Genomic DNA, 443,525 nt, shown 5'->3' with positions numbered 1-443,525 from the left:
AAAAAAAAAAAAACGTTTTCGGCGTGCAAGCTACTGTATATGCGAAGATTCAATCGTTGGTATCAGACTTGTGGTCATCATGAGTATACGTACAGGATATGTGATTTGAGCGAATGTAATAAAACTGAGCAATAAAAAATATGTAGCGCGATGGATGTATTTGCGGGCGAAGAAAAGAAAAAAGAGATAGATGTGCGATGAAGAGAAGAAAAAAATGGATGGAAGATGTGTCGTATCTTGTAGACATGGAAAAAGAGGCGAAATTACCTGAAACTATTCCTCGTGCTGTAGCTGAAACCTTTATTGCTCAATAATGAAGCAGGAAAAAGACACCATGCGTCTTTTTCACATCGCTTCATGTCATTTTTATCCTTTGATTAGAGAATGGGGCCTCATCGCATGAAATAGCTGCATAAAGTAGGTCTCAGCTAATGTTAGAGAGGCATCTTTATTCTCAAGTGTTCATATATCGGCTAATTGGAGTACACAGGTGCACATAACTTTGGTACAGACATAATGCATGGCTCGTTAAACTCGTATTATACACTTTATTGAAAAATAGAAGTCATTCTCAAGAAGATGGCCTCTCTTTGATAATAAAGTCGTTAGTTTCAGCGCATTTTTTCCATCAGGATTGGTCAGGTATTATGCAAGGCCAAAATAATATGAGGATATCCAGACTCCCGCCAAAAAGGACAAGTCAAGGTTTTTGTTTCCTTGCATGTTTTTATATTATCTTCTCTGCAATTTGAAAGATGATAACATTAGGAAAGTCAATGAATTTATCGGGATTACCCAGAGTTTTGCCAGGGCACTGTATTGGAATGAGCTAAAAAAAAAGCCTGAGATCTGAAACCAAAACAAGGTACAAATGAAAGTGATTTACCAGCAGGATGGAAGAGCCAAGAATGACGGTTTAAGCATAGGGTCGATCCTGACTGAAGCTGGCATATACTCCGCAGCGGTTGTTATTGTGTAAGACAACGTCAGGCAGGCACTTTCATATATCATGATTATTCTGTACCTGGACAAAAGAGCGGACTGTATAACGAGTCATGTCTGATGATGAAACTTAGTGCCGATCAAATGGACAGTAGGCTCTGAGGATTTTTTTGATCGGGAACGTCATGATGTGTAAGTATTGGAAAAGCAAATAGACTCTCGACAAATTTGAAGGAAATTCGAGCTCGGAAGAAGTGATTATTAGGGAACCTGTATAACCGTAGGAAAAAGAAGGGCCGTGAACTCTAATCATTATTCCCCCTTTTTGCCACCGAGGTGAAATAAAAAAAAATAAAAAGTCAAGCCTTCCCGGCCCACTTGTGAATGGTGCTTTCTAACAATTGTTTATTTTTAGTGCCATTAAAATTTTCAACATCAGGTCTGAGCGCACTGTTTTTTTTAAACGGTAAAATAAATCAGATTCTGGCGGCTTCTTATTCGTGTGGATGGTGGAGGACGGTTACCTTTTCATTACTAAACTTCTGCAAAACCAAATGCCGACCGTGAAAAAAAAAGGGACTAAGCGATCATCCCGCGTATTCCGACTTGCCAAAAAGGGTAATGATATGCACCAATTAGGGACAAGCCATAAGTTGGAGGAAGCGGACCGTGAACTTCGCATGTGAAATTATTTTGTTCATAAATAGAGCCGCCTTTCCCGCCCCCACTTTCTCCAGATTTTCTGTATTCTTTCCCCTCAAATCATTTCTATCCAGAAAAAACGCCATCAATTCATCATATATCATGCCAGCATTCGTCGGCGCTCTCGACCAAGGAACCACCTCAACACGTTTTGTGATCTTCGATCATCAGGGCGCGATTGTCGCGTCCCATCAAATGGACTTTGAACAACACTATCCACAACCAGGGTAACTACTCATTTGATCTGACATATTCCCACTCTGAACCAACCCACTAAATGACTTTGTTCTCTAGTTGGGTTGAACATGATCCATACGATCTATTGGACTCCGCCAATACCTGCATTGAATATGCTATTCAAAAACTCGAGATCATGGGCCATCAAGCCAAAGATATCCAAAGCATCGGGATCACTAATCAACGTGAAACCGTGATTGTCTGGGATTCTCAGACCGGCCAGCCTCTTTACCCCGCCATTGTTTGGAGTGATACCCGTACCTTGGAAACCGTGGAATCACTGGCGGCTAAATCTCCCAAAGGCGTCAACGCCCTGCGGGAGGTCTGTGGCCTTCATCTGACCACGTATTTCTCAGCGGTCAAACTTCGATGGCTCCTGGACAATGTCCCTGTCGTCCAAGAAGCTCAGCAGCAAAACCGCTTGCAGTTTGGCACCGTCGATACCTGGCTCATTTACGTAAGCATCAACCTGGATTAAAAAAAAAAAGCTTTTGACTCTTGCTTCTGTCTTCTACCGTGGATGCTAACTTATGTCTCCTATTGTTTAGAATTTAACTGGAGCTACTCAAGGCGGCGTGGTAGTGACCGATGTCACAAACGCAAGCCGAACTATGCTGATGGATTTAAAGTCCCTGCAGTGGAGCGATGAAGCCATGAGGTAAGAATCACCCTCTGTTTTTGTTTTTTTTACAATATGCATCCCTGGAAATCTTAAAACTCATAAAAAAACTGTCATTTGCAGATTTTTCTCCTTTGACCAAATCCAATTGCCAAAAATTGTGTCGTCCTCCCAGGTTTTCGGATCCATCAAAGAAGGCGCTCTTGCTGGTATTCCTATTGCTGGCTGTCTGGGTGACCAGCAGGCGGCTCTCGTCGGTCAAAAATGTTTCCGTAAAGGCGATGCCAAGAGCACCTACGGTACCGGTTGTTTTATGCTGTTCAACACTGGCTCGTCGCCGGTGCTATCAAAGAACGGTTTACTGACCTCGGTGGCCTATCGATTCGGTGATGACGAACCGGCTTACTGTCTTGAAGGCTCGGTTGCCGTAGCTGGATCTTCCATCAACTGGTTGCGAGACAACCTTGGCCTGATTCAGGATGCTCATCAGCTCAATACCCTCGCTGCCTCTGTACCGGATACTGCCGGTGTTTACTTTGTTACGGCCTTTGCAGGATTGTTTGCGCCCTATTGGCGAAGCGACGCCAGCGGTATCTTGACCGGTATGACCCATTACACGAAACGCGAACACATCTGCCGTGCTACGTTGGAAGCCGTGTGTTTCCAGACCAACGCCATCCTGGATGCCATGAACAAGGACAGTGGTTCGCCTCTCACTTGCTTAAAGGTCGACGGAGGCATGTCCAATTCGGATCTCTGCATGCAAATTCAAGCTGATATTTTGGGAATTCACGTTGAACGACCTCCCATGCGTGAAACCACCGCCTTGGGCTCGGCCATCGCGGCGGGACTCGCCACCGGTTACTGGAAATCCATTGATGAACTTGACCAGGTCAACTTTTCTGGTCGTCAAATCTTTGATTCCCAAATCACCCCAAAGAAGCGCAAGCAGATGCTCGCAGGCTGGGAAGATGCCGTGAACCGCTCCTACGGTACAGCTGCACGCTAAATCCATTTAAAATCTTTTCTTTCCTCAAAATCTTGTACATAATTTTATACCATTTTTCTCTGTTACATCCTTTTTACTCATAGTATACAGCAATTCTATTCATTTTCTTTGTGAATATATATCACAGCGGGCACTTTAAGTCGCTTCTTTCTAAATAAATCTAATAATTGGCACTCTGTACTTCCTTTGATATGCTCTTTCATGATTTAACTGCGAGAACCTCAATTCACCATTCTGAAAACCGGTATGTAACATATAATTAGCATTGGTGGTAGATCCAGTCATCTTACAAAAAAGCCCCGATCTATGATTCATCGTTGTACAAAGCTGACGGATTCTGCACAATACCCCTTCCGTTTACCGTTCCAGAAAATTGAATTTCTAGAAACCAGTCATTTCTGCAAAAAAGTTTGACTCAGTTCAATCATCACTTAAAAAACCCCCACTAGGCAAATTGTTGTGGTATCCATTTTTTGTAGGAAACAGTCGCAACGCGGTTTGGGTTTTGTACGATTCAACCCTGAGAGTTTCACACGGTGAAGCATGCATCAAGGCTGGGTAATAACATGCGGATTCCGGTGGTATATTTTCGGGCGATATAACAGTCGACATGCGAGAATGCCAAAAACAAAACAAAAAAATAACTCAGACACTGTATGGCTGAATTGTTCCATGGAACATCTTCGAGCTTCCAAACCATTTCACATGCACCGCTAGTCGCCGGTTGAGCCAACTTTAGTTTTGTTGAATCATACAACTCGCAAATACGCTGAAAATTACACAGATAGATTTGGGGATTGATACAGTGAATGATACAGTGAAGCCTCTGCTTTCTTTATTATTTATTATGCGCTTATTTCTTGTCTTTATCGTCAACATCTTTGTATTCGCCTTCGGTTGTGCGATTGCCAGGGTTGGAACCCGCACCACTGTCGGATGAACCAGCATTGTCACCTTGAGCAGCACGCTGCGAAAAACCCGTATAAGTAAATGAGATGGAGTATTAGTTTACTAAACTGCGCTTACCTGTTTGTAAACCATTTCAAATAGCTTCAAGCTGCTTTGTTGAAGTTCGTCGACCTTGGATTTCAAGGCATCGGATTCAACCGAAGTATCACCGCTTTGCGCCTTGGTCACGATCTCTCGCAGTCCTTGGATCTGGGTACGCAACTTTTCGGCTTCCGTGTTATCCAGCTGATCCTTGAAGTCGTCCAAAGCCTTTTCAGTATCATTGGCCACCGAATCGGCGCGATTGGCCATTTCAATCGCATCTCTGCGCTTGCGATCTTGTTCCGCATTGGCTTCCGCTTGTTGCACCATGGCCTCAATTTCGCTTTCACTCAGTCCCGAGGAAGCCGCAATCGTCATGGACTGGTCTTTGCCAGTCGCCTTATCCTTGGCGCTGACATTGACAATACCGTCGGCATCAATATCGAATTCGACCTGAATCTGAGGCACACCACGCGGCGCAGGAGGAATGCCCGTCAATTGGAAATTGCCCAACAATTTATTGTCGCGCACCAATTCACGTTCGCCCTGATAGACTTTGATATCCACTGCATTTTGCCCGTCGGCCGCTGTCGAGAATACTTGCGCTTTCTTGGTGGGAATAGTCGTATTACGATTGATGAGACGCGTGAAAACACCACCCAAGGTTTCAATACCAAGCGACAAAGGCGTCACATCGAGAAGAAGCAAATCGGTGACACTACCAGCCAACACACCGCCCTAATATATCGTCATCCATGAGATCTCTCTCACCCACACAAACATCGAACCTTTGCTCATCCTTACCTGAATAGCTGCACCCATGGCCACAGCTGTGCAACGAAAGCAAAAAAATCAAACCAGTTTCAGTATGTTTGATTTCCAAAGTGAGTTCCGGTTGTTATATTTTTTTTCCCTTTACCTTCATCCGGATTCACGCTCTTGACTGGTTCTCTTCCAAAGATCGACTTGACAATTTGCTGAACTTTAGGCATACGGCTCATACCACCTACAAGAATGACTTCGCCGATATCGCCTTTCTTCACATTGGCGTCCTTCATCGCTTTGCTACACGGGTCATTGATTCGGTCCATCAATGGTGAAGCCATTGACTCAAACTGAGCTCGGCTGAGAGCAATGTTCATGTGTTTGGGACCCGTCGCGTCGGCTGTAATGAAAGGAAGGTTGATATCCGTCTGTAAAAAGAAATAACGTATGAGCCAAAAAAAATTCATCCTATGCATTGGCGAATGGCATTACCTTGACAGTTGACGACAGTTCAATTTTGGCTTTCTCGGCTGCTTCGCGAATACGTTGCACGGCCATTCGGTCATTGCCAAGATCGATTCCAGTCTAAAATAAATCAGATTAAAAATCCATCCCACGGAGACAAATAATTTTTTTAGACAAGGCCACTTACATCTTTCTTGAACTGGTCAATCATCCAGCGGACGAGAAGAATGTCGAAATCTTCACCACCCAAGTGAGTATCACCGTTGGTACTTTTCACTTCAAAGACACCGGATTGGATTTCGAGAATTGAGATATCAAAAGTACCACCGCCCAAGTCGAAAACAGCGACTTGTTTGTCGCCCGTGTTGGCTCGGTCAAGACCGTAGGCAAGCGCAGCTGCGGTGGGTTCGTTAATCACACGCTGCACTTGCAAACCAGCAATCGCACCAGCATCTTTTGTAGCCTGGCGCTGAGAATCGTTAAAGTAAGCAGGGACCGTGATCACTTTATCGCATTATTCGTTAATGCACTGTAAAACGGATTCGGGGCCATGGCAAAGCGGACTTACCGGCATTTTTCACGCTTTTTCCCAAAAAGGCTTCTGCTGTTTCTTTCATTTTGCCGACGACAAAGGCGCCAATCTGGGATGGACTGTATTTTTGACCTCTGGCTTCTAACCAGGCATCACCATTGGAATGGGCCACAATCTTGTATGGCACGGCTTTGATATCTCGCTGAACTTCCTCATCTTTGTATTTTCGGCCAATCAGACGCTTGGTGGCGAAAAGTGTATTTTCCGGATTGACGACGGCCTAAACAACCCCGTCAATATTCCTCAGAAAAAAATTAGAGAAAAAGAAAACATGGTTGCGTACTTGACGTTTCGCGGGCAATCCGACAAGACGTTCACCGTCTTTGGTAAATGCAACGACGGAAGGTGTGGTTCTTCCACCTTCCGAGTTTTCAATCACGCGCGGTGTCTTGCCTTCCATGACGGAAACACAACTGTTGGTCGTGCCAAGGTCGATACCAATAACGTGTCCTTGCACCTTTTGACTATATTCAGAGAGATACCTCAGTTCTTCCATTGTGTACACTTTTTCCCTCAAACTCCGTTAACCGCGCTTACCTCGCCGCACGCACTGCCATTAGGTGTGGCAGACGGTGAACATGCTAACAAGTCATTGTCATGTTGAGGTGAGTTCTCGGGTCGGTATCCACGTGCAAGTCAATTTACCTGTCTTAGCGGAAGAGTGGACAAATTGTTGCTGGCAGCGATACGATACATTTCGTGCTAAAAAAAGGGTAAGAACGAAAAGGAAGAAAGGTTAAAAAATACTCGCGGACGATCGCTGGTTTTTTTTCCTTTTTTTTCCATGCGTTGCATGAAAAGGAATTTCAGCCAACGCTTGCAACGTCGACGTCAAACATTTCAATGTCCGCTTATCTTTCACCTTCACCAAGTCCCATGCACATCCCAATCAACGTTCCATGGCCTGACTTGTTTACAAGACTAGTTACATAAAGGTGTAACTTGCCTCTTTTCTCAATTCATGTGAATACCTGTATTTTGTTATGATAAAAAAAAGTTGAATTTGTCATGATTAAACAAACAAGAATTCTGAAGATTGTTTGTAAATTTCATTTGTTTGAACCGGCAGTTGAAAAGCAACGTGTATAAAACAGCATGATCGCCCTCTGTATGTACAAGTGAATTGCGTTCAGTGGCCAACTTTTTTGATCGTTCATCGTGTGTAATTTATATTGCTAACAAGCCGTACACCCGCTGTGCAATGGATGCCACCTGCTACTGGATGCCGCACTCTTGCCTTGAGCGACATTCGTCAGACAAAAAGCCTAACGCAATACGGCATAACCTGGGCGAGACTCTTGATGGAACTTTGGTATATTAATGTCAATACTCTGGCATACCATGAAACACTTTTAATGAACAAAGCAGCACTTATTGACCCCCTCCGTTCTGTCCCGCCCAAGGTTATGATATATCTACAAAGATGTGTGGGAATGTTGGGTATTTAAAAAAAATGAGTTAGTAAGCTCTTTGGTTGATTCAAATTTCGTTGAGATATTTTACCTTTGATGTTTGATGCAGCAGATACCGAGGGCTTCCCGACCGAAATAAAGAAAGGATACAAATATAAAAAAAAAGTAAATACAATAGGTGCGTCTGTAAAAAACCCCTAAAAACCCTGTGGGAAAAAAAAGGAGGAAAAGACTGCAAGACTATTCACTAAAATACAAAATACATACTACAACTACAAAATAAAATGGTCGGGAAGAAATATCGAAGGCGATACCACGGGCAGCAATCCATATGAGAGGAACCTGGGGAGGACGCGTCAGCGTTTCCCGATGAAAAAGAGAGCCACACGACCGAAGATGTCCTTTGACGACAAAAACCGGATTGGCCACAATCTGGTGCCCGAACAAAGTAGAAAGGTTTTGGAGGGATGGATGGCTTGAATGGCTTGCCAGGCAAAAGAAAACCGGAGAGAAAGCCAAAAGCTAAAGACAGAATAGAGAAAAAGGACAGGTAAATTTTTTCTTGTTGAAAAACGGATAGTCGTATCACACAAAAGGTACCTTTTTTCATAATAATCGAATCGACCGGATCAGATACACGCCATAGTCTGGATGATGGATGATGGATGCAATGATAGTGAGGGATTTCCAGGCAAACAGAAGAGATGCAAAACTAAAGAAGAAGAAAAAATTCGGACAAAAATATGTGATTTTCCATGGATGAAACAATAGTCACCTCACTGATGCATGAATGATGAGCTACACAGATCGAAGCATATCTGCTCCATGTATCATTCGATTACTGAAGAGAATGAAAGGGCATATACAGTATAACTGACAGATAACCCAAATTAAATGATGCTACAAAACACCAGATCGTCGTATCGTCAATCACCTTTCTTCAAAAAAGAGCTCCACTCACATTTTATGTGAACGGCGACGATGCTCTGTTTGACCACAACTGGTGCAAACGGCATCTTGCTGCTGATTGTTTCGCCTATTATTCGTGGAAGTGTTTCGTGGAGAGAAATTTGGGCAACCATGACTTGTAGAGCGCTGATAATCGTTGTCGTTGCAAGATGGGGACCGAGGCATGGTTGAAAGATGAACCTTGGTTGCGACGACGGTACAAAGGGTAACCCCTGTGATCTTCGACGGTAGCTTCGTTGAAGGAGCGCGGGTAACGCTTCTTACAGGAGCCGTTTTCCATGCACGGAGACCTCGGATGCATGGTTCCACACGGACCGTGCATCATACATCTGCTGACGGTGTCGTAGAGATCAGGAAATCTCTGTCTGTCCGGAAGTTCAGCTGACACAATGCGATCATAATCGTCCAGTGTTCTCAGCTTGTCGTCCAGATGTAACACCAAAAGCAGATGGAGGTGCGGTAATCCTCGTTTTTGAAATTCCACAGTATGGACATGGGCAACTACCCTACCCAAAACATGCTTCTTGGTCAAATCTTCCATGAGAGCTTTACGCTTCATGTTAAAAACTCGAGCGCAAAGGTCGGGCCGATCAACAGCTGTCTGGAGTGGAGCCAACTCGTCCTGAATTTCCACCCACTGAGGATTGCAAGTGAAAGTAATAAAGAGATCCGGCTGCCCGCATCGACGTACGATATTCATCGCATCATGGTAAAGTTGGCGCATGTGTCTCGGGCTGCCAATAAAGGTGGATGGGAGAATGACCCTTTGCCCGACGTTTTGGAGGTCATTGTCGCCGAGTTCTACCGCATCTACGATACCTCGGTACAGTTCCGTGCGCAGGTTTGCCTGGTTTAGCCGCAAATACGTGAGTCGGTTCTGTTCCATTTTTGCATACATATCCACTATATATTGCTGGAACAATCGGCCGTACAGGTGCAAATCGTGGCTGTTATCGCGCATCATCAGACGGTAGCTATACCATTGCATGACGGTAATGCTTCGACCGCTTGGCGAGTGTGAGTGGATGTTCCACCCGAGATCACCATGCGGGAACATGAGGACATAGTGGAGCGCGTCGTAGTACTGGTGCATTTCACTGATGCGTTGAAGCCCATAGCTTCTCGATCGGAGCTCAATATCGCGGCTACTGTTTGGTGTGATCGTACTGTCTACCAGGATCACTCCAACTTCGCTAGCTGTGGGTGCATTGTAACGACGAACATCAGGCGTGTTTTCCGCACTTATGAGTAGCCTCACATCTACGGCTTCCTCAGATTCACGCAAGACCTGGGCCATCGACTGCAGCAACGGCACGAACGGGTTGACTTCGGTAAGCAGATCTTGTAGAATGAGAAGGGTGGCATTCTGCAGATAGGGTGCCACAGCATGCCGGTGTCTAAGTTGTGTGTTGGAATCATAAATGTACATATGGGCAAACGCAGGGGTATGACTCTCGGTTGGTGGTAGTAGACCACCGATCTGGTGGTAAATGCCACCTTGGATACGGTAGCAGTAGGCTCCGTTGGGATTGTTGGCCACGGATTCATCTATTTGGGCGCCTACCGAAGTAAAACTCAAATTCATATTATAGGCGCGGATCTGCTCACGGAAATCTCGCCCTTCTTCATTGTCGCTACGAAGGAGACGGGCGATGGTTGGAGGTGTAGGCTCCAAAGGTGGAAGCACAGCGGAACCTTGGCCACAGCAGAGTTGGAACTGCGGATTGGAGTTCGATTCAGATGAGCTTTCTTTGGCCCACATGTGTGCCTGACAGAAATTGCAGACAACATTCATGCGTCCCAAGGTATGTCTCTCTCGAAGTTCCCACTCGTTATTTCGGCCACTGTTGAGCGGTTCCTGATTGTTCACTTGACAGCGTATTAGCATGATGGTCGAAATCTGCTTGGGCAACGGGCGCAGGTAAAGTACGAATACGTTCCGTAGTGTCACTTTCTCCAGCCACCCTCATAGCCAATCTTGATGGATTCAACGGGCAAGCGAAATGGTTGGAACGCTGGTGACCCAGTTGTTGGCAAGCTCTGCAACGGACTTCGCTTGGTCCTCGGGTTGTAGTAATTCTACTTTGTTGAGCACGTCGGGGGTTGTTGGGGCAGTTGCGGTTGGTGGAGCGAGCATGTCCTGGCAAACTGCAAGAAGCACAATAAACGTTTGAAGATGACATTGAAATAGTTTTACAGAGGAAGAATAAGAAAGAAGAAAGGAACAGGCCTGGATAATGCAAAGCAACACGATCTCTTGCATCCGTGTATGTATCACGGTCTATCTATTCACAAAAGGAAGCACAAATCATGAGCCATAATTCAACATCCGCTCAGATCTTATCGTAAATCATGTGATTACAACAGTTTTATCCAATCAACGTTCATTGCGTTTGAAACTACCCAATCATCAGCGGTCTTTTGTCGGCAAACAAATGTGACGGTGGAATATATCCAAAGATGGCAACTCAGAGGCAAACATTTTAATAAGGTTGAGATAGAGTAAAGGAGCTAGTGCAGGACATGCATCGCATCATGGGTGTTTGTTGTTGCAGTCAAAGTTCAAAAAAAATTGTCGGGAAACAGGTGCTCTATTTTTGTTCTTACTGTGGATTCTTTATATTTTATTTACAATGCTGTGAATATGTTGGGTGTATGAGATTAGGGTTTTTTTTAAATGTCAAAAAGCAACGGTCGTGGTTGAGGAATCGCCGATTTCATAGATTTATGAAGCAGTCTGAATAAACCAGTACCGATAGACATAGGAATACCCTATTATATGCGTAATAGAAGGCAACTTAATACATCAGACAACAAACTTTAGTCCATAGCAGCATCAACGTACCATAATAATTTGTTCGGATACACCAACAATAGCATCACGTTTACTGTATAAAGCAGCTTCGAACAAATGATCGGTGGTTTTTTCGAAAGAAGCGATACTAAGAACACTGTCTTTCATCTTGGAAATACCAAATCGAGTAATACCAAGCACCTCACCCTATAAAACATCCGTAAGCATATATTGATCATTCAATCGAATTTTCGACAAAAGAAAAAGAAAAAGGCTTCAAAGTTTTTACCTTGCTCGTCATGATATCACCCAGCAAGAAAACGTGACGATGATCGATTGTCATACCGTGAGACTCCATGGTCATTTGAATTTCGTTAATAATGGTATTTCTAGCCGCCTCAATACCCAGCACCTCAGCTACTTCCATAATGTGATTGGAAGTCGTCTTTTCGCCAATGATACCATCGGTGGTCATGACATTCAACAAACCGTAACCTTCGACCACCAACTGCTTCGATCCAGCCCCACCGGCCTTTTCACTAATAACAGCACGAACCACAGTAGGCAAGCCCTGTAACCACATCATGCATCAGTTTCCTAGAAACACAAACCCACTCCCCCCCTTTCATGCCGTACCGTGATAATGACTGAAGGCAATGCTCGCTTGAGTGCCTTCAAGTTGTAATACATAGATTCATCCTGTTTGGCGTGCACATATACACGAATAATATCCGGTCGACTGGTTTGAACATCCTAGAAAAGGAAAGCAAAACAACACGTTTAGTTTCCTCCCCATCTCCTTCTTTTTTTGGAGCACTCACCAGTTGACCCATCTTGAGTTTCGGGGCCGTTTGAATAGCATGAGCAATTTCATAGATATTGGTTTCAAGCTGCAGAGGAAATTGGCATTAGAAATCAAGGAGCAATTTTGGCATCATGTCACTTTGTTTACCTGAAGTTTGTTAATGGCTTCCAAGTCGATACGCAACAGGATATAGGTCTCATTTTGTTCGTACACTTCTTCCATGTACATGGCTACATCACCCAACGTCGTCTTCTCCACACGGCCCTTCACAACACGAGCTGCTCGTACATCCTTGTCGGCGTGCAACTCACAGGTAATAATAGGCGTGGAGATGATTTTGGCGGCGTTGATAATTTCTTTAATACGCGGTACACCGAGCGTAATATTCATACTGGCGACACCAGCAAAATGGAAAGTCTTCAATGTCATCTGCGTACCGGGTTCACCAATCGACTGCGCACCAATAGCACCCACAGCCGTACCAGGCTCAATCTTGGCCTTGTGGTATTTGGACACACACACGTCCAAATAACGTCGTAACTGATTTTCAGTAAGACAGAACATGTTTCGCACCGCTTGCTTAGCATCCTCTGCAGAAATTAAAAAGAAATCCAACTGTTAAATAAATAGTTTCGCCTGCATGCGGTTGAAGGCTGTAAATACCTGGTACATCTTCATCGATATCCATGTCCATGTAATCTTCATCGGGTTTGGCCAAACCGGAAAGCATGCCATGCTTCTTGCGGATATTCGCCAATTTACCGGCCACTTTATCTCGGATAAAGTTCTTTGTCATGTCGATAAACGAAGTTCTGCAATTCAGAACCCAGATGGGACGTTGTGTTTCCTGCTCCGTGATATCGATAATTTGCCAAGGCAACAGACCAACTTCACGACCCATAGGCACAAGTGTCTAAAACAGAATCGGGCATGCATTCTAAGTATGGCGAAACACCAGATGAACTATGCAATTTCACTTCTTACCTTGACATGCTTCAAGTTACGTTCAAATTCTACAGGGATACCATCGCCTTCAATGGTCATGGGATCCAATCCATCCGCACCGTAGCAGAACTGAAGCATAGCACCTTCCGAATTGCGGACCGACAAATCATAATGCGTCACCAAATCTTCAAAAGCCTGTGAATCACAAAAGATGAATGGCTCAGTTGCCATGCTTCCAAAAAACATACCCATGAGTCTCCCCTTTTCATCTTACCTTCATCAAACGTCTAGCCATGTAACCTGTTTCGGCAGTCTTGACAGCTGTATCGACAAGACCTTCACGACCTGAAATAGCGTGGAAAAGAAACTCGGTGGGTGTTAAACCCGTGAAGAAACTGTTTCTCACGAAACCCTTGGCAGGCGGGCTCTTGGCTACAAAAATTCATGACCAAAGTTCAATCCACCGATTCACCCACGCAAAAACAAACTATGGACTTACAGTGTTTCAAAAAGTGGGGGAGCGAACGATCCTGGAAACCATCAGGAATACGACTACCACTAATAATCTGTTGACCGACACAAGCAACCATCTGCGACACGTTAATTTGAGAACCTATACCGCGAATGATATGCGTAAGTCGACAAAAAGATAGACTGCAAGAACAATGAGCCATGAATCACTTACCTTTGGAACCACATCGGGCCATGATACTGGGAGAGTTGTACATGTTCAATTCGGTCATGCACACTTTACCCAGATCACCACGAACGTTCGAAAGAATACCAGACACCAACGACTAGAATAACGACACATTTCAATATCCCATGTTTACGTGCCAATCGTATCACTCTCGAACGCGTATACATACCTCCATGGTTTCTTCTTCGTTACAACCAGGCATGGTTTCTAACTGTCCGGATTTATATTTGGCAATTACATCGTCACACTTGTTGTAAGCAGTCTTGACTTCTTGATCCTTGATATCTCGCAAGCGTTTGCCGGGTGTGACATCGCTGATACCAATGGAGAAACCTTGATTGGCTGTTTAAAAAAAAAATATTGAGTACTGTGTACATGAATTCCCTTGTAAAACGTGTATTTACCCAAATAACGAGCGCACAATTTGGCCAAGCTAGAATAAAGAAGTTTGGTATTAAATTACAATGATGCTTCAAAATACGAGTGATGGGCAGAAACAGAAAGCAACTTACCGATTCATACACTTGGCAGCTTCAATTGGACCGTAATCACGCAAAATGACATAGAATACCGAGTTCTTATTACCGTCACCGACAACGGCTTTATCGACAAGACCGCACATGATTTCACTGTCTTGAACAACCAGCCAACCATCGTTGGGGCAGAGATCGGGAATGCGACCTTCTTCCTTGACATACGATTTGGTCTTGGCTTCCACATTCAATTGCACTTTGCTTTCCTTGTTGGGTCTGAAAAGCACATTGAACACTTGCTTTCCGGTCCACAATCGTTGAGGCTAGGGAAAAAGAACAGAGATGTTATACATTTCAAAACGGCTGAACAAATCGCAATTACAGTTATTTTCTTACCTTCCAGATGACAGGAGGAGGTAGATCGATGTTCATTTCAGCGTCACCCATCATGGAGCATACTTGAACGAACATGGCGCGGGTATAAAAAGTATCTTTATGTGATAACAGGTAGGATGCTGTAATGAAATCCTGGGTGGCAGCAATCAAAGGTTCACCGTTACGAGGCGTGACCAAGTTATTTTTGACCTGTCATAAAAAATGATCAATAACCCATTGCAATTCTGTAAAACGAGGACGACGTCATGACACTCACACCCATCAGTTCAATAGCTTCGGCCTTGGCTTCTTGAGTCTGGGGTAAATGCATATTCATTTCATCACCGTCGAAATCGGCGTTGTAAGGCGAACAGACACACTCGTTGAAACGGAACGTTCTCCAAGGCATGACCTTGGCAAAATGTGCCATGATAGATAATCTGTGAAGCGAGGGCTGACGATTGAACAAGACAACATCGTTATCGGACAAGTGGCGTTCGACCAAATCACCAATTTTTAGGTTGGCAGCAATCGCTTGTCGATTACCAAACTTTAAGAATTTCTTGAAGCCATCCTTGAATTGAACGTAATTGGCACCTGGATGGACCAACGGACCATTGATGACGTTTTGTCGTAATTTATGGATATTATGCGCATTAACGCGTTCGGGGAAGGTGAGAATTTTGGCCACACGTTCAGGCACCGCGACTTGATCGATGCGCATGTTGGGATCTGGCGAAATGACGGTACGACCCGAGAAATCCACACGTTTACCGGACAAGTTGCCTCTGAAACGACCCTGTTTACCCTTCAATCGCTGGCACAGACCACGGCCTGGTTTGCCCATATTTGCATTGGGCACGCCCGGAAGTTCGCTGTTGATATACATGGCAGCTGCCAATTGCAAGAACTCCCACTGTTCCATCAAATTCATGACCGTAACACCTCTTTCCAAGCCTGCTCGAATAATGGCGTTTGTAAAGATGATTTCCGTCAACTTGGCCGTCAAATCGTCCTCGTTACTGCTGTTATCGTCCTGAAGTACCGAAGGTCGAATACAGGAAGGCGGCACAGGCAAGTACTGCCAGATGTACCATTCCGGTCGTCCATGCTCCTCGCTTAAGCCTAACAATTCGCAATCCTAACAAAGACGGCTTTGTATTAATATTGACTGCGGCGAGGTGGCGATCAGTGGGTTTGTTGGATAAGCGTTACCTCTGGACTGATGCGCTGAAACAAACGCAAGACCCTCAGTGGATTTAAATCATCTTGGGCTTTGCTGATGTGAGGCTTAATTTCAGGCATCGAATTGGCGGCGGCATCAAACGTTTTACGAAACTCTTCGGCTTCATGCGCTACTCGCTTCAAACGGTATTTGTCGTGTGTAATTTTCATGGGTCCTACTTTCTTGACAACGCCTAGGAAACGAGCAAGCCGATAAATATTGTTTCCACAGCAACGTGACGATCATTAACTTACCATTGACAGCGTTACAGTACGGACAGTAAGTCACTTTTTTACATTTTTCATTGATGGCTTTGATGATTCGATTGCGCTGCAGGTTATCTAAACCGGGGGCACGTAAGCGTCGTAGGTACATACGTCGATCGGATTCTTCGAGCATGACACGGCTGCAAGACTGTGCATGGGGTGATCCATGAATTAGATCAATACTTTATCGCGCTTTCAAAAATAAAAAACGAACCTTGCAGATCTCTTGCAGAATATTGATGGTGGGTCTAAAATAGCCCACGTGGAAAATCGGTAAAACAAGCTTCAAGTAACCCCAATGACCAGCACATTCTTGCATCTTTTGTCCACAGGTATCGCAAACCGAGCTTTTGTTGGATGTACCCTGTCGGCAACCCATTTAGCCATTGTCCAATCATCTACTGCTGACACTCACGATCTTTCATTTAGCGATTCAACCTACCAATCTCAGATCGAGCACACCGCCTTTGACGGGCGTGCGACTTTCGGGCATGTACAGATCTCGCTGGGTGATCTCGAATTCCGCGAGTTTCACCATACTTTGAGGTGAAAGCACACCAAACTGAATGTGCCGACTAGAAAATCAAAGATAAAAAACACCATTAATCTATAATGTCCAATATGCAGGCTGAATTCTCTCTTGAAACGTACAGTTTTTTCGGCGTGCTATCAATCACTTGCTCTTTCATGATGCCTGCAGTCTGCTACTTGACAGTTCTAATGACATCAAGGGTCAGTTCCAGATCAGATACTTCTTCCAGGTCTCCTACTCACCTCAATTACCGATGACGTCGAGAAGCAATGCACGTGGATTACTGGAATCGTTCCCTCGCGCCGATAAAAAGAGGCTCTGAAGACCACGGTGTGCTTGAAAATTTCGCAAAGTCGAAAAATGGGGGACCATTTGATTTTTTTTTCTTCGATCGCGGCGGGACCGGTGAAAACGCAAGTCACGCCGTGGGCCACAGCAAATGCACGGGGCAGGTCTTTTATTTTTCCCATCTTATGCATGACGACTCTGATTGCGGGTTTCTGTGGTAAATCAGTCATCGACCTAATCTATAACTTGGAGTTTTATTGTAAAGATAACTTTGAGCGACTCGGTAGTAACATGTGATGCTTACATTCGTCTTGAAGAATGAGAGTGCGTGCCGCGGATTATGTACCTTGTATCTACTTTATTAACTTACTGTAAATAAAACGACAACATGACTCCTCATTATTTTCTTTTTCTTAACGATATAGTTTTGGGTTTTTTCAGTCCGAAACAATTTAAATTATAAGCTATATTGATAAGGTTGATTTGCTTCATTAACAGCTATTCGATAGGATTAAACATAAGGAGTATTTAAAGAACTCAGGAACAAGCAAATAGCGCAAGACTATGCAGAGGTTTTGCTATCCGCCTTGTCGTTGGCTGGCTCGACTTGATCAATTTTCAAATCATCATCGTCATCATCCACAGTGGATACAGTCGCCTTGGATGGGGTTGCCTGTGCCGATTCAGTGACAGGAGTGTCAGCGGTAGCAGCAGATGGGGCCTGCACCGGTTCAGCAACGGGAGCATCGGCAGTAGTAGATGGAGCCTGCACCGGTTCAACAATGGGAGCGTCGGCAGTGGCTGTTGGAGTCTGCGTCGCTTCAGTTGTTGTTGTTTTGGTTGGTTCTTCTTTCACAGCTGCCGCAACATCGGCATCGGTAGTCGCGGTAGGTTCCCTGGAAAAAGCAGTGGCTTCTTTCAAAATCATCGACGTCTTCGGGGTCTTCTTCTCTTCCGTCTGTCCGGTCGACTGAACCGCTCTTGATTTACCGGTCTGATACACAGTGGGCAAATTTTCTTCCGCAATGTATTGCGTGAGAGTCGTTGTTAATTCATCGCTAAACCAGGGGCGAACAATAAGTAAATATACATATCATAGGTTGCATAACTAAGTCAAATCTTACTTTGAGCAGACGACAAATTTTTTAAATGTGGCTTCCGGTAAGACAGGGCGCAACAGTTTGAAGATTTTGCTGTATAAACAAATTTTTAGCCATTCCAGAAAAAGAATAGCGATACTCTGAGTAACTTACCTTCCCCACCAAGGAACGTTGACAAAGAATTTCACAGCCTACAAACCCATCGGTGAGATGATGAACTCGGTTTGTCATTGTTATCTGTTAAAGATGTACCAGAAATTCAGGATAATTGTCCTGCATGATTTTAATAATCTCCTGTGTTGCGGCCTTGGCATTCGCTGTACGACCAAACATCGAGGCGCCTTTGTAATCGTGAACTTGCACCATGGAATCGATATTAACGAAATCAATGAGTTCCACACCTTCTTCCATCAGCTTGACACGCCAGCGAATAAATCTGTAGGGTCACGGATTAGGTTGGGTTGAGTTGAGTTGAACAAATAGAGGACCATGCCCAAAAAAAAAGGACTCACCTTTGAACATCACCAAAGACTTTGTTCTGATCCAAATCACCATAGAAATTGTAGCAGACGGGACGGCCATTCTTATCAGATTTATGCAGATAACCCACCGAGCTAAAAATGGACTCATCGAATGTTTCATTCATTAAAGCATCAATCTTGAACTCGCGACGCCAAGCCAAGGTATCAGTGAGCATTTTGGTCGCAGCGTCCATTTGCAAGTTTCTGTACACAACATGGCATAATGTTAGATAGAACTCGCTGTTTTGCAATCAAGTATAAAAGCGTACCTGGCACGCAAGAACTTGACCAGAATCACATCCAGCCTTTCATCTTTGGAATCCTTGTCCAGCTTGACGTTCCACAAATCAGGGATGGCAGCGGCTTCCTCGGTGGTGGAAGGCAAGGCATTCTTGACAATGTCTGGAAGTGCTTCTTTCAGCTTCTTTACGGCTTCGACTTCCGCTGGAGTGAAGGCGGCGACAAACTTATTTTCAACCATGGAGATAAGGAGGAAAAATGGCGGAAGAAGAAAAACGAGGAGGTCGTTAATCTCATGTTGCCACTGATTGGCTCTCACGCAAGTCCGAAAACGCGCGCGCAAAACATCGCGTTGAAAAAAAAAATTGTTTGTCGGACGCGACCACCTTTTTTCACATTTTTTCACGCACCTCACAGTCACAGTTGTATTTCATGAGGGGATCAAAAAGATATAAAAAGTCGACGTTTTTCTGCTGCCAGGACACTCTCCATCGTCCTATTCTTTTTATTTTCCCTCAAATACATCTTTAAAATCAAATAACATGACCGCCTCTGACGTTGCTGACCAGCTTGCTACCTTGTCTGTAAAGACGGATCTTTCTACCAAGAAGGTCGTTAACCCTATGGATGAAGAGGAAGAAATCCTCAAGGAAAACCCTCGCCGTTTCTGTCTCTTCCCTATCAAGTACCATGAGGTAGGTTGCCGCAGCGCTATCCGATGGGATGACCTCGCTTTCTGGATTTCGCCATGCTGAACATTGCCTCATGTGCTTTTTTTTTTCCTCACCATCTAGATCTGGCAATTCTACAAGAAGGCTGAAGCTTCTTTCTGGACTGCGGAAGAAATCGATTTGTCCAAGGATCAGCATGACTGGGAAACCAAGATGAATAGCGACGAACGCTACTTCATTTCTCACGTGTTGGCATTCTTTGCCAGTGCGGACGGCGTGGTGAATGAAAACTTGGTGTCCAACTTTTGTGACGAAGTGAAAATTGCCGAAGCCAAGTGTTTCTATGGTTTCCAAATCATGATTGAAAATATTCACGCTGAGACCTACAGCTTGTTGATTGATACCTATATCAAGAACAATGATGAAAAGGAACGCCTCTTTGACGCGATTGAAACGAGTAAGTGTTTTTTGGGGGAAAATTTCATTTTTTATCGTGAACCGCGTTTTTCGGTTATTCAAACCCAGGTGACACTAAACGCGCGCGTCTCTCTCTTTACTTGTAGTTCCTTGCATTAAACGTAAGGCTGACTGGGCTTTCCGTTGGATCTCCTCCAACGACTCGTTTGCTGAACGTTTGGTGGCGTTTGCTGCCGTCGAAGGTATCTTCTTCTCGGGTTCGTTCGCTTCCATTTTCTGGCTCAAGAAGCGTGGTTTGATGCCTGGTTTGACCTTCTCCAACGAACTCATTTGCCGTGACGAAGGCTTGCATACCGACTTTGCTTGTCTCTTATTTCAACATTTGCGCAAACAGCCTTCGGAACAACGTGTGGTTGACATCATTGTCGAAGCCGTCGGTATCGAACAGGAATTCCTTACCGATGCCTTGCCCGTGGCTCTCATTGGTATGAACGCTCAACTCATGTGCCAATACATCGAATTCGTGGCCGACCGTTTGTTGGTGGCTCTTGGTTTCAACAAACACTACAACTCTACCAATCCTTTCGATTTTATGGACATGATCTCCCTTCAGGGCAAGACCAACTTTTTCGAAAAGCGTGTTTCTGACTATCAACGTGCTGGTGTCATGAACAAGACCCCCACCGAAAAGAACTTTACCTTGGATGCCGACTTTTAGACCAAGCATTATCTTCATGGATCATAATCAACCCAAGGCTTTTTTCTTCGCTTTTTATCATTTCTTTTATTTACTCCATTCCCCCTCCTCAACATCGTCATCCCCATTCCCCATAAATAGTGTACCAAAAAAAAAAAGCAAAAAGCAGAGAAACAAAAAAAAACTTCATTTTCATTAGGCATAGGAACCCATCCATGGAGTCCTTTTAAAATTGTATATACTATTCTCCCTTCTCTTATCAACTCTTCATCCAATAAAGCGATAAAACACAATGGGTACTTTTATGTTGGTAAGCATACCTTTTTGTTTCATCTCACACGACAATTGGCATCATATCGCATGCCATGATACGCATTCTCCGCTCCAATGGTATGGCAGTATCATTATGAAGTAGAGGCTCTAAACCCGGTTGGCCCAGATTTTTTTTTCGTATGGCAAGGATCTTCTGCCGTGCTCAATGGTATGCGGCTTGATGAATAAAGGATGATACAGCGATCTGTAAGCAACCGATGTTCTCCGGCTCAAAATTGGGTCTCCACTACCCCCCGATTCATTACGGACGGATGACTGATGGATTATTCATCATGGGGAATGATGCCATTTTTCATGACTCCAAAACCGGGTTATGTAAACTGCATTATCTACCAAATTGACGCCGATAATGCATGCGGAACCACAACCAAAGCACGTCAGCGGTAGTTGCAGCATGGCGAGAGTCCAATCAGCAAACGTCATTTAAGTCAACTAATTCGGAGACTTCATGATTTATCAGATAAACGTCCCAGTTGTCGTGCTACGTTTTTGTCGACGCGCTAAGAAAAAAATGGCCATTGCAAAGTGAACCGCGCAAAAAGCAAAAACGTTAAATAAAAATAGAATTCTGATTTATTATGATGATGTATCTATGCGGTAGATCCAAACTCCTTCACATACTCTTCGTGCAATTTCTTTTGTGCATCCCATTCCTTTTGGAGTTTCTTTTTTCTGCTCTTGGTGACTTCTTCGCCGTCCTTGGTGTGGGTGGGAAAACCATTATCATCAAACTTGGAGAACTCATCGGAGCTCTTGAACATTTCTTGAGGCGGTAATTTGCCCTTTTGTAAGCGTTCCAATCGCTTGCGTTCTCGTTCCGCCGCCGCCTTGGCTTTGCTTGCTTCTTTCTCTGCTTGCAACGCGAGCTTCTTCTCACGCGCTTTGATTAATTCTTCGCGGTCCACAAGCTTTACTAATGCAGTCCCATCTTCCTGATCGTCCAAAGACACTCCAAGATCCACCATTGTCACATCTCGCAGATTATCGCAAGCCTTCAAAAAGTCGGTATGCGGAGCCTTGGAACGAGCAATGCCTCGTACTTGATCTCTGAAACCGGATAACGCTGAAAGATAGGGCATCAGGATTTCTTCCACCTATGCGGGAATGATACATTTAATTGGCTGCCCTCACTCGATCACTAAATTCACTTACATTGCCACCCGCTTGATTGGTGGAACCAAAACCGATATCAGCACCGGAATCCGCCACACCAAAGATCTATTCCGGCAGAAAGAAGTGTAAGAGCTTTTCATTTCTCTCCCTTATCATAGGTCTTGTTCCCTTTTTACCTTCATCATAGAGGTGATCCATTTGCCGACCTTGCCCAACAAGTGAACATTGACGGCCTTGGCCCCGTTGGCCATGTATTTGTTGGTTTGGGTAATAAGATCCATAATTTCATCCATAGCAACAGGCGTATTGATAGAGTCGCAAAGAGCAGCATGAACACGATCTTGCTTCTCTTGAAGACTACATAATCACAAGGGCATTTAGTAAATATAATTGGACTCCATAATTTTTTCGGAGTCTCCGTTCCATGACTTACAGAGCGGACAATTGCTTCTCTGCATCTCCGTAACGGTGAGTGATACCACCATTAGGCAACTCGGTAGCACCACGAGAACCGTCGCTCTTGATGCGGTGGCTCAGAGCTTTGACATTATCGAAAAAGTTCTACCACAAGCCCAATTGATGAGAACCCAGGCCAAACAAAAACGCAGATCGCTATATAAAGTTACCTTCATTGTATTTTCATTCTGGATCGTTTCCTGCATGCTGGATTGCTTGAAATCCATCTTGGCATCCCACTGATGTAAAAGGAAAAACAGACGAAGTTGACGGGGAGAATACAATTTGAGAGCTTCTTGGATGGTGATAAAGTTTTTCAAGCTCTTGCTCATCTTTTGACCTTCGACGTGCAAGTGACCAGCGTGCAAAAAGTAATTCACCCACTGATGGCAATCATAGTAAGCTTCCGACTGAGCAATTTCGTTGTCGTGATGAGGGAAAGCAAGATCCACACCACCAGAATGAATATCCATATTGTCACCCAGGACGGCACTGCGAAAAAAAATAAAAAAAAGAATCATAAGAACGGTCATCTTTTTTTACAATCGGATTGAGGATGCTTTTTTTTTTACTTACCTAGCCATCACCGAGCACTCAATATGCCAGCCAGGGCGTCCAGCACTCCATGGAGAATCCCACACAGGCTCACCGGGCTTGGAAGCCTTCCACAAAGCAAAGTCGTTGGGGCTCTTTTTACCTTGCAACTTGCTGCCCAAGGATCCCTCACCATCTTCAATCAAGGCGGTGTCACCCTTGGACCAGGGTTCCAATTTCGCGTAATGATGACCGTTGTGCCCGTCGTAGCGGCTTGTGTCAAAGTATACCGATCCGTCGGCTACGTATGCATAACCATTGTCGATGATCTTTTGCACATATTCAATGATCTCCGGGATATATTCGCTGACACGGGTTTGCACGTCGGGAGCACGGACCTGTGATACCACGGATGAGTCAGACGCCAATCATGCCTAACACAACGATTCTTACATTAAGCGCTTCCATGTCCTTGAAATACATGTCTTCCCAGTAAGCGGGTAATTCACGGAAAATCTTTGGATCGTTGACCTCGGAACCTTTCTATCATTGCATCGAAAATGTCAGTGCCATGTTGATAGGCCGCAGATACTTCTTTTCTCTCTAGTTTTTCTTACTCTCTTATCCAACCAAGCAGAGACGATATCTTGCGATGCTCTCAGCAGGTTATCGGCCGCTTCTTTGGACGTTTCGCCATTTTGCAATTGCTGCTTTGCATGATCAAGGGCCTCACGAGACACTTGCTGTTGGAATCCACATTGAAATTAGTCACTGTAAATCCACCAGACGTCAACGCCTACGGCTTACCAATGCGCTAAAATTCATTTTGAATTTTTCGTCGAGCAGAATAGCTTTGGCGATCTCTTCAGGGGTCATCTTCAATACAAAAGCGGCCCAATCAGAAGTAGCAAGCTCGGAAGCACCTTCGAGCTTGCCCAACTTTCCGTGAGCATACTCGGTCCACGCTTCCTCGACAGCCTGAATGACCTCTGCATTCAAGCTTTGGACGGACTGCTGGTAAGCATTGAAAAGATACTGTTGGCGAGCTCGCAGAATAATCTAACACGCAATTCGCATGTCGGTCAGTGTCAGTCCAGCTTTCAAGGGTTCTATTGTCAATCCACCTTGTCATCGATATCGGTAATGTTCTGTACAAAAAAGACGTCGTATTTGAAATAATCTTCCAGGACACGGCGGATAATGTCCATACTGAGATAGGTTCTATTCGTAATAACGAGCATTTAGCATTGACATACGACAGTGTACAGCGTTGATATCCGATGATACCTGGCATGCCCCATATGCGAGGCATCGTAGACGGTAGGACCACAGTTATACCAAGTCACTCGTCGTCCCTGCTTAGGAATAAAGTCGGTCTACATGAAGACAGAGCAGTGGTGAGAAAATAAAGGTGTGCTGTTGTCACTTGAATGGGAGACAAAATACCTTGGTCTTTGTCATGGAGTTTTGCAAGCGTAGGGTAGGTTGGTCGACTGCAGCAGCAGGCTGATGCCACTTGGGCTGTTGTCGCAATTTACTGTTTGCTTCAGTGGCCATGGTGCGGAAAGAAGAACGAACGTAAAACGCTTTTTGATAAAGAGGAACAGCGGTTGAAAGTCTCGGTTTTATAGGAGTTCGAAGCAAGAAGGACGATACAATATGCACCACTCGCATCAATGACCAAAAAAAAATCGACACTTTTGAGGTGGAGTTTATCAGTGGGATTTTTTTTCTCCCCACTTTTCCCGTGGCTTAGACATCACGAGAAGTTCAGACTCATCATGCATGATTCTGAGTCAAGAAATAAAGCTTTCGATTTACTAAATATTTACAGATTTAATCGAGAATTCTTCTCTTTTGCTAAACAATGTGATTCTACATGGAAAAAGATAGAGTCGTCAAACGTGGATTCTTATCCCATCGTTACTTGCTTCTTTTGTCTATTTTCAATATCCTTGAGTGACCATAAGGAGACACCAGTTTGGTTGGATTCAAACGGCTGTGCCATAGTTCTCAGAAACTTCTTGGCAATCACAAGAGACATATCGGTTGACAGATTGGTAGAAGCATCCGTCACATATTGATTGATCCATTTTGGTAATTTGGCTCGCTTATCCGCCCTTGCAAATCTCTGAAATAAAAATGTTATATATCATCAAATCAACCCTTATTTTTTCGAAACTTCTTTTTTACCTTGTCAGCAAAGATCATCAGACCATAGTCGGTTTTACCACGTAATACTCTGCCTACACATTGGGCGGCATGTCGCATAGCGTCGAAAGTGAGAAAATCATTTTCTCGTATGTGGTGATTATCTCGCAAGTATTCCAAACGAGCCTAAGGATAAACGGTTAATTTTTCGCTGTGATTTTTTTACTTTTTTTTTTGGGAACAGGAATTCCCGATTTTTACCTTGAGGATTCGTGATTCCGTATACTGATAGGGGATGCCGAACATAATGACTGCTCGGCCATAGTTGTGATCAAAATCAATTCCTTCAGACACTTTTCCACGAGCAACAGACAGGAGGATCGCTCCACGGCCATTATCACACGCTTTTCGATAATTCATCAATGCCATACTGGTTTCTGCTGCATCCGGTGTTTCGACGAAAATCAGTTTGTGTTTCCACGCCTCGTTCAAGATACCCTAGCCCAAATGCCAATTGAGTTTCCTATTCCCCAAACTGTCACATCTATGTCTTTGCTTACCATTTCGTTCCACATGGATACAATCTGTTCCATGTAGAGATAACTTGGGAAGAAACAGACAATACCGTCGGGTACGATTTTGGAAAATTCCACCATGATTTGGCCGAAATTGCGAACCACGGCAGGATCATTACGGACTTCGAATTTGGAACTGACAGCGACTTGATCGGATCCACGCGTGATGATCATTGGCAGGAAACAATTACGAGTCAATGTCATGGCATAACTTTCTTGCACGACAGCTTGGAAGTTGAGCATTTTGGGATACATATCTAGCGGTGACAGAGTTCCCGATGTGATAACCACGGTACTGAATCGTTCAAAAACCGGTCGTATGGCAATCGACGCATCCAGGCAGGTAAAGTGTAGCACAGGGTTGGGAATAGTCGCTGTATCCGTTTCAAATGGTTCAAGAATCAATAAAAACCCTTTGTCATACGTTGCTACCAATGTCGCAAATGCCGCGACTCTTTGCAGACTAGAATAATGTTCCAGATCCGTCAGTTCAAGTGTGCGTACCAGACTCGTTAATCGCTCGGCACAGAACCGCAACGGTTTCTTTTCAATGTAAGTGACGTCTTTTAAATGTTGCAAGAACGACACTGGCGTTTCTGCCACGACATGCATCACACGTAACCGAGTCTAACAAAAAAAAAAAAAAAAATGGATCTGAGATTTGGATATTTCGTGAAACAGTGAGTGTCCGTGTGTGGCATTCCTTACCTTGAGATATTCAATAAACCTTCGCAAAAACGCGACAAAATGTTCTGCACGGCGAATATTGCCAGGAATGGCCTCTTTTAACAGATCATCTGGTAAGACGGGATTGGCCATGAATGTGTCCTCGTCTCGCGCTGCGCCAGCATCTCGTAGTCCTAGTTGCACAGTTTTTCAGTTTCATTGGCATGCCTCCTCACGAAACCGTTCAATGGTTTTACCTTCCACGAGCTTATTATATTCATTTTTCAGTTTTTGTGCATCTGTCTGTTTGATCCTGATATTAAAAAAAAAAAAAAAAAAAAAAAAAGAAAGAAAGAAAGAAAGAAAAGTTTAGTTTGTCATCCGATAGAATCAGCACTGCATGTTATGCTACTTACTCTTCGATACGTTCGGCTAAAAGATTGACGCTGCGTGTACTTGAGTCCAGGATGGGTCGTGTGAGATCCAGACTTAATGATTCAATGCATACGTTATCTATGCGTTGTCATGATTCACAGTGTCAGCCAAAAGGAAATTATCGGTATAAGCAGCAACCAGTTTGCACATACCAATATTGTGAGCCTCGTCAAATACCACGATACTGTCTTTTGATAATTCTTTGGAGACCAACTCGGCCACCTTGGGATCGAGCATGTAGTGATATGAATAGATGACGACATTGGCAAACGCAATCTATTTTCCGGGGTATGAACGGGTATGAATATCGACGAACATTGCCACGCATCAGTAAATTCCACATACCGCACGACGAGCAAGATAATAAGGACAAAATGTCATTTTCCGTCCATAATCCATCAAATCTTCCAAGGTATAAACGCCGTTGGGAATCGGATTGGGAGAATTCGCCGCTTCGAGCGTCTAAAAAACAAAAGCTTTTTTAGTAAATATGACTGTCTGTCTTCCATTCATTCTTTTTGTTAACGGACCTCGTAAAAATTGCACAGTTCAATGTTGGTGTCGACATCCATTGCTTCTGCTGATCCTTCGGCTTGTTTGGTTTTACCAGCTCTTGCACGAACCCAACTGGCGGTCATGTTACGACATTGTGAATCGACGGCTTTGCCCTTCTTCTGCCGTGACACCACAGGGTGCAAACACAGATTTTTACGAGATGTGACGCCGATACCAAAAAAGTCTTCTTCAAGCCCTTCTTTCCGTCGATACGCCATCAACTGTTTCAATTCGGCCAACGCTTTCTCGATTTCCGGAACGGTTCGTGAGCAGTAAATGAATTTACGATTCTGTTCTGGATGTTGCTACAATATCATTGTTTGTTAGACGAACGAATCCCGAAAAAAAAAAAAAGACAAAGCCGACCACCGATCAATGATCCGCAGCAAATGCAGGAACACTCACCATTTGATAAGCGACAATGAGTGAAAGCAACGACACTGTCTTTCCGGTGCCTGAAGGCATTTCCAAGACGCAGTGACCCTATTGTCTGGTTGTTAGTCATCCAAAGGGACCATGATGGAAATGAAGGCTCAGGTCGACTTGCCTGTGCATCGAGTGATTTCTTTAGATCGCACATGTACTGGAACTGCTCCGGATAGATTCGGTCATACGGAAAATGGACCACTAGTTCATCGATATTGAAGCTAGGAAAATTACACAATGGCGTAAGTTTACTAATAGACTTTTGACTAGAATAAAAAGGATGCAGTTACTTACATCATGAGGATACACGGTAAAAAGAACTCCTATGCTTGAAATGCGGCCATCGGGCAGGAAATGCGCATCACCCGCAGTCAAAAAAAGTCGCTTAAATCTATCACGTGACTGGAATTCGTCGCTGAAGTTTGAAGCGACGGCTGCAGAAAACAAAAAAAGAAATAGTGAAAATTAAAATAAAAAAAAGGCGTTGATTTCTTGCGAGCGCTTTTCTTTACATCCAAATGTCACAGCCTCCTACTCATCCACCTACGTCTTCACCTGGTGTACCGCCTCCGTTCCCTCCTCCACCCGGCATGCCCATGCCAGGCTATCCGGCGGCTGGTTTCCCACCAGTATCTGGTGCACCGCCTGGTCCCGGTGGTCCAGGTATGCATTCACCTGGCATGGCTCCGCCAGGTATGCCTCCACCAGGCATGATGCCACCACCTGGTATGCCACCACCAGGTATGCCACCGCACGGTGTCCCTCCACCGAATATGGCGTCTCCAGGTGTGCCCCCGCGACCAATGTCCATGCCCATGATGCCTCCACCCGGCGTTCCCCCTGTGGCACCCGTCAGACCTGCCATTCCGCCCGTTCCTTCATCCAAACAAGAGAATCTGAACACCACCCCCAATCGTACCGTCTATGTCAGCAATCTCAATGAAAAAGTCAAACTCGATGGTAAATACTTTTTTTGAATCACGCTGAAAGATGATCTATGGCCGCTAATCTTTTTTTTCATTGATCGGATAGTGTTAAAGAACACATTGCGTACCTTGTTTAAGCAATTCGGAGAAGTATTGGATGTAGTTGCGCACAGGAATATTCGCATGCGAGGACAAGCTTTTGTGGCGTTCCCTGATGCTGAAAGTGCCGAAAAGGCGATCAAGGAATTGCAACATTTTGTACTTTACGGCAAGCCAATGGTAAGTAACCTAAAGCAGGAAGGATGCTCGTTGCCCCGGCATTGATCATGTTCTTGACAGGTTGTGCAATTTGCTCGCGAGAAATCCGACATACACGCGAAAAAAGATGGTGACTTTGAAGAACACTATAAAAAACGCATTGTGAAGAAAGGTACAAAAAACAAGAAAAAACGACAGAATAAGGAAAGTGCTAATCTGAATTTTTGCCCATTTTTGCAGAGGAAACAAAGAAGTTGCCGCTTCCTGGATCGCACAAGCCGACGTTCAAAGCCGGTGGTCAGGCTGGCATTGGCGCGGGTCAGATTTCCGATGAAATGTTATCACCCAACAACATTCTGTTCTTGCAACGTCTTCCGGAAGATGTTGCACAGCAAACCTTGGTGGATCTGTTCCAACGATTCCCTGGTTTCAAGGAAGTGCGTCTGGTCCCCACAAAGAAGGGCATTGCCTTTGTGGAATATGAAAACGAAATTCAGGCGTCGCTTGCCAAAACCGAGTTGTCCGGTCATCCATTGGATGCCGATCACCTCATGAAAATCACTTTTGCTAGAAAATAATTCTGCTTTCCATGTCTATATTCCTTTTTTTTTTTATTTTTCGGTGAACATTGCACATCCGTTCGGTGTATCATAATATCTCTTCAAATAAAGGATTGAAAATCAAGTAAATCAAGGTAATTACTTTGTGTAGAAACACACATTCACCATTTGCAATGGCCCAACTTTGTATGATAAGATCGTGGCTCCTGCTGTTATGCCTACACATAATGAGTTTGTGTAGAAAGGTTTTTATAGCCGTACTTGAAGGTAGATATGTATATATATAAAGCGTGGGGTGTTTGCTTTTGCTTTTACTTTTTTCAGTATTTTTGTGATGAATCTATTCTACAAGTCCCAAACGATCTCTGTCACATAGATGGAGACGGTTTGGCGGGTCTCACTGAGAGCATCCAGATCATCGACGTGGATTTTAAAGTGACCGGGTATACTGTCTTTGGGGTTCACGATGCCGATATTGAGCGTCATGGTACCGCCAGGTTCAATCAGACCAATGCCATCTTCGGCCAGGGGTTCAATCTTTACGAATTTTTGCGCCGAGAACTCGGCCGGACCGTCAATGGACACCTTAAATCGTAAAGGTACTTTGGTGGCGTAATTGATCACCGTTAAAGGACAACTGTCGGGCATACACACCGACTTTTGATCGTCGCTTTCTCCTCCTGTCGATTCTTTTCCGTTCTCGGCTTCGCGATAGTACGTCACAAGTTTGAAATCAAGACGACGGTCGCTGAGACAGAACGTCGACGTCTCCTCAATCACGCATCGCACAGGGATCACTTCGTAAATCTTTCGGTCGTACTCTTCCTCTTCGTCTCCCGTGGGCCGCGTCGTGATCCACAGCTTGGCGACCGTAATTCCTGCCGGATCCGTCAGTTCGGGTCGATCGCGAGGTAATCTCGACATTTCATTGGAAGACGCTCGTACTCGAATTTCCATTTTTCCCTGAGGACTGATGGCAATTCCGCCTTTCAGAGGCGAATTGGTGTATCGAGAGAGCACTTCCAACTTGACATAATCTTCCAGTTCAGGCGTCATATCGGCGCCGATTTCAAAGCGAATATCGTCGTCCGTCGTATTCTGTACCACGAACCAATTGTCGCACGGTACGTTTTGCATGGAAATAGGGTGATATAAGGTGGGTAACAAAAGGTCGCCGTGCGTCAATCGATCGAAACACAGCTCAAATACAGTCATCAATGCCTTCAGGCGTAAATGCATCGTGTTGCTTCCGTTGCGTTGGTTGGCAATCTGAATATCGAACCGACGAAGTCCTGAGCTTTCATCTTGCAGTTTCCGGGGATCCAGATGACCTTCGATGGTCTGCGACTTTCGTGACGGGATGTAGTAACGTCGATCGAGCATGGGGTCGCCATTCTTGTTGAGAGGTACAAAGCTAAACGCACTCGGTCCTTGGATATCGTACGTGACAGGCACATCTGCCAGGTTTCGCACGGTAAACATGAACTTGGCCGGTTTCCACGACGTGATGTGCCCGATTTTGCCAAGATCAATCCGGTCGACACTGAGCTCGGCTAATGAGACGCAAAACAAAGCTTCCAGTTCCAATGTCAAGACCTCCAACTGTTGCAATAAATCATAGATCACAAGCATGCCTTTCAAAGACCCGCTTCGTCCTTGGAGCGCCAACGCCCGTTCTTCGCCCCCAAGTTTCGCCGCCGAAGGACAGTGCAAACGAACGCGAACCCGTTGACCGGGTTGCAGAATCAACTGTCCACTTCGTTGAAGGAATGTACCTTGATCCACAGCGTAAACGGCACGAATCTTGTCTTCGTTTGCTAACCACCCCGCAGTGATATCCAGATCGCTGAGTACCACGAGATACATTGGGTGGCCCGACGTATTGGCAACTTCAATTTCACGCACGTAGAAACGTGCTTCTTCATCATCCGGTAACGCCATCACCTGCAACAACGGAGTGGTCGGATTGTGAGCGTCCGGCGTTCCATGCGGCACAGGGCAGATGTAAACGCTTTCCCAACGAACCGTCGGTAACAGTTGCGCTTCCCGATGATCCGCATGGTCCAACTGTCCGTCGGATAGTGTACTTCGCAGCAACGTTTTCGAAGGCAATGTCCAAGCATCTAATCGTTTGCAGTCAACAAACAAGCGAACTTCAATCTCAAACACTTCTTGGCTGTTATGCTTGTTGGTGACGATCAGTTTCTCGTTGACCAAACCATAGCGGTAAGCGTAGATGCGGAAAGTGATTTGAGCCACGGAAGGAATCAAATGATGATCGGCGTAAGACGGACGTCGCTGAGGTTGGCTCGGTTGCAACGCCGAGGGCGATGGATCGATGTATTCCAGTCCCGCATTGGTGTTCTTTGGTTCCTGCCATCCATGCAATGTGCCTCCCCGTCGATCAAGGACGAGATTGCCACTCGAACATTCCACTTCGTAATCCAACGGTAACTGGCCGGATTTGTTCTGGATGGTGAACGCGCCGTAAAATTCTTCATGTAACAAGTCGGTATAGCCGAGATTGATGACCTGGTGAGACACTTTGAGATGCGATTCGCCAATAATTGAAGTGAATTTGACGGTTTGCGTCAACATCAACAGCATCTCCGGTTTTCCGTCGCCTTCTACGGGGGTATCATCCTGCGTGTAGATGGAGAATTTAATACCGCCCACCAGTTCGCGACATTCGTTGGCCGAGGTGCCAATGTATCCCGTCAACAGACTCGGTTGAACCGCGACCCACACCGTCGTCATACTACCACGCTTGAACGGCATCATGTCCACCACGCCGCGATCACCGCTCTCATCCATAAAGATGAGCACCTGATGAGACAAATTGCTCTGACATTTGATGAACAAATCCTGATCCGAGACGTTTTCCACCAACAGCGGCGTCACTTGGGAGTACTTGCTGCCGGGATCCACGTACGAGAACCCGAGATCCAGTTCGCCACGCGATTCTTCACACAACGAGGGGAAAACAAGATACTGTTTGCGGTGCACGAGAATTTGTAGCGTAAACGACTGGGAGTAACCGGTTCGTGGATTTTTCAATGACATTGTGTGCTGCTGCTTTCCAACCACGGTAGGCATGATTTCAAACATGATCTTTCGAGTTTCCTTGGGTGCGAGTGGCGTGGTCGTGTCCGGGAAAATAAAAAAGGCTTGTTCCTTGTCATCCGCCACAAATTCGTAGTTAAGATCTTCCGTACCGAGATTCGACACACGGACATAATAATTCGTTTTTTGTCCCACTTCGACCTTGCCGCCGTCGAAAAACGAGCGTTCCAAGTGAAGTGATTCGACGGTATCTTGCGCGGGATCGTTGATGACTGAGCTGCTATCTACGTCGTTGGACACATCGGTGAGTGGCACATTTGGAGCAGAGGGTTCGGTCACCGTCGTCAAAAGGGCGTTGCCGGCCTCATTTTTGGTTTCATCGGACGCCAGAGCTTCAATGTAGGAGGCTTGATCGCGACAAATGGTGGCGGTATAGACGATGCTCTTGCACACATCGGTGTTCTTGTATTCGTGGGCCAGGATCCGACCCTTGATAGGAAGAATGGCCACATCATCCTCTTGATCGACTGGAACATCAGGACGCAGCGGACGCATCACGGCTTTGAAAGAGACATTGATAATCTTTGACGCGTGCGGATCCAGTGGAAACACGATGCTTTCCGAGGTCTTTTTGAAAATGATGGCACTTTCTTTACCTACCGTCGCATCGTCGCCTTCGCTCGCCGTAATTTTCTTGGCCTCCGTTTTCTCTTCTTCCTGTTTGGTCACACTTTCGAGCACCGAGCCGTCCGCGTTCACATCATCTTCATTAAACTCGGCATTTCGCAGCTTGGCCAATTTCTTCAGGTACTTCTTCACTTTATCGGGTTGTCCCTTGCGTCGTGCAATCTTGAGTTTCTGCTCCAAATTCTCGATCTCTTCTTCGGCCTCTTTGGACAAGGTATTGGAACTTTCATCTTGAACGACAAAATCAAATTCACCATAGTATGGTCCAAAGATCACTTCGTTGGGATCGACGCGCACTTCAAAGAGGCGCGATTGCTTGTTCGTGTTGGTGATGTAAATGGTTTCGAAACGCTGGCACGTTTGATCCAACAGACAAGGGCCAAAGCTCAAGGATAGCGATTTGATGAAAAACGTGGATGGCTTACGCACCATGGCTTTCAAAGACAACACCTGATCGTTGGTCCGATCGCGAATATTTTCCACGACGAGACGTTCCATGAACGGTCCGGGTAACGTCGGTTCAAATGAAAACTCAATCTCGCGTTTGCCAAAGGAACGAACCACACCGTAGCGACCCACTCCCAAGTCAATGTCACCCGAAGCAATGGACCCGGATTTTCGAATAGCGTACAATAAAGGCGTTTCACTCCGGTTGTGAAGGACGATTGATTTCGAATGTTGTTCATTGCGTTCGACCAAGCCAAAGTTGATGTTCTTTTGACCCAAATCCATGATGGATCGACACAACTGAGCACGGACAATGACTTCGCGGACGGGAATTTCCGATTGATCGAGATCCAGCAAGTTCTCGAATTCCGTCTGGTCAATGTTGCGGTCAAAGTCGACGAGACGGAGAAGGATACGAGCATCTTGTTTCTTTGGCGCACTTTGGACGTGAGGTTTGCTCATTCCATTCGGGGTAAATACCACAATCACTTCTTCTTCGCCTTGGGGATCGACGTGAATCACCGATGTTGGCACCAAATCGCCTTTTTCAATCAACCTATCCAGTTCTTGACGCCAAGCCAGCTGATAACGTACGAATTGCTCTTCTGCCGATTGCTTGGGAAACAAGGGAGGTGCGGCGCGCGAGCCGTGTTCCAGTACAGACAAAAGATCTTCGAAAGGCACCCGCGATTTACCGGCAATATCGGACCAGTCCAAATGTTTGCGCGATTTCCACCGTGCCGCAGTAATGCCCATGGATCGACTCGTAGCGTTCTTCTTGGCAACCGCCGATCCGTAAGTGTTCATGGCGGTTGATGAAATGGGTTCTTTGGCGTGATGGTGATGACTGTTATTCTTCAACTCGGGCGAGCTAGCCGCACTGGCGTAAGCAGAGGGCGAACCATGGGACTCTTTCGTTAAGCGACCCTTGGTGTGAGATTTTAATCGAGCGTGAGGCACTTCCGTACTGGGTGAGGATTTTTCTTTGGTGAGTTGGGAGGATCTTCGACGACTGGAAGGCGACACTTGATTAGTTAACCGAGTGGCCAGATCCAGGTAGGCTGTAGTCGAATGAGCCCGTTCCATGCGTGGAAGATGCGGGATCCGTAGACGGCGTAATGAATGAAAATCACGCTTGGCATCCGCAAGGAGGGGTTTCCCAGGATTGTCAGCATTCAGCGAGATGGGTTTCACGCTTCGACGCTGGCTAATGGATTCACGTAGTTTAACGTGACGTTCTTTGGATTTCACGGGTCGATCGAGGTCAGGGGAGGTGGTGGTGCATATAGCATTGTTACTGTTACTGTCGCAGGAAGAGGTGTCGCTCAAGGTATCGGTCTTTTCGTGAGCGCGCTTTTTCTTTGTATAGATCACAATATCGTCTGGCATGGACGTCAAGATCTCCAGGGTAAGCGGTTCCCGACGGATATTCTCCACGGTGAATGTGCGAAGCGAGGGTGAATTGAGCGCGATTGAACCGAAATCCAGGTAATTAGCGCCGGTGGCGGTCAAGATTCGGTAAAACAGGGAATGAAACGTCACGCGATTCTTGTCAATGTTGGTACTTTGCACTTCAATGATTTGATCGTTATCGTGGTTGAGGAAATTCACCAAGGTGATCTGTTTGCGGTATTCGGGATTCACTTTTCGCGGATACAGGTCCAGCTTGAGTTCGACGTAACTGCGTGGCTGAATGGTGATTTCGCCGCGAAGACAGTTGAGTACTTTGGAAGTGAATTGCAATTCGACGCGGGCCAGGATATCGGATCGATTAAAAATATTGATAGGTAAGGATTTCAATGTGCCGACATCGGTATCGCCGAAATTCACTTCTTTGGGGATCACTTCGACAAACGAAGTGCATGTTCTTGCGCGGCACTGAATCGCTTTGCGTTCTTTGGGTTCGGCACTTCGATACGCTCCATATTCCAGGACAATTCGGAAATTGCGACGAATGAGTTGACCGGCATTGAAATCGTTGATGGACGCGTCCTTCTGAGGTCGATATGATACTTGGACGATGCGTTCTTTCCCTGGCTTCAAGACGAGATCCTCGATCCGTGTGTAACTCTCGGCTATGGCGGGCGGCGTCGCCACGACACCTGCAGAGGTGTGCTCACTCAACATGATGCGCTCAATCCCCATGCGTCGGAACCCGGTATCTGTGTCGGAATCGTCATTGCCTGCCAACGAGGGCGTATTTGTCTTGGTTTCGGATCCGCTCGGATCGGCAATACTGGCAGGATACGAACCGTCGTATTCGGAGTACCGAGAAACGTTGGAAAAGGGGACGGGCGAAGAAGCACGGGAGCTGACTTCACTTTTGGGGCCCGAGACTTCGCTGAGACTGGTCATCGTGCTGGTAGGGGTGGCGGTGGTATGTTTATTAGAGCTATACTTGCGCGAAGAGACGGAATTGGTCCTTGAATCGAGGTGAGACCCTCCCTTTTTCTGGGTTTCTTCAGTATCGTCAAGAGTGGATTTGATGTCGAAAATGACTTCGGCGCCTTCTGGCAGGAAACGGATATCGATGGGAGCCTCACTGACGTTCATCAGTACAATCTGTTGCACGGTCCATTGGCCGGATATACAATCACCAAAGTCGAGCACATTGCCGCTGCTGATGACAATCGATTCTTTGTGCAACGCAGATCGCACGGTGGCATGAATCCTTGTTTGTACGACATTCCGGGAATCATTGGCATTCTCGACTTGTAAATCATAGTTGAACTCGCCCACCTCTTTGGGCATAAACACAAGTCGAATGCGGCGACATGCATACGCAGGCACCGGTTTGTTCTCGAACAGGTCACCAGTCTCGGCGTCCATGAATTGCAGCCAATCCTCGCGATTCAGGTTGGATAAATCGACGGTATTCAAAAGCCAGTACAGATCAATCTCGGATTTGTTTTGAATGGTGAATTCTTTATAGTAGATCTCGCCCAGGACGCAGTCGTCAAAGTTGATACCAGTCTCGGCGACGTCAGTCCACAGGACCGACTGACATACGGTGGCGCGAAATTTCACCGAGAGTTGGTAGTCGGCCAAGGTGGAGGTAACAAGCATGTCTTGGTGTGATTTTTCATCGAGGCCGGGGGCGGTAAATAACGTATCGGCTTCGCTTTTCAAACGGTAGCCAAAGAAAAATAGACTGCCTGTGATGTTGAAAGAAGCGTAACTTTCCTCCTCGTCGCTGTTGTGAGCATAGCCGTTATCTTGGGCATGTTTATCTGTCGTTTCGTCTCTATCCTGCTCGATGTGCTGGCCTTCGGAAAGGAAGGCGAGGATAAAGGTGCGTTGTTCTTGTGGCTCGAGTATCAATTGGTCAATGTGGTTGACGTAATTGAACAGTTGATTAAAATGGTAATCGTCGGACACCGCTGCACGACACCATGCCACGGTGTTGGTAGCAATGTCGCCCAGATCGGCGTCGGCCAAGTCGGCAATGTTTTCGTTTCGCAGCTGAAAAGCAATCTGGTTACGTAGATTGGAGCGCATCTTGACCAACGTGCGAACGTCGGCAAGGTTACGTATTTCCACTTGTTTGAGCGCATGGAGCCCATTGCGGTAGACATTGTCGAGAGTTATTCTTCCATGCACATGGGTAAGTTCGAACAATGCTGGGTTGAATCGTTGCGCTGTTTCCTCCGAAGCATCGTGGGGTGGCTGCATAACGGATGATGATGATCGTGCATCCTGGCTTGACATGACTTTCAGATCCGGCCTAGAAAGTGGCGAAGGGCAGAATAGCAAGCGCAAACAAGTGGATGTGGATGAAATATGGCTACCGTGGGATAGAGGAGAAGGGTCAGAAACAATTTTTTTTTGAAAAAACAAAAGCGTCCACCTAGAGAATCTATCACATACAACTGTAGGAGTTTCAGAGAAAAAAAATTCGCTCAACGGAAAAAAAAAAAAAAAGAAAAAGGAAGGAAAAAAGAAAGCGATCGAGTTGTGTATAACAAAAGGCTTCAAAAAGGGTGAGGTGTATATAGTCTTGTTTATTTGTACCCGTATTTATGTCATATTCTTGGAAAAATAGGGCTCCTGTAAACAGGCACCTCGCTTACGTTATTCGCAGCGGTCCATGAACTACACAGCATAACCGTTGCTCATGGGAACCATCATTCCCAATGGACCAATGCACAGAATGCTAATCAAACAATGTGAGAGTTCACTACAGCTCTGGGTCCCATTTCAACCACTCTAAAACAGTTGTAGAGGGTTTATACATAATTTTGCCGGTGCGATATGCTTTCATACACATCAAAGATTGATCAACGGGCAGATGTTATTGGGGATCATCTCATCGGTTGCACAGAAAATCTACGGTATTTCCAAAACAGGACAACGGCCACCCAAAAACTCCCGCCATACTGTTTGCCAGAGTTACCATTGTCAAAGCCTCCACTGGTGGGTCTCTAGTAGACGTGAATGGTTTCATTCATTGTGTGGCAGACTTAGAGTATAACATCAGGGTTCGTAACCCGTCTTTGGATTGGAAAGATACCAGTTCCTTGTTGTGCCTTGAGCCATTGAACAATTACCGCTGGAATCCCGCTTGACAGAGCGCTGTCAATCAATTAAATAAGGTATGCTTTTCAATTATCTCCAATATATAAAATGCTTTCGACAAATCCTATCTTAAACAACATTTTGAGAACATAACATCGGCAAAAGACCATTGCGAAGATATACATACAAGATACTGTCCAGGTGTCGACTAATGGGCGTTGAGCAGACAGTAAATGATAGCCCTCCTATAGTCTTTTTACATGGTTTATATGTGTACATTTTTTATGTTTTTGCTGTGATCAAACGTCGCTGAAATAAAAGAGAGCAGGATTTCATTACACAGAGATTGACGGCACGTATTCTGACGGATTATTACGTTACGGTATATGGTCTGAAAGTTCGAATGATCATGCTTTAGCCTTTGATTGTTCGAGAAATGCAAAGAGAGAGAGTATGATAATGGGTGTCAATATCTATATAACAAGCCGTACACCCGCTGTGCAATGGATGCCGCCTGCCACCGGAGGTCGCCCTCTTACATTGAGCGACTTTCGTCAGACAAAAAGCCTAACGCAAACACGGCATAACCTGGGCGAGAACTCTTGACGGAACTTCGGTATATTAATGACAACCTTATGGCATACGTTGCAACGTGATTTGTTTCTGAACACGCGCAGGGCAGCACTGGTTCCCCCCCTCAGTTCCATCCCGCCCAGGCTATGATAGATCTAGAAAGATGTGTGGGTATGTTGGGTATTTAAAAAAAATGAGTTAGTAAGCTCTTTGATTGATTCAAATTTTCGTCAAGATATTTTACCTTTGTTATTTGAGTTTGCAATAGCCATTGATCGCTTGACATGACTTGGATTATATGACATTGAAAAAATTTGAATTAGTATACGTTCATTACATCATAGCAAAGGAAAAGAAATTGGACTTGCCTTTGAACCAAATGGTGTACCGGGAAAAAAAAAGATGATACGGATCACAGGTAAGAAGCTTCTTCGATGCGGACGATAGAATTGCTTCCAGTGACGGTTAAGTGATAGATCGGTGGTGTCAGCTTGAGCAGGCAAAAAATATTGACGTGGCCATAAGTGACGGTAACTTCGAGTTGGATTCCAGATATCGAGAGTCCCCCGAATAAAAAGAAAGAAAAACAAATAAAGTACATGATGATAAAAAAACAATGGTCGCGTCAGTAAAAACCTCATAAAAAACCCTGTGGGAAAAAAAAGAGGAAAAGGCTGCGAAAAGAATATGTACATGAAATATAAAATATAAAATACAAACTATAAACTAAAAATACAATAATCGGGAAGACAGCTCGAATACCATATGATGAGAAGCAATCAAAGGAGAGGAACATGAAGAGGACACGTAAGCATTGCTGATTAAAAAGAGCACACCACCGACGATGGCCTTTGACGTCATCCGATTTCGCCAGATGGATGGATGGATGGATGGATGGCGAGAGAAAATCAACTTGTAGTATCCAGAACTTGTCAGGCGAAGGAAACCGGAAGCTGGAAGAAGGATGGAAGTAAAGGAGAGGTAAGTCTGTTTTGCCGGAGCAAAATCGATGGTAGACCACTCGACGCTTACCTTTTTGAGGATGGTGGTCAATTTAACCAAGTTAGATACACGGGATAAGAATGGTCTGGATGATGGATGCGGATGGGATCTTGATACAATGATAGTGAGGTTTATCAAGCAAACAGAAAGAGAGAGAGAAAATCAAAAGAAGAAAGATAAAATTGAAGACAAAAATATATGATTTTCCATGGATGAAACAATAGTCACCTTACTGGTGCATGAACTCAATAGATCGAAGCACGTCTGCTTATGTATTATTCGATTCATTGAAAATTGAAAGAGAGTGAAAGGACATATATAGTATAACTGACAAAAAAAACAAATTGAATGATGCTACAGAAGAACGCCAGTCGTATCATCAACCACTTTTCTTCAAAGAGAGCTCTACTCACATTTTTATTCGAAAGACGACGATACTATTAAAATCTTTGAAAAATTAGCGATTTAGTAAATCACATGATCTACACTAAGTTATCAAGACCTGTTAAACCTTTTTTTCATCTTTCAACCATGCCTCGTTGCCCACTTTCACGATAATAGGCGAAACAATCAGCAGCAAGATGCCGTTTGCGCCAGTTGTGGTCAAACAGAGCATCGTCGCCGTTCACATAAAATGTGAGTGGAGCTCTTTTTTGAAGAAAGGTGATTGACGATACGACGATCTGGTGTTTTGTAGCATCATTTAATTTGGGTTATCTGTCAGTTATACTGTATATGCCCTTTCATTCTCTTCAGTAATCGAATGATACATGGAGCAGATATGCTTCGATCTGTGTAGCTCATCATTCATGCATCAGTGAGGTGACTATTGTTTCATCCATGGAAAATCACATATTTTTGTCCGAATTTTTTCTTCTTCTTTAGTTTTGCATCTCTTCTGTTTGCCTGGAAATCCCTCACTATCATTGCATCCATCATCCATCATCCAGACTATGGCGTGTATCTGATCCGGTCGATTCGATTATTATGAAAAAAGGTACCTTTTGTGTGATGTGACTATTCGTTTTTCGACAAGAAAAAACTCACGTTCTTTTTTCTCTACCCCTTCTTTAGCTTTTGGTTTTCTCTCCGGTTTTCTTTTCGCTTGGCAAGTCATCCATCCCTCCAAAACCTTTCTACTTTGTTCGGGCACCAGATTATGGCCAATCCGGTTTTTGTCGTCAAAGGACATCTTCGGTCGTGTGGCTCTCTTTCTCATCGGGAAACGCTGACGCGTCCTCCCCAGGTTCCTCTCATATGGATTGCTGCCCGTGGTATCGCCTTCGATATTTCTTCCCGACCATTTTATTTTGTAGTTGTAGTATGTATTTTGTATTTTAGTGAATAGTCTTCTTGCAGTCTTTTCCTCCTTTTTTTTCCCACAGGGTTTTTAGGGGGTTTTTACAGACGCACCTATTGTATTTACTTTTTTTTTTATATTTGTATCCTTTCTTTATTTCGGTCGGGAAGCCCTCGGTATCTGCTGCATCAAACATCAAAGGTAAAATATCTCAACGAAATTTGAATCAACCAAAGAGCTTACTAACTCATTTTTTTTAAATACCCAACATTCCCACACATCTTTGTAGATCTATCATAACCTTGGGCGGGACAGAACGGAGGGGGTCAATAAGTGCTGCTTTGTTCATTAAAAGTGTTTCATGGTATGCCAGAGTATTGACATTAATATACCAAAGTTCCATCAAGAGTCTCGCCCAGGTTATGCCGTATTGCGTTAGGCTTTTGTCTGACGAATGTCGCTCAATGTAAGAGTGCGGCATCCAGTAGCAGGTGGCATCCATTGCACAGCGGGTGTACGGCTTGTTATATATACAGCAGACATAGAAAGCAGCGCAATCCTTTGGTTTCCGAGCTAGCCGTGTGGTACGCTTTGACTCGAAGATCAGCGAAACGCATGTAATTCTATCTTCGAGAACGATAATGGCACTATCGGGAATCGAGTGCTTATCTCCCATTTATCATGCACGAGAATGTACCATGTGATATTGATAACGCTGGAATTTGTGACAAAGCAGTAAACTATATATATTGATGGCGCGGTCGGGCTGCTGCCCATAACTCATCGCTGTATCTTTTGCAGAATTTAGCTTCTTATTATTCCTCATTGGATCCGTGATGTTTTCTACGATCTGCTGGAACACACGTTCAGCCAGGCGGGGAGATGCGGATTGCACTGAAACAAGGTGTCAAGACTTGTTTTCACCGATTGCCGAACCTCGAGCGATTTTTGCGCAAGTGCAAGGAAGTCTTCAGTGCGAATCATTGACCGCACTACATCAACACTTGCTGCTTCTGATTGCCAAATCAAGGTAAACCATCCGTCTTTTAGTGCTTTTTCAAAGCCATCAAGCCTACAGTTCATTTGTTCTTGGTGAAAAAAAGCTAATATCCACAAAGTAGGATATTTACACAGTGCGATGCGGCGGATAAACCAAGCCTTTTTACGTATGATACACACTCCGGCGGCTATCCGATGCCCAACGTTGCGATATACGACGAGAAATCAGACACAGAGATCAAAAAAGAAGAACATGCATCCCATGTGCTTCCAGCTGACTTGCAGCATGGATCCGCCGCTTTTCAAAAACGACCTCCATGGATTCTGACGCGTGATTATACCAGAGATTCACGTGCCAATTCTGACAGTTGGCGTATTCTTTCCGCCGAGTTGGATATGATCCGACATTCAAAGCTTATCAAGCCATTGCGAAACAGGCGGTACAAGCATCCGCGGCAAGATCCTTTTGTATGGGGACGTCGAAGCCATCTGAGTATCAGCTGTTCATGGTTAGAATAATTATTGACAGGTCCAGACCAACGTCTTCCCCGCCCCCTCCCCCGGAAGCTAATTTCCTTATCTCGCGGTTTCCACATGCCGCGTATCATTGCAGTATAATTGTTTGAATGCCCTATGTGTTCCAGTGCCTCAAAGAGATAACAGCGCTGCAGGCCTATTATTTTTGGTAGAGCCAACTATTCCCTGCAATTTTTGTTTTTTTTTACCACTACTGATTACATTAGCGTGTAATTTTCCTTGATAACATGTTGGCGCAATTCAAGATTGACAATACTTGGCAAATAATGTAAAAAAAAATACAGTAAAGACACACTTTAGAGATACTATAATGCTGACGACAATTAAATGGCTTCTCAGCAAGCTCGCTTTATATAAACTTTGGGATTTTATCTCTGATGATCATCATACAATTCACTTGTAAATTATTTTTATTTTTGATTTTACATTAACGCGACACTTCTCTAAAAGCCATTCTTATCTACATTAGCAGTATAGAAAAACATAGGGTACATTTAAAGAGACTGACGATTGTTAAATCAAATCGGTCATGCACATTTTTGATGATGGGTCCATGGGGCGGGTGGAAGAGCAAGAGGGGAGGAAGTGGCTTGTGCGAAGCCATAGTTTCCATTGGCCAATGGAGTGTCAAAAAAATTTTCCCAAAAAATAAATAAGATTTTCCGCTGGCAAATGAACGGTCTTTCTCTTTTGCTGCCCACTTAGTCACCGCTGGTAGGTTTTTGACGCGAGCGGTTCGTTAGAAGCACCCAACAGTTAGCTCATAGTCTTTTTCTATCTTCTTTAGGGATATATTAGCATAAAATGTCTTACGTCGCTAAGAACGCCACTCAAAAGCCCGGTCTTGAGGAACAACAACCTCAGCCCAAGATTCACCGCATTCGCATCACCTTGACTTCTCGCAATGTCAAGAACTTGGAAAAGGTGTCTGCTGATCTCATTCAGCGCGCCAAGGACAAGCAGCTCAAGGTCAAGGGTCCCGTTCGTCTCCCCACCAAGGTCCTCCGTATCACCACCCGTAAGTCTCCTTGCGGTAACGGTTCCGAGACTTTCGACCGCTACGAGATGAGAATTCACAAGCGTTTGATCGACTTGCACTCTCCCTCCGAGATCGTCAAGCAGATCACTTCCATCTCCATCGAACCCGGTGTAGAGGTAAGAAACAAATTTGTCATCTTATTCACCCATGAATTTAGTTACTCATTGCTTTGCTTTTTTCACACAGGTTGAGGTCACCATCGCTTAAGCCACCTAAGCTGGATGCTTCATTCTTTTAGACGAAATCTTTTTTAGAATTCAATAAAAGGATATGCAGTGAACTCTTTATCTTTTGTGTGTATGAGATCAACTCAGAATTGGAAAGAAAACCACAACTCGAAGCATGGGGGAGGCTGGTAGATTGTGTGAACAAGGCTGGGAAAGACTTTGTATTCACTGCACTGACACAAACCGTTTGTGTTAAGTCTCTCTCTTTCTGGAAGTTCGTCTTTTTCCCATCGAATCAACCTACGGCTATAAAGAATGGCGATCATTTCATCTGTATATCGAGGAACTATCCACGATCGCGTTGGAGCACGACCGTCGATACGAGCCATCAGCTGTATGTCTTTTCTATTTCGTCGTTCAAATGCGCAACCATACAAACACTTTTGCATACGGTCAAAGAATACCAGGCGATCATCAATCCCTTCCAACCTTTATTGCTTCAATTAATACCGGAACGAACTCGTGCTGATCAACCCATAGTAAAAAGAAAAGCTCTTTATTTTCAAGCCAAAAAAAAAAAAAATTTGCAGCTCAAAAATAGTAAAAATGTGTTTCCTGCTGCGAGGTTTGAACTCGCGCCCTCTTTCGAGGATCAGATCTTAAGTCTGACTCCTTAGACCACTCGGACAAGCAGGATAGAGTGACTGCAAAATTTCTAGTTCATATACATTGTCGTAAGCGGATCACGTGACTTCACGCGAATTTCACGTGCAGAGTTGTTCATTCGTCGGTTTTCCATGCCCGGCGAAAGCTACTCGCCAGTAAAAAGGGCAAAAAACTTTTTTTCACGCCATAAATTGATGCCTATGTTGCTTCTAAGCTTTTTACCCGAGAAGACTTTAGCATTTGGGGTGTTGATATAATGTCGTTTTCTGTTATTCTCTCAAAGGCAGGTGCAAAGATGGTTTTGATCGGCTCTGATTGGATGACACTTTGTGGAGAGAGACAAAGCGATGTCTGATCCAATCAGAGTTCTTTTTGTTCAAAGGGACAGTCACCGTTGGTCCCAAAAATTCTTTGGATTTAGTAGTTTTTTTCGAAGACCAAAGCACTTTGTTCATTTTCTGCCATAATCTTTGATAAATCATGAGTGTTGTCGAAAGAATCAAGGTAAATGTCTTTTTAAACCTTTTGTTTTCGCTTTAAAGTGTATACTTATTATAAGCACTACTTTTTCTTTAGGAAATCGAGGTACATATCCTGTCAATTGGGGGCAGCCATAAGCAATCAGAGAAAGAGTGTGGTCAGCTAAATGGCTTGTTTTTCCTTTATATAGTCCGAAATGGCTCGAACCCAAAAGAATAAGGCTACGTCTTATCATTTGGGTCAACTGAAGGCTAAATTGGCCAAGTTGAAGCGAGAAATCATGATGCCCAGCGGTGGCGGTGGCGGTGGCGGTGGTGCGTACCAAGAATTGAAGTCGAAGAAAGTATCTGTCGTGCTCACATGCTTGTTTTCTCGGTATATATAGTTGGTTTCGATGTGGCCAAGACGGGTGTCGCTCGTATCGGTTTTGTCGGTTTCCCTTCTGTAGGAAAATCGACGCTCATGTCCAAGTTGACTGGTACTCATTCCGAAGTTGGTGCTTACGAGTTCACAACCCTTACCACCGTGCCTGGTGTGGTTCAGTACAAGGGTGCTAAGCTTCAGGTAATGCAATTTCATCTTACAGAATACAAATTTTGCATGCAAACTAAATTCACAAACCCCAAAACAGATTCTCGATCTTCCCGGTATTATTGAAGGTGCCAAGGACGGTAAAGGTCGTGGTCGTCAGGTCATTGCAGGTATGCTTGCTATAATGTTTTTTTATATATGGGAGCCTTCAATTGACGCGGAAATAGTGGCACGTACTTGTTCTCTTATTTTCATTGTGCTTGATGTGTTGAAGCCGATGACGGACAAGAAGATCATTGAAAGAGAATTGGAAGGCTTCGGTATTCGATTGAACAAGAAACCTCCGGCCATCATTTTCAAAAAGAAGGAAAAGGGTGGCATCAACATGACCAACACTGTTCCCTTGACTCACATCACTCAAGAAGAAGTCAAGGCGGTATTGAGCGAGTACAGAATTCACAACGCCGATGTTTCTTTCAAAGAAGATTCAACCATCGATGATCTCATCGATGTTGTCGAAGTAGGTTTTTCTTGCTGAAAGTTACCGTTGCTTTGTCTGGTTTCCATTTTTACTTACTGTTTCCTTTTGTAGGGCAATCGGTAAATAACACAATTTTCCAGTGGCAGCTCGGCGCATCAATCCATTGACCTTTTTTTTTTTTGTTTTAGTATTTATATCCCGTGCATTTATGTGCTTAACAAGATTGATCAGATCTCTATTGAGGAATTGGATTTGATCTACAAGATTCCTAATGCCGTTCCTATCTGTGCTCATCATGAATGGAATTTCGATGAACTGCTGGAGACCATGTGGAAGGTAAACATATTTTTTTCATTGCCTTGGCATATATATATCGGATCGCTCGGGTACTCATCAATGTTGTTTTAGAAATTGGCATTGGTCAGAATCTACACAAAACCCAAGGGTCAACTGCCAGATTACGAACAGCCTGTCGTGTTGACGAGTGACAAGTGTTCAGTGGAAGATTTTTGTCTGAGTATTCACAAGGCTATTATGGAACAGTTCAAGTGTGCATACGTTTGGGGTTCTTCTGTGAAGCATAATCCTCAGAAAGTGGGTAAAGAACATATCCTTCAGGATGAGGATGTTGTACAGATTGTCAAGAAGTAAGTTGCTCATGAAACTGGAGGGTTCTGACCAAATACTGATACCATTTGTCATGATCTCTAGGATTTAAATCATGAGGTTGAACCTCCTGAAAAGTCAAATTATGGACCGAAAAAGAAAAACTGAATAAAAAAGTCTAAAATAGAAGAATCATTTACGCTCATTACAGCATTTTCAATCACAGATGGATGACAGTTGCTGGTTTAGAAGTTTTCGTGAGGTCGCCGATCTTTACTGAACCAACAGCGGCGCTCCGAGGATACGTTAAGATTGATGAATCGATGATTGTGGGGTATTTCGAGAAAAAAACAGTTGACTTGATTGGTTGAAAATAAGTTGGAAAAAAAGTTCCCAATGCATATGAAGTATTGAACGGCCCAATGTGTACGCATGTTTTGAATACTCTCTTTGCGCAGACATTTTCCCCCATTTAACAAATAAAACGGCAAAGTGGCACCACAGTATGAGTCTACCACAACAAGCATTAAACAATGGCTTGCCGAATGCTGCATTTGAAACGAATTGCAACTGATACATAAATTGTTCGGACACAGGAAAAGCTCAAATGATCAATCAAATATTTGGATTCTCACTTTTTTTTTCCCACCTTTTTTTTTCATTTTTTCTACAAGGATGCTCCAGTCCGCGATCAAGTCGAAAGCCAAAGGGAATATCTCATCTGTTTTTGCACATTTGGGAGCTTCCCGACCCACGCTCGGTCCTCGTTTCATTGATCTGAAAAAGAGCATCGCGCCCAAAGACCCTGCCGTACTACAAAGGGCATTTGATCGCTTGCTAAACCATCTCAAAAAGGAGGCGATTGAGATCCGACAACGAGGTTCTTCGGTCATTCCTGAAACAGACATCAAAACTATCCGTGCCAATGGTGGCCAGTTGCCAGAGTCTGTAGCAAAAGAAGTCAAGAAACGCGGTGCAGTAGTTGTCCGAAATATTGTGGATCAAGCACTTGCAGTAGAATACAAGGATCAAATTCAGAAATACATCCAGCGCCATCCCGGGATTGTCGGTTACCCCGAAGATCATCCGCAAGCGTGGGAAATTTATTGGGCCACATCCCAAGTAGCCGCTCGCAGCCATCCCAACTTTACAGCAACGGCGGTGGCGTTGAACCAGTTATGGCACACGCACGGCAATGCTCCCATTGACCTGACAAGAAATCTCATTTACTGTGATCGATTGCGTATCCGTCAGCCGGGCGACGCCAAGTTTGCTCTTGGAGGTCACATTGACGGTGGTTCAATCGAACGTATGTAAATGCCCTGATTTCATTTGATGGTCCGTAACGACATAGACACTAATAGTCAAAAAGGTTGGGAAGATCCTGAATATCGACAATGCTACAAAAAAATTTTGCAAGGACAGTGGGAAGACTACGATCCGTTTGATGTCACTCATCGCATCGAGGCTGAGATGGATTTTTATGAATCACCTTCAGGATGCTCTATGTTTCGTATTTTTCAGGGATGGCTCGCCCTATCCAAAATCGAACCCAACGGTGGAACGTTACGCGTGTGTCCCCTTATCCGTGAGCAAACGGCTTATTTTATGATGAAACCGTTATTGAAGGAATACCTTGACAAGAATGATTTCATGGGTGCTTGGCCCGGCCGATGTCAAGAAATTACGGCGGAACATCATCCGCATATCACCGACATCATGGTATCCGTCTCGCCGGTGGAACCTGGTGATGGTGTATTTTGGTATGTCAATATCGGAAATTGAGAAGTCCGTATTTCATATTCACCTTCCCAGCCTAGGCACTGTGACCTAGCCCACGCCGTGGAGCCAAAAAATGAAATGAAGAGTGATTCATCGGTTTTGTACATACCCTCCACGCCCATATGTCGTCGCAACTCAGAGTATCTTCGCCGTCAGCGGGATGCATTCTCCCTAGGCTTGTAAGTAAAAAGCCATTACTTTGATATTTGAAGAGCTAGGAAACTGATATACCATTGGTCGAAAGAACTCCCCCTGATTTTCCAGGAAATCATTGTGAGAAGGATTTCGAAGATCGCGCTATGCCTGACCATTTGACACAAGCAGGAAAGATGGGTATGGGCTTTGCACCTTTTGATGAAGAGAACGATAGCTTGAACAGCGGACAAAAGCAAGCTCGTCGGCAGCATAATCAAATATTAGGCTTGACAGGATCGTAAGCAACAAAAGTACGCTGGTATTCAATAAAGACACAGCGCGTGATGCTTCTCGATGGTATTTCTTATACTGTGACAGCACTTAAAAGAAAGGAACGATATCCCAAAAAACAACGAAGCGGCGTACCATTATTGTGCATTTTATACCACATAGATTTTTTTTAAAAAAAAAATTGTAACTGAACTCTTTACTTGTCCCTTTTACGGATTAAGAAAAACTGATTAAATTTTTTTTTATCAAGTGCCTTTTTTAATCAAGGTTTTCACAAAAGGATGATGTTACAAAAAGAAAACAATAGACACTGTTTTTCGCCGTGTCCATGGATTATTGCTAAAAGCACAACAGGGAGCATAGTGTGAAACTCCCTGATAATATTTTCTACCTAGTAATTCATCGACCAGCGAGTAAAAGTACTTTGTATATATCGGTGTCAAGACCTTCCCCCCTATTCTTCGTCACATTTCTCCTCTCCATGGAGATAATATGGTGGAGCAATAGTCCCATAAATATTTTTGTAAGCTGTGAAATGTCGCAACACTTCATCATCTACTACTGCATTTCCTTCAGTGCTTTTTTCCTTCCTTCCTTCCTTTCCTTTCAGCGTATCATCGACCCCAGTTTCCGTTCCTTTTTTCAATATCACACATTCCATTCCTTCCTCAGAATTCATCAGAAAACATGAAGTCGCTTTATTTTATGCTGCTTAACAAAAAGTTTGATGATCAATATACGTTTGATCTCCATGGTATAGTAAGTTGCATCGATGATATGGACAATGCCACTTGAGAGAGAAAAATCCTGTCACCCTTTTTTCTTCCTTTTTTTAAACAAATTAACCCTCCATATCAGCTAAGTGTGCAAGATTTTTGCTCTGCGATGAGTACGATCAATCGAACAATGCGCGAGTCACCCCCGCCTGGAAATACCGGCCTTTGGCTGGGGATTGTGTGGACAGTTTGGATATTATTGGGGGCTGCCATTTATATGATGTGGAACCACGTACAACAACGACCTTATATTTTGGTGATAATGCCCATCCTGATGTTGGCGGTGTCTCTGTTGGTCTTTTGGAAACATAGAAGGTCCCAAATAAAGGTATATTGGCGGGTGGGGTTTGGGGTTCAGTTAAAATGGAAAACTTAGTGGAAAGTTTAGTTTGAAAAAACAGTGATGCAAGTTTGCAATCAACTGAACGCCATTGAAAACGTCCGCGGCATCAATTTTCGATTCACAAAAAATGGAGCCACCGTCATCCGGCCACACCTGTTTGGTTGGCGTCCCTGGCACAAGACAGTTTATGCAAGTATCCATTTTTGGTTTTTCTTCAAAGTGACACAACCATGGAAAATTAACATGGAAAGGCGACTGGTGTAGGCTATTCTCATAGAATTTGATGACAGGTATAATGCTCTAGTTCAAGAAAAAGCAGTGAAATACGCTGCCGAAGGTTTCGTGACGGTGCCACTGCAACCCGCGAGCGTGCATTACGCGCAAGGACTGTCGGAGAAAAGCACTCATGCTTACTATTATCCAAACTTATGGACCGATATTCCAACTTATGTGGAGAAGACTAATTATAAAACGACTCCACAGTAACCACAGAGAAAGTCACGACACAAAACAAAAAGAAGTTTATTCTTAAAAATATACAGTGCAGCCAAGAAATTACATCATGTCGTTTTTGTTTATATTTTGGAACCGAAAAATTGTGATAATTATTTTTTATTTATTTTTCGAGAATGAATAAAAAAATGTTAACAAAAACTTTTGAGAGTATATAGAGGGAGCAGCTGCTGGCTCATTTGTTTCGGGTGTTTATTTTATCCTTCCGGAAGAAATAGCATGACACCGGTGTCTCAACCCGGTTTCAAACGCCGAACGGTGATTGAAAAAAAAGTGGGCAGCAGAAGGATGGAGGGGACTTTGAAAAAACTAGAAAAAATGATCTGCGAATATGCCGGCGCTTTGCGGGATATAAAGATGAACAAGTGATACAAACAACAGGCGAGCAAAACAGATCATTGTTGATCTGTGCGGAAAATCACGAGGTGCAAAATCAGGGCCGATTCAATTAGTTGGCAAAGTAGCTTTCATGTTGAAAACAACTCCGTTCACTTATTAAAGATTTCAAGCATGCAATGTTTCAAATGGATGGTTTCATGATAGCGACAGCCCAACCCACTCGAAAAAGAGCTGAAAAAACTTTGCTTTGAACTAATTTACGCAACTATAGCTTGATCAACATGATAACTGTTGTTGACATGACAATATTTGACGCCTGCCATAGTTATTGTTCTGTAAGAGGGAGAAAACAATAATAAAAATAAATTTTACACATGCTGCCCCAATACTCACCGCCACTATTTTTGGTGGTAGTGCCTTCTTATGTAGAACGAAAACTCTTTAGTGTTTTGATGCCTTCCATAGAAAAACGAATAGCAAGGATCAAAGCTCTATCATGGAAAAATGAGGGAATTTTGATGAATAAACCGGAATATGATTTCGATGATAGGGAAAATTCACAAAAAAAGAATAATCGAGTGAGTGGTAATGTGAGACATTACGTTCATTTATTTGCCGTTTTCGTCATGCATTTCGGTTGACAGCGCGATCGGATCCGAAAAACAGCGAGATTAACTAATCGAGCCGTCGTGGTGTGATTGTGCGGAATGCTGTATATATAAGCCAGTGGATCATTTGGATTTTAATTTCTACTTAATCCCTTTACATCACCACTGGCTCTCTTCCCCTCTTCATTACCGTCATGAATAACACTGACCCTGCTAATCTTCCCTCTGTCCGTTTGCCTGAAGACGCTTCCATGGATCAGGAAGAGTATAATACCGGCATGCATGAGGTCAACCAAATGGATCCCAACGGCAAACACACCAAACACTATCATCATTATCCCACATACAAGGCCATGACCCGTAGAGCCAGCGTCACTGTCAACGGTCAAGATCGTCGTCGACCCTTGACTATGGGCAATCCTGGTGTACTTGGTAATGGATAACTGTAAACCGAAAAAAAGTGGCATGGTTGACTTATATCAATCTTTTTTATTATTGCAAACCAGGTCTTTGGTCCTTTGCCACCGTGACAATTCTTCTCGGTACTTTCAATTTATTTTTGCCTGGAATGTCGAATCACGTTCTTCTCCCCACCGCAATTATGTTTGGTGGATTAGCCCAATACATCGCTGGGTAAGTAAAAAGAAAGCGCTTTTTTCTTTATGTTCACACGGATATGAACTAAAAAGCAATTTAAACTCATTCTTGTTCTTACCTTCACATATCAGTTTCCTGGACTTTTTCTATGGTGGTACTTTCTCGGCTACCATCTTGGTATCTTATGGTGGTTTCTGGACGGGTACTGGTTTACTTATGTTGCCTGCCTTTGCCGAAAGCATGGCAGCCTACACCACCGATTTCGATGTCAACAGAGCCAACGCTATCTATCACTTTATGTGGGCCTTTTACACCCTGATGCTTCTCTTGATGTCCTTGAAGATCAAAGCAGGAACCTTTATCTTATCCTGGTGTCTTGGTTTTGTGTTCCTCACTCTTTTATTGGAAGCCGTCTTTTATATGACGAGCATTTCTCCTATTCTCCGTGTCAGTGGTAAGTTGATAATCATGGCAACGAAATGGGAATGATTCAAACACGGATATTAATTGGTCATTTGCTATTTTCACAGGTGTTACAGCTTATTTGGCCGCTCTTGGAGCTTATTACAGTGGTATTGCCGCTGTCATGGAAGAACAAGACGTCGTCTTGTGGGTTGGCCATTATCATCAACATTAATTTAATAACCTTTTTAGACGCATTGTTTTTATAGTTAATTTGTTTTTCTTTTTTAATCTGGCATAACCTTTTTTTGCATCATTTATACAATAACAACTTTTGGCATTTTTTTTCACTCGATCATGAAGCCGTTTTCACTTGACAGTTACGTGACTGTATTAATTTTTGCATTAAATGGTTTGAATTTCTTTCACATCAGTGCGCGCGCGTCTGACTCCTAGTAAACCGAAAATGGATGCGCGACCCAGCATCAATGTGGTGAATAAACCATTCTTTCTCGACTGTGTTGGCTGGTCAGAGGATAACAATCTAGTCGTCTGTCTGGAGAACAACATTTATCTTTTGGTATGAGCACGTAACTGGATTCGCGTGCATGTCAATTCAAACTAAAATGTTTGTTCAATAAAGACCCCGATTCTGGTCAGCGTATCGTCCGATGTGGATCCTTACGATCACGTCAGTCTTGAGCCCGTGGAGGAAGCCAAAGACGACTTTGACGAAATGAGTGGTGAGCTACTTCTTTCAATATGGTTCTGCGAAATGCACCTGTCGCTCATCATGCACCTGTCTTTCCAGTCGTCGATAGACCCCTTCAACCAGCTTATGCTCTTCCTGAATCTTACCGATGCGCTGTTTGGTCTCCCACCGGCCTCACATCCACTCAAGGGTAACCGATCGCTTGCACACAAACCATGTCTTTCTTTCTGCTCACTGCACGAACTGTAGCTGTTTTTTGACCGTCGTGACCACAAAGCATCGCGTGTTTCTTTATAATCGGGCGGAGAAAGACCCAAAAATGGATTGGACACTCGTAAGCACCAATCAAACACATATCACCCCAAGAAAAAGAATTGGAGGCTAGAATTCGTTTTTTTTTTATTGTTGTGATGTAGGCAATTGATATGACATCCATGATCCGGAAAATTGCCTTGGATGGAGCACGTAAATTTTCAACTGTCCATGAGATCGACCGTTTTCAAACGTTATGTAAAGTATCAATCAATTTTTATTGGGTCGCTCGACAATTTACGTTTACTTTTTTTTTTTTTTTTTTTTTTTTTTGCGATACAGATGCAGCGTGGTCATCCCGTATCATTGGGGATTCTTTGGCTGAAAAGCCAGCATTGCTCGCTCTCAGCAATAAAGTGGGTGAAATCAATATCTGGAGGTTAGATATGGGTTTACATAAAATTGAATGGTTGTCGCATCCCAGGTGGCAGCAATTAACGTGTTGTTCATTGTTCATAGTTTCGCAAAGCATAAGGGCATTCGTCACGGAATCACTCTTCAGCCTCACCGGTCGTTTGTCAATCTCTTGCGTTGGACTGACTGGCATAAAAACAATCATCAATGTAAGTGAGCACGGTGTTGGGTTGTAGTGTTCGATACACGCTCTTATGAGATCTTCAATTGTAGACACCGCTTATCTTTTATCCACTTGCAGCGATGGCACTGTGGCTTTGTCCTCCGTGACGGTGACAATTGCAATCAAAGAGCAAGAAACCCGTGTGTCGTCTGTTAAAGCCAAAACGCTTAAAACTTGGTTTGAACATGATAATGTAGTCCCTACTCTCGTAAGAACATGGGATGATTTCGTGAGTATATCCCTGAAATTCATTGAACGCATATATAAAATGGACGGTGCACTGACATTGATTCTCCAGAGTCACAGTCAGACGATCAAACTAGTGGTAGCCAAAAGTATTACCGTTTATGCTGCTACCATTCAGGTGAACGGAGACAAGGTGACCATGCAAGATGAATGGACCAACTATCCATTACAGTATTCCGCTATGGGGCTCTCAGGTACAATTGATTTCATCCATAATGCAAAGGGATACGGTCAAGCTAATATTCCCTTTTTTCCCTTCAAATGTAGGAGCGAACTGGTCGTTAGACGGCGAATTTATGCGGGTATATACATTTGAAGGTGAATGTGTCGTGCTCACCCTTCGTGGCGGTCAGTTGGTTTATCTGGAAGACGACTCGAGCATGGTGAACCGTAAGCTGCTACAAAAATATAACCAACAATGGACGGAAGAGCAGACGGATATCGAAGAAGGCAACCTGTTCCCTCCGAGTGAGGTGATGCCGATCTTGTGGGGCACAGCCGTCTCTTCCCGAGAACTGTACACCGCCATCTTATTCTCGTACGTTGACTGGCCAGTAAAATGTGGTCCTGTTGTTATTTTATTCTAAACAGTGACCGTGAAATAGGTTGAGACCGAATGCAGATGTCACGTATCGAGGCGAAACAACGATGCAAACCTCGCTGGCTTTTATTATGCATGCTGAACCAAACAGTGAATCGACTCTCAACTCTCTAAGTGAAAGTATCAACCAATTGATTCAGAAACCGGAATTTCGTAAGTGATGAATTGGTTCGGCATGTAAATTGGTTTACTCAACTCATAATTGTTGATGCATTGTTGGGTAGTGTTCACACAGTCGATCCAAAGTCTATTATATGAACATCTAGAGTATTTGACCAAGGATGATGATCCAAAGTCCATCATTTCGTGGTTATCCGTCTTTGAGCGGATCATGGAGCAAGACGTGACACAGAACAGGTACAAAAGGGAAAAGCAGAAGCCTCGAATGGAACATATCGCTCAACGGAATGATAGCAAGCAGCAGTCTTTACATGAACGATTGTATGACAATATGCAAGCATGCGCAGCGCGCATGTTGCTTTACATTCACTTTGCACTCAAAGTATGGTGGGGTCATGACTATTGCCGGAACGTGCGTCAATCTAAAATTGAAGGTTCTATTTGTGTTAGTTTTATGAACTACCAATCGAGGCAGCCACGTATCTAAAGAACATTTGCGACAAAGCTCAAAAGCTGGCTTGGGGAAATTATCTGACCGCCATATTACAATATCTATTGGACATGTCGGATGCGGAATTTCAATCGTATCATGGTACAGGTTCTTAAATTGCAATTGTATGCTCTATGGTCCTAATCATTATGACGATAGATGACGATATCATGGTCATGCTACTCCTTTGTGATCGAGCATTGCGTCAAATTGACGCCCCTCGACATCTTGTCGAGTTAAGCAAAGATGTCTATGAGCGAATTGGCCGCGTGTTCCCATCATCCAGTGTTTATACCTCGCTGGATACTGAACTGGATCGTGCGATGGCATTATTGGGCGGAAAGGAAACCACGCTATTCGCATTGGTTCCACGCGAGAAATGCCCCGTTTGCGAAGAACATATCCTTTTTTAAAAATGTCGATAGTTAGAGCCCAATCATCACCCGTACTTCTCCTTAACCTTTGTGCTTACTGATTTCGCCATCCGATCAATCTTTAGCGATATGCCAAGCTGGTCATTTCTGGGGTAAGCGCTGAAAATTATGGTTGTGGTTGACCAAAAGTGTCTCACGATTAACCACCCTCGTTTTTCTCACAGAACAATGCAGCATGACGTTGCGGGTACTGGCTACCCCCAATATCCGAAAGTGTGCGACGTGTGGAGCAAAGAGTTTGAAACCCGAATTGGTGGGCACATCGTCCGCATCCATGGTCGATCATGCTTCGCTGACGAACCTGATAGTATCCGAGTGCCGAAAATGTATTGTCTGCGGAATGGGTCTCTTAGACGTGAATGTAAGGCATCACATTATGTCACGAATTACACGTCATATTGACCAATGAACATTGCACTCTAGGTCATACGATAGCGTGAAACCACAGATGTGGTAAAAAAAGCCCATGGATAAGATATAAAGATGCTTTTTATAAATTGTATATAATCACAAATACACACATACAGACACACATGGAAACGAATATTCTATTTGTATTTGGTAAAATAAGTACGCGAGTTCTTCATCCTTGTCCCGGAACTGGAAGCCAAAAATGGAGGCTTTGACAAAGTTCACATTACAGATAAATACCTGCGTTCTTTTTGGATTTATTCGATGGCTATAATAGATTTTCCATATTAATAGTTTGATCTGTGTGTCATTCTATGAATTTCTGTATATTGCGATAGAATACAAAAGGATGGTCAAGTGGTTGATCTCATCATTCGATTGAGGATATCCTTTTTTTTTTTTGCTTTCTATTTTTAGAGCGGTTGAGGTTGCTGTCCAAAACGTTGAGCACATTGCTGATTGAGCTTTTTACGCGTCTGCAAGAGAGTTGTAATGGGCTCCAAGTGTGTACAGATGTTTATGGTATCTATTGTTCATGTCAGCATTCAATGTCTAGAGAGGATCCAATGATGAAAAGAAGACTTACGCTAATTTCAGAGGAACTTTATCGGGATATTCCTCCTCATTGATTTTTAGTACTGGCGAACCCATTTGGACAATGTGAACCGGAACTTGTTTCGCGCGAGACAAGGCCAAGATCTATACAATCACAAAGTTAATACCTGTGATTGGAGGTCATTCCAGAGAATCCGTTTTCAGCTTACCTCAAGCTCACCACCCCAAACCGCGGTGTTTTCGACATCATCACAGTATCGATCAAAATCCTCTATTGTCCAATAATGGCCGTTCAGTTGTTGATTAATTTTAGTGACGAACATATTAATCAAAGCATACCTTTCGTGTACATGTCACCATTGTCTTTATACAAAAAAGGCATAAAGTCATCAGGGTGCTCTCGCATATAGTCGGCCGCGATTTTGCGTAATTCTGTATAGGAATTGGCTTGCTTATATCTTCGCAACAGTTGATCAGAGAAAGCATTGTATAGACTACCCGAGAATGACAATTGGATCAATGTACCGTATCACAACAAAACGACGCTATTCTTCCACTTACCAATGACCATCGGCTGTAATCTAGATAGTGCAAGAAAACCATCCATTAGAAAATCCAAGGTGTGTGCGATATTAAACAGGTGTCATCACGTACCTGTTTCACTTGTAGACGCATAGGAACGAGCAATTCCTCAATGGCAGATTTTTCGACAGCGGCCATGTCGACTTGGCCTTCAGCTTCTTGCTCAGCTTCGTCACGAAGACGCTGCATTTCGGCTTCTTTCCGTTCTTTCCGAAGCTTTTGTCGATTCGGTTTCTTTGCGGTTGTCTGCGAAGTGGCCGGCGTGGGTTGTGGTGCGACAGGCTCCTCTTCCACTGATAAACGATTTAATGTTTCCAGTGAGATGCCATCGTCGATCTAAAATTACGATAATCGCACGTCAGTGTCACACGAGCTTTTACGATCAAAGGAGGAAAATTTACATGGCCGTCGTCGTCCTTGATTCCATTGAGTTCATTGAGTTCTCTGTCGTGTTTGGTTTTTAATTCGTATTCCAAGTCTGCAATTTTGGAATTCATTTCTCTCTTTTTGCGCTTGTCACTTTTGGGGGTTGATTTGCGAAGACCGATGATTCGCGTTTGCAGTGCTCGTTGTTCTTCGCGATGACGAGTGAGCATTTCGTCGAGCGTTTCTGACTTTTCGGCTTCATCGTGCACAGGCGATGGAGGTGTCTCGACCACTTGCGCCGCTGCTTCCTGAAGCATTTCCTTGATATCGCTCATACTGTTCGAATTTGTAAGGTGGAGTGAAAGAAAAAGAACAAGAGAGCAGAATTATTTTAAAGACCGGCGGGCACTTGCAAATTTTCAGTGATCCAACTCTTGCGCTCGTTTGCTTGGTATGAATCAACCAATCAGGTTACAAACAAGTTGTTCACGTCCATGGTTGAACAACTCTGGACTAAAAGTAATTTGACCGATTAAGTCGTACCAAGCAAAGAGTGTCCAAAATCTGGCTATGCTATGATGCGGCATGATTGAAAACGGACAGGGTTGCTGAGAAGTTGGGGCGAGGAGCGGCGACAAGACCAACAATCCGACTACGTGAAGTGTGGTAGACGATCTTCTAATGCTTTTGATATGGATGACCGGGGAAACATAAGCCAAGTATCAGTTAAAGAAAAATGGCTCAGCAAACAATACTCGGATCATTGAATTCTCTTTCAAAACTATGCCTTGACCAGAAAGTGAATAATAGGGCAGCTCGTCACAGATTACTCTATCCCAACCCCTGCCATGGCAATATTTGAAACCAAGCTTGATTCAAGCAAGGGGCGATTGATGGGAACATGAACAATGTAAGCATGGAGCATCAAGGGAATCGTAAGATAAAGAAGCATTGAAACACATATCTTTGTGGAGTGATGGATGCATCCCTTTGGACATCTCCCTTTTTTTTTTTGTCATGCATGCATCATAGAGGAACAAGGGAGAAGACATCCGAAAATATGTTTCCATTGATGTATGGAAGGACAGACCTGGAAGCATTTTTCCCCTGATTTATCAATGCAACGATGCATCGATCACAGCTGTCATCCGCACGTCATATTTGGAAATAAAATACCATCCACCTCACCCAGTGGCAATTCCATAAACTGAGTAGTAGTACGAGTTGAAAAAGAAAAAGTTTTACTGCTAATTACTGAGCTGGAAAAAGTGACATTAAAAAAGAAAGGTTTCTATGGATTACTTCTTTCCTGATTGTTGTTGGGAAAATTCGAGGTATCGTTTCTGTTGCACGTCGAGCACTCGTCGCTTGTTAAAGTATTCAACCTACCGTAAAAACATGTAATGATGAGCTCTCTTGTTGAAAAGATTACCTAGCAAGCAGCAAGGACTTACCCAGCTTGCCATGCAATCGTCTTCGTATTTCTTCTTCTTTTCCAGACATGCTTGCGCCTTTTCAGGCGATTTCTCCACCACCACGGGATCAATGATATTCAATTTGTCCAAGCAGGCAAAATATTCGTCTCGCACTTTCCAGCATTGTTTACGTTGTTCACGCGTGGGCGGTTTGGTTGGTGCTGCCGATGAGCTCATAATGTTCAGATGGCCAACAGCAAAGCATCACTCTCTTCAATGGGGAAATCCAAATTTAGTTGGTCATGGTATGACTGTTTGTGACGGCTAGATTGGAGCAAGAACTCTGAAACTTGGTTTTTTTTTTTTTCGTTTTGATGATTTGAAAATGGCAAGGGAAGAACAAAAGCTTGGAAAAAAAATAAGAGTAATCTAAGGAATATACATTGAAGGGAAGAAAACAAAAACACAAGGGAATTATTTTGAAGAAAAAAAGAAAAAAAGAATCATGTATGAACAAAAAGGCACCTTTTTCGTCTTTTGGAAATGGATGAAAAAGAAAAATGTTGCTGGACAAGGGATAAGATTCTTAAGGAGAGCTGCTACTCTACAAAATATTTGAAAAATGAAAATGAAAAAAAAAATGTGGGAAAAAAAGAAGGAAGAAGGACGACGAGCAATGAACGTGGACAAGACTTCTGTTACTGGGATGCTTTGGTGGCGTCCATTTGGCTGATAATGCTGTCACAGCCTGGAATTCGGTCGTCTCGTTGACTCGGTAAAGCTTGTTGTTGTTCCTGACCGCGGAGCACCCATTTCTTGAGAATCTCTACTTGAATGTTGCCCATGATCAATTGTTCGATATGGTACAGTAACAGAGGCGTAGACAGCACACCCACGGTGCCAGGATTGCCATTCTGATAAAGCACATTAATCAGTGGAACTCCCATAGCAACGGTTTTTGTAGCACCGCAATACTAAATCAAAGGAAAACAAAAAGTTAGCTTGGTAAATCGGCGGGTGTCCATGGTACAAGTTATTTAGTGGGTTTTACCATGACAGCTACGGTGTCTTCGCGACTGTATCGAAATCGATTCACCCATTTCGGAGTTTTCACGCAACGTGGCAAAGGAATGTATGCAAGGAAAATGCAAAGAAGAGAAAAGAGGATGTAAAAAATGGCGTTGATAACAGCGACGATAATGATATCTTTGGTGGTGACGGCGGCAAAAGAGCCTGAATAAACAGCATCGGAAAACACGGACCACACCATGGCCAGTAATGCGATACTGCTGACTTCGGATAGATAGCATTTGACCTTGATCTTTGCCACTGTTTCGGTATAAAACCATTGAATGATCTGGCCAACAATCAACGGGGCCAGCACCGTCAAGCCGAGTTGCTTCAATACCGACACAAAGTCCACGACCCCACCCACTTGATTTTGACTTTCGTCTTCAGGTGTGGCATTGAGAAGTGGGCCTTGAAATGTAGATACCAAAGCCGGCGATACAAAGATCCCCAAAACGTTGCCAAGGGCAGCATTCATTAAAGCTAAAACAAAAAATAAAAAATGAGAAACAATGAAACACATTTCTCATGATTGTATCATCGGTGTCGCGAATAATTACCGGAAGCTTCGTTGCCTTTGGCGTTTTTGGTCATGACGACGTTGGAAGAGACGGTGGTGGGTGTGCTGGCGGCGATGACAACGCCAATAAGGATGAGAGAATTGATTGGAGCGTGACATTTAAAGAGCAAAAGAATGATGCCAAAGACGAAAAAGGGTATAATGATGAGATTAATGACTTGGATTAATACATGCAGGCGAACGCGTAAAATGGTTTTGGCAAGAATTTTCGTTCGAAGTGATAGTCCAGAAATTAAAAAGATGAGAATCACTGCACCTATACATTTTTTTTTTTTTTTTTTTTTGTGATGGTGAGAATGATGGAAATAAGAATCAAGTATCACGTTAGGTGATGATGGGTTACAGAACGAGACGTACCCCATTTAATGGTCCATTCGGCGCGTATGTAGCCCCCTCTTCTTGCAACGTCTGGTACTTGAGTTGCGAGAACGATGACAAATGCAAGGCCCAATAAGAACCAATATTTTTTGAGTAAAGCCAGTGAGATTGTTTTAATTTTTGTCAAGTACGCTTTGGTTTTTGAGGGGGAGTTGCATTGTGAAGCGATGGTATTTCCAGAGATGGATGCAATCATGGGCTGTTTTCGTGCCGATTCTTGTGGTAGTGTCGCTTGACTGGCAAATGAAGGCGAAGCTTTGAGTTTGGACTCATTCATCGCAAGTTTCAAAAGTCCAAAAAAGAGCGAAGGCGATTGTCTATGCTGAAACCAATTTCGAAAACCCATTTTATCGGTTAACGGAAAACGAAAAAAAAAAAGAAAAGAGATACACAATCATGCGATGCAGGTCTTTATGTCGTCGGTTTTTTTTTTGCGTTTGCTAGGGGTAGGTTTTTTTTCTGTTGGGGGAATATGAGGGTCCAAGGAAGGGAAGGGGGGGGGAGTAGAAAAAGAAAAAAGGTAAAGAAGGAGGATCTGTATAAGCGAGAGTGAAGGGGCAAGGATGGGCTACTTTTTTTGGGGGGGAAGGGCGCTCAAGGTATTCTTTCATTGGGAGAAAAGAATTCGGTCATGGTGGACCACAAAGGGTTGATTGCGTGATAGAAAGATCCATCGAAACTAATGAATAAAGAGTTTTGAAATGCTTGTCATTCGTTTTTGTTTTTGAATCAAATGAACAGTTATGGTCGATGATCTGTTATTTTGTTTTGCATCAATGGTCATGTTTCCACCATGCCAAAAAGCCCTTTTCAAGTATTTCCCCTAAAAGATGGCCACGTATGGTATGCTTGTCATTGTGGGCTAGAATAGTGGGTACAAGGCCGTAAAAAACAAACTATATTCTCAGGGATCTGCAATCAATTTCGCCACGGTGGCAATCGTACATGATACTGGCAATTACATCAATCATTTGTTGGTGAAGGTCGGCTTTGTACTCTATTCACTTGACCTTCCAAGTATTGGTGATAGACGTCTTTTTTTTTTCACGCTTGCGCTCGTCTCCATCAATATTGCCCCTTTTTCATAAAATACCATCCCCTTCTTCGTTAATAATATATCTTTTTTATTCCACTGTTTTCCATATTTGATAGAATCCCAAGGAAAAAGGGCGTCCATGCAAAGTATAATACTCCACCATCCACGGCATGATATGCAGCCATTATGTTCGTGCCTTGATTCTACCGTGAACTTTGATTTTTATTTTTTTTGAAAGCAAACATCTGAATCAAAACAAAGACTAATCACCGCGGCATCACTGCTGCACCCCCCATCCCACTGGTTATGCTTGGCAATAATGTGTTCTTTTTGTCACCTGTCAATGCAGGTTCTTTGTTTCTTGTGATCATTCTCTATCGACAGCGAGATCGTCGTCGTTTAGGGTTTATCCTTGCGCCCGCATAAAGCATACCGAAAAAGTGGGATGAAAAAGAATTTCGGCCGAAAAATAAGAGATGGAGATTTATCGTCACCACTTAAATTACGTTTTCAGATTCTTTTCAATTAAAAGAAAAAAAGATCTTACGAGAATTACGCCCGTGTCTCTTTTGATTGTTCACTCTAATTTTTTCTTGTCATATTGAAAAGAATGATTAAATTGGCAAGGTCTGCAGGAGAGGATTTTTTTTCTTTCTTTTTTGATTGCCAAGGTGACACCAGGTCCGAATGTTCCACGGTTTCTGATCGGTTATCACTATGCAGCAATTTACATGGGCTGTATGTCATCATCATCTTGGCAACCTTGGGTCCCAATTTTTTTTTTCATTATGATCTTTTGGTTGGAATGCCATACCCGCCGTGCCTCTCAAAATAATCAATAGCTCCTTAACACATTCAAATAATAATGCTAGCCGAACGATCAACGGTGTATCTACCTTTTTGGTGTCTGTTGTCAAAATTAAAAAAAAAGTCAATCAAAAACAACAACACTGGAAGATCTATCTATGTTGGCTCCATTACTGTAAAATATACCATGCATCATTTCGCCGTGATCCCCCAATATGGATATTTTAACATGTCGCCTTCCCTAATATTGGGAAGCAACTGAGATCATACTACGAAAAAAAAGGGCCTCAAACTAAGTCACAAGATGTCCGTTTTCCTCCTTTTCTTCCCCCCAATGGCGCCATTGGGTTCCACAGTACCGGATTCACAGACCAGTACGATAAACTTTACGGCAAAATATTAGGCGTATCGATCGGTTGATGAAGCATGAGCAGCAAGCTGAGATGCATGTCTCGAATGCAACATTCACGGAAACCAAAGCAAAAGGGCAATTGCTCGAAAATCGAACTTTCCGCCGGTCGATCTTGCACAACATCGAACTTGCTGCTGCAAGACGGCAATGCAGAGCTTATGTTATCATGCTCCGGCAGGGGTTCATTCTTGGCAAGCTCCACATTTTTTTTTATCTGGCTGCAAGGCATTACGACAGAAATTTTTTTTTTTTTTTTTTTTTTTTTTTTTTTGGTTGATGTTCCAACCGTTTTTCGACCTGATTCGCACGAGGAGCGATCGCCGCTTCGATTGGTGTTATTGATCCCTTGGATCTCGGCCAACAACAAAAAGTAGTAGCACATGTAATTCAAGAGGGTGTGGATCATCGCGAACCATTTTAAAAAAAGAGAGCCGAGGCGCCAAAAAAAAAGTACAAGTGTCATTTGGTTTTTTGGGTGCCATATTTTCCAAGTCTCGTTGTGATTCCCCTTAATAGACGCCAAGGATTCCATTATCGTCTATAGCTCTCGAGCAGTACATAAGACGACCATTTCAATAAAGACGGTGCCCTTGTTTTCCTTGTTCCTAAAAGCATGAGTCTCATCCTTTAATTTTTGAAAGCCTTGAATAAAATATACCCCGTTCTTAGAAAACGGGAGCCATCGAATTGATTTATCAGCGACAGAAATCCCGATTCGGATCATGCAATTTCGTAGAAAATAGTAATTGCCCATAAAGGCAGTCAATGGATGATAAAATCCTTTATTTATTTATTCATGTTTTTGACATGAGAGAAAGTGCCCGGTGGCGGCTTAATTATGCGTTGGGTCTCGATGGATTGCTCTCCAGGCCGTGCTCAGCGATAATGCTGGCGTGCTTGCCTTCGTTGAGTCGTACAATTGTGGGCTGAACCAGAGTGGACAAGGCTGGTTTCTTGATACCGGAACGAACTGGCTGCTTATGGTCTTGCTTCAGCTGTTCAACGTTTCGGATCGTGGCGCCACATGCCATCTTTAATTTACGATGAAAATGAGCATCCCGCAAACTCTCCATGTCATATACATACGTTCAGAGTCTTGTGCAAGGCAACAAATGCCTCCATATGCATTTCCTTATCAATGAATTCAGCCGGCACCGTCGCCCGCTATTCCTTTATCATGACATAAATTCCTTGGGCAGGTGATGACATGGTCCAATGCCAGAAAGCAGTACCTACTTTTCTTAGGCCAACGCTTGGTGCACTCCTCAAAATTTCGCTCCAATCAATCAACTTTGAGCGTCTTAAGTTGATGAAGCCTTCGCAGCCCACATTTTCTGGCTTGATTTGCCCGTGATAACACCCTGGTGATGATTTTCTTCGTCGTCGAGGGCTCCATCGTCGGGATCACCTTTGCGGGTTCCACATTCTTCGTAATGCTTGCAGGGGAACCAGATTACACAGTCGCTGGATCGTTTGACACTGAATACGATGTTGAACCTCCGTTTGATTTGGCAACAGCGTCGGGAACGGTGGCGGTTCAATGAATATTCGTGTAGGACAAATACACCAGTGATGTAAGAGGCGTTGGTCGGGATGATAGTGGCCAAAAGGAACAGAAAAGATCTCATCTTTACGCGTCAGCCCTCCAATTTTCAAAGCGGACGTCACCCTAATCGATTTTGGAGTGCACCCAAGTATAGGCATTTTTATAAAGCAGTGCATTAGCTTAAAGAAGTGTATCCTAAGATGGGCGTGAATGAAATGCATCGACTTCTGAAAAATGACGAGAATGATGCTTGAGGAAATTATATCATAAAGCTATGTGCATGTAACAATTGCAGTATGACAGGGTTCCACGGGTTGCCTGGACACCGAACCCAAAACTACTGTTCCTACAAGCTAAAGAAAGAAAATATCATTAGTTCACCAGTTATCAAAACGACAAGTATTGCAAGAGAAATTGGTCGCTTCCCACTCCAGGCTGGCTTGCAAAAATGCTACTAGGATCCTGAACCTTTCTCTGAACGTTGGTTTCAACGTAGGGCAGGGTTAATGTGTAAACTGCCATCATGTTTTTCTTGCACGATGATATATTATCTTCAAAAAACCATGCAAAGTGCGAGGCGGAAATGACAGAAAGAGAGAACACAAAAACAACTAAATCAACTTCACTTCAATCCACACCAAAATCAATTAGCATGACACAATTTGGAATGCTGACGCGTGGACTGAAACCTTTCTTTTCTTTCTGACCACCATCTACTTGACCTGACCAACATCTCTTACATCACTGCTGCGGTTGAAACCTTTCAACAGCCTTGTGCAAGTGACTGAAAACGGTGTATTTGTCCTACACGAATATCATTGAACCGCCACCGTTCCCGACGCTGTTGCCAAATCAAACGGAGGTTCAACATCGTATTCAGTGTCAAACGATCCAGCGACTGTGTAATCTGGTTCCCCTGCAAGCATTACGAAGAATGTGGAACCCGCAAAGGTGATCCCGACGATGGAGCCCTCGACAACGAAGAAAACTTCAAGGCAGCGTGTTATCACGGGCATATCAAACCAGAAGATTAGGCGCACCAAGTGTGGGCCTGTCTTTCGGGTTGACGGACTACCCCCATCCGTCATAAACTCCTCTTCCCTTGGTTATTGGAATGAACGAAAAACATTACCAAGCGAGCTTTGACAGCTCTTGGAAAACAAGCTAAATCTCAAAGGTAAAAATAACTGCTGCCAAAAAAAAAAAAAAAGAGACCCGTATTCAGTTTACCATTTGAAAATGTAGACTTTTGGGAACAAGAACCCCGCGATTGGACAAGCTTGAACTCTGTGCAACACCTTGTCTTGCATGGCCCAGCTGTGATTCGACGCAAGGCGTCAGAGAGGATGATGAAAGACGCAAAGACGATCACGAAGCATGTGGTCGCTGGAACTATTGCGGAAACGATGGCCAAAAACCTTGCGACATAAAACAAAACGGGGTCGCGCCATGGTTTTTCTTCTGTAGCTATTAAATTGGTTTGCAGTGCAAAGCAAGTCAGGGATTATTCAAGAACTTCTTTGACCATTATGCGAAGCAAATATCGCAAGCATCACAGAAGACTCGATTGGCAAAGGTAAAATATTCGCTGCTCATGCCACTGCAGGCTTACCCATGAATACTCTGGTTTAAATGCGCTTCCAAACTGCCAGGACCAAAGAAGCAGCCCAGAACAAGGAAAATGAAGTCAAGCATAAAGCTAGCCATGGTGAGCCTTCCAAGTCAAGGAAGCGGCAGCAACTTCAAATCATTGGGCAATGTTCGTCATTCAGACGCGGAGGATGAGGACGTGTGGATGCTTTGGAGAACCTTTTGGACGACCAATACGCCGTGATCCATCCTTTGCTTGGGCGAGCTTCTCATATGACGCTCGCTCCAAATTAAAAATTTTGGACTTGCTGTCCCTTACAAAAAAATAAATAAAAATAAAAAAAATCGCTCTGTATTAATGCTGAGAGGTGGAAATGGTGCTTCTTATTGGTTCAGCCATGGATCGTTAACGTTTCTTTTTCATACTGGAAGACCCCACTCGTTTGGTTTTTCACAGCCCGCAAAATTCATTGGTGCTGTGTGACGGTGTCATTTGTCCAAATTTTGTTTCTTTTTCGATCCGAGATTAAAGTTTTTTTTTTTTTGGAGCTCCTTTCAAGTACTACTTTTTTCTATTCACCTCTTGCAATTCAAGGCACCATGTCTCCCGCACCCGTGAGCCGTAAACTGGAAGGATACGAATTTTTTCGGCAGACATTACGCTCGCCTCGTCATGTCATGGCGCCCATGGTGGATCAGTCCGAACAAGCATGGCGAATCCTCGGTCGTCGTTACGGCACTCACGTTTGTTATACACCCATGTTTCACGCCAAGCTCTTTAGCGATCCTGCACAAGGTCATAAATACCGTGCCGAGCAATGGTCCACGGACGAAAATGACCGTCCTCTCGTTGTGCAGGTAAAAGAAAAAGAAGAGTTTGGTCTGTCCAACTCCGTAAAAGAAGTTCCTGAAATCGATCAAGGTACTGATGACTGTTTTTGTTCTTATCATAGTTCTGTGCCAATGATCCCGAAATCTTACTACGAGCGGCTAAATTGGTGGAAAACGATTGCGATGCGGTAGATTTGAATTTGGGATGTCCTCAGCACATCGCTAAACGAGGTCATTATGGATCGTATCTTCAGGACGAGTGGGAATTGATCCGCAAAATGGTGTCGTTGCTTCATGCCGAACTCGCTGTGCCTGTGACGGTTAAGATTCGCGTCTTTGAATCAGTGGAAAAGACAGTGGAATATGCAAAGATGATCGAAGCTGCGGGCGCTCAAATGTTGACGGTGCACGGACGTTTACGAGAACAAAAGGGTCATAATACCGGATTAGCGGACTGGGACAAAATCAAGGCCGTCAAGGAAGCCGTTTCCATCCCGGTACTGGCCAACGGCAATATTCTCTACTACGAAGATGTGCAACGATGTATGGATTACACCGGCGTAGACGGTGTGATGAGTGCGGAAGGAAGTTTATACAATCCGGCCATTTTCGCTCAGCGCGATATGCCGCCTTGCACCTGGGAAATGGCTCAAGAGTATCTGGAAATTTGCCGTGATCTCTGCCCTACTCGCTCCGGCATTATAAAAGCCCATCTCTTCAAATTATTCCACTGCAGTCTTCCCCATCACACCGATTTACGAGCTCGACTGGGTAAAGCTACCACATTTGACGAATTATGGGGTATCACCATGGATTTGAAAGAACGTTTGGAGCAAGATCGCGAACGGATCGGAGAACAAGAACTGAATGGTCAAGCCGATGAAGCCGGTATCCGCAAATACGGTCATTGGCGATGCCAGGTAAGTTTTTTATCCTACGTATGTGGCCCTATGCATGATGCTAAATCTCTTCTTTTTTTCAATAGCCCTACTTCCGTCCCAAATTACCTCCACCCACCGAAAAATCAAAGAAAGAAAAGAAGGCCGAAGCAATGAAACGCAAACAAGAGGAAGTGAGCGAAACTGCTACCAGTGAAGCGCCCGCCGATGCTGTTATCGAGCCTGCGGCAAAAAAGTTAAAGGAGGAACAGGCTTGCGAAAGTAATGCCACTGCAGCTGCTGTTACGGAGCCAGCTGCTGAAAGCGTCAGTGAGACTATCAGTACGGAACAAGCCACGAACTAGAATTTTATTTATACCACTATCAGTTACAATGCACATTTTATATTTGATTGAAAAAATAAATTACCTCATAATACACGTATGATCAACTGTTCAGACCGTCATCTGGTGCTTTGGCGATTGCGCTTAAAATTCGGTATCATAACCGAGTTGTGGATTCAGGAACTGCATGCTTCATATTCTTTTACCATTATCCGTTGCGCCATGACTCACCTTTTGAAGAGTAAGAGTCATGGTTTACATTTTCATTACCGGACTGGTGGGCAAAAAGTGAATGCATGGTGGGTAAAATCGCCACTTGACGAAAAATGCTGCTGGAGCGACGCTTCGCATTTTTATGGATTCAGCGCCATGAGACTGTTTCAACCTATTGTGACATGAAGGACATTATCTCTTGGATCCTTCACCGCGCTGTTCTTTATCTTTTATTTTGAGACGTCGACCTTTTTTATTTGTATTTCAGCACAGACATCCGAAGGATGAATAGGCATGGTTTGTTAAGCGGTACCTGCATGCAACTAGATAACGAGCGATCACGTAAAGTTAATCTTGCAGATGATCTTCATCGACATGTAGCGGCACCGCATAAGCTGAGATTTTTTTTTCCAGTACCACATTGAAAATAGGATCGTTGCATTTGCCTTTTATAGCCGTGCATAGCCACACACGTTCATAAATTACTTCGTTCTTTCAATTTTTTTTTGCAAATCTTTGATTTTGTTCAACCTCAACGACAACGCTTTTTTTCTTATTGCGGGTTTTCGCTCTTTTTTATTTTTTCCATTCCTTTTTGAACCAATAGTTGATCTTGAAAATAAGTTGATGGGTCAAAAGAGCGACGATATCATGCTGGAGAACGACCCGCCGGCGTATCTGGATGAGGATCTTCATTCACGTCATAGCCTCACCTCCGGCAAAAGACACACCACCACGATCGAATACTCAGACATTTCCCCAAAGCTAGATCACCAACCACACCCGTCGCAAGGTAGCAGCACAATGTCCGTGCTACTTCAGCTCAGTTTTCCCATTATCAACGTCATTATCACTGCCGTCCTTCTTGGCGCTTTGATTTACATTTACACTCACGCCAACGGCCAAAACTTGGATTACACACTGGCGGGCATGAAAATCCCTACCATTATCGCCCTGTTGATGACCATCACCAAGATGTTTGTTGGTGGAGGCATCACTTAGTAAGTCCATCTTTCTAATTTGTTGGACTGATCCACTCGACCTTTGATTTTAATCTATTTGTTTCAGTGCTGTATCGGAGTACAAGTGGGTGACTCTGCAGAGAGAAGGAGGAAAGCTGGCACTGCTGGATGTGTATGATGCGTGTACACGTGGCGTGGGAGGTAAGCAATTCGTGATCGTCAGTCTAATAGGCATAGGAGAAAGGAAAAAACTTTAATCTCAAGTTTCGGATGGGTTGGCAATCCTTTTGCAGGTATCGTTCGCGTGCTGGGCGCTCTTCGATTGGACGCCATCCTGGTCCCTGCCATTATCTTCCAGTTTGGGCTGATCGCTATCGGGCCAGCATCGCAGCAGATCCTCAATACCCAAGAGATCGACGTCTGCGAAAAGGGCGGCCTGTTGTCCTTGAGAAATATCAGCAACACCGATTGGTCCGTCATGTTTTCCAACCTTTACAGTTCTCCGCGCGCCAACACAGGGATGCGGGAACCTTACGTGGTGGAGTTCGCGATAGCCCAAGCCGCCAAAGGCTTGATGCCTATGCCTGTCCACTTTTGCCCTCCGTCGGCCTTGAACTGCTCGTTCCAAGGAGTCTCTGGGTTTTACACCGTCGCAGCATGTAAAGAAAGCTCGGTCCAGGCCACCATCGTGGACCTCGACCATAATAATGTGACGACCCTCTTTGACCATTTTGGTTACAATCGCGTCTCCAGTTCGTCATGGTTTGTTGCCAGCCCCGAAACCCCGTCCATTTACTACGCTGGATCCATGAAAGGCCGCACCTTTTACGATTTGAACAACATCACCGCTCCGACGTCGCGCAACGTGACTTTCGATCCCACTATCCGTCGGTTGTATGGTGATCAGACGTTTGTCATTGTCACGAGCAAGAACGATATCAGCAGCACGTATGTCAAGGACATGAAAGATTTGACGGTGCAGGAATGCACGCTTCAAAGCCACGTCAATCGAACCACAATTGTGTTCAAAAATGGGACCGTTTCTCAGACAGACTATCAGACGACGCCAATGGTGATTGACTATGATAAACTCAGCAACAGTACATACTGGGACAAAGAATTCCGGACCAGTCTGCATAAAAACTACACGATGCTCAACGCGTATGCTTTGCAGCTGTCGATTATGAAGAGTCTCATTATCCATACACGGCCATTGAAGGATATCGCACTTGATTGGGCCATGTTTGACACGATCAAACTGGACAACTCACCCAGTCAATTTCTGCATCATGTGCTGCGCAACATTGATATTTCTACCCTTGTTGCTCTCCCGGATTTTCCCACCCTGGGGATGCCAGGCATTCAGTGCCAACGCCAAAGCCGAACGTACGCGTTACAACCTTCGGCGTTTTATGGACTCGTGTTATCCTTCCTGATTCCTACGATTTGGTGGGCTTGGGTGTGGATTTCGAGTCTTTTCTATACCAACGGTGTTTCACGTGGCAATTCCCAGGTCGCGCTTATGGTAACCGGTCTGACTCCCGCTTGCCAAAAACAGTTTGATGATCTATCGCACGCCGGATCGAAGCAAATATTCCAAAAAGCCAAACAGATCAACGTCTGGTTCGGCGAAACCATCGCTCACGATGGTCGTCCTGGCCATATCCGCTTCGGTCTGCAAGAAGAAATCAAACCTATCCGTACAAGACGAAAATCGTTCTAGCTCGTCGTTTAATTTTATCTGATAACATTCACTATATTGACTATACCTATTGATTATTTTGATTCCATGAGATTAAGAAAAAAAACACGTTAAGCCGTGATATTACATGATCAAACAATGGTATGACATGATGAAGCGGTTTCTTCCCCTTTTTTTCGTTATTTCATGTATGTTGCCTGGCAAATAAAGTTACACCAAAAAAATTCGCCCATTGTCCGAAATGGATCACAGTCGCACAAAGAAAAAAAGAGTGGATCTATGAAATCCACGACCACCGATTTCTCTTATTTTCCTTCTTCCTTCCCTTTTCATCCCGCGTGACAAAAGTCCATCACTCAGCAAACGTATGTACTATGCCTGACGAGGACACCCTTCTTCCACCCTACACCGAAGAAGGTGTTCCAGCTGATAACTCGATCCGCTCCACCAGGGTAAAATATGCCAATGACTTGTATCATCATTTTGTCTCACCATTTAGATCCATCTTTGCGATTGTTGTAGACGCCCACCAGTTCGAGCAAGGTAGAACAAAAAATATAGTCTATCAGTCCACACGCTGAATCGGCTTTTTTTTTTAATATTATATTCAACCTTAGTACGATCATGGAGACCATGAAAATGACTCGCATGATTTTATCTGGGCTCTGGGCTTGCCTATTTTGAATATTGCCATTACTTGCGTTCTTATCGGCGTGATCATCTACATTTACATCAAAAGTACAGGAAAAGACAACTCCTTTACCATGGCCGGTATGAAGGCACCTACGATTCTTGCCCTCGTCGTCATGCTTGTGAAGCTCTTTATTGGCGGTGGCATTACCATGTAAGACGTTCAATGAATCAACCTCGTTTTTTCTTTTTTCGCCTGACCACTTCTTTATAGAGCAATGTCTGAATACAAGTGGGTTCGTTTGCAGCGAGCTGAGGGTCCGCTTTCATTGCTCGAAGTGTATGACGCATGTACACGTGGGGTGGGAGGTAAGAAGAAAGAGAGTCGACAAATTAGATTTCCCCTTAAAAAAGGATGCGCACTGATAACCTGTATGGTGTCTTTAGGCATCATTCGTATCCTGCCTGCTTTGCGGTTTGAAATCCCCATTGTAATAGCCGTCATTTTCCAGCTTGGCCTTCTTACCCTTTTGCCCGCATCGCAAGAGATTCTCGCTTCCAAAGCGGACATTGTATGCTCAGACGATCCTTGGAGTTACATTCAGTTGAACAACGTCACCTCGGACGATTTTTCCACATGGGCCAATATCTATTACAATCCCATGTCCGTACGAGGCATTCAGCAATCGTTTATTGTACGTCAAGCATTTTACGAAGCCGGATTGAAACTTGCAGCGCGGCCACGATACCGTTGCGCAACGGATGCCTTTAATTGTACATACGACGAGATTCCCACACCGCACACAGTAGCCGAGTGTCAACTGGGTTCGCTTCAAAGCCGCATCGTCGACGTTCGCGGAAATAATGTCACCACAATCAGCGGGTATTACGGATTTGATCGTCCGGTAACCTTACTTGAACCGACGGCCCGTGTCCCTAAAGTGTTTTATGCCGGTTCCATGCTTGGACGAACGGCTTACGAGCTCTACAATTACACCGAGCCGATGCGTTACAACGATACATACGATCCTTCATTCCGCCAATATTTTGGCGATCAATCTTTTGTGTTTTTAAGCAATAACAACACCCTCAGTACATTTTCCACCAAGAAGGAAGAACTGGTCATATACGAATGCACGCTCCGATCCCATGTCAATGTGTCTAGCTTCATCGCCAAAGGTCGTGATCTTATTCAAGAAAACATAGTCAGTACGCCAATTACGTTTGATTATAATACTTTGAGCAACAACACCTACTGGAAGGAAGCTGGGTCCCACTATCCCACGAACTTTACCATGATGAATCTGTATGCTATGCAGCTCACCTACCTGAAAACGTTGATTGTGGACGGTCTCGAAGCTGACCTATTGTACAAATTCTCGACATCGGCCACACCACAAGAGTTTATGCGTCGAGTGCTTTACCACGCAGATTTGGCCGTGGCGTTTGAGCTCCCCACTGGTAGTAGTGGTTATACCGGTTCTCGATGCCACAAGACGGATACGTACTATGTACCAGATCCCAAGTCCTTTTACCCGTTTGCGCTGTGTCTGATCATCCCGTTAGCCTCGTGGGTAGGTCTATGGATCGTTAGTTTATATCATACCAATGGTGTTTCTCGCGGGGTATCACAAACCGCCCTTTTGGTGACCGGTCTTACCCCAGCGGTGCGTGATCAAATGAAAGGTCTGTCCCATTCGGGAGAACGGGCCCTTGTTCAGCGCGCGAAAAAAGTCAACGTTATGCTGGGCGAATCCCAGACCAACGGTCATCAAGCAGGCCACGTCGGCTTTGGTGTCAAAGATGAATTGAACTCTATACGTGCCAGATAAACCACATTTACTGCTAACTCGCTCCATTTGGTAATGAATCTTCGGATAAATCAGGACTTTTTCCCCTTAACCCTTTTAGCAGCGCCACAATCCATTGCTTTTAATGGCAAGCGAGAAAAAAAAACGCTGGGGTAAATGAACTTTGTGGATCGCAAAAAGTCTCTTATTACTTTGCCTATTCTTAGTGATCATCTTTTTGAATAAACGACAAGCATATAATGACTTCTACGTAAGAAACGTTATCTGTTAAGACCGGCAGGTCATAATGGCGGAGATTAGACATGCAGCAGAAAATGTGCTTTTTGATCTGCGGATCAAGGTTTGGGTAATGATTTCGTTCACAGCATTATTTCATTGTACCACCTATTTCATTGTATTACCTTAGAAATTCCACTCCAGCCTGCGCTGAATTTGCACATAACTAAAGGTTATTCTATAATTCGAGACACGATTTTTTCTGTCTCCCTTTGTGATCCTCTGTTTTTTCCTTCCCTTTGACTTTATTAGGTGGCGTTGCGGGCCAGAGTCAGCCAATCGAGCATGTCTGATAATATCGACGAATCGGTTACCAACGTCCAAGGCAGTGAAAAGCAAAGCCTGGCACTATTGACCAATTCATCGGATGAAAAAGATACCAAGTCTTATGACCACGAGAAAAAAGCGACTGAAAGCGACAACGGCAGCAACGACCAAGAGGATGAACCGGTAATTGGCAGAGAAAATCCGCTCTACTCGGTTTGATTGCTAAAGCGTTTGCAAGGGCGAAGAAAAGAAATTCTCCGTGACATCGCTGGGAGAAGTAGCGCTGTGGCCAACGATTAATGTCGTAATAACGTTTGTGCTGATGGGCGCCCTGATCTACGTCTACTCGCGTGTCAATCATCAATTACTTGATTATACCATCGCGGGCATGTCACCGCCTGCACTCGTGGCACTTTTAATGACCATCACAAAAATGTTTCTGGCCGGTGGCATTGGCTTGTGAGTTGCTCAACGATGAAAAAGACGATGGAAGTTGTCGTCCCTGATGCTTTATATTTCTTTGTATAGCGCCGTAGCCGAGTACAAGTGGGTCCGTTTGCAGCAAAGGGAAACAAAACTGTCGGTACTGGACGTCTACGATGCATGTACTCGTGGTGTGGGTGGCATCATTAAAGTGATCACGGCTGTGAAACCTGATTTTGTGATCATTCCAACCGTCCTGTTTCAGCTGGGTCTGATTGCCATGGGTCCGGCGTCTCAGCAAATCCTGACGACCTTCTCGACGGATTTGTGTACATCTATGTTTGGCAATGTCTTCACAGTCAACAACGTCCAAAACCAGACCATCGTTGATACCGTGGACATATCGAGAAATATACACAAATTAACCGAGATCGAGGAAGATTACTTAATTCCTTTTGCTCTCAAACGAGCTGCTTACCACCTGGATCCGCCGTACTCCTTCATTTGCCCTGCAGAAGCTCTGAATTGTTCTTACAACAGCGTGCCAATTCTGTATACCGTACCAGAATGCACCCAAGGATCACTGCAAACCAAAGTCGTCGATGTGGCTGCTAAAAATGTTACCACATTGTATGATTTATTTTCTTACAACTCAACCATGCAGTTAGCCATACTTCAGCCGCAGCTGCCACGGATCTACTATGCAGAATCGATGCTTGGTCGCACCGCTGCCGAACTTGATGCCCTTCCACGCGTCACATGGGGAACAGGCGCCAATATAACGCTTTCACAGTATATTGGCGATCAATCGTTTGTCGTCGCCACCCTTCGCAACACGACGGAAACGAATTATGCAAATGCCAAGGATGTAGTTGTACTGCAATGTACGCTGCGTTCTTTCAGCACAGAAGTCACCTTTACGTATGATACCGCCGCCCAGAAAATGTCCTGGAAGGAGGATCGTAGCTTGCCTTTAAAATTCGACTATGAATCTATGGTTACAGATGCCAACAATGTAAAACCTGTTTATTTGAACGCGTATGGTCTTCAGATCAGCGTGCTGAAGCATCTCGCTTATGACAAAAAGCGCGACAACATGTTATTCGACATGGCCCGCACTTGGTCGATCAAACACGGTAAAGATGCATCGTTCCTGGAATATTTCCAAGATATCCTGACACATCTGGGAGTGACAATTACCACGGCCGCCATCACTGATTTTCCCAATTTTTATACACGTCCGACATTCTGCTTTCGCAGTCCGGTCATGTACCATTTCGAACCGTCGACGTATTACGGCCTTGTATTATCACTTTTGGTGCCGTTGCTGTGGTGGGTGGTGACCTGGATTACGAGCTTGTACAAAACCAATGGAATTTCCCGCGGCAACTCGCAAGTTGCTTTGTTGGTCACCGGGCTCACGCCGGCCGTGGCCGAAAAACTGCGAGGTTATTCACATGCGGGACAAAGTGCTCTTTTCAAACGGGCACGGCAAGTCCAAGCCGTGTTTGGCGAAACCAAGGCTGGCAGCGACCGTCGTGGTCATGTTGCCTTTGGTACAAAGGAAGAAATGAACAGCATTCGTCCACGTCGATCTTCCATCGATTCTCGCATATAAGTTTGTCATGTCATCCATCATTATTTCATATCCGTTCATAGTAATACAAAGTCTAACACAGCTAACCGCCATCCGGAATCGGGAATTTCACTTTTTTTATTACTCTTATAGATGATAACTAATGAGATGGGTGGGAGAAAGGATAAATGCTGCGAATGCGTACCACTCTGCTGATGATTGACAATAGCAGGTATAAGGAAGGCGGGTAATGGAGAAGGGAAGGGGAGGGAGGGAATTGCGCAAATGGATATTAGATACTTTTTCTTGGTGCATATTAAATGTGTGTTAGTCATTATATTAAATGGCGAGGGAAAGAATTGGATATAAAAAAAGTAGATAGCAAAGTCAGCTGTCATGACAGCGACCGCACCGGGCTAATTCAGAGAACTTAGCTCTCGCGATAACGACCAAATGTGATGGCCATCCCAGACGACGATGACTCGGACTGGAGTTTCTGATCCAGTTCAGGACGTTGGCAATAGTCACTGGTAGCCGGCCAATGCGGAACCTCGTCTTCTTCGCCTGATTCGTCAATCTCGTGGTAGGAAGGCCACGATGTTTCGTCCGAAAAACTGGAGATGGGGCGCAGTAGCGAAGGCTGAGGACGCGATTCTGGTAAGGGTCCGGAAATACTGGAGGGATTGACAGGATGTACGTCATAAGTAACCATGGTAGTGGGTGGATCTGCAGGGGAAAGAGGCGGATAAGGCAAGGTGGACGTGGAGTAATTGGGCTTGGCATGCAGCAAAGGCAAAGATTTCGCTGCTTCGGAAATCACCGATAATCTTTGTTGATGATGTTGCGTACTTGGTTGGTAAGACACCCTTCGCCAGGACGGACTGTGGTGGGTATCTTTCCCCTTGGACGATGGTGGACCGTGTTTCCCGCGTCGTCTCGTTAAGCCCTGAGTAAGACTCGAAAATGAAGTTGACAGTTTCTGAAAAGATTTGCGCAGTCGATCCTGTGGACAAAAAACTCATGTTAATCCAATGGCAAGAAAACCGCTTGAAAAAAAAAGCCTGCAAACAATTACCATCATGGTGACTGCATCCGTCACTTCCTGATCGGTCACTTGGACGGGCTGATGCTTTCTTGGGTCGGCCTCTTCCCACCAAACCTCAGGATCATCAAGGTCAGCAATGACCCACGGATGTCGCTACAAAGAAATGGTCAGCGATTTGAACACCGATCAGGATTCTTTTTTTTTTTGTTTTTTACCTTGACTTCATCCAAGGTAATCCGTTCATCGGCATTTTTGGTCAATAATTTGTGCAGCAAATCTTTGAGGTCGTCATCAATGTATACACCAGTTTCGGCGGGATCCGGAAATGTCAGTGGCACGGTGGGAATAATATCAAAGAGTTCAAATTCGGTGGCGGCGGTAAACGGACATCGACCGAATACAAAGCAATAGAGAGTGACGCCTAGAGCCCATACATCAATGGCTTTGGTGACTCGTGGACGTGATAGGCGCGAATGTCGACGTGTGGAACGCGCATGTTCATCTATCGCCGCAGTTTCTGCGCTATCATCCATGCTTACTTTTTGAGAATCGCCCGCACAACAAAGTTCAGGAGCGAAAAACGCCGGAGTTCCTGCTGTTTCTGCCAGTTCTCGATCAATGATGGTGATATCGTCTTTGGAAGGGTCGCCATGCGTGTAATTGCCGGCCAATAACTCGTTAAAGTAGGAAACGCCAAAATCTGAGATCTTGACAACGTGTTCTTTGGTCAACAGTAAATTGGCGGGTTTAATGTCTCGATGGATAATGCCCTGATAATGTACTACCGAGACATGTTAGCAATGCACTTTGCAGCTTGCTCCACACACAATACTGTAAGAGACAGACATACAATAATCTAGGCCGCTCACCGCATCGCGAAAGAAGCGCCGGGTGTCTGCCATGGAAAGCACGGGATTCTCGTTCTCGTCTCTCCATTCAATTTCCCCGCCTTCGGTATATTCCAAGGCTAAGATGGGCCCGTCAAATGAGGTGAACATATGATACGCTAGCGTTCATAATTATCTAATTACCCATGTAAATCTTGCGACTGGCTGGATCATCAATGACTTCGCGTAAGCGGACGACGTTTGGATGCGAGCACTTTTTCAAGATGGCAATTTCGCGGCGTATTTTCTGTTCATTCTCCTTGTAATGAGGCGGATCACCTTTTTTCCCCATTTCATCGGGCCATAAATGACGTTGACTGTTGCCGCGTAAAAGACTGTACCCCATCTGCCGTCGTCTATTGCGTCGATCTACAATCTTGATCGCCTATGCAGCCAAAAGTTTTGACAAAAAAAAAGTTAAGGGATAAAAAAAGGTAGACAAGTTTTGTTTGTTTGCTCATCGCCATAGTAAAATTTGGGATGCCAAGGTGTTTGGGTAGTTCAAGTCAACCTACCACGAGTTCGGATGTTTGGATATCTTGGGCTAATTTGACTTTGCCATGAACACCGCGTCCAATTTCCTTAATGATCATGTATTTGTTGATAATTTTGTTTCCGGTGGCTGGATCGTATTCTTTGTTCATCACATTGGTAATAATGACGCCTTCGCAGGTACGTTGGGGTGGTTGTGGCTGCAAAGGCGGGTTGGTGGGTGGACTGGGGCGGGAATTCGAGAAGCGCCGTATACGTTGGGTAATAGGCGTCTTGGGCGACTGAATGGTATTTGAAGCTACATGGACCCCATCAGGTTTGGAGGATGACATTGAGGATGGTATGGCGTTGGCTTGCTGTTCAGTGTTGGGGTGCAAGCCGGCTGTAGCAGATGCTTCATGGAGACTGGGCGCACTCTTCCAGGGCGTCACCAAAGTGTCGGAGAGGTCATGAGCAGGAGGTGGGATTGAATTATCGCCAAGTTGAGGCTGGTCACTCGTCTGACAAGTGTCATTAGACAGACAAGGAGATATTTTATTCTCTGTGGCGGAAGAAGTGACGGAATGAGGTCGCATATAACAAGGTGGTTGGAACAAAGAGAAAAAGAGCGGCCACGATTCAACCCAAAAGCGGAGGCTGAAATTGGGATGCCACCGAGCACCATGGTGCAGCGCAACGAACAAAGCAGAAAGGGAAGTCCCCCCGCCAAGTTCGACAGTCAATCAAGCTAAAACACCATTTTTGGGTATAAACATTTGGGTTTGAATGATAGTGCATCGTAAGATTATTCTCTTTATTGTTTGTTGTTTTGATCGATTCATTTCGTACTTTTTTTTTTCTCGTGGTTTTTCATTAAAAATCTCGGGATTTCCCTTGTTGTTTTAAACCTTTTTTTCCCTTTATACGTGAGGATTGGATCTTCTTTACTTTCAAAGAAGCTTTTCTCCATCACAATAAAAAGAACATTTTTGGATTCAACTCTCTCTTTTTCTCATTCAGAATTTGACATCCCATGAAAACAACCTCGGTTCAGTGGCTCGTTGCAATATCGTCGTTATGTATTTCTGCTCACGCAACAATCATGGTGGTTGTAAGTTGAACATTTCTATGATGATTTGCCTCAAACAAGTAATAACACAAAAAAAAAATGGGTTCACTAGGCAACCAATGAAACATACACCGACCGTATGGCCGCTTTCGGACCGCGATTGCCGGAAAAAGGCGTGTTTGGCTATCTAGCCGAACCTGCCGAGGATCCTACCGGATGTCATATGGTGGAGGCCCCATGCAGTGATTGGGTTGCTTTGGTACGTCGAGGGAGTTGCTCGTTTATCACCAAAGTTCGAAACATGCAACTCAGTGGTGCGATTGCGGTGGCGGTAGGCGACACCGAACCGCAATCGGGCTGGATCACCATGTATGCACCAGGTAACCACCAACAACAAGAAACCCCGATTATTCCCTGATGAAAGAGTGTTCATCGTGTCCATGATCTGCCATAAATCAAAAAATACTGAACATTCTGGTATTCTAGGTGATACATCTGACATAAAGATTCCCAGCATGTTCTTGGCGCAAAATGAATACCATGCACTGCTGTATCTTTCCAAATTAGTCGATTCGCCCATGATGGTGCTCTTGCAGCTGGATCAATGGATGACTTGGTAATGGCTGTCAACCCTTTTTTCTTTATCCATAGTGATATCATATTGGGATTTTGACAGTTTTTTTTTTTTTTTTTTTTGGAAATGTAGGCCATTGTTGGATGTGCTGATGATTCTTTTCGTTTCTCCGAGCATCATCATGGTGTTTGTATATATCTCATGGAGGTTACGTCAGAAACATCGTCATCATCTCGAGATCGCTCCGCTGGACGTAGTATCGCAATTGGAAACGAGGCGCTTCAGCCGAGAGAAAATACGCCACAATGAAACTGAGGAATGCGCTATTTGCTTGGAAGATTACATGGAAGGAGAGATACTGCGGACTCTCCCTTGCCGGCATAATTTTCATGCGTTCTGTGTAGATGCTTGGCTGACCGCACACAAAAAACTGGTAAGTACACTGCCCTTGACGGTTCAGCCACTTTTTTTTTTGTCATCCATTCATTTCCTGTTAATATATCTACCTACTATAGTGTCCCATCTGTAAACGCGACATCACGCTTGGTTTCGATGCGACCAATGAGGTGACACCTCTTTTGATCGCTTGATCACTGGTAATCGGAGTTTTTGTATTATTTGTTTGTGTTTTTCTTGCATCAAAAAAAAATAAGATCTCAATTTGGAAAATATTTTGTATGCATCATGATGTTAGTGAATGCAAGCTTCTTTTTTTATTTTTATTTTTGGACCAGCTGGATCCACGTTTTCAAAATCACCCACGTTTTTTGGCGTGATCGATTTGCTAACATAGCTATAGGCGCACTACTTGAAAAAGAGTCGATTCGGTGGAACGACAAATATGTGCGGACCAGACTCGTGGCCATGTGCACAGGGATATGAAATCATCTATTATACATTTCTATTTTTTGCTCAAATATCATAAGCATGCTAATGACAGGATTTCAATGCTCTGCGAAAATAATCGCAGTCGGTATTGGTTAAATTTTTGTTAAAAAAAAAAAGACAAACCAGGAGTGTCGTGAGCTTGCAATGTCAGGAGGCAGGGAAGCAAAATAAGCACAGGTAATAGGATGGTGCTAACATGGCGTTGAACGCCATGTCTGTTATCTTTTTCACTCTACAGTGAATGTAAAATCCATATAAATATCATGACCTTAATGACAGTACCTTGCTCAATTCAAACGTGATCTTAGCTGCTCCTTATTCTCTTTTTTTTTTTTTCCCTGGTCTGTTCGCTAAACACTAACATGCAAGCTCACAGTACTGTCCCTGATCATACCGAAACCCACATGCGATCCCATCCTCACAACCTAATGACAGAAGTCAAAGTGAAACACTGTCGCGCTGTCAAATCATGCGCCACTTTTGTCTTGCGTTCGTTGCTTGGACGCAAACCAGAAAAGCCATGCGTGCGTAAACCGGTCTCCTTCACTATGGTGAATGCCAATGATTTCCGTAAGAAAGAACCGTGCTGCCATTCCGCCTCGTCCATGGATGCTGTCGGAAAACAACATCATCCTCAGAAAAAAGCAGTACTCACTCATAGCAAGCCAAGCAACCCAGAGAAAACGCAACCGAAAGAAAGATGTGCAATGGAACGTCAGTATACAGATCGGGACCGTCAACGATCGAGCACAGCCCTTAGTACCAGAAAACATGACCATCGAAAATTGATGCAATCCAAGAGTGAAGAAAGTATCGCAAGGACAGTAACAGCCGTTCACATTTCCTTATCACCTCTCTCTGCTGCAGCGGCATCGGCTGCACGCAGTCGAAGACGTCCTGCAGCCAATCGACCAAGAAAGCATATTTGCCATGCTTAAACATTCTGTATTTATCATGCACCTATGTATCGTTGTATAGCTTAGAGTGATGCAGTATATTTATTGTAGATTATACATATATAGATTGTAAATACATAAACATCATTTTCACTGTGGTCACCTTTGCATACAGCGGGAATTTTTTTATTTTTTTCGGTGCATCGGTCAAAAGAGCCTTTTGTGACTCAAATTTCCAATGACCGCACTGACTTTGGACTTTTTGGATTTGATTCAAGCAAAACCGGGTCGGCTGGGTTTGTGATCGACCTATTTACGCACATGGTTCATTCTAGCCAAGGATCGCTTCCCAGGCCAGGGGATATAGCAGCATCTCCGGGACCTGTAGCATGCTTTCTCACCGGCATGGCCGCGATTCTTATGGGGTACTCGGTGTATTCTCACTTGAAAACGCTTCACGATCGTAATACAGCTCCGAACCGACGTCGACGCCGTGCTCTTGAGCTTAGTAGTGCAAGAGCATTAGAAGATGGTGAGGAGTCACCTAACCCGCTTGTAATAAACGGTTCAGGAGCAAGACCAATGCTAAACCAAAATTACATTAGCCATTCCGATCAAGTCGCTCGCCTTGTTAACGCAATCGACCAATGTCAACATACAGAACAGGTAAACCTTGAACCTTCATTGTCTCCATTTGACGTTTTGGGCTCACACGACAGGGGCGCATTAGTGCGGTTAAGATCGTGTTTGAGCGAGCCATGTCAGGTACAGTATAACAGGAATGCATGTCTCGGTGAATAACGTTGGGCTTTACTGCATGTCATGCTGGTAACTAACTCGTACTTCGTAGAGGAATACTTGCCTTCCATTATTGAAGCGTGTAAAAAAGAGCAACCTATAGAGTCTCGATCCAAAGCATTGGCGGTATTGCAACTGTTAACTCGACGTGGTACGAACATTGGACGGTGCATCCTGTTTTTTTTATTTTTTTTATTTACCTGATTCAATCACTGTACTGCATTAGATCAAAATAAAACAGCACTGCTTAGTGCAGGTGCTCTGCCAGTGCTAGTCGATGCCCTGAAATCGACAGAACCGGGAATGGCGGAAATTACCCAGCGATACGTTGCGGTAGCAATCTGTGACTTGATCCAGGGCAGTGGTACGTTGCATTATCTAGTGTTGTTGCTATGTTTTAAACCCTTTCTTTTTTCATTGATTTATGTTATTGCTAGATCTAAACAAGCATTTTATCATTGAGATGGGGATTCTCGATGCGGTCAAGCGGATATTGACCTCCACTACAATTCGCAACAATGAGCTAAAATACTGGACGCTCATGGTGTTGTACCAAATCTCGCTCACAGGTAAACTTTCGAATAACCCAGTCCAGTATTTACAGTAATCGAGAATATTTATCTGCAATATTGCCCGCTATAAGACCCTTTTCCCAAGATCCTGATTTCCGGTGGATTCGTCAAAGTGCTTGCAAAAATGGCTCGCATGACATACGGCAACACCAACATGCCGAAGTTTTGTATGCAAAGCCTTGTCCGCATCGTTGCCAACGTGGATATTATGGGTAAAATCCTCCTCCTCCATTTCAGGAATCCGTTTCTCACTTTTTTTTTTCTTTCTTTTTTTTCCTGGTTTATACAGAAGCCAAGAAAATTCTGAACGAATTGCTAGATTATCGAATTGTGGACCTGATCTCGGTTTGTTTGCGAAGTGACGATGTGGAGCTGATTTACTGGGCGGCAGGGTTGATGCATGAATTTGTGCTTAAAGGTATGGTCAGGAACTGTGGCAAGTGACTTGGCGGATGTACTCATCTTGTTGCATTTTGCTCCGCAGATGTGGCAGCCGGTAAATTTCGCGACATCAAGGGCGTTCATGTCATCCTGGCCGGCTTATTGTCCGCGGAAGAAATGTATATCTCACGTGTTGTCTTGCGAACTGTCAAATTCATGGCCTATGGTCAAGGTATGCGAATATATATCTTTGCCAAAATCGAGAGACGTTAAATATTAATCTCCTTGCTTGATGTTGCTCAGAGAAATTCCGACAAGACATGGTTCGTGCGGGCATGGTCAAGAAGATTATGCATTGTTTGACTCTGGACGACGATGATGTCCGTTACTGGGCAATCCTGTGTATCCACGCTGTCGCCGGTCAAGGTACTTGAAGGACATTATGGCAACAATGTGACAACCTTTCTTACCTTTGTTTGATTTCAATGGTAATCAGTGGAATCTCATAAAGAAATCCTCAATGCCCCTGAATTCGACTTGTTACTGGAACTGGCGGCTTCCCATAAAATTCATGTTGCGGTTTTCGTGTCTGATATCTTATCCTTGATTTGTTGTATTAGTAAGTGGATTTGGACATCGTTCGTCGGCCCTGAACTGATGGATTTTTTGATAAATAGCGAGTAATAATGCGCACATGGAAGCTCATCTGGACAACATCATTGATACGCTGAATACGCTCATGGGAATGGAAGAGCTGGAGGTGCAGTACAATGCTGCTGGAGCCATCTTTAACGTGATGGCGATGCGTGGTAAAGTAAACGCATGGATTGCATATTATTCGCAGATCCAATAACCGTGCTTGTGTGTCTGCGTAGGTGATTTTGCGGCTGAAGTGCGTAAGAAATGCTTGGATACCATTATTTCCATGTGTATCTCGTCCAACCATGAACGGGTGCAGTTGACGTGTGCCAAGGCTTCCTTGATGTTGTCGATCAAATGTAAGCAAGCAACAACGAATAGATGGGATCCAGCGTAAGATATTAAATCTATTGTTTGATTTTCCCTAGATCCATCGCTCGTACCGCGGGTTTCGTTGCAAGTCGTCGAACCTTTGATCACCGCTTACGTCCGTATAGCGCACCGTTTATTACCTATTATTATGATGCAATCGTTGGTCTCGGCTTTAAAAAAGGATGTCGCGGTGGCAGGCGCTGGTCGTCTGTCCGTTCACGACAATACCGATATCGAAGGACTTTTCGTTCCGGATTACATCAATGTGAACGCTGAAGGGACCATTTCCAACGCATCCCGTCTGGAGGAAATGCTTCAGAACTCGTCGAGACATAACCGAATCGAAATGCTGAATAACAACGACATTCTTTTACCCTCCAATCTCTCGATTTCGGCCGAGCCACCTACGATTGAGAACCCACCTTTCGAAGGACAGCCAGCCTCATCATCAAGCTTATTCGGAGCTTCATCGTCTTCATCGTCTGTATCGTCTTCGGGCTCTTCGCCCTCTCCTTCTGACCGTATTTCCGCTTTTATGGACTTTGAACTGCCTACCGTCCTTCGCGTCCAGTTTGTTGGCGCTCAAAGTGCGTTGAGCGTGCTGTTAGAGAACGACGATATTGTGGATACCTTGGTTACCGGCAGTGTGCTTGAACGGCTGATGGCGGATATGGCCGAACTGGAAGCGGGTCTAGGAGATGGCGTGACAAGTTTGGAAGAAAGGGAGCCTGCTGCGCCGCTTCGTCTAGCCGATTACAATACGGCTTCAATGACGGCCGGCAACGAAGTGGTGCCGCTGCCAGACTCGGTTCGACAGTTGACGGAAATGCTCGTGTTTATGGCTTTATATCCTGTGCTGGATCACTGGTGCTTACATGTATGCAAAAACATCAACTTGGATAAAATGGACGAAGTGGCGGCCAAGAATGCTTATTACGAAGTGCTTCCTTGGATCCAACGATCGGTGAGCGTTATGGTCGATCCGCGTTCTCCGCTACGACCGCCTCGACCGCAAACATACGCTCCCAGTGATTCCAGTAGCGATTCGGAAGGTACGCAAGACGGCTTCAGTGCGCAGCGACCCGTCGAGTCCGCCGCCGAACGATTGGGCGAGACACGACGTCGAGGGGAAGAAAAGGAACTGCTAAGAGCCAAAGGTCGGTCTGCAGGCTATTCCAAATTGTACGCCGGATTTGCCAGTCGTGCGATTTTAGTACTTCGCTCCCTTTTACGATACCGTAAGCACAAAAAAAAAAAAAAAAAAAAAAAAAAAAACCAGATAATCGTGGATACCAAATTACTGATCTATAGAAACAGCTTCTCTGCGTTATTATCTCATCTACGAGATGAACTTTTTAGATGTTCTTATGTATATATTCCACCATTGTCCATATTTCTCAAGTCATGTTCTTACATGTCTTGGTATTCTGATCAACTCAGGTAACGTTCATGGTTATTTTTCTTATGGAGATCATATGTAAAGAAAAACAATCATCCAAACTTCTCCGCTTTTTTTACTATCTTTGTAGACCCACATTATATTTTACCGGAGCACTTGATTCCTGTGGTGGCCATCAGTGTTTGGAAGACGATATTGGGCTCTACAATGCAGAAAACGTCGTCGCGATTTTATGCAAGATTGATCATGAGTTACACGAGCCGATGTACCCACTCTCATGAGGATACGGCGGCTGACGGAAATCCATGCGATTTTGCTGAATTGGACCTGGTGGCGCATTCCCGATTTTGTGTGATCAACTATGAAACGCGTCTTGAGGTGCGTAATGATGCGTGGACGTTCGAAACTGTTCGCGGGACGCATCCCGTTCCGGCAAGGCACCATGACGATGACGATCAACGTCCAACCAAATACGCCTATGAGGTGGTCTTGGGCACCGCCGGACTCATGCAAGTCGGATGGGTGAACAAGGCTTGTCAAATCGACCCTGAAGGTGGCACGGGCGTCGGTGATGATAACGAATCGTACGGTTTCGATGGTTGTCGAGCCAAAAAGTGGCATGGCCGATTCCCCACTGGGGTACGTATGCAGCAATTTTTATCTACAAAAACCCGAGCAAAATTTGACTTGTGTATGTTCTGATCAATGTCCATCATACATTTATGATGCCCGCTTTTATACAGCGTTCCTCCTATGGATTGGAATGGGGAGAAAATGATGTAATTACGTGTGCTTTGGATATGCAGCAGGGCCATATTCGTTATTACAAAAACGGAGAGGATATGGGGATCGCATTTGAAAATGTACCCACCGATCGCGACTGGTACCCTGTAAGTAAATCCTCAAGAGAGATCTGGGGAAATAGTCATACTCATTTTTTTTGTCATTTTGCTCATACGCGCAGGCCGCATCGCTTTCTACCGGTCAACAGTGCATGTTCCGTTTTGGTGGTTCCATTGACAGTTTACAGTAAGTGACTCGTATTCATTGGGGCCAACCCACTGCAGCCCTAGAGTTGTTATTGACGTTTCCTGGTCGACGTCCTCTTTAGGTATCTCCCGGAAGGCTATACGCCTATGGCGGAGTTGGCAAGGCTCAAGCCAATCTCAGTGGTATCTTCTCCGGCGGACAATGAAGAGAACACCGCGGAAACGGGCGAAAAGACGACGCTGGAAGGATTAGCGATTCATGCTATAAGCAGTATCGAGGAAAATGATATTGCGGACTTGGCCGAAGCCATGGAACGTATGCGGGTAACTTCGCCGGCGTCGGCCGCTCCGCCACCAGAGGAGCACGTGAAAACGACCCAAGCGATTCCCGAGAATGAAGCAAGCGAGAATCAGGACACGAACCATGACAGTGGATCGGCCGTAGCTCGGAATACGCTTGAGGTCCGTTTCCCAGGCACCAAAAACTATTATGCTCCGCCTTCACTGTATTTCGAAGTCGCCATTGCATACCATCAGGAAAAGATTGATCTCTTGTATCCGCGTCAAGAACAAGCGTAAGCATACTATCCGTCAGATTTTAGCTTGCAATGTAGTCATCAGTAACCTCGATGTTGTTCCCTCCTTTTAGGTCGCTTATTATAGGGTTGCAAAGTCTTGGATCGCACAGCAATGTCGAACTGGTATATGACTATCAGCAGAAACAGGCGCAACTGTATCAGGGACAAATGCATCGCTCGGAACCATTTTCCATGACGATTATGGATGGTGATTGCATAGGTTTATTCTTCAACGAAGAGAACCAGCAGCTCGGAATTACCTGGAATGGATCTGTTTACGGTACGTGCATGATGAAAATGGAAAAATATGGCACATAGAGCGTCATTGTTGATTTGTATTTCTTTATTTGTTATCCGCTGTTTTTAGCCTTTGTTCCGCTCGTCAAGGAGGAGGAGAAATTCAGACCTTTTGTACCGTATAAATTGGGCAATGCAAAGATGGATATCAATTTTGGAGAGAAGCCGTTTTCATGGCAACGGGCCAATACGTTGACTTGCAAAGGAAGATTGACAAGTTATCTCAGTCGATTACTAGGGCAATAAAAAATAGAAACCCAAGCGATGATTCCTCAACTTTTTTTGTGTCGTTCCTTTATTATTTATTACAAACACGATCGTACGGATGGTGCTTCGGATCTAAATTTTTTTGGTTTGAGAGGGAAGAGGATTTTTCTGATTTTGAACTACTGAATCATTTACATGCGAAAGAAAGGAAACGTAAACAAGGTCGACGTTGCGCAAAAAATTGACAAGCCGGTGAAAGAGGGAAGACAGACATAGAAACACAGACGACGACATGACGATGAAAAAAAGCAAGAGGATGGTGATATTTACTTGGTGGAGAGAGCATCGACACCGGGAAGGACCTTGCCTTCAAGAAGTTCAAGCGAGGCACCACCACCGGTGCTGACATGGGAGATCTTGTCACCCTTGCCCCAGTTGAGAGCGGCCGTAGCGGTATCACCACCACCTAAAAAAGGCAATAATCAGGACGATGCGTCACGTCATAAAAGAAAAGAAAGGGAAACAGGGGTTTTTCCGAAAGAGATCAAAAAAAAAATGTGTAGATTTTTTATGTGTTACTTACCAATAATGGAAGTGGCGCCCTTCTCGGTAGCCTCGACGACGGCATCCAAAGCGCTCTTGGTACCGTTGGCGAACTTTTCGAATTCAAAGACACCAGTGGGACCGTTCCAGAGGATGGTCTTGGCCTTCAAGATTTCCTCAGCGAAGATCTTGTTGGATTCTTTACCACAGTCCAAACCCATGTAATCATCGGGAATACCCTCAGAATCAGTAGCATAACCGGTCTTAGCATCAGGGCTGAACTTGTCGGCGGTGACGTAATCGACGGGGAAGATGAGCTTGACGTTCTTGGCCTTGGCCTTTTCGACGAGACCTTCAACCAATTCAGAACCGGCTTGATCGAACAGAGAAGTACCAATCTACCCGATAAAAGAGGAAAAGAAAACAATATTATTTAGCCACCCATCCAGTAGAAAAATCATGCTATTCCGAAACACGTTTCCGGGCTGCATAATTTTTTTTTTTGTTCCCGTCTCGTCTTACCTTGACGTTCTCCAAAGTCTTCTTGAAGGTGAAGGACATACCACCACAGATAATCAAAGAGTTGACCTTGTCAAGCATGTTTTCAATCAACTTGATCTTATCAGAGACCTTGGCACTAGAAAAAATCAGAAAACCCGCAAAAAGATTTTTAGATAAGGAATATCTCGGGACAAAGGCTGGTAAAAAAATTGATAAGAAAAATGAAAGCTTACCCGCCCAAGATGGCCAAGAAGGGACGTTCGGGCTTTTCAAGCACCTTGGCAAAGTATTCGAGTTCCTTTTGCATAAGGAAACCGGCGGCGCGCTGAGGAAGCTCAACACCGACCATGGAAGAGTGAGCACGATGAGCGGTACCAAAAGCATCGTTGACGTAAACATCAGCAAGGCTGGTCAAAGACTTGCGGAATTCTTCGACGGCCTTGGGATCGGCCTTCTTCTTGTTACCGTTAGCATCCTTGGCGCTACCTTCTTCTTCAATGTGGAAACGCAAGTTTTCGAGAAGGATAACCTGACCATCCTTGGCTCCCTGGCAAGCCTTTTCGACCTCGGGACCGACACAGTCTTTGAGGAAAGTGACAGGCTTCTTCAAGAGCTTCTCGACTTCCTTGGCCACGGGCTCAAGAGAGTACTTGGGGACATTTTCACCGTTGGGACGACCCAAGTGGGACATCAAGATAACAGCGGCGGCACCGTTATCAAGAGCGTATTTGACGGTAGGCAAGGCCTGGACAATACGGTTGTTGTTGGTGATGGAACCATCCTTCATGGGGACGTTGAAGTCGACACTAAAAAGAAACGTGTTGCATGGTAAGCCCAACCACCCATGAAAACCACAAAAACAAATACCGAGAAAAACGATTAAGCTTACCGAATAAGAACGCGCTTGTTCTTGAGGTCCAAATCCTTGATGGAAAGCTTGCTAGACAAAGACATGATGAAGGGAAAAGATAAAAGAAAAAGTGGAAGAGATGAAGGAAAAAGAGAAAAAACACGTAAAGAAAATCGAGCGGTTTTTCTGCTTTAATAACCCTGCTGAGTGTAGAAAAAAAAAGCCTTAACTCTGGAATTTCCTTTTATATCCACACTAGTTATCCTTGTTCTCGAAGCATCATGTGAAATATCGGAAACCAGTCAACCCGAAATATTTAACACACCTTTTGCCTTTTTTCGCGTATTTTCTTGGGAGTTTTTGTTTCCCTTACTTTCAGGCAATTCTTTATGTACATCGACCACTCTTTGAGTAATCAAGAAAGATCATCGGCGATCAAGGTGAATCCCCGACTTATCAAATGGAAGGAGTTGGAATCCCAATGGTTGAAAGGGAAAAAAAAAGGGGACAAAAACCCTTGTCAAATTGACGAGAAACCGATATTTCACAAAAAAACTTTTTTTTTTCTTTATCATCCATCGATCAATTCATTTCGTTCCATTTTGTTTAGTATGATCTCGACTACGACGACCACCCACCTAAAAGAAAAAAGAAAGAACCACAAATATCAGTAGGTATGGTGATCATGCCCGCATGCAAGTCGGGTTAGGTTTTACCTGAACGACTTTGGCGAATAATCGGTCTACCACGCTTTTATCGAGTTCGCCCCATTCCACTTGCCACCGTTCTCCATCGACGAAACTGTCCATATCCATCCAACTACCAAACACAGGTCGATGATCGAGTGGTATAGGACGGCCAGAGGCGGTGGTGATTTTGAGAATCTTTCGTGTGCGAAAGGTGGCAATAATTTGGATCTTCTCGGCAAGTGACAATCCCGTCTCGGTAGGTTCCACGTTAATCCATACCCGATGTTCCTTGTTAATCGATTGCACGGTAATTTGTCGAATTTTTCCTACAAATAAAAAAAAAAAATTGGTGAGATACGTCGAACTCCAAAAAAAAGACCCTTGCAATTTTCGCTGATGCGTGTCTGTGTACACGAAAGGACTCATAATGAACAAAATTCTACTTACGTTCAGGTGTGTCTTTTTTCCTCTTTGATTTTTTATCATCCTTTTTGGAGGAGGGTGGTGATGATGATTGAGGTTGCGTCAATGCGGACGTGGGATTGGTGACAGAGGAAGTGGCGACGGGTGCGACGGAAGGAAAGGTGGAGTTGGAAACGGGAGGTAAATCGGACATGACGGGTTGCCACGAGGATGAGGTATACGTGACATTGGCGGGCGCTATGAAAAACCACAATCGCGTCAATGATTCACATGATGCACGTTCATTATTTGTCTTTGTTATTTTCTTCGAAACAGGTCACAAGACTTACATTGCGGGTATGGGAGGTGGGATTCTTGGATCGCAGTCATGGGTGAATAATAATAATTGTCGTAGGTCGTCGGTGGCATGGGTTGGGCTTCGTAGTAAGGCGCGTAGTGTTGTACAGGTTGACAAGAAATAGGCGGAGGAGGAGGAGCGGGAAGGACAAAGCCACCGGGTGGAATGGAATTTCTCGGTGGTGGAGGCTGCGGTGGTTCTTGTGGCAACGGTTTTGAGGGTGTCTGAATGGGTGGATAGAGAGGTGACGAAGTAAAGGCAAGAGGAGTAGCTTGTGCTGCGGTGGTGTACATGAGATCAGGTGTGGCGGATGATTGCCAAGGCGAGGAGGATGGATGAGTAGAAAACTCCGATATGGATTCCGGAAAGGCTGAGGCCCGCCGAGACCGCAGGTCATAAAAGTCAGCGGAGGATTGTCGGTGACTGGAGACTCTCCACGATTCCGAATGGCGTAAAGCGGATACTTTCCAGTTTTCTTTTAGGCCATAAGACGACGACGACGACGACGCAGGAGGCACCGCCACCGATGCTGGTCGAGAGCGGGGTGGTATGTGCGGCGTGGTTAGCCCTAGCCCATTGTGTGATATTCCGAGTCCATTTACAGGAGCAGCACAGGTCGTCACAGGTGACGTGAGATAGAACGGTTCGACAGGTGGCTGGAAAGAGGACCCAATTGGTTAAACGAAAGAAATTGCAATGATTTTCTCAGTGGGTAAGAGTCTGAGTTTACCTGTGGTTGCGATGTTTGAAGATACAGTGGTTGAACAGGTGTTGGAGGACAATGCATGGTGGAATGGTTCATGGGCGATGGCGGGTATGGATCGTTATTATATGCTGTTGTCCTGACAATGAGAAAGGGTACAAGAGATATACACAAGGATACAAACGATACATACCGGGATAAGCCATAAGTTATACGTTCTAAAAAGAATGAAAATGAAGAAAAAGGGAAAACCAGGTCAAAAAACACAAGTTGCCGAATATTTTTTTTTTATTAAATCTTCCGGAATCTCGTTTTTGAACACGCTGCTGGAAAAAAAAACCGGCTCAGCTTTTTTGTATTCGTTTTTTTCTTATTTCAGTCATTTTGACATCAAAGTCCCTCACACGATCAACCAAAATAAGCCCGCATTGAGCGGGAAGGACAAATAAAGAGGACAAATAGAAAAGAGCTAAGCCATTTATGTAATGTTCTTCTGGACCGACGATCATTTTTTCTTTCTTGTTCGCCTGTTCAGTAGAAGCAATAAGATAGTGCTACCATAAAACCCTGTTTTTGTGATATACCTTTTCGGCCCGCCATAAGCTTTAATTAGATCATCCATTTTTTTTATTTTTTATTTGTTAATGGTTTCTCCTACTGTTCTTCCCTTTTCTTCGCTCTTTCTCTCTATTCTAGTTTTTTTTTTGGGGGAGATCCTTCTGTATAAGCTTTTTTCCCCCAGGTTGCTTATCTCGTCGCTATGCCGCAATTCTTGGGACTCTATTCGCCCAAGGAAAAGCGTCCCGGACTTTTACCCAGCGGTCGTCAGGCCAAATCCATGACCAATCTCATGTCGCCATCCCTACGATCCATTGGCCGATTGGGTTCATCCCGGTCCACATCGACGTTAGAAAAGAACGGAGCCCCATCCAGTGATACCTCGACAGCCGTGGATATGGCTGAAAAACATTTGATGGAAGACATTATTCAAGTACGTCGAGCGTTGGACTTGTTCCTCGACTCACGGATCCCGGAAGCAGAAGCCATTTTGATGCCTCGAGTTAAAAAGTCCATGTATTATTCTTTGGGCTACGCATTTATTTTGTTTCTGAAGAGCATGATGACCTTTCAGCATTGCGATATCCAAAGTGCACTGGAAGCCATGAAGGAAACCATCAGTCTTGCTGATAATTTGCGGAAACGAGACGGAGGCTGGATTGGTAATTTCACCTCGTGGGTCAAAGGCAATTCATTATCCGATATTCTCACCATGTCCAAAGTCCATCGACACGCCGTAAGTTCCTTTATCTCCCTTCCCTTTTTTTTTTTTTTTTTTTTTTTTTTTTTTTTTTTTTTTGGAGGCCATGTTTTCCCTTATCAATTCAACTTGTTATTTTTTTTCTCGCTGCCATTTTAGGAACTCGTGTATGCCGAGGCTTACTTGCTGAAAGCGCTGCTTAGCATCATTCATGACGAAAGCTTCGTTGCCTTTATTCGTGAAGGATTCACGATTCGAACGAGCTATTCCATATATCGCACCCTTGAGAAATACGTTTCCTTTGTGAAAACCGAGGCTGAAAAAGGAGAAGATGTCACACAATATGATCTGGACGATCATTTCTCTTCCGGTGTCGCATTGGGTATTGGATGCTTCAATATCATGCTCTCCCTCCTCCCCACTTCTGTTTTGCGAGTCGTCGAATTCATCGGTTTTTCAAGCGATCGAAAACACGGCATGGAAATGCTGGAATCGATCGGCGGATGGCAAGAGTACGGCCACATGCCGCTGGATGTATTACCACCCAAACAAAGCAACGATGAGGGCTTACGACGCCAGTTTTGTGATATGGTGTTATTGCTTTATCACATTATCCTTTCCAAACTTATCCCGCTTTCTGACGTCGATGAACAACTTGCCCAGCGAATCCTCGCTTACAATCTCGGCCTATACCCATCCGGCACCTTTTTCCTGTATTTCTACGGTCGCCAACTCAGCGCCCAAGGCCAGCTCACCAAGTCCGAAGCTCAATACCATCGAGCGATTGAAACACAGAAAGACTGGAAACAATTGCAGCACATGTGTTTCTGGGAATTGGGCTTACTCAACATTTTGCAGTCCAAGTGGCAGGCCAGTTACGATACATATGATACCCTTCTTCGTGAAAGCAACTGGTCCAAATCTGTATATACTTACATGAAAGCCATCTCACTATCTATGCTCACCGAGATCGACGCCGATGCGAAAGTCAAACAAAAGGAAGCTCTGCAGGACATGATGCATCATGTCACAAGCGCCAAGCAAAAGATTGCAGGAAAATCTATACCATTAGAGGTAATTTTCAGTATCCGCAGCTTGTAATTGGCAAGCTTTTTTTTTTTTTTCCGTGGCTCACATACTTCTTACAGAAATTCGTTTCGCGTAAGGCACGCAAGTTCATTGCTCAAGACAATTGGCTGTTGTTTCCCGACTTGGAGATTCTCAACGCCTTCAGCGTGCTCGATTTCATGCCGGCCGATCTTTTGGAAAGCAACATGAAAAGAGTGACGGATACAGCTCAGCAGTTAGCCAATCAGCACAAACCCAGTTCGCTGAACCATTACGACGATGTGTGTCTCGCCAATTATTTACGGGCCGTGTTTGCCCGTCTCCTTCTGGCCACTCCCGGACAAGACTCTGCTCGCCTCCAACGGGTCCACAAGGAAGCCCTTGCGCAGGTGTTTCAGCACGCCAACAAGATTCAGCTGGATCACTACATCTATTACTTTTCACGCTACGAGAATGCGCGCATGATGATTATTAACAAACAGTTTGAGGAAGCAGAAGAGCAAATCCAAATGATTCTCAAAGCGAGCCAAAAAGGAGAGTACAATATCGGCGCCGGTCCGCATGCCAAGAACAAGTACAGTCTAGAAAACTCGCTTCTTTTTAAATGCCACAATTGCATTACCGAAATTCAAGTCTTAGCCAAAGAACACTCCACCAATGTCCGTGATGATTCCTCCGACACTTCTTCCGTTTACGAGTCAGCATAATATACAAAGCCCCTCGCTCGCAAAAGAAAAAAAAAAGAAAATAAACAACACTTCCTCACTCCCCTCACTGTTTATGCTTTATTTGCTTTTTTCCAACTGGAAATCCTTGAACAAGTTTTTGTTGCCATCGGCATTGGACACAAACATGTAATACTCATCAAACTTGCAGCCTTCTTTGGTCAATTTCGCCTTCTTGTCGGCCACCAACTGAGAGTCACCCCAACTGCCCGAAAATCCTCCAATACATAAATCCGAAGCAATGACACGGTGACAAGGCACAGGCAACGGACAAAAAGGATTTAGTCGCAACGCTTGGCCCACCGCACGCGGACTTGAATTCAACGCATCGCTAATGAGCTTGTACGTTGATACTTGTCCTTTGGGAATCTGCTGCGGCATCAGTCAACGTGGCCCCCTTTCATACGAACAAACCAATGATCGTACCTGAGAGCATAAATCATAAACTTTGTATTGAAATGGAGTCAGTTTTCGTTTGGTCTTTGGGTTAATAAAAGCATGCCGCTCCTTGGCAGACGACGGCATGATAATCACCACTAAAAAGCAGAAGCACATTAGATGCATCGTTCCCCAAGATTCACAAAGTATGCTTCACGCTTAACAACCATCCACACTGTCGTCCACAGCGACAAATGTTTGTTTCTTGAAGCGTCGAATGGGTGCCATATGAACTATAAAATCAGGAAAGAGAGACTTTGCAAGTTGCTGCGGTTTTTCCTGATCGTGTCAAAAAATCGAAAGTCTCTTTCCGAAAAAGGAAATCATTGTGGGCCATCCTATCAAGCGAATTTCTTGTTGGGTTTACAAATGATCGGAGCCGCAAAAGCAATAACGGGCCCTAATACACAGAACGAATGCTTTATAGATGGCCATAAGGCCATTGGCTGTGGCAGTATTATATTGAAGAAAGTTGCTTCGTTTCCATCATTTACTTTATGAGCGTTTTTCTTTCTGTGGAAAAAAATAAGGGCTTTTTCATCATTATCGGTTATCCATTCGAATCAGGACATTTTCGTTTTCAAAAAACTTGTGACGGTCGGTTTCCAAAAATGGTATATGGTCGCCCTTTGTTCAGAAAAGCAGCGAGAATAACGTTTCCTTTGACCATCATGGCCAAACAGCTGCCGTTTTACAATTCAGGGCCTAGTGATACGCCTTCCATATTCTGGAAGCGGCATCGTAGGAGCATCCTGATTATTTTTTCTCTAATTACAGTACTGTTGCTTGTGCGTACCTACGGGCAACGTGACATCCAGGCCGATCGACTCGTCGACACTGATTTGCAGGATGACAGCCAAGTCGACAGTTATAACATCGATGCCGCTTTTTGGCCTGCAAAGATGGCCCAGTCCAAAGGCGACGATCGCACCAGCGCTTACACAACCGACATGTTTATACCGGAGGATCAAGATGGTCCCCGTGCTAAGTGTATTACTGCCGTCATCCTGAGAGTCACCGACGACGACAACAGTATTCAAACGGTAGTTCAACAGTTGCTCAAGTATCCTTTCATTCAAGAAATTCTTATTTACAACGCAGTAACATCACGCCCACTGTCAGCGTCAGTACGTCATCTATTTTTTTTTGTTAATATTTGCAAGGCTTCAAATTACTCACGCCATTGGATAGCAACTCAATATCCACCAATCCAGTGTTCCTATTGAAATCATATCTTCCTACGAACCAATGCAAAGTTTGGCTCGATTCACGACATGTGCCAGTTCGGCCACTTTTGCGCACTGCTATTTCCAGGACGATCGCACCATTAATCGTCAATTAGATACTCTTTATACCAACTTTTTGCGTTATCCGAGTCTGATCCATGTGAATGGAAACCCTCAACATTACTTGAACGCGATGCGATGGCGCATTAGTAACCCAGGTATATACTACATAGAAGCCTCGACGATACATTTGAGAACATCTTTTTCGTTAATGCGATCGTTTGCAGATATCTATATGCATGCTGGTTATGCCGATCTTCGTTACGGTGCCTTTGTTCCTCGATGGAAAGTGCAAAATTTCCTTACCCAACTCGGAAAATCCGGCCTGAGTAAAGAACGTCTTCGTCTTGCCGATATCTATTTCACCCTGTGGACGAATCAGTACCCCTGGATAGTCGCCGATCCTTCGATGGCCACGGAGACGGATAAGGGAGCGGAAATTGAAAACTTCGACCGAGTCCTGGTAAAACGCAGTTCACTTTATCACCTGGGAACGCGCAATAACCGAGAATAAAAAACAATAGTTTGATGCCATGCGACGGTTGCAACATGTGCTGGAAGCAGATACATCCGATACACCAAAAGATTATATTGAACGTCTTCACGAATCGCCAGCATTGGGGAATAGGGATGTAAAGTAAGTTTTCGAGTGAACGGCTATGCCAACCATTTCGTCGCCCATCTTATTCACATATGGAACTCCGTACGTACGTATTTTAGGGCAGCATGTTTCAATGGACAATGCTTGTTCACCACCAACATTGATCCTTTCCCCGTGCCGCATCACGTCCATTTTAATGCATCCGATATGCCGAGTCTGCATGCTTTGGAAAATGCGTACAACTCTCTGGATGAGATGGACGTCGGTCTGTGGACGCAGTATAGTTTTGAAAAGGCAGTGGATCAAAACAAGGATACATGCTGGAACACGTATCGAAGTAAGTTTTGGGGCCTTGTGCAGCCATATCATAGGTGATTGGATCTTTTATTTTCTCTGACACGCGTAAAAATCGTAAAACAGATCCTAAAGCGGGCGATTACTTTGGTTTGATTATCGTCGGAAGTATCCAAGCGGACCAATTGTCCATCTTTAGCCGTCAACCTATATCCAATCAACACGATACATGGCAGGTGTACGTGATGCAAGATGATAACGAATGGGTATGTCAATGAACGTACATTCTTGGAGTATTGATTGTTTGTTTTTCTTCCGTTCCCAAAATTAATCCCGAATGTCGAACTTTTAGATTACTTGTCGTACATCCATTCTCGATCAATCTTCCAAATCGCATGATGCAACACTACAACTTGATTGTGGAGACACGACTCGTTTCCGAGCCATTCGCGTTGTATTTGCCAAAGATCAAAGCGAGCCTTTTAAGCTGTGCGGTTTACGGTTAGACAGTCTTGCTGTTTGAAATTTCAAATAAACTAAAGACTACATAAACAAGAAAACCTCCTAGTCTATCCTGGTGTCAGTTGGCGCCTCAACCAGTCCAGACAATATGGAGCCACAGACTCTTATTACAAGCTCCATCCATATCACTATGTAATACAGCAGCGGCTTGGCCACAAACTCAATGAACACTGGGATGCTGTTTGCTCGCAATCAGGCTTCCTTTAAGCAGAGAAGATATAGTCGAACTGTAAACGGCATGTTGTTACCGCTTGTTCTTTTGTATATAGGGAATTGTTCCACGTCAACGACTTGATGGTGCTCATGCCTTATATCCACGGGTTGACTGTTCTCGGAAACAACCGAGCCGATATTGAATGAGAGAAATACCTATCCTACTGTGGCGTTAGCCAAGACTGCTGGTCTTTAGAGACCCTATGACTGCTCTGACCAAGTGGGGATCAGCAATACGACGCGAGTCGAGTAAATATAGTATAGCTTTGACTTGGAGGAGGGGTTTCCAATGATGCCAGGCATCCATCTTCCATTGAGCTAGTGGGGTGACCAATGAAGGACGAGGGATCCTTGGAGACCGCGCTCTGGTTAAATGCAACCCTAGAGTCGGTATAGAGTTGTGATATATAAAAGCATTAATACGATATATTTTACATGCGCCCTCACGGTCGATGAGAGTAAAGAACATTTACAGTAATTTTGCATAACTGGGACAAGATGAGACTGCGTCAGCCACACCGGAATCGTTTTTGTGAGCACCCCCCCAAAATCCCAGCATACAGTTAGCCGTTTCTTCTTCCATTTTTGTCGCCTTCGTGTCCTCCAGTCATGAGTCTCCATGGCAAACGCGATGTCATACGATCGCTTGATTATCTGTTATATTGCTACTTTACATACACTTTTCTTCTCGATGCAAGTTTACTTATCCTGGTTTTCCGGGTCTTTTGTCAACTGGTAACCAAAATCGCTGACCCAGCCATATGAAAAGAGAGAAGATTTAAAACTAACCAACTATCTTGAAACCATTAGCAACTGCTCTCACCTCGAATACTGACACAATCACTACGGACGGCCCTTGCTATTGCCACCATGTCCTTATTTGTATGTCTGTTGCATCACTGCACATCAGAACTCGGTCAGCCAGGAATACTTGTAGACTTTATCGGTAACCGTAAGTACTTTAGATAACGTGGGATATCGAGAGGACTCCGTAACGAGGACCAAACAAGTAATTACTCACTCCAATGCGTCCAATGTTAGAGCATCGGCCTAGTTATTCGCGGGTCATCTTGCTTGATTTCGTCATCTATGTGTTCCAGACGATACGTATCTTTATATCATCCAGTCTTTCTTCCCAGCTCTTACTGAATGGAACGGCGATTACGACAGTGAGGATGCCGCCAGCATTGGCAACGGCTTTGGGGGCAGAGAGTGTCACGTTAATGTTGCCGCCATCGTCATCAAGTAGCTCAAGTCAAGGGGAAGATGACGAATCCACGGACGATCCCTTTTATCAACATGAGTTGGTGGTGGATATCGGCCTGCGACAGACTTATCGAAATATTATGTATGCAGAGATCGAAGATATTGGAACGGCAAGGGATGGCTCAGAGCAACTGCCTGTATAATACGGTCATGGAATCCAACTTTTTTTTTCACCACCATTGTTTTCTATGTTGTACATATATAATCTACTTTACCACCACTAGAAGCCTCATACAATACCCCCATTCTTCGCCACCATCCTTCCCCCGACTCCATATTTTCAATTGAGCGACAATGAATTCATCATAACCCATTCCCATCTTAGTATGTGGACTCAAAAAGTGAAGACGAAAAAGAAGAAAATTAAAAAGCACTCCAAACATGGACTCTTACTTTTTATATGATGGTTTGGTATTTATTTTTCAAGTATCTACAAGCGAGCGTAAACTGGTGGAAATGTATGTACAATAAAGGGCGGGAAAAGATGACAGTGGGGTTTTTACTTTGGAAGGAGGGCAGCAGCAGCAGCAATGACTTTTTCAGGGAATTCACATTGGATCATGCGGTCGAGAGTGGACTGGGCTTTGGAAGAAAGATCGTTTTCCATGTAGGTTTGGATCATGGCAAAATAGGTACTTGGCTCACGAACGATTTGGTCGCGGTTGGCTAGCTTGTCGTCGGTCATTCGGTTGAATACTTGCTCGGCCTTCACCACATCGCCCTTTTGCCCATAGCCGCGGATGAACAGGTTCTCGATGTACGCACTGCTCTTGCCACCCGATCGTTGCAAGTTTTCTTGGTACAAGACTTCGGCCTCGGTAAGCTGGTCGTTGCTGATCAATGTGTCCAGCATGGCTTGGTACACCACTTCGTCTGCCTGAATACCATTCTTGATCATTTCGTTGAACACACGTTCAGCGCTCTGGACGTCACGCTGCAAGGTACCGTAAGAGTAAATGAGGGATGCGTAGTGAGTGGCTTCGGGGCGAAGATGATCGATGCGTTTCATGTCGCTGAGCAACTTGTAAGCGGTGGGCATATCGTAGGGGGCAATGGTGCAGTAGGCTTCCATCAGTAACTTGTAGGTGTGAGCGGAAGGCTTGATGTGGCGACGACGCATTTCATTAAAGTATTCCAAAGCCCGTTCCCGGCTGTTCTGTTGGCGCACATAGAATTGGATCATGTTGTTGAATGGGCCTACACGCGGTTGATACGAAGCGCTCGAAAGCATTTCACCAAACAAACGACGAGCATGGGTTTCGGACCCGGCACGCACACACGCGGAAATAATGGCACCGTAAGTAATACTGTTCACCTGAACCTTGAACTCTTGCATTTCTTCAAACAGCTTCAAGGCCGTGTCCAGCTTGCGAGCACGTGCCAGTTTCGAGATCACCACATTGTAGAAAAAGGTCGTAGGCTTGACATTATGGCGCTTCGCTTCTTCATAAATGATCAGGGCATCCGAGGCTTCATCTGTCGCACACTTGGCCGTGCCCAAAAGCAAGCTGGCATAACCGTTGCCGTCAGGATAGCGACCCATTTCCTTGATCTTTTCGTAATACACCTTGGCCTGAATCATGTCTTCTTGTTGGGCATAACCAATCAACACACTGTTGGTGATCATGTAAACGGCTCGCTTCGCACGCATCGTCGTTTGACTGGCATATACCGGGTGACACAAATTATACACCTTAAGAGCGATATCCAGTCGGCCTTGCTTGCCCACAAACGCAATCGCATCACGCATGATCTCGGGAGACGGGAATAAACCGGGTTGAATCAACTGGGTTTCCAGCATCTTGACCGCCTCTTCGTACTGGCCTTGCATCAAGCATCGCATCACCATTTCAGACGCCACGGTTTCCTTGCCCACACCTGCATCTTGCGGCTGGCGAACCGGAAGCGCAAGTTCTTTCGACAGCGGGACGCCAAACGCGGTCCTCCATTCCATGGCAGCACGCATATCTCCTTGTTTTTGCAGTTGCTCAAGGACACGCTTGATCAGCGAGAAGTCCAATGCATCTTGGAAGGGCTGTTGCTTCACATCCGCAAGGATGGTAAGCACCATCTGACCAAAGGATGGGCCACGAGGAAGGCTCATCACGTCGGCATAGGCCACCAAGGCGGCTTCGTACAGAAGGTGAATATCAGACAAGGGCACCATGGTGGCGGAGGGGGTCTTGGGATGGTACGCTTCCATGATGAGCTTGGCAAGCTGGAGAGGCAAGCCCATAGGGCACATCGGCTGGAGGACACGGGCGACTGACAAAATAGCAATCAGTTTGGCCTTGCAGATGGAAGCAATCTTGACGGCCAACCTGGTAAGGGTACCGATGCTTTTAGCCACGGCACGAGATGACATGGCGGGAAGAACCACTTGAAGCGCTCGAACCGCCTCGGCGCTATCGTTTCCATTGGCAAAATGAGTAAGGATGCGTTCGGCCAAGACGGGATCCGGTTCTAAACCGGCATGGTGCATATCGGTGACGATGGACAGGACATGGCTGGCTTGCTGGTCGGCATACTTTAAGCATAACAAGGCATAATTGGCGAGGTTACCATAGGATTTGGAAATGTCCATCGTGAGCAACTGACGATAAACACGGGTAGCACAGGCCAAACGATCTTGGTTGCAATAGGTGGCAAGAATAGGACCATAGCTACTGGCATCCGGTCGAGGAAGGGCATCATCTTGCAATAGCTTCTCGACCAACGCCTCTGCTTCCTTTGGTTGATGCTCGGCACAGTAAAAGCGGATAATGGAGTTGTAAGGAACAATGGTGAGCTTGACGTTGTCATGGAGCATGTCTTCTTGGACAACATGGAGAGCCGCAGGTAGCTGATTGCATTTCAAATAGGCATCGACCAAGGCATTGTACACGTAAGAGGCATCATGACTGGGCATCGATGACTTGAGGTCCTTGTACTTTTGAAAGTAATGAAGCGCAGTATCAATATCACCAGATCGACCAAACAGGTTAATCAAGGCGGCAAAAGTGGCAGACGAGGGCTGAATGTTGAACTGCAACATTTGGTCGTACACATAAAGTGATTCACCGGTGTTGCCATAGTGAGAAAGAACACGCAACAGTTGGTTGAAAAGTTCCACATCGAAATGTCCCGCCAGTTGCTCGGCCACAGCGTACTTGAAGATGTCAAGGGCCTTGTTCAGGTTTTCTTCGGATTCCAATACAGCGATGTCGTGCGACTTGTCAACGGTACCTGGCGAACGGGCGGATTGGCGTCTGAGCATAGCCACCACCTTTTGGACCTCTACGTCACGACGGCACAAAGTACGGACCATGATGGCACAAGTCGAACTGCTGGGATGAATCTGATATCGAACCATTTCGTCATACACTGTGATCACGGAGATTGAAATACAAAAAAAAAAGGGCAATGAGTACAACATGAACCGCCCATCATTCTCAGATTCTTTTTTTGCTTACCTTTGATCATGGGTGAGAGCGGGGTTCCTTCACGACGAAGATTAGCATAGCTGTCAAGGACAAGGTTGTATAGGTGGTCCGTCAAGACGGTGCCTTCCTTTTTCAAGTTGAAGAACTCGGCCATGACGGCTTTCAGGTTGCCATCACGACGACAGCTCAGGATACGGTCATTAGCGCTAAACGAGGCAACGGAAGGAGATTGTGCGGATGATTGCGGAGAAGCGCGAGGCGAAGGCGGAGGAGTAATCAAGCCGGCATTAGAGGCGCTGAATGAATCGGGTAAAGTCGTTTTGGCCAGCAAATCTTCCTTTGCCCAAGGGTATTCTTGAAGCGGGCTCACGGGACTGGAAGGGGAAACGGATAAAGGAGGAGACGCAGGCCGCGATGTGGACTGGATGTGATGTTCGGACAAATGACGGTATTCATGAGAAGATGAGCTGCGACGACGAGAAGAAATGTGATGAAGAAGTGCGGAAGAATGGGTTGTCGCTACACACCCATGACGCTGCAACGTCGTTGTGTGAGAAGCAATGGCGGACAAAACAGGGGAATGCATGATAACAGGGATGTATGTGTATAGAGCGGGGAAAAATCAAATGAAGCAAAATGGAGTAAAGAAAAAGAAAAAGAAAAAGAGGGGGAAAAACCAAGAAATTAAAGAGAATTGGAGAAACGGGCACCTTTGGAGAGATGAGGTATTTTTATATAGAATATTGAAAATCGGCTGGCGTAACCTTCATCAAACAACTGTCCAATCAAAAGACAGTTGCATATCAGATCCTGACCCAATTTTTTCTCGCGTTTCAAGGATCCTCCGATTTTTTTTGTTATCAGATTCTTGCGCCGCCCTTTCGGTCTAAAATAGCGCTCAGTGAAACCGTGGTCAAAATAGAGTACTTTTCCACATCTTCCCGTTTGTTCAACATTAACTTGTTGACACCGACCACACGATAAAGCTAATCCTTCAAAACTAAGTAGCAAATGATTTGCGTGAAAACCAGATTAAAAAGAAGTAGATGGAAATCTTGATCAGGCACCACATGTCGCAAAGCCCAAGGGATAACATGACTCATGGGTAACCTCGTCAACCTATTTTTCTAGACTCTCTCAAGATTGATACGCCGCCTAAATAGCGTTTCCATCTGATAAACATCTGTTCGTGATGATGACACAAAAAGGAAGACACAAACGAAATGAATGCGGTTCCCATCCTTTTTGGTTGGAGCGATACAGAGAAACATTACGGAATTTCCATTTTCATCCAGGACAGATTCATCTCGTTCTTTTGCAGATAAATAAAAAAAAAAGATGTGAACAGAAGAAGAAGAAGCAAATGATCTAATTTCTGAACAAGATGGCATGATGCATGCGCGGAGAAAATAGTAATAAAAAATAACAAGGGAAACGGGGCCAGCAGGTCTTCTGTTTGTAAGGGTGAAAAAATAAAAAAAAGATCTGATAAAATAAAAATTTTCATCCATGGGGGGATGGCAGGTGTTTCCGAAAGGAAATATTGCCATATTTGGATACGCAAGATGGTGTAACCATAAATTAAAATGGTCCATTTTGGTGTGCATTGCAAAGGCAGATCCTTTTGACACCATTTTCATTGGCAGACAGAGTTCGTCCCTGCCCGCCGCGATTTTTATCAGATCCTTATCCTGAAAGGTGGTCCATTTTTGTCTGCGGTTCACCACATCATTTTTATCTATTCCCCGTTCCTCCATTTCCTTGTATTCAAAACGTAACGTAACGTAACGTAACGTAACTTGCTGACATAAAGCTTATTAAGATAATGATGGGCGCAGTAAACCTATTTTCGCTTACAGTACTATTTCGTAAGCTCTTTGACTTTCTTTTTTCCTTGATGGATGGATGGTTTGGTTGGATTTTCCATGTTCTGGAAAACTTTTTGAACCGAGGTTTACAGGTAAACCCACTACTTTGAAAGCTTGCTGGGGACGCCTAGGTCCATACACTAGTCATTGTATGACAAGCTAGTCACAGTGTTAGTGTGTATGGCTTTGTTTTTAGTACTTTTGGATGGGATGAAATGAGATAGGACAATCTCACGGCCGCTATAGAGGAAATGCAGTCATTTGCCATTTGGTTGGGGTGGGGGGGGAAGGGGAACGGTTATTGTCAAAGCGGACTTAGCACATCGTGAAATGCACCTAGGTATCCAGAAGGATGATGGGTTCTTGTGATGGAAAGATCCTGGCAACTTTGGGCGGAGCTCGAGATGAGGAAATTACTGCTTCCCAGCGTTCGATTCTGGGGGATGGAGGATATTCGGAAAAGCAACACAAGCCCAAAAAAAGAGAGAAACTCGGTCGTTCAACAAATGGCATTCCGCTCACATCCACTGTCACCCACGGTCGGCCCTTGGCACGATATTCTCGCAATTGGCGGTGATTGAGGCTTTTATGCCACCGTGCCAATTTACCCAATCATAGCTTTACTGTGACCTCCGCTCAATTTTATCTTCCGGTATGTTTTCTTATCTGCATCAACACTGCATCGTATTACGACGTTGTTGAATAACACATGAAAAAAGACCTAAAATTTTCAATATCCTTATCTTGGCCTCTTGACGCAGTGACTGCAAAGTGTTGAGGTCTTAAAAATAGGCTCAGGTGGATCTATTTTAGATCATCACCCCGGTGGATGCAAACACAGAACTTTACAGCTGTGCTGTACAAGACAAGTTGAGATTTTCGAATGTGTGGCTGCTGCACTCCACAATATATTGTATGCAAATGTCATGAATAAACTTTTTTTTTAATCCGCGGGAATGTTACTGTACAAGCTATTTGAAAGGTAAAGTGCAAAAAAAAGGATGTTTTACTAAGTGGAGGAGGAATCATTTTCTGTTGAAAGGGGTCTCATGATGGGGAAGGCCAAGACTTCTCTAATGTGATTTGTCCCGGTCAAAAGTTGGACAACACGATCGATGCCCATGCCCCATCCTGCCGTAGGAGGTAATCCGTACTCCAAAGCATCACAAAACGCCATGTCGGGTATCGGTGCTTCCAGATCGCCTTGCTGTCGATCTCGCACTTGCTGTTCAAAACGTAACCGTTGTTCCTTGGGTTCATTCAATTCTTCATAAGCATTCACAATTTCCTTGCCATCAACAAACAGTTCAAACCGAGCAGCAACAAGACGACCCTGCGCATTTGGTGTGAGTATTCTTTTTATTTCAACTAGGAATGACCATTTTTCTTACCTTTTCATCGACCGCCGATTTCGCCAGCGGACTCAGTGCTAATGGGTGACCGAACAAAAATGTGGGCTGGGTACACTGCGGCTCGATAAAATGAGAAATGAGTTTATCCAGGATACGACTGGTGGTGATCGCTCCAGTCACATGGATACGATGTTGCTTGCACAGTTCTAATAATCGCTGAGGGGCCTCTGTCATAACCGGCAATTGAGTTCCTCCGTGTACACTACAACCAATAAAAGGACGTTGTTCATTTTTACCTTGAGTTTCGAGGTTATCCAACGATACGTTGAGCTTCGCTTCCAAATATTCCAAGACATTGATTCGACGGAACGGCGGTGAAAAGTCGACAGATTTGCCACCGTCCAATGTTAATGTGGTGCTGCCGCGAATGTGTCGCACGAGTTCTATAAGAGCATGGATGAGTTACTTCCATGCCATGGTTCGACGGTTATCCTGCTTCCTCTAACCAACCTGAAACCATGGTTTCTGTATCTTTGAAAAGTGATTCCAAATTGCCGTACGCTTGATAGAACTCACAGGTCGTGAACTCGGGATTATGGTCGGCATCGATTCCCTCGTTTCGAAATTGTTTGCCAATCTCATACACTCGATCCATGCCGCCGATGACCAATTGCTGCAGGGGTCCGCTTAATATCGAGCCACTGCATTCCTAAATTGTGCGTAACGTACCTTTAAGTAGAGCTCCGGTGCAATACGTAACTGCATATCCATGCCGAGGGCATGGGCGTGAGTCATAAACGGTCGGGCATTGGCACCGCCTGCAGTCGCTGATAACACGGGCGTCTCGACTTCGTAGAATCCACGCTGATCCAAGAATTGACGAATAAATCGAATAATCTAGCATAATCCATCGTCAATCGTCAATCGTCGAGAATATATCTCATTACATGTTCAAAGCTGGATCATCACCTTGGTACGTGTACGTAGAATTTCCACGGATTCTGGATTGACGAGCATATCAAGATGTCGTTGACGAAATCTTTTTTCCTTTGAGTGAAAATAGCATAAGACAAGGAACAGATCGCTCCACAAAAGTCAAAGACTATATCACTTACAGGATCCTTTAAACCTGAGCGTGGGATATCACGAAGACAAGGCGTGAGCACTTTCATGCCTTGGGTAACAAACATACTCAATTGACCGTGGTTGGTTTTTCCAGGTACACCGGTGAACGCTGGGAACAGTGGGAATCCCGTTAATACGATTCACTGTAGATCTCGACTCGAACCACTTACACACAATATCGCCTCGGCATAATTCGCGATTGGCGGCCGCAAATTGGTCTGGGGAGCCTTCGAAACGGCCACGAGAGGCTAGTACTTGAATTGTCTGTCCATCCTGAACGACATCGTAAAAAATGAGCTTGGCACTCGATTCACGCTTGGATCGGATGCGGCCCGTTAAAGTGAACACCTGACTCGCTTTTTCGCCTTTTTGCAAAACGGCATCATATTTGACAATATCATTCACGGTAGCCCATTGGCCTTGTTCGGGCGTCAATGACCAGCGCGGATACACTTCCCGTGGCTGCTGGCGCCAAACCCCTGGGTGTGCAAGCGATTTAACCCACTGTTTTTTTCATTTTATAGTCATCGACGCAGCCAGCCATGCTTACCACAAGCGGTGAATGAGCGGGTATGGCGTTGGAACCATGCATTAGACCCTTGTGTTACTGAAGAATATGTGGAGCGGGCCACTCGGGATGTCCATCGCTTGGCATACACACGGAACATGGGGGAATCGTGAATGAAACTCTGGCAGCGGAATTTCGCAGTCTATATGAAATTGTTGAGTGGCTTTGAATTTCCATTTGAATTTCCCTTTGAATTTCCCCATCCCAATTTTTGTCGTATTTACCAGTCTGAATTATGTGATCGTTTCCAGAAGCAAGACAATCAGCGATTTTCCAGCAAAGTATACGGCCTTTATACCATTCATCTAGCATGGTTCCAGACTTCATCTTTTTCTTTCCGCAAATGCATAGTCCAGACCAGCGGTAGAAAAGGAAGACTGGAAGATCAAGAGCCCAGACACCGTTTCTCATGAAACTCGAGAAAAGAATTCCATGATTTCAGATCACGACATTCGCATTGCAGCGAACCGTGTTCAGTTGCATTATTTAATCACGTGTCATCTCGAGAATCACTGATCGATAAAGCAGTTGATGCATGGTTTTTTCTGCAATGATTTGCATCGTGTTGCACGAGTTATATACCACAAGCTCGCTCACCAGCCATTCCTATCATTGTGAATAAATGATCAAGTTTGCTCAAATGAACAAAAGGCAAATTTTGATGCATATCGTCGCAGTCAGTCTCCATTTAACTTTAAATCGTTAGCGCAAAGACCAGAACAAGTAATAAAAAACCTCGGCAATCGAAATTCTTATTCCATGATGATGCGGTTGTGACAAGCAGGCGATGGAACATTGACCGTTGCGGCAAAAAGAGTTTATTAGGCCAAAAGATAGCGGATATAAAGATGATATTTACAAGCAATGACATTATGCAGCGGACGGAGCAGATCAATAAAAAAAAGTTGTTTTATTTGTTTGCAAAAGAAGCATAATCAAACTTAACCTTTCAAAAACTCCAAGCTCGGCCGTGAAAATCCCGTGATCGGTTCAGCCACAGATAATCCGTATTCGAGCGGTGTATCGTGCGAAGAAAGGGGACAAAGATGTAACGAGAAGGAAGTGATCCAGTCGCACAAAGACAAGATTAAGTTTTCTCAAGCGCAAAATGCGATCCTGTATACTGTGTGCACCCTGGTCATTCCCCCCTCCCCCGGTGCTTGCTGTTCTTTGCTGTACTCACCGTCCGATTTCCATCGACACCGTGATGTCTCTTTTTTATTTATTTTTCTAGTCAACATGCCATAAAACTCTTGTCCATAAGCTGAGGTTTCGGAGCATTTTTCCTTTTTTCCAGCGTTGATAATCTACATCTATTGCCATATAAAGCATGGATAAGCGGCGTTCCAATTTGATCGCTTTTCCCTTCAAATTTTTTTAGAGTCTGTGCTTCGGCATTCACCCTTTCCTATTTTCTTCACTTTCTTTTTTTTTGATTTTGTTTTTTTATACCATAATCTATGGCAGGCCCTTCACGAAGAAGTCAAAGAGATAGAGAGAACGACGCCGAATCCATACGTCTCGAGACGATGCGAGCGCGCCGGAGTCCTTCCAACCAAGCTTCCTTTGAACAAAAGCCACCATCCGTTTATGCTGATCAAAAGCAAGGTTCCCTAAACAGCCAAGAGTATGCGGAATCCGTTTACAGTCGATCTTATGCTGGAACCCTTCCCGATGCTGTCGATAAGCCCACCCTCCAACGTGGTCTCAAAGCGCGTCATGTAGGTTCATCCTCAATGCACTTGGAAAAAACCATGCAATCGGGTGCATCAAAAACCAACTTGGACTTCTTCTTTTTATAGTTGACCATGATTTCGTTGGGTGGTACCATTGGTACCGGTCTGTTCTTGGCTTCCGGTGCTTCCGTAGCCAATGCAGGTCCAGGTGGTGCGTTGATTGCATATGGTTTGATTGGTATCATGGTATTTTTCATGATGGAATGTTTGGGCGAAATGGTAAGTTGAAAGGCAAAACAAATAGAGATCAAGGCGGTGATGCAAACTCATCGGGATATCTAGGCAACATATCTTCCTATTTCCGGTAGTTTCAACAATTATGCCGGACGGTTTATTGATCCGGCTGTCGGTTTTGCTTTGGGATGGAATTACTGGTAAGTGGATCAGTTCATTACTCTATGGGGTCGGTAACCGGATAAACTGATGCATGTCGACTTGATTGCAAAAAGGTATAACTGGGCCGTTACCGTCGCTGTCGAACTGGTGAGTGGATCAGACGAGAAAAACAAAAAATAACAAAAAAGCGGGGCTACTGTCACACAGTGATCTTATATATTTCTTTTTTTTTTTTCGCACCTTGTAAGACGGCCGGTTCCATGGTGATGGGGTTCTGGCTTCCCAATATTCCCGGCTATGTTTGGTCAATTGTCTTTTTACTTCTCATTCTCGGGTTAAATCTATTCTCGGTGAAAGGCTATGGCGAAGCGGAATATTGGTTTGCACTGATCAAGGTGCTGACAGTTATCATTTTCATCATCCTCGGTATCCTGGTCGATACCGCCGTGCTGGGTGGTGTCTATTATGGTGTGGAAACATTTAACCGAGGTGGTGTCCAAGGTCTTGGTGTGTTAAGTACATTCTTGACCGCCGGTTTCTCCTTCCAAGGAACGGAATTGATCGGTGTCGCTGCTGGTGAAAGTGAAAATCCCAGAAAGAACGTCCCCAAAGCCATTAAGCAAGTGTTCTGGCGTATCGTATTGTTCTACATCCTCGCTCTGCTCATTATCGGTCTCATTATTTCGTACGATGATCCTCTTCTTTTACGAAAGAATGTCAGCGATATTTCCGTCTCACCATTTACCCTTGTCTTCCAAAAAGCCGGTATTCCTCCTGCTGCACGTAAGTTGGACACGACCTTTTTCTTTATGTTTTTTTCTCGTGACACCAGAACTCACGGGTGGATTTTTTTGTACGGTCACTAGATTTCATGAATGCAGTCATTTTGACAACGGTCCTGTCTGCTGGCAACTCTGGTCTTTATGCGTCAAGTCGTACTTTGTATGATATGGCTCTGGAAGGAAAAGCGCCTAAATTCTTTAGAAAGTTGACCAAGAATGGCATCCCTATTTATTGTGTGCTTCTCACGGCGTTCATCGGTATGCTGGCTTTCTTGACCTCGTTATTCGGCGGCGGAGTTTTGTACAATTGGCTTCTGAACATCAGTGGTGTGGCCGGTTTTGTTGCTTGGTTGGGTATTGCTGCGTCTCATTGGCGATTCCGAAGAGCTTATGTCGCTCAAGGCCGCAATGTGGACGATTTGCCTTTCAAGGCGCGTCTTTACCCTGTGGGCCCCATTTTCGCTTTCGGCGTGTGTCTTTTCGTTTTGGTAGGACAAGGTTACGATTCGTGGATGGACGATCCCGTGAAGCCAGCCGATATTATTGCTTGTTACATCGGTATCCCAATTGTGTTGGCGTTCTACATTGGTTACAAGCTTATCAAGAAATCCAAAGTGGTGCCCTTAATGGAAGTGGATTTGGATACAGGTCGTGAGGAAGTGTTATTGTAAGTATTTTCATGCCTGCCTTGAGAAAGTAGAGAATCATGTCGATTAATGAACGGGCTTTCTTTTTTTATAGACACACCATCGAAATGGAAGATCGCAAGACCAAGGATCCTTTGGAGGGTGTGAGCATTTTCAAACCTTCTACATGGAAACGTATACCGTCTAATCTGCGCTCGTGGAGAGATGTCATTAATAACTAGAAAAAGTAACATATGTCCATTTTTTATCTTCTCTGTATTGTAAATAACTCACAAAAAGTAGCAACTACTACACTTCATACATTACCGTAACTTGATTAGAAAACAAGATATTCATACATGAAATAAACATGCAAAATGCATGCGCTCATTAAAATCATTGTTCCAAACTGGATTGCTTGATGGCCTAGGTAAAATGTAAGGTTGAGGCTCCTCTTTGCTCTGTCATTCCCGTTTATCAACGCCAGGGTGAGTAATTTGCAAGTGCGGTTGGCAGAGTAATCAATATTTGCCAACAAGAGTATTTGCCTGATTTCAACGGAACTTGGTGTGATTGAAATATTTGGAATTTTTTTTTTTTTTTTAGGAAGCGTTGTATTAAAGGCACAACGCTTTTGTGTGTGACTATCCCAAGTTGTTGCTGCGTTTCCTTCTTTTGCTCTTGTAGACAATGAGTCGAACGGCTACGTCGCTGTTAACGCCTCCAGAGCAATTCGGCATTGTCGAACCTGGAGTCTACCGCTCCGATATGCTTCAGCCTATTCACTTTACATTTATCAAGCAATTCGGCTTCAAAACCGTCGTCATGCTCAGTCCTGAAATGCCTAGCAGAGTGACATCCTACCTCATTGAAGAAGGTGGTATCAAGCTTGTAAGTGGGGCAATGAAAAAAGCTGGGACTGGACCAGTAGCTTAGTTCCATGACCTTTAGGTTCATCTCGGTATGGCAACTTGGAAACCCATCCAGCCGTCGACATGGCGACCGATTTCTGAAGAGCTTATTAAAGAAGGACTGGAATTAATCCTCAACATAGATACGCATCCTGTTCTGATCATGTGCACGTGAGTCCATCTTGCGACGATTTTACTTATCATAACAAAGGCCCTCATTCCGTTCCGTTTACTAGGTCTGGCATTCATGAGACGGGAACTTTGGTGGGCTGTTTGCGGAAATTGGAAGGCTGGAATTTCAGCTCCATCATCACCGAGGTAAGTGTGCTATAAGAAGGTATGATTAGTTGGGCGGCTTATGACATGGGATTACTAGTACCGATCTTATGCGGGAACCAAAGCACGATACGTGAATGAACAGTTTATCGAACTATTTGATCTGGATCTCGTTACTTTACCTCCGAATTTACCCACATGGCTTATTGATCAACAACGAATGCTGGTAAGCATCAAATTGATGAAATCGACAAGTTCATCCAATATAACACACTCTTCTTTTTCTTCAATGGCTCACACAGGCAGAAGAAGAAGCATTATCACAACAACAATGAGTTGAAAGATCCCAAATTTCATGGTTTTCCCCGTTTTTTGTATATAAGAAGCAGTTCATTCATTATTTCACATTATTTTCACCGTGATATCCTTGTAGAAAACAAAACAAATCAAAAATTATGTAACATCCCAAAACTCTACATATTATAAGACACTGTGTAAAAACAAGCAATTAAACTTGTCAAATTATAAAGTGGTATCGGGGGCATGGCCCAGATGATTGCCAACGCGGACCTGTCAAATGCCAGAAATCGCTATGAGTTCACCAGCCGTTTTCAGTCAACAGATTGTTCTTACCAGCGTTTCAAGGGTTTTCTCAGAATTACTGGTGAGATCTTTATCGAGTAGGATCTTGTCGCGTTCCCAGATCACCACCAAGGTGCTTCCGCCAAAAGCGAAATAGCCCATTTCATCCGTACGGTTCACATGTTGCCCGACCTTGACTGTCATGATAATGGAACCCACCAGCATCGCGCCGATACACACAACCGCCACCTTGCCAAATCGATCCGTGTCCATATAAATGACGGTTCGCGCATTGTCCCCAAATACGTCCAAACTAAGATCGTTCATTCATGAGTACAAGATATTATAAATACAGAACAGGGATCAATGGATGTTTTATGCATACTTACGTTGTTCGAATGGCCATTGGATTGACTGTGTAATATTGACCGGATACTACCTTGATATCAGTAATAGTACCATCTACTGGTGCATGGAATCTAGTGGCAAGAGTATAAAAAAAAATAAAAAAATAAAAACGTCAGTTTGTGGAAAAATGGCGTCTGATATGAAATGGTTTACCGATGATAGTCCTGCGGTGCTAGACGAAAGATAGCCAAAGAGCCGCATTCAAAGTTTCTGGACCCAATTGGATCGTCCAAAAGTTTAGCAAGACTAAACTCAATGCCTTTGATCCAAAGTCGTGTGGCATCATTGACGGTTTGGAAAGCAAGCATACGACAATCGGCCGGACTGACCGCCACCGATGGATCGTTGGGGGAATCACATGGACGCGATCCTGGTTTCAGTTTTCGATAAAAGAAATCGTTGAACGATTTAAAGTTTCCCAGAGGTTCAAGCACCTCGTCCATACTAATATTATGGAATTTGATGAACGCCGGGATTTCTCTTACAGAACTGGGGGCATCAAAGCGACGACCTTGACGCACCGTCATATTGGTCAAAATACGTTGGGCTGTAACAACAGAAAAACGAAACATGGGTGAATAACTCCTTGCAAAGTAAGGCGAGACACACACACACACACACAGAGAGAGAGAGAGAGTATATACCTGTTTTCGACTGAATGCCAGTTCTTAAACCTTTATATACAAGCCGCATGCCGAGACGAATATATACACTCATGCGCTCTTCAATGAGCTGACCCGTGCGGCGATCTTGGATGATGATATTGGCATTATTCTATGCATAACAAAAAAAATTATCAACAATGGACCCTTTGCAGTATCTAACCGCTTTTTTGTACTTACGGTGCCTAGTGAATATTTGCCATAGCCTACTTTGCTCACCAATTTGACGAACCACCTATGAGATCTAGGAGTGAGCCATGAGAAGGGCCATCTATATGCTGTGCGTTCCTACCTTCGCTGAGCATACGCTTCAGTGAGAAAATTGCCCATCAAGAACCGATCGACCGTAGTCCAATCGTTGGCCGCACAGGTGGCGACGTGAGTAACAATATCCATTTGTGCCCGTCGCGACAGATTAGGGCGGTGGCAAATAGGACATTCAGCAATACGAATAACTTTTTCTTCCGTGGCCGATTTTCGTTTGGCAGTAGAGGGTTTGCGCATAGGCCACGTCTTCAAGGTATCAGTAGGGGACATGGATAACCCCATGGTATCAAAGGACACGGGCAATAGCCCGTTGTATTGTACGTCTTTAGCTTCGTTCAAAATAAGCTCGTCATCTGCATCCACATCATCCACTTCATCTGAAGAGCAGAATAATTCTTGATCATCTGGACTGTCGCCGCAGCTATTCTCATTGAGCCAATCAGTTTCTTCGTCGTCTTCGTCATCACTACTGTTATCCTCGGCGTCGTCATCATCATCTTGTTCGTCTTCCTCGCCTTGTTCTTCTTCTTCTTCATCCTGACGAAAATCATCATCGCTTTCCTCGTCGTCTTCAGGACCATGATCGTTCTCTTCAACGTCGGATAAGATGGAGGAAAACTGGGTATCCTTGAAGCATGCGCTGTCATTGGTATCTGTTGGTCGTCGTGTGTGAGATGTGGGGGCTGTGGCAGGATGATCGTTGGCCGCGAGCATATGTGCTTCCAAACTCGACACCAAATTTTCAATGGGTAACTCGTCGTTTTCGTTTTTCGGGTCCTGGCCATGCTGCCGCCAAAAGCTATCGATGGTGGTCTCGGATAAAGTGGACCCGATGGTTTCCAGCATTGACTGCACTTCCAACCGGCTCAGTGTCCCGCTTCCATCCACGTCGTACGTTCGCGCTAAAGCTATCCAGAACATTCTGCGAATTTCATCATACGGCATAAACTTGGCTCGAAAGGTCAAGGTAGGGTGTCGATCTTTCCACTTGTCTTTGTGAAGCATGGTCAAGGGAACCGTGTGACGATCCATTTCTTGATCAATGGCGTTGTCGGGAATCTCGTCCGTGCTTTGACGCTTCTTTTGGTGGGCTTGGGATTGTTTGATGATATCCATAATAGGAATTTCATGCCATGCCACCAAATCGTTGCCTGAAAAGCGATCTTTGTCGTACACCGTCAATTTCAGCCGATAGTCTACCTCATTATGATGCACATGGAAATACAGTTTTTCGTTCCACACGGGATTGAGGTTGTGCCGTACGGCGCTGGTTCGGAAATTGGAAGTGCCATACGATATCACCACAAATGGATCCATGTCAAACCCCGTCCGCGTGACTAGTGCATATAGAATTTTTTCATGGATGAGTGGTATTTTTTCAAGGTATCATGACCCAAGTCGTCATGGCGGCGGACTTACGATTGCGTTCAGGTGGTAGGTCATTGGCATGAGAGATTTCCAAAAATGTGACCCCAACCACATCCGAATGGAATTGCGCGATATGTCCTCGACGTCGCCTTCGGAATCGTCTTTTGCGAAGAATAACAGTTTTATCTTTTGTGCCATCCTCCAGCGGATGCATCGACACCACATTGTTCATGGAATCCATGCTGGCGAACTGTTGTTGATGAAAATTTGAATTGGGATTTTGTGAATAAGCGAGAGTGTCTCTTGAGGACAGTTGGCGTGGCAGCGACGAGGAACTTTGCCATATCGAGTTATTGGAAGCAGCTGAAGCATGTTGAGCTAAAAACATATGCCATAATTGCTTGAGAGCACGAGAATTCGACGGTTGGCCGGGTAGAACGAGGCCGATTTTTACTTGAATCTCGCCCATGGTATCAGGTGAGCTGCAATCTTCCTGGTTGGAGGATCTTCGTCGACGTGGTAAATAGGGACTTCTTCGTGGTTGCGACTGCAGAGAATACCATTGTGGCTGAAATAAGGGTTAGCTTTTCGATCGATATGCAAGCGAGTCCTCACAGAAGCGGTTGGCGAAACTTGCCTGATTCACTGCGTGATCATAGTCCATGGTTTCTTCACCGTCAAATAACTGTTCAAATGGTATCTGAATTTGGCCGACAAACACGGATCGAAACCGATCCTTTTGACACACGGTGATGATCAAGCCTTTGTTCAGTAGACGTCGCTGTTTTCGGCGTCGCGGCCGCGCTTGGGTATTCAAGAGATCCATATCAAATGTGCAATGCCATTCTGGATCCGACGACTTTCGAATGACATTGGTCCGTTCCCGCCGACCTGCACAGCTTACAATGGCATAAGGATACTACAAGTGACGTGGGGAGGGGTTTAATTTTTTTTTCTGTCGGTTTTTAGGGGATAAGACGCAACCTCGTGGGCACAGACAATTATTTCCCATTGATTCCCTTAAATGGAAAAAGAACCTACTTACACCTTCCTTGGAGGCTAAACGGCGAGCACTAATAACCGTCACTCGCAACCGTAGCTGAGAGACGTGAAACGCGGACGACCATAATGGCGGCCGTACCTGAAGATCGCAGCTGCGACTGCGGGGACGTCTTAATTTAGTAATGGTCGTTGTGGTTTCAGATGAGCTCTGTCGAGTGCTCGGTGACGGCAAAGGTAGTGGAGTTTGGACATGGCCCGTGGATGACGATTTTGAATGGCGCAACATCCATCGCGGGCCTTTGGGACGAGCAAAGCGCCAAAATCGGCCATTGGAACTCATGTCATTTTTGAGCATGCCATTTGTGCCATCGTGCACCACACTGGTCATGACGGAGTTAATATTTCTATTTCAAACCGATGATTTAAAAAGATAAAGGAAAAAAGCCAAGGAAAAAAGAAAGAAACTAAAAAAAAAAGGGCGAAAAAGGAAAAAGGGATAAAAGGATGGGTATCTGCTGTTCTCTACCGCGTAAAAGAACAAGGATGCATAAAATAGAGTACCCAAGCCAAGGCTTAATAAAAGCTGAGCTTCAGTCGCTCATTCATTTTTGGGAATTTTACCCTGTAACACATTCGATCGAGCCACATCTCGCTTTTCCTTTCGCATTCAGCAACGAAAAGCTGCTAAATAAACTTTTAAAAAGGAAAAGCATGACAGTTGACACCATAATCGTTTTTGATGCGATTGCTTCAAAAATAACATCAATGTTTTGATCGGTTCAGCCATGGCATGACATCCCGAGATATCAGTTTGTTTGGTTTGTGATAAACTCCCAGTTTCCCTGGTGTCACAAAATAAAGTGGAATAAACAGATCCATTTACTATTCAGTAGATAGGTTCGTCTATGCACCAATGCGCTAGATAGGGCCATTGTTTGACATTTATCTCAGTTACTAGTATCTCATTGGCCGGCAGAACCCTGGTGCCGAGAAGGCACTAGACTACGATAATTCAAGAGTGATAAACTATCCCTCGAATGATGACGAGAAAATACAAGCAAACGTCACCTTTCCCAATGAAAGTAAATCCGGTTTTTCACGTGTAATAAAAACCATGGAGGATGAGTGAAATAAAAAACAGGTAAAAGCGACACCAAAGATCTGTCAACAGCGCCGCATGCTTCAATTCATGGCACAGTACATGATCGTTTATTAACCCCCAGTCGATAACCTGCATATCGCAGGTTAATGCAATAAAATGAAGATGGCACGAAAAGCCTGTGTTGTTCAGGGAAACCTTGGTGCAAAAAATATGTATCTTCCCAGTTTGAAAATTTCATCTAAAGATGTCCGTGTGTGTACCATTGCGGAAAATAGCTATATGGCTTAAATTATTTCTTTTCCCATGCGTTGCGTGGATTGATGAAAAAGATGAATTCATGCTCTGCTGCAACACCAGCCACACGCTGACGCGAGCTTGCGTAAGAAACATGGATTCAGGTTCGAAAAGCGGATTCTAAGCGGAGCTATTTCCCGATTCAAGCAAAAAAATCTTACCATTGACTCTTACGAAAGAAAATTAGAAAAACGTTTGCAACAGAGAAAAATCGCGCACGAACTTTTCGAGAATCGGGACAAATTTATGCATGCACGGCCGATCATTGTAATATGCCAATGGCTTGATCAAATGCATCATATGCACACAACAACTCAATGAAGAATAAGACTCCCTCCCATGACAACTTTCCAACTTGCGTAATGCAAGGACTATTCAACATTTTTCAAAATCCACGGAAGCTTTTGTGATAACCGAGATAAACACGCTGTAATCCAAATACAGCGTCTGAGTTTTCTATCAGAGAAAGCTTCTTTCATGACCGAGTCACTGCATGATGATACGTGTTTTTTAAAAATCTTCGCCTTGCAGAAGTTCTTGCTGCCGTGATGAATTCTGCGCAAGCAGGCCACAGATGAACGAGAACTTTATTAAGAAATATTACTGATCTGCTGCCTTCTTTCTGGTCCGCTTTTATTCATCAAGATGCCACTCCCGCGGTGGTGGATATTTTTAACCTTGGGATCGTCCTACACAATCTTGCAGCATCAGAAGAACATTGTCCGAAGGATAGGGCGGAAATCAATTTGATTGGTAGAACCATGGTAATGCATGGTTGAGTCAGTCACCATGCTGTCATTTGATAAATTCACATGTTTCATTACATCGTTCCTTGGGTTTTTGCGAAAGTGGCTTTGAAACCGAGCCAATGGACATGGGTTGGCTCCAGCAGCTCCCGGTCGAGGCTAATCAGCGTACCTTTAAACGTCGAAGGCACTACAAAAAACATAAAAAGAATAAAAAACGGTGAAAAGCAGGGAAGGTAGAGACATTAACAGAGGGTTGTATTTATGGTGCAGTGCACATGAACAAACAAACGAGAAACTGGAATCCCGGTCCATTTCTGGGATCTTCCATGGTAATAAAATTTTCGTTCCCCCTGTCCAATCGTGTCGCAGCAATACTATAAATAATCCCTGAAAAGTTTTTTTTTACCTATTGTCTGCATTCCGCTTCCCTTTGTGCACGATAATAATAGATTTTTTTTTAAGCACAAACAAAAAATACCAAAAGGTAACCTTTCTGAGCACTTCCCGTCGACCCGATGGGTCATCCAACGGTCGGATTGCGTGTGACAATGACCAAGTGTTATTTATACTTCCTCTTAGGTTGCAGTAAACACGTAAATGGGACGTAAAAAGATCAAGATCCAACCTATCAAAGATGAACGCAATCGCCAAGTGACATTTTTAAAGCGTAAATTTGGACTCATGAAGAAGGCTTACGAACTCAGTGTTTTGTGCAACTGCGAGGTCGCGTTAATCATCTTCAACTCCAACAACAAACTGATTCAATACTCAAGCCACGACATGGATAAAATGTTACTAAAGTACACAGAGGCAAGTGTTTCAACTTCAATTTGCGTGCTCATCGCAAGAAAAAAACGCTCACCGCAGTCCATCGGCTCTTTTAGTATAACGAACCGCATGAGATTAGAACAAATGGAGATGTATGTTGGTTACACACAAATGACCGTTCGTGACAAGACGCCCTTTTTTTTTCTCATTATATGTCTTTTTTACTAGTTTATGAGCGGTGCATCGAAATGCGACGACGACGACGATGACAACGGTAAAAACGACAACAGGTTGCCGATGCAATCAACCGAAGCGCTGTCTTCGGTTCCTTCGGTTCCACCTTCGGCGTTATCGCATCATCCTATGGTTCCCACTATGCCTCATCCTTTAGCTGTTACCACAGTTGTGCCGCCGGCCTATCCATCCGCGAATACGAATTACCCTACGCTTCCTGAATACGGGCCCATACCACAGAAAATGGAACCCCCTCCTGCTGTCACTATGAATAGAACCACCCCCGTGGTTGAACGACCACCTTCTTATGCGACACCGAACAACAATCAATTGATATGCAACCTTAACAACTACTCATCCGTTTCCACATACATGCAGCCCACTTTGGACCCACCTTCCAGACCTCCAACCTTGAATCGGTATTCGTCTTCGGACGAAGTCGGCTTGGGATCGACAGCTACCACGCCACTGCAGACACCAACGCATAGTCCTCCCTTTGCAGGCGAGATATTGAAAGATGAGAACGGACCGCAGATAAAACGACCCAGACTTCAGCTGAGGATCCCTTCACCCATATTGGAATCGTCAACAAGAATGGTGCATGCAGCGGATCCTCCTCCTTTAACCACCCTTGAAAATCCGAAATTCCAAGTGCTGCCGACCACCGTAACGAGCTCAGATTCAGCTGCCGTGCGTGATGAGACGCCCTCGTCCATCGGCTTGTATTCTAGCTTCACACAAGAGAACGAATTACCCAGTCCACTACGTTTTACATCCTTTACTCCTACGACAGCCGCTGCGTTCAACTGGGTTGAACCGCCTTCTACCCAGTTATCTAATCCCACATCCTCCGGACTCCCAACTTGGAACAAGTAAGTCGCTTGCTGCACCCCCGAACGATATTGCCTAGTTTTCTTTTCTCTTACCAACAATTATGACCAACAGGCCCAAAGAGATGAGCTGAATCAGCCAACCACTTGAACCATTCTAAAAAAAAGTGTACACCCTTGAATCATGTGCTGAGTGTCGTTTATTCCATCTACCTATCTATCTATTAATCATCGTCATTATATGCTCAAACCAAGTATATCCTAACAATGAAATATATCGTTCAGCCATTGAACAGAACGCTCAGGCGCATCTTCACCAGCACATCTTTCCATTCAAAGTGTGATGTTGATTTATTTATGACAAAAAAAATATAGGATAGTCCTGCTTGCACTACTCTGCCGTAATATGGTATGAGAAGCAGATGATGTTGCTTGCATTATTCTCATCACCCAATGTCAAGAGCACAAAAAAAGCGTTTTAAAACCGCGATTTCCCTTTTCGAGAAATTAAAAGATTTTTTTTTCTTTAGTGTTGGGAAGTACGATTATGCTGGCAAGTCCCAAGGCCATGGATGATAGCGTGTCTTACCTCAGCGATTATGCCGACAGTAAATGTCCTGTTTTTCGTTTGAATGTCGCTTGAATTGTACTTACCAGACAATAGCTGTGGAAGCACTTCCTTTGGAATTGCAACGCAATTTTACCTTGATTCGCCAACTGGATGAAAGCGCCCAAGGCAAAGCAAAAACATGATCAGGGTCTCATAGGAGCCACAGAAGCTAATGTCGCCCATTTAGATCTTATGAATACTGTGGCGACCGAGTCGATGGAAATCTCACAGACAAAACAAATTTTGACAGCCGAAGAGCGAAGGAAACGGTTGACGCGAATAGGCCACTTGCTTAATGAAGCATTACAACGTGGAGAAGAAAAATTTGCCTTGGCCAAATCGACTTATGATACTGTAAGTTCGGTTAACGTAACCCAATGCATTCAAAATCACGTTCATAAAAAATGATGAATTGGCGGGGGGCAAAAAGGTGGATCGTCATTGTACACGCTTAGACAATGATTTGCAAAAGTTTGAAGACGAACAATTAATTGGGCCTGCTCGTGCCCTCAATCCACGAGAGCCCAAGGCAACCCTCCAGGAATCCACCGACACTCAAGGTAAATCTCATTTTACTCTTTTGTATTGATCCATTTTACTCAACTGTATGCATGCTTGTTTAGAACCCTCAAATAAACGTACGTGTGTTCTCTTCCGTCCTCGCTGTGCTTACCATTGCTCGATGACCCTCTCTGACGATCTTTTTTCCACTATTCGATAGGACGAAAGACAGCCTCTAGTGAGACTGACAGTCGTGGAAGACCCAAGAAGAAAAGAGGAAGAAAGAAGTTACATAAAGAAGAGAAAGCGGAAACGGATGCTGTTCAAGGGGACTACCTGTCGGCAGAAGATTCTCGACAGCATGCTCAGGCGTAAGAACCTTTTCCCGATAATGCTAATGATCGAATGCTCAAATCTCTCAATAGAGCCATCTCTTTGAGTGACCTGCCGATTGATCCCAACGAACCGCTTTACTGTTACTGCCGACAGGTTTCCTTTGGTGAAATGGTTGCTTGTGATAATGATGAGGTAAGCCGACGAGCTGAATGTGTTGTTTTCTTTTTTTATTTGCACGGTGAGGTTTCTTAACGGCCATTAAAATCAGTGCGAGATTGAATGGTTTCATCTGGAATGCGTGGGATTACGAACACCTCCCAAAGGCAAATGGTACTGCAAGAATTGTGCGGCCGAACTCAAGGGAAAGAAAAAGATCATATAGAGAATACCATTTGTATTTCGTATCTTATTCTTTTGCACTTGATCTCGCCATGTCACAAGTGACTGTTTCATGGTGCGTCTTCTTCACCGTCCGTATCTACATTTGGCTTCTTCATTTTTCGACGTTCTTCACTATCCCTTGCTTCCTCCGCTGCGCGTTTCTTATACCTATCCATCATTTTTCTACGATTAAACCATCTTGCTTTCTCATCCATGAAAGCTGGAGTACAAATATCATGGGGAACTTACAGTGCCGACTCTGGATTCTTTGCAGGGTTCGTGCATATACGTAATCGATAATCAATCTCCTTTGCTTGTTCGGGCGTCACCGCCATGGTTTTTTGGATGGTCTCTGCAACCTTTTCGGCAATGTCGAGCAAATCTTTTGTATTTTGCGGGAACCTTTTCTCAATATATCTATTGTATGACGTTAGTGTTTAACAGTGTCTGTCCTTGGTCTCGCATTACAACACCTACGATTGTACTTGCGTCGCAAAGCCGTTGTCTTTGCCCGCAATCAAAAAGGCGGCTAGACCAAGTTGTGACGGTTGGTAGATGAGCGGTAAATCCGTCAAAAGCATATCGCCAATAACGCCCGGCACTTTTGCATAAGTCTCCTTTAGCAATTTTTTATCCACTTCCGTCTAGGTATGCACCAGTTAGTTTTGTGTTGCTCATGGGTTTTGTTATCGTAAAGCATATTTCGCGAGAGATACTTGCTTGCATGTCCAAAAAGAAGCCGTAGGCCGGTCGATAGGGATGGTGAACGTAATATTCAAATTTTAGGCCCTGCGATACCGTAAACTCGAGGTTTAAAATGCTTTTTGTCGATGGTAGTTGAAGGCTTTTGCCGAACTCGTCAATGGAGATCCGTTCACTTTCAGACTTTGTTGCCAAGAACAAACACGTCAATCTAACGGTAAAAAGAAGCACCATCAGTGGCCAATTCGCCCGCACGATCGATCTCGTTATTACAGGACATCCTTTGGATGATAATCCATCGCCGTGTTGTACAGAAAAAATCGCTTCATATAAATCACTGCCGTCGCCTACATGGACGTCACTGTAAGTACCATCACGCCAAAACAAAAAGACTATTGTATTTCTCAAGCGGACGATGCGATCCTACCATGACCATTTCTGTAAACTTGAGGTGTTTGCAAATGCCTTGCAGCTGTTTCTCGTAAAAGCGACACAAGGCCATTTCTTCGTCCACAGTCAAATACTGGGTATTCTCTGCTGTTTCTTGCTCTGATTTGGTACCGGCTTCTTGCTGTTTTTTGTTATGAATGAGAATATTAGACTATTGAATTGAGTCATACGGACATGGCGTTGATTTGTTACCATATCTTCCTGCACATTTTTCCGTACGCGATCCACGGCTGACGTTGTCCTGGATCGACGAATATCCCATATTTGCTCGGGACTGAATCGCCAATGCCGATACTGCGACGATTCCTGATATACTGGTGGTTTGCTCTTCGTTTTTTCTTCAACTGTCGCCATGGCTGCGGTTCAAGGGCTGCTGAGCGGGGTTCGTCAATGCGAAAAATGTCGGGCAACTCTCTTTTTGGTTCAAACGCAGTCAGATAAAAAAAATTTTGCCTGCTTGTTTCTTGGGTTCCAATAACATGAATCACCCAGCTCCTGTGCCCCTTTTAACAGTCAACCTATTCGATAAACGACCATTGTCGAAGCTGGATATCATTTCCATTACTATCAGGTTCGGTGTTAATTTCAAAACACGCACGCTGTGTCCTGGCAACCGAGCGATGAAAATGGGGATTCATCTGTTTCGCTGGACAATACTAAACTCTGTAATCTTTGTAACAGGACATGAAAACAATTATATGATGTATGTAGTGCTTTTATCTTTTCAGGAAAGAGCAGATGGAAGGGGGATACCGCATACAGTTGTTCGTTTGTCAGGCATATAATCAGATGAATTAACGTACGTGCTGTATCAGATCTGCTTAAGCACCCAGCAACATTTACAGACAACTTTGTGTATCATTGAAGAAGGTTGTGAAAATTAAATTATTAAGGCATGTCCTTGGGAGTATTTTACAAGCATCTTTGGTGGGCGGCGTCGGAAGACCCACAACTTACGGTGTTTCCAATATCCAGCTATACGGCGCTATTGGACGGATTGCAACTTCTTCTTACTTAAAAAGGTAAGAGCTTTGAGTCTCCAGAGTAGCGCTCTTTTTTTTTACGAGAAAAGAGTGTTGAGATGGGTGACTCGCTCTTTATCAGTGATTTTCTGAAGCCTTTGGGATCATAGCAGGCAATTCACGCTTGAGTCCGGCTGCTTCTGGCTTGCGCCAATGAAGTAGTCGGAATTATGAGTTGGCACATTCTTTTTCAAAATTTAATGAACTTCAAATGAAAAAAAAAAATGAAAACCTAATTCCGACGACTTTTCAGGAAACTCGTACTCCGAAACTTCCTTTGAGGTGCATTTTTTACATACGGACGTATTGCTAGATCTCGTCACGCTACGTATATGTCGCTTTTTCTGTTCGCTCTGTTCAATCATCGCTTCTATAGCACAAATGACTACAGGAAGTAGAGATCTCAGGACCCCGTCAAAAGAAATTCGATGGTATGAAATGGTTTGGATACAGTGGATATAGTAAGTAAGAACCCTTTAATGCATCTATTTTTTTTTTCATCAGTGATTTGGATTATTCTGGGATTAGAAAGAATAATAATTGCGCTATTGTAAAGAAGGTTGGGGAACTTCATAAGTTATATGTAAAAATATATGATACAACTTAGATTACCACATCTAAGAGAAAAACAAGGGCGATGCATAAAAGATTATAGGAAAAAAGATAAAATGGTGAGAAGAACAAATAAAAAAAAAAAAAAAAAGCTGGTGGAAGACGCCCAAAGAAGGACAGGTTTTCAGAATGGAGAGGTGAGAGAAAGTTTTGGCTAGGAGCGGATAATGAAAGCATAAGGAACGGTTTTTCATACAATAAAGGAGAGATCAAAACCGATGAATAAAAGTGAGTGGTGAAAGAAAAAAGATAGAACAGGAGTGCTAACAAGAAAAAAAAAGGGTAATTCAACAAGCGAGAATCGAGCAAAAAGTTGGAGACCAAAATGCCTTGAAAAGGAAAATTAAGCCCAGGACTGAGCGTTGGCAACATCTTCGGCGGTAGGACCGGTGTGATCATCGTTGGATCGAATCATGGGCAGGGGTGTATAGCCCTGAGAGAAGGATCGTTGCATCCGTTGTTCGTATTCTTGCTGCTGGCGTTGTAACATGGCGCGTTGTTGCAGTGCGGCATTTTGTTCTTCTCGCACAGGATAGAAACCAAAGACTGAAGGCGAGGTGGGCTGCTGAGGGGTCGCTTGAGCCGGTTGTCGAATATCGAGCGGATGAGCAAGCTGACGATCATGGGCGCGGTGACCGCCCAGACCGGCCATTGCAGTGTTATCAAAAGTGAAGGACATTTCCGGAGGCGAAGAAAAGGAGGTGGCCGCCATGGTGTAGGGTGAAAAGGAGGACGCCTGCATGTTGTACGCAGGTAAACCGGATACGGTGTAACCGGTCGCTTGCTGGGGCTGAGGTTGTGGTTGATGCGTTGGTGCATATCCTTGATTCATAAGGAATGGTGTGTCGTTGGGCGAATGGAGCGATGGATGCGGTGACGGCACGGTGCGTTGCTGGTTGGAAATATCCAGTCGATTCAATCGCTGTTGTTGCTGTTGCTGTTGCTGGTGAGGATGGTTGTGGAAAGGCATGGAGGACGAAGACGACGAAGATGAGGATGTGGGTGAGGCCAAAGAAAAGAACGAGGTGGTTGAGTTGCCGCCGAATGCAGCAGCAGGTGGACCGGTCTGTGGGCTAGGACTTTCAAGACCCGAGGGAGAAAAGGTTCGCCTGGATCCCTGAGACGATGAATCAGATGACGATCTCAGGGGTTGGGATCGAACGTAGATCAGGTAATTGGGAACGCTGACAATTTGAGTGCCTTTAGGAGCTTCCATTTTGGATACCAACGACTTGCGACGTTTGGCGGGTGATTGTTGTACATCGTCTAGATCGCTCATCATGGGACTGGAAGTGGAAATGGCCGATACAGGAACCGAATCACCGAGCGACAGCCGATTGGTATTGCAGGTCAGCTTGTCAGCTTCGTTTTGGATCAAATCCGTCTGCAGATCGACCAAGGTGTGAATGGCTTCCGGAGGTAGACGACTCAACTGGCAAAAATTTTCAAACATGCGAGCCAGATCGTTTTCTACGCATAAAGCCCAATCTTCATTGGATGCCACGACTGAACAAAGACGGGCGGAAAGCAGGAGTAACCTCTGTGAGCGTTCGACCACACCGCGTTGTCGAATCCGTTTCCGTTCCTCTGTTAATCGGTTGTAGAAACGGCGTTCATTCCATGTGATATCAGGGAATCGCTGCTTTACGGCTTCGCGAATCTCATGCGTCTGTAGTCGTTGACGGGCCAACTGGATAATGGTATCATTGACTTCGGCAGGCCAAGCCTTGACCATTTCATCAGGAGACATCATTTCATGGTTGTGCTCCGACGCGTTGGGATTCATGGACTTTCTAAACTCCCATTGTTTGCGTTCATTCTCTGAAAGAACGACCCGCCAACGACAGTCGCATCGTTTGGAAGGTCGCTTACGCTGAGGTGAAGGTTTAGGGTTGCGTTGTGAGTCTGGTAAGCCTTCGCGAGAACAATAGACGTAAATATTCTAAAAAGATGGGATTAGGGTTTTTAGTATGAAGCTTAATTTTTTTTTTATGATGAACCCAAAAAATGATGCTTAATTCCAACAAGGTTGGATTGCGTCGTTTGATTTCGACGATCGATTCAACATACCCTATTGGCGCTTGCTTCTTGTTTCACGGTAAATCCGAATTCGCCACAGACAGTACGGCAATATTCAATAGCAGACACGCTATCAGGAAACGGTTTTTTGAGTAAACGTTCATACAGTGGTTCCATCTACGAAGGTGAATATCAGATTAGAAAAGGGCGGTCATTTCTTTTGTGTTACAATAGCAAACCCAAACATACAGAAATTCTAGTAAAAGGTTTTTGGTCATTCGACATGGCGTCTTCTGGTTTTGTCATGGTAATGCTGTGCCCGATTAAAGTTGGAGATCTTTTAAGATGTCGTTACGTTGGTGAAACTGGGGTATGTTTGCATTCAGTAATAAGCCGAGTTTAAAGCTTTATATACGTTATCGTTCCAAGTTCAACGGAAAAACAGACGTTTGTTTTATGAAGAACCGAAAAGAAAATGATCCGTTTGATTTCTGAAGTTCTACGTGTGCTTGGTCTAAATAAGAGAAGGAGAAAAAAAAAAGAAAAAAAGGGGGGATGGAACAGAAAGGATTAGATAACTATGGCAGCAAAGGATTAGCAGGGAGGGAAAAAGTGATGTATTTATTTTTTGGGGGAGGGAGAAAAACTGGATGAGCCCATTCAGGTAAAGAAAACAATTATCTCTTTTGCTCGCACAGATACTAATCATTCAAGGACCCCAAAAGAAGGAGGCAAGTAATGTGCGTTAAATAACTATCAATGCAGGGCTAAACCAAAACAAACGGGACCCTGAAAGGCACAGCTCACGATAGCAAGGAGAAAAAAAAATCCAATAGAAAAAGGAGATCCATCATTAACCAAGATCAAAATCATTCATACGCTTTCTGGTACCTCTTTTTTTTTTTTTGGTTACAGAAACATACACTCTCATCCATCAACAAGTGAGGGGAGGTTGACGTCATGAAAACTGACCCAGAGGAACAGATGATTTCAAAAGTATTGACTCGTTTTTCTTATTCATATGTTTTCATTTGCGCGGGCTATGGTCATGCAAAGATGACAAGTTTAAAAAAATTGAGATAAGAGCAGCCATGACAAATTAAGTAACCAATGATGGGGTAAGGAGCCGGTGATTGCTGCATCAAAAGGCGAGAGTGTGCGGCAGAAACGTGAAAAGGACAACGTGAGAAAAAAAGATGTCATTCAACAGCATTTGACAAAGAAAAAAAAACAGTTGCATGATATCAGTGAAAAGAGAAAAGAATTCACTTTATGATTTTTTTTACTTTATTGAAATAGAGTTTTTTGATTTCACTTCACTAGAGAAACGGATTGCTTATTTCACAAGTTGTAACGTTCAGAAGGGAAGGAAAAAAAAAGTTAAATCATAGTTGATAACAGTATGGAGTAGGGAATATGCAAAACTGTAGCAACAATTGACACTGGTGATTGCACCACAGAGATGATCCATAAATCGGCCATTGAAGTATCTGCTTTTTCCGGTCAATGTTAGCATTGTCACAAATTCAGGGGAAGGAAAGTTTCCTAAACAATGAAGCTGATCAACAGTAAAAAGGGCGCGATCAAATGGCTCCATGAATATGAAAAAAAAGGAGCATTTGGCAGCAGGGTAGGGGTCCATCTCATATTGTGTCATGTTGGCTTTTTTTTGCCACCCTACCTGCCTTTCATTTTCGTCACTTCATCATGATAGGCGGCATACGGCATTGAAGCGGGATCAAGGTAGGTAAAAAGATGGGTTATGATAGCAATGGTAATTGAGGATCTATACAACGCATACAACGCATGCAGTACAATACTTACAACAGGTACGACGCGTACAACGGAAACAATCGACTGTGGTGAAATAATCCAAGGTTAAGAAAAGAAGACGACAAGAAAGAACAAGTGTAATGCATCCTATATGTCATACAACACATCTACATGCCGAATATTACATTGACCCGCGCAAATTTAATTTTTGTTGGCGTTTCTATTGACATTCATTTCAGTTGCGTCTTCATTGGTTGCTTCTGCATTTCCCTTGTTTTATTTCCTTTTTCTTTCTTTCTTTTTTATCCGGAATATCCCATTTGGAGACGTAATCACTCCTTGATTTGGCCGCATCTCCTACCAAGGATAAACCCCCTTCGGTAGATTGATGGTGCGCATTTTTTCTTCAGGCACCATGTTAAATTAAATAAAAACGGGAAAATGGAAAATCCCATAAATGATGATGTACACATTTAACGGGACGAATCTGGTGTAGATTTGTTGACAGCGGCAGGACCCACGGCACCTCCTGTGGCGCCAAACACGGCAGTTGACGTGAGCGAGTTATTAATGTACTTTTGCAGCATCTGGTTCTCAGTCAACAACGATTGATGCTCTTTTCTAGCCGTATCCACTCGCGAGATCAAGCCTACTCAGTTTGTTTGGTTATAACGATATTACTTTTTTTTTTCGTGGACCAAGGGGGCGACCTAAACAACTTACCACGCAACTGAGTTTGGAGTTCAAGAACATTCCTAACGAAAACCACCGTCAAGTAAAAAAGAACCCTTTTTTTGTTACACGCGCATTTCGTCCTTCATCTATACTTACTTGATAAGTTCTTGCCTTTGTTCAGTTTCCCCATTCTCATCAGCTTGATGACCGTTCTCCATCCTGCACTTGACACAGTGGTGATGGACTGGGAAAAAAAACGTAGGAGTACGGTGAAGCAGATGAACAAAGTTGGGTGTGAGACCGAATCGGGTTGATTTTTGTGACGGGGGTATTCGCCCAATGCACAGCAATTTTCCCTTCCGACAAATTGGTGAGAGAAAATTGGGAAAATATTCCTACTGCGCAAACTTCACATGCATAATGGCGCCATGACCCCAAAGGCTCCGACATGGTCAAGATGAGGTGTATTGGCGCGGCTTATGGAGTGATTGTATGCGGCTGCTGTTGTGTCTAGGAGCTTGTTGTTGAACCCGTGAAGCCCAAATGGCAATACGCAAAACATCGTGGCAGCTGCAGCAACCGGCAGTCATGATTAGATCTCAGGAGATGAAGGGACTCTTTTTCTTTTCTACAGTGTTTTGGCCATGAGTGTGGGTGCCAACAGTCATGATATTCAGCTTTGACGCTACGGTGGATCGCATTTTATTGTCAATTGTCGTGCTCTTTGGCCTGCTGTGCTTATTCTGTCTTACCGGTTTCACCCGCAGATACCCTTTGTTGTATTTACGTGGCAAAAATGATCCTTGAAAACAGTAGTAAAAGGGTTTTCTCGTGGGATGCATAGTTCGCTGTTTCGATTGCATCTGCATATATATAAGAAAGACCATTGATCGTTTTTGACCCTTTATGACATCCATTTTGGGCATATAGTGACAAATGCTATTTTCTAGTTTATGATTCGTGACCAAACCCACGAAAATGGGGTCGCTCTTTTTTCTTTTAACGAGAAGAGCACGAAGAATTTTTGATGGATTGTGTTGTCAAACGCTGGCAAAGGAAAAGAAAGTTGAAAAAAGACGGGGACAGCAACGAAAGCAAGGGAGGAATGAGAAAATGACGAAAATTGGTGTAATAGAAGCAAGGTATCTTGTACGTATATAAGAAAAAGAAAAAGAAAAAAAAAGAACGACCAACGGTGACTTTAAATGAAACTCCACAAGGTGCCACTAAAAGCCATGGAAGATGCGATCACGATGAGAACGTAGTTGAGAACCTTTTCGGAGGAGGACATGGAGTCCCCAAAGAGACGAAGGTGGCAAACCAGAGGGAAGATACCGGAAATCATAAAGGAGAAAAAGGCACCGAGCAAAGCCATGATTTTATCAAACCCAGGAATGATGTAGGCTAGTGACACAATGAACATACTCACGATCACTTTGCCCACAAACGTAAGAAACGGTTCTCTCCAACTGCTACGTGCACACCATCCTTCGATAGGCGACGATCGGAAAACGAGAATTTGCCAACTGAGATTCACCGGATTAAGTGTCAGGCCGTATTTCGCAATGGGATTCATGGCAATAAGCCAAACCGCCAATCGATTCAGTGTTTGATTGTATTCTGGCACGGCCACAATATTTTGGGTAATCTATAAGGGTTTGTTGCATTAGACAATCATGGGGATCTTCTTTTGTAGACGTTGCACAGAATGTGAAGCGCTTGTGTTTAGGTCCTACTTCGCATCAATAAAAAAAAAAAAACGTTCTTTACCTCCTGCATTGTCTGTGATCCAAACATCATGTAACCGCACGCCGCCACAGCAAAGTAGACAATGGTTGTAGCCACGTACGTCCAGTTTACCATGGAACGGTACCGTTTGGGATCATCCATATCGCGATACACCGTTGGGAAAACTGCATGGCCTGCAAACCCTGCCATGATCAAGCCAAAACTCAAGGGAACCGTCATCCAGTCAGAAGGCAGCAATTCCGTATCCTACCCATACCATATGGTTAAAAACCTATTCCTTTTCCGTGGTTTTTGGGAGCATTCGACTTACAGCAGGTTCGATGAGACTGCCGGGTGCAAAGGGTTTGGATAAACCGTCAACGACAATGACAATAATGATACAGAACGCGCTCATGATACCCAGTAAACTGGTGTAGGACAAATGACGTACAGGGAGGAAAAGCATGGGCGTCAGAATTAAAAAGGAAAGCATACGGATGGAGAGAGTGTCATGTCCGGGAAACAACGAATCGATACCGTCACCAAGTAATACAACAAGAGCCACACTGTTTTTGTTTTTTTTTGTATACAAGCAGCCATAAGTAATTAAAAACCGGTGAATTAAGAGGGCGATGTCCATTACCTGCTGGTGATGAGTTCCGTGATGAATAAGACCGTCACCATCACACAACCTTTAAGCCCAAACGCCATTGCACCCATGTCGCCGTATGTGCGTGAGTTTGGATCAGCGTCCAAACACTTGGCCAGTAGTTTGGCGGTATAGTTCGTCAAACCACAGCAAAACACAAAGACTGAAATGCCAATGACCCATCCAGCACACTGTAACGAAACGAGTAGCTTCAATGTTAAACACACCGCTTCTTTTGGATCATCAGTACGTGCCACATAAAAAAAAAGTTGGAATTACCTTGAATCCCAATGGTAAAGCCAATATACCAATTCCGATCAAGATATTGATAGAATTGAAGATAGATTGTGTGAACGATGATTTTTTCCCACTGCTGGATCCGTGGGCATCAAATCGGTACTCGTCTGCAAAGGTGGCGACACTGTGCGAGGTCAACACCTTGTCAAGGTTGCTGAATAGTAGCGAAGCGCGTTCGTTGGCTCCTAATGAGTCAATACGTGATATTCTTGAAATAGATCGCCTTTCTTGATCAACCGAAGCGCGTCTACAGCCAAAGGTGAATCAGTCGATCCCCTTCCACTTCCCTGTCCCCCACCCCTGAACCGACGACATCTCCGATCGATGTACGTACCTGGAAAAGTAACCCGACGAATTGATTGATTTGAAATCATCATCATCATCTAACTGTAACAAAAAATAGGGTATTGAGTGTTCTCTTTCCTTCGATATGCTTCCCTTCCCCGTTTGCTGCTTTATCTCTTCCTATGGGACCGGCTGTATGTGGGAGTTCGAACTTACCGAAGCGGCAGAAGAAGGGATGGCCAAATTTTCTGCCATAAACAGTAGAGACGTCCTTGAATAAGAGCCAACAAAGGATCCAATACGTTCGGAGAGCGTGTTGGTATTGGTGCGTTCCATAGAGCCCATATCTTCATGATAAGTTGCACCATAATACTGATGCTGGTCGGGTGATAGCTGGGATGGATGGAGATTGCGAATGCGGGGAATGTCTTGGCCTCCATTGGAGGAATCTCTATTGCTGGGTATATCCATTCAAGTAACCAGATGGGGAAGAAAGCAAGGAGAAGCGCAAGAGAACAAGTGAAAGAAAGTCAAAACTTTTTTTTTGTTTTGGCGTTTTTATATGCATCCTGAATGTAAGCCAATCATAAAAGGGAACTAAGGAAGTTTTTTTCTCATTCGTTTTTGGTTTTCCCCTTCTTGGATTGTGCTTCCGTTCCGTCTAGTTTCTTTTTTTTTTTATCGATCCTCCTCTCTCGGCTAACGATCAAACATTGAGAGATGCTGGATTGTAAAGACTAGACATGGCCTTTGGCTTTTTACTCATGGAGCAATTATTTACTAATGAACATGTCAATTCTATGTATTTGAATCGCAGATTGTTATCGAATGATTTGGAATGTCATGGTGTCTTTTTTTTCTTAGTTTATTTTTTTCACGACCCTTTGTTGATGTTTGCGATCGAGACGATAACGGTAATTGATCGATCTAAAACCATAATTCCCCTATGTTTCCCCTTGCAACCCCAAGTATTCCCCATGTTACAACCTGAAAAATAGCTTTTTTCGGTGCCGCTTGCGGGCTATCCGTTTCTGCTCACACACGTACAGAAACCCATCTGTGACCCTTCAGTAAGAGTAACAGCCTAACAGTTTCATCCATACTCACTCTTTTTTTCCCCGATACCTACGGCAAACGATAAAGATAAACGGTTTGTGATGGGCGTTGAAGCTGGTTTCAAAAAAATAAATACCATGGCAACTACCACCGTGCATTCTGAATTGACCATGGTTGATTTGAAACCATGACTTCCCCCTGGATTCCAACAAAAGATGATTTGAAACTAAAATACGCCGTCTGCTTCACCCTGTTGACGCTTGCAGATTTCACTGATTATGCAGTTCCTGGTATATCTCAACCGTCATTCCCAAAATTTCATACGGTCACTAGGAAAAATAGCAGCTTCTATGTTGGTTTCGTTAGACTCGTTATTGAGAAAAAATGACGGTGATACAGAACCGTCTCCATCTGAATGCTTACACATTCATTGTCATATTCCCAACAAGGTTAGATTGTCCGAATCTTCCAGGTAGCACAATACGGTCGACTGGACATGGATCAATTACACCAATTGGCGTGGTTCAAAACTGACAAAGTGGCGTGTTTCCACCATTATTTTAGAAATGAAATGACTAAAGTTCTATCAAAGCTCTCTGCGCAACTGAAATATTTTTTATCCGGCAGTGGCAAGGTTCGTAAAACAATTTGCAAGATTTTTGTATGCAGCAAAAGAAGAAATGGAAACATCTCAGTTGTGGTTACATTGTTCCTGTGCAACAGTCGATGATTCCATTCAGCAGGTCCGTGATCCCATTACGAGCCTAATATTTACGCCTCGGTTTCGTTCAGTAAGCACCGACTTACAAACGTGCCGGTTTTAAAAACAGCTACAAACCATTGTTTTCGAGACACTCTAGTATTGTCGTCTGCTTGGTTCACGAAAGGAAAACTTGCTTGGATTGTGCCAGTTGTAACTTTTATATGGTAAAGTAATAGCTTGGTTTGGCAGTGGTACATTCAGCTGAAAAGGTGGTCTTGGTTTGTTTTTTTTGGGCTGACCAGTGCCTGTGAAAGGAGAATGAACAACAGTGATTTTAATTTTTCATTTAATCTGGCTGAATGGCCTCATGATACTTCGACGTGATACAGCGCTTGACCCATTTTTCCATTTTTGGATTGTAAAAAAAGAACTGGCGGCCAACACGTTTCGGGATCCCATAATTTCCTTGGTCATGCAAGCATTTACAAGATCAAGGTTGGAACCGATGACTTTTTGTCTCTTTCGCGTATCTCAAATGTTCATTGGTCGATCATAATGGCGACCAAGTCGCCTGTAAACTACTCCAGCGTTTGTCCAAGGCCTACGACTTTTTTTTTTATTACTTGCTGCTTGAAAAGACAAATCCTTTCCGGATTATGTCCTCCTTTCCATTGGACGGAAACATAATTGAGAGGCGGATCCGTTGGAGAGAGGGTTTAAAAAAGTCACGTACCAGAATGGCCGTGACAGCCCGGTGGATTTGGTTCCATTTTTGTTTACTTGATATTACCAAAAAAGGAAAAATCAATGTGTGACGTATTTCAAAAAGCACGCGCCTTTTTTTTTTTTTGATTTCGGATGTCCGGCGATTCTGGCTTGGCACTTCCCTTTCACGTACTCATTCGTCGATTTCGGGCTCTTGTCAATTCTATATGCGTCGTTCCGAATTCAGTCCTCACAGCGCTCGGCCTGTATCCGAGATACTTAGACCGGGAAGCTACGCATCACCAGAAGGTTAACTATCACGTCCATATTCGAAGCAAAGGAAAGAGTTCACACTTTACTTACCACCACTGTAATATATAGCCGAAACCTTGAATAGTCGATACGAAGATCTGCAACAATATGAAAAGAATCTCGAAAGCATTGCTTCTGCCAACTTGAATCAGGTGAGTGACATTTAGTCCTTCATTGCTTGTGGTAGGTTTTGAAGCTTATGTGGGTGCATAAAAAAAACCAGAGTTTCAAGGAAGAACTGCAGCATGTGGATCAATGGTTTCGTTATTTATCAGACGCTGAAAAGACGGCTACCGTTTACACGTTGTTGCAACACTCGTCCCAAATACAGCTCCGTTTCTTTCGCAGCGTATTACAGCAGCTGATCCAGCCTGACATCATGAAAGAGCCCGTGGATCAGAGTAAGAAAAAACACCCGTGTTCACTCAGCAAACCATGATCATCACGTACTCACTCTGTCTACCGCATGTGTTAGTGGATCTCCCTAATCATTTAGCTCATCTTGGCTTGCGAGACAGCCCTCATGTCCCATCGCCACTCGCGTACGCTGAACGATCGGCCAAAACAGCTCTTCACGATCGAACGATGGGCCGTCATTCGCTTGCGGTCACTGACATGGAGGATCGTGACGCATTATTCAAGCCTCTCATAGGAACCGATCGACTGGATCAAACGGTTCCATCGACTTTGGCCAGCGTATCTTCCGGTGCCACCGCACCTTCATCGTCGATTGCGGGCACCACATCAAACTATACTGGCAATAGTTTACTGAATGACGCTTCCCCCGTGAGTCGTGCACGAATGTTTCGTGCGCCTGATTTAAGAGCGGACATGGGATCTTCGTTTGGTTCAAGACCTCGATCTGTGATTGAGGGCAATTTATCCAACTTCATGTCCAGCAATTGGATGACACCGTCTAGATCTAGCGTGGGAAATATTGGCGATCGTAAACCGGACGAACGACCCAAATCGGCCGACATTTCATCTTGGGCAATCACGGGAGGGCTGGATCCCTTGGATACATCACGCACTGGCAACGGATTTCAATCACCCTGGCGGTTTTCTTCCAACCTTCAATTTGCGGATTCCGAGATCGATTTTAGTACTTGGCAAGGCACACAGCCCATTCGACGACAACGACATCGATCCAATATCCCAGGTACGGTGCCGGAAACCGAGGAACAGCATCAACGGCAAGCTACGCAAGGCATGGCGTCTTTCAGTAATGTTCCAGAGAGCTCCGCCACTGGATCCACTGCACGCCAGCACATGGTCTCCCCCAGCTTTGATCGAGGCTTTGGCACGTTTCTGAATCCTGCGGATGCTCGCAACGATGGAGAGCAAGACTCGTTAAGTGATCACAGCAATACGTCTCATGGGTATCTGTCATCTGGCGGTAAACCCTCTTCGCGTGAAAAACAACATATGGAAGAAGTGGATATGGAAATATTAAAAGGTAAGAACCAAATAAAAGAGGAAGGGAAAAAAAGAGCAACGTTATTCAGGGTGGGCGTGGTTTTTTCTTGACAGATGTGCCAATGTGGTTTCGCAGTCTTCGGTTGCACAAATATACCAGCATTTTTGAGTCAATGAAATGGCAAGACATTATCAAATTGACCGACGAGGACTTGCTGGCCAAAGGCGTCGCCGCCTTGGGTGCTCGACGAAAAATGCTCAAAATCTTTGATACAATCAAAGTGCACTGTGATGCGAATGTAAGATTAACCCATCACCATGCCAGTTTATTAATTATTGTTCACTAACGGTTGGTTTAGCATATCGATTATTGACTGAATCCATAAGGGTAGATGCATGATAGCCAGTTGGTTTAGATAACTTTCAAGTGAGAATGCTTGCAGGCAAGAAATTCCACAACATACTCCCATCGGCTTCCACCGGTTCAATTGGCTCAGCTGGAGCGAAAGTTACTCTTATTGAAATACACTTTTCCACCTTCTTGTCTCTCGCGTTTTTGTTTTTTAGTTGTGTCCAATTTGTCCGCAACGAACAAAGCCAGTCTAAGTAACCAGTACCACTGAAAAGAGGATCGTCCTTATTTTCATCATGTGTTGTATACCATGGCAACATTGTGTCAGTTTTTTGTGTTCTTTCTGATGAGTTTTTTTTATTCAACCATGAGACGTAAACGATGTGAACAGTTTAAGACAAGTTGAATTTAAGCGGTCTTGGCAGCCTTGGCAGCGGCCAAAGCCTTCTCGGTACCCTTCTTGGCGAAACGCTGGTTGCGAAGGAACTTGGCATCAACCTATATCATGAAGTCAATATCTCAATTGTCAAAAAGGGATGGGTTAAATAAGTTGAATACATACACCCTTGAGGGAGGGGTACTTGTGGGTCTTGGGCTTCTTGATACCGTTACGGTGGGCCTTCTTGTCTGTAGAAGGAAAAAGTCAGTATCAAAGGCCAGACTTGATCATAATGAAGGGAAGTTGATGCTTACTTTGGTTGTGGTTGGTGTGGTTCTTAGACTTGGCCATTTCGTTCGCTTATTTCTAGATCAATCAGAGTTAAGTACGAGCAATGATCGAGCATCCATCCAGTACAGTAAATCAAGGATCCGATGAGATGGCGTTTGGATGGATGATGTCTCTTTTGGATATATACACACACCTTATCGAAATACAAAAGGGAAGGAGGGAGCTTTCTTTGGTCAGCTCTTGCCTGCACTCTTAGGCTTCCCAATCTGGGAATCCACTGATCGCTCCTCTCCGGGGCGATGGATTCCCATTTCTACCGGACGGTTTTGTATCTCCGCAGGTACGTCACATACCGCTGCCGGACAAATTTTCCCCAAAAAAAAGCTGAGAGAGTGACAAGTGCCAGTGAATTTCCTTTATTCAACACTTGGGGAGGTACATACTCAAGAATTCAAGCACATTACCATGAACGCCCCCGATCGATTTGAGCTTTTCGTCATTCCCGAAGGGAAGAAAAAGTAGGTTCAACGTTTCCCTATATTGATGAAGAAAAAGAAAAGAGGACTGAACCATTTTCCTTCTTTTTTGTCTGTTAGGGTGGAGATGGAAGTCGACACCAAGATTCCTAATGCGGCCACTTTTATAATTGAACGTGAAGATCATACCCTTGCCAATATGCTGAGAGCGTGAGTAGTTTTCTTGCACATTATTCTCAAACCATACCGTCTCATTTTTTTGTTCGTGTGACAGACAATTGCTGAAAGATCCGCGTGTGCTCTTTGCAGGCTACAAAGTACCTCATCCGCTCGAGCACAACTTTGTCATTAAAGTGCAAACGACCACCGGAACAACACCTGGAAAAGTCCTGAAAGAAGCCACCTCGGAACTCATCTCGGAACTGAATGCACTGAGAAACAAATTCGATATGGATGTGATTCGATACCGCACAGTACAAGACGCAAAAGCTTCACAGGACGTGAACGCCTATGATGCTGACGGAATGGGCGGCGTACTGGATCCGCAACGTGCGGCCATGGACGTTGACTTTTAAAAACAGTGGATTGGGAAAAAGAAAGAGGACGATCTCGTGGATATTCATTGGAAGTCTGTTATTCATTATCATGCTTAGATACATAGTAACATCAGTTTGGAAGGGGCAGTCGCAGTTTTTTGGCAGTGTTTCTTCTTTTGTAATATAGTTTATAAATTATATCGTATATTGGTATTTATGGGTCTCCTCAGTATGAAAAACGAGATGGATCAACGGGACACGGTGACGACTCAATGAAAGCTGGGACGCCACAATGGGACATATTGAAGGCACCTTACACTGCGATATGACAATCAGTCATGCATTACTCCAAGTTTTTTTCCGTTGTCTAGTGTCTGTTTTCTTCTGTCACAAAACAGTTTATGCTGTAAAATGGTGTGATGGGAAAAATCGGCAAGCATCCATAGCTCTTGGAGGAGTAAGGGTCTTCTCTATCGGACTTGCTTGACCAATTGGCAAACGTTATATTAGAAAAACGTAATTTGCAAGGATTTTCCCTACGCCCTAACAAGGAAGCCGACAGTTTTACGACGGCCCGCAACCTACTACCCAACTGGGATGTAGGCACAGCTCAATGTCTATGACGGAATTGCATCGTTAGCTTTTGCTCCAACCATTCATTTATGACTGTTGTCTCACGCGTGAATTTGTTGCTATCGCCAATTTGCCGTTCACTTTTGTGATTCAGTATCGTGGAGTTTCTCGCTTCCTATTATGTCTGATACCAATAGCAACAGGCATCTTGGCGGTCGTCAAAGTGATGAGCCTTCGCACGATGCTGGTGGTCATGTTACGCGCCCAGTTGTGGCTGATAGCCGTTCGCAACCGCCAGTTGGCGATGGTGGGGTTTTTCCTCCGTATGACTATGAGTCCTCCGATCTAAAGACGTTCCCGTCTTGTTGACGATCCGTTTGCCTCGCTCGAAGTTATCTCTACACTACCGGTTGCTGCTGGTGATGTATGTGAATATGTTGCATCGCTGTCGGAGGTGGTGCGTGCGAACAACGGTCTCATACGCTATTTTAGTCTGATGCGCGAAGGCGATGATCGTGCTCCCGATGCGCATTTGGCTGTTATTATGAAGAATATTTCGTTTATTTTGCCCATAATGGCACTTCGCCTGCTGGTGGATACAATCGAGTATTGTTCATTTCTGTTGATGCTGTCACCTACGATGTTAAACTTTCAAAAGTTGCCGTCTAATACGTCGTGCTTGCGGTACTACTAGACGCTACTTTCGTTATTACGCCGATCGCGTCGCACAAATTGGTCAACGAGAAGGCATGGTATATCATTGGGGTGTAAAGAACGGAGTACGCAGCTCCTTCAGTCACCTCGGTTTCGATCTCGGCGATACTTGTTCGTCGCGTTTCCTGACGCCGCCTGCACGTAGTGCTCTCTCCCATGCGCGTTTCATCGCTACTAGTCGTGGTGTACGACATGGATGAAGTTTTGCCTGCCAAGATTCAGGCTTCGAATTTGTCAAACAATAGTTAGGGTTAACATTGCTCGTTTTCTATTGTGATTTCTGCTTTCGCTCAATGATGTTTTCTACAATTGAAGATAATTTTTTCTTTTTGGCTGTGTGTATTTTTGCAAGTGTTGGTGGATAGGGCAGGATAGCAAGACCACCTATATCGCAAAACTGAATTTTTCCTTTCTTCGGTGGATGCACCGATAATGAAGAAGCATCACGCTTGTGAGCATGTGCTACTTTTTGATGAGTCATGCCGGCCTTCATAGAACAAGTCGATAGTCTAGGCTATATAGTGTTTACAGAGTTCATGTTGTTCGCTTCCAATAATTCGGGCCGATGATTATATTTTTACTACACGGCAACGTACATCGGAAGCTCTTTTTTTATTTCTAGGTTGCAAAAACCCGTTTTTAGTTGGCTTCTCCAAGCACGGCCAGTTATGCGACAATCAAATTTTTCAGTTTTAAACGGAGACGAGTTCGGAAGGTTATGCATAAATACACACACTAACTATACCATAGGAGAAGAGCGCGATCATGGAGCAGTGAATTTCACACTTTATGCAAGACTAAAATGCATCAAAGCTTATAAGCTGCGCTGAGCGTAGCAAGAGGAAACGCAATTTTTTATTCCGTTATTCATATGTGTTCCTGAGTTTGTGTCACTGTGTGACATAGGCGACAATTCCATGAAATGGGATCAGCGTATGTTTCAAGGCATAATTCAGAGATCTCCTTTGTTTGCCCGAGTAGGCGTAAGAGAGCCAACACAAATTACGTTGCAAAATAAACTATAAACAATGAATGTCTTTTTGATGAGCCAAGGCGAACGTGCCTTAAAAACGGCTTGCCATACAACTGAGCTTGTAAGAAACGTAGTACCGACAGTATAGCCGGAGATGTAGATCTTGCCATTGTGAATGACAAGGCGTCAGCTGCATGTTCTTTCTTCACAGAGCCTATTCAACGTGCGGTATTTTTTGGCAGGTAATTCAACGCGTATCGTCATTGTTGATATTTAAGGCGCACTCTGGCCGATACTTCTTTTTCTTTGTCTTTTGACTCCCTATTGTTTTTTTATTACTGTTCTTACTGTCTTTACCACTTTTATTATGCCTCGACTTAACCTCTCAAAAATCCACCTCGCCACCAATAACCAAATGAAGTCCCTTAAATCCCTTATAAAGCTCACCCAGTATGTGTTGAACAATTGTTTATTTTGATGAGCTTCTACTGATGTGCAATTTATGTAGAACTGACGACCAGGCCGGCTGTTTCTTTGTGGAAGCCGCGCCAAAGTTCTTTGAAACGGTCGATCAATTCACGTCCAACTTGGAGCGCAATGCCATCGCCAAGTGGAAAATCGCAATGTCGTGGCCGAGCTTGAAGCTCTAAAGACTGAGGTCCAAGATCAGTTGGAATCTGCGGAACTTCGGGCTGCTTCCCCTCCTCTTCCTTCGCCTGTCCTTGCGCCCGCCTCTGTGGATTTTTTCGCTTCTTTGCCCGCTAGCTCCTGCTTCTCCTCCCTCCTCCCCTGTGGCTGCCTCTGCCCACCTCTTTCCCTGCTCCCACTTTCCCTGTCTCCTCCGCTGTGGCCTTGTCTCCTGTGGCTGTGTCTTCCGTCGCCGTGTCTTTCGTGACCATTCCCGCTTCCACTACCGCTTCCGCTCCCGTTTCGGTGCCGGTGTCTTCTCCCGCTGGTGCTCCTTTCGCTCAGCCGTCAAAGGACGAACATCAACAGCAACAACATTTCTTCTACGAAGAAACCGAATAAGATACAATTGACGATCCCATGGACATCGATCATTCCGACGAGTTGGTCGACTGGATGGACGTCGATCATCCAAACGAGTAGATCCATTGGGATGGACGAACATCGTTAGATGTCCACCTCCCCCCCCACCGACGTCCATCCAGGAACCTTACAGTACCACTCGCAAGGTAATTTTTACTGGGTTTTTCTTCACCAATCAGACTGAATCGTCGTATTAACTCGTTTTATCCTATAGCGAAAGGCTATAAAAATGGAGATCGATGTCCACACAAGTTTCTGCTGGACAAATTGTAAGCTTTTTACATGATTTATAAGTGTCCTGGGCTGAATTTAGGCTGATATCTTCCCATAGAGTACAGACAACATACCTATGAAGAGTGTTGTGCCTATAACGCAATTGCCGTCGCGATGCAACGGACGACCCGTTGAACCGCGAAGAATAAGCAACAAAAATACGATCTCAAGAACGAAAAGGTAAAGCTCCAGAGCTGCTTTGAATTTATCATCAGGTTGCTAATTTTGTTTGATTCCGTATATTGTAGGTTCAGCCGAACGATCAAAAAAAAGCCGATAGGACCACGAAATGTCTCCTATCGGCTGTACCCAGTGTACCGCCTCTTCCCTGCCAGCAGAGCGTCCAGGGTGCTTCCACCATCCATTTTCCACTTTTTCACTGATGGGGTCCTAAGTGAAAGAGGCCAAAAAAAAGAAGGTGAGATAAAAATAAAAAAGGAAAAAAAAAAACCAGAAAAACCAGGTTCAGTAGCTCCCGCGATCCCTGCTACGAGATTGCCACGGACGCGGATTCCCCTGTTATGATCCCGCCGAGCCGGCTCCTCCATCCCACCATACAAGTACGATCCAATATGGTGTACAGGTTGTTGTAAGTCTGACACGGTTGACGTCCGCCTTGATATGTACTTGCGGTAAGTCCATTGAAACAGTAAACAAACCTTTACATCAGATTGTTTAATTATAAAGCGTCCTTTCATATGAAGAGCAGCACAGCTTTGGTCGAGGTTCCACCGGCGAGGGTAGATCGCGTCGCATAGACTACGGATACGACACTAATCAGCGTCCGCAACAGCATAGGGTTGTGCGCCATACAGGGCATAGAGAGGAAAAGGCAGTGAAAGTGGGGTCGTGCAGGTGAGTTCTTCAGCATGTATACCGTAAGTGAGGGTTGATTGTAGCAGGGACCACATGCGGCAGTGAAAGGTTTGGTGTGCATCCTACCAAATCTCAGGGCCTCAGGATCCATCAGTAGCATTTGGATACAATAGCACCCTAGAATCAATTCTTTGTATATTCCAAAAAGTAATTCTTAGACTGAGAATATGTGCTTGCTATGATATATGAGAGAATTTAAGCAGTAAGGCAAAGCGGTAAATTTCATACCCAGACGTGACTTTCTCAGGAAACGGCGAATGAATCTCATTGGCCGCTTTGCCCCTCTCGCGCATAAGCGATGCAAAAGGGAACAGCGCCCATCTCCGCCATGCTTCTGGCACCAAGACTATACATCGTATACGAGTTGGGATATGTAATGTATAAGGCCCAGCTGAGATGCTTTGGGAATTATCATACTGTTATTTACTTGCTGCATGACAGTTTCTTTGCTTTTGCCTTGCCGCTTAATTCTCCAGTTTGGTTTCATCTGCAGAGTTTGAGATCGCCCGGTTTAGATGAGATTGCACGTCACAGCGGGACGGGTTTCGTTAGTTCACCAATCATTTATCCGCATCTCACGAAGTATCTTTCAACTGTTCCTTAACTTGTTTCCACTCTTGCTATGAAAGTTATTGATAAAATTAAAAAGGCTGAGGCCGAGAATCGCTTCTTCTGGTCTTTCGAGTATTTCCCCCCGAAAACCCCTCAGGTACGTTGTTTCTGATTCGTTTTGGGGGACTTGTCACTGACGTCTCTTTCATCTGAATTCCCCAATGACAGGGTGTGCAAAATCTGTATGACCGTATGGAGAGAATGCAACGTCTTGGCCCCGAGTTCATCGACGTTACTTGGGGTGCCGGAGGTACATCGTCTGAATTGACCACCGAAATGGTCGCTACCGCTCAATCCGTTTATGGTCTCGAAACCATGATGCACTTGACATGTACCAATATGGAAGTGTCAAAAATTGACACCGCTTTAAAGGTAGGCAGTTCGGGTATTTTTTTACATTGTCTTTTTTGGTGCACCCAAACGGAACCAACGGACTTAAAGCGCATATTGTTAGGCTGCTAAAGAGTGCGGCTGTCAAAACATCTTGGCCTTGCGTGGCGATCCACCCAAAGGACAGTTGAATTGGGAATCGTGTGAGAATGGATTCTCCCATGCCGAGGACCTCGTTCGTTACATCCGCAAGCAGTATGGTGATTATTTTTGTATTGCGGTTGCTGGTAAGTTCCCACTGATGAAAAAGGAAGCTGGGAAAAAATGGCCTGATTTCTCCGCTCACTTTGAACTGACTTTTCTTGGTATTTTTTTAGGCCATCCTGAAGGTCACATCGATAATCCCGACAAGGAAGACGATTTACTGCAATTGAAAAAGAAGGTGGACGCCGGTGCAGATTTGATTGTCACTCAATTGTTTTTCGACGTGGAGATGTTCTTGGATTTTGTCAAACGCTGCAGAGACATTGGTATCACATGTCCCATTTTGCCGGGTGTGTTGCCCATTCAAAATTATAACGGTTTGAAGCGCGTCATTTCCTTCAACAACAACCATGTTCCTCAAAAAATCTGGGATGACCTCGAACCTATCAAGGACGATGATGCCGCCGTCAAGGAGTATGGTATCAACCTGACTATCGAATTCATCCGTCGCTTCTGGGAAGCCGGCATTCTTGGGTTCCACATCTACACTTTCAACCTTGAACGAAGCACACGCATTATCCTGGAACGTCTCAACTTGGTCCCTTCACTGGACCAAATCAAACCTTTGCCTTGGAATCCGGTAAGTTTGCGCGCTACTGTTGTGGTCTTCCCCCCCAAAAAAAAAAAAAATTGCGAGCAGGGTAGTTAACCCATTTGTAGGCTTTGACTTCCAAGCGTGCCAAGGAAAATGTGCGACCAATTTTCTGGAAGAATCGTACCAAGAGCTATATCCAACGTACAGAGACGTGGGACGAGTTCCCCAACGGTCGATGGGGTGATTCTCGTTCACCCGCCTTTGGTGAATTGGACGGTTGGGGCGTTTCTCTCAAATACCCTACGACTGAATGCCTTAACATGTGGGGCAAGCCTGAAACCATCGATGATATCGCTCTTTTGTTTGCCAAATACTGTAAAGGTTCCTTGGCCGGTATACCCTGGAGCGCTCAACAATTAGATGCGGAAACCGAAACCATCCGGCAACGTTTGGCTGCCATTAACTTACTGGGGTACTTGACCATTAACTCGCAGCCGGCCGTTAATGGTGCCAAGAGTTCACACAAAATCTACGGCTGGGGTCCCAAAGATGGCTACGTCTTCCAGAAAGCATACCTCGAATTCTTCATTTCACCCGAAAGACTAGACGACATTATCAAGAAAATCAGCAAAGATCCTCAGGTCACTTACTTTGCCGTGAATCGACAGGTAAAAAGAAAATGAAGCCCTCGTCTTAGAAAAAGATGTGGACGCTAATGGATGGTTTGTTTGATTGATGATGAATAGGGTGATTTCCGCACCAATGCACAGAGCGATCAGCCCAATGCTGTGACTTGGGGCGTTTTCCCTGGCAAGGAAATTGTTCAACCGACCATTGTAGAACCCATGGCTTTCATGGCATGGAAGGATGAAGCTTTTGAACTTTGGAACGAATGGGCTCACATCTACGACCGCGAAAGTCCGTCAGCAAAGTTGATTCTGGATATTGCCAACAACTGGTACCTGATCAATATTGTACATAACGATTTCCAGGATGAAGGAGGCATCTGGCGACTTTTTGACTTGGAAATTGACGGTGAAATTTCCAGAAAACTGAGACAGTCCTTGGTGTCTGCTCAGCGCTAAATAATGGCCCTTGATGTGAAAGGATACTCGTTTTTTTCTGGGGGACGTTTTCTTCTTTCCTTTGTCTCGTATTCAACATGCATTTCCTTTTTTTTTTTTTTGTCGCATAGTATTCAACTACCCGGGAAAACCACATTGAGAGGATCATTTAATTTTTGGGCTACTTCATTTGTCAGATTTCTCCTTTTCCCAACCTTTTCTTTTTTTTTTATGTAAATGAATTTGGTAATTTCTCTTCCCTTTTATATCATGCAATGAAGACAATTCAATAGAATTGATTGTTGTGATTACAATCTGCCTTTTTCTTTTTGGCATGTCATTCTATGCTACTGTGAATGATAATTTTAATTTAACACGAGGGCGCGCCGTGAGCCCACTGAAAGTCAAGCTTTACTTCAATAGGATCCTGTTGTGGGCCTTTATCAGTGGGAGGATCTTTGCGCTGTTTTCTATTTTTACGACGAGGAGGTGGTTCATAGTATGGGACGAACACAAGCGCATATTCCCAACTGGCTGGTGAATGTTCTTGAAAGAATTGACAGTCTGGAAGCTTCCATTTGGTGGCATATTTTTGGTCATGTTTGCCTTTCTTATCAGGTTCCGTAGCAAGCTCCGTTTTTGCTACCAACTGATACGTATTGGAGATATGATTCTGCACTTGCGAATATTGAAGAACCACATCTAATGACTGAGGATAATTCGGCTGAGCTAAAAGAAGCGGCATATGTGCCAATGAGTGGAAAACGTAAGGCTATCACGGGATATAGGACCTTACCTCCTTCGAAACTTGCAATGCTGTATTCGATTTGAAGTGTTTGGTTTTCAGAGATCTTTTGATGGTTGACAGGTTGGAGGACGGTAACCATGGGCCGTTGGCAGGCTACAAAATGGTAAACATGACTTATCCATAGCCCTAGCATAAGCCATAGACATGATAGCCGGTGCTCCATCAATAAAAGTGGTAATAGGTAGAATCAGGAAAAGGTGGTGAAAACAGGAAAAGAAAAGAAAGTAAAAAGAGTTGTATTCTCATTACAGGCATCGTTTTGTTTTTAAGAAAAAAGTGATGAATTAGCCAGCTCGAGTAGGTTCACTGGACCTCAGGGGGCGTTGAATTACATATAATGTTTTTAATGATGCAGTAAGGGTAACAACAAGCTCACATAAAGAGGATTCATGCCAGTAAAAGGTTATATTTAGCTCCTCCCTTTTTAACATTTGGTCTCTATAACTTGATCCTTTTCTCAAATAGGAGCATTAATTCGTGGTTTTTCACCGAGATGCCTTTCCACTCCTGTTTTCTGAGCTTTTAGAAAAAGAATTCAATGGGGTTTTATTCAGTTTTAATGCTTGCTTGCATCCAGATTTTAATTATTGATCGTATTATTCAGGATCAACGTTCTTCAAGACCCGTTAACCTTTTTAGAAATGATGCAGAGCAACGCGGACCATCAAACCGTCATTGACAATATGCCATTGCAGTGCATCCTCACAAAAAACTCCAGGGATTTCAAAGTAAATTCTAATTGCATAGATTCTAGATTATCATTAGACATCCAATATAGCAAAGACATTTTATATTCTATGATTCATCAAGGTGTGTGCAAAATTTGTTGTAACGGATGGTCTTAAAAAAAAGGTACAACGCCTTTCTAAAAAGAGGTTAGGATAACGTGACAGATATGACAATCTTTTTGCTGACATTGATTGAAACGATATGCTATGCCCAATAACGCTATGGAAAAGCGATAGCTGATGTAAGCCAAAATTACCTAAGATGATTCACAAGTGAAAGCACCCTATATCAGTTAGCGCACCCTGAAGCGTAATGAGAGCGAATGTTCCCTTTAGAAGATCATTAGCTGGACATGCAAACACCAAGAAAAATGTGCATCGTGTTCCTCGCGACTTGTAAGTAGGTTAATTTGCAGAGATAATATGCGGAACAGGCCGGAACGTAATAGGATGAATGGAACATTAAAGACAGAGAACACTGAATGAGAGAAAACAAGGTTCCATCTTTAAAGCCCAGTCAGAATTTCCCACGAAAAGTCTTCTTAACAACTGAATCCATCGGATTTGATCAGGGCAGAGTTGCTAGGGGCCCTTTTACAGCGTATGAATTTTTTTTTTGTGAGGTAGACCCTTTTTTATCACTTTTTTCTTATTTATGTACATTAGATGTCATCTGTAGAGGTATTAAAAGAATTCGTGGAATTCATTGGCGTGAAATGAAATGTTCGTTACTGGCAGAAACCACACGGGCTTTGCGCAAATCAGGCGGATTTGGACTAAAAATGGTCCACTCACCTGTACGCCAATTTTGTAAAAAGATGACATTTTTGAACATCGATCGGGTCGACATATTTTTTGATTCAGCAAACTTAACAATACAAACCAAAGTATTCTGATCTTTTTCACATTTTTTGCTCATGTTCATCGTTTTGGGTTCATCCTGTTGCGGTAACGTGAAAACGTGACCATCGAAAAGTCATCATGCCACGATTTCATTAACTTGACACAAGTTGATAAAGTGTTCCGAATTGATAAGATTAAGGTGTTGAAGTGAATCATTGTTACCCATCGTATACCAAAATCAATGGAAAGTGCTTCAAAGAAGTTGTGGACAAGACTTGGTTGGATCAAGTTGAATCGGGGATTGATTTTAAGCTTTGAGCCTTGAACGGGATTCGCGTTACACCAAATCGTATTACGTCGTTCCACCGATCTTAAATTCCGACGCTGGGGAAAAAAAACGGGCCAAAAAAAGGGACCCCGTGCACCCATGCGTTGTTTATCGTCAAAGGGTGGCGGAGTTGGTACGGGTCTCCACTCGGAATATTCGTTCCTCGCCTTTGCTTTCAAAAAGGATCAGATGAACATGATAGATGGGCAATCGTTCTCACTGGAGATTCATTCCAATCCCAATGGGTCTGTAGAGATCCAACTCGTATGTATCAAATGAATGATATAGTGGATTGTGAGTAATTGTGATGGGATATTGCATGTGTTCATAAAAATTTTAAGAGATTAAATTGATTATTGAAACCAATGTCGCATCGTAAGTTTTTGTTGATGGGTGGTTCTTTATTTTTCTATCGAGATAAGAATTATTGGCTTATCGTTCCTTCAACTGAATCATTCAAGGACCTATCAGCATCGGTTTTCATAAGGACCCATTTCACGCTTCAGTAACAATAATGTAGGCCATCACAATGGCCCGTTTAGTTATAGCATGCATGAAGCATATGATGACAAAAGAACATCCCAGAAACAAAGCATGAGAAAAATAAAAATTCGATCCTGAATAGGTATAACTAAAAGAGGAAATACTTTCCGGAATTGATCCCATCATCTTTTGTTCTCCATATGCGAATACACTTTTGATTCGTCGTGTGCTAAAAAATATGGGCACATTTTTTGTACAGAAAAAATGCCAAAAATGTCGCTGATCGAGAAAATTATTTGAATAGAGACATATGATCGCTTACCACCAAGTTTGGCAATGGGACTTCCATCAGGCCATGTTGTCTACCTTGGCAGGTTGATACCGCTTGATATGCACCATGTTCAGCTGTAATTGAGTATCCATTCATGATTGCGCGCCAAAAAGGAAAACACGGTTTTAACAGATTGTATACAGAATCCATAGAAAGACAAGATTGTAATGTTTCCATTTGGATTTAAAATGCCGACCAGCGCCTGGGTCTCATTTCGTTTCTTTGGTTCGGCTTTTTTCGCATCTCATAAGCAATGTATCATAGAATGGATGATGAAAACAGTATTTATTCCTGTTGCCAACTTGAGAAATTTTATACTGTTGTTCAGGCAAAAAAGAGGAATCGCTTTAAAGGGTCTTGCAGACAATTGATGGAAATCAGGTCTCGTTTCTTTTTCTGTGCATGGAATAAATTGATTGGCGGACTGTTTCACGGGTGAGCGAATCAGAGTAGAATACATGGATTGGTACGATGGAAAGCGACACGAACAGATGCCGATTACTATAAACGGTAGGTTGGCTTCAGTAGGTTGCAGATGATATCAAACTGTATTCCATTGCTATATGGAGCAAGAATTTCCACAAAAGGGATTTCATCAAATAGAGCTTTCTTAAATTTCGGACTGAGGTTTCGCGAAAAACCAAAGCGGAGTGGAACCAGTGATAGGGATTCGTGCGAAAAAGAGATTGATATGACACTCGGACTGACCCTTTGGTCCACTCAGCGCATCGCTTTCCGAATCAGTATCATATGACAAGATTCAACCAGATCAAAGAACATTTGGGATAAAGAAAAAACATTTCAAACAAAAGCTTATATAAGGCCCTTCTTCTTTATCACGCTTTCTCCTTTTCAAGCTTCTTTAATTAATCCTCCCTTTTTTTTTGTTTCTTTGGACTGATCGTGTTTCTTTCCATCTTTATTTATCTTGTTTAATCCACATCATGAAGGAAACACACCCAGACTCTCCCCCGCTGGAGGAGAAGATCGAATATAATGTGTATCGCGACAATGCAAGCTCGTTTAACGATGACAAGCAAGTCGTGGTGGATGACACACCTATCGGCCAGCAATTTGTCGAAGAATTCCACTTTACTTGGCGCGCATCCATTGTGGGTTCACTGCTGGGTTGTCTTGTAGGCAAGTAAAAAAAAAAAAAAAAAAAAAAGGTTACCTTGGGTGCCGAATCTGGTTGCTAACATGTTTTGTATACAGCTGCATCCAACACTTACCTCGGTTTAAAGATCGGTTGGACGTTTGGTGCATCCTTGTTTGGTGCTATTTTCTCGTTTGCTATCATCAAACCCATGTCGCGTGCCCTTCCTCCTCGCTGGGGCGGAGGCTACTTTGGTCCCAAAGAAAATTGTAGCGCTCAATCAGCAGCCACTACTGCAGGCGGTCTTTCTGCTGGTTTTGTGTCCGGTATTCCTGCCATGTATAAGCTTGGCCTTATGACCACTCCTCGTGAAGATATCGTCCCGCTTTTGCTCTTTACCATTTCCGCCGCCTTTTATGGTTTATTCTTTGCCGTTCCCCTTCGTAGCCACTTTGTCGTCAAGCAGGACTTGACGTTCCCTACCCCCCGTGCCGCCGCCACCAGTATCATCTCCCTTCACAGTACCGCTGAAGGTGAACGTGAAGCCATGAAGAAAGCCAAATGGATGGGTATCTGGTTCTTTGTCTCGTTTATCTGGTCCTTGATCTCCTACTGGGTTCCCTTCTTTGATACCAGTAAGTTGTCTAACTTTGCCCTTTTCTTGTTTTCACATTTTGATGAACCCTATGGAACTCATCGTTTATCAATTTCCTTAAATCAATAGTTCACATCCTCTGGTGGATTGGTCACAGTGCTGGTTATGAGCCTTTGATGAGTGCTGATGATGCGTGGGGATGGAGTTTCAAATTCGATTATCCTTTCTTTGGTGCTGGTCTCATGACGCCCGGTTCCACCGTTATTCCTTTCTTCGTTGCTACCTTGATGATCTACGGTGTCATCGGTCCTGTCTTGGTGGGCAAGGGCAGCTTTGTCAAACCCTATGGTTTCACCGATCTGGGTGACACTACCAATTCGTTCTTCTTGTGGCCCGGTATTGCCTTGATGGTTCTCTCCACTTTCACCGAATTGATGGTGCGTTATCAAGTCCTCTGGCGTGGTATCAAGGGTGGCGTGATTGAAATGAAGGATTTGACGGTCCGTGGTGTCCAGCAAGCCAAGCGCATCGTGTTGCGTCAAAAGGTCGAAGAACGTGAAAAGTTGAAGAAGGACGTTGATGCCGATGAAATTTATCGACCGGACCAATTGATTCCCGCATGGTGGTGGGTCTTGGGTGTCTTCCTTTCCGTCATTTTCACTTGCGCTATCATGGGTGAATACTTTGGCATGCCTGTCTATCAATCTATTCTCGCCGTGTTCCTCGGTTTCATCCTTTCCTTTGTCGGTATCCAGGCGGCTGGTGAGACGGATATCAACCCTACTGGCAGTATTGGTAAAATGTCCCAGCTCGTGTTTGCTAGAATGCCTGCCGAATCACTTCAAGCGGTGCAAAAGAACAATTTGATGGCCGGTAACATTTCTGCTTCGGCCGCTTCTCAGGCTGTTGACATGGTCGGTGATTTGAAGACGGGTCAATTGGTTGGTGCTTCGCCTCGTTCTCAGTTCTGGGCTCAATTTGTCGCTTCCTTCTTTGCTATTGCTATTGCCGTGGGTCTCTTTGTCCTGTTCGCCGATGCTTATCCCTGTATTACCGATCCCGACCTTGATGCCGAGTGTGAATTTGGTCTCGTCGCTGTCAAGACATGGTACAGTGTCACCAAGTTGCTTACCGGTAGCTCCGAACCTTTGTCCAAGGCCTGTATCATTGTCACCATTATCTGTGCCATTATTGGTGTCGCCGCTCCTGCCATCCGTTTCTTCCTTGTCCCCGAAAAATACCATCGTTTCTATCCTTCGGCTTCCGCCGTTGGTATTGCCATGATCAACACTTCTCCCCAGGTTCCTTTGGCTATGTTGACTGGCTGGATTGCTTCCAAGATCTGGAAACGTGTCAACCGCAAGAGTTGGGACAATTTCATGTACAGTGCTGCAGGTGGTATGATTGCTGGTCAAGGTATTTCAGCTATTCTTCAAGCTGTATTCAAAATCGCAAAGATCCCTCCTTATGTCGTGACCGCCTCGTGTATCGCTGGTGAACTGAAAAACTGTCCTTAAACGTATTCTGTATATACTGTGTAATTCGATCCTATTTATTGAAAAAGACCAAAAAAAAAAAAAAAATCTCATCTTGCTTGTGAACTCCCCCATAAAAAAACCAACTCACCTTCTTTTTAATGCCCTGCGAACCTTTCAAAACGTAACTTCTTGCATAGGCTTCAAATTCCTTTACCTCTCTCTTATTGTTAATACCTCCCTGCTTAACTTAATAAATAACTCTTTTTTTCTGAAAACAAACCTTTCAACGGTTACCGAAACATAGGCTGATTTTGGTAAGGATGTGACTGCAACAGTGATCCAACAAATGTACACATAAAAGCACATGTCTATACATCGTCTGCAAAATCAAAGTGAACATGGTTAAGACGTTTTAGCGTTGAACGTGATATAAACCGTTAGGGCATAGATTGTTGTATTGACGGACAAGCGTACAATATCGTTTAAAAGAGCAGAACAAGTGCGAAGACGAGTATGTTGATTGCTCGTTTTTCCTTGTCGTATAATTTAGAAAACAAGTCGATACCATTATTCTTGTTATTGTCATATGCCCAGTTTGCTCCTCATTTATTACAGATTATCGACGAAAAAAGACAGCAACAAAGAAAAAAGAAAAAAAAAGCATAGTTGAAGAAAGAGTGACCAAGCATTCACGATCATGCTCGTCCTCCGCGTCCTCCACGTTGTCCTCTTCCACCCATTCCTCCACGACCTCCACGACCGCCGTCGCGTCCTCGTCCTCGTCCGCGTGCATTCATTTGTCGCTGTCGGCCTTCTTCTTCTTTTACCATGTCGACAATTTCCTCTGGTACATTGAGATATTTGATCGTGTTTCCTCGGATATAGCATTCTGGTAATCTCCAAAACTTGTCACCATCAGGCGACGTTTGAATCACTTCGCGTAACGTTAAATTCATCCAATTGTCGCAATTCACCAAATGACCGTTGAACGTTTCGCCATTCTTTAGTTCGACAAGCATGGGATGACCCGCAGCTGTATGTAAAAGCGAGAGGGGAAGCATGGTTGGTTATAATCTATTATTTTATTCTTTGCATTAGCAACTCCTTATAAATTTCTTTTTGCCTTCCTCTAAGTTTTTGGCTTTCATTACCTTGAAAGGGTTTTCCTTTCGTTCAATGGAATGATTGCGTGAAATGCGAAATGAGGATCGGGAAAACGACAAGTGTCGTAATGGAAGACGAATGCTTCAAAAGTAGTCACACTATTTTTTCCCTAGATTTCCTTTTTCAGCCTATCGTGACACGCAGCCCACTGAGATCCATCCTGTGTGAATTTGATAATGCAAACCTCACCATTTCTCGTCATGTTACAGCGTAAAGTTAAATTGTTGATTCATATATTACGGTAGATAGCACTGATATTATTTATTGAGGTATAGTTCATAGCCACGTTAGATGACTGGAAACAAAATCGATATAGAAAGATACATCAAGTAGTTAAATGCTGGTAGATAAATTTGGTTTTTGCATATATGATTGAGGATGGGTATCTTGGTACCGTGCTGGTTTCTTCTTAAGTACAGTAGCAGAATTTTTACTTTTGAGTTCTATTAGCTTGGGATATTTTATGAGTGGACGCAAGACCACACATGTGCAATCAATATGTTTGAACTCATCCGTTCATCGGATTTTGTGAAGCAAAAAATGGCATGCAGGTTAGTGTAGCTTCTTTGAATAGTTTGTCCGTTTGTTTACAATAATGGGAATAGATTATCATAAATTTATTAAGAAGGTACTTTGTGAACTTCTTTATGAAAGCGAATTATGGCAAAGGTCATTTCAAACGTTTAGTTTGGCAATCTTTGCAAGTGCTGGGAAAAATGTCGAAACAAAGACCATGTAATGACCGCAGTTACATAGTGATAATGTTCAAATAAGCGATGTTTATGGTTTGTCTTGCAGTAGATCATGAAATATTGACAAGTTGAGGTTGCCGATTGGGCATATGGAAATTCAGCACGGCAAAGCATATTTAACTTGATTGGCGGGCGAAGAAGTGGCCCTGGGAACAATTGCCCTTTATATCCATCGCAGCGGAATATCTTTCAACACGAAATTGTCATACGATGATTCAATTTTTTGTTATGGATATACAACTGGTTCTTCTTCTGTCCATCAGACATATATATAAGGGAATTCCTTTCTTTGACTGATCCCCCTCTCTTATTGAAATATCTTTTGAGCATCTTTTTATATTCCTAGATGATCTTGCCGTGTCGTTCCTGTGAATGTTGGCAGATGCGTTGCACAGTTGACGTCTTTCCATCTCTATGATTCCGGAAATAGGAAATTGGCGCATAAGGCGAACGATTATATTTCACTGATGGCAATGGATCGAATATCCGCCATAGGCTGAAATACATTGTTATCCACACCAGAAATTATATGGATGTCGGATGGCTCTGGGATGGCTCTAACCTTGTCAAGTAATTGATAAAAGGCTTAGCGGTCTTTTTCATGTGTTACATTTTGTGCCCAATGTGATAAGGAATGGAAAAGGTACCAATGTACGGTACGGCGATGTGTCTGTCATTTTAAAAAGATGGGTACAAACCGAGCCAATATGTGGATGGTAGGATTACCAATGGCATCATGGTAATAAGAGTTTTAACTTCACAGCCACTGCAGTATATATGCGGCATATTTTGTTCTTTTTTTTTTTTTTGCAAAGAGGGATTATTTTCTTTCCAGAATTCGATATGTCTTTTTGGTTGATGGATCACGGTGAGATGACTAAAGAAATCTGTGGATGTCCTACGTTCGCCGCCCCCCGGTCTTTTTCCTATTGGTTCCGTGTTGACCCGTTATTGCTCGTCAGAATGCGGTGTTGTGGTTCATATTCATTCGCAGATCCATCTATATTTTTTCCCCCTCTTGTTTCCGTATTCTTCACTCTCGATCATGAACACGTCTTTACGAAGAATCGCCCAGCGCATCCCAGTATCGCGTCAGCAGCTATTCCTACTTACTGCATCCACAGCTCGGATTGGGTTTCATCGCACCTTCTCCACTGCAAAGGAAACCAACTCACCGGTAAAAACAATTACAGATACCGACACCCTGTCTGTGCAATGGCCAGAATCCGATCAAGCGAGCCACTACAGTTACTTGTGGCTTCGTGATAACTGCCAGTGCGAGCAGTGTCTTCATCCTTCCAATCGACAAAAATTGCATTCCAGTGCCGATGTTCCTCTCGACATTGCGCCCGTGTCCGTTACCGTGGAAGACGACCATGCCACCATTGTATGGAACAAACCATTGCGCCATCGATCCAAAGAACAGCACAGCAGTCGCTATCCCTTATCATTTTTGCGACAATATGCTTCACGACAAGCCAGTGAAGCCTTTCGTGTGAATAACATCATGCCTCGCACCTGGAATCGCGATCAATATGAGCACAAATGGATTTCTCATGACGACTACATGAACACCGACCACGGCCTCAGATCGGTCGTCAACCAGCTTTGCCGCGATGGCTTGGTATTTTTGAAAGGCGTTCCCTTGGAAGACGTCAGCGTTACCCGAGTGGCGGAACGAATCGGACCCATCCAGGAAACGTTCTATGGTCGAGATTTCAACGTAAAGAACATTGCCAAATCCAAAAATATTGCCTACACCAGTTTGTACCTAGGGTTCCACATGGATCTCATGTAAGCTAAATTTCGATAACCTGGCTACCGACATCGCGTCACATGACTCATCGCAATGGGTAGGTATTTGGACTGTCCTCCTGGGGTCCAGCTGTTGCACAGCTTAAAAAATAGCGTCAAAGGAGGTGCCAGCATTTTCGTCGATTCGTTCCGCGCCGTAGAACTGATGAAAGAGCAATATCCTGAAGACTATCAGGTTCTGAAAGATACCTTGGTCACCTTCCACTATATCAATGACGGTCATCACATGTATTACCGACGCCCGACCATTGTTACTGACGAGAAACACAGTGGACCTGCTTGGGATATGCACGTGAATTATGCACCTCAATTCCAGGGACCTATCGATGAACTTTCTCCCACGGAAACCAAGCGTTTTTACCACGCTTTTCAACGGTTCGCCGACTTTATCGAGGATGAGAAGTTGCGCTATCAGATCACTCTGCAACCGGGTGAATTAGGTGCGTTGATATTTTTTAAAACGAACAATCTCCAGCTATACTGTTGCTGACCGTTTTTTATATTCTATGGTAGTCCTTTTCGCCAATCGTCGTGTATTGCATGGCCGTACCGAGTTCGATCCAACCAGCGGTGACCGTCATCTGAAGGGAACCTATTTATCTCTCGATTCCTTGAAGGACAAACTGCGTGTGCTGAATGCACCAAATTAGATCCCATAGATTCTTTTTAAATAATACTAATTGTTCAACGACACTTTGCTGCCTGCTTCATGTGCTCTATTTGGCATCCAAGCCGAACTACTATCTCATATTAATAGTAAACTCACCAAAAATGTGTCTGCCATCATCAAAAGTTATTTAGACCTTTTTCTTTTCTTGCAAAATTTAAAGGTACTGCAGTTTTTTTTTTTATCCAATTGAATGGCGATTCTTGGCTCTGAATAAACACTATTAACCTCAGAAAATCGACAATACTTGCCACATTTTGCCGCTTACCTTTTTGAATAGACTTTTTGGCACCTGGCATGCCAACTGCGTCGTACGAAATTTTGGTTAAAGTCCGATGTGGATTAATTAAACGCCCTTCGAATCATCTCCAAGATGAGCTGGGTCGATAAAGATAGATCTGACATTCCATGATAGGTCCTCATCCCAACATCAAGAGGCAATTTTGCTGCGTTCATGCAATGCCGCAGAAAGAAATAATTAAAAAAGATTAATCCTATTGTAATCTGTTGTATGCAACGGCTGGATTTCACTCGGTATAAATCTCACACAAAATTCGGAGAATGGTATGTGTTGCTTTTCATGAATTAAATACGTGTCCCGTAGACGTTCATGTAAAACGACCGAGATACGAGATACGCGATATTTCGCACAGAGCGTATCTCGCGTAATATACAATTGATCGATCGACCGTTTAATTGATGCGATCTCATAGGTCTGATAAAAGGGATGATCCACCAACGCCTCGGCACCCTTGGGATGAGATTCGAGTATGGACGACAGTAATGATCAGAGTAGTGGTTCTATTATTGATTTAAATATATGCTAAAGAGGGTGGGTCTATGGTTTTTGAAATTTGGCTTGAACAAAAATGCGATCGACGTTTAACTCTAGTCGCCGATTGGTTGTTTCTCGGTAAATGTACTCATTCTTTAATGTCTGGAAACCTTCAGCTTCAAACCGCTGTTGAAGATCTTCCACGGAGAAGAAGTAGCTCATTGTTCCTGTTTTTCTTTGTATCAGAAAAATATGCGACCTAACGATCACAATGCTATCCATTGTACTTACCATCTTGTCGCACGTAAAGGTTTTCATCCAGCTTTTTATCAGACGCTGCGCTGAATTTGAGCTGTGCCTCATCGTATAAACCATAGTCTCGGAAAAGGATACATCCTCCCGGTTTCAGAATATTATACACGTTGCGTATGGCCAAACCTAATTTCTCTGGAGGGATGGCGGAGAACACAAAAATGGCAGACACCTGTTCCAACTCGTTTAGTGATCTCTCGATCCTTCCATATTCCTAGTCATGCCTACCAAATCCACGGTCTCGGGAGGTATATTATCTGTCAGCGCATCCGCGGTAATATCGCATACAAAGGCTTTGCATCTGGATTCATCGTATTGCTCGTTGCTCTATCCAGCCCGATGAGGATAGCGTCCATAATGTACTATACAGCTATAAATTAAGAACTACCTTGACCATGTCTACCGCTCGTTTTGAAAAATCGCAAGCATAGATAAAGATGTTGCTATTCTCTGCAAGGATCGGGAAAAGGAAGTTGCCAACGCCACAGCCGATTTCTAGACATGTTTGCTACATTCATACCACATTAGACGTGGCAGGCGCAAAGAAACAGACCTGACGCTACACACCTTTTTTGACCGATCGGCTAATTCCTCGAATTCTCTCTCGGTCCAATGGCGATCTGTGGAAAGGGCACTTTAATGAGACAAGTTGTATTCCTGAGCATCAAGAAAGCGTTACCGCCTACCTTTAAAGAATTTGGTTGTATTGCGTTTATAAAACAAGTCCCAGTTTCTGGCTGCTTCCTTTTTGTACTTGCTCACCCAGAAAGGAGGCACCACCTTTTTATCGTTCTCAAGTAGTTCTTTCGCTCGATTGTATCGATCGTTCAATCGATCGTTATCCATTTGAAGGCGGGCGGCATCAACACGTTGGTCATTGCTTGCAGCATTCACCAAAGCATCACTAGAGTTATTCTCCATAGTGACGATGGAATAGGAAGGGTGCGTTAAGCTTGCTGCTCTCCATGCAACAAATTTTATCGGTTGCCAAATAAAAAAAAATTAAGCCACTCGAACTGCATAAAATTTCCTAGAATGGAATTCTTGAGATCTCTGTTCTTTGCCTGGTGTTTTTGCCCTTGTCCATGTCTTTCTTTTTGTCATGGCAACAAGAAAATAACAACCGGAGTTATAGTTGCAGTAATAGAGGAAATAAAACGAGCAGCAATATGGATTGATGTTAAATCTATCCATCAATTTTTGCGCTCTGAATTCGGGGCAGTCTCGGTTGCAGATCATACAAATAGGAAGAATGAAATATTTATTTACAAGTTGTTTGTACAATGGTTTGAGCTAGTTTTCCGTAATCCAATAAATACAAGGAACAGACAAAGAGGCTAGACTTTGGCCAGTAGAATGTTATAGTCTTGACGTTAGGTCATCACTGGGGTCAGTGGCATCGGAAACTGAAGGAGGATGGGAAAGGGGAACAGTTGGTTCAGTGCTCGACAGAGTGGGCAGTGATGTTAATGGAAGGGCAGTTTCGGTGGACATTTCTTCCGCATGAGGATAGCAGGGCGGCGGCGGTAAAAGTGTGGTGACGGGATGGGTATGACTGGAGCAGTATTCGACCATGAAGAAATGGTCTTCGGGTAGTTCGGCGTTTTGTTCCGCGAATTGACGGCGATGTTCACGAGCTTCTACCAATTCATTTTCAAGCCGCCGTAGTTCAGCACGTTGTTGACGGTGAATGCGGTGGAAAAAGATCAAGCCAGTAAGATAAACTGCCAGTGGAAGCCAAAGCAGAAAGGCTGCCGGTGATAAATGTGGCACAAGCACAGACACGGAACCGATGAAAACCAACACGATGAGCCAAAACACCAAGTAAAAGCCCGCAAACTGCTCGGCAAAACACACATTAAACGCTTTGAGCCATTGACGCTTCTTTGACAGAGGGTTGCCGTCAGAATCATTTGTGCTGGACGTCAAAATATAAAACCAGCCACTCTGGTTGTACCGATAACGTTCTTCAAGCTGTGCTAATGCTTCATCTTCTCGACGACGCCATTCTTGCTCCGCATCGCTGTGGATTTTATAAAGCGGAGGTATTGATCCGCTGCAAGACATGTAAGATACGGTTCTCAGCGGTGGTCGGATCGGTCCCGATCGAAATTGAATAACGGTTTCGTTATGGCCCCCCAATTCCAAGTCGCTTGATTGACGAATATGATTAATAAACCCGGATTCTCTTTCCACGTAATCATTGGCATGATCCATGAAGGAAAAGCGGCGATCGGAGGCATGGTTAGAGGGTATATATCCAGGAGCGTGATACGCAGATTGCGGATCGTTGCTGTGACCGACCATTGATGGATCGATAGTTACGGCGGTATGTTCCTGCATGGCGACTGGATTGTCGGGTGCGCCAATGTTGTTTGTGTGTGCCATACAAAGTACAACGTGTTTTAGAAAATAGCCTTTTTATATTGAGGAATTGGATAGAAAGAAAAACGGTCAGTGCGACGTGTTTCCAAAAAAAAAAAATATAGGTACCAGTGTCCACGTTCTTTTTATGCGGGGTTAGCGTTCTATTATGTAATGCTTTTCTTCTTCGGCTTTTCTCTTTGCTCGCTTAATGATGAAACATTGCCAATGGCAGGGCTAATTTGAGGCATCCCCCTTTGGCGATGACATATTTAGGCAATTTATTAAACTACATCTGAGGATATGGTTTCATTTTTAACCTCTTGACAATGGGGTGGATCGTGTTGGGAGCCACCATTTCATCGGAAGCCGTACCGAAACGGCCAATGTCACCGACTGTGTAACCGTTCATAAACTCTTTGGCAGTAGTTTTGCCCTTGTTCTCTGCTTTGATGTGGCTTGCACCTACCACCTGGCCGTCGGCGCACATGACGTGGATCGCTTGACTCATTGGATCGAAAATGAAGGAGCCAGATCGAGGTCGTGGACTCATTGAAAGCATAGCAGAATGTTTCGGCAAAAATATATTCAACAATTGCATTGTAAGAGGACGTTTCACTTTTCCTGATTTCTTTCCATGTTCAAATTCAAACACCGTCCTCAGGGGGCTCTATGACATTTGATGAAACACCTTGAGTCAACATTTTGGGAAATCGACGACTGCGAGAGAAAGGCGAGAGAAATAAATGTACCTGTTCACCAATGGCACGATGAAGTTGATCTATTTGCCATGCTTGCATTGTAGCGAAATCGATTTCAGACCATTCCTTCTTAATTTTGGGGGCTTTGGTCGCTTTTGTGATATCTTGCGTGATGGCGTGATTCTAGAAAAACACCAGTTCTTTGAGTGGTCGTTTCTTTTTTTCCTTTTTTGGGGAATGCGTGCCATTTTACAGTTTTACAGTTTTACCTTGTGGTGGTCGAAATTTCGCAGTGTGTCTACCAACAGATGGCTGCCCACGTGTGCCAGTTGTTTGACCAGTGTTGTATAACGCGGGGGTCCGTCGACAGTGAGAGCCACACGTTCTTGTTGCAGAATTCGGCCAGCATCAAATTCCTTATCATGCAATTCTTGCACCGTCACTCCTGTTTCGCTGTCGCCACATAAAATAGTATGTTGAATCGGTGCGGCGCCACGGTACAGAGGCAGTAGGGAAGGGTGCACGTTGACGGCCCCCTTGCCAAACGAGGCAATCACCGCCGCTGGTATAAAATAACCAAACGAAACCACAACACCTAAATCAAATTGACCAGGCACCTGAGAAACCATCAGTGGTCCAGCGCAAGATGATTACTCTCTGTCTCTCTTTGCTGTTCAACTTACTGTCCAGTCATTTAGATGTTTCGCCTCGGGCGGGGTGTGGTGAATAGGGATATTGTGTAATTTAGCGAGACTTTTTGTCGCACCTGTAACATCCTATGTATCAGACATGGTTTCTTCTCTGATGGTTGAGAAAGCGCAACCTACTTTCTGTAATAACATTTAACTTGCGACCGGTTCGACGGTCTGGAGGACAAACCAGCTCGATATGATCAATGACCGATTGAGGCTGATCTAAAAAACAAGCATCCCGATGATGGTGAGAATCCCTTATGCAGGCCCATTCTTCTGTCATGTACCTTTTTCCTGCAGTAAAGATTTCAAATGGGTGGCAGCAAAATCGTCTGTACCAAAGAATAGAATCTTTAGCTTGTCTTGTTGTTGGCGACAAGCTGATATCGTAAAGTATCGTGCCGCTATGCGCGCATTCTAAGACGACCAAATAACGAGAAACGTTTATGTTAAAAAAAGCTACCAAACAGTAATGAATGCCGGGTCCTACGTGTGAATAAAGATACCCTTTAGGAGATACTCGGGAGAATCGGTGACAGCGCAGTAAAAAGTTCATTGGCAAACCATTCGTTTTAGATCGTTTCCCAGCGCATCAGGACATGTCAAGAGCTGTGACTGTCTCGTAGGATCCTCAATTCGTCCTTGCTCACGAATCGATAAGAAAAAGAGCTTAATTTTGTCAAGAATGTGGACATTGGTTTTGCCCAGCAACAAAAAGTATAAATAGCAAACGGGAGAAAAAGAAGAGAAAACATGAGTTGTGTACAATGAGCGAGTTGGGGAACACATTCGTTTCTGTAAATTTATTCTTTTGTTTTTTGCGCGACAAGCAAGATCATTAAATCGGAAAAACGACGTTTAAAGCTTTTTAAGCAGAGGCAGGCTGGGATCGCTTGACAGCTTGGGAGCCTAACACAAAGATACACACATCATAAATGAGAATTCACAACCATTTTTCCATGATTTTAGCATTCCCGTTCACTATAACAAGTGGCCCACTGAACTCGTTTTGTATGCACTTACCCTCACGGAAACCATTCTTGAAACGACGGTGAACTTCCTTCAAGTAGCGCATGCGACCGGTACCGGTGGTCTTTCTGCGTTGACCCTTTTCGGACCAGTTGAAAGATCTGATTTTAGCAGCAGGGTAACCGCACTGAGCGCAGGTTTTCTTCTGCTTGTGGAAGGAGCGGCGACCGCAACGACGGCACAAAGTATGCGACTTGGTGTGGCGTTTACCAAAGGACGAAGTACCCTTAGTCTACAATGGGGAATGCAAAGCGTCAGCAAAAAGTTTCGGTTGGGTGTTGGGCAGAATCTCAATAAATAGTTGAAATATAGGTGTGCATCATCCGGGTATCGATTCAATCGTAAGCTAATCTCGTCGATCGATCATCCACATCTATCTCGTCGTCTACGCTACGGATGGATGCATTAAAATTCACTATACATACCATCTTTTTACGACCGTGAAGGAGAAAGGAGGATCGGCCACAGCATCGTGTCAGCCAAGCTGTTTGTCCGACCACCAGTGTCCCCGCCGAACCTCCATTCCGCCAGTTAAAAATTCCCGTCCGAGCCGGTGACTGAGTTTAAATATTTAACTGAGCTGACTCGTCGTCTGCCAAGGGATCAGCTTCCAACCAAAGCGAAATAAATAAAGTGAAAGTGTTCAGAAGTAATTATAAAACAAAGTACTTGACTTAACTGCTCCCTTTATTATATGAAAAAACTACAAGCGCGTTTCATTGACAGTTGTATACGACTTTCATTGTTGGATCAACTGACATCTTTTTGTTGTAACATGCGATTTTCCCGACGCGACATTTAAATTCAAATACAGCCCACTTTACTTTCTGAAAGGACGGCACAGGAATACGGCAAGGGACACAAAGTGTAAAAAGGGGAGTTGCGTTTGAACTGCCTGCAAGTTTTTTTTTCACATATTTTTTCCAGCGGCTTCCTCTTTGGGATATCTAGTGTGAACTTCGTTTTTTTTTATTACTTCATGGCGCAAATCGGAAGGCTGAAAGGACGAACAGGTCTTCGTTTGGACCTGAATATGAAGCCGTTATCGTCTTCAACAAAAGAATCGCCCAATGCCGTTTCACTTAAACCCTCGTCATCTACAGGCACCAACTGGCGTGAAGATTTGCAACGCATCGTCAGCAAAAACCGCTCACTAAGTTTTTTACCGCAAGAAGAACCTACCCCCGTCCCTACCAATGATTATGTCGATCTGAAAGCAGACGATTTCGAAAATATTCAGAAGCTTGGTGAAGGAGCGGCAGGCACCGTGTGGAAAGTACGTTATAAACCCACCGGTTTGGTCATGGCCAAAAAGGTAACCTGACGCTTGATCCTTCTTTTTGCTCTACTCTTGTGAACTTGTTTCTCATTGTCGTTTTTTGCCTTGTTTGTTTGAAAACAAAAACAGACCATTACCGTGGATCCTGATCCTCAGTTACAACGTCAAATACTAAGAGAACTGTCATTCTTAAAAGATTGCGGTTCTCCTCATATTGTGGCGTTCCATGGTGCATTTTTGGACGACGGAGAAACGACAATTGCAATCTGTATGGAATATTGCGAAGGTGGTAGTTTGGAAGACATCTACAAACGAGCTCGTGATATGCAAGGTGTTATTGGCGAAACAGTGTTGGCGAAAATTGCTGAAGCGGTATAAAAAAAAAAGACATATTGGCTCCTTTGTCCACTCTCTGTTATTCAACATTAATACCGATGCATTCTTTAGGTCTGTAAAGGTCTCACGTACTTGCACTCACAAAAGGTTATTCATCGAGGTATGTCGACCTACTTTGTTTCCACCCGTCATCAAAAAGCATAACAAAATACAACCGAAAAACGCCTCTTTTTAACTGATGAGCTTGTTTTAGATATCAAGCCATCCAATATCTTAATGACTCGATCTGGCGAAATCAAGCTGTGTGATTTAGGTGTTTCAGGTGAACTGATCAATTCGCTAGCACAGACATTCACCGGTACGCAATATTACATGGCGGTAGGTTTTTTTTATGGACTGATAACATGCATGCCGTCCTACAGTATCTTGGTTTTTGTTTTGCTCCGGTCTAACTCTGTGTGTAGCCTGAACGTATCAAGGGTGGCACCTATTCCGTCCGTTCCGATATATGGTCGCTCGGCCTAACTATTATTGAAGTAGCGCAAAATCGACCTGCGTTGCCTCCCCCCGGCCAACCCAATCTTTCCATCTTTGAATTACTCGATTATATTGTGCATCAGCCCATGCCCAGTGTAGGCGAAGATCGGTCAGAAGCATGCAGAGACTTTGTTGCAAAATGGTAAGATGGAACTTATTTGGTTTTTGGCATTGTCACTCATTCAAAATTGCCTATTTAGTCTGATAAAGGACCCATCCGAACGTCCTGGCCCGGAAATGATGTTGGAGCACAAGTTTATCAAAGAATGGGCCGATCCATCCAAAAATTTGGCCCCTTGGTTAAAGGAAGTTTGGGACTGGCCGTAAATGCTGCTACTTCCCATTGTTTTGTTATACCCTTGAATTGCAGTTCTATTTCCCCCTATCAAACTGTTTGTATCTGTTAGATTTCCATGATATCATTTGTCCGTGATAAATACCTGTCCAGTGCGACCTTTCTGTTTTCTATCAAAGCCATTGCCTTTTTTTACTTGGAAAATCAACGATGCTTCATCTGTGAGGAGTGTTATATTCAAGGATTGTCTATGCCAATCTCCACGGATTAACTATAACAATGCTTTGATTATGATGATATATTTACAGAAGAGAAAGTGTTATTATCCTCGATGGGAAATTAGTTTGACACCTTGCAAAGGGAAGGTGAAATGAGGGTTGTCTTTGTAGAATTCGATGAAACTGCTCTTTGCCGCTATGCGATCTCGAAGATTATTGCCTTTTATTTATGAATTCACGTTATCTTTAAGTACAACTTTAGTGAAAGAACAAGCACACAAGCAGCTTGCGATACCGTTGGTCATTGATCGAAAATAAACTGTTGGCTCCTCCATAGTACTGTAACAATCTGGAAAAAGAAAAAACTGTCAATCAAACAATGTGCGCCTTCGAATTCGTTCAGAAATTTCCTTGATGAGCAATTGACATGACATCGCATTGTGCCATAGTGAGGCCTTGTTCATGATCATATATATACAGTATGTGTCGATTTATCTATCCCTGTACCTCTTCTGGGTGTTATCCTTTTTGTACATTAATTGATTATCGTCGTTGATACTGCTTTTATTTCATTATTCCATTTTTATTCCATATTCATTTCGATTATATCTTATCCTTTTGGCAATAAATTAGCTTTGGCTGTTGCCTTGTGCTTCTGGTTTTTACCTTCCGTTCCTACTTATTCCTGAAAAAGCACTTGACACCTTCTCCGTCCTTGTCCAATTCCCTTCGCTTCTCAACGAGGGGGCAACTCGGCAGGCATCAAGTGATGTGATTGGCTGAAACTGCGCAGAGTGCGCAAAGTGGCGGCGTCATGATGAATTGAGCAAGACCCATGAAACGGTTCAGGAAATGCATCTCCAAAAAGGACATGTCAGCAGCCTGTGGTTCCAATTTGTGATCGGATTTTGGAGGCAAGCAACATCTCCTAGGATATCGTCTGCCCCTAAGCTTTATCTTTATGGTAAATCAAATTTCTTTTTCATCATTCTTTTCTTCCACTAAGCAGTTATTTTAAGAAGGCCAACACTTGGTACTCTCCAATTTCCACTCCAAATTCCTTGTAGAAACATGGGCCAGCGCACACGTCATCATTTGACGCGCGTTCTTCTTCCTGCTTTGCTGCGCCTTCGTAGACATCTTCCATTCAACCATTACAAGAAGATTCGAACGAACCTCTGCCTGTCGTCCAAGCAAGAACAAAGGCCCTCTTTGACCACATGACGGCTTTAATCCAATTAGAAGATGCCCATTCCTTCGACGTTTTTGGGAACCCTTTTGGTGTGAAGCGAACGACGCGGAAACTGTTCTTGCGTCCTGGAGGGATTATTATCCAAAGCGGCTCCACTGGTCCAGAATAAGCGTTTTGTTTTTGCACTGAATTTTGGAGTGTCCCCGATGTTGACCAACTCTTGGGGACTCCAGCTAATATTCAGTCGCTTGAACTGAAGCAAAAGCGTGGGCTGACGTTTACCATTCTGCCCAACCCCAAAAAAGCCAAATCAGTTGGAAAACCTCCCGTGCCCACGCCCGTGGATATCGAGTTGATTCTGCGAAACAGTTTCGCAAGAGACGTACTTTGCGGAAATAGGTAAGACGAAATAGAACAAGGCGAAGGCATGCAGACTCACCTCATTTTTCTTTGTATGTGGACAGCTACATGGAGACGACAGACGACGTGGCCAAGATGTTCAATCAGGACTGCTTCTTTCGGCCACAGGTGGGACTGGCTCTTCTCCCACAGATGGGACTGATTCTTCTCCCACAGATGGGATCGATTCTTCCCCCACAGATGGGACCGGCTCTTCCCCCACAGATGCGCTTCTTTGCTGCGAAGGCACTTGCAGGTGCCATCCTGGTGGATGTGACGTCAAACACTGCCATCATGATCAACACCAGGAAGTCTATCGTAGCTCTAGTTTGGTCGACGCGCATCACGAAGGTGCTGTCAACAAAAGGAGTTCCTGCCATTTCGACCAACCCACCTGTCAACAGCCGGGTACAAGAACATCTGGGCGTGTCGATCCAAAGCGACGAAGGCACAAATTGGAATATTGGGACGAAGAGTTTCAATGACCTGGTGATGTCCAGTATCCATTCGCATACGAAGCGCGCTCCAGAACTAGGACCAAGCGCTGGCAAATCTGTGATCTCAGAAGAGCGTGGCCGCCATGTGCAAATCTTTTTAAACCGAGCCGACTATCAAGATGCAGAGAAGATCGCTCTGGACGAACAAGCCGCCAGTATCTTGGATTTCGATATCCTACAACAACTGCGCCGAGTTCGGTCAAAGTTCAAGCAGTTTTCGGCATACATACCATCTCGTGCAAGCAGCTCTCTATGTGACTTCCATAGATTAGAGCCACAGACCGTATTTACCTACAGTAGCTTTGAGAATGGCGCGCCGGATGGTGATGGAAGACGGGCTCCTCGTCTGTTTGCTCATGTTGCTCACGAGGTGATCCGTAAAAAAGAGAATGCGTTGCTTGAGCAACGGATGACTGAAAGCATTCTGAGTCAGTGCAAATCGGAAGGCAGGATCGCCAAAAGGTCAAGTCCTCGAACCAGAGACCAAAGCCCAGGCGAAGGAAGGAGCAGAGGCCCGAGAGCATGGTCAAGTATTCGAGCCAGAGACCAAAGTCCTGGCGAAGGAAGAGAATGAAGACCTGCGAAACCCATATTCGAACATGCATCGATTGTCAGATATTCGGCGACATACCCAATTTATCTATGGGTCGTTTTCCTCCGAATGCACAACAATCAACGTTGTTGGCAACCAGCAGTTGTCGAGTAAGCTCACTGACTTGGCGCAGGTGTTGTCTTCCCATATTTCCACAGCAAACAACACTGTTGCCCGAGAAATTGAAGGTCTGCTTCCTGACTTGGTGGCCTCTTTTACCTTCCTGTCTGCATCTCCCTGTCTCTCTGTGTGTGCGTGCCTATATTTAGTACGTTTACTCGATTGATTAACAGTGTGGTGTTTTGTGGTTTAAGATAGAATAAAAATACAAAAAGACAAGTGGAATACGTTGAGGCTCTTTGTATATTTGATTAAGATGAAAAAATCTTATGTCTTTAGTTAAAGTCTACTCTAGTTTTTATATCGTTTGATTTAATGTATCTGTGATAGATAATCGGAGTGTGAGCTTATTAGCATATAAGCTACTGACATTGACGTTGGTCCTAATTTGTACATTGACAGCTGAGATTCTGTCTTTGATCGTGGGTCGGGATTGGGATTGTTTGGTGCCTGAATGGATCGAGTACACCAGTCTAGTGGCAGATTCTGGATCTATAATCGCTTCATTATTAAGGATCGGATCCTTTATTACGATGTGATGGATGATGATTGGATCATAAAGTGTACTACACTCTTATTTGTCATGATTTACGGCTAAAATACCACAAAGAGCCTTCCAAGACGGTTTGCAGTTCCTTGAAGAGGACCACGTAACAAAGAAGGCCCAAATTGGATGAAGTGGATAGTGTGTTTGTGCACGTTCACACCTCTTATCACCATTTTCTTCGCTCTTTCCATGTCTGCAGGCATTTTCCTTTTTTGTACTTCTTTTTCTCCCGCGCGCTTATTTCAGCGTGCGTGCGTTTTGTGCACGTGAGCATATCCCCTATGCTTTGTACTCCCACTCCTATTGTTAAATAACTGGTGCTTATAAAAGCCCAATTATCAGGCTTTAATCAATAAAGCATTCATAACATTTTCAAAAGCGGTTTTTGCTTTACCATTGCTTATCACATCTAACTAGGACTGTTGGATATGTCTACTGTGGATACATGACCATGATGGCTACGAGTAGCGTGTGAATATTTGTTATGTGCATTAACTACAAGGTGACACTCGATGAATTGGTTTGCTCTAAAGGCGGAGATGTCGCAGAGCTTGGCGGCTGACGAACAAATTCCACCATGAGCTCGTAATGTTCTGTATGTGGGAACAAGTCGACTATGACTGCACGCGAGGGGACAAAGGGAGCTCCTGTAAACCGGCGGGAGGTCGGTTTACATAAACTAGAGAACATTATAGTATAGATGATTTACCATTAGTGCGCAAAGCCATATAAACTGTTTGCTGTGGCCCACAGAGTTGCGTTTTATTATCTTACCTTATGAAGTTGGGTAACGCCTGCTTGGCATCACAACTGATATAAACTAGTCTTTGAATATGAGGCGAATCTCGAATAGTGCGAATCACTTTTGTATGCACTCCAACCCTGATAGAAAAACAAAATAAGCGTTAGGCTCGTAGGCATCGTATGTATAGCCAAAGCCCGGACAACAACACGTACCGTGGCGGATCCAGTACGGCAACCACATCATCATTCTGTTGCTGAGCAATCATGTCCAAGCGATCTTCAATTTTGCTTGCAGTAAATTCCACATTTTCAATGTCTAGCAATTCTCGCATAAGAAAATACGGTCTACTGCACCCTCACAGATTAGCTTCACTTACTATTCAAGGCTGCATTGGCTTGAGCGTCCGCAATGGCTTCAGGTACAATATCAATTCCGATGACCCGATCCACCGATTTCGACATGGTGATACCGATGGTGCCTGTTCCACAGCATAAATCAAGCAACGTCGTCTTTTTGGACCGATCAATGTGACACCACTCGGCGCACTTTTTGTATAATTCTTCCGCAGCAGAAGTATTGACTTGGAAAAACGCTTGACTGGATATCCGGAACCTGTGTAAAAAAGTGTCATATATCAGCTTTTCGATGATGAATGCAAAATACCGCTCGGTCTTCCTTTACTTGTGATCCAACATGTCCTCGTAAATGTAACCATCACCGAGGAGGACTTCGGTTGGTGCTTTCTCGGTTATTCCAGTCGAACGTCCGTCCCACAATTGCAGTAGTACCGTCGCAACGTTCACTTTGTTATGACCTAGTTGCTGTTGCAGGTCCGTGTAAAAGCTGACAAGTTTCTTTTTTTCCGCCGCAATCTCTTGCTCAGAAAGCTCGGCTACTTTTATCTGGAGTACTATCATCACTGAAAATACCCATCATGGGCTTATCAGCACAACCAGTAGCGGATCCAGTTAAAATCATGCCCGATGCGTACCGTCTCCCGATCTCTGAGTTTTGGTCATCAATGAACGCCATACCCCCGTCTGGTTCACTTTATCATAAACTGGATGTTCGGATGACTGGATGTATTCCTGTGATACGATAACAAGTTCTTTTCTGTTATGTTTCGTGTATCGTGGTCATTCTTCATGCATCGAAAAAGTAAACTCACTTCAGTTGCTTTGGCAATCCGTTTTGCCGTGTCGGGAATGTGGATACATGCACTGGGATCCATCACTGCCGTGATGCCTTCACGGTATAAACCCAACATAAAACCAACCGTTGGTTTTCCGTCGAGATCCTTGCCAATGGAAAACTCGCATTTGCTGCGATATCCATCGATGACGGGCGATCCAATAGGGTCCAAAATATCAAACGGCAAATCCTCCCTGTCATGCAATGACAAGTTAGCCTTTCAAACCGTGTCGGGAGCGCGTACAGACTTAGCATTATGTGCTGTTTGACTTACTTTGTAAATGCCCACGCTATCTGCGCTTTGCTCGCTTCTGTTAAATCAGGCAATTGGGTCAATTTTCGTCTCAGGGCAAGCAATTGCTTGATCCCTTTTCGATTCTTCTTTCTCAATTGAGCTTCGTATGGCAGTCTACGCATCTATGTCAATACAGCGCGCTTTCGGAAAAAAGGTTAACAACAAAGATCAGTTACTTTGCAAGAGGGGTCACTTGATCTGCTAATTGTTCGGCAGGCGTTCGATGATCCTGCTGCAACTCCTCGGTCACCGCTTTCTTCTTTGCTTCAAACTGTTTGTCAATTTCTTCTTGAGATATCTTAATGTACTTCGTTTTCAACGTTTCATTCTTCAACTGTAATCCCTCAAGTTTGGTCATGGTCTCCCTGGCAGCGGTTTCTGTCTGAAAACAGTGAGTGCAACAATCCAATAGATCGAGCGTCCTACCTTAATACCCGTACCTGAAAATTAAGAAATCCATAATCCCACTGAGGAGATTTTCTGAGTCGTTTGATACCCAAAGACTCGAATAATCGCTTCACGGCACTGTTGTCTTTGGAAGGAAGATTAAAGATCTTGACGCGATGAATCGCAGCATCGGAAGATCCCGAAACGGTATGCTCTGTCTCGCGCAAGGGAACTTTCACATTATTCGCTCCATTCTCGTTTAATAATCGGCGGCAGCTGTGTAAATTTCTGGCATGGAGTATTTGAGAACGTAGATACATCCATGATCTTGTCTGTTTCCACATGATCAGTCTTTCTGAAAACAGCGTGGAACCAACCAGTTAGCCAGAACTCCGATCTGTTCAAGGACACCAAAAAGTCACGCCAATGCGTCGCGCTTACAAACGCGTCGTCGCTTTCTTTTTTTTTCCTTTTACTTTTTTTTTTTACTGATTCTCACTTCACTGCACCGATAATGACGGAGGATTCAGTTGTGGATGCGTCTCCGGTCACAAATGACGCTGCAATGGATCAACTTGATCAACATACGGAAAAGCTGACACTTCACAACGATGTCCAATTGTCGGATTCAGACGATGACCTGGAAATTGAACCAGGCAACAACTATGTGGACAATCTCAACCTTTCCAAAGGCATTCGAGGCCTGATGCGATTTAAACGCCTTGAAGAACTGAATCTCGATGATGCTGACGAAGACGACGATTTGCTGTTCATGACCCCGTCCGTCTTGAAAACGCCAGGTGCACTATCATCCATTGTTCAACCGTCACCCTCATCCACCACCACATCAACTGAACAAAGTCTATTCAGAGACTTTGGTTCGAAAAAGGCTCCAGAACCTGACAAGGCAGATGACTCTTCCACAAAAACGACCAAACGCAAATCAAAATCGAAAGACAAGGAATCAACAAAGGAAACGGGCTCTAAAAAACAAAAAGAGTCAAAAAAGAAGAAAACTTCAAGCGCAAAGAAACGTGAATCCAAAGGCAAAGGCAAAGGCAAAGCCAAGGCAAAAGATCAATCAGGGTTGCATGGTTCCGATGATGACGCAGAGTCAGACATTGGTATGACAACGGTACGCGAAAAACGACCAAAAGCACAGAGAGCCATGGACGATACCAGTGATAGCGAAACCGCAGAGGATACAAACAAACCTGCTTCGATACGGTCCACCTCATGGTTAACAAACGCCTTCCTGTCGGATACTGACAGTAGTAGCAGTGATGAAGCCAGTTCAACGTCTAAACGAGCCAATCGACCAAAGAAGCTTTCGAAAAAAGCCATCTTGGAAATGCAACGTGAGAGCGACCGTATGGCGCGAGCGATCGAAACCAAATTGACCCCACGCAAAGGGGCAAAGTCGTTTGCTGAGGTCTTTCAGAATCACAAAAAACCAAAAGTGACTTTTGCGTAAGTGTCTTTTTTCCTATATCAAAAATGAATGGAGGAACGATAGAACTCACTTCTGCATTTTTAATACCGGTACAGAATGGAAAATGAGGATAACAGTACGAATGCGGATGATGTCGAAAATGGAACCGCGACCAACTCGGCAACGCACGATACCAGTGATGAAAGCGACTGTGGTCTTGAGATCATCGGCGGACCTTCGCCACGACGAGATATTGTCCTATCCCCTGAACGACATCGATTGAATATACCTTGGATGTCACCACCACAACAACGTGGTTCATCTATCAGTTCTCTCAATCAACGATTGCAGGATCGTATTCGCAAGGAAATGTTGGAACGTCGTCGATTGCTGCAAGAAGAAGCTCGAGGTCACATCAAGTATGCCACTCCAGAAGAACATGCGAAAAAATTATTGGAACGCGAACGACAAGCACAAATGATTCAGATGGATGTGGAAAAACATTTCATGCAAAAAAATCGTGCCCAGGAGGAAGTCTCGATTCCGGATGATGAGGATGAAGATGGGGATTATGTCATGGATCTTTCAGGAGAAGAAGACGAAGAAGGGGAATTGAATGAGAATGGGGAAGAAGATAATGGCGCATCAGCGAACTCTGACGACGAGAGTGGTAGCGATGAGGAGAGTCCATACAACGCTGCAAGGTTCTCTCGCAAGCGAAAAAATCGACGCAAGGGCCCGCTATTATTGGATGAAGAAGAAGACAACAACAGTAAACATACTACACAACCAACCAAGAAACCTGAACCGGCTCACTCGATCGCCAACTTTTTCCGAAAACCTGCTCAGGTAACTCTTTTGTTTTCTGTGAGACGAATGTATATCCAATGAAACTGACAAATCGTGAAAGCCATCTGCGGATGATGTGACAGATGATATCCCTGAGAACGAGGAAGGTGCAACATCCAGAACATTTCATCGTCTAGTGAAACCCAGTGTAACAATGGTATCAAGCGATGAAAGCGAAGTTGGTGACGGAGACGAACAGCCGGCTCAAGAGGACGACCAGGAGCAAACCGAAATCATTAGCCATAACGATGATGCCACGAATAATAAACAAGCTGACATTCCTGCGACGAGCAACCACAAATCAGCAAACAACACGGTCAACCGACGGTTTAGAAGCGAATACTTTGATGCAGAAGCTGAAGAAGAAGAAGACGAATTTTTTGGTGCCGGTGGTATTGATATAGAGGACGATGAAGCGCTCGATCACTATGAACAAGATGGTCTGCTTGTGGATAAAACCGATGAACGGGTAGATGAAAGTGAGCTACGCGCAGCCTTCAAGTAAGTCATGAGGTGATGTTCTACCGGCTGATTTGGATTTTTGTTGACATGTCGGACGGATTGGAATAGCAAACAGATGGCAGAATCGGATCATAACATGATGGAACGTATTGTGAAGGATATTACAAGCGGTGGACTTCGCCGAAGGCGGGCCGCTTTAGAGGATGGATTTATATTAAACGATTACGACGTCTTTGACGATGAAGACAACGATTTGGTTGCTTTCCGTCGTGCTGCGGCTGCGAAACGTCGAAAGTTGTTGGAACAAAAAGGAAATATCATGGAAATTCTAGGTAAATCCATCTTCTCTTGAAAGGCCTTTTTCTCTATTGGGTGGTGACCTGGATACACATTCATTTTTATTATGGCGAATCTCATTGAATTTCCATTTTATTTTTCCAGCCAAAGACGCGAAAACTGCAGCGTTTGCCAAGGCTGCTCAAACCCTCCCTCAGGAAGATGAAGCGATCCTTTTGAGTGATGACGATGGCGATGACACAGTAGATCAAGAAGAGGAGAAGCGAAAGTACGAGACTGCCGGAAACTTTAAGCATCGTAACCAATTCCTGATGGAAGTAAGTAATGAATAGAAGGAAATTTGATACTCTAAAAAGGGACAAAAGGACTAATCAATTACGTTATACTCTCATTTTCCACCTTAGCTTGAAGAGGAGGACGAGGACGAAAGCGTTATTAGTGAGAACGATGAGGGAGTGCAGAATGATAGATCGCAGAAAGATACGTCGCAAGACTCCTATTTCGGCGATCAAGCACCACTCAGTGAGGTTGAAATCCGTACCTCAACCACTTCCGCAATTATGATAGACATAGATGGAGATTCAACGACTGTAGGAAAATCTGTTGTGCTTGATGTAGAGCAGGACGATACATGGATGATTAATGTTGCGGACTATGGGAAAAAGAATACTCAAGATGACACGTCCATGCCACCGGCGAGACCATCCAAGGCATTTGCTGCGGCGGGCAAGCTCGAGCGATTCCGATCTCTGATTTCAGAAGCTGGCAGTTCGTTGAGTGGTTCCAACGACACCGGTCCGCGTATTGGTTTTGGTTCGAATCAGCGTCAGGTAATTTCGGATCGATCAAATGAACACCCACGTATTTTCTCCATCTCATTATTTGATTATTTTTTCCTACATAGCCCTCATCTGATAATTCTCAGGAAAGGAAAACTCTTGAAGAGCGAAGCCGACCCGAGGATTCCAAGAACCGACCACGATTACTGAATGTCCTCTCCTCCCGCACTAGTTCATTTGTCTAAAACCACCCTTCATCTGTAATATATGTACCAACATCATCGAAAACGTATAAATAATCAGGCATCCCTCACACCAAAGGATGGGTCTTTTCGAATCGTGGCATTTTGCGTCCATTTCAGATAATCCAAAGGGCCGATGGCTTTGCAGATGGTTTTCACACATCCTCAGCAATATCAGGATAAAGGCTTACTGGTGTGAGCAGTGGTATTTTTTACGATGCAAGAGTGAAAAAGGGACTTTGTAATTGTAAGGAGGAAGTGGCATGACAAGAAAGGCAAATGCGAACTGAATCTGAAAAAGGCAAGCAAAAAAAGTGGGCGGACATCTGTGTCACCTTCCTGTCCGTTATTTCCTATTTGCAAATTTCCCCTTTGTCAGCATGTGAAAAAGCAGGCAACGCAGACACTGGCAACTCCAAGAGACGTTTTAAACGCCGCACAGAATATCCAAAAAGAGGGAAAATAAATCAGGGCATTTTCATTGGTCTTAAACATCACCTTTTTTCGGTTTCACTTCTCCACATAATGACAGACAATAACAACAGTAACTCTGGCAACAACAGACAAGGGGAAGAATTGGGCAACTTGCTTGCCACACAACCACCACCACCACCACCGGCGGCACCTATGCCTGCGCCTGCGCCTGCGGCGGCTCCTACACCCGCTCCTACTCCCTCATTGCCGTCTTCCTCTGTTACTACTCCTCCATCCAACGAGAGCGTGAGCCAGTCCACAGCAAAGACGCCGTCACCCGCTCCAACTACGTCAACGGCAGCGCCAGCAACGCCATTGCGCGAAGATCTCTTAAAGTCGGCCGTCTCGTTTCTCTCTTCTCCCAACGTCCGTTCGGCAGAAAAGTCGAAAAAGGTGGCATTCCTCCAAAAGAAAGGTTTGAATCAAGAAGAAATCAGCGAAGCTTTCAAGCGAGTAGGCGACAGTGCACCGGCAGGATCTGTCTTGCAGGTAAATATTCAATTCTGTTACCCATGAATAAAAGTACACAAGTTAATGTACTGGTTGTTCTTTGGGTTAGGTTTCAGCGCCAGTTGTTGCAGCGAATCCTACAGCTCCGCCACCTCGACCCGCGATGCCGTATGTCCAGCAACCCGCAGCGCCTCCTCAGGTCGTCTACTATCCTATGCCGCCAGCGCCTACGGTGCCCACACAACAAGTGATGGCCATGGCAGTGATTTTGGGTGTGGGCGCAGTAGGTGTCACAGCAGGTCTGGTTGGCATCGTCAAGGTAAGAAAGTCCCTCCATCTAGGCAGACTGGTATGAGCCCATATTCAATTGAACTTTTTTCAATGAACAGCGCTTCATATCTCCGATTTTCAATTCCATTGCTGGATATCAACGAGATCGGTACAATGATCACCGAGCCATTGCGGAAAAGATGGAAAAAGTGTTGAGGGGCAAAAAGGAGGACGGCGAGTCGGCGGAAGAAGAAAAAGAAGATGGCTTAACGACGTTGGCAGCACAACAGAAAGCCATGATGGAATCATTGAATAAGTTGGTGAACCAAGCAAAGAGCCGGGTGATCAAGAACAAGTGCCATGAAGGTTTACGTGACAGTGTGGAGGAGCTCCGAAGGGTGATTTCCAAGCCGGACAACATGTTTAGCTACTCCTCCTACACCAGTTATGGATCCAACGGGGAAGCTCCACCAAGCGTGCAAAGCTTCAAAAGCGACATTCGTAGTCTGAAAGGAGCGTTGTTGAATCGTCGAAATTTCCCCAGCACTGTAGCCGGCACAGTCACCGCACAATAAGATTTTGGGAAAATGATACATTATACTTTCGTTAGATGGAGGATACCACTTGTAACGCTCAGTTGATTAAATAAAAGACTACACCGACTGATACTTTGATACCCTTTTTTTTCCAGTGAACCTAGTTTTTGCTCTCAGATAATGGCGTCTCTAGGTACAGTTTAATTGAAAAAATCTGGGTACAAATTTTTTAAAGGAGACAAGGTAATGTTGTTTTAAGTAATCAAATAAGGGAGAAAACCAAAGGACAAAGACATACAAAAAAAAAAAGATGGATGCATTAGACAGGCCACACTTACTCTTCTTTTGTTTTTACTTACAAAAAAACTGTTGTCACCGCATTGCGGGATCCGCCACCGCACACCGCCAAGGCATGGGCTTTGTTCTTCAGTATTTTAAGCTACACAGTAGAAGCACACAACAAGTGAGTGGCTCGGCATAAAGTTCAAATAAGAAAGGGCACTTGAGCACAAATACATTACCTTTCAAAAAAATGATACGCCGACTTTTATTGGGTCTATTGTAATAACGCGATGCTGTAGATGATCAAGAAACTTGACCATCAATATCGCATGTGACGGGATGATTCTCGCCAGTGACGAGGGCTTTATTTTTATACGTAGCAATGCCTGATTTGACTTGCAGATGTGGCATCACTTGTTCTATCACTTTTTGTTTCGGTTTTAAGACGGTATCGGGTGTGCCCATGGTCACACCTTTGACTTGAACGCGTTCGCCAAGAAGGGTGACGCCCGTTGGTTCTAATAACGCCACCTGGTCGTTGTGGCTAGCAGCGAGCAACATGCCCTGTGACAGAATGCCACGGAAACGACTGGACTTCATGTTACACACCACGACAACATGTTTATTCTAAAGCAAAAATAAAAGGTGAATAAAATGGAATTGCAGTAGACGGTTGGTTTTAATTTACGTACAATAAGCGAATCCTTGGGTATATACTTGGCTAATCCACTGACAATGGTTCTCGGTTCCGACTCGGCTACGTCCACTGGAAATGCCGCCATGAGGTGAGTAAAAATCATTCCACAAATGATTTACAGGACTACCAACCTCGTTCTACGTATAAATGTTCGGCATTGGGATGATGATCGATTTGAACAATCTTGCCAATACGCAAATCGAGACGATGGATGGAATCGTCGGTCGTAATAGGTTCGGCGTTGACCGGGGTACCCGTTGTATACAGCCTGCAATAGCGAGCTTGGCGACAGAGAGCGCCAAGGGAGGATCGGAATGTGTAGTTGACCAGCATGTTCGCGGTTTAAGCGTTTAAAGATTCGAAAACCTCGGTGTGGTGCAGAAAATCATGACTGCTGGGCACTCAGCCCGAAATTTAGTGTCAAAAAGAGACTTTTGATCTGTGCATTTCAGACTAAAACGTGTCCAGGATGATTGATGTTTCTATATACTTGATTTTTTTTATAAATTGTTGTTTGAAAATGATCTAATAAGCTTATACAGTTGTTTTTAGGTCTAAAAGTACTTGGTGGGTTGGAAGACACGCTTTGGTTTGGGTGGTTTGCCGTAGATGGGTTCGGAAACACCCATGATCTCGTAAACCTTGGATACAGATGGATCCCATTCTTCGCGGAAGAAAGAGACACCACGCACCTTCAAGCCATGCTTCTCAGCAAAAGCCTTGGTATCAAACGCATCTCGCTCGGCCTTAATATCTAATTTGTCCTGGTTGGGTTGTTCGTATGCGATCAAGGTGTAGCGATGATATTTTGTGCCCTTTTCCGGGTGAGGAGGGACATACTCCAGGATTGTGTTGCCGTCCGTCACGCGTGATTGAGTCGCTGATAATGGTACGTTGGCCCTATATTTTTGGTATTTCCACACCATGATTAATTATCGAATGAATCTCGCCCCCCTCCTTTTTTTGAGTCATCCAGTCCACAAACTTACATCAACCAGTGACAGCGCTGTTTGTAAGTTTTGTTGGCCACATCCGGTGAATCAGGATCGACAAGTAACAGAGTGTAGAGTCGTGTATCCATGTGGAAGTTGGTAACATCGACAAGGGGCGCGTTGATGGTCTGTCGATGAGAAAAATTTATCAGTGAGCTGCTGCTCAATCGACCCAATGTGTTTCCCATTTCCTCGTAACTCTTCGTACCTGTTCTGGTTTAACAAAGACACCAGGTTCAATAGGTTCTGCCTCTTCGTTTACTCGAATTTGAACGTCGACAACAGGCATAAGATCCGGTGGCAGTAAATCAGGAATCACATTCATTTGCGTGATACGTTCCAACAATTTGCTGCGAGGAGCTTTTTCAAAGTGTTTTTGTCGCATGTATCGGAAGACGGGTCGGCTCATATCAACTATTCAAGTCATTAAAAACGTCAGTCGTCGTCATGGTGCAACGGCCACGTTCATCAGGATTTTGCTAATTACTTTGTCCAAGTTTAAATTGTTTTTGAATCTCGGGATCGTTGAGTTCCGATTTGACCTGCAGGTCGAATTGGAGAGCATCCAATGCGGCCAATTGTGCGTGCTGGCCAGGCGAATCGACTGTTGCGTAGCGAAGAATGTCAAACTGTGAGTTAAAAAGAAAAGAAAACCTCAAGACAACCGGGAACCTACCCTTCTTGATGCGGGCGATTTCCTTTTCGACACGGGACAGCATTTCAAGACGTTCCTTCTTATCGCTTTGGATAAGTTTGATGGCTTCTTCATAAGCGGTATGTCGTGGGGCAGCCTCGCTGGAAGCACAGCGGAAAGACTAAAGTAACCATGTTGAGTTGCTGAGAAGCGAAAAATAAAAAGACGCGAGGACGAAATGAAAGCTTACGGTACGAGCAGCACATCGGCTTAGACTGCCGTTGAGAATGGTACGTCGGACCGAATGACCAAACATGTTGTGTAAGAAAAACGAATACGCTTGGGTTGTCCGTCGGTCGGTTTCCTGGAACAGGCCTGGTTGTTTTTTTTTGTTTATTGAAAAAATTGGAAGGACCTTGAAATTTTGTGATGTTGTTTCACACATTGGTGGCTTGTGACTCGGAAACTTGAAAACAAGGTCCATCATCCACTCAATCCGCATTCACGGTGGTAGTTCACTCCAAACGGCTGTTATTTGCCTCACGCTTCGATTCTTTTACGGAATGTGGAACCTAATAAGTTTTACAGCATGATTACTATTAGTTTGGCAACAAAGGTTGAAAGCAAATCGTAAACTCAAAGGCACCGAATAGGCCAAAGTTATTCTTTTACTTTTTCTCATAGATACCTTGTTTGGTGAGTCTGGTCTGTATATTGATTAAAACGTATGCATGGCAACGTGAGCATAATAAGTGTGCATATGATGAGAATGTCTTTCTCGATGCCCAAGCCAGCTGTGTTGTCGCTATATTCAATACATTTTGTCAATACAAGCATGGCCCGCGACGCCATCCGCAAAAGAATATTATCCTATCCTGTAACTGACGGCTTTGCCTATTTTTTCGCGACATCCATAACCTTCCAGCAGTGTGGCAGCACGTAGAATAAGATGATATATCATGTGTTTATAGCAATTACCATATTGCTCATTGTCCCGCTGTCGTACAACATGAGAGAATATCATAGCACAAAATAATTCATATCATTACAACATTGATCAATCTATTTTTCACAGTAAACAAGGATTTGCATCACGATCATGTATGCTATTTTAGTGATGATTTGTGTAAATGAAAAAAAAAAAAAAAAACTTTGCAGGGATACTTCCCTGTTTTTTTTAGAATGAAGTAGAAAAAAAAAAAAAGAATTATTCTTCTGACGTTGTTGTATAGAATAGCTTGGACATAGCAAAAAATGAAATAGATAGAATGGCAGTCTAGATGAACAAGATATATAAAAAAGAAAAGAGCTACGGAAATAGGAACTAAAGATTACACGAGGAGGGGAAAAAAAAAAAAGAAAGATTACAAGAAGAAATGGGTGTATTGGCGACTTTCAACATGCACTTCCATATCCGTCAGTTTATACTCATTTAACTCCTGTTTGATCTTCATGGCCACCAATGGAGATAGTTTTTGACAGGTCGCGTTAGGATCACAACGGCGATCATATTCAGAAGCGGCGAATGTTTCATGCACCTGGATCGTCGTACAGAACTGAATTCGCCGCTTCGGGATGGATTCCACAAGTGACGAACTGGACGAGTGAGCCGGCTTCAATCGAGGCGACCCATGCAACGGTAAACCGTAATGAAGGCCAACCGCAGGAGGAGGGATCATTTCATCTTCCTGAGTCAACGAAGGAAGTCTAGGACGTTGACTGGAGGACGAAGACGAAGAAGGTGTAGGAGATGGTAACTCGGGATGCATCAATCGATGTGATTGATGCGCGGGAGGAGGCAAACGATACGATCGGGACGAAATCGCACTGTTGGGAGAATCAGGTGCAGCCACAGGTCGACCGGAACCTGGGAAAAAAATAGAAGAAAAAAAAATCCGTCGGTGAGAAAAAAAGGGAATTTCATGGAATACAATTTCCTCACGGGATCAAAAAATCCACATGGAAACTTACCTTTGGATGCATTTTTTCGCGATTTGGTAATGGCTTCATCTGTATCCACACGTAACGCCGGTCTATCTTTCTTATCATCGGATTTGGATCGAGCGGCCAGGTCACGCAGGTCGCCAGAAGAGATCGGCCGCGGTAACGAGTTGCCTTTATTGGTCGCGCCGATTTTCTGACTGGTGGACACTTCAGGCTCAGCAACCGAAGAAGTTTTGCCGTGATGATGGAATAGGTTGGACAAAGAAGCCAGAGAACGTCGTCGAAACGAATTGGGATTACGTACATCCACCGACTTGACAGATGCAGCATCCACATCTGCTGTCACCACTGAAGTCGACGATGTGTTTCTCTCGCGTAGTGCTCCCAAATCTTTGCTGGAACGAAGATTGCCCATACTGAACACTTTACGCAGTCTTCGCGACAGTGATAATTTGGTATTCACCGACATTTCGGAACGGATCGACACGGTTTGCGATACAGTGGATGACGCCACGGAGGTAATGGACGATCGACGCACACCGCCACCATTGTCTGAAATGATAACTGAGGACGAGGAAGAACTATTGCGAGGATAACTTAGTGGCGGTCTAGAAGACTCGCTGATTAATCGGGATCGTCGCATAGGATCGGTCGAACGTGGTGATGATGCTTGAGGTTTGCTGCGAGGATGGTTGGAACCGGAACTAGGGACTTGCGATGGTAATGGCGTGGAATTGGATTTTTGCATGGGCAAAACATCGCGTCCCGGGTTGCTGGGAGTACGTGCACGAGACGGTCGTTGACTGGTACGGGTATGTTTGCTGTTCTGATAGTAAGCATATTGCTGTTGCTGCTGTTGTTGTTGTTGTTGACGTTGCCAGTTCATGGACTGTTGTTGTTGATAGGACCAGACGTCTTGCGGCTGTGTACAAAAAGAAAGATCGAGAAAAAAAATTGCGTTAGAACAGTGTGACTGAGGTTCAAAGAAGGAAGGAGAAGTAAACCACACAGTGATCAACGGAGACTGCATAATAAATTTAAAAATAAACCAACCACCTTAAAAAGGCAATTGTGCGCCCCGCCCGTCCCTTCAATCGGATGGTGAGGCGCAACACAGGGGGGAAGGAGAAAAATGAACAGAGCACCAATAATTTCATACTTGCCTTGTCAAAACGCATATTGGAAGTCAGATAGGTAGCCAGTGCGACATCTTCATCTTCTTTATCCTGCTGTTGACGAAGCATCACCGGAGTATGTTGTATCATTGCTGCCATGGTCATAAAAAGTAGCTAGAGGTTTCAATTTTCTTGAATTTGGATATAGTAGTTCTTGGGAGATGGTCGTTATAAGAAAGAATAAGATAATAACTAGTCGTTAAGGCGGTTGTTAAGGTAAATAACAAGAGAGCGGAGAATCGGCTGAGACAAAGCAAAAGTAGAATAAAGGAAGGAATTGAAAGACGGTATGTTTTTTTTTGTTGGAATAAAAAAAATTGTTGAGAGAGAGAGAGAGAGAGTAGGGATAAGATGGGTGAGATGGACGGATGAAATTGTACAGGAAAAGGGTATATACACAAAGAAAGATGGCGTTTTTTAGAAGTAACAAGATAAAAGTAGAAGGTAAATTTAGTAACGATCAAAGAATAAATGAAAGAAAATCACACATTCAAATCCTCGGTTCTCAGTCTATTAAAACAGAGAACACACAATATAGGATTGAAGAAAAGAATAGAATAAGGAAATAGAGAGATAAAAAAAAAGCTAAAGACCAAGAGAAAAGAAAAAAAAAATAACAACGATGAAAAAAGCAGCAAGGTAATGGAGAAGAAAAGGAAGGGTACACAAACGCAGTCGGGAAAAAAACCTAAACGTGCCAACTCCGCTCTAAAAAGGACATAAATTGTGCACAAAGTAGACGAATCCTTGCACCGTTTTACTGGCTTGCCCCTTCTTCATTCTTCATTGTATGAAAATAACTAGGAAAATCTGAACTCCTTTTATGTATCATCTTGAGGATCGGCATCTTGTCTCTTTTTTTTTCTTTTCTTGTTCACAGTGAGAACAGAAAAGCCTTATCGACTTTTGCCCGATTGGAACATCTCGATAAAATCATACGACGGCTGTGAGTTTTTGGGATTAATTGAGTTGGACTAAATAAAAAAAATTAATGGAGCAGATGAACAAGTTTTATTGACCTTCTCGTTTTGTACGACTTTGCAGTACTACCACTTTCCTTCTTTTCTTCTTTTTCCCTCTCAGAGGTAATAAGGCAGAAATAGATGCCTTTCCTTATTCATGATTCATCCTTTTTTCGTCACATTATTTTTGCCACCCTTCGCATATCCTCGTTTATTAAGCTCACGTGCCCCTGACGACGGTTTGGAACTCTAATTGATCGGCACAGAAATTCCTATGCACCGATCATATTCATTATTTATTTTTAAGATGAATTGCATCATGATGCACAAACAGTCTCTCCCTTTCGTACTTGCCTCTTTTTGAATACGTTGGGAAACGTCGTCCAATAGTAACAGTGATCATCGTCCAATCGATAAGCATTACACGTCATGTTAGCAAAAAAAAAAAAAAAAAAAAGATAAAAATTTCTCTTTTTGCCATTTTTCCCTAAATGGTCGTTTTCATCGTTTTGTTGTACGATTCAGTTAGAAGGATGCATTATTAAGAATGAAAAACATAAAAAAAACAAGATACTAGCCAAAATGTTAAATGAAGCGGCTTTCGTTCCATCGAATAGTTTGCTTTTTTCTTTTAGTGTATTTAGTGCATTAAAAATTTATGGTCTTGGGTCAATGGTGTGTTTTGCGGAGGCGGTCAATGTAACCTGCGTGCAACCACAACCCTTAGGCTAACCATGCTGACTTTGAACCATGGTCTTATCCGGAAATGACGGTTATGCAAACCTTTATGACCTAAATAAAAAACCGATGAATCAAAAGCCTTTCCAGTAATTAAGTTAAAATAACAAATTCATCTCCATGACTAGCTGTCCATTGATCAAGCATGGAAACCTAGGAAACGGCAAGCTGTATTTTGTTTCAAACGGGGGTGGGGAAAAAACCATCCTTGAGCCCCAAACCGCCATCATTTGGGTTCGACTGTATCTCGATGAATGATTCTGAGAACTATAGGAAGAGAATGCAAAAAACATATTTCAAGAATGCACTTTTTTTTTCGAGGAGTTGGAACTTGGGGAAGTACTTGATGGGCATCCCTTGTCAATTCAGCAACATGCTGTAGATGATGGGTCGTATTAAAGTTTACTACGGCGGAGTGTGACCTTCATCTCCGTCCAGTGGGTCAAGTGAATGAAAAAAGCGTGGCACAGGCTCATGGCTTGTTTCGGAAAATGATAAACTGCGATAAAAAAGAAAGTGTCACGGTTTCTGCTCAGCAAACGTTTTTCTGGGTATTCTTCATCTTTATTCTCACTATGAATACTACCTCATCCTCATGAATGAAATTCAGGCCTCAACCGTACGGTGCATGCTCTGATCATGCTCCACCACGATCCGATGCATTGTTTACAGTTGAAAAACCGATCCTACTGTTTTGCGGATCACTGCGAGTCATTATTCTCGAGGAAATTTCATGCCGATGAAACTAAAAAAGAAAACAGTGACATCCGCCAAGGGTAGGCACAACAGTACGGATAAAGCAAGGGCGACGTTTTAAATTTTAGTTTGCTTCCCGTGAACCCAAAAAAAAAGTCATCGGTGCTTATGGACATTGTCCACCAAAAAAATCGGCTCATTTACTGTATGCCAATATACCCAGCCAATCAACTCGATGCAGTTATAAAACTCAATCTGGTAGCCAAGCTTATCGGTTATCAAGCTCATTATCGGTGGTGAACTTTTGATTGTCGCCGCCACATTCCGCGTTGTGGCTCAACCCAAAAAACCGGAGTTGAACTGTCAATTGCGCGTGTTCATCAACGAAGGAGTCGTCTTGATAAAACCGAGCGCGGGAAATGGTTCTGCTTATGGCGTTCACTTCACATGCAATCGCATCCAAACCCCTGGCAAAAAAAATTCATCTTGGCAAAATGATGCGCGGATGCACTCCATTATTTACCGCGTTTCAGATTCAACTTTTTTTTTGATGTTTTGACCAAGTTACGCAAGTCCACAAGGTGCAAGGCTGCTGCATTAGGCAACCTCGAGAGTTTCATTCAGAAGTAGAACTGACGAAAAAAAAGGAGAAACCTGATAGATTTTCATTGTCGACACTGAACAGAACTCGTGTATTTCGTGTATATCAAATATGTATTTCGAATTCCACATGTACCATTTCGTATGGTTATTTATGAAAGCAATAGCTGTACGTTTCTATCATACCGAGGAATAAAAACTTTTCCAAGTGAATGAGTTGATACTTGGATGTTCCCTTCCAACCATTTCGCTCAAATATTAAGCGTTACAAGCCCACTCTGTGCGAAAGCCCTCCTGTATTTTAATATTGTAGTCCTATGGATCCGTTTCATTCACTTTATATGTCTTGCTCCGTTGTGGTGGTATCTGCGGATGGTGTGGTACTGGGACCCCATGAAAGAAAGCCTGATCCATAGTAGATGATAAGAAATACGCAAATAGCCACAAAAACGTAAAAACACAGTTGCCGTTGGTGACGCTTTGATATCATTCGATTCATTCGACCAAATGAGTTCTGAAGGTTCGATCCAAGTCCCGAAAACGAATTATGCTACCATCCGTTTATCCACCCAAAGTCAGTAACCTTCACAAGTACCTGTGAACCATTTTCGGTTGTTTTCTTACCGTTTCATCCAGTGTTCGGTCTTGGTCCGTAATGTCTTGATGCATGTCAATGGTGATCTAGTAGCCTTTTCTGAGTCACTGTCATGGGGCTTGCAGCCAAATAATGATACTTACGTTTTTCAATGCGGAGAGTTTCGAGCCAAGTTCATTCATTCGGACATCATTCTGTTGTTCAAACACATAAGCAGAATCGTTTTTATCACGTTTGCCTTTACTTGACCCTTCACTGGGGTCGGAGGTATTGTTCCTATAAAATACAAGCTCAACATCCCGGCAATTCTCATTAAGTATCGTTCACAGTACATACCACATTCAGTAGAATGACGTTGGAAAATTGAACAAAAAGACTTGGCGTGGACAAGCGGGAATTGAGAGTAATGATTGGCGCAAATTTATTGGCCCATTTTGATCCCATTTATTTCATGGCCCTGTTTTCTTCCGTTTTTCTTTCTTATCCCATAAAGCGTAGCACTATCCCATTGCAGAGATGTTTGAATTCAATCGATCTGCTTTTCTGATTAGCATTCCGTTCTTGCTGCTTCGGCAATACTGGCATAAGTTCAAGGAGAAATTGCACATGGAGCATAACGCGACTTCTTATTTTCAATTCAAATGAATATCAATTGTTGAGTACGACATTGTCAATATCCGAAACTATGATTCTTGCTATGTTGAATGGCTGTGTCCCTTCAAGTGCAAGTCACAAAGCGAGGAAAACGGCACCAACTGATATGCCACTGCAGTGTGCCTACAACAGCTAAACCCATGATTTGAAGCGCATCTTTTGCAGGGCCACCCTTTGCACAAGAAAAAACGTAACATGCACTATTGATATGAAATGGAGATCCCTTATGGCGACTTTTTTCATCTCATAAAACTATCCCACCTATCCCACTGTGTTTCGTCTCTCAGGGCTTCTCCAAGTAGGCACGCGTGCTTTGAAGTGAACCTATTTCCCAGTCACGGCTGGGTATGAAATGAAGGAAATGAGTATATAAAGGCCCCACAAAAATGCCCATTGTCGCATCTCTTTGTCACGTCTATTTTGGACCTCTGACTCATATTAACATTGGAACGATACAGAGAAGATTAGCATGGCCCCTGCACAAGGATGACACTAAACTTCTGAGTTGGATTGGTTCTACGGAACCGTTTTTTATTTATCAAAAATAAAAAGGAAAATGAAAAAATAATAAGACAAAACCACTGTCTTCTTGACTGCGGCATCGTCATCATTCACACGTTAATGCTGACCTGATCAACCGTAGTGAATGAGGAGACTCGCATCTAAGGCTGGCTTGGAGGAGCGTGTGAGCATGTCCAGAAGTCTGGTTGAAGTACGCCCTGACTTTTTATTTTTTGGGTTGTTTTTGAGAAGGTCGCTGCGCCACCGTTTGTGGGCCTCTTTCGTGGCTTCGTAGTTTTTATAAAGGCGAAGCTTTTAAATAGAGGAATCGATAAGTGGTCTCGATGGACGTCGCCATTCTTATACGATCTCTAGTTATTTGTTGAAATAAAAAATCCAGATGTTGGTACTATCTTGCAGTTGCCATTTCCTGTTCACTCGAAACGCGCCCCTCCCCCTTTTTTTTGGCTTGAGAAAGGTCAAGGTCAAGGTCGTAGTGGAAGTGACATCAGCCCCGAAGTTATTATTTGTATATCTGACTCGTGAACGGACAACAGATGCTGCCTGACCTTTTAAATTAAAAAGTTCCCATCGCGGCATGTCTACTTTTAAAAGTCGGTTTATATCATGAAAAATGATCGTTTTGGATTTGAAAACATTTTATTTCCAGACACCGCATTGGTCAATATGCTGTCGACGAGCATTTTTGTAGAAAGACTGATTGGATGCTTAGTTGTTTGAATGACAGACCTCGCTGTAGTATTGTGGAACGAAAAAAAGCAGAGCGACTACTTTGGGGCGACAGGAATGAATTAAAGCTGCCAATTGGGAATGAAGACTGTTGGGCGTTTCCATACTTGTCTCTGAATCCCTTCGGGTGTCAGTTGGCGACGTGCACGAATAGACAGAATGCATTCATTTACGAGGGTCTAAGGGCAAGGTTCAATTTATGGATCAGCATGAATTGTTTTGGCTCGCATTCATTACCTTGAGTTGCCTTAGGCTACAAATCGTGTTGCGAATCATGCCGAAATCATAAATATTTTTCATCAATGAAAATTGCCGTAGTTGCACAAGTCTGTAAATGCCGTCGTACTGCAGATCCATTTTGAATGATCGACATTGGCATCCTACATTGACCCCCGCCATGATTTTATCAGTCATATCAAACAAAAAGGAAATATTGATGTGTACGTTACTTTACCTTCAATGTAAATACCGAATGTCATGGGTTGATTTACGTGTTCATCTACGAGATGATCCAACATAGTTTTCATGCCAAACGCCATTCTGACTAGTTCGGCCACGGTTGGCTGTTGTGGCGATTTGGCCTTTACAATAAGACAGTTTCTATTGTGATCGCTGATTACCGTACTGACCGTAGCATTGGCGTGAAACTCCCATGCTTCCATTGAGTGCTTTCGTTTTTGGCTGCAAATTCTGATTAGCACCATGTCGAGCATTATCATACGCGGTTTGAACGTATTACCCAAGACGACTGTGATGAATCTCTGAAAGAATCACATCGGCGAAAGGTTTAAAGGCCAAGTTGACGAATGCATTTTCTTCGTCATCGTCCGACAAGTCAATGTCCTGTTTGTAGGTTTTGTACCTGACATCGAATACGTGTTAATGCCTGACGATCATACTCAATCCATACTGTACCTACAATTCGTATATTACTTTGGCAACTGAATGCACCTTTGGCGATCCATTTCGTGTGGACTGTAAGTATTGTAATATGGTGCCTTCCGCATCTTCATTATTTAGAAGGAGCTATCGCCACAGTTTAGCAAGGCTGATTGCAGAACGTATTACGTCGACTCACATTTTCAATAGTAATGCATAGGCGCGTCGATTCTTCGTCCATAATTTCAAACCCAAAATGCTGCTTCAGTTCGGTTTTCACTTGGGCTGCAACTGGATCAAAAGCATGCGGAATGTAGGCACGGCAATCTTCAGAAGCATTCAGAGTGAACATAAAGATGCTATTCAAAGCCAGCAATTCAACGTCGGTCATGGGAAGATCCAGTTGCTGCTTTTGTATGCATTCCTTTTGAAACTGAAATAGTTCGCTCGAAACATCAATCGTATCCTCTGTCCATCGCGAAAAAACCTAACGCATTCATTTCAATTTCAGCATCAGTATATCGGCGTATAGTACAATAGTTACATCGTGAACGGAGGATGGTGAGGTCTTTAAACAGGACTCTTCCAATGCGCTTTTGACTTCAGGCTGCCGAGACCTTGACGTTGCCGAATTGATCTTGTCTGTTGGCAGTTGTGAAGATGACGTTGCCAATGTCGGAAGGGAAGCTTCGATTGCCGTTGCCGTTGCCGCTGTCGTTCCCGCTTCCGTTTCCGTCGATTTTGATGCTCGATTTGTAGTAAAATGGAATACATTTTGCGGTGCCTGTATTACAGGTTGTGTTCCGACTGAATCGTGCTGGTTTTCGGTTTGTACATTGGAAGGCTGTTTTGACTCTGTCAAAGCTTCTATTTGTGTTGTGTTGGTAACATGTTGCTGCATCGTGTCCAAAGGTTCTGCGGATCCTGGTTTCGTTTGAGAGTTGGAGGTGTCTTTCGTGGAAGACGTTTTTCCTTGTGTAGGCTTTAATCGTTGCAGCTCTTTTTTTTCCGCGCGAATCCATCGCAACGTTTCCCTCTTATCAATAGCGGCCCGGTTCTAACGCAAAAAAAATTACCATGCTGCTATCTCGGTTCATCTATACCACAATGTATGCGAACCAATTTGATATGCTCCACCAGATCTCGAGAAATCTGTTTCCACAGGGTCATGCGCACTCGTGTTCCCCCGATCTAATCCACAGAACAGTGAGATGAGCGACACCACATTCACACGAACAAATGGTGTTCCTTACCTTTTCCGCTTCCTTTTTCAACTCATCGTAAAGCTCTGAAAATCGGCTGGTCCATATAAGCTCCAAATCGTCGGGTTTCAAAGGTGTAATATGCCAAGCGGGAAAATCCGCCCTATGTTCTTGCACAAACTTTGTCAATGTAGGATGCGGATTGCTATTGATAAAATATGCTAATACTAGATGTGTTTGTCAGTAGTGCATCTATGATGGGTAACCCGTGTTTAACTTACAATTATATCCTTTGAAAGGTTCCTCAACAGTCATGGAATCAGCAATCAGCAAAGCGGAGGTGCACGTTCAACACCTTATTACACGCGCCGCCCGGGATAAGCTCGTTTCATTTGATGTACCGGCTGAGTTTTAAACATTTATGGCTCACAATGCAGGTCGGGAAGTCAGTTAAGCATAACACGCATGCCACTTTTGAGCAATATCCTCTTTGAATTCAAGGTGAACTCTGTGCAATCACCTTTATTATAAGCAAGTAATGGGTAGTTTGCCTTCTTTAAACAACGTATCACTTTGTTAGTCCTTTTTTTTGCCAGTTCTCCTGGTTTTGCCCATGTTTGGTGGTGCTGAAGTCTGAGAACCGATGCAAAGTTCCGATCATTATGAAACTGAATGTTTATCGATTTGTAAATCACATGATCTACACTAAGTTATCAGGACCTGTTTAACCTTTTTTTTTTATCTTTCAACCATGCCTCGCTGCCCACTTTCACGATAATAGGCGAAACAATCAGCAGCAACATGCCGTTTGCGCCAGTTGTGTTCAAACAGAGCATCGGCGTATTTCGAATAAAAATGTGAGTAGAGCTCTTTTTGAAGAAAAGTGGTTGATGATACGACCGGCGTTCTTCTGTAGCATCATTCAATTTGGGTTTTCTGTCAGCTATACTGTATATGTCCTTTCATTCTCTTTCAATTTTCAATGAATCGAATAATACATAAGCAGGCGTGCTTCGATCTATGAATTCATGCATCAGTAGGTTGACTATTGTTTCATCCATGGGAAATCATATATTTTTGTCTTCATTTTTATCTTTTATCTTTTGGTTTTCTCTCTCTCTTTCTGTTTGCTTGATAAACCCTCACTATCATTTTATCAAGATCCCATCCGTATCCATCGTCCATCATCCCGACCATTCTTATCCCGTGTATCTAACTTGGTTAAATCGACTACCATCCTCAAAAAGGTAAGCGTCGAGTGGTCCACCATCGATTTTGCTCCGATAAAACAGACTTACCTCTCTTTTTTCTCCATGCTTCTTTTAGCTTCCGGTCTTCTCCGTTTTCTTTTAGCCTAACAAGTTCTGGATACTACAACTTGACTTTCTCTCGCCATCCATCCATCCATCTGGCGAAACCGGATGACGTCAAAGGCTATCGTGGGTGGTGTGACTCTCTTTTTCATCAGAAAACGCTTACGCTTACGCGTCCTCTTCATGTTCCTCTCCTTTGGATTGCTTCTCATGATATGGTATTCGAGATGTCTTCCCAACTATTGTATTTTGTAGTTTATAGTTTGTATTTTGTATTTTATATTTCATGTACATATTCTTTTCGCAGTCTTTTGCTCTTTTTTTCCCACAGGGTTTTTTAGGAGGTTTTTACTAACACGACCATTGTTTTTCTTCTTTTTATTCGGGAAACTCTCGATATCTGAAATTACCGTCACTTCTGGCCACGTCAATATTTTTTGCCTGCTCAAGCTGACACCACCAATCTATCGCTTAACCGTCCTTGGAAGCAATTCTATTGTCCGCATCGAAGAACAAGCTTACCTGTGGTACGTATTCATCTTTTTTTTTCCGGTACACCATTTGGTTCAAAGGCAAGTCCAATTTCTTTTCCTTTGCTATGATGTAATGAATGTATACTAATTCAAAACAATCAATGTCATATAATCTAAGTCATGTCAAGCGATCAATGGCTATTGAAAACTCAAATAACAAAGCTAAAATATCTTAACGAAAACTGAATCAATCAAAGAGCTTACTAACTCAACTTTTTTCAAATACCCAACATACTCACACATCTTTCTAGATCGATCATAGCCTGGGCGGAATGGAACTGAGGGGGTCAATCAGTGCTACCCTGCGTGTGTTCAGAAATAACTCACGTTGCAAAGTATGCCATAAGGTTGTCATTAATATACCAAAGTCCGTCAAGAGTTCTCGCCCAGGTTATGCCGTGTATGCGTTAGGCTTTTTGTCTGACGAAAGTCGCTCAATGTAAGGGGGCGACCTCCGGTGGCAGTCGGCATCCATTGCACAGCGGGTGTACGGCTTGTTTTGAAATTGATTACACTACACTCAAGAGTTTTACTTGGCAGTAATGATATACGGGCGGAATAGCCAGTTAGTTGGTGCAATAAGGAGATGAGCTGCTGGATAAAGTTGAGTATTCATTTTCATAGATTATATTGTAGTAATGGTAATAATGAGAAATGAAAAATATTTCTATAAGCAAGAATTATAGGATACTTAATGAATGGATCTATAACATAGTATATGGCCTGAGTACGTAGGGTAAAACGGTCGGCTTGGATGGGGTATAGATGAGATGATGCTTTTTTTTGGGGAGAGGAAGAAAATGGAGGTCACATGAGGCCGGAATCTGTCAGGCATTCTTTGAGCAATCGATCTTGCACTACTTTGAAAACAGTTCTAGAAACGGTGATATAGAGTTAATTATGTACGTGAGGAGTCATATATCATGAATCGGGTACTTACTTTATCTATAAAGTAAAAAAGAGCCATGAGTGAGTTTGAAAGAAAAACTTATATCTCATCATACAACTTACATTAGAGGTGTTTGTTGCTTGCGTCAACCTGTGTAGGAAGAAAAATCATTCATTTAACTTAATGTCACATATTCTTTGATGACCATGTGAAAACATACTGTGCATAGATCTTGAGTTTCATTCGGTTGGTCTGTTGGAATCGCCACAAGATATACACGCAGGCTTTATCAGCGGATGGGCCGCCCGTGTAATCGGGGAAGTAAAGATCCAAAGGCACCTTTTGCAGCTTCTCCCGAAAAAGATCAATTTTGTTCAGAAATAGAATAATGGATGTGCGTAAAAACCATCGAGAGTTGATGACCGATTCAAATAAAACTAAACTTTCAACCATGCGATTCTGTAGATGAAAAAAAAAGAAGGTTTGAATTAGGGGGGTGTCCACGAAAAAAAAGTGCAATGTCCTGGGATCCTCCACTCCTTTCGCATCCCTTATAGATTTGCGCTTTCTCTCACCCACTGTGGTCTCCATCGTAAGTGAATACGAATATATTTACCTGTCGAGATTCTTCTAGCAGTACTTGATTATATTCACTGAGAGCGACGCAAAACATAATGGAAGTGACCGATTCGAAGCAGTGAATCCATTTTTTACGTTCGGATCGTTGGCCGCCCACGTCAAACATGCTATTGGTTACCAAGAAATACACCATTGTTTACGTCAGTTTGCGTAACCTTAAAGATGCCACTTGAAATTACTACATACTGAACACTCAACTCCCCCATGGAAAATCGCGTTTCAGTGATACCGGTGGTCTTTAAGCGGGCGTGCAGTACATCATCGACAGTCGGAACATATCCCGGTTTCGTTAACCGATGCAGGTGGCTTAAGAAGCTGTAAGGATAAGAAGATTGCACCCTAAGTAAGCAGATTCACTTGCTTCACACGATGGACCGGCCAAAGTATTTGACTCTTTACACTTACTAAGGAGCAGAATCCATGATATAAAATTGACTGGATCCCCGTTCCAAACATTCAGTCATCACCGGGTCGTTCCACAGTTTATCGATTGCATTGACAATAGACTCTGAAAATTCGTGAAAAGGTTCGGCAGACAACGTATATTCGCGAATCACGTCCATATCGACCTGTAATGCATTTGAACATCAACGCTAGCCCACTTGATACCTCACTTCTTTTTTTTTTTGTTGTTGCATCATTTCTTTTCTACCCTAATGACTTGCCTCCAACAGAGTAGTAAAAGAAAGCTCGAGTTTATGTGCCGTGCTAATGATGTCTTTAGCTGAATCGATCAGGTTTTTGTAGACAGTGTGTTTCCACGCTCGAAGCTCGTCAGTGGTGTAACCATTCTGATGAATGATTTTCATTTGTTTCACGATGGTGGATTTGCCGGATTCTCCACTTCCCAAGAGGAGAATTTTACATTCTTGCTGGTGGCGTCGATGGTCTTGCATAAGTTCACGATCGATTTTCTGGCTACGTTGTTTGTTTTCACGTTCTTCGGCAGAGATGCAGATGTCCATGATTGATGGCATAGTAATACTGAAACGTCACGATTGGTTTTAAAATATGAAATACACCGCAGTAAACTGATAGATAAATAACAAGAAGAAAACAAAAGGGAAAAAAAGGCTGTATAATGGTATTAAGGAGTCCATATATAAAAGAAAAAAAAACTTTGTGAGGCGAAAAAGAATCGAGTGGAAAAGGGGAGTGAGAAGGACACGCCCTTGCCTTATTAAATCGCAGGGATACAGCGCTGTACGCGCGAATTTGGGTTATTCTTATCAGGGTATGTGCTCAAATTTTTCCAAGCCATTGCAAACAACAAGGAGACGGCTTCTGGTGAACACGTTGCTCAGGAGTACTGGGAATAGCTAAAAAACTATACAGTATCTCCATTTTGCGTGGTCCGCAACGACTCTCATCACCACAGTGATCTTTGTTCCTCTTTCTTTTTTTTTCTCCCTCTCGTTGTCTCCCTTCCGAATCGTAAAGTTTCAGGATGATGCTTTTTGTAGCGACCCTTAACAAACATGAGCCGGCATGTATTCTACCTCTGATGTTTTTCCTCTTTTTTAATTAAAATCTTCATATTTCTATAGTACCCAATCTGTTTTTATAATAATATACTACATAGGTGTTTCCGTGCCCATACTATTGGGTCCTTTCTGGTAAGCGGAAGTAAACCCTTTCACTTCTATAAAAAATCAAGATGTTTTTTTTTTGGTCGGTAAATATAGAAATAAAGCCATTAATGGAATCTGTTATCTGAAACAGGCAATTGCCATTGATTACCGTTTGTCGGATTCAGCAGATGCGATTGCTTTCCAAAGCTCAGGTGTTTTACATTGGGGGTATTATTGCCTTGGCTCTCTCTCTGACCATCTATAAATTTTTGAATGTCAGAACTTGCCAAATGTGATGTCCCATTGTTTACGCGAACTCTCACGGTGATTTGTAGTATGATTGTCCCGCCACGGATGGTTGAATCCCGCAGATGATCTTCTGCGTTTGTAGAGAGATGGTAATTCAGCGGCATGTGACGACGGCGCTCCGTTGTGCTCAAGCGGTGAACTTTCCATGGGAGAGTAACCCGCCGGCGGTTGTAAAACCATCATGTCACGATCCTTTAACGTGTCACTGGGGGAATTGAGTGAAGGTACAGTGATAGGTGCAAGACGATGAAGTGATGGATGCGGTGGGGTCGTTATTCGTTCCACGGCTGCCTCTGAAGCGGAAGGCAACGGTTCATGATGTCGTTGCCATAAAGATGGAAGGTGAGTATCGGAGGGATTGGATGGATAAGAGGGAATGACAGCTCTAGGTTTATCAACAGTTAACAGATTTGACAAGCTTGACGATCCACTGGAGGCAGGCTTCACTATATTCGATCACATTAGCCACAGCTAAAACAAAGCAGAGCAACACGTTAAAATGACTTGATTTGAAATCTCACCTTCGGCTGCCTGCAATTTACATGGTCGTTCTTCAAGCGATGCATCGTGATCCGATCGTTGCCGCTCTCTTTGAAGTAAAGCTGCCTGCTTTTCCTTTTCTACCATAGCCAGCATATCGCTAAACTCTTGTATTGTCTATCACCCCACAAAAGATTGACCATCATCATCATCATCAGTGAGAAGGCTTCCTCATACTCCCATCATCGATGAAAATGCCCTACTTTTTGTTGCCTTGAAGAAATATTGATAAGACTGGTCGTTTCATGCCGCAATGCTTCGTATGCATCCGTTACGGTTCGCAGCTTTTCTTCGATCATGGTGATATGTTGGTACATGGCGTTCAAAGCATCATCTTCTGCACCACCATTCCCAAAAGACAATGGACGCGCATTGGCTGGTGAACTGGGTTTGCCACTTTTACGTTTTATATTTTGTAGATCGTCGATTGCGCCACGACGGAAATGCGGGTGTTTAAACTCCCATGTTTGTGTTTCCGTCGTCAAATTGGAATGGATCATGTCATTGACCTTGTGAAAGCCGTACACTATGTAGGGGTAAAAAAAAAAAAAAAAAAAAAAAAAAAAAAAAAAAACCAACCAACCCACAACAAATGGTGTCATTGCATTAGCATTTTTATTGCCTTTTTGATATTTTTATAATGCATCATAACAACTTACTGTTTAATTGTCGAACGAAACTTTGCCAGTTGTTGTGCTTGAAATACTGAGGTAGCACCACTCTGGAGAACACGGTGGGATTAGCCACACTGAATAAATCGCCATCTTCTGACCATGATATCAGATCCTGTATGGATGGATCTTCTACCATTCTGTTTAGCAAGAAAAGATAAAAAACCAGTGATCAGTGATTGCAAGTACTTTTTTTTTTCTATCAGAGGTTCCGAGCTTACTTGTATAGCTTATTCACAAAGGCGGCCTGTGTTTTCGTCGATCCCGGTTTGGACGACGAAGTGGATGTTTCGCTGGGGGATTTATTTTGCATATAGCTGTTGTATGAAGTGTGAACAAAGGCATTTTTCGAATCTGTATTCTCAAAGGCACTAAATTCACGGTTCAATCCATGAAGCTACGATGGTCGGATGCAACAGTGTTTATACCTCGCTACGTGGTTGCCGCCGCCCCTTTGGAAATTGGTGTGTTCTCTCGTGCCAATAATCTCGGTTGTACTGCTGTTGTTACTGTGGATACCATTATTGCCATCGAAACTATTATTGTCGTCGTTCATAATGCCACCATACGCACATTATTGGTATCGTGGGATAACGGGCGATAGAATAAATGATGACTGGAGCAATCAATGGGGTCAAAGAGAAGAGCGTTAAACGCCTCTTGGTTTTTTGGGGCCTTGGTGAGTGTTTTTTTTTTCCTTGATGCTAAGATATAGTTATCTGTGAGAAAACGTTCTCGAATATTCTTGGTAAAAGAAAGAAATCCCATAGAATATTCCAACGACGGTTACCTGATTCTTTGAATGAGACGCAGAGGTGAATGATATTTTTTTTTGCAAAGCGTGAATGGAAGCAGTAACAAGACCAATCAGAATGTATTGAAAATGTCGCGTTGGAAAATAAATGAGAAATGGAAAAACAATGTTCTCAATCAAAGGTGCAGCAGATGTCAGTCGGGCTGGTGCTGAAAAAAAAAAGATGGATAAAAGGTAAAAAGAACAAAAAATCAAGGGAGACTTTGAGGCTGTGACCACATGAAAAAAAAAAAAATCGCTTTATACGCGATGATGTCATAGTAGTGAACAGCTTTTTTTTTGCCCTTTTGCAATTAAAGGATGAAAACAGTTTGCATCGTGGAACAAGTGACAATGGCAGTAGAGGTGCCACCGTTGGAAAACATCATTGTTTGGGATTTTGGCACCACTTTTATTCCGTTCACTTTTTGCTTCCAGTCCCTCGTAATCACGTGATGAAGATCTGAATGTAATGTGCGTCCTCGTTTCCAAACAGACGTTTCCATCTAAATGTCCCTCCAATGCACTTAGCAGCTGCAAGCTTGATAAAGAAACGGAGTAGGCGTACATGTGTGAAGAAAAGGAAAAATCCGGGACAGCCTTGCCAGTAAAACATGAATACTTCCTAAGGGTTACTGAAAAACAGACAGAATCCAGTTAAAAATCTATCGATTTGACAGTGTTCACTCGAGTCGATAGTCTGTGGCTGCTTGTTCTGTTTTCACGGTCTTTGCCCGTCACCCGCATCTTTGGGACAAAATAGATAAACTTTTTTCGTCATCTTAGAGAGTTCGGAATCCTATATCGTTCTGGAAGATAATCGAAGCAACTCATGTGTAACGTACCACCGGAAGGAAGTGGCCTGGAAATTTATTTTTACACCAAACTCCCCTGTCGCAAAATAAAGCTTATTTAGCCATCGACAGGCGTGATTTTAATGACCTGCTTTAGCCATACGATCGTGTCCGAAGCACCTAATGGGGCTTTGCCGCAATTTACAGGGTAAATAGCTCCAGTCACTATTGTAAATTTGTCATCTGCTACTACGGTGCAAGGTTTGTGTTTTATGAGAGATTATGATTTACACTACAATACGGTATTCAGCTATATATAATACAAGTTCTATGCCTGTCGGTCTTGCATCATCAAGGTAAAAGCAAGAATACGTCCTATCACTTAAAATATATCATATTATACAGTCAAAACTCGGCTGCACCAGCTGTGGTTTTATATTCCAGAAAAAAGGCCTTGAATTGATGCTTGCGGTTGCATCATTTTCCGCTTACGGTATGTTCGTCCATAGGATAAGATAAATTTTCGTTGGACAGTTCTTCGAGTGATTTTCCTTTGGTCTCCGGAATGAGAAAAGAGGATAAAAGCCCAGTTAGCATAAAGAAGGCAAAAATTTGCAAAAGATGATCGATCCATGCATCGCGTCCTCCGATATCTTTGAGTAACCCGAACCCCAATTGAGCAACGATGGACCCAATTTTTCCCGAAGCAGCCGCTATACCATGCGCCGTGGACCGATATCGCGTCGGAAAACATTCTCCGGGAACAATAAAAGTGGTTGTGTTTGGACCCCAGTTGAAAAAAATTTGGGTCAAAGTATACAGAACAATAAACAGCACCGTCGAGGTCTCCAGAATCGGCTGATACGCAAAGCCCAGCACGATAAAGAAGAGTGTCAACATAATAAAACCCATGATCTGAATGGTTTTTCGACCCATTCTGTCAATGGTAAACACCGAGATCCAATAGCCAGGCACGGAGCCGAGTAGATTAATGATGATATTACCCACGCATGTACGAAATACAACACTTTTAAAAAGGAATAAAAGAAAACGTGTCAGTGCATCATAGCTTGGAAAGCGGGTGGAGAAGGGGCAATTCTTACTCGTAAGCGTCGTCACCTCCAGCAAAACCGATATTGCGCAAGATGATCGAATTGTTGAGACCAAGACCATACCACGCGACATCCAGTGCGAACCAGGAATAACTTGCGCCCAGCAGGATTTTGGCATTACGCCATTGACCAAAATATCTACGAAAATCGGCCCATGATGCCTTTGGCGAGGTGATGGTTCGGGCTACCACCATGTTATCGGTGTAATCTCCAGAGGAAGCGCCATGTTCGATGAACGCTTTAGCATCTTGGATTCCTTTTTGCACTCGTTGGGCTACGTCAATGGTGTATCGAGGCGTTTCCGGTATAGTGAGACGATAATATAAGGCGATAACGGCGGGGATGGCGCCCACACCAATGACAATACGCCATACGTAATCGAGATAACGTGGATCGGACCGGATGGCATGTTGGAAAGCTGCGGTTACAATGAGGCCGACAATACTGGCGGTCAACTGACCGATGCCTTGCATAGCGAATACTGCCGCCATCATTGCTCCTCGACGCTTGGTTGTAGCAAATTCCGAAGTAATAACAGAGGAAAGCGGGTAATCGCCACCGATGCCGACACCAAGAATGATGCGCCAGAAAGTGATGACTGCCCAAAACGAGGCGGCAGGACCACTGCCAGCGAGGGACTGTCCCAAGGTTGCAATGATGATGATGATCAATTCCACTCCATACATACGTTTTCGGCCCAGCCGATCGGCAAGATACCCAAAAAAGAGCTGACCAACTACCGTGCCAACAGAGCAGGAGACTTTAAGGGCCAAATCAATGTTATGAGGAACCCTGTTACCGGCATCTGACCAGTAGACGTAACCTATCATTGTCGAGATCAGGTTGATGGCAAATATATCATATGCGTCCGTAAAGAAACCAATGCCAGAAACAACGCAGGCCCGGATATGAAACCAGCCGAACTTTGCATTGTCAATCTGATAAATAGCCCAGTATGTGATTAAAGATATGCCTTTCCATGCATCTGAAGTGACAGATGATTTACCTCTTGCAGCGCTAGTTGACGTTGCTTATGAATGTCGAGGACGAAATATTCTTCAAAGGAGGAATCCGCTAGTACGCCGTTTGTCTGGTCATGCTCGGTATAAGAATTCATACTATAAAATCAAAGAAAACTAAAATTTCATCAAAGACATTATAGGAACTCAGTAAAAGAATATTACATTTATCCAACATTGTACCTTCTCGATATATAACATATACTCTGTGTCACCGTACGTTTTGCTCAGAAAAAAAAAAGCATAATCACCTATCAAACGACGCATGTGCGAGAATCATTAAAAGTGATGCATCGTGGTTTTTCCAACCGTACGATTGATAATCAACGTCCTTAATTGATTTTGTGTCTCCTCAGAAAACGTCCACAACCAACCAATCATATTTGAGACATTCATCATGCGTATGGTCATTTCCAGTTGGATTCGCGAGTAGAAATTGTATTTCCCGATCATCTTACTTTATGATTATAAACCTTTGTTGTGCCTCCAAGCTCGTACCATATATAACGTGAATTTCAACAGCCCATTCAATGGAAAGACGTATAAAGTCATTCAAACACCGGATAAGTGTAGAGTTCTCTTTTTAATAATGCCGCTAAACCGTCTACGATCCTCAGTGTACATTTATTGATCTTCAGGACAGCGCGCAGCAATATCTCAATTTCAGACACAGTATACGGGTCTCATTCGTCTTTAGATTGAGTCATGATTCCAACTGGAATAAATCCAGGACACCCTCTATGCAGTATCAAAAACAGTTTGGTGGTAAAAATACTTCCGTTCATGAATGAATCACGCTTTGGAATGAGAGAAAAGAATGAAATGATTACAGTATGGCAGCTTACTGTGTTCTTGAACAAGTGGTTAGAACTTGGGTGTATCATACAAGCTTGACATAATGTATGCACAGCCAGTGATCCAAGAAATCCCCCTATCAAACAGTAGGTGGAAGATAACCATGTAAAATGTACTCTCATTTCACAATTAATTATTTTCTGTTACAGAACAATCATATATTCATTTATTCATCGCAGCATTTAGCTTTTGTTGAAAGCTGGTCAAATGACTGTGCTGACTGCACGAACAACGGCTGGTGAAGGAAGTCAAAAAAAAAGTTGGCTCAATCACCGATCTATCCCGTTGATTGGATAGGTCCGACGTGATCCACACTACAATGAAAAATTGCAAAAAAGGAAATGGTTATTCTTACAGGCGATCCAGAGAGATTATTCTGTAATGCGCGTATTTAGGTCGATGTTTATAAGCCTAAATGGCTACAGGGGATCGAAACGTAGGCCATTCTCGGGTTGAAGATTTGATGGAAACATTGACTATAGTAAGGAAAAGGTGGGAGAGGCGGGTGGAGGTTCTGTTACGGGTTGGGTTCGATACGTGCCGTAGCCGCTAGACTTCGTAAGGAATCGATAAATGTCTCTGTGTGGCGGAAACAGCTGAAACCTTGTAAAGCTTCAAATTCGTCTTGGGTAATGTGGACTTGCTTTTGTGAAAGACGAGTGCCCAGATCTTGATTGGTACGGTGATTCTCGAACTCAGGAGACGTCACTTCTAATGGATCTGATAAGGGCGAAGCTAGGGATATAGGCGATACGAGGCCAGTAGAGGGGTGATGATGATGATGATGATGCGTAACCGGAGGTAACGAAAGCGACAACTGCTTCCCTCTAATGGCTTTGGAAACAGAGGCAACGGCAGAGGAAGAAGTCGAGGAAGAGACAGTAGGTAGTGAGGATAAAAGGGAGGATGTAGGCTTTTTGATGACTCGTTGTGAATGTGTTTGAGTATGCTGCATCATGTTATCGAAACGACTAAACATCCGAGAACATTCAGGCACAATACACCTGAATGGTTTCTTGAACGATGTGTGAGTCCAGGGGAATATTGATCTTTTTTTTGGGGGGTTTGCCACTTGTTTACCTCGCCTGTATGTTTGCTATATCCATGTCAAGGAATAAGACATTCAGTCACGGGCGGACAAGCAGTGGTGTAAAAAACCTCTTGAATGGGTGGATTGCTTACCGTGTGTGCCGTACTAGGTGTTCGCTTCGTGTGAACACCATTTGGCAAGCACCATATCCTGTACAACGGAAAATTCTTTTTCTGGGGTTCCGCGCTCTCTTATTGTTGTTACCGGATAAAGACATGGTGGAGAAAGAAACAAAAAAAGAGTGAAATAAGAAGGTTCAAAGTGTGAGAGAGAGATGTGAGTGAGAGCGGTAAGAAAAAGAAAAAAGGGAACACCCAAAGAGTACTGTGCGAGAAACAAGGAAAAAAAATAGAAGAGAGAGAGAGAAGAAGAATGACACTGTATTGAGTAAGTATATAAAGTATCAGACGATACGAAAAAAAAGGAGTTGAGCTTATTTGATGCGAGGCGTGGGTGAATCAAAATATCAAAGGGCGGGAACACTTTTTCAGGCACGCTGTCTGTAGGATCTTGTGCTGCTGCTCTTTCTTTCCCGTGGATTATTTTTTTCTTTCCAAATGACTTTTTACATCACATATTAAACTTCCATATCACCCATAATAAATGCATCGTGATGATGTGGTCGTCGACTGTAGGATTCGTCGGCACACACAATACAGGAGAAAAAAACTTAATCATCGTTCATCTTTTTACCCAAGATCACACAAACATAAAATCATACCTTGTTAAATCCTCATCATCATCTTCGGAATCAAACCCATCCAGATCTTCATCGTCTCCTGGTGCATTCATACTGTGAAAGGTACGAGATGTAAATGAAAAGGGAGTTTTAAGGTGGAGTAGCTGAGATCATTTTTCCTCATACCTTTGACTTTTGACGGAGAAAAAAACCATTCGTTTCAGTTTCCGATTAAAGAAGAAATAGTTCATGGACCATCTGCAAAAAAAGGAAACATGAGAATATTTGCCATCGCCGAGGTACATACAAATATCCTACTTACAAAAATCCATCTTCTTCATTCATCGGATCATCATCGCTGTCCGGATTGTAACTGTAAACGTCACAGTCGTTTAATTCCACCAACTCGTCAAGGATATCCCACATTCTAAAGCCATCAGCCAAAAAAACAAAAAAAGGAGAACAGCGCATGGGCCACGATCAGTCTATGGCATGACACAAAAAACCCAATTTTTTTTTGAACCACCTCCTTTTGTTATACCTGTATCGATTCACAATCACATCGTTTCCCAAATTAAATAGAGTGGTATTAACGGAGTTGATCACTAGTTCCACGGACGGCTGCTTGTTGAACTGGTCCGGTCGCACATCGCTAAAGTCATGTTCTGGGAAAGAAGCATTAAGAGTGGCCAGTAGGTAAAAAAAGGTTTTGCGCGGAGTAGTTTCGTCCAGTCTTCCAAACGGTGAAATGAGGTGTTGCATCGGATCATCGGGCGATATTGAACCAATAGTCAGGTCCACACTGTATTTACTTTCAAGTTGTTTGAATAGCTTTTTATCCGAACCGGCCGATTTACCTAACACACAGGCAATGAGTGAGTGGTCTTGCTCTCTCTTACCATGTCCTTTTTATGCAAAAAAACCAAGCATGGTCATGGGGACAGGAGAAACATCACTTACAAGAATAAGCTTCTATACGTCCAGTCAATATTGCTTCCGGGGTTTCCCACCGAAAGGCTGTATTTAGTACGTCGAGGGAATCGATTTCAAGAAACTTCATGATGAGGAAAAAAAGTGGATTGAGGAAAGGAGTAGTACAAAGAAAAGTGTATAAGCAGAGAGATTAAGGGAGGTTGGGGTGGGGGTGGGGGTGGAGGGAAAGAGAGGAGATAAGTGTTGGCCAAAACTCCGAGGCCCAGAGTGTGTGAGTGACAGAGCCCTACCCGAGAATTCAGGAAACAGAAGTCAGGTGACAATACACAAAAAGAGGGAAATTTTTATTGATGGGCGGAAATCCGAAATCCTTTGGTTTTGTTTCGTTGGTCAAGTCTCATGCGCATGAAATTTCTATCTGGTTTTCTCTTTTCCTTTAATGAAATTCCTAAATATGCTTGGATCAGCTTGCTTTTTTTCCCTTTAATCTTCAAGCTGACATCGTTTGGTGATGGACTTGCTTACCATTCCAAAGGAGATTCTTTTTCACATCCTGGGCTTTCTGGATCATCATGATATCTTGACCGTCTTGTCACTCTCGTCGTCATTGACCCATTTGTACAACGATGAGGACTTTTGGCACGCATTGGTCTTGACCCACAACATCACTTATCGTATAGACAATACCACTTGGCGGGACTTGTACACATCAAATGAAACTCTGAAAATGTGTCCGCACCTGCAACTCTCACATCGTGACAACCTGCAAAGGCAGCCAAAGCGGCAATGGGACGAGGACACTGATCGTTTGCTGTGCCTAGAGCCATCCTGCTGCTCAGAACTTGGAAACGCCGCTGAAAGCTCGTACTACAGTAACCGAAATCACGACGCATTGCACCATCGAATTGCACTAAAATTAGATCAATGCCAGTTTTTGACCGTGTGGTGCTCAGCTTGTCAAACCTGTGTAAGGACTCTATATAAATCTACTAAACCATCTAACGACCATGCTAACGGGTTTTCCTTTTTGCTTTCAATGATGCTATTCTAGCTTGGCAAAACCAAGACCGAGCAATATCTCGTTCATCAAATCATCCAGTCACTGCCATTTCTGGACGATCCGACATTTGTACGACGGAGGAAGGAGTTTGAAATTCGGTTGTTGATGGCGAATGGCACTTACATCATCGACAGAGCATGGTTTCTTGCATGGACTGCATACTTGAGAGGTATTGTTTAGAAAAAAAAAACAGAATGGATGACTGCTGAGTCAGTTTGTCTTATTTGAGGGAGCTTGAATTGTTTTTAGACGCCAACAACGAATATCCCGGAGTGCTGGACAATTCCAAGTTGTATCGAGAAGATGGAAGATTGAGATCGGATATCAAATTGGGAGAACACTTTGAGCTGATTGGACAACAAGCATTATCTTACATCATTCGCGTTTATAGACTGGTGGGAAATGACCCCGTGTCATCACGTAAGGGGGAAAAAAAACCGTCTTTGACGGGTCCAATCTAATATCTTTTTTGCATTAGTGGAATTACAACATCAAGCAGAATACTGCCAAGTCTATCATTCTCTCCTATTACGCCAACAAATGCTGTATCATCGACGTTATCGAGGACACCCGATTCTTGTTCTTTCTGAATAAGAAAAAGTCGTATCTCGTCCATGGATTGTTCCTTCAGTTTTGCCCATCCATTGTCATGCATTTTAGAGGACGAAGAATATTGAATAGAAGCTGCGGCAAATACGCGGCCATTTTGAAAGTATCGTTCGATAGTTCAAATACCTTAAAAAATATAGAAGTCATTTTCGGCACAATATTTCATTTCACCACATCCCAAAAGAAAGCCCAATGAACTAAGTCCTTGGCGGGTCAATGTCTGGTATTGTAGTTCCGCTTTTGGCACGAAATGTCTGTTTTCTGGACGTTTCCGCAGTCTTTATTTTTTAACAAGCCGTACACCCGCTGTGCAATGGATGCCGCCTGCCACCGGAGGCCGCCCTCTTACATTGAGCGACTTTCGTCAGACAAAAAGCCTAACGCATACACGGTATAACCTGGACGAGAACTCTTGACGGACTTTGGTATATTAATGACAACCTTATGGCATACGTTGCAACGTGAGTTGTTTCTGAACACGCGCAGGGCAGCACTGATTGACCCCCTCAGTTCCATCCCGCCCAGGCTATGATCGATCTAGAAAGATGAAAAGAGAAATACAAAAGTGTGGGTATGTTGGGTATTTAAAAAAAAAAAATGAGTTAGTAAGCTCTTTGATTGATTCAAATTTCGTCAAGATATTTTAGCTTTGTTATTTGAGTTTTTCAATACCCATTGATCGCTTGACATGACTTGGATTATATGTCATTGATTTTTTTGAATTAGTATACGTTCATTACATCATAGCAATGGACTTGCCTTTGAACCAAATGGTGTACCGGAGAAAAAAAGATGAATACGGACCACAGGTAAGCTTCTTCTTCGATGCGGTAAATAAAATCGCTTCCAGGGACAGTTAAGCGATGGATCGGTGGTGTCAGCTTGAGCAGGCAAAAAATATTGACGTGACCAGAAGTGACGGTAATTTTAAATATCGAAAAGAAGAAAGAAAAAAAAAGTACATGATGATAAAAAAAAATGGTCGCGTTAGTAAATACCGCCTAAAAAACCCTGTGGGGAAAAAAGAGGAAAAGACTGCGAAAAGAATATGTACATGAAACAGAAAATACAAAAAAATACAAACTATAAACTATAAACTACAATTACAATAATCGGGAAGACATCTCGAATACCATATCATGAGAAGCAATCCAAAGGAGAGGACGCGTTTTCTGATGAAAAAGAGAGTCACACCACCCACGATAGCCTTTGACGTCATCCGGTAACGCCAGATGGATGGATGGATGGCGAGAGAAATTCAAGTTATAGCATCCAGAACTTGTTAGGCGAAAAGAAAACGGAAACCGGAAGCTGGAAGAAGGATGGAAGTAAAGGAGAGGTAAGTCTGTTTTGCCGGAGCAAAATCGATGGTAGGCCACTCGACGCTTACCTTTTTGAGGATGGTAGTCGATTTAACCAAGTTAGATACACGGGATAAGAATGGTCTGGATGATGGATGCGGATAGGATCTTGATACAATGATAGTGAGGGTTTATCAAGCAAACAGAAAGAGACAGAGAAAATCAAAAGAAAAAAGATAAGATTGAAGACCAAAATATATGGTTTTCCATGGATGAAACAATAGTCATCCCAGTGATGCATGAATTCATAGATCGAAGCACGCCTGCTTATGTATTATTCGATTCATTGAAAATTGAAAGAGAATGAAAGGACATATACAGTATAACTGACAAAAAAAACAAATTGAATGATGCTACAGAAGAACGCCAGTCGTATCATCAACCACTTTTCTTCAAAAAGAGCTCTACTCACATTTTTATTCGAAAGACGACGATGCTCTGTTTGACCACAACTGGTGCAAACGGCATCTTGCTGCTAATTGTTTCGCCTATTATCGTGAAAGTGGGCAGCGAGGCATGGTTGAAAGATAAAAAAAAAGGTTTAACAGGTCCTGATAACTTGGTGTAGATCATGTGATTTACAAAATCGCTGATTTCCCAAAGATTCTATTTTTCGCTGGTTGACAAAAGGTGACAAAAGGAGACATCACACATTAACGAAAGCAACTTGTCATGGTCCCTTCCAGAGCCCCGAGCTCTAATTCACTTCCAACGCACGAACGTAACTTGAAAGCTTACGAGAAATTTGCACAAAAATACGGAGTTTGTCCAGCCTTTCCAATCACAGTGCCTAAATTGCTCAAGTTCATCAAAATCAAGAGTCAGACCAACAGCTATCGTTCCGTACAATGGTTAATGACCGGACTTCAGCTACATCCAACCCACAGTCCCAGCTGGTTTAACGATGTGGGTCATCATGCTTCGGTGTTAGAACTCCTTGCAGACATTCGACGCACGGAACAACAGTTGGGCGCTCCTCGTTCGAGGAAAACGCTTGGCGCCAATACAACCATGGCACCGAGTTGGGCAAATGGCCACGCATGTCACGTTGTGCAAGGACCTAAAGCCAAAGGTATTATATGCTTCTGCTTTTTGATTCAATTATTACGCTTGGTTGCCGATTCAATTTTTTTTTCTTATTAGGATTTGTCGTCTGCGACAGTGCCTCGCCTCCCGACCTGAAGACGATCAAACCTTCCACCACCGTGTCACCTTTACGGCGTTCACGGAAACTGACGGGAGCTACTCTTCTGACCAAACCGGTTGTGGATCTGTCTCCTTCTAATAGCACGGAACCAATAGGTCTCAAGACACAACGTGTGCGATTCCCGAAAACCACCACCGTATCTATTGTTCTTGAACCCTAATCAAGGACTTCTCTGTACATTTATACCAGTAACTTTCCATTTAATTTTTTCTTTTTATCAACGACCTATTGTGTCCTTCGAAATTTACAAATTTACAGCTATCCATTTATGCCCCTGTGTAACTCGCCACGAATTGATCGACAGCTGGAGGCATGATTCTGTATTGTCCCTCAAGTACATGTTCCGATCGCATCAGTAACGCTTTGTAGTTTTCGTACAGTTGCGGCAGGTCCTTTCAAATCCGCATTTCATGTTAGCAACGTATCCCAAAATCTATTTAACCATTGCTTTTTTCTTCTTACCTTGTCATCTTTGCGCCCCTGAATAAATATTTGGTCTGCCCAATCAGCGATCGTCGCCACTTGTTCACCCAACGGCACCAGGTTCTTGGGATCGTTGAAATATTCTCCCAGTAACCACGACATATTCAGATGGACTTTGCTGTCCCATGCCACGGCTTGCAGTAAAAACTCTTCCACCACCATTCGCCGCCATCGACGATCCGCCACACATTCTAACAGATGTCGTTTCGCCAATATGTTGACCAAGGTTCGGAAGAAGCTCAGGTACGTCTCTACATGCATGATATTGATAGCGGATGTGTCGTCTTGCGTAGGCAATGTTTCAAGAATGAATGGCAAACAACGTCCCAAGATGGCCACATCGCCTTCGTATGTGCGGTCCAACACGTAATGCACAAAAATTTTTCGCGCCGTTTCGCTCTTTTTCAAAAGCGCACGGACCACTTCGGCGTCCTTGTCCTCCATCACCCCCATATTGGCGTCGTCTTCTTCCACAATAATAGCACACATCGCGTTCCAGAATTTGTCTTTGAGATCTCGATCCATCTTTGGGATTTTGGACTTGGTGGCAATGGCATCTGGCGCATGCTCAGCCAGATTCAGCAGTTTTGCATTGTAATTGATGGATTCTTCCAGATTACCGGGAGCCTACCATTTTTTTAAGACATCTCTTCGATTCCAGCCATCTAATCAATTGCAACACTTACGCCTTCATCCACACTATTGCGAAGCCATTTCACAATGCAGACGGATAAAAAGTTGGCAATGACCGGATCCATTAGCACCATTGCATAATCACTAAATTCGGCCCGTGAGACACATGGTTTCATTTTGTCGCCAAGCAAGTGATTCCACATACCCATACAGAGGTTGTCCATTCCGTACATCATCAAAGCATTCTTTGATTTTTCCAATAATGGCTTCATCCATATTTTGATTGCGAACACATGTATCCAAAGACCAGATTAAGCGATGACACTGATCGAGTTCGTAGATCTACAAGCCATGATACAAGATGATGTTACAACTTTGGGCGGGCTGATTCGCATCTTCAATGCAACGTTTATGGATTTTTACCTCTGCAACATCCTGTTCATGGAACTTCATCAGAATATCCACTCGTAACGAACACAGACTGGGATAAGGCGTATTGACAAAGACGTCACGAATCATATCCAGGAACATGAGGTAGAGTTTCGGATCACCGCCGATAATTTGTAGTAATTTAGCAACCAAAGGATGTGAACGTCTAAAATAGAGAAAAAAATAGAGCGTCAGTATACAAGCGACCCGTTCAAAAAGATCGGCTGTGCTGTAGTTACCTGATTTCGATGACTTCTTGGTAGCTGTCCGGCTTCAAATTCATGGCGAGGGCTTGTAACGTGTCGTCATGATGATATTCATTTAAAATGCTCATCATCTGCTGCTGGAAGAAACCTTCATCTTGTTTCCAAATACGTTGTTTGATGTTCAAAGGGCATTGCTAATAATTCGTTTTCCATCAATTAAAACTGTCATATTCATTTTCCAGAGAAAGTATTATTTATACGGACCTCGAACACGGTGAGATTGGCTTTGAGTTGTTCGAGTGTATCGTCAGTAATATGTTTTTCGAATTTCTCCATAAGTGCCATTGGGATAGGTTGCATGGCGGGGTTGTTGATGTAAGGGAAGGTACGGTCAAAGATATCATAAAAGCTAATCGTACGTGAGTAAGCAAGGATTTAGAGGTTATGTTGAATCGGCCACACTCACTGTTCAAGAGCAAAGCTAGGATCGCGTATTCTCGCTACAACGGCATTATGAAGGATAGCAAGACATTTTGCGTGGATCTCTCGACGACTGTAGCCGCATAAATCCAGCAAAGGATATATCGCTTCGATACCAGGAAGATCTAGACCGTAATCTCGCTGAATGCCACGAATGGCTTCCAAAGGATCCCCCGATTGCGATAAAAGGCCCTTGATTTCTTCGTCTGCAGGTCCAATTAGAATCTTTTTCTCACTCATTTTGCGGATACCAGATCTGTGCTTGTGCAAACAGGTGGAGAGCCTTTTTTTCTTTTTTGGCTCTCCCCTTTTTTTCATCACCGCCTCGAAGCCGAATTTCAAGTCACAGTTGCCCAATTCGGGTTTGCAAGGTCATATGATTAACACTCCGCAATCATAGTCGACACAGTTGATCGAAAAAAAGCATAGCCAAATTTAGCCGATGATCTCGAATATTTTCTCATATGGTCATGCTAATGATAGCTGGTTGCAGCACAAATTTGGTCTTTTTAATGACGAGCCTCAGGATATTGTCACAATCGTTCTATATATCCCTGTTATAGAAGCTTTCTAATATATATTTTGTGTTGCTGGGTAGGATTTGTTATGGAGTGGTTTATTAACTTAGACTTGAACTATTTCGTAGCGCTAATAGCCAATGCAGTGCATATTGAAGAAAAAAAGTGCTGAAATGTATCATAGAATGAAAAAAAGAGGGAGAGAAAAAAAAAGGTATATACTAACGGAAATAAGTTAGCGATTATGTAGAGACAATTGGCTTTCTACCATGGAGATGAGTCGTGCAGAATAGGCATCCAGCATATTGGTGGTTTTGATCTCTTCCGCAGTAAGCAGTTTCTCTGGTCTAATCACTTTGGCCATTTTTTGCGTAATTTCAGCCACTTTCCTTTCAATAGATTCTATCAGTTTTTCATCCTTAGATTCGGCCGGACCGCTCAATAAGTTGCTGTAGAAATCAAGCACGCTGTCCAGTAAGATAGCTGCACCGTCAAGATCCGAGAGAATGGCTTTGGCTTGATCATCCTTGGGTCCTTCTTGGGGGGACTTTGGCTCATCGATGGGTGAGACTTTGGTTTCATCTTTTATCTCTGTCGATGTCGACGTTGGGTTGGTGGGGTTGGGTTCATCGGCACAGGATCGCGGATGACTGGTGATAGGTGGTATAATGGGTATCGTAGGAATCATCAATCGGTTCGCTGGGTCGTCCAGTAACCCTTGTGCGATATCGTCAAATTGATCAAGAGCCGCATCCAAAGGCACCTTGGAGGAGCTCTTACGCTCTCCCAAGGAAGATAAGAAACGTGCAGTAAAACTTTGTCGTTTTCTCGCCTTTTCCAACTTTTTCTGCAATTCTCGTAGAGCCAATGTATCTTTACACGTTTTGTCCAGCTCACATTGGGACGATAACTGATCCGCATCATGATGTCCGCCACTGTCACCTTTGCCGTCGCTGAATGGATGATTTCTGCGCAATGGCAGCGTCATGGAGGTAGTCCGACTCAACGAAGTCATTATGCGAGGCGCGTTTCTTGATGATATGGATTCAATGATGGCTTCATCCTCATTGGAATCACTTTCCTGTTCTTCTATTGCAGCGTCAACCAACCCGTCGGCCTCCAGTTCACATGCAGGCGATTTGCGCCCGTACATCGTGTTATCGCCCTCGCCCTCGCCCTCGCCCTCGCCACTCTCCGTCCCGATCGTGACTTCCTCGTTATGCGTTGACACTTCAAAAGGCGCTCCAATCTGATCTTGCTCAGGAGGCGACGTGATGAAAATAATTTCTTCTTCTTCATCATCAGCATCCAGTTCATCCGCATCCTCATCTTCGTTTTCCGCTTCGGCCTCGGCCGGATCGTCATCCTCTTCGTCACGATCTCGTTCTTCGTCTCGATCATCTTCATGTTCGGTCGCCGAGTTCTTGGAAGAATCAGAGGTACTTTGTTGTTCCACTTTGGGTGCAGTTAAAACGGGCATGCTCAGCTTTTTTACCACCGGTTTTTTGGACGGAAGAGGGATTTCAGGCGATTTTACTGAACTGCGACCGCTGTCCGTTACTTCGGAGGAGTCTCCTGACAGATCCGAACCCGAGTCGCTCGCTCTTCGCTGAAGAGGTGATAATACACGTTTTGGTGTGGGATCCTCTGGTTGCGTTAACCGAAAACGACCTTCTCTGGAAGGTTCACCTGAGGAGGAAGAAGAAGAATGGTCTTTTCGATACAACGCATCCCGTGACATTTGTCGACGAGTCGCTGGATGGAGTCGAGATGGAGGAGGAGGTCGAGAGGTCAGGTATGTTGTTGTTGCTGTTGCGCCTCCCATTCGACTGTTGGGTGGTGAATGGAATGTGGATGGAATGGACAAACGTTCGCGGCCCGAGGTTGGAATGCCGTTGTAAAGTCGTTCGAGTTTTCCTTGTTTATCAGGCGTCTTTCGTCCGCTCAGATTGCCTGCAGAATCCTTTCTCGAAGTGATGGGATTGCCCCTGTTCTGAGTCGGTTTTATAGGAGGATCCGCAAATGTGATTCTTGTTTGTGAAGATGGCGCTGTCCCTGCAGAAACCGGCAATGAAGGACTGGTCACCCCATCGGGTGATTGAACGACCGGTGGTGAACTGTCCGGACGATTGGGGGCTTGCTGTGGCAATCCATTGACGTTACTGCCTTCATGACGATTACGACGCTGTCCAAACCGTTTGTAAAGGTCATCGTATTTGTGCTCGGCGGGAGAGACGGAAGAAAATGTTTTGCGTTCGCCTTGTCGGATCATCTGTGACAGACTAGGGGTCGGGCGAATCATGGCCGCTGTAGACACGCGTCGCAACCGTGGTTTGCCTGCTCCGCCAAACAGCATGGCACGCTTGTCATCCGGCAGTCCTTCATCGGATTTCATGTAAACTTTGTCCGTCACTGCTCCCAAGGCTGCCGCTTGCTTTAGTTTGAATTCACGCTCATTGGCCCGCGCTTTGGATCGCGCCACAATGTCTTGACCGACTTTCCAAACAAAGACGGTGCCGTCCGAGCAAGTACTGAGGATACGCAGGTCGTCCGTGGCGGTTCGAATGAATTTCACGCAAGTGATCAGTTCGGCGTGCGCACAAGCCTTTTCGATGCAGGTACTGTTGGTGAGATCAAATAACCGCAGACATCGGTCAGAACCGCTTGTCACGGCAAAGGTCCCGGAAAACGGGTCAATGTCGATGTTAATTAGACTGCCTCCTGAATTTTCTGACGACGTGCTTTTGGCGATCTCTTCGGGAGTTTCGGGTTTACAGGTTCGGAACGGTTTGCCGGATTCCACGTTGAAAAGGTACAGCCGACGTTCGCCCGTCACCGTCGCAATATACCGAGCGTGCAGATCCAATGCCATGTCGAATACCGTGCTCCGCCCAGAGTAATTATGATACGTAGTGTAAGGGGAAGAGGGTGGCTTTACGGCCCGGGATCGAAATATCACCCCTTTATCCGCACCGCAGCTAATTAGCTTTTCGGCTCCGTTGGCAAATCTGACGGCCGTGATGGAAGACGAATGGTCATCCAAACTTTGCACCAGTTGAAAATCCGTGCTTACATCAAAGATATGGATGAATCGATCTCGACTTGCAGTAGCAATAAGATGAGGTATATCTAACCCAAGTTGAATTTATCGACTGGAGAAATCAGATTATGCTCAAAAAAGATGCTCTGATGGGCGACACCCATTTGCTAACAATACGTATGACAAACCGGTGCGGCATCGAGTCATTTTGCCACAATAAAAACATGCGACTTACCCGGTTGATCAAGATTGGTAATGTCAATGGACAAGATTTCCGAGTCATGCGCTTCTTGATATGTGATCTGATCCCAAGTATCTGTGTGATGAACGCGAAGATTGCCATTCCGATCGCCGGTGGCCAGAAGCTGTCCGTCGTTGCTCATTTTGAGGGACCGAATACCGAAATCAGGATACTGATCCTCCGCGAGTTCTAGCCCATCAATTACATTCTGCTTTTTAAAGTGATGGACCCCTTTCTGACTCGGCACCTACCGACATCGCGTTTCAATTTAGCAAACTCGGCGGCGTCCGGATCAACGTACAACATCTTGATAAGCTCGCGTGAATAGATATTTTTTCGATGGAGAGGCGCACTGTTTGTATTGCTCGAGGTTGGGCTGGGTTTATCGATGGCAGGAGGGGACAACGGAGAGCTGGAGTGGGAAGCAAATGGCGATAATGAAGAAGAGGAAGCCACCATCGATGGCTGATCCAAGTTCCAGAAACGCACCGTACCGTCGCTGGAATAGGTAGCAAACGAAAAAGGGGGTATCTGAGAGGTGCCATGCGTTATCATGGGGCATGGCTATATTTTTGGAAATAATACATAGAGATCATGGATCAGTTCATGTGTAAAACGAAAAAAGGTTCCATATCGCTATAATTAAGGTACCTCCACGCCCCAGATACAGTCACTGTGCGAAATGAAGCTGCGGTATTTTCCAATCTTTTTCAGTTCTTTGACATCCCATACGTACAAACTACGATCGGAATAAACCACGGTGATCTTTCCGGTTCGTTCGTCCAAGGCAACAGCAAAGGCATCTGGATAATGAGTGGTTTTATCGGATCGAATCATGTCGGGTGAACTGATCGCGCTAATATCCACACCTAATGGATGCGGTTTCGGAAGCATGCCACAGTATTTCAATGTCAAGGGTTCGAATAACCTTATGAAAAGGCATATTAGACGGAGGGTCGTTGGCATTCAGATGTGATTCACGGCAAATCAAAACTCACCTGATGATGCCTTCTGCACATGCGCATACGATATAGGTCGACGTCACGGAAATAGAGTAAGCTGATTTTACCTGTGATATAGACATCCGTTTTCCTTCAAGATTTAGCTTCCCTCGGTTTCCATTCCTTCGTCATTTGATTGGACGACATTATTACCTGCAAATCCACCCATTTATCAATCACTCGGCCCTCTTTAAACATGCATAGAATCCCATTGTCGGTCAAAAAGTAAACGCGTTCGGATTTGCCTCGATCACAACCAACATCCACAAAATTGCTTTCTCTTAGAGCGCCGAGAATCCCGGATCTTCCGTCAAGCACTTGTGTTTCCCTTGATGCCAAATTGCCCTAAGCCCACGTGAGCAAGACAAATGATAATGCGTACACTCTTAAAAGTTGACAAGAGACGTCCTTTTTGCTGGAGCCCACTTACTCGCTTGGGGAGGCGTCCACGTGCATCCAAATACCAAAACTTGACATGCCGAAGACCTGCAGTGACAAAGTAGGTGCCGTCTTGGGAGAATGACAATGCGTTGACTTTGCTCGTGACTTTATTGCCAGCTAATTTGATACCTTTTCGCCAATGCCATACGTAGAGATATCCATCATGCTATACAACCCAATAAAAAAATCATTAATTCATTCTACTCTGGGAGCCCAGTAAAAAACCGACGGTTTTACCTGAAACCCGATGGAGACCAGATATCGCATATTTGGTGCAAAAGCCAGCGATAGGATACCAAATTTATGAGCTCGACATTCGTGCATCAGCTGTTTTTCTTTGACATTCCAGATTAAAATACGAGGTTGGTGGCCCATCTACGACAAGAAAACAAAAAGGGCATTCAGATTTAACCGTTGTCACAGATGAGTAGGACCAAAACATTCATTCTTTCACAGTCATGGCAACAGAAGAAAAAAAGAGGTACCTCGCCTGCGGCCAGATAATTACCGTCTGGCGAAAATGCGAGGCAGCTAATGGGTTTTGCGCGAGCGCTTGCTGATGATGTTCTCTTGTCGTCTGCCTCTCGAGGGGAAGGGATGGTGGGTGTGATGAAATCATTGGTACCTGATCCCAAAGGCGAGACAAGCAACGGTTGTCCCACATGATTTCCATGGGAGGGGGCGTTGGTTGCATTATTGGCGACAGTGGCTGGAGATGAATTATGCGGTGGATAAAGAAATCCCACTTGCTTGTTGCGTTTGTGATTATATAGTACAATGACAGCTCCGGCCGCATAAGCGATCAGATCTTGCGATTCGGCTGTCGCCAATATATTAGACGAAGCTGTCGTCAGACCCAGCACACGCTCTAATTTTAACTAACATATTTTTTTCACATCAGCAAACCGATCTGCCGGAAAATGACAAATGTGGAAAATAATAAAAAAAACATCCACCCCTGGTTTTTCTTTTTCCTTTCTTTTCATCCCAATTTGAGCGTGCGTCTATTTCTCTTCGTGCACTGCTATCTTTGTCTTTTCTTATGAAGCGTTTCACGAGGATGAAGGAAGAAAAAAAAAGAAGAAAAAGGCGATGTTACGAGCATATATTTACGTTGGATAAAGGTCGAGACGGGTCCTTTGGTTTCCTGCGAAGGCCCGGTCCGGCGGGATGGTTTGACGTGGGGTTGGCATTGGCAAAGTTGAGTTGATGAGGCAATAATGCCGTGGATTGAGATGGCGGCGGAGCAACACTTCCGGAATTAACTGGAAAATGAGGCTCCATGAAAAAAAACAACAGTGAGCGAAAATGAGAGTGGATAAAAGAAGAAAAAAGAGACGGTGAGACGGGTGGTCAAAGTTGCATACAGGGAAGCTGTAAGAACAGTCACCTTTCCCTTTTGGTGCCCCTTCCATGTTTGTCTGGCTCTTTTCCCAACTGAGTGCAGAAATTTTTCCACCTTGTTCTCCGCGTCTTCTTTCTTCTATGCACCCATTGACCTTCATTTTTATACTTGCAAAGTAACGCACCCAAACACCGTTGATGCTTCTTGCAACCCTCCATTGACCTCCCATTAACCGTTGTTTTCTATAGCATATTTGTGAGCATCGCATATGCTGCAAAACTCCAAGGCGCTATTACGACCAATGGTATCCTTACAGGTATTTTGACCCGCCTTTCCTTTTTCCTCCTTATTGGCCCGTCCTTAAACATCCTATTGCAACAGATTTAGACAAATTAAACTCGGCTACTCGGGTCATCTTGAACGGAGGCCAGTATTCTGCATTTCTTCGACGGGACGGTCAATTTTCACTGTAAGCGTCTCAAGCAAACCTCATCACCAAACGAATCGATTAGACTCAGTCGTCATCATGTAGAGATCACGTCGCTCCCGGCTCTTATTTATTGGAAGTGCAAAATATCGACTATGTATTTCCTCGGGTAAAATTGCGTTCCCTATTGATTTTTAATTTGAATCATCTCCACTGACACGGTTTGTTAGTTACGCGTGGACGTGAGTGACGATAACTCTATCAAAGCCGCATTTACAGGCATCGGTGTGGGATGGGATAATACGGGCTATTCGGTGAATCATCCATTTGATTTAAAAGCAAAATCCAAGGCTGAGTATTTCATGGTAATTCAATATGGATTCAATGGGATGCGAAAAGGCGTAGCAAAAGTGCTGACGGATCTGTCTGTAGGAGCGACAAGCTTTCAACGTGTTGGGCATGTTCAAAAACCCCATGTTCTTGATGCTCGGTGTGAGTGGTGTCATCATGTTTGCTATGCCAAAGCTGATGGCCAATATGGGTGAGTGTGCTTCATCAAAAGCGTAATTGGGGTGAAACAGGACGAAATTTACACAACGCATGGCTTGTTAGATCCTGAAACCATGAAGGAAATGGCTCAATCGCAATCCGATGCGCAAAAGATGCTCTCCGATATGCCCAACCTTTCAAAGATGTTTGGTGCAAGTCCAAATCCGAGTCAAGATAAACCCTCCCGAACATAAACCGTGTTCAAAAATCCCATTAGCAGTCCTCATTCTCGTTCAACGAACAAGTCACCGTAAAAATACAGATACAGTTCATTTTGCTTTTTTTTTTTTTGTTTTCGTTCGCCTGCTGTCACTTATCAACATAAGTATTATGTATCAGCACCCACCAATGGAAGGCGTTGCGTTATACCACTGCATGGCTGTGTTGCCATATCTCTACATATTGTGATCCGGGCAATCGGAGTAAGGAGCTTGTTCATCGTCATATTCTCGAGCGCTTCATTGTTCTCGGGGAATTTGCAGTTGATAGTCCCAAAGTTTGATGCGAGTTGTTATGATATGATGTGATGTGATACGAAAACAAACAGAATTCGAAGCGTCAAGATATGTAAAACTATAGTATTTTGCTATTCAAAATGCGAGTATTTTTCCATTATCCTTATTTAAGAAGAATGAAGCATTTGAATATGATGGAACTCGACATGATGGTGCTCTGGTCATAAAGTTCATCTTCCTATTCGTCATCTTATCCTCCGTGTACCGCGCGCCATATATAAGTTTTTTGACGACAAAGAAAGATCCAATTCTGTATAATACAGAAAGACAAGGAACTAGTGTTTATATGGATTTGGTAGCCTTTTATGATTACATTCACACGGGTGTGTATATCCTGTTCCATTGCAATACTGATGGATGCTTGCAAGATGGTGTGCATTTCCCGACTGCCAATGGGATTTGAGAAAATGCTCTTCCGTTTCAATCCGCAATTCCCCGCATTCCTTATTCAGTTGGCTAAACTCCGTCCAAGTGACACGAGCATCCATCAGAAAACAAGATGCCGCTGAAGCGATCCAGCTGAAAGCGCTGTGTATCAGACTATATATTTGAGATAGTTTGTGACAATTGCTATAGCCTTAACATTATATAAAGGCAGAGTTGTCACTACGCGACATTACACCACAAGATAATGTCAACCCAGATGCAGTGGTGCCTCTCCAAAAAACATCATCAGTTTCGATAAAAGCAAACAGTGAATTCGTTTTTTGAACAAGGGATGAGAAGAACAATGTATTGTAAAACATGAGATATATATTTTTTATACAACGTATATAGAGTCGTAAGTGTATGAAGTTGTGCCCTTTTTTTTTCTTTCTTGTTATTTATTCCTTCTTCTTTTGCTTTTGTGCCAAAGTGGGAGACATGAAAGCTCCAGGAGGACCTCCAGCCGGCAAGATGTGTTGCGAAGGAGGCGGAGGGGGTGCCTGCATAGCTGGTATTGGGGACGTGTGAGGTTGGAAGTGGTGGGAAGGAGAAGCTTGGACGTCGGCAGCAAAGGTAGGTTGAGGGACGGCGGTTGCACGATAATTCACGCTGGCATCCAAAGCGCGTGGATCCGCGGGAGGGGTGGGTAAAGAAGGCGTGTGAAAGAATCCCTTGGATTGAGAATGGGGTTCATATAACCGGGTACCGGCGTTTTGAACCTGAACGCATACTTCCTTTAATCCATCGATGTGACTCATAAGCAATTCCGAAACTTTGCGTCGGATTTGTTGGGTATCGACGCCGTCCCTGACTTGAACATGCAACGATCCTACCATGGTTTCTGCTTCATTGGGCCAGAAACGAGGCATTTTGATATCGACAATACCGTCCATCGTTTTGAGTTCGTCCAAAGTGCCCTGCACCTGATTGACTACCGAGTCATCCAATTCAAGCATCAAAACAGCCGCCGATTGACGAATCAAAGGAATCACAGACAACACGATCAGAATGGCGATAAACAGCGATGCAATAGGGTCAAAACCAGTCCATCCGAACCATTGAATCAACAGTGTCGAGATAATCACACCCACGGATCCCAATGTATCGGCCATGATGTGCAGAAATACACCTAAAAGCGAAAAGCAACGTAAATCCTTGTTCCCCCTTTTTTTTTTCCAACCTCTCTTTTTTTATTACCTTGCATATTGGCGCTGTGTCCGTGGCCGTGGCCGTGTCCATGGTCGTGTCCATGGCTGTGACCATGACCGTGATCGTGTCCATGACTATGTCCGTGTGCGTGTCCATGGTTGAAAGCAAAGATACCGACCAAATTGACGATGAGACCGACAAAACTGACCAGCAGCAGACGTTGCGTATTCATCTCTGGAGGATGAAGCAATCGCTGAATGGCCTCCATAACAATGGACACGGAGATAAGTACCAAAAATACACCGTTAAAGTACGCTGCTACTGTCTCGATACGGTTATATCTATCCATCCAGGCAAATCGAGTTGATAAGAAAATGAGGAACACGGATTTTTTGCAAGTCGCGATACGTTACCCATAAGAATACTTTTGATTGGACGGCCACTTGCTCATGACGGAAGCAAACAGACCTACGCCGAGAGCCAAACAATCAAAGAACATATGGATGGCTGTTTTTCAAAGTTTGGTTTGGCAAGTTAAGAGATGGACCGACAAGACATGACAAGCATTGACTGTGCTCATAAATTTACCATCTGAAATGAGACCGAGAGAGTTTGTCCATACACCATAGACAAGTTGAACAAACATATACGATAGATTGAGTAACAAAAAGTAAAAGATTTGTTTCGAGTCGTTGTTATCGAGAATGATGCTCAGAGAATGCTTCAAGAATCCGAGAACACTCGTGGACGCTGTGTTAAAGGCGAGCGTTTTGCCATACCCCAACTCTGCCGACTCAACATGCGTCGGCAAGTCAAGCACCGACGAAGAAAACATGGGAAAAAGCAAAAACCAAAAGGCAAATAAAGAGGCTTAAAAAAGGTAAAAGAAGAGGTTACAAAAGGGGCAAAAGAAAAAAAAAAAAAAAGGTCTGTATCTGAAAGACCAACTTTAATGGATTTTCGCAAAGGTGGTGACAATTTGGAAGGCCGCACTTTCGGGTCCCAGAGGAGCATTGCCGGGACGATCTGAAATCACCACTTGATAGCCAGCTTCTTTGGCAGCTTGGATTTCTACATTTCCATGTTAATCATAAAAGCAAGGGTTAAACAAATTATCTGCAGAGGTTTAACTTGCCTTTGATGTTATCGGATACGAACAAGATGCGTTGAGGATCGGTTTCGCCAATTTCTTGGGCAATGGCTTTGTAGGATTGGACTTCGGTTTTTAATCCTACTGTGGTGTCAAAGTAACCGGAAAAGTACTACATGATTTTGAATCAGACCAACGGTATGTATATTTATCGCATCCGGATCGTGGTACTTACTTTTGACAAATCACCTTTGGTGGAATGGCCGACAAGCAACTTTTGCGCAGGCACGCTGCCTGAGGAGTAAATGTAGATCTTTTTCGAGGTCAACCATCGATCCAAGGCAGGAACAACATCGTCATAGATTCTAAACGCTGTATCAGCACCATGGACCCATTCCATCGGTTATCTTTTTGAAATACAATACATACTCTCCACGTAATTCCCCCGACTTGTATCCTTCTCTCCACATGAATCCTTGAAAAGCCTTCAGGGCTCCAATTTTTCGATCCATTGCCATTTGCCACTGAATGTTTTTCTTGACAGCATCTTTTACTTCAGCCGCCGAACTATTCAACACCTTGCATCAACATCACACAAGAATTACAGTGGATTGGCAGGTGAAATAAAATACCTTTTCTCCTCGGTTGGAATCTCAACAGCGGCTGGCGAAACCTTGTTCTGCACGTCCTGGTGAGCCTATAAAAAGTCGATCCGGTCAGAGCCTTGCGTGGACGTTTAGATGTTCCGCAAGAAAATCGTACCTGCTCGCGCAACAACTGAATATACTCTTTCAAATCGTCCGATCCCCAAGTACGATCGAGAAATGCATCTAATCCACGCGTGACATACGGAAACTGTGAAGGGATCGAGTGTTGAGTGTGGTGAGCACGGTGTAACCACAAATAGAAAAAACAAAACATACCAGAACTTCCTTCACAAAAGTAATGGGGGTAATGGTGCCTTCAATATCAAGGACAACACTATTGTATTCAGTCGACGCCATGGCGATGTTTCGTTCTTCAAGGCTTCCTATTTCCCTTTCCTGCTGTGATTGACGAAAATTTTCTGTCTCCCTGCGGATTTTCAATTTTTCTCTTTACCCAATGAAATCCTCACAGGCAAATCCAGTGGAAAATTGCCTGCTGTTGCAGTATGGAGGCCATCGATCGTCATCAAGCACATATTACAAGTGAACCTTCACAATATAATCCAGCCGGTCATGTTGTAATTTTTGATCTAGGATCTTGAAAAACAATCAATTCATTCCGTGTTTAACGGTAGACAGGCAACACTGACACTTGCTTTATTATATACAACTCTATGTTTTGCAACCGTTTGCGCTGTCAACAATCCACTCCGAGGGTTTCTTCATGTACCTTTCTTTTCCTTGGAAACCACGTGCCCAATCTGTACAGTGAGTCTTAATATTAGCTTTGAGTTGCGTCAAAGCAGGATGGATGGAATCGCCATCCTTCAGCTGTCTGTGCACATGCTCCTTCAATAGGTTCATCGCAAGACCGGCATAGTGAATTATTCAGTTGGTGATAGTGGCGCTTGCAATAAGGAGCATTGTCAAAAACGTAAAACGTGTTGCCCGGAAACGGTTGATGGCATGTCTAAAAATAACTCGAGTTAATTTTTTTTTATCCAAATGTATTCAATATCAGTGGTTAAATTTAGTTACATGACATCCAAAGCATTCGACGTGCCATTTTCCTTGCAAGCTGCCATCCACTGCCGAAATGACTTGGGAGTTCAGAGGTTGCTGACACGCCCGACATGGAGGAAGATAAAGTTTTCGATAATCATGGCGACAAAATACGTTACCCTGGTGTTCCTTGAAGCCACGATGACTGACAGGTTCCGAACAATGGTGGCACTTTAGATGACCAGGGTGATACAATTTTCCGAGCGCTTTGATGGGCGTGGTGCCTGCCGTAATAGGTCGGTCACTGGCAGCCAAAAGCTCTAATAAGTCTCACGTTGCTGTTGGTTTTTCCTATAATTCAAGGATTTATTATCCCTGGATTCACGTACCACGCAGCACATACGTCTCGCTTTTTTACGACTTGATAGTCTCGTTCGCAGTAAAGCTTGCCGTTATGGAAAAAACATGCTTGTTGGACGTCCAAAGCTGCTCGGCATAAATGGCAATTGAAGCATGCTGGGTGATAGTGCTTTAACATTGACCGATTATAAGCGGACACCAGAAACCGTTAGACTCCGACTCATCAAGAATGTCCAGACCAATCGAGAATTTTTACCTTGTCGTCTTTGGCAATCACTTCCTCTTTTGAATCCACCAACTCATTACAGACATTGCAGGTGGGCTCTTGGCCAAAAGTGGGGGTTAGATCTTCAGCTGACAAGCTTTTCATGATATCTGCCATGAGTGTATCTAATTCTTTGTCTTGATGCGGACTGGGCGAGGACGATATGTCGTGACTTGGTTCTACTGATTGCTGTGCAGGGTCTTGTCGCTGTATCGATCTATTACAGTTCCCATGAAGCTTTGGGCAAGCGTAGAAGCTGATGCATCGTATGACTTACGGCTGCTGTGGGAAATGCGATGCAGGTGGTGCTGGTGAAGTGCTGTTCTTTCGTAAAGAGTCGTAATACTGCGAGGAAGACATCTGTGAAATCGAATTGGTCATGATGGGGTCGAATTTATCTACAGGGATCGAGAAAGTGGATGAGATGAATGGCCAATTGATCAGTATATCAATAAAACGGAAAAGAAATCTAAACATTGCCGCCAGAGATGACAATACGCCAGTAGCGAGATCGGTCTCTCTTTTGGGTTACCTTTGGTGGATACATGCGGAAACAAGGGAAAGGATGGAAGTGGTGGAAGGTTGGAGCATATATGATCGGACAGTCTTCGAATATGAACATCCTCCCCGCAATCCGAGCATTTGACTGTAGGTAAAATCCGTGAAATACGTTCACTGGCAAGCATAGGTTATGGCTGATAATATTACAGTATAGAATGTGAAAAGAAGCAAAAATTGACACGCGAGGAAAAACAGCAAGACCAGTAAATAAAGCGCTTCATAAATGGACGTCAAGCATGTGTTGAAAAAGCAATTTCCTGTTTAGTTTAAAGCACAGACTTCCGATGTTCGAGACGAGCGGACAGAAAGCGATTGCGGGAAGAGGTTCATCTTTTTGATCTTAAAAAGGAAGATCCGAACGCTTGGAAACCTACATCTTCCGATACATTTAATTAAGGCTATTTAAACCATTGCCAATCTTGCCATTCCGGGTAAACAGCGTTAATGATGGACCTCTGGACCAAAGCGTCTATTCCCTGAGCGTCTGTAAACCCAACGCTACAGCCTTGTATAGACGATTCGGAGAGATCGGCTACCAGTGACAAAAAGAAAGTGCGAGATGGAAGGACCATACTGCAAGTAGCAAAGACAGGTATGTTGCCTACGTACTTTTGGACAGGTGCCATTGATCCTTCGCTTAAGCTATTTACTTTAGGATAAATCCATCAGTCGTTGCAAAAGAGTGATTTGATAAAGAATTCCAGCAAATAAGAAACCTTGTGGAAACCAGGGTGAAAAAATTGTATGGATATGAGATATTTTCTTTTTTGCTTTTTTTTTGAATCTATGAATTACTCGTTGCAAGCCTTTTTCTTAAGCGCGTATTTTTTGATGCGTATATTCCAGAAGAAATCGACAAAATCGAATGAAGAAAGAATGGTTAAAGAAATGAAAAGCGCTCTCGTGCTCGCTTGCTTGCTTAAATGCATAATCTGTAACTGACATAGCGACCGGCTGTTTCACTCTCTCTCAAGATTTTCACAACCTAAAAAAGCATGCAGTCGTCAGATTTTCCTTTCCCGCTTCTCATCAAAATGTCAGCTATTGTTTACCTGTCCTCGCTTTAATCCGTAGTATCTCGCAACAGGATCCGAATGTTGAATGCGTGGCAATTGTGTATCCTTCAAACGGCTAAAAGGACAACCATTAGCCATCCGTCATTCTGTTTCCCTTTCTTGTCCCTCACTGTATTTTCTTTTTTTTTTCCTACTTACTATCGTTGAAGCAAAGTAGCCTTTTCTTCGCTAGTTAACACTTCATGCTTAGGCACCAGCACATGGTGGGTAATATTGACCAACAGTTCGTTTTCTTGGAACGATTCCAAGGTATGTTTCGAGGGCAACGATTGAATGACCTATATACCATCCATGAGAACTCCACTCCCATCCCCATTGTCTCACTTTTTCCACGCACCTTGTTGGCAGAAGAAGTCATGCTCTTTTGGTAAATGCAAATGCCTTTGGGAATCTGCTGTTGTGCCATACGTTCAACAAACCTAAAGGACAAGCGTGAAAGGTGTGAGTATATCGAGCATCGATGAATCAGTGGCTGAAATGACATACACTCTCAATGGCTTCACACCGACTGAAGCATCCTTGGGAAAGAAGACGAGCAACTGATCAGTGGGGTCGTCCTTTTTCTGAACAACAAATGTCAAATGATCGCGACTGGACAGAGAGGGTTGATCGTGAGTCAGTTGAGATCGGTGAATAAGGTCTTTTTAATCATTTTCGAGGGAGCTTACTCAACGTCACCCGAGGGAGCAAAAGTGCGCTTGAAAGTTTCGAGTTCCATGTCAAGTTCGGATTGGGAGACAAGGTAACCCTACAATCGAGTTTCATCGATACCATGACGAAAACAAAACACATTAGTGTTATTAAATTCGCTGCTGTAATGGGGTCTTGTTTTTTTCCAGTTGATAATTACTCGATCGTGCACCATTTGATGGGCAGTTCGGAACACTCTCCATAATCTCGTTACTTCGCTTCGGCTGCTGGCGTCCATTATTATATTATGAGAAAAATAAAGGTTGTGCACCCTCTTGTCCGCTTTTTTCTGGAATGGACCTTTCAATTTTTTTTTTTCTTCAGTGAATAAATGTTGTGCGGTAGCCGAAAAGTTTTTAGCCAATCATTTCCTATCAATTCAGTCGGACGTCCAATAACTAGCGCGTCATTTTTGGAGCAGCGGCTCAGTGCAAGCTGTGTGCTGCCAAAATCTGCCACCTTGATATTGTTATTTTTCCATATCTGATCAAATGATGCATAATTACTTGAAATTTCTGTATAAACCATAAATCTGAATAAGACATCTGCTACCGTTGTTACAAGCAGGCGCCACCCATTGGAGGAGCCGGTCATGGCAATAGTTTTCACAACTGATAAAGGGCTATCGTTGTCTGGCGACATAATTGAAAGAAGCTTGAATCGCCAAATTTTCAAATTAAAGAGTAAGCCGTTAAATGTTCCATCATAATTTCCAGACGATACAAGTTATGTACTAGGGAAGAGCAATTTGTGCCAAAACTTCTACCTTATATTTTCAACTCAGTGGTAAAGAAGATGAATTCCACCAGATACGAAATTTGTAGCAAACGCTCGGTTACAGTAAGTGGATTCAAGTACTCTTTATAACACGAGGTCATCTTCATAGAAAAAACAGGGTAGTATATTATACTGCACCAAGCCATATGCCAAAGAGAACTGATCTGGTCTATACGAATAACGTTCAATATGACGAGACGAAATTTGTCGACCCAAACAACATCAATATGTAAAATATTCATAATTGCGTCAGAACGAAAGCGTCAGCTTGAATGTACCTAGTGTTCACGTTTTTCAAAAGGGGCCAATGATGCCTTCAAGCCAATTCTCTACAGCAGAAATGTCATAATTTATCCGTGCAATATCATAGGCCTATGCATCAGGTCAATTGGGTCTCCGACGAGAAAGCAATGACCCATTCACGCAGTGTCCAGGAACTGTTGTTCAATTGTGTTATATATTTTATGCGGCTTTCAACACTGGTGCGACCGACATTGGGCATCATTTTCGTTGTCTTGACATGCCTCGAAGCATTGGGACTTTATTGGTTCCTCAAAGGATTCCTCTTGACCCGTCAAACTCTGGATCTTCGAGGTCATCGTTACGATCCTTGGGAACGCCTTAATATCCGCTATAATGATACCGACACCGTCAGTGCAGATACGCTGAGAAGCGGCTCAGTGCCTGCAAAGCCTCCTTTTCAACGTACCGTCATCGTGCTCATTGACGCGCTGCGATTCGACTTTATTCTCAACATGACCGACATCACAGGTCCCCGCTACTATCTCAATCAGCTACCAGTGATTCAACAGACGCTACAGACGCATCCGACTTCATCGTTACTTTTTCAATTCCGAGCCGACCCGCCGACCACAACCATGCAACGTGTGAAAGGCCTGATGACGGGATCGCTTCCCACCTTTATCGACGCCGGAGCCAATTTTGCCACGTCATCTGTGGGCGAAGATCACTTGTTATACCACCTTCATCAACGCTACAAAGACATTTATTTCATGGGTGATGATACCTGGGTCAATTTGTTTCCAGAGGTGTTTGATCGCCCTGATCGTACCTTTGACAGCGACAGCTTCAAAATGTTTGACCTGCATACAGTGGACAATAACATTCTTTCCCATCTTTGGCCCTTGATGGAAGGCGACACATCGTGGGATTTGGCCATCGCCCATTTCTTGGGCGTCGATCACTGCGGTCATACCTATGGCCCGTCGCACCCTAATATGGCCAAGAAATTGACGCAAATGAATGGCGTCCTGGAACGACTCATGACGCATATCGACAATGAAACGCTCCTAGTGGTCATGGGCGATCACGGCATGTCGGTAGAAGGGGATCACGGCGGTGAAAGTGTGGAAGAATTGATGAGTGGATTATTTCTGTATTCGGGACGTGATTTGACCATGGCACGCGAAACAGGAGGCCAGCCTACTTATTACGCCATCCTTTCCCAACGTATTCATCAGCAACGGGCCGACATTCTGGGATTGGATTTTGATGCGATATCACAGCGATTACTGTACCCTGCGAATGCGTCGCAATACCCGGTGGTCTCTCAGATCCATCTGGTTCCGACCTTGTCTTATCTTCTTGGCGTGCCCATCTCCTTTGGTAACTTGGGAGCCATCATTCCCGAGCTGTTGTACCCATCCGACTCCACCGACCGTCTGCGGACTTTGTTGCATTTCGTGGAACAGTTTCGTATCAATGCATTGCAAGTATATGACTACTTGCATTATTATTACGATCATACGGCCCATCCTGGATTTGCCCCTTCAAAGTTACAAACGAGTTTGGAAAACATGTTCGCAGCGGACGACATAATGACCCAGCTCTCCAGCAACCCTGTGTTCAAAGCGGCCCTTGACGGTGAAGCGATAGACGAAGCGAGCCGAATGGATCTGACAAGGCAATTGGAACAGGCTATTCTGTCGTACAATGCATTTTTACTGCACATCATCAAATACTGCGGAATGATTTGGGCTCAGTTCGATGTAGGCTGCATGACGGTGGGAATCGTTGTCCTGATCCTCAGTACCTGCGCGGCGATCTGGTTACTGTATCGTCCTCAAGCGACACTTAGACAGGTCGCTGTGACAGGTTTCAGCAGTTTCTGCTTTGTGCTGACTCTGGTCGGTTTTCGGTACAGCTTTCTGTATACAACACTGCGCGACTATGGATGGTTTGAAAAAATGCAGTTATTCGACTGGCTGGGAGCGGCATTGGCGGTGACCGCCGCCACCGTAATGTTCACTTTACGTTATCGGCAATCGGTTCAGTTTGCCACAGATCTGTGGCATCGGTGGGATTGGCCCATCGTCTTGGTGACAGTGCTATGCAACGCATTGACCCTGGGATCCAACAGCTTTGTCATTTGGGAAGATCGTGGCATGCGGTTTGTCACCGTGACACTGTGCGTGTGGTGGGCAGTACGAAGCGTGTTCAACGATACCAAACTTCGATCCCTCATGCCGCCACTCTTGACCGCTCTATGGATACGCATAACAAGCATGACTGGACAATGTCGCGAAGAGCAATTCCCTTATTGCGATTACATTCACAACGGTTATCTTTCTCTGGGGCACTCCATGGATATTCGAGCACAACTGCCAACCCTCTCGTTCATTTTAGTCTGCGTGTTACAAGTGGTTTATGCACTACCTCGACTGTTCCAGCGACAGCTGAAAGGTCGTGTTTCCAGTCTGATCTTGATGATGTACCGATGTTCTCTTGTAATCGTCCTGCTTCATACGGTAGTTGACATTTACGACAGTTCTCAAGCCACGACCGAAGCCCCCGACTCTTCCTCGCTGTCCGCACTCTTCAACCAATGGGTCCAAGTATATCTGCCACGGGTGGTCTATGTCAACTCTATTGCGAGTATGGGCATTTGCTTGTACGAGTCAAGGTCGTCGCGATCAGGGGCAAAGCATCATTCAAATCGCGATGTCAGTTGGGTTCTTTTGTTCGCATGGAGTGTCACGTTGGCAATGCTGCAAAGGCCGCTGGGAGCCTGTATTGTTCTCGGCGTACCTTACATTGTGTCCCTGTTAACTCGTGGAACCCGGTCGACACTGCTCATTCGACTGCTGCTGCTCCATTACCTTGGACAGCACTTGTTTTTCGTTACATCGCATCAATCGACGTTGACTTCCTTGCCTTGGAAAGCAGCATTTGTTGGTTTTGACGATATGAATTACTACTGCGGTGCCACGCTGGTCATTTTATCGACATTGGCGGGTTTCTTGCTTTCATGGTTAGGCTGGGCGGTTCTTCTTGCAACAGAAACTACAACAACCACGCCCGACAGGAAATGCGATCAGCAAGACGTCCCTCGGTGTCTCTTTCTCCTAGTACTCGCGCAGTCCATCCCAACTTTCTTATCGTCCATTTTTGTCCTCATTTTGCGCCGCCACCTAATGACATGGAAAATCTTTGCACCCCGTTTCTTACTACAAGCCATGCTATCCATTGGATCCCATTTGGCGTCTGTATTTATAAAATCACTACTATAAACTTTTCAATTTCATAGAATTTTTTTGTACACATACTTTTCTTTATCATCTTGTACGCTTATGCCCCGGTTTCTCTATACAAAAAAATTAAATAATAGCGTTACGCAACAGACAATGGAAAATTATATAAAAAAGAAAAACGCAAATACATAGGGATGTTTCCGTTTTCATTCTTCTGACATCAATTCGTAGCGAGAACACTTGTAATTTGCAATATCTTAAGGGCGCTGCATGAAATACATTAAGTCAGTTGTTGAAGATGCAATTGTTACACAACACGATAGTTCCTCCCAAAAATTTTCGATAGAGTGAAATGGTCTCCTTGCCGATCCCTTGCCTAGGTCCCACTGTCAGTTTTGCGTCGAGGGCAAAGAAGGAAAAAAAATTAGTGGAGATTCTAGCTTTTTCATCGCTCTCCTGATCGTCTCCTTTTTTCCACTGATTTGCTTTGCCATGTCTTCGTAATCGTTTACTTGGTCATTTTTCGTCTCATTTTGTATCAAGCATACTTCATCACCGCTTCATCTCTTTTATTTATATACCTATAATGATTACTTGGATTCCTTTTCTTCGTCCGTCATCTCCTCTCACCACGCCATTCTGGGAACGCAACGAGTGGTTTCGACGTCACGGTTACCAACGTCCCTGGGATACCTACCTTGTACTGCAGTGGATCTGTTCGTTTGCGCTAGATCTTGTCTTTTTTAAATTCTTGGTTGTTTTTGTAACGGATGTCGATGCGAAAGAAACAAAGTATGTGCTGCATCACTGGGATGCGCAAGAAAGGCAAGACACCGATCAACCGTGGAATCTGCAGGGCCTGTGGAACGGTCACATCATGGTTTTTATCAGTGTAGCCATCAAAGCACTGAGTATTATTACATCTTTTGTATCCACAGAAGATCCAGTAGTAGCCAACCAACGACATCAAGTCCCACGATCAAAGACGTACGTACGACGATATGGTACTCCAGTCATTGACAGTTTTACCGGTGTATGCGGTATTTGTCGCATCAAAGTGTAAGCCCGAGCATCCGTAATCATGAAATAGATAGATCGTATCCTAATTGTCTCCTTATTTGTGTGTGTGTGTGTGTGTGTTTCTCCAAAACAGAGATCAAACAACCCGGCATTGCAAATTATGTAACAAATGCGTGGGTGGCATGGATCATCACTGCAAATGGCTCAACTGCTGTATCGGACAAACAAATTACAAGTAAGCTTAGCGTAAAGCTTCCCTCCCTTTCTTGGTTTTTCTACGGTGTAGGTTCACATCGCTAATTATCCCCGAGATAGACTTTTCATGGCATTGGTATCCATTGCATTTGTCGCTTTATTATGGTATACGACCCTGACGCTGTACGTCGTCTATCTTTCCTTTTATCATCGCGATGTCTTTATGAGTCACGGTAAGCCCAGTCAGTCATGGTTTGGGGGCTGCAGAATTATATTGCTTGAAACAATCTACTCATACGCGTTTGGAGATAGTCCTACAATTGCACGGTGAAAGTGTAAACAATGCAAGTGAAACAGTGGATTCCATGTCTCGATTATGTTATGTTTACATCGCCTTGGCGATCATCATTGCCATATTTGCAATCACCGCCTGGTTGGCCATGACACGGTTGCTCGCCTTTCATGTGCGCCTCAGTGAGTAGTCTTTTTATCTTTATAAATGGCATCCTGATCAGCTGATGGATCCGAGCGCTAACGGAAATACTTAGGTTTCCTCAATATGACCACTATTGAATATATCAATCATCCTAGTCGTCAAACATCGTTATTTGATGATTCGGATGACTCGGACGACGAAGACGAGGAAAGCGACTTTGACCGGTGGGGTAACGATACCCTGTATACCGATGACACCAATGCGTGGCATCGTCCATGGTCGCCGTCCCTGATGGAAGGGCCGCCATCCGCGGGTCAGCAGATGATGCTTTCCTTGTCAAACTATTTATGGCATCCTTGGCGGATGCTTTCGCGATACCTTATTCCTGGATACCGGTATCGCGTATTGAGTCGAAAACGAAAAAGGTCCAAATGGTGGCGGTGGTTATATTACGCTCAACGACCGAGATCACGGCATAACCGTCGACTCCGACCCGAAGGGATGGATCGGGTGGATATGCAAGAAATTTTGGCCACCAAGACCATTCGACCGACCGTTGTGTTGGATGAGGATGGGCCGAATTACGACGATGACATGGGCCTGGATATGTCGATTCTCGACGAAAAGTATGTTCCTAGGTCTGTGACACCACCGCTCAAACCGCGCAGCAAAGCGGCACGATTACTGGATATATCGGATGAAGAAGCGATACGTTACGGACAACAGCGCAACAGTCGAAGCCATGAATGCGAAACAAGTCAGACCGATCCACGTGGGGTCACGCTCGGCGATGAAAGACATTTGTGAACCCGTTCTTAAACCGGAAAAAAAGAACCCCCCAAATAAAAGGTTAGGGTGTGTATGTTTGTTGTGATGTGTGTAGTGTGTCTCCTCATCTGTTACAATAAAGCTGGATACCACATCATAATAATAAAAAGAAGAAATAGTTCGTCGTCTCACTTTTGTTTAAACCTAAAAAGACACGCTTCTCAGTAGGCTGGGTGAACTCCGTGTCATTCACTCGTTTACTGTAGGTTGACCTCAAGTCATGGCAAAATTCATGCAAAAAGGGGAAATTAGTATGAAACGCGGCGCAAAAAAGAAAAACAACAAGTCCCCGTCAGTGAAAGGGTATGATTCATGACATATCAATGGATGCGCATGTATATATACATTTATATCTATTTACCATGGTCTGTTTGGATGACAAGTATTTGTACTGTATATCAAGTGCTTGAATGTTTCCCTTTCGTTTTACAACATTTTTTTTTCTTTGTTCCTTTCCCTTGTATTACTTTTTTGTTTTTGTTTCTTCCTTTTTTTGTTCCATTTTTTTCCAGTTTCTACATTGTCTTGCATGGCTTCTCTCACAATTCATCTCGATAACCATCAGATTATATTAACGGAGCAATCGACATGCATGATATCAGGGTCGCTGCGGATCCACGCCGATCATCTTCACGGTCGTCCCTGCCATGCCAAACTTCAACTACTCGGTCAGGAACGTGTACGGAACGACATTCACAGTTTACTGGATACCACATACACAGTTGCCCGAAATAGCACGGATTTCATTCAAGAGCCAAACGGCGTTTTCATTCTTCCCTTCTCATTTCATATTGCATCGGATCTGCCGGTCTCGTTTCAGAGCACCATTTACGACACCCTCGCCTACATAGATTATACATTAACAGCCACCGTACGCTTGGCACGCCAAGAAACTTTAAGGGCCATTCAAAACTTGGAATTATACAACTCATTCTATCCCGCACCACCGTTTCGATTATATTGGGGCACGTCGAAACAGTGGCCAAAGTGGCGTTACGAAGTCGAAGTCCCTCACACCATTGCTTATCCGCAACGAGCTATGTTAAATGTTCGTGTGTTATCCCCCTCATCCATGAAACGATCCTCACCCTTTCGTAATAATCATCACCTCGAAACATGTCTTATTGGGTGTCAACTGTTTGAATCGATACGAATAGGGTGAGTAAGAACTAAGCTCTTGTTACCAAAACAATAATAATATAAAGGAAATGTAAGAAAGAACAAAGTGAAAAAAGGGAAACTAAAGAAAAAACAATTTTTTTACAACTTGATCTAGACAAGAAAAAGAGTATGAACAGCGGCCGCTCATGACGTTTACACACATGCTTACTTGGCCTTCCCATTCATGGTCATTTCCGTGTCAATTGCCGCTGGAATTCGAGGAACCACCCAAACCCAACTTGTCGACTCGTTTGATGGAGGTAGTACATCGTCTGCGTGTCACCATCATTTTCTCCAATCCTCTTGGTGTGACGGATCAAGTGCAGATGGAATTCCCCATCATTGTGCTTTCTGTTGCTTCAACTACTCGATCTCGATCCAATACAGCCAACAGCGATCACGATAGTGCCTTGAGTTTAACAAATTCATGCTATTCAGACTCCATCTCCGACAAAGAACCTTCTCATGCGACATAACCACTTCCCCTATGGTTTCATCCCTTGCTTTTTTTTGTACCTTATTTGCCATCTGTTGCTGTTTTTGATTGCTTCTCCGCCATTCTTTTTCTGTCAAAATTCGCTAATTCCTGCCTTTTTGCCCTCATTTTCTTTTTTTTCTTCCACTCTCTTTCCCTTCGCCATTATTGTTTTTGGACATGATGTGTGAGAAAAATAACAAAGACGTAACAAATAATACATACACACACACACACACACACACACACACAACGAAACAAACAAAAAGGAAACTGCGCGCCACTCTGTGTTCAAAATCATCTATTTGTTTGATTGCTCTGAAAGTAACTAACATATGGATACTGTACTTTTATCAAAAGACGATGGATAAAAATTACTCCTGGATGCTGATATCTACTGGATATACAGCTGCTACGTAAAATGCGGGAGATGCTGGGGTAGGCGGTGATTCTGTCAAAGTTGACCACAAAAAAAAAAAAAAAGAAGGGGGGGAGGAACACTGTAGACGAGTCAACCGATGTCTATCAGTGCAATCAGTGTTATCTATTCAGGTCTATAGACCGTGCTGAATTGCATGTGCATGAATTTTATGACTTTTCTTGGCCAGTTATCGCAGATAAACATCTTGGCCACCTGACGTAAAAATAAGCAACTAAAAATTCGAACGATGAGCTATGTATTAGAGTTCGATATGACAGAATACCCTGGCAAATTACAACATGGCGTACAACACTATAGCATCATGTATTCTAACGGGTAAGAAAAGAGTCGGTCCTACACATTCAGCCTTACCTTTGAATGAGGAATTAAAAAAAAACGATATCGTTGATCGGCTGGCAAGTGTGAGGAATCTTAAGAGATGCGAGAGATCCGAGGAGGGATCCGTTAAGGGATCTTTGAGGGGTACAAGAGCGTGAGAGATTCGCTGAGGGACAGCACTGATTGGCTGGCAAGTGAGAAGGATCGATTGTGCGATGCGGTTGGCATGGCTGCATAACAGGTCACTCGAACCTGTATGTTTGCCCTAGCAAATTTTTTTGTAATCCCCGATAAATTTGTTGACTTCCCTAATGTCTTTTTTCATCTTTCAGTTCATTTTTCTCGAGAAATGAGGAAATAATAATAAAATAAATTGCAAGGAAGCAACAATTATGACTTGATCCTTTATTGGTAGGAGTGAGGTGGATCTTCTCATATTACTTTGGCCTTGCAGAATGCCTGCGTAATCCTGGTGGGAAAATGCGCTGAAACTGACGACTTTGTTCATCAAAAAGAAGAGGCCATCTTCATGACGATGACTTCTATTTTCAATAAAGTGTATAATACGAGTTGAAATATAGTTTAACTAGCCATGCATTACGTCTGTACCAAAGTTATGTGCACCTGTGTATCCCATCAGCCAACACAAGGACACTTGAGAATAAAGATCTCTCTCTAACATTATCTGAGACCTACTTCATGCAGCTATTTCATGCGATGAGTCCACCCTCTTTTATCAATGGATAACTATGAAGTGAAGCGATGCGCGCGTCTTTTTCCTGCTTCATTATTAGACCATAAAGATTTTAGCTACAGCACGAGGGATCGCCTCTTTCTCCATGTCTATAAAAGACGACGCATCTTCCACCCATTTCTTTTTTCTTTTCCTCGCAAAATCATCCATCGCGCCATATACTTTTTTATTGCTTATTCTCATCAACATTGCTCAAATCAACTAACCTGTACGTATACTCATGATGACTACAACTGTGCTATCAAACGCTTGAACCTCCAGAAATAGCTTGCGCGCCGAAAACGGTTTTTTTTGACGGTAACAATGGAATTTTTTTGAAAGGTATATATTTGTGCTCAAGTGCCCTTTCTTATTTGAACTTTATGCCGAATCACTCACTTGTTGAGTGTGCTTCTATAGTTTAAATAACTGAATGAACAAAGCCCATGCCTTGGCGGTGTGCGGTGGCGGCTCCCGCAATGCGGTGACAACAGTTTTTTTGTAAGTGAAAACAAGGAAGAGTAAGTGTGGCTTGTCTAATGCATCCATCTTTTTTTTTGTATGTCTTTGTCTTTTGGTTTCTCTCTTATTGATTACTTAAAACAACATTACCTTGCCTCATTTACAAAAAAAAAAAAAAAATTGATTTGTGAAATTTTTACCCAGATTTTTTTCAATTAAACTGTATATGGAGATTGTAACTATCCTTGATGCACTGCACCTGTGCCTGCAAGAAAACAGAAGGACATATCCGTGTTTTAACCGCTGCAATTGTATCCGCAAGGCCTGTGCAGTACGACAGTTTCTGAATAGCTAAATCTACAAACAAGATCCGAATGGCAGGAACCGATTAGCTTTTCCGCTTGCTGTATGCAAGGAATAACAGTACAGCGTCCATTTACCGGTACATCACGTCCATGATGGTCCCCGACTGATGTTTTTACTTAAAGAATATCGTGGCCACCACATCGTAACAGTCGAAACGACGACATTCTGTCTCACCTTCTGTAGGACAAATGTCTACAAGAAAGGCACTTCTGCTCCGCCGAAAAGCCTCTGTGACAGGCCTACCGTCCCTCATGCATGCCGTATCTCAATAAGACCGTAGGAGCGCCATGTTCAAATAATGATAGCTGACTTGTTGGGTACTTTTCGGCACATCATGTGTGCGTCTCCTAGTTCCGCGGAGTATCCTCTGTATTTCCTTGGAGAAGATGAGTTCACAAGAAATAAAAGCCATTCATGTAACAAAATGATAGATGATATTTAATTAAAAAGCCGTTCAGCAATCTCAAAGAGCCCCCGTTGTCCATTATCTTTTTTATAAATTTGGACTTCACTGTTGTCATCAAACGCCACTCCCCCACATGTGCCACGAACAGTACCATCGGCTTTTGTTAATCCTACAACCGCAACAGATTCTGGACCATTTGCTCCTGAAGGGTCGCGATCATCAGAAGCCACTACCGCCACTCCAGCCATGGATGAGTATGTAGACAATAGTGCAATCACGAGGCAGATTCACCCTTTTTACGGCACACAATAGCCAAAGTGCAATAATTGCCAGAGAAAATCAAGTCCATAAATGAAAAGAAATCATGATGAAACAGAGCATTATAGGTAACTGTACCACATGCTCCAAGTTCCCTGTTTTTGATCACCTAAATATAAATGGTTCCTTCTTTATGGAAAAAATGGCCTTGGCATTGTTCATGATCGACCAAAGGATCAATGTATTGATCCCATGATATGTGTGATTCCCAAAATACAAGATTACATGATAATGTCCAATCCGTGTCATGATTATATGGATATATCAACACCATCCCAAGCATGTGTTTCAGCACAAAAAAGCAACGAATGTTGATTGTTTTCCCAAAAAAAAAAGAGAACAGCTTTATTCAACGGCAGCGACCGCTTCTAAGGTGGGTTCGGTGTGAATAAGTTGATCCGGGTTGTCAATGCTTTGAAGAACGTCGTGATGACTTGACGTTTTCTTGGCTTCGTGATATTGTCGTAGCAGGACATCGACGTTGTCCAAACTCAGAGGACGAATATCCGCCAATGCTTTGATCTTTTGTGTAATTCGCTTGGCATCTTCATCCGTCAGATCCAAATTCAACTGTTCGACACGATCCTTGACCGCATTCCATCCTGTCAAACGGTGACCAATTGATACATAGCGAGACATGCCGAAATCTTCAGGCTTCAAAATTTCGTACGTCGACGGGTTATTCAAGATGGCCTTGGCATGAATACCCGCCTTGTGAGTGAACGCACAGTAGCCTGTAATATAGTTGTTGAACGGAACAGAGCACTAGTTCGAAACTGATTAAAAAATGCTCTTCATTATGGAAGATTGGGTTCATGGTGAAAACTTACGTCTACCGCATCGGCCACAATGTTTTCCACATCTCGCAGTTTCTTGAGGTTGTACTTGTTGACGACGTAGTCTCTGTCGGCAGCATACATTCTGGCAAACAAGCCGCCCAGAGGTGTAATACCATTGCGTTCACCAATGCCCAGCACGGATGTGTCAATATGAGTCGCACCAGCTTCCAAAGCTAAATATGGCAGGTTTCAATCGTGAGTCACACCACTCTTATTTTTTGTGTAATTTCCTTTTTTGATTTAAAAATATTATTCACTTACCAGCATAAGCGTTGGCAATAGCGCAACCCGTATCGTTATGGAAGTGGCATTCGATATCACAACTCACAACACTGCGCAAGGTTCGTACCAATTCATACACTTGACGAGGATTCGCACAACCCACAGTATCGGCAATACCGACACGGTTGACACCAATTTTGTCCACAGCCTTGTAAATACTCAGCAGATCTACCAGATCCGAGCGGAAAGAATCCTCCGTGGAGAAACGAACTTCAAGACCTTTGGATTTGATATACGAAATAACCTCGATCGCCTTCTCCGTGATGTAATCCATATCCTTTCCGTGCGAGAATTCACGCAAATAACTTGACGTGCCAATCACGACATCCAATCCGTCCACGCCCGTGTCGATCGCCAGTTTAGCATCATCCATGTGGCAACGAACGTGGGTCAAGATCTTGGCCTTCAAACCCAAGCTGGCAATAGCCTTACAATCATTGCGCGATTGTTCGGATGCAGCCGGTGAAGTCAGCTCCAAATAATCCACACCAATTTCATCCAAAGCCTTGGCAATTTCAATCTTCTTTTCCGTATCGAAAAACGCATTTGCAAACTGTTCACCCTCTAATCAAGAATAACACAGGCTTAGTTCTGTTGTCTGATCCATGACCCTACATGATCTGACGACTCGTTGCTAATGCTTTTTACTGGATTTCCTTCCGTCAACCGTTGTATTTACCTCTCAAAGTAGATTCAATGATCTTAAAGTTGGAAATATTGGACATGGGATCAGGATATTTGGGCATGTACGGCGATACGATGGGTTCCTTGGGGCGCGTTGCCTCTTTGTGATTTCCGTTGGTCTGAGCCATGGTTCGTAAAAACAGAAACTTGAGCAGTGAAAGTAAGAGAAGAGAAATCAATGAAAAAGAAAGAGCAATGGAGACGATGGAAAATTTGACTAATGTATTGATGGGGATATCCCTTTTGAGATTATCTCGACGGCAGATCTATGTGACTGTCATCAATGCACGCACTATGTGGGGTTTTGGATTGATGGATCATTTTGCGGTATTTAAAAATATGGTCGATGCGATGGTCTATTTCACCGAAAAATCGGGTTTAATCATTGGTTCATTTGATGGCCTACCGCGCCCCCACACATCGCATTGCATCTAAGCTAGGGGGATACGGCGATTTAAGATAATCTCAACAAAAAAAAGTCTAAATGTGCGATATCGTCAAAACCAAGACATCTTCTAGTGAACTATTTCGTAATTCTACATCGCCTTGTCTGAATCACTTGGGACAGCCGGTGCGACATGGTCGATGACACATCCACTTATGGTTACACCAATGCAAAAAGTTTGAAAGATTTGCGATTATCTATCCCATAAGCAATACGTAATTTCTTCAGAAAGGACGCTGCATGACGAATATGATAGACCAACAACGTTCGGATGCAATATCATCCAGATTTCTCAAGGTAATCACTATAGGAATAAAAAGAAGGGTTTCACATTTTTTTTATATCATCGTGGAATGTGTGACACCCACATTCAATTTTTGACAGAAGCATGTCTGATAAGCTTCGATTTTTAAGATCCGCTCTTCCCCCAAGCTCTCCCAAATGGGAAGATCAATGTGGCATTGGGTCGATGGAAACTGTGTGCATTTAGCGACAATCATCCCTATGGTGGGCACATAGGCATCTAAACATTACATACGCACAAAGACAATACCGACATTTTACATCGTTTCAAAAGCATGTACAGCTTTTTTGACAGAGTATGGTTTACAACGGGCCTATGACTATATCGTAAAACACCAACTCTTAAATGCCGCGCAAGTTGCACCATATAAGATGTCAAGATGGAAAGCGATATCTGATTTGCCAGTTGTGGTGACATTTTTTTTCTAACTCCTTAGAATATCTCACTGATACATGTATCATGTGATTCTCACTCACTATTCAGAAAAGAAGACATCGTCTTTACGATTGCGCCAAAAGTACCATGTGAAGTAAAATAAGAAAGTCTCCTGATGCTGCCGAGGTGGACTGTTGTCGTCCGGCAATCGGCCTCAGGCCACATCATCGGACTATATTACTTTCTGCATTCAACCCTTGACAAAGTTTAGAAAGCACAAATACATACTACAGGTGCCGATCGATGTGAGAAAGAATAGTATATACTGTAGCAGCATCTTTGGTTCATGTATTTCCTTTAATAACACATTTATTCGTCTGATGAACATCAACCAAATGAAGAATTGTTCCATTTAACAATATATGCGCTCTTTGAGATGGTTACTAACCGATTGACGACTGTAGTCATACGCATGGATTCAGTGTTATTTTTAAAGTGGCAAACGGCGGATCATTTGGCTCATACATTAGCGCATCCCCGCTAATACATGGCAAAACATGAGAATACTAGGATCAACAAAAAAAATTCATGACGCGCATTAGAGTAGTTTCATCGGCTGAGGGTTAGGTCTCCAAAAAATGGGTTTTTCATACCGTCTTTTCCATCGAAATCGATTATATCGATTGGAATGTATTTGCTTTGTAATTACTTCAAAGGACATGGGTCAACGTCGGCAGAGCTTTTCCCAGTGAACTACTGTTCAGTCATCATTGGTCTAATTATGAATGCGTGAGAAAAGACATTCTCCTATCCTCTGCGCATTAGGCCTCGTCACAGATAAATGAGACAATTTACTGTTGTATTTTGGGGTAAACTTTTACACCAAAGTGATCAAGTCGACGGCAGGTACCGTAAATAAATCAAATAAACTTGATGTTACTAGAGGTAAATATTACAATATCGTCCATCCTTCTTTGGGAAGTTACAAGCCCGTCGTCCTCTTTCTTTTATTTTTCCTGCAATTAAGAATATTGCGAACAGGAACAAACGAATTTTTCCTTCACCCGCTCTGGAGGGTTGTCCCTGACAGCCCGTTATAAGAGAAATAAAAGGAACAAAATTTTACCTCCAATTGCAATCCCACCGCAAAGAGATAATGTCATGAGCTAGGAATCGGGTAAACCCTTTCTATGATTGGTCTTGCGACAAGGTGTTTTCAGTCACAAAAGGGTGGGAACCGACACCCTGATTCGTGTTTTGGCAGGATTTCTCATCGAAACACAGAATGAAAAAACAAAAAAGATGCAGATCCACATCCCACTTGATCATATTTTGATAAATAGATGACTGAATTATTACGTCTGCTTCCCACGCGAGGAAGAAAAAAAAAAGCTCAAGAAAGCAACTTCTCGAATGAAATTTCTACCTTGTATTAGCCTGTAATAGGTAGAAAAAGAGACAGGTCATGGCTGGAAAGAACAAACAGTGTAGAAGGGGGTAGAGTGAAGTAGACACATTTGCGTTTCTGTTAGTGGGAAGGAGCATGTTTTTTTTTCCAAGAAAACAAATCGTGATCATAACAGTGGAAATCGCATGTCATTGGACGAGGCACCAATCGTTTTCTCTCAAAAATGGGCCCATCCGCTGAAAAAGAATGAGTCTTCTTGTGTAGCCTACAGCCCAGTGTGTATCACTCACCGGTTTCTTTTTTCCTAGTTTGAGGTTTGCATAAAATAAAAACAAAAAAGGATGATTCCAGACCGTTCCAAGGATATAACAGGTAGGATTCTGATTAAATTTATCATAAACGGTTCTATTCTGGTGTAGTTTTAGTCCGTGACAAAACCAATTGGCATATGCGAAACAGTCATGTCCGTTCCATCGAGTGCTGAGGTAATGGATAGGTGCGGTAATGTTGTCTAGATATGTTTGTTTATGATCTTTATAAAGCGACAGAAGGCAAAAGAGAAAGAAAAAACTCCGGGATGACCGGGAATAACGGGTCCGTGCTTCGACGATGAAAAGTGACCAAGTTCCCACGTAAGTCCTATAAATACGGGTCGTTGTAAATCACTCTTCATTTATTTTTCTTATTCCTAATCCCGGTTTACTTTATCTTTTATTTTTTTTATCACGACCATGACTTTACTGCCTTTACAACGTACACAAAGCCTGTCGGCGGTGACGGTTTCCACCATTGAATGTACTCGATTCTACGGTGTACCGCGTTTGTCCTATCTTCATCGAGACATGCAGTTCTTAACCAACCATCGCGTGGAAAAATCGACGCCTACTCAGCCTTCCGATCATGCGGATTACCACCCACCCACCCAGCGAATGCCTATTCATCTTTTACAACGTCATGCTGACACATACACTTGTATGGATACAAATCTTGCAGAAAACGTGCGAATAAGTAATGTTCTCTTTGAGACAAGCCTTTTTAGTCTTCTCTCCTTAAGAGAATTGACAATGTGAAAAAAACAAAAGAGTAGGACTGCATAAACTGATGATGAAATTTTCTGCGAAATGTAGATCCGTGATTGGTTACCTAGTCGGCTTGCGGTATGCTCTCAATGGACTCTATTATTCAGTTTGGATCAACATGGGTCGAGTATAAACACACTGTATCGGCGCGTACAAGACAAGGGTCCATGTGTATTGGTCATCCAAACAGCTCAAGATGAAATCTTTGGTGCCTTTCTCTCGGAAGCGTTCAAAACCGAAAGTTTGTGTTACGGTTCAGGTGAATGGTAAACAATCGATGAACAAGCTCTCGTAAAAATATCCAGTTCTCTCATTGGCCGAAAAACAAAGCTTCTTGTATAGAAAAAATCAACAAGACGTTGATGTGTACAAATGGACTGTAGCCAATGACTACATGATCTATTCAAATCGTGAATGCATTGCCGTGGGTGGAGGGTAAGTCATTGGTTTTGCCAGATAATACCATTCGCTCATTTGTCATTATTTGTACAGCCAAGGCCGGTTTGGTTTGTGGATTCACAACAATCTCACCAAAGGCCATTCGGAACCATGCGCTACTTTTAACAATCCAAGCCTAAGTGGCCAGCCCGACTTTGAATGTGTAGCACTGGAAATATGGGGATTTCAATTTTGACATCACCGAGCCGAGCCACACAAACCACGATTCATAGAACAGTGCCAAAAAAAAAAGCCCAAAAACAAAGAGATTCATAGCAACCTTTTTTTTTTTTTAATAAAACCCATACAGCCCAGCATCATTTCATTGAAAATCATACACAAAAAGAAAAAGATTGATGGAAGATAGATGGCAGTTTTGTTATTGTTGCTGTTGAGGGTTTAAAATCTTTTATACAAATAGTGAATATGAAAACAAACAAACAAACACACTGTAAATAGTATAGTTTAAGGTTTACCAGGAGATGCGGGAGGTGAGGGAAAGCAAAAACAGTGAAGGGAAACACAACGAGATGGATCGATGGATTGGGAAATGAGGCGGAAACAGAAGGAATAAAATCCTAAATCATCAAAAATTCATCCACGATGCAGGCAAACATGGCATTGGCTTCTGTGACGGACATGCGGTGACGTACAGCACGGGTTAGGTCTTCCTCTTCAATTTCTTGGTCGAATTCTTGCTGTAGTCCTGCCAACACAGACACGTAACAAGGCGATCGGATTCGGATGGCGCTATCTAACGTCATCATTTTGTCAAAGGCGAAGGTGAGATCGCGTTCCACGCTGATGGCCGCCCGTTTCGGTGTGTGTAAACAAACACTGTCTTCTTCCATGTTGTTTGTTTCCGAATATCTTCGTCGCCGCCCGCGGCTTGTAGTCTTGTTGGCATACAGCGGAACCCGTTCCTGTGTGAAACAGGGTATCGACGTCGCATCAGGGAAATCTTCAGCCATGGCATCAAGGTCGAATTCGGCTGCAATGTCACTCCATACTTCCATAATAGGTTTTTGATGGCGAACGATGCAAATCCATGTATCGGATTCCAGCGATTTTGATGGTGAGGAAATACAAGATGTGTCGATGGGAAGAGCGGTGGCTGCAGGGGAAGGACATGAGGTCATGTAACGTGTGATGGTATTGGTTTGAGACGAGCTTTTTGACAGTGACTTTTTCTTGAGCGTATTCACAGGTCTTTTGGTGGTGGTGGTCATGGTAGGTTTATCGGATTCCGGTCTTGCCCATGGTAATATTCCTTTAGCGACATTGTTGAGAACGACCTGTTTCTTGATTTCAGATTTCGCGTCCCTGTTCGCTGGTCGCGGTTTTCGGATAGAGAAGCCAAACGCATTCAAGGTCGACATTGGCAAGTGAACGAGTTGCGTGTAAAAAGAAAGGAGAGGAAATATATAACAAAAAAAAAAAAGGGAGATCGATTTTTTCTCTCTCTCTCTCTCTTTCAAATCGACCAAAGAATGAACAACAATGAAAACACGACAAAAAAAAACCAGCCGACCATGTCAGCTGCAAAAATTCCATTCAAAATTTTATTTCTCCGCTTCAACGACCCAACAACAACGTCTTGTTATCCTTGTCGAAAGACATAGGAAAAAGTAGCTATCTTTTAAAAGCATTTATTATACGGAAGCCTGCCTAAACCCAAATCCCGTGCATTTGATATAAGCGAAGAACAGGGCCTTTTGGATTAGCTGCAGTTGGAAGACCAGTGGGGTTCGCTTCAACGACAGCCCGCGTCACGGCGCGTCGCGTCACAAAGAGTTCCTACAGCCACTGATAAATGCAAGGTCTCCGTTTCATTTCTTGTCGTTGTTTTACGGCAACGTTATTCTGGATAGTGAGACGTTTGTTAATCGAGAAAGCTAGATTAACAAAGAATAATACCAGGTACTACCGTAATACCAGGTTCTATCACTAGGATAGTGCTGAGTGCTTCGGGTTGACCCATAACTACAGTTTCTCAATACGAAGCGATCTTCATGATGTGCTTCATATTATCCGTGTCACCCAGGACGACGCAACTGCAAAGGCACGGAATTCGAATGAAGATGGCTTTTTCTTTTTTAATTCTTTTATGTTCTCATATGATACCCAGAGTTGCTTCCAAGAAGCAATATCACAACAAATACAATGATGTTGCTGAACAATCAAAATAATGTAATAGGTCAATTACAAAATTTTGCATGATCATTTTTGTTTTTGATTCAGATACCTGCATTGGTTCAAACGATCACCTTTGGATCGCTTAATATGACTGCGCAGTGAATCCGAAGGCACGCCAGTGATTTTTTGATGATCAAAGTTGCCCGGCATGACTTTGCAAGATAATACAGAGCGTCATCTTAATACTTTTCCTTGGGTGTGTTGATGCCAGATGGAGACATCAAAGTCAGAGAGATTCAGGCTGGGAGGCGTGTTGAATATGCATGAATAGGATCCAAACTGTTGCAAGAAGGACAATGGGTGTTGTTGTCCAGCCTTTTCACTGTAACAGTTTGCTTTTATCTACCAAAACATTTATTATTCTTATCCAACCTCGATTTTAACCTCTTTTCTCATTACCTACATTGATATCAGTGTAATGGAACTGGTACGAGTCGCCAAATTATCGTGATCTGTCGATTTGTAACTGTTTCGAGAGAGAGAGAAAGATATGCTTTCAACTCTTTGCAGTTTCCAAGTGAACTGCGAAATGAAAAGTTATCACTTGCATCGCCAAATGTCACGACAAATGTAAGAATGAAGTAAAGATTGCGGAGGAAAGAAAACCCCTTTGGAAATTTTGATACTCCGCTTAGCGTCCTACACAAACGTCTGTTGTGGAGAAGACGAGAGAAAATGTAGTAAAAGTAGTTTTCATTCGTAAGCTTGCCGGAGCCTCATACATGTGTGCATTGATATAAGCGAAGAGCATGGCCTTCTTTTATTTAAGTTAGCAAAATAGTTGGAAGACCAATGCGGTATTGCTTCAGCTAACAGCCGCGCTACGGCGCGTCGCGTCCCAAGAACAGTCAATGGTGCATGTAACCGCTCCTTTCATTTCGGTATTTGCCTTCAATATTATTCTGGATACTGAACGATCTCCATGACGTGTTTTATATTATTCGTGTTACACAGTACGAGGCAAAGTGCTAAACTCCGGAGTTTGAATGAAGATAGGTTTTCTTTTTTATTCATTTTATTTTTTCATATGACAACTATAGTAACTAAGATTAACATGACGTAGTGGGAAGTTATACATTTTATCCGTCCACATTTTGCTTGGGCCATTGGTAGTTTTCATGGGCGAGGTGTTCCACACCATATCGCTTGACAAAGTCATTCAGTGAGTTAGGACCACGGGTGCCATACTTGTATGGTTCCGGTTTAACGTGTTCCCTTTCAATACGGTGCAATACAGGTGTAAAGATACGCCAGGCAGCATCCAATTCATCGTCTCGCACAAAGTTGGAATGGTCACCACGCATCACATCCAAGATAAGTCCGTCGTATGCATCTGGAATGGTCATGTTTGTGTATCGCGACTTGTATGTCAAATCCAGCTCGGTGATCAATGTATCGTAAGACAAACCGGGCGTCTTGTTGTTGAATTTCATGTAGATGGCTTCGTTGGGCTGCACACGAATGACCAGTTCGTTTCGTGCCACGTCCTTGTAGAAACTGCCGGGGAGTTTGCGGAATTGCACACGAATATCCACCTTGGCATTATCCATGGCTTTGCCTGCCTTGACGATAAATGGCACCTTGTCCCAACGTTCGTTATCGATCCACAGTACCATGGCAGCAAAAGTCGGGCAAAGACTACCCTTGGGCACTGAATCATCATCCAAATAACCCGGCTTGTCTCCGTTGCTGACGTACTGTCCCAATAATGTGTCATCGAGTTCAATTGGCTTAATGCATTTTAGAACCTTGACCTTTTCGTCACGAATGGATTCGGCATCACGGCGGATAGGCCGTTCCATGGCCACCAAAGACAAAAGTTGGAGCAAATCTACAGGAGACGGGAAAAAAGAGATCATTTTTAGTAAGCGCGTTACGATGGGGGTCGGTAAGTCATATATTTACGGTTCTCCATCACGTCACGGATAATGCCATACTCGTCAAAGTAACCACCACGTCCTTCGGTGCCGAAGGGTTCTTTCAGTGTAATCTGAACGGAGTGAATGTATTGCTGGTTCCAAACTGGGCTGAAAAGCACATTGGCGAACCGTAAGGTCATGATATCCTTGGCCATTTCCTTGCCCAGGTAATGGTCAATGCGGAAAATCTAAAAAGACGCCAAATATTTTTTTTTTAGAATTGGGACCGTGAATACTCCGCCTATCCCGCTTTGCATTACCTCATCTTCCTTGAATAACTTGGCCATATCCTCCAACAACTTATCACAACTTTCAAGGTCCTTGCCAAAAGGTTTCTCAACCACGATACGACAATGACCTTCATCAGTCCACAAGAATTTGCGCAACCCGGTGGCTACCGGTAAAAAGACCGAAGGAGGCAAGGCCATATAGAAGATGCGATTCTTCTGACCCTTTTTGAGACTACGCTTGCTTTCAAGCTCGGCGACATAGTCTCCAAAAGATTTCCAAGCATCGTCTTTATCGTATGCACCGCTAAAGTAGGTTGTAATATCCATGAATTCCTTCTTCTTGTCGCCCTCTGTATCTTTGAGATGTTCCGATGCACGCTTGACAAACTCATCACGTTCCATCTTTGTACGCGCGTAACCGACAATTTGGCATTGTTTAGGCAGGAAACCTCGGCTGAAAAGATTGTACAAGGTAGGGAATGTCTTCTTTCTTGCCAAATCCCCGGAAGCGCCCAAGACTATGTCAATACCGCTGTCAGTCTCCATGGTTTTTTCATCCTGTCAACCATGAATTTAAATTCAATTACCGATGATGGTTGCAGCGCCCTGCATCTCGTTGTGGACGTCTTCTTGTAGTTTTGTCACAGCAGCACTTGGCATCTTCGTATATCAGTTTATCAAAGTGATAAGAAGAATAAAGAAAAGAAAGAAAAATTAATGCGTGAAAAGCGAAACGCGCGCTTGGAAAATATAACCCCAAAAATAAAAAAGAGCTGAGGCGGAGTGACAATTTGCCTTTGGGAAGGGTTTGTTTAGAGGTTTCATGCAAATGATGTAAGTCAAATCTCATTATTTTTTTTTTCTGCGAGTAAGCCAATCATACGAAAAATTGGTCTTTGTTGCTTTGAATGGAAAAAGGTTTGGTTGGTTTTAAATAAGGGCGTATAATGTTTTCTTGATTTTTATTTTTTTCAAAGTCTAAGCTTCCAAGAGGCTGGCCAAAGTAACCTGGGTCGATGCAATCTGTTAAAGCAAGGGAGCAAAAAAGAAAAAAAAATCCAATGTCAGTTCCAATCCCATTTTTAGTTGATGAGTGTATCCTTAGTAAGCCTTACTTCAAGTGCTTGTTTCACCTCCAGATGGCGTCTGGCGGCTTGTATCCAATCACGAGCTAATCGCTTAGGCCAGCCTTTCAATTGATTCAATTCACGCGTTGCGCTTTCTAAATCGTTGATCTTGAGATAATAACCCGTGCGTGCAAGGGTCGCTTCGGTATCGTCGCCTTGAACGAGTCCTTGCTTCTTAAATAAAAGTTTCGACATGATCATGCTAAGAATATGCGATCCAAAACCACCGTCTTCCGGCACCAAAGCCACGCGGCGTACTTGGGTGGCCACCGTTTCAAAGCGAGTAGCCAAACCCTTGATGGATTCCACACCTTGTTCTGCCACTTCGTGAGGAATAGTCTTCAAAACGGTACCCAATACCACATTATCATCCCCACTGCTGCTGTGTAATGCTCGAAGTTCATCAATAAAAGGTTGCTTGTGTTGTGCATCCACCGCTTCGTGCAAAGCGTTCAATGCAACGTGCATCAGATGAATTTTTCGTGACTGGTCCAACTGGACTGCGTTTTGAGTGGCATGCTGTTCCAATGCTTTGAATCGAGCGCTGATGTGTTCCAGCTTGCTCAAACGTCCGGCTCTTTCTTGTTCAACAAGGTATTTCACTTCACGAATAAAGCGACGTTGCAATTCCGCTGCTTGTTCAATGAGTGCTTCGGCGCGTTCGTGTTCCATACGTTCTTGCTGTGCGTTCAATTCGGCCGCCAACACTTGAGCAAAGCTCTTCTTCATCTCCAAACGATCCTGTTCGTGCTTCTTCTTCATCTCGGCTTCCTGAGCGGCAATACGGTTGGAAGAATCGATCAAACTCTGCTGAATGATGTCCTTGGCATGCTTGCGCATGGTATCGATGCCGTTGCTCAATTGATCGGTACGCTTATCCAACTGTTGAATCGACTTTTTGATGTTGCTGTGCTCGGCATCCATGGAGGAAAATGCCTTGTCCAATTTTTGCACTTGATCCTCGGCGTCTTTCAGCGTATCACGTCCTACACCGGCCAAACCTGCATCATTGAGAATGGAAGCTAATTCGACGACCACGCGGCTCAATTCATCCACGGCGGCATGATCGGAGGGGATGTACTTGACAACAATGGGTTCGGGCTTTTCAACGGCGACGGCCAACACGGTGGGTTCTTCCTTGTTGTCGCTCGTCAACGTCAGTTGAGCGGTATTGTTGACGACGGTGGCAGGTGATTTTTCAGCCGCGGCCACCACTTCCACGGGCGTTTTCTTGGTGGCCAATTTGGGAGGTTCCCGTTGACCGGTGAGCTTCAAATAAGTGTCATTGGCATACTCAAACACATCATTGGCGGTTTCCTTGGCCTTGTTGCCGTAATCTTTAGCTTTGTTGGTGTATTCCTCGGCTTGCGACTTTAATGAGTTGACTTGTTCGCGATAGTTCAAGAGATCCTCGTTCTTGTGCATATCCTCTAAGTAATTCAACACGGGTTCGCTGCCAGGCACGTACTTGACAAACATGTCGTGGAAATCATCGTCGTGCAAAGCATAATACACCGCACCACCGTAACCGGCGGCGGCAACCACTGTGACACCGAGCAATGTACCGAGAACAGAGCCGCCCTTCTTTTCATTGCTGGTGGTGTTGGTGGCTGTACTCTCACATCGCTGTTCAAAAAGGAAACACGAGAACAATAAATCCACTGGTATTATAATCCACCGTTCGCGCTGAAAATAGAACGTACCTTGATCATGGACAAACCCATGCGTCGGTTGTCCACGGTGAGAGCTGATCGAACGAGACGAGCATTACATAACCTTGAGGCTCTCAACATTTTTTCCCTAAAACAAAAAAGGTGGAATTAGCATTTGAACAGAAAAAGATGAATAAGCCAAGCATGCTGCAAGTACCAGACGTCTCAATCTCGAATGAATCAAACGGTAAAGAGGATCGTAACTGATGCGGGGTGATGTAATGAAAACGGCACTCGCAGTGTTATTATTTTTGATTTTTGGAGGGGCTCTCAAATCCAAACACCGCGGGTCTTATTCTGTACGCGCTGTGGCAACATAAATTAAAGTCAGTTTGACGTCATCATCTGGACCTCAGACAACTGATCGGCTCGCTTTGGCATTTCCCGGTTACTCTGTTGTTTGTTGATTGCTATGTATGACAAACTTTGTTTCCGATCTTTTCTTTTTCTTTTTTATTCCGTCCGTTAACGAGACTGGACGAAGAACGCAAAAGTGGAGGATTGCCACGGATGGTTGCAGCAGATTGAGCGGCCATTCTTTTCATTCCAAATCCCGCTGAAATCTGTTTTAATGGGTCCATTACATCGATTATTCAGAAATGTCGCGACATCTCAATGGACAAAAATTGTGTTATGAGTTGTGTTGAATGTTGCATACGAGGTCATGGAAAATAGGAGATACGTGACATCGGAAAAGCGGCCGCGATCCAAGATTGGATACGGTTCTTCATATGACCTGCGCTTTCCTGGGTCAGGCCAATTTGGTGTCATTGGTTGATCTTGATGATCCTTCACACGAAACGACAAGACACCATACAAGCATTTTTTTTTTTACCGAATCATCCTTCGATGTACTTGATATCGCAAACAGAAGAATAGGCTTTCAATTGGTTCACTGCGCTACCCATTCGTGAAGGACAGAGCACGACAAAAAAGGGTTACACAGACGATTCGGATCATAGGATCTTTCAGTGAGCAAGATTAGACGATTGTTTTTTGTTATTACTATTTTGGAGGCGATACGTAAAACGGTGGAATATGTACACAAAAGAAATCAATATTTACAAAGAAAGATGCAGAGATACAGAATGAGACCGGCTCCTAGGATGAGGTTGGAGGGGAAGAAAAAGGGAATATGGTAATGGATCAACGGAAATCAGGAAAATATGTATGTACAACCAAAAGATCAACTTTCTACAGCACGGTGGTGATGGTAGAGTAACTTCCCACCATGACGACCAGGATATGAATCAGAGCCCAAAGAAATGGAATCCACGTTGACATGACGAAAAAGCCGGCATTGTAGACGAGAGCCAGTGCCACACCTAAAACATATAACAACATCGCTAATTAAAAAACCGCTGTGCATAACCCCAAAAAAATCAACCATGCATTTACCCATAATACTGCCGATAACGAAAGACGCTAATGAACCAGCAAATACAAATATAAAAGGCACCAGCATTAGTATGTACCATTGCAGCGTACGAGATTTCGCCAGTGTTATAAAAGCCCAGATTCCTAGATGTAAAACTCCATGAGATCCCACTGATTCGGTCAGTCCATCCGATTTCGCTCTTTCAAAGTACCTGCTGGAAGATAGACGACGAGCGAAAAGATAACCGACCATATCATGGTAAACCGCCAAATGTCTAACGAGGAAATGAATGTGAGCCTCTGAAGTGATCAGAGTTATCAAGAGAACAAAATAGGTCCGTCACTGACCAGAAATGTAATATAAAGAATGAGGAATGTCGGCAATGAGGTTGAGTGGGTCAAAGTCGGGACCGAAAGGCCAGTAGAGCGCGGGCCAATGAGGCGCTCCTTTATAACCGTAAGGTAAGCGAAAGTGAGATGCCATCAAGGGGAGAGAGATACAAGATGGAGTGACATGTTGCCAGCTCCAAAAATTTCAAGCTTTAAGTTTTTATTGCCTATTCTTCATATTCCGACCCAAAAAGAAGTCGGAGGGGTTTAAAAAAAAAGTTCCAAAATGGGCAAGCCCATTGCTAAAAAACACAGACCTACCAAATATTCTCTTTTTCATCCACATTCGGCGGCGTTGACCATCCCGAGGACCATCCTGTTTCTGCAGCACGTGAAAATGGTCAATTACCCGCTCGACATATCGCTTGCCACAAACGGACGATCGTACTATAAGCAAGTTACGGATCAAATCGCAACAATTAGATCAAGCAAGACTGGATTCTTTATTAACGGATATCAGGCAGTTATTGATATGATCTTTTAATAATAGTCTCATCAAAAGATGCGTTTCTGATAAAAGATCACTTAAAATTCGGGAAGCAAAATCAGATCATTCATAATTGCTGTGGGACTGCTCGGTGAGTGAATTGGTTTAAAGTATGTACTGTGAAATATAATACGGCACTGTCAGCATCCATAACCCCTCTGTGATATGTAATGCTTATCAGATGCTTGCATTGGCCGTCTATGAATCTCAGACCGCTGTGGCACGAGACCATTTGTCACCTCTTGTATCTGTGTGAGCTTTGCTAGAGCGCATGATAAGGCGGACATGTCCGGCAGCTTCTGAACTAGTCAATCATTAAAACGATAAGCAGCCCAGGCGTTTATGCAACGTTTTTATTTACACGACGGCAGCCACCATTTCTTTTATTTCTGATCCTCCCGACGTTGACGCGATGGCATACAGCATAAAGGATCACTCGTGTAGGGGTCTTTTTTTTCCGCCTGTGACTGTACGATCCGCTTTGATGTCTCGTATACTGGCGCCTTTATGTTGAAGTTTTCAATTCTTTCGGGGAGAGGTTTCTTTTTTTATACGGCTATGATGGCGAAATAAGATCAATGTCTTATACTAGCAGTGATATTACTTCCTGCAACACCGCTGAGGGCCTGGATGTGGGTGGTTCATGCTGCGTTTGATATAGCAATACGCTGTGCGCAAACACGGCGCCGTCATTAATATGCTGACTGATGTGGTTGCCACGCGCAGTTTCTGTGAGACACGTCTTGCTAGGGACTATTTGAAGCCGTGTGTTTAGGCTGGCGCCATTACGAAAAAGCTTTTCATATTGTTTAATGAACTCTCAAGTTCAAATCGTGATATTCTTCAAAAAGACAAAGAGACAAAGTCATCGCTACTGTTTTACGTCGATAATACCAGGTGGGTCAAAGTCGTCACACACAAACAACAAGTATCAGATTCGTCCTACAGCAAAAAACTGCCTCCGAATCCGGTGTCTCCGCTCCTGCCGAGGGTCACATTGCGAGGTCATGCATATTTATCGAACTTTCTACCACTTGTTCGGTCTAGAAACTCACATGACCACGTTGCTATTTTATATCGTTATTCTTACAGTGACCATCTAAGAGTGGCCACGATCAATCATTGTGGTAATGAAGACAAGCCTCGTTAATGAATAGGCCAGCCTGGAAAAAGAGTTGGAGTGTCAAAATCTCTATACTATCTTTTTTGTTATGATCAAAGCGTTCCGAGCCACACGCTGTCTTGTCTTATTACACAAACGATCTGTCACGTAGACTGAGATTTTTGGCAAAACGAGATTCCCGGCTCGGGCAAACGCTTTGTTTTGCATTTTGAGACTCCCTTTCTGTTGTGCATCCGCGCCTCTTGTTTTTTTCCGCTCCTCCTTTTTCCTTTTTCTTTTTCTTCTTTGCTTCTACTTCTTTTTTTTTCAGCCACCCAGTATGGCAAATCTCGATATCAAAATAAAACTGGCAAATACCCTTGCCACACTCCTACTTGTTGGGATACAAGGTTTCGGTTATTCTCACTGGTAAGTCTTCGCACTGCATATACTCAAAAAAAGATAACCTGATCGCTCATCGGTCTGCAGGTTCCTTGGACACGATTACGGTTTCAAGCCACATGACTTTATCATTATTCTCGTTGGCATCTTGCAATTGCTGCTCATTGGCATGACCATCTATCAATGGCTTCCAAGTGCACCAAAAGGTAAGGCAACTGTTTCCTGCTTGGCGGAGTTGAGACCATCGATAAACCCAGTTGTGCATGGTCAGATTTTTTCCAGGCTGTCAGTTACTGGTACCTTTTGGTGGCCATTCTCAACAGCGGCGTCGTGCTTTTATGGGTAAGCGCATGTCCAAAAGAAAACAATCTTGCAGAAATTCCCAGTTGACCGTGGATTATTTTACAACAGCATTTCGGTTTGAATATTTTCGCTTTCGTGGGCTTGTTGTGGGAATTAGCCACGCTCGTTTTCATCTATCACCGTTTGCGCAACTTCCCTCCTCGCCACCATACGGATTTAGCTTTCCTCAATGCTCCTTTCTCCATCTATACCGCCTACATTTTCTTTGTGACGTTATTCCAAACCTTCCAGTTCAGTGAAGATACCAAATATCATCCTCTGGTAAAGAACCGCTTCTTTTCGCACTCATCATCGGAACTACTTGGCTCATCATTTTTATATTCATTGAATGGCGGAATCCTTTTAGGTGCTAAGCTTGATTATTATCGTGATCGGATTCGTGGCACTTCATCTTGTGGATTATTCGAGCCGCAAAGATTGGATTTATGCTTTGGCCACTGCATGGTAAAAAACAGTCATTTGAGCGATGTTCTGTTTCAAATATATCTCATGAGACTTTTTTTTTTCTTTTTTATCTTTAGGATTCTTTTGGGAGCCGCTGTTTTCCTGAATGAGTTGCCTCACACTGTGTCCCTGATTGTCGTAGGTATCCTTCTTAGTGCCGTGGCACGCACACTGATCCCAAACTGGCTTGAACGCATCAACCGTCGCTTTGGTCACTGGACCGATCGTATTGGCGAACGTACTCCCCTTCTTCCTGGCCGCAGTTAATGGCCCGATCCATCTGTATCCCTGCACGGATCGCTCAAGATACAGTTGCTTTTCGAAACAACATTAAAAAAATAAAATAAACAAAAGACGAAACGATCATCTGCAGTTGTGCGCATGATTTTTTTTTTACTTGCAGCGACGAATGACATGCACAGACTATCGAGATGCAAGGAGGGGGTTTATCGTAACAAGATTCACGTGAAGACTGCAGTTGAATGTTTTTTTTCTTCAGGATCGATCGCGTCTGTTTACAATTTTAAGAGCAAGTTGTTCGTTTTATTGCATGAGATGGATTGGTTTGAAATAGGTGAACAAAGGGATGACATGCTTCTATCCACTTGCACAGCTCTTTTTTTTTGTTTTCGTCTCTCTTTTTCGACTGACTCTACTTGGTAATATAGGGTTTGAGATTTCTCAATCGGTCGACGGCCTGATGAAGCACGTCGTCGGTCTTGCAGTACGCGAATCGAGCAAAATTCTCGGCGAGGGGCCAGTGATCTTTGGTATAGAATTCGGAGGGAGGAATAGCACACACGCCAATTTCCTTGGTGAGCCAGTAACACATTTTGAAATCATTACCACGGGTGTCAAGAAGGGCAGGGAAGGGGTAATCTTTTGGCAGTTGAATCTTGGCCGTGTTCACAAGGATATAATAGGCACCTTCGGGCATGGTGTAAGGAAGGTTCAGTTCGTCAAATACTTTGGAAAGGATGCTGCGCTTCGCGAGATATGCGGATGTCTGATCAGCGAAAATGGGCTTTGTCAACGACGCTTCCAAACCGGCCGCAATGGCTTCCTGACACGGTGAATTCACGCAAAATACAACACGGGTTTGGGCCGCAAACGAGTACTTGATAAGATGCTCCGGTCCAATCAACCAGCCCACACGCCAACCTGTCGCCGCGAAACTTTTACCACCCGAACCCACGGTAATGGTTCGCTCCCACAGATTACCGAGCGTAGCAATACGTGGAAACTTTTGGAGAGGCGGATAATACAAGCGATCGTACTAAAAAGAAACCGCCGAAAAAAAAGTAAATATTTGTCGATTGCGCGATCAAACGTGGTTGTGACGCAAAAACAATTAATAAATTTACCACTTCATCCGAGAGAATAATCAGGTTATGATCCTCAGCCACTTTACCGATTGCCAACAACTCTTCCTCGGAAAACACTTTGCCAACGGGATTGTGAGGTGTGTTGAGGACAATCATCTTGGTTTTATCCGTGATTTTCGATTTCAGCTCGTCAATATCGAGACGCCATTCTGCCGACGAAATATTACGTTCGGCCGCATGAGCCGGAGGTCGGAGAGGGACAAACACAGGCTTGCCACCGTTCATGGTGATATTAGCCTAAACCACCGCCATCATTAGGTTTTTCCCCATTAGTACACTCATCCCTCTTAATGTATTTCCGAAATGACCACTCACAATGTACTGATCAAAGAAAGGTTCCATGCAGATCACCTCGGATCCCTCATCCAAATAGGCAGCAAATGTCGCAAACATGGCTATTTTTTTCAACAAGGTCAGTTCTCTATTGACTCGCCATGGTCTCGGTTGAACTTGCGGTTTACCTTCGTTGGCACCCGCAGTGACGAGAATCTCGGTGTCGGGATTCAGGTCTCGGCCGAATTCAGAACTGTAAGAAGCGGCCAATGCATTTCTTAATCTCGGTCGACCTCGGGGATGACTATTGAATTGTGGTCAAGTGGTTAACGTGTCGTCCCGCGAGTCATGAAACTTGCCGATATACCTGTATTGATTTGCTTCAACTTTATCGAGCGCTTCTTTGGCGGCTTCCTGAACAACGGCAGGGGGACCAAAACTGGTGAACAAAACGATTGTATGATAAGATTACTATTGGTGGTCCAATTTGGGTAGTTTGTGAACCTACTTCATGAAACCTTGACCCAGATTGATGGCTTTTGTTTCTGCAGCCAAGGGAGTGAAGATAGACCAAACTATGCAAAAAATCATTGGTTTCGATTATCATCGATGGTCTTAGGACGGTTATGCAAGTGGTCTAACGCGATATATTACCATCTTGATCAAACTTGGCTACGCGAGCCGCGGGCGTGAAGCGAGGGTGTGACATAATATTTTTTTTAGAAGAAGTGGAAAGAAGAGCCCGCTGAAAAGGAAGACGCAGGAATGAAAACCGTCGAATAAACATGAAAGAAAACTGAGGGTTAATTAAAAAAAAAATGGACGAGCGAGGCGAGAGACCCTCCTTTTTTAGATTTCAGCACGAATGAAAATCCATAATCATGACGAGCAGTGTGACTGATGATGATAAAATATCAGATCCCGTCGAATTTCTCCATTTCAGCAACTTTATTTATCTCTGAGTACAAAATACAGCGGCAAGGAAACTTTAATTGAGTTGGAAAGAAGCTCAAAGGAAAAAAAAAATAAAAAAAATAAAATAACAACTACCATAGTAAAAGTTAGTAGACTCATTAGACAAACGACCCTGACTCTCCTTGGTTTTCATCCCACTGTGGAGGCCATTACCTCACACCAACAAATGACATGGGATTAGTGGTGATATAGTAAATAGGATACCTTGCGTCAATGGTACGGCATAAAGCAAAAAGACCAAGGCACTTGAGCACAGTACATTATCATCTGATAAGATTTTTATTATTGTCCACATAAAAGAAAAAGGTTTTCGGCACGCAAAGCTATATGTCGACATTTCGATCGTTGACAGCTTGTGTCACCCTCTAGTGCATGTACAAGGACTGTAACTTGAGCAAGAGTAGTTGAATAAGTGCGATGAAAAGAGTATTAACAAAATTGTACAATTGCTTTTTTTTTTTTAGTTTTATGGTTGCCTAATACGTGAGGGATTGTACAAGTAGTTTGGATGTTGGAAAAATACACACGGTCAAAAAGCACAGGAACAGTCTAAAACAGCCTTTTTTGTTTTTTACCGCCATTTCTGTTTATCGATAATGGAAGATGATCTTTGGTTGCTGTGTCCAAGAACTTGACAGGGCACATGGTCAAAACACGGCAGTTGGAGCGCTTCTTTGCTTGTGATGCGTAATTCCGCGCGTGGGTGGAGCATGGCATAGATCAAGTGATCCCATCCTGGAGATAAATTTCGAAACGATGGATACTGCCGTTTCGGGAAATGTCGCAGGTAACAACGGTAACCGGGATCGATCTTTTGGGCTGAACCGAAAGGCACACCATTAAAATGCATGCAAAAATAAACAATCCCGGCTGACCACACATCGGCCCTGGCGCCATGATATCCTTTTCCAAGAAAGATTTCCGGTGCAAAGTAGCAAGTGGACCCGCACAGACCATCCGATAATCGGTCCTCCTCTTGTCCGACTTGACGAAATACATCCGCCGTACCGAAATCCGAAATCTTTAAAAACCCATCCCTTAGCAAAAGATTCTCGGGTTTAATGTCACGATGGGCCACCCCAATACTGTGCAGATACGACAGACCCATCAATAACTGCTTGAAGTAACAATGAACATCATCCACGGAGAGCGTACCGCTACGGATAGCATAATACAAATCACCTCCTGAACACTATCCATCCAAAGAATGGAATGGGGAGAGAATCTTTCTCAATCAACAAATGATAACTCGGAAACTCCGAATTTTCGATCATTTCAGATATACTTACATAATCCATCACTATGTATAAGCGACCTTTCTTATCCATGACCAAATCAAACGTTTCGACAATGTTGGGATGTCTTAGAACGCCGGAAATGCAAAATTCGCTGGCCACTTTCTTCAGGTACCGCAATTCGCTCTCTTGCGAATGCCGCTTTCGAAATGATTTGACAGCATACACTCGGACGCTGCCTGTACTCGTTCTTAAATGGGACAAGCGAACCGTAGCTGATGATCCTTCTCCAATTTTATGTGGCTGAAGAGTGCCATACTGGCTTAGCATGGGTGTCCACGGCATAGGCCGTTTGGTGTGTGTAGACAGGACGCTGCCCGATTGTCCGTTGGAAGGGTTAAATAGGTGTCGGAAAAACGATCGTTTACCACGACGACAAATCGACGGTAAAAACGATTTTTCAGATAATGGGTCCTCGTCTTTGCTATGGCAAGTGATCGTGCTGACGCCTGTACTGTCGGATTCGTTTCTCGATGACATGGTTCGAAGAGAAGAAAACGAGCGTAACGTCTTGAATAGCATTACAGGCAAGCGAGAAATGCCACTGCAGTGTCTGTAGTTGAATAGTAATATGAAAAACGAAAAATATTCCCAGAAGCGAAAAATGAAAATTCACTTTATAAACTAGGAGAGCAATGACCCATGTTTATTTATATCCACAGCTATTGAAAAGCAGTTGAAATGGGCTATCAAGATGACGGGATGCCGCCCGCCACCCATGGTATGTTGGGCAATTTTCGTGTGGGTAAAGCTTTGAATTTTCATTGCGAATAAGCTGGTTCAGGCTTGAATTTTCTTAATACCATTGGATCGTTTTCAATTCTCCTTCTCTGCCCCTAATTGTTCATTCTTCTCCTGGGCCATCTCCCATAGCTCCGAGGTCAATCAACTCAAGAATGACTCGTTTATCTGATACACCGCCCATCGTCGGCCCAACGGACATGCACTTACATGCATAAAAACTTGCCGTGATTACGTGACACCATCTTGCCGTAGTGTTCCAGAATCATTCAGATCTATTTTATTTCTCAGAGGAAAACAAGCAGTGGACTCGCAAAAGAGTAAGGTCGCCACAAGCTGTATATTTTATGCGTATAATTCAACAAATCAAAATTAACTCAAATGGATTGACGCACAGAGTGGTTCATGGAGAAGTGAATATTCACAGCCAAACCAACAAGGGTGGAGGAAAAGGCTATTCGTTTCTTTTATATCGATAGCCGAGTCCAACCTTGTTTGTTTTTCCAGGGATTCCACGCTTGAATGACTAGGCCGTCATATCTAGATTGAAGGAATAGGAAATTCCACGGCCTAGACCATTTCCATAATTCCAATATCAGTCGTACATCTAGACCTCGATTAATCACCAGGCCAAGCTCCGAAAAATTTTATTCTTTCATTGTCATTATACTTCATCGAGGTTCATCTATCCTTTCCTCAACCGTCTCATATGCTTCTCATCAGTCACACTTATAAAGGGATGAACAACCATCTCTTGTCTGCTCTAGTATATTATTGATTACATTCAACCAGTACTAATAGCATTTCAAGCACTGAAAACGACATATGTTGAAGCGCCACAGGCTCATACATGAAAGGAAATCTAAGCTGCAGGATGGACGACAGTATATTTCCTGTTATGGAGACTGCAGATGCATCTTCATTTTTATGAGACAACATTCAGTGGCACCTTTGTTATGAACAATATTTTTATTATAGGTACTGTACTGCATTTTATTTGCGCAACTGGGTAAACCAGATCGTAGTCTGAATTGGAGAGAGACTGCTACATTCACCATTCATACGATTGTGCACAGCGAGACACCTTACATCTTCATATGATGAACTGTTGATCATCCGTCAAAATGTGATGACACGTACAAGCTATTTTAGCACGCCAAAATCATCACTTAAAATGCTATTCTCCAATTCACATCTGGAGTCAGTCGTTCCTGGCTTGCCGCATAGAATGAAATCTTGTACCGATGAGGCTCTTTTATTCTACATCGTTGCGTTGGCTTTCATTTTATCCTTTTCCGGCGTTCGGCCCTCTTGTTTATTTTTTTACGTAATCATTTGCCACTGTTGCCATGATTACTGTATACATGCATGAAATAAGTCAGTCGCCTTGCGCTAAGCAAGAGCCAGCGCCGTATCGCTTTCATAGTCTGACATTTACTGTATAAGTGGCAATCAACCATGTCATACATAGCGATTTGACCAGGTTGCCAGACACTTGATATCCGGAAGATTATAGGTAGAGAGTTCATGGCCAATGCTAGAAGTCTGTATATTTTCAATTCCGGAATGGCTGCAGCTTTTCCGTTTATCATGCTGAGTGAGTCGCCTCCAGTTGACATGACTAGTGCTGTGAATTCAGACTTGGAGAAATCAGGGGCGATTGGAACGTTGGGCAAAGTTTTTCACGTGGATTGACTCTAATGCTTTTATATCTTCTCCTGGCGAACATCCTCAAAATAAATATATTTATCCGTTTAAACTGAGAGCTCTCTTCAATTTCGCTCAACAATAAACCAACAAATAAAATAACCGATATCATCATATTATCCTATGAAATTACACTGCAAACAGCCTGATCAATTAGCGATTGAGCGAGTGCCGGATGCAAATAATGTGGTTCTACATTTTTTTTAATCTACAAAACATTCCACATGGAAAACCATGCATGAGCCCCATTATCACTTGAAGCGACAGAGCTCACGCGAGATCACTGTTTATCTTAACCCGTCCGCATCATTACTGCAAAAAGTAAAAAAAATAAAAATAAAAAAAAATTTTGACGTAAATTCCGAGGTTTCTATCGACGAGTCATATTTCCTCTATGATGACACTGCCACACGTAACTACATCTTTACTATGGTTAGTCGTATACTCTTAATTTCCAGTTAATTTAGGAGTGGAACAATGACCTCCAGCTGCTGCCCCCTCGATTTTATCGCTGACCTGTGGGTGACGCTAACCAGTTGGCACTTGATTATACGTGCCCAAATGCAACCACGGCTGGGGTACGGCCAAGCTGAATAGATTGATGGGCATACCTCATTGACACCCTCTTTTTGGCCGCTGATGTCGGTCGGCCTTTACGCTAACAAATCTTGATCTCAATGCGTCTACCCATCCTTACTTGTCTTTATTAACAGCCCTGGAAGGTTGAGAAAACTTTTTTTTTTTGAACACTACTGGCACATGTTTGATCAGTCAGTCACGACGCCTTTGCCGTTACTTTCACTGCGCCAAAGTTTTATAACTCTGCCCACTAAGGTTTAAGAGAAATATCTGTGACTCAACCTGGATAGATAAAAAATGAGGCCAAAGACTCGTTTTCTGTATGCATGACCCTTTTTTCCCCATTCTTGGTTTTTTAAAGTCTCGCCAAGGCCCAAATAAAAAAAAAAAAAAAACTCAAAAAGATGACTGGACAGCATATGATGACCGCAACGAGATTCGAATCCGCTTTCGCGGACATGGCACTCAAAAACGCTCACCACAATGCTATCCACCCACCTTTCTTTATTTTTGCGATATAGACTTATAAAGGGCTAGGATTTCCATATATGGTTAATCCCAGCTTTGCGCCTTACTATGTCATCTTTTTTTTTTCTCTATCTCTTTTTCTCTTTAACTTACTTTCTTTTCACACAATTGTAAATACTGGGTGCAACAAGCAGGTGGAGGTGACACAATTATTGAGACTGCATAATTTATTTACTTTTGGATTTTTCCACGTAATATGTCGAGATGTATGTTACTGGCTAAACTGAACAAGATACATCGATTCTCTATGATTAGGGAGCAAGGCGCTAAAACTATCAGCTCAAAGAATCAATATTACTTTACATGCAATTTGAACGAGCCGAAACTCGTGACAACGCATCGATTATTATATATGGGAACGAGGCGCCTCTCATGAGCTGTTCCTGCGTTTAGGCTGTCCATCAAACTTTAGATGAACTGTATAATTGAGGACGGTATCATAGCCAGAGATTCAGATCTGCAGTTTTTAATCAAGTATAAAAGAAACCAGGGCAAACAACGAATAAAGATCATTTGACAGCCTTGCAACAATTTTCCAACCTATTGTCTAATTTCGCTTAAACTTACTGTATCTCCATACATCACAAGTTTATAATCGCTGTCGAACTTTCATTTTGCTAGTTGAATTGTATTTCATGGCTTACGTTATCCTCTAAGGTTAGTCGCTATTTTGGTTAGGTTTTTGATGAAAGTATGTTCGCAGTACTTGGTTTCAGAGTCGGTCACGTTACCAGGGAGGCAGTAATACACTTTTACACAGACAATGAATAAGCGCACTTTTTGGTCATCCAAGGTCAAAGGAAATGGACCAATTTATTTTTTTTGGATGCTTCTATTTTTATTTTCTCATAACTTGACACCACTTCTATGGAGAATATGTTGCCTAGTATTACAATGCTGCAATTGGTGCTTGAAACAGGCACAAGTGGGATACGATTAATCAAAGTCTAACGGGTCCGGATACCGGGAATTGCTTGGGATACCTGGATAGGCAGCAAATTCTAGAGCCTGATACGCAAGAAATGGGAACAAAATCTCCACATTCGGCAGGGCATTTTATTTTCGCTTGTTCTTGGTTTGACGCTCTGCAAGCCAACTTTTCAAAGGGTCCACAGATATCCAGTCGACATTGAGGTCCGCCTGTTCCGATCCATCCAGAAGAGGCCACTTTTGAAATGACCAGCAGGCACAAGAAGAGAAGAAATAGTTGTTTTGTCATGATATAAGGTTTCGATGAGTATTGAAAGACGGGTACCATAGCTTTATTTTTGTCTGCTTTAAATATTTAAAAACCGGTGCCGTACGTGTAGGCGATTTTAGCAGTTGGCGCGAATAAAGAATTCCGTCTTTCATAAAACATCTGCATCGGTTTTTTGCTGTGACTTTTAAATGATGCATGCACCATTATTGCTAATGGATTCTGCAATGACAGCTTGTCTTTCACAATGAAAATGGGATCAGTGCTTGCTATTTTCGTAATTTACTTTTTTCAAGCAATCACAGCAATCACGACTTCTTCTCTTTGCACTGTAATGCATTGTAGATAAAAAGGATAGATTCTTTGTTTCAAAGCCATATTATTACCTCTAAGACAAAGAGGGCTTTCCGAGATAATTGAGGTAGTATAACCATCTGCATGGACTTTTTTCATTATTGGATCATTGCCTCCGTTTCTGACTGCTCTACGATATGAGGCAACGCTTGATCAACGTTGTAAGTCAAGGTAAACTCTCGCCTCGTGATTTCCTCTTTTCCGTGCCCCTCATTGTACGACATGACAATCCAGCTTTATGTAAACCATTGAGATTGGATTGATTTCCCACCTTCTCATGTGGAAATGAGGACCATTTTTTTCTGCGGCTTTGGGAATCCGTTTTTAACATCATCAAAAAAGTATGCATGAATATGCTGTGTAACAGACAAACACAGCGTACCGTTCCTGTTATGATCTCACAATCTTGTCTGTTCCGTTTCATTATCAATTTACTTGTCATGAATCCAGCAGCGATGTGAGCTGGAGCACCACACTTGCGAATAAAAAAAGAAGAGAGAAAAAAAAAGGATCCCAATACTTCGAACGCCAGTTACTGACCCGACACACGTTGTAGGCAGCACTTTTGGCGTTGTAAACGCTCGTTGGTCTTTTTTCACCTTTGTAAAATCGTCAGAACCCAACTCCTTGAGAATCTTTAAATGCCACGATATCCACCTCGTCTGGGTCATCAGCTTCATTCTGCAGTGTAGTCAAATGCTTTTTTTTTTTATAATTTGAAAGGATTATGCACTTTCTAGGGCAGCCATAGGCTCGTTTGTTTGGAAGGAGGGACCTTGTCTCACATATTGCACAAACATCGAATAATGTTCTCCAAAGGTTGTTGCACTATCGGGCGCTTCTGCCAATGTCTTGACGATACCATATTTCCAGGTCTACATCAGTTAAAGACAGAGTTCCAGTTAAATGATGATTATTTTTTTACATGATGAAACAGTAGGCTTTCGTTTTACCTGTCCCTGACGGCTGTGCTCTGTGGCACGATCCAAAATATATCCTAAAAATTCGCGAGATTGGGCCATTTCCTATTACAAATTATCCTTTCATCAGCAAGCAGAACTTTCGGATCAAAACCGGTTGCGAATTCAACCTGTCGACCCCATGTGTGTGAAGCAACACTTTGCAACACTGCAAAAGCGGCGATTTTCGTTTCTTCTACCGGTTGTTTGGCGGTGGAAATCAAGAGAGATAGAGACGGTGTGTTGCTGCCTGTGGGAGCCACATGAGATTCAGTCCAAGAACTTGATGAAAAGCTGACGCGAAGACTCACCACTCATTCGTTTAAACATATCAAGTGTCATTTGCGCTACCGAAGGGCTGTTGTTACTGCTGTCATCGCTACGAGGTTGTTTAAATCCAATATTAGATCTCACGCGTCCAGTTTTTCCTTTTGCAAACGCTCTTACGTGACGGCGAGCATCTTTGATAGTGTTTGCAAGTAGACCGTTTTTACATCCCCAGTAGAAGAGTGACATCCTTCCAAGACGGTGTTCATCAGCGGGTTCGTATAAATTAACCGTAATCCATTGACGTGAGAACCAATTAGCCCAATGGATGCAATAGCTGCAATCTGCAAAGTGGAAGCGTCATCATTTGAGTATGCTATCCCAGGTACCTATTGTTTTCAAGGCATACTCACAGCCACTTCTTTATGTTGGCTATCCAAGCAGCGCTGTAGGCGGTTGAGCAGATGATATTGGCTGGCAATGGGCTCAAATGAGACGTCCTATTCCCAATCTCAATAAGTAGAGCCATTTCATTACATCGTATCTCCGGTCCTTTGTCATCACTCACGGGTTGTTCGCCCAGTTTTCCAAAGAATTTCAGCACGGCACATTTGGTGAGGACGACGGCCACATCGGTCTCATTTTCTTCGTCAAGGACCAGCGCCAGATCATTGAGTAGATCAGCTTTTTGTAAAAATGTCAGCCCTGACCGAGTTGCGGCAATCTATCCACAATTGTTCAATAAATCACCCCATCAATCAAACAATAATTTCTGCCTTACTTCGCTGAGCATATCCACGGCGTTCATTTTCAGCAGCAAGTCTTCGGATTTCACTTCTGATACGACATGGCTTAACAGACCTGACAGTTCGCATTCTTGGAATGCGATATCCGACGAAGCGGCCACCCGGACAATGAGTTCATAAACTCGAAAACTAACGACTCCGCTCCTGCACAGAAACCCGGAGGTGAGTATGTCACGATCTCATCACATCATTTTTCAGCAAACTGCAGAGCCTTACACATGCAGAAACCGTCGCAGCATAGCGACAGTTTGAACGCTAAAGAAGGCTACGCGACCTGGTTCAGTGAGAGCAACCTTGATGCAGGTAGCATGACTATAGTGAGCAACCTGATCTACATGAACCATCAATTTCTTTTTTCCATACCCGAGCAATGATATCTACGGCCTTGGTGGCCGTGCGTGTATCTTGGAAGGCCAATGTCGTTAATACCAGCGGAAAGATGTCTGAATGGATCTAATCAACGCGTCGAGTCATTAATATCATTTGTCCCATACAAATGCGTTAGCCTTTATACTCTACCATAGATGAAACGGAATTGTCGGATGCAAGAGATTTTTCGACTTGTTGCAAACACAGATATCGGATCGAAGGAGAAAAATGGGCCAAGCCTTGAATCAAAAAGGTCTGCATAAATCCAAAAGCAGTCGTATTTTATTCTCTCTTTTTTTTTTGAATGCCTGCCCAGTCATGATAGTGGTTAACTTACTTTGTTGTCTTGGCCAATAATTGCTTCATACGGGAAGGGTTGCAGTACTTTATTAATAACATCACACACGGCTTTTGTCAGTTCATCGTCGTCAATGTCCAAGTTGGCGTAAAGTCCGGGCAGTGACACTACAGATAGAACTTGGTTGGCCTGATCTTGCGACACATGATCTTCAAAATCAATCTAGGGTGAGTTCAAAGTGAATGCAGTGCGGGGGGTGACCCTCTTCGCGCCATTCCGACGACGACGCACCTCCAAGATATACAGACAATGCTCGCATGGCCTCAACTTTATCTTGTAAAGATGCATGGGCCGTAGGTTGAATGACGTTGGCCACTTTCTCGACAGGCGAAATGGGAGCAGGCGACATTGTGGAAAAAAAAAAAAACGAGGTGAAGACAAAAGGTTGGATCTTCGAGACGCGCACAAAAAAAAGGCTGCAATTTTTCACCCTCTGAAACTTTGGTTCTCCAATCAGATTTTCGCAGCCGCTTCAATCAGCCTGTTCCGACAAATCTTTTTTATGCAAAGAAAATCGGAAAGAGCTGACTAAAGGACAATTCGCAGCACAAGATAACCAACATACAGGTGCTGCACATCAGAGCTATGAACTCTTTTTATTTGGTGATTGGAAATGACCTTCCTTCATAGTGGAAAAGTTTTTTGGAGTTGTAGAATTTGCATACAATATTGGAACTGCTTACTGGTCATTATCGGTAAAACCGCCATGGGAAACACCCAGTAATAATCATTTTCTTAAACAACCTTTGTTTATTCCATTGCGGTTTGGTCTCTGCTTTACAATTTTAACGTGCATTTGCCTTTTCCGGAATTCTTTTTTTTTTTTTGACTCAGCTCGGGGCTACGGGTTGCGCATGAAAGGTGACCCGCGCTTTGACCGAATTTTCCCTCCAAAGCAACGTATTTTATTTACTACTTCTCTAATGAGGCCTGTGACATTTGTGAAGCGGTTTGATTTCCCAGTATACGGTGTCGACTTTTCCGTCGACGACCAGGTCATTGCTGCAGGAGGAGGTGGCGCTAATCGTTCAGGCGTCAAGAACAAGCTGGTATGTCCCACTCAATTGCATTTGGGTTTGTACCCGAGATTTTCCTCATTAAGCTTTTTGCATAATCACAGATGTCATTTGCCGTTGACGAGAAAAACAAGTCATTCAAGGATCTTGCTCAATTGGCTCTTTCCGATGAGGAAGACTGCCCAATGTCCATTGCTTGTCATCCCGAGGTACGTTGGAAAATGGACCAAACAATCCCATGGTCTGAGCTTTTAGCTTACCCTTTTTTTCTTATGTGGTACAGCTCCCTCTATTTGCTGCAGGGATTAATGGAACCGCTCAGGATATTCAACAAGGCAAAAACCCTAATTGTCGACTGTTTAGCTTGGAACATGGGTCAGTATACAAGGGCAATCGAACCGAGTAAACGTGGTAATACTCAAATGGCTCTTTTAGTATTGAACCGGTCCGTGAGATTTCGACCAGTACTCAAAAAAATGCGGATGAATATCAAAAGGTCACCCGATTTAGTCGGTCGTATCTGGTGACTGGATTCAGTGATGGCAAAGTGACCGTGTTAAAGATGCCGGATCTGAAACTCGCCTTTCCTCCTCTGCGGTTCAATAATATCCAAGACATCGACATTGATCGAGACGAAAACTACATGGCCATTGCCACCGCAAAAGCATTGATTATCGCTTCGCTCGAGGACGGCAGCATCGTTCAGGTAATTGATAGTCCAAAATTAAATCGAAATACGACCTGCGAATTCCGTGCTTGTCGATACGCTTCACAAGACCGAGCCAACGAAAAGCTGTACGCTATTGTCAATCCAACGTCACGAGGGCGCGGATTTGTCTGTGCGTGGCGTGTGTATCCTCACCAAGCGAGATATCTACGAAGGGCGAAAACAGCGAGTGTGAGTCGGAAAGGTATCACCAGCTTTGCCGTAAGGTGTGTGAACTTGTCCTCGTAAATGAATTCGTTCTATGACTGACAATGAATATTTGTTTCTCGTTAGCCCGTCAGGCCACGTATTGGCTTATGCATCCACTGACTTGACCATAGGCCTCATTGATGCGCAGACATTACGTGTAAGTAAAAAGTTGATAAAGGGAACGAGAGGTGTGAAGGATCAGTTTTTGTCTTTTTTCCAAGCCATCTGAAACTTGCAATAGCCCTTGCTGCGTGTACCTGATGCTCACGGCTTTGCCATTACGAGCTTGAATTTCAGCCGATCGGGCGAATTTCTGGTAAGCGCAGGAGCCGACAATTGCTGCCGCATGATGGTTGTACCCAAAAATTTGGACCTGGGTAAGTGGCTCCCTTCTGGATAACGATGATCCTTTTACTGCTCACTTGAACTCACATCTGCTTAGGTTACGATTACGCTACCCCCATTTACGCATTCCTTTGTATGTTAATGACAGCATTATTGGCCCATATCATTGTAGAAATGGCCAAATAAAACAAGTAAAGAAGAAAAAACCGTAAACACTGTAATAAAAGTTATGTAGACACTTGAACCATCTTTAGAAATTTCACTGTAAACGACGCCCTAGTCTACTCGTCCTCTGTTTTGGCGTGGCTGTCGTCATGTGACGATCTTTTACCTGAGTTGATTGTACACGCTGGATAGTCGAGAAGGTGCACGCGGATAAGTGGGCGTGCTTACCGATGAGCTGCTTTGTCTGGATGGTGACCGCTCCGTTGTGAAATATTGCTGTAAATGAGAAGAGGAAGAACGGGAATGACCCATTCGAGATGAGGACCGCAGGGAAGAGGTGCTTTTGCTAGAGGAGGGTGGTGATGGATGTGGAAGTTTCAGTCGGATAGAAGGAATGTGGCTTGCGCGTTGAGAAGTACGATAGCCACCTAATCGGCTCTCTGAACGGCTGGGATGGGGGGCGGTCGTACTAGCTGCAGCCGAACTTGTACGCTGGGGTGTGACAAGGTTTGTCGATCTTGTGCTTGCTGGCATTGGTATGTGAGACGCTCGTTTGGCTAATTTAGAGGTACTGGAATTTAACCAATTTTCATATCTGGTACTTGGTCGTGAAGCAGACATGGATGTGCTAGGACGTAGCGTCTGTGATATACTGCCAAGAGATCGGTGCGAAGATATGGAGGATACACGATGAGAAGTCTCGCTTAAAGATGCATATTGCGCCAGACGACTAAATGATCGAGTAGACGAAGACGTGGATGGGGTCGGCGATATGTGGCGGGAATGGTAACTCGTTACTGTTGAATGTGACGCCAAACTGTGTTCACTGCTTATACTGCTGCATCGCGATCGGTTGCGGCGCAAATGAACAGGATGCGTATCGGTCGGTGGCATGGGAAAGGATAATATATCGGCTGTACAAATACACGAAAATGACAAAAAAATTAATACCTGGTTCATCTAATGCACCCCCCCCCCAAGTACCGTACCTGTATCGCCTTTTGGTAAAAAATCCCAATTGTCCAGATTGATCTTTTTCATGTATCAAACGTTAATCATCGTATGTATCGCACGAGAATCGATTATTACAAGTACCTGCTGAGCTGTATTCAGAAAATCTTCAAACTCTTTCAGATCATCCATTGCATCGTTGTATGAATCACCCTTTTCGATGGGGTCGAGGCCATACCGTATGGGTCTTTGATTTGGAGAAAGCCGCGGCGAACCACCGTCGACTTCTTTTGATGGCGCGGTAGAATCAGACGTTGGCGGTGTCTAAAAGAAAAATAGTCGGTCATTGTCCACACGCATACAAAGACGAACAACTTTTTTGTACTACTTTACGTTTTCCAGCGTGTTGAGAGACTCATTGAGATCGATATTGGCAAGCGTGGACAGATCCGTTTCCTGTTCCAGGTCCGAGGTATAGTTGGCTTCAATGAGATCGTCCAAATTCACGCTTTGCTCGGAGTTTATAGACAGGATCGAATCAGGACGCGCTTTTTTGTTGGAGGCACTGCCAGTAACAAGAACAAATGATCAGTGACCCTCCCCATCCCTTTATTTCATAAAATTCTCCGGGAAGACCAGTAGCTATCACGAAATTCGTTATAGGCGACATCTTACCTGGGTCGTAATGAAGGTTCTAATGCAGCCGTAGCGGCATCTTTGCAAGGCGAATGTCCCCGATATTGCTTCGCTTCTAGGAACCAGGTGTCGAAATTCGAAGCAAGGGGAGAAACGTCTTTCGGTGTTACCGGTTCAGTAAAGGCATTGGGGAGTTCCTGTATGGGTGATTTAGGGTCCTGGTGGAATCGGGTCATGAGCCAGATGGTGAACCGAAGAAAACGGGAATAATAAGAAGGGATACAGAAAAATCCCAATTGTCGGGCTTTTGTCCTTTTGAACCGTCGCATAGCATTGATTGGCTCGGTATTAGCCAATCAGGGTCTACTTCTGGTAATTCATGACTCTGAGATCATTGAAGAGAACAAGGAGGGATAACCGAAAGATGAAGAGAGCAAAGAATGATACCATTAGCTATCTATTTAGAAAAACACACCAGTATGCACATCTACTCAAGCATCAAGATAGAGTTATCAATACGTTCTGAAGTTAATCCATCATTTCACGTGGCTTTTTCCTTAATTTCTGTGCTTCCAAAATGAAAAAAGAGAAATTTGTATGCGAAATTGCCGCTTTTCCTTTTTGAGACAAATTGTGCTCGTTTGTTCTTTCCACCCACTATTTTCGTCAATAGGTCCATGCACTATGCCACGAACCACGCTATTTCGATCAGAGCAAATGTCGTTTGTTCAATTGTATTTACCCGGCGAAGTAGCCCAGATATGTATATCCAGCTTGGGCGAGCTGGGCAAGTTGCAATTCATAGACGTAAGGACAAACTCAACAGTTAGCATGACCTTGCCTCGATCTGCTCACGGAAGTTGCTGTTAGCTTAATCCCGATGTCAATGCATTCCAGCGCTCATTTGTGTCTGAAATCAGACGCTTTGACGAAATGGAGCGGCAATGCCGTAAGTGGAGATTGTAGCCCCCAGCAGCAGCAGCAGCACAAGTAGTTGCAGCGACGTAACATATTGAATACAGGCTTTTTTCAAACACAAATCGCCAAGGCCGACATTGTCACAGCACCATTAGCAACCACCACGTATCTTTCTCGCGCCCCTTCCGCTCAAGAAGTTGACGAATTGGAAGAAAAGCTGAAAGAACACGAAACACGCATTTGTGAAATGAACGATTCATACGAGAGTCTTCAACGACGATACCTGCAATTAACTGAACTCCGCCATGTGTTACGCGAAACGGATGCATTTTTTGAACAAGTAAGTTGGGAAGCATCGGTTACACCCGCCCACCCGATATTGATACGCTGAACCGACTTTTTGTTATCACCATCAAGGCAGGATCAAGGCACGATATCGTTCGTACTTCACTAGACGAAATAGACGCCGCTGCTCCCTTATTAGACAATGACGTGGAGCAGGTACAGTACGAACTAAGTCATCTTGATTTGGGTCACGTCACTGGCGTGATTGCTCGATCGCGATTACAAACTTTTGAACGCATCCTGTGGCGATCATTGCGTGGCAATCTGTATATGAAATCCGTCGATATTGACGAGTCCATCATTGATCCTGTCACGGACGAAGCGGTAGAAAAAGATGTTTTCGCCATTTTCGCGCACGGACGCGAAGTCGTTGCCAAGATCAAGAAAATATGCGAAAGCATGGGCGCAACGTTATACACCGTGGATGATTCTTCCGATAAACGACGAGATACCTTGTTAGAAATCACTTCCCGCATCGAAGATCTAGGCAATGTATGGGCTTAAAATTTTCTGGAACATGGCCGACGTGATGGAGCCGATCTCGTAACGTATTACCCTTGTAGATTTTATCCAATACAAGTCAAATGAGGCGGATGGAGCTGTTAAAAGTAGCGGAAAATCTCACCGCTTGGTTCACACTTGTACGAAAAGAAAAAGCCATCTATCATACCTTGAACTTGTTCAATTATGATGCCAATCGTAAATGCCTTATCGGTGAAGGATGGTGCGCCAAAAACGACATTCTTGTTATTCAACGCGCTTTGAAGGATGCCACGGTAAGACGACATAATGTCAAATGATAGGCGTCAACATGTGTGTGTCTCATGCGCTTTTGATTTAGGATGCATCAGGGACGAACCTGTCCTCCGTATTGACGGAAATCCATACAAATAAAACACGACCTACGTGCCATCGAACGAATAAATTCACAGAAGGCTTTCAAAACATCATTGATGCGTATGGCATTGCTCGCTACCAAGAAGTCAACCCTGGTCTTTTTACGGTGATTTCTTTCCCGTTTCTATTCGCCGTCATGTTTGGTGATATTGGTCACGGGTTACTCATGCTGTGCTTTGCCTCGTACCTTGTTCTCAATGAGAAGCAGCTGGCGAGTAACAATGGGGAGGCAAGTTTTTTTTTTTTTTTTTTTTTTTTTTTTTGGTACCCCGGTTTGTATGACAAACATCGATAATGACTTACAACTCTAGATTTTCAAAATGTTTTTCGCTGGTCGATACATGATGCTAATGATGGCTATTTTTTCCATTTTTACCGGGGCCATCTATAATGACATCTTCTCCTTGTCGTTGAATCTATTCAAATCCGGATTCGACTGGCCGCGGGAATACAACGGCATTGATGCAGTGGAAGGTATACCCAATGGTCACGTCTACAAATTCGGGTTTGATCCTGTAAGCAGCTCTTTTTTTTTCTTTATCCCAAAAGATTAGAGGACTGACCGTCTTCCTAGGCCTGGCATGGAGCAGAAAACTTTTTATTATTTTCCAATTCATACAAGATGAAACAGGCCATCATCCTTGGTGTGATTCACGTAAGGCACTCATTGCTTGGTAGATTTTTAATTGTCAGTCATTAATGGGTATACTGATCCATTGGGTAGATGTCATTTGCTATTTGTTTGAACGTCTATAATCATGTGCACTATGGCAACCAAATATTTATCTGGCTTGAATTTCTACCACAAATCTTGTTCATGGAGTGCATCTTTGGTTATCTAGTGTTCTGCATTCTGTACAAGTGGAGTGTGGACTGGTGGGCAGTAGATGATCAAGGTCACACACTTCATAACTCGCCGCCCAATCTATTGAACATGCTCATTTACATGTTTCTATCTCCGGGCAAGGTCGATCCTCAAGATCAACTCTATCCTGGACAGGTAAATGCAAAAAAGGAAATCGTTTTCCTATAGATGTTTATTCTGATCATGGCACGGTACAGGGTCCTGTTCAAGCGATTCTTTTATTCATTGCTTTTATCTGCGTCCCATGGATGTGGTTTGCCAAACCGTATTACCTCAAGAAACTTCATAGCCAACATCGCTATCAAACAGTGGCAGCCGAGGACGAGCATGAATTGCATTCAGGAGACGGTCATCACGAAGGCATGGAATTGTTTATAGAAGAACCGCAGCAAGAAGAGGAAGAAGAAGTAAGAAGCAATGGAAAAGAAATCCTTGGTAAAGCAAGATGTGTTTTGATTAACAGCGGTGTGTCAGTTTGATTTTAGTGAAGAAATGATTCATCAGACGATCCATACCATTGAATTTTGCCTCAACTGCATCTCCAATACTGCCTCGTATCTTCGTTTATGGGCGCTTTCACTGGCTCACGCACGTAAGTTTTCTGATTGCCTGAATTGTCACAACTAAATACATGATTCATGGTTTCTCTTTTTTATATATTTAAATATTTGCAGAATTGTCCAGCGTCTTGTGGGATATGACCCTAAAGATATGGTTCAAAATGTCAGGGCTGGCCGCCGCCCTGGGTTTAGTGGTTGGATTTGCCATGTGGTTCGTATTAACGATCGGCGTATTGCTTTGCATGGAAGGATTATCAGCTTTCCTTCACGCACTTCGTTTGCATTGGTAAGCCCAAAAGTGAAGCTTGTTTTTATGTGCCGTGTACGAGAGTGTTGACCATGATTGATTTTTATCTAGGGTGGAATTTGATGGCAAGTTTTATCATGGCGATGGTGTGCTTTTCGAACCGTTTTCGTTTGCTACTATATTGGAACAGTTCTCCGAATAATAGATCTTGGAAAAAAGCTAGTTCCCATAAAATGGGTCACCTGAATTTAATACTGACTCTATGCAACCGTTTCATTACCCGACCATTCACAAGAAAAAATGCCTGTCAATGGGGGGGCCTATTCCACCATATTCATTGAATGACTGTGTAGTAAAAAGAAGATTCGGTGTAAAAGACAAAAAAAAATGATAATCGGAGTGTTTCTCACGGATCGCTGGTGGCAAACCTTGTGTGTAGGCCCCTTTAGGTGATTTCGCCTTAATAGCCCCTTGAGGGTTGGGCGTGACTTTCTGGGTGAAAGCGACGAGTGACTGGCGGGCTTTTTGTAGCTTTCCTTGCTTTTTGTTCCCTTGTTCACACCTGTGTGGGAAGCATGACCGACGCCAGAGCACCGCTTTTGGCGCGCGATCGTATTGAAGATGCCGATCGTCGTTCAGAACGTAGTGAAGATGCGGTGTCTACCACGGATTATGGCAGCGGAGTGTATCGATATCCAGTGTACCTTCAACCGGGTCAATTCACATCGCTGGAAAAGCTCATGTTCTTTGTGAGCTCCATTCTGTTTATTCTCTTGTGCGTTTTTGTGGGCCTTTACGCTCGAAGTAGCTTTGATAACCGGCCGAAGTATCCTGCTCCACCTGTTCACTCTCCCTTGCCAACCCCTTTGCCACCATCCGACAATCAAACAGCGGTAATAAAAATCGACAAAAAATCAATGCAGTAACGGAATACCGCATTTTTTTCCCCTTTTTTCAATGAGAGCGGTTTCAGAGACTTATCAATCTTATTTTTTTATTTTTTTTATCAACAGACCTTTTGCTTGGAACCCCACTGTATTTTGGCTGCCGCCCATATCCTTCAAGTGAGTCTAACTGGTTCCGCTCCTATAATAAATGGTGAACTAAATGCCTTTCTTTTTATGTTCGTACAGGATGTCAATCGAGAATTAGATCCATGCACCGACTTTTACGCCTATACATGTATATCGTGTCACTGAGTACTTTTTACGTTACACGTGTTTTGACTGACCCATGAATTTCATAGGCGATGGATGGATGGAAAATCATTTACTGCCAGATACCATGTCGAAGCTCGACACGCAATGCGCCATCATCGAAAGCAACAAGAAGCGAGCCCATCAAATTCTGGGGTACGATTTCAATACTTTTGAGAAAATGATCATGAAAGAGACCAGCGAGTCCGATTCAGTCGTACAATACCTTCCTCGTCTTGATCGAATCCTGGATGAACAATTATTTACAAAGTTGACCGCATTTTATGGTTCATGCATGAACGAAGACGTGATTGAACGACGCGGTATCCAACCTCTTTACGATCTATTTCACCAAGTGCGTCGTTTCCTTCCGCTCAGTTACTACGCTTCCAATGAACCTTTATTCACGACGTCCGATTCCTCCATGGTGCAAGGCTTGAGTCAAGCCGTCAGTTACCTGGGGCAGCATCACATTTGGGCCCTCTTTGAGATGCAAATCGGTCCGGACCCTGAAATTCCTAGCGTGCCAAGCATTACATTGTGGCAAGGCGAAGTAGGCTTACCTTCGCGTGAATATTATGACGACACCGATGTGTTTTCAACCTATATGCAAGTGGTCACGGAAATTCTGGAAATCGTTTTTAGCAAAGACAACGGTCAATTTGGATGGAAATCGTCCAGTCCCGTGGCCACTGCCCGACGCATTTTGGAATTCGAGAAAAAACTGGCCCAAGTCACCTATCGCTCAGACACGGACAAGATCCAACGATGGACGCTGCAAGAGTTGCATCAAGCCGCGCCCAATCTCAACTGGACATTGTACGTGGAATCCATGTTACCCCATGGCAGTCCGCTGCCCGATCATATCCTTGTACCGGTGCCCCAGTTTGTCAGAGATCTGTCAGATGAAGTTTTACGTGGCACGAATGTCCGAACGCTTCAAATGTACTTGATATGGCGCACCATATGGAAGTACCTCGATACCTTGGGTGAAGAGTTTGTCGCCCCTAAACGCAAATTGGAAGCCAAACTCGGCGGCATCGAATCGCGCGCGAAACCTCCTCGTTGGGAAACTTGTCTGAATCACGTGGATCGGTCATTGGGATTTTTGCTTGGGCGTTATTTCGTGATTGATCAATTGGATCCCGATTCCAAAGAAAGAGCAGACGATGTCATGGTGCGTATCATGAACACCTTTGTTGATCGCTTGGACGACTTGGATTGGTTACAGGATGATGCAACCAAAGCACAGATGGTGAAAAAGGTAAAAAAATTGACTTTTTCAGTTTAAATGCCATAGAAGATGGGAATGAGGGAATTTTTTGATTGACTGAGGTTGCAGTTGCGAGACATGGATCGACAAGTAGGATATCCAATTTCACAACCGGATCTGCGGTCCACCATTTCCGTGGCGGAGTATTATTCGGAAGTGATTATTGATGAAACGGATTTTATGGCCAATGTCATGAGTGCCAATCAATGGAAAGTCAAACGAATGTGGAACCAGTTACGGCATCCTGTGGATCGTGATCTGTGGAAAATGAACCCTCAAAATGTCTATGCAACCTATGACTCCATGCTTAACAAGGTCAGTCGCATAAGCACGAAAATAGATGAGAAAAAAGGTCGTTACATGTGCAAAGAAAAGAGCTAACCATTAGACATAAATGGCATAGGTGGTGTTGCCAGCTGGAGCACTTCAACAGCCATTATTTGATGCGCGAGGTCCTGGCTACTTGAATTACGGAGCTTTGGGTAGCATGATTGGTCATGAATTACTTGTAAGTTATGACCAGTTCATTGGAATTTCATCAGCAGATGGGAGATCTCATTGCATTTCACATGGGGGGGTTGTGTGGTTTGGGGATTTTTTTAGCATGGATTTGATCAAGAAGGACGCCGTTTTGATAGCCGCGGGATTGCTGGACACTGGTGGTCCAATGAGACGATGGCGCGCTTTGACTCACGTGCGACGTGCTTTGTACAACAGTACTCCAAATTTGAAATTCAAGGACCGCATGGCGAGACCTATCAGGTGGACGGAAAGCGCACACTCGCCAATAACTTGGCAGACAATGGTGGAATTCAGTTGGCCTACTCCGCTTGGGAGAAACAAATGAATGAAAGCGATGGAAAGCATGGTGAAAAGGTTTTACTTCCTGGTCTGGGACATTGGACACCAGAGCAGCTATTCTACATTAATTTTGGACGCACACGGTGTCGAAAGAGTACACCAGAGCATGATGTTCGTGAGGTAACAAGAAAATATGGCACATGATCTTTGATGCAAGGTCAAAAACTGACATGAATGACATGATCCTTTTACTGTTTAATTTGTAGTTGCGCACCAAAACCACTTCACCCAATCGGTTCCGGGTCAACGGCCCCTTGATGAATTCACCTCATTTTGCGAAAACGTTTAAATGTGCAGCTGGCACGCCCATGAACCCTCATCATAAATGCATCCTGTGGGCATAATGAAATCAGTTTATTAACTTGCTAATATATACCTTTACATTTCGAATTACTCAAAAGAAGAAAGAACCAGTGATTTTTTAAAAGACGGATGATCGTCGTTTTTTACAGAGCATTTTTTTTTTTCGGGATGTGAGTGTGATTGAAACGCCGCAGAAACGGTTGCCTTTTTTATGAACCATTGTTTCTCATATTTATTTTTACTGCTATTTTTTTTTTTCTCTATTACCCTTTCTTCTTTTTCCTTTTGTATTTATTGTACCTATTTGTTTGCGACCAGGCAATGGTGATTGTGGAGCTGTTATGAAGTTTGGCAAACAACTTGAAACCGAAGCCGAGGATATTCCGACAGAGTGGCGTCCTTACTTGATTCAATACAAGGCATTGAAGAAAACAATTGCCAAGGTAGCAGAAGAGATTGAAAAGCGAGGGCTGTCTGCTTCTGTATTGCATGCAAGCCTTGGAGCCGAGAAAAATGGAAAGGATAACAGTATACCCCGTGTCAAGTACTATTTCACTGGTACGTGTATGTTCATTCTCGAGATTCCCAAGATTTTGGGCAAAGTAAATGACATGATGCATCATTTAGGTGAACCTCCCAATGTGCGTCCTTGCATTCAGTTCAACTATGACTATTCGCAACCGCAAGTCCAACAGTTGTTTGAGCGCCTGATTCATGGGAACAGTTCAACCCGTGGCGGTGACGGTCTGGATGGGACGCTCGAATACCGGCGGAGCTACGACAACAGCGATTTTTTCACGTTACACAGTGGCACGCAAAAGCATGATAATGCCCACACGATGAATGCTTCGCTCCAAATTTCACAGCTACCAATGGTCGACAAAGACGATAGCAAAGATAAGGACGATGGCAAAATGTCACCTGTGAATGAGGAATCAGAGGACAGTAGCAAGACATTCCTCTCAGCAACCACCATGCGAAAAAGACGAAACACCGCGGCTGCGCTCCTTCGCGAACTAATGGATACGAGTTTGGCCGAGAAGCGTGCAGTGGAAGCTTCAGTGGATATTCCATCCGATTTGATGGAGAGTACATCAGCGGGACCTTCATTGGTAATTGATGCTTCCTCAGACAGCGATACGATCGCATCAACCGATGAAACTGTGTCCGTTGCTCCGGAGATCCGAAGTCTGGTGATTGAACTCGAACACGATGATGAATTTTTCCACATGTTGATGACCGAGTTGCAAGAAGCTGCCAAATTACAAAGCGCAACGTCCCAGCAGTTTGAACGCGACGTGATCGATTTTGAAACACGCATGGTCACCCTGGTAAGTCCTCGCACCGAGTAATCGAAAAAGAACAAGGGCTGATCATGGATTCTAATATGCTAGGCCAAACCAGACCAGCGAGACGACATGTATACTTGGCGAGAAATTTTTTGCATCTACATTGATGCGCAAATCTTTCAAGGCCAAGTGGAAGCCGATCGTACCATGCGATCGGTGGAGAAGTCGAAAGCGCAATTGCAATGGTTCATGAATCAAATGCAGGGAAAGAACTTGGTAAAGTATTTTTACATGCTGGTGGACATCTTTTAGGATTGTATGCTTACGTGTTTGCAATGGTAGACTTCCAAACTGAAAAGCAAGCCTTCCCAATCCGCTTTCCAACAGTTCCTTGCACTGAATACCGAATTGATCACCATGAAACATTATCAAATACTCAATCGCACCGCCATGACCAAGATCCTCAAAAAGCACGATAAACGAAGTGGCTTAACGTAAGTTAATATCGATATATGTGTTCATGGATGATCAAAACAATAGAGCTAACAAGGAATGATTTTTCTGATAGTGCCAGCACCACTTTTCCCAGTTTTGTTCGCGCTGACAAGTTCTTTAGTCCTGCAATGGCAAGGATGCTATGTGCCACTATCATTGAAAAAGTAACAGCCATTATACCGCAACCCGACGACTATTGTAAGTGACACCATCGTATCTCACTTGAAGACGCGCGAGAAAAAGAAAGGTCTAATGGTAACTTCATCTGTAGCATGTCCCATCTGCATGGCTGTCGCCTGGCGACCTATTCGATTGGCTTGCAACCACGTGTTTTGCGTGCGATGCCTCATCAAGGCGCAAAGGAAGCATATGGACAGTTGTCCTTTATGCCGATATCCCAATGCGGTCCGTTCGGCGAGCGCCATGAATCTTGACGAGTCGATGCAAAACTTCTTGAAAACGTACTTTCCGAGAGAAATCAAGCAAAAGAAAAAGGATAATGAACGTGAGCAAGCCATTGAAGATATCCAAACCTTCACTGGTCGCGCTTACACGGAGGAACAACTCATGCGCATGAACCGACAACATGAACAAAACAAGTGCCTGATCATGTAAATACATATATACAAACCCATTCATCTTTATTTAATACCTTCAGCGAATTAGATGCATCCTGTAATAAACATAAAAAGTTTTGGATAATTACATCGTCATAAACAATCCTCAGTCATAGTTGACTACTGTATCTATCAGTCATGCCGTGCTGTGACTTGTGTCATTACTACCTTGTGGTTTCTTTTTCTAATTGAGAAAATATTGTACTTTCTGCCAACATTGCTTCTGTTCGGAAGATTTTTCTCGAACATCGCCAGTTGCAACTTGAATTTTCCAAAGATGATTTTAAAATAAATGCTGGATTGTTTGCAAGGATGGTTGCGAGGATGGTCGTAATGCTTGTAGTGATGGTTGTGGATATGGATATGGATATGGATATGAATATGAATATGCATGTGATTTCAGTTGGGGGTGTAAATGGGGATGTGAATGCTGTTGACGGTGATTCAACGGTTGGGGTTGACGCAATGGTTGAGGTTGACGCAAAGGTTGAGGTTGACGCAAAGGTGGAGGTTGACGCAAAGGTGGAGGTTGACGCAAAGGTTGAGGTTGACGCAAAGGCTGACGTTGACGAGGAGGTTGACGAGGAGGTTGACGCCAAGGTTGAGGTTGAGGGATCCCTATTCTAGGATGCGATTCACTTGGTGGACCGGTGTGAGTGACTTTCCGATGGTGCTCCAAGCTAGCTCCAACATAGGCCAAATGCGCAGTTGAAGTGTAGTCTAGGATGGTGCAATCGGTCACTTTGGGCGAGACTGATTCGGGAAGATGAAGCCACAGATAATCGACATAAGTCACGACAAAGAAATCAAGCTGACACCCTGTTTTGATCCATCGTGTATTTAATATGCGCGGGAGCTTCGGCAAAAAGAAGAGCATCGCCTAGCGCACTTACCGCCAAAAGACCAACCGCCATCATCAACACGTACGCAACCATTGTGTCGATGCGATTCACCTCCGGCAATGCCCAAAGGCATACCATCCAATTCCGGGATATAAAGCGTGAGCCCGTTGGGTAAATCATTGGCAGCCACACTCACAAAAGGTACCAAGTTCTGATCTTCTGAACCATGACCAAAGTAAGCGTCCGTTCGGTTCGCTGGACCAATGACATCAAAGGTGCCAGTCTCATCGGACAATCCGAGCAAGTAACCGTTCTTTAATAAGCACTGTAAGGAGAACCGTCCGGTAAAGTATCGTGGTAAAATGGTTAGTATGATTTGCAGAGTATGCCCTGTGAAGTGTTGCAGCTACGTACTGTGCCTTCCATATTACATTTGGATCGCAAATTACGGGGTACCATGGCTAGGGTTTCACCATGCTTGCTTTTAATGGGGACTTTGGTATCTTCGCCTCCCAAAAAGAGGCGTTGCCCATCTTCATCTTCATCCCATTCGTTTTCTTTAGGAATCCAGTATTGCGAAAACTTGGCACTCGGCCCTTTTCCTTGATAACACTCTGGGACTTTGAAGTACTGCTTCAACGTATTTTCCAGATTACTTGTGGGTGTCGCGGTGGGGGTGAATATGGTCCGTGTTGCCGTGACGCCACGCAGCCGATCAAGGATTGACGACCACACTTTCGCAGAAACGGAAGGTTTATGAACCCATCCATACCCAGTGACACGATGCGCGTGTGATACCGAAGGACGCACCGTCGTGTAAGCATCAATTCTAGGCAAGCACAGGAACACAATAATGGCAGTCTGTAAAAACGGAGCGCGCAAGAAATAGAACATGGGGAATGACAAAGGTATATTTCTTTTTTTCTCTTGAGATAAAATGATAATAGATATGTATATATAAAAAAAAGAGGCTGATTTGGACCCACCCAAAGCAAAAAGAGAGAACGATAAAAAGAGAAAAAAAGGGTTGAATGTCCAACAACACAGCAAGTGACGGAAAGGAATGAGCGCTATTTTCATGATCGGTGATGCATTCCTTGAAGGTTACATCTTAAATGTAATGATATTGATCTTGCGGTTGCTGAGAAACCCAAAGCAAAGCCGTACTACACGATCCTCCAACCCCGTCAGTATGGGTTTATCCCTTACTTTTCCATATGTATCTGAAATATACCGACCTCATCATGATGAGAGTGCATTGGATGACCTCCATAATCCCCAAATAATAATCCAAAGGCGTCAGATCATGAATAGTATACTTGACTATTAAAACGGTCTAATGCAACAGTCAGACATTCAACCAAGGCTTAATAACCAACCCAAGATGCTACTCACCACTGAACCTGCCACACCACCACCAAGCATAGCAAATCCCTAAAAATGACGTTATAGGTGAGTTTCTTCATCAAGACCGCCCCAGGATGCGTGAACGAAGTGAAGCCTATTCATACCAGGAATAAAATCAAGCGAGCTCGCCAAGGAATACGACCATCAAATTCGTCGCCGTTGAGAGCTTCTTTATCAATGAGATTGATACTGATGAAACAAATAAGGTTAGAGCTTTGAATTTTCCTGTTAACAGTACGAGCCGTTGTCATTGTTAACTTGCGTGATCATGCCAAGTATGGCGACTATGCCAGGCGCCCAATCTTCAAAGCCCGGTGGGATAACACGGTTGGGTAAAGTGGATGAGAATAATAGTCCGTCTACAAACATCCAGCAAGACAGTGCAAACTATGATTGGAATGCAGAGAGTTCGCCAGTCTATTTCCAATGGATCGGCTCTATTGCCAAGGACACTTACAAGCATGCCAGCCGTGTAAACGCCGATTTCTCTTCCTTTGCCTCCCAAAGTGAAGCATTGTCTTCCGGTGCAAATGAAAATACGTTGTGAGTCGTCCATTTCCGATCCCATGACCCTTGCTGTGGTCAACAGTCAGCAAGAAAGAGGAAAGAGTGGAAATTTTTACTTCTGCTTTGCGCGCGGGCAGGAGATGGCCATTTACAGTAAAGAATTCGTGGGACAAAAAAGGTTGCTGTCAACAATAAACCAGACAACGAACTTTGTCGTCATGAATTGCTTGTTGGAAAAAAGGATAATATACTCTCAGAATCTTCGGTATCATACCATGCATCATCTCAAGCTATTACTTTCAATAAATCCATGCTTTGATGAAAGTGAACTCATCTTTGTTTCTTTCTCTTTTTTTTTCTTGTTTTCCGAGAGTAGCGAAATTACTTTTTTTTTTTTATCTAATGGGAAGAGGGGATCTAGATCTGTGCAAAGCCGAAGCGAGAATGTTTGCGCATGGGTGAGTCAAAGAGATTACCCGTCGAGCGAAGAATTTGATGCGCAAATGGGTTGAAAGTACCGGTGTATGTAGGTGTTGGGGTTGCATTCGTGAGGAACTCCAACGGCGACATGGACAGAGGTTCAATCGTATCAGGTGTGACCGGCGTATCTTCATCCGATGATCCCGTTGTATCATGCAGTGCAGAAACGCCCACTGGCGCTTCCTCGGGTTCTTCCAACGACGGTAGACACAATAACTCATCAAATGCATCACCCAGTACAAAGTTCACCAAAGCGTCATGATAACGTGGACGTCTCATTGCCGAAACAGAACCTGATTCCTCTTCACCAGCTGTTTCCTCCTCAGCCTCACTGACGGATGGTGATCGTCTGGATTTAACGTCGGCATCGCTCTTCTCTGTTGATGTAATGGAATCCAGATCAGAAAGACCCAGTTTACGTTGCTCCTTTCGCTTCTTCTTTTCCGATTTTCGTTTTGTCACAGAGACCTGCTGCTGTGGCTTTTGAGACGCTGCCACCGCCACCGACAAGGGTGGACCGAAATTATCAGGCGTCAGTGCTCTCTCCGGTAGGACTCCCGATTTTAGTACAGGTGTCGATGGGGTGCTTCCCAGTTTCGCCCATGACGCGGTCGCCGGTAAAGCCGATCGATCCTCTTCGGTACTGGTACTCTCGGAGTGAACAGCAGGAGAAGAGGGTTTTGATCCCGAATCCTGTCGTATGGGAGTCTTGTAGGAAATCGTCGCTACCGATTCGAGGGTGGCCGGTTTACGATGAGAAGCGGATACAGGCGGGAAATCGGAACTGGACATGGAGGAAGGAGGAGGAGGTGGAGGAGGATGGGAATGTTGCGACTGTCGACTCTCGGCATCAGTCGACATTTGATCTCGCATACGGTGTTTGCTATTATTTTGAAATTATCAAATATGAGAATCCCGTCCACGCTGTAAGGGGAGATGAAGCTTTTCTAATCAATGGCCTACCCTGTAGCGAGTTCTTCTTTCGAAATCGTGTCTGCCTCTTCCCCTGGTTCATGCAGATACAAGCACGATGGATTTGGACATGTCATGTTACGTAAATAATACGTACAGTATTTGGTAGTACCGTAAGAAGCTCTGATCCAACACAAAAAGGAATTACAGTGAGCGATTCTAGGTCTTGATTTGGACTTTGAACTCCCAACTTACCTGAGAATTCGCCCCGCCATGATACTCCCATCTACTGCATGAATGGTTTTCGCTGCATCTTCCTTCCTTACATAAGTGACATAGACAGCCGCACTCGGTTGCATAGAAGTTGAACCGCTGGCATGCGATGTCGGTGCTACGGGCCGTTTGTTGATGACCACTTTGGCAATCTTGCCAAATTGACCAAAGAAATCTTGCGATCGAATGGTCTAACAAATGAATGTAATAACAATGAATAAACTTGTTTCCCCCCATTTTCACGGTTTAATCAGCAAGTGGTTTACCTCTTCTGTCGCCAATTTCGGATGCAGGCCAATCACATACACGAGATTCTTTTGAACCACCCGCATATTGGCTAAATGGCGACGATTGACGGCTTCCATGTCTTTTTGCTGTCGCTCCTTTTCCTTTTTCTCTCGTTTAATGCGTGAAATTCTATTTGCATTAAGGTTAGACAAAAACACTCATCGACTTGGCACTCTTGAATGGCAACGCGACTTACTCTTCAGCACCAATAGGCTCAAATTCAACCATGTCGTCAGAGTATTCACGTCGACTAGAGGCATTGATGATATTAGTATACAGATCAAACTTCAGTAAGCGCTCTTCATTGTATTATTATAATCGTACCAGGCAGGACATCGTCCGTTGAGATTCTCTCTGATATGATGCCAACAGAAGCGACAGATCTACAAGAAAATAGCATATGAGAATCGATATTATTTCAAGGCGAACCAAGGCGTTACTGCATTTGTCCATGATGCTGCGACCGCATAATGGCGGTTGGGGTCTCTTGGGTTATTGAGCTTACCTGATAGCCACAAGTGCATGGCCGGAAATTCCTGTCAGCAATGTCGAGTTCTTCCATGCACAATGGACAGTCGTAATCTTCTTCGTCAGAATCGAACATGATGGTAGTAATAATACGGTAAATGTATAATACAGATAAACAACAACAAAGTTGCCAATGAAGATGGCTTTAGCTTTTTGTGGAAGCGGGATGAAGGTCAAAGAAACCAGAACAATGTGTTGTGAACCCAAAAAAAACATCAACGAGGCCGTCCTTTTCAATCTCCGCCTTCATTTCATTCATAACTGCCAGGCTTTTGATCCTTTATCGTTATGTCTGTGATTCCCTCCAAGCCAATGAATCTCCACATTCTATCGCAAAACCCACCTTTGGCTCCTAAATCTCTGAAGCTGTTTTATATATATAAATATTTTACAGAAATGTAGCCATATGGCCGACACAAAAAATTTCAAATCTGTCATAAATATTCGAAGCACAAAGAATGGGCCACTCAGGCTCCTTCATAAGTGCAGATCTAGCAAGCCAACGTATGGATACGAACAAGCGCATTATAACATTCCCAAATATGGTATACAAAGAATCTGACAGTATGTATTATATAATGATGTAGCATACCCTGCTGTTCAGTTATTGACACTGATCAACGCGATAGAAGATGACCAAAAGTGGTCCCTTCCTCTATGTATCTATACATATATTAAGTGTCCGGCATACAAGAGATGGGTGGTTTGACTTGGCTAATAACCCAGTTGAGGTTGATGACATTGTTTTACGGGTAATGAGACATCCCTGAAGTTGGGCTGCATATGGCTTTAATAAACCACACCATCGTTATTCTATTTCAAATCGTCATTTACAATGGAAATTCAGTACTCCGTTTTGTCAATACACATCCAATTCTATCTTGGTTCTGCCGAAGAGATCTCATCAAATAGTGAGAACGATCATTCTTTGCCACCAAATGATCCAATAAATATCATTGATTTCAATCCACTTTGCCGAATCCTTTGCACAGTCGATTAATTGTTCATGCAAGAGGCGACTGACAAAAATGGTTCGAGAACAGTGGAATATGGTTCTCCAAGAGATAAAATCAGCCGTTCTCTGTATGATACCTTGATCTCAGTCATTATCAGCGCTTGTGGGCCTTGTGTGATTACGATAGTCTACTACTGTTTATTGAAAACGGGCGTGTTAATTTTTACCGGGACATGTCATAAAATACGCAACTTGCCCACTATTGCCAGAACAGCAATAAATTTTTTATTTTACAAACGGTTACCTCTTGCTGCATCATTTTTCGTCAAGCTGACGATTTTTGATTGATCATGCGGTGGGCTGTCTTTCAATATTTTTGCTCCTATTCTCTCGTCAACGGAGCTGTCTCGCTACTCCATGTCCCCTATCGGTGTTGGCAGCCAAAAAACACTTTTACTTCTTTGCGCTAGACATCTTCAAAAATGGTTCTCTGATCTTGGTATATTGGCCTACGTTTCATTCTTCCTGGTCCTTATTGCTGTTGACCAGAGATTCTCTCCAAGCTCAAGCGGTATCGACTGCACAAGTTATCCCTACGTCGGCGGCAACTGAACGCCAAGGTTCCATCCATTTCTAGTAAATCAACTGCTCTTTGCCTTACTGTCGGTCGATTTCCTACTGGGTCTCTTTCTACCTCTTATGACTGCGCAGCTACTATTTGGCGAGGTCATAATGAATCGTGTCATGATTATGATGTCATCTTATTGTATATCTGTGGTATGTCGTGGCTTTCTTGGCAGCGCAACTCTGGCTTTGTTTTTGATTATACTAACTTATACTCAATTCTTATCGCACCATACACATGGCTTGAAATTTTGAAGCAACCAGTGAAAAATCAGATTGACAAAAAGATTGGGAAAAACCGCAAGTCAAATTTGTGGTCAGACGGACGAAAATGAAAAACCAGCGAGTCAGTATGGCAGTAAAAGCAAAATGTGAAAGCAGTCGGCTTATCTGTAAACCTCAACAGGTCTTTTTCTCTACTTTGACTAGCGCTGAATAGTCGCGCGTAATCCGTCCTGGCTCACTTGGTTGGTTATTCCGGGCGCGTCGGAACCGTGGATGGTTGGCGTTGAAACTACCAACCTTGGGTTTTCAATGCCCAATTTGCGATGCCAAACCTCTGCGATCCTCTCGAACGTTCCAGTCCCATGTAAAAACAGATGGATAGCAATGGCGTACAGCAGGAAGTGAGAACAAGTTAAGGATGGCTCCCTAAGCCCGGATGATAACGAGTTACAGTCAGTTGACGAAGCTCATGTTCGGACGAACCGCGCGCCATCTGATATTGAGGCGAGGCACATACCACCGCAACGCCTATCAATCAAAGATAATCTGCTGACGGCCATCGAAAAATGCCCGCTTATACGGAAGCAGTCCTAGCAGCAAGTGATTGCATGGTTGCTGATACCAAGACTCAGCAGGACAAGGTGATGCTTGCTCAGGTCGGCGGATGGACACAGATTTTCCTGCAAGCTCGTCAACTGCCTCGGTGATGACCCAAGAACTCGCTCCTCCGGGAAAATGGCAGCACCCCATTCCTGATCCTTTTTTTACCGTCTGTTTCCAATATTGAGACAGATGGTGATTCTCTGATTGAGCACATCAAGACCTCGAGGTACCGAATTTATCAATTAAGAAATGACATATCGCGTTTATTCACTTTACTAACTTTATCTATTTAGCCATGCTTCAGATGCGCTGTCAAAAACTCGTCACATTGAGTTAAATGATTACCACAGCAAGATACTGAACCGAGATTGGATTCAGTATCCGCAGCTGAGATATTGTTGTTCTCAGCTCTTAGCTGGCGTCATCCTCGTACAAGGCCAAACATCCATATTAATAAATACTGTCGAACCGTGCGCCCGCGATTCGCTAATAGATGCTCACTATGAACGAAGAGCATCTGGGTTATCAAGCTCGTAACCAACTACAGCGGGACAATACGGATATATATCAGTCTGCCTGCTGCCGAGTAACGATGGCCAAAAACTAATTATTGGCAGTAGAACTTGCAATGTTCTGGTAACAGCAAGCATCCGTCTGGATACCAGATCAGTCAATCTCGGGCCTGCAACGAACATTTTATTCTAACATCTGCCACTCGCATTTTCCTGGATTGTGAAGCTATTGACCGGGTCAAGGCCATGCTCGCCGATCCCAATACAAATCAAGCTCAAGAAATGTTGGCACTTTATCAATTGAAACAGGTGCGTAGCAAATTCGACCATTTATCCACGTACACCATGTGCAGTGCATCGTCAAACCTCGCATCGCGTCTGGAGATGCAACCAACCACAATCTGGACGCTTTCAGACCAATCCAATGGTCCAGCAACAATGTCACAAGTAAAAGTAGCATCTCTGTTATTCCGTGCCATTGCCATTCAAGTGATTCATTATGGGCGCGACGCACATCTCACACGTAGCGAATTCAAGGAAATCGCATCTTTTGCGGAGAAGTCAGCTGTATCGGTAATCATCAACAATATTGAAAGCTTGTTTTCAAATGATCCTCTCAACAGAATCATTGGTAATACGTTATTAAATAGTCAATTGGTAGATCTGGCGGCTATCGTTGCTAAGAATAAGAATGATTATGATGGCAAGGAATATCAGATATTGTTAGTATTATTTACAATAAATAAATTTATTTGATGGAGCATTTAGTACAGTTAACAAGCCGTACATCCGCTGTGCAATGGATGCCATCTGCCACCGGAGGCCGCCCCCTTACATTGAGCGACTTTCGTCAGACAAAAAGCCTAACGCATACACGGCATAACCTGGGCGAGAACTCTTGACGGAACTTCGGTATATTAATGACAACCTTATGGCATACGTTGCAACGTGATTTGTTTCTGAACACGCGCAGGGCAGCACTGGTTCCCCCCCTCAGTTCCATCCCGCCCAGGCTATGATAGATCTAGAAAGATGTGTGGGTGCATGTGTTGATGATACCCGAACCTCTTCTGTAACCCGCTCGGATAAAATGGACCCTTTCTGGTCGAGCATGAGTAACAGGGAAGAACGCCAGAAGATTCGAGAATTTTGGTTACAGCTCGGCGAGGATGAACGACGATCCCTTGTCAAAGTGGAAAAAGAAGCCGTACTACGGAAAATGAAAGAACAACAAAAGCACAGTAGCAACTGTTCTGTTTGCGGCAAGAAAAGGTACCATAAAACAAATATATAATATATAAGCACTATGGAATCATTGGTAATTGTTTTCTCTCGTAAATTGAATGATATGGATTAATCATGGATGACTAAGTGATATGATGGAGTGGTATCATACGGATGAGAGGTAGGGATGGTATAATGATATGTACAAATACGACAACCTCTTGTATTAGTGGCGAGGTCCAACTCTTCATCGTCAGAGATCGTCAACCACGTCGTCGTGAAAATCTCACGGAAATCTCGCCCTTCTTCATTGTCGCTACGAAGGAGACGGGCGATGGTTGGAGGTGTAGGCTCCAAAGGCGGAAGCATAATGGAACCTTGAGCACAGCAGACCTGGAACTGTGGATTAGCGATGGATCCAGACATACGTTCTTTGAGCCACATGTGTGCCTGGCAGAAATTGCACTCGCCATCCATGCGTCCCAAGGTATGTCTCTCTGGAAGTTCCCACTCGTTATTTCGGCCACTGTTGAGCGTTCCTGATTGTTCACTTGACAGCGTCCAAACCCCTGTTGATCGGCCCGATCTTTGTGCGCGAGTCTTCAATATGAAGCGTAAAGCTCTGATGGCCAATCTTGCTGGATTCAACGGGCAAGCGAAATGGTTGGAACGCTGGTGACCCAGTTGTTGGCAAGCTCTGCAACGGACTTCGCTTGGTCCTCGGATTGTAGTAATTCTACTTTGTTAGGCACGTCGGGGGTTGTTGGGGCAGTTGCGGTTGGTGGAGCGAGCATGTCCTGGCAAACTGCAAGAAGCACAGTAAACGTTTGAAGATGACATTGAATTAGTTTTACAGAGGAAGAATAAGAAAGAAGAAAGGAACAGGCCTGGATAATGCAAAGCAACACGATCTCTTGCATCCGTGTATGTATCACGGTCTATCTATTCACAAAAAGACGCGCGCATCGCTTCACTTCATAGTTATCCATTGATAAAAGAGGGTGGACTCATCGCATGAAATAGCTGCATGAAGTAGGTCTCAGATAATGTTAGAGAGAGATCTTTATTCTCAAGTGTTCATATATCGGCTGATGGAATACACAGGTGCACATAACTTTGGTACAGACGTAATGCATGGCTAGTTAAACTATATTTCAACTCTATTATACACTTTATTGAAAATAGAAGTCATCGTCATGAAGATGGCCTCTTCTTTTTGATGAACAAAGTCGTCAGTTTCAGCGCATTTTCCCTCCAGGATTACGCAGGCATTGTATAAGGCCAAAGTAATATGAGAAGTTCCACCCACTCCTACCAATAAAGGACCAAGTCATGATTTTTGCTTCCTTGCAACTTATTTCATTATTATTTCTTCAGTTCCCGAGAAAAATGAACTGAAAGATGAAAAAGACTTTAGGGAAGTCAACAAATTTATCGGGATTACAAAAGAAATTTTGCCAGCGTTTAGTACAGGGTGGGAAAAAGGGTGGTATTTGTGGACTGCCTTTTGTACCGAGCGCTGAGGTTTTTTTTTCATGGTGATATGTTTGAGCGGTGAGGTTTTTGGTGGTAGTATATTTGAGGATTTCCTGTGTCATGTTGAGGGGCGAGCTTGTGGGTCCTATCACAGTAGCGGAGTTCACTGGGGTCACATTGACGGGCGAGCTTTTGGGCGAAGCGAAACGTAATTTGTTGCTGATAATTATGCGTTCAAAGGCTGATAGTTTATTCAACCGCAAACCATTAGCAATCCGGCGCGTGCTCTACACGTTCGACAACCGCTGGATGGACCGCGTGGTCCGTCCTGGCCTACTTGATTATTGGTTATTCCGGGCAACGAAGGCATGTACAATGTGATGTTTACAGGTGTGGTGTTTGTGATAAAAATCAATGTAAAATGGAGAAAACCTGGAATCTATTGCGACTCTGATTTATTGAGAAAACGAGAGAAGGGAAAAAAGGCCCCAACCAATTCTTCATTCTATGTCTGCTTATTTAGTTTATCATGAATCGTTACTTGAATTGATGGTATCATTTATCCTGAATATATTGCCATTGACTGTGCTGTGGACGAATAGCAAGAGAACACAGTTGTTGTCCTTGTGACTTTTGGTTGACAACGAGACGGTGAATTTGTGAATGTGGATAGCATAATTACTTTACGGCACGAATTGGTATATATATGTCAAAGGTCGGTTCCTGAATAAAGATGGTGATGAAGGTTGATCTTCACTGATTAGGATTGAGTGTGGTACAACTCGGTATATTTGAACTGTGACCGTTGCGAGGATATTGATCTAGTATGAGATTTGTCCGTGGATATATATCTAATGCGATGAAAGAGGAATGGATGTACGTGGAATACAGTATTTATTATACCGAACACGACAGCAGGTATGCCAACTGCATCCAACGTTTGCTATACTGTCATACTGACTTGCTCTTTTTCCATTTTTTGCCGGTCTGACCACTTACTTGACTTTGATTGTCATTGACCTTTTTTATGACTTCAAGTTGAACACCCTAAACTGTAGCACCACAAATGACAAAGAAACCAATTAGCGCCATTACGAATATTTTTAATCTGGCTGTGGGCGTAGCTTACAAACGAGACAATGATTGTTTAGTCTCCCGTCATAATTACTGTATAGGATCACAAAATACGCCTCCTATTACTTAAGTTGGACAGTTCACATTTAGGAATACGTTGAGATGCTTCAAAAACCAGAAAATTTTTTACAATTGTCGAGAGTACTATACATAAACAAGCTGCATTGTTTCCTTTTTTTTTCATCACGCGTCTATTTCTATGGAAGAGTTGGACGTTTTCTTCTTTTTTTTCTTCTTCTTTTTGATTTTCGGTGGATCGGCTGTCAGACTTTCTCCCCACATAAGATCGGCGGGGAACTCATTGGAAGAAACAGAACTGGGAGACGAAGGCCGGGACGATTCATATCCATTCGTTAATGAATTCCTTCGCGATTGATACACGGGTGTTTCGGTTCCTGTGCCTTTAGACGTTTCGTCAAATCCAAGGCAGTATGCATCTGTTGCAAAACATAAAATATAAACATCAATGATCCATTCATCTTTCGTGGCAATAAGAAAGACTTGAAGGCTTACAATCACTTCCGAGGTCAATGCCATTTGTGCTCGTATTGTCATTGGCTCCTTGATTTTCTGTACTTTCACCCATCAATGGTAAAGTGGCAGAATACGGGGAGAAAACGGCAGATCGAATTGGGGGACTGGGTCCTACATAGGGTGGTGGACGAGGACAAGATGCAATGTTCCATTTATATATATCACAGGTCTGAGCAAGGGTATCCATCCTGCCACATTCATCAAAATATATCTGTCAGCGAACCTAACGAAGATTACATGCCACTGCATAATAATAACCTACCTCAGCGTACTCGTGAATGTAATGAATCGCCGGTGGGATGCAACAAATCGATGAATTGTCGATTGACGGTCTGCATCGATCTTCAACCTCAGATGGTTTAACATCAGGAGAATAAATCCACGTGCGTCTAATACCACCTCGTATAAGTAAAAAAAAAAAGGGAGAATCATCATCATGCAGATCAAAACGCCTCATTTACCTGTGACGGTAGATTTGTCTTCGTATGTGTCAATCATGCGTTTGATCAGTTTTTGCTTTTGTATCAGTAGCTGCAACGTCGGCGCGTGGTCAATGGTGATTAGAAGGTAAAAGAAGCGGTAAAATAACGTGTGATAAATATTGCTGGTACTACGAGAACGAGGTGTGAATACTGTGTTTGCGAAATCACATGTAGGATGAAAATACGTACGATTTTTCGAAGAATGAATTGACCAATATTTTCCAGAAACCAGTTGGGATATCATTCAACACCGCAACCTGATCTGGAGCATTGGACAAGGTTTGATAAACAATTTCCAGCAGCTCCATATCAGCCAAAGTAAGCGGACATCTAGAGGGTCAGCATGAGTGTCCCTTTCCTTCTTTATCCTCCAATGGTAAACACCCCCCCGGCACATACCCTTTGGTTGAAACAGATTGTCGATCATTGATCAACAAGCTACAAAAGTCGGGAATATTTGGAGATAACAGCTCTTGGAATACCAAAGCAATCTCATACAACGGTCCTTGCACTGACTGACCCATCGTTGACGATCGTGTGGTCAACGTGCCGCTAATAGAACGGTCCCATTTAGAAAAAACGGTGCGTTCTGATGCCTTTTGACTAATCCCACGTGTTTTACCTTTTCACAAAAGCCTTGATCACGGAAACTGTGAGTTCTCGTTCCTTGGTGGGCTTTTGTTTTACCACCAGCTGCACACAAATGACCGAGTTGTCAGCAAAACCCCGAGTTCTAAACACTATGACCACCTTAATATCCTTACATCGACCATGCACTTTACGAGATCGGGGCCACGATGGGTGTCGAAACAAGCAAATAATACATCGCCATTATCCATCAAAGAACACTCTTCTATGCATCTTAAAAGGAATTCCTGCAGAGATTCCGTAAAAAGAGGATCATCTACGATCACAGCGATGCTCATTAGAAGGATATCTCATCATGAAAAGACACACGCGAGCCCTGAGGTTTTTTACCTGATAATTTCAGTGCGTCGAGTAATCGGCCCATGAAACCGATCTGCTGCAATCGTTGATGGCTCGCTTCACGTTTCTTGCGCGTCTCTGAATTATTGCTTCGTATAAACAGCAAACTTAACATGGCATCGACAATCGTGGTTTGCGTAACGTAGGGCAACATATAATCAAAAAATCGAATGGCGTCGTTTTTAAAGATGACAAACTCGAGCATGTCGCATGGATGGCGATGCAGCAAATGCTGGAAAATTTTGCTGAAATGATTCAAGTTGGCATTGGAGGAAGGTAGAAAGGCGTCGAATAGGTGATTGGCTAATCCATTAGCAAAAAATGATAAATGATAAGCAGGTCATACTAGATTGGGTTGGGGGATGAATGAGAGTAGAGTAGAGTAGCATACCGATCACGTCAAATCGAGATTCTTGGATCCAATGGTGGTTCGACGACGAACCACACAGCAACTCCATACCATGATAGGAGCGTTTCATTGCTTTCAAATCCTTTGTCTCTCGTTCATGTCTGGCATAACGCAATTTGTCTTGGAATGAACTTGATTGAAATTGTTCACGAGTCATTGTATTTTCCTCGTCCAACCGAGTGATATGTGACATGAAAATATCCATCATTCCTACACCACATGACAATCCATCCGGGAAAAAAATAAGCAAGATAGCAACAGCCAGTCCCCATATCGAACCGTTTACCTTCGAGTAGCAGAACGCCTACAATTTTGATATCCAATCGAGGAGACGAAAATTGCAGTAATTTCCTTATGAGTGTTTCTGAGGTGGACTTGAGTTCGGCATCCGTCGAAGTCGATGCAGGTGTGGAGCTTGTTTCGGGGGACACTGGTTTGGGACTGGAGAGAGTATTGACATCAATACGTTCTGCCATTTGCGCACTGTCGACCAGTTGAACAGTCTCTCTTGGTATTGGTGCAGCCGTGGAAGGACCAGCGGTCGCCGACTCCCCAGCTGCGACACCGTCAGTGAGTTCCTCACTGTCCTTTAGCGTTATTGCTGTTATAACTTTAGTCTCTTGGTCTGTCTCGAACTGTTCGGTTTTCTCGGTGTTCTCGGTCGGTTGGGTGTGTAGTTCTTGCTGAGCGGTTTGTCGATCGTTTGGGGTCGCTTGGACAGGGTGTGCAGCGGACGGGTGATACTCTGAATTCTGTGGATCGAATGAAGACTCTACTGCTTCACAGGGTTCAGAGTGATCCGGTTCGTCGGTCTCTTCATTGCTCAACCACTTCATTAAAGAAGGACGTTGTTTATTGAAGAAAGAGCATGGAAAGCTGGATGGGTCACACCATCTTTTTTGTCTCCAAAAAGCAGTCGCCTCATGGATTTTCTTGCAAAAAAGAAAAATCTGACTTTTAATTTGGCAACTCTCTTATGGCGGTTTTTTTTTTGGAGAAAAACATCTCATACGTTGAAGCCGTCCGTCAGAAAGCAATAGCTTGGGTTGACGTGGCGTATAGCAAAAAGCTATTCCGTATCAGCATTCATAAAAATCAGCCAATTTTTCTCTTACCAGCAAGGCCAAAATCTACAAAGTCTCAACAAGCAACACACAAAGATATGCAACATCTGCATAAAAATACGGCACTCAAAACAATAGCAGCAGCAGCAGTTAAGATTTAAGATTGTAAAACGTGCGAATGATATTAGGAGAAAAGCAAATAAAGCTAAAAAGTAGAAAACAAATGAAGGAAAACTATGCAAGCATCGAGAAAGGGGGAGGGGGGCGGGAAAGGAAGAATGGTAACTGGACTAGACTACACAGATTCTGCTTGTTGCAGAACAGTCTGCTGACCATCCCAATCGAATAAATCATCCAGCGAGAAATCGTTGGTCGGAAACATATAGGAGGCGACAGATTCAGGGGTCAAAGTACCGTCGTCCGAGTCCGAGAATGAACAAGAGAGCATTGGAGATGGGAGTCCTCCGTTTTGAGCCATATTACTTTCGTCAAGCTTCACAACCTCCGCTGCAGGGAGTAAAAGAATCGTACCATCAGAGCACCAGCGGTTCATACCATGCTGCAAAACCATAAAAAAAAGAGCAAGCGAGCTATTCCATTGGGTGGTGGATTTTTTGAGCGGTTGGTTTTTCATTGGCACAGACGACGGCAGGTTTGCACTGGATTCTTCCCGAAGCGAGTAATGAGATTCTTTCTTGCGATCCGTGCTGAATCGCAAAAGCTGTGAAACAAGGCGGAAGCATTATCACCAAATTGGATTTGTCCTTCTAGTCCAGTGAGTTGACGTCGTAATTCTTCCATTTCGGCTTTCAAGAGTGCGTTTTCAGATTCCAACACTTTGGCACGTTTGGTCACTTGCTCGTTTTCTTCTTTTAGTTGCTTATTGCTGGACTCCAAATCAGCCACATAGCGTCGTTTTTTGTCACGAGAAGCTTGAGCGGCCGCACGATTACGTAAAATCCGATCCTTGGTCTTTTGAGTCTTGTCATCCAACGATAACCTGGCTTTCTTTGACGGCGTTCCAGCGTTTTCGTTTGAAGCAACCGTAGCGCTGTCGGATTGACGAGACGATAAGCTACTTGTGTCATCACCAGAATCATCACTTGTCGTCGTTGTAAGAGAAAGAGGATTCACGGTAAAGTCCACCGGAAGTGTGAGCAGGCCGCACAAAGGGTCGGTAGCAGGCAATGCAGAAGACAGGTCGTTTGAGAGAGACATGATACGTTATCAGTCGGGAACGTGAAAGATTCAGTAAAAAGTTTAATTCAAAAGTATTTTCAAAGGAAAAGATCTACCACCACCCAATGGAATAGATCAAATCGTGTCGTAAAGTACAAAGAAAACAACAAAAAAAGCAGAAATTGTCCGCAGCCAAAGCATCTTTATACAACAGGCTTCATTGTCCACCAATCAAAATGGACCACTTGTTCGTTGTTTCGGAGTTGGTATTTTTGGAAACTTCTACAACGCTGAGCTCTTTTAAAATATGATTGGACAGTCTAAGCCAATTTGACTCATTTGCAAAGTTTGCAGCGGCTGCCAAATAGTATGGCCGTATTTGTTTTTGCAAGAGGCCGCAAAGTGCTCAATGCCATCAACCTAAATTTTGAATGGCGCTGAAAAACTATACAATTCATGATTCAATAAGGTAGACCCGGCCAACTTTGGCTGAGAACGTTCTTTTCTAGTACTGTACATGCAGAGCGGCTGGATATGAATAAAATAAAAACTTTCACTGCGCTTGATAAAAGGCGCAGCAGAAATGGGCTTGGTCACTGAAGTGTATCCTTTCTTTATTTTTCAGGGTGCCCGCTGCTTTCTCAAGTTGCCGTCGATAAGCGTGATGGCCCCTCATTTCTTTTTTCTCGTGACGATGATTTGATGTATAAGACTTGGCAGTGGACTTGATTTCACGCTGAATTCCCTTATTTTTTCTGCGGCTATTTTGCCTTTTGACTTTTAATCCCTCATCCATGTTCATTGGAATCGTTTTATTTTTAAGTGTATCGGGAGTACATGTGACCAATAACCCGAATAATGATACCTGCATCAAAAATAAAAATAAAAAATCAAGGCCACGAGTCGGATCTTGATGATGATATTAAAGGCTACAGTTATTGCGTCAGTGTCTGAATGGTACAGCCTTGCACGATCCCAAATGAAAAGAAAGTTCATTCAAGTCTTCCTCTATTTGGAAACCGACTGAATGGCCGAAAATGCGAGGCATGCTCTGGCCCCCATAATTTTTTATTCAAAAAAATATTCCTAGTGGCACTGGGTTGATTTTGATGCGTCATAGGCATCAAGTCCGCCATACAGAAAAGATTGGGTCCCAGGCACTGGCGGCGGAGGAGCCATATTGCGGGGTTTTTGCCAAACTGTATTCTCCAATTGAAACTTTCACGGAGAAGTGACGGGCCAAGCTTGATATTTTAGAATGCAGAAGAGTTCAAAAAAAAAAAAAAAAACTAAGCTAGAGGGCAACATGGAACGTCGATCATGGTTGATTGTAATAAAATTTGATGTTGTTGTTATGGCATTGCAAGGAGTTCAAATTGTACATTATTTTTCCTTGTTTGTTCTTTTTATTATCCTTGATGCAGGAGAATAAGCAGAACGGAGTAAGCGAACAGAGGAGAATGTTTGGTCTTGGTTATTTTTTTTTATACAGTAAGCTGTATTTGGTAAGTTTGGGTGTCGTTATGAACACATTGAAAAACGACATTTGGCATGATGGAGCAAATGGTTCCCCGCATCTTTTTCATATGTCACTTCCGATTCTGGCCGTAAAAAAAAAATAGCTGGATGTGTAACACTAGTTTTGCTTCACTTTCTTTTTTTTTGACTATAAAATAACCTCCTCTTTGGATCACAGCTATCTTTTCTTTTCCATACTGATCACTTTATTGGGAAGTAGTGCTTCCAATTTTTTTCTCACCATACAAGGGCCCCCCATTCAATGATCAAAGCCGATACACAAATTATTTCAATTCTTTTTGCTGTTATTTCTTCATTGTTTCATCCACCAATCATTCTTGCCAATAATAATAATAACAACGCTTAAACCTCTTTACCACCATGCCATCGCCAATGTGGACCAAAAAATCCAATAATCGCTCCGCCATCATGTCGCCACGCCAGATTGCCAACAAGGCACATACTTTGGCGTATAAGAAACTGGATCGTGACGAAAAAAGGAGTCATCCCCGTTATACGATCCGCGAGCGACTGTTACTGTGGAATACCATTTCCGAAGCCGAAGCCCTTCTCAATAAGCGTACTTACCGAGCCAATCGTCGTGTGCTGGCCGCCGAAGATGATGAGCCGGGCGCTGTTCCTGAACCTCAATCCATTCATCCCTACCATCACTACGAACCCGAACATCACTCGCCCCTGAGATCCAGTGAAACCACCGACATGGAAACCGACGAGATCATCGAACCAGAAAAGGAGCCTTCAACGATCGTCTCCACCACTCCATCGACTCCAGAAGAACCCACCCTTCCCAAACCGATCCAGCCCCTTTTGTCTACACCATCCGTATTCGTCGCCGCCAAGCCTTCGTCGGATGTCAACCTACCTTTCTTCCTATTGGACTCTGCCTCGTCGATTCTACCTCGCGATTGCAGACTCATCATGACCCATACCATTGCCGCACCTCACATCGCGGCCATCATCTAACCATATTCCATAACTATTTATTTTTTTTCCTTGTCGCATTTTGCATCCAATCCACTGCATCAATAAACTTTTCTTCACTGGATGAACTTGAATGTATTGCCTTTTTCGAGTGTTCTAGGTTCACCTGTCGTACAATAACATTGTTCTGCGTAGCATTTCAGGATATCAAAACAACAAATCTAATTTTGGATCTGTTTTTTTCTCAGCGGAAATATTTGGCTGTGAAAGCCATCGATTCGGATAAAGAGGCTTCTAGATCTCATCTACTCACAATGAACCAACGAATCTTACTCGAAAGTACGGTCGGAAACCATGGCACCAATTGTGCTATAAAAACTACTCCATTTGTATTCAGGTGGTCAGCAGACCAATTTATTCCCTAGGAAAATAAAAAAATTTCGCAACCGTGAGTTCAGGAGAAGAGCAGAAAATAGAAGACCAAAATATACCTTCTTGCCACGTCCCCTCCATTTCCTTTTGACACTAACCGCCCGATTTTTCTTTTTCTCATTGGTAAACGATTTCTTCAGTTTCGAAAACACCAGAGGTACGCCACTTCGCAATCAACAAGGTTTGCTGCCGAGTTATTGGCTGTGGTGACTAGAAAACAAGTGCTGGAGATGAGATGACGCATAGGGCCAACCGCCCTAGTCCACGGTCCATTCTTCGGCTACAATATCGGTTGAATACCGGCCAGTGGAAACAACGTATTATATAATTTCTGGTCTTTGGATTGCATAATCCTTGTAAGTGCTTGATTCTCGATATCCGTGTCTATCATATGAGCATAACCGAACTATTCCATCTATTGCTGGGTCACTCATTTGCGTCAAGGACTTGATGCTTTTTCTTTTCTGCAGACTGTTTTTTATCTTGTCTACTTATTTTATGTATTATTGGGGGTTTTGTTTTTACCTTTTGTCTGATATGAATACATGCTCTCCTTCTGAAAATGTATTGCGGTACCTCGACTCTGTTTCATCATCGTCCTCAAAGGCAACCATAGCCGATGAGGATGGTGCAACCAGGCCTCTGTCAGTTCGAGCAGCACCCGATCGAGATCGATACCGCAAACGTTTTCGCAGTAATGACGCTGATCCCAACACTACAGAGAGATACCCTGCACCCTCGGTTGCATCCGACGAAGACGACATTGAAATGTCTAATATCATCCCCTCCATCATGAATATTAGCAAAGAGGAAGTGACCTCCACAGCCTATATGCGCAAAGAAAATTCCGTCATTGACGACCCTCTGGATCGTCGGTCCATGGACTTTAATAACAGCCGAGACGCCTTGGTCACCATCAATGAACCCAACATCAACTTGATGACCCCTTCCACCAATCTCATCTTTGACAAAAAGAAGAAGCTTATCCTATTGCTAGCAAGAGCATTGTTAAAATACGGATGTCCTTGTCATCGCATGGTTCGTGTGGGAACCGATATTTATTTCCAAAAATCACACATACTGATTTTTTGACTGGTTGATGACAGGATGATTCTTTGCAACTAAGCGCCAAAATGTTGTCGTTGAACGCTACATTTACGTTTTTATCCGACAGCATCTTAATTTCAATCTCATCAAAAGATACGGACGAACCTTATACGATGATGGTCAAGGCAGCAAATGGTTTTGACAACGGCAAAATTGTTCGGGTGAATCGGATCATGAATCAGTTTCACAAAGATAAATGCACGCTTGATACATGCTTGGAAACACTGCAGGAAATTACACGCGATCCTCCCACCGTATCTGCATGGCAAATGATCGTGGCTTTTGGCGCCCTGGGGTTCTCGGCATCGATTATCATGTTTCAAGGATCATGGATCGATGGAGCCCTGAGTGCAGTCCTAGGCAGCATTGTCGGTGCGTTGGCCGTATTGGCTGGTAACATTACAATCTATGGCCGCGTCTTTGAAGTTTCCGCCTGTATCATTGTGGGTTTTACAGCACGAGCGATGAATGATTATGCCTGCTTTACCAGTGTGGCCATCCCTTCCATCCTTGTTCTCTTGCCTGGATATGGCATGACTATGGCCATGGTAAGCGACATCCATCGCAAATGGTACAAAGACAGCATGCTCACTTTTTGCAACCTCTGAATTTTGTGGTACAGATGGAACTTTCTTCGCATCACATACCGACGGGTACCATACGATTGGTGTATGCGATTATTTACACATTGATGCTTGGTTACGGTTTACAAATGGGCAGCAGTCTGTATGGGTCCATTAACAGCTCAGGAGCTGACGATGGTCTGTGCAATCGATCGGTCAATCCATGGTTCTATATTCCACTGTTTCCGATGATGAGCATATCTATCGGCGTATCCTTTGGTTCCTCTCCCAAAGAATGGCCCTCTCAGATATTCTGCGCTGCGTCAGGATTCTGTGTCACTTACTTTCTGGGTAAAGTGGTGCCTGATTCTCAGATCGTGGGCAGTATTGCCGCTTTTGCTACGGCACTTTATGCCAACCTTGCTTTGAAAGTCACCGGCGAACCGCCATTATCTCCACTTTGTGTCGGTGTCACTTTTCTTGTGCCTGGAAGCATAGGTACAGTACATAAGAATTATTTTTGTCTGCCCATTTTAAAAAAAAATTGAAAGCTGACCTGCTGATTGTTCATAGGTGTTCGAGGCGTTTATGCGTTGTTGCATCAGGAAGATTTAGCTCAGGCAATTTTTGCTTTACGGATGATAATGATTGCCATGGGATTATCTGTTGGTATTTTTGCTGCTAGCATGATTATATACCCGTCCGGGAAGACCAAGTCTCTATACATTTCATTTTAGATCCATTCTCCTTTTTCCCAGGACATTTTCATGTCATACTGTATAACACCACCTACTGCAAGTCCGAATTGATATAGAAGATGCTGTTATCAATTTGTCAGAGCCATCATATCATCTTTGTCAAGTGATATTTATTACTCGTACAAAAGAATCCTATGGCCCACTCATGTTTCCACTGAAAAATGTAATGCTTTACTAAAGACGATCCGGACTACACATATGACAATATTGAAGCTTTCGAAATCAGCAAAATGCTTCCTCTTTTGGTTTAGAAATTATTTTTAAACATGAGCGACATCATTAACATCTTCAGCCATTGACGAATACTGCGCACATGTTTTGTTATGCTGGCTGATAAAATAATGATTTGGTTGAAAAACCTGAAATGATTTTGAACAGAATACTTTATCATTAAAAAACAAGTTGGGACTTGGCTGCGTTGCTCAATTTATAACACACGGCAGTATCATTATATAGTACTGTTGCCCATGCGAGGATTGTGTGACACAGTTGGATCGTTAGGGTATCATGTTCTCTGAATATGAAAATTGCGAACCAACACCGCGATGGACTCCTTTATCTTTACTCAGGACACCTTGCTGGATAAATGATGAATTCCACGTAAAACAACCTTTTTTGCTGTAAAAGCGGGCGCGGTGAATGTAAACGCAGGATGGGAAGGCTCAGTGCGAGCATGCGAAATGCAAATGCAACAACAATCTTTAGTGTAGAATGTGAGCGCGATGAGGGGTTTTTCTTTTATTGGGATACAGTGCCACATCAATGTCCACCTGACATGGCTTTTTTTTAACTTTTGGGGAGGATGTCAGTGTATAGAGTTCACGGAAACAAGCCGTGAAGAAAAAAAAAACAAGATCAATTACCATATCCCTATAGAATGAAGCATGACCAGTATGAAAAAAAAAGGAAAGCAAAAGGGTGAAAAACAAGGGCATAAGATATGTACAAATAGGGACGATGAAAGTGGTATATGTTCGGCATGCTTATTTCTTCCTGCCAAGATAAAAATAAGTATGTTCTTGTGATGCAATGATCGCATGCATTATGCAAAATATAGATGAGATGACCGATGAAATTTCATTTATCGCATAGCAGCAACTGTGGTATGGGCGGTTGACGTTGCAATACTTGACAACCGATTATGGTTGGTATTAAGGATCAGTTGTTCGTCGTAGAAAGAATCGTGATCGTCTTCATCGTCCTCTTCTTCCTCCTCATCTTCATCCTCGTCCAAGTCGTCGGCATAAAGAATAAGATGCTCGGACATGAAAGCTAGACGATCATCGGTTTCACACAAAGGTGTACGATCGTATTCCGCTGAGCTGTGGGTATAATAGATAGCGTCAATGGCATAAAATCGGACGGATTTGTTGGAAGTGGAGGAGCAAGTGGAATCAATCGACTGGCGTCTTCGATGCAGGAACTGATGCGACAGACGACGCCATGTACGACTGAAGGAAATCATGACGAACAAGAGTAATCAGCAAGTGAATACGAAGAGGGTATAACAATTATGGGGGATTTTTTTTTTTTTTGTAGAAGATAAAAGAAGAGAAGGGGAACGTAATGTGTAAGGCTTCATTCTTTTATAAAAGGAGAAAAAAAAATAAAAAAGAGTAAATTTGCTAAATTTGGAGAATTTAGTTCTTTCTCTTTTCAATAAGGGAGGTTTTTCTTTTGTTCAAGCGCCCAAAGATAGGAAAAAGGAAAAAGAGTAAAAGGGATGAGCGAAGCATCCTGACCATTGTCTCCTACTATTTTTTTTTCTCTTTTTTTTTGTTTTTGTCTTTTTGCAGTTATTTTTATCCTTCTTTTATTCCATTTACTTAAGCTCCTTGGATGGTTCATGGTGGTTAAAAACAAACAATGAACGCTTTTGGCGGACCAGTCGTTGCCAACCCCTTCGGAAAGGCTCCATGAAAGAGTGCAATGGTTTTTCTCCAGGAAGAACGTAGACGAACCGGCGTCGATGCCGATGATCTGATCCCATTACTGCATTGGGAGAAATAGGTAGCGTCGATACGGTATGGACAATATCCAATGCACCACAAACACTACACACGTAATGATTGACGGGAACGTACTGGGTAAAGAAGTAGCCTCCTCCGATATAGAATGTAACGGGTGGATTAATAGTACATTGATCTCTGGTGACGATATCTGTCATGGCGAGGAAAATAAAAAAAAATGTGGGATTCGTGTAAACCGAATCGGGATATTACCCTCCAAACTCATCTCCCTTGGGGACACAGGAGTTCAAATGTTATCCGATGGGATGCCATGGAAGTGCAGTCACCCTGAACTTGCCATTATCGGAAAGTCGGAGGTTTTTGCAACGTTACACACTCATCACCATGTACACCTATTTTTTTTTTTTTTCATTGTCGTTCCTCGAGGAATCGTTGAAATGATTGCTTTTTTATTTTATGAATCCCCAGCCCTCCTGCATACTTGAAAAAAAAACGGTTTGCAAGAATAGGGCATTAAGACATTCATAAATTTTTCTGAACTTGGTTTGACACTCATAACAAATCCACTGAAACGATTCGCGAGTAACACTCAAGTTGTTGAACAAATTCCGCACGTAATTTGCTCAGATCCAAAGATTTTTCGTATTCCGTCCTTTGGGGGTTTTAGTCAATCATAAAAACAATCAGCGTGAGTTGTGGGTCCATTTGAGTGATGTTTCCATTTTATCAATATATTTTTTTTGCATTTTCATCACTTCCTTTTTTTCCCCTCAAAATGATATAAGAAATAGGTAGGATGACTTGTTTCACTTGATCTTCTGTTACCATGGTTACATGTGGACCCTTATTTCCTCCTTGGTGCAGCTGACAGCAGAACCCATGACGATAATACGATGTCATTGGATGCCAGCAAAAGTATATGTCGTGGATTTGAGAGATATTTTTATACAAAATGGGTTGGGGGGGGGTAAAATAAAAAACAGTGTAAAAGTGAAAATGAGGAAAGAAACAATAATGAAAGATAATATGCACAAAGAAATAATGAAATGAAGAAATTCCAAACTATGCCGGGAATACGTCGAACATGATGCAAGTGCAGCAAGTTTTAATTCAACTTTTTTTTTTCGCTCCGTCTTTTTTTTCTTACTTGCATTTTCCCACTATGCATGGCTTCAAAGATGCTGACTGACTTTGATGATATAAGTGATGATAAAAGAGTAGGTCGTCGTCCGGTTATTAAGAAAGTGTTTCTTCTTGAGTTTTCGTCTTCTTAACAAGTTTGACAGGGTGTACTACAACGACAATTCGAAGCATCACCGTTTGCCCAACATGAGCAGGATCGCCGTCCGATCACACTGGAAATCTTTGACTTTGATTCCACTCTTTTCCTCTCCCCACTACTAAGTCCTCAAATGTGGCATAGTTCGCTTATCAAGTTGATTACCACGGAGAATCTCTTGGGACCGGGCTGGTGGCGAGATACTCGTAGTCTGGAACTTGGCCCCCTTGATGAGTTGAAGAAATCAGCATGGGCCAACTTTTGGAATGAAAGCGTGGTAGAAAGTGCTCGTAAAGCGATACAAGATCCAAACAAGCTTGTGGTGGTATTGACAGGACGACGGTACCATCCGTTTCACCACCTTATCGATGCCATGCTGAAAGCCAAAGGGCTGCAATTTGACATTATTGGACTACGACCGGACCCTGAATCCGATGATGCTGATGAACTCGGATTCAATACCCAGCCCAACGTATTCGATACCACGATGGAATTCAAGTCACTTTTCCTGATCAACATGCTGGCCAATGTACCATCACTCGAAAATGTCATTATGTGGGATGACAGAGTGTCCCATGTGCGCTGGTTCAGAAACTACATGAAAACGATGGTGGCAGAAGGGCTTATCAAACATGGACAAATGATTGATGTACACGCGGTGCGACCGAGATACAATCCGAAATGGGAATATGCGGTTGTGAACAACATTCTGGAAACGCATAACAAAGCGATTCAATCACTGAAACACGATGACGAGAGACGACGTGCTTTGGCAAGCACCGCCGTGGTCGCTGATTGTAATGGGACCACGGTGTCTGCGCTGCACCAATTTCGACTGACGCGTATCCCATCTGCCACAATTATCAAGTTGTCGCCCGAACATGTCCAACTGGTCAAATCGGCATTTCAAAGACAATACACATACGAAATCAGCAAACGAGAACGACAACTGAAACCATGGGAGCGACATGGAGCGGAAGCCTTGGAATTTTTTGGCAACGAAGTGATTGTCAGTCCTTCCACGCTGCCAGCCGACAAGATACCTTACGGCGGCTTGGGAGCGCCTGTCAAAATTCATGTGATAGCTACCACGCGAGCATCGTATAAACAGGGGATGGTTCTACTCGTCTCTGTGGAAAGCGCGCATGACCAAGGAGACTGCGGAAAACATATTCTTCCACTGTGGTATAAACCGTCGTTCTACACACAGTTATACCGTCAATCTTATGTATGGCATAAAATCAGTCGAAATCAACAAAAAACACTTGACGGCACTGTCGATTACGCTCGCCCCTGGGGCGTCCAAGTAGCCGACGACGATAATAATTCATAGATCATGCATGCTCTCCAAAAATTATTCCGCACAACTTTTGTACCATCAAAAACCATTTACAAGTATCGTTTGCTTTCAAATAAAAATTTTATATCTCGCCTTGTGTATATGAATCAATCAATGTATTAAAACTTGAAGACTTGTTAGTGATTAAGGTTTGGGATACGTAGGCCGTACATTCATCGGTCGGAACAGGGCAGTGTGAAGTAAGCTGGTACACAAGCCACACCGCATAGAATGGTTTTTTTTTTTTTTTTTTTTTTTTTTTTTTTTTTTTTTTTTTGGGGAAATTGAGCAAATGCCAAAAAAAAAGTCCGTCTCCAAGGAAACACCCGTTTTCGACATGTCAGATCATTCATCGGATAGCGAAGAAGAATTGGTTGGCGATCTCTTTGGGGTGAGTATCCCTGTATTAACTTTGTATGAACATCTCAGACTGATGAGGACAATGTATTTTTTTCAAGACCGAAGAAGAAACCGCACCTGAACCGGAACCTACTTTTGAAGTTTATGCACGCAACCCTCTTTACATAAAAGACGGTAAGCATACAGCAAAACAAGTATACAAGGATTGAATGCTTAAAGATATGCTTAGATGACACACCGAAAGAGTTAAAGATTCGTTTGGTGGGTTCGCATCCTCTGTGGGCGCATCATTTGTGGAATGCTTCCAAAGTGTTTGCTTCCATGTTCGATGAGCATCCGTCGCTGTGTCGAGATAAAACAGTTCTGGAACTGGGGGCTGGCGGTGCACTGCCTAGTCTTGTTGCTTCACTTTACGCTACCAAGGTGGTGGTCACGGATTATCCGGATGACGAACTCATTGATAATATTCGCTACAATATCTCCAGCAATCTCGGCGATCGATCCAATATCGTAGCGGATGGTTACGTCTGGGGAACCGCCACCGACAAGCTGCGCGAGCATTTGCCTCCGAATCATACCACGTACGACGTTATTATTCTGAGCGATTTGGTTTTCAACCATTCCCAGCATCATGCGTTACTGCGAACCTGCCGCGAACTGTTGACTCCCAAGACCGGACGGGTGTACGTTTTCTATACACATCATCGACCTCATCTTGCTCACAAGGATTTGGAGTTCTTTGAGATTGCGCAACGTCCAGTCCTAGAGAATGTGGATCCTGACGATCGTGAATTACTGGGCTATGGTTTAAAAGCAGACCATTTTGTAAAGAAAAAGATGCATGTCATGTTCGAAGAGGATCCAGGCGATGAAGAAGTTCGTGCTACGGTGCATGGATGGCAATTGTGGTTACCGTGAAAACGTTGATCTTTGGTATTCCTGCCAGTTATCATTATGATTATTCATCATTCTTTTAAAAAAAGTAAAAGCATTCTCCTATTCATATAGACAATAAACCTATCTAATTCATACGAGCCGATGTTCAAGTTAAAACAGTAACAGTATTTCATTGATTTTGTCAAAAATTTTCGGCATAAAAAATTTCTGATGCGCCAATTTTCCTCTTTTTTCTCTCCTGCCGTTTTCCCCTTTTTGTCACATTATTCCATCATGAAAACCGTGGGTCTGGTCTTTACAAAGAAGAAAATGGAACGTTCCGGGTTTCTTGGACTATCAGACTACGCACTGTAAATATTATGGACTGGTGGCCAGGAATGCACAACAATCATTAACCCAGGCCATAATTGCTTTTACAGCCAGCACGGTCTGCACATTGTCCACATTGACCTGGACTCTCCTATAGAAAAAGTCGCTCCATCGCTTGATATCATTGTGCACAAAATGACCGATACCGTGGCCAAAATGGAACGGGGTGTTCCAGGCGCTCAGGAACAGTATGACCGATTTCAGGTAAACGCACCGGGAATTGGGTAGGATAGTAACAGAAAAAGAAAATAGTCCTAATCAAAAGTATGATAGAGTTACTGTCAGTCACATCCCGACGTGGTTATTCTCGATGACTGGAACAGTATTCATCGGTTGCTGGACAGAAAACGGTTGTATGATCGGTTAAAGACCTGTTCCAGACCTGATTTGTTTCTCTTCCCTACAACCATTGCTCTGGAGTCCGTCAAATCCCCTGTATCTTCGGTGGACCAGCTCCAGTTTCCCGTCATCTGCAAACGACGGTCCGCCTGTTCCTCGACGGAAGCCCATCAGATGACTGTCATTCCTACACTAGCTGATTTGCATCATATTCAGGGTTACGGCGATACGGAACCGGTCATTTTGCAAGATTTTATCCCACATGATGGGGTTATTGTTAAGGTGTACGTTATTGACGGAAAAATGCACATTTCCACTCGTCCATCCTTTAAGAATACCTGCACAGATTCGGGCAAGTCATCTAAAAAAAGAAAAACCGGAAAATTTCATTCCCGTGCATCAGCTAAGGCATGATTACTGTCATTGATTTAGGTGTTTTGATCCATTTCGACAGTCAACAGCTGCCCAAAACATTCGCTGATGAACCACCCAACGATATATCCAAAGACCTCCAACAATGTCTCCTCACTCAGGATAAAAATCATATGCATGAAATCAAAGAGCAGGCTCTTGATTACGAACGATTACAGAAAATCACAGATTGTCTTTGGGAAAATTTGGTGGGTAGTTTTTGTGCTTCCTTTTTCGTCTACACTTTGGCTAATCGATACGGAATTTATAGGGATTGACCTTTTTTGGTTATGACATTCTTTTGAAATCCGAAAGCAACGAATATTACATCTGTGATGTCAATTACTTTCCAAGTAGGTGGACCAGGAACACGCAGGATTGCATGAAGCCAATGTTTTTTATTGATCGCTTGTCAATTTTCTTAGGTTTCAAGAATGTGCCCAATTTCCATTGCTTATTTATACAGGTTTTGAAAAATCGACTAGGCATGTAAAGTAGATGTGACCATATTTATTAACAAGGGTGGGAGGGATTGATTCCTTCTCGGCATTTTTTCCGTTTGCATGTTCGGTTACTGTTGTGGTTTTGTATCGGTCGATTCGTGAGTTGCGTCCAGCGCCACCTCATGAACCGGTAATGAAGCTGATGAAACGGTGTCCTGGGTCTGCGTTCCTTCCGTCATCCGTTCCTTATTGGAGTGAAGACCCTGTTTCTGTCTAAGGACTTCCACTTCGCGTTTCAGCGTTTCGTTTTCTCGAACCAGTCGATCTTTTTCTTGCTCTGAGAGCGAAAGTAAATGCTGTAACCGGATCACGGTAGCTGAAATCTCGGAAGGCAGCGATCGCGACCTTGATCTAGACACACCAACGAATAAATGAGTCCACACACACTAGGCTAGCGAACCCTTTCAAAGAGACTTACCGTTGTTGTTGCAAATCATCGAGTCCCCACATATCAGGCGAGCCGCGAGTCTCGTTGGAAGCACAGCGTCCACGATGGAGAGCCGTCGCTGGCGGTGGATGACCGCACGTGGTGGCCATATTGGTGAGCACTTCGGTCAGCAATGCTTTGTGGAGTTCGGTCTGTCGTAAAAGAGTTTCCATGTGTGAAACAACAAGCGAGGGCACCATATGATCTTGAAGTCGATAGCCTGATCCACGCTCGATGGAAGAGGTAGGTGACGTATTGGTGGTGGATGACTGCGGTGAATCATGATGATAGCCTAAACACCCCAACAATGAGCATTGTTTGCTCTTCCCCTCCATTACAAAAAAAAAAACAAAAAAAAAAAAACATGTTGCACCTTTACCTTCTTTGAAATCATGCTTCACATCCGTAAGAACGGTGGACCCTCCTGTGAGTTCGAATCTTCCCTTTTTCCAACACTCCGGCAAAACGACAGGAGTTTCCAAAGGAGCAGGAGCCGGTTCTTTATTCCCTTCGTCTTTCTCAACCGAGAAACGACTCACTTTGCAAGGCGCGGTTTCCGACTTGACCGTATGCTCCGCCGACGACGGTGGACTGACTAGGCGTTGAATGGCAAACCTGGAACGACGATCACACGACGATTCGTTGCTGTTCACTCGAGAAAGAGAAATACTACGGTGTTCAAGCGTCGCCGCGTGGCCTTCATCGGCACAGCGTGTCACCGGGTGATTGACACTGAATCGACCTTTCTTGACTTCTGTTTCTTGGGAAGCTTCCGTGACCGGATCCGTGGTATGAGTTGCATTGGACGATGGAAAGTAGGACGACATGTTGGAATCGATGGATTGCACCGTCCCGTGGTGATCCGGTGCGACGTTTTCTTCAATAACAAATCGGGATCTTCTCATGATGGAAGGGGTGGGCATGACCGGATGGAGGGGAGGCGAACGGGCCAAACCAGATTCGTTGTCCAGTGCGCGTTCTGGTAATTCTCGGGTAGGCGATGAGGAAGGTGAAGAAGATCCAAGGGAAGGAGGGCCTTCGTTGGTAGGAGAAGGAGCAGGCGAAGCCCGTGGTGATACTTGGGGTGAAGGACGAGGTGAAGGACGAGGTGTGTCTTTGGGCGAAGGGCGAACAGGGTTCTTTATGACGATATCGCCAAAAGAGATATGCCTCTTGATTGGCGGCGGAGAAGCTAAGCGAACACAGGTAGATGAAGTGGGTTTACTGGCGTCCGGCTCTTGATCAGAGTGATCCGATCCGATATCAAAGTCCCAATTCTCATTGCTCTCAAACGAAATATGACGTTGCGGCACCTTTTTTCTTGGTCGTTGATCGAGGGGAGGCACTTGACTAAGAACAGACTTGACGAGACAGTCTTTTTTCTTGGCTTGTTTAAAGAAGGGATGTTGCACCAGCTTTTCGGCGGTCGGTCTAACAAAAAGAGGAGTAAGCACATCCAATGAGAACAGCGCAACTTTGAATGGAAATTTGAAGCTAACTGCTTCTAGAAGGTAGAGAAAAAAATGCTACTTGCCTGTTCTTGGGATCTTTCTGCAGACATGAATCGATCATATCTTTGAATGTTTTGGAGTAGCGATGTTTGGTGTGTTCTCGATCGAGGGTAGGCGGATCTTTGGATAGCGTCATCATCAACACCTAATTTGAATATTGTATGAATAGGGATGAATATAGAATGGGGGAATATAGTAACTTTTTTGTGTGTTACGCAGTATACACTCGTACCTTCATGGGTGGATATTTCGCAAAAGGAGCATGGCCTGTCGCTAATTCCAAAGCCGTGATACCAAAACTCCAAATGTCGGCTTTGTAATCATAACCCGCTTGTTCCATGACTTCAGGAGCCATCCAGCAAGGCTACAAGTGACAATGAAAAAAATAGAATAAAATAAAAAAGAGTCAGTATCTTGTTATACTTTTTTTTTCTTTGTGTCCAATCCCTTTTTGATCGGAAAGCCTATTTACCGTTCCCACAAAAGTTTTACGCAATTCGTTGTTTTCGGTCAATGAACTGGAGACACCAAAGTCAGCGAGTAATACGGTGCCTTGATCATCCATGAGCAAGTTGCCAGCCTTGATGTCTCGATGAATGTGACCATTCTTATGCAAGTATATTAATCCTTCCAGTGCTTGTTTTAAAATAGTAGCAATGCTGATTTCGTCAAACCCGTCTGGAAACCCGGTTTTCATGATATCCAGGCATGAACCTTGTGACAAATCCAATGTCAGTAAACCTGTTGCCACTAGCTGACCAAAACAGAAAAAAAAATATAGTAGATATTTACCTCCAGAAAGGTACGGTGTGACAATATGCAATTTGGAACCGTGAAGAAATGAACCGTAAACACGCAACACGTTGGGATGCCTCGACAGTGCCATCAAAGCCGTTTCACGCTACACAAGAAATAAAAAAAATTAACTTTCATCAGTATCCAAGATACTTCTTGCATGGGAACATGGGAGAAACCTACTCGAAGTTCATCGATTTGATTTCGCTCAAACATATCAAGATCAATGAGCTTGACCGCCACCTGTGCATTGGAGGGTTTATATATGGCGGCATACACAACAGCCGAAGATCCGTAGCCTAACCAGGTTATTGCAGTTTAGCAAGACAATACGTTCTTAGGATAAGAGCAGCCCAGTAACGTACCAATGGGTTTTTGTAATTCGACATCGTCAGTGGAATTGATCCAGGGAGTTTCGACAGTAGAACTTGAAGAAGAGGTATTGTCAAAAGCATGAACGAAGGAAGGAATGCGGGAAAGAAAGTTTTCAGAGGAATAAGTGGCAGCTCGCCTCGGACCAGCCGTCGGCGAGTTGGGTGTACTAAGAGAAGCGGGTGAAGGTAACGCTGTAGCGTGGGACATGGCACGTAAGATACTGTTGGATCGAGATCGTGGTCGAGGGGTCATGGGGGATCGATCTACGGGCGTCTGACAGCCATTCACCGAAGAAAACGAGGTGTTGTGATGGGTAGTAATTGAGGGCATATGCGAAAGACTATTTAGAGTCATAACACTGCAACGTAGGATCGATACGGTTTCCAAGGATACTGTAAATTCAAAATGTTCATTCGACAATTCCGTCAAAGAGAAGGAAAACGAAAAAAAAAATTTGGATCGACAAAACTGATTCGCAGCAAATCGAAATTTTCTTTTCTTTTCTTTCTTTTTTTTTTTTTTCAGAGGCGACAAACAGGTGATTTCCATGAGAGAAATGAGCAGTTTTTTTTTTCCCTTGCCCCCTCCCCCCAGCCTCATTCCAAGACATAATCATAGGAAATATACATAAAATGTTACATTACAATGTTTACACAAACGTGCGTTTATTTTCATTACGCTTAAATAAATCATCCATTCCTTCTCCTTCTGCTGTGTCTTGCTCGTCCCATCCTTCTTCAAGACCGACTTCCAGCAAGAGACAGGCAATCATAAAGTCCTTGACTCGAATTTTATAGCGTTCGTCCCGTATTGGATAAGCTACTCTGTGTATGTCGGCTGAGAACAAACTGTTCATTCTTATACTGGTGGTTCCGAGGACCGTTCTTTCTTCGCTTATGTCCGTCCATGGAGATGTTGAGTGCCCTTTTAGTTGGAGGAATAAAGTAATAACAATTTGCTGATCCTCATCAATGACCGTCTCGAGTTCTTCCTTCTTGCCACGCAAGGCTATCTTGCAAAATGCGTGGGGGCCTTCCCAGTCCCCTGTTTCAGTCAGTCGTGCAGCATAGTTGATCGAACGACCGAAACCTTGGCAGCGAAAATAAGCCTTTTCGATGGTTTGACAGGGGCGTTCAAAAGCGTCCAGTGCCCGGGTTCCCAAGATGCGAAGGACAAATGTGTACTGGTCGGTGCCCGTCCCCACTTGTATAAAATCAGATACCGTGCCAGCCGTCCTTTGATCTTTTGCTTTGGTCCGGCAGTAAATGGATCGAAGGGAAGGCGACGTGCCGGTCGATTTGGTCAGGTACGGACTGGTGCTGACGGAACAAAGTTCAAGTCCCAACTGGGACGCCGTGATGCCATCGAGTGGCGTCCGTTGAAGTTTTGCCATACTTTTCGATTGTACGATATCCACAGTGGGCATCGTCGCAAAGAATAGACCGGCTTTGATCTCTGCGTTGCCTTTACTCAATCGATGCCACCTGCCTTTGTTGACCACATAGTCCTTGATCATCGTCAGTTCTTCCCTTTCAAGGCTATTCATGCGAACCATTTTGGCCAAATTAATAGGTAGTGATACTCGGCCCAACTCTTCCTTGTCGCCATTCATCGATAACGTGAAAATTTCCAACGTCACTTGCGTCTTTCGCCGCCTCAGTCCTTTAAGGATTTTCGTTGACAGAAAGTAGGCCAACGTCGTCCGCCACACTGGCGTCGTACTACATGGTATAGGTTGAGTGGAAATGAGGGTCGTCGGAGGTATGAGATCATCCACCGGTTCCGGCAACGGTAGATGAAGACGACAGTGAATAAATAGATCGCGGTCCGGATACGGTATAAAGTCATGTCCTATTTCAGTTCCACGGGTCAATCGTATTGATCGATCGATCGATCGATCGATCGACATTCTTAATCTTAATACAATACAGAACAAACCTTCTTCAATGGCGACAAGCACCGCTACTTGGCATGTGTTGGTTAAAAGAAGGGTCATTTAAAAGCCCAAGTGAAGAAAAGGCAAAGCAAACCCTAAACGGGTCAAATGAATGGAAAATAATAATACGAAATATAACCACTTATTTATAAAAAGGAAAGGATCTAATTTCATTATAATGATTTTAGCAGATGCTTTGTTTATGCCTGCAGTAACTAGAAAGAATGAATGAAAAAAAAAAAAAAAAAGATGTGGGAAATCTAAAAAGAACCATAATCATACACGGTGTCTTTGGGCCTCTGCTTTTATTTCATTGGCCCTTTTACCAAAATGCAACCAGGAGATGGAAGTTCTGTTCGCCATCCTTCTTTTTTCAGAAACTTTAGAGCACTTGGAAACAAACGGGACCGATGTTGACTTGAATGATTTCCGACGCCCGTAATAATCCTCAGAGGCTGTATCGCTCTGCGAGCTACAAAACAACCAGTTTTTTAGTAAAAGCTATGCGCCAACAATCTCGCACTTTACGTACCTGCTTGCATTTGACTTCGCGACCACCATTGGGATACTCCTTCTTTAATAAGCACTTGCGCTTCAGCCACCGTTAAACCGTGAAGATCCAGTAAATGATCATCATTTTTCCGTAGTCTGTTCAAAAAATAAAAATAAATATGTAGAAAAATTGGCTGAAAACATGAATCAACAGAAGAGCTGATCGGACGGATTCGGGAGTTGTGATGGGGAAAACAAAGAAATAGGCTTCAACGAGACGCGCCAAGCTATTAAAATTACCTTTCTTGCCGTACAAAAGATCTTGCAGCTCGCATGTTCCAGTGTTTGGCTTTTTCATCGCATTCTCTTGCCTTTTACAGACATTTGCTCAACCTTTCTCATTATATCCAAATGTCACGTAAAATTCCAAGCTTACCTCTTGCGAATAGAAAAAGGCCACACCACTTTCACCGGATCTTTTATTTTTCGCCCGTTGATAGGACGCCGCCGCCTTGCGGTACAGTTCATTCCGTTGCATAATCAGTTCCCAAGCAATATCGCGGCACAATTCAGGATCATCTTCTGCAAAAAGGCCGCGGTTGTCCAGCAACAAATATTCGGGTATAACAGGCATATCATTTGCCTGAGGTATCGTCCGTGGTAGCGAAGTTTGAGTCATCATCATCTGTTCTCGGCGTTTCATCAGCGCCTTTTGTCGTTGATCATACGTCAAAATAAAATCAATGCCTTCCTGCACCAATGTATCCACGGCAATCTCACTATTTCCGGTATCCACCATCACGCCCACCGCTACCCGTCGAATCAGATCGGCCGGTCGATCGACGAGAATCGTCTGTATGCCTTGCTGCACTTTCTCCAAGGTCCGAATATCTCGCCACGCTTCAAACGCCAACACAGGATTCATCCCCGGTTCCTTCTCCATCAGCATAACAATGGCGGCTACCACATCACCACGACAACGTTGAACACATCGCAACACGGTGGTGTGAGCCATCTTTGGGAATACTTTTTGAATCTTGTCGATCTGTTTGTCATACTGATGCCAGTAATTGAATGGCAACGTTGCCATGTGATACCCGTTCTCCGCATCGGTTGGCACCTGACTGCTGGATGAGGGCAACGCTCCCGATGACCATACCACTTTTTTAGGTTTTCGAGCTTTGACTTTTTTGATCGGCGTCTTGTCTTTTGTATCAGGCATCGAGATCTCTTTATCCGAGGCGGAATTTTCCTCATTTTCATTGTCCAGAAACACGCGGTTTAATAATAAATCGGTAGCTTTTTCAACGTCACCATCTTGTAGCTCCAGAGCTTCGACCAAATCGACTCGATCATGATCAGGAAAACATCGCATCAAAAATTCCACACCATCTCCTATTTCCTGTTTATCAGTGCTTGACGGTGTCGTGTAGCCGTTTTCGTCGTCGTCCTCATCATCGTCGTGGTCGTCATGGCAGTTGGGGTCGCCCGTCGGTGTTTCGTCTAGCTGCAACTGTTCCAAGGCTTTCTGTTCGGGATCCACCGAATCTTCGGTTTGTTTCGCCAATTCACTCAATATGTGGAAGGATTGCTCGTAGTTGTGGGTATCACTCCAAATGGCCGCAATAAGAGACGGATCGAGTGGCGGACAAAAAATAGCCTTTTCATGAACAACCCCCCCACACCACCATTTTCATCAATACTCAATAGCTGACACAAAGCCGATATACCTACCTGAAGTTTACTACGTCCTTGTTGGTTCTTTTGTTCATCTCTCTCATTCGTTTTGGAATGCCGCGATTTGCTATACTGCTTATCTTGAAGTCGCCCCATGGTTACTCAAAAATATGGGAGTTTCGAGACGCTTTTTTTTTTTTGGCGGGTTGTCAAGGGAAACCTGCAACATTAAATTGATCACGTGGTTTTTTCTTTCTTTCTCCAGTAATTGTTCCACCTTTGGAAACATTGTCTTGCAAGCGAACATGTCGACCGAACGGGCGTTGGTGAACCAGTTGCAAAACTTGGAATCAGCGTTCTTTGAACGTCCAAATATCCAGCAGTACCTTGATTATCAGCATGAGGACATGTACCATTATGGCGAAATGGCGTTCATGATCCTGGGACTGAAGCCTTGCGTTCTGATCCAATTTCCGCATCCTGCCATGGCTGACTTATACCACCGTGTCGTATTGAAGCCAGTGTTTGAGCCGCATGACCAGGAATATAGTACCCTTTATATTGCCCATGATCTTGCCAGCGATGAAATGTCATTAAAGGACTCGTTTATCGTTTATCGGCGAGAGTATCAATCAAAAATGGATCGTTTGTTTCGCCCACCCACGACACGGATCAGTGAAGCGAGTCTGGGTGAAATCCTTGACTATCCAGGCCGGTTACCGAGCAACGATTCTGAAATAGCAACGATGCGCGAAGTAGCGTATCTGGAAGGAACCCGTCTGCTCACGACTTTTGCTGCACAAGCGAACCAAAAGGCCCAAGTTGCTGCGCATTTCGAACGATACCGCGACGTGTGTGACGCCAAAATAGGCATGAAGCTCACATGGCTATTTCGAGATCCGGTGCCGATGGACAGTCCTCAACCACATTGACGGATCCTCGCCTCATTTCTCTCCCACTTAAAAAACATTTGTCACACTACCATCCCCATTTCACCCATACGGCAAGCTTTTTAGCTCTCCATCAATTCAGCAGCAATTGTACATCATTAAAAATTATCAAGCATAGTTATACCTTGGTTTCATATAAAGCATAAATTGAATCTTACAATCTTACCTATCCATATAAATTTGTTGTTAGGTACTAGTGTATCAAGTTCATTGCAATACTGGCGGTGCAGTTGTCCGTATTAATATTGTGGAAAGTAAAGGGAGGAAAAAAGTGAACAAAGTAACGGATCAAAACCATCTCACTGACATTGCATTGGCCCGGACAAGATAATTTTGCTGGTATTTCAAACAATGTTATGAAGTCATCTCTACAGTATTGCAAATGGTGTTTCGAGAATTGATAAATGTTAACTGAGATACCGGAACACGCGTACCCGTATGAACCATTCATAACCGAGCAACCTTGGAATTCTAATCTATCAAAAACAGACAAGGTGTGAAAGTTTATCGATAAGGGGAGCAACCGTTTTTTGGCATTGTATTCCCCAGACACGCCGCGATGGCTTGCAGTCGCACTTGATAAAATTTTCCCAACGAAATTTGAAGGCACGGTAACTATTATATTTGCACTTTATGTCTATGAGCCTTTGGTCCTTTCTTTTATTTATTTTTAGCCAACTTGATAGATATATGCCGTATATCATTCAATTGAAGATACCAACCTAAATCCATTACCTTTGAGCAAGTTAGGCTTTGCGCTTCCAGCCAAAGATTATTTTTGAACTTGATCGGGCACAAAAAAAATTTGATTCGTTAGCTTCCTATTCACACTCCGGCTTCCATTTGAGCCCACAACTGTTTGGTTTGACAGCTCCCCGTATCGGACAGCGGTGAATGAAATTGCGAAAAAGGCGTCACAGCCGAACTCGCCAGATGTGCTTTAACTTGGAAAGCTTCTCAGGCTCCAGTGGAATCCTTCCTTTTAATCTCCTGTGATATCGCAAGATGGTACGTGGCAAATCCATCCTCTACCGATGGATGTTGCATCCACACATACAGATGCATCATCTATTCACATGGATGCAGTTGACTCATCTTCTTTTCATGGTTTTTAGGCTCGCGGTCCCAAGAAACATATGAAGCGTTTGAATGCTCCCAAGCACTGGATGCTTGACAAGCTTTTGGGTACGTTTTTTTGCTTCTATCCTTACCTCACGTCGGCGAATACCTGGAATGCGAATCGTCAAGGATGAAATAAAAAAAAGCAAATAGTCAAGCTCAACAATCCGATGTATCCTGACGAGTTCTTTCTTTTCTGATAAAACGAATCGCATTCCCAGGGATTCGTGACAAATCTGGTTGAAATCAAAAGTTTCACAGTAACTAACTGTTTTCTTTTCGATCAACAGGTTCTTATGCCCCTAAGCCCAGCTCCGGTCCCCACAAGACCCGTGAGTGCTTGCCCTTGATCATCTTCCTTCGCAACCGTTTGAAGTATGCTCTCAACGGCCGTGAAACCCAGGCCATTTTGATGCAGCGTTTGGTCAAGGTTGACGGTAAGGTCCGTACCGACTCTACTTTCCCCGCTGGTTATATGGGTAAGTTTTTTTTTCTGGAATGAAGTTTAGATCGTAAGATTTGATGGATCTAACGATTACGTGGTAACACACAGATGTCATCTCCATTGAAAAGACTGGTGAAAACTTCCGTCTTGTCTACGATGTCAAGGGTCGCTTCGCCATTCACCGCATCACCGATGAAGAGGCCAAGTACAAGCTCTGCAAGGTCAAGAAGGTTATGGTTGGTGCCAAGGGTATTCCCTACATTGTCACCCACGATGGCCGCACCATCCGTTATCCCGATCCTTTGATCAAGGCCAACGACACCATCAAGTTCGATATTGAACAGAACAAGATCACCGATTTCGTCAAGTTCGATATTGGCAACGTTGTTATGGTCACTGGCGGTCGTAACATTGGTCGTGTTGGTATGCTCGTTCACCGTGAACGCCACACTGGTGGTTTCGAAATCGTCCACGTCAAGGATGCTCTTGACCGCGTCTTCGCTACCCGTATCTCCAACGTCTTCACCATCGGTCAAGGCAACAAGCCCTGGATCTCTCTCCCCAAGGGTAAGGGTGTCAAGTTGACCATTGCCGAAGAACGTGACCGCAGAAGAGCCGCCGCTGCCGCTGCTCACTAAAGTGGTTAGAAAATAATAAAGACAAATCCATCTGTAATAAAATGGGTACTTGCATTTACATCTTTTTTTCTTTTGTTCATACTGTTTTTTTTATGGCCTGGTAATCATTCAAAATCATTGGCAGCGTTGAGAACTCGGATCATGGTCCGATTTTTTTTCAGCATGAAGGTTCTGTTCACCAAGTTTAGAAAATTTTTCTGTATTTTTTTTTTTTTTTTTTTTTCGTTTTGGTGCGCTAGTCGGTATTGCGCTCCGTCCGGTCTTTGGTTTTCTGCAAAACACCGTTCACTTTTTGATCATAAATCATGAATTCGGTATCATACTTGCGGGAACAGGGAACATGGAACCATCATGTTGGCTCACAATGTCTATAATGACATGGAATTAAGTGGGCAGAAGCGTTGTCATTGTGATCCTGTTCCATGTTTAAAAATTTCGTGACTATAGAAAGAAAAGCATGACAACAACTTGCCATGCATTTTTTCTCCCATGCAAGGGATAGGATCGGCAAATTCCAACAAAAAAAGCATACAATATGGCGATCTGTGTTACGTTATCCGTAATATGATGAAGTCTTCTATTTACATTCTTTTAGAAAAGGAATGAAAAGGGAATATTCTGCATGTGGTCATACTGTAGTGGAACGGAATTTCCGATGTCGCTTGTGTCCCGGGTAATGGATGCTCAGACAAAAATCCCGGTAATAGATCGTTTTGACGATCCTTGTTGCAGTTTCTATTTAACTGGGTGATACAAAAAAGTATCGTATTGAGCGGAATATGTGTGCACCTTGATGAGTGAGTCATTCAGATAGATATGTAGGTTCATTGGAATACATTTAAAATTCACCTTTATTGTTATTGTTTTGGTTGTGGAACACACGCCAAAATCTCGAGATGTAAGGAGATGGGAGAAAAAGAAGGAGAGTGGAGCAGCAAGTCAGACCCACGGAACGCTTAAAAAAAAGTGTCCAGGACCATGGTATGCACGGATGGCTCGTTTTGTTGAATTGTTTGCAGTGCTGCTAATTTTTTTTGTTACAGTGGAGGTTGATATACAAATGTGGTAATCGTGCGATATTGGAGTGTGTCAACATCAGACCAGGGTCCGACAAACATCATTTTACGTTATATTAAAGAGAGATGCCCGCGGTGGACGTCTCAATGTTCAGAACTTTACCTTGTTTTCCCACTAGAGTTTGCACACCCCATCAATGTTTTCGAGCCCGCGGTGGCGCAGGATGTTTACAATTTTTCAATCCAAGGAAGTTTCCCCATAAAATTTGAAACGGCATAATATTTTGACGTCTCCCGGCAGTTCTTATTGCCACAACAACCGATGATTTTTTTTAGTCAATACATAAAAGAGCCTCTATCAGTGTGCACAGGTCCATAGAACGATTCCACGCGTTTATTCTATTCAAACGGTGACAGTCGTTCGTTATAATCATTACAGAATATAGTTGCTCCTTTTATAAAAAAAAAAAAAAAACAGTTTACATATTTTGGATGAATTATATAATTTTTTCCAACTCCTTTTGGACTGCACAAACGTTACTTTTTTATATCATTTCACATTTTTTTTTTTTAGAGAGAGCAATCCCTATTATCCTCTTTTTTCTTTCTTCTTTTATCACCATCCCCTATTCCCTTTCATTTTATTTTGTGGGCATAGCGTCTGTACTATTCTGCCCTTCCACATTGGTCGCTTTGAAAGACGATTGAGCTCCATGCGCTCTCGAGATTTACGCATCACGTCGTTCATTGCCGTATTTCTAGTCGCGTTGATCCTTGTTTCCTTGGTAGTCATTCTTTGTCTTGCTGTGTCTTCTCATCTTACGATCCTTTTCCGTTCCTTCCTACAATCATATACTATCTCTACGCCCTTACGTCCCGCCGTCACTACGGCTACCGCGGCGCCCAGTGTTCGGCTGCCGTCCGTTCGTCCTGAATCGACAGTGACAGCTTCGTTTATCACCCTTTTCTTTCGTTACATTCATCGACACATCCCTATCCATTCCTTCACATCATTTACAGCCTTCTTCATCGTTGTACTTTGCTTGACTATCCTGCTCTGCCGCACTTTCCACAGGGTAATTGCTTTTTTTTTTTTTTTTAATTTCGTTTAATTTTTGTAGGTCGGTGGCTAATTTTTTTTCTCAATTTTTTTTTTTCCTTCGTCCGTTCATTTTGACAGCTTCGAAGCCGTCATGCATTGGACAGTTGTTTGGAAGGATTGGGTGAATATCGCATTCCTGGCACAACCATTTCTATTGATGCGAGAAAGATCTCGCACTTGTCTCGCTGGTTTAGACCAAGTGTCGGTTTTCAATCGCTTTCCATCAAACCACCAAGTGACACTTCGACTGGGTTCAACAAGAATATCGTGACCGTGACGAGTTATACACACGCTCCTGACAAAAATACTTCATCTGCATCGTTTTCTTCATCTTCTCTGGCATCTCGACCGTGTGTTCGATCTGACCCTTCCATTGATCCTTCGCATTTGTATATATCTTCAAGACCCGATACTGAAAATCCGGAAGAACAAGTGTCATCGTGTACTCCTTCTTTCTCATCGTCCAATTTACAGCTGACACCTTCAACCAGTACATCCTCGCTCGGATCCACCACCTCAGATCAAAAATCACAGCCACATGATCCTTCCCCTGTCACCGTCACTGTGACAGCGAAAGCAGCCCCTACAGGCCAACCGCCACTCATGCCTCTGGAGAAAAAACCTACAGCTACCGAAAAGCGGAAACGTAAGAAACAAGCTAAAGCAAAGCAACAACAACAACAGCAACAGCAACAGCAGCAGCAGCAGCAACAATCAAGAAAATCGACTTTTTCTGCGCCGACGGCGTCTTCTTCTTCCTGTGTTCCATCACCAGCATCGGCAAACGATAAATTGGAAGGCACGAGTACACCCAAGGTGGAAACTACAGAGGTTTGGATAGATTCAGTACGGAAACGATCCAATCGCGACACACAGAAACCGTCTCGTAAATCCAAGCAACCCGACTGTGTCACATCGTCTATATCGTTATCCCCTTCGTCTTCAACTTCGGTGTCGCAGCCGTCGTCACCACCGTCCCAGTCAAAGACGTCATCCCCCAAACAGACAGCCTCTACTGTTGAAGTGACCAAGTCGCCGTGTACAGAACCATCGACGCCAGTGAATAAGCAGTCAAGAATGATGTCGATGCCAGCGTCAGACATCAAAAACAATTCGTCTGTATTGGCCACCCCAACGACAGAATCGGTGGAAACACCGTTAAAAACGCCTTGGAACAAGCAGTCCTATGCTTCTGCCAAACCATCCGAATCGATCAACTGGTATTCCCCATTTTCAACTGGATTAGAAATCGACTTGGTGCCACGATCGCCTCCGTCCCCGGGGATGTCTGTAAGCAACCGAAGTTCGTCTTCCGAATCCAACTACAGCGGTTACCAGTTATTCTCCAATCCCGGGTCGATTCCTCCGACGTCTCGGATGGCCCCATCGGTTGCAGGCAACGCTGTTGATTATAACCCTCTGTTACTGAATTATTTGATATCCAATTCCCGGGATGACTACACCGGTTATCCAGCTTCGCCACTGAAACCGGCCTCGTTGTCTTTGTCCAATCCATCGGAACCGCATTCCTTTTCTCCGTTGATCGCTCCCAAACCGCAGCCGCAGGCACCGGTCGGAACAGGAACATTGCAATCATCTTCGACCTATTTATTTGGGAAACCTGTTGCTCCCTTGTTCGATCACAAGAAATACAATGATCCCAATACCAGCTATCGAACCGTCGGCTCGTTGGATGCTCCACCGGGAAAATCACTCAGACATTACGCGTCGCCGTCATCCTCATCCTCATCATCGTCATCGATGGCTCGACCACCGACACCTCACTCTCGTTTTTTAAATACTGCTCCCCAACCGCATTTTTCATTGTTTGATAGGAAATTATCATTTCAAACACATCAATGAGACGTAACTTTTTTTCAAGAAAAAAAGTGCAACAAAAAATTTTAAATAAATCTGAATTACTATGGAAGTTGTCACCATTATCATCTGACGTTCCTTTTATATTTTATTGGGAAGGTATGATCAACGTCCAGTACGTGGTGCTTGTACGTATGGTACAGTATGTACGGTGTATACTATAGGATTGTATGGGTTTGCTATAGGGAGAATAGAGATGTTCACTTTGCCGCAGACATGTGTCATTCTTAAAGCCATTTCTAAGATGCTGGGCAAAATAGAAAAACGATGGACGTGGTTCATGAGGGTTATGCAAAGAAAGAATGATTAGTTTATTTCCCTTTTTTTCCATTTTTTTTTTCTCTCGTTATTCTTTTTCTTTAAAAATGGCTCTATGCAGTTTTTCTAATGTCGGCGACACGAATGGCCACGGCGTTTCGGTGAGCTTCTAATCCTTCAACTTCGGCCAGCCGCATCACGGTATCACCAAGACGGTTCAAACCGTCGGCGGTCAATTGCTGAGAAGTGATGTGCTTGACAAAAGTCAAGGTGTTCACACCAGAGTACATGCGTGAATAACCATACGTTGGCAAAGTGTGATTGGTACCTGAAGCATAGTCACCCATACTACACGAATGAATTGTGTTGATGAAAATATCAGTATCCACGCATCAGTTGCAACACACATTCTTTTTAATGCTTTACCTTTCAGGGGAATAGTGACCGACAAAGATACTGCCAGCGTTGTTGATGTGGGGAACGAGATCGGGGGCATCATCAAGATGCAAGATAAGATGCTCAGGGGCGTAATCGTTGGAGAATTTCACCGCTTCCTCCATTGTCTTGACCTTCAAAGTGTACGACTTGGGAATACTCTGACGAACGATATCCACACGAGGAAGAGCCATGGCTTGCGTGTGAATTTGGTCTTCAATCTTGGCTAATAATTCGTCGGAAAGATCCACCGCCAAAAGCACCACCTGGGAATCCACACCGTGCTCGGCTTGAGACAACAAATCTGAAGCAACATACGCAGGGTTGCAGGTCTTATCCGCAATGACCAACACTTCGGAAGGACCGGCCGGCATATCAATGGACACAAGGCATGAAGTATCATTCTGAGCCACCATCTTGGCTGCCGTCACATACTGGTTACCGGGACCGCAGATCTTGTCAACCTTGGGGACCGTCTGGGTACCGTAAGCCATGGCCGCCACCGCTTGCGCACCACCGGCCAGCACAATGTGAGTAGCACCGACCTTGTGGGCTACATACACGACTTCAGGAACAGCGGTACCATCCGATCGAGGAGGCGAAGCAATCACAATCTCAGAACAACCCGCCACCTTGGCAGGGATACCCAACATGAGGGTGGTAGAAGGCAACACGGCGGTTCCACCAGGGACGTACAGACCCACTTTTTCAATGGGACGGGCAAATCGGGAACACACCACACCGGGCATGGTCTCCACCACCAACGTTTCGCGATCCATTTGAGCGTCGTGGAACTTGTAGATATTTTCGTAAGCCTGATCGATGGCCGCTTTCGTAGCAGGATCCAACTGCATCATGGACTCGGGGAAAGGTGCCTTGATAGTGGGCGTCGACAGCTGAACGCGATCGAATTTCGCAGTGAAATCGAGAACGGCCGCATCTCCACGTTCACGTACATCCTTCATGATCGGTGTCACCCGTCCAATGATTTCCTGAGAATCAATGATGGGTCTTAACAAAAGATCGGCGCGTTTTTGCTCAGAGATCTCATTCAAGGAGTACTTCATCATTTCAATCTTGCCATTGCTGCTTGCTGCGGGTGCAGGAGCCGCGGCCGGGGCCGGGGCGGGAGCCGGTTGGCTGGCTTCCTTCTTGGGTTCGGACCACTTGGGTTTGGCATTACCAGGACGACGAGTGACCTTGCGCGCCTTCTTGTCCAAATTGGCCTCAATATCCTCCAAGGTCACACCGTGACTCACACATTTGGTCAAAGCGAAATAGATCAGATCGGCCGCTTCCCAAGCGACTTCTTCCTTGTCCTTGGCATCACACAATTCCTCGGCTTCTTCCATGATCTTGGCACGCAGTAAATCGGCATCGTTGAATAAGCGAGCCGTGTAAGAACCTTCAGGAGCACTCTCCTTGCGGCTCTGCAAAGTTCTTTGCAATGCGCCCAATCCAGTGTCGGCACCAAAACAGGTACGAGTATTGAAGTGACAGAATCCTAAAAGCAGGAATAGGAAACATTATTAAACATTTTTCAACAAAAAACCCATGTTTTTCAAAAAAAAGATTCCCATAAAAGGAAAAAATAAAATAAAAATGATCTTTACCTGCACCGTGTTGTTCGACGACGAAAAGCAAAGCATCACCGTCACAGTCAAAGGCGATATGCTTCAATGACTGAGTAGCTCCGGATGTGGCTCCTTTATACCACAAACCGTGCTTGCGGCTTTGATACACGCCTTGCCCGAGGCGGATGGATTCGGAAACGCTCTGTTTGCTGGAATAAACAAGACCCAATGCGGTTTTACGTTCATCCACCACCATGGTGGTGAAAAGACCATCCGATCGATCGGTGGTGGCTGTAGCAAGAAAAGCTTCGCCAATGTTGATCTTGTCCTTTTCAGTTTCCCAAGCGGTGGTGAGACGGGAAGCAGGAATGATAACATCGAGAGAGCGTGACTGCAACTTGGCAATGGTGTCCAAAGTGATGTCCGAAGCATTGTCCACCTGAACAATCGTTTGTCGTACACCGCCCGTCTTGAGCAAATTCTTGGCAAACTGTTGAGCAAAGTCGTGCAAGATGTCGTTGCTGAGGGCCTCGTTGATGGATGTATTGATAATGACAGCGGACACGGCGTCGCCTACTGCTGGCAAGTTTGACAGTTGAGCCACGGAGGCTTCCACGACGATACGTTCAGCGGCCACACCGGAGCATTCTTGTTGCAAGTCTTGGAGATTGGCAAGGGGCAAGACAATCTTGTAGACGCCAGCATCCCACAAGCTGACAGCTTCTTCCACGGTGTTGGCTCGGGCCCAGTACAATGTGGAGCCGGTTTCACGGATCAGTTGAGTCATGGTTTCGACATTGGCGTTTTCAATAAGGGCGGATCCCAAGTAGCCAATAGGCTTCTTCAAGGAGGAAAGTGTAGCGTCTGCTACGTCCAGTGAAGCTATGAACATGGTATGAAAAAAGGTGTTTGAAAACCACGGACATTGACAAATCGATGAGATTTTTAGGCACTAAAACCCGAAAGTGACTGCTTTGAGGAAGGAGTCATAGTTTGCAACCCTCTTTTTCAGTTGCCGACCCGAGACGAAGCGGTGTGGTCCCTTCACCAAAGTTTTCCTTTTTGGGGCCATCTGTGATACTTCAAAAAAAGGAACACTCATCTGATAAAACAAGGGAAAAGTAATGTACTTGAACGTTCATCCTTAATTTTTTTTCTTTTTGAAAGAATTGATAATAATAAAGAAATTAGTGGACTAATGAATGCCTCGTGAACTGAGGAGTGTGAAGGCGAATTATGACAGTGCGTGTCTTGTTTATTAATTTCTTCAGTGTTTGTACAATCCGTCGGCTTTTGGTTGGCGTCATTGACTTTTCTTCCGGATTTGGCACCTGTGTGATTGCAGCCTTTAGATTATTGGAGTTGATTTAACAAAAGGTATAAGAATTAGGGTTTCGGTTTGTTGTGTAAGGGGCCATGGTTGGTTTGGTGAAAAAATACATCCCATTCAGTTTCAGGTTATGAGATCAATGGTTCGTGGGGTAATCTAGCGTCGTATTTGAAAGTACAATGAGCGTTTTAAAATGGATACGATCTAGTATGGTATGTTCAGCTTACTAAACGTCGAGATTTGGTGATAAGGCATTCATTGTGGGTAAAGAATAACCGTAGATCGACTGATGGGTCCCATTCTCTGATATACCGTTCTTCAGATGAATAACCGAAACAGATACGATTATCTTTCATGGTCGCTGAATGGGAAACCTAAATTGCCTCATCTATCGTTATCAAATGCTTCGGGCATATATTTGTTAGCATACACATACCAGAATAGCTACTCGCAGCTTTCGCAAATCCTGCAATACCTGGACCATGTTTTCAACTACGTTGTACGCAGTAACATCAATATTACATGACAGCAGAAACACTCTGGAGATATACAAACATTCATGAAAACCTGCTTGCCAATTGGAATCTAGCACACTGGCCATATTGTCAAGAACAATCATTGTAGGAAGACCATCGACCGCTTGGAATGCACCAACGGATTCCAGGACAGTAATAACAGCCGGTATGGAAAATGCCTTGTTGCAGTGAATTCGCGGCAAGAGTTGCTGGGATACACAGGTGTTAATACAATCTGTTCTGAATGGAAAAAGAGCAAAGTGGGCCGTACCGTTTGTATGGATTTCGCGTCAAACAACCCAGTGGTGTCGATGTGGTGCATACTGCTTTGTTCGAATGCGAGAAGAAAGTTCTCCATTATTTGTTGTACATACTACAGGTTTTGTTTGGTAAAAAGGTAAGGATAGTCAACGCGTGTGGTTTGGTTTTTTACCTTGGCTCTTCCGCTTTGAGCCGTGCCACATATTTCGGTCACTTCCCCCAATCGAATACCACCTCCCAGTGATCGATCAAGCCTACACAGTTAGGTAAATAATCAAAAGGACCTATTTGAACACAAGCCCCAATAAAAGCCCTTACGTGGCGAACCCTGTGGAAAAGGTCACGACATCTTTGGGTTGAAAAGACGCTTCTTTAGCCATACTATCCAGGATAACTTGTTCTCGGAAAGCGCGAATTATCTGTTTCAACATGGTACGATTAACATCAATCAAGATCCGCAATGTATCATTTCCTTGATGTATTTACTTGTCGGCGAGAGTTGGTCAGTGAAACGAGCGAATCGAGATTGGCCTGGAACAGATCATGAACTGAAGCTTGGGTTAATGGCAAACTTTAGTGGCGCACGAAGTTAACTGGAAAGAGTCTCGTTACCGGTATGGATGCTACATTGCTGCAGTTTATCAACGAGCGGCTGGTAGTAATGTTGCTGTGCAATGGACCATTGACGTACAAGTGCCTTGAGTTTCCGCATATCATGCGAAAAAAGAAGCAAAGTGTCAAAAAAAAAGTAGGTGCGAGATACCAAATTAGGCAACCATTAGATAGAGAAATGGTCGTTTCCCAAAAAAATTATTTGCCCTTTGTCAGGGAAATCCCAAAAAAGTCATGTCTTTTGATATTGAGTGGTCGAAATTGGACAAGGAACTTGCAGGGCATGTGCAGCAATTTCTGAATGACCACTTTCAAAAGATTACTAAACCTTCGTTTATCGGAGACATTGAAGTCACCAGCTTTGAATGGGGCCACGAAACGCCAACCATCGAGATTACCAACATCACCGATCCGTTTCCCGAATTCTATGAAGAAGAAGACGACGACGACGTTCAAGAACAAAGCATCAAGCCACCCCACGATGATACCCATTCTGTCCCCATGTCTATGCCTTCCAGTCACCCGGCCTCCACCGCGAGTGAAGTGGATCCAGACTCGGCATCGGTGTCTTCACGTCCTCCTCCCCTCGTATTGCCTCTCTCGCAGCAACAGCGATTTAATCTCATGCATTCTTTTCATCGGTCTCCCCTTGTCGCTCCTCAACATCCATTCAGCAGTACACCCAACTACTACTTTTCTCCCACGTCCACATCGCCGACATCGGGAGCGGCCGTTTCTCCACGCTGGATGTCCCGTCGTCCGTCTACCACCTACGAAGAAGATATGATTGATGACGACGAACGACTGCTCATGCAAGCCAACCCAGCAGCCCCATCGGTTCAATCGATGCAGTCGCAAAAGGAAACGCAGATGGATTTCCAAGCTCACCTGCTGATTTCGTATACGGGCGATATGAGTATGACGTTACTGACCGAATTGCGCATGAATTATCCTTCCATGATGTTCATGAGTTTACCTATCCAATTGTGTGTTCGGCGCATCGAATTTGAAGCCACAGCGGTGGTGGCGTATATTCAAAGCATGAATCGCGTCTGTGTATCCATGCTGGAACCTGTTAATGATGGATCTGGTTTTCGAAAAGATGTGGGATTGGAAAGGTAGAAAGTACAAGGTGTTTTTGCCTCATAATGGGATACTCACTGATGCCTGATAGTTTATTAAAAGATGTACATATTGAATCCATTGTCGGCGACAAACAAAAGCAAGGTAAAGTCGGATGGATCATGACAAGGATTTTACCACACGAACCATCTTCTCATTCAAATCAGTGTTGAAGAATGTAGGAAAAATCGAGAAATTCATTGTGGATCAACTGCGCAAAATGTTGGACGATGAGCTGGTCTTCCCTTCATATCAGTGCATTCTCATGGATCATTAATCAATCACCATAGACCGCATTTTCTTTTCATCCATTGATAGCATATACCAAAAAAAAAAAAGAGTACATTGAGAAATCGACTTTTTTTTCCCTTTTTTGTCTAATTGATGTATAAAATACAATAGTCTACTTTTTTTACTGCTTCAGGCCGCAGTGACGCAAGAGAGCTTCTATATCTACTTCATTTCTACCGCGGAAATCTCTCCATACTTCGTGAGGGGCGGTACCACCTCCCAGAGCTAAAACGGTATCACGGTACCGTTGACCAATCTGTTTCACGGCTTCGGGGCCCTCCTTGGCAGCTTCCTCAAATGCTGCATATGCATCCGCTGAGTAGGTCTCTGACCATTTGTAACTATTATTGTTTATACCATCCTAAGTGAGTACAAAAAAGAGCGAATAGGACCGTCAGTGGGGTCACTTACCTGTAATAGCCTGCACTGTAAGCACCGGCAAAGATGTGACTGAAACTGCACAGGAATCGATCTTCTGGAATACGAGGGATCAACACGGTATCCTTGGCGATTTTGGCGTCAACGTCAAAAATGCTGGGATCGGATTCCGAAGCAGGGGCCTGGAAACGTGAATGAAGTGCTAGATCGACTTTGGCAAAGTGAAGCTGTCAAATATAATGGAAAATATTGAGTGCCCTGACCAATCGCCCGAAACCATTCACTGCATCAGTTTTTACCTGTCGCAAAGTAGCAAGACCGCTCAGGAACTGACGGTTTTTCACTAGGGCATTCACCATATCTGAAGGCATCTCTTTTCCTGTCTTGTAGTGACCAGACAAACGCTTCAACCAATGTGGCTCACTGCAAAAGTTTTCCATAAACTGAGAAGCAACCTACAAAATCACCGCCAAATCATTAAAACAACCCTACTTCCTTGTTGATGTCTCCCATAAAAATACCTCGACGAAATCCCATTCAATGCCATTGACACCGGAAGCGGGCGAATAATCCACACGGGTCATCATCTAGCGCGCGAAAATAATACAAAAGCTCAGCAAAACATTCTCTTGTCGTTTTGCATCGATACTTACGTGCTGCAAACAGTGTCCAAATTCATGGAACAGGGTCTCTACATCTCTAAACTTCATCAACGAAGGTGTGTCGGCGGAACGAGGTGCAGGTTGATTGCAAATAAGATAGGCTTCACATAGAGAAACAAGTAGAGTAAGTTTTAGTGATACGGTCCATTAGATTTGACTTTGTTCCATCTTTTGCTTACCAACAGGTAAAGTCAAGTCGCCATTGGCGTGTTTGGTTCGACTGCTGACAATATCCATCCAGGCTCCACTGCGTTTCTCGGCCGGGCGCGAGTAAAAGTCGCCATAAAAGTAGGCCTTCACTTGGCCTTTCTCAGACACTTCAAATACTTTGACGTCGTCGTGCCAGGTCGTGATCTTGTTTTCCACCAATTCCTTGCCAGACATTTCTCGTACTTGGATACCCAACACCTCATTCGCCACGTCAAAGAGACCTTGCAGCACTTTGGGGAAAGCGAAATACTCGGAAATGGTTTCCTCGTCGTATTTGAAAAGTTCCTTGCGATACTGTTCAGACACAAAGCCAGTATCCCACGGGGCCAAGGGCGTAGGATGGTTCAACTTGGTCTTTGCAAATTCAGTCAGCGTCGCCACTTCCTGCTGGGCATGATCGCGGGAAGCCTTAAATAAACTGTCAAGCAGAGATTCAGCCGCAGGCACGGTCTGAGCCATTTTAACTGCCAAAGACAAGTCGGCATGGGTCTCGTAACCAAGGAGCTTGGCTTTCTCCTGTCGAAGACGGAGGATCTCATTGATGATGGGTTCGTTGTTCACATTGCTTTCCGAAGCCTTGGTGATATTCGCTCTGTAAATCTGTAGGATAAGAGATAAAGTCATGGGTGTTAGAACACGACCCTATTTTTTAGCTGTTTGCATTGTTCCATTTTACCTTTTCACGAAGCGCTCTGTTCTTGCAATTCATCATCAAGGGACCGTAGATTGGGAAATCCAAGGTGATGCAGTAACCGGACTCCAACCCTTGCTGTTGCGCATTCTTTTGGAGTAATTCGAGAAAAGCATCCGAGCAGCCTTCCAATTCCGATTTGTCAGTAACGACGTATTTGAAAGCCTTCGTAGCATCCAACACGTTGTTTCCAAAAGTTAACGAAAGTTGCGACAAACGTTCGGAGAGCTCGTTGAATCGTTGTTTTTCGGCACTGCCTTCGGCCAGTCCAATACCGGCATGCTTCATTTCCCTCAAAGCTTGATCGACAATTCGCTGTTGCACCTTGTCCAATCGTTGCCACTCATCCGAATTCTTGAGTTGTTCAAGCACCTTGTACTTTGGAGCCGACTGATTCATGAGCAATCCCAATTTGATAAACTCGGGCTGGATTTGTTCCAAGGTAGACCGGATTTCGGGGCTGTTGCGAACGCCATTCAAATGCGACAAGATGCCAAAAGCGCGCGAGATCTCGTCTTCCAGCTGGGACACTATAATAACTTTATGAGCCTTTCAACGTACACGTATAAACCATGTTGCCCTCCAATGTTAATCTCGATTACGTGCATTGGCCAATCGATCCGTCCCAAGTAGGCTCCAGCTTTTTTTCCATTTCCAGAAACTGTTCGCGAGCGGAAGTGATGAGCTTTTGGAACATGGGCACGGCTACTTTGGGTTCTGTCAAGGTCAACAAGTGCTGAAAATCAGGAAAATGCTTCCATTGGAGAAAAGGCATCTTGTTGTGGTTGTTGTGCTCGGTGACGGTGGCCATGGTGCGCAGTGCCATGGGAGACCATGATCGTGAGGTCGCATAGGTTGCAGGAAGGCGACCCAAAGCTCGGCTTGTTACTGTTCTTGCCAAAGTCGGCATGAGAGGTCGCAAGCTACGTGTAGTTGTGCCTTTCGCAGCCGCATTCACACTTTGACGGATCGTTGTTCGAGTCGCTAATCGATGCATTTTCTGTCAGCAAAGTAATCTGTGAGTGAAAAGGCGGCCAAGGTGGACTTAGCTTCTTTTTTTTTTCGGGCCTTCCGTGCCCGCTATTTTCAATTTCCGCCAAGCAAAAATTGGGGGCCTGTTCTCGCGGACAAGCGGACCACCATGGAACGTTTGTATCTCAAAATGGATCTTTGAACCATTTGTCGTCTTACAAAGCAAAATCAATGGATAAACAAAATGTTGATACGATGTATCGATGAGCGATCTGCATGAATCAGCGTGTTGTCATGACTCGTAGCGTAGTCTAATGCACGCAACAGGGTGTTGTCGTGTTACAAAAACATATGAATCCATTCGCATGAAAAATGCATGTTCTAATTGCATGCAAAATGCATCATAAACAAACGGGAAATAATCACAACGGCCCTTTGTGGCTTTTCTTTGTGTTTTTTTCTTCCTTTTTTGTACTGAAATATCAAAGGGCTGAATCGAGCGATTTAGCATGCAAAAGGATTCATGGTGTACCATTACAGAAGCTAGCAACAACGAATAATGCAAGCTTCTTACTGCCAAGGACAAGGCAACCGTGTCTAATGGCTAAACGTGCCTGAATTGCTTCAATCTAAATTAGATCGCCGCAATACCTATACGCTGTCTATGTTTAACCAATGAGTATATAAACCCCTTTTATATTGTATCAAGTGCTTGGAGAGGAACACAGTGATCGCAACCTGGATAAAATGCTCTTTGTTCAAATTGACGTATAAATTTCACAAGAAAAGCAACAGATTGATTGGTGATGAGTGTTGATGACTGTCGATGACTGCTGTAAAACGGCAGGCATTGCTGCGGTTGAGATGATCGCGCGAAAAAATTGGTTTCAGTTTCACCAATCAATGCACATGGCGCGCATATCGTCTCACACAAAATCAAGAGAGATTAAAAAGAAAAAGTGCGTTGATAAGTTTTCATACTTGTAGTGGAGATGGGTGGCAGCTTGGCTCCGCTTGCTCGGTCGACGATGGACATCACTTTGGGTTATTGCACGTGACTGAAGGAAGCTCCGGTGGTTGAAATCAACCGAGTTGTTGAGTTTTGACCGTCGAAAAGGCGAAAACTGATTTTGTGTTTATCTTTGCATTTTTACTTTTGCTTTTTTTATTTCTTGCTCGCGGCTTGCTATTTTCCCTTTTTTCCTCTCCCCTATTTGTCATTTTCTTGTATAACCGTTGGCCATGTCCAGTCATGGTGATGAAGGGGCTAGTAAACGCCAGCGAGTGAGTCGAGCATGGTAAGCATGGCCATTGCCCCCCCCTTCCGCCCCTCAGTTTTGTACGATCTTGCCACTGACTTGAAATTTCAACGAAACGATGCATCACCATAGCGATCTGTGTCGACGCAAGAAAATTAAATGCGACGGCTTAACACCGGTTTGCAGCAACTGTCAAGCGTTCACTTTGGAATGCACGTATAAAGATACGACGAAAAAGGTACCATAGTCCATTTCCCCCGCGCCAAAAAGAAGAACCCCAATTCCAATCAACAAAATCCCAGGGTCGATAGTAGAATTTAATTGATTGACGATTGAATGCTAGAGAGGCCCGCCCAAAGGTTACATTGAAGCCATTGAGAATCGACTCCATAAACTCGAGCGGTTCTTGCTAGAGGTGGTGCAGGAGGATGATCCAAAGTCGCAGGCATTGCTGGCTGAACTCCAATCGCCGCTTGAAACGGCGAGTGGAGAACAAATTAAATCTCGACCGATGCGTCGTCACCATCAACATCCAGGAGATCCCAAGAAACCCAGCAGTTCCCAGTCGAAAACAAGCATGCAAGAAGCCGGATCCAGTGCCTCACCTGTGACTCCTTCTCAAACATGCTTGTTGAACAGTCCTTCCTTGAGTCATCCCGGTTTCCCAGAATCCCCCAGTAGTCCTGATTCGGTGAATGATAATACAGCCCAGGGCCAACTCTCCATGGACGAAAGTGGCCATGTGCGTTATTTAGGCAAATCATCAGGATACTATTTGCTCCAAAATAGTCGCACGTATCAAAATGGCGCCTTTCATTTTTCCGGTTATGGACATAAATATTCCACTCATCACAAACTCTCGGCCCCTAATCCCTTGGAATTACCACCACCCGATCTGTCGGACCATCTCATTGCAGTTTATTTTAAATACTTTTACCCGTTTTTACCATTATTTTACAAGAAGAAGCTGGCTTCATGCATGAAACCATCCGGCGATCCTGTTTCGCCTTTATTACTCAACGCTATCTATGCTGTGGCCTCCCGTATTTCTCCCGACGAACGTGTAAGGTCCGATCCTGCCTCAGCCGATACCGCGGGCGATATCTTTTTTGAACGAGCCAAACGACTTTTGGACGATTACTACGACACGCCTGACATTTCCACCGTGCAAGCCCTACTCTTACTCGCCAGTCATCAACAAGGTGCCATGAAATCAGCCCGAGCTTGGATCTACAGTGGCATGGTAAACGATCAATCTCATCAAAAAAATCAAAATATGGATTTTTCTTATCATTTAATTTTTCTTTCGTTGACCCATTTTTGACAGGCTTTTCGTATGGCTCAAGATCTTGGTCTTCATCGAAATTGTGAACATTGGAATATTCCACCCGAGGAACGAGAACGGAGAAAACGAGTGTTTTGGTGTTGCTTCATTGTTGATCGATTAACCAGTGCTATTTACGGACGATCGTCCACCTTCGAAGAACGAGATTGTGATGTGCCGTTTCCGTCGGTCGATGATGATGAGCCTATTGCGATAGATCAGGATACCAGTGCTTCGTCTCGACCTCCTGTCAGTACGATAGAGACACTCATCCATCTGGTAAAGATATGCGACATTCTCGGCCATGTTTTGAAAAATATTTATTACGCAAAGGCACGCCATCACGGACCTCCTCAACACATTGACCAGGTGCTCACCACCCTGAATCGCCAATTATCCACATGGTACCAGAGTCTTCCCATTTCACTGCAATACAAACCACCGAATACACAAAACGGCGAAACAGGTCGTGATCCGCCTTTGCCCATTTGTCAAATGCATATGATTTACTATACCACCATCATTTTATTGCACCGTCCTTTTATTCCGGGACCCGCTCATACCACGGTATCGCCCATCTCATTGCCATCGTACCAGCTGTGTTTGTCGGCAGCTGAATCGATTCTTGACATTGTCAACATCATGCTAGGAGAGAATCATTTGAAATACGTGCTGAATTACGCGGTTTACTACGTCTTCACGGCCGGTATCATTTTTATTAAAACGGCGGCGTCATCGGATGCCGAAAAAGCATTTGATGCCAAAGTCAATATCAACAAAATCATGCATGCTTTGGACGAAATCGAGGTAACATGGACCACCGCAGCAAGAAGTTGTAACATTTTGGGAGAATTGGCCGGGTTACGTGATATCAATCTCGAATGCGGCAATCATGCGACCCGAGCCAACAATAAGGCCGCCCAACCACCGCCGCCTTCCATTGCTGTACCCAATTCGCCCGAGATGTCGCAGCAAGCGAGGAAATTGACCGCTCCTTTAGATGTCAAGCTTGGCTCGGAAGCGTATGCCGGTTCTCCGTCATGGCATGCCGCTCCCATGTCACCGACATCGCCCCGACCCATGCATGATAATCAAATGTACCCTTCATCGCAACTTTTAAGTGAAAGTTATCGACTGTCCCCCTTTTTATCAAGAAGTAGCAATGCACGATCGACGGTGATCCCGGGGCTGGAACGTGTGTATCACCGGCATCCTAATTTGGCCGCCGGTGTCGATAGTAAATTGACGGTTGATCCTTTTGCCGCTCCAGGTACGATCGTTGCCCACGGACAACACCGGCAATTTGATCCTTTAGGAACCGCGTTCTGGGGTGTACCATCCTCACTAGACGCCGATGAATGGAGCCAATATTTTGGGGCACAAGGCGCCTTTGCTCAGCAACAACAACAACACCAGCAACCAACGCCTCAGTTACCGCCAAACACTGTATCCCAGCCAGCGTTGATTCCTTCCAATGAATTCATTGCTCCCATGGAACCTTTGCGAGCACCGTACATCCAAACCAGCTCCCTGCCCTTGTCTTCCCAGCCGCAATCCGCTCCGGCCACACAGACCTACTTTTCTCGATCCGAGTATACAAAAGAACTGATTCACACCGACGACAGCGTAGACGTACTGTCGGGGGTTTCCATGCCCATTAATCTCCCGGAATCACCTTCACGCAGCGTGCTTTTAGGTTTTCTAGGGAACCAACAGACCGGTTTTGAAAAGGATGCTGCCACCAATCGAAAAGGAGCTCCCGAATCATCCGAATTGATGTATTGGTAAAATTCCTCGCATCACATCAACTTAATCAATCGTTTTCATCAAACTTGCTCTCCCTATGCTATCTTTTTTTTATTTGATCTTCATACTCTCATCAATTCTTTGTACATGTTTTTTCTTTCTTTTTCTTTAATACAAACTAGACAGTCAAGACATTTTTACTTTTCATTTTATAGTAATACATGGTCCCAATTCCGATCCCGCATTGTCTTTCTAATTAGGTACAAAATGTCGCCTACTGTATATAAATACAAAGTTTCTATTAATCTAAAATGAGAACAGCGAGACCATCCACCACGCACACACCGCCGGACACTGTAATTAAGCATTGATATACCCACTCCACAGCACGAAAGGCGTGCCATTCCACAAATTAAATCAACCCTTGCTGGCAGCCTCGGTAAAAGAAAGAGCTTTTTTTTTTTTGGTAATTCGATACTTTTTTTTTTCAACATTGCTTAAAAGTCAAAGAATACAGCATCTATTTCAAAATAATGTATCATAACAAAAGAAACAAAACAAAAATAAAGCCAAAACTGGCCGTCAACGAACATATATACGCATGTTGATGCACCCATATGTTACACTCTTCCTCCCCAGATAATTAAATTTTATGCGCAAATAAAAAAAAAAAAGAAGGAGCTAATTTACTTGCGGTTGGAAGCTCTCTTCTTCAAACGAGGTGACTGGCGAGGGCTCTGGTTCTTCAAGTGATGATCAGGGATCCAGGATTCATCCAAAACAAGGTTGCCCTTTTCATCACGATGCGTAGGACGAGCAGCAGGTTCAGTTGATTTCTTCACCTACACAAAATACGTCAGTCAAATCGTCCCCATCATAATACTATCACTTCAGGATGGTTTACCTTGACCTTCTTGGCACCGCCAAAGAACGCTTCACGAATAATGTAAGCCACACCCAAGGTACAAGCACCGAGCACAGCGTACAAGAAAAGACTAAAAAGATCGTGTAAGCATAATTTTTACCATAATTGTTTCCTCTCAACCAATATTATCATCACGTAACAAAAATTGTCTACTTACAGCTGAGGATCAAGGAAAGAGGTCTCGGGATCGCTGACGGTAATGGTGCCACTGTAGCCAACCACACGGACCAATTTTTCCTGTAATTAAGCAGTTAGAGAAAACTGACCAGACTTGCCGAGTCCACCGATCGCTACTTGGGTTCACTTACACCAATCATCATATCGATAAACACGCTCAAACCGTACTCCTTGGGAGCGAATTCGGGATAAAAGTGATAGGGAACGTTCTCGGTACCGGCAGCAGGAATGGTCACGTCATAACGACGAGCAGTTAACTACCGTTGTTTATAGCCACTCACCATTAATTGTTTGATCCTTATCATCTCGTTGGTTATCCCAAACTTACGTTGCGAACAATCTTGTCATTATCATCAGCCAAAGTAACTCGTCCAGAAATAGCCAATACGGTAGCGGGAGCGGCTTCCTTGTTGGTCAATGAAAGCACCACTTTGTTCTTTTGTCCATTCACAATAACTAGGGTAATCAAGCGTCAACAAAAAAAAACGTACTCAAGCATCAGTCTGCCTTGTCTTGAGGAATTTTTCACTTACGACCGAATGGGTTATCAGGGAACTCGGCTGTGATTTCGAGATTGGCAGACGCGCTGAATGCATCATCTTGCGCTGAAACTAGAGATACCATGGCATATCAGCTTCAAATGAAACCATAATAAAATAGACATCCTTTTTATGCCAGATTTTTTTTTTTTTTGTACAAATGGGCTTCATCGTTGGTATGAACAGGATGGTGTCTACCCATGGCGTGCCGTTCACCCAAAGAAAAAGTGCAAAAAGGAGATATTATCAAGTATACATACCAAAGACCGCTGCAAAAAGTACTAATAAAAACGTCCAGAGAGAACTGTTCTTCATGGTGGGGGATTAATAAAGCAGAGATGAGACAGACAACCTGGCGTGACACGGAAAAAAAAAAAAAGGTTTAACAGCTTTTTGCTTTTCTTGCCCATGCGTTTTCGGACTGCGATTGGCCAGTTTTTCATGGCCTTCTTTTTCTATTTTTTTACAGTCAGCGCACCCAAAAAAATGAAAAAAAAAAATTGCCTCGCTTCGCCAGATGCGCACAAAAGGGTCTGTGCCTCCCGAGTCAGTACCAAGGAAAAACCTTCCCCACTTTTTCCCTTATTTTCTCCCCCTTACTTTTCGCCCAACCACCACTGCTCACGGTCATTGAATCCATCTACTTTACTCCTAGAACTGTATGCAACCCATCCTCTTTCCTTTCTACCGTTCCGTTGTATCGAATGATCCTACATGCGGCAGGCTACACTTTTTTTTTTCATCCATCATAACAAAAACGGAAACTCACATTTAAGCCTATGGTAACTAATTGCATAACTATGATACGCTGCATTAATTCAGCTCTTTTGAATGTTTCGTATCGTGTGGGTTAAATTGGAGATAGACAATCGATGAACGTGCATTCATATTCTCTCAATCAATGATCGGGTTTTCATCCCTTGAAAAGAGAATATATAGGATGACTGGTGGAGATTGGTTCCACCACGCGCCAGTCCACAAAGTAATAATAAGCCAGTGGTTGAGATGGATAAACCTGTTTGAGTGGCTTACACGCGGAATAAATGAAAGCAAGTAATGCCACCTATTGCCACGAAAGGATGGCCTATGATACTTGTAACTGGAAAGAAAAAAAAAGGGTCAGGTAGAATTGAAATGGAACATGAAATGAATCCAAATGCGTTCTTTTCGAATCGATAGAACAAAACCATTGCTTGTGGACGCCATTTTTCGCGTCAAAATAGCAATTGCGTTTTTGGTTGAAATGATGAAGCATACACGTGGCGAGAAATCAATAGTTGATTATCTCTTTTTTTTTTATTCACCAGCAAAAAAGAATCGTCACCCCAAGGAGTTAGAGGGGAAAATCAGAAAGTTCCAACAAGGGGAGTTGATTAGAAGATCCACGTGGCGTCTTTAAGCACAAATCGACAATTCTGCTTTCGTTTGAAGAGACTGAATTGATGCTAAAAAGTCATCACATAGAATTCATACCGATTAATCCGCAAATTACTAAACTCGGCGAGCCCCACTGAACTTTCAAGCCCACGGGTCCTCAAAGGAGCTACACCAATACCGATTCCATTACCTCATTTCTTACGGTTTCCACGGATCCCGGAGCTCCTGCTCTGGGGAAATTGTGGGGTCATAATAAACGTGCTCAACATTATTTCTCTTTTTTTTTTTGCCATTCATTTTTGGCACGCTTGGGTTTTCCGCGGACAAGGGGAGGAGGACAAAAAAAAATGACAGTTTTAGAGCTAGATGATAGGTCTCACGTCAACAAGCATAACAAGGTGTGCAATGTATGGGAAACCTGAACAACAATAAAGATTCATGAAATGATGATATTGTCATGACACATCATTGCCATAGAATTGAATAGTTATGGAAAACAAAAATTTTAGTCCCGGGAAAAATGGGTCTCTGACAGAAAGAACAAAGGGTCGGCCTAGGAGATGAAATGGTGAAAATAAAAAGGGTTTTGAAGCTTCTTTTTTTTATACAGACACAATGAATGAATGCATTTTAAAGGGAGCAAGGCAATTGTCGGACTCCACAGAACCGCCATTCTTTTCAGAAATCTCTCTTTTATAGTTTGCATCACGTCGACATCGATCAGGACAAGATACCAGCAAGATTTGAGTTTTAGTAGCACATCGTTGGTTCGTTGGTTTAGGGGTTGGACTCTAAAAAAAGGTGGAGAACCCACTCGGCGCGCAATAAAAAAAATGGTGAGGAGAAAGACGTGAGAATTCCAAACTGTGACCAGTAGCCTCGACTTTGCTTCTCGCTCGTGTACCGTGTCATGCCAAGGTGGTTTTTATGCGAGTCTTTGCTTTTACTTGTTCCTTTTCTTAGTTTTTGTTCGTTGCCCAAGAATTGTTTCTATTGTTACCGTTTAGGCAACGGTTCAGACGGGGATCGTAATCCGTTTTATGTGGCTGGATGATTTATCGCAAAGTAACAATAAAAGACACGCTAAAGGCGTGTCGGGGGACCATAAATCAGGGGGGATTGACTATTTTAGGTAGGCCCGATTTGGGCACGAAAATAAGGGGCTATCAAAGCCATTTTGATTGCCTCGAAATTCTTTTTTTTTATGGAAGCTAGTTTGCCTCGCACCAAGCAAAAAAGAAAGTAAAGGGAGGTGGGAGGATGAGGAGAACCCCAGTTGCCCAATGTGAATATTTTGTGAAATGATGCTGTTCAATCAAGTGATACCCGACACAGACAATGCTCCTATTCACTGGCTAAAATGATGTAAAGAACATGAGAGCGCTCGTAAGGTTACCCATCCCATGAGGTGGGTTGGCAATTCAAGCTTTATTTTTACTTTTTATTTTTTTTTCCCGTTCTTACTGAACTTCACTATATATAAAACCCCATCACTCGTTTTCCTTCATCATCGTTATCTTTTTGTTCAAGACCGTTTCCTTCTACTTTTTTCTCTTTCCCATTATAATTATTTTCCATTCCTTTAGACTTTTTAATATACATAATGCTGGCCCAACATGCTCGTCACCCCATTGCGCGTCACCCCCACGTGTTGATTAATACATTCATTGATCGTGGTTCCATTGAGTTGGTGTCCCTCTTAGGGGTCGGTGCTTATGGCGTTGTGTATCTGGGATATCACAGTCGCTCCAAGCAATACTACGCTGTCAAATTGATCATTAACGCCAAAGCCATTGACAACGAAATCCGCATGCATTCTCGTGTCACCGGTCATCGGAATATCTTGACCTTGGAAAAAGTCGTGGTAGAAGGTGGCAATACGTACATGATCCTCGAGTACGCGACCGGTGGCGATCTGTTTTCCGCGATTACTCGTAAATCCAGCAACATTATCGGCAACACGGAAGCCATTCGCCACATTTTTCTGCAAATTTTGGACGCCGTTCAACACTGCCATCAGCGAGGTGTTGCGCATCGCGATTTGAAGCCAGAAAATATCCTGTTGTTTCCTGATCTCCACGTTAAACTGGCCGATTTTGGTCTGGCCACCAGCCAACCGGTATCGGCGGAATTTGGCTGCGGGTCCACTTTTTATTTCTCACCAGGTACGCCCTCTTTTTTCTTTTCTGTGCTACAGCCACAACGCATTCAGTGACCTAACCTATCGTTGTTGCATTAGAATGTCAAGGTGGATTGATTCGAGATCATCAGCGTATCAAGGGCTACGGTACTCAACAGAACGATATCTGGAGTCTCGGTATTATTTTGATCAATCTGACGGCGGGCAGAAACCCATGGAAACAAGCAACGATGCAAGATCCTACGTTTGCTGAATATGCTCGTCAGCCTCGTCGATTTTTCCGTACCATCCTGCCTCACTTGTCCAAAGATCTGGATTACATTTTGTCTCGCGTTTTTTGTCTTGATCCTGCGCGACGTATCTCGCTTCCTGAACTTCGTCTTCGTATTCTCGAATGCTCTTCATTCTTGCGTCACGAGCAACGAACATTGACCGTAACGAATTCTTTGATCACCAAAGCGACTTTACCGTCCATGATCACCACCACTCGTATGCAATACAATGAGTCATTGGCTCAGACCATGGCCGCCTACGTTGGTGGCTTTATCGATGACAACGATTCTTTCATGCACTGTTCGCCCATGCCCAAGAAGCACGTTGCGTGTCTTGCTCCTATGCCAATGGCACCATCCTCGCCTCCTTCATGTTCCGAGACCTCATACTCTTCCACCTCGTCTATTGCTTCTATGGAATGTCCTCCCACACCGCCCATGGCATCCTCTTCCCCCTTTGACTCCAAGAAAATTCGCCAACTTACCGGCGTGGATGCACCGCCACATCCTTCATTGACCGATATGATTTACTGAACCTCTCAATTATTGCCATAATCTCACCTTCTAATCATGTTTTTTTCTCAGTATCCTTCTTTTTTCTTTAACTTTTTACATATCATGCAGGTACTGGGCATGCGAGATTTTCTGTCAGGAACGCTCCCTTACCTCTCTCTCTCCCCACGTTTCTCAACCTCCCTTTTTACTGATTTAAGAATTCTTATTTCTTTTTTCTTTCTTTGTTTTCTTATTGCTTTTTATATTTATACCTAGACTTCTTTTTATATTACATTTTTAAACAGTTTATTTCTTTGACTGCATGTGTCTCTTAGGTTCAACCTATTTTACATTTATTTATATTTTTCATGGTCCCCTCTCTCCCCATTCAAATTATATACATCCATACAGATCCTCACAGAATAAAATGAATACACGTGGCTTGATGCATTTCAAAAGAAAATTGAAAGCTACTTTTCGTCAATACAGCGATTCCTTGAAAGAACAACCGGGGGGGGGGAAAGAAAAGTAAAACATCAAAATGTGCGATTCCTAGGCCGCAAACGTGGTCTTTTCAATGCAGTAGTAATTGACTGATCGACCGATTCTTTGGAAGCCATTGCAACCCCTTTAACCATTGAATACCCACCCAGTCAATCACAACGTAAATGGTAGCGAAGGATGAGAATAGCTTTCTTGGAATTTTGAATATGAATAGCATGCCCGCGCTGCTCAATTCTGATAATAACCCCATACAATTATACCCGACGATGCCGATTCTTACAAGTCCTTGCCAGTTTCCGCTCGTAGATTGACTAACCACATGGCAAAAGAGATAGATTCCCCTCGACATAATTGTGGTTGCAACCCACATGAGTTTTATCATTATGCTCGTTGGCATATCTACGATTTTTTTCTGTATGCATGTAAAGGGAGAAAAGGACCGAACCTTCAATGAATATATCTTTCCTTTTTTCATCAGTCTTGTTGATCAACCTAGCCCATCCACGCTTGGACCTCAAAGAACAACGAACAAAGAAAAACGAAATAAAAAGCACAGATAAGAAACAAAATCCTATTCCCGGAGAGCCCTATTGAGGAGAGTCTGGATCGGTTCACGTTTGCCGGTTTAGGTCTGCATCTTTCGCTTATCTCTGAGGATTCTTTAATTTTTATTTAAGCCCAAGTCAATATTCCCGCGGTTCAATTGTTCTCGCACTTTTCTCAAAGTGGTCACCAACCCTACTCTATCACCTCAAGGAGATGCAAGCTTTCAATGATACTCTGTTTGCAGTTTTCGTAATAGTCAAACCATCGTTATTTATTGCACAAGGTATGCTTCAACGTGGCTCGTAGAGGCACAAACTTATGCGTACAAGAAAGACGGATGCAGAGCCTTGGTTAAATGAAAATAGTTCGAATGAATACATTCAAACCATTCGGCAAAAAGTACGTGCTAGATACTCCGTTGCTTGATACTTCCGACAATGTTCCATTTGGCGATCTTCACGGTTCATATGTTTATCAGCTCTCCTTTACCCTTTAGATCCAATATCAGGCTGTGAAATTTGACGATCAACGATACGCACTTCTTTCGCTACCAAACAACGGTAACTCAATAGGTTGATTGTGTTACGGTGATAAGTAGTCCCTGACGTTGGCGGTAAACACAAAAGAAATATAAAAACGCCAAAAGTGGAGACGATATTGTTTTGAATGAATAAATCGCAGAAAAAAATAAGATGAGATGAAAAAGAAAGATGTAAGCATATGATGCGGATCGCAGAAAGAGAAATACTTCATCGGCCAAAAGAAAAAGGTCGACAAGGGTGTTATCGATGGTATTAGCGAAATATGGGTGGACGATTCATTTTGTTACGTTGCAGTCGTAATATAAGCCAGTCGATGGCGTCCTTCACACCATGTCTACATAAAGGAAGTAAGATGAACTGTCTATTTTATCCATAAAACAATGGTTCGAAGGATTGCCACTTACCCTTCCAGTGCACTGACAGGCAGCACCCTTGAATCGCGAGCGCCTAGTTTAACGGCAATCTTGTTAAAGACTTCCTTGATCTCTTCCACGCGTAAAGCATCCGGTAAATCTTGTTTGTTGGCCAACATGAGCAAAGGCACACCTTCTACTGCGTCATTGGTAATCATCTTTTCTAAACGTGGCTTCATCGTTAAAACGCTGCTTTGTTCACACAGGAACTTTTTTTTTCTAAAATGGCCACATGCATACCAAAGGTATCTTTGCACTCTTCCAATCGTTTACTATCAGTTGAATCGACAACGAATACAATAGCATGGCATTCGCTGTAGTAACGTTCCCATAACGATTGAAGATCGCGTTGCCCGCCTAAATCCCAAAAGTTGATTCTCGACGATTTGATGTCGACCCGGCCAACTGCAATGGCAACATGAAAAGGAATTCAGTAATAGGAAACAAAATGATAACATATTAAACGCACTGTTTAGACCGACGGTGGGCGCTATTTTATCAGGTGGCAGGCTTGATACGCCCATAAATACGGATTTTATGCGTTCCAACAACGTCTAACAGAGGATGGGCGAAGCTTCGTTTTAAGTGGATTCGTATTTTGGCAGATAGTTACACGGTTGAGATAGTTACGGTTTTTCCTGCATTATCCAGCCCAATAATCAGGACATAGTATTCTTCTTTTCGAGTGAGATGATTGTATAAGCCGCTTAATAATGTATACATGCGTTATAAGGTTTTGCGGGATGCCGCCTCGTTTTGCTGCAAAAGCAAGTGGGAAATTTGTGACTCTTGAGCAAATCGCATCGCCACCATTGTAACTCCGCCATGAGCCTCAGCTGACCTGAGGGATGTGCCCGAAGGGAAAGACGCCAGATCGTCCTTGTCCCACTTGGGACGGAATACACCTGCACAATGCAATTCAATAGAGGCATCCACCTTTTTTTTTCAAAAGCTTGTAGTAGTACTTTTAAAAATTAAAAAAAGGCAGCAAACTCGTTGGTTTGGTCATTGGGTGAATTGCAACATTATGTCCCTGGTAGTTGCAGCTTTGCTTACATTTTTCTTTACAAACTTCTGTCCGTCAGTGGGTTTCATGATGCATTTACAAAATTGATTCATTCTTTATCAATGGTCAATGATAAGGCCATCGTATTGATGATAGGGATGCTGGCGGGACCAGGAACGATGACAACTCTCACTATGGAAAGCGTTCTTGCGGATCCAAAAGAAGGTTCGTTGCAAACGCACCTGCAACATTGCATGATATTCCTTTCGGCAATTGATTTTGCATAGGCAACACATATTATGCATCCCTTGGCCGACAAGGGTGCTGTGTTGCCGTTCACGGCACCGACCCATGTCCGCAATGGTTCCGTAGACAATCACGCAGAATTTTTTTTAACTTATTTAAACCCGACGAAAAAATTCAGGGCACGTTCAAAATCATGGTGAAGTATCCATTCCTTTTTGCTTGACCTTGTATCTCCACCGTATCCGGGGTTCGGTGGACAGGCGATTCTCCACCTTATTGTACCTTTGAAGAATGTAGGGACGACGATGAACAACAACTTTGCGAAGCGAGCACGCTACAGGAGCTTATTATGGACTGCAAAACCCCCGAGTGTGTTACCACTGACTTCGGCCACGTTTCCTGCATGGTCGGAAAGAGATATTGTTGCGGACCTCTTCCCTAATTGCTACTCGAATTTATCTTTGACATAAAGCAAGCTTTTGTTGTAGCGAATAAATGTGCAATGCGCAATCCACAGCGCAGTTTCTAAATTGGAGCAATGTTGCGGTCCCCCAAGCCTCAAATCAAGTTTGTTGTGGCAGTCGTCCCAACACATTTGGAAGCTTCAAAACATGGTCAAAGCTGATGTCGAATTAGAAAAATATGAAACATTAAATGGTAATAACGGTAGTCCATAATTAGTGATCGATATACGCCAAGTAGGAACGACTGACCAATCCATTTCGTAACATGATCGTAGTCCTCTAAGTTTTTGCAGCTTGAGATCCTCTGTCGCAATGCTTATGGTAAAAATCAATATTCACGTAAGAAGGTCTTGCTTCAGTTTTCTCAATCCAAAAGTACATTTATTGATATAAAATGTAAAACTGAAAGCAGTCTAACGCCTGATGCGTTATCTTACGGCTTTATTAGTAGCATCAGTGTCTCACTCTACGTAGAGCATTTTGATCAATTCATTAATCATCGATTGCGCGACAGGTTCTCCATTCGCCCACGCCAAAATTAGCACATGAGGATTCCGTGGGCGGCATACTTCATGTTCGGTAAGCTGACAATATTGGGTTGTACGAATGGATTGACAGAACTTGCACTCTTCTTTTTAATTGGTCTAGAAATCTTACCTTTTTCTACTTTTTTTCTTTTTTTTTTTGGTTTTTACAGTGGGAAACAGCCTGGTCTGCTCTCTCTTCGGCGCGGCTAAATAACGAGCAGTTTCATGGTGAGTGGCCTTCTTCCCTTTTCCCTCTAATTTTTTTAATTAAGTCGTACTAAAAGCAGCATTTTTTTTTTTGGCAGAGCTACGGCGAGCTCTAGTTGGTCTGGTCCAGGTCCTTTCCTCGGTTGTCCTGGTGTCCGTCAGGAACCATCCCTACCGGTTTGGGCGTTTGGGTTTTCCTTCACCCTGTCAAGCAACGGTTTCTTTATGAGACATCACCCCGTGGCTGCTACTGCCGTCGTTGCTGCACCCCGGCTTTATACAGGCGCAACTCTGTATAAAACGTCCGCAGGAGAGCCGGTGCTTCCTCAACGGAGTCAGTCATCGGCTACGCTTCCTCTTGTGGCGGTCCCCCATTGCAGATGGGCCCAGTAGTGATGTGGGTTGCCCGTGACCTAGAAGCCTGAATGGTGTTTCCAGAAATTGATCCCACATCCGTTATTCCTGAATAAGCTCAGTCTAATGGTGGGATGGGTCGTTGTAACGACTTCCAGTATTTACGCGCCCTATGAAGGAAGGTAACCGCGTCTGGCTTTTCTGGCCCTGTTTCTATCTTTCCCCTTGACGCAGAGACCAGGTGCATTACAGGTCCGGAAATGGACAACCGTACGCTGTCTTTGAAGCGTAAGCTATTCTGCTGAGCCTGTGGGATGGCGAAGGCATCCCTCCATAGTTGTTGAAATCTTATGCGGTCCAATATACCGACTCCGTCGAGAGGACAAGCAGTCCCAAAATCAAAAAATAGAAGTCAACAGATGTGCTCCTTAAAGAAGAGTGCCTTTATTGAGTAACCAAACTATAACAATCTTGTATCATGACTTTTTGAGAAATGGATCGAAGGAGACAAAGTCCAACAAATTACCATTGGGGCTATTGTATCTAAGAATATGGAGTACTACATCGACATTGGCCACCAGTTGCTGCAAAAGAACTATATCCGTATCCAGGGTGGTATCAGCGTTACCAAGGGGTGTCTCGGTGCTGTGAACTATGGAAAAGTGTGGCAAAGTTGTCCGACCGGCCTCATCGATGGCGCGCATTGAGAAGCAGTTGTCGCAAAAGTGCGTCTTCCTATCAAATGGAGTTGATTCACATTCCGTGCGATGTGAAAGTGAATTTCAAGTTCACTGGTTATGGCCTTATCGCTCCAGCGCAGCTGCCAGTGGACCTTTGGACAATTTTGTTGCTCAAAGTAAGTTTCTCTCGGGTGTTTTTTTCATTTGACAATTTAGTATGCTTACCTGAAAACACTCCTGTTGTATCTTTAGGCCAATCTGCGACTGAAATAACGAGAGATACTTGGCGCAGTCTTGTTTCGCGCTTTTTGGTGAAGAGTCAGTCTCCGTTTACGCTTGTCCAATTGCCCGAGTCCGTCAACTGGTTGCCACTGCTTCTTCGGTGCGCAACGGTATGATTACTGAGCCAGTCAGCGCCGACACCGCCAAGAGAGACATTGCGGCGCTTTACGAAGAGAAGAAGATCGAGGTAATGGAGCTCTTGCAGCAGAAGTAAGTCTCTCATTTACCCTCGATCTTTGGACATCAGAATGGGGGCAAGATTTCTTTGCAATCACGGCCCATTTTATTGACGACAACTGGCAGCAACGGGAGCTTCTGATTGGGTTTGAACACCCCGAAGATCGTCATACTGGTGAAGATCTGGCTGATATCTTCTTGCGCGTTCTCGAAGATTTTGGGGTGGTGCATCTCTTGTTCACCATAACCAGCGACAATGGCTCGAACATTGCCAAGATGGCAAAGGTGCTGGAGGAACGATCGATGCAGGATGGCAGATTTTTTTTTAACAAGGATCACCATCACTTACCTTGCTTGGGCCATATTTTGAATCTTGCCGTCCAAAGTGCCTTGAAAGATGGGTTGCATGCAGAACCGTTGGCTGACAATGAGGAAGAGCATGGCCAATCCAGCAATGTGGTGTCAAAATTGCGAACCGGGATCAAGATGATTAGGTATGTGGAGTAATACAAAAAATGAAAATGGGCTTTTATCAGAGAACTAATTTTACTTGTAGACGATCGACCTCGAAGTACCGAAAGTACTATATTGATTCATGCAAGAGTTTGTACCATGAGGTCAAGCAATTGAACCTTGATGTGAAGACTCGGTGGAATTCCACCATGGTGATGGTGGAGCGAGCGCTGGAAGTACGAGAGGCATACAATGAGACGTGCCGTTATTTTTCTGAACTTTCCGAATTTGCGCTCTCAGATGAGGATGTGACCTATTTGCAACGAGTTGTTGTCCTTTTTTCGATGTTTTCGGGGATGACAAAAGGCGGTTTCTTCGTCAAGGTATGAAATATAGCTTGAATTTTGAATTTACACGACTTTCTGATGGTTTTGAAAATGGGTATCCTCCGCTCAACATCGTAGTCTTTGCATACAATGTATTGCTCGATCAGATGGAGGATTTCCGTGATGAAAGAAATCCGCCTGAGCTCTTCGAAGCAGCAAGAAGAGTACAGGAAAAGCTGCAGCAATTTTATGCCAAAACAGACCAAAGCCCTGTGTATGCGACGGCAACAGCATTGGATCCGCGATTAAAGTACGCGTACTGGACGGAACAGAACTGGGAGCCAAAGTTCATTGCCGATGCGAAGTGCAAAGTTCAGTCAGCTTGGGCGGAATGGAAGGCCCCGATCATGTTGAGGAAGACAGAAGTGACGACGTGCGCGATGTGTACCGACCGAAAGACGCCGGGTGCTTGACCCGTTGCAAGCATATGTGGAGGCACCTTTGCTGATTGAGGCCGGACCCAGCAATGACGATGAAGACAGCTGTGAGCTTTTGTTTTGGAGAAGATGGCACGCAAATATTTTGCCATTCCAGCAACATCGACACCATGCGAGCGGTTTTTTTCTCGTGCCAAGCATTTCATTCCTGCTGTGCGCAATCGGTTGAGCCGTTGAAGCAGAGTATCCTTTTGAACTCGTGGCTTTACATTGGCCCCAACATCAGAGTCGTGCCGAGTGCCATCAATCCAAGGGCAGCAAAGGTGTTCTACCGCCAAGCAGCATTGAAGCAGTTCAAAGAAGCAAGTACTATCGAGAGATAGTAGGCCACCAATCAGTGTTGTATGGACATTTCTAGCCAACGGCAACTTATCTCAGGCTTCCACCACTCCTCGACCTACAATTTCTGGCGTGCAACTTCCCCAGGATTTAAACACCCACTACATATGCCTGTCACGGTTTTTACATTGTGCGATGTCCCTCACTTTGATGGTTACGGCGTGGGTGAACGAGCCAGTGCGGTGATTGCCTCCAAATTCTTTCAAATCTGGCTATTGCTCAACATGCTACAATGGGTCTGATCGATCTCAACGACTTCCAAGATCTAATTCGCACGTATCATACCACTTCAGAAGCAAAGAAAGATGTCAAGTGTTGGGCCGCTATTCAGGAAGCGATGGAAATCGTGCAAATGAAGACGGAAAACGGCAGCTCTTTGGTTCATTTGGGTGGATTATGTCGGGACAACAAGATCAATCTTCTGGCTCAAGAGGCCGCAAACAAGTTATCGGTTGCCAACAAAAAAAAATGCAACAAATGTGCTTGATAAGCTCAAGAAAATGTGCCTATAGGCAGTGTGTTTTATTAATTTATACCTAAATTTACGCTCTTGATAAGCTCGAGATGGTTAGTAGTTTTTTACATACATACATTTGTATTCTTTATAAGCTCAAGAAATGTGCCCCTAAGCAATATGTTTATATAGTTTTTACGTAAATTTGTTCATTTGTCTCTCGCCTGAAATTTGAAGTCAATGCCAAAAAAAAACGGCGTAGATTTGTTTCAGTAAAAAGGATGCCTCTTTATTTTGAGAAAGTGTGTATGTGCGTGTCAGGATGTATTTGGTCAAGTGTTTTCCATTTTGTTGTGACAATCATATTTGTTGGGGGGAGGCGAAGGGAGTATATTCCCAAAAATTGGTGCAAGACGTGTATCAGCGCGATTGCATGCAACAATAACATGGATTTTTTTGGAACACCCGGTAGGTTGTGCAACGTTTCAAGAGAAATCATGCGGCTTCAGAGTTGGTTGTCCGACCATGATCATTCACTGCAACCATGAACAATTCCGCAAAAGGGGGTTGGGTTGGATTCGGGTTTGGGTTGGGGAACAGAGGGAGCCAAAAAAAATCCATGGATGGGGGCCCTTTCTTTTTTTTCTTTCTCAACTGTTGTGTACTTCTGCAATGTGGTGGCGCCACCTCTGATTGAAATGAACGCCAAGACGGAAGGAAAAAGAAGAACCAAAAAGACAAGGTTTTTTAGCCACTGAGTACGCCTTTATTGTCCGCTCAAACTTAAAAGTCGATTGCCCAAAGACAAAAACAATAACATCGGAAACATCAAAGAGTAAAAAAAAAATGTATGAGGATTTTGCCATTCATCCAATTAACGTAATTGTTGTTTTCTTGTACGTACTACAAGTTATTGTGTTTACCTTTTTGTACGACAACATATTCAGCCAAAAGTTATATAAGCGTCTCTTCTTTGCTGCCCTTGAGTCGAATCTTCATACCCACTCTTCTCTTACTGGTTCTTGATTGCCTTTAATCAAGAACTTATTTTACAAGCCAAGTTTCTATAAGCAACGTCTTTTAAAGAGTACCTTTATTACTCTTCTTTTTATATTATTTTTTATTTGTGACCATCTTTCTTTTTTCTCTCTACGCCTTATTGATTCTCTTTTGTATCTCTTTCTTTCTCTTTTTATACACCTACGAAAAAAAAAACCACCTACATACCATCTTTTCTTATACAAATCTTCTTTCTTTATAACCATCAAAACACTCCAAAAACAACTTTCATTTCAATCCTAAATTCAAAAAACAAATTCAATCATGTCTATCAACACTGGTATCAATGGGTAGGTCTGAAGGAAGATAGAAAAGACGGCAAGCTTCTCTAAACATGCTTCTTTTTTTTTGTTTTAGTTTCGGTCGCATTGGCCGTATCGTCTTGCGTGCATCTCTCTTGAACGCAAAAGTAAATGTGGTGGCTATCAACGATCCTTTCATCGACTTGGATTACATGGTAAGTGAGCATGCGTGGAAATGAAATGAACCGTATCAACTTACCACAAAAAAAAGGTATATATGTTTAAATACGATTCTACCCATGGTCGATTCAAGGGAACAGTGGAAAAGAGAGACGGAAAACTGGTGGTCAACGGTCAAGAAATTGCCGTTTACGCTGAACGCGATCCTGCTGCCATCCCTTGGGGTGAAAACAAGGTCGATTATGTGATTGAATCCACCGGTGTGTTCACGACCATCGACAAGGCCGGCGCTCATTTGAAAGGCGGTGCCAAGAAAGTCATTATTTCCGCTCCTTCCGCCGATGCGCCTATGTTTGTGTGCGGCGTGAATCACGAAACATATAAACCTGATATGACAGTGATTTCAAACGCGTCTTGTACCACCAACTGTTTGGCCCCGCTCGCCAAGGTCATCCATGACGAATTTGGTATCGTTGAAGGTCTTATGACAACCGTCCACGCAACCACCGCCACCCAGAAAACCGTCGATGGACCCTCGGGTAAAGACTGGCGTGCCGGTCGTGGCGCAGGCGCCAATATCATTCCTGCCTCGACAGGTGCTGCCAAAGGTAATATCAATTCAACTTTTTATTTTTTTAACGAAACATTCCATCTCATCAGTATCCATTTTTCCTTTCGCATTCGCACTACAGCGGTCGGAAAAGTCATTCCAGAACTCAATGGTAAATTGACCGGTATGTCGTTCCGTGTTCCTAATCCGGACGTTTCAGTGGTCGATCTTACGGTTCGATTGGAAAAGGTAAATACGTTTCAACCTTCTTCTTACGTCAAAAGATCATCAAGTTGACTCATGCTTGCTTTTTCGTGTGTGCGTGTGTGTGTGTGACAGAGCGCATCCTATGACGAAATCAAGGCAGCTATCAAGAAAGCGTCCCAAGGAAAGCTTGCGGGCATTCTAGGCTATACGGAAGATGAAGTCGTGTCCACCGATTTCCTCGGTGATTCGCACTCCAGTATCTTTGATGCCCAAGCTGGTATTTCCTTGAATCCCAACTTTGTAAAGGTAAACTTTTATCATGGACATACTTTGGTTTCAAGGAACGGGTATTGACAATCAACTTTTTTCCTTCTTGACGTCCACAGTTGATCTCATGGTATGACAACGAGTATGGTTATTCCACACGAGTGGTGGATTTGCTGGAGTATATTGCAGGCGTTGATCGTGCCAGCCAATAGGCTGTCATGCATCTACACAAGTAATCTCAATCCACCTTTCTCTGGTCTCGGCCATTGTCTTTCCTTTGTCTCATCATTCCCTCTTGTGAAAAAAAAAAGTACTTTTTTTTCGACCCTTTCGTTCTCTTTCATATCGCTTATGAAACTATTATTTCCTTTTTTTCTTGTTTCTATTGCATGCTACTTTCAGTTATCCCCCTCTCGTCCATATTCTTTTTTCTTTTTTCTTCCCCCGCATCCTTCAACTACTACTGATTCCTCCTTCTGTATGTCATACCTTTCCATGTTTCAAGTTCTCTTTCTTCGTATTCTTTTTTTTTCATTATTGTTCTTTCACACTTCATCCATTTGAAGATCTTTGTATATGCCACTGAAAAAAATATAGAATTACGTGTACACTTATGTAATTACACATGCTATCCATTTCGGTTTGATCGTTTCCATGTTTTATTTTTTATTTATGATACAGAGGAAACAATAGCTTTAAAAGTCTAGATCGACCCGTGTTTCGAATTCAATGTCCACCTGCTGATCCAGACCCAAATAACCATCGCTGATGAGATAAAGCGTGTAGTTGTGTTTACCTAGGTGAGCTGGTGTTTCAAAGGTAATGTGTGTAGTGGCCTTGTTGGATAACGTTTCGTTGGGACCGTTGCGCATGCTCACGCGTTTCAGTGCCAGTAATTCATCTGTCGCAGGATCGCCGAGAATGAGCCACCACGATTCGTATTGCGGTTTCGGGAAAAACGGTGCGTAAATACGGCCATCATGCGGTCGTTTCGGATCGCCGCGTACTTGTCGCTTCAGCTGCACTTGCAACTTGTAGTCCGTTTCAGGTATCAAGTATGTCTTTTTGGAATCCACTTGCGCAATAATATCAATCACAGGTAATCGGGTCATGACGCGTCGGATCTAACCAGCTTTGAGTCAGCTCAACCGTTTCCAAAAAATCTTGCGTTCAGTCCTCAATACATACCTCATTGACATCGTCCGCACTTAGACCGCGTACTTTTTCAAAGATACTCTTGATTTGATTGTCTGAAAAGGCGGTCAATTCTGCCAAACACGAGATCGGTTTACCCTGCAATGGAGACCAATGATTCTCGGTCAATAATGGGTACAACAAATGTGTTTTTTACCACAATCCTTACCTTGTGTCGAATGTGATCAATCATTTTTGGTTGAATTTTGGGTAGTGTCAAGAGAGTGGACTCATCCAACCAGCGGGCTTGCTTGATACATTGCAGTGTGTTCATGATCGTCAGACAGGTCGATAGGTAGCCAGCGTCGGCGCCTACATCAATCATGGCCTGGCAAAAACGGATAGCCGAATCCAGTACGGTGATCTGATCGGTAATGTAATCGGTGATCGGGAGTTCCAATCGACCAATATGCGCTTGCACCAGCACATACGCTTTGACGTGAGGAGAAATAAAGTTACGTCCTCCTTCCACCTTGAAGGGGATATGCTTTTCGATTTCCTGATTGAGCAAGTCTTCGTTGCATCGTGCCGGTAACTCGTCATATTCAGGAACATCACCCAAAATGGCCAGGATATCATCCATGCCTGAATCTTTTTGAATACTCTGTCGCATGTGACGCACCGTCTGATGTCGCAAGTAATAGTACGAAGCAATGCGACCGGAAATCGTGGGCTCCAAGGCAAAATCATCCACCAGTTCGACACATCCTGATTCCTCCAACCGCTTGGCCACGTCACTAATCATCGTCGATAAGAAAGTATCCACACCTCTCTGTGTGAGATCGTCCAAGCCATAATAAGTTGGATTCTGCTGAAGACGGCGATAGAAATATGTCCACGTCAAGTAATCCAACGCATCTTGTTTGCTCGTAATCGTGCCACCCACGATTTCTGCATTGATATGGTCATCCATATATTTATGCAAGCTGGATTCCACCGGGAACGGTTCGTGCAAGAACTTTTTGAAAAAGTTCTTTTTACTGTCTTGCACAAACACGCGCGCAATACCGGTATTGTCGAACTGGGGACGACCGGCACGACCCATCATCTGCAACACATCGGTAATCGGATAATCCACATACCGACCGACTTTGTAGTTGTAAAACTCGGTTCCCTTGACCACCACAAGATGCGCCGGTAAATTGACGCCCCAAGCAAGTGTACTGGTAGCAATGAGAATTTGGATCTTGAGATTCAGGTACAGTTCTTCCACAATCTTTCGGTCGTCTTCCGTCAAACCAGCATGATGCAATCCGATACCAAACGCAAGCGACATTTTGAGAGATTCGTCGTGAACACGGTCCAACAGCATTTCCAGTTCCATGTCGTTCATATTGAGCCATTGACGAGGGTTGTCTTCCATACCGCAGTAAGCGATTAGATCTTGAGCGGTGAGACGCGTTTGACGACGTGATGAAACAAACACGATTACGGGTTGGGTAGGAGAATGAGTCTTGATCGCGGCGTACGTCGGTTTATTCATCGTAGCCATGCGAGGACAGTAGTGTTTTCCAGGAAACCCGTCAATATAAATCTCCAACGGAACCGGACGTACTGAATGTCTAAAGTTGAAGAGCCCAATCTTTTCAATGCCCAGCCAGTGGGCTAAATCGACAGCATTCGCCAACGCCGTCGATAAGCCGACAATGCGTACTTTGCGTTCAAGTTGCGATCCAATGTAATTCATACGCGATACAATGACTTCCAAGATGGGACCACGATCGCCGCCGAGCAAATGGATTTCATCAATAATCACACACGACACTTTTTGCACATAGTTACGACTCTTCCAGCTACGACTAATACCGTCCCATTTTTCAGGCGTCGTAATAATGATGTCGGCCGCTTCAATCGTTTTCAAGTCGGGAGTCACATCACCCGTCAATTCTACCAGTTTCTTCTTCATCGGACCCGTCAATCGCTTGTTCCAATCACCCACACGCTCCTTGACCAGCGCCTTCATCGGAGCAATGTAAACTACCTTGGATCCCGGATGATCGCGAAACGCGGCCCTGACAAAAAAAAATGTGATTAAGCGTTTCAACGCCTTCAGTGCTTTTGTTGCGTATTGCATGTATAACTTACCACATGACCAATTCAGCGGCAATGGTTTTGCCTGAACCTGTGGGCGCACCGACGAGGGAATTATGAGACGTGTTATACAAGGTATGGAAGATTTGGGTTTGGACCGGGTTAAAGTGACTAAATCGCTGGGCACAGATGGTTTCCAAGGTTTCGTTATGCAAAGCAGTGACAGGCAACGGTTGCAAATCCAATAGATCGGTATGAGGCGGATACAGTTGAGGAAGGATGAGATGCTGGAAGGATACCGGTAGCACTGTTTCAGCGCCCAACCAACGGTCGGACACGGCGCGGATGTATATCTGGGCAGGTAAAGGTTCCACCAGCGGTACCGTGAATCCAATGGTAATTGTTTCGCCAAACTGCTTCTTTTGCAGTAAGAAATATTCTGAATAATAAATTTCAACGTTATCCGAATCCTCGGCCCAGATCCACCAAGGTTCCACAGATCCGTGAATGCGTTCGTTCCAAACAAAGTCCGGTGTAATACTCAATTCCACATTGAGCACATTGCGTGTGATAGGAGCGATACGAGCATCCAACAACAACATCGGGAACTGGTCCACACACTTGGCAATGGTCAACCCCATACGCTGATGATGCACGAGTTCACCAAGTTCAGCGGGATCCATGTCGCGCATCTCTTCGATGGAAACGTCGTGCGTTCGGCTTTCGAGCTTGTGCATGATATCTTTGGGTAAGCCCATTTGCTGCAAAGGATGCTGGAAAGTCCAAATCCGCTTTTCCACCGCCTTGTTAATCGACAGCAGGACTGCCGCTGTGGGACCCCAATTCCGGTTGAGAGCAATCTCAAACAACGATCGAGCAATACGACCTGCATTTTGAGCCACATACGCACAATCAGACACCAAGGCAAAATCATCGATATAAGCATTGGAAATATACGCTTGCAACAGAATATTAACTTTGCCATGGGTACTGTCAGGTCCACCCTATAAGCAACAAAACAGAGGTGTTCAGCATCATTGCAAACCCAGATAGGAAAGAAACTTACACGAATATCGCAGGCACAAGAGTTGTCGAACAATCCTTTGAGTTCTTTATGTTCGGTATCACGCGATTTGATATTGTCGAATTCGGAACTCAAACTGAGCATGGACAGGACATCGGCTTCGGTCATGCGAGGTTTCATCATTTGGTTGAACAGTTCGATACTTGTATGCTTGATGTAAAAGTTGGAAGCAATGCGTCCCAAGTCTTTGGCGGTCAAATAGCCCGTCTTTTCATCAAAGATAATCATTTGGCATTGGGCCAAGCGACGCGCCGCCGTGACCACGATATCGTGTCGCTTACGACCCAGTAATGGATCTTCTACAGGCTCACTGTGATCCATACCATACACCATTGGATTCTTCTTCATGCGGACATATAGGTAGGTATAACTGAGCCAGGTTACTGCTTCATCCACATTGGTAACGGTGCCCAAGGCGATTTCAGCATTCAGATTATCCACAATGTTTTCGATAAATCTGCCATTGATATTCCGTTAATATGTCAGTTTCTTTGCGCGCTCCTCTTAAAGTTTATATATACTTGGATTCAATGGGATGTTGTTGCGTGATGGCAGAAACATAGTGGGATAACCGATCTTGTGTTGTCAAAATATAGCCCACACCTTGGCTTTCATACTAGAGAACCCACCCATCGAGTCAATCAGATGCTGGGAAAAAAGAAAATGGAACATGAGGGCAAGCCTTTGTGTACGAACCTGAGGACGACCGGCACGACCGAAAATCTGCAGGACATCAAGGATGGAAAGGTCAACAAAGCTACCTTTTTGTGCATCATAGACTTGAGTTCCTTTAATGACTACGGCATAAGCTGGCAAATTGACACCCCAAGCTAGTGTCGCCGTACAGCACAGCACCTAAGACAGACAAATCGATCGTCAGTGGTTGACGAGAAGAAGAAAAAAAATATCATGGTGGTATGAACGCTAACCTTGAGAGCCCCATCGGCAAACATTCTTTCGGTCAATGTTCTATCTGATCGAAGCATACCGGCATGATGGATACCAAAACCATATTGAAACAATTCTTTCATTTCCTTGTTTCTTGATTTGGTGATATCCTTCTTATGTTGGCTATACTTGGTAGCGTCGGAGCAGTCGAAAAAGTCTAAAAACAACGAGTAATAAATACCCAACACAATCCCCTAAGTTTGTCTCCGCGATACTTACCACCCATGCCTTCATTGAGCATTTCTTCTTTCAGGTGTTGAGCTGTTTTCACGGTTTCTTTACGTGCGTGAACAAATACCATGACCTGATGGCCTTCTCGCACCAGCTCGGAGACCTTGTCGAAACAAGCCCGATTCATGCGTTCTTTGGAGACCACTGAATTGGGCTTGCCCTTGATGCCCAAGAAATGCTGTTCCAATGGCACAGGTCGAAATCCGCTGTCAAAGAAAAACAGACCCTGATACGGATTCACTCTATTCAACGTATGGGATGTTAGTGCCATATTAAGAATGGTAAGCTTTACAAAGAAAAAAGGACAGCGTTGATTACCTCAAAAAGGCGGCCACATCCAAGTAATTAGGAAGTGTAGCAGAAAGACCGACAATACGGATGAGCGATTGGCTTGATTCGACCTTGGGTAAAGAGCACAAGTTCAGCGTCTGTGATAACTGCCATTGTATTTCAATAGTAAAAGTACGTACCTGTCTTAGGGTTCTAGCAATGATACTCTCAATGACAGCACCACGATCTTCGTGCAAAAGATGGACTTCATCAATGATGAGAAGTTTTACTTTCTATTAAAAAGCAAGTTGGAATACATGAATATTTTGCTTGATTATCGAGTTGTTTGCAAGAACGAGAGATTTACCTGAGTTAATTCGACATCGCCAGTGCCTTTTCGAGTGATAACATCCCATTTCTCGGGAGTGGTCACAATGAATTGGGTTGCCATGATTTCACTCTTTGTTAATTGCATATCACCTAATTTCCCAGAAGTTAGAATGCATGAATTTCGATTTAATTTGGTTAATCGACTTGCCCGTGAGTTCTTTCACACTGATACCGAGGAATTTCAATCGCTTGCCCATTTTTTCCACCACTTCCGCTGCCAGTGCTTTCATTGGCGCCACATAGACAATCTTGAAATCGTTCTTGGCAATCGTAAAGTTGATATCGGTCATTCCTTTGGCTGGTGGTGGATGGCAGAACTGAGACAAGCATCGCAAGACCGTCAACATGGCCACATCCGTTTTACCCTGTCAGACCATGTTAATAACGATCCATCTTTTTTTTAATCTCTTTTAATATTTTACTTACAGCACCGGTGGGAGCGCATACAAGCATATTTTCATTGGTCTCGTAAGCCACAGGGTAAACAATGGACTGGATTCGATTCAAACTCTCGTATGCCTGAATAAGAAGAAAAAAAGTTGGAAATATTCATGGTTTAGTATCATAAAACGTCAGTACACAAAGCGCATGACTTACACAAAAGGCACCTCGGGCAAGATTATCCAGTTCTTCAATCTTGATGCGACGTTCGCCCGCACGGATAGGAGCTTGTTGCGGTACAGGAATGATGGTTTCGTCATAATCATTGTACTCTTCCCGTCGTGTTCCCGCCGGTAATGCATATCGTGTGCCAAACAATGATAACACACCACCTGGTTTCCCAGATTGATATACGTGAGGATATGTTTCTTGTTGCATGGTCTAGTAATAAAAAATAAGTGACATGACAAAAAAATGACTATAAGAGAGGTCACAGCGCTTACCTTGACATTAGAACTAAATAACGGTGCTTGACTCGCAGCTATTAAAGCATCTTCTCGTGCTTTTCGTAGATCGTTAGAATCCAAGCCAAGAAGGCTCATGGAATAAGCATTTTCGTCTTCTTCTGCAAAAAAAAAAAAAAGACATCGAGTCAACAGGCTGTGACAATGCCGATGACGTGCTGGCAAAGCTTACCGGCATTTTTGGCTTGTGCTTTCATGGCCTTTTTCTGTTCTTTTCTCATTTGCTTCAATTCGCGTCTCTCTGCTTCCGACTGCACTATGAACTGTGTGCCGTAAATAGGTTGTTTTGGTTCATGCGGTACGGTCTTGGTCGCCTTTTCCTGAGGTTTCGCTTCCGACTAGAACCGTCATGCTTCGGTTAACGGATTCTATCATATATAATAAACAACCCCTTCGCTTACCATTTTCATGACATTCTGGACAATGGCTGATCGATGAATAATGAGTTCTGTAATGAGTTCCAGCGCTTCAAATCCAAGTAAATCAACCAGCGTTGCCTGGATCGTATCATCTAATCCTCGGATGAATAACGTGCGGGACAAGCATATAAGAAAAAACAGTCAATTGATTACCGTTATCATTCGATCTAAGAATGGTAAATAAATCCACACACAATTGCTGCGCATTCAGTCCCTCTGTATGGCCATTGGCTATATGTTGATGGCATTTCCTACACTACAAGTGAGCTTTTCTTTGTCCTTCAACGAAGCCGGGATGAACACTCGGTGTAAACGTACTGAAGAAGCCAATCGCGATCGTAGACGGCCACTGGAACGTTGACTTTGGGTTCTTGGTGCGTTGTGGTTACTGACACCTCGGTGGTGTCTTTTAACAGTAATGGGAGAATGTTGGGCGGTGGCGGGTAGAACTCGACATCCTGGCCAAATTTTGTTGTGGATAAATCTACTGAAGAGAGTAAACAACCCTGATCGTCGAGTACTATGTAAACTGCAAGCTAATTTACCTGTGCTTGGGTTATAGTTTTCTATGGCCTTTAGAAATGCTTCAACGGAATGTTGCTTGGTACTAGTCGAACTGGAAGGAGTAGTGGACGCAAGCTGATCTGCCAAACCAACGGTTCTGGCTTTTCCTTTGCCTTTTCCTGATATTTGCTTCTGAGGTATCGCAAGTATCTGTTGAAGTAATTGACTGAACTGTATCGTCTGCGCAACCATGATGGACAAGAGTCGTGCCGCTTGAGTCAACCTCTTGAATGACGAACGCGAATCGGCCGCTTAATATAATTCAAAAACGAAGCCGCAGCAAAAAAGAACAGTGGGCGGAGAATGAATATCAGTCATGGAGCCTGTGTTTGCCCGAGTGCATGCTGCGCGGTTTCTTAACTCGACAAAGCAAGACCATAAACTGCATATATTATGCTACGTGCATTTTCTAACTGGAGATAATACATTTGCTGACGCAATAATTAGGATCCTTTAAGATTTGGGAGAAGACACGGCCATCGCTTAGTAACAATCCGAATTTTTCGCTGGAAACCCAGCCAGCACACAATTCAAAAGAATTGCCTAGTAGTGTGTCACTACACAATTTTTTCCTTCCTTTTTCTTTCTACTACAATTCATGAATGCTTTTCTGTGGCTTCTCATATTGAGTGCTGGCATGGTCTTTGGATCCGTGTTGGCAGGCCTTTTGCCACTGACCACCAAGTTGTCCGAGAACCAGCTGCGTTACTTGAATATCTTTGGCGCAGGTATGCTTCTTGGCACTGCTTTGGTTGTCATCATTCCCGAAGGCGTGGAAACCTATTACGATGCTTTGCAAATATCCGCCACCGACAATGAAGAAGAAGCTAAAGATCATCACCATGTCGGTATTGGTTTGGCACTGTTATTGGGATTCGCTCTCATGTCTGTCATTGATAACATGTTTTCGTTGCATGGCCATGCTCGACCGTCATCGTCGTCTACCTTGGAGTATAACGAGTTATCCACAGTCCCAGACCAAGACGATACACCTGATAACCAGTCTCACCCATTTGGCCAAGTTCACAATGGTATCAAACCGAGAACGACTTCGTCGGCGGCCACGGTCGCCCCGGTTATAGGGCTCATGGTCCACGCCATGGCCGACGGTATTGCGCTGGGTGCTTCTGCGTCGCAGCCGCAACTGTCCGTATTGATCTTTTTGGCCATCATGATGCATAAAGCGCCGGCCGCTTTTTCGCTGGTGATGATGTTGCTTTACGAAGGTGTCGCACGTACCCAAGTCAAGCTACAGTTGTTTCTGTTTGCCATTCAAGCACCTGTGGGGGCGATCCTGACGTTCCTCGTGCTTCATTTGATCCCTTCCGTCCAACTGGATCGCATCGGTTTTTGGACGGGCTTGTTACTTATTTTCTCGGGCGGCACCTTTTTATTTGTGGCAATGCATGCACTTCAGCAAGCCAACTATGATCATCAGCGTGGATCGGCTCAAAAACTTACCACCGTACAGTTGCTGACCTTGCTCACCGGCATGGTTGTTCCCTTTATTCTCAGCCTCACCCATTCTCACTGATCATTTCACTTGTATATCCATTTGTCCCTATTCACACACCCTTTACTTCTACGCAGGCTTCATTTCATCATGTAAATATGACTTTTTTTTTTCCTTTTTACCATCATGCCACAATGTTGAAATAAACTCAAAATTCATGAACAATAGCCACATGATATCATACCATTAATAATAGTGTGTGTTTCCATGCCGCCATTGTGAAAATATATTAATGAAGGAGGTAATTGTATAGATTGTCTATCGAAGCATTAAGAAAGATCAGTACAACTTTTTCGCTCGTTCATAAACCATTTTTTGAATGGCTTCTACTTGATCTGCGATGCTGCAGTGGCTGGTATCGAGTTCGACGGCATCGTCGGCTTTTTTGAGAGGCGAAATGGTTCGTGTACGATCGGCTTCATCACGCGCTTTCAAATCACGGACAATATCTTCCAAGGAATCCGAGGTCTGGCCTTTGGCGACCATTTCATCAAATCGTCGTTTTGCTCGAATATAAGGATCAGCAATCAAAAACACCTTTAGCTCAGCGTCGGGTAAAATCACAGTGCCAATATCACGACCATCCATCACCACGCCTTGAATATGAGTGCTCGTGCCGGGAATCGTCGACCCTTGGCCCATTTCCCCAAGATCGCCTCGTGCTAATGCTCGCTGTTGTTCCGCCAACGTTTCTCGTACCCGCGGATTTGCAGCAATCGGGCTAATATGACGCACAATATCGGAACGACGAATCAACTCACTCACATCGCGTCCATCCATTTCAGTGACACCAAATGACGGAAATCGGATTTTCATATTGGCAGTCAATTCACCGATTTCATCATTATGTTTGGCTTCGTTCGGATTAATACCTTGCTCCAGGCATTTTAACGTCACCTACATTGGAGATTCGTCATTCAAAATATAAATATATGGGATGGTATTAAGCTTACGGCACGATACATGGCACCGGAGTCAATGTAGCAGAAGCCAAGCCTTTTCGCGAGCAGTTTGGCGGTAGTACCTAAGTTATGGGTTAAAGAATGGCCCTTCCCCAAGCGCCCTTCATCGTCCCAAAAAGGACCAATACACCCACTTACTTTTTCCAGACGCTCCAGGCCCGTCAATAGCCACACGAAACATGCGAGACATGATATATAATTCGCACAAAGTGGTAAGAAATTTGTAAAAAGGCAAGGGAATGAACAATTTATTCAAGCGTGACAACCCCACGCGGACTAACGTAAGGCCGAATGGCGGGATTGAAAATATTCTACAGTGATCGTTCTCGTTTTCGTTCTTCACGTTCACGTTGCTTTTCCTAAACAAAATCGCATGAGCCATTAGTATCATCAAGCAATTAAAAATCTCTAAAGCTTACACTGAAGAATCTTTTGATGTCTTCTTCTTGGACCACTTTGCCCGATTCTTGGAAGCCTTTGAGGAACTCTTTAAACCCTTGCGCAAACATTTGGTAAGCCATCACACTTTCCAACGCTTTGACACGATCCATTCGCTGCAACTGTTCCATGCCCACTTCAAGCAGGGATTTTCCTGCATCCTCGTCATCCTCTGGCTCATATGTTTCCTCTTCTTCCAAGAGGAACTCCAGATGATTATCTTTCCACGCCTTTTCACACTGAGTTGAACAGACAAAGTTTAAGTGGGAAACGAATGAAACAAGAAATAAACCAGCTTTGCATACCTCTGTACAATGGCACAATCCTTTTCGCCATCCGTCTTTTAATAATAACTCTACGTGTTGCGCGGTTTCAGCCGGTGTAGTATTGTCCGTTTCCGTCTTTGATCGTTTGCTGTCAAGTTCTGGCTCCGTATCTTGTTCGTTTTTCCGTTTCATACCAAGTGTTTGCTTATCCTCCTGCAGCTCGGTAGCCCATCGATGAATTAGGTTGTCTCCTTTTGCTAGGCCAAAAGTAACCGATGTGTGATGGCCATTGATAAGAACAGGATAAGCGTTGGTGCATTGTCGACAAATGTAACTTTCAAAGTCCGCCAAACTCTCTGGAATCTGTCAAAGACACAGGACGCGTCAAAATATTCTGCCCAAGTGACCCACACGTTTTTGCTTTTCGCTTTTCAACTTGTACCTACATCTCCTATACACCGATCGTGGAACCAATCCTCGCAGACAGAACACTAAAGCCACCCGTGAGACGGTTGAAAGCAACGGTTACGTATGGTCTTGCTTTTTACCTGATACATGGTGCCTTGTTCTTGATCAGGATTGTAAACTTGGTCACATCTGAAATTGCCTTGCCATTATTAACAGTATGAAAAGGAACGCGTATAGAAAAAAGTGTACCTGCAATAACGACCCGCGAAATTGTGATTATACTTGTTTTCCGTATTGGAAGCGTTGAGTTTGACATCAGAGGCCAGAGTGCAACCATGACCTCCAAATTTGCCTGCTACACCGCAATCACAGCGAAAGTGACGTTTTGGGAATAACTCGATCAAGTCATGATCGGCATGGCACATCATGGAGCAGCTGTAACACATGCCAGCGTGTTCACTGTCGCCACTGCATGTCTTGCAAGCATACAACGGCTGTCGTAGATAACCCTGAGAAAAAGTACACTGCTCAAATTTACCGGGAAGCGCTTCTTGAGCTTCTCGTTCCAGCTGGTCTTGCTGATTGACAATATCAATGGCTGTAACAACTTGGGTCGGTGAGTCTGACATAATCTGGAAAAAATCAAGGAAAAAGCCAAAAAAAAAAAGGAACGCAAATCACAAAAATTGCCTTTTCTTTTTTCTACAAATTTTATGACGGTAGTCAGTTGAAGCCCATATAAAATAAAAAGCTTTGATCAACAGTGTGTTGCCCATGTTGCTTCTTGGTTATTACATTCTGTCAGTACATTCAATACTCCACCTGCGTATATAAAAAATGAGCTGGTTTTTTGGGTTCAGTTAAAGCTCACAATGACACAAAGAATATAAGGTTTCATGTTACTTTTGCGCATGTAAATCGTCGGTAGCAGATATAGAAGTTGTTTTCTACGAGAATAGCCAGCATATCCATGCACAGCGTTTTTGCCAGTGGAGTGTGGTCGCCGTTTTCCTGCAAAACTGCCGCCACCGAAAAGGAAGCAGCCTTTCCCGCATTTTTGAACTCCGCCCAAGAAAAGAGTAACGTCACAGATAAGCCACACCCGCTTCGGCAGCAGAAAAAAAAACACTCACAAAAATCTTGTTCTTTCTTTTTCTTCCCCTGTTCAAAAAATGTCGACATTTGAAAAGGTATTCATCGCCTCTCGATGTGCCGCCAAAACCACGCTGACCTTGCCATTAGGTTGTTGTCATTGACGGAAAGGGTCATCTTCTCGGACGTCTCGCCTCCATCATCTCCAAGCAGGCTCTCAATGGCCAGAAGGTCGTCGTTGTCCGCTGTGAAGCTCTCAACGTATCTGGCGAGTTCTTCCGCAACAAGTGTAAGTATTAACTTTCAAGGTGGAATCATATATGCGTCAGAAGATAAAATATAGAGGAGTAAAAAGTGCGGAAAACTATACAATGTGAATGGCTGGGACCCAAGAGTGGCGACGATGGGATCTGTCTCGCAAATGACAATGACCATTTTCTACAACGGACGCAGTGCATAATATCATGGAGAGAAAAAGACCGTGGAACTGGATATTAATTGTTTTTCCTTCTATTTTTTGAACCATCACAGTGAAGTACCACGCCTACCTTCACAAGCGTTGTCTTGTTAACCCCAACAAGGGTCCTTACCATTTCCGTGCTCCTTCCCGCATCTTGTACAAGGCTATCCGTGGTATGATCCCCCACAAGACCGCTCGTGGTGCCGCTGCTTTGGACCGCATCAAGTTGTTCGAAGGTTGCCCCCCTCCCTATGACCGTGTCAAGCGCATGGTTGTTCCTGATGCTCTCCGCGTCTTGAGACTCAAGCCTGGTCGCAAGTACACCACCCTTGGCCGTATCTCCCACGAAGTCGGCTGGAAGTACCAGGACGTCGTTGCCAAGCTTGAAGAGAAGCGTTTGGCCAAGTCTGCTGCTTACTACAAGCGCAAGGCTGCCCTTGTTGCTATCCAGAAGAAGGCCGTCGAATCCAAGGCTGATGCCATCAAGGATGTCAACGCCTCCATTGCTGCTCTCGGTCACTAAATGTCTTGTTTTTCTTTTTCCAAGAATAAAAGGATAGAGGGAAATTTAATTTTGATCTGATTTATTGGTCGCACACACGAAACATCATCATTGAGAGCGGTTAAAATGGGATTTGGAGTTGGCGTGTGTACTATTATACCACAGGGTAGCGTGAATTACCTGATAGATGAAAATCTCGAATCTAACTGTGATCCAGAAACTGTGATCTGTCTCTGTTAATTCGGATTCATCGCGATCCGCTTTATTTGTCACATGGGATCGTCCTAATCAGAGACACGTATCTCTCGAACAAATCTATTCTACTGACTTCATATCATCTAATACATAAAGTATTAACCAACTTCATCTATACTGTAGATAGGATCAAAGCAAATGATATGCAGAATGTCTTGATCAGCCTGGGAATGGATGGCTTTTTCTTTAAAAAGAAAATCGATTTGTTGGTGATAAATAGTCGTAAAACTTTGCTGTATAATGATATGGATCGTGCGGGAAAAATTTGGGATACAGGGGAATTTTGGTGAAAGAAGAGCCTAGAGAAGTCTACGTAAGATGGAGATACAGTAATGGACCATGGAACGTATCCAATGCCATATTGAATGAGAGTTGGATTGAGAGATAAAGGCATCATCACGGTGGAACTCGGATAAGTTATAAGCATCAGGAGATTGTGTCTGGCGAGGAAAGCGGCGAAGAATTTGAGACAACTGGTCATCGGATAACCAGGAATTCATACGCCAAACAATGTACTGCTCTCCTGCATCGCCGTTATTATCGACGTCCATTGTGATGGCAACGTTGTCGTCGTCGCGATAAATAACTTCCAACCCGAGCACTCCGCGTAGTAGGTTGACATAGTCTTTCAAATTATTCTCGCCATTTTGGGTCAGCACGTATTCACTAACCCGCCATTCCGCCAGTTGACCTTTGAACAGCTGATATTGTAGGAAGCCCACCAATCCGCGGACAAAAGGTACAGAACCGACATTGATCTCATGTCGCTGCGCAAATTCTTTCACAAGCTGCAAGCGCTGATGTTCGCTCAGGTTAGGGATCGGCTGCGTTTCTGTTAGTACAACGTTTAATTGTTGTCGTGATCGCATTTGTTGTTGTGCATGCCATTCTCTGCGAGCGGTGTTTTTGACATTGATGTATTCTTGCCACTGGGTCAAGTTTAGTACGAAAGTATGGTCTGCTACGCGTGAGAAGTTCAAATCGTACAGTAAAGGCTCGTAGGCATTGTTGGTACAGGTCACGGAGTATCCTTCGGGGGTGATGCGGCCGCAACCTTCAAGAAACAGAATAAAGTCGGATGCAAAGGTATCGTTATCAAAACCCTTGTCAACAAGCGAACGCCATTGATCCATCGGATGATAAATACCGTCAATTCAAAAGAAAGAAAGAGATTTGAAGTTGCACTTTTTTTTTTGTTTAACCTGCATTGGTCATCTTGCCTAGGCGGCCTTTCAAAACACAGCCCTCGAAATCAAAAAAGTTACCCATTTTGCATGTACAAAACCGAAAAATCGTAGGCTGTCACTTGTTCTGGTGAACGAGTTGATAGATATACTCTGTAATATATGTATTTTTTGCATTTTTAAACATTTTTCAGAATCTTTTTTTTACATTCTTTTAATCTTTTGCTTGACTTTGCTGAGTTGGCTATCTACTTCATCAAGCATATTCTCCAATTCCTCTTTACGTCGACGGGTTTGAGGACCGCCTCCTGACAGCGGGATCTTTGAATAAGAAGATTGTAACTACAAAGGACAGTGAGATTAATCGACTTGCAGCCTTTTTTTTTATAATGACAACGGTATCATGACAACGGTATCACATAATTCCAAAGCGTATGTACCTTTTCTTTTTTCTTTGTCAGATGGACGAGCTGTATATCCAGATTATCTCCTTGAAGAGAAGTAGGTGAGGATACTTCATCGCTGGAAGAAGAGGAGTCGTCAGGGCCGAGAGAATCCCGTTTATCTCGACGACCATAGGTGGGCAGTAATGAGGTGGAGGCAGAAACCGTCATTAAGTTGGATCCTGATTTGGGTAGCTTGCTACTGCGAGGCAGGGGCTTTTCATCCCTCGTTAGGACCGGTGTGTGTGCAGGCTGGATACGAGGAGATGCACTTGGCGTGTGAAGGAGAGAATCTGTCAGTGGAGAGGAGGCGCTGATGACAGGGCGAGCAATATTCATGCTTTGTTGCATTTTCACCAATTGCTCGATCGTCGATTTCAGGATCTGGAGTTGTTCGTGCGCTTGCTGTAGCTGACTCTAATGTATGACTCTGTGAGAAATACCTTCATTTATCAATTGATATCAATCTCACCTTTAACGAATCGGTCTCTTCGCTTTTCGCATACAATTGAGACTATTGTCACAGTCAGAACCAATCTTTTTGTTTCCCTTGCACAAGTTACGAAGTATACCTTTAGTGAAATGACTTGTTCGTCTTTCTCTTGTAATCGAGTCTACTCACCAACTATGTTCAGAATGACGCCTTAATATAACCCTGCTTGCAAGTGCCAGCTTACCTTTAATGTTTCACTCTCCTCATTTTTGTCTCGCAAGTCCATTTGACACCTTTGGAGCTTTTCTCGCTCCTCTTGTATCTCTGTATGGGCTGACTCGAGCTCTCCTTGAATTTGGTCGACCATGGAAGATTGCTCTCTGCCAAAGATATGTCGATGAAAATGGTGTTAGAAAGAGTAAATGTATTAATACCAGTAATGAATAAGCTGTGAGCTTATCTTGACAGATAATTACCTTGCGGAAGCATTGGCCGCTTTCAACTTTTCCAACAACACATTGAGATCTTCTTCCTTTTGCTTGTTATTGATCTAGATTTGAGAATGAGCCAGTGGAATGTATGCGTCGTTTGCGGATAGAATGGATGGTTTACCTTTTCTTGTTCGAGTTGTTGCTTTAACGTCCCATTGACTGTAGTAAGCTCATCCACGGTTTGGCTGAAATAATCCAGATCCTTGGCAATGGCTGCGGAGAACCCAAGTTATCAGTTACTAAATAAGGCAAATAACAACCAGCTTCCAAGGCTTTTTTACCTTGCTTCTGTCTTTGTAACACCATGACAATGGACCGTTCCTGTTCCAGTTCTTTCTGGAGTGATTGAATCACGCTTGCGTCAATGGCTTGCGCCGCCTCGTGCTGCAATCTTGTTATGCTTATCTCTGACTCTGAGTCTGTGTTGATCGTATTGGTCGCTGACAGTTGATCGTGGCATGGAGAATCGGAATCCTGGGACGAATGGCAACATGTTGTGGGATGGGAAAAGCTGTCGTTTGTTGCCCTTGCAGAAACGTCTCGTCTAGAGTTGGGTTTGATTTGACGTTGGTTTAGCTGATCCAGCAGCGCACTTTTTTCGTCATGGTTGTTGGTTCTGGCACTGGCCCTACTTTCCGGCTGCCGTTTCTCCTTTGGATCATCAATATCTGATCTACCTGTATTTGGTGCAACAATTCCTTGAGTGATCTGGGTACACACGGAATCTTTTTTCCTGAGCGGACGGTCTACCTCCCTTTCTTCGCGCTCTACCCCTTCACTTTCTCTGTCTCTTTACTTTTGAAATTGTTGCTTGACTCACCTTGTAATGGCATTGCATAATATGGATTATTCTCGTTTTCTCGTGCTACAGACGTAGACCCATTCCTTTTTGCTGATCCTGCCAACGGTTTATCTGGTGAGCAACACAGTACGAGTCCGTGAGTGCCGCAAAAAAAAAAAAAAAAAAAAAAAAAAAAAAAAGTACTCACGTCTCTCCATATCTACTTGCTGCGGAAGGGGGTTCACGTGGTTTGCCAGCGGGTTTGGATCTGCGTTGTATTTTGGTAATTCTGCATGTGGCATTTTGTCCCGCTCTGCGTTCTCGTGGAGACGCTTTTCGGACATGGTATCCAAGGATCTTTGCATGGAAGCAGAATGGGGGATATTTGGTTGGATCTGTGGGATCTCCTGTCCGTAATATGTCATGCGTTTTTTGCAAGTATGTTTGCTACTCCACAATCCGCTATGTAAACGCCATTCTGTGAATCCTGTCTTGGGGCTGTACTTGTCAAAAATATGCGTACCTAAACCGTCGACTCTTTTTGTCATCCTCGTTGTGGATAGTGGTTGATGAATTATGCGCTTTTTAACGATAGAAGAGTGTCAGTATGGCAGGTTGATGGGGCTGCCACGGAATAGTACCAGATTTAAGCTTACCACCAGACATGGTGTTAGAGTAGGCGATGGATGAACGTTTATGTTTTCCCATACCAAGTTTAAACCAAAACTTGGAAGCGGATTTCTCCTTGGCTGCTGACATTATTCACTATGAATAAAATTGAAGAAAATGAAAGAAGAAAAAATAAGGACAATATGTAGATAGCGAAGTGACAAACAGAAAAATTACAATAAAAGAAAAGGAACCTGGAGAAAAAAACAAGAAACAAGGGAATCAACGGAAATAAGATCATAAAATATATCACTGCTCTCTCAAGTTCAAGCGCGTCCTTGCCCTTTCCCTCCCCCCAAGGGGTTTAGTTTGCGGGATGGAACCTGTCATCCCATTGGCCTACATGCGTCATGAAAGAGTTTTCGATGTTGTCTTTCTTTATAAAGCAGTAGAAAACCCCGCCGAACCATCACCACGCCTATTCTTGGTTTTTTCTCATTTCAGTCAAACAAGATACCGGTACTGCATATAAAAAAAGAAGGTGTATTGTTGGTGTATTTATATTTCACACCCATGTGCCATTGTAGGCTGTTCAAAGAAAAGAGAACAGATGGAACTTTTTCACTTGTGCGGCACTTGTCATCTTCAATCACCGTTGCGATGATAAAGTGCGCTTCATTATTTCTACAATATAATTTTTGCCAAGCAAGATCAGTAGCAACAACTAAACGGTCATGGTTGAAGAATATACATCGAAACGATTTTTAGTTCATTTCATGGTGACATGCAAGGAACATTGCATGCCAGCTCAAAAATACATAAAAAGTCAATCGCGTAGAAGAATTCTCAGTTGGACGAAGCAGTAACTTGATTTCAAGTGTGTTCTCTTTCGATATCTGCTGCCGGGAGTACGCGCCGAATGGCTGCTTTGTATCTATGGATAGAGCAGTAGGTGAACTGCGAAAAGTGTTGATAATAATCACTGGAACCAAGAATAACAATTCATTATTCGTTTTAAAAAGTCGTTTACGGAATACGTGTGTAGAATATAAACATGTCGCTTCATTTATAAACTTTTACACTGCAGCCACGGATGTTCTTTTTTTGGAGCCATACCAAGGTTAAACTCAAATTTAGTCCATTTGTTTGGCTCGGGTCGCACCAGCGGATTCCCGGGAAACACCCAGTCTCTTGGCAATTTTGGTTTTTGCATGAAACCACCGTGGCCAAGTTGACAGTCCGCCAAGACTCTGGGGTTTGATAGTTGTTCACAGACGCTGCTTTTACTGCTTACTTTTTATTACAATCATGTCCCGACGCACACCCAAAGATCTTATATGTAATATCCAACGCCGCACCAATCATTTCATTACTGCTGGACTCATCTCATTCTTATAGCCGACACGAATCGTGCTGTGAAGATTCTCGAAGCTTTCACAGGTACTATTATTATGTTCCAGAGCAAGCTTTCACCTTGTGTAGCTAATCGTTTTTTCCAGATCCGAACAAGGCACAAGATGTACGCATGCTGATTCCTGCCAATGTTCTTGCCAACGCACATGGCATCGTTTTCATAAGGCTGGTTCGCATCGGTCTGCTCGTCTCGGCCAAAAGCGGCACTGGTATTATCATTGCAAGGTTAGACAAATACTGGATAGCAGAAAACGAGGGGCAGAGGATCATTTAGATTAACCAAGTACGAGTTTAGGTTACCTGACGGATGTAAGCTACCATAACAGAAGGGTTACCTACTAGTTTGCTTGTTCTTGGGACTGACAACATATTTTAGCTTGGTCAGCCCCTTCCGGGGTTTCTATGACTTCATTAGTAAGTGACACCTCAAGACGTCATTGCTCCATCGGAGCCAATGGAGTGGTTTAGATAGTAACCACCTTGGTAGGGCTTTGGTCATTTAGCGGGAGGCGAAGTGATTGATTCCATCATTGTCATGAATTACAGAGCGGCTGTCAAAGCATTCTTTGATGGAGGTGGACAGCTGCAACTCGGGGCCGGCGTTTCATTAGCCGCAGGACCTCTCGGTCGGTCCATGGATGTCGCCGCAGCGGCCTCCAATGCGAACCATATTGCCGCTACGTATGCGTACAGGTAACTTTTTATTCGCCATTCATTCAAATAAGAAGGGTTTATTAATGGATTATTGTTTAGCATGTCGAAAGGCTTATATTTTGGTAATTACGGTGATGATTGGGATGACAATAAGATGATGACTAAATAATTGGAATCACAGGTTACTCATTTGAAGGATCCAAGATATCTGAAAGGGTAAATACCAACGCAGCTTACTATGGCCGACCCATCTCAGCACGTGAAATCTTAAATGGCGGTGTACCCCCATCGCCACACGCTCAAAGATTATATCAAATACTGGCATCACTCGGCGCAGGTCCAAGACCAGGACAGATGTTTCGAGCCGCCACGGTTGGATCTTCCATGCAAAAACCGTCATCGCAGTTACAATCTCGCCCATCACTTATGTCTGGTCATTCGGAGCCCGCGATGGGATATGCTGGGTCACCCTCTTTTCAACAACCTTCTCCGTCAATGCCCGCCAAACCTCAGTATCCTCCGCGACCACAGCGACCGGCAGGGTCTACTGAACCTGTCTACAGCGATCCTCCTCCTTCCTATGAAGCAACCATGTCTTCAAATGGCCTAAAGAACGGTGGTGCTTCTTCCCCATCCGTCACATCTGGCAAAGCACCTCCCAATGCAGTCCAGTCACAGCCGCCTTTGGATGGTCCATCCTCTTCGTCCAATGGTGCAGGCCCAATGCAAGACCCAGCGATGGCGTCGCTCGTAGTGGCTAAATTCAATTACAACAGTCAAGACCCAAGGGATTTAACTTTCCAGGCTGGCGATCATATTATCGTTTTACGAAGAAACGAGAACCGGGAAAGCTGGTGGGAAGGTGAAATTGGAACAAAGAAAGGACTGTTTCCTGCCAATTATACGGAAGACGTTAGGGATGATTGATCACAATTCCCATAGACGACGAGTAATTGTTGTTTTTGGCACGAATTTTTTACCATCTAGGAGCTTTTGTGTTGAAAACATTGTAATCAAAAAGAAAAAAAATACACTGTAAATTAGACCGAGAGTAAATTACGGTTTTCATTACACGGAAGAAAAGGAGTTAAAGGAGCGATTTGACCGATTAAAAAGGAGATGAGCTGACAAAGTGACGATAATAACAAAAGAGAAGACAAAAATTCTTATACATGAGACGACTTCTAAAAAAAAGGTTGAATAAAGAGAAAAAAAACACAAACTAAAGGGGAAAAACGAAACTATGAATATCAAAAAAAAGAATAAAATGATCAAGCGTAGAAAATTGATTGGGGTTGAATAGAGAGAGTGAGAGATATAAAAAGTGACAGGTAAGAACGGAGAACAGAAGGATAAGAGAGAGAGATAGAGAGAGCGAGGTGGGCGGGTGTGTGTGAGGACGTATGAGATGTTGTTCAAAGACGATGGGTTTTTACATGACGGAGACACCGAAAGATGCGCCATTACCACTGGCGGCTTTCCGTCGTGTAAGATCATGTTCAGAGTTGTTGCGACGATGATGAAAATGTCGATCGCCAATGGTTCCAACCGCTGCAACATGGTGATTTAAATCGCGACGAGGAGAAGGAAGTGATTGCAGCATGGGATCACGACGTAATGGATCGTCTCGATAAAAATCGTGGAATGAATCAGTAGGGTTCAGTGATAACGGCCTACGCGAGGATTGATTCATTTGCAAGTCATCCAACGGCGATTGCCAATATGTGTCGCTAGATTCGGTCATGGGAGTGCAAGGTTCGGATCGGGTCATATCGAACATGGATCGTTTAGGCATGGTAATCACCAGGGGATTTTCACGCTTACGTAGGGATTCTTGGAGTGAATGTCGTTGAGGATCGGAGGCAGAACTCCACGGTGTTTGCTCGGCCCACAAGGATCCTCCTTTTCGCACACTATCGAAACTGCGCAAATTGCTATCCCATCCGTTCCAACCACCCGTCCAATTTCGTACAAATTCAAGGAATCGTAGCTTTTCCTCCTCTGTAATGACGGGCTCAGTAGTACCGTTGTTGGGTGCACTGTTTTCGTCAGGTGTTGAGTGGCCAGAGGACGTGGTAGGCGACATGGATCGAGAAGAGGTGCGAGGGCTCGTGACGCCAGAGGTGGATGGCCGTTGATGAGGTGTAGTAAAAGTTGTTGAGGATGGTGGAGCGGTAGTGGATTGAGAGGTAGGCAAGCCTGTCGAAGAAGAGGACGAAGTGGGAGGAGGAGGAGGCGTTGTCACGGCGGGAACGGTAGAGACCGGTTTGACGTTGGTTCCGCTAGGCGTGGCACTACGTGGCAGTTTCACAGAATTTGACGGAGGTTGATCGGAGCCCGTAGGCCTATTCCGAGTGCCAGACCGTTTTTTACCTTCAACTTTGGGCACCAATGCTTTCAAGCGTTCGATTTCTTGTTGGTAATTCACGCATGAATTCATACCGGCAAAAGGATCCGTACTGCCGTCGGGCGAAAGCAATGGTGAAAAAAGCTTCTTTTTCATCGTACTGGCATCGTTCCACACCGACCGTTTCTTCTTATCATCCGGCGAAGACGTCAGACTGGGAAAGCTTTCTTCGCTGAAAGCCACGTCCGAGTCGTCTGGTGGCGTTCGCAGGTCGGTTTTGGGACCCCAACGTGGGGCAGTAGGTGAAGCAGGTGCTTTTTTATTGGAGAGACGCAGTCGTCTGTCAAAGTTGAGACTGTCCATGGGAGTTGAAAAATTCAAAAGAACTGAGAGATTGAAATTGGTTTGATGGCGATGGAGAGAAACAAAAAGGGAAAAAAAAGTCAGTGCGTAAAAAAGTATAGAAATGACAATGGTCTAAAGAGGAGAGCAGCAAATGGAAAAGCAAAGGCGGTGAATGTAAATGACAAGAAAAACGGAAAATCGCTCAATCTATACGAATGGGCTGGCAATGGGAGGATAAAGAAAAGAAGACTCAAAAGAAAAAAGAAGAGGTAGGCGGAGAAGAGGTGAGAATGAGGTTTTTCAAAGAAAAATGATATATACAGCAGCAAAATGACAACAACAGAAGAAAGCAAGATAAGGTAATGGTAATATGTTTTGTTCAGTGTTTAAAGAGAGGGAGGAACTATGTGAACATGATATGACAAAGAAGCTGCAAAAAGAGGAAAAAAAGAAGCTGGCAGAAAAACGAAGAAAAGGGAAAAAAAAAACGGCCTGTAGAAATTCATCGCAAAGCCACACGTATCTCACCCGCCGTATTTCGCATTTCATACTCCGGTTATGGCCGACACGTGTGCTTCAGATCAATAACTTATTCGAACGATCCTCCTTATGATATAGTCCTTCATCACATCTTGAACAGAAATAAAAATAAGACTAGGATACCTTGATCATTATTCAAGCTCCTCCAATTGGTATTATATTATTGTGTTCAATCCTTGTCAAACACTATTATAAATGAACTCTGTTAGTTCTTGAACGCTGTCAGAAATCGTCAGTCGCTCGGTACTTTTTATCGAATAAACAACTCTTTGCTGAATGCAGGATAGTAATGATGCAACGCTGTAATATATATAACATCGTTTGGCATGTGTGAAGTAGCCACCGTTTCGATCCGTTGTTATCCAGCCTGGTCCGCCCAGTGTTTTTCGTTCAAAAACGGGGGAAAGTGTTTCACATTATCCAAAAATCCGAGGTACAGTCAACGGCTGTAATTCAATGCACCGTGAGTCCAGTCGTTAAGGCATTGATTTGAGGTACGATAATTCAATGAATAAATAAACAATGGGGCTGGCAAGTTTTTAAATTCGACGTCGCTTTTTCGGCGCTGGGATTGATTCGACCATGGTTGGATGACCTCTCACAGGCTGGGCGGCCGCTCTTGTTGGTTTGAAAGGACCGTATAAAGGTGGCTCATCCGACACTGTCGCTCGCTTTTTTCCTCTTGCGAATTTCTTTTTGGATGGTACCAACTTGTTGCTTACCACAATTTGTCGATCTTGGATTTTAGCACGGATATCTTCCGGTGTTTCGTGCTCAAAGTCATAGCTGATACGCAACAAGTTTGCGTAGAATGGCTTGTCATCCAGCATGCGCTTGGCTAATCGGGACGCAGCAATTGTGTCGAATTGCGCCCAATAAACATCGCTAAACTGCTCACCGCCATCACTGCCTTCTACTTTACGAAAGATTTCCACCGATCCAAACTTGGATAATGTTCTCAGCAATTCGTCCGACAAATTGAGAGCAGGGACGTTCTCAATGAGCAAGTACCGCGATTCTTGTGCAATGGTATAGACCTTGACAGCACGTGGTGTTCTTGAATCGCGATATTCTGGTCTGTTCGTGGCCATGACCGGTCCAGATGTCAAGCGAGTTCTAGAGAGGGAAAAAAAGCAGTTGAGGCTGAAGAGGAAAATTTTTAACCCATCGTCATGGAACCAAGAAAATTCATGCTTTCAACTTGCAGGCATCCACTCAAATGATTTTCGTTCTCCCGAAACGGAAAGAAACACTCACTTCATACTTTTATGGCGCATGGACCGACGGCTGGCTTGCCTTGTGCAATCAGAGCACCTGTTGGTGATCTTGGTTTGCAATTACACTTTGAGCCAATAGGCGCAGACAGATAGGAACTGTGTGATTAGTGACCTTTCTCATATTTGATGGATTAAAGGATGTCTCAAGTAACATACAGCGGCGGCACCTTGCTTGTAAGGAGTCTGGACGCCTATGCCAGATCATCCAAATTGTTTGCCATTTCATTTGAAGGCTTTACACCTCAGGCATCCGTACAATATCCGTCTCTCAAATTGCAGTCTTTTGCAAATTGTATATCGTTTATGATAACTCGGGAGCATTATACTCACGAGAGGTGGCGGCTCCAGTCATATCTGGTCATCGCAAGCAGTAATAATCGTAATATGCAGATTAACTAGTCCACATTTCACATCACCATGGCAAAGAAGGCGCATGGTAATAGCTGTGGACGATTCTATCAACGGCTCTCTTTTCCAACAAGTTTGCCGACAGTTTCTCAAAATGGGTTTGAACAATGGCGGTTACAGGTGCAAGATCCAACCTTTCTGGTTACTAGAGCGTATATCCACCTAGAGGTATGCGCGTAAATAATAAAAAACGAGGAAAGGGTAGGTGACATTCACTCAGCGGAGCAGAGACACCACATGCTTGAAGGGCGGTAACATTAGAGAGGTCTCTGTCCGGTGAGGTCTCGGAGTTTGAAGTGGATCCTCAGTTTGTGACTGATTGTCCGGCGGCTGGAGGGAGAGCCTTCCTTCTGCGCAAACCTTCCAAAGGGAAATCCTCCTCTCTTTTGCTGTGCGTATTTCACGGAAGGTAAGGCATCATCACCTTGAAAAATCCGAGGGGGGAATGGGCTGAGGCGATAAGGATGAAATGGATGGATACGGTTACGGATTACAGCTCGATTGGACAACGGATGAACGAACTCCTCAATCTCGATACAAAAAAAAAAACAACGTGACCCTATTCGAGACAAAGAGGAATCGAGGAATTTGGTTACCGAAAATGAATGGTCATCACTCATTGAACTTTTCCATTGACGTTTTTTGTAGACTATAAATTAACATGGTCCGATACGCTGCTACCGCTGCCAATCCCTCCAAGGGTAAGACGCAAATTATTGTCTTTTTTGTAGTGAGGAAAACCATGGAGTATTCAATGTTGGTTCGATTCGCTTTTTCTAGCTTCCAAGTCCCGTGGCTCTTACCTCCGTGTTCACGTACGTAATGAACAGAATTCTAGCTTGCCGATCAGAATATTAGATATTGAGAGACAAAAGTACTCACTAGTGCTTTTATAGTTCAAGAACACTCACGAAGTCGCTGCTGCCATCAAGGGCTTGAAGTTGAGCAAGGCTTACAGCTACTTGAACAATGTTAAGGAGCACAAGCAGTGCATTCCTTTCCGTCGCTTCAACGGTGGTGTTGGTCGCACCGCTCAGGCCAAGGAATTCGGTACCACCCAAGGTCGCTGGCCCGTCAAGTCCGTCAAGTTCGTCCTTGACTTGTTGAAGAACGCTGAATCCAACGCCGAGGTAAGATTATTGGTGATGAAAAGGGAGAGCGGAAACGGGATAAGGTTTTCTCCATGGAGTGTGTGTATTTATCGAATTTTTGTATCAAAAAAAAAGGCCAAGGGTTTGAACGTCGAAGAGCTCTACATCTCCAGCATTGTTGTGAACCAAGCTCCCAAGCACCGTCGCAGAACCTACCGCGCTCACGGTAGAATCAACCCCTTCATGACCTCTCCTTGCCACATCGAAGTCATCCTCAACGAGAAGGACGAAGTCGTTCCCCGTGCTACCGACAAGGGTGTTGTGCGTTTGAATGCTCGCCAGTTGGCTCGCAAGAACCGTCTTGCTGCTCGCGCTTAAATTTGTTTTTTATATATACTAAACAGAATTTTTTCCGATTTATCTTTATGACTGGCATCGCAGGATGAGAAGCACTCACTAATAAAAAACAAAAAAGAAAGACATATTCGACATGAATGAGACAAGGCCTGAGACGGATAGGGTTTGTCAAATGATGAATCAATAATCATTTTGGATCATATTTCCAAATTATCCGCTGTGTGGGGGGAGGGGTAGCATCTTGTCCTTCTTTTTATAACATGATTCCAGCAGGTGTGATCTGCTGCTGAGTGAGATGTAACCTAAAAAAAAAAAAAGATGGGCCGTGCAATATTGTTCCTAGGAACCATTTTTGGCTCTGCCATCACTCGTTGAGACATTGCTTTTAGACAAAAATCTCAGCTGTCATTGACGCTGTGGAACCAGGTGATCGATCAACATTGAAGATGTATCCAGAATCAAAAGTCCATATTGCAGATCAGATACTGTGCCGACTTGTTTTGTATTCATTGATAAAATACTTGCATTTGATTCAATGTGCAATAAAGAATCATGCATACATCATGACGTGTGCATGCGAACATTCTGTGCAGCTTTAGAAAGGCGCCATTCCTTCTTTTTCTGCTTTTCATGCTTCTTGATCAGTCTTGGTGGGTGGTGGATGAATGTTTCGTGCAATTTTATACCTGTTTTTCACATCCAGTGAGAATGTGAGTCATTCACCTCCAATTCTCAGCTGACTCAATATGAGTAAATCTTTTCTCTAGAGAAAAAGTAAACCTAAACAGCACGACGTGATAAAATGACATGCAAGGCGTAATCTTGTAATCTAAAAGATTGGCCAGATCAATCCAGATTCAATTACAGATTAAAGAATCATCAGCTGCATCGTTATGCACCAGTGCTCATCTCGCTAAAATTGGCTAGAATAGAACAAATTAAATCAACCAACCAAAAGTGTAGCCAAGGTTAAGAAGCATTTCCCACATGACTATCCGTCACGTTAAAAAGAAAATTGATAATCGTTGCCTGGACAAGAGTTGCCATGCCTTTTGTTTGTTATACCGTCATTAAATATTTTTTCAAACTCGCTGGTTTTGACAAGAAAATATTTATCGACCTTGTAGGACGGTATAAGAATGCATTTGCTTGGGGACAGAGAGTTGATCAACCACAACATTACAGCGTGATCTTGTCATGCTCCATTTTTTTTAGTGCAAGCGGCCAGTGATGTATATTGCAATAAATCAACGGAATATTATGGTTAACGTATACGTGGTATTGGTGTTCTTACATACAAAATGTGATTTTTGCTGGTAGCGAAGCGGACAGTTTCTTTCTATTTTTTCATTTTTAAACTTCATAAACACGGGCAAAGTAGCTGAACAATCCATTTTCCCCAAATTCCCATCTTTTATGAAGAAAAATTTTAAAATTGGCAATCCAGTTTAAAGTAGGACGAGCGCGACGTTTCAGGTGCCTGATTCAAAGCCTAAAATGGGTCAGTTTTCTGTGCTGTGTTTTCACTAACCCAAAAACGCCTCTATTATTTTTTCAGTTTCCGACTTTTTTCACTTTCTTTGATCTATAAATTCCTTGACAACGCTCTTCCATTTCTGATTTTCTTCTTCTTCTTCTTTTTTTACTTTACTTACTTTTTTGCACGAAAAATATGTCTGCTACTCAAGAAACTACTGCCACTGAGCCTACTGTCACTTCTCCTACTCCCGCTCCTGCCGCTGCTGAGCCCGAAGCTGTGGCTCCTGCTACCACTGCTCCTGTTGTAGTTGAGGAACAGAAACCTTCTGAGAACGTCCAGACCACCGCCGAACCATCCAAGGAGCCAGAGCAACCCAACTCTGAAGAATCCAAGGATGCCACTGCCCCTGCTGCTGTTCCCGAACGCTCATCATCACCTGCCAGATCAGGTACGAAGCGTCTTTCCATGTTCCTCAACAAGGCCAAGAAATCCTTTTCTGGTGACAAGGCCGTTCCCGCGGAAGAAGTCAAGCCGTCTTCTGAAACACCTGCTCCTGTGGTTGAAGAGAACAACGAATCTACTACTCCTGAACCCGCTACCACAGCCGATTCGACCGAAGCCGCGCCTACTTCTGCTGCTGCCTCACCTGAACCTGCCAAGTCAGAACCGTCTCACGAAGAAAAGAGAAAATCTCGATTCCTCAACGGCATTTTTAGCCGTAGCAAGGTATGATGTGGTTTTTTTTTACCTTTTTCTTTTTGGCTTCGTGGATCCCAGTGTCGGAGTTTAGTTTTTCCATGTCATCTGTTCCCCAAAGGGGTCATTGTTCGGCATGGTTCTGTATTACCTAGTATACGACTCCGCTGAAAACTTTGTTGACGATCTTTTTTGGTTCTTACTGGATGGCATGATGCTGAAAATGACATTTAACCTTTTATTTTCTAACATTATAGAGCCCTTCCAAGGAAGACACCAAGCACAAACACGAAGAAAAGAAGGAACAGGAAGCCTCCGCTCCAGGTAAAGCTTCACGTTGTTCATTTTTTAATGTTTCAATTTTTTTTTTGTGTGTCTTGCTGAACCTTAAATATTATTAGTCACCGGCGAAGCGGCTGCATCTGTCGTTGACAATGAGCCTGCTACCACTGCTACTACCGCGGAAACGGCCGAAGAAACCAACAATAACGAAGCTTCTGCTACTGCCGAACCTGCGACTGCTGAAGCTACCGAATCTCAGTCTGCTACTGCCGCTCCAGCTTCACCCAAGCCCAGCAAGGAAACCAACGTGATCGATCAGATCAAACGTCACTCATTTGTGAATAAGTTCTTTGGTCACAAACACAAAAAGGATCATGACGCACCCAAGTCGACCACTACTCCTGAATCAAATGAAGCTGCCAATGAGCCGGAAACGGAAGTTGCTGCTGGTGTACCTGAAGTTCCTATTGAACCTGCCGCTGCTGAACCTGCCGCTGCTGCTGCTGAACCTGTTGAACCCGCCTCTGGTAAGTTTATCATTCACAAGTCCAACCTTGATTTGGGAAGATCCATAATCGCTCTTGTTGCAACATGGTGTACCATGTGTAACCATTTCTAAATGGAATTTTATGACCTCATGCTACAGATGTTAATTTTTTTTTCTTTCGGCATTTCTAGAACAAAAGGCTACGACCACCAAGGAAGAAAAGCCGAGCTCTCGACCCAGCTCTCCTTTGGGTCGTCGTTTGACACAGATGCTTCGTGGTTTCCCCAAAAAGGATAAGAAGGAAAAGGAAAAAGCCGATAAGCCTGCTTCTCGTGAAGAACCGGTGGCCGAAGAAACTTCGGCTCCAGTAGATGCTGCAACCAAAGACTTGCCTCCCAATCCCGAAGGTGCCGAGCCCAGTGCCAAGACCACCGAAGAATCGGCCACGAAGCCTGTTGAACAAGAAAACAAGGAAGTCAAGAACACCGTGGAAGCCGCTGCCACCTCGGCACCTGCTGTTGAAGCTTCAGCATAAATGACAGGTATTGGATGGCACTCTCTCTTGTCTTCCTTATCGATCAGTGATCCGTCAACCTTTCAAATGATTATTATTATACTATTTTCGCTCTTTTCTTTTCATCTTCCTTCTTTGCTTATTTTACTTTGCGCTTATTTTTAAATTTCAGTAATTCATTCAATCTATACTTTTTATTATTATTGTTATTTTCTTCTTTCCTTTCCTTTCTTTTACAGCTTTTACTTTATTTTCACCCATTAATGCCTTTTGGCTCAATAAAGTTACACTAATGATCAAAAAAATTTTCTCTCCCAAAAATAAAAACGTTGCCCTATTGCACCGGTTTTAGCAATGTACCACAGACCTCGTTTGTTTTTTTTTATCGCGCCACAAAAAAAAAAAAAAAAAAAAAAAAAACCGTGATCGTGATCCGCTCCTCTGAACGGGAATCAAACTTGGATTTTTTCTATTTTTACTTGTCATGAAAGCGAAAAATATATTGAGAAGTAAAATAAAAAAAAAGAAAAAGGTAGAAGCATCATTATTGGATGATAAAAAAAAAAGTGAGAAGAATGATATATACATAGGAGAAAGAAAGAAGAAGAAAAAAAAAGGAGTTCATGCTTGATTATACTGCTTGTCTAAAAACAACCTTGCCTTGGCTTCGGAATTGAAGAACTTCCCTGCGACCCAAAATTGTAAGAGCCCGCAGAATAGCAGCATCTGTATAACCTTGCTGAATGAAATCATTCTTGATCTTCACCACCGCCACCTGAGAACCGATGGGCAATCGGCGTTGGATTTCAAGCTCAATAGCTTGAACTTCAGCCATGATCTCGCTACGAGTCATACCGTCGGCTAAACAAAACATTACCAGGATCAGCTTATGTTTTTGTTTCTACAGAATATCAAAACTGCTCATCTGCAACTTACCTCCCCCGCCACTTTGAACTGCATCCATGGTGGAGTACTTGAATAACCGAATCGCTTCCTCCACATGCTTTTCTGTGGCCACAGGAGAAAGGGTCATTTTAGCAAGAGATTCGGAAATACGGATAATAGCCTCCAGTTGTCTGTAACATTCCAAAAGAAACGTAGTGTGAGTCAATCACTGCCAACGCATTTTTTTTCTCAAACTAATTTTTTTTAGTGCCATCCTATTTCTCTCTGACCTGATGGTGATCGGAATAGAAGATCGGACTTGAGTGTCTCGTTCGGCTTCCTTGACCTCCTTTCGGATGGAAACAAAATGGCTACTCAATTTTTCGGCCGCATCCGCTGTAAGACGAGGAGCGCATTTCCTATTTAGATCAACCGGGTCAGTCATTTGTCGACATTTTGTGATACTTTGGTAAGTAACACTCACGCTTTGCAGTAATTAATATAAGCCTTCATTTTTTCCAAATCAATTTCACCAATAGCGTCATGCACCTGGCGGTTCATGTGCACATTGAGAACATGGCGGGCAATCGACTGCATAAAATGATCACACCACGTGAGTTATCAAATTCAGGATTCGTGCAACTACACAAATATTCGTACCACATCGCGTGCTTCATTATGTTCATCCTTGACGATAAAGATCATATCGAAACGGGACAAGATGGTGGTTTGGAAATCGATGTTCTATAAAAGAGTGAATGAGTATTTACAAGAAGATCGGGTATGGACATCGGGTAGAGAAAAACATTGACAACGTACCTCACCGGGACTCTTCATATCGTCGTATCGACCAAATACCGGATTGGCAGCGGCCAAGACCGAGGTTCTCGAGTTAAGGATGGTGGTAATACCAGCCTTGGCAATCGAAATGGTCTGTTGTTCCATGGCTTCGTGAATAGCCACACGATCTTCATCGCGCATCTTGTCAAACTCATCAATACACACGACACCGCCATCCGCCAGAACCATGGCACCGCCTTCTAAATAGAAATCACGCTAAACGGATAATCAGACGAGGAGTCAGTACCTAATGATGAAACCGGGTTCTGAAATTTTTTCAACGTACAGTGCTGGGATCACGGATCACGGATGCAGTTAAACCTGCAGCACTACTTCCTTTACCCGAAGTATACACTGCGATAGGTGCGACTTTTTCGACAAACTTGAGCAGCTGGGATTTGGCCGTACCGGGATCACCCAACAAAAGCACACTGATGTCACCTCTCAATCGAATACCGTCAGGAAGCACCTTCTTCGATCCACCAAACAACAAACATGCGATGGCTTTCTTGATATCTGCGATTCGATATACATGTATAAGCTCATCACATCCATGTTCTGTCGCGTTCATTCCTCTTACCCTTGTTGCCAAAAATAGACGGAGCAATACTGCCAGCAAATGATTCGTAAAGATCCGGTTGTCGGGACATGCGAATAAATTCTTCCTCTTCAGCGTCCGTAAACACGGGACGTCCGCGACCGCCATTGTGCTGATCCACATGCAAACCAACCACGCGGATGTAAGGCGTTCGAACGGCAGCAGCACCGGTAGATTTCTATACAGACAGAATCCCAACTCCATGAATAAAACAATGACTGCAATATGTGGACTACTTTCTCCTACTTACAGCCGCTTTGTTCTGGAAAATCGAATAGATACCCATGACCACGGCTCGCATACCGGGTACTACACGATTCGTCAACCATCTACAAAGGATGATAAAAAAAAGTCAGCCAGCCAAATCCTTCATAACCGTTGTCAATCCTGTGCTACTTGCCTGTCAGCATTTAAGATCGTGTGGCGAGGCAAGTCACCCACAGGCACCATATCGGGGGCCTCTTGCAGCTTCAGGACCTGAGAGTCAACAAACTCGCACTTATCGTGGACAATTACATAAGGATCGATAGGACAAGGATTCTTCATTTGACCGTCCAAGGGTTGACTACAGGTTGAAATAAAATAAAAGAAACGCAAGAGTTTTGTTAGCAAGCAAAATCAAGACAAACACTGCTTTTCATCCTTCTATTTACCTATCACAGGTTCTGGGCAAGGTAATAGCGGAAAAGCCTCCATTGACAGGAATCACTTTGGTGTGACGGCAAGACCGACACATAATGTTGACATAGGTTGCGCGGGAACTGAGAGTGGATGCACCAATCACGATACCAGGAATACGGACCAATTTACCAATGTACATTGACTGCCAGCAGAACGATGGGTGAGTATGCGTTTTGTTAAACCATGTTATGGATAAAAGGGAACTTACGTTGAGGTCTCTGATCTGGATAACGTTGGCGTCGGATTTCAACATGACCTGACAGTCAGGGACTTCGCTAATGTCCACTGTGCCTGGACTGGAGAACAGAATACGCTTGGCACTCTCTTTGACTGCTCGCTCAAACTGACGGAGAAAGTATTGCATCAACATTACTGCGCCTGCGCATGCTTTTCATTTCAACTCAGAATTCTTACCAAAGGCAAAAGATCGGCAGGTGCATTCGTCAACTTGTCGGCAAGATCGGCATTGAAGCTAATAAGGTGGCTCATGTCGACTTCGATATAGTACTGTTTAGCCAGCAAGTGTTCTGACAGTTGATCTCTATTTGTAAGAAAAAGCACGTCAATCGCCGTTTTGTCACCGTCATGGGTCATGCTTGGGAATCCACACTGTACCTGTAAACATAATTATCTCCCAAGTGGAATTTCTGAATGAATTCCAAGAACATTTGGGTCAACTCAGCGTGCGAGTTGACCTGACCTTCAGGTTGCAAGACGCTTGTAGAGTAGATTTGACCACGATCCCAACCGAAGCTTGCCATATTGATAGAGTGACGATGATGCCTGAAAGTGGACTGTATAAAACAAAGCAAAACTGTGAAAAGGCCTCAGACGCGACTCAAAAAAACCGACCATGACGCGAAAAAACTTTCCCCAATTCGCGTGTTGGATGTCCGCCCCAAATCTCAAAGTCACAGCCTGACATTTCCACCAGGAATTTCACCCATCCCCCTGTTAATTTGCTATCAACTCTTGTCATCTTACGCATAGATCTCGTTTTGTTCATCTAGAGTAGGCTGAGTGAAAATTAAGATAATGACTTAATTCGTATTACAAAACGGAATACTCACCAAGAGAACGCTGTTTATAACTGCTCGAGGTTATCCTTTTGCTCTTTTGGTTTTCATTGTTTTAAGGTAAGGTTTATTTAAGAGTTGGTTTAATTGGTCCTTACTCAAATATATATCGTAGCCACTGACGCAAAAGGATAATCGAAAGCAGCGTAAACAAAATTCTTTCAATCTAGTGACAACAAAAAGAGTGCCCTTATTAATAAAATAAGCAAGTCACATTGCCTTTTCTAGGTTATAACTCTTTACATAGAAACGGTTCTCATGCCATATTGCCTTTTTAGCGCCATTGCTACGCACTGTTTGTACGAAAAAGTCCACCCAAAAAGGCATGTTACCCACACACTGTGTTAAAATAATCTCTGTGACATTGCCTTTTCCGGGCCATTGCCACATCCTGTTCGTACAAAAGCAACCTACCCAAAAAGGGACGTTGCCCACACACTGCCCGACAATATATAAAAGAGAAAAGATTGCTTTTGACCTTTAATTTAGTTATATCCTGTCACAAATAAAAAAAAATAATCTACAATATGCCTTGCCGTTGTGGAAGTACGGATCGAAGAATTACCAGCGCTTGGTGTCCGTTGAACCAGGAATACAACTACTGGGCAGATTATTCAAGAGTAGCCGTCATTCCAAGAAGCACAAGTGCAGCAGTTTTTTCATGTCTCTCCACAATGTATATACACTTTTTTTGATGATTTTTCAAAATGCATTTTTTTAAAGAAATTCTGGAACTTCGGATAGACCTTACCAGACGCTGCCAATGTGGACGTACGGATCATCAAAGAATGACAAGTTCAAGGTGTCCGTTGAATCGCATGAATACAACTGCCGAGTTTATTCAAGTCACCCAACAAGGTATTTTGCATATCCTCTTGGCAGTAGTTTATTCAAAATTATGCCAGCATTGTATACATTTGTCCTGGATATTTTCCAATTTCTGAGATCCCGATAGATCTACTTTGCCAATGTGGCGGTACAGACCATCAAAACGTGTCAAGCTCGCTCTGTCCCTTAAATCCTAGAAACATGACAGCCGACGTTGAGGATGTCGCTCCACCTGCACCAGTACCTTCAACTATGGAAGGTATTATTTTCTTTAAAGCTCCTCTGACATTGCACGAATTAAGTTTATATTTTCCCATTATGTGGCTATCAGTTGAGCCAGCCGACCTTGAGGATACCGTCCCACTTGATCCCATGTCTTCAACTACGGAAGGTATGTATTCTCTTCAAAGCTCCTCTAAGATTGCATGCATAAAGAGCTTATATTTTCCATTTACGTTATTTTGTCAGTAGGACCATCCCACAATACTGCCCGAATCTCCTTTGAAGAATTTCAAGGAGGCGCCTCGATTCGTGCTCGAAACGTCAACGTCGATGGAGTAATGGACAATGGCAGCATGACCTTGGTCTGTGTTTCCTGTGGAGCCAAAGGCTGGGAATCCGAAAAGTAGCTGGAACTCGTCAAGAACCTCGGTTTGTCATTTGCTGCAACCATGGAAAGCTCCAGTTGCCCGTCCTTCAGCCACCTCCTGAAGAGCTGCGACAATTGCTCACTGGCCAAGACGCAATCTCCAAGGAGTTCATCCATTATATTCGAAAGTAGAATGCCCTTTTTGCATTTACTTCGATTGGTGTCGAGGTATGTACATCATGACAGTTGTCGTGTTGAGCCAACGCCCAAACAAAACCAGAAAAATGTTGCTTACTAAATTGGATTTGATATACTGTAGATTGATGAGGAATTGACCAATGCAAGATCTGGCACTTATACATTTCGTATGCATGGCACTATCCATCACAGGATTACCCAATATGCATCCTCACCAAGCTTTCAGCCTTCATTCTCGGAATTATACATTTATGGTCCTGATATTCAGCAGCAACATCGGTCATCTATGTTTGAAGATCTTCATCGCCAAATACTACAAACTTTGCAGACGATGATGGCTCGGGTGAATCCATATACCCGCATATACCAATCAATGAAAATTATAAGTTCTTAATGCATACCATATTTAGAGGAGCGCTGAAGAAAATACATACCTTCCGTAGTTGAAGACACAGGAGCAAGTGGGATGGTATCCTCAACGTCGGCTGGCTCAACTGGTAGCCACATAATGGGAAAATGTAAACTTAATGCATGCAATGTCAGAGGAGTTTTGAAGAAACATCCATACCTTCCATAATTGAAGGCACTGGCGCAAGTGGAACGGTATCCTCAACGTCATCTATCATATTTCCAAGGTTTAAAGGACAGAGCGAGCTTGACACGTTTTGGTGGTCTGTACCGCCACATTGACAAAGTAGAACTATCGGGATCTGAGAAATTGAAAATATCCAAGCCGAATGTATATAATATGGCATAATTTTGAATAAACTGCTGCCAAGAGAATATGTAAAATACCTTGTTGGGTGACTTGAATAAACTCAGCAGTTGTATTCATGCGATTCAACGGACACCGTAAACTCGTTCATTCTTTGATGACCCGTACGTCCACATTGGCAGCGTCTGGTAAGGTCTATTTAGATTTCGGGAAATTTTTTAAAAAAAAATGCATTCTGAAAAATTATCAAGAAAAAGTGTATATACATTGTGGAGAGACATGAAAAAACTGCTGCACTTGTGCTTCTCGAATGACGGCTGCTCTTGAATAATCTGCCCAGTAGTTGTATTCCTGGTTCAACGGACACCAAGCGCTGGTAATTCTTCGATCCGTACTTCCACAACGGCAAGGCATATTGTAGATTATTTTTTTTATTTGTGACAGGATATAACTAAATTAAAGATCAAAAGCAATCTTTTCTCTTTTATATATTGTCGGGCAACGTCCCTTTTTGGGTAGGTTGCTTTTGTACGAACACGATGTGGCAATGGCCCGGAAAAGGCAATGTCACAGAGACTATTTTAACCGTGTGTGGGTCACATGCCTTTTTGGGTGGAGTTTTTCGTACAAACAGCGCGTGGGCATGGCCCTAAAAAGGTAACAGGGCATGAGAACCATTTCTATGTATAGAGTTATAACCTAAAAAAGGCAATGTGACTTTGCTTATTTTATTAATTAAGGGCGCTCTTTTTGTTGTAGATATTTTACCTTTCAATGTCACTTCACATTGCTGGCCGCGCCTGGGTGGATAAATGAATATTCTAAAATCACTTTGTCCTTGGATCAAGAGGACAAAGCGGAGAATTCCGTTTTACAAAGAGTGCTCAACTTAGTCACCCAGTATCAAGTGCTGCATCATTCTTGCTGCCAATTCATTGCGGTGCTCGATAACATGTGGTCGTTTCAGGACTCTCAAAGTACGACCAAATTCGGAACCACGTTTCGACATACACGGTACGGACAGTGCTTAGCAAAAGAGTGCCTGTATCGCAAAAGTGTTTTTTGATGTTATGCCTAAGCTCGCTCTTGAAATATATGAGGAAAGAAACAAAGGTTTGCATTCTTTTGTCTTTTTTTGTATTCCGTTCCAAGTTCGAGGTCTCAAAGTACGAAAAATAATGGCGTCCATTTTTTTTTATCGATGGCGCTTGGTCTGAATTTTAAAAAAACAAAAAATAGGGCTTTTGGCAATTTGCGTTATTATCATATCGTCGACCTGGTGTTGCACTATTATATGAAAGTCAAGATAGCCATTTCCGAACCTCCAGAAGTTATTGATCCTCTCATTACCGATTTAGCAGCATGCATTGCTAAAAGCAAACGTGTTCTCGTCATCACAGGCGCAGGCATTTCCTGCAGCGGAGGCATACCGGTATTGTGATTAGCCACGGTTGAGCAACCTATGCGCCCAATGAGTATTTGTATTGATTGACCTGTTAGGATTTTCGCTCGTCAGATGGTTTATATGACCTTGTGAAGAAAAAACATCCAGATATTGTTTTACGCGGCAAGGAACTGTTCGATGCTATGCTATTCAGAGACGAGAAGCAGATAAAATGCTTTTACACGTTTATGGCCGAACTCAAGCGTCTGATTTCGTCAGCAGCACCTACACCAACCCACGCCTTCATTCAAAAGCTGAAGCAAAACGGCCAATTGTTGCGTTGCTATACCCAGAATATCGATTGTTTGGAAGAATCCATCGACTTGCCTGTTATCCAACTGCACGGTTCCATGAATAAGGTGAAATGCACCCTGTGCCCCGCCACCTATAAATTCACGACGCGCATGGAAAATCAGTTTCGTCGCGGTGTCGCGCCTCCATGTCCTCAATGTACCATTGTCGACTGCGAACGAATTCGACAGGGCAAACGATCCTTGGCTACAGGCACACTACGTCCGGATGTGGTGCTATACAACGAAGAACATCCTAATGGGGATATCATTGGTCAAATGCAGACGAGCGATCTGAAAAAGAAACCAGACTTGATGATCGTGATGGGAACGTCCTTGAAGATACCCGCATTGAAGAAATTTATCAAGCAAGCGTCACGCATGATTCACGCTACCAAAACCGGACGCGTTATCTTTGTGAATCGTACACAAGCAACCAAGGAATGGGAAAAAGTGTTTGATTACGAAGTGCTTGGCGATACCGATCACTGGGTGAAAATCATTGAAAAGAAAATGGCCGACGAGAAAACCATGGCGGCGGCCGTGACGAGACTGAAAAGATCCATTTCATCCGTGAGTGACGAGGACGACAAGGAAAATACCATAGCATCCGGTACAAAGAAAACCGTCACTCTGAATGTCAGCAGCAGCAAACAAACCACGCTCAAAGGCTTTCGTGTCACCAAATCGGCTGCAACCACCAAACGCACTAAAACTGCGTAATGCAGTTATTTGCCATTTCCGTCATGATTTTCCCTTGTTTACTATTTTCAAATGTTTTATGTCAACTAGGATGCTTGATATTTATTGACCGTTTCATATCATACCTCTCACGATACTATCAATCCGAATTGCATTCAAATTATCTCTCTTCATCGCCTCTTGATGAAATGAGCAACGTATAAATAAACAGCACTCATTTGCACCAAATTCGGTTTTATTTGCTTGCCGTATGTTGAATTGGTTATCGGCCTTTGGTCGTTACTTGTGGTGTTTGGTAAAACAAGTTCAAGGAGGGGAAAGACCCTCATCTTGATAAGTTTTTTTTGCAAAGTTTTTCTGTTTTCAGGAACCCATCCCCCAGATGTTGGAAAACCAGTGGGCAGCCGAAAGTTCCGAAACACGAACCACCTCATTTTGGATAAAAATTTAGGCCAAAGGTAATCTTCTTTCGACCATCACACAAAAAAAAAGAGAATTGCCATTATTTCCGCGAAAAAACATAAAAAAGGTACAGCGTTATGGTCACACATGACTCTTGTCTTATTCACTGTCATTGGATGGTTGTTTACGGTTGATTTAATCATACTCTTATGGAATACCAATGCGCTGTCGGCAAAACCACTTCCGTTTCACGTGTTTCAATCGGCGCGTCACTTCAAAACCGTTTTTGGGCACCGGCCGGGCAACCCTTCTTCTTTATGACAAACTTGCGCAAAAAACCAACAGACTCGAGCCAAACGGCTGTCTATGCGTCGTTTGACGATGAAAAGAAGCCTAGAGTTAAAACGACGGGCGCTTGGTCCTCATGGCTGAGGTTACTCTCTTACTGTGGCATCGCATTTACCCTCGCCACCTACTTGCACTACCGACTGCCGTCACCGGATACGCATCGTGGCATCCATCCGACGACAGGACAGACCCAATTTTCAGAGTATAATGCTATGAAAACTATTTCTTATCTGAGCGACACCCTAGGTTACCGTAAGTGGGAAGACGATCAATCACTGCGCAAATGACGGGAACAATGTACGCTCAACCTCTTTTTTATGATCACCTAGGTATTGTTGGTACCGTGGAAGAGCAGCAAACAGCCGATTATCTTGAAAACGCAGTGCGTACCTACAAAAAAGAATCGCAGGGTTTAGTGGGGGCGCCCAAATTCGATATTTGGGTGGAACAAAAATCAGGCACCCATCGATTCGATATTATGGATAACAGTAAGAAGTGACCCCATCGTTGCATCCATTGATTGCGCTGTGGTGCTAAAAAGAGAACTTTTTTATTTATCTAGTGGTGCTGAAGGCTTATACCAACATTACCAATCTCGTTGTTCGATTATCTTGCCCAGCGTCGGCTTCTGATCCTGCCGGCGTTCGACCCTGTGAGGAAAATGCGGTACTCATTAATGCTCACTTTGATACCACGCTTGGATCGCCGGGGGCTACCGATGACGGCTCAGGAATTGCCGTGATGTTGGATATTATTCGGGTCTTGAGTCAAAGGGATTGGTCGAATTACAAGAATGCCATCGTATTTTGTAAGGGGCTAATTTTCATGCACATGCACGTCACGGCTGTAATGCTTACACAACAATATTGAACTAGTGTTCAACGGTGCCGAAGAGACTTTACAGGATGCTTCCCACGCATTTATCACAATGCACGATATTAAGGATACGTGAGTATGGAGATTTCGCAGTGGGTTTAAACGAAACCGGTGTCTAAATTACATATTTCTTGTCAGTATTCGGGCCGTCGTCAACATTGACGCTTGTGGTACCACAGGTCGCGAAATCTTATTTCAGGCAAATTCTAGAGAGGTGATCGAAGCCTATAAACAAGCCCCTTATCCTCACGGCACCGTCATGGTACAAACCACATTACTTGATTTCGACGGTCAGAGGGATTGGAATAAGCTGATATATCTTGTCTTTTTTCTTTTTTTCATGCTCTCAGGCAAATGACGTGTTCCGCACCGGGTTAATTTTGTCAGATACCGATTTTAGACAATTTGTGCAATACGGCAATTTGACGGGCATTGATATGGCGATCTACAAAAATTCGTACTTGTATCACACTCATTTGGATGTCACAAAACATCTTCAGCCAGGCGCTATTCAACATTTGGGTGAAAACACGCTGGCCGTGGTCAACTATCTTGCCCAAAATTCTTCGTTGGAAGGCATCGAACCCACCAGCGAAATCGTTTTCTTTGATGTTCATGGTAAATTCTTTTTTTCTTTCCTGGCTTGATAGACGATGGGTACGGAGGGCATATATTCACTCATGATCGTTTTCTTTGTCTAGGTTTATTCTTTGTCGTGTATTCATGGGCGACAGCTTATCGTATTCAAATGGCTACGGCGATGGTGTGCGGTCTTCTTTTTGTGTACATCGTGGCCAAAACTCATGCCTCTTCTCCCTATCGGTCAGTTCCCAATATTCTTGGTGCGTATGTAAAATCGACTTTGTCGGTAGTCCTGAGTGCCATTGCTGCTCTTTTGCTCCCAACCGTCGTAGCCCTTTTCCTTGCATCCGACAGCGTCAATCGTCACATGGCATGGTTCGCTCGGGAATGGTATGGAGCTCTCATATTTGCTCCCATGGCTTTCCTGGGTTCCTATGGCGTTCAGTACCTTTCTTACTGTCTTCCCGGTCCCCAGCATGTGGATGTTGAGTATGGCGTCTTTATTTCTCTCATGCTTGCCTTTGGTATCAGCACGGTGATTACCACTCAAACTGGCGTGGCTAGCTCCTACGTGTTTTGGATCTACTGCTTTATCCTTTTGATTGCTTGTCTTGTCAACGAATTCGTACTGATGCCCAAGTCCACCGGCAAAATGCAAAGTCCCAAGGTGCACAAGCTGACGTATGCCATCAGTGTGTTTCCATTGGCGCTATTGTACACCGATTACTCGCACGCCTTGGTGGATATTTTCGTGCCTCTGACAGGTCGTATGGGTGTGGACACGCCAGTGGATATCATTGTCGCCATTATTTTCGGCATGGTGTCTTTCATGATTTTCTTACCCTCGGTCGCTCACGTTCATCGATTCGGAAAACAGCTTCTCTTCCGCATTCTTCTGGGTCTTGTCCTTGTCCAGATGGCCGTCCTCGGTAGTGTCTTGCTGAACGGAAACCATCCAGGTGGATGGGCTTTTCCTTACGATGATATGCATCCCAAGAGAATGTAAGTAGATCGTTGCAGTTTTGGGGATTTTGGGGAGTTTGGTGGAGAGAATGTGTGAGTTTCGTGCATGAATCCATTGAACTCACTCGGTTGGTCTGCGGGTTAGTTTTGCTCAACATTTGAAAAACCTTACTTCTGGTGAGAACTATGTCGCCATTGCTGAAGCTGATCATGGTCCTTACATCCAAACCATTGTGACATCGCTTGAAAACGAGCTGGGCGTTCAAGCCGAACCTCGTCATGGATCCATGCATCAAAGCGACTGGGACTCGGTGTATCCATTCAGTGCCTTTTTGGGAGGCTATCGGTTTAATGCGGGTCCGTACATCAAATCCCATACAAACGATGCTCAAGTAGCGGCGTCTGATCGTGTCCTTGACCATCTTGCCGTTCCGGTTCCCAAGTTATCTGTGCACAATGAGCATTATGACCCTGTTACCGGTGTGCGTTCATTCACAGTGCTGTGTGTATCGCCAGGCTATACTTGGACCGTCATCGCTTTCGATGGTCACGTGCTGAAGTGGAGCATTGAAGATTCGGAACCGTTATCACATGAATCGCATTACGTCGTTCGACACGTTACTGGTTACGGTAATGATGGTTGGAAGCTGGACTTGTCGGTCAAGGTACCTGAAGAGCATCGTGCCGAAGCCGCGGCTGGACAATGGAAGATGCGATTTGAATTCACCGCTCTGGACAGAGAAGTATTTGCCAGTCGAGGTGAAGAACGCCTTATTGGCGGTGTGGGTATCTTGGGCGTGGTTCAACGTATTTTACCCGATTGGACCACTGCCACTTGGTTGAGTACGGTGGTGAAAGTATGGGAATTGTAATCTACTTTGTGTGCTATTTGTCATTATTTTTTTTTCATTTCGTTTTTATCATTTTTCTAATTTTTCCCTCAAAATAATACTGCCAGCATTTGAACCATTTATGTTTTCCGCATCTCTTTCCTGCATAAAACGTTAGATGACAATGAATTGTTAAAATGTGAATGAGGATATTGGGCTCCATCTGAAATTAGAGTTGATCCCAAAATCCGGAATATTATAAACTGGGCTGTTGTCATAGTTTATGCTTCATGGACATTTTCTGTTTTCACCCTTGCAGGTACAACAAACGGGCTTGAATAGGTCAGCATCATTTTCCGGTGATGCTAAAGCAATATGGCTTAGCTGTAAGTTTCATGCAATGTGCTTACCTATGAAGCGAACCCTGTTTTTTACACTCGCACTCAGAGCCCTAATCTACGTCGTACCTCCAACATGACTTATGTGGTATTGATCTGAAATATATCCAAATAAACTTGTGGAGGTGTCAGCCGTTACAATTACAGAAAACTATGATAAAACAAACTTTATAACAAAGCGCAAGGAAAACGACGATCTAATTCTCAACGAGGCAGGAGTCATGCCCCCGCCTTTCTTGTCTTAGCTTATCCAAATTATCGATAATCTGCTTGAAACTTGGCTTCAGAAACGACTCAATCAGCTGGGTGACCAATCAATGAGGCTCTAATCACATGATTGTGATAACTTGCCAAATAACTTTGCATATCCGAAAAGATTGCATGACACGGTTGCTCAACGGCATAGATGCTAGCAAAAGCAGTATATAAACATCGCGGATAGTAACTAGCATCCACACATCAGCAAAAATGGTAAAATACGCTTTCACTCTTCTGTCTTTCCTCGTACTTGGTTTCACAACGATGTCACTGGCTCAAGATGAACCAAATTGGACTGGCTGCTCATCAGATAATGACTATCAATGTCCACCTAGCCACCCGTCTACCTGCTATGCTCATGATCCGGCGGAGGCTGACGACGTTTGTTCATCAGATTGCGGCGATTTTGGTGACGCATGCCCTGAGGGGCAATGGAAGACGTGCTGCCTAGATTAAACAGCTCTTGTTCCCCTGGCAAAGAAACTTTTAACCACGTTGAATTGCGATCGTAGTATTTTCTTTCGACAATAAAACATTTTTCTTTTGCCTTCGTCACGTTGACATGCCAAAAAAAAAGAAAAATTATGATTCGAAGCTTGGCTTTGGAAACGAAACTCAATCAGCTGCTCACTGAAAGCTTTCACACCATTCATCTATTGTGCCAAATTATTTGCATATCCCAAAGATTGGAACCATGATATCGGCTACTGAACGGCATACAATGTTCGCAAGAAGCAGTATAAAGACATTGCAGATAGTAACTAGCATCCACGTATCAGCAAAATGATAAAGTACGCTTTGACTCTTCTGTTTTTTCTCATTCTTGATTTCGCGACACCGTAATTGGCTCAAGCTCAACCACCGAACTATTGGTCCCGTAACTGCTATTTTGGTCCGCATCCTTGTCCACCAGAGCGCTCGTTTCCTTGCTCTGCTGAGAATGAGATGACGGCTACACTTTGTCCACAAGAATGCGGCTCGTTCGGTGACCCATGCCCTGACAGAATGTTCAAGACGTGTTGCACAGATTAAACAGTTCTTGTTATCCTGGCAAAGAATCTTTAGCTTTCTTGGCTGCGACCGTAGTACTTTCTTACGACAATTAAAATGTTTACCTGTGCGGATGTGTCTTCGGTCGACATCTAATAAAAAGACCATTGCCTTAATGAAATCCTTCCGGTGATATAGATAGTATACTGCTGATGATCTTATTCATTAAACCATGCGTAATAATTTACGTAACTGAACTGTAAAGAGAATGCTTTTTTTTTTATCTACTATGCTAAATCTTGATCTCTGAAGAAGAATAGGGTTCCACTAGTTGGTAATACCTGATTTTATTATCTGCCTTGCAATGAGAGCTTATTCACGCCAAGTAGTTGCCGGTAGTTGACGACGGTATAAACCGTTAATTAAAGCGACGATTAAGCTCATTTCATCAACCTATCTGTCGTTCCAGAAATTGGCATATAATAACTCATCTTTATGACCATCTCAAATTTGTGCAGGTATTATTAGTTGTTAGATGCAAGGTCGCAGCTGCTGTGACAGCATTTACTTAATAATGAGGCATCTAAGACATGCTAATGAAATGAGTTATGCTTTTGAGGTGTAGGTTGCCTTTACGAAAGATTCGAGCGATGGTATCGTTTGCTTAATGGCGAACAAAGATGTGTAACACAGTATATGAGCACGACAAATTTGTATCCACGTTCAAATCTCTTACAGACATATAACACACATTTCAACACTTCCCTTCTCCCTGGTATTTGGTGTTTCTCTTTCATTCATCATCTTCTATTTAATTTTCTCTCAAAATAATACTGCCAGCATTGAACCTATTGTAACCTCGTACTATTTCCCTACATAGAATGGTAGACAAGTATGAACTGCGGCACCTCACGTAAGGTAAATAACTGAAATAATTTGAGCCCCATTTCCTGCATTAGGGTTGATCCCAAAAATCCGGAATATTAGAATCAGAGCTGGTACCATTGTGTGTGCCGAACTGATCCATGCGAGTCGGTTTTATGAACATTTTCTGTATCCACCCTTGCAGACATAATAAGCGAGCTTAGATTTTTGGCATCATTTTTGGTGATTCTAAAGGAATATGACCTGGAATAAATTTCGTGCAATATGCTTCCCTGTGGAGCGAGCATTTTTTTATACACTTGGTCAGAGTCCTGATCTATATTGGTTGCTATAACATGACTTGGTAAGTGCCATTGATCTGAATCACGTCCAAATAATCATTGTGAAAGTCGGTGCAGTTAGGCATGATAGTCATCAAAAATAATAATAATAAAAAATTATCAAAGCGCAAGGAAAACGATGATGTAACTCTCAACTAGGCAGGAGTCATGCCTCTGCCTTTCTTATCTTAACTTATCCAAAGTATCGATAACCTTATAATTTTCGTCCATCTTACCCGAAACATAAACCATTGCTTGAATCCTGTCTTCAGAAATGATTCAATCAGCTCATTGAGGATATGCGACTCCAACTACATGATTGTAATATCTTGCCAAATAGCTTGCATATTCAAAAGATTGTCGCCGTTATATCGGTTTCTCCACGGCATAAATGTTGTTAGCAAGATGCAGTATATAAGCACAACAAATGGTAACTAGCACCCACACATCAGCAAAAATGGTAAATTACGCTTCCACTCTTCTGACCTTCCTCGTTCTTGGTTTCGCAACAACATCATTGGCTCAAGATGAAGAACCACCGTACCATTGGACTAACTGCTCGGCTATTCCGTATCAATGTCCACCTGAGCGCCCGGATGCTTGTTATGCCAATAATGCGTCATGGGCTAGAGATTGTCCATTAGTATGCGGCAAGTTTGGCGACCCATGCCCTGAACGACAATATAAGGCGTGCTGCACAGAGTAAACGGCTCTTGTAACCTTGGCAAAGAATTTTAACCACCATCCTGGTTGCGATCGTAGTATTTTTTACGACAGTAAAACGTCTTACTTTTGCCTTCGGCACATTTCTGACATACTAAAAAAGGGGTTATTGTTTTCACCATGTCATTTCCCGTTGATATAGATAGATTGTATACTGATGATGGCCTCTTTCATTGAACCATTCGTAATAATTGTATGCGACTGAGCTGCGAAGATTCTGCTGTTTTTTCTCGTAAGAAATGAATCCATATATCATATATCATATCTACCAGGCTAAGTTTTTAAGTTTCAAGAAGAAATTATGTCGCAATAGTGATGACGTGGTTCTGCTATCCGTATTTGCATTGAGAACCTGTCCACGCCAAAAGCATTTCAGTAGATGATGGTACGCCGTTTTTTGAAGCGACAAGGACGATCATTTCATCAATATGCCGAGCCAGCAATTGACTTATGATAAAACCCGTCTTTATGACGAAACTTGCACAGGCTTTTTTGATTGTCAGATGCAGCTGCAGTAGAAGCTTAACTAAATGGTAAGTCGGCTAAGATGTTCTAATAACATGAGATTTATGCTTCTGAGGCATAGAAATTTTCCGACGGTTAAAGATATGACAGGCTTGTTTGCCGGCGAAATGCAGTTTATGATAAGACACTATATGAGCACGGCCAATTTGTACATGATTCAATCATTCGCAAACACGCTAAACACGTTTCAACGCTCTTGTTCTTCCTGCTTCTTGGCTTTTCTCTTTCTTTCATCAATTTTTCCCTAAAAGTAATGCTCCCAGTATTGAACCTGCTATATTCTAACATTTCTTATTCTGCAATAAAGTAGAGACGAGTATGAACTGTGGCACGTCCGATATGTTAAATCAGTAAAATTATCTCTGAATGAAAATAGACATTGAGCTCCCTTTCCTGAATTAAGTATGATCCGAATTTCCGCAACATTATAAACAGAGCTGTTGTCATATTTTGTGCCGGCACTGATCCACTGATGACAGATTCATGGACATTTTTTTTCCGTCCCTGCAGGTACAACAAGCGGGTTTGCATAGGTCAGCATCATTTTTCGGTGATGCTAAAGCAATATTAGCTGTAAGTTTCATGCAATGTGCTTACCTATGAAGCGAACCCTTTTTTTTACACTCGCACTCAGAGCTCTAATCTATGTCGTACCTCCAACATGACTTATGTGGTATTGATCTGAAATATATCCAAATAAAACTTGTCCATGTAGCAGCCCCTACAGTTAGAATTAATCAAGCAAATAAAAATTTTATATGAAAGCGCAGGGAAAACATCATGAGTCGACGGCATGTAATCCTCAAGTCGGCATTCATCACACCATCATTTTATATTACTTGCCCGTCTTACCGGAGTAATGGATCATGCTTTGAACTCGTCCTTAGAGACGACTCATCCGCTGACCGATGAAGAGAATCCAAACAAACGATTGTTATACTCGCTGATTGCATATCCGAATATTGTAGTCATGATATCGGTTGCTCTACAGCATATGATTATTTGCAAGAAAAGAGTATATAAGCACAGCAAATAGTAACTAGTATCCACACATCAGCAAAAAATGGTAAAATACGCTTCCACTCTTCTGTCCTGCCTCGTTATTGGTTTCACAACAATGTCACTGGCTCAAGGTCAACTACCGAACCGTTGGAGTAACTGCTCAACTACTGTACAAACTTGTCCACCTGACCGCTCGTTTCCCTGCTATGCTCGTAGTCCGGCGGAGGCTTATGATAATTGTCCGCTAGATTGCTTCAATTTTGGTGACCCATGTCCTAACGGAAGCTTCAAGACGTGCTGCGTACCTTAAACAGATCTTGTTATTCCTGTTAACAATTTTAAACCATCTTGGCTGTTGTCCTAATATTTTCTGACGCCAATTAAAAATGTTAACCTGTGCGGCTGTGCCTTCGGTCAACATCCAATAAAAAGATTATTGTCTTAATCAAATCCTTCCGTTGATAGATAGTATACTGCTGATGATCTCTTTCATTGGACCATGCGTAATAATGTATGTAACAAAACTGTCAAGAGGATGTTTAATTTTTTTCATAGAGGGATGAATCTGATTACCCATATCTACAGTACTATGCTAAAATTTGTACTCGAAATCAGAATAGGGTTGCACTAGTGGTGACGCCTGATTTATTATCTGTCTTGCAATGAGAGCTTATTCATGCCAAATAACCACCCGGTAGTTGACGACGGTATATGCCGTTAACTAAAGCGACGAGTAAGCTTATTTCATCAACCTACCGTTCCAGAAACTGGCTTATAATAACCCATCTCATGACCATCTCAATCTTCAGTTTATGCCGGAACTAATCCACTGCGGGCAGATTCATGGACATGTTTCACCCTTGCAGGCACAACAAGCGGTGAATTGGTTGGCATCATTCTTCGGTGATGCTAAAGCAATATGGCCTGGCTGTAAATTTTTTATGCAGTGTGCTTGCCTGTGAAGCGGACCTTTTTTTTTAAAAAAAAAAAAAAAAAGAAGAAAACTTGTCGATGTAGTAGCCCTTACAGTTAGAAATAATCAAGTTAAATAAAAAACGTTATATGAAAGCGCAGGGAGAACATCATGGATCGACGGCATGTAATTTTCAAATCGACAGTCACGGCACTATCTTTCTTATGTCTACTTGTCTGCCTTACCCGAGTAATGGGTCATGCTTTGAACTTGTCCTTAAAGATGCCTCATCCGCCAACCGATGAAGAGAATCCAGCCAAGCAATTGTTATACCCGCTAAATGATTGCATATCCGAATATTGTAGCGATGATATCGGCTGCTCAACGGCATAGGTTGTTGCAAGAAGCAGTATATAAGCACAACAACAAGTAGTAACTTACATTCACTCGTCAGCAAAAATGGTAAAGTACGCTTCCACTCTTCTGTTCTTCCTCGTTCTTGGTTTCGCAACAATGTCACTGGCTTGGTCTAGCTGCGCACCTAATCCGGTATTCTGTCCAGTTCAGCGCCCTGTTCCCTGCTCCGCTAATAATCAGCAAACAGCTCAGCAAAATTGTCCAGCACAATGTGGCCCGTTTGGTAGCGCATGCAGTAACGGATGGCGTAGAACGTGCTGCCTACCGGATGGTTCCTAACGTGCTGCCTAACTTGATCAGCTTTTGGTGTCCCTGGCAATGAATTTTTTAACCACCTTGGCAGCAATCTTAATATTTCTTACGATGATTAAACTTTTTACTTTGACCTTCGTCACATTGCCGGCACACCAATAAAAAAATCCCCTTGATACAGATTGTATACCGCTGATAAGCTGGTTTCTTAGGACCGTTCGTAATGATCTTATGTGATTAACATGCGAAGAGGATGCTTTTCTATTATGATCCTATCTTTTTTACGTTACTGTGATATAGAGAGAATTTAGAACAAAAAGAGAAAATGAGAATCCTTTGAGACTGTTGGATATCTTCATTTCGATTAATGTGATCTGCTTATTTATCCTTTAGTCTTGAGTCGGAATTAATAATTATCAGTGAGTAGTCCTCGGTTATAAGGTGCATTAGCAAGGATCCACATGGTGTGATGTGACAGCGTTACCTGTATGAATGGATCTCGACGATAGATCCAAGGTATGAATGAAGAGGCTCAATCGGTGTTCTAATGGAGAAGCTCACTCAGAATGGAAACACGTCTAAATCCCGATCTTTCCTGTTTGGGAACACCAGTTTAGGATATGATACGACAAATAGTGGATATACCACAGTTACTTACCCAGCTAATCGAAATATTGTGGTATCTCTGCATTTTACCGGAAAATGGAGTATTGTTTGAAGCTTGGTTTTAAAAATAACTCAATCAGCTGCTCGCTGAAAGACTCCAGCCATACATGTCGACACAAATAATTTGCATATCCGAAAGATGGTTAGATATCGGCCGCTGAACGGCATACACTGTTTGCAACAACAAAAATACTGTATATAAGCACAGTGAATAATAGCTAGCATTTACTCATTAGCAAAAATGGTAAAGTATGCTTCCACTCTTCTGTTCTTCATAGTTCTTGGTTTCGCAACAATGTCACTGGCTCAAGACGATGACGATAATCCAGAAGCGGTCTATTGGTTACCTCGCTGCGCACCTATTCCGCTACCTTGTCCAGCCGAGCGCCCTATTCCCTGCTATGCTCAGGACCAGCTAATGGCTCAGCGACTTTGTCCAGACCTATGTGGCCCGTTTGGTAACAGCTGCTCTGACGAAGAGCGCAAGACGTGCTGCCTACCTTAAACAGCTCTTATTATTCCTGTAAACAATTTTAAACCATCTTGGCTGTTGTACTAGTCTTTTTTTTACGGCAATTTAAAAATGTTTACCTTGGCGATTGTCCCTTTGCGAGATATCCAATAAAAAGACCATTGCCTTAATCAAATCCTTCCGTCGATAGATAGTATATTACTGATAATCTCTTTCACTGAAATATCCGTACTAACTTACGTGATTGAACTGCAAAGAGGCTGATTTTTTCTCATACAGAGCCGAATCTTATATCATATCTACTACGCTAAAAATTTTATCTCTCAAATAAAAAACAGGATCGCACAAGTGATTATGCCTAATTAATCATTTATGAGAGCTTATTCGCACAAAGTATTTACGCGCTAGTTGACGATGATGGTAAATGCCGTTAATTGAAGCGACGAGGAAGCTCATTTCATCAATCTACCGTTCCAGAAGTTGACTTATAATATCCATGCCGATCTCAAACTTGCACAGGTATTTTTGATTGTTAGATGCAGGGATGCAGCTGCAAAAAAGTGACAACCTTAACTTAATAATGAGTCCCCTACGAGGTGCTAATGAAATGAGTTATATGTTTTGAGGTACATACTGCCTTCACAAAAATTAGAGCTATAATATCGTTTGCTTGATGGCGAACAAAGTTTATGTAACACGATATATGAGCACGAGCAATTTCTAGCTGCTTTCAAGTCTCTTGCAGATCTAACACACATTTCAACTCTTTTGTTGTTTCTGTTTTGGTTTTTTTTCTTCTTTCATTTCATGATTTTCTTTTTCCTCAAAACAATACTGCCAGCATTGAACCCGTTGTGATGTTGTATTACTTCCCTATATAATATGGTAGATGAGGATGAACTGCAGCACCTCAGACATGGCAAATAGCTGAAGTAATCAATGAATAGGACTAGGGGACATTGAGCTCCATTTCCTAAATTAAGTACAATATTGTAAACAGAGCTGTTGCCATAATTTGTGCCGGAACTGATTCACTGCGGACGGGTTTCATGGACATTTGCTGTTTCCATCGTTGCAGGTACAACAAGAGGGCTTGAATTGCTTAGCATCACTCGGTGATGCTAAAACAAGCAATGTGGCCTAGCTGGAAATTTCATGCAATGTGCTTCCCTGTGAAGCCAACCCTTTTTTTGCTTCTCCTACAAATGGTCTATCATGGCTTATCATTGATTGAGCTTTGAATGCAGAGTTTAATGCCGTGGAGGACCAGCAACCTTGGATGCAATCACTTGTTCAGATTGAAACGTTTAGCACAATATCAGATCGAAAACCCAAAAGCAAAAAGTTCGTTGTGTTCTTCATATTGCTGCATACTAAAAGCTGAGAGATAGTACTAACAATGCCTGCCAGCAGACGACTGTGATTAAAAATTTCTTTAAAAAAGAGGCAGAACAGCTAAAACTCGTATTTTGTATTAACGAATGATGTGAATCCGGCGGTCTCGGTTCATTCAAGTCAGATTTGTGGACTGGAAAAAAAGTCGGATTCCCGACAGACAACTGAATTTCAAACTGTCTGTCAGAAGACAATTAAGCTTGTTTGTCAGTAGGTTGGGCTACAAGGGAGAACCAAAAGCCATGTATACACACCAAATCCGGCGCTTAGTGCACAAGAAATGGCATTTTCGCCTCTAATGGTACTTACAGGTACTATCAAGTTTCTTACTTGGATCCGTCGCATGAAATTGAAAAATGTCAGTCAAGGGCTACATGGACTCCTTATATGGTGACCATTTATATGCAAATATATCCAAGTGTCAGTTGAAAGGCTTAAGTCTTATATCATGAAATCAGACTCCTGTATAGTACGCCTCTGGAAACAGCCACAGCCGTCAGCTAGTTTATTTTTCACTTACTCAGTTTTAAGGTGATGTTCTTTGCTGACATTAGACTGTGAAATTATTTCTGTAATGTGGATTTGATATACAAGATCCTGAACCCTGCCCTGCAGAGGTATATAACTCATTAATAGCTCCACCAAATGATGCGAGTTTTTGTATATCTTGGAAAGCTCAGCAAAAATGCTGCCGTTTACTTACGATGTCTGATGTTTGCGCAAAATACTATATTAAGAAGAGCAGAATCCAACCTGCATGGACTCGCCGGCAAAGATGGTCAAGCACAGTTTTGATAACAAGCCGCAAAAAATCGGTCAAGCAATGTTGCTATTAAATGCTTTGTTACTCTGCCAAAACATCTCATCCGTATTGCCTGTTGTTTGGTATTTTTGTTTACAAAAACTTAATCACATTGCTTCCCATCGCACTGATCATATGATATCAACGTATCTCTACCGGCCGAAACATCCTGTTGATATCGAATTAATAAGGCAGTGATAACTCTCTCCTTGTGTGAGCACTCGTCAACATATATGACTGTATTGTTACTTCTTTCTCTCAAACATAAATCGATGGATGGACGCGCCAATTGTTTGCTCACTAAACGAAAATGTGGTTGCACTAACGGTAATACCTAACTTTATTATTATTGGTATTGCATACTTAATGCTCGGTTTTTACACAATAATTATTCGAACATGCAAAACCGTGCTTTAATCGAGGTAATGAGTATTCCTTGGTATCAGCCATGTGGGGTGAGGGAAAGGTAATTTACTTTATTTTGCTATTAAAAATTCATATGGACAACAGGCAAGGTGGCTGAAAAAACTTCCTTTCCAGTGATAACAAGAGCTGTCTAAGGTAGGCAGCAAATCCTAACCCACCCTGAAGTGCATTCGTCACCAAATTCGCCACATTTTTCTGGACAAAATCTAGCCGTTATTTCATCTCCAGCAATACAGATCTTTGGGCGCGCAGGAGGACAGGTTGATATAGTAGCAGAGCAGTTAGGGGACCAGTAGTTCGGTGGGTTAGCTTGAGCCAGTGACGTTGTTGCAAAACCAAGGACGAAGGAGCACAGAAGAGTGGAAGCGTAGTTTACCATTTTGGCTGACAAGTGGATGCTAATAACTATCTGCGGTACTTATATACTGCGTCTTGCTAACATATATGCCGTTGAGCAACCGATAATCATGGCTATTTTCGAATATCCAAACTGCCTAGCAAGCTATAACAATCTTATGGTTGGAGTCTCTTCATCGATCAGCGTTCGAGTTCTAAAGCCAAGTTTCAAACCATGATCCGTTATTCGGGTAATATGGACAAGTGATATAAGATTATCGATAATCTAGGTGAGCAACTTGAGAAAGACAGGGTCATGACTGCCTAGTTTAGAATTGCCCTTCGGGCTATGGTTTCCTTGCGCCTTTCATATAAATTTGTTTGTTATGGCTATTTCTAACTATACCGGCTGCCGCACTGACAAGATCATCTGGTTGTAATTCAGATCAATACCAGATACAACTCTACGTTGGAGCAATCGACATAAGTCAGGACTCTAAGTACGCCTGTAAAAAAATTGTTCATTTTCCAGATATTAAGCACATTGCATAAAATGAACAACAGGGTCATATTGCTTTAGCATCACCGAAAAATGATGCTAATCAGCTCAAGCTCGCTTGCCGTGCTTGCAAGGGCGGCAACAGAGAATGTCTATGAACTCGCTCGCAGTGGGTCAGCTCCGGAATAACCATGGCAACGGCTTTGTTTATAATATTCCGGATTCTGATATCATCCTCAATTGAGTAATGGAGCTCAATATCCCCATTCCAATTTTAGTAATTTAGCATATCAGACGTGCCACAGTTAGTACTTGTCTCTCGTTTCATGCAGAAAAGTCGTGTGGGTTCAATCGTGGCAGTAATTTTGAGGGAAAAGTAGGAAAGGAAAATATACGGCTAAAAAGCATGAAACTCATGCCATTAGCACCTCTTAACCGACTCATTATTAAGTGACACTGTGCAGCTGCGTTTCTGCATCCAATAACCAAGGATTCCTATACAAGCTTGATACCGTCAGGAAGATGGGTTATTGTAAGCCAATTCTGAAAGCTGGCTGGTTGATAGAATGAAGATACTCGTCGCATCAATTAACAGGGTTACACCGTTTACTACGATTTAAGCTTCTGGCGTGAATAAGTTCTCATTGCAAGACTGATAATAAGATTAGGCGTCATCACTAATACGATTCTATTTCTTCTTGAGAGGTAAAACTTGAGGATAGTAGATATGGCATATTGATTCATCTCGTATAAGAAAAAACATCCTCTTCGCAGCTCAACCACATACAATTATCATGAATGGTCCAATGAAAGAGGTCATCAGTCGTATACTAATTATATCTATATCAACGGGAGGACACTGTTCAAATAATAACCTCCCTTTTTTTTAATGTGTCGTCAATGTGACGAAGGCAAAGGGGTAAAAAAGTTTAATTGTCGTCAGAAAAAAATACAATCGCAACCAAGAAAGTTATTTGTTTTTGCCAGGGGTAGCAAGAGCTGTTTAACAATCAAAGCAGCACTTCTTGAACTGTCCCTTAGGGCATGATTCACGAAACGAACCGCACTCTGGTGGACACTTATGAATAGCCTCCATCCGACCACAAGCAGAGCAGGGACGCGGGCGCTCAGATGGACAAGTTTGTACAGTATTGAGCAGTTAGTTCAATAGTCCGGTCTTTGAGCCAGTGACATTGTTGTGAAACCAAGAACGGGGAAGGACAAAACAGTGGAAGCGTAGTTCACTATTTTTGCTAAAGTGTGAATGCTAGTTACTGTCTGCGGTGCTTATATATTGCTAACATCTATGCCGTTGAGCAACCGATATCATGGTTACAAAGTTTTGTATACCCAAGTTATTTGGCAAGATATCACTATCATGTGGTTGGAGTTACATATCATTAATCAGCTGATTGAGTCGTTTCTAAAGCCACATTTAAAGCAGCAACCCATGTTTCGGGTAAGGTAGACAAATAATTTAAGTTATCGAAAGTTTGGGTGATTTAAGATAAGAAAGGAGGGGCATGACTCCTGCCTAATTGAGAATTAGATCGTCGCTTCCTTGCGCTTTGATTTGTTTTATCATGATTTTCTGTAGTTGTAATGGGTGCCACATCGGCCAAGTTTATTTGGATGTAATTTAGATCAATACCACATATAGATTATGTTGGAGCTGTCAACATAGATTATGGGTCCAAATGCGAGTGTAAATAAAGATTACTGAGAGATAGCGGATTTGGAACGGATCTGGAGATTGCCAATAAGCAATACTGCGGTGATCTCCATCCTACAATTGGAGTACAAGCAAAAACTGGACGCTGTGATTACATACGGTGCACAATGTTGACAGATGATATGTTCTTATTTGATTTGATCGTAATCTTGCAGTCTCTACTTCAGTTGGTATTTTACATAATACTATTGCTATGACAAACCTAACATTCATTTTACTGAAAGCAAGGTCGTTTTGAAGCGACAAAGATTCAGTTATCGGTCTATCATTCCGGCTCACTCGGTGCAACGACTCCTCTTTATGCTGATACTGATCTATGAGTATATCCGCATGTGATTTTTTATATGTAACGACATGAATTCCGCTCGGTAGAGGCGTCCTTAAATTTAAAAAGCTAATCCGTAAATTTAGGCCGACCACACAACCGATCGAATGGAATAAATTGCATATCCGAAAGATTGTAGCCATGATATCGGTTGCTCAACAGCATACGAGGCTTCCAAAAACACTATATAAAGCCTAACAGATAGTAACTAGCATCCCATTCATCGGTCAAAAATGGTAAAGTACGCTTCCGCTCTTCTATCCTTGCTCGTTCTTGGTCTCGCAACAATGTCACGGGCTCAGGATGAAGATGCCCCATATCCAGGTTGGTCGACTTACTGCACTACTGATCCTTCGCATTGCCCAGCCCAGTATCCGCACTCCTGCCTCGCTTCAAATCCGCAAATGGCTGCACAATATTGTCCTCATCAATGTGGTAACTTCGGCCCTTACCCCTGCCCTCCAGGATGGTTCAAGCAATGCTGCTACTAAATAACTTGCGTTATCTTCGGCAAAGGCCCCATCATCTTGTTTTGTCATCTCGATGATATCTCTTTTATAACAAATAAAGCTTGGCCTTTTTTTTATGTCGCTTGCTTTGTCAATCTCATGCAGCCGCTTCACGAGAAGTCCTTGTCTTCTTAATCAACGTCTTGCGTTAATATCTATGATGTAACACTGATAGCCTTCACATTTTTGATTCACCTATTATTAGGAGACTGGCTTGCAAAAAAATAATGCTTTCCCTAAAAAATATACATGTAATAAGTTAATATAATTGATGAGGTACCTAACAGATGATTGAGCCTTTGTAAGCGTTGTAGCGTGGTATTAAAATTTCGGTTTCTTTCCTTTTTATTATATAACTCTTTCTCTCATTCTTTTTATTTTTCGCGTGTCTGCCGCCCCACGCCTGCTACACACGTTCTTATCTTTGTCTTCCCTTGTGCTTTTTTTTGTTACAATTTTCCATAGATTATAAATCGAGCAATGGTCCGTGACGGACATGTTTTCACTCACCCATAATAAAGAAATCTTCCACTTCAAGCAAGTCCAAAAAAAATAACGACTACCACACCTTGGCCTTATGAAAGATGAACAATTGGCGTAAGTGAGAAAAAAATCTACATAATTAAAATCTTTGGGAAAGTAGCGATTTTGTAATCACATGATCTACACTAAGTTATCAGGACCTGTTAAACGTTTTATTTTTATTTTTCAACCATGCCTCGCTGCCCACTTTCACGATAATAGGCGAAACAATCAGCAGCAAGGTGCCGTTTGCGCCAGTTGTGGTTAAACAGAGTATCGTCGTCTTTCGAATAAAAATGTGAGTAGAGCTCTTTTTGAAGAAAAGTGGTTGATGATACGACTGGTGTTCTTCTGTAGCATCATTCAATTTGGTTTTTTTTTGTCAGTTATACTGTATATGTCCTTTCATTCTCTTTCAATTTTCAATGAATCGAATAATACATAAGCAGACGTGCTTCGATCTATGAATTCATGCATCAGTGGGGTGACTATTGTTTCATCCATGGAAAACCATATATTTTTGTCTTCAATTTTATCTTTCTTCTTTTGATTTTCTCTCTCTCTTTCTGTTTGCTTGATAAACCCTCACTATCATTGTATCAAGATCCCATCCGCATCCATCATCCTGACCATTCTTATCCCGTGTATCTAACTTGGTTAAATTGACCACCATCCTCAAAAAGGTAAGCGTCGAGTGGTCTACCATCGATTTTGCTCCGGCAAAACAGACTTACCTCTCCTTTACTTCCATCCTTCTTCCAGCTTCCGGTTTCCGGTTTCCGTTTTCTTTTTGCCTGACAAGTTCTGGATACTACAAGTCGACTTTCTCTCACCATCCATCCATCCATCTGGCAAAACCGGATGACGTCAAAGGCCATCGTTGGTGGTGTGGCTCTCTTTTTAATCAGAAAAACGCTTACGTGTCCTCTTCATGTTCCTCTCCTTTGGATTGCTTCTCATCATATGGTATTCGAGATGTCTTCCCGATTATTATATTTTGTAGTTCTTAGTTTGTATTTTGTATTTGTATTTCATGTACATATTCTTTTCGCAGTCTTTTCCTCTTTTTTTCCCACAGGGTTTTTTATGAAGTTTTTACTGACGCGACCATTGTTTTTTTTATCATCATGTACTTTATTTGTTTCTTTCTTTTTATTCGGGGGACTGTCGATATCTGGAATCCAACTCGAAGTTACCGTCACTTCTGACCACGTCAATATTTTTTGCCTGCTCAAGCTGACACCACCGATCCATCGCTTTAACTGTCCCTGGAAGCAATTTTATTTTCCTCATCGAAGAAGAAGCTTACCTGGCGGTCCGTATCATCTTTTTTTTTTCCGGTACACCATTTGGTTCAAAGGCAAGTCCAATTTCTTTTCCTTTGCTATGATGTAATGAACGTATACTAATTCAAATTTTTTCAATGTCATATAATCCAAGTCATGTCAAGCGATCAATGGCTATTGCAAACTCAAATAACAAAGGTAAAATATCTTGACGAAAATTTGAATCAATCAAAGAGCTTACTACTCATTTTTTTAAATACCCAACATTCCCACACATCATTCTAGCTCTATCATAACCTTGGGCGGGACGGGACTGAGGGGGTCAATAAGTGCTGCTGCACACATGTTTGGAAATAATGACTGTACGGTATGCCAGAGTATTGACATTAATATACCAAAGTTCCATCAAGAGTCTCGCCCAGGTTATGCCGTATTGCGTTAGGCTTTTGTCTGACGAATATCGCTCAATGTAAGGGGGCGACGTCCATTAGCAGGTGGCATCCATTGCACAGCGGGTGTACGGCTTGTTAGAGACAAACATTTAAAAATAAAAAATTAGGTGTCGAACCTGTTAGCGGTCCTCTAAACGTTTTGTCTTAATGACTCACGGTTCGTAAATATCAACAACAAAGCTCAGTATGAGTAATAGTCGATATATCATGAATAGATAGCATCATCATAATAGAATATAAAAAGAAACCTCAAAACATTGAATAAACATCATCATTCGTTTTATTGTCAATTCTCGTCTATTTACTTTGGTGATCGTGCAGTTTATCAGATCCAGTAAAAAAAAATAGAAAAATAAAAAATTAAAGCGCAAGGCAAAAAGGTTGAAGAGAGTGGGATTCGAACCCACGCCTCCGAAGAGATCACGGCCTTAACGTGACGCCTTAGACCAACTCGGCCATCTCTCCAACTGTTTTTGGTAATTTGAAATATGTAACACATAAAGAAAAAATTAAGTCGTCCGAGCCGGAATGTGTAGTTTTGTTCGGGGTTTGTGCGGTGAGTTCGGCCGCGGCATTGGTGGTTTTTTTTTTTTTTTGTTCAAAAAGCAGTTCCCGCCACTTGAAAGTTTCACTTTTCGGGTTGTTGGTTTGACAGAAGAATATATTTAACAGTGCTAATGAGCTTGCCATTTAAGCTTTGGAGCTTTGGTATATCAGCATACCTGCAGATTTGTGTATTTTGTTAATTGGTCAGAACGTAGTAGTCTTCGTCTCAGAAACTAAAAATTTGGTAGATATAAGGTTCTTTCTAACGATAACAAGGCTAAAAAGCACCAAGTAATTTTTGCTTCCTCTATTCAAAACTATTAATCTTGTTTAAAAAGGTGAGTAGGATCTCCATTTTATAATATTAAAAAATACATGCTATGTAAGTTAGGAGGATTGTTGTTGGACTATATTATTTACATGATCAAAGAAGAGTAGAAATCTGTCCGCTACAGAACCAAATGGAAGGAGCAAGCCCTTTTCAGACACATACCGGTCTAGGATGTCTAAAAGTAAATATAGGCTTGCCGGATGGTACGACTGCTGCTGTTTGGGTATTCCTTCGGTGGTTTGACTGGCAGGCGAATTAAATGTAAGTGTCGTCATATTGGGAAACTCCTCTTTGATCGCATGACGAAGCTCAACAAATCGATCAATCTATGTTCCTTTAGTACGTGATTCAAATCTAATCAACGCAGAGCTAATGCCTACCGATACAAAGCAGCTATTCACCGGCCATTCAGAAGCGAGTCCAAGTATTGACAGCAAAAAGGATATGGATATAACAAGATTGCCCGCAAACAGATCGTGATGAACCATCATAAACATATCGATGGTATCTGCCAAACTAGGATGCTGATTATCTGTAAAAGATTATGTGTTATAATAAAATCCACCTGTAATCCAAGCAAAATAGATCGCTTACTTTTTAGGGAAAATAGCCAACTTTTAATATCATTCATTGCTCGCTGCAAACTGAAATCATCCGAGGGATACATCAACCAGGCGAGCAGTCGCAGTGTGTTGTGTTCCTACAGAGATTCATTGAGTGACTTGGTTCGTAATCCGATCTTTCTATTTTTCTACGTACATCTTGCTCCCACGAAGCCGTCGAGTTCATACACCAGTTTATCAAGTAAAGAGTACAGGACTGAATAAACGTTGGAAAAAGCATGATGGTTGCCCACACAGTGTTAAGTCGCGGGGTGATTTCATCAAATCGGGCGGTATAAATGTAGCACTTCGACCATTTGTGAATATTCGCGCAGATTTGGCCGAAAGAATGGTCCTTCATCGATATAAGATCTAAAAGATCAAGCAGTGGAGCTAGATCATTGGGTATATGCTTGAACTGAGCATTTAGTGTATTGCATATCTTATACAGTGCAAGATTGTACTAACTCTGATCGGTGTTGAAGTGGATTTTGATTCGTCAAATTTCGCATCATACTGTTGGAGAACCTTGTAGAGACATTGACAAAATCGTATAGTTCTCCAATCCTCGATTTCCACTGTCCAATTCGTCGCGATAGAAAATACTTTTTCGGATAAGTGTGGTTGATGTTCAAGTTGTTGTACGAAGGAATTGTTGGAAATATGTACATAGAGATGGTCGAGGGATATATAGTCTGTTTCGATAATGGCATGCTCAATGATATCCATTAGTTCCATAGCTAAAAGATCGTCAAATCGCCTCCACAACCTACAGGGTTTCAACCATCAGAACATCAAAAGCAAACCAAAAGATTGAGTAAACCCAAATTGTGCTTGCCTCCTTTTCAGCTCGACAGGCCAAGATTGATATCGTTGCCATAACAGATTCCTACGATTCGCTGCCGACATCACTAACTGGTCGATAAACTGCTTTGATATAGGGGGTGATGATACGATTGCTGATGATGAAAGATGTTGACAACTTGGTTCCTTTCGTGGCGTGACTGGGTCATCCAAAGTGCGATCCATGAGTTCGAGCGCGTAAATGACTAGCTGGTCGATTAATACACCTGCAGCTTGTTCATCGTCCAGAAATAAACAAGTATCTAGTAATTGACGAATAACGTTCGGCTAGATGATGACAGCGGTATGAGGACCAAAGCATTGCAGTTCCAAGTTGATCTAGTCAGTACTTACTGCGCAATTTTCATCCTCTGTCAGGGTGTTTAGCATCATTTGTACGTTGTGGACTTGCTGTAGGGTAGAATCCGCAATCGTTGATGGGTGTATCAATTGTTGATCTCTTGCAACGCCTGACCTGCTGAACAGACATCTTAGTCGCTGCAGACACCATAGGCAGGCTCTAGCATGACGGATCAGTACAAGCGTTTTTCTCGTGTCAATACGCGAAATCGGTCCTACTTCTGCTGTGTTTTTGACGCTGTATTTGTGGTCGTATTGAATTTGGTATATTCCATCAAACACGCGACGAGTAAACGAACCATGTCACTGGAATAGCTGATAAACGGGTGCATCTACCATGTGGAGTTAGAGCGCGAATTCCAGGGGTCCAAAATCGTCAAGCATTACAGTGGCTCGCGTGAGCATGGGACCAATATACGAGTACTTTGCAGCACATTCATCAACGGATTGGCATGACTGCAGTTTCTATGTAACTTTTTAATACGGGAAAACCACGGCATGCAGAACCGACCGATTCACCTTTAGTAACTGTTCAAAAAACTCGAGAATAAATGGCAATTCGTCAACGATCAAAGCCAATTGTTCCTCAGTGTAAACGGGATAATCTCCTTCTCCGAATATTCGACGAAATCGTGCCTTTTGCATAAAGTGTTGCTTTTCATGGATGAGCAGAGCCGGTGCTGTAAAACGGGGTTTTTGCGGTGACCGTGGATGTCCGAATGCTGTTGAAAATAGTGACGGTCACAAAGGAGCCGATCCGTTACAAAAAAAAAAAAAATGCATTGTGCTTATAATGGGCACGCTGCTAGAATTTTCTCGGTTCCGATACACAAGAAAAAATAAAGCAGCTCAAGTTTCTATAAGCACTCATTCGGCAACACTCGTTATGGACATGGTTGGACGATATTTTGTATTGTTACAAACAACTCTTTGTGCAATGCATACGCTGTAGCACTGGATCAAAAAACAAGATCAATGTCTTGTCATTTATGTAAGACAAGGTGTCATCATGTTTATAGTTTGCCTTCTGTTTTTGTACACAGCTGGTAGGTGAATCAAAGGAAAAAAAAAGTAAGGAATGGAGTTCGACATTTTATAGTTTTAGAATGGTTTAAAAAAACATAGTGTGCTGTAAAGAAGCTTACAAAAGGCCAGTTTCTGACTTGCCTTTTTCTGGAATTTTTTGACTGGCAAAAAGGAAAGAATACTTGGTGTAGGATGAAACAAAATACATATAAAAAATAAGCAAAAGAAAACAGAAGAAAACCAATAAATATAATTAATGTATAGATAGGCCTGCTTGTCTTAGGATGAAGGTTGATTCACAATGTTTGGCACCGCGTTGTACTTGCGTGGACCGTAAGGAGTTACTGGAGAAGTAGTTGAATATGCAGTAGTGGGTGGAGCACCGGAAACGGATGTCGAAGTGGGCGTAAAGTAACCGGGATGCTCGTAAGCCGGCGATTGAGCAGGATGTTGGGAATAACGTGCTGCTGGTTGCGACTGATGGTGGGACGGCGGCTGTGCCTGATGATGATGATGATGTTGCTGCTGCTGTTGCTGACGGGTCCAGTCATCCATTGGCATATGTAAGTTTAAGGCTGTTGAAGACGGATGCTGTGGGTGAGGCAATTGAGGATGGCCAAGCTTCGAGTCGTCAGGCGTGTGTATAGTTGTGTTGTATTCATTGGTATACAAATCCGGCGAGGATGATTCAGAGGACGAAGGATCGGACATGCTTGGAACCATATAAGGGTGAGAAGGATGCGAATATGGAGTGGATGTAGCAGGAAGGTGTTGGGGAGGCGGAGGCGGAGCAGCCGCTGTGGGCGTAGGTGGGGCATTAGTCATCATCATTGGTTGAAGTGGTGTATGCACTGGAGCAAAATGAGGGTAATTGTATTGATAGGGATAGGGCGAGCCGTACTCACCACCAGGCATCATATTCGGTGGAGTCATGGGCGGTCGAGGAAACTGAGCTGCGAATCGATCATCCGCAGGTTGAGAAGCCGGCGCTGCATTTGCCATGGTCATGGAAGGATCATAGCGATCTTGGTTATCCGAGTAGTGACCGGGACTACGACCGCGAACCACCAGAGGTGCCGATTGGCAGGATGCCACCTTGACTTGTTTATTATCGCCATAATCAGCATACAAATCCACCAAGCACACATAGTATTGCTGAGCGGCACGACGCTTGCCATTGTTAGCTGTTGCCGTCTTGAACTGAATGCGTTCAAAGGTCACAATGTTTTGATTCGTGCCGACGGAGCTCATGCTGAGGTTGCCTCCGGGAGTAATTGGTCGAGGAGTCGGCGTGCATTGGGGTCCCTTGTCACGTTTGGGCGTATGCTGAACCAGCTCAATTCGCTTGTCGCTGTTGGAAACACGCGCGGAAATGCTGATCAAGAATTGACGAACAGGGTGGAACATACCATCGACTTGCACCAAACATTGACTCTCATGATCACCGTAGTAATTGTTTAATCCGTGAATGGAAAAAGCTGTACTGACTTGGAAATAATTGCGACGATAACATGTCCAGTCGTTATCAGCTAGAAAGAAGCCGCGATCCATTTTAGCGTGAATACGAACATTCAAACTATAGCAACCATTATTAACACGTTACAGAAAAAAAAGCACGTCAGACAGCAACTTACAGACTAGATCTATCCAAAGCAAAGAGATTATCGGTAGGTTTAGTAGAGCTGAAAAAGGGCCCAAGCTCAGAAGAGAACAAGGGATCGTTTCTGCCTCTTTTTCTGGTCAACGATGGGTGCGGATAAGGTGCAGCATGGAAAGAGGAAGTAGAATAGGCAAGATGCCCTTTTCGGTTTCCATCTGTGGGAGAAAGCGTAGGACGCGGAGTACCCGGTTGAGAAAGCGTCATCATACTAGAATCAATGGTGGGAAGCATTAGCACAGATTGGCTGGAAAAGGGTTGATCTCTTTTTTTTTTCACTTTGCAGAGCAAAAGGATTTTTGAAAAGAGTAGAAATAATGTCAATGATAAAAATAGGGAAAGGAAAAGCAATGAGAGTATATTGAGCTTGGGAGAGGCAAATGAGAAGTATAAAAGAAAATGGTAATGAGATCAATCAGAACAAAATACTCACCCAGGCAATCTTGGATCCGAATCCGGTTTACTCGGAGGTAGAAAACTAGCCGTAGATGGCGGTTGCTGATGTCTAAATTAGAAGGATACGGAATGGTGAGTTGCCAATTTTGTACTACACACAGGATTTTTTCTTTTTTCTCGTTGGGTATTTCCCTGTATTTTTCATATGATGGCACACAGATGGGTACACCATGGTTACAACATACAAAAAAAAGGGAATACGGGAATTGACAGACTTGACTTACACTGGCGGATGCATGGGTCCCTGAGAGAAGGGGTGACCGTAAGCGTGATCCATGGCTGGCATGGGCGAGTAATGTTGCATGTGTGGTTGAGGCGTGGTAGGAGTTTCAGCAACGGATGGGCTTTGCAAAGGAGCTTGAGAAATATGCCAATCTTTCGCATCGTGAATTGAATTCATGGCTGAAGAGAGGTATATGAACAAGAGACACAGAAAATTATAAACGTTTCGAGATAATAGACAAAAGACAACAAAAGATAAGCCTAATCAAATAAACAGATTCCCGATTTCACAATTAAGAAGTAAAGAAAAAAGGGGGAGAGAGGGATTGTAGTAGGGTGGCTGCAATTTTGAGTAGCTTTTATGGGCCCAAGTCTTAATGGGTCGGAAAGTGAAAAAGGATAAGGTTGAGGGACAGAAGCAGGTCAACAGTTTGGTTGGCTCTTTTTTTTTTCTCGAAAAAAAAAAAAAGAGACCATACTTTGACTCTCGAACGGGAAATGGGATCATTAGCCAGGTGATATAATTGCCACATATAGCGAGTTTTTTTTTCCATCGCTACTTATTTATCCACATTCATCCAACCGTTCGACAAAGTGATTCATCCGAGCAAAATTGATCGACATCAAGTGAAACAAGAGTCGTACCTGCAGTGCATCCATTCAATGAAAGAAGTTGGTTTTTTTTTCTGAGAGAAACGATGGACGTGCGCTTGGGCTGGTAAAACGTGTGCATGAACACTAAAACAAGGATTGTACCACCTTGCACGTTTCTGATTTCACTCGTTCCGTCCTCAACCGCTTGCATGGTTGTTGTCGTTAGAACCCATCCGTGCTTTTTCCATATGCTTCATCATCAAAAAACTACCAAGATGAAAAAAGGCTAAAACCGGTTGACAAAATCATCTATTTGTAATAAATTGTGCTCCTCTTTTGTGCATTAGTGCGAAAACTCCAACGTTTATAACAAGAAAAAAAAAAAAAAGAAAAAACTTTAAAAGTTCCCATAGTCACCGGAGTTGGCGATGGAAACAATTTCAGAATCCGTCAATTTCTTGTGTTCCATTCATAACTCTATTGCAAGCCCCGGAAAAGTGCGCCGACCCATGGAAGGAAATATCCGCCAAATCTGGTCAGCTTAGCTGTTGGCCCGTAAAATCCTTTGCTTTAATATCCTTTTTCTTCTCCAGTCCAAACATATGCACGTCGGCACACAACATGGTGTCTGTGCGTATTTCTGTATTAACCAAGTTGCGGTTGTGTCATGTAAAATGTGGTTTTTTCTCCGTTTGGAATTCCCAAAATTTAGCACAGAGGCAAAAAGTAAATACAATATGCAGGAAACCGTATTTATAGGTCAGAATTATCAGATTCCCCAATCCTTCTTTATTACTAGATGAAGAAAATTGTCGAATACTAACCTCAAAAAAAGGATGCTGGAAGGATCGTCCATGTTTACTGTTTCCAGAATTCAAGATAAAATGAAAGAAATTAAGGAACAAAAGGGCAGTTACATCACTTTTTCTCGTGCTTCCTTGTCCACTTGTTTACCTAATTTTATTCGATTGGGGAATCCCTTATCTGGAAGAAAGCAAATCAATCGATCCATGCATGTGCAGGTGAATACCGTCAGTCAGTCGGCGGACACAACATGTTGAACTCTCCGTCTTGACATAAGCTTGGATGTTCTGTCATGTCTTCCGCGAATACGATGGACTGCTTTTACTGCAGTGACTGGGGTAGAAGATAATTATACTATACTGACAGCAGCAACGATGAGCTTATTTTTGAACGTAAAATACAAGAGGCTGTTACAAGAAAGTGGCAACGTCGACAGGGTTGCAAAAAAAGCTAGAATCAGCAAATAAAATCTTAGTATTGCCTAATGTATATTTTCGGATCTGAGAATAGTAACATGTTTTACGGCCTTTGACTGTATATCGCGGTGGAGTTTTCAATTTCAGCTATACAGCGATTAAAAGTCCGTCTAGTTCGACTCTTTTGAGTAACACGAACGGATTCCGCCCGTTGCATATGCAAGTAACTCATCTACTGACCCATCTCCGCCATGATCTGAAAATCCAAAAAAAAAGAAAACGATGAAAATACTTTGACCGCTCAAAATATGAATAAAACCATTACACAGAATTCATCATATCGAAGAACATATTGAATACAAAAGCATTGTCAGGGACAGCGAGATATAAATTTCCACATGGACAATAGACGATCCTTCTGCTCGCTTTTCTTTTCTATTTGAAAGCAGCAACAACAAGGTAATATTAGAAAACAAAGCAAAACAAAACGAAAACAATTAACTTGTGGATTATGAAGAGAAACCAAAGGACGGATAATCATACTACGTCAATTTTTGAGGCTTACATAATTGACTTAAAGGCATCCATGGTGAAGCAGGGAAAACTGATCCGGAATATCAAGTAATTCTTCAAATCTTGCTGCTTTTCTGATCCTTCTTCCTAAATTAATTTTTTTTTTCAATTTTAATAGTCTTCGTTATTCTCTTGGTGGCCAAACAAAATCTAATGAGAATTGAGCATCGCAACCAAGTCTGGTCTCCATGATCTGTAACCATGGCTATGTTACATCTAAGAGTAAGCGTAAATAATGGAACTCAAGGACTCAAGAACCTTAATTGATGTTCACCTTGACAAACCTTGTCATAACACTTCTGAAGAGTATTTCTACTCAATAGGAGTAAGGAAGTTAATAAATGCAGCATTCTTCTTGGGATGTATCCGTGCAGTTCAAATGCGTCGTTTCTTGACAACACCAAAAGAAAGATGTATTACGCGCATATAAACCCCGCTGCGAATGCCTTCTTTTCCAGCCAATTACCCAAAAGCTTTGGTGGATGATTGCCAATCAATCAATACATAAATGGCTTCATATGTACTTCTTGCATTATCGCTCTTATTTTGGTTGACAATAAGTAGTGTTAAGCTGGAAGTTGAAATATCGATATATCGTGCGTCGATAGTGGTGCAGTAAAAGCGGTTCATTTCGATCAGTCAATCGAATTTCCCAGTAGCGCGTAGCGTGTTGAAATCTGAAAAGTCACATCATACAAAGCATCCGTTAAACGAAGAACAAAATTAAAGAGAAGGCTGATCGTCTGCTAAATTCGGCGCATTACACAGCAAAGACTTTTTTTTTTTTTTTGAAAAACTTTATGTACACATGAAACAAAGACAAGAATAGGGAATCAATAGATAATTTCGCGTATAAAACAATGGGGTTTGATCAGTTGGTTCGCCATGGAGTGATGAATTTGGAGTCTTTGGTTTTGGCCTTGGTCATTTTTACTTCTACTTGATTTCCTTCGCCATCTGTAACGAGGAATTTATTTCCGTTCTTGATACCGTGATGACCGCCCGCAAAGGAGATGGGAGACAGGCCACGGTGGTATGGTGTCGATCGTGACTCACGCATGATAGGTGAGGCCGTTCCATTTGTTCTGCCACCACCACCACCACGGATGGTCACCACACCACCTGGTGAAGTGGCGCGATTCGTGTGTAAGAAACCTTCGCGGATATGGCCCTGACCGTTTCCACCATCCGTATTCCGTGGTACAAACTTTCCTCCTTCCAGTAATGCATGGTCGTGCAAGAACTGGGACAATTCAACCCATCCGCCGCCGACACGAACCATGACCATCCGACTTCTTAAGATCCGACAATAAGCAAGTTTCGGATTGGTGTCACCAAACCAATATTTTCCTACTTCTCCCGGCACCATCTTGACTCGCACTTTGTAGGGTGAGTCATTTACGATGCTTCCCAAAGCAACATCGAGATCATTCTTCGGATCGGCAACATACGCTTCTGGTGTCTTGGTCATGGCCCGCTGACGTTGTGCTGCCACGGATCGAGCTGCCACACGTCGCGCAATCGGTGAAACACCTGTTATTGTTCGTACACGCTGCGTTGGTGTTGCTGGGGTTGTTGCTCTTGCGTTGTTTGTACGCCCAATCAGCCGTGGCGTGGATTGCACAGGTTGTGGACGAGGCGCCTGACCCTGCAAGCCCGTCTTTCCACGTTTTGCGGCGTCTTCACTCGCTTTTTGTCCTCGCTCTTGTAGTCCCACCAAATGGGCTTGCAGCGGATGATACGGATTCTGCAGAGGTCCGATGCGAGCCAATAAGTCCGCCTTTTTCGCCGCCGCTTCTGCTTGCAATTGAGTCCACTTTTCTGCTAGTTCTTTCAAGCATTCTTTCACACGTCGATCATCCAGTAGATTTTGTGCGACTCCTTGTGCTTCATCCATCAATTCATTGATTTTAGGCTCGTAGTAACGGTATCGTGTATCCAAATCGATCAACATGGCTTGAAGGTCCGCCCGGCTGTACAGGTCTGCCGACATTCTTGCGTGTTCAGGAGAAGCACGATCCACCACTTCGGATAAGGCCGAGAGTAAAACTTCCAGTTCCTCCACCACCGTTAGGAATCCTTCCATCCGTTCCGCTTTACCGATTGCCTGTCGCTTGGCTTTCATAATGTCAGTCAATCCACGGACGGCTTCCGTGATTTCTGCTCGTTGTCCCTCAAAGATTTTGGCCGTGTCGCTGTTCCGTTTCAGCATAATGTCCAAATCATCGATTGCCACTTGCAAATGTTGCTCAATATCATGATCCAAAATGTCCAGCGCGGATTTGGCGGCAGCCGATTCTCGTTCGGTTGGCATCATTGCCAGTGGACAGCTCGTAATGATTTTGACGTCAATCTTGGCTTCCTCATCGGCCATGGCACTGCAAATCTCCACATTGTTGGCCCGGCGTTTGAGATCACCTACAAGCGTGAGGATTCCCTTCACCTTTCTGGCAATTTCTACCCCACATCTTGATTGGTCCAACGACAGTTTCGCTTGGTCCAATTGCTTGCGTAAATCATTCCATTGTTGAAGTACGGTATCTTCCTTCGCCTTGAGCGCCAGTTGAATTTCCTTCGCTTCCATGCCAACACTGCTCAGATCAATCAACTGCCCTTCCTTGCTTGTAATGCGTGCTTCCATGGCTTGAAATGCCTGAATCGTAGGCATGATCTCCGCCATCTTATGTTCCAGCCCTTCCAATTCCGCTCGGATGTCTGCCTCTTCTGCAATACACACGTCCGTGGGGAGTTGCAAGACTGCGTTCCTGCATTGACTGATCCAACTGGAAAGGTCATTGGCGGCCTTGGCATGAATCTGCAGTTTGCGTAGAAAAGCGGCTTGACGCTTTTCCGCCATAAAAGCGTTAGCTAACTGCGCCAGATTCTCATCCACCCGTTCGGCTGGCTCTTGCACGGATCGGCTTTCGTAACCTTGCATCTGAAGTTTGCCTGCTTCTTCCCAGAGTAACTTGTTTTCATGACGAAGCGACTCCTTGATGGCTTCACCTTGAGTGATATCCGCCTGTATATTTTTTTGGATTGTCTCTAATTGAGCGGGATCGGCTACGGCGAAATTGGTGCTACCGTGATGTGCTAAACGTTGGGCGGAGGCTTCTTTTTGCTCTTGCACTTGAGCCAACAAGGCTTCGGCCCGACCCAAGTACATGCTGAATGCGAGAGCTTTGTTGGCGTCTTTCTTCAGAGCTTGCAAATTGGCTTCGACCGTTTGAGCTTTCGCCATCAATCCTGCATGACGATCACGAGCACAAGAATAGTTCGCGGTATGTAAGGGATCTTCTTTCGTGTCGGCCTGCCGAAGTTCGGCATCGGTTTCCACGAGCATATTGAATACGTTCTGTAGCTTTTCTTCCACAGACTGCAATTGCTCCTCGTTCCAGCCTTTTTGTGCTAGGGCAGCAATTTCATCGTTCAAGCCTGCAAGTAGGTCATTCTCCACCCGGCTGAGACGTCGTTGACGATCGTACCACTGTTTGACCGTGTCGCTAAATCGGTGAAAATCGTCCATTTCCTCTTTCAGTTGCGACCAGTCCTTGTGGAGTTGCTGCTGCATTTCCCGAGTTTCTTCAATGTTTTCAATCTTGTCGGGTTCCATGGCATGGAAATGTTCGTAAAGCTCATTGAATTGTTGCTGCTGACTTTCAAACGTAGTATCCAACCTTTGCAGCGCATTGATCAGCATTTCGTAACGATGGCGATCTTGTTCTTCCGATTGTCCGGTCATGAACCCGCAGCTTTGTTTCAATCCAGGTATGGATGTTCGTATTTCGTTGACGGAGGCACGCAATGTTTTCGCATTTTCAAAATAGGTGTTGTCATCTTCCATTTTTTTGCGAAGCGCTTGCAGATCATGACCATGATCGTCGAGTACTTGATGTAAGCGATCAAAGACGTTGGAAAGGTAATCGGAGGCTTCCTTCAAACTGTCGCAGTCGATCGAATCACCATTTTCCAAAGCGCGGCTGCTTTCGAGCAGAAGGTGGATATTGGTAATTAGGTCAACGGCTTCATCTTCTTTTCCACCGCCCAACTTGTCTAATAGGTTTGTCCGATCTTGTTCGAGACGCTGGAGTTCGTCAATGTTAAACGTGCTGGCATCGGTTCCCGCATCGACCCTGGCTTTTCGCACATGAGTCACGCGTTCATCTGCCCATTCGGCGAGTCGCATGGCATCGTCTTTGAGTTGCTTCGCGCGTCGATGAAGTTGCAGGGCCTTGCGTAGTTCTTCCAATTGTTGTTCCAACCTTTCACTGAGTAAGATGAGATCGGTTCGCTGTCCGTCAATGAAGGTGTGAATATCTTGATTGGCCGCGTCGTTACTTTCTTTATCGATTTCCATTTGCGGACTTGGGTAAGGTATGCGGCTGGCCACAGCGGTCAACAGTTGTACAATCTTTTCATGCATGGTTTGCACCCGATTGGTCATCTCGTGATCATTATCTTCCGGCCGAACGTGATGCTGCGCTTCTTGGAGATCGGATTGTAACTGCATTGCATCCGTTTTAACGAGATCCACCTGGTACAGAAAATCCATCACATTCAAGCGTTGTTCGACTACTTGACGAGCAAATGTGCGCCGTTTCAAAAGGTCCTCAAACAATTGCTCACAGTGCGACTGTCGGCCCTCAAGATGATCGGGTAAATCAATGTTGGCGGTATCGTCCAAGTCTTGGAACAGATTCACGGTCGTTGTGAATTGTCCCTGATCAAATTCGGTCATTTTTCGTTCGAGCGCAAGCAGTTGTTGAATGATGCGTTCTTTTTGCTTCTCCTTGGCCATGAGCCGTTCTCTTTTGGGAATCTCCGCGGCTGAAGCTTCTTCTTCCACTGTTTGCCAACGCGCATCGCCGTTGAGAAACTCGTCGAGCTCTTTATCGGTATCCGTTAACCACGCCATTGCTTTTTGGTATTCTTTTTCCCAAGCTGTGCGTCGCGTTAACACTTGCAAAACATAGGTCTTGTCTCGAAGCGAATGCATGAGTTTATCCAACGTGGTGAGTGTGGTCAACGTAATTTCGATGGTCGTAGTGTCGGCCGGGCTAAGATCTTTGTCGGGTCTTCCACCACCGGTTAATGCTTTCACATGAGCACGCAGCCGGGCCATATCTTCCTTGTCAAAAGCTTCGATTTCTTTTTCCAGAACCGCGTGCTTTGCATTCCACACGTCAATGTCGTTGCCGAGAATTTGAAGTTCGCCACCACTCAAGGGGTCCGGAAGAACCGTTTCTCCGAGTTGTTCGATGCGAATACCAATCCATTGTCGAATTCGTTCGGCTTCCGCGAACCAGATACGTACCTCTTCCACCCAGGTACGGACGAGTTCGTTTTTCTGAACGATGGCATCAAAACGAGTTTGATAAGCATCGTCCTTGGGCAATGCACCGGACTTTATCAATGCTTGACTGTCTCCATCGGCATAACTGAGTAACAGATCGGAGAAGGTCGTTTTAATGGTTTCAATCATGCCGGAAGTCCTCTCAATACGGTGTTCCAGGTCTTGAATGTCGGTGTCGGTAGTAATCGATTTCACCATATTGGTTTGGATGACATCGAGTTCGTTGCGAATCATGGTGCAATACTGCGCAAAAGAGAATCCGCGTCGGAACAGTTCCAGATGATGTTCGCTTTCGTCGAATTTCGTACGTAAAGCATCCATAGATCGTTGGATCTGGTCTTTCCGCGCAAGGACCCGTTCGTCGTCACACCAAGGCGTGTCAAGTTCATTACTGGCATAATGATGAAACGCTGCTAAATCAAAATCCATAAAAGCTTGAAACGCGGCTTGACAAGCTTTGAGATTGGTGTCATACGTCGACAGATCTTCGCTAGCGGCGTGCAGTGGATGTAAAGCGCGTGTATGGTGTTCATCTGATTCGGTGGCGGATCGTGTGGGGCTGGTCATTTCCAGATCACTGAATGGCGATGCATGACCTTCAGGGGTGGTGGAAGACGGCATGGGGTGATAACTGGACGAACGTGTGGGTACGATAATGTCAAGTCGATTTTGAAATGCGGTAATTTTGTCCATGGCGGCAGCGGCCCGCGTCTCGAATTCTTCCAGTTCGACCGGGACATCCGTCCCGTCTGCAAATTTCATGGTGGTGGTTTTGGTGATACGTAGTTGTTGGACGGTATAGGTCGAGGTCCGCGTGGTCGAGGTTGTGAATGGTTCATCCGCAGTATCGGAGCCAGCACTGCACAATGAAGGTGTGGAGGAAGAGTTTTCGAGTCGGGGAGAGAATTGACTTTGCTTTAGTCGCTCGATATCTTTAAGGCGTCGTTTTTTCACATGATCCGATAACTGTAAGGAACTGACGGCACGAATGAATTCGGCAAGATAGATGAGAATGCATTCTTTGTCGACGGACGGACGCTCGGTCAACAGATGAGGGTCGAGTAAGATGGGGATCTGAAAAGCAGTTTGAGCGAGATCGAATGCAGTCGTGAGCGTCCGATTCCATTGTGGTCGATGATGCTTATCGTGCGAATAGAGAAAGTCATAGAAATTGACGACGAGCGATGGGTCATGATAGTGTACTAATGCCAGGAAATACAAGCCATCTTGCCAGGAATCGGCACAGTCTGTTACAGGCGGTAAAATGGATGCATCAACATAGTCTTTTAGAATAGTTCGAGTCCAACCAAGGATGATCTGTTCGCTCGTTTCTGATGTAGCGGGAAGCGTATGATGCGAATGAATCTGACAAAGAATAATTCATTATTAACCCCCAAAAAAGAAAAAGTCGCTCATTTTTTCCATCCAGTTTTTTCAAAGAATTCTCGCTCTTTCTGCTCAGTAACGGTATAATATCTTACATGGGAATTGATATATGCAGATGGTTCTTTTGCTAAAGAATAGAGGGTATATGATTGATATTGAGTTGCTATGAAACATAATAGGGTCATCAGCTGTTCTGGGTCTCCATGGAGTAAAGCGTCGTCTTGAATATGCAGCGGAAGGCTCGAAACGTCTAACCAAGCGCACAGCATATCGAGCAATCGAAGCACAGGTGGTTTTTCATTGGAGACGGGTATATCGACATTCGATAGTATTGATACAAAGGATAACAAGGCGTCACTTTGCACGAGTTGGCAAAGAGAAGTGATGGGCGGGTCGACGTTCAAGCGTGCATTGACCCAGCGAAGGAAGGTTTCTGTCCGTAGATGCCGATACTCTGGTGCGACTGTCAAAGTTGGGAATGGCGTTGAGGAAGGATGGGTAAAAGAGCTATCGAGAGCGGTTTCCGGAAATGGGATAGACTGGACTTTGGACGATGGATCGGTGGAAAGAATGTCCAAATTGGCGGTCATCCTTTGTCGTTTATGTGTATATGAGGATGTTTATCTGGGATTGTGCGGAATGCGGATGAGTCAGAGTATATGTGTAAAAAAAAGTTATGTATATATGGAGAATAAAGTGAGAAAAAGGTCACTCGCTGGAAGAGGGGTATGTGGGCGTCCTTGTATTTTTAGCAGGATATGAGGAGCAACAAGAATAAGGGGCGCCAAAAAGTTACAGAAGCAAGCTTCAAAAAAAAAATGGCAAGTCCAAAAATAAGGTAGGCAAAAACTAATACGCTCCGAAGTGGATCGTGCAACACAAAGGTAATAAGACGAACACGTTTTGTGTGCTAAAACTGGCGTTGAAAGCGTCATTCAGCCATTTGCTTTTTCTCAGTGCATTTTTGTAACCAACACTTATTCTGTTGTACCGCCACTTCCGAACCGAACCGAATCATTTATTCATGATCAAATCATTTAATAGATTGTATTCTACTTTGTGAAAGTTTGGAACCCTTGTGTGTAAAGCAATCTTATCCTTCTGCGGCGGTGATTTCGGATTTGTTTCCAGAAAAGAAATAGGATGCTATTGCTGTATGTGTTTTGGGTACGCCATGTGATGTGAAACCAACCATCGATGCTCCTCGCTTGTTTACCATCAGATATGCACGCCCAAATGGAGATAATCAGCAGTAGCTTGTAAATAACCGTCAGAATAGGATAACATGGCCAACATTGAAGGAAACTTGGGGTTATTGTCGACGGGGAAGCAATTGCTGGACAACATAACCGATCACTGGCAATCGACACAGAAAACGGAAGGCGGTGGGCAACCAATCCCTGTATTACATAAAAACGATCCGCTGTTGAGCATTTTGAAGAAAACTTGGCTTTGCATGACGTGAACTGTACCCAAATAATTGTATGCCCCCAATGAATTCGAGTATCAATCCGAAGAAAGGATACTTTATTAGAATCAAAAGAATGCCGCACGTGAAACAAAGAGTTCCGCGCAGTTTGTCCCTCCGTGCAAGCATATGCGACACTCTTTGTGGTCCCAGGATTGTTCCCAGACCGCCTACGCTCAATAACTTCGCTTTCACCCGATCAGTCACGTTAAGGAAGTGAGGTGCGCGTGGGCATTGACAAACTTACATTACCAATCGCCAACAATCCACGATCGAATAGCATCATGACACCCATCACTGTGAAGAAGATGCCAAAACCTAGTAAACCCACGCCAATTTCTGTAATACAAGTACATACGCGCACATACGCAGGTGATAATCAATGAGTGATACAGTGTTTCTTGTGCTTATTAGCCAGTTCAACCATTTACTTTGAGTATCACTTAACCACATGGAAAGAAAATAACAGCCGATTCAATGCACGTAACCCTGGCCACAGCACCCATACGATTAACCGCAGTCACTGCAGCGTCCATCATGCAGGTCAGTCTGCAACGCATCTATTACTTTAGCTCAACCTGGACGCATCAGGCGCAAGGCGAAAAAGGGTGCTCACGGAAAGCCGTTCCGAAAGATGGTACAGTGAGGGAATAGGTCTGCGACATGTTGCACACAGACTTTTCCTCTTTCATATCTTCGATTCACATGGAACAAGCGGGTTTATCATTTTCTCATAAGGTCGAGGAGCTTATTCCGACATGATCTTTCAGTGAAGTGCCGTATAAACAATGGCTCGCTTGCTTTGGAGAAAAGAGCAAGGAGTTGTATCGTCCTCCCTTCCCCAATTAAAATTCGGAAAGGCTGTAAGGTAGCCTCTTTACTTGTTAGAGTTCCTTATTAGGCCACCACAGGTTTCATTGTTTGATCTACAATGAAGGGCGCCTTAGCTAACATATTTTTTTTTTTGGGGGGGCGGGGGGCGGGGAGATTTGCCTTGAACCTGCACAGTTCGTGAGAACACAGTCAATGAGAGCAGCCGGAACAGATCCAAAAGCTTGCACTTCACGAGAAAAAAAAAAGGTTGGAGACATAGGTGAAAAAGCTAATGAACATTAGGTAGCATTATTGCTAGCAAGAATGCGGAGGAAACCGAAGAAACAAGAAAATTACAAGAAAGCGACCCACACAACTTTGCCTGCCAATATTTCCATGCGATTAAGCACTAATGATTTCCGTCGTTGATAACCGTATTCGTCTCAATACAATTATGGTTGATTATAAACACCCAGAAATACAGATTTATTATTATCTACCTTCATTTTTGATAAGAGAAAATGGAGTTCGTTGATCAGGCGTTGGTGTTAGATTCGCTGTTATTACTGCTCACTCGCACGGAGCATCAACCAAATGCTGAGTCCACAAGCAAGTCTCCATGAATGAATCCCCTCTTGGCACGTGTTTATTGCATGTCAATATTTGCAGGGCAGAATATATTGTATCAGGATCGATCCTTCGAAGAATAACCTGCAAATAAGGACATTTCATGACCGAAAAGCAATTTTTTTTTTCGCCTCAGTGCCAACGGCCATAGAGCATTTTTAAACAATGTCTCATATTGGGGTCAATGACGTAAAAAATCGGTGGCACCGTTTTTTCTTCTTCCTTCTTATATTTCGACGCATAACCAAAGACAGCCCATTTGACGGTGGCTACCGATGGCTGTCGATGATCCCGGACGACAACTCAATGCTTACTCCTATGTTACATTATGTCTTTTTCTCGTTGCCTTGATTCCCGTCATTCACCCTGTGACTCTGCGTTTGGGTCGTCGTATAAAGTTACGGTTTAACTTGGCCACGGCCCCGCCTCTCGCTGTTCTCATATTGTTGATTTGCCGTGCGATCGACTTTGATATTGTCGGTAAAGGATGTCTGGGCAGTCAAGGAGTGGAGCCTTATGCGATCATGATCTTGTTTTATTCGTTGGTATGATCAAACAATCCGAACGTAATGTTGAAACCACCCAAAGAAACCCGTTGTATTAAGAATTCAATGAATAGGCTTACATTTGTATCTCTATTGATGTTACGGGCTTCCTTCAATTCTGCGCACTGTGGGCTTCTCGTCGAGCCGGGCAACGGGGATTGTTGGCGTTCTTTCTGTTCTTTCTCCTTACCAGTGTCATGAGCGCACTGACCAGCAACGACGTAGTTATCCTCACTGGCACAGCATTTTTGTCGTACTTTACGCGTGTAGCGGGTATCGATCCTACAGCTTTTCTGCTGAGCGAATTCACCACGGCCAATATTGGTAAGTTGCCGGTGACAGATCATGCAATTTTTGACTTAACTGATCTCACAAACCACAGCGTCGATGGCTCTATACATTGGTAACCCCACCAATGTCGTAGTGTCGCAGGCATACAACATGAACTTTGTTCAGTACTCGGCTTGGATGCTGTTACCCACCGTCGTGTGCTTACTTTTGGCTTTCATCGTTTTGCGTGTCCTGTTCAATAATCCAAAGTACTTACCCCGCGTTATTTATCCTCCCGATGCCGATCCTCGTAGAGCGCTCATCGATCCCACCGGAGCCGTATTTGGTATACTATGCTTAGTATGCTGTCTCGGCACACTTATTGGAACCTCCTTTGTGAGAAGCGTTTCGGTTTGGATGGTTACCTTACCGTTTGCCGTTATCATGCTTGCACGCGATATTGCTTACGACTTACAGCTTCAGAAACATTACCCGTGGAGCCCACGTCGTAAGAGCGAACCGCAGCTCGATGTCGTCCATCCTGATGAAGCATTAACAAGCGGTTCGGCGATCGCCATGGATATCTTACCTGACATTGGTACGTCTGGTATAAACTATCGTCTCCATACCGAGAAGCAGAGCCGAAACTCGTCCGTGGTGGCCGATCACGTTTCGGTAAACGGCCAGTCAGTATTGACCCTGGAATCCGGTGCCACGCAGAGTCACAGAGAGTCAGCACCGCCAAAGTCATGGCAGCAACAGCACAGCGATGTTCCAAAGACCGAAGGCAAAAGATGGCCCTCGCGGCTGTTGGCCAAATTCAATTGGTGCAAATCTAAGCTGCCGACCGTGGTAGCTGTTATCGGACGCATGCCATGGGCGGTTCTACCTTTTAGCCTGAGCATGTTTGTCCTGGTTGAGGCACTATCCGACACAGGGTGGATCGGCACATTTGCCATTGCATTATCGGTGTTCACCAAGAATTATATCACGGCGGTTTATGGTTCCGTGGCGGTTTCGATTCTTGTGTGCCAATTTCTCAACAATATACCCATGACGATTCTTTTTACTCGAATGATTCAACATCCCAATTTTACCTCGCGCGTTCAGTCTGATGCAGTCATGCAAGGCATGATCCTTGGTCTTATTGTTGGAAGCAATATTGGGGCTTGCCTGACGATTATTGGGAGCCTGGCAGGAATTATGTAAGCAAAACCTTTATTGCGCACTGTAGCATCGGCTAATGGAGTCTGTAGGTTTGATCACATCTTGAAAACAAAAGGCATTCATGTACTTGGCTATGTTCGATTCCTAAAGTGGAATATCATGATTCTTCCGATTTTGGCAGTTGGTACTGCCAGTGTTATTGTCGGCGAACTATACGTTGTATTTATCAGAGGACTGTAGAAAGCTTGCTCATGCATTGTAAATTTAGAACATATTATTTGTTTCTCGACATTATAAATTCATTCGCATACAAAGGGTACAGCAGCTCCAATTATGGATATCACACTCTCCAAACAACTTGGACACAACAGGTTCGATATTTCCATTTTTGGCAACATTTTTGTGATCAAAAGTGCTCAAATCTTTCAAAATAAGGCCGGGGCTTCGAATGGTCAATCAACAAGACTTTCCTGGAGCATTCACTCATATGACGTTTTGATTGGTCGCATTAATTAGTTGTGTCAATTAAAAGTTGCGGTTTTGATGGTTGGTTCTTTGTTTCAGTAACATAACACCTCGCACGACATGGTAAAGTTGTAAAACACGCTGACTTGCGATATGAAATAGTTGAGCATTTCCTTCGACCGCACTTGTAGAGCTCGTTTTAGAAATAGCAGCCTGTATAGTAACATGACCTGTGAACGATCATACAGGGTTTGCGAAGTTGCGAAAACTGTCTCCTACAGTGGCTCCCCTGCTTGCTAAAAAAAAAGGTTTAAATTTGCCATGGAATCCAGGAGACGGATTTTGGTAATGCAAGAAAACCAACGAATCAAAGACCTGATTTCCATCCACACCTGTTCTGGGAACCTGAGCTTAATTCAAAATCAGGCAGATTGAGCGACCGTAAATGATGCGTTGCCGGTCATGGTATTCTCAATTGGTACGTGAAAGGAATTGGATAATAACGACTTGCGACCGCTGTTTATGAATTACATCCAGATTATTTATTGCCCTGAATGAAGAGTGATCTGCGAGACCCCTTATCATGCTCCGGCGAAAGGAAGGGTCAATTGGCTATTGTTATCTTGGACAAAGAGAATGTACGTCGTGGAGATGCAACTTTTGGCTATTTCTGAATGGTGCCTCCAATTGCCCGGATAAGAAAAAGCCAGCTGAGCTGAGCAACCGACAAAAAGCGGAAAAATAGTCGGAAAAGAGCAATAACGAAAATGAGATCCGGACGAATAGGGTGTCAAGGTGAAATAGGAGCGAGGAATGACCGCAAAAGTTCGTACAACCCAGTCAGAGATGACAACACGTTGTATACCACCGCAGTGGGAAAAATCCCAGCGGGCACTGTAAGGATTGCTCGTGCATGGCATGGAGGATGACGGTCATGTTATAATCACGATGAAAGGTAAAGATGAGACCTGAGGGTTTTCTTTCTTATTCTCAGATTATTTATTAACTCGCTAGGAGCCATGGATACAAAAGAAATACCATGATTTGAAATAGAGGTTTTTTTTTCTCTTTTATGATAGTGGTAGTATAAGATGCGACAGTAGTTCGTTCATGAGGTAGTAAGGACAACGCCGAGAGATTAACAACATTCTTCCAAAACACAGCAACACAGCATACCCGCCAAACTACAATGGAAAATGATTCATCAATTACATATTTCTTCCTATATGAAATGATCGATGAGAAATTGAGAATGCATACCAGGCTGTACAGCAATCGTCGTTCTTTTGTGGTGGGGGTTGCTGAACAATGACAGTCTGAGGTGGTGGGCTATAATGATCGCGTAGTCTTGGTTATTGATCTGATTTCGATGAAGTAATAGATAAAGTTTTAGATACTTACGTGGGCTGATAGTAGCCTCCCTGTTGAGGTGGGTAATAGCCCTGCTGGGGATTAGGATAATAACCACCTTGTTGTTGTGGATAATACGAGCCGTTTTGTGGAGGAGGATAAGACATGACGATGAATGCGTAAAGGGAAGGAGGTAAAAAAAGAGGAAGAGAGACGAAAGGAGGACAAACCGCTGGATGATAAAAGCTTATTTGCCAGAAAATCAAAAACGCTTAATCAATCCGCCAAGAGTGGCTCAGACGAGCGGAAATTTAATGGTTAAACTTTTGGTGCCTTGAATTCAGGGCTGGGTGCACCATCGATTGTTCACAGATTGCCGTAATTCCGAAATACACGGGTTTCCCGGCCCATACATATTTTCTCTTGTCGCTATCACCTGATCTCGGTCGATATCCATCCAAATGTAGATGACAAACTAATCAAAATGGACAAAACACAAGGACCTTCCATGAATTTGCGTTTCACCCCAGGATAGTGCTGCTGTCAACCTGTCCCAGAACGACACAATACAGCAATTTTCAAAGCCGTAATGGTTGAAAATCAGTACGCTATAAATCTGGGTGCGATACTCTGGTATCTGGTAAGGAATATGGGGGACATTAACTTGAAAACATACATAGTAACCGCAAACGAAATCGAATTAGTCAATTATCAAAAGTATATATCTTTGTCCAATAACGAACATAGAGACCAAGGGGTTCACTGTCACAGCAACCAAACAGTAAAGGTAAAACAGTAAAATAGTTCAATGGTGTTACTGTTTTTATGCACGGCCACATGAAAAAAAAATACATAAAATGGGCGCTTTTTTGACTTCTTCTGTAATAGTGCAGTGAGAGAATAAAGAATGCTGTAGAATTAAAAAAAAATGGGCGATCCCATGAAAGTTAAAGGACGAAAATAGATCGCGTGTCATCCTCCGCCTTGTGTCCTACTGGTTGAAGGCGAGTTCAATTGATTCTCCGGCTTATTTTTGCTGGCAATGGTTAAAAGCGACAGGCGTTCAAAAGTTCCAGACAGAAAATCAGCGGTGTGTGAGTGGGCCAAAAACGAAAGAAAAAAAATTAAAGGGGGCAATCCATCTTTTGATCCACAGACTGGTCCTTTTTTTATTTTTTTTCCTGTCTTTTTTTTCCCAGCTTGTCTCTGTGAAAAAGATGAGTGAGAATACCACGGCTGGACAGAAACACTCTCGCTCAACATCAATCACCAAAGCACCACACACACGATCCCACCAGCGCAAATCATCCATCAATGTTCAAACTCACTTGTACTCCATTCCAGAGAAGAAGTCGCACTTCACTGCCTCGCCTTCGCCTTCCCCCATCAATACAAGCTTTCCCTCGAAAAAGTACGCTTCCCTTCCCCTTTGGCGCCGCTACCTCCAAGGCGTCTCCACTCACCTAGACACCTGGCTCGATCCTTCCGCCAGCCCCGTGCTACCTCACACTCAGCGAACCAAAGCGTTTGGTGGTCCAGTGAATAAATCGCTGTGGTCCCAGTTCTTCCGTTCAAAGTGGACTCGCTTCATCCTCCTATTTTACATCGTTTTCTCGGTCTTTTTGTCCATCAATCATATATGGCACTGGCTCACGTCAGGCCCTAGGCTGGATCCTCGGTTTGGCGATCACTGGGTCGCTCAAAGAACATATGATCAAGGTAAATTTTTCCATCAGCAAAGAAAACAAAACAAGTCAAAACAAAACAAAAGAAAGATTCGGAAAGCTTTCGTTTAAAAGCGGGACTTTAAACCAGTTCTTCTCATTAGATAAACAATATTCGATGCTTAATACTATGGCGCACGGTTTAAAGATGTCGAAACTGTTTTCAAAGACGGAATACGCAGCGGCGGAGAATGTGCAACCGTTTTGGCTCAAATCTGCCCAACCACCGATGCCCGATGACGTATCAATAGTCACAGCTGTCACTCTTAATACTTGGCCTGAACTAGTAAGATTGGCCCAGCATTGGAAAGGTAAAGGATGCTTTGTGTAGTTTGTTTTTGGCGTGTGATATAGAGTCAAAGGCGCTATTTGGACTTTGGATCTCATCATTGAGTTGTATCATGGTGCAGGACCAATCTCGGCCACGCTGCATGTGCCCAGTGACGAAAATACAGCATCGGAGCTCCAATCCATTCAACATCTTTACCAGCAAGAACCCCCATTGTTCAATCACGTCGATATCCATTTAGCGTTCACCGCCGGACAGCTGTCCATCCAATTTCCTCGTAACGCAGAACGTAATCTCGCTCGATTATTTGCTCGGACGGATTTCGTCATGGACATACCCTCCCATATTGTCCCGGCGTCAGAACTACGCAAAACATTGGCAGCAAATAAGGACAAATTCGACTCTCTACTCCGTCATGGCGATCTGTTGATTATCCCTACATTCGGGTTCCCGGAATACGATAAAGAAAAATACAGTGTTCCGAATCACAAAGAACAATTAGTGGATCTGGTCGATAATCAAACCATGATGATGGTTGACAAGCATTTCAAGGACAATAGCGGGCCCACCGATTGGCCAACTTGGCGAAATGCAGTCTCCCCCTATCGTGTGACCGAATACGAGCTACATTACGAACCAATTGTCATTGAAAGCAAAACAGTCCAACCTTGGTATGCATTATACTCCAAAACAGCCATTCTCGAGGCTCCTTTTTTTTTTTTGTTTTTTTTTTTAATCCTTATATCCTCGTTAGGTGCGCTGAACGCTTTTTGGACAGTCGATCGGCTTGTCTGTTTAGCAATTACTTGGCAGGCAGTGAACTATGGGTGCTTCCAGATGATTTCGCGGTACAAATGCCGGATCATCAAGCGGCCGCTATTTCTGATTTCGATGTACGTAATTATCTTTCCATTGATGGTGAGAAACATACTAATATTTATTATTTCTTCCTAGGTGGTCATTGAGAACCGTCTTTATGCGAAATTCAAATGGGAACAATGTGTTCATCATGCAAGACAGTTGGATGCGTTAGGTTTGTGGAAAACACCACGATCGGAACACATTCTGAGTCAATGCTCAAGCATCATTCGAAACTGGGGTAAAGGGTTGATCGGCAAGCCAGAATAGAGATAGACGCCACATATATCATAAGTAGTAGTACGTTTTAATGTGAATTGTGATGCTTAGTGCAAGCATACCTTTAGATCTGTATATGAGCGCATCAAACATTGTATTGTAGGATTAAAACCGCGTAAGAGGCGGATTATAAAGTCTATACCATTCGTGTTTTAGTAAAAAAAAGTTGACAACCAACTTGGCGTTTGTACAACCATCGCATTTTTTTTTTGTAAGAAAATTTATCTGGCGAATTATCGATCGGACACTGGCATCGCTGAGATCTTTTGGGATTTGCTAACATGCCCTGACAACCAGCCACGCATTGGGTAAGGTAAGGACCCTGTTCGTGGATTGCTGTGTTTCTGATGTATTTTTTGAACGCCAGAGATCATCTTAGATTAGCTCGGGCATTCTAAAGGAAGCATCAACTTCCAGTGCCATGGCAACACGATAACCAATAAGTAAGTGAAACTACAAGGATTCGCATTGTAAGAAAGGGTGGGGACAGATTCCCCTTTTACCCAGAAATGTGGAATTTTCGATCGATAAATTTTTACCCGTAGTTTAAACATTGACTTTTTGAGTCCGATCGGCCTATCTTCGGTCCCGGTTGGTCGGTTCAGATAAATATTAAATAAAAAAACGGCTGCCTCAATAAAAAAAAGATGGTAGCACATGAGGTAGCCAGTGCAATGGATCATCACACTAAATAAAGTGGACTGTATTACCGTCTTGATGCAGATGCCACTACTCCAAAGTCCTTTTTGTATGCTCAACGAGTGCTAACAGTCAAATAATGAGAATCAGATAACCATTTTTCATCCAAAGAGCCAACCACTCATTTTTTTCCCTCCCGTACCTGGCCAGCAAGATAGTGCCTTCGGGAACGGAATATGAAATTTCTGAAATGGACTTCCTCACCACCAATGGCAATGCATGCTTCGTTAAATAAAACAAGTGAAATGGCTCAGTTCACACAGATATTCCCGCTGGCAAAGTCGATTTAGACAGAAAATCAATAATTTCTGAGATAGCTTGGGCAATCCCGAAAGCAAGTTGAAATAAGTATAAAAACGCAAAGAACGATATGGGACATTGCAAATCTGTTTTCTTGCCGAATCATTTTCAGGAACGAAATCGGATTTTTAGGTTAGGCGACTTTACTTTCAAAAAGTACGGTGTTGCCTTTTTCTGAATTCCAAGACAGTTTTGGGGCAAAGGGAAAGAATCCTTTTTTATTTATTTTTTTTTTAATTTCTTTCAGAACGTTTCTTCGGTTAGCTCGAAATGTCACACACTTCGCATGAGCCCAACAAACATTCAGCGCGGCCTTATGATTCACACGAACTTCATCCATCCAACGATTCATACGGTCATGCCCCTCCTGCGGTGCCTACTCCCTCCATCCCGACCGTAGCGGGGTTGCATTCCACCGACTCTAGACAAATACTCCCATCGCAGTGGTCAAGCCCTCCACCGAGATTTATGCCCCCACCTGAACCAGCAGCTACAAGTGATTGTACTGACCCACCAGCGAATAATAACGCCACTTGTGGACCTATCGGTTATGACGAACGAGAAAAAAGGTACGAATGCAGGATAATCTTGTGAGAACAAGGAAAGAAACGCAAAGTTTCAGTCAAAAGCGCTGTCATGCCAAAAACTCGTTATCTTGTCACTCCATCTGATGTCGGTTACCTTGATATAGAACATATGAATTAGTCGTCTGTCAACAACCATTGCACGCCCGAATGTGCGGTTTCGGCGAAAAGGACCGACGGCCTATTGATCCACCGCCGATTGTGAAGCTCAATGTACAACAAGACGATCAACAAACTCCAGTAGACATGCAGTAAGTGCAACGTCGTTGGCATAGCGCTACTGTCACTCTTTTTTTTGTTTTTTCTTTTTCTTTGGCGTCTCGTTTTCCTTAGTGTCCGAATCCCACATGGTTTAACCAACTTTTATTGGATAGATCACTTCAATCACCGTTCTTCGTACTTCACGTCACGCTCTGGTCAGCCGATCGGGAAGAAGAACGTAATATCATTTCGAATCCACCTAAATGTACCCGAGTGCTTATGGGCTCTTTGGTGAGCTCTCCTAGCTTGCTCAAAGATCCGGAAGGCGAACAAGGTCTCTATTTTGCTTTCCCTGATTTGAGTATCCGAACGGAAGGCCAATACACTTTACGATTTAGCCTTATGAAGCTTGTGAGGTAAGACATGGTATCTTGAATTGTGATTTCTCATATTGTGTATTAACCCATGTCGGCCTCCTTTTCCAGTTCGGATTTCCAGACGGATGCCAAGTCCAAGATAATTGCTCAAATCTTCTCAGATCCTTTCACTGTCTACTCCGCTAAAAAGGTAAAACCGTCATCTTCACCTTATACATTGTTGTTCATTAACAATGTATCTTTTTTTACCCATAGTTCCCGGGTATGACAGGTAAATGGCAATACAAGTGGTCACTATATTGATTTATCACTAACCAATTCACCGCTTTTGGGGTTTCTGATCCATTAGAATCAACTGAACTTTCAAAGGCATTTGCAAAGCAGGGCTTGAAGATACCGATCCGTAACGATGGTAAATAATGAAACAAATTTCATCGATTGTGTATCAATATTAACCACGACGATTCGGTTTTAGTCCGCTCCAAGAAATCGGATTAAATGAAGACGTGACGCGAGTCATCTCTCTGTTGTGTGATAAGGATGATGTTCTTCAAAGCAGCTTCTCTGAGACTTTTTTTATTTGTTTTTTTTCTTTTTTATCCTAGATTGAGGGACAAAAAAAAAGAGTTGTATCATGCTAAAAAGTTTATGCCCTCTCCTATTCATCTCCAATACGCGTTTTCATGGGTTTCCCCTTTGTTGGAGATTCATCAATATCATTTCACGTCATTTCGTTTTTTCCTCACTTTGACGTCGATCTTTCCGTTTGTGCCGATGATTCTTACTTTCTAACCTTGAAGCATTTTCAGTGACAAATAATATTTACTCGCGACTTTATACTGCTGATCAAATGGTCTGCATGAAAAGCAGATCATGGCTGATCAGAACGCTCACAATTGCCCTCTACCTTTCCAACGGCTAGATTCTGTATTTCAGAGATCATCCTTTTGGATAAAAAAATGTCCAGTTTTCGAGGGGTAAATGCATGTCTGCATTCATGTACCACAAACTATCGGTGTGCGCACAGACTCGGTTTAATTGATGATGTATACCAATGAATGTCGCCTATTGTTTGGAATGGGATGCTTATTGCCCAAGATCTGCAAATCGATATCAGATTTATACACTGACAGATGGAATCGCATGATTTTGATATGCGATGTTTTTTTTTTTACCCGTCGAAATACAGTTTTATCGGTCATTACTAAGTTCCATGTTCCACAAAATACATCATTATTATCGTATCTGTATCAGAATATGATGTTCCCGTCAAATTTACTATCAAAAGCAACTCTCATGGTATTCTTACGTAAAAAGCTTATAATTAGATTTTTATGTCTCTGAAGCGATTCAGCTCCTTCGTAAAAGATTGTTCCTGGTTTGCAAAGCGAAGTCATGTTATTGGCTCAGTTATGCGCCATTATCTTTCATTTTCATCCAATGA

The 443,525-nt window shown here is 43.6% G+C and overlaps 155 protein-coding genes and 2 non-coding genes across 157 annotated transcripts; 71 read left to right on the top strand and 86 right to left on the bottom strand.

Moving 5' to 3' along the window:
• Positions 1-2,017: 2,017 nt before the first annotated feature.
• BYT42DRAFT_502526 (uncharacterized protein) lies at positions 2,018-3,509 on the top strand (the record flags this gene model as incomplete). Its single annotated transcript, XM_051564835.1, has 3 exons — positions 2,018-2,338; positions 2,430-2,539; positions 2,624-3,509. 3 exons carry the CDS (start codon positions 2,018-2,020, stop codon positions 3,507-3,509), a joined length of 1,317 nt encoding a protein of 438 aa, XP_051420093.1.
• A 1,011-nt stretch (positions 3,510-4,520) lies between these two features.
• BYT42DRAFT_502298 (hsp7-like protein) lies at positions 4,521-6,817 on the bottom strand (the record flags this gene model as incomplete). Its single annotated transcript, XM_051564819.1, has 7 exons — positions 4,521-5,237; positions 5,304-5,329; positions 5,419-5,692; positions 5,757-5,849; positions 5,917-6,233; positions 6,298-6,541; positions 6,605-6,817. 7 exons carry the CDS (start codon positions 6,815-6,817, stop codon positions 4,521-4,523), a joined length of 1,884 nt encoding a protein of 627 aa, XP_051420092.1.
• A 4,914-nt stretch (positions 6,818-11,731) lies between these two features.
• On the bottom strand, positions 11,732-16,823 carry BYT42DRAFT_502192 (uncharacterized protein; the record flags this gene model as incomplete). Its single annotated transcript, XM_051564813.1, has 18 exons — positions 11,732-12,067; positions 12,133-12,249; positions 12,318-12,386; positions 12,449-12,891; positions 12,965-13,214; positions 13,286-13,441; positions 13,521-13,678; positions 13,746-13,859; positions 13,932-14,043; positions 14,116-14,288; positions 14,351-14,379; positions 14,459-14,742; positions 14,816-15,004; positions 15,072-15,935; positions 16,010-16,212; positions 16,274-16,433; positions 16,500-16,649; positions 16,728-16,823. 18 exons carry the CDS (start codon positions 16,821-16,823, stop codon positions 11,732-11,734), a joined length of 3,903 nt encoding a protein of 1,300 aa, XP_051420091.1.
• A 663-nt stretch (positions 16,824-17,486) lies between these two features.
• Positions 17,487-19,313, bottom strand: BYT42DRAFT_582664 (CRAL-TRIO domain-containing protein). The gene is made up of 6 exons (XM_051569712.1): positions 18,996-19,313; positions 18,718-18,930; positions 18,458-18,641; positions 18,359-18,396; positions 18,230-18,298; positions 17,487-18,163 (listed from the first exon to the last, which is right to left on the bottom strand). Exons 1-6 carry the CDS (start codon positions 19,205-19,207, stop codon positions 17,668-17,670), a joined length of 1,212 nt encoding a protein of 403 aa, XP_051420090.1. The 5' UTR covers positions 19,208-19,313; the 3' UTR covers positions 17,487-17,667.
• On the top strand, positions 19,314-21,135 carry BYT42DRAFT_582661 (ribonucleoside-diphosphate reductase small chain). The gene is made up of 3 exons (XM_051569711.1): positions 19,314-19,661; positions 19,761-20,094; positions 20,201-21,135. Exons 1-3 carry the CDS (start codon positions 19,509-19,511, stop codon positions 20,770-20,772), a joined length of 1,059 nt encoding a protein of 352 aa, XP_051420089.1. The 5' UTR covers positions 19,314-19,508; the 3' UTR covers positions 20,773-21,135.
• A 517-nt stretch (positions 21,136-21,652) lies between these two features.
• On the bottom strand, positions 21,653-24,890 carry BYT42DRAFT_582659 (tRNA synthetases class I (C) catalytic domain-containing protein). The gene is made up of 12 exons (XM_051569710.1): positions 24,634-24,890; positions 24,475-24,563; positions 24,312-24,408; positions 23,995-24,246; positions 23,805-23,930; positions 23,641-23,730; positions 23,230-23,585; positions 22,824-23,145; positions 22,631-22,758; positions 22,374-22,554; positions 22,237-22,302; positions 21,653-22,178 (listed from the first exon to the last, which is right to left on the bottom strand). The coding sequence occupies exons 1-12, from the start codon at positions 24,859-24,861 to the stop codon at positions 21,675-21,677; spliced, it is 2,439 nt and encodes an 812-aa protein (XP_051420088.1). The 5' UTR covers positions 24,862-24,890; the 3' UTR covers positions 21,653-21,674.
• A 439-nt stretch (positions 24,891-25,329) lies between these two features.
• BYT42DRAFT_623362 (uncharacterized protein) lies at positions 25,330-28,034 on the bottom strand (the record flags this gene model as incomplete). Its single annotated transcript, XM_051572393.1, has 10 exons — positions 25,330-25,524; positions 25,600-25,836; positions 25,899-26,540; positions 26,622-26,773; positions 26,837-26,892; positions 26,996-27,092; positions 27,167-27,290; positions 27,360-27,476; positions 27,545-27,874; positions 27,975-28,034. The coding sequence occupies 10 exons, from the start codon at positions 28,032-28,034 to the stop codon at positions 25,348-25,350; spliced, it is 1,992 nt and encodes a 663-aa protein (XP_051420087.1). The 3' UTR covers positions 25,330-25,347.
• Positions 28,035-28,690: 656 nt separating this feature from the next.
• On the top strand, positions 28,691-29,757 carry BYT42DRAFT_595250 (uncharacterized protein; the record flags this gene model as incomplete). The annotated part of the gene is made up of 4 exons (XM_051570832.1): positions 28,691-28,955; positions 29,028-29,200; positions 29,261-29,351; positions 29,420-29,757. The coding sequence occupies 4 exons, from the start codon at positions 28,691-28,693 to the stop codon at positions 29,755-29,757; spliced, it is 867 nt and encodes a 288-aa protein (XP_051420086.1).
• A 12,405-nt stretch (positions 29,758-42,162) lies between these two features.
• Positions 42,163-42,844, top strand: BYT42DRAFT_617050 (uncharacterized protein; the record flags this gene model as incomplete). The annotated part of the gene is made up of 2 exons (XM_051572133.1): positions 42,163-42,356; positions 42,448-42,844. 2 exons carry the CDS (start codon positions 42,163-42,165, stop codon positions 42,842-42,844), a joined length of 591 nt encoding a protein of 196 aa, XP_051420085.1.
• Positions 42,845-43,536: 692 nt separating this feature from the next.
• Positions 43,537-44,160, top strand: BYT42DRAFT_91081 (40S ribosomal protein S20). Its single transcript, XM_051572893.1, has 3 exons — positions 43,537-43,576; positions 43,650-44,017; positions 44,088-44,160. The coding sequence occupies exons 2-3, from the start codon at positions 43,667-43,669 to the stop codon at positions 44,106-44,108; spliced, it is 372 nt and encodes a 123-aa protein (XP_051420084.1). The 5' UTR covers positions 43,537-43,576; positions 43,650-43,666; the 3' UTR covers positions 44,109-44,160.
• Positions 44,161-44,680: 520 nt separating this feature from the next.
• BYT42DRAFT_t119 lies at positions 44,681-44,764 on the bottom strand. Its single transcript has one exon. It is a non-coding gene; the product is annotated as a tRNA-Leu (tRNA).
• A 174-nt stretch (positions 44,765-44,938) lies between these two features.
• BYT42DRAFT_582634 (developmentally-regulated GTP-binding protein 1) lies at positions 44,939-47,166 on the top strand. Its single transcript, XM_051569709.1, has 10 exons — positions 44,939-45,238; positions 45,311-45,319; positions 45,405-45,528; positions 45,600-45,778; positions 45,846-45,915; positions 45,973-46,265; positions 46,338-46,345; positions 46,415-46,562; positions 46,635-46,873; positions 46,938-47,166. Exons 1-10 carry the CDS (start codon positions 45,215-45,217, stop codon positions 46,942-46,944), a joined length of 1,101 nt encoding a protein of 366 aa, XP_051420083.1. The 5' UTR covers positions 44,939-45,214; the 3' UTR covers positions 46,945-47,166.
• Positions 47,167-47,402: 236 nt separating this feature from the next.
• Positions 47,403-49,246, top strand: BYT42DRAFT_582631 (uncharacterized protein). Its single transcript, XM_051569708.1, has 4 exons — positions 47,403-48,141; positions 48,205-48,595; positions 48,653-48,793; positions 48,859-49,246. Exons 1-4 carry the CDS (start codon positions 47,508-47,510, stop codon positions 49,049-49,051), a joined length of 1,359 nt encoding a protein of 452 aa, XP_051420082.1. The 5' UTR covers positions 47,403-47,507; the 3' UTR covers positions 49,052-49,246.
• Positions 49,247-49,598: 352 nt separating this feature from the next.
• Positions 49,599-50,760, top strand: BYT42DRAFT_582628 (uncharacterized protein). Its single transcript, XM_051569707.1, has 4 exons — positions 49,599-49,799; positions 49,899-50,144; positions 50,205-50,348; positions 50,424-50,760. The coding sequence occupies exons 1-4, from the start codon at positions 49,728-49,730 to the stop codon at positions 50,643-50,645; spliced, it is 684 nt and encodes a 227-aa protein (XP_051420081.1). The 5' UTR covers positions 49,599-49,727; the 3' UTR covers positions 50,646-50,760.
• Positions 50,761-51,776: 1,016 nt separating this feature from the next.
• On the top strand, positions 51,777-52,958 carry BYT42DRAFT_520628 (GPR1/FUN34/yaaH family-domain-containing protein). The gene is made up of 4 exons (XM_051565274.1): positions 51,777-52,051; positions 52,126-52,252; positions 52,348-52,670; positions 52,747-52,958. The coding sequence occupies exons 1-4, from the start codon at positions 51,814-51,816 to the stop codon at positions 52,851-52,853; spliced, it is 795 nt and encodes a 264-aa protein (XP_051420080.1). The 5' UTR covers positions 51,777-51,813; the 3' UTR covers positions 52,854-52,958.
• Positions 52,959-56,663, top strand: BYT42DRAFT_582623 (transcription factor IIIC subunit delta N-term-domain-containing protein). The gene is made up of 19 exons (XM_051569706.1): positions 52,959-53,198; positions 53,262-53,361; positions 53,430-53,520; positions 53,580-53,664; positions 53,747-53,840; positions 53,925-54,021; positions 54,102-54,205; positions 54,270-54,448; positions 54,518-54,659; positions 54,733-55,003; positions 55,071-55,219; positions 55,291-55,423; positions 55,481-55,568; positions 55,637-55,778; positions 55,836-56,073; positions 56,147-56,202; positions 56,275-56,363; positions 56,419-56,471; positions 56,534-56,663. The coding sequence occupies exons 1-18, from the start codon at positions 53,085-53,087 to the stop codon at positions 56,461-56,463; spliced, it is 2,217 nt and encodes a 738-aa protein (XP_051420079.1). The 5' UTR covers positions 52,959-53,084; the 3' UTR covers positions 56,464-56,471; positions 56,534-56,663.
• BYT42DRAFT_582617 (uncharacterized protein) lies at positions 56,664-58,425 on the bottom strand. The gene is made up of 7 exons (XM_051569705.1): positions 58,060-58,425; positions 57,731-57,994; positions 57,638-57,657; positions 57,416-57,570; positions 57,286-57,347; positions 57,108-57,220; positions 56,664-57,047 (listed from the first exon to the last, which is right to left on the bottom strand). Exons 1-7 carry the CDS (start codon positions 58,357-58,359, stop codon positions 56,990-56,992), a joined length of 972 nt encoding a protein of 323 aa, XP_051420078.1. The 5' UTR covers positions 58,360-58,425; the 3' UTR covers positions 56,664-56,989.
• Positions 58,426-59,322: 897 nt separating this feature from the next.
• Positions 59,323-59,676, bottom strand: BYT42DRAFT_502768 (cytochrome oxidase c subunit VIb-domain-containing protein; the record flags this gene model as incomplete). Its single annotated transcript, XM_051564853.1, has 2 exons — positions 59,323-59,409; positions 59,479-59,676. 2 exons carry the CDS (start codon positions 59,674-59,676, stop codon positions 59,323-59,325), a joined length of 285 nt encoding a protein of 94 aa, XP_051420077.1.
• Positions 59,677-60,137: 461 nt separating this feature from the next.
• On the bottom strand, positions 60,138-61,661 carry BYT42DRAFT_502630 (putative sodium bile acid cotransporter; the record flags this gene model as incomplete). Its single annotated transcript, XM_051564841.1, has 4 exons — positions 60,138-60,413; positions 60,491-60,990; positions 61,068-61,343; positions 61,445-61,661. The coding sequence occupies 4 exons, from the start codon at positions 61,659-61,661 to the stop codon at positions 60,138-60,140; spliced, it is 1,269 nt and encodes a 422-aa protein (XP_051420076.1).
• A 2,895-nt stretch (positions 61,662-64,556) lies between these two features.
• Positions 64,557-64,978, bottom strand: BYT42DRAFT_647741 (uncharacterized protein; the record flags this gene model as incomplete). Its single annotated transcript, XM_051572717.1, has 3 exons — positions 64,953-64,978; positions 64,807-64,890; positions 64,557-64,751 (listed from the first exon to the last, which is right to left on the bottom strand). Exons 2-3 carry the CDS (start codon positions 64,846-64,848, stop codon positions 64,557-64,559), a joined length of 237 nt encoding a protein of 78 aa, XP_051420075.1. The 5' UTR covers positions 64,849-64,890; positions 64,953-64,978.
• Positions 64,979-67,456: 2,478 nt separating this feature from the next.
• Positions 67,457-68,930, top strand: BYT42DRAFT_502670 (dihydrouridine synthase-domain-containing protein; the record flags this gene model as incomplete). The annotated part of the gene is made up of 3 exons (XM_051564846.1): positions 67,457-67,714; positions 67,810-68,607; positions 68,673-68,930. 3 exons carry the CDS (start codon positions 67,457-67,459, stop codon positions 68,928-68,930), a joined length of 1,314 nt encoding a protein of 437 aa, XP_051420074.1.
• A 712-nt stretch (positions 68,931-69,642) lies between these two features.
• BYT42DRAFT_582607 (uncharacterized protein) lies at positions 69,643-72,016 on the top strand. The gene is made up of 3 exons (XM_051569704.1): positions 69,643-70,123; positions 70,191-70,285; positions 70,378-72,016. Exons 1-3 carry the CDS (start codon positions 69,750-69,752, stop codon positions 71,805-71,807), a joined length of 1,899 nt encoding a protein of 632 aa, XP_051420073.1. The 5' UTR covers positions 69,643-69,749; the 3' UTR covers positions 71,808-72,016.
• Positions 72,017-72,107: 91 nt separating this feature from the next.
• On the top strand, positions 72,108-74,647 carry BYT42DRAFT_647738 (uncharacterized protein). Its single transcript, XM_051572716.1, has 5 exons — positions 72,108-72,238; positions 72,309-72,329; positions 72,404-72,630; positions 72,691-72,785; positions 72,864-74,647. Exons 1-5 carry the CDS (start codon positions 72,161-72,163, stop codon positions 74,246-74,248), a joined length of 1,806 nt encoding a protein of 601 aa, XP_051420072.1. The 5' UTR covers positions 72,108-72,160; the 3' UTR covers positions 74,249-74,647.
• Positions 74,648-75,347: 700 nt separating this feature from the next.
• On the top strand, positions 75,348-76,874 carry BYT42DRAFT_582602 (uncharacterized protein). The gene has a single exon (XM_051569703.1). The coding sequence runs from the start codon at positions 75,474-75,476 to the stop codon at positions 76,809-76,811; it is 1,338 nt and encodes a 445-aa protein (XP_051420071.1). The 5' UTR covers positions 75,348-75,473; the 3' UTR covers positions 76,812-76,874.
• On the bottom strand, positions 76,875-79,866 carry BYT42DRAFT_582600 (kinase-like domain-containing protein). The gene is made up of 6 exons (XM_051569702.1): positions 79,217-79,866; positions 78,846-79,086; positions 78,665-78,781; positions 78,030-78,595; positions 77,845-77,967; positions 76,875-77,772 (listed from the first exon to the last, which is right to left on the bottom strand). The coding sequence occupies exons 1-6, from the start codon at positions 79,766-79,768 to the stop codon at positions 77,200-77,202; spliced, it is 2,172 nt and encodes a 723-aa protein (XP_051420070.1). The 5' UTR covers positions 79,769-79,866; the 3' UTR covers positions 76,875-77,199.
• A 125-nt stretch (positions 79,867-79,991) lies between these two features.
• Positions 79,992-81,612, top strand: BYT42DRAFT_582596 (uncharacterized protein). The gene is made up of 5 exons (XM_051569701.1): positions 79,992-80,283; positions 80,354-80,621; positions 80,728-80,857; positions 80,948-81,248; positions 81,331-81,612. The coding sequence occupies exons 1-5, from the start codon at positions 80,206-80,208 to the stop codon at positions 81,403-81,405; spliced, it is 852 nt and encodes a 283-aa protein (XP_051420069.1). The 5' UTR covers positions 79,992-80,205; the 3' UTR covers positions 81,406-81,612.
• A 281-nt stretch (positions 81,613-81,893) lies between these two features.
• Positions 81,894-82,696, top strand: BYT42DRAFT_582595 (uncharacterized protein). The gene has a single exon (XM_051569700.1). It carries the CDS (start codon positions 82,066-82,068, stop codon positions 82,639-82,641), a length of 576 nt encoding a protein of 191 aa, XP_051420068.1. The 5' UTR covers positions 81,894-82,065; the 3' UTR covers positions 82,642-82,696.
• Positions 82,697-82,759: 63 nt separating this feature from the next.
• Positions 82,760-88,885, top strand: BYT42DRAFT_582594 (uncharacterized protein). Its single transcript, XM_051569699.1, has 21 exons — positions 82,760-83,131; positions 83,205-83,265; positions 83,330-83,364; positions 83,450-83,548; positions 83,624-83,761; positions 83,835-83,966; positions 84,041-84,181; positions 84,259-84,387; positions 84,454-84,582; positions 84,654-84,776; positions 84,847-84,969; positions 85,028-85,159; positions 85,226-85,348; positions 85,418-86,599; positions 86,679-86,801; positions 86,891-87,399; positions 87,504-87,650; positions 87,725-87,789; positions 87,872-88,324; positions 88,399-88,607; positions 88,695-88,885. Exons 1-21 carry the CDS (start codon positions 82,921-82,923, stop codon positions 88,868-88,870), a joined length of 4,440 nt encoding a protein of 1,479 aa, XP_051420067.1. The 5' UTR covers positions 82,760-82,920; the 3' UTR covers positions 88,871-88,885.
• Positions 88,886-89,157: 272 nt separating this feature from the next.
• BYT42DRAFT_548745 (3-phosphoglycerate kinase) lies at positions 89,158-90,829 on the bottom strand (the record flags this gene model as incomplete). Its single annotated transcript, XM_051566028.1, has 5 exons — positions 89,158-89,297; positions 89,415-89,772; positions 89,897-90,011; positions 90,109-90,681; positions 90,765-90,829. The coding sequence occupies 5 exons, from the start codon at positions 90,827-90,829 to the stop codon at positions 89,158-89,160; spliced, it is 1,251 nt and encodes a 416-aa protein (XP_051420066.1).
• Positions 90,830-90,902: 73 nt separating this feature from the next.
• BYT42DRAFT_582592 (uncharacterized protein) lies at positions 90,903-93,253 on the bottom strand. The gene is made up of 6 exons (XM_051569698.1): positions 93,071-93,253; positions 92,905-93,008; positions 92,167-92,830; positions 91,862-92,074; positions 91,442-91,740; positions 90,903-91,363 (listed from the first exon to the last, which is right to left on the bottom strand). Exons 1-6 carry the CDS (start codon positions 93,081-93,083, stop codon positions 91,313-91,315), a joined length of 1,344 nt encoding a protein of 447 aa, XP_051420065.1. The 5' UTR covers positions 93,084-93,253; the 3' UTR covers positions 90,903-91,312.
• Positions 93,254-93,850: 597 nt separating this feature from the next.
• On the top strand, positions 93,851-95,910 carry BYT42DRAFT_502740 (uncharacterized protein; the record flags this gene model as incomplete). The annotated part of the gene is made up of 3 exons (XM_051564851.1): positions 93,851-94,171; positions 94,295-95,209; positions 95,284-95,910. 3 exons carry the CDS (start codon positions 93,851-93,853, stop codon positions 95,908-95,910), a joined length of 1,863 nt encoding a protein of 620 aa, XP_051420064.1.
• A 78-nt stretch (positions 95,911-95,988) lies between these two features.
• Positions 95,989-96,309, bottom strand: BYT42DRAFT_502605 (6-O-methylguanine DNA methyltransferase; the record flags this gene model as incomplete). The annotated part of the gene is made up of 1 exon (XM_051564840.1): positions 95,989-96,309. The coding sequence occupies one exon, from the start codon at positions 96,307-96,309 to the stop codon at positions 95,989-95,991; it is 321 nt and encodes a 106-aa protein (XP_051420063.1).
• A 1,305-nt stretch (positions 96,310-97,614) lies between these two features.
• Positions 97,615-99,070, top strand: BYT42DRAFT_502665 (uncharacterized protein; the record flags this gene model as incomplete). The annotated part of the gene is made up of 6 exons (XM_051564845.1): positions 97,615-97,801; positions 97,880-98,109; positions 98,177-98,289; positions 98,373-98,590; positions 98,674-98,813; positions 98,900-99,070. 6 exons carry the CDS (start codon positions 97,615-97,617, stop codon positions 99,068-99,070), a joined length of 1,059 nt encoding a protein of 352 aa, XP_051420062.1.
• A 720-nt stretch (positions 99,071-99,790) lies between these two features.
• Positions 99,791-100,932, top strand: BYT42DRAFT_582582 (uncharacterized protein). Its single transcript, XM_051569697.1, has 3 exons — positions 99,791-100,017; positions 100,093-100,234; positions 100,324-100,932. The coding sequence occupies exons 1-3, from the start codon at positions 99,892-99,894 to the stop codon at positions 100,689-100,691; spliced, it is 636 nt and encodes a 211-aa protein (XP_051420061.1). The 5' UTR covers positions 99,791-99,891; the 3' UTR covers positions 100,692-100,932.
• Positions 100,933-100,941: 9 nt separating this feature from the next.
• On the bottom strand, positions 100,942-104,658 carry BYT42DRAFT_582581 (uncharacterized protein). Its single transcript, XM_051569696.1, has 2 exons — positions 104,001-104,658; positions 100,942-103,911 (listed from the first exon to the last, which is right to left on the bottom strand). The coding sequence occupies exons 1-2, from the start codon at positions 104,554-104,556 to the stop codon at positions 101,048-101,050; spliced, it is 3,420 nt and encodes a 1,139-aa protein (XP_051420060.1). The 5' UTR covers positions 104,557-104,658; the 3' UTR covers positions 100,942-101,047.
• Positions 104,659-106,847: 2,189 nt separating this feature from the next.
• On the bottom strand, positions 106,848-108,983 carry BYT42DRAFT_617027 (lysyl-tRNA synthetase; the record flags this gene model as incomplete). The annotated part of the gene is made up of 9 exons (XM_051572132.1): positions 106,848-107,171; positions 107,230-107,417; positions 107,487-107,633; positions 107,701-107,863; positions 107,920-108,087; positions 108,160-108,237; positions 108,306-108,424; positions 108,486-108,794; positions 108,866-108,983. 9 exons carry the CDS (start codon positions 108,981-108,983, stop codon positions 106,848-106,850), a joined length of 1,614 nt encoding a protein of 537 aa, XP_051420059.1.
• Positions 108,984-110,691: 1,708 nt separating this feature from the next.
• BYT42DRAFT_502515 (amino acid permease/ SLC12A domain-containing protein) lies at positions 110,692-112,605 on the top strand (the record flags this gene model as incomplete). Its single annotated transcript, XM_051564834.1, has 6 exons — positions 110,692-110,838; positions 110,902-110,993; positions 111,069-111,102; positions 111,204-111,738; positions 111,822-112,404; positions 112,479-112,605. The coding sequence occupies 6 exons, from the start codon at positions 110,692-110,694 to the stop codon at positions 112,603-112,605; spliced, it is 1,518 nt and encodes a 505-aa protein (XP_051420058.1).
• Positions 112,606-112,941: 336 nt separating this feature from the next.
• BYT42DRAFT_89809 (protein-tyrosine phosphatase) lies at positions 112,942-114,025 on the top strand. Its single transcript, XM_051572890.1, has 5 exons — positions 112,942-113,254; positions 113,315-113,445; positions 113,511-113,592; positions 113,651-113,776; positions 113,853-114,025. The coding sequence occupies exons 1-5, from the start codon at positions 113,054-113,056 to the stop codon at positions 113,883-113,885; spliced, it is 573 nt and encodes a 190-aa protein (XP_051420057.1). The 5' UTR covers positions 112,942-113,053; the 3' UTR covers positions 113,886-114,025.
• A 140-nt stretch (positions 114,026-114,165) lies between these two features.
• On the bottom strand, positions 114,166-117,078 carry BYT42DRAFT_595235 (phosphatidylserine decarboxylase-domain-containing protein; the record flags this gene model as incomplete). The annotated part of the gene is made up of 7 exons (XM_051570831.1): positions 114,166-114,445; positions 114,522-114,611; positions 114,694-115,087; positions 115,185-115,314; positions 115,383-115,437; positions 115,495-116,806; positions 116,889-117,078. The coding sequence occupies 7 exons, from the start codon at positions 117,076-117,078 to the stop codon at positions 114,166-114,168; spliced, it is 2,451 nt and encodes an 816-aa protein (XP_051420056.1).
• A 3,503-nt stretch (positions 117,079-120,581) lies between these two features.
• BYT42DRAFT_467437 (uncharacterized protein) lies at positions 120,582-120,779 on the top strand (the record flags this gene model as incomplete). The annotated part of the gene is made up of 1 exon (XM_051563528.1): positions 120,582-120,779. A coding segment is annotated over one exon (198 nt), but the record flags the coding sequence as incomplete, so codon positions are not given.
• Positions 120,780-122,129: 1,350 nt separating this feature from the next.
• BYT42DRAFT_90113 (chromatin remodeling protein) lies at positions 122,130-124,111 on the top strand. Its single transcript, XM_051572891.1, has 8 exons — positions 122,130-122,225; positions 122,347-122,552; positions 122,614-122,780; positions 122,857-122,986; positions 123,050-123,064; positions 123,148-123,298; positions 123,353-123,455; positions 123,532-124,111. Exons 2-8 carry the CDS (start codon positions 122,429-122,431, stop codon positions 123,643-123,645), a joined length of 804 nt encoding a protein of 267 aa, XP_051420054.1. The 5' UTR covers positions 122,130-122,225; positions 122,347-122,428; the 3' UTR covers positions 123,646-124,111.
• BYT42DRAFT_502557 (cyclin-like protein) lies at positions 123,890-125,150 on the bottom strand (the record flags this gene model as incomplete). The annotated part of the gene is made up of 6 exons (XM_051564836.1): positions 123,890-124,061; positions 124,122-124,281; positions 124,361-124,557; positions 124,620-124,693; positions 124,774-124,883; positions 124,967-125,150. 6 exons carry the CDS (start codon positions 125,148-125,150, stop codon positions 123,890-123,892), a joined length of 897 nt encoding a protein of 298 aa, XP_051420053.1.
• Positions 125,151-126,773: 1,623 nt separating this feature from the next.
• Positions 126,774-128,755, bottom strand: BYT42DRAFT_617019 (uncharacterized protein; the record flags this gene model as incomplete). The annotated part of the gene is made up of 3 exons (XM_051572131.1): positions 126,774-128,372; positions 128,501-128,626; positions 128,699-128,755. 3 exons carry the CDS (start codon positions 128,753-128,755, stop codon positions 126,774-126,776), a joined length of 1,782 nt encoding a protein of 593 aa, XP_051420052.1.
• Positions 128,756-130,650: 1,895 nt separating this feature from the next.
• On the bottom strand, positions 130,651-131,264 carry BYT42DRAFT_89710 (uncharacterized protein). Its single transcript, XM_051572888.1, has 3 exons — positions 131,054-131,264; positions 130,946-130,977; positions 130,651-130,871 (listed from the first exon to the last, which is right to left on the bottom strand). The coding sequence occupies exons 1-3, from the start codon at positions 131,113-131,115 to the stop codon at positions 130,696-130,698; spliced, it is 270 nt and encodes an 89-aa protein (XP_051420051.1). The 5' UTR covers positions 131,116-131,264; the 3' UTR covers positions 130,651-130,695.
• Positions 131,265-131,276: 12 nt separating this feature from the next.
• On the bottom strand, positions 131,277-131,989 carry BYT42DRAFT_582536 (uncharacterized protein). Its single transcript, XM_051569695.1, has one exon. The coding sequence runs from the start codon at positions 131,821-131,823 to the stop codon at positions 131,497-131,499; it is 327 nt and encodes a 108-aa protein (XP_051420050.1). The 5' UTR covers positions 131,824-131,989; the 3' UTR covers positions 131,277-131,496.
• BYT42DRAFT_89728 (transmembrane amino acid transporter protein-domain-containing protein) lies at positions 131,961-134,430 on the bottom strand. Its single transcript, XM_051572889.1, has 7 exons — positions 134,073-134,430; positions 133,906-133,958; positions 133,554-133,818; positions 133,269-133,465; positions 132,957-133,191; positions 132,668-132,892; positions 131,961-132,545 (listed from the first exon to the last, which is right to left on the bottom strand). Exons 1-7 carry the CDS (start codon positions 134,325-134,327, stop codon positions 132,099-132,101), a joined length of 1,677 nt encoding a protein of 558 aa, XP_051420049.1. The 5' UTR covers positions 134,328-134,430; the 3' UTR covers positions 131,961-132,098.
• Positions 134,431-136,547: 2,117 nt separating this feature from the next.
• On the top strand, positions 136,548-138,422 carry BYT42DRAFT_617016 (uncharacterized protein; the record flags this gene model as incomplete). Its single annotated transcript, XM_051572130.1, has 6 exons — positions 136,548-136,629; positions 136,702-136,784; positions 136,856-137,033; positions 137,108-138,088; positions 138,163-138,347; positions 138,408-138,422. 6 exons carry the CDS (start codon positions 136,548-136,550, stop codon positions 138,420-138,422), a joined length of 1,524 nt encoding a protein of 507 aa, XP_051420048.1.
• Positions 138,423-138,829: 407 nt separating this feature from the next.
• Positions 138,830-139,130, bottom strand: BYT42DRAFT_482704 (ribosomal L29e protein family-domain-containing protein; the record flags this gene model as incomplete). The annotated part of the gene is made up of 3 exons (XM_051563707.1): positions 138,830-138,898; positions 138,963-139,027; positions 139,094-139,130. Coding segments are annotated over 3 exons (171 nt in total), but the record flags the coding sequence as incomplete, so codon positions are not given.
• A 334-nt stretch (positions 139,131-139,464) lies between these two features.
• BYT42DRAFT_582524 (DNA-directed RNA polymerase) lies at positions 139,465-140,294 on the top strand. The gene is made up of 3 exons (XM_051569694.1): positions 139,465-139,588; positions 139,667-139,756; positions 139,821-140,294. Exons 1-3 carry the CDS (start codon positions 139,536-139,538, stop codon positions 140,119-140,121), a joined length of 444 nt encoding a protein of 147 aa, XP_051420046.1. The 5' UTR covers positions 139,465-139,535; the 3' UTR covers positions 140,122-140,294.
• Positions 140,295-140,835: 541 nt separating this feature from the next.
• BYT42DRAFT_617013 (uncharacterized protein) lies at positions 140,836-143,371 on the top strand (the record flags this gene model as incomplete). Its single annotated transcript, XM_051572129.1, has 4 exons — positions 140,836-140,962; positions 141,048-141,261; positions 141,350-141,554; positions 143,108-143,371. 4 exons carry the CDS (start codon positions 140,836-140,838, stop codon positions 143,369-143,371), a joined length of 810 nt encoding a protein of 269 aa, XP_051420045.1.
• A 1,792-nt stretch (positions 143,372-145,163) lies between these two features.
• On the top strand, positions 145,164-147,542 carry BYT42DRAFT_623306 (methylenetetrahydrofolate reductase-domain-containing protein; the record flags this gene model as incomplete). The annotated part of the gene is made up of 6 exons (XM_051572392.1): positions 145,164-145,250; positions 145,322-145,525; positions 145,608-145,770; positions 145,861-146,327; positions 146,408-146,950; positions 147,029-147,542. The coding sequence occupies 6 exons, from the start codon at positions 145,164-145,166 to the stop codon at positions 147,365-147,367; spliced, it is 1,803 nt and encodes a 600-aa protein (XP_051420044.1). The 3' UTR covers positions 147,368-147,542.
• BYT42DRAFT_582517 (uncharacterized protein) lies at positions 147,388-148,514 on the bottom strand. The gene has a single exon (XM_051569693.1). The coding sequence runs from the start codon at positions 148,089-148,091 to the stop codon at positions 147,717-147,719; it is 375 nt and encodes a 124-aa protein (XP_051420043.1). The 5' UTR covers positions 148,092-148,514; the 3' UTR covers positions 147,388-147,716.
• Positions 148,515-151,738: 3,224 nt separating this feature from the next.
• BYT42DRAFT_600049 (OPT oligopeptide transporter protein-domain-containing protein) lies at positions 151,739-154,075 on the top strand (the record flags this gene model as incomplete). The annotated part of the gene is made up of 3 exons (XM_051570995.1): positions 151,739-152,007; positions 152,083-152,598; positions 152,688-154,075. Exons 1-3 carry the CDS (start codon positions 151,812-151,814, stop codon positions 154,073-154,075), a joined length of 2,100 nt encoding a protein of 699 aa, XP_051420042.1. The 5' UTR covers positions 151,739-151,811.
• A 462-nt stretch (positions 154,076-154,537) lies between these two features.
• Positions 154,538-155,338, bottom strand: BYT42DRAFT_647709 (uncharacterized protein). Its single transcript, XM_051572715.1, has 2 exons — positions 155,188-155,338; positions 154,538-155,110 (listed from the first exon to the last, which is right to left on the bottom strand). The coding sequence occupies exon 2, from the start codon at positions 155,095-155,097 to the stop codon at positions 154,732-154,734; it is 366 nt and encodes a 121-aa protein (XP_051420041.1). The 5' UTR covers positions 155,098-155,110; positions 155,188-155,338; the 3' UTR covers positions 154,538-154,731.
• A 1,358-nt stretch (positions 155,339-156,696) lies between these two features.
• BYT42DRAFT_89433 (uncharacterized protein) lies at positions 156,697-158,633 on the top strand. Its single transcript, XM_051572887.1, has 3 exons — positions 156,697-157,746; positions 157,810-158,207; positions 158,281-158,633. Exons 1-3 carry the CDS (start codon positions 156,998-157,000, stop codon positions 158,415-158,417), a joined length of 1,284 nt encoding a protein of 427 aa, XP_051420040.1. The 5' UTR covers positions 156,697-156,997; the 3' UTR covers positions 158,418-158,633.
• Positions 158,634-159,148: 515 nt separating this feature from the next.
• Positions 159,149-160,477, bottom strand: BYT42DRAFT_582507 (S-adenosyl-L-methionine-dependent methyltransferase). Its single transcript, XM_051569692.1, has 6 exons — positions 160,208-160,477; positions 160,089-160,141; positions 159,910-160,029; positions 159,750-159,848; positions 159,501-159,693; positions 159,149-159,436 (listed from the first exon to the last, which is right to left on the bottom strand). Exons 1-6 carry the CDS (start codon positions 160,440-160,442, stop codon positions 159,273-159,275), a joined length of 864 nt encoding a protein of 287 aa, XP_051420039.1. The 5' UTR covers positions 160,443-160,477; the 3' UTR covers positions 159,149-159,272.
• Positions 160,478-160,850: 373 nt separating this feature from the next.
• On the bottom strand, positions 160,851-161,958 carry BYT42DRAFT_582505 (uncharacterized protein). Its single transcript, XM_051569691.1, has one exon. The coding sequence runs from the start codon at positions 161,907-161,909 to the stop codon at positions 160,881-160,883; it is 1,029 nt and encodes a 342-aa protein (XP_051420038.1). The 5' UTR covers positions 161,910-161,958; the 3' UTR covers positions 160,851-160,880.
• Positions 161,959-162,041: 83 nt separating this feature from the next.
• Positions 162,042-164,011, bottom strand: BYT42DRAFT_582496 (formyl transferase). Its single transcript, XM_051569690.1, has 7 exons — positions 163,769-164,011; positions 163,566-163,695; positions 163,414-163,500; positions 163,270-163,352; positions 162,856-163,203; positions 162,638-162,769; positions 162,042-162,555 (listed from the first exon to the last, which is right to left on the bottom strand). The coding sequence occupies exons 1-7, from the start codon at positions 163,832-163,834 to the stop codon at positions 162,175-162,177; spliced, it is 1,227 nt and encodes a 408-aa protein (XP_051420037.1). The 5' UTR covers positions 163,835-164,011; the 3' UTR covers positions 162,042-162,174.
• BYT42DRAFT_582494 (ribosomal protein L37e-domain-containing protein) lies at positions 164,012-164,946 on the bottom strand. The gene is made up of 3 exons (XM_051569689.1): positions 164,733-164,946; positions 164,302-164,539; positions 164,012-164,187 (listed from the first exon to the last, which is right to left on the bottom strand). The coding sequence occupies exons 1-3, from the start codon at positions 164,733-164,735 to the stop codon at positions 164,147-164,149; spliced, it is 282 nt and encodes a 93-aa protein (XP_051420036.1). The 5' UTR covers positions 164,736-164,946; the 3' UTR covers positions 164,012-164,146.
• A 234-nt stretch (positions 164,947-165,180) lies between these two features.
• On the top strand, positions 165,181-167,044 carry BYT42DRAFT_582493 (kinase-like domain-containing protein). Its single transcript, XM_051569688.1, has 6 exons — positions 165,181-165,622; positions 165,716-165,958; positions 166,034-166,082; positions 166,176-166,300; positions 166,387-166,601; positions 166,660-167,044. Exons 1-6 carry the CDS (start codon positions 165,287-165,289, stop codon positions 166,784-166,786), a joined length of 1,095 nt encoding a protein of 364 aa, XP_051420035.1. The 5' UTR covers positions 165,181-165,286; the 3' UTR covers positions 166,787-167,044.
• A 1,744-nt stretch (positions 167,045-168,788) lies between these two features.
• On the top strand, positions 168,789-169,436 carry BYT42DRAFT_480517 (uncharacterized protein; the record flags this gene model as incomplete). Its single annotated transcript, XM_051563681.1, has 1 exon — positions 168,789-169,436. A coding segment is annotated over one exon (648 nt), but the record flags the coding sequence as incomplete, so codon positions are not given.
• A 1,378-nt stretch (positions 169,437-170,814) lies between these two features.
• On the bottom strand, positions 170,815-173,257 carry BYT42DRAFT_502440 (S-adenosyl-L-methionine-dependent methyltransferase; the record flags this gene model as incomplete). The annotated part of the gene is made up of 10 exons (XM_051564830.1): positions 170,815-170,998; positions 171,094-171,129; positions 171,277-171,379; positions 171,441-171,676; positions 171,746-171,983; positions 172,056-172,152; positions 172,233-172,449; positions 172,530-172,664; positions 172,727-172,878; positions 172,991-173,257. 10 exons carry the CDS (start codon positions 173,255-173,257, stop codon positions 170,815-170,817), a joined length of 1,665 nt encoding a protein of 554 aa, XP_051420033.1.
• A 139-nt stretch (positions 173,258-173,396) lies between these two features.
• BYT42DRAFT_607478 (MRC1-like domain-containing protein) lies at positions 173,397-177,248 on the top strand. Its single transcript, XM_051571176.1, has 7 exons — positions 173,397-174,407; positions 174,486-175,218; positions 175,280-175,719; positions 175,789-176,012; positions 176,122-176,294; positions 176,382-176,807; positions 176,882-177,248. Exons 1-7 carry the CDS (start codon positions 173,452-173,454, stop codon positions 176,999-177,001), a joined length of 3,072 nt encoding a protein of 1,023 aa, XP_051420032.1. The 5' UTR covers positions 173,397-173,451; the 3' UTR covers positions 177,002-177,248.
• A 275-nt stretch (positions 177,249-177,523) lies between these two features.
• On the top strand, positions 177,524-178,767 carry BYT42DRAFT_616999 (peroxisomal membrane anchor protein conserved region-domain-containing protein; the record flags this gene model as incomplete). Its single annotated transcript, XM_051572128.1, has 3 exons — positions 177,524-177,961; positions 178,032-178,241; positions 178,312-178,767. 3 exons carry the CDS (start codon positions 177,524-177,526, stop codon positions 178,765-178,767), a joined length of 1,104 nt encoding a protein of 367 aa, XP_051420031.1.
• Positions 178,768-178,967: 200 nt separating this feature from the next.
• BYT42DRAFT_582474 (uncharacterized protein) lies at positions 178,968-180,149 on the bottom strand. The gene is made up of 4 exons (XM_051569687.1): positions 179,839-180,149; positions 179,703-179,776; positions 179,250-179,637; positions 178,968-179,167 (listed from the first exon to the last, which is right to left on the bottom strand). Exons 1-3 carry the CDS (start codon positions 180,038-180,040, stop codon positions 179,314-179,316), a joined length of 600 nt encoding a protein of 199 aa, XP_051420030.1. The 5' UTR covers positions 180,041-180,149; the 3' UTR covers positions 178,968-179,167; positions 179,250-179,313.
• Positions 180,150-180,261: 112 nt separating this feature from the next.
• On the bottom strand, positions 180,262-181,475 carry BYT42DRAFT_502564 (phosphatidylethanolamine-binding protein; the record flags this gene model as incomplete). The annotated part of the gene is made up of 5 exons (XM_051564837.1): positions 180,262-180,607; positions 180,697-180,827; positions 180,908-181,113; positions 181,187-181,286; positions 181,365-181,475. Coding segments are annotated over 5 exons (894 nt in total), but the record flags the coding sequence as incomplete, so codon positions are not given.
• A 1,028-nt stretch (positions 181,476-182,503) lies between these two features.
• Positions 182,504-185,026, bottom strand: BYT42DRAFT_582465 (uncharacterized protein). Its single transcript, XM_051569686.1, has 3 exons — positions 184,441-185,026; positions 183,305-184,199; positions 182,504-183,200 (listed from the first exon to the last, which is right to left on the bottom strand). The coding sequence occupies exons 1-3, from the start codon at positions 184,555-184,557 to the stop codon at positions 182,698-182,700; spliced, it is 1,515 nt and encodes a 504-aa protein (XP_051420028.1). The 5' UTR covers positions 184,558-185,026; the 3' UTR covers positions 182,504-182,697.
• Positions 185,027-187,842: 2,816 nt separating this feature from the next.
• Positions 187,843-188,129, bottom strand: BYT42DRAFT_476081 (uncharacterized protein; the record flags this gene model as incomplete). The annotated part of the gene is made up of 2 exons (XM_051563624.1): positions 187,843-187,998; positions 188,073-188,129. Coding segments are annotated over 2 exons (213 nt in total), but the record flags the coding sequence as incomplete, so codon positions are not given.
• Positions 188,130-189,974: 1,845 nt separating this feature from the next.
• On the bottom strand, positions 189,975-191,323 carry BYT42DRAFT_89094 (uncharacterized protein). The gene is made up of 6 exons (XM_051572885.1): positions 191,027-191,323; positions 190,868-190,974; positions 190,688-190,810; positions 190,403-190,629; positions 190,186-190,328; positions 189,975-190,127 (listed from the first exon to the last, which is right to left on the bottom strand). The coding sequence occupies exons 1-6, from the start codon at positions 191,216-191,218 to the stop codon at positions 190,011-190,013; spliced, it is 909 nt and encodes a 302-aa protein (XP_051420026.1). The 5' UTR covers positions 191,219-191,323; the 3' UTR covers positions 189,975-190,010.
• Positions 191,181-192,462, bottom strand: BYT42DRAFT_89118 (uncharacterized protein). The gene is made up of 4 exons (XM_051572886.1): positions 192,311-192,462; positions 192,081-192,256; positions 191,947-192,018; positions 191,181-191,884 (listed from the first exon to the last, which is right to left on the bottom strand). Exons 1-4 carry the CDS (start codon positions 192,342-192,344, stop codon positions 191,324-191,326), a joined length of 843 nt encoding a protein of 280 aa, XP_051420025.1. The 5' UTR covers positions 192,345-192,462; the 3' UTR covers positions 191,181-191,323.
• A 2,016-nt stretch (positions 192,463-194,478) lies between these two features.
• BYT42DRAFT_582444 (heterotrimeric G protein alpha subunit A) lies at positions 194,479-196,854 on the bottom strand. The gene is made up of 7 exons (XM_051569685.1): positions 196,069-196,854; positions 195,809-195,972; positions 195,590-195,718; positions 195,381-195,510; positions 194,985-195,223; positions 194,882-194,914; positions 194,479-194,749 (listed from the first exon to the last, which is right to left on the bottom strand). The coding sequence occupies exons 1-7, from the start codon at positions 196,378-196,380 to the stop codon at positions 194,683-194,685; spliced, it is 1,074 nt and encodes a 357-aa protein (XP_051420024.1). The 5' UTR covers positions 196,381-196,854; the 3' UTR covers positions 194,479-194,682.
• A 169-nt stretch (positions 196,855-197,023) lies between these two features.
• Positions 197,024-199,181, bottom strand: BYT42DRAFT_582443 (HSF-type DNA-binding-domain-containing protein). Its single transcript, XM_051569684.1, has 8 exons — positions 199,068-199,181; positions 198,923-199,003; positions 198,716-198,865; positions 198,483-198,634; positions 198,027-198,349; positions 197,805-197,940; positions 197,298-197,729; positions 197,024-197,233 (listed from the first exon to the last, which is right to left on the bottom strand). Exons 3-8 carry the CDS (start codon positions 198,805-198,807, stop codon positions 197,100-197,102), a joined length of 1,269 nt encoding a protein of 422 aa, XP_051420023.1. The 5' UTR covers positions 198,808-198,865; positions 198,923-199,003; positions 199,068-199,181; the 3' UTR covers positions 197,024-197,099.
• A 1,034-nt stretch (positions 199,182-200,215) lies between these two features.
• Positions 200,216-202,441, bottom strand: BYT42DRAFT_582426 (phosphate:H+ symporter). The gene is made up of 4 exons (XM_051569683.1): positions 202,200-202,441; positions 201,185-202,131; positions 200,405-201,108; positions 200,216-200,339 (listed from the first exon to the last, which is right to left on the bottom strand). The coding sequence occupies exons 1-3, from the start codon at positions 202,308-202,310 to the stop codon at positions 200,559-200,561; spliced, it is 1,608 nt and encodes a 535-aa protein (XP_051420022.1). The 5' UTR covers positions 202,311-202,441; the 3' UTR covers positions 200,216-200,339; positions 200,405-200,558.
• Positions 202,442-203,584: 1,143 nt separating this feature from the next.
• Positions 203,585-204,350, bottom strand: BYT42DRAFT_480885 (uncharacterized protein; the record flags this gene model as incomplete). The annotated part of the gene is made up of 4 exons (XM_051563684.1): positions 203,585-203,755; positions 203,921-204,082; positions 204,148-204,163; positions 204,250-204,350. Coding segments are annotated over 4 exons (450 nt in total), but the record flags the coding sequence as incomplete, so codon positions are not given.
• A 40-nt stretch (positions 204,351-204,390) lies between these two features.
• On the bottom strand, positions 204,391-206,060 carry BYT42DRAFT_88829 (Maf1 regulator-domain-containing protein). Its single transcript, XM_051572884.1, has 6 exons — positions 205,797-206,060; positions 205,378-205,693; positions 205,159-205,263; positions 205,023-205,094; positions 204,879-204,950; positions 204,391-204,786 (listed from the first exon to the last, which is right to left on the bottom strand). The coding sequence occupies exons 1-6, from the start codon at positions 205,894-205,896 to the stop codon at positions 204,735-204,737; spliced, it is 717 nt and encodes a 238-aa protein (XP_051420020.1). The 5' UTR covers positions 205,897-206,060; the 3' UTR covers positions 204,391-204,734.
• BYT42DRAFT_647688 (uncharacterized protein) lies at positions 205,969-207,626 on the top strand. Its single transcript, XM_051572714.1, has 4 exons — positions 205,969-206,736; positions 206,821-206,998; positions 207,079-207,249; positions 207,308-207,626. Exons 1-4 carry the CDS (start codon positions 206,281-206,283, stop codon positions 207,421-207,423), a joined length of 921 nt encoding a protein of 306 aa, XP_051420019.1. The 5' UTR covers positions 205,969-206,280; the 3' UTR covers positions 207,424-207,626.
• Positions 207,627-209,350: 1,724 nt separating this feature from the next.
• On the top strand, positions 209,351-210,514 carry BYT42DRAFT_88709 (uncharacterized protein). Its single transcript, XM_051572883.1, has 3 exons — positions 209,351-209,871; positions 209,943-210,194; positions 210,265-210,514. The coding sequence occupies exons 1-2, from the start codon at positions 209,472-209,474 to the stop codon at positions 210,164-210,166; spliced, it is 624 nt and encodes a 207-aa protein (XP_051420018.1). The 5' UTR covers positions 209,351-209,471; the 3' UTR covers positions 210,167-210,194; positions 210,265-210,514.
• BYT42DRAFT_502423 (uncharacterized protein) lies at positions 210,415-212,477 on the bottom strand (the record flags this gene model as incomplete). The annotated part of the gene is made up of 7 exons (XM_051564828.1): positions 210,415-211,116; positions 211,176-211,266; positions 211,354-211,388; positions 211,555-211,603; positions 211,791-211,951; positions 212,022-212,166; positions 212,224-212,477. The coding sequence occupies 7 exons, from the start codon at positions 212,475-212,477 to the stop codon at positions 210,415-210,417; spliced, it is 1,437 nt and encodes a 478-aa protein (XP_051420017.1).
• Positions 212,478-212,990: 513 nt separating this feature from the next.
• On the bottom strand, positions 212,991-218,172 carry BYT42DRAFT_548707 (WD40-repeat-containing domain protein; the record flags this gene model as incomplete). The annotated part of the gene is made up of 9 exons (XM_051566027.1): positions 212,991-215,884; positions 216,031-216,225; positions 216,288-216,600; positions 216,688-216,964; positions 217,035-217,105; positions 217,191-217,382; positions 217,468-217,644; positions 217,716-217,853; positions 218,104-218,172. 9 exons carry the CDS (start codon positions 218,170-218,172, stop codon positions 212,991-212,993), a joined length of 4,326 nt encoding a protein of 1,441 aa, XP_051420016.1.
• Positions 218,173-218,391: 219 nt separating this feature from the next.
• BYT42DRAFT_582392 (uncharacterized protein) lies at positions 218,392-220,095 on the top strand. Its single transcript, XM_051569682.1, has 7 exons — positions 218,392-218,998; positions 219,072-219,139; positions 219,205-219,292; positions 219,356-219,419; positions 219,481-219,615; positions 219,683-219,791; positions 219,863-220,095. Exons 1-7 carry the CDS (start codon positions 218,892-218,894, stop codon positions 219,991-219,993), a joined length of 702 nt encoding a protein of 233 aa, XP_051420015.1. The 5' UTR covers positions 218,392-218,891; the 3' UTR covers positions 219,994-220,095.
• Positions 220,096-220,959: 864 nt separating this feature from the next.
• BYT42DRAFT_88435 (cation efflux family-domain-containing protein) lies at positions 220,960-223,040 on the bottom strand. The gene is made up of 5 exons (XM_051572882.1): positions 223,025-223,040; positions 222,478-222,960; positions 222,303-222,396; positions 221,938-222,230; positions 220,960-221,869 (listed from the first exon to the last, which is right to left on the bottom strand). Exons 2-5 carry the CDS (start codon positions 222,722-222,724, stop codon positions 221,139-221,141), a joined length of 1,365 nt encoding a protein of 454 aa, XP_051420014.1. The 5' UTR covers positions 222,725-222,960; positions 223,025-223,040; the 3' UTR covers positions 220,960-221,138.
• On the bottom strand, positions 222,434-223,983 carry BYT42DRAFT_623260 (2,3-diketo-5-methylthio-1-phosphopentane phosphatase; the record flags this gene model as incomplete). Its single annotated transcript, XM_051572391.1, has 7 exons — positions 222,434-222,960; positions 223,025-223,151; positions 223,215-223,344; positions 223,409-223,546; positions 223,612-223,676; positions 223,742-223,834; positions 223,903-223,983. The coding sequence occupies 7 exons, from the start codon at positions 223,981-223,983 to the stop codon at positions 222,839-222,841; spliced, it is 756 nt and encodes a 251-aa protein (XP_051420013.1). The 3' UTR covers positions 222,434-222,838.
• Positions 223,984-224,292: 309 nt separating this feature from the next.
• BYT42DRAFT_582377 (uncharacterized protein) lies at positions 224,293-226,407 on the bottom strand. Its single transcript, XM_051569681.1, has 6 exons — positions 225,786-226,407; positions 225,531-225,651; positions 225,245-225,470; positions 225,018-225,157; positions 224,665-224,932; positions 224,293-224,596 (listed from the first exon to the last, which is right to left on the bottom strand). Exons 1-6 carry the CDS (start codon positions 225,937-225,939, stop codon positions 224,408-224,410), a joined length of 1,098 nt encoding a protein of 365 aa, XP_051420012.1. The 5' UTR covers positions 225,940-226,407; the 3' UTR covers positions 224,293-224,407.
• Positions 226,408-226,539: 132 nt separating this feature from the next.
• Positions 226,540-227,876, bottom strand: BYT42DRAFT_582364 (RNA polymerase). Its single transcript, XM_051569680.1, has 7 exons — positions 227,741-227,876; positions 227,559-227,638; positions 227,377-227,481; positions 227,228-227,309; positions 227,029-227,168; positions 226,867-226,945; positions 226,540-226,799 (listed from the first exon to the last, which is right to left on the bottom strand). Exons 1-7 carry the CDS (start codon positions 227,816-227,818, stop codon positions 226,734-226,736), a joined length of 630 nt encoding a protein of 209 aa, XP_051420011.1. The 5' UTR covers positions 227,819-227,876; the 3' UTR covers positions 226,540-226,733.
• A 931-nt stretch (positions 227,877-228,807) lies between these two features.
• BYT42DRAFT_582361 (uncharacterized protein) lies at positions 228,808-232,034 on the top strand. Its single transcript, XM_051569679.1, has one exon. It carries the CDS (start codon positions 228,822-228,824, stop codon positions 231,885-231,887), a length of 3,066 nt encoding a protein of 1,021 aa, XP_051420010.1. The 5' UTR covers positions 228,808-228,821; the 3' UTR covers positions 231,888-232,034.
• A 136-nt stretch (positions 232,035-232,170) lies between these two features.
• Positions 232,171-233,258, top strand: BYT42DRAFT_88315 (uncharacterized protein). Its single transcript, XM_051572880.1, has 3 exons — positions 232,171-232,907; positions 233,002-233,114; positions 233,184-233,258. The coding sequence occupies exons 1-2, from the start codon at positions 232,435-232,437 to the stop codon at positions 233,105-233,107; spliced, it is 579 nt and encodes a 192-aa protein (XP_051420009.1). The 5' UTR covers positions 232,171-232,434; the 3' UTR covers positions 233,108-233,114; positions 233,184-233,258.
• BYT42DRAFT_88340 (uncharacterized protein) lies at positions 233,236-234,482 on the top strand. Its single transcript, XM_051572881.1, has 2 exons — positions 233,236-233,537; positions 233,612-234,482. The coding sequence occupies exons 1-2, from the start codon at positions 233,429-233,431 to the stop codon at positions 234,304-234,306; spliced, it is 804 nt and encodes a 267-aa protein (XP_051420008.1). The 5' UTR covers positions 233,236-233,428; the 3' UTR covers positions 234,307-234,482.
• A 374-nt stretch (positions 234,483-234,856) lies between these two features.
• BYT42DRAFT_616977 (uncharacterized protein) lies at positions 234,857-235,964 on the top strand (the record flags this gene model as incomplete). Its single annotated transcript, XM_051572127.1, has 2 exons — positions 234,857-235,485; positions 235,604-235,964. The coding sequence occupies 2 exons, from the start codon at positions 234,857-234,859 to the stop codon at positions 235,962-235,964; spliced, it is 990 nt and encodes a 329-aa protein (XP_051420007.1).
• A 3,360-nt stretch (positions 235,965-239,324) lies between these two features.
• On the bottom strand, positions 239,325-241,103 carry BYT42DRAFT_582354 (homocitrate synthase). The gene is made up of 4 exons (XM_051569678.1): positions 240,809-241,103; positions 240,109-240,693; positions 239,839-240,020; positions 239,325-239,773 (listed from the first exon to the last, which is right to left on the bottom strand). Exons 1-4 carry the CDS (start codon positions 240,939-240,941, stop codon positions 239,354-239,356), a joined length of 1,320 nt encoding a protein of 439 aa, XP_051420006.1. The 5' UTR covers positions 240,942-241,103; the 3' UTR covers positions 239,325-239,353.
• Positions 241,104-242,888: 1,785 nt separating this feature from the next.
• BYT42DRAFT_88223 (uncharacterized protein) lies at positions 242,889-243,567 on the bottom strand. The gene is made up of 3 exons (XM_051572879.1): positions 243,364-243,567; positions 243,064-243,257; positions 242,889-242,953 (listed from the first exon to the last, which is right to left on the bottom strand). Exons 1-2 carry the CDS (start codon positions 243,513-243,515, stop codon positions 243,158-243,160), a joined length of 252 nt encoding a protein of 83 aa, XP_051420005.1. The 5' UTR covers positions 243,516-243,567; the 3' UTR covers positions 242,889-242,953; positions 243,064-243,157.
• Positions 243,547-245,201, top strand: BYT42DRAFT_647675 (TLD-domain-containing protein). Its single transcript, XM_051572713.1, has 6 exons — positions 243,547-243,581; positions 243,636-243,977; positions 244,109-244,343; positions 244,473-244,690; positions 244,755-244,859; positions 244,917-245,201. The coding sequence occupies exons 2-6, from the start codon at positions 243,955-243,957 to the stop codon at positions 245,056-245,058; spliced, it is 723 nt and encodes a 240-aa protein (XP_051420004.1). The 5' UTR covers positions 243,547-243,581; positions 243,636-243,954; the 3' UTR covers positions 245,059-245,201.
• On the bottom strand, positions 245,202-246,367 carry BYT42DRAFT_582341 (uncharacterized protein). The gene has a single exon (XM_051569677.1). It carries the CDS (start codon positions 246,239-246,241, stop codon positions 245,441-245,443), a length of 801 nt encoding a protein of 266 aa, XP_051420003.1. The 5' UTR covers positions 246,242-246,367; the 3' UTR covers positions 245,202-245,440.
• A 1,672-nt stretch (positions 246,368-248,039) lies between these two features.
• On the bottom strand, positions 248,040-252,127 carry BYT42DRAFT_600032 (glucose-6-phosphate dehydrogenase; the record flags this gene model as incomplete). Its single annotated transcript, XM_051570994.1, has 6 exons — positions 248,040-248,889; positions 248,964-249,165; positions 249,238-249,725; positions 249,795-249,867; positions 250,323-251,960; positions 252,038-252,127. 6 exons carry the CDS (start codon positions 252,125-252,127, stop codon positions 248,138-248,140), a joined length of 3,243 nt encoding a protein of 1,080 aa, XP_051420002.1. The 3' UTR covers positions 248,040-248,137.
• Positions 252,128-252,940: 813 nt separating this feature from the next.
• BYT42DRAFT_582332 (uncharacterized protein) lies at positions 252,941-253,959 on the bottom strand. The gene is made up of 4 exons (XM_051569676.1): positions 253,772-253,959; positions 253,636-253,698; positions 253,445-253,567; positions 252,941-253,371 (listed from the first exon to the last, which is right to left on the bottom strand). The coding sequence occupies exons 1-4, from the start codon at positions 253,905-253,907 to the stop codon at positions 253,241-253,243; spliced, it is 453 nt and encodes a 150-aa protein (XP_051420001.1). The 5' UTR covers positions 253,908-253,959; the 3' UTR covers positions 252,941-253,240.
• A 1,675-nt stretch (positions 253,960-255,634) lies between these two features.
• On the top strand, positions 255,635-257,106 carry BYT42DRAFT_87974 (uncharacterized protein). Its single transcript, XM_051572878.1, has 6 exons — positions 255,635-255,831; positions 255,892-256,010; positions 256,076-256,146; positions 256,216-256,428; positions 256,514-256,611; positions 256,689-257,106. Exons 1-6 carry the CDS (start codon positions 255,743-255,745, stop codon positions 256,876-256,878), a joined length of 780 nt encoding a protein of 259 aa, XP_051420000.1. The 5' UTR covers positions 255,635-255,742; the 3' UTR covers positions 256,879-257,106.
• Positions 257,107-257,263: 157 nt separating this feature from the next.
• On the bottom strand, positions 257,264-258,978 carry BYT42DRAFT_595207 (pyridoxal phosphate-dependent transferase; the record flags this gene model as incomplete). The annotated part of the gene is made up of 6 exons (XM_051570830.1): positions 257,264-257,887; positions 257,976-258,233; positions 258,312-258,391; positions 258,458-258,573; positions 258,778-258,844; positions 258,924-258,978. The coding sequence occupies 6 exons, from the start codon at positions 258,976-258,978 to the stop codon at positions 257,264-257,266; spliced, it is 1,200 nt and encodes a 399-aa protein (XP_051419999.1).
• A 537-nt stretch (positions 258,979-259,515) lies between these two features.
• BYT42DRAFT_582317 (kinase-like domain-containing protein) lies at positions 259,516-261,145 on the bottom strand. Its single transcript, XM_051569675.1, has 2 exons — positions 260,534-261,145; positions 259,516-260,436 (listed from the first exon to the last, which is right to left on the bottom strand). Exons 1-2 carry the CDS (start codon positions 261,059-261,061, stop codon positions 259,816-259,818), a joined length of 1,149 nt encoding a protein of 382 aa, XP_051419998.1. The 5' UTR covers positions 261,062-261,145; the 3' UTR covers positions 259,516-259,815.
• A 3,784-nt stretch (positions 261,146-264,929) lies between these two features.
• BYT42DRAFT_582314 (uncharacterized protein) lies at positions 264,930-265,538 on the bottom strand. The gene has a single exon (XM_051569674.1). The coding sequence runs from the start codon at positions 265,350-265,352 to the stop codon at positions 265,035-265,037; it is 318 nt and encodes a 105-aa protein (XP_051419997.1). The 5' UTR covers positions 265,353-265,538; the 3' UTR covers positions 264,930-265,034.
• A 691-nt stretch (positions 265,539-266,229) lies between these two features.
• Positions 266,230-268,839, bottom strand: BYT42DRAFT_582312 (26S proteasome non-ATPase regulatory subunit 5). Its single transcript, XM_051569673.1, has 13 exons — positions 268,637-268,839; positions 268,385-268,554; positions 268,198-268,302; positions 268,042-268,131; positions 267,895-267,971; positions 267,654-267,822; positions 267,441-267,596; positions 267,286-267,372; positions 267,053-267,216; positions 266,917-266,984; positions 266,737-266,855; positions 266,600-266,671; positions 266,230-266,521 (listed from the first exon to the last, which is right to left on the bottom strand). Exons 1-13 carry the CDS (start codon positions 268,752-268,754, stop codon positions 266,372-266,374), a joined length of 1,545 nt encoding a protein of 514 aa, XP_051419996.1. The 5' UTR covers positions 268,755-268,839; the 3' UTR covers positions 266,230-266,371.
• A 413-nt stretch (positions 268,840-269,252) lies between these two features.
• Positions 269,253-270,919, top strand: BYT42DRAFT_582308 (quinon protein alcohol dehydrogenase-like superfamily). The gene is made up of 6 exons (XM_051569672.1): positions 269,253-269,454; positions 269,526-269,630; positions 269,705-269,796; positions 269,857-270,354; positions 270,422-270,494; positions 270,579-270,919. The coding sequence occupies exons 1-6, from the start codon at positions 269,260-269,262 to the stop codon at positions 270,735-270,737; spliced, it is 1,122 nt and encodes a 373-aa protein (XP_051419995.1). The 5' UTR covers positions 269,253-269,259; the 3' UTR covers positions 270,738-270,919.
• Positions 270,920-272,702, bottom strand: BYT42DRAFT_582303 (uncharacterized protein). The gene is made up of 5 exons (XM_051569671.1): positions 272,474-272,702; positions 272,192-272,363; positions 271,943-272,122; positions 271,837-271,879; positions 270,920-271,761 (listed from the first exon to the last, which is right to left on the bottom strand). Exons 1-5 carry the CDS (start codon positions 272,668-272,670, stop codon positions 271,010-271,012), a joined length of 1,344 nt encoding a protein of 447 aa, XP_051419994.1. The 5' UTR covers positions 272,671-272,702; the 3' UTR covers positions 270,920-271,009.
• A 449-nt stretch (positions 272,703-273,151) lies between these two features.
• BYT42DRAFT_595205 (V-type ATPase, V0 complex, 116kDa subunit family) lies at positions 273,152-276,468 on the top strand (the record flags this gene model as incomplete). Its single annotated transcript, XM_051570829.1, has 13 exons — positions 273,152-273,241; positions 273,305-273,383; positions 273,457-273,692; positions 273,770-274,189; positions 274,261-274,473; positions 274,539-274,823; positions 274,906-275,109; positions 275,169-275,249; positions 275,319-275,594; positions 275,657-275,866; positions 275,934-276,051; positions 276,134-276,305; positions 276,378-276,468. The coding sequence occupies 13 exons, from the start codon at positions 273,152-273,154 to the stop codon at positions 276,466-276,468; spliced, it is 2,475 nt and encodes an 824-aa protein (XP_051419993.1).
• Positions 276,469-277,136: 668 nt separating this feature from the next.
• On the top strand, positions 277,137-280,157 carry BYT42DRAFT_582291 (uncharacterized protein). Its single transcript, XM_051569670.1, has 7 exons — positions 277,137-277,159; positions 277,280-277,613; positions 277,689-278,726; positions 278,805-279,050; positions 279,139-279,243; positions 279,339-279,716; positions 279,803-280,157. Exons 2-7 carry the CDS (start codon positions 277,500-277,502, stop codon positions 279,938-279,940), a joined length of 2,019 nt encoding a protein of 672 aa, XP_051419992.1. The 5' UTR covers positions 277,137-277,159; positions 277,280-277,499; the 3' UTR covers positions 279,941-280,157.
• Positions 280,122-282,675, top strand: BYT42DRAFT_582285 (SPX domain-containing protein). The gene is made up of 6 exons (XM_051569669.1): positions 280,122-280,457; positions 280,527-281,230; positions 281,294-281,464; positions 281,531-281,682; positions 281,757-281,881; positions 281,955-282,675. The coding sequence occupies exons 1-6, from the start codon at positions 280,241-280,243 to the stop codon at positions 282,296-282,298; spliced, it is 1,713 nt and encodes a 570-aa protein (XP_051419991.1). The 5' UTR covers positions 280,122-280,240; the 3' UTR covers positions 282,299-282,675.
• BYT42DRAFT_87575 (uncharacterized protein) lies at positions 282,441-284,611 on the bottom strand. The gene is made up of 5 exons (XM_051572877.1): positions 284,538-284,611; positions 284,381-284,478; positions 283,557-284,308; positions 283,194-283,467; positions 282,441-283,119 (listed from the first exon to the last, which is right to left on the bottom strand). Exons 3-5 carry the CDS (start codon positions 284,220-284,222, stop codon positions 282,584-282,586), a joined length of 1,476 nt encoding a protein of 491 aa, XP_051419990.1. The 5' UTR covers positions 284,223-284,308; positions 284,381-284,478; positions 284,538-284,611; the 3' UTR covers positions 282,441-282,583.
• On the bottom strand, positions 284,254-285,117 carry BYT42DRAFT_616960 (uncharacterized protein; the record flags this gene model as incomplete). Its single annotated transcript, XM_051572126.1, has 6 exons — positions 284,254-284,283; positions 284,377-284,478; positions 284,538-284,576; positions 284,654-284,738; positions 284,788-284,936; positions 285,007-285,117. The coding sequence occupies 6 exons, from the start codon at positions 285,115-285,117 to the stop codon at positions 284,254-284,256; spliced, it is 516 nt and encodes a 171-aa protein (XP_051419989.1).
• Positions 285,118-285,276: 159 nt separating this feature from the next.
• On the bottom strand, positions 285,277-287,751 carry BYT42DRAFT_87434 (uncharacterized protein). Its single transcript, XM_051572876.1, has 7 exons — positions 287,515-287,751; positions 287,334-287,392; positions 287,206-287,259; positions 286,988-287,138; positions 286,704-286,912; positions 286,500-286,631; positions 285,277-286,419 (listed from the first exon to the last, which is right to left on the bottom strand). The coding sequence occupies exons 1-7, from the start codon at positions 287,611-287,613 to the stop codon at positions 285,474-285,476; spliced, it is 1,650 nt and encodes a 549-aa protein (XP_051419988.1). The 5' UTR covers positions 287,614-287,751; the 3' UTR covers positions 285,277-285,473.
• Positions 287,752-290,253: 2,502 nt separating this feature from the next.
• On the top strand, positions 290,254-291,174 carry BYT42DRAFT_623222 (uncharacterized protein; the record flags this gene model as incomplete). Its single annotated transcript, XM_051572390.1, has 1 exon — positions 290,254-291,174. A coding segment is annotated over exon 1 (472 nt), but the record flags the coding sequence as incomplete, so codon positions are not given.
• A 3,221-nt stretch (positions 291,175-294,395) lies between these two features.
• On the bottom strand, positions 294,396-297,593 carry BYT42DRAFT_582274 (uncharacterized protein). The gene is made up of 11 exons (XM_051569668.1): positions 296,989-297,593; positions 296,685-296,912; positions 296,285-296,596; positions 296,071-296,210; positions 295,929-295,999; positions 295,706-295,858; positions 295,496-295,636; positions 295,286-295,434; positions 295,087-295,213; positions 294,804-295,012; positions 294,396-294,727 (listed from the first exon to the last, which is right to left on the bottom strand). Exons 1-11 carry the CDS (start codon positions 297,536-297,538, stop codon positions 294,474-294,476), a joined length of 2,334 nt encoding a protein of 777 aa, XP_051419986.1. The 5' UTR covers positions 297,539-297,593; the 3' UTR covers positions 294,396-294,473.
• An 803-nt stretch (positions 297,594-298,396) lies between these two features.
• On the bottom strand, positions 298,397-299,110 carry BYT42DRAFT_537883 (uncharacterized protein; the record flags this gene model as incomplete). Its single annotated transcript, XM_051565507.1, has 2 exons — positions 298,846-299,110; positions 298,397-298,770 (listed from the first exon to the last, which is right to left on the bottom strand). Exons 1-2 carry the CDS (start codon positions 298,982-298,984, stop codon positions 298,397-298,399), a joined length of 513 nt encoding a protein of 170 aa, XP_051419985.1. The 5' UTR covers positions 298,985-299,110.
• Positions 299,111-299,383: 273 nt separating this feature from the next.
• On the bottom strand, positions 299,384-300,209 carry BYT42DRAFT_582270 (uncharacterized protein; the record flags this gene model as incomplete). Its single annotated transcript, XM_051569667.1, has 1 exon — positions 299,384-300,209. A coding segment is annotated over exon 1 (230 nt), but the record flags the coding sequence as incomplete, so codon positions are not given.
• A 452-nt stretch (positions 300,210-300,661) lies between these two features.
• BYT42DRAFT_582269 (uncharacterized protein) lies at positions 300,662-301,528 on the top strand. The gene has a single exon (XM_051569666.1). The coding sequence runs from the start codon at positions 300,845-300,847 to the stop codon at positions 301,445-301,447; it is 603 nt and encodes a 200-aa protein (XP_051419983.1). The 5' UTR covers positions 300,662-300,844; the 3' UTR covers positions 301,448-301,528.
• Positions 301,529-302,776: 1,248 nt separating this feature from the next.
• Positions 302,777-304,244, top strand: BYT42DRAFT_502206 (uncharacterized protein; the record flags this gene model as incomplete). The annotated part of the gene is made up of 4 exons (XM_051564815.1): positions 302,777-302,875; positions 302,944-303,492; positions 303,567-304,005; positions 304,081-304,244. 4 exons carry the CDS (start codon positions 302,777-302,779, stop codon positions 304,242-304,244), a joined length of 1,251 nt encoding a protein of 416 aa, XP_051419982.1.
• A 941-nt stretch (positions 304,245-305,185) lies between these two features.
• Positions 305,186-305,830, bottom strand: BYT42DRAFT_87149 (uncharacterized protein). Its single transcript, XM_051572875.1, has one exon. The coding sequence runs from the start codon at positions 305,728-305,730 to the stop codon at positions 305,347-305,349; it is 384 nt and encodes a 127-aa protein (XP_051419981.1). The 5' UTR covers positions 305,731-305,830; the 3' UTR covers positions 305,186-305,346.
• A 1,470-nt stretch (positions 305,831-307,300) lies between these two features.
• BYT42DRAFT_582251 (uncharacterized protein) lies at positions 307,301-308,950 on the top strand. Its single transcript, XM_051569665.1, has 2 exons — positions 307,301-307,452; positions 307,522-308,950. Exons 1-2 carry the CDS (start codon positions 307,402-307,404, stop codon positions 308,845-308,847), a joined length of 1,377 nt encoding a protein of 458 aa, XP_051419980.1. The 5' UTR covers positions 307,301-307,401; the 3' UTR covers positions 308,848-308,950.
• Positions 308,951-309,141: 191 nt separating this feature from the next.
• On the top strand, positions 309,142-310,351 carry BYT42DRAFT_582247 (putative methyltransferase-domain-containing protein). The gene is made up of 3 exons (XM_051569664.1): positions 309,142-309,244; positions 309,312-309,387; positions 309,443-310,351. The coding sequence occupies exons 1-3, from the start codon at positions 309,146-309,148 to the stop codon at positions 310,129-310,131; spliced, it is 864 nt and encodes a 287-aa protein (XP_051419979.1). The 5' UTR covers positions 309,142-309,145; the 3' UTR covers positions 310,132-310,351.
• Positions 310,352-310,866: 515 nt separating this feature from the next.
• BYT42DRAFT_502447 (inositol-tetrakisphosphate 1-kinase) lies at positions 310,867-311,722 on the top strand (the record flags this gene model as incomplete). The annotated part of the gene is made up of 4 exons (XM_051564832.1): positions 310,867-311,212; positions 311,251-311,438; positions 311,501-311,582; positions 311,655-311,722. Coding segments are annotated over 4 exons (684 nt in total), but the record flags the coding sequence as incomplete, so codon positions are not given.
• BYT42DRAFT_87086 (kinase-like domain-containing protein) lies at positions 311,654-315,370 on the bottom strand. The gene is made up of 9 exons (XM_051572874.1): positions 314,831-315,370; positions 314,649-314,764; positions 314,463-314,571; positions 314,143-314,384; positions 313,903-314,034; positions 313,694-313,815; positions 312,533-313,590; positions 312,151-312,451; positions 311,654-312,083 (listed from the first exon to the last, which is right to left on the bottom strand). The coding sequence occupies exons 1-9, from the start codon at positions 315,192-315,194 to the stop codon at positions 311,801-311,803; spliced, it is 2,727 nt and encodes a 908-aa protein (XP_051419977.1). The 5' UTR covers positions 315,195-315,370; the 3' UTR covers positions 311,654-311,800.
• Positions 315,371-315,489: 119 nt separating this feature from the next.
• On the bottom strand, positions 315,490-316,958 carry BYT42DRAFT_623212 (uncharacterized protein; the record flags this gene model as incomplete). The annotated part of the gene is made up of 1 exon (XM_051572389.1): positions 315,490-316,958. The coding sequence occupies exon 1, from the start codon at positions 316,834-316,836 to the stop codon at positions 315,490-315,492; it is 1,347 nt and encodes a 448-aa protein (XP_051419976.1). The 5' UTR covers positions 316,837-316,958.
• Positions 316,959-319,239, bottom strand: BYT42DRAFT_86996 (uncharacterized protein). Its single transcript, XM_051572873.1, has 5 exons — positions 319,003-319,239; positions 317,705-318,928; positions 317,569-317,639; positions 317,309-317,424; positions 316,959-317,248 (listed from the first exon to the last, which is right to left on the bottom strand). The coding sequence occupies exons 1-5, from the start codon at positions 319,099-319,101 to the stop codon at positions 317,082-317,084; spliced, it is 1,677 nt and encodes a 558-aa protein (XP_051419975.1). The 5' UTR covers positions 319,102-319,239; the 3' UTR covers positions 316,959-317,081.
• Positions 319,240-319,352: 113 nt separating this feature from the next.
• On the top strand, positions 319,353-319,877 carry BYT42DRAFT_502636 (uncharacterized protein; the record flags this gene model as incomplete). The annotated part of the gene is made up of 1 exon (XM_051564843.1): positions 319,353-319,877. The coding sequence occupies one exon, from the start codon at positions 319,353-319,355 to the stop codon at positions 319,875-319,877; it is 525 nt and encodes a 174-aa protein (XP_051419974.1).
• Positions 319,878-320,869: 992 nt separating this feature from the next.
• Positions 320,870-322,155, top strand: BYT42DRAFT_582224 (40S ribosomal protein S4-A). Its single transcript, XM_051569663.1, has 4 exons — positions 320,870-320,903; positions 321,011-321,080; positions 321,305-321,493; positions 321,568-322,155. The coding sequence occupies exons 1-4, from the start codon at positions 320,901-320,903 to the stop codon at positions 322,095-322,097; spliced, it is 792 nt and encodes a 263-aa protein (XP_051419973.1). The 5' UTR covers positions 320,870-320,900; the 3' UTR covers positions 322,098-322,155.
• A 1,487-nt stretch (positions 322,156-323,642) lies between these two features.
• BYT42DRAFT_86965 (uncharacterized protein) lies at positions 323,643-326,174 on the top strand. The gene is made up of 2 exons (XM_051572872.1): positions 323,643-324,189; positions 324,294-326,174. Exons 1-2 carry the CDS (start codon positions 323,827-323,829, stop codon positions 326,076-326,078), a joined length of 2,148 nt encoding a protein of 715 aa, XP_051419972.1. The 5' UTR covers positions 323,643-323,826; the 3' UTR covers positions 326,079-326,174.
• Positions 326,175-326,374: 200 nt separating this feature from the next.
• BYT42DRAFT_520473 (histidinol dehydrogenase-domain-containing protein) lies at positions 326,375-329,272 on the bottom strand. Its single transcript, XM_051565273.1, has 3 exons — positions 328,400-329,272; positions 326,778-328,290; positions 326,375-326,699 (listed from the first exon to the last, which is right to left on the bottom strand). The coding sequence occupies exons 1-3, from the start codon at positions 329,250-329,252 to the stop codon at positions 326,465-326,467; spliced, it is 2,601 nt and encodes an 866-aa protein (XP_051419971.1). The 5' UTR covers positions 329,253-329,272; the 3' UTR covers positions 326,375-326,464.
• A 770-nt stretch (positions 329,273-330,042) lies between these two features.
• BYT42DRAFT_582214 (uncharacterized protein) lies at positions 330,043-331,529 on the bottom strand. Its single transcript, XM_051569662.1, has 7 exons — positions 331,079-331,529; positions 330,953-331,014; positions 330,785-330,885; positions 330,639-330,720; positions 330,477-330,578; positions 330,166-330,414; positions 330,043-330,094 (listed from the first exon to the last, which is right to left on the bottom strand). The coding sequence occupies exons 1-7, from the start codon at positions 331,176-331,178 to the stop codon at positions 330,065-330,067; spliced, it is 726 nt and encodes a 241-aa protein (XP_051419970.1). The 5' UTR covers positions 331,179-331,529; the 3' UTR covers positions 330,043-330,064.
• BYT42DRAFT_616942 (uncharacterized protein) lies at positions 331,313-332,477 on the top strand (the record flags this gene model as incomplete). The annotated part of the gene is made up of 3 exons (XM_051572125.1): positions 331,313-332,196; positions 332,253-332,305; positions 332,368-332,477. 3 exons carry the CDS (start codon positions 331,313-331,315, stop codon positions 332,475-332,477), a joined length of 1,047 nt encoding a protein of 348 aa, XP_051419969.1.
• A 135-nt stretch (positions 332,478-332,612) lies between these two features.
• BYT42DRAFT_595197 (uncharacterized protein) lies at positions 332,613-335,258 on the bottom strand (the record flags this gene model as incomplete). Its single annotated transcript, XM_051570828.1, has 8 exons — positions 332,613-332,832; positions 332,903-333,096; positions 333,169-333,324; positions 333,391-333,456; positions 333,523-333,632; positions 333,711-334,341; positions 334,418-334,962; positions 335,039-335,258. The coding sequence occupies 8 exons, from the start codon at positions 335,256-335,258 to the stop codon at positions 332,613-332,615; spliced, it is 2,142 nt and encodes a 713-aa protein (XP_051419968.1).
• A 1,523-nt stretch (positions 335,259-336,781) lies between these two features.
• On the top strand, positions 336,782-337,063 carry BYT42DRAFT_502025 (uncharacterized protein; the record flags this gene model as incomplete). Its single annotated transcript, XM_051564803.1, has 2 exons — positions 336,782-336,901; positions 337,007-337,063. Coding segments are annotated over 2 exons (177 nt in total), but the record flags the coding sequence as incomplete, so codon positions are not given.
• Positions 337,064-337,387: 324 nt separating this feature from the next.
• Positions 337,388-339,775, top strand: BYT42DRAFT_502199 (fungal-specific transcription factor domain-containing protein; the record flags this gene model as incomplete). Its single annotated transcript, XM_051564814.1, has 2 exons — positions 337,388-337,906; positions 337,991-339,775. 2 exons carry the CDS (start codon positions 337,388-337,390, stop codon positions 339,773-339,775), a joined length of 2,304 nt encoding a protein of 767 aa, XP_051419966.1.
• Positions 339,776-340,221: 446 nt separating this feature from the next.
• On the bottom strand, positions 340,222-341,723 carry BYT42DRAFT_582207 (uncharacterized protein). The gene is made up of 7 exons (XM_051569661.1): positions 341,635-341,723; positions 341,369-341,446; positions 341,164-341,291; positions 340,967-341,092; positions 340,816-340,895; positions 340,638-340,728; positions 340,222-340,575 (listed from the first exon to the last, which is right to left on the bottom strand). Exons 1-7 carry the CDS (start codon positions 341,687-341,689, stop codon positions 340,420-340,422), a joined length of 714 nt encoding a protein of 237 aa, XP_051419965.1. The 5' UTR covers positions 341,690-341,723; the 3' UTR covers positions 340,222-340,419.
• A 2,560-nt stretch (positions 341,724-344,283) lies between these two features.
• On the top strand, positions 344,284-346,107 carry BYT42DRAFT_520460 (kinase-like domain-containing protein). The gene is made up of 2 exons (XM_051565272.1): positions 344,284-344,916; positions 344,991-346,107. Exons 1-2 carry the CDS (start codon positions 344,355-344,357, stop codon positions 345,695-345,697), a joined length of 1,269 nt encoding a protein of 422 aa, XP_051419964.1. The 5' UTR covers positions 344,284-344,354; the 3' UTR covers positions 345,698-346,107.
• Positions 346,108-347,258: 1,151 nt separating this feature from the next.
• On the bottom strand, positions 347,259-348,417 carry BYT42DRAFT_86735 (ADP-ribosylation factor family-domain-containing protein). The gene is made up of 5 exons (XM_051572871.1): positions 348,294-348,417; positions 348,133-348,217; positions 347,904-348,068; positions 347,655-347,826; positions 347,259-347,584 (listed from the first exon to the last, which is right to left on the bottom strand). Exons 1-5 carry the CDS (start codon positions 348,384-348,386, stop codon positions 347,503-347,505), a joined length of 597 nt encoding a protein of 198 aa, XP_051419963.1. The 5' UTR covers positions 348,387-348,417; the 3' UTR covers positions 347,259-347,502.
• Positions 348,418-355,068: 6,651 nt separating this feature from the next.
• BYT42DRAFT_502109 (glyceraldehyde-3-phosphate dehydrogenase 3) lies at positions 355,069-356,392 on the top strand (the record flags this gene model as incomplete). The annotated part of the gene is made up of 5 exons (XM_051564811.1): positions 355,069-355,191; positions 355,248-355,764; positions 355,849-355,955; positions 356,046-356,219; positions 356,300-356,392. The coding sequence occupies 5 exons, from the start codon at positions 355,069-355,071 to the stop codon at positions 356,390-356,392; spliced, it is 1,014 nt and encodes a 337-aa protein (XP_051419962.1).
• A 75-nt stretch (positions 356,393-356,467) lies between these two features.
• BYT42DRAFT_582175 (Sec63 Brl domain-containing protein) lies at positions 356,468-364,491 on the bottom strand. The gene is made up of 21 exons (XM_051569660.1): positions 364,198-364,491; positions 363,971-364,136; positions 363,806-363,903; positions 363,635-363,744; positions 363,406-363,571; positions 363,213-363,334; positions 362,926-363,150; positions 362,755-362,847; positions 362,477-362,693; positions 362,306-362,418; positions 362,139-362,231; positions 361,987-362,069; positions 361,657-361,910; positions 361,419-361,594; positions 361,186-361,344; positions 361,011-361,105; positions 360,472-360,946; positions 359,460-360,409; positions 357,544-359,386; positions 357,369-357,473; positions 356,468-357,304 (listed from the first exon to the last, which is right to left on the bottom strand). Exons 1-21 carry the CDS (start codon positions 364,406-364,408, stop codon positions 356,876-356,878), a joined length of 6,183 nt encoding a protein of 2,060 aa, XP_051419961.1. The 5' UTR covers positions 364,409-364,491; the 3' UTR covers positions 356,468-356,875.
• Positions 364,492-364,547: 56 nt separating this feature from the next.
• On the top strand, positions 364,548-365,892 carry BYT42DRAFT_582170 (Zinc/iron permease). The gene has a single exon (XM_051569659.1). The coding sequence runs from the start codon at positions 364,815-364,817 to the stop codon at positions 365,748-365,750; it is 936 nt and encodes a 311-aa protein (XP_051419960.1). The 5' UTR covers positions 364,548-364,814; the 3' UTR covers positions 365,751-365,892.
• A 116-nt stretch (positions 365,893-366,008) lies between these two features.
• On the bottom strand, positions 366,009-366,881 carry BYT42DRAFT_595190 (cytidylate kinase; the record flags this gene model as incomplete). The annotated part of the gene is made up of 3 exons (XM_051570827.1): positions 366,009-366,626; positions 366,683-366,753; positions 366,830-366,881. The coding sequence occupies 3 exons, from the start codon at positions 366,879-366,881 to the stop codon at positions 366,009-366,011; spliced, it is 741 nt and encodes a 246-aa protein (XP_051419959.1).
• A 121-nt stretch (positions 366,882-367,002) lies between these two features.
• Positions 367,003-368,432, bottom strand: BYT42DRAFT_616930 (uncharacterized protein; the record flags this gene model as incomplete). The annotated part of the gene is made up of 6 exons (XM_051572124.1): positions 367,003-367,050; positions 367,111-367,368; positions 367,435-367,758; positions 367,842-367,886; positions 367,944-367,992; positions 368,053-368,432. The coding sequence occupies 6 exons, from the start codon at positions 368,430-368,432 to the stop codon at positions 367,003-367,005; spliced, it is 1,104 nt and encodes a 367-aa protein (XP_051419958.1).
• A 531-nt stretch (positions 368,433-368,963) lies between these two features.
• On the top strand, positions 368,964-369,937 carry BYT42DRAFT_607421 (60S ribosomal protein L16). The gene is made up of 3 exons (XM_051571175.1): positions 368,964-368,993; positions 369,046-369,184; positions 369,427-369,937. The coding sequence occupies exons 1-3, from the start codon at positions 368,976-368,978 to the stop codon at positions 369,876-369,878; spliced, it is 609 nt and encodes a 202-aa protein (XP_051419957.1). The 5' UTR covers positions 368,964-368,975; the 3' UTR covers positions 369,879-369,937.
• A 128-nt stretch (positions 369,938-370,065) lies between these two features.
• BYT42DRAFT_582160 (uncharacterized protein) lies at positions 370,066-371,412 on the bottom strand. The gene has a single exon (XM_051569658.1). The coding sequence runs from the start codon at positions 371,243-371,245 to the stop codon at positions 370,412-370,414; it is 834 nt and encodes a 277-aa protein (XP_051419956.1). The 5' UTR covers positions 371,246-371,412; the 3' UTR covers positions 370,066-370,411.
• Position 371,413: 1 nt separating this feature from the next.
• BYT42DRAFT_582156 (uncharacterized protein) lies at positions 371,414-374,323 on the bottom strand. Its single transcript, XM_051569657.1, has 12 exons — positions 374,101-374,323; positions 373,968-374,025; positions 373,653-373,906; positions 373,484-373,576; positions 372,945-373,340; positions 372,785-372,876; positions 372,649-372,722; positions 372,417-372,552; positions 372,312-372,353; positions 372,212-372,253; positions 371,737-372,156; positions 371,414-371,638 (listed from the first exon to the last, which is right to left on the bottom strand). The coding sequence occupies exons 1-12, from the start codon at positions 374,201-374,203 to the stop codon at positions 371,501-371,503; spliced, it is 1,848 nt and encodes a 615-aa protein (XP_051419955.1). The 5' UTR covers positions 374,204-374,323; the 3' UTR covers positions 371,414-371,500.
• A 1,038-nt stretch (positions 374,324-375,361) lies between these two features.
• Positions 375,362-377,047, top strand: BYT42DRAFT_548652 (uncharacterized protein; the record flags this gene model as incomplete). Its single annotated transcript, XM_051566026.1, has 8 exons — positions 375,362-375,392; positions 375,452-375,493; positions 375,553-375,691; positions 375,762-375,775; positions 375,843-375,880; positions 375,954-376,159; positions 376,220-376,242; positions 376,302-377,047. The coding sequence occupies 8 exons, from the start codon at positions 375,362-375,364 to the stop codon at positions 377,045-377,047; spliced, it is 1,239 nt and encodes a 412-aa protein (XP_051419954.1).
• Positions 377,048-377,299: 252 nt separating this feature from the next.
• BYT42DRAFT_86084 (uncharacterized protein) lies at positions 377,300-379,006 on the bottom strand. Its single transcript, XM_051572870.1, has one exon. The coding sequence runs from the start codon at positions 378,828-378,830 to the stop codon at positions 377,553-377,555; it is 1,278 nt and encodes a 425-aa protein (XP_051419953.1). The 5' UTR covers positions 378,831-379,006; the 3' UTR covers positions 377,300-377,552.
• Positions 379,007-379,891: 885 nt separating this feature from the next.
• On the bottom strand, positions 379,892-380,443 carry BYT42DRAFT_548650 (uncharacterized protein; the record flags this gene model as incomplete). The annotated part of the gene is made up of 1 exon (XM_051566025.1): positions 379,892-380,443. One exon carries the CDS (start codon positions 380,441-380,443, stop codon positions 379,892-379,894), a length of 552 nt encoding a protein of 183 aa, XP_051419952.1.
• A 1,255-nt stretch (positions 380,444-381,698) lies between these two features.
• On the top strand, positions 381,699-382,510 carry BYT42DRAFT_582141 (50S ribosomal protein L22; the record flags this gene model as incomplete). The annotated part of the gene is given in 4 exon segments (XM_051569656.1): positions 381,699-381,738; positions 381,896-381,921; positions 381,934-382,167; positions 382,264-382,510. The coding sequence occupies 4 exon segments, from the start codon at positions 381,699-381,701 to the stop codon at positions 382,504-382,506; spliced, it is 543 nt and encodes a 180-aa protein (XP_051419951.1). The 3' UTR covers positions 382,507-382,510.
• Positions 382,511-384,129: 1,619 nt separating this feature from the next.
• BYT42DRAFT_582138 (uncharacterized protein) lies at positions 384,130-386,307 on the top strand. Its single transcript, XM_051569655.1, has 4 exons — positions 384,130-384,691; positions 384,919-384,985; positions 385,063-385,470; positions 385,622-386,307. Exons 1-4 carry the CDS (start codon positions 384,158-384,160, stop codon positions 385,963-385,965), a joined length of 1,353 nt encoding a protein of 450 aa, XP_051419950.1. The 5' UTR covers positions 384,130-384,157; the 3' UTR covers positions 385,966-386,307.
• Positions 386,308-386,368: 61 nt separating this feature from the next.
• BYT42DRAFT_582131 (MCM2/3/5 family-domain-containing protein) lies at positions 386,369-389,179 on the bottom strand. The gene is made up of 12 exons (XM_051569654.1): positions 389,157-389,179; positions 388,921-389,090; positions 388,668-388,832; positions 388,518-388,596; positions 388,250-388,445; positions 387,956-388,185; positions 387,649-387,885; positions 387,490-387,573; positions 387,314-387,420; positions 387,120-387,248; positions 386,881-387,020; positions 386,369-386,805 (listed from the first exon to the last, which is right to left on the bottom strand). The coding sequence occupies exons 2-12, from the start codon at positions 389,085-389,087 to the stop codon at positions 386,576-386,578; spliced, it is 1,764 nt and encodes a 587-aa protein (XP_051419949.1). The 5' UTR covers positions 389,088-389,090; positions 389,157-389,179; the 3' UTR covers positions 386,369-386,575.
• A 4,378-nt stretch (positions 389,180-393,557) lies between these two features.
• On the top strand, positions 393,558-395,015 carry BYT42DRAFT_520436 (DHS-like NAD/FAD-binding domain-containing protein). Its single transcript, XM_051565271.1, has 2 exons — positions 393,558-393,786; positions 393,855-395,015. Exons 1-2 carry the CDS (start codon positions 393,649-393,651, stop codon positions 394,809-394,811), a joined length of 1,095 nt encoding a protein of 364 aa, XP_051419948.1. The 5' UTR covers positions 393,558-393,648; the 3' UTR covers positions 394,812-395,015.
• A 479-nt stretch (positions 395,016-395,494) lies between these two features.
• On the top strand, positions 395,495-398,969 carry BYT42DRAFT_582089 (uncharacterized protein). The gene is made up of 8 exons (XM_051569653.1): positions 395,495-395,792; positions 395,870-396,028; positions 396,103-396,348; positions 396,416-396,488; positions 396,555-396,678; positions 396,767-397,034; positions 397,118-398,000; positions 398,107-398,969. Exons 1-8 carry the CDS (start codon positions 395,510-395,512, stop codon positions 398,831-398,833), a joined length of 2,763 nt encoding a protein of 920 aa, XP_051419947.1. The 5' UTR covers positions 395,495-395,509; the 3' UTR covers positions 398,834-398,969.
• Positions 398,970-411,944: 12,975 nt separating this feature from the next.
• BYT42DRAFT_582085 (uncharacterized protein) lies at positions 411,945-412,719 on the top strand. The gene has a single exon (XM_051569652.1). The coding sequence runs from the start codon at positions 412,361-412,363 to the stop codon at positions 412,616-412,618; it is 258 nt and encodes an 85-aa protein (XP_051419946.1). The 5' UTR covers positions 411,945-412,360; the 3' UTR covers positions 412,619-412,719.
• A 2,559-nt stretch (positions 412,720-415,278) lies between these two features.
• BYT42DRAFT_t118 lies at positions 415,279-415,361 on the bottom strand. The gene has a single exon. It is a non-coding gene; the product is annotated as a tRNA-Leu (tRNA).
• A 386-nt stretch (positions 415,362-415,747) lies between these two features.
• BYT42DRAFT_582068 (uncharacterized protein) lies at positions 415,748-418,323 on the bottom strand. The gene is made up of 10 exons (XM_051569651.1): positions 418,098-418,323; positions 417,966-418,043; positions 417,798-417,910; positions 417,573-417,738; positions 417,214-417,506; positions 416,844-417,144; positions 416,533-416,787; positions 416,368-416,473; positions 416,154-416,305; positions 415,748-416,099 (listed from the first exon to the last, which is right to left on the bottom strand). The coding sequence occupies exons 1-10, from the start codon at positions 418,221-418,223 to the stop codon at positions 415,830-415,832; spliced, it is 1,860 nt and encodes a 619-aa protein (XP_051419945.1). The 5' UTR covers positions 418,224-418,323; the 3' UTR covers positions 415,748-415,829.
• Positions 418,324-418,563: 240 nt separating this feature from the next.
• Positions 418,564-421,375, bottom strand: BYT42DRAFT_582065 (uncharacterized protein). The gene is made up of 4 exons (XM_051569650.1): positions 420,942-421,375; positions 420,695-420,766; positions 420,239-420,472; positions 418,564-420,180 (listed from the first exon to the last, which is right to left on the bottom strand). The coding sequence occupies exons 1-4, from the start codon at positions 421,115-421,117 to the stop codon at positions 418,884-418,886; spliced, it is 1,779 nt and encodes a 592-aa protein (XP_051419944.1). The 5' UTR covers positions 421,118-421,375; the 3' UTR covers positions 418,564-418,883.
• A 2,697-nt stretch (positions 421,376-424,072) lies between these two features.
• BYT42DRAFT_582060 (uncharacterized protein) lies at positions 424,073-430,986 on the bottom strand. Its single transcript, XM_051569649.1, has 2 exons — positions 430,161-430,986; positions 424,073-430,044 (listed from the first exon to the last, which is right to left on the bottom strand). Exons 1-2 carry the CDS (start codon positions 430,653-430,655, stop codon positions 424,198-424,200), a joined length of 6,342 nt encoding a protein of 2,113 aa, XP_051419943.1. The 5' UTR covers positions 430,656-430,986; the 3' UTR covers positions 424,073-424,197.
• Positions 430,987-431,009: 23 nt separating this feature from the next.
• On the bottom strand, positions 431,010-431,998 carry BYT42DRAFT_582056 (vesicle transport protein). Its single transcript, XM_051569648.1, has 4 exons — positions 431,965-431,998; positions 431,781-431,872; positions 431,538-431,716; positions 431,010-431,465 (listed from the first exon to the last, which is right to left on the bottom strand). Exons 1-4 carry the CDS (start codon positions 431,984-431,986, stop codon positions 431,378-431,380), a joined length of 381 nt encoding a protein of 126 aa, XP_051419942.1. The 5' UTR covers positions 431,987-431,998; the 3' UTR covers positions 431,010-431,377.
• Positions 431,999-433,050: 1,052 nt separating this feature from the next.
• On the top strand, positions 433,051-435,538 carry BYT42DRAFT_85368 (uncharacterized protein). Its single transcript, XM_051572868.1, has 4 exons — positions 433,051-433,518; positions 433,593-433,842; positions 433,901-434,993; positions 435,045-435,538. The coding sequence occupies exons 1-4, from the start codon at positions 433,249-433,251 to the stop codon at positions 435,193-435,195; spliced, it is 1,764 nt and encodes a 587-aa protein (XP_051419941.1). The 5' UTR covers positions 433,051-433,248; the 3' UTR covers positions 435,196-435,538.
• A 1,020-nt stretch (positions 435,539-436,558) lies between these two features.
• Positions 436,559-436,937, bottom strand: BYT42DRAFT_616912 (uncharacterized protein; the record flags this gene model as incomplete). Its single annotated transcript, XM_051572123.1, has 3 exons — positions 436,559-436,604; positions 436,681-436,749; positions 436,822-436,937. The coding sequence occupies 3 exons, from the start codon at positions 436,935-436,937 to the stop codon at positions 436,559-436,561; spliced, it is 231 nt and encodes a 76-aa protein (XP_051419940.1).
• A 1,050-nt stretch (positions 436,938-437,987) lies between these two features.
• BYT42DRAFT_502696 (velvet factor-domain-containing protein) lies at positions 437,988-442,472 on the top strand (the record flags this gene model as incomplete). Its single annotated transcript, XM_051564849.1, has 10 exons — positions 437,988-438,489; positions 438,599-438,805; positions 438,905-439,454; positions 439,538-439,676; positions 439,738-439,889; positions 441,384-441,488; positions 441,611-441,754; positions 441,878-442,120; positions 442,190-442,271; positions 442,431-442,472. The coding sequence occupies 10 exons, from the start codon at positions 437,988-437,990 to the stop codon at positions 442,470-442,472; spliced, it is 2,166 nt and encodes a 721-aa protein (XP_051419939.1).
• Positions 442,473-443,525: the final 1,053 nt, after the last annotated feature.

The sequence above is a fragment of the Radiomyces spectabilis genome (assembly GCF_025331425.1).
Source record: "Radiomyces spectabilis strain NRRL 2753 chromosome Unknown BYT42scaffold_12, whole genome shotgun sequence".
In the NCBI taxonomy this organism is placed as follows: domain Eukaryota; kingdom Fungi; phylum Mucoromycota; class Mucoromycetes; order Mucorales; family Radiomycetaceae; genus Radiomyces; species Radiomyces spectabilis.
This window is presented reverse-complemented; position numbering and strand designations above follow the sequence as displayed.

Coding starts and splice junctions, on each gene's coding strand:
- BYT42DRAFT_582060 (XM_051569649.1), bottom strand. CDS start 430,655: ATGACCGCCAATTTGGACATTCTTTCCACCGATCCATCGTCCAAAGTC. Junction 430,045..430,160: donor CTGCATATATCAATTCCCAT/GTAAGATATTAT, acceptor ATTCTTTGTCAG/ATTCATTCGCATCATACGCT.
- BYT42DRAFT_87086 (XM_051572874.1), bottom strand. CDS start 315,194: ATGACTCTAAATAGTCTTTCGCATATGCCCTCAATTACTACCCATCAC. Junction 314,572..314,648: donor ATCAAATCGATGAACTTCGA/GTAGGTTTCTCC, acceptor TTTCTTGTGTAG/CGTGAAACGGCTTTGATGGC. Junction 314,035..314,142: donor GTAAAACTTTTGTGGGAACG/GTAAATAGGCTT, acceptor TGTCACTTGTAG/CCTTGCTGGATGGCTCCTGA.
- BYT42DRAFT_85368 (XM_051572868.1), top strand. CDS start 433,249: ATGGCTGTCGATGATCCCGGACGACAACTCAATGCTTACTCCTATGTT. Junction 433,519..433,592: donor TGATCTTGTTTTATTCGTTG/GTATGATCAAAC, acceptor TTCAATGAATAG/GCTTACATTTGTATCTCTAT. Junction 434,994..435,044: donor GGGAGCCTGGCAGGAATTAT/GTAAGCAAAACC, acceptor TGGAGTCTGTAG/GTTTGATCACATCTTGAAAA.
- BYT42DRAFT_582303 (XM_051569671.1), bottom strand. CDS start 272,670: ATGACCCGATTCCACCAGGACCCTAAATCACCCATACAGGAACTCCCC. Junction 272,364..272,473: donor GAACCTTCATTACGACCCAG/GTAAGATGTCGC, acceptor TGTTACTGGCAG/TGCCTCCAACAAAAAAGCGC. Junction 272,123..272,191: donor CTCTCAACACGCTGGAAAAC/GTAAAGTAGTAC, acceptor TTTTTCTTTTAG/ACACCGCCAACGTCTGATTC.
- BYT42DRAFT_582312 (XM_051569673.1), bottom strand. CDS start 268,754: ATGTCGCCTGCTCCCATTTCGCCTGTCGAGAAAGTGGCCAACGTCATT. Junction 268,303..268,384: donor TTATTGGCCAAGACAACAAA/GTAAGTTAACCA, acceptor GGATTTATGCAG/ACCTTTTTGATTCAAGGCTT. Junction 267,373..267,440: donor GAAAACTGGGCGAACAACCC/GTGAGTGATGAC, acceptor GATTGGGAATAG/GACGTCTCATTTGAGCCCAT.
- BYT42DRAFT_86996 (XM_051572873.1), bottom strand. CDS start 319,101: ATGGGGCGACTTCAAGATAAGCAGTATAGCAAATCGCGGCATTCCAAA. Junction 318,929..319,002: donor AAGGACGTAGTAAACTTCAG/GTAGGTATATCG, acceptor GTTCATGAAAAG/GCTATTTTTTGTCCGCCACT. Junction 317,640..317,704: donor CCTTTTTCTATTCGCAAGAG/GTAAGCTTGGAA, acceptor TGTCTGTAAAAG/GCAAGAGAATGCGATGAAAA.
- BYT42DRAFT_89728 (XM_051572889.1), bottom strand. CDS start 134,327: ATGGATATACCCAGCAATAGAGATTCCTCCAATGGAGGCCAAGACATT. Junction 133,819..133,905: donor TCGTCGGGTTACTTTTCCAG/GTACGTACATCG, acceptor CTTTGGCTGTAG/ACGCGCTTCGGTTGATCAAG. Junction 132,893..132,956: donor GCAGTCTCATCGAACCTGCT/GTAAGTCGAATG, acceptor TGGTATGGGTAG/GATACGGAATTGCTGCCTTC.
- BYT42DRAFT_582247 (XM_051569664.1), top strand. CDS start 309,146: ATGCCAAAAAAAAAGTCCGTCTCCAAGGAAACACCCGTTTTCGACATG. Junction 309,245..309,311: donor TGGTTGGCGATCTCTTTGGG/GTGAGTATCCCT, acceptor ATTTTTTTCAAG/ACCGAAGAAGAAACCGCACC. Junction 309,388..309,442: donor CCCTCTTTACATAAAAGACG/GTAAGCATACAG, acceptor AGATATGCTTAG/ATGACACACCGAAAGAGTTA.
- BYT42DRAFT_582602 (XM_051569703.1), top strand. CDS start 75,474: ATGGGTCCGGCGTCTCAGCAAATCCTGACGACCTTCTCGACGGATTTG.
- BYT42DRAFT_582623 (XM_051569706.1), top strand. CDS start 53,085: ATGGATGCGCGACCCAGCATCAATGTGGTGAATAAACCATTCTTTCTC. Junction 53,199..53,261: donor AGAACAACATTTATCTTTTG/GTATGAGCACGT, acceptor TGTTCAATAAAG/ACCCCGATTCTGGTCAGCGT. Junction 54,022..54,101: donor GGTGAAATCAATATCTGGAG/GTTAGATATGGG, acceptor CATTGTTCATAG/TTTCGCAAAGCATAAGGGCA.
- BYT42DRAFT_582592 (XM_051569698.1), bottom strand. Junction 91,741..91,861: donor GAAAAAAGACACACCTGAAC/GTAAGTAGAATT, acceptor TTTTATTTGTAG/GAAAAATTCGACAAATTACC. Junction 91,364..91,441: donor TATTCGCCAAAGTCGTTCAG/GTAAAACCTAAC, acceptor TTTTTCTTTTAG/GTGGGTGGTCGTCGTAGTCG.
- BYT42DRAFT_582341 (XM_051569677.1), bottom strand. CDS start 246,241: ATGTCGACCTTGAATGCGTTTGGCTTCTCTATCCGAAAACCGCGACCA.
- BYT42DRAFT_582224 (XM_051569663.1), top strand. Junction 321,081..321,304: donor GATGCTTGACAAGCTTTTGG/GTACGTTTTTTT, acceptor TTCGATCAACAG/GTTCTTATGCCCCTAAGCCC. Junction 321,494..321,567: donor TTTCCCCGCTGGTTATATGG/GTAAGTTTTTTT, acceptor GGTAACACACAG/ATGTCATCTCCATTGAAAAG.
- BYT42DRAFT_87434 (XM_051572876.1), bottom strand. CDS start 287,613: ATGTTCGATTCTGACGAAGAAGATTACGACTGTCCATTGTGCATGGAA. Junction 287,260..287,333: donor AACGGACGATGTCCTGCCTG/GTACGATTATAA, acceptor CAATGCCTCTAG/TCGACGTGAATACTCTGACG. Junction 286,632..286,703: donor ATGGCGGGGCGAATTCTCAG/GTAAGTTGGGAG, acceptor GTGTTGGATCAG/AGCTTCTTACGGTACTACCA.
- BYT42DRAFT_582089 (XM_051569653.1), top strand. CDS start 395,510: ATGACAAACTTGCGCAAAAAACCAACAGACTCGAGCCAAACGGCTGTC. Junction 395,793..395,869: donor GAGCGACACCCTAGGTTACC/GTAAGTGGGAAG, acceptor ATGATCACCTAG/GTATTGTTGGTACCGTGGAA. Junction 396,679..396,766: donor ATCCTCACGGCACCGTCATG/GTACAAACCACA, acceptor TCATGCTCTCAG/GCAAATGACGTGTTCCGCAC.
- BYT42DRAFT_87149 (XM_051572875.1), bottom strand. CDS start 305,730: ATGATTTCCTTCAGTCGTACATGGCGTCGTCTGTCGCATCAGTTCCTG.
- BYT42DRAFT_582377 (XM_051569681.1), bottom strand. CDS start 225,939: ATGCTTGCCAGTGAACGTATTTCACGGATTTTACCTACAGTCAAATGC. Junction 225,471..225,530: donor TCGCATTTCCCACAGCAGCC/GTAAGTCATACG, acceptor GAACTGTAATAG/ATCGATACAGCGACAAGACC. Junction 225,158..225,244: donor TGATTGCCAAAGACGACAAG/GTAAAAATTCTC, acceptor TCAATGTTAAAG/CACTATCACCCAGCATGCTT.
- BYT42DRAFT_582269 (XM_051569666.1), top strand. CDS start 300,845: ATGCCATCGCCAATGTGGACCAAAAAATCCAATAATCGCTCCGCCATC.
- BYT42DRAFT_520628 (XM_051565274.1), top strand. CDS start 51,814: ATGAATAACACTGACCCTGCTAATCTTCCCTCTGTCCGTTTGCCTGAA. Junction 52,253..52,347: donor TTAGCCCAATACATCGCTGG/GTAAGTAAAAAG, acceptor TTCACATATCAG/TTTCCTGGACTTTTTCTATG. Junction 52,671..52,746: donor TCCTATTCTCCGTGTCAGTG/GTAAGTTGATAA, acceptor CTATTTTCACAG/GTGTTACAGCTTATTTGGCC.
- BYT42DRAFT_88315 (XM_051572880.1), top strand. CDS start 232,435: ATGATTACTTGGATTCCTTTTCTTCGTCCGTCATCTCCTCTCACCACG. Junction 232,908..233,001: donor GGTATTTGTCGCATCAAAGT/GTAAGCCCGAGC, acceptor TCTCCAAAACAG/AGATCAAACAACCCGGCATT.
- BYT42DRAFT_582251 (XM_051569665.1), top strand. CDS start 307,402: ATGGCTTCAAAGATGCTGACTGACTTTGATGATATAAGTGATGATAAA. Junction 307,453..307,521: donor ATATAAGTGATGATAAAAGA/GTAGGTCGTCGT, acceptor CAAGTTTGACAG/GGTGTACTACAACGACAATT.
- BYT42DRAFT_91081 (XM_051572893.1), top strand. CDS start 43,667: ATGTCTTACGTCGCTAAGAACGCCACTCAAAAGCCCGGTCTTGAGGAA. Junction 44,018..44,087: donor CCATCGAACCCGGTGTAGAG/GTAAGAAACAAA, acceptor TTTTTCACACAG/GTTGAGGTCACCATCGCTTA.
- BYT42DRAFT_582595 (XM_051569700.1), top strand. CDS start 82,066: ATGCAAGCTCACAGTACTGTCCCTGATCATACCGAAACCCACATGCGA.
- BYT42DRAFT_89433 (XM_051572887.1), top strand. CDS start 156,998: ATGAACACGTCTTTACGAAGAATCGCCCAGCGCATCCCAGTATCGCGT. Junction 157,747..157,809: donor GGGTTCCACATGGATCTCAT/GTAAGCTAAATT, acceptor CGCAATGGGTAG/GTATTTGGACTGTCCTCCTG. Junction 158,208..158,280: donor TCTGCAACCGGGTGAATTAG/GTGCGTTGATAT, acceptor ATTCTATGGTAG/TCCTTTTCGCCAATCGTCGT.
- BYT42DRAFT_582631 (XM_051569708.1), top strand. CDS start 47,508: ATGCTCCAGTCCGCGATCAAGTCGAAAGCCAAAGGGAATATCTCATCT. Junction 48,142..48,204: donor TGACGGTGGTTCAATCGAAC/GTATGTAAATGC, acceptor ATAGTCAAAAAG/GTTGGGAAGATCCTGAATAT. Junction 48,794..48,858: donor GATGCATTCTCCCTAGGCTT/GTAAGTAAAAAG, acceptor ATTGGTCGAAAG/AACTCCCCCTGATTTTCCAG.
- BYT42DRAFT_582505 (XM_051569691.1), bottom strand. CDS start 161,909: ATGGCACACACAAACAACATTGGCGCACCCGACAATCCAGTCGCCATG.
- BYT42DRAFT_582444 (XM_051569685.1), bottom strand. CDS start 196,380: ATGCCATCAATCATGGACATCTGCATCTCTGCCGAAGAACGTGAAAAC. Junction 195,973..196,068: donor CTTTTACTACTCTGTTGGAG/GCAAGTCATTAG, acceptor AATGCATTACAG/GTCGATATGGACGTGATTCG. Junction 194,750..194,881: donor ACAAACACCTCTAATGTAAG/TTGTATGATGAG, acceptor CACCGTTTCTAG/AACTGTTTTCAAAGTAGTGC.
- BYT42DRAFT_582494 (XM_051569689.1), bottom strand. Junction 164,188..164,301: donor CAAGAATGGTTTCCGTGAGG/GTAAGTGCATAC, acceptor TCTTTGTGTTAG/GCTCCCAAGCTGTCAAGCGA.
- BYT42DRAFT_86084 (XM_051572870.1), bottom strand. CDS start 378,830: ATGGACAGTCTCAACTTTGACAGACGACTGCGTCTCTCCAATAAAAAA.
- BYT42DRAFT_89094 (XM_051572885.1), bottom strand. CDS start 191,218: ATGACCGACGTTGAATTGCTGGCTTTGAATAGCATCTTTATGTTCACT. Junction 190,329..190,402: donor ATTCGGTATTTACATTGAAG/GTAAAGTAACGT, acceptor GGGTCAATGTAG/GATGCCAATGTCGATCATTC. Junction 190,128..190,185: donor GTAGCCTAAGGCAACTCAAG/GTAATGAATGCG, acceptor CCTTGCCCTTAG/ACCCTCGTAAATGAATGCAT.
- BYT42DRAFT_582170 (XM_051569659.1), top strand. CDS start 364,815: ATGAATGCTTTTCTGTGGCTTCTCATATTGAGTGCTGGCATGGTCTTT.
- BYT42DRAFT_582285 (XM_051569669.1), top strand. CDS start 280,241: ATGAAGTTTGGCAAACAACTTGAAACCGAAGCCGAGGATATTCCGACA. Junction 280,458..280,526: donor TGTCAAGTACTATTTCACTG/GTACGTGTATGT, acceptor TGCATCATTTAG/GTGAACCTCCCAATGTGCGT. Junction 281,231..281,293: donor AAACACGCATGGTCACCCTG/GTAAGTCCTCGC, acceptor CTAATATGCTAG/GCCAAACCAGACCAGCGAGA.
- BYT42DRAFT_582493 (XM_051569688.1), top strand. CDS start 165,287: ATGGCGCAAATCGGAAGGCTGAAAGGACGAACAGGTCTTCGTTTGGAC. Junction 165,623..165,715: donor GTTTGGTCATGGCCAAAAAG/GTAACCTGACGC, acceptor AAACAAAAACAG/ACCATTACCGTGGATCCTGA. Junction 165,959..166,033: donor TGGCGAAAATTGCTGAAGCG/GTATAAAAAAAA, acceptor TGCATTCTTTAG/GTCTGTAAAGGTCTCACGTA.
- BYT42DRAFT_582426 (XM_051569683.1), bottom strand. CDS start 202,310: ATGAATTCTTATACCGAGCATGACCAGACAAACGGCGTACTAGCGGAT. Junction 202,132..202,199: donor GTCAACTAGCGCTGCAAGAG/GTAAATCATCTG, acceptor GCTATTTATCAG/ATTGACAATGCAAAGTTCGG. Junction 201,109..201,184: donor GGAGGTGACGACGCTTACGA/GTAAGAATTGCC, acceptor CCTTTTTAAAAG/TGTTGTATTTCGTACATGCG.
- BYT42DRAFT_89118 (XM_051572886.1), bottom strand. CDS start 192,344: ATGACTGTTGAGGAACCTTTCAAAGGATATAATT. Junction 192,257..192,310: donor ACCTTTCAAAGGATATAATT/GTAAGTTAAACA, acceptor AAACACATCTAG/TATTAGCATATTTTATCAAT. Junction 191,885..191,946: donor TGGTGGAGCATATCAAATTG/GTTCGCATACAT, acceptor TTTTTGCGTTAG/AACCGGGCCGCTATTGATAA.
- BYT42DRAFT_582364 (XM_051569680.1), bottom strand. CDS start 227,818: ATGGACGCCAGCAGCCGAAGCGAAGTAACGAGATTATGGAGAGTGTTC. Junction 227,310..227,376: donor GGTGTGAAGCCATTGAGAGT/GTATGTCATTTC, acceptor CTTGTCCTTTAG/GTTTGTTGAACGTATGGCAC. Junction 227,169..227,227: donor TGACTTCTTCTGCCAACAAG/GTGCGTGGAAAA, acceptor GATGGTATATAG/GTCATTCAATCGTTGCCCTC.
- BYT42DRAFT_582664 (XM_051569712.1), bottom strand. CDS start 19,207: ATGGTTGAAAATAAGTTTGTCGCCGCCTTCACTCCAGCGGAAGTCGAA. Junction 18,397..18,457: donor ACAATTATCCTGAATTTCTG/GTACATCTTTAA, acceptor ATGGGTTTGTAG/GCTGTGAAATTCTTTGTCAA. Junction 18,299..18,358: donor AACGTTCCTTGGTGGGGAAG/GTAAGTTACTCA, acceptor TTGTTTATACAG/CAAAATCTTCAAACTGTTGC.
- BYT42DRAFT_582131 (XM_051569654.1), bottom strand. CDS start 389,087: ATGTACATTGGTAAATTGGTCCGTATTCCTGGTATCGTGATTGGTGCA. Junction 388,446..388,517: donor TTTTCCAGAACAAAGCGGCT/GTAAGTAGGAGA, acceptor CTGTCTGTATAG/AAATCTACCGGTGCTGCTGC. Junction 387,886..387,955: donor TGATCCGTGATCCCAGCACT/GTACGTTGAAAA, acceptor TTATCCGTTTAG/CGTGATTTCTATTTAGAAGG.
- BYT42DRAFT_582156 (XM_051569657.1), bottom strand. CDS start 374,203: ATGTCAGCAGCCAAGGAGAAATCCGCTTCCAAGTTTTGGTTTAAACTT. Junction 372,553..372,648: donor GCGGCCAATGCTTCCGCAAG/GTAATTATCTGT, acceptor TATCTTTGGCAG/AGAGCAATCTTCCATGGTCG. Junction 372,254..372,311: donor AACAAGTCATTTCACTAAAG/GTATACTTCGTA, acceptor CTGTGACAATAG/TCTCAATTGTATGCGAAAAG.
- BYT42DRAFT_582661 (XM_051569711.1), top strand. CDS start 19,509: ATGACCGCCTCTGACGTTGCTGACCAGCTTGCTACCTTGTCTGTAAAG. Junction 19,662..19,760: donor TCCCTATCAAGTACCATGAG/GTAGGTTGCCGC, acceptor CTCACCATCTAG/ATCTGGCAATTCTACAAGAA. Junction 20,095..20,200: donor CTTTGACGCGATTGAAACGA/GTAAGTGTTTTT, acceptor CTTTACTTGTAG/TTCCTTGCATTAAACGTAAG.
- BYT42DRAFT_90113 (XM_051572891.1), top strand. CDS start 122,429: ATGTCCTGTTTTTCGTTTGAATGTCGCTTGAATTGTACTTACCAGACA. Junction 122,553..122,613: donor ACTGGATGAAAGCGCCCAAG/GCAAAGCAAAAA, acceptor TCGCCCATTTAG/ATCTTATGAATACTGTGGCG. Junction 122,781..122,856: donor CCAAATCGACTTATGATACT/GTAAGTTCGGTT, acceptor GGGGGCAAAAAG/GTGGATCGTCATTGTACACG.
- BYT42DRAFT_582065 (XM_051569650.1), bottom strand. CDS start 421,117: ATGAATTCAATTCACGATGCGAAAGATTGGCATATTTCTCAAGCTCCT. Junction 420,767..420,941: donor GGACCCATGCATCCGCCAGT/GTAAGTCAAGTC, acceptor CTTCTAATTTAG/ACATCAGCAACCGCCATCTA. Junction 420,473..420,694: donor TCGGATCCAAGATTGCCTGG/GTGAGTATTTTG, acceptor CATTGATTCTAG/TATGATGACGCTTTCTCAAC.
- BYT42DRAFT_582582 (XM_051569697.1), top strand. CDS start 99,892: ATGAGTCTCCATGGCAAACGCGATGTCATACGATCGCTTGATTATCTG. Junction 100,018..100,092: donor TCCGGGTCTTTTGTCAACTG/GTAACCAAAATC, acceptor TGAAACCATTAG/CAACTGCTCTCACCTCGAAT. Junction 100,235..100,323: donor TGTAGACTTTATCGGTAACC/GTAAGTACTTTA, acceptor GTCCAATGTTAG/AGCATCGGCCTAGTTATTCG.
- BYT42DRAFT_582214 (XM_051569662.1), bottom strand. CDS start 331,178: ATGCGGAAACTCAAGGCACTTGTACGTCAATGGTCCATTGCACAGCAA. Junction 330,721..330,784: donor TTTTCCACAGGGTTCGCCAC/GTAAGGGCTTTT, acceptor CTAACTGTGTAG/GCTTGATCGATCACTGGGAG. Junction 330,415..330,476: donor ACGCGAAATCCATACAAACG/GTACGGCCCACT, acceptor TGTGTATCCCAG/CAACTCTTGCCGCGAATTCA.
- BYT42DRAFT_520460 (XM_051565272.1), top strand. CDS start 344,355: ATGCTGGCCCAACATGCTCGTCACCCCATTGCGCGTCACCCCCACGTG. Junction 344,917..344,990: donor CACTTTTTATTTCTCACCAG/GTACGCCCTCTT, acceptor TTGTTGCATTAG/AATGTCAAGGTGGATTGATT.
- BYT42DRAFT_647709 (XM_051572715.1), bottom strand. CDS start 155,097: ATGCTTCCCCTCTCGCTTTTACATACAGCTGCGGGTCATCCCATGCTT.
- BYT42DRAFT_89809 (XM_051572890.1), top strand. CDS start 113,054: ATGAGTCGAACGGCTACGTCGCTGTTAACGCCTCCAGAGCAATTCGGC. Junction 113,593..113,650: donor TCAGCTCCATCATCACCGAG/GTAAGTGTGCTA, acceptor TGGGATTACTAG/TACCGATCTTATGCGGGAAC. Junction 113,777..113,852: donor TTGATCAACAACGAATGCTG/GTAAGCATCAAA, acceptor TGGCTCACACAG/GCAGAAGAAGAAGCATTATC.
- BYT42DRAFT_582524 (XM_051569694.1), top strand. CDS start 139,536: ATGAACGCCCCCGATCGATTTGAGCTTTTCGTCATTCCCGAAGGGAAG. Junction 139,589..139,666: donor ATTCCCGAAGGGAAGAAAAA/GTAGGTTCAACG, acceptor TTTGTCTGTTAG/GGTGGAGATGGAAGTCGACA. Junction 139,757..139,820: donor CTTGCCAATATGCTGAGAGC/GTGAGTAGTTTT, acceptor TTCGTGTGACAG/ACAATTGCTGAAAGATCCGC.
- BYT42DRAFT_582634 (XM_051569709.1), top strand. CDS start 45,215: ATGAGTGTTGTCGAAAGAATCAAG. Junction 45,529..45,599: donor TGGCGGTGGCGGTGGCGGTG/GTGCGTACCAAG, acceptor CGGTATATATAG/TTGGTTTCGATGTGGCCAAG. Junction 45,916..45,972: donor TGGTCGTCAGGTCATTGCAG/GTATGCTTGCTA, acceptor ACGCGGAAATAG/TGGCACGTACTTGTTCTCTT.
- BYT42DRAFT_582314 (XM_051569674.1), bottom strand. CDS start 265,352: ATGGTACCCGTCTTTCAATACTCATCGAAACCTTATATCATGACAAAA.
- BYT42DRAFT_582465 (XM_051569686.1), bottom strand. CDS start 184,557: ATGACCATGGCAGCAATGATACAACATACTCCGGTGATGCTTCGTCAA. Junction 184,200..184,440: donor CCAATATGCGTTTTGACAAG/GCAAGTATGAAA, acceptor TTTTGTACACAG/CCGCAAGACGTCTGGTCCTA. Junction 183,201..183,304: donor GCGAAAAAATGCATCCAAAG/GTAAGTTTCCAT, acceptor TTTTTTTCCCAG/GTTCCGGTCGACCTGTGGCT.
- BYT42DRAFT_607421 (XM_051571175.1), top strand. Junction 369,185..369,426: donor CGAGTTCTTCCGCAACAAGT/GTAAGTATTAAC, acceptor GAACCATCACAG/TGAAGTACCACGCCTACCTT.
- BYT42DRAFT_582628 (XM_051569707.1), top strand. CDS start 49,728: ATGAAGTCGCTTTATTTTATGCTGCTTAACAAAAAGTTTGATGATCAA. Junction 49,800..49,898: donor CGTTTGATCTCCATGGTATA/GTAAGTTGCATC, acceptor CCTCCATATCAG/CTAAGTGTGCAAGATTTTTG. Junction 50,349..50,423: donor CCTGGCACAAGACAGTTTAT/GCAAGTATCCAT, acceptor CGACTGGTGTAG/GCTATTCTCATAGAATTTGA.
- BYT42DRAFT_582274 (XM_051569668.1), bottom strand. CDS start 297,538: ATGAAGTGGTTGAGCAATGAAGAGACCGACGAACCGGATCACTCTGAA. Junction 296,000..296,070: donor TCGTAAAGTGCATGGTCGAT/GTAAGGATATTA, acceptor ATTTGTGTGCAG/CTGGTGGTAAAACAAAAGCC. Junction 295,859..295,928: donor ATCAAGGCTTTTGTGAAAAG/GTAAAACACGTG, acceptor CCGTTCTATTAG/CGGCACGTTGACCACACGAT.
- BYT42DRAFT_582361 (XM_051569679.1), top strand. CDS start 228,822: ATGCGGCTTTCAACACTGGTGCGACCGACATTGGGCATCATTTTCGTT.
- BYT42DRAFT_582600 (XM_051569702.1), bottom strand. CDS start 79,768: ATGCGACCTCATTCCGTCACTTCTTCCGCCACAGAGAATAAAATATCT. Junction 79,087..79,216: donor TCCAAACATCCGAACTCGTG/GTAGGTTGACTT, acceptor TTGGCTGCATAG/GCGATCAAGATTGTAGATCG. Junction 77,773..77,844: donor CGGATGCAGTCACCATGATG/GTAATTGTTTGC, acceptor TTTTGTCCACAG/GATCGACTGCGCAAATCTTT.
- BYT42DRAFT_647738 (XM_051572716.1), top strand. CDS start 72,161: ATGCCTGACGAGGACACCCTTCTTCCACCCTACACCGAAGAAGGTGTT. Junction 72,239..72,308: donor ACTCGATCCGCTCCACCAGG/GTAAAATATGCC, acceptor CGATTGTTGTAG/ACGCCCACCAGTTCGAGCAA. Junction 72,786..72,863: donor ATGTACACGTGGGGTGGGAG/GTAAGAAGAAAG, acceptor TGGTGTCTTTAG/GCATCATTCGTATCCTGCCT.
- BYT42DRAFT_582517 (XM_051569693.1), bottom strand. CDS start 148,091: ATGCCGCTTCTTTTAGCTCAGCCGAATTATCCTCAGTCATTAGATGTG.
- BYT42DRAFT_582207 (XM_051569661.1), bottom strand. CDS start 341,689: ATGAAGAACAGTTCTCTCTGGACGTTTTTATTAGTACTTTTTGCAGCG. Junction 341,093..341,163: donor ATGACAAGATTGTTCGCAAC/GTAAGTTTGGGA, acceptor AAACAACGGTAG/TTAACTGCTCGTCGTTATGA. Junction 340,576..340,637: donor GCGGTGCCAAGAAGGTCAAG/GTAAACCATCCT, acceptor TATTTTGTGTAG/GTGAAGAAATCAACTGAACC.
- BYT42DRAFT_87575 (XM_051572877.1), bottom strand. CDS start 284,222: ATGAAAATAGCGCTCATTCCTTTCCGTCACTTGCTGTGTTGTTGGACA. Junction 283,468..283,556: donor AATGTAATATGGAAGGCACA/GTACGTAGCTGC, acceptor TTCTCCTTACAG/TGCTTATTAAAGAACGGTTA. Junction 283,120..283,193: donor TGGCGGTTGGTCTTTTGGCG/GTAAGTGCGCTA, acceptor GGATCAAAACAG/GGTGTCAGCTTGATTTCTTT.
- BYT42DRAFT_582056 (XM_051569648.1), bottom strand. CDS start 431,986: ATGTGGTTAAGTGATACTCAAA. Junction 431,873..431,964: donor GTGGTTAAGTGATACTCAAA/GTAAATGGTTGA, acceptor CTTGTATTACAG/AAATTGGCGTGGGTTTACTA. Junction 431,466..431,537: donor GGGGGCATACAATTATTTGG/GTACAGTTCACG, acceptor TATGTAATACAG/GGATTGGTTGCCCACCGCCT.
- BYT42DRAFT_86965 (XM_051572872.1), top strand. CDS start 323,827: ATGCGCTCTCGAGATTTACGCATCACGTCGTTCATTGCCGTATTTCTA. Junction 324,190..324,293: donor TCTGCCGCACTTTCCACAGG/GTAATTGCTTTT, acceptor TCATTTTGACAG/CTTCGAAGCCGTCATGCATT.
- BYT42DRAFT_607478 (XM_051571176.1), top strand. CDS start 173,452: ATGACGGAGGATTCAGTTGTGGATGCGTCTCCGGTCACAAATGACGCT. Junction 175,219..175,279: donor TTTTCCGAAAACCTGCTCAG/GTAACTCTTTTG, acceptor AAATCGTGAAAG/CCATCTGCGGATGATGTGAC. Junction 175,720..175,788: donor GAGCTACGCGCAGCCTTCAA/GTAAGTCATGAG, acceptor GGATTGGAATAG/CAAACAGATGGCAGAATCGG.
- BYT42DRAFT_582138 (XM_051569655.1), top strand. CDS start 384,158: ATGTCTGCTACTCAAGAAACTACTGCCACTGAGCCTACTGTCACTTCT. Junction 384,692..384,918: donor GCATTTTTAGCCGTAGCAAG/GTATGATGTGGT, acceptor CTAACATTATAG/AGCCCTTCCAAGGAAGACAC. Junction 385,471..385,621: donor ACCTGTTGAACCCGCCTCTG/GTAAGTTTATCA, acceptor CGGCATTTCTAG/AACAAAAGGCTACGACCACC.
- BYT42DRAFT_582332 (XM_051569676.1), bottom strand. CDS start 253,907: ATGGCATCTCACTTTCGCTTACCTTACGGTTATAAAGGAGCGCCTCAT. Junction 253,699..253,771: donor TTCTTTATATTACATTTCTG/GTCAGTGACGGA, acceptor TTTCCTCGTTAG/ACATTTGGCGGTTTACCATG. Junction 253,568..253,635: donor CGTCGTCTATCTTCCAGCAG/GTACTTTGAAAG, acceptor TTTTACATCTAG/GAATCTGGGCTTTTATAACA.
- BYT42DRAFT_88435 (XM_051572882.1), bottom strand. CDS start 222,724: ATGTTTTCTTCGTCGGTGCTTGACTTGCCGACGCATGTTGAGTCGGCA. Junction 222,397..222,477: donor TCTCGGTCTCATTTCAGATG/GTAAATTTATGA, acceptor TTTGAAAAACAG/CCATCCATATGTTCTTTGAT. Junction 221,870..221,937: donor ACACAGCGCCAATATGCAAG/GTAATAAAAAAA, acceptor TTTCGCTTTTAG/GTGTATTTCTGCACATCATG.
- BYT42DRAFT_582659 (XM_051569710.1), bottom strand. CDS start 24,861: ATGCGAGTGGTGCATATTGTATCGTCCTTCTTGCTTCGAACTCCTATA. Junction 22,555..22,630: donor GAGAAGCAATTGTCCGCTCT/GTAAGTCATGGA, acceptor GTGATTATGTAG/TCTTCAAGAGAAGCAAGATC. Junction 22,179..22,236: donor CCAATCAAGCGGGTGGCAAT/GTAAGTGAATTT, acceptor ATTCCCGCATAG/GTGGAAGAAATCCTGATGCC.
- BYT42DRAFT_582536 (XM_051569695.1), bottom strand. CDS start 131,823: ATGCCCAAAATGGATGTCATAAAGGGTCAAAAACGATCAATGGTCTTT.
- BYT42DRAFT_520473 (XM_051565273.1), bottom strand. CDS start 329,252: ATGTTCATAGCTTCACTGGACGTAGCAGACGCTACACTTTCCTCCTTG. Junction 328,291..328,399: donor CGTCGAACAACACGGTGCAG/GTAAAGATCATT, acceptor TCCTGCTTTTAG/GATTCTGTCACTTCAATACT. Junction 326,700..326,777: donor GGTCACTATTCCCCTGAAAG/GTAAAGCATTAA, acceptor TCATTCGTGTAG/TATGGGTGACTATGCTTCAG.
- BYT42DRAFT_647688 (XM_051572714.1), top strand. CDS start 206,281: ATGGACTTGCTTACCATTCCAAAGGAGATTCTTTTTCACATCCTGGGC. Junction 206,737..206,820: donor GCTCAGCTTGTCAAACCTGT/GTAAGGACTCTA, acceptor ATGCTATTCTAG/CTTGGCAAAACCAAGACCGA. Junction 207,250..207,307: donor AAATGACCCCGTGTCATCAC/GTAAGGGGGAAA, acceptor TTTTTGCATTAG/TGGAATTACAACATCAAGCA.
- BYT42DRAFT_582596 (XM_051569701.1), top strand. CDS start 80,206: ATGAAAACAACCTCGGTTCAGTGGCTCGTTGCAATATCGTCGTTATGT. Junction 80,622..80,727: donor GATCACCATGTATGCACCAG/GTAACCACCAAC, acceptor CTGGTATTCTAG/GTGATACATCTGACATAAAG. Junction 81,249..81,330: donor TGACCGCACACAAAAAACTG/GTAAGTACACTG, acceptor TACCTACTATAG/TGTCCCATCTGTAAACGCGA.
- BYT42DRAFT_88340 (XM_051572881.1), top strand. CDS start 233,429: ATGTCTCGATTATGTTATGTTTACATCGCCTTGGCGATCATCATTGCC. Junction 233,538..233,611: donor CGCCTTTCATGTGCGCCTCA/GTGAGTAGTCTT, acceptor GGAAATACTTAG/GTTTCCTCAATATGACCACT.
- BYT42DRAFT_582443 (XM_051569684.1), bottom strand. CDS start 198,807: ATGCAAAATAAATCCCCCAGCGAAACATCCACTTCGTCGTCCAAACCG. Junction 197,941..198,026: donor TTTCTTCAAGGCAACAAAAA/GTAGGGCATTTT, acceptor GTGGGGTGATAG/ACAATACAAGAGTTTAGCGA. Junction 197,730..197,804: donor TAAATTGCAGGCAGCCGAAG/GTGAGATTTCAA, acceptor GATCGAATATAG/TGAAGCCTGCCTCCAGTGGA.
- BYT42DRAFT_582291 (XM_051569670.1), top strand. CDS start 277,500: ATGAATTTCATAGGCGATGGATGGATGGAAAATCATTTACTGCCAGAT. Junction 278,727..278,804: donor AAGCACAGATGGTGAAAAAG/GTAAAAAAATTG, acceptor CTGAGGTTGCAG/TTGCGAGACATGGATCGACA. Junction 279,717..279,802: donor CAGAGCATGATGTTCGTGAG/GTAACAAGAAAA, acceptor TTTAATTTGTAG/TTGCGCACCAAAACCACTTC.
- BYT42DRAFT_582496 (XM_051569690.1), bottom strand. CDS start 163,834: ATGAACTTTTTACTGCGCTGTCACCGATTCTCCCGAGTATCTCCTAAA. Junction 163,353..163,413: donor GTTAAATGTTATTACAGAAA/GTAGGTTGCGCT, acceptor AGGATGTTACAG/GTGCGACAAAAAGTCTCGCT. Junction 162,770..162,855: donor GAAATTTCGACCACCACAAG/GTAAAACTGTAA, acceptor GTGTTTTTCTAG/AATCACGCCATCACGCAAGA.
- BYT42DRAFT_582160 (XM_051569658.1), bottom strand. CDS start 371,245: ATGGATCAATGGCGTTCGCTTGTTGACAAGGGTTTTGATAACGATACC.
- BYT42DRAFT_582068 (XM_051569651.1), bottom strand. CDS start 418,223: ATGCAAAAGGCACGATTTCGTCGAATATTCGGAGAAGGAGATTATCCC. Junction 417,145..417,213: donor CCTGTCGAGCTGAAAAGGAG/GCAAGCACAATT, acceptor GAAACCCTGTAG/GTTGTGGAGGCGATTTGACG. Junction 416,474..416,532: donor CGGCTTCGTGGGAGCAAGAT/GTACGTAGAAAA, acceptor GAATCTCTGTAG/GAACACAACACACTGCGACT.
- BYT42DRAFT_582507 (XM_051569692.1), bottom strand. CDS start 160,442: ATGGAGAATAACTCTAGTGATGCTTTGGTGAATGCTGCAAGCAATGAC. Junction 159,694..159,749: donor CTCCCGAGACCGTGGATTTG/GTAGGCATGACT, acceptor GAGTTGGAACAG/GTGTCTGCCATTTTTGTGTT. Junction 159,437..159,500: donor CCTTTACGTGCGACAAGATG/GTAAGTACAATG, acceptor AAAGAAAAACAG/GAACAATGAGCTACTTCTTC.
- BYT42DRAFT_86735 (XM_051572871.1), bottom strand. CDS start 348,386: ATGTATACATTATTAAGCGGCTTATACAATCATCTCACTCGAAAAGAA. Junction 348,218..348,293: donor TGGATAATGCAGGAAAAACC/GTAACTATCTCA, acceptor ATCCTCTGTTAG/ACGTTGTTGGAACGCATAAA. Junction 348,069..348,132: donor GCCCACCGTCGGTCTAAACA/GTGCGTTTAATA, acceptor TTGCCATTGCAG/TTGGCCGGGTCGACATCAAA.
- BYT42DRAFT_520436 (XM_051565271.1), top strand. CDS start 393,649: ATGAAAGTCAAGATAGCCATTTCCGAACCTCCAGAAGTTATTGATCCT. Junction 393,787..393,854: donor CCTGCAGCGGAGGCATACCG/GTATTGTGATTA, acceptor TTGACCTGTTAG/GATTTTCGCTCGTCAGATGG.
- BYT42DRAFT_582317 (XM_051569675.1), bottom strand. CDS start 261,061: ATGCTATTCAAGACGTTACGCTCGTTTTCTTCTCTTCGAACCATGTCA. Junction 260,437..260,533: donor TATACATAGTGATGGATTAT/GTAAGTATATCT, acceptor TTGGATGGATAG/TGTTCAGGAGGTGATTTGTA.
- BYT42DRAFT_88223 (XM_051572879.1), bottom strand. CDS start 243,515: ATGATCACGATTTGTTTTCTTGGAAAAAAAAACATGCTCCTTCCCACT. Junction 243,258..243,363: donor CTATTACAGGCTAATACAAG/GTAGAAATTTCA, acceptor AATATGATCAAG/TGGGATGTGGATCTGCATCT.
- BYT42DRAFT_582617 (XM_051569705.1), bottom strand. CDS start 58,359: ATGAGCGATATCAAGGAAATGCTTCAGGAAGCAGCGGCGCAAGTGGTC. Junction 57,658..57,730: donor TGCGTCTACAAGTGAAACAG/GTACGTGATGAC, acceptor TGCACTATCTAG/ATTACAGCCGATGGTCATTG. Junction 57,348..57,415: donor TGGTGACATGTACACGAAAG/GTATGCTTTGAT, acceptor ATTGGACAATAG/AGGATTTTGATCGATACTGT.
- BYT42DRAFT_88829 (XM_051572884.1), bottom strand. CDS start 205,896: ATGAAGTTTCTTGAAATCGATTCCCTCGACGTACTAAATACAGCCTTT. Junction 205,264..205,377: donor GTGATTGTGAATCGATACAG/GTATAACAAAAG, acceptor TGATGGCTTTAG/AATGTGGGATATCCTTGACG. Junction 204,951..205,022: donor TTCTCCGTCAAAAGTCAAAG/GTATGAGGAAAA, acceptor TACCTTTCACAG/TATGAATGCACCAGGAGACG.
- BYT42DRAFT_582392 (XM_051569682.1), top strand. CDS start 218,892: ATGTTTGTCTGGCTCTTTTCCCAACTGAGTGCAGAAATTTTTCCACCT. Junction 219,140..219,204: donor GACCAATGGTATCCTTACAG/GTATTTTGACCC, acceptor CTATTGCAACAG/ATTTAGACAAATTAAACTCG. Junction 219,420..219,480: donor TCGACTATGTATTTCCTCGG/GTAAAATTGCGT, acceptor ACGGTTTGTTAG/TTACGCGTGGACGTGAGTGA.
- BYT42DRAFT_582581 (XM_051569696.1), bottom strand. CDS start 104,556: ATGCATTCCCCTGTTTTGTCCGCCATTGCTTCTCACACAACGACGTTG. Junction 103,912..104,000: donor GCTCTCACCCATGATCAAAG/GTAAGCAAAAAA, acceptor CCGTGATCACAG/TGTATGACGAAATGGTTCGA.
- BYT42DRAFT_647675 (XM_051572713.1), top strand. CDS start 243,955: ATGAAAAGTGACCAAGTTCCCAC. Junction 243,978..244,108: donor AAAAGTGACCAAGTTCCCAC/GTAAGTCCTATA, acceptor ACGTACACAAAG/CCTGTCGGCGGTGACGGTTT. Junction 244,344..244,472: donor ATACAAATCTTGCAGAAAAC/GTGCGAATAAGT, acceptor TGCGAAATGTAG/ATCCGTGATTGGTTACCTAG.
- BYT42DRAFT_582175 (XM_051569660.1), bottom strand. CDS start 364,408: ATGGTTGCGCAGACGATACAGTTCAGTCAATTACTTCAACAGATACTT. Junction 364,137..364,197: donor AAACTATAACCCAAGCACAG/GTAAATTAGCTT, acceptor TCTCTTCAGTAG/ATTTATCCACAACAAAATTT. Junction 363,572..363,634: donor TCCAGAATGTCATGAAAATG/GTAAGCGAAGGG, acceptor TGACGGTTCTAG/TCGGAAGCGAAACCTCAGGA.
- BYT42DRAFT_89710 (XM_051572888.1), bottom strand. CDS start 131,115: ATGGAGAACGGTCATCAAGCTGATGAGAATGGGGAAACTGAACAAAGG. Junction 130,978..131,053: donor CAAAGGCAAGAACTTATCAA/GTAAGTATAGAT, acceptor GGTTTTCGTTAG/GAATGTTCTTGAACTCCAAA. Junction 130,872..130,945: donor ACTCCAAACTCAGTTGCGTG/GTAAGTTGTTTA, acceptor CAAACTGAGTAG/GCTTGATCTCGCGAGTGGAT.
- BYT42DRAFT_582354 (XM_051569678.1), bottom strand. CDS start 240,941: ATGGCTCAGACCAACGGAAATCACAAAGAGGCAACGCGCCCCAAGGAA. Junction 240,021..240,108: donor TATTGCCAACGCTTATGCTG/GTAAGTGAATAA, acceptor TGCCATATTTAG/CTTTGGAAGCTGGTGCGACT. Junction 239,774..239,838: donor TTGTGGCCGATGCGGTAGAC/GTAAGTTTTCAC, acceptor GTTTCGAACTAG/TGCTCTGTTCCGTTCAACAA.
- BYT42DRAFT_582085 (XM_051569652.1), top strand. CDS start 412,361: ATGGTAAAGTACGCTTCCGCTCTTCTATCCTTGCTCGTTCTTGGTCTC.
- BYT42DRAFT_88709 (XM_051572883.1), top strand. CDS start 209,472: ATGGTCCCTTCCAGAGCCCCGAGCTCTAATTCACTTCCAACGCACGAA. Junction 209,872..209,942: donor GCAAGGACCTAAAGCCAAAG/GTATTATATGCT, acceptor TTTTCTTATTAG/GATTTGTCGTCTGCGACAGT.
- BYT42DRAFT_582308 (XM_051569672.1), top strand. CDS start 269,260: ATGAAAGGTGACCCGCGCTTTGACCGAATTTTCCCTCCAAAGCAACGT. Junction 269,797..269,856: donor CTGTTTAGCTTGGAACATGG/GTCAGTATACAA, acceptor TGGCTCTTTTAG/TATTGAACCGGTCCGTGAGA. Junction 270,495..270,578: donor TTGATGCGCAGACATTACGT/GTAAGTAAAAAG, acceptor AACTTGCAATAG/CCCTTGCTGCGTGTACCTGA.
- BYT42DRAFT_87974 (XM_051572878.1), top strand. CDS start 255,743: ATGGCAAATCTCGATATCAAAATAAAACTGGCAAATACCCTTGCCACA. Junction 256,147..256,215: donor GCGGCGTCGTGCTTTTATGG/GTAAGCGCATGT, acceptor ATTTTACAACAG/CATTTCGGTTTGAATATTTT. Junction 256,429..256,513: donor ATACCAAATATCATCCTCTG/GTAAAGAACCGC, acceptor GAATCCTTTTAG/GTGCTAAGCTTGATTATTAT.
- BYT42DRAFT_582474 (XM_051569687.1), bottom strand. CDS start 180,040: ATGCTGGTCAACTACACATTCCGATCCTCCCTTGGCGCTCTCTGTCGC. Junction 179,777..179,838: donor ACATTTATACGTAGAACGAG/GTTGGTAGTCCT, acceptor CGGCATTTCCAG/TGGACGTAGCCGAGTCGGAA. Junction 179,638..179,702: donor TACCCAAGGATTCGCTTATT/GTACGTAAATTA, acceptor TTTTTGCTTTAG/AATAAACATGTTGTCGTGGT.
- BYT42DRAFT_582594 (XM_051569699.1), top strand. CDS start 82,921: ATGGTTCATTCTAGCCAAGGATCGCTTCCCAGGCCAGGGGATATAGCA. Junction 83,762..83,834: donor TGACTTGATCCAGGGCAGTG/GTACGTTGCATT, acceptor TGTTATTGCTAG/ATCTAAACAAGCATTTTATC. Junction 87,651..87,724: donor CCGATCGCGACTGGTACCCT/GTAAGTAAATCC, acceptor TCATACGCGCAG/GCCGCATCGCTTTCTACCGG.
- BYT42DRAFT_582607 (XM_051569704.1), top strand. CDS start 69,750: ATGGGTCAAAAGAGCGACGATATCATGCTGGAGAACGACCCGCCGGCG. Junction 70,124..70,190: donor GTTGGTGGAGGCATCACTTA/GTAAGTCCATCT, acceptor TATTTGTTTCAG/TGCTGTATCGGAGTACAAGT. Junction 70,286..70,377: donor GTGTACACGTGGCGTGGGAG/GTAAGCAATTCG, acceptor ATCCTTTTGCAG/GTATCGTTCGCGTGCTGGGC.